Below are 576,716 nucleotides of genomic sequence, written 5' to 3'. Positions count from 1 at the left end.
GCTACTGCAGGGGGAGAAGTCTAGCCATGTGCCCAGCAGTTTTTTCTGCAATAGACAATTCCCAGGGAGGGGCTCAGCTGGGATCTGTCAGCAGCCCACACTTCCAGCAGTGGGGACAGACATATTCTGTGTCTCTCTCCTGAAGTGTGAAGTCCAGACATCATATTCTGGCCTCCACTGTAAAAACATTCAGAGATTTAAACCAAAGTCAACTGCCTTGGATTTTAGAGGCTTCATATTGAAAGAAAAACCTCCAGGAATGTCTTCCTACAAAATACTTTATATTTTAAAAATCAGTAAGATAGGGTACCTGGGTGGCTCAGTGGGTTAAGCCCCTGCCTTCAGCTCAGGTCATGATCTCAAGGTCCTGGGATCAAATCCTATATCAGGCTCTCTGCTCAGCAGGGAACCTGCTTCCTCCTCTCTCTGTCTGCCTGCCTCTCTGCCTATTTGTGATCTCTCTCTGTCAAATAAATAAATAAAAAAAAAAATCAGTAAGATACATGTCATCTTCCAGGGCATTTCTAAGCGTTCTCCAAAAAGTGAATACTATTTTTTGCAATTTATTTCACCTTTATGTATTCTACAACTGTGCTTTGAAGGCCGTCTACTTTCTACCCCACCCAAAAGGTAATTGCTACTTCTGTCAAATTCTAAGCCAACTTCTTATTTGCTGTCTAATTAAAATTAAAATTAAAATGCAAACCCAAATTTGTGCAGTCAATATTCTTCTTGAGGACAAAGTGTGTTTACAGAAGTGCTGTTCCAATATTTAACATTGTCATACTCTCGACCATCTTATGGCAGAATCTCAGAACTAGCATAAGGCTGTTATTTTGCTGATACTCCTTTGACTGCAGACTCCATGGACAATATTTAGTTGGGGTTAAGCTGTGTGAGTTTAATATAAATCCCCAGTTTACTGATGTTTATGTTAATGAAACCTTAATACCACTTTGAGAGCCAAGTCCTGTATAATCAGATTTCAGGTGGCCTACAAAATAATGAGAAAATAGTAAAATAGGAATATGTAATGAGCAGTTTTCTTTTGATAATTTGAATATTAAAGCTTTTCAAGCCTTGTGAAATAGCTTGTATTCACTAATAACATATATTGAGAAACATAGATAAATCAGAGTTATGAAGCTCCATAAATTAACCAAAAAACGAACATATCCATATAATATCATAAAAGTTAATGAACAGAATAGTACTAACACATCTAGATACTCCCTTCTACCTGTTTGAATCATTAACTTCATTCTATTCCTCTTTTCTAGTCCCATAGATTGCTTTTACCCATTTTTGAAAGTTTTATAAATAGGATTATACAGTATGATATCTATTTTTCCTGGCATTTTTGGCTCAAAAGTATGTTTATGATTGATCCATATGGTTGTGTTTATTTGTAATACATTTATTTTCAAGAATGTATATTAACTTATTATATTATATATATTAATTTGCTTATTTGTTCCATTGTTGCAATTTGGGGTTGTTTTCAGAATTTGGTTGCTATAAGTGTTCTATGGACCACGTTGTATTTATTGGCCTATCTGTGTAGATATCCCTGCTGGGTATACACCTCTGAATGTAATCACGCATACAATGGTGTTATTGTATATATTGCATTAGATGCTAGTATGTAGGATTAGCTTCAGTAAACTCTGCAGGACAGTTTGTAAAGGTAGTCATACCAATATCCTCTTACAGTGTATGAAAATTCCACTTAAATCTTATCCTTGTCAATGCTTACCACTCGTAGTCTTTTTTTCTTTAAAGATTTTATTTATTTATTTGATAGACAGAGATCACAAGTAGGCAGAGAGGCATGCAGAGAGAAGAAGGGAAATAGGCTCCCCGCCGAGCAGAGAGCCCCATACAGGGCTTCATTCCAGGACCCTGGGATCATGACCTGAGCTGAAGGCAGAGGCTTTAACCCACTGAGCCACCCAGGCACCCCTATAGTCTTTTTAATTTTGGCAATTCAGGTACTGTGTAGTAATAATGATATTTCATTACAGGTTTATAGTTTTGATTTGCATTTTCCTTATGATTAGTGAGAAGGAACAATTTTCAAATGTTTTATCTGGATATCCTTTGTGAAACACCTGATCAAGTATTTGTCCATTTTTCTATTGTCATTTGCCTTTTACAAGTCATTTGCAGATATATTTATATATTCTCAAAACAATAACAAAGTCTGTTGTGCTGGAAATTCATTTTCCCTTTTGGCGTCTTACTTTTTATTCTCTTTAAGGTGTATTTTGAAAACAAAGTTTCAAGCTAATTTTGAGCTCCTAAGTTCACTCCATCAATTTTTCTTTCTACAATTAAATATTGTTCTTGAATTTGCCAAGTTTTTATTGCTGATCTATAGGAATATAGTTGGGTACTATATTTTGACTTTAATACACTTAGCAAGATTTACTTATTGTTTACAATTATCTCTCTGGTGTCTTGATTTCTATTAGTTCCTTTGCTATATTAATCATTGCTTTAGGAAAAAAAAAAATTCCTGAAAACAGATTCCCTGTTCTCTGTATTACCAATTGTCTCTATCAGTTTTCAGTTACATATTTTCTCTTTGTGTACATGGTTATTTTGATAACTTCTGCATAATGACCTCTCCTTTTAGAAGGATTTTAGCATCTGAAAGTGAAGAAGGTAAAAACATAACTAGCTCTAGGTCACATTGATCATATCAGGAACTGAGACCATTCAAAGCTGGACCTTGATCTCAGTGAAGTCAGAACCAGCCTAATCATAAGCATCAAACTCTGTGTCAGTGGATATATGAGCCTTTACCACAGCTTCGCTCTTTGGTGGGAATGTTTTTGTTTTTGTTTGCGTTTTTTCTTGCAATTTTGTGAGATTCTCAAAAACCCTGTTAAGTCTTCTTTAGGAATCAGGAATAACTCAATTGGAAAAGGAGACCTAATGTTCTTGCCTTTTTCTCAGACTGACCCCACTACCCTTCATTGTGTTGATAGCACCCCAATTCCATCAAATCAACTTTAATACAAATTCTGTGAAACTTTGTCTTTCTTGTCTATCTGTGTGAGAGAGTTGGTGTGAATCACATCATCAGCAATTATTAAAATGTAACTTCTTAAAGTCTTGAAGTCCTTGTTGGAATCTGAAAGAATGTATTGATTAAATACTGTCCTAACTTTGACTCAAAGACTGAAAGTAATTGAGAGACACAAAAGTCAGGAAGATGGAGATAACATATCAACTTTTTTTACTAAATAATAGTTGGTTTGGAGATTTTTGATTTACATGCATGTGTGACAATAGGATACTTCTAGATAACAACCCTAGAATTCTGTGTTTGAAAAAGTAGAGCTAAACTATATGTGTACAATTACTTAGCATATGTATGAAAATCAGATAATGTTTTTCTTTTTAAAAGAATATTAGTAGGACTTAAAATCTTGTCTACTGCTACCAGAACATACATTTTGTATGCCAAAGACATCATTTCATTGTTCTCAATGAGGAATAGATCCAACTTACTTGTTGCTAAAATGAATTCATTATGCATAGCTGATGATCATCCACTCCAATAAAAATCATACTTTGTGGCATATTTTCTTCAACGTGAGCACATGTCAACTCATTGGTTTCCTCCCAGAACACTTTGTAACCAGATTCTTTTTTTGTATGACTAGAATATTCTGTACATTCAGATCCGATATTCAATGCATGCTGTGCAATTTCTTGTTTGTTTATAACTACACGGATGGTCTTTATATATATATATATATATATATATATATATATATATGTTTACAAATTTTCATTCAAATATTTCTGTCCTGGAGTTGACTCAGAACGGGTTTCTGGGTGAAATTCTGGTCCTGCTAACCTCATGCTGACCCTCAGGAAAATCTGTGACAACTATTTTTTGGCATAAAATTTTCGTTCATCAGTTTTTATGAGGATGTTGTTCCTGCCCTTCACCCAGTTGATTGCCAAAGCATATGGTTCTATATTACAACAATAAAATAGAATAATATTCAGACTCCACATTCTTGACAGGCAATATCACCTTGAACTCATTGCTGCCATCACACATCAAAACCTTGGTCATGGGAAATAATCATCATAAAAACAGCAGTGCAAGTCATTTATCTGACTGAAGAGTTGCCTTATTTATTTATTTGTTTATTCATTCATTCATTCATTCATTCATTCATTCATTTATTTTGTAGCACGTAACACCATGAGTGAAAGGAATAAGAATGTGGGCTCTGGAGCTAAGCAACTTGAGCAAAACTGCGGTCAAGCTTGTTACACACTATGCGAAGAAACTACTTAATTTTTCTGTACATGTGTCTTATCTTTTTAAAATCACAACGTTTTAAGGAGTAAATTAATTATTATTTAGACAACGCTTCAAATAATTCCTGGCACATAGGAAGTTCCATTAATTTGATGGCTCTTTGATTTTTACACTTAAATTCTTGGGTAGTTTTAGGACTCTTACATCTATTATAATTGTAATCAGTGCAAACCCCTGTGTTTACTGCTTTATCCCTTAACACCCTTCATATAGTACATGTTCAATAAATATGTGCTAAATAAATGAACTTAATTTTGCAGAGATCCCTGGTTTTGCCTTCTTTAAGTGATATAAGGAAGTTTAGAAAATGTGGTGTTACATTTATGTGGGGCAGTATGTCAAGAGAAATATTTGTAAAATTACACAGTGCCCACTTTAATAGAGGTGATGGGACAAATTCTTAATAAGTCTGAATTATAGGAAGATACTACCTTTCTTCTTGAGGAGAACATGAATTAGCTACTGGAAACACAGAAATGGAGAACCGAACAATACAATTTCTAGCCTTAAGGAGCTCCCAGTACTGTGGTTATTGAGGCAATCTATTCAGAGATGGAAAATATATTCCAAATCTGGATATGGCAAGAAAACTGTAAATTTAAGACACTACTACTGGTTGATAGGAGCCCTAGAAGGAGACAGAAAAGTTAAATTTAACACAAAAATACACATGCACACACATCTTCATGCTTGTGATTCTAATTACATTCTAATTCGTCACTCAGAAAAAATGAGAAGTTTTATAACTGTCTTTTGCAGTACTACTAGATTATACTTGCTATAAAATCTAGCATCTGCCAAATTCAAATCTGTGATTAATGTTAATGCCAATTGCACATTGTCGGCATACAGTGCACCTGCACACACATTTCCAATGACAAGCACCGTATATTACCTTCAAATCAGCAAGGATTGTTTCCAAACTTGGAACTGACTTAACATATATTAACTCCCAGTGTAAGTATGTGCTGCAAGCTAATGCCAAAACATCTTGAAAGGCCACATTATAAAAACAATGCAGGAAACAAATTGAACTTAAAAAAGAACTACACAGTCTGTTGCTTGAAGCCTTAAGTGAGTGGTGTTGGGTTCTACAATCATGAGTACCCTGGATAGATTATATATTGCTTTTTTCCATAACCACTGACTTTCTGATTCTCAGTGCAAAAGAGGGAAGAGAGAAAAAAGACACATTAAGAAAATTATTAAAGCTATTATCTCTGACTTCTTGAAATATTGATATAAAGAGTAAAATATTATATCTTAGTTAATATTAATGCAGTTCCTGCACTTTTCTGAAAATGTGTTTTACAAAGCTTCACTCATTTTATACAACATTAAAGTTTTTCTTATGTTCCCCTTTTTATAGGCAAGTGAACAGAGGGTCTACCTAGCTAACAAATATTAACTGAATGATCCCACTCCTTTGTCCCCATCATGCCCCATATTTCACAGACTGAGCTCCTCAGAATGCCATGGATTATAAATTTTCACTAGAAGATTACAGATTGCTCTTTCTCTAACTATGTGAGTTATCATATGCATGAATCATAGGGAGTACCTCCTGATCATTCCTTTTGAACTATTATTATTATTGGTGGTCGTATGGGTATTATTATAACTGTTCTGAGGCAAGTGGGCATGCTCCAAGGTCAGAAGTCTTTCTGACCCCCAATATCAGTGAAGAAGCCAAATAAAAATAAGTAGATAGGCATTTAAGGAGGAGGACCACCATAGCAGAATCTGAGAACATCTGATCACCTAAGATTAGTATGCATTTTCAGTTAAGAAGTCTGATGTGTAAATACTTGACCAAGCTGTCTATGTGAGAAAACCTGATTATGCAAAGTGAATGTGACACTGAGCTTTCCTTTCAAATGGCAGATCAATAAATTTACAATTGCTCTGACTAATTTTTTAACGCATATATCTATGAATCTCCTTCCTGTTTACAAGGCATAACAACATGCAGGGACTTTCTTGGTCCTAGAAAAAAAACAGAATTTTTTTAGGATCCCATCTTAGTGCAGGGGCCCACATACTATAGCCCATGAGCCAAATTCATCCTGCTGTGGGCCAAATCAGGACACACTCATTTGTCCACATACTGTCTATGGTTTCTTTTGCACTAAAATAGCAGCATTAACATGGCCTGCAAAACAAAAAAAAAAATAGGTACTATTTGATTCTTTGTAGAAAAAGGTTGGCTCTAGAATTAGGTAGACACATATCACAAAACATGCACACACAAACACACACATACAGAAAAAAATATATTTATTTATTATTTATTTTTAAACATAAACACCTCAGTAACCTGGTATCAAACTCTCAGGACCAGTACAGGGGCTCCTTAACTCTAAGCATCTGAATATTCCTTCTAGAATTAACTCTATGCAGGGGAGTACTCTATAAATCTCTAGACTTCTAGGATTTGCACATACTAGCCACATAAAGCAACTAAAAAACATTCTTCAACTCTAAATATTTCGTATTACTCTTACATTTATATATTTGTTGGTTTATAAATAAGATACATGAGGGTAATATTAATATCCTAATTTGGAAACTAGATGCAAACTTAATGCCAGAACTGAAAAGTTCTATTTTTAAAAATTTTCAGTAGAAATCTATTTGAAAACAAAGCAACACTAACTTTATTGGAATGACTTCATATGAAAATAATCTAAATTATCTAAATGTGCACTTCAGCTTTCAGTTCTATTGGTCAGTTTGAATATTTAAAAAGAAAAATATTGTTTAATAATAGGTGTAAAATAATTCTAATGTTTATATTTTATACATGCTAAAATTTACATTTGAGATGAAAATGTGTTAACATTTACCAACCTTTGAATGAATTTACATTTATTTTTAGTCAGCCAGAAAATTTTTTTTTTATTTTTTAATATAATATTTTATTTTTTATAAATATATATTTTTATCCCCAGGGGTACAGGTCTGTGAATCACCAGGTTTACACACTTCACAGCACTCACTAAAGCACATACCCTCCCCAAAGTCCATAATCCCACCCCCTTCTCCCAAACTCCCTCCCCCCAGCAACCCTCAGTTTGTTTTGTGAGATTAAGAGTCACTTATGGTTTGTCTCCCTCCCAATCCCATCTTCTTTCATTTATTCTTCTTGTACCCACTTAAGCCCCCATGTTGCAGCACCACTTCCTCATATCAGGGAGATCATATGAAAGTTGCATTTCTCCGCCTGACTTATTTCACTAAGCATGATACGCTCTAGTTCCATCCATGTTGTCGCAGATGGCAAGATTTCATTTCTTTTGATGGCTGCATAGTATTCCATTGTGTATATATACCACATCTTCTTGATCCATTCATCTGTTGATGGACATCTAGGTTCTTTCCATAGTTTGGCTATTGTGGACATTGCTGCTATAAACATTCGAGTACACGTGCCCCTTTGGATCACTACGTTTGTATCTTTAGGGTAAATGCCCAATAGTGCAATTGCTGGGTCATAGGGCAATTCTATTTTCAACATTTTGAGGAACCTCCATGCTGTTTTCCAGAGAGGTTGCACCAGCTTGCATTCCCACCAACAGTGTAGGAGGGTTCCCCTTTCTCCGCATCCTCGCCAGCATCTGTCATTTCCTGACTTGTGATTTTAGCCATTCTGACTGGTGTGAGGTGATATCGCATTGTGGTTTTGATTTGTATTTCCCTGATGCCGAGTGACATGGAGCACTTTTTCATGTGTCTGTTGGCCATCTGGATGTCTTCTTTGCAGAAATGTCTGTTCATGTCCTCTGCCCATTTCTTGATTGGATTATTTGTTCTTTGGGTGTTGAGTTTGCTAAGTTCTTTATAGATTCTGGACACTAGTCCTTTATCTGATATGTCGTTTGCAAATATCTTCTCCCATTCTGTCAGTTGTCTTTTGATTTTGTTAACTGTTTCCTTTGCTGTGCAAAAGCTTTTGATCTTGATGAAATCCCAATAGTTCATTTTTGCCCTTGCTTCCCTTGCCTTTGGCGTTGTTCCTAGGAAGATGTTGCTGCGGCTGAGGTCGAAGAGGTTGCTGCCTGTGTTCTCCTCAAGGATTTTGATGGATTCCTTTCGCACATTGAGGTCCTTCATCCATTTTGAGTCTATTTTTGTGTGTGGTGTAAGGAAATGGTCCAATTTCATTTTTCTGCATGTGGCTGTCCAATTTTCCCAGCACCATTTATTGAAGAGGCTGTCTTTTTTCCATTGGACATTCTTTCCTGCTTTGTCGAAGATTAGTTGACCATAGAGTTGAGAGTCTATTTCTGGGCTCTCTATTCTGTTGCATTGATCTATGGGTCTGTTTTTGTGCCAGTACCATACTGTCTTGATGATGACAGCTTTGTAATAGAGCTTGAAGTCCGGGATTGTGATACCACCAACGTTGGCTTTCTTTTTCAATATCCCTTTGGCTATTCGAGGTCTTTTCTGATTCCATATAAATTTTAGAATTATTTGTTCCATTTCTTTGAAAAAGATGGATGGTACTTTGATAGGAATTGCATTAAATGTGTAGATTGCTTTAGGTAGCATAGACATTTTCACAATATTTATTCTTCCAATCCAGGAGCATGGAACATTTTTCCATTTCTTTGTGTCTTCCTCAATTTCTTTCATGAGTACTTTATAGTTTTCTGAGTATAGATTCTGTGTCTCTTTGGTTAGGTTTATTCCTAGGTATCTTATGGTTTTGGGTGCAATTGTAAATGGGATTGACTCCTTAATTTCCCTTTCTTCTGTCTTGCTGTTGGTGTAGAGAAATGCAACTGATTTCTGTGCATTGATTTTATATCCTGACACTTTACTGAATTCCTGTATAAGTTCTAGCAGTTTTGGAGTGGAGTCTTTTGGGTTTTCCACATATAGTATCATATCATCTGCGAAGAGTGATAATTTGACTTCTTCTTTGCCGATTTGGATGCCTTTAATTTCCTTTTGTTGTCTGATTGCTGAGGCTAGGACCTCTAGTACTATGTTGAAGAGCAGTGGTGATAATGGACATCCCTGCCGTGTTCCTGACCTTAGCGGAAAAGCTTTCAGTTTTTCTCCATTGAGAATGATATTTGCGGTGGGTTTTTCATAAATGGCTTTGATGATATTGAGGTATGTGCCCTCTATCCCTACACTTTGAAGAGTTTTGATCAGGAAGGGATGCTGTACTTTGTCAAATGCTTTTTCAGCATCTATTGAGAGTATCATATGGTTCTTGTTCTTACTTTTATTGATGTGTTGTATCACATTGACTGATTTGCGGATGTTGAACCAACCTTGCAGCCCTGGAATAAATCCCACTTGGTCATGGTGAATAATCTTTTTAATGTACTGTTGAATCCTATTGGCTAGTATTTTGTTGAGTATTTTTGCATCTGTGTTCATCAGGATATTGGTCTATAGCTCGCTTTTTTGGTGGGATCATTGTCTGGTTTTGGGATCAAGGTGATGCTGGCCTCATAAAATGAGTTTGGAAGTTTTCCTTCCATTTCTATTTTTTGGAACAGTTTCAGGAGAATAGGAATTAGTTCTTCTTTAAATGTTTGGTAGAATTCCCCTGGGAAGCCGTCTGGCCCTGGGATTTTGTTTGTTTGGATATTTTTAATGATTGTTTCAATCTCCTTACTGGTTATGGGTCTGTTCAGGCTTTCTATTTCTTCTTGGTTCAGTTGTGGTAGTTTATATGTTTCTAGGAATGCATCCATTTCTTCCAGATTGTCAAATTTATTGGCGTAGAGTTGCTCATAGTATGTTCTTATAATAGTTTGTATTTCTTTGGTGTTAGTTGTGATCTCTCCTCTTTCATTCATGATTTTATTTATTTGGGTCCTTTCTCTTTTCTTTTTGATAAGTCGGGCCAGGGGTTTATCAATTGTATTAATTCTTTCAAAGAACCAGCTCCTACTTTCGTTGATTTGTTCTATTGTTTTTTGGGTTTTTATTTCATTGATTTCTGCTCTGATCTTTATGATTTCTCTTCTCCTGCTGGGCTTAGGGTTTCTTTCTTGTTCTTTCTCCAGCTCCTTCAGGTGTAGGGTTAGTTTGTGTACCTGAGACCTTTCTTGTTTCCTGAGAAAGGCTTGTACCGCTATATATATTCCTCTCAGGACTGCCTTTGTTGTGTCCCACAGATTTTGAACCATTGTATTTTCATTATCATTTGTTTCCATGATTTTTTTGTTTCAATTCTTCTTTAATTTCCCGGTTGACCCATTCATTCTTTAGAAGGATGCTGTTTAATCTCCATGTATTTGGGTTCTTTTCAAACTTCCTTTTGTGGTTGAGTTCTAGCTTTAGAGCATTGTGGTCTGAAAATATGCAGGGAATGATCCCAATCTTTTGATACCGGTTGAGTCCTGATTTAGGACCGAGGATGTGATCTATTCTGGAGAATGTTCCATGTGCACTAGAGAAGAATGTGTATTCTGTTGCTTTGGGATGAAATGTTCTGAATATATCTGTGATGTCCATCTGGTCCAGTGTGTCGTTTAAGGCCTTTATTTCCTTGCTGATCTTTTGCTTGGATGATTTGTCCATTTCAGTAAGGGGAGTGTTAAAGTCCCCTACTATTATTGTATTATTGTTGATGTGTTTCTTTGATTTTGTTATTAATTGGTTATATAGTTGGCTGTTCCCACGTTGGGGGCATAGATATTTAAAATTGTTAAATCTTCTTGTTGGACAGACCCTTTGAGTATGATATAGTGTCCTTCCTCATCTCTTATTATAGTATTTGGCTTAAAATCTAATTGATCTGATATAAGGATTGCCACTTCTGCTTTCTTCTGATGTCCATTAGCATGGTAAATTCTTTTCCACCCCCTCACTTTCAATCTGGAGGTGTCTTCGGGCTTAAAATGAGTTTCTTGGAGGCAACATATAGATGGATTTTGTTTTTTTATCCATTCTGATAGCCTGTGTCTTTTGACAGGGGCATTTAGCCCATTAACATTCAGGGTAACTATTGAGAGATATGAATTTAGGGCCCTTGTATTGCCTGTAACGTGACTGTTACTGTATATGGTCTCTGTTCCTTTCTGATCTATCACTTGTAGGCTCTCTCTTTGCTTAGAGGACCCCTTTCAAGATTTCCTGTAGAGCTGGTTTGGTGTTTGCAAATTCTTTCAGTTTTTGTTTGTCCTGGAAGCTTTTAATCTCTCCTTCTATTTTCAATGATAGCCTGGCTGGATATAGTATTCTTGGCTGCATGTTTTTCTCATTTAGTGCTCTGAAAATATCATGTCAGATCTTTCTGGCCTGCCAGGTCTCTGTGGATAAGTCAGCTGCCAATCTAATATTTTTACCATTGTATGTTAATCAAATCATCCAAATATTATCTTTACCTCAGTATAGCACCCAGACATACACAATAGTAATTAAATTCTGTCTACTTTTATATTTTTTCACTCATATTGACACCCAGTAATAAAGAAACTGTACATACGGGTGTTTTGAAGTTGTTTTTGTCAATATAAGAGCAGGTAACATAGGTATTTATTCACTTGATTTATGATGTTCAACCCTTTAAAAACATAGTAAGCAGTCAAAGTCCTGTTCACATGCATACAAGGAGACACGTGTCTCCTGGCTGTTTAGGCTCACATGGTTAATCTGATAGTTATTCTGTACCCAATTTCCTTATCTGTACAGTTAAGCATCATCATCCACATCATAAGATCTCTGTGAGTATTTGATGAGTCAATATATGTAAAAGTGTCCAGCATAATATTTGGTTTCTGTTAGTTTCTTCCTCCAAATATATTGTGTCATGTGAAACTCAAAATAATGAGATTTGTTTTATTGAGATCAGTTTTGGTTTTATTGGTTTATTTGGTTTTATTGAGTTTATTGGTTTTATTGAGTTAGACCATATTTCTCTTTAATAGATGATGAATCTGAGCTTCAGAAAAGCTGGTATCTAATGGAGATCACGAAGTTAGTGAATGGTGGATAAGAGGTGATCCTGCATGACATAACAGAATAATGAAATAGAAAAAAAAGGATGGGTGGTCTTTGAAGTCAGAGATCCAGTTTTAAAACCTATTTTGACAAGTTACTGGCAATGTGACCTGGAATAATAGCTGACTGAGGTTGACAGCAGTTATCTTGAAAATTTATGAGGATGAAATAAAGGAACATAGAATATCACATAGATATATGTGATTTATGTTGTTTCTGATCTTATATCTCCGTATTTGTTTTCTTGCATTTAAACATGCATTTAGCAGTGAGAATATTTCTTTCAGATAAAATTTCTTGTGGAACCCCAACATTTTTTAAAACATAGTATGTGAAGCACAGCTTTGGATGACATTTTTCAAAGTGACCCTGTGTTTAGGAATATAACTTCTTCCCCTTATTATTTATGGCCATGGATACTCCTGCAACACTTCCTTTGAACTTCTGGGTCCTCAGAAACAAGGTTTGAAATAAATACCCTGGAACCATTTCCTTCTTGTATCACTGCATCTATCTACATAAGAAATCATCTGCAGTGGTAACTTTTCTCATGAAGCAGTTCTGACAGCCCAAGTGGATAAGAATTTTCCATCTGCCTCTGTTGGCTGATGTTGCCACTTCTGAGCATCATGAAAACTTCTCCTCAAAATGCCACCCACTGGTACTTCTTCTCCCTCATCTTGTTCTAAGGCTGGGCTGACAAAGCATCCGTCATCACCATGACCTTGACTTGCCTTGACTCAATCTCTTTCATGTAAAAGCATTCTGAGGCTCTTCCCCCATCAGAATGAGAGCCAGATGTATCTACCAGTTTAAATGCCAGCTGGAGTTATTTGAGTTTGCTAAAACCAGGGTCACATTTTACACACCTGCAGTTTCCTTTTAGCTTTTCAGATAAGACTAGATTTTGCCAACACTGGCATTTTTCAGTAACAATGTATTTCTCTGACAGTCCCATTGAAAGCAAGTGGAGCTTAGCACCTTTCAATTCGGATATTGCCTTTGGCTCTCACACAGATGTCTGTCATTGTAGCTTCTATTTTGGGGGTTCAGGAATGCACAGGCTTGGAAGACTATGCTATGCCAGTCATCAACATAAATCAGATCATGTCATTCTGCTGCTTACTACTCCCCAGTGGGTTCCCATCAGATTCAAAACTCTTCATCTTGCATTTAAACACCTACATGAACTGATCCCTCCTTCGACCTGCATTATCTAATAACACAGTTCTCCTCTGTCACCCTGCCCCACCCACAATGACCCAGTTTCCATTCTGTTGTCACCCAGAGCTTATTTCTTCAGCAAAGACTTTGGGCTAACCTTCCCTGTCTGGAGTGTTTCTTCTCCTGACTTCATATGGTTGTGTCTTCATGCCATTCAGATTCTGTAAATATCACCTCCTCAGAGAGAACTATGCTGACTTCTTAATCTAAATTTGCTTCTGAGAAACTCTGTCACACAAAGCTTTGATGATTCTCTGCAAGCATCTAACCATACCTCTTCAACTAAATATATAGTATATATATATATATATATATATAACTTTATAGATTTTCCTGTGTGTTTGCCTCTCATTTTGCAATGTAAATTCCATGACTGCAGTAAATCCTTGTACTTTGTTCACTCCTCAATCTTTGGCGTGGAAAGCTAAGCCAGTCACATAGTAGTAGATACTCAATAAAGCTTTATTTAATTATTTATCAATTAACTTCTTAGCCTTCCAAATCTCTAATAACTCTATTCCCATACAGTTTAATATTACTTTGGACAGGGGAGACACAATGCTATGAAGGTTTGCTCAACATCATTTGATTTGATGTTCTTTCCAACTGGGCACACAAATAAATGACTCATCAGCCCTTTATAGTTAGGCAGAGTTCTGTGGTTTGTTCTGGCTAACATGGCATGAATGAAAGTGACCTGTATCAACATGGATTGAAGTTCCTCACCTACCTCCTGTTCCTTTCTTTACTTTGTGCATTGATCAGGGCCTGTGTGCCAAGATGGTAGACATGCAACAAGTAGCTGGTATCTATGAGTCATCACACATCAAAGCACAGCTGCCATGGAGGTTGCTCTATCCACAGTGGAATTTATATGACTGAAAAATAAGCTTTTCTGTATTAGCCTAGTCTAGGCTGTGTAATGAATCAGTGCAGCATGGAAGGAACATAAACTCAAGAGCTACTCAGAATTAAAGCCAGTTTATATCATTTGATCTTTCACTAAAGCTGAGGAAGCTGCCTTGAGATTAGGTGCAGTAGCCCTTCCAATTCTCATTCTTAGAGGCCACAGACTGCAACAAGTCCTTCCCTCTAGATTAAAAACTAAGCTCAAAGCCAATGCCTTTACACTCATGCAATGTCCTGGCCACTCACTTCAGAGACAGTAACCAGCCTGGGGTAAAATCCTGACATCTCCTCCCTCAGTGACACACTCAGAACTTCTCAGCCAGGTTTAAAAGACCTGAAAGAGCTAATTCCTTAATTCCTTCTTACCATCTTTATCCACATTCAGCGACTCCAATCTTTTAACACAGGTTCATTGAGAGAATGTGGGCTTTGAAATGATGTGTAGTTGGGTCTAATGATGTACATTTGGGGATCATCACAACAAAAATATGCAAATCCAAACATTTAGGATAATAAAATTTCCAAAACAAGACCATGGCATGAGAAAAGGCTCTAGCTCTAGTATCAGAATATCTTATCTAATATGGAATAGAGGAGAATGAACTTGAAAGAAGACTAATGAATAATTGGTAAATGCAAGGGAGAAATCATGTGGTTTTAAAACTAGAGAAAGATAGAGTTCACGAAGGACTGTCTGCCACATGCTTTGAATCACTGAGAGCCCAAGTTGAGTGGGAAGCAATGAAGGTCCTTAGATTAGCAGCATATGAATTATTACAGTCCTTGAAATAAGAGTGAAGTAGACAAGATAGAAGCCAAGTTTGATGGGAAGAAGTAAAAAGGAACACCTAGGCACAAAAACTGTAAGGTGTGGTTAACTCTATTAGGTTCAGAGGCAAGGGAAGAGTTGAGAAAAGGGGACCTATGACAGACATGGCCCTAGATAACCATGCCATGACTTGTTTTTTGATTTGTTTGTTTGTTTTTATTTTTGTTTTTGCTTTTGCTTTTGTTTTTTCACTATGGTCCTCGATTTGCACACATTTGACTCTGAAAAGTCATGAGACTTGTCATAATTAGAATTTAACTCTTGTCACTTACCTGACCAGCGTTTTGGAAATGAACATTAAGTGAATCATAGAAGTCAGAATAGCTCATTTTATTTCCTTCACTCCTTCCAACTTAACTCTTCAGGTGTCCATCTCCCCACTAGGACAGAACTATACTACATTCTTGAAAGCTTCATTTTGTTCTTTCTTTCTTTTTTTTTTTTTAATTAACATACAATGTATTATTTGTTTCGGGGATACAAGTCTGTGATTCAGTCTTACATAATTCATAGCATTCACCATAGCACATAAGCTTTCCAATGTCCATCAACCAGCCATTACACCCTTCCCTCCCTTCTCCCCTCCAGCAAACCTCAGTTTGCTTCCTGAGATTAAGAGTCTCTTATGGTTTGTCTCTGTCTCTGGTTTTGTCTTATTTCATTTTTCCCTTCCTTCCCCTATGATCCTGTCTTGTTTCTCAATTCCTCATATCAGTGAGATCATATGATAATTATCTTTCTTTGGTGGAGTGATTTCTCATAGTATAATAGCCTCTAGTTCCATCCACATCATTGTGAATGGCAAGATCTCTTTTTTGATGGTTGCATATACAAATACACATACCACGTCTTCTTTATCCATCTATCTGTTGATGGACATCTAGGCTCTTTCCATACTTTGGCTATTGCGAACATTGCTGCTATAAACATTGGGATGCATGTGCTCTTTCAGATCACTACATTTTTATCTTTAGCGTAAATACCCAGTAGTGTAATTGCTGGGTCGTAGGGTAGCTTTATTTTCAACTTTTTGAGGAACGTCGATGCTGTTTTCCAGAGTGGCTGCACCAGCTTGCATCCCACCAACAGTGTAGGAGGGTTCCCCTTTCGCTACAACCTTGCCAACACCTGTCATTTCCTGACTTGTTAATTTTAGGCACTCTGACTGGTGTGAGGTGGTATCTCACTGTGGTTTTGATTTGTATTTCTCTGATGCTGAGTGATGTGGAGCACTTTTTCATGTGTCTGTTGGTCATTTGGATGTCTTCTTTGCAGAAATGTCTATATATGTCTTCTGTCCATTTCTTGGTTAGATTATTTGTTCTTTGGATGTTGAGTTTGATAAGTTCTTTATTGATTTTTAATACTAGCCCTTTATCTGATATTTCATTTGCAAATATCTTCTCCCATTCTGTTGGTTGTCTTTTGGTTTTGTTGATCGTTTCCTTTGCTGTGCAGAAGTTTTTATCTTAGTGAAGTCCCAATCATTCATTTTTGCTTTTGTTTCACTTACCTTAGGAGACATGTCTAGAAAGAAGTTGCTGTGGCTGAGGTTGAAGAGGTTGCTGTCTATGTTATCCTCAAATATTTCTCCTGTCTCACATTGAGATCTTTCAACCATTTTGAGTTTATTGTTGTGTGTGGTGTAAGGAAATGGTCCATTTTCATTCTTCTGCATGTGACTGTCCAATTTTCCCCAATACCGTTTCTTGAAGAGACTGTCTTCTTTCAATTGGTATTCTTTCCTGCTTTGTTGAAGATTAGTTGATCATAGAGTTGAGAGTCCATTTCTGGGCTCTTTATTCTGTTTCAGTGACCTATGTGTCTGTTTTTGTGCCAATACCACACTGTCTTGATGATTGCAGCCTTGTAATAGAGCTTGAAGTCTGGAATGGTGATGCGGATAGCACTGGTTTTCTTTTTCAACATTCCTCTGGGTATTTGGGGTCTTTTCTTGTTCCATATAAATTTTATGATTATTTGTTCCATTTCCTTGAAAAAATTTGATGATATTTTGATAGGAATTATGTTAAATGTGTAGACTGCTCTAGGTAGAATAGACATTTGAACAATATTTGTTCTTCCTAGTCCAGGAGTATGGAACATTTTTCCATTTGTTTGTGTTTTCCTCCATTTTTTTCATGAATAATCTATAGTTTTCTGAGTGCAAATTCTTTGCAGGTTTCATCTAAAGTCATTTCATTTCAAGTCAGAATTTGTGAACAATAAACACTTCAGAATTCAGTGAATTGATAATAAATAATACTTTCCTGTTTTTTTTTTTTTTGAAAGAAAAAAAAAGAAGTCATGTTTCTATAAGCAGCCATAATCAGATATCAAGGACTCTGACCCCCTAATGCAAGCTTCTGAGTAAAATTTAGTGAATAAAAACTTTCTTCCAAAATACCATTAAGTGTCCATTGGGTAATATTAGATAGAGTCCTAAATTTAATACTCCTTATTTTTAGATCTGATTCTGCCACTTCCTTATGGGGATATTTTTGGACAAATAACTTTGCTCCATGGTCTCATTATTTTCATCTATAAAGAAAGAGAAGTTACCCTAAATTACATTTTCAACTATCACATTTTGCTATTTATTACTATATACCTCACAGTTAGATAAAATAGATTCAAAGGCTTTATTCTATATATTTAATTGGGTTGTTTAGTAAAATAGAGTTGTCAGACTGAAAAAGGGCTACTGGTCTGTGGCAAGTACATTTCCCAAGGAAACTCTGAAAGAGTTAAACAGATAGCTGTTTGAGGCACTAATGAAGTAGCAATGCTGTGCTCTGATTCTGAAATGGAAGGAAGCCATGAGTATCCAAAAAAGAAGAGGAGGGAAAAACCTCCCTCCTGAAGGTAGCTATTCTGGGAACCTAGTGAGCTACACACCAGGCATCTTCCTGACCCGCCAATCATAAGATGATTTCAAAGAAGGTAGGTCAGCTACCACCCACCTGACTGCAGTCTCTCAGGAAGTTAGGAGCTGACTCAAGGAAAATGTACTAATGAATGTAATCTGTCACCACTTTGCAGGAGGTTGAAATGATCACTTCCTGGGAGTTAAGATTACATAATAGTAGAGCTGCATTGACTAGACCAGGAGACAGACAGCTCTTCCAACTTGCCTTGGGAGTTGGGTGATACAGTATGTATTTTTAACATCTTGAGGGGATGATGGTGGAGGGATGGGGTAACCAGGTGATGGGTGTTAAGGAGGGCAGGTGTTTTGATGAGCGCTGGGTGTTATATGCAACTGATGAATTGTTGAATACTACATCAAAAACTAATGATGTACAGTATGTTGGTTAACTGAACATAATTTAAAAATTCAAAAAGAGTACATATTAGTGAAACAAATAATTCTGGTATTAACTCATGGTCTTTAACTTAAGGGGGAAAAGAGCCACTGCTTCACTAATCTTATTTGATCTGTCATAAAAATACAAAGAACACAGCATGACAGAAGCCATAGAGAAAAGAGGATGTGTCTTTTGTGGAGAGTCAGAGCAAGCCAGTTTGGGTTCAAAGACAGACTCTATCTCTAAGGGGAGTGGGAGACCAGGACATTAGCTGACTTTCTTAGCACGTTTCCTCAGATGCAGAAATGACCATGATAGTAACTTATTTACCAGTTATTTAAAGACTTTATAAGGATTGGAAGAGTGAATGTAAAGAAAGTGTGCTGTTCCCAACATATTATATCACCTATTATTACCTCTGCATTTAGAATATCTGCCAAACCCTGCATTGACTTCTAAAATGCACATTTCTAGAACGCTGTATGACTTGTTAATAATGAAGTTGTGTTAACAAACATCAGCCTCCCAGCCTGATAGGTGATGGGACTTTAACAGTAAAAGTACTATTGAAGGAAAATCCACTAATACAAATGTTCTTATTTGCTTTCAACACTGTGTAGAAGAGAGAATAACACATTCCATGAAAATAAATACTACTTTTATGGCAGTCAGTCTTTCCATGTGGTAGAAATGGGCACAGTAATCCACTACATTTTTAAAAAATATTTTATTTATTTATTTGACAGAGAGAGAGAGAGAGAGATCACAAGTAGGTAAATAGGCAGGCAGAGAGAGAGGGGGGAAGCAGGCCCTGCTGAGCAGAGAGCCCCATGCAGGGCTTGATCCCAGGACTCTGAGATCACGACCTGAGCCAAAGACAGAGGCTTAACCCACTGAGCCACCCAGGCACCTCAATCCACTACATCTTAATCACATCCTGTTTTGATACAAATAATTTCTTCTGCTCTGGCTCAATGGTCATTTTATTATTATTATTAATTTTATTAATTAATTTATTATAATTTATTATTTAATAGTAATTATTAATATTTTCATTTTGGCATAGATTGGCCAATGGAAGACAAATGAATTGGCCAGTAAACAGTCAAAATCCTCTTGATAATATTACATTTCTCAATATAAATTGGCATAGTGGTATTCTGGTTTATATACAAGCTTCTTATGTAAGAAGTTAAAATGAGTTATTCCTCTGAAGCCCACTCATTGCCAGCTGTACAGTTGACTTTTTTAGCCTACAAAGTGGACAATTCCTTGGAAATCAATGACATTTCCAAATCACCAACATCAATGACAGATCTTTCTGATAACTAGCCAGAGTTCTCCAGGCAATGTCCTTTTGTAAGAGTCTTCCAAATTGGAAGAAAAGTCTCCAGTCGTAATATGCTATGAATTAAAGCTAATGTAGGCATTTGGAAACCCCAGTAGAGTTCATTTTTGGGGTTGTGAATATGGTCATTCTTGAAACCAAATGTTGTAATTTAACTGAACTCACTCCTTTACATACTTTCTCCTTCTCCTCTCTTCTGAAAGCTTCCCTTCTACACACTGGTCCTATCCTTAAAGCTTGGTTTCCACATGGGGAAATGGAATCACAGAACCAAAGATGGCTTGAACTAGAATGGACCAAAATGATGAGGACAGGTCCCAGCTTTCCTACTAGGATCCTTTCCTTCTTGGACCTGAATGGGCACAATCAAAGTTAGGAAGGACCATGCCTACAGATCTGGCTTCCCTCCATTTTCCTCTCTTTGTTACTTTATTTTATTATTTTTTTGTATTTTTTTAAAATTTAAATTCAATTAATTAATATATAGTGTATTATTAGTTTCAGATATAATTTAGTGATTTATCAGTTGTATATAACACCCAGTGTTCATTACATCATGTGCCCTTTTTAATGCCCATCACCCAGTTACCCCATCCTTCCACTCTTCTCCTCTCCAGCAACCCTCAGTTTGTTTCCTATAGTTAAGAATCTCATGGTTTCTCTCATTCGGCTGTGAATTTCTCAGCTGAAGAACTCAAGACAAAGGGCAACTTCCAAGTGAAATGACAAGACATCAAGTATATTCTAAACTAGTGTTCGGGTTTCTGAGGGAGTATATTCACTTGTTTGTGTTGTGTGTGGGGAGGGGTGAGTGGGTGTGTGTGTGAGAGAGCACTAGTATGGAGGGTGTATGTCTGAGTTTTGGAGGATATGATTAACTATTTCTCTTCAACTAGCATACATACTATTATTATTTTAATCCCATCCTTCTCTATATCTTCATTTTCTCATTTATAACACATTGATTCTAACAGTAATATCTGCTTAGGTTTGTTGGGAAAATTAAATGGTAATACATCTGAAGTGCTTAGTGCAGTGCTGGGAGTGTTTGAGCACAACCTAAATGCCAGTTTATCAGTGTATGTCAGAGCATTTAGGTGCCGTTTGTAATTTTTTTTTTTTTTTTTTGCATTATGCCATTGTGTTTGATGCATATGTTCACTCCTTCTCACTCCCTACTCGCCTTTCTATAATTTGCATTTTTCTTTATAGCACTGATTATCCTTTATGGTGCTTTATAACTCATATTTTAATTTGAGTTATGGGATTATGGGATCCACTAAGGTGGAATGCTTAGTCATCTTCATCAATGCTGTTCTCAATGCCTAAAACAGTGCCTGTCCCATCACATGTGAACACTAAGTATCAGTTGGGTGAATGACAAAAGGATAACTCTGCAAGGCAATGGAGTAGGGTTTACTCTTTCCACTTTGCACCAGAGAAATATGAATCCCTAAGGATTATTATTTTTTTATCACTTGCCCAAAACCACATAGCCACATTCCCAAAGCCACTGCTAGAAACCCGGTGATGTATTAAAGACTCTGAAAGAGGGAAATGTCTTGGGCCACCATTCAAATTCTGTGGTTTGTCAGAATGTAGAGTGAAACTAATAAGGGGAAGAGAAAAGCAATTTAGTGGGAGAAAATCTACTGGAAAGACTGAGTCTAGGACAGGTTGTGGAGAATCTTGAATTTCAGGTTGAAAGGTTTGCCATGTATCAAAGAGGCAAAGGGAACCATTGATTGTTTCAAAAGATGTAAATGTTATCATCAGGTTAGGTTTTATGACTTCTATATTAAAATTATTTTATTTTTCCTCTGCCAGTGTACTTATATCTTAACATGCTTTGGGGGAAGATGTTTTCAGGTTATACAAACACATAATATGTAATGCATAATACATCCCAACTCTGACCCTCCTCTGCCACAGGACACACTAAACAGGATGTGTACCTGATAATGTGACCTTGGCAATGTAAGCAATTCCTAGCCCCTGCTAGTAGCTGACCATGGGACCATGGGGCAGTTGATGTTTCTGACCAGTGTTAGGACTCCTATTTGAAGGCTCTAAACTCCCTCCCAAGGAACGTCATCTACTTCATAATTTTTCTGCTGCCTCCTTCTGCAGACTGCTTTTTTATTACCAGCCCTTCACACACATGAATATGTGACTCCAGGCCTGTCAGGAGTTAATAATAGTTCCTAAGATTCCTGAACTAACACCTCCCTATATTCTCCATTTTCTGTGTTCTGGACGCAAGAACACAAAAACTAGTATAGTGGCTGAATCACTGCCGGTACCAAAAAATTAGATATTATATTTAACATATATTATGTTAAATACAGATTTGGGGATTATATAAATATTTTGTCATTATATAAATATATTCTTCTTATTATTATTATTATAGCCAACAATTCTCCTTGGAAAATATGTTCACATCTTTCAGAAGTCTCATTTTTTGTATTGGCTAATTTCATGCCCTCATCATCTATGGGCCAGACTCCATCTTGCATAGATTTCAATGATATTACCTGGGATATTTTATTATTTATTTTCTATATCTGTCCTTGTGTCCTATAGTGTTTTCTTGCTGAGGACTGAGTCCTATCTTTATCTCTGTATTTCTAGTCTCTACCAGCCCTTGTCACAGGTATAATTACACACATAGGGAAAAATCTATTCCTCACAGTAGGTAAAGGCAAAGCCAAAGTGACCTTCTGTCTTTGGAAATATTCAGAAGTTTTCTCTGTCAGGGTATCCAACCATGGAGTTTTCTTAGTAGTTGCAATGAATTTCATTATAATTCATCCAAGGAGACTATTAAAATCTATCTCTGAAATCCTCTTACTTTTTGAAAAAAGAATCAATCTGACTGGTAAAAATTCTGCCCAGGGATGGCAATCAGAAACCTTCAACCATCTGTCCTTACAGCCAACAGGTAACTTTCTGCTTCTTTCAGAGATAGGCTGGATGCGCTAACTACTTGGAAAAATACATACTCTTCAGAAACATTAAAATGACTCTTTGTTATATTATTTTGTTTAATTCAATTAATTAACATATAGTGTATCATTAGTTTCAGAGGTAAAGTTCAGTTATTCATCAATTATATACAACACCCAGTGCTCATTACATCACATGCTGTACTTAATGTCCACCCCCCAGTTGCCCCATGCCCCCACACACCTCCCCTCCAGCAACCCTCTGTTTACTATAGTTAGGAGTCTCTTATGGTTTGTATCCCTCTCTAATTTATTCTTATTTTGTTTTTCCCTCCCATCCCCTATGATCCTCTGTTTTGTTTCTTAAATTCCACATATGAGTGAAACCATATAATTTTCTTTCTAATTCTCCTTGAGATTTGTATAATTGCCCCTTCTGTGTTGCTCATAAAATCAAGCCTCCTGAAATCACTTCTTCAATGTTCATGAGAAACCAGTGTATTGCTAGTGTCGACTGCATCCCACCTCAGAAGCTGAACCATAGTTTTGAACTGCCTAAGTCTTCTGAGGCACACTTCCACTGCCAGAGTCAGCCCCACTCAGAGCTTCTGGGAAAAACCAGCATTCGCCATCCCCTCTCCAATGAACTCTTAGAGAATATAGTATGTGAGGTGTCATTAAATTGCCTGAAAATACACACATGTACACACACACAAACAAAATTTGCTGTCCTTTATGGGAAACCATGTTGAAATAACATGCTTGCTTCTTGATGTATTGAGTATCAGTTAATTTCCAACCAGTTGGTAGATATGCATAGAAGAATATACAGTATCATTTAAATATAAAGAAACTTTCTGAATTAATATGGTTATCATCTCTGTATTTCATATGGGAAAATAAGACTGGGAAAAAGATTTCCCTGAGCCTAAGGATGATAGTTAGTAACTGGTAGAACTAAAATTACAAGCCCTGAGCTGTATGACTCAGTAGCCTGTACTCTCTCACTGTATAGTTTTCTCCATCCCACCCATGACCCATTTATGTTTATAGCTTTCTCAGTGACCAGCACATGGTGTGCTCTCATCAAATATTCATTTACTGAATTAAACTATACTAAAGATAACTAGAATAAGGGTGAAAAACTAAACACTGTTGCTCCAGTTTGCTGGAGACTGAACATTTTCTGGACTTGGGACTTTCAGTGCTAGAAGTAGGAAAATCCCAGAGATTGGTTGGTTGTGCTAATAGCATCAATCTAAGTAGAATATAATATACACTTAAAACACATTTATAGCCATTAGAGTTTTATCCATATCTTATTTCAAAAATGGGTGTGAGAAAAATAATGAAAGATAATAGGCCAGTGGATGACAGGTGCTTGCTTTAAAAGTAAAAGGTTCTAGTATAGCAATAACAACTTAGAAAATTGTGCCTCTTTGTATAAATTGGGATTTGGTTTAAAAATATAATAAACAAGAGATAGGTGAAATAGGTGACTGGGATTAAGGAGTGGATTTGTTGTGATGAGCACCAGGTGTTGTATGGAAGTGTTGAATCACTAAATTGTACATCTGAAACTAGTATTACATTATATGTTAACTAACTAGAATTTCAATGAATTTTTTTAAGTTGAAAATATGATAAACACATCTATCTACCTAACTAGGCATATCTAAAATACAAATGCATATTTATTTTTAAACTCTGTTCTGATTATCATGATCTATGGTATCATCAGAAATAATCTGTACTTCTAGCTACAACAATAATTATAAGCTCCTCAAAAGTGTTGTACAACTTCAGACAAGAATGAGCTCGGAGCTGGTGACAGCATGCATATGGAGTTTGTTTCATTCTTAAGAGCTCTTTCATATATATTATTGTATTAGTTCCTAAAACCAAGTATATCTTTAAACTGCATCTCATTTAGCTCTTTACTCATACTAGAAATTTTTTACAAAGAACTCTTCAACATCAGAAAAATGAATACCTATCATTTGAACTGACATGGATGGAAGTGGAGGGGATTATGTTAGTGAAATAAGTCTAGCAGAAAAAAGACAATTTATCATATGGTTTCACTCATTTGTGGACATAAGGAATAGCCTGGAGGACAACAGGGAAAGGGAGGGAAAACTGAATGGGAAGAAATCAGAGAGGGAGACAAACCATGAGATACTCTGGACAGGAACCAAATTGAGGGTTATAGAAGGGAGGGGCATGGAAGGATGGGGTAACTGGATGATGGTATTAAGAAGGGCATGTGTGGTGATGAGCACTGGGTGTTATATGCAACTAATGAATCACTGAACACTACATCAAAAACTAGTGATGTACTGTATGTTAGCTAATTGGACATAATAATATATAGAGAGAGAAATGAAAGAAAAGAGAAAGAAAGAAAAAAGGAAAGAGAGAGAGAAAGACAGGAGAAAGAAAGAGAAAGAAAGAAAGAAAGAAAGAAAGGAAGAAAGAAAAAAAGACTTTAATCTGCTGATAAAGAAACTGAAACTATAGAGATTAGTTGATCAACTTCACCAGGATCACTTGTGTTTTAAGTGGCAGGGCCAGGAGGAATAGCAGGTGTTTAGGATTTCCATAGGTCCAAGCTGACTCTAGTTAATGGAAAAGCTAGCATGGAGCTGGTTTTCTGTTCTCTGCCACTTTTCCCTTATCAGTTGACCATTGTCCTCTTACATTTTCAAGCCTTGATTTCTGTGATGATATTCTCCATGTAGGCAGTAACACAAACACTCTTCAACATCAACTGGTCCCAAAACATTGCCCAGAAATTCTTTTGTGTTTCCCTCATTTACTCCATAATATCTCCTCCAACAAATTTCACTTTGCTCAATCTTCTGATCCTAGAAATAATGCTCTCATTTTCAGCGGGTGACCTAACCTCAAATTCCACAAAGGTAGAACAAAGTATTGGATGATAACTCTATTGACCTCTTGCCAAGGACCTGGAAGAATTGCTTCTTTTTTTGAAGTCACCCTTGTAGTTTTCATTTTATGTCTTCCTTTAGGGGAAGCTAATTTGTTACTACTGCTCTCAGCTCTGTACCTTCGCCCTCTAACTTTCTCCTGGTGCCTTTTCTTCTATAATTAACTCATTCAGCTGCTTCCAGTTTTTAGATGGCCAAAAGGAACAAACCAACAAACCACTACCAACATTGCCTATTAACAAGTACAACATTTTTGCTTTAGGAATCCACTTTGGGGATGTATTGCACACTTGTGCAAAAAGTGATGCATGAACAAGATTATCCATTGTAGCCTTGTTGGCAATAGACAAAAAAAGGGAGGGATTTGAGGGGTCCTTCAATAAAGGATTGGTTAAATACTTGATGGTACGATGGAGTAGCATGATGCCATGCAAGAGAGTAAGAGAGCTCTTTATGATCTGACATTGGAAAGAATCCCAAGCTATATTGTGAGGTGAAAAAAGCAAGGGACGCAGTTGTATAAATAATAATATAACTTCTGTTTGTGTAAGGGTAACAAGATGAGAACTTATATTTTGATTTGCTTATATATGTTTAAGGAAATTTGCCAGGATACAAGGAAATAAAACTGTGGACATGAGGTAGGGTTCAGATGGGACCTGGGCAGGGGTAGAAGGGGCTGTGGACAGAGACTTCTCACTATAGAATCTTGTGTACTTTTTGGTTTATGAACCATATGGATGCCTTACATATTTTTAAATTTGATTAAAATACCTTATTTCCACATTTTGCTCCAGTTACCACATTCTCCCTACTTTCTCTTTTACATCCAAACTTCTTGAAAGTCCTCCACATTGTTGCATCCAAACTTTGATGTAGACAGTCCTCTCCTTCTTTTTACTTATTCCTTTATTGCTTTCCAATTTCTGCCTCCATCATGACAATGAAACTGATCTCACAAGTCTTCTACTTAAATTCTACAGCCACCACTCTACTGATCTAAATTAAACTGTGTGTAGTTAGGTTTCAACATCTTTGCCTGTTTAAGATGGTCCCTCTCTTGACTTCATGATCCACTATTTCTTTGGATTCCTCTTTTCCTCTCTAAATTGCTTTCTTGGTCTGTTTAGGAACTTTGAAACAGAATTACCAGAATCTCAAGAGTGGGGAGTATTGGTTACACTTGGATTGGAGTAAGTGCCTAATGCCTGAGAGATCAGATAGAAGATTTTGTCTCTCCTGTGTCAATTCAAACACTTGGTGATTTCCATTCCATGTCATTTAAAGCAAGCTATATGTCAGTTACTCATAAATTAGTATTTCCAGTTCCAGTCCATCTCCTGAGATCTAAATTTTTATATCCAATGGCTTATTTTCCATCTCTATTTGGATGTTACTATGAGCATCTCAGTCTTAACATGTCTCGAAGTGAACACTTGATTCCCCCCCTCCTCATCCACTCTCACTTCATAGTCTCCTTTTCTGGAACATCAGCACTCTCTCCTTTCTTCCAAATGTCCTAGCCACTATCCTTGGGGAGAAATTTAGATCCTCCTCTCTCTCTCTCTCTCTCTCAATGCCCCACATCAATCAATCAAAAACTCCAGTAGTCTTTTATATTCTAAAATAATCCAACTAATTATCACATCTTTCACAATAACACCCTATCAAAGCCTCCATCACCTGTCCCCTGAACTACAGTGATACTCCCTCTATCCCCAGCCAGATTGTCATGTATGTCTACAGTCCATTCCCTTCCAAGTAGCCTGTATTATCTTCTAAAACAATGGTATGGTCTGCCACATTCCTACACAAAACACTTCCCTCCTGTCATTACCTTCTGTATTCATGTCCTTTTGAGCATAAGCAATTAGCACAAATTCATACCTTAAAACAGCATCTACTTATTAACTCAAGTTTTGTAACTTACAAGTCTGGGAAAAACACCCCCCGCATCTCTAGGCTGGAAGGCTCCGGGACCACAATTAAAATCTCAGCCAAAGCTGTGGTTTCATCTGAGACTCAGGGCTTTCTTCCAGATATATTCAAGTTGTTGGTTGAATTCACTTCCTTACATCTGTAGACACCACGGCAACTTCCATCCTCCTCTAGGTAAGCAGAAATATTTTTCTTATTTTGAATCTCAGGTCAGGCCCACAGAGGATAAACTCCCTCTTCAAAACCTTCTGTATCGTATAATGCTATCTATTCATGGTAGTTGCTATCTATCATATCCAGAGCTCAAATTCACACTCAGGAAGGGGTCATAAGGGCATCTAGAGCAGACAGGTATATCTTGTTACTCAGGGGGTCTTCACAAATATCTGCCTACCGTGCCTTCTCACTTAGATTAATGGCCATATATCCTTATGGCCTACCTATCCCTCTGCCTACCTCTCCAGCCCCATCTCCCATCACTCTCCCATTACTCACTAGCTACCCTTGTTTCTTTTCTCTTCCTCAAACATGTCATTCCTCTCCTGTCAAGGGTCTTTGCATTTCCCATTTACTCTACCTGTAGCATTTTGTTACACATCCTCATAGCTAATTCCTTCTCCTCAAATGTTATCTCATCAGAGAGACCACCATATATCAAAGAGCACACAAGCACCAGATTCTCCTTCAAAGCACAAGAGCACCCTCAGTGTCCCACATAAATTTATTTAGCACCTGCATGTCCACTCATGCATACGTGAGTGTGCACGGGCATATGCACGTGTGTGTGTGTGTTCCAATAAGAAATATGAATTCTACAGGAGCAGGACTTTTCTTTGATGTAGACAGGACATCTCAATATTTAGAAGAGTGCCTGGCACATAGCTGGCACCAGTAAATATGAACTAAATTAGTGAATGTATTGACTGAGGAAATCGATTCCTGAGTGAGTGAATCAGGTCATTGAATTCCGTGTTTCGTTCTGAAACTTTTGTCTGCTTAAGAATTCATAAGTGAGATGCTAACACCCCTAGAATCCTACTAGATATCTTGAATCTGCCCATCAAGATGCCAAGTATGCATCTTAAACATTTCTCTTGTTCAGATGCTGAAATTTACAGGCTACACTTACAAATACCCATGGTGTCATTGGATTTTTGATTGGGCTCTTAAAAACTACACTGAGCCACCCACCAAGGCATGTTTAGATCAATGTCTAGAACCAAGATCTGTGGTTTTTCCTCCAGTGGCCTTTATTCATTAATTTTATGACATATAATATATCAGATGGTACTACAGGCACCAGGTGACAGCTGCGAAAAAACGAGAGGAAGCCCTTGTCCTCACAGGGCTTATGTTAGTGTGGGAGAGTCAGACAGTGGACAAGGGATGAATAATCAGCCTATAACTCCCATTTAGGTCATCTTTGGGCAGCTTCCTCAACTTCTATTTTGCGATGACTATAAACTACCTGAAAACTGTGTGGGGGTATTTTATTTTAGATTTCAATTTCGGTTCACTCAGTGATTTTATGTATACTGTTCTCTGAAAAGCCACCTCTCTGGAGAAGGCCTGGATCGCCCATATCTTCCTTCTAGTAAATAATTAAAGGCACTCAGCATAGGATAATTATCAGGCTGCCTTTCCTTGGCCTGGCCTCCTGCCCTCCACAGAACACATGGGCTTCTTTTGACAAATGTCATTGGTCCCCAAAGCATGCTTATTCCTGGTAGCAAGTTTAATGATGTGAGTATTGCAGATCATGTCCTCTTGTAATGTTAAGCATTTATAGAAACTACCTCCCACATCCTGCAATTAAAGCACTGTCTGTAAAATAATTAGTCACTAAGAAAGAATGTCAGGCACTTTTAGGGGTTACCAGGATGACATTAATTTCATCAGTAATTGTTCACGCAGGCCAGGATCTTTTCAAAAAGCTACTCAAAGAAATAATTTCTATTCTACCAAATTTCATATGCACATGTTTCATTGTTTCAAAACAGTCAAAGGTAAATGGGAAGGTGAGTGACATCAAATAGGTATGCGCAGTAAGAGAAATCTGAGAGGCAATGCTGTTTTTAAGAAGTAGTATAGTCGTCAACTATCATATGATCTCCCTGATATGAGGAAGTGGTGATGCAACATGGGGGCTTAAGAGGGTAGGAGAATAATAAATGAAACAAGATGGGATTGGGAGGGAGACAAACCATAAGTGACTCTTAATCTCACAAAACAAACTGAGGGTTGCTGGGGGGAGGGGTTTGGGAGAAGGGGGTGGGATTATGGACATTGGGGAGGGTATGTGCTTTGGTGAGTGCTGTGAAGTGTGTAAACCTGGTGATTCACAGACCTGTACCCCTGGGGATAAAAATATATGTTTATAAAAAATAAAAAAATTTAAAAAAAGAAGTAGTATAGTATAGTGGGAACATTATATGCTGAAGAGTCACTTAGAGTTATTTAAAATTATTTCTTCTGCCACTTACCTAGTGTGACCTTGACCAAGTAATGTAACCACACCTGCTTGTACTCCACATCTGCATTAACGGAGGAAGTAACAACTGTCTCATAGGAATATTGCAAGGGTTCCAGGAGCTAATATGCGGATACACCAGCCACAGGATGAACAAAGATGAATAAAAGAGAAGGATATAAATTCATTGCAACAACAATGAAGATGTTAAAACACAAGTAATTGCAGAATGTGAGACCTGGAACAGATCTTAGATACTCTGTGGAAATCCCTTACTTTAGAGACTAAGATACTGAATATGGTGCTGCCTCAAAGTCTTTGGGCTTCACCCAGCAAATTTTGCTGGAAAAACTGAGAATAATCCATATCTTAGGATACCAAACAGTGTTTATTCACTCCACCTGTCACTTCCCCTTCATTCCTATGTACTTTTAAAACACACTCAAAAAGCTTTGTAATTTATTTCATAGCTGATTTCATTTAGGATGGATGTCTTTAAGAATCAGCAGTGTTTAAAATTGGGCAAGAAATTATTGAACCTCAGTTAATAGAAGATAATAATGTCAATGATAACTTAGTTGCAAACATGCATCTAGACATAAGTAAATGTAACCTGAGACTAAAGTGGTAGAATTCAGAGTCTTCTTAGTTTTCCCAGTATTCTGCATTACTGGAAGCCAGGACCAAGTAATGCAATTCGTTTTTAGTGTGATTATGCTCAGAATTTAAGTGATTTTATTCTTATCTCAGATTTTGTTTCTCATCATGGGAAAAGACTATGTCTTCCTCTGCTTGTTTGTTCATCCAAAGTGAAAGTCTGTTTGGAAATGGTTAATAAATGCAACACAATGCCCCCCTTTCAGAATGAGCCAATTTGGGATAATCAGATTTCCATCATTTAAGGGGCCAATTTTCCATTTCTTCTTCCTCATTTGCTTTCCTGCAGTACACCTGCTGTACAGTAGTCAGCAGAGGGAAGATTTGAATAATAACACTACTTTACATGTAAATGGAGCATTTCATCCAAGTATCTCAAAAATCTATGTAAACATTATCTGGCTGAATACAGATTATGAACACCACTTTGAGGCTAGGAAAATGGGTACCATATGGGTAAGTGACTTGCCTAAGGTCACACACTAAGACTGCGATGTTGCTCAAGAGAGGCTCCTGGTCATTTGAGAATTTAATCACTCCAATTTTCCCACGAAGGGAATCCATCTGCCTTACAACTCAAAGCTCCTGTATATTCCCACTTGAGCATCATTTATTGTATTCACATAACCCACAATTACATCTTCTCTATTCCATCAGACATTTCACCACATAATCCATCTTATAACTTTCTGTCAATATTGGCAATCCATGTAATGCTGCATATCACTATGATTCTTGATTTTAAAGACAGTGTACCTGATTTTCTCTTGTTGAGTTTTAATTTCCACACCTTAAATTCTGGCTCAATGAACATAATACAGTATGTGAAAATCTACAGTTTAGAATGAAGAGAGAACCCACAATTCTTATTTGCAAATCTAATCTGCAGGATAAATGAAAGGCAAAGGTCAATAGTAATGGAGCACTGAGGCTGTCAAGAGGAAGATTTTAAAACCAGGGAATGTATAAGGCATTGCTACTTAGTTATACAAGTGTGGTGCTTATCCTCTCTGACTTAGAGAGGGACAAGGCTAGGCTATCTTTGTTGTAATACATACAATGCTGAATAACATATTTTAGGAGAAAAAAAATCTCAACTTTTCCATTTCTAAGATGACAATTTGTTATTAAAGCATGTACAAAATTATATATATATATATATATATATATATATATATATATGGCATCCAGCACACTGTGGGAACCGCATGGTATTTCCCCTTTCTTTTCTTGCTCATGAGTAGGTAGAATACTTTTACAGGGTCCAAAGTAGAGGGCATCCCAGTGCCATTTCACATGATGTGCCCTCAATGTAAACACAGGAGGGATGTCCTTTTGTTCCAGTACTGTGGTTAATTCCCTGTGTGGTCTTGATAGATCACTCAGCCTCTTTTGAGCACAATTCCTGCAACTAAAACAGAAAGTCTTAAATCAGACAATCTCTCAAATTCCTCCCAGATCTAAAATTTTATGAGTATTTTATGATCTGGGCATATCATGATTGAGTATGGGAGTTTTAAACCATGAGACTAACTCTAGAATATTAACTGTGTTGCTCCAAATGGCCCTAATTTCCCTCGATGTTTGCTTTATTGCTCTTTACTGTGGAGTCCAGTATGGAAGTTGCAAGCCACATGGGGCTAATTAAACAACTCCAGTGTGTCTGGCCTAAATTGAGATGTGATATAGGTATAAAATACACACCATATTTTAAAGATTTTTTTTTTTTTTTTTTTTTTTTTTTTTTTTTTTTTTTTTTTTTTTTTTTTTTTTTTTTTAATTTTTTTATTTTTATAAACATATATTTTTATCCCCAGGGGTACAGGTCTGTGAACTAGAGCGTATCATGCTTAGCGAAATAAGTCAAGTAAAGATTTATTTTTAAAAAGTCATCACAAACGTCATTGTAGTTTTTAATTCATATTGAAATGATATATTTTTATAAAATTGACCATTAAATTAGCTTCTTTTCTGTTTCCTTTCAGTTTTAATATGGCTTCTAGCAAGTTTAAATTAGATATTGTATTTCTATTTCTAATAGTCAATGCTCTCAGATAACATGCAAAATCTATACATGTGCTGATATGTGCACTCATGACCATAATATATATTTAATCAAACTGCCGATTTTCACCTCAAATATTCCTTTAAAATATCATTTGACTCCATTACCTAAACTCAGCTCAGTCACATGTCATTATTCCTATCTTACAGATGAGACTCCAATAGGCCAACTCAATGGTCTCAAGTCAGAGACCTGCAAAAAATAGTGTAGTGCCCACAACTCAGGTCTCCAACGATGTCATTGTACAAACTGACCTTAAAAATACTACTCATAGGGGCATCCGAGTGGCTCAGTGGTTAAGCATCTGTCTTCAGCTCAAGTCATGATGCCAGAGTCCCAAGACTGAGCACTGAAACAGGCTCCTTTCTCAGCAGGGGAGTCTACTTTTTCCTCTGTCTTTCACCCTGCTCTTGTTTTCTCTCTCTCTCTCAGACAAATAAATAATATATTTTTAAAAATGCTATGTAAAATGGAGTCTTTCATTTTTTACTCATTTTAGTAAAGTGTTACCTTATGCTTGTATGGTTGGTTTTTTTTTTGTTGTTGTTGTTTTGTTTTGTTTTTTGGCAATTTTTAAGACCATTCTTTGCCTCTTGCTTTCTTCAATTTGGTTTTGAAAGTTACAAGTACCTGAACAATAATATTGCTCTCTGGCTGCACTGTATATGGCATTACCCCTCCTTCTCCAAATTCTGAGCAATTAAGAAATAAGACAAATGAATGCAAAAAGTGAAAAAGGGTAAAACCTCCTCTTTATCACCAGGAAGGCCTCAGTTGCTGTTCTAATGTACATGGATTTATACCAGGAGTTAATTAAAGAGAAGACTGACAACCACTGTTTCCTGGCACATATCTTTCTGGAACCCTTACTCTGTAGTTTACATTATGCCTCCACCAGGCCTTCAATTATTCCAGGCAGGACATTGAATCCCACTGACACTTTACATTCCTTATTCCTTATTCTTTCTCTACCCTACTATCCACCCCAACTTACATCTAACCACACTGTCTAAAACAGTAAATCAACAGTTTTGTCTGAGATGAAATAAAATCATTAGGATTCTACAATAAAAAAGGCATAGTGATACTTAGATAATAAAATGCCAAAAATGTATATATCTCAAATTTGAATAAAAATTGCCTTTATTGAATGGGAGAAGATATTTGCAATCGACATATCAGATAAAGGACTAGTGTCCAGAATCTATAAAGAACTTAGCAAACTCAACACCCAAAGAACAAATAATCCAATCAAGAAATGGGCAGAGGGGATATGAGGGCGATCTGGCTGCGACATCTGTCACCCCATTGATCGCCAGTGTTGATTCGGCTGATCTGGCTGGCTAGGCGGGTGTCCCCTTCCTCCCTCACTGCTCCATGTGCGTCCCTCCCGAAGCTGCGTGCTCGGTCGAAGAGGACGACCTTCCCTGATAGAAGAGAGGACCGTTCTTCGTTCAAGGGTATATGAGTAGCTGTGCTCCCCTGCTAGAACCTTCAAACAAGCTCTCAAGGTCCATTTGTAGGATAACGTAGGGTAGTCAAGCTTCCAAGACTCCAGACACATCCAAATGAGGCGCTGCACGTGGCAGTCTGCCTTTAAAAAAAAAAAAAAGAAATGGGCAGAGGACATGAACAGACATTTCTGCAAAGAAGACATCCAGATGGCCAACAGACACATGAAAAAGTGCTCCATATCACTCGGCATCAGGGAAATACAAATCAAAACCACAATGCGATATCACCTCACACCAGTAAGAATGGCTAAAATCAACAAGTCAGGAAATGACAGATGCTGGCGAGGATGCGGAGAAAGGGGAACCCTCCTACACTGTTGGTGGGAATGCAAGCTGGTGCAGCCACTCTGGAAAACAGCATGGAGGTTCCTCAAAATGTTGAAAATAGAACTGCCCTGTGACCCAGCAATTGCACTACTGGGTATTTACCCTAAAGATACAAACGTAGTGATCCAAAGGGGCACGTGCACCCGAATGTTTATAGCAGCAATGTCCACAATAGCCAAACTATGGAAAGAACCTAGATGTCCATCAACAGATGAATGGATCAAGAAGATGTGGTATATATACACAATGGAATACTATGCAGCCATCAAAAGAAATGAAATCTTGCCATTTGCGACAACATGGATGGAACTAGAGCTTATCATGCTTAGCGAAATAAGTCAAGCAGAGAAAGACAACTATCATGTGATCTCCCTGATATGAGAAAGTGGTGATGCAACATCGGGGCTTAAGTGGGTAGGAGAAGAATAAATGAAACAAGATGGGATTGGGAGGGAGACAAACCATAAGTGACTCTTAATCCCACAAAAGAAACTGAGGGTTGCTGGGGGGAGGGCGTTTGGGAGAAGGGGGTGGGATTATGGACATTGGGGAGGGTATGTGCTTTGGTGAGTGCTGTGAAGTGTGTAAACCTGGTGATTCACAGACCTGTACCCCTGGGGATAAAAATATATGTTTATAAAAAATAAAAAAAAAATTGCCTTTATTTATGAAATTCCCAAGGAGAAATTAAAGTTCAAGGATTATTTCTATTGCACTTAATGCCCAAAGATGTTAAACTCTGAAGTTATTAAAGTCCAAAATCAAATTGTCTTGCCCTTAGGAGTTAAAATTAAGAGAAGTTAAAGCCAAAAATGAATTATCTTCAACTTTTTATTCTTCTCAATCTCATCTAGAGAAATGGTCAATGCCTGGTATATTAGGGTTCCTTTAACAACTACCACTTAGGCTCTTTCTCTTTGGAATCCTATCATCAGGGATTGTATTAACTTAATCCCAAAATCTCAGAATCCTTAATTTTAACATGCCCTAAGAGTGAAATGTGCACTCATGAGTATCAAAGAACTGGTTCCACATTTACTGAATTTAGAGACCAATACCTAACTCTTAAAACAGCTATCCAAAGAAAATCATGTACCTAGAATATGTATTTGGCATTGGCAAAGACTGAAGATTAAAACAGCAAGACCTGTATTTATAGTGATACACCTATTGTTGAACCACTGTCAATCACAGCAGACACTCAGTGATATCTGTATAAAGGTAGATATATAGGAAAATAAAACAAAAATAATTTTTAAAAATGTCTTCTTTCTTTTATCCTTACTGGGATATTGTCACTATATACATGTTTTCCAAATTCCACAATATTTGAACTTAGCTGAGATAAACTCTCATTCAGTAGTTAGTTTTGATTCCACCCATTAACCATTTTACAGGGTGGAAGATAGTTTGTGGAGAAGTCCACACACATTTTTAATTCCATTTCCTCTTTTGACCTTCATGTTTCTGGCACCTCAGCACTTAAATGAGCACTAGCTTTTTGTAATTATATAATCCACCACTGTAATGAGCCCTGGCATTTTCAGTTTAAATGGAATTGCCATTCACTACCTTCCTAACCTGGGCTGAACACATTAAGATAGCCTTGATTGGCTCACTCTTGTACATTTAAACTGAGCTGCCTTGAAGTTTAAAATAGCAGTGTCTTATCAGATAAAGGACTAGTATCCAAGAAAGAACTTATCAATCTCAACATCCTAAAAATAGTAATAATAATAATCCAGTCAAAAAAATGGGCAAAAGACATGAATTGGCATTTTTTTCCAAAGAAGACATACAAAAGACTCATAGAGACACATGAAAAAATGCTCAACATCACTTGGCATCAGGGAAATATAAATCAAAACCACAAAACCACTTCTCACAAGTCAGAATGGCTAAAATTAACAAGTCAGTGAACAGCAAATGTTGGCAAGGATGCAAAGAAAGGGGAACCCTCTTTCACTGCTTGTGGGAATGCAAGCTGGTGCAGTCACTCTGGAAAATAGTATTGAGAATCCTCAAAAAGGTTAAAAATAGATCTACCCATGAACCAGCAATTGCACTATTAAGTATTTATACAAAGAAACATAGCTATTTGAAGGGGCACCTGCACGCCATGTTTATAGCAATGTCCACAATATCCAAACTATGGAAAAAGCCCAGATGTCCATTGACAGATGAATGGATAAAGAAGATGGGGTATTTATACAATGGAATAGTAGTCAGCCATCAAAAAATGCAATCTTACCATTTACAATGACGTGGATGGAACTAGGGTATTATGCTAAGTGAAATAAGTCAATCATAGAAAGACAACTGTCAATTTTACTCATATATGGAATTTGAGAAACAAAACGTGGAATTACAGGGGAAGGGAGGGAAAATAAATAAGATGAAATCAGAGAAGAAGGCAAACCATAAAAGACTCTTAACTATAGGAAACGAAATGAGGTTGTTGGAGGAAAGAGGGGGTGGGGGGATGGAGTAACTGGGTGATGGGCATTAAGGAGGGCATGTGATATAATGAACACTGGGTATTATATGAAACTGATGAATTACTAACTTTACCTCTGAAACAAAATAATAAACTATATGTTAATTAATTGAGTAAAATGAAATAAAGTGTTAAAAAATTAAATAAAACAACAAGGACTTTATTGAGACAGATTCTTACCTCTATGGTCAAACCATTGCCTCTATTCATATTTCTTAGGAAAAGTATTTCCTCTATGGTAAGCTCTGATTCTATAAGACCTTTCAGGGCCCCTCTCAATTTTGCTGACCTCTTAAGTCTGTTGAAGACCCCATTGCCTGTCCATGGAAGCTAAATGTAGTTCATAGCTGCAGTATAATCAACTCTGCCATAATCCTTCCTGGGTCGTCTATCTTATTATCTATGTTTGCTCTGTCTGCTAGGGCCAATTATGAAGCCCATGGAGTTTTACTGAGATGGGCACATCCCCATATCCAGTCCTGACTCTAAAGAAATAGCCATTTCCTTTGGACAAATTCACCAAAAACTGTAGTCATCCACCAAGTTCAAAATATCCTATGGTCAGCTAAAGCCATTTGATGAAGTTTCAGCAGTTAGGAAATCATCACACTATTATAACAACCTTTCCAGTCCAATGTATGATGTTAAAAACCATGAAGATTAAAACACATAGCCCATCCATCGAAATTCACAATGTGAAGATCCAGTATACCAACAGAGCCAGCCCCTGTTTGGGAGTCTTGCTCCTCCACTGTTTCTCCCTTTCTCATTTAGTGACTTTCCTCATCCACCTAGTGCAGGGATGTTTACATGGTCCAATGAATAACACCTGTTTTCTTCCCAGTTTATGAAAAAAAATTTTTTTTCTAAATATAACAAAGAAATGGATGGTAGAGACAATATCATCTTTACTATAAACAAAAGCTGGATGGAAAACACGGTTTATGGTTATCTAAAAGCAAGTCAATCTACACTCAGTAGACCTTAGAATTAGCTCGACTCATTCTTCTAGTCAAAGGCAACTTTGGATAGGACACACCTCCTCAGGTAGGATGTCAACCCACAGAAGGGTGGAACACGACGTTTTTTTGTTTTTTTTGTTGTTTTTTTCTAGAGCTATTTTATTTCCAAAAATAAGAAAGAAGTTTTAGTAGCACCCCCTTATCAATGGCAAGTAGTTTCCAAGAACCTCAGTGAATGCCTGAGACCATGGATAATACTGAACTGTGTATATTCTTTGATTTTTTTCCTGTATGTATACACTGATGATAAAGTTTAATTTATAAATTAGACACATTAAAAGATTAACAACAATTATTACTAATAAAATAGAACAATTATAACAATATACTGTAATAAAATTCATGTGAATGTGATCTCCCTCTCCTCCCAAAATATCTTCTTGTATTGTGCTCACCCTTCTTCTCATGATGGTGTGAGATAAAATGCCTACATGAGAGATGTAGGTAGGAAAATGATGGAGACTTGTTATGTAATGTGGGGCTATTATTGACCTTCTAACTGTACATCAGAAGGGAGATCATCTTCTTCACCACCACAATTGACTGTAGGTAAATGAAACTGCAGAACATGAAACAACAGATAAGGGAGATGACTGAATTGAGTGAAGTATAGTTAAGTTATTCTCAAACTACCAATCATATGAATCACTCTCTCTCTACTTTGAAGAAGTTTAGGGGAGTTCTATATAATAGGAAGGAAATCTCATGTACAAAAGAAACGTTAACCCAATCATAATTTTTACAAAATTATAATTATATGTTAATCCAAATTTTATCTTTCAGACCCACACTCTTACCTTGTATTAGTTTATCTAAATTAATTCAAATTGTTTGGCTTCATATTCTCAGTTGTTCACAGTATATACTAGAATAGTTTTTCCCAAGATCGTGCAACAATCCACATATTATCCTCAATTTAACTCATATTGATCTATCAAAATTTTCCTTAACATGTTCTGTGTTGTGAAGCCTGCCAACTCATATTTACCTGGCACCATCAGTCAGAAATATCAGTTTTAAATCTCTATTTAAATCATACTTATTCTACAAAGCCCAGCAGAAATCCCAGAATCTCAGTCCTTTTAGAAAACATTTCTTTTCTTCTTTTCTTTCTTTCTTTCTTTCTTTCTTTCTTTCTTTCTTTCTTTCTTTCTTTCTTTCTTTTTTATTTGACAGAGAAAGATTACAAGTAGGCAGAGAAGCAGGCAGAGAGAGAGGGGAAAGCAAGCTCCCTTCTGAGCAGAGAGCTCAATACAGGGCTCGATCCAAGGACCTTGAGATCATGACCTGAGCCAAAAGCAGAGGCTTAACCCACTGAGCCACCAGACATCCCCCAAATATTTCTTTTTATTTTATTTTATTTTATTTTAATATTTTCATCGTTCCAAGATTCACTGTTTATGCACCATACCCAGTGCTCCATGCAACTTCTTAAAATATGGAATATCCAAGTACAATGTCTTTTCCTATCTGGTTCCCATGGCATTTTTTTTAAAGATTTTATTTATTTATTTGACAGAGAGAGATCACAAGTAGACGGAGAGGCAGGCAGAGAGAGAGAGAGAGGAGGAAGCAGGCCCCCTGCTGAGCAGAGAGCCCGATGCAGGACTCGATCCCAGGACCCTGAGATCATGACCTGAGCCGAAGGCAGCGGCTTAATCCACTGAGCCACCCAGGCGCCCTCCCATGGCATTTTTAATTACTAGTACAAAACTTACTGTACTCTGTCTTGTATTATTGATGTTTGCCTCCATATTTGTCTTTCTGGAAATTAGTTTATAGGTTCCTAAAGAGCAGGAGCCATGCTATCCCTCACTTCTGAATGTTCACAGTACCTCTGTGATTCATCATTCTGCACTGCTGGACTCTAATAATGCATTTTGAGATAAATTAATTTAAGTTTGTAGGGGCATTGAAGTTTATAGGAAAAAAAAAAAAAAGATGGCAGTATGCCTTGACCATTGAACTTTATTGAAAACAAGATGGCAATGGGCCCAGAAAATTAGCTTAGTAATCATTACTGGTCAGATACTTCAGTCCCTTCAAAGGAAAGGACTCAGCTCAAATTGGTTTAAGCAAAAGAGGAACGTTGGCTTACAAAAGTGAGAAGATTTGGTTTAAAGCCAGTTTCATGTACAGTTGCATTCATGCTTTCAAACACTTACATGAAGATGTCAACTTTGTCTCCTTTTCTGGACTCCATTTGTTTTTGCCTTATGTTTAGACAGGTTTCTTTTTGTTTTGTTTTGTTTGTTGTTGTTGCTGTTGTATTTGTTTTTGTTTTTACAAATGATGACAAGAAAGCTTTACTCAGCATTAAGCCCAGCTTAAGTTTATAGCTCTTAACTAGAGAAAATGCCAGCATTTTTGCCCTAGTCATCCCGCAGAGGAGTCCGATTCACTGGGTTTGGTTCATGTGCCTCACCTTGAGTCAGACACCAGACACCAGGAGGCTGAAATATTTCCCCAGATAAGAGGAATTAGAATCAGGTCCACCCAAGCTTCTCTGAACCAAAGTTGTTGTTAACAATGGAGGAGAAAATGCTTGCTCCAAGGAGGACATACTTTATACACAAAATAGCATACGTCCATTAAAGAATTAGAACTAAGTTCAATCTTAGTGCTTCCATGTACTAGCTATTTGAACTCACACTAGGTATTAATTTTCTTTTAAGATATTTTCTTGAGGATTAAATGAGACACTAAATAAAGCACCTAAGATACATAGTGGACTCAGTAAGTGTTAATTCCCTTAAGACACTCCCTGTACATATTCCTTAATGTTATACCTATTTAAAATAAAGTGGTATTGGGGCACCTGTGTGGCTCAGTGGGTTAAAGCCTCTGCCTTCTGCTCAGGTCATGATCCCAGGGTCCTGGGATTGAGCCTCACATCAGGCTCTCTGCTCAGCAGGGAGCCTGCTTCCTCCTCTTTCTTTGCCTGCCTGTTTGCCTATTTGTGATCTATGTCTGTCAAATAAAAAAAGAAAAAAAAAACTTTAAAATAATAAGTAAAGTGGTATCTGAAAAAATGTTAATAGAAAATAGAAGAAGAGGAAGGTTTGGATGGATGTAGAAAAGCCTACTGAAATACAGTATGAACCAACAGTGATGTGAATGTCAGAGGTCACAAACATGAAACATTGCATTGAAATCTCTTTTGAGGGAAAATCCATTGTTGTGTGGATGCAGTTGCTAACAGCAAGTGTCAGCACTTCCTTAATTGTGTCCTCTGTTACCATGCAATCCATTGTGACCAAGTACTAGTCCTTTATTTTTCAAAACTCATGTACCTAGGATACTTCAAGAGAAAATATAAACATAAATGGCCTTAAATATACTAGCATTCAAACTGCACACCATCTTTCACCTTTTGCCTTATACTTCTTATATCTATTACGCCACATGTAAATCCTTAAACACAATTAAGTCAGGTCAAGTTTTCCAACAGAAAGCTTACTGTATTCATGTTAGAAAATCAGGCAAAATGGCTGTGTAAAAGGAGTTTATTGTTTCTGAAGGAAGTCCATTAGGGAGCAGGGACAATCACCAAAAATATTTTTAAATATGTGGACTTACCCAGAAACCCACACAATGAGGGCAAAGTAGTCTGAGTTAATTCCAGATCATGAATTACACGGGGCTACATGCTTTTTATCCTTATGCTCTTTATCCTTATCATCCTTGGCTCTTCAAACACCTGCCTCACCCTCCCTCAGTGGCCTCACAATTCCAAATATTCTTATGATAACACTTTCCAGGATAATTTTTCTGATTCCTATCACTAATCGAGCTGATTGTTAAATTTGTGGAAACTTCACAGCCTGTTATTAAACACAGCCTTCATGAAATACTAAATCAAACACACTTACAATTAAATAAATTACATTAAAAACACAATTAGTAAATTTATAAAACTCATAACTTCCCAATTATTTTAATTTGTTGATGGCACTTTACCAAGATCTGGAGATGTAAGAGGAATAATACATAGCATCTGCCCTGAAAAGTCCCACTGCCTAGAGACTAGTCATGTTTATCAAACCATGGTTTGGTGAACCCACTAGAAATGCTACAAATTAATAAATGACAAGGCAAGGATGGATTCTATGGTCAAATAAATTTGGAAAACCCTGAATTATACAAAATAAAATAAAATATGTCACTGTAGGACTTTTCTGGAAATTTATATGCTAATGTGCTTTGAACAGCTCAGAAGGAAATGAAATAATCAGTATTTTCAGACTTACTCAAGAAAGAGGACAATTTTCAGAAGGTTATATTTTCTAAAATTAAGGTTCCATAGGATATGAGTTTGAGAAGTAATGTACTAATATGGGAATATGCATCCTCTTTTTGAGGACCCATCTTTTGTCATTTATTCTCCAATTTCATGCTCTATAACATCTGCTGAGAGACCAGGCCACTCCTGCCCACTCTTCCTACCCTTCCTCTTGGTCAAGTCAGCTTCTTGCTATTAGAATAACACTGAGCAGTTTCTAAAACACTGGCATGCATGAGTCAACCCACCAGCAGAGCAAATGACCTCTAGAAGTAGAGAAATGTTTAAAATATGCTCTTGTAAGTAATATCCAACACTTAATTGTGAAGCAACGATTCATTCTCCCAAGGTATTTCTTGTAGCAATACTTGTTTGCCCAGAATTTAACAGTGTTTAAAAGGACAGGGTGAGTAATGAAAAAGAGCAATTCCATATAAATCAACCCAGGAGCAAATTAGGGTGATGGACTTAGCAGAACGAGAGGCTGGCAAATTGTAAATCCTCTGAGTCGTCTATTGCTCTATGAGCTTTTGTTGAGACGTTCCCTGAAAAACGTAGTGCAGATGATCACTGTTATCTGTGGATGTCTGAAACATATTTTATCACTACAGGAGACATTTTAAAGCTCGGATGGAAATTCAGTGGGCAGCCTTATATTTCAGGCTTTCAGTAAAGTAGTATTTCAGCTTCAGGGGGAAACCAATTCTGATATAATACAAATCACTGATATCATACAATGTCACTTATCACACTAAATGCAAGGTTCTTTCTGATGTCAAGGACACAAATGAACACACCAAGATTGATCTGTCTGGCAAAGCTGAATTTCAATCTTCTACAAGAATAATGTTTTGAGTATAAAAACAGATAACAATAAGAGGTAACAGGTATGAAGTCTAATAAAATTATCAAATTCCCTTCTTCTTCTATACATTCTCCCTTGGAGAGCTCAAATAACTTTTGTGGAATTCCTCATTTTGTTACTGTGATAATAGGAATAAAATATTTATGTAAATAATTTGTTTGTTTTGTGTTTGTTTGTTTGTTTGTTTTTTCTCCAACCCGCGAGCAGTCTAATTTCCTGGACTGCATATCCAACTCCCACTAAGTAATTTGTCAGTAACTCAAACTCAACATGCCTCAAATTAGACTCATAAAGTAATCTATTTTCATGTTTACCATCTACAAAAGAGATATTTTTTTTCACTCTCTTCCCACCCAGCCATTCCAGCATAAAATATTTTTGTCTTTGTTTCTCATGTTTCTTGGACTGTTAGATGCTACCTTCTTGATCCCATTTAAAAAATAAATAAATAAAAAGAAAAAAAAACACTAATGAACAAGCATAAACAAGCTTGATATAAGAAAACAAAGATTTGAAGCTTTATTTATACATAAGCATCTCATATCATGACTATGTTTAGAGTACTGCCATGACCTAGGTAATTGCAAACTAGTTGCATGACCTTGGGAAAGTTCTACAACTTTTCTGTACTTCACTTTCATGAGGGGAAAAAAAAATATATGTATATATATATATATATATATATAAATTATATATATATAAATTATATATATATAAAAATATATATATACATATATATATATATATATATATAAATTAACATAGCCTCAAAAGTTATTAGGAGGATCCCAAGGAAATGATGTAGATAGGCTTGCTTTGCAAATGGTAAAGCAATAAAAAAAAAAAAAAATTCAGCCAGTTTTGCTCCATAGCCTCACTGATACCACTTCAATCCAAATCTTGATGATTCCCTTCCTCCTAAAATTGCATTAAAGATTTAACTAGTTCCCCACTGCCCTCCAAGCTCTGGTGGCTTCTGATCCACCAAAATTAATCATTCACTTACTCACTTGTTTTTTCACTACCTAATATTTAATAAAGACTACAAAGAGCTCAACGTGGCCTTGAAAAGCAGACGTAACCTGAGCCTTATATTCTTTTTTAAGATTTTATTTATTTATTTGAAAGACAGAGATCTCAAGTAGGCAGAAAGGCAGGCAGAGAGAGAGAGAGGAGGAAGCAGGCTCCCTGCTGAGCAGAGAGCCTGATGTGGGGCTCATCCCAGGACCCCGGGACCATAACCTGAGTGAAAGGCAGAGGCTGTAACTGACTGAGCCACCCAGGCGCCCTAACCTGAGCCTATTATCTAAAAAAGTCATGATTGCACTTGCTGTAGAGTTAGCTCATGGTAAAGGGTGAGTCTCCCTGCACATGCCTGACATCATGTAGTGGGTGTTCCCTAACTGTTGGTTACTGTCCTTTTATTAGTGTTAACGGTTGAAGCCCACATTTCCTGGCTCCCTGCCCAGTTTTCTCTAGATATAAAACACTGTCTTCTTTATACAAACATTTTTTTTTTCCTGCCCAAACAGCTAAATCTCTATGATACATGCTCACAGGTAGGAATATATATTGTGTCTCCATGGATTTCAATATTGAATGAATAAACATTTAATGAATAAAACGTCCTCAATATTATATTGATGTGAAAATAAATCGTTTTAAAGCTATTTAAAAGCCCTTAAGGCAGTCGGCTATCAGGATACAAAGAGGCACCTGGCATTCATATCAACACCCATAAAATAGAATAATAGCCCTTCCACCTTTTTTTCTTTCTCAGGCACTTAAATTTTTCCAGCCGCTCATTTGCATTTCCTTTGAATCCTCAAGCGGTTTTCAAAAATAGCTCTTTTATAGAAAGTAAATTAATCAACAGACATGCAGTTTTCACTGGGAGCAACATCACAAGGAACTCCGGCACTCATGAGCTCAGCAATGCAGTAACCTCAGTTTCTCTCTTCCTCCCGTTCTCTCTCCTCTCTCTCCCCTGCCCCCTCTCTTTCTCCCTCTCCCATTTCCCCTACTCCTCCTCCCTCTCTTTCTCCCTACCTCCTCTCTGTTTAACACACACACACACACACACACACACACACACACACACGCGCGCACTTTTTTACGTTCTCCTGTCTATGCAACTACTGAAATTGGCTAAGACTGTAAGTGAATCACTTTGCACCTTCATTACAAAATTAGAATATAGTTCAGTGATTCTTGCCCCCCTCCCATTTTGTATTAAGATTTTATTATTTGTTTATTTGACAGGGATCACACATAGGCAGAGAGGCAGGCAGAGAGAGATAAGAGGAAGCAGGCTTCCTGCTGAGCAGAGAGCCCAATGCAGGGCTCCATCCCAGGACCCTGAGATCATGACATTAGCCGAAGGCAGAGCCTTAACCCACTGAGCCACCCAGGTGCCCCCCTCTCCCATTTTAATAACTCAAACCCACTTCTCTTGTTCCCCATTGTTGTTTCTATAAATATGTCCTAGAATAACTATAATACTTGTCATAATTTGTAATATAATTTGTAATTTGTAAATATGCTCCATAAACCCCAGTACATACCTCATGTATAAGAGCGAAACATATGAAATTGCTGAGAGCATTTTTTTTTAATTAACATATAATGTATTATTTGCCCCAGGGGCACAGGTCTGTGAATCTTCAGGCTTACACACTTCACAGCACTCACCATAGCATATACCCTCCTCAATGTCCATAACCCAACCACCTTCTCCCTACCCACCCCCAGCAACACTCAGTTTGTTTTGGGAGATTAAGAGTCTTATAGCTTGTCTCCCTCCCAATCCTATCTTGTTTCATTTATTCCTTTCCTACCCCCACAACCCCTCCACCCTGTCTCTCAAGTTCCTCATAACAGAGATAATCTGAGAGCCTCTTTCAATGTAGAAAAATAGCAGTTTCTATGACTTTACCTTAAAAAAAAAAAAAATGCCATGACTTTAATTGTTTGTTTCCTATTTTTCCACCATCAGGCTGAGTGCCTTTTTAGAGTAGAGATTTGTCTTTTTTTTTTTTCTTTTTTCCTTATGCAAGGCTACAAGCATTATGCTTGGCACCTAAAAGGTCCTCACAAAGGTCCATATGTAGAAAATAACTCTATTTTAGAGAATATTCTTGTGCAGTAATGCTGGATGATGGACAGAATACTTTTCATGTAGATGAGGCAAGGATTGTCAGAAAAGGTAACTGAATTGTTGATGAGATATATCTTGTGTCAACAGACCAGCTTTAGAATCCAGTCTTTACTCATAGCTGGTTCTAAGGTCTAAGCAGTTTCATCTAATCTCATCATCAAATCACACCAACTTAATGAGTAAGAAATTGTAGTTAATTCTATTTTACAGATGCAAAATGGAGTTCAAATCCATTGAGATAATAAGTAGTGGCACTGAGTTTTGGTAAAGCTTGTCCAGCTTCAAAGTCAGATGTTCTACTACTTCATCTTGCTGTGCTTCCAAGGCCCCCCTGGCAAAATAGAGATGAGAGTCCAGTAAGATAATAAGTGTTCAAATATTAACAACATTTAAAAATTAGCAGTAGTTATCATTGGTTGTATGCCTATGTTCATGTGTTCATGTTCTGAATTAGACTTTTCATATATTTTACTTCATTCATTCTTTATAATAGATTTTGAAATTGATATTATTTTTATCATTTAAAGAATACAGTGATGTTCAGAAAGAAATAAAAAGCTTATGGTCACCAGGTGGGACATACCAGTCTTAAAATCCCAGTTAAATTTTCAATTACTTAAATACAAACATAATAAAGTTAAAAACAATTTTAAAAAGTTGAACTGAAACCTTCATATCATTTTTATCTAAAGTATATGGAATATGGAAGCCCACAGATATGTACTCAAGGCATGAGTTCAATATTCCGAGAGACAACTTTGTTTAGACCTCGAATTTCCTCATCTATAATGTGTAAATGATAATAGCTCTGTAATTTTGAGAATAGGATATTGCCCTTAAAAAGCTTTGTATATCATGTATATGATAATCAGGAGAAGCTGCTTTCTGACCTTTGTTACAATTCTTTTTGTTAGGGCTCCCATCAGCTAAGAGGATATTAACAAAGCTTTCTTAGTTGTAATAATATTTATTTAGATAAATCCTTTGAGGAAACAAACAGCTTTGGATGACACTTGGGGATGAGGGCAAGACAATATGTCCAACAGAGATATCATACCCAATTGTATTTGATTATGGGATGAAACTCTAAGATGAACTTGTTGAGGAATACTTGAACAATATGGAGTTTGAAGATGAGCTCAACTGTCTGCTTGGAAATTTGTGTACTTGCCCTGAATTTCACTGTTAAAGACTTAAGGGGATTGTGGTTAACAATGCATACTATGGGGACACCAATAATGCATATAGGGGGTACAAATGGAAGACACCAAAACATATTTCTCAGTTATTTTCTTGCCATAGATAAGGGAACTTTATTTCTTATTAGATTTCATAACTTAATCTCTATGCTGTCTTGATGAATTATGGGTTCATGCTCTGTCTCAGTGCCCTTCATTCTTGTTTTTCCAAAGGAACTTACTTTAATGTTCTCTCTTGCGTCATGTTTTTTCACATTTATATTTGGAAAGCTTTGTACATCCAAGTGTTTGTAAAAAGCAATTCTCTATAGTTGGACAAGAGTTTATTCTGTAGATCATGCAGAAGAGTTCTCATGGCAGTTCTCTACTACTGCTGACTGCCCCTGCTGTTCTTTGTGACAGGTCTTGGGTCTCCCCTGGCCTTCCTACAAACCCCTAGATACCCCCTCAGCCCTACATGTACTTCTATTGATGCCATACTCCCCCAGCTATGACACTCATCAGGGTCTGTTCCAATAATCAGGATTAGTTCTCTAATTTCCCCATTTACTACATATGCAAAAAGGTCAGCAGCATAACTTGCCTTGTGTACTACTGTGACTACTGTGTATTAGATCCTAGCATTGTACAAGTGACACCAGATTCCAACAGAGAGTCAATTTTGTGAGTAAATTAGTTTATGAATAATATAAGTTGTTCACATATTTATCACCCTCAGAAGAATTTATCCTCCATAAGTAATACTCAGTAAACATGGGTTTAGTAATCCTAACAACTCTACATTTAGAGAAGTTAGACTCATCAAGGTCAAACATTTTCTCAAGGTCATGGTCACACAATTATCAAAAGGAGAAGAGAAACCAAAACCTGAGCCTTCTGATCTGAATCTAGGGCTCTTCCTGCTATCCCAGCCACTGCAGATAGGCATGTTCATTACAACCACCTTTATATTTAGCCTCCTTTCTAATTTAGGCTCATGTTTCAGTATTGTACCTAACAATTTAGGTTGTATTCACTGCTGATATATATTTCTAAATATATGCAGTAAATTTAAATGAATAAGATGCCTTGCTGAGTGGAAAATCTGGATTATTATGTCCTGAAAACAGATCAGCACAACCATTATATGCACATAAAAATAACCTTAGGGTTGTTAATATGAATCATACGTTTTACCGCCATTAAAGCAAGATTTAGACATTTAGCCTTTTCTCCCATAACAGGCTGTTCATTTTAGTACAGGAAGACTCTTAATAAAAAAGATTAATGAGGTAAATAGCTTTCTTTTATATACACATTTTTTTCCTCTTTCTGGAATTAAGTCTTTTCTGGAAACTCAACTGTTCTCTTTGCTATAAATTAAAGGCTACTCTTTGGTCCAAACGAACAGAGAAACCAGGTATGTACAATAAGAGATGATCTCAAGTACTGATACTGTCAAAGACTTTCACTGGAAAATGTTTCCTTAAAATTTAAACCTTCATGAGGTCTTTCTGCCTCTAAACAGTTTTTTCGGTGGCAAACATACCTAAAAGTATACTTGAATTGGGCTCAGCTAAAGAAAAGAAGCAATAAAAATGAAGGAGGTTAAAAAGTCTCCTCCCTCTTTTACCTAAAATTCAAATAGAACATCTTTTACATGAATTGACATTCTCTATGACAATGCAAATTCTGTGTTGAATGTGAGACAGAAATCCTTTTTTTTCTTTTTTAAGATTTTATTTATTTATTTTTTCAGAGACCAGAAGTAGGCAGAGATGCAAGCAGAGAGTGGGGGCCGGAAGCAGGCTCCCCGCTGAGCAGAGAGCCCGATTCAGGGCTTGATCCCAGGACCCTGGGACAATGACCTGAGCTAAAGGCAGAGGCTTAATCCACTGAGCCACCCAGGTGCCCGTGGGACAGAGTTCTTGATTGTTAGTAATTCCCTCCAATCTAGTTTCTCCTTAAGCATTAATGCTTGAGTCCTTTGGTCTAAGACTCCTTGCTTCCTATTAATAGACAGATGATCTTGGGGAAGAGGAAATCAGTCCTAGACAAAATGAGATGTCTCTGTCCTCAGGCCACTCAGGGATACCTGTATTAAGCACTGTTGGTAGCTAGTCTTCAAAGTGGTCCCACATGAATCTTGTCTCCTGGTAATGCCCTCCTTGCTTGCTATTGGATAGGGATGGGTAACCTGAACAACCAGACAGTTATTGTGGAGCATGGAGCATGGCCTCTGAGGCTAGGGCATGAAAAAATGGTGGCTTTTAATCTTTTAATTTAGGATCAATACTCACAAAGGAAAGTTAGTCTCTGTCACAAGGACACTTAAGGACCACCATGGCTCCTGAGGCCTCCTTCCAACAGCCGCATGAGTGGCCCATTTTGAATAAGGATCCTGCAGCCCCAGTCAAGCTTCAGATGACTGGAGACTTGGACAACATCTTGACTGCAACCACATGAAAGATACAGAACCAGAAATACTCAGTAAACCTTCTATTGGATTTCTGCTGCCCAGAAACTATGAAGTAATAATGTTTATAATTGAAGCCACTAAAGTTGGGGTAATTACAGAGCATTAGATAATTGATTGAAGCACTAATATAACCATTTGCATATCACCATTGCACAGTAGATACATGTTAAAGCATCCTCCCTTTTATTTATTTATTTTTTATTGTGTTATGTTAGTCACTGTATAGTACATCATTAGTTTTTGATGTAGTGTTCCATGATTCATTGATTGTGTATAACACCCAGTGCTCCATGTACTTAAAAAGGAAGATAATCATTATTATTACCCATTGTTGGCAAATCAGGAGATAGGCCAGAGAGGAACACTGAGTGAACTGGTGCCACAAGGCATATAAATGGCCGAGTAGAAATTCAAACCCAGGTCTTAAAAAAATATGATTTTTTTCCCCACTTCACTATGTTCAGGGGTTCAGTTTCAAAGTTCAATCCAAATAGCTAATTCATAGAGAAACAAGGCAACCTGCTCAAAGCTCCAGTTCCAATTCCTGTGTTCTTCCAGGTATCCTGCAGGAAAGAGACAATAGAACTCCTGGAACAAGGCACTCATTCTTCCAAGTGCCAGGAGCCCAACCTGGGGACAGACCAAGTCAAATGATTGGTCAGTATGAGGGAAGAGAGGAAGTGTACAAAGGCACAGCTTCTTGTCTCAATTGAAGACTATTCGGGAAGTCCAAACCAGTTCAGAACCTTATCTAAGGTGAGCTAAAGTCTTTGTTGCAATATCATTGCACTTTAACCTCTTGTTCTTCTGATGCTCTTGCTTTCACTTCCTCAATGTTGAGGTTTGTAAGACCACTCTTCAACAAGCTTCTAGCATACAAATTCCTATTTTAGAGTCTATATCCCAGGTAACACTCATAGTTTGTCTTACTTCTCAACTCATTTCCGTATTTTTTTTTTTTGTATTTTTTTTTTAATTTTTAAAGTTTATTTTCAGCGTAACAGTATTCATTGTTTTTATACCACACCCAGTGCTCCATGCAATCTGTGCCCTCTCCAATACTTACGACCTGGTTCCCCCAATCTCCCACCCCCCAACCCTTCAAAACCCTCAGATTGTTTCTCAGAGTCCACCTCAGTCTCTCACCTCCCCTTCCAATTTCCCCCAACTCCCTTCTCCTCTCTAACTCCCCTTGTCCTCCATGCTATTTGTTATGCTCCACAAATAAGTGAGAATCATTATCATAGAAACATCTAGGCCAGCTCAGCCATTTTAAAAATATGGAAATGCTTCACTTATTTGTGGAGCATTTCCATATTTTTTTTAAATGGCTGAGCTGACCTAGATGTTTCTATGATAATGATTCTCACAATGTCATCCCTGAACTGGCAGTACTAGCATCATTTGGAAAATTGAGAGAAATACATATTCTCTGTTTCCACAGCAGTTCTGCTGAACCAGAACCTTGAGAGGTGGAAACCCAGAATGTGTGTCTAACATGCTCTCCAGGGGGGTTCACTGCACCATGAAGTTTGAGAACCATTGGTATAAAATTTATTCCAGCTCCCAAACATCTTGGCTTTGGGTTGCTGTCATATAATACCCTCCAGCTGGTTGGTCCTGAGTCTTCACTGGATTAGGGCACACTTAATTTATGTCCTAAACAATGTAAAATTCTATTACATTCAGTAGTTCTTATATGGAGGCATTGGACACCAAACTAAATGTTCACAACGTTGCAGTGGGAGTTTATTCTAGTCACTCTAGTGTATACAAAGGGGAATAAACTTTGGGGTCAAGATACGCTTCCTGATACTGTCTCTATCATCATCATAATGTATAACATTTCAGAAGTCATGGAGACTCTCTATGTTTGTCTCATCTGTGTAATGGGTTTGTACCTTCATGCACTGTATACTTTATAGAACTGCAGCAAAGATTAAATAATATAATTTGAGGGGGGAAAAAAGCTCACATCCACATGCCTTTCTTATGGAATCTGGAAACGTGCATACTCTATGAGCAATGAAAACACTGCATGCATATATGACTATAAGAACTACTGCTTACATGGGTTGAGTACCTACTATGATTTAAGCACATAATGATAGCATATAACACATGAGTTTCATTTGATTTCTTATAAGGGGTGTAAGTTTCACAGAGAGGGAAAAGAATCACAAAGCTCATCCCTATCAGATCTACTGATTCAACATAACAGTTTTTGTGTTGAATCACTATTCCCTAGTGGCTTTGTTTTTCTTCAAAACTAAAAACTTTTTAAAGAATTTACTAAAAATAATAAATGAGAATAATACTACTTAACATTTTCATAACATTTACAATATATGTGTTATGCTGTTTGAGATATGTGCCTATATGGAAATTATACATAATTATAATAAGTATAATTATACATAATTATAATAAGGTTTTATAATTATATTAATAATTAGATATATATAATATAATATTAAAAATTATATTATTAGGTATAACATTAGTTAGCCTAAATTTATAGATTTAAAAAATAAAACCACTAGAGCACAGAGAGATTAAGTAACTTACCCAAGATTGTGCAGCCATGTAAGACGAGACAATGGGATTCAGAGACTTGTTTTAGAGACTCTTTGAGTATAATCACTGTGAAATACTGCCTCTCAAAATAACACATTGCTGACATTATCTTAAACAAATGAACATATTTTAACACCTTACTTGCTATTACTTTGGTATGGTGATATATAGTACCATGGCTAATGGAATCAACAGATTCAAGAATGGAATCTTCATAAGAAAATACAAAAATAACTACAGAGCACCCAGAATTCTGAAGTCTTTTAACATAGTCCCATTGGACTGAAACCCACATACTAAGTAAGTGTGAAGGTGGATACATAGATATCTTTGATCTTTTATTCTTGACTGACCAAATCTTTTTAAAATCCTCTTCATAGTTTGCTGATTTTTCCCAGTAAGAAGTAGAAAGTACTGTCACCCAAAACAGCCACAATGACAAGAAAAACCATTAAGTTTCTCAGATTTCTTTGCTGTGAGGGCACCAGAATGTGACTTCCATTCAGCCAATCAGGCAATTCATGCAAGAGATGGGTGAGGAAGAGAGTAGCATGAATAAAGTAGCCTGAGAAGATTGTTCTTCTGGCCAAAGTGCCAGAAGGGACAGTTGGGGTTAGAGCTGCCCATACCTTGTGTGGAGTGTGGTCAGTGGCAAAGAACAGATAATGATGGTGGTGTTTGTGCTTCCATCATGGTGGGCTTCACTCCTGGCTGTGTTGTTCCTGGCTTTGTTTTTCCCACTGGATAACACATAGCATTGTTTCTTCGTTCATCCTAAGGGTTCTGTGAACTTCCTACTGCCTTTAATAAATCCTGTTGGCTTAAACTAGCTAGAGTCATGTGTCATTTATCGATTGCTGTGTAATAACTCATCCCCAAATTTAGTGACTTGAAACAATGATCATGTTGATCTTTTTAAAGTTCTGTGGCTCAGTAATTCAGGCTCGGTTCAAATGGGCAGTCCTCCCACTGGACTTTCCTGGGGTTACTCTTGTGACTACTGCCATTCCAGAACTTGACCCTAAGTGGATGATCCAAAACAGCCTTATACATGTCTAGCAGTTAGCTGAAGCTCTTGGCTGAGGTGTCCAGGCCCAATCTCAGAAGTCACATACCACTGTTTTCCCCACTTCTGTTGAAAGTTGTTGAAAGATATGAAGTCAATTCTTGAGTCTCATATAGTCTGACTAGGAAAACATACTTGATAAGAATTATAACACAGTGAGACTGGATATGATTGAATTAAACATTGAGGATGATGAGAGCATAAAAAGTACAGAATAGGATATGACAAAGACAAAAAAAAAATGAATCGTGTGTCTATGTGTGGAGACACTTGGAGGGTGCTAATTACGAACCTGAGCTTTGCTGGAGTAAACTGATGATGTGGGAGGTTACAAGACATAGAGTGAGAAAAAAGCAGAAACAAGCTCAAGAGGGTACTTCTGTGTCAGGCAAAGGAGTTGGACTCTATGTTAGAGGCAGTGACTCTATCTTAGAGGCAGTGGGTGGGCAATGAGAAATTTTAATCAGTGGTGAAAGCTGGTGCCAAATCTGCTATAGGAAGATCACTCTGGAAACCATAAGCAAGGTAGATCTGAAAGCAGCAAGACCTTGCCTACCCTGGGGATAGCCCAAGGGCATCTTGAGGCCTTTAACAATATACGTCTCTGGTTTCCCTTATATCAAATTTTCAAACTGCAACACTGTCCACTAGAATATCATTAAGGTACTCTCATGCAAAGTTTAAGCAACTCACAGTTGGAAATGCCTAGATACTTTAAGAGAGGGTTATTTGATTTATTTTTTTCTAGTCTACAATAAAATTAAAAAATTAAAAAAAAATAAATGGCTCATAACCCATGCCACTAGCACTCCCTCTACATAAACCATTCTCAATTTAGATTATTAGATCAAACTGGCTTCAACTCAAAAGCTACTTTTGGATAGGAAGATGAATATAAAATTCCTGACAATAGAGAGGAAAAATTTTGGGGTAGATCTAGAAACATCTGGGTGGCTCAGTTGATTGAATCTGACACTTGGCTTCAGCTCAGGTTATGATTTCAGGATGATGAGATCAAGCCCTGTGTCAGGCTCTGTGCTCAGCAAGGAGCCTGCTAGATTCTCTTCCTCTCCCTCTGTCCTTCACCACCTCCCTCACTCTCTCTTTTTCTCTCTCAAATAATAAATTTATATATATATATATATATATATTTTTTTTAATTCTGGGTAGGTCTAAATTTGTCACCTATAGTCCTATGTATCCTATCATTCTTACTTCCCTGTTTCTTTACTTTACATTATTTATCATTGTCAGTATTTACAAGTTTATCAGAATATCTCTCTGTGATTTGTTGCCATTACTAGACTGGCAGCCCCATGAGCACCAACCACGTCTCTATTTACTTTGCTCACACTGCTCAGCACAGTATCTGTCACACAAAAGTCAGTGGGTTTGTAAACATGATGAGAAGGAAAAAATGATCTCATTTTGTACAAATTCTGTTTTCCAAAGAAAGCTTCATGACTGCCACTCAAGTCTGTCTTATGAAAGCTAAGTTGATGAGGTACCATATGTGGTGATAAAAGCAGGGCCTTTGGAGTCCAGCAGACTAGGATCAAACCTTGCATTTGCACAAGTGGCTATATAACTTTGGAGAATGTGTATTAGTGTCCCGTGGTGGCCATAACAAATTACCAGAAACTGAGTGACTTAAAACAATACAGAAGTGTTCTTTTTTTTTTTCTTTTTTAAGATTTTATTTATTTGACAGAGAGAGATCACAAGTAGAGAGAGAGAGGAAGGAGCAGGATCCCCACCTAGCAGAGAGCCCGATGCAGGACTCAATCCCAGGACCCTGAGATCATGACCCGACCTGAAGGCAGAGGCTTAACCCACTGAGCTACCCAGGCAGACCCACACAGAAGTGTTCCAGCACACAGTGCTAGAGACCAGAACTCTGCAACCAAGGAATAAGCAGGACCACACTCCTTCCAGAGTTCTAGAAGATAACACTATCTTGACTCTCAAATTTGGGTTACTCCTGCTATTCCTGGGTTTGTAGCAGCATAAGTTCAAACTCTGCCTCTGTCTTCACATGGAAATCATGTCTATGTGTATATTAGTCTATGTTTCCAAAAAACAGAACCAATAGTTTATACATATAAAAATTAGATCATGTGCTTATAGAAGCTAAGAAGTCCCAAGATCCATAGCTGGGAAGTCAGAAACCCAGCAAAGCCCACAGTATTGTTCCAGTCCAAATCAAAGGTATGAGAACCAGGAGAACTGATAGTGTAATTTCCAACCTGAGCCCAAATCCAAAGGCAAAAATGATCAATGTTCCCAGCTTGAAGACAGTCAAACAGAAAGAGAATTGTTTCTTAGCCAGCTTTTTATTCTATTCACAGTGGATTTGATGTGTCCCACCCACACTGGGAAGGGTAATCTGCTTTACTCAGTCTATAGATTCAAATGTTAATCTAATCTAGAAACACCATTATAGTTTGCACGAAATATGCTTAGCCAAATATCTGAGGAATCTTGTGGCCCAGTCAAGTTGACATACAAAATAAATGATTATACTGTGTTCTCTCCCTTTCTGTCTCTTATAAGGATAGTCTCATCTGACTTAGGGCCCACTCAAATTTAGTATGACTACTTTTTATTCCTTACATTAATTGGGTCCGCAAAGACCCTATTTCTATATAAGATCACATTCATATGTACTAGAAGTTAAGACTTGGACACTTCTTTTCTGAGGACACAATTGTATTCATTATTATATTAGTTTACTAGGACTTCCATAACAAAATACCATAGACTGGAAGATTTTAACAACAGAAATTTATTTTCTCATAGTTCTGAAGGCTGGCAGTCATCGAAGGAGTTAGCCTCACTTGCTAGAGCTTTGAAGGAGACAGTCTCACCTTTGGAGTCATTCTTCTATTTTTTTTGAAGAACACTGTATTTTTATAGCTATATCACTCTATTGGTTTATCCCATACAATCATGGAATCCTGACAAACTTCCTACATGTTGCTCCATTTTTGTCCCCAGCATTCCCAGCTGGCTGTGTTTCTGTTTCTATAACTCCATCTCTATTTCTGGCTTCTGCTGAGATGCCTGGTTAGATCCATGAGTCACACCCATAATCTCTTCAGCAAATGATTTTTTTGTTTCCTCCAGCAATTCTCTTGGTGTGCTCTCCCAGAACACATTACCTCATGTTTTTTCTGATATGGATAGACAGAGAAGTTTCCAAATCTTCAAGTTCTGATTCATTTTTGCTTAACACTTCTTTCAATTATCTCTCTTCTCTCATATTTTCCTAAGCATAGTAAGAAGAAACCAGGGTAGGCCTTCAATATTTTTCTTAGAAATAAATTTACAAATAGGTCACTTATAAAATCTCTGCTTTCCTCAAAACATAGAATATGATTTGGCCAAGTTACTTGCCACTTTATAACAGGGATCATTTTCCCTCCAGTTTCCAATAATGTGCTCCCTATTTCTGTCTGAGAATTCACCAGAATCATCTTTAATGTTCATATTCTTAGTACCAATCCCTTCTACACTTTTTCGAACATGCACCTCAAAACATTTCTAGTGTCTACTCATCAGCCAATTCCAAGGTCATTGCCACATTTTTAGTTTTTCTTTTCTTTTTTTTTTTAAGATTTTATTTATTTATTTGACAGAGAGAGGGAGAGAGAGAGAGAGAGAGATCAGACGTAGTCTGAGCAGCAAGCAGAAAGAGAAGGAGAAACAGGCTCCCTGCTAAGCAGAAAGCCCAATGCAGGGCCTGATCCCAGGATCCTGAGATCATGACCTGAGCCCAAGGCAGAGGCTTAACCCACTGAGCCCCCCAGGTATTCCTTTTTTTAATAGTAGCACCTCACTTCTCAGTCCTGAAATCTGTATTAGTTTTCTAGGGCTGTCATAATGAAATAATGCAAACAGCATGGCTTAATAAAGAACTGGTTTTTCACCACTCCAGAGGCGTGAAATCCAATATCACAGTGCAGCAGACTTGGTTTCCTCTGAGGCCTCTCTCCTTGACTTATAGATGACCACCTGTTGCTGCCTCTTCATATGGTTGTCTCTCTGTGCACACACAGCCCTAGTGTGTCTTTATTTGTTTGTCCAAATGTCATCTTCTTATAAGGACACTAGTCAGATTAGATCAATGCTTACTTATGTGATATTGTTTAATCATAATTATCTCTTTAAAGTCTCCATCTCCAAATATATTCTGAGATACTAGATGTTTTATACAAAAAGAATAAGTTCAAAGACTCCAAGATAGGAAAGGAGTGTCATTCTGTACTTAAGGAAAAAAATGAGAGTGATAAAAAAAATGTGAAGTATGATTGCAGTGTGCTGATTGAGGGAAAGAGTTATAGTCTAGAATGTCCTACTTTTAAAACATAATGATATATTACCAATGAAAAGAAATGGTTGAAGAATTTTAAGCCAAGGAATAAAAATCTAAAATACACTTTTCAAAGGATACTGTCAATCATGTGAAAAACTATAAATTCCAGCTCAGGACACAGCAAATCTGTCCTAGGGATTACCCTAAAACTTTATATAAAACAAAAACTTTATATAAAACTAAACAATTTGAAAACTCTGAAAATCAAATAAAATAAACAGAGTGTAGGAAAGACTCAAAACTTAGATAGCAGACATTGTAGAGTTGAATTTACTTATTTTTTTCTTACTCTGTGGCTTAGCTCTGATGGCAGTCCTAAGCCACACTACTGCATGTCTATGGACATGTCACTGAAATCCCAACAGGAGTGAGGAGGGTGCAGAAAAAGTTTTGAGTAAATAATGACCCAAAACTTGCCTTATATCATGAAAGATAGAAATTTGCAATTTCAAGGAACACAGTCAACCCCAAACATAAAAACTAAAGAAAACAATGCCTAAACATTATAATCAAATCAGTATTTTGAAAATAAAAGACAAAAAAATAAATAAATAAAAATAAAAACAGTACTTTGTGGAACTAGAGAAATACAACGCATTACATCATGTAGAGGAACAGTGGTTAAAAAAACGGATTTATCATCAGAAACTTTGGAAGACAAAAGAAAGTGGAACAACACTTTGAAATGCTGAAAGAAAAATAAAATAAATAAAATGTTGAAAGAAGTGGCACCTGGGTAGCCTGATCGGTAAGAGTCTGCCTTCCTCTCAGTTCACAATCCCAGCACCCTGGAATCAAGCCCCACAGCAGGCTTCCCACTGAGCGGGAAGCCTGCTTATCCCTCTCCCACTCCCCCTGCTTGTATTCCCTCTCTCGCTGACTCTGTCAAATAAATAAGTAAAATCTTTTACTTTTTTTTTTTTAAATATGCTGAAAGAAAAATGTTGGAATTCATATCCAGTGGAAATATTTAATAGAAGTGATCCCAAAATAAATTTTAGATGAAGGATAACTCAGAATTTTCAGAAATTCTAATCTAAAAAATATATTAAATATTGTCTTTATATTAAAGGGTAATGATACTATAGGGAAACTTGGGCCTTTCAAAATAAAAGTAAAAATATGCTTAGATGGCTCAGTCAGTTATGCATCTGCCTTCAGCTCAGCTCATGATCCTGGGAGCCTGGGATTGAGCCTAACATGTGGCTCCCTGCTTAGTGAGAAGTCTGCTTCTCCCTCTCTGTTTACTTCCCAGCACTCATGCTTGCTCTCTCTCTCAAATAAATAAATAAAATCTTTCAAAAAAAAAGTAAAAACAACATAAATTGTAAATATATGGGTTAATATAAAAGTCTGTTTTCTCCTCTTAAATCCTTGAAAATATGCATGAGTATTGAAAGTAAAAACAATAATATTGTTTGGCAGGGTATTCATTGTGAAAGTAGCACATGTAACACCATAACATAAATGTCAGAGGGGAATGATAAAGATACTGGTATGGTTGCAAAACTTCTGACTCTTGAACTGCTAAAATAATAACATTATATACACAATAAAAGTATAATCCTTAGAACAAACACAATAAATATATAAAATAAATTCAACAGTATATGAAAAAAATCCAAGGGATAAAAATTCACCTGAATAAAGTGAAAGCAGGAAAGGGAGAACAGAGAAACAAAACTTAACAATGATAAATAGCAAACCTAAATCCAACCATATCAATATCACAATAAATGAAAATGATCTAAAGACAGTTATTGGGAATCTTAAACTGTCAAGTTGGAGAATATTAGAACAACCTAATATATATGGTATTAGGTTGTCTTAATATATATTGTATATATTATTTATATTATATTTATACTGTATGCATATTACATACATATATATTTACATTAAAAAACTCTAACATAAAGATGCAAATAGGTAAAAGTTTTAAAATGAAATAAAGTGTAATATTGCCAAAAAAATCATTAATCAAAAAAAGGTTAGGTGCTAATATTAATATCAAAGAAAGTAGACCTTAGCACAATAAAAATTATCAGGAATAAAGAGAAAAATTATGCAATTATATAACAGCCAATTTACCAAGAAGATTTTAAAGATTTTATCTATTTATTTTGACAGAGAGATCACAAGCAGGCAGAGAGGCAGGCAAAGAGAGAGAGAGAGGAAGCAGACTCCCCACTGAGCAAAGAGCCCGACACAGGGCTTGATCCCAGGATCAAGCCCCATATCAGGCTCCCCGCTCAGTGGGGATCCTGATTCTCCCTCTCCTTCTGCTGCTCCCCCTGCTTGTGCTTTCCCTCTCTCTCTCTCACCCTCTCTGACAAATAAATAAATAAAATCTTGTTAAAAACTAATCAAATATGTGCAATGAAAACCATAATACACTGGTAAAAAGAAGTCAATATGGATTCATTTTTTTAAGATTTTATTCATTTATTTAACACAGAGAGAGATGACAAGTAGACAGAGAGGCAGGCAGAGAGAGAGGGGGGAAGCAGGCCCCCCGCTGAGCAGAGAGCCTGATGCAGGGTTCAATCCCAGGAACTGAGATCATGACCTGAGCCAAAGGCAGAGGCTTAACCCACTGAGCCACCCAGAAATCCATCAATGTGGATTTAAATAGAGGAATATACTGAGTTCACAGATTTGAAGACACAGCTTTAAGATATCAGTTCTCCTCCCAATAGATCCATATATTTAATGAAAGATCAATTAAAATCACATCAGGTAGTTTTTTTTTTTTAAATATTCACAAGTTGATTATAAAGTTCATTTGAAGAGTCAAAGACTGAAATAACCAACATAATTTTGAAAAAGAAGAAAGTTATAAGATACAATCTCCCTGATCTTAAGACATATTGCAATAAATAAATAAATAAATAAATAAAAATCTAGATAGTGTGGCATTAATGACAGGGTAGATATACAGAGCAGTGAAGTAGAACAGAGATGTAGGTATAAACCCCTACATCTGTCAAAAATGAAAAGGGAGTTCAGTGGGGGAATGTAGGCTTTCTAATATGTGGTGCTTAAAGAGCTGAGAAAAAAGATCCCTCCCCGCTTCCGAACAGAAAAATGAAAGAAAGAAAGAAAGAGAAAGACCTTAACACGTATTATATACCTTTTACAAAATAAGTCACTCTAAACTGATAACGGACTTGACTATGAAAACCTAAAACTATAAAAATTTCTGATCTTGGGCTAAGTGAAGATATTTTAACTATGACATGAAAAATCACGATTTAGAAAAAAAAAAAAAGAAGATAAATTAAACTTAATCAAATTTTAAAACTCCTCTCTGTGAAAGACCCTGCTAAGAGAATAAAAGACTAGACATGGTGTGGGATAAAATATTTGCAAAACTCATACTGACAAAGAATATATAACAAATTTTCACCAAAAAAAAAAAAAATACAGATGGCAAATAAGCACATGAAAAGATGTTCAACATTGCATATTATATGTAACATTATAATATATAATACTATATATACAAAAATACTATCTCTATATCTACAGATATAGATACGTGAAACGAAAAGATGTGCAATTATATATAGACTATATATATATATGCTCCAAGTGCTCAAATCCTGGCAGAAATACAGAGCAACTGGAGCTTTCTCCTACATTTCTCATGAGTGTGAAAAATTGTAAAGCAATTTTGGAAGACAGTTTGGCAGTTTCTTATGAAGTCAAATGTGTTCATACCGTATGACTCATAACAAAGGAAATTAATAATGAGAAATACAGTTATGTTTCAAAAAAATCCAATGTAACTTCATTCTCATTCTGAACTGGAAATCACCCAAATAACCTGTAATTCATGAATGGATAAACAAATCGCATCCTATCTCTATAATGAGATGCAACTTAGCAGGAAAAACATAGACACAACAAAATGGGATAGACACAATATGAACAAAATATGTTTTCCTGAGTGACAGAAGCCAGACTTAAAAGGTTATAGGACAGGATACCATTTCTGTGATATCCTAGAAAAGACAAAAGTGCTGAAACAGAAAGTAGATCGGTGGTTTCCAGGAACCATGAGTGAAAGGATGGGTTATGCTGAAAAGGAACAGTGAGAGAGAATCTTGGGGAGTAATGAAACTTGTTTTGTGTGCATTTGTCAAAACTTACAGAACCATGACAGGGTTATTTATTTGAGGAAAATGCATTTGAAGAATGAAAGATTAGATTACAGGGAATGAAAATTAATCATGGTGCTAATTCAAAAGGAATTGTGGGAGTCAAGGCAAGAAATGGGCCATGAACTGGAGTTGTGGAGATGGAGAGCAGTGAGCAGTGTGTGTTTTCAAAGTTTAACTGAAAGGCTTTGTAATGATTCTAAGTGTTGGATTGAGAGAGAACAATCATGTAACAATTAAATCACAGTTTGGGACTGGATCAGCTGATTGAATCTTAGGGAGATTTATTGAGTCTAAAGGAGGAAACGTTTTGAAAAAGAGTTTGATGAAGGATTTTAGGAGTTGTACTTTGGAGGCACTCATTATTAAATATCTGTTGGACAAATATGTGAATTTCACCACCCCAGATAAACCCATTCACAAAGATTTTCCCAGTTTCTTAACAAGCTGCATACATATAAATCTTCAATCAATCCTTTATCCAGGGGGCGCTTGGATGGCTCAGTCATTGGGCATCTGCCCTCAGCTGGGGACATGATCCAGGGTCCTGGGATGGAGCCCCACATTGGACTCCCTGCTCAAGCCACTTCTCCCTCCCTCTCCCACTTCCCCTGGTTGTATTCCCTCTCTTGCTGCCTCTCTCTCTGTCAAATCAATAAAATCTTAAAAAAAAAATCCTTTATCTGAATTTCCTTTTCACTTTCCTCACAAATTATATAGAGTATGTTCTATATATTACATTGTTTACTTTCTGTTCATCCCTGATCCCTTGCTGAAAACCATTCCAAACTCTTAAGTACAATAATGGTTCTCAATACTATAAAAACTTCATTCTTAGACATTCTATATGAACCTTATCCAACCCACGGATTCACAGGTATTTCTGAGAGTCTTCTATTTGCCTAGAACCATGTTCCTCTGTAACTAGTGAGACAGAACATTTGTTCCAAAGGAGCTCCTAGTGGTTGGAAAGATAGCACATATGCACACACACACACACACACACACACACACACACACTACCCCCCCCCACACACACACACTATTAAGGACACTATTAAGGATTAAAGGACAGTCCAGTTATACAGGAGGTTTTGAGATTTAAGATTTAAGGCTGTGAGATTTAAATATTGTTTACTTAACTCATGAGAAGCACAAGCTTCATATGAAAGATATGCCATGACTGGAGCCTGGAAAAATAGGAATGTACTGTCCACACTGAGTCTAGGAGTATGCCAGAATCTTCTTTCCATTGCCAAAATTTGTGTTTATTTATGCTGAAGAGAAAACAATTGAACCAATGTGTGTACAATACTTTGTGAACTGTAATGTGCCATATAATTGTCAGTTCTACCATTATGGTTATTAATGTGTGCATTATTATCCCCTCAATCCATGCACCCTGGCTATTAAACCTGGGTTTTAAAACCAATGTGTGTAACAGAATAGTGTTTGCTGAGACTGAAATAAAAAGCCACAATGATGTAAATCTGACACATTTTTAGTGTTATGCTGTGTCTAATTGTTATAGTCCACATGGTAATTCAGAAGCAGGGCAAGGGAATAGGAAAAAAAAAAAAAAAAAAAAAAACAGACCTGGCCCGGGACTAGGCAGGTTTGTGTTCTGAATTTATCCCTTCCATTAATTACCTCTGTGACAACAGGCAGGGCTCTTTCTCTCTAGGGTCCTCAGATTTGCTACCCATAGAGTGAAGGAACAAGAGAACATGTTCTCCCCAGTTCCTTTTGCATATAACCCTGAATGGATTGTATGAGAGCACTGATGAAAGCATGTCAGTTAGAACTTGCTAAATACATTTTAGGAGGGTATGATTGAGCCAAAGGAGAAAGTCAGCAGGGGCTGTCCTCATGGACTTGAGAGAGACACCCAGCACAGCTGGCCCCAACCATGAAGCTGCCCAGTGCTGAAGGGATGAGAGATGCTGTGTTAACCTCTCATCCCAGGTGATGTTAAATTACTGAGGAAAAAAATGTTACATGGATTGGCTGGACTTAAGCTGTTACATTTGATGATTATGAATCCCAAGACCTCCCACTGAGCAAGAGCATTTCCACAGAGGAATAAATTCTATCAATAATAATAACAACAATAATGAAAATAGCATCACAGTTATTATACTAATAGCTGGGTTTATTGTGTGTTTTTCCTGTTGAGTAATCAGACACAACTACAAGCAGTTTGTGTATAAACTCGTATCATCTTCACAACACTATATAAATAGATATGATAATTATCTGACCTTTACAGGTAAGGAAACTGACCCAGAAAAGTTCAGTTGTATCTTACAGTAATACCTTAGTAGGTGGCAGGGCTATAATTCGAATTCAAATGCCTTTTCATACAGACATGTATTAGTAAACATAGAACATATGCACCAGTAAAATCAAAGGATTGTCTATTCTTTACCCAAATTCAAGCTTTTTTTTTTCTTTTAAAAAGTTTAGATTTTATGTATATAACATTTTGCAGCAAAACATACTCTCTTTCTGGTGCATCACTTGACCAAACTCAACTTTTCCTTTATGATTGTGCAGAGGGTCAGCACCATGTGCAGAGGGACAGCCTCCTTCAGCAGCGTGAGCCATCCTCTCTGCCACTACACAGGTTTGAATTCATTTTTCTGGTCCGCTAATTGCATCGGCTGTTTATGCCTATGGATCTGGCCTATGTCTCAGGCTCGGGGATGGTGTTTTATGTGCTTGTGTAGACCCAGTCTCTTCTGCTATTTCTGGAATCGAGTGTTTGTAAATGTTTGAAGGAATGCATGTGTAAATGAGTGAATGAGTAGAAAAATGCATTGTCCCAAATGATCCTCCTGACAGCCCTGTGAGCTAAGTAGAGCACCATTTCTAGTCTCCACTTCCCAGAAAACAAAATGAGGCTCAAAGGAATGAAATGTATTCTCCAAGATCCCCCTAATAATTTGACTAACCTGAGTTCACTCCTTGGCAAGTTACAGACAGAGACTCTACCAGGTAGAGTTGTTGCACAAAGGAAACTTTATTTACAACAAATAAGGAGATGATGGGTAATAACTTCTAAAGCTGTGACTCTCCAAAAGTGGGCTTCTTTTATTTAGAGTTAGGATGAATATTCAGAAAAGGGAGTTTTTTCATCAAATATGAGGTGGGCATAAGTTTGTGCAGGTGTACTTAGAAAACATGCCCCTACGGGCACACCAAATGGGGAGGCATAGAGAGTGACTGGAATACCAGCTTGGAGTTTATGTTATGTTAGTGAAGCTTGTGCTCCTCCTAAGACAGAGTCTTTACCATTGTCAGAAAGCAGAGGAACTGTCAGATGAGGGGAAGGGATTCTGAGCATGCTCCAAGAACTGGGTATAAACTGGATGGGGACTCAGGCTCCATGTTTAGGGTAAGGAAGGCAGGATCTTGCTTACTTTAAACAGTACTGAGTTTTACCATTGCTAATGCCTCTGATATGATTAGACTAATGTCCTAGTCTGGTAGTGACTATGAGTTTTTACATTCCTTTTTTTCCCTAAAATCTTTTTGCATTTCTTTGTAATTTTGACACTTCATAGGAAGTTCTGCAAAATATGCTAGAGCAAGTGAAACCAGAAAAGCATAGATGATGGAAAATGTGGGGGCGCTCTTCTTTCTTTTCCAGGGGGTCCCTACCTCTTTCTACGTATACCTCCAGTTGTCAGAAACACAAGCCAGGCTAGAAGCCCAAATATCTTAACTCCCGGCCTAATGCTCTGTCCAGCCTGGTGCCCTGTTCAGCCTTGTTCAGCTGACCCTAACTAGGAACTATGTGAAGATATGAGACCTAGGAGTGCCCAAAGAGTGGGAACACTGACCACAAACTCCCACACAGAAGGGCGTTGTTCTTTTGCCTTGCAGTCTTAGCACACCAAACGGGGAGGCATAGAGAGTGACTGGAATACCAGCTTGGAGTTTCTGCCATCCATCCCCTCACTCATTCACTTACTCACACATTCATTCAATAAGAATTTTTTTTTTTTTGAGTGTCAACTGACTAATTTCAGCTACTGTTCTGTATTTAGACTCTATCAGTAGGAAAATAGAGAGCTATTGCTCTCATGTAGCTCATGTTTCTGTAGGGGACAAAAAATAAGTATATATATATGCCAGAAAATTTGTTATTTTCCTATCTTTGCCCTTCTAAGCTTTCTTGGAGAAGAAAGGCCTTGAGTTCTCAAAACTGTACTTCCCAGACTCCTTTGCAGTAGGGCCCATGTAGGACTGATCCATGAGAGGTATTTTCACAGACCTGAATTGGAGGAAAAGGAAAATCCTATAGTCACATAGTCACCTGTGCAGGTTGAAGTAGACAACTGAGCAGAAGCCATGGTGGAGTGAGTAGCAGCCACCAGGCTAATACTTGTGTATCCACATTCTTAAGGTTTTTTAACAGCTGGAGCCTCTTTTCCTTATGTCATTTAAGGCTTTGTCTGGTCTTAGATCTTCTAGATCTTTTAATTATTTTATATACAAATATTTCCTCTATTGAAATTTTCCCACTTAAAATACCTAGAGTGTTCTCTGCTTCCAAATTGAGTTATGATGTCAAGTAGTGATGAATTTGGTGGAACATGCAGCAGAGTAAGTAGGAAGAGAGTGGGTGCTCTTCCCGCCCGATATCAGAGAAGGCTTCTCTGAGAGAACTGAATGAAGAGGCCATGCTGACACCTGAAGGAAGTGATTCCAATCTTAGGGAAAGGCAAGGACAAAGGACAAATGGTCAATACGTAGTTGCTGTCTTCATAGAAAAACCTCAAGGCCAGTATGACTGTAGGATGTGTGAAAAGGAATAATGGTAGGTGAGAAGATCAACAAGGGAGGCAGGGCTCAGTTCAGGGAGAAAGTCGAGGGCCAGAAAAGTCGGATTGTACCATCAAAATATTGAGAAGGAGAGTGATATGATGTAACACAATAGGGTACCCCATCCTGTCATCAGAGCCCATGTTAATTTATCAGCTGGGCTCTCATATTAATAATTTTTATGTGTGTGAAATTATAGAATTTGCAGAGAGATTTCATATTGTTTCCCTATCAGATCATCACATTAACCCTGAGATCTTATTACAGTTTTACCAACTAGGAATCTGAAATGTAGGGAATCTGAATAGGACAGAAGCCTGAAGTAAAGCAGGTAGTAGCCACTGACTGAAGAATGGATAAAGAAGATTCTATGTGTGTGTATACGCATATATACACACACGTATACACACATGTATATACACACCGACACATGTACATATAATGGAATATTACTCAACCATAAAAAAGAATGAATTCTTGCCATTTGCAATGACACGGATGAAGTTAGGAGGTATTACGCTAAGTGAAATCAGTCTGCCAGAAAAAGACAAATGCCATATGATTTCACTGATATGTGAACTTTAAGAAACAAAACAAATGGGCAAAGGAAAATTAAAGAAAAGAGAGAGAGACAAAATAAGAAATAGATTCTTAACTATAGAGAACAATAAAATGGTTACTGAAGGGGAGGTAGGTGGGGGATGGGTGAAATAGGTGGTGAGGATTAAGGAGTTCATTTGCCTTGATGAGAAGCAGATGTTGTGTGGGAGTGTTGAATCACATATTGTATACCTGAAACTAATATGACACCATATATTAACTATCTGGAATTTAAATAAAAACTTGGGGAAAAACAAAAGTAGAAATTGAATATCTATAATAAGAGTATTTTGAGCCTCAAATTGCTTCCTTGACCCAGCTCTGTAGAGAGCTGTCATGTCTATTCTCACCCCAGTGGAAGTTTGGCATTTTTCTTCCCCCTTTGGAGTACTTTCTAAAATACAGGATACCAGGCACACACCCTAACAATAACCCTCATACTAACCCTAAACATAATCTGACTATTAACCCCTATACCTAACCTTCTGGAGAGTTCTCTGAGCTATAGGATATCAGGCACATATCTTCACACTAACTCTTACCCTAACCCTGGCCATAATCCTAACCCTAACCCTAGATCTGAGGAGAAAAAAATGTGGTATATACACTTCCGCACGCGTGCACACACACACACACACACACACAGGAATATTATTCAGCCATAAAAACAATTGAAACTTTATCATTTGCAATGACATGGGTGGAGCGAGAGAGTAAATACTCTGATAAGTGAAATAAATCAGTCTGAGAAAGACAAAGACCATATGACTTCACTCATAGGTAGAATTTAGGAAACAAAACAAGTGGGCAAAGGGAAAAATAAAAGAGATAAAGGCAAACCAAGAAACAGACTCTTAACTATAGAGAAAGAACTGATGGTTATGGTTGGGGGAGGGGGGCTATGGTAGGGAGAATGAGTGAAATAGGTCATGGGGATTAAGGACTGCACTTGCTATGAGGACCACTGGGTATTTTTTGGAAGTTTGGAATGACTATATTATACACCTGAAAATAATATTATACTGTTTGTCAACTAGCTGGAATTTACATAAAAACTAAAACGAAACAAAGCAGGTAGGAAATGACAAACTCAAGAATCAAATCTAGATCTCTCAATTCAAAGTTCAGGGTGCATTTTGCTAAACCAGAGATGGCTTTGTGATTTAAATATTGAACTTGCCTTCAAGTGACCTTTCTTCACAGTGTTTAAGGATAAGAGTTAATATTTACAGACCATTTATACTTTATAAAGTGCTGGGAGGTGTTGGACCCATGATGGAGGTTGGGTGGGATACTTCTAGATTCCCAGGGGTTAAGGTGTTTTTAGGCTTAAGATGCTTGTCAAATGTTGTGCATTCAAAACAATGGGACTTCAGTCAAAGTGCAGAGTTCCATGTCTTAGGCTAGAGTGTCTAAATTCTGCTTTTGTATCTGGTTCTCAGCTGGCAGGTGGGGTCAGGGCTGCTGGCCCAGAGGCCACACTTGAGTAGCCAGATGCTATAGACCAATATTGAGCTAATTTTTCAATCAAAAAATAGTTTTGAGTTTCCATTCCATGCTTGGGTCTGCAAGAACAGGCATATAGCAACTGCTAAGGTCGACAGTATACACTGAAATGTTTCAAAAGCAGACTGATTTCTATCTATTAACATAAACCAGTTATGAATTAATTTCAAAACCTTTTGCTTTTACTGCCAAAATACCTAGTTTTGGACTCACTTAAACATGTTTATGAGGAATGTCTGTGAGTTAAAACCCAATATATTTGCTTGGACATTTTACAATACTGAGGATTGCGAGTTTACTAATTGAGAGTTAGAGAGTTAATTTTTTTAAATTTATTTAATTTTTTGGAATAAGAAATAAATTACTTTTGAAGAATTTTAATACCATATGTATATATACATATATGTGTTTGTGTGGTATGTGTGTGTGTGTGTTGTATGTATATATATATTTTTTTTTCATTATAACTGAAGGATGATCTTAGATTAGGGACTATATAACTTTCTTTTAATAGCTTTCAGATATAAAATATGGCCATTTTACTGAATTATTGAATACACTTAATTGCAGGTTGTATACTGTGAACTATTGATCCAATAATAATTCATGTGGACTATTAAAAATAAATGATTCATTTTTTATTTTACCATTTGAAACAATGTTTATATATCATTTACAATTTGAGAGTTAGGAACAAAAGATTTTTTAATGCAATACAATATTTCTAATGCAGGGCAAGCATTTGTGGGAGTCCAAGGTAATATGATATAATCAAAAATTAAATAACTTTAAATTTCACTAGGGGAAAAAAGATACTCTTTGCCTTCAGTTAAATATTTTAATTGAAGGACTATTTACCAGGAGTTATAAACCTTCCCAATATAACTTAAATATTTAATATGAAATATAATATATTTTAAGAGTTCTGCAGAGTTCTCAAAAATTAATTGAAGGGGTGTTCTTTCTTTTCTCCTGTTATTTTTTTTTTCTTTTTGGGTTCCTAGAAAAGAATTTATTCCTTAGTTCAAGTTTCTTTTATAGTAAGAACAAAGGAATTGGGTCACCCAAGAGTTTCAGTAAAGGGTGTTTAGAGTTCATCCCTTAGCTAGTGGTTAAAAGACAGTTTAATCCAGTATTTTACAGGCATGGTGTCTTACTCTGGTTTTTATGCACCCTCCTTTGGTTGGTAGTTTCTCAAGTACATCTTCATGCTTTAGTGTTGAGCATCTATCTTTTACTCTGGCAGATCACCTGATATATTATCACTAATCAAGTCCATACTACATGCGATTCAGATGCCTGCACAGGTCTTATGTGCATGATATCATTTAAATGCTTCTGTCATTAGCCCCATTGTATAAGTTGGTAAAATGGAAGGCAAAGAAAATCAATTGAACTTCCAAGTATGTGAATTCAGGAAAGGACCAAGCTCAGAGTCACAGAGCAGCCCTGGGTTTTGCTAACTATTATCTTGCTATCCTACCATCATTGTCCTTGAACCCTTGTGCGGCTGCATTTCTCAGCAAGGGCAGGAGACTATTCCCTGAGGAGAGAGCAGCTGATGAAGAGCTTCAAGTGCAGAGGGCTGTGTTCATGGAATGCTAGGATCTGGGGAATGGGGAAGTGGTGGCAGAAGGTGGAAACTGCATAGCAGAGAAAGGAATTTAAATGCAAAGATGGGAAGAATATGAGGTATATCACAAGTTAACCTTTTGATCATAATTATGGCTGCATATGCATGTTGGAAAGTAATGTGAAGGACAGGTGGATAGGAATAAATAGCAAAAACAAACAAACAAACAAACAAACAACTCTAATGAATAGTCCAGATGACAAATGATTATTAGGACATTCATTCAAACTCTCCTCACACTTTCTGTTCATATGAAGTCCCTGGGGATGTTGTTAAAATGTAGAATATGATTCAGTAGTTCTGGGATGAGGACCCAAATTTTGCATTTCTTACAAGCTTCTAGGTGGGACAGGATGCCCCTTCTCCATGGAACAAGTTCAAATAGCATTAAGTAGCAAGAGTGAGAACAGTGGTTCTCAAAGGCTGATTCCTGGAGCAACAGTATCAACACCATCCAAGAATCAGAACCACAGATGCTCTGACCCTCCCCCCTACTAATTACTCAGAATGTCTGGGGGCAGACTCAGGCATCAGTATTAAGTATAAACATCCCAGGTGATTCTAATGTGCATTTTGACAATCAGCCTGTTGACAGAGAGCAGAGGTAGTGGGGCTGGAGGAAACAATGACACTTGGAACATGTATTTAGGAAGTAAAACCAACAGGGGTCAGTGAAAGAGTAGAGCTTTTTTAGATTCTGCTTATGCTAAAAGGGTTCATAGGATGACCTAATTTTATCTTCAAGCCCGTAATTTTTCCCTCAAAAATGAAAGATTTTATAATCTTTCTCCTGAAAGCATAGGTCATGCTTGGAAAAACCTAACATCTTCTGTCAGGCAATTAAGCAATTTGGACACTTGCTTTAATTAAAACTTGTGCCTAAACAAAAACCCATTGCATAAAAGAGCTTTTTAATGGGACGTGAGAATTGCTGGAAAAATGCAGGGTGGTAATATGGATTAAGAATGATGGAGATGATGATTTCCTAAACAAATAAACAAAATTACTTCTAACGTTTATTGTAAACCACCCATGAAATATCTGGCAATCTAAATGGAAAGGGAATGTTCTTGCTGCTTTATATAACACAGTATTTCATGTTAGAGAATGAACTTTAATTAGAACATCACTGGTGTCAAATTAGTAATAAATGTTTAAGACAAACTGAGATAGTGAAACTATAGGAACACTGCCACTAATGTAAAATCTGCTGTAAATTGCAAGGAACTTACATTTTCCATTAGCACACAGTTATGAGCATAAAAATGATAAAAGGTTACATACAATTTAGGATGTTCTTTAACATGGCTAAAATTATTGTGAAGAAATAGTGTCTGTAGCACCTACAGTTTCTGGAGTTTACAAATTCATGGGTTCCAGTTTCTGCTTCTTTCCTTTGGAGTTATGTCATGATGGGAAACCTGGTGACCATAAGCCAATCTTCTTTGTGAAATGAGAATAAGGGTTGCTGTTCTGGCAGCACATGGATCTTGTGTGGCATGGGGGATGGCAATGTGACTTTAGGGAAAAACCATGGACTTTGATATCAAAGAACTTCAGCTCCAGAGTTCCATGTGCCATGCCTCAATCAGAAAAGATGAATACCTAACTTTTGTATCAACATGGACAGGATTAGAAGAGATTATGCTGAATGAAATAAGTCAAGCACAGAGAGTCAATTATCGTATGGTTTCACTTACTTGTGGAAGAGAAAGAATAACAGAGAGGACATTGGGAGATAGAGAGGAGAAATGAGTTGTGGAGGGAAATTGGGGGGGGGGAGCAGCAAACCATGAGAGACTGTGGACTCTGAGAAACAAACAGGGTTTTGGAGAGGAGGGCTGTGGAGAGGAGGGCTGAGCCTGGTGGTGGGTATTAAGGAAGGCATGTATAGCATGGAGCACTGGGTCAGATGTATAAACAATGATTTTGGGACACTGAAAAAAATAAAATTAAATAAAATTTAAAAAAAAGAAATAATGCAAATACAAATTATGGCATGTAGAAGGTATCTAATAATAGCAATCAGCACCATTGCTAATGAACATGAAGATACCTGGTATACTCTGCAGATATCAGGGGAGGGGTCACTTTAATTTGTTATTACTTGTGTCCTACTTGCCTCCTTCAAGCACTTCAATTGACATTATGGACACAGCCATAATTAAAATCCTATTAAAACTAATAATTAACAATTAAAACTATCTTCCTATAATCTGGAAGGCTTCAGAGAGATAGGTAATTTCTATAAAAGTCTGTGTTGGTAAATTAAAGATGGTCACACATTATTTGACATTCTTTTTACCAAAATATGGGCTCTATCCCCCTCTCCTTGAATCTAGGCAGGCCTGTTAATGTTTGATGATTGGAGGCCAGGAAACGTGATGCTTGGCAGGTTCCAGTTTCCACAACTAGGTTTTAAGAAAACTGGAAGCTTCTGTATTGGTTTCTGGGAGCTTTGAATCCCCCCATTACTTTGCAGAAGAGAGCACATGGAAGGATGTTGCATGAAGAGGGAGGTGGGCAAAGAGAAGTCAGACCTACCAACTGCCCTGTCTAAGGCACCAGAGGGGCACCAGAGTGAAGTATGACTTGAAAATCACAGAATGACCCAACTGAGGTCCCGTAGGGCAGAACTGCCCTGACTGAGTTCCTGATCTGCAAAAGCATGCAACCTAAGAAAATGCATATTCTTTTAAGTCAGGAAGCTTTGGGTCATTGTTTGACAGCAATAGGTAACAAAAACACTTGTCTCCTCAAGCCCATGTTTCCTGCAGAAGCTCTTTGCTTCCTGTGTTTGCCAGGATAACCTGTTGATCTCTCTGGCATTAGTATCTTCTAATGTTCTATAGTGGGAATTGCTCATACAGACATATTGGTTGTATGAAGGATATTTGCTTGAAGGAATCAAAATGTTGACAAGTAGATGAATCTTTGATGGCTGAAGATTTAAAATTTTAACCTGTTAAAATGCTCACCATCTTCTTGTCTTTCAACAATTGCTTTATGACAATTCTCCCTTTGCATATGCTATTTTCACTGCCCAAGAAATTATCTTTTCCCCTCTCACACTGCTCTTAAAGAACAAAAATTCAACTGAGTAAATTTGAAGATTATTCAATAATCCTAGAATCAGGCAACACTACTTCTAATAGACAGGTGCTTGAAGGAGTTGTAAGAAATGGAAATCCTCCTTTATCATCTTTAACTAGAGCCTAGCTTTGTTTCTCTTTGACACAAAGCTTAGAACAGTTCAAGGTGAGAGGAAGGGGGAGAGAGGAGGGAGGAAGTAATAGAGATATATTCTATAACTGGAAGAGTTCCTTCATGATAACAAGAGAAGTCCTAGAACTGAGAGAGATAATTTTATCTCTTGTGTGTTGTCATTCCTTCTGGTCTGGTATGTTAATTTATTACTACTTTTCTTCATTATCATTTAGAATTTATATCAGTAAAGTCCCTCACGTATTTTTCAGAATATATTTCCTACTATAAACTTAATATAATATGTTGAAGCCTATACTCATGTCAAAAGTTGTCTGGCTATACATTTGTCTGCAGTCAACAGTCAAATTGACCTGATGCAGGTCAGCTGGAGCAGAACGAACGTCATCCATTCTCAGAGCAGAGAAATCTCTGCTGATGTAATACCAAAGGTAAAACAAACAAGCAAACAAACAAACAAACAAACAAAAACAGACAAACAAAACCAAAAACAAATACGAAGAAAAAAAAATAAAAGAAAACACATAATGTTGGATGGAAATCAGCAGAGGACATCTGGAATTCTAACTTATGGTGATCAGGAGATATTTTTGTAGATAATCTGAGTTCTTAGTATTTCATTCTAAGAGTATTATTTCATTATATCATTCATTCATTCAGCAAATAGTTTCTGAAGTCCTGGGCTTTTCCAGGCAATCAGTCATGAATAGGGTATAGTTTCATCTTTAAAGGACACCATAAGCTAAAGTCAAGCTGACATGCAGATAACTTTAATGAAACTAGCTATTTGCTCCATTTAAGTGGTATTAAAACTTGTCTGATCATAAAATTGATTGTAGAACTTATAAAGATTAAAGTTTATAGGTACCTCTATTGGAGGTTTGATTGACTTGGGTCTCAGTCTAGAAATCTATTTTTCACAAAGTTCCTGAGTTTGTGTATGTGAGTTTGAAGATTGGCAGGTTTTAAAATACTGAGTTGAAATTTAATTCCTGGCATTATGGGAATGATGAGGAGAGATACCCATCACAGCCTGGATAAGGGAAATGGCACAAAGTGAGGAATAATGTGAATGCGAATTCTCAGGGTGTGTAGGAGTTTACCAAGTAGACTAAGTGAGGAAGAATTTATTCCAAGCATAATACAAATTCTGTTCCAAATGACAGAGACATGATCAAGCTAGTCCATTTGGTGAGGTTACTGGGCAATTACAGAATTAATATAAGAATGCAGAATAGTCTAAGACTGAGGCATAAAAACAGAAGAAGACTGTCAACAAAGGGCCTTTTAATATTATATATGGAATTTTGAAACTATCAAATGACTTTAAGCAGACGGTTGATATGGAGCAAAGTGGAATCCAAACTAAAAATTCTGCACACTTAAAAGGCTCTTGAAATTGTCCTGAGAGCTCTGATGAGAGTACATTTTACATGAATTATAGGAAGACTCTGGGGTTTTAAATCAAACAAGGCTGGGCCCTTTTCTGCCCCTAACCCTCAATGTTCATAATTAACCGTGACGACTCTCTTTCTTCATCACCAAAGTAGTGATAATCATAACTTTGAAGCTTCTGTTAGAATGAACCAGTAAAAAGCAGAGACAAGCACACCACGTGGAAATCCAACAGTGACATGCCTCAGGACAAGGAGAAACCGGAGCATTCAGAAGGCCTGGCATATCCGTTACCTGATTTAACTGTCACATGATTCCAAGATGCTGGTTGTTATATTTATTTTAGAAATGAAAAAGCTGCGACTCTGAGAGTTACTCTATTTTGTTTAATAACACAGAATGAAGCTAGATAGCTCACCCAGATGCAAAACCAGGTTTGCACTTCTATCTGCAAATCCTCACTCTGCACGTTAACCCACCTGACTTTGCCCCCAGAATAATGCCTGAAGGGTCTCAACGCACGCTCTTTCTAATCCTAGTCACTGCCTCACATTTTCTGCATTCAGATACTGTCAGACAGTGTCTTCGGTTTTATACTAAATCTCTTAGTAGACTAAGTGAGGAAGAATTTATTCCAAGCATAATACAAATTCTGTTCCAAATGACAGAGACATGATCAAGCTAGTCCATTTGGTGAGGTTACTGGGCAATTACAGAATTAATATAAGAATGCAGAATAGTCTAAGACTGAGGCATTTCTCCAGTTACACTGATTTCTTCACAGTTGATGCAATGCTACTGAAGTATCAAGCTGTGATTCACTTCAACAAGTTTTTTTGAGCACATATGATGTTAAGCACATACAGGGTAGTAGAGAGTTACCAACTGTGGTGCATGATGTTGGAGGAATAAAAACAGATACAGCTGGTTCCTGCTTTCAGTGGAAGGGCACAGTATCCTGAGAGGTTAAAGAACACTGTTTCTGGAGTCAGAATGCAGGGCTTCAAAAAGTCATGTCAACCACTTCCCAGTAATGTGAAAGTTTCTTACTCCCCATGGGTCTCAGTTCCCCAGTCTTTAAAATGGAGATATTAACATTACCTACCTCCTAATTTATTGTGATTAATTTAGATATTACCTGTATACAGTGCCTAGTACATCGTACACAATCAATTTTTGCCATCATCATCATCATGGTCATTTTATTATTGTTAATGTTATTATTGGAGGTATGAGGTGTATATTTATGGTATCAGACTTGGAAATGACTAACCACTACCCAGGAGGAATTCGGTTATACAACAGATACTGTAAGAGTGGTGTCATTTTGACTGAAAGATGAAGAAAGAAGCTTGAGGGAACACTTTCTTCTGGGGTGAAAAGTGTCCTGGGTTAAGAATAAGACAACTAGATCTGAGTCTTGAGTATGCAACCATTTTGCCAGTTGACTTGACTAAATCCTTTCAACTCTCTGATCCCCCTTTTTCCTTAGATTTAAAAAGGAAAAAGAGAGAGATTGAGATCATATCCTTACCATCTCCTGTTCTATTGTTGCTGTGAGACTCTCCTGGGAGCATTTGTGGAATTGCTGAGCTTCCTGTTCACTACCCTGGGTCTTCTGAGGCAGAGTCCCAGAGGCCAGCTCCCACCAACTCTAACCTTCCCATATTTTCTACAGGCATACAGCTCTGTGCCAACTTGTGGTTTGTGGAGATCCAGAATTTCCTCTTGAACACCTCCTATTTCCTCCAAAGAGCTCAGTGAGCCTCTTAAGAACTGTCTTTCACACTAGATTCACCTATTCACATGGCCAAGCGTGCACATTGAGGTTCATCAGGTTTTGATCAAATGATCTTACTGTCAAAGTCCTGACCTCTATGTTCACTGAGATCCTGCTATTACCTGCTTCTCTGTCTTGTGATCTGGCATTCATCATTAAGTGTAAACATGGTCTGTTTTTTTTCCTCTTCTTGTCCCACATTTATGCTCAGCTTTGCATCTTCTCTGGTGTATTCCATTTCTGGATGCTCAACTCAGTTTTCCTGTAGGATCTTACTCAAGTTCCAAGGCTTCTCTGTGGCATTTCCAACGTTCATTCCAATACTTCAGAAGGATGTATCAGGCAATAAGTGGACTCTCTCAGATATCATATAATCCCTATTCTAGCAAATTAATGCTAGCAAAATGCTGTTCTCATAAAAAAATAGGTAATAACAAATATTTTTCACAATTTAAATTTTTGATGAACTGGCTTCAATGCCAGAGTTCATTTACTGATCCTCAGGAACCAGAGGAAAATACGTACACAGCAGTCAGTGGATGGGAAACAATGTAAAAAAACAAAATGCCCAGAACTAAGTGCAGTGGCAAGTCTTATAACATGATGTTTTCTGGTTTCCTTTGATGAATCTAAAATGATCATCATAAATTACTATGCAGATGCACGTACAGTGCCCGAAACATTATGGGTTCTTAGTAAAGACTTTAGGATAATGATGATGATGATGATGATGATGACGATGATGACGATGATGGTCATCATCATCATAGTATAGATATTGGTGTTCTGGCTCCCTAAACAGCCAAATCTGGTTTGGAATGTCTTTACTGAGTCATGTTGCAATATAATCCTTTACTTTTATGGAAATTTCCCACAAGCTACATGATCAGCTAAAAATTAGAAGAGTTATTTGAAGCAGACCAGGTGCAATAATCAAGCACACTTAGGCCAGGAATAAGATTCATTGGTACAGGTTTGTAGTTCCTTAAGTCTGAGTCTGTCACATGTGACTGGCTGCCCAAATGATTATTGATCAGGGCTTATTTTGAAAGGCACATTTTCTCCTTGGCTTGTCAATCTCTTTAAACCTTCCTCCATTCAGGAGTGATAACACTTACTTGTAAATGTCTTTTTACATCTACATCTCTTTCCTTAGACTGTAAGCTCCCCAAGGCCAGGACTCTCACTGTGATTTATTGATCTTTGCATATGTACCATCTAAAGCATATCCAGTGGATACCAGTGAATTCAATAAGACAAGAAAGGAAGGAAAGTCTAACTTCTGCAGGAGATACAAATTTAAGGAAACTACTCAGAAATGAATGATATAGGCAGTGAGACCCTCAGTGAAGTGACTCCTATCTCAATCAGGAATATTCATAAAAATCATATTTTGTACAGAGCCTTAATAGGCCAGGCTTGGCTGGGAACTCTGCCTTGACAGGGAAACCTGGATTATGACTCATTCCATAGCCTTGAGCAAGTCACATCATCTCGTTTAGTTAATATCTGTTGATAAATTAATTTCCTCATTAATGTTTCATTCTACAGAGGGAGTTTGTAGATTAATTAATTAATATACATAAAGTGCTTCGATTAAGGTAATTGCCATTAGCTGCAAATACTCTAAGAAGTCCCTGTTTGGGAATAGTCCAAAATCAGTATTTCTCAAGAGATTTCTGATAATTACCCAATGTTCTCCAGAAAGTCCTATATCATAGTACCCATTTCCAAAGTAATTAATTTTTCCTTTCTAAAAGTTTGACTCTAGCCATTAATATGTCTATAGTTCATCTCAGTCATCCCTGAGATGAACCTACAAAACATTAGTGCTGATGGTGTTTAGAGATAATCTATCTCTTCTCTACCTTTTTTATATAATGAGAACCTGAGGCTTCTGTACAATAAGTAAATGTCCCAAAGGGGGTTGGGGGGAGAAAAGAAAGAAAATTCTTAAGCAGCAGAATCTGGGCTTACCCTAGAATTTTAGGAACAAAAAAAATCTATCCTTTCATTCTATCTTATACTCTACTGTTAAAGGTGAAGAGATAGCCACTACATTTATCATAGTGAACATCTTGTTATATATTTGTCAAATCACTGTGCTATAAAACTAAAACTAATATAATATTGTATGTCAACTATACCTCATTTAAAAATTAAAAAAAAAAAAGAAATAGTTACCTAAACCAGTGTCATTAGAGGTCTTGGCTCTCATTAGTGGCAATATGTTCTGTATAAATTATGACAGAAGATAGGAAGTTTAGCTAAGGAACAAAACTTCAGAACCAATAATATTTATGAGACTGAATGCTACTTACAGAACCAATAATATTTAAAACACACAAAGTGGTTTACAGAATATTTTCACTTACCTTACCATACTAATATCTGTAAATTTCCTGAAAGTTAACAACCATCATTACTACTTCCCAGGAGATTTATACATGATTATAGTAATTAAGTGTGGTTCTATATATCTATATGATGAAATATTATTCAGATATAAAAAAAGAATGGAGTTCTGATACATGATACACTATGGGTGAGGCTTGAAAATATTATGGTAAGTGAAATAAGCCAGACAAATATTGTAAGATTATACTTATAAGAAATGTCTAGAATGGACAAATTCACAGAGATGGAAAATAGATGAAAGGTTATAACATTCTACGGAAAATGGAATGGTGGCATTGCTTAATGGGTACAGATTTTCTTTTTTGGGTGATGAGGACTTTTTGAAAATAGGGGGTGGTGATGGTTGTACAGTATTTTGAATATAGTTACTGCCATCGAACTTTAGAGTCAAAAATGGTCAGAATGGCACATTTTGTGTTCTATAAATTATACCACAATTACAAAAAACAACACTGAAAAAATAAAATAAAATAAAATAAAATAAAATAATAAATACCACAATTACAAAAAACAACACTGAAAAAATAAAATAAAATAATAAAATAAATAGATAGTGTCTCTGAAGTAGGGACATCTGGGTTAGGAATCCAGACACTTCCTATTTGGCACTTGTCAATTCCTTATCTTGACTCTTCATTTATAAGTTGGACTAAAAGTTATAATGGTTTGTAGATATTTTGCCATTAATGAATTGAGGAAGTCTAGTTATAATTTTCCTAAATTTGTATCATAAATTCCCGGGAAAGTCTAAATCCTGTCTAATATCCTTGACCCCTGAAGTCTTTACTGTTCCCTTGTTTTGTCTATATTGTTAGGATTTAAGACAGGAATCTTAATCATAAAACTTATTATGTAAGTTGAGTGATGCTATGTTTCTGTTCTCCAAATATTCATAATTATTTTTCTGTTAAAATAGAAATGAAGCTTAATCTCTCAGAGGTAGATCAATAGAAATAAGATAGGAAATAAGGTCTCATGGAACAGAAATTCAGTAGACTCAATGTCCATTTGTACTTCTGTAAAACCACGAGTGAGACTTTATGTCTTCAATTTCAATATTTCAGTGGTGTAGTATGAGGAGCCTGAGCACATTCCCACCCAGGTTTTCAACTAGATATCATCCATGTCCAAGTCAATAAACTAGAGGGTGATCTGAAGACTGACAGAAAAAACTCCACAACTAGATACAGAAAAGAAGGTACAGCTGAAAAGTTAAGAAATTCAGAAAGATGGGAGGCTGCCTATAGGATGGTGGAAGCGACACTTGCAGAGAGGGAAGAGAAATAGACCTTCACACCAGGGATCTCACATGGGGAAGACTAATCCTCATAATGTTTGGTTTTTTTGTTTTTTGTTTTTTGTTTTTTTTTAATATAATTTTTTATTTTTTATAAACATATATTTTTATCCCCAGGGGTACAGGTCTGTGAATCACCAGGTTTACACACTTCACAGCACTCACCAAAGCACATACCCTCCCCAATGTCCATAATACCACCCCCTTCTCCCAAACCCCCTCCCCCCAGCAACCCTCAGTTTGTTTTGTGAGATTAAGAGTCACTTATGGTTTGTCTCCCTCCCAATCCCATCTTCTTTCATTTATTCTTCTCGCACCCACTTAAGCCCCCATGTTGCAACACCACTTCCTCATATCAGGGAGATCATATAATGTTTGGTTTTAAAAACCATGGGAGTTAAACCCCATGAGTTTATAAAACCAGTACAATTAGGAACCTGCGGCTTGAAAAGTCAGCTGTCCCAGCCCTAGGCAATCCAGGAGGGTGAGTGATAGCTGGGCTTCCACCCTTATATAGACAACAGACTGCCCAGAGAGGCAACATAGAAAATGGCAGTTTAAACAACACTGGGGGTGGGAGGTACTAATGGGAGACAGATCTGCTCATACTGATTTTATAGCATGTTGGGAGTACTTCTCCAAAAATGAAGGAGCTGGCAGGCACCATTTTTATCCCACAACCTCAGAATAGACAGAGACACTTACAGGAGGCAAGACTACACAGATACTTGCTATTCAACCCGCTAGCAGTGCACCAGACCCACAAGTTCTCCTGATGACACACCTACACCAAACCTGCTATCCTTGACACAAGGCAAATTTTGTTAAAGCAGCACATCCCCTCCTCCCACCCAGTTGTTGGTGCATAGCTGCCAACATATGCCATGCACATTCACTGAACTGCACCCAGTCTACACCCCAAGAAACCATTGCATGCTGCCCCCAGCTGCACAAGCCTAGATGCCAGTTGCATAGCTACCACCATATATTGTGTCCAACTGTCACACCATGCCCAGATGCATGCTCCAGGCATCATTAGGCACTGGTCCCAGCTGCCCCCAGCCATTGTCATAACCACCACCAGCTTTGCTCCCCCCAACCACTTTGGCACACAGACTCCAACTGCCACAGTGCTTAAGGAATCCAGCATAGGACTAGTGGCCTAGCTCAAATGTTGTTAATTTTCTGCCCTCCTCCCAAGTTTCCTGGTGAGCAAACCCCTTCAAAGATGGTATGCCTGGGTCGCACTAACACCACAGAGAGCAAGCATAGCCCACAATAGGTAGAGTCACTTCAGACGCCTACACTAAGGGGAAAAGAGACTCAGACTCAACAATAATGTGGAAGGAACACACATAGGATACTCTCCTGACATGTCAGTTTCTGGGGAAGAGGAGACATTGCACTGAAGTGTACAATGTCCCCCCTTCTTTATAAAGCTACTACTTTCAGGAGTAGTAGACACACTGACTTTCTTTTGGAGGCTTAAGTGGGTATGAGAAGAATAAATGACACACTGACTTTCTTAACAGAAACACAGAGAGGCAGCCAATATGAGAAGATAGAGAAATTTTTTTCCCAGATGAAAGAACAGGTCAAGGCCATAGCCAGAGATCTAAGTGAAATCAATATAAATAACATGACTGACAGAACATTTAAAGTAATGATCATAAGGATACTCACTGGACTTGAGAAAAGAGTGGCAGACATGAATGAGACCCTTAACATAGAGATAAGAATAACATAGAAGACATAAAAGTCAAATAAACAAAAGGAGAAACTCACTTGATGGAATGGACAATGGGGTAGAGAGAAAAGGGAAGAGAAAATTTATATGAAGAAATAATAGGTAAAAATTTCCCTAATTTGGGGAAGGAAACAGATACCCAGAACCAAGAGACACAGAGACCCCTCAATAGAATCAGCAAAAGCAAAGTAGCACCAAGACATACTGTAACTAAATGTGCAAAATATAGTAATAAAGAAAACAAAGCTTATAAGGGAAAACCTGTAAGGTAAACAGATTTATCAACAGAAATAATGAATAATGGCATTCATCAAAAATGTCACTAAAGAAAACTAGCAAAACGTGAAAGGAAGATAACAAAGGATCACAGATGATCATCAGAAACAACCGTAAAATAGGTAATGAAATGGCAATAGATATTTATCTATCACTAATTACTTTGGACGTAAATGGACTAAATGTTCCAATCAAAAGACATAGGGTGAGGGTGACATAATAGATTAAAAAAAAAAAAGGGACCCATTTATAGGGTACCTGCAAGAGACTCATTTTAGAACTAAAGACACCTGAAGATTGGAAGTCAAGGATGGAGAAACATATATTATGCAAATGCATGTCAAAAGAAAACCAAAGTGTCAATACTTATGTTGCACAAAATAGACTTTAAAATAAAAACTATAACAAGAGACAAAGAAAGGGACATATAATAACAAAGGGGACAATCCAACAAGACATAACAAATGTAAATATTTATACACCCAATAGAAAAGCAGTCAAATACATAAAACAGCTAATAAGCATAAAGGAACTAACTGATAATAATACAATAATGTCAAGGTAGTTTAACATCCCATTAATATCAATGGGCAGATCATCTAAACAAAACACTAACAAGTGAAAAATGGCTTTGAATGACATATTGGAACAGATGGATTTAAAAGATATATTCAGAACATTCCACCCTAAAACAGCAGAATGCACATTATTTTCAAGTGCTCAAAGAACATTCTTCAGAAAAGATCATATTAGTGCATAAAACAAACCTCAATAAATTCAAGGTCAAAATCATACCATGCATATTTTCTGACCACAATGCTATGAAACTGAAGTCAACCACAGGAAAAAAAATCTGGAAAGACCACAAATACACGGAGGTTAAATAACATGCTACTAAGGACACCAGGGTGGTACAATCAGTTAAGTGCCTGACTCTTGATTTCTGCTCAGGTCATGATCTTGATTTGGTGAGATCAAGCCCTATGTTAGACTCCACACTCAGCATGGAATCTGCTTAAGGTTTTCTCTCCTTTGGCCCCTACCCCCTGACTAAACTAAAAACAAACAAACAAACAAACAAAAAACATGCTACTGAACAATGAATGGCTCCATCAGGAAATAAAAGAAAAAAAAATTTAAAAATACATGGAAAAAATGACAATGACAACACAATAGTCCAAAACCTCTGGAATGCAGCAAAAGTGTTTCTAAGAGGGAGGTTTATAGCAATACAGGCTTACCTCAAGAAGAAAGGAAAATCTCAGGTAAAAAACCTAACCTTGCACTTATAGGAGCTAGAAAAAGAACAACAAATAAAACTTAAGACCAGAAAAAGGAAGGAAATAATAAAGATTAGAGCAGAAATAAATTTTATAGAAACTAGAACAAACAACAAACAAAAATAATAGAACAGATCAACGGAACCAGGAGACTTAAACAAAAAAGTCAATAAAATTATTAAGTTTCTAGCCAGACTTAGCAAGAAAAATAAAGGACTGAGATAAATAAAACTATAAATGAGAAAGGATAACTAACAAATAAACATGATCAGAATTACAAACAATAATAAGAAAATACGATGAAGAACTATATGGAAAAAAATTAGACAACCTAGAAGAAATGGATAATCTCCTAGAAATATATAAAGTAGCAGAAATGAAATAAGAAGAAATAGAACATTTAAACAGACATATAACCAACAGAGAAATTGAATCAGTAATGAAAAAAATCTCCAACAAACAAAAGTCTGGGACCAGATGGCTTCACATGCAAATTCTAAAGAAAAGTTTAAAGAAAAAAAATTAGAGAAAAGTTTAAAGAAAAGTACATACATATTCTTCTCAAACTATTCCAAAACATAGAAAAGGCAGGAAATCTTTCAAATTCATTCTATGAGGCCAGAATTACCCTGATACCAAAATCAAAAAAACACACCACTAAAAAAGAAAAGTACAAGCCAATCTCTCTGATAAACTTATATGCAAACCATAAGTGACTCTTAATCTCACAAAACAAACTGAGGGTTGCTGGGGGGAGGGGGTTTGGGAGAAGGGGGTGGGATTATGGACATTGGGGAAGGTATGTGCTTTGGTGAATGCTGTGAAGTGTGTAAACCTGGTGATTCACAGACCTGTACCCCTGGGGATAAAAATATATGTTTATAAAATAAATAAATAAATAAATAAATAATTCTCAACAAAATTCTGGCAAACCGAATTCAACAATACAGTTAAAAAAAAAACAAAAATCATTTACCATCATCAGCTGGGCTTTATTTCTGGGTTGCAAGTGTTGTTTCAATACTCACAAATCAATATACACAAATCAATCATTGTGTTACATTACATTAATAAGAGCAAAGGTAAGAACTCTATGATCATTTCAATAGGTGCAGAAAAAGTATTTGAGAAAGTATAACATTAGTTCATGATAAAAACCCTCAACGAAGTTTAGATGGAATGTACTTCAGCATAATAAAGGACATCTATGAAAACAAAACAAAACAAAACAAAAAACAAAACACAGCTATTGTCATCCTTAGTGGGGAAAAACAAAAACAAAACCAAAAAAACATAAGAGCTTTTCCCCTAAGGTCAATAACAAGATATGGATGTCATGTCCACTCTCACCACAGGTATTTAGCATAGCACTAGAAGTCCTATCCACAGCGATATGACAACAAAAATAAATAGAAGGCATCCAGATTGGCAAGGAAGAAGTCAAACTTTCACTATTTTCAGATGACATGATACTCTATGTAAAAAACCCAAAAGATTCCACCAAAAAATACTAGAACTAATATATGAATTCAGTAAAGTCACAGGAAACAAAATTGACATACAAAAAAGTCTGTTGTGTTTATACACACCAATAATGAAACAGCAGAACAAGAAATTGAGGGATCAATCCAATTTACAATTTCACCAAAAACAAAAGATCCCTAGGAACAAATCTAGCCAGAGAGGTGAAAGACCTGTACTATGAAAATTATAAAACTCTGATGAAAAAATTGAAGATGACACAAAGAAATGGAAAGATGTTCCATGTTCATGGATTTGAAGAACAGATATTGTTAAAATATCAATGCTACCCAAAGCAATCTACATATTTAATGCAATCTTTATCAAAATACCAACAACAAGTATGTCTGGGTGGCTCAGTCAGTTAAGCATCTGCCTTCAGCTCAGGTAATGATCCCAGGATCCTGGGATAGAGCCCCACTTGGGGCTCCCTGCGGAGTGGGGAGCCTGCTTCTCCCTCTGCCTGCTCTGCCTGCTGCTATCCCCTGCTCATGCTTTCTCTCTGACAAATAAATGAATAAAATCTTTAAAACAAAAACAAAAACAAAAACTAACAGCACTTTTCACAGAACTAGAACAAACAATACTAAAATATACATGGAACTACAAAAGACTTTGAATAGACAAAGCAATCTTGAAAAAGGAAAACCAGAGCTGGAGGCATCACAATTCTGGACTCAAGTTATATTACAAGGCTTTAGTAATCAAAACTATATGGTACTGGCACAAAACTAGACACATAGATCAATAGAACAGAATAAAAAACCCAAAAATGAACCCCCAGCTACATGGTCAATTAATCTTCAGCAAAGGAGGCAAGAATATCAAATGGGAAAAAGACAGTCTCTTCCAAAAATGGTTCTGTGAAAACTGGACAGAAACATGAGGAAGAATGAAAAGGGAACACTTTCTTACACCAGACACAAAAATAAACCCAAAATTGATTTAAGAACAAATTGTGAGAATTGAAACCATAAAAATCCAAGAAGAGAACAAAAGCATTAACTTATTTGACATTGACTACCACAATATCTTTCTAGATATATTTCCTGAGGCAAGAGAAACAAAAGCAAAAATAAACTATTGGGACATCAAAATAAAAATCTTCTTCATAGTGAAGGAAACAACAAAACTGGAAGGCAACCTACAGAATGGAAACAGATATTTACAAATACCAAGTCTGATAAAGAGTTAGTATCCATAATATGTGAAAATCTTATAAAATCCAACACCCCAAAACCAAATAATCTGATTAAAAATGGGCAGAAAACATGAACAGATATTTCTCCAAACAAAACATCCAGATGGACAACAGACACTTGAAAAGATGTTCATCATCACTTACCATCAGAGAAATGCAAATTGAAATTATAATGAGATATCTAGATGCACCAATAAGGAAGCAGCAGAAAGAGAAACTAAGGAATCAATCCCATTTTCAACTACACCAAGAACAATAAGATACCTAGGAATAAGCCTATCAGAATGGCTAAAAATCAATAAAGCAAGAAACAACAGGTGTTGGCAAGGATGTGGAGAAAAAGGAGCACTTGTGCACTGTTGGTTGGAATGCAAACTGGTGTAGCCACTGTGGAAAGCAATATGTGGGTACTGCAAAAAATTAAAAATAGAACTACCCTACATCTAGCCATTGCACTACTGGCTATTTACCCAAAAATACAAGAACACTAATTCAAAGTGATACATACACCCCATGTTTACACCAGCATTATCTACAATGGCTGAACTATTGAATCTGTCCAAATGTCCATCATTTGTTGAATGGATAAAGAAGATATGATACACACACACACATACACACACACAATGGAATATTGTTCACCCACATATTATGAAATTGTGTCATTTGCAACATGAACGGAGCTAAAGAGTATAATGCTTAGCAAAATATGTCAGTCAGAAAAAGACAAATGCCATGATTTCACTCATATGTGGAATTTAAGAAACAAAACAAATGAGAAAAAGGAAAAAGAGAGAGAGAGAGAGATGAGCCAAGAAATAGACTTTTAACTATAGAGAAAGTACTAATGGTTACCAGAGGGGATGGGGTGAAGGAGGGATGGGTTAAATAGGTGATGGGGTAAAGAGTATACTTGTGGATATGAGCACAGGATGTTGTATGGAAGTGTTAAATTACTATATGGTACACCTGAAAGTAATTTAACACTGTATGTTAACTAGCTGGAATTAAAATAAAAACTTACAAAAATAAAAATCAAATATGTGAGTCAGAAGTTCAGATTATCTTAGGGGTGCCCGGGGGGCTCAATCCATTAAGTGGCTCCCTATGGCTCAGGTTGTGATCCTGGGGTCCTGGGATCAAGCCTTAATACCCTCCACTAGGCTCACCCATCCCCCTATCACCCTCCCCTCCAAAACCTTCAGTTAGTTTCTCAGAGTCCACAGTGTCTAATGGTTCATCTCCCCTTCCAATTTATCCCAATTCACTTCCCTTTCCTTCTCCTAATGTCTTCCGTGTTATTCCTTATGCTCCACAAGTAAGTAAAACCATATGATAATTGACTTTCTCTGCTTGACTTATTTCACTCAGCACTATCTCCTCCAGTCCTGTCCATGTTGATACAAAAGTTGGGTATTCATCCTTTCTGATGGCTGAGTAATACTACATTGTATATATGGACCATATCTTCCCTATCCATTCGTCTGTTGAAGGGCATCCTGGCTCTTTCTAAATCTTTTTGTCTAAGACATTGATATGGTCTCTTTATCAGAATATGGTTAAACCTTTGTGATTTTTAAATTACATAATGTTTGTATGTGGGAGTGTAGGTGGAGGATGAGTAATAGAGATAGTAAGAAGTCTGTATTAGATCATGACAGGTATTAAGTGGGAGACTATCTGATCATTCTGAGGTCTGTGTTATAAGCCATGAAACTGTACTGCCTCATTGTAGAAAGTATATGAACATAGATTCGAAAATGGATAGGGATCCAGATGATTTTGACCCATTAATCCTACCACATTGTGAAAAAGGAAGGAGATTTGACATGGGTCAGGTTGAAGTTTAAATCCTGAATTTTTATCTATATGAACTTGGGAAATTCATTCAGAGTCTCTGAGCTTCAACTTCAAAAGCTGCAGTTTGGAAAGAAAACTATCTAATTATCTAATTCATAGTTTTATTGTGAGATTTTTTATCAAAACAGTGTAGGTAGGGTGTCTGTCATTGAGTAGGTACTCGAAAGGTGGTATTTTGTATATTTCTCTAGTCCATCATGACACAGGCCCACTGATTTACTTTGGTTACCAACCTGGTTTTATATTTTATTGTGTTATGCTGTCAAGTAAGATTCTATTTTCACTTTCAATCCTTTGTTTAGGGTTGCATTGATTGCATTTCTTATTTATGAGGCTTAAGCTTAAATGGGGACTAAGAAAACAATTCAATTTACAACAACATAATAAAGACTAAAATACCTAGGAATAAGTTCAACCAAGGAGATGGAAATCTTGTACACTGAAAACTATGAAATATTGACATAAATTAAATGATATACAAATAAATGGAAAGGCATCCTGTGTTCAGGGATTGAAAGTTCAAACAGATCTACAGACTCAATGCTACCTCCATGAAAATATCAATAACATTTTTTGCAGAAAAAAAATTCTAAAATTTTTGAAACTAACTAAAATTTTGTGGAGACACAAACCACTCAGAATAACCAAAGTGATCTTGAGAAAGAAGAACAAATCTAGATGCATCACACTTCTGGTTTCAGAATATATTACAAATCTACAATAATTAAAACAATATGGTACTGGAATAAAGACTGACAGACCCATGGAACAAAATAGTCCAGAATTAAGTCCATTAATTTATAGTCAACTGATCTTTGAGAAGGGTGCTAAGAATGCATAGTAGGGAAAAGATACTGAGTCTGAAAAAGGTTTAGTTCCCCCTGATAAGTTTTAACAGAATTGTCAGGGTGCCTGGGTGGCTCAGTGGGTTAAGCCTCTTTCTTTGGCTCAGATCATGATCTCAGGGTCCTGGGATCAAACTCCACATTGGGCTCCCTGCTCATTAGGGAGCCTGCCTCCCCTTCTTTCTCTGCCTGCCTTTCTGCCTACTTGTGATCTCTCTCTCTGTCAAATAAATAAAATCTTTTTAAAAAATCAGAATTATCAATTCCTTAAATCAGGAGAAAAGAAACCTGGATTTTGATATTGGCAAATTTTAGAGGTACTTTGAGAAACTGAAACTTTCTAGCTAATCTTTATTCATCCTAATTTGTGAACCACCTAGCTTATTTTCATCTGCACATCTATAATTGTCAGGGTTGGGGCACCTGGGTGGCTCAGTGGGTTAAAGCCTCTGCCTTCGGCTCGGGTCGTGATCCCAGGGTCCTGGGATCGAGCCCCGCATCGGGCTCTCTGCTTGGCGGAGAGCTTGCTTCCTCCTCTCTCTCTCTGCCTGCCACTCTGCCTACTTGTGATCTTTGTCTGTCAAATAAATAAAATTTTTATAATTGTCAGTGTTACTAAAACTTATATGCATAAGAAATAAGGATTTCTATGAGAAAAATCACTTTTCTACCTACATGTTGAGTGAGGACATACAGTGACAGGTGTATGATATGCAACCATGCAGAGATCATATACATCCAAAATTTAACCCTGGATTTTATGCTTGGAGCCACCACACTCAACATTAAAACCACGGTGCATCCCTTAGGTGGGTGGAGAAGATCCAACTCTTACCAGTAAAGGCCTCAGCTTTCTTTTATGGAAGCAGATTAGCTTATTTCAGTCCAGAATGATGTTATCTTTCCAAGTAACACATTCCCCAGAAATACCTTAGAAGATCCCAGTGGATTACAATTTGGAAATGGTGTTATATTCAAAAGGGTAGCTTTAGGCCAACTTGCCTGTATTCATCTCAAAGTACATCACATCATTAAATATTTCTCTTAATAGTTTTCATCAGCAAATGCAAAAAGGAATGTGCAGAGCTATGAATCAGCTAAATTCTATCTGCACTTTTGTCCTGGTGTCGATTAAACATTTATCTTTTGTGGAGATATTACTTCAACCACCTAGGGGGGTGCCCATTATATCAAACTATGTTCACTTCAGATAAACATAACTAGAAATAAAGTGCATCCTCTTAATCCAGCTTTTTCTGTTGCTGTGTTTGCCTTCCTTCTCCGATTACTGCAAATTTCCCTATTTTTTCACATTGGTGATAACAATCATACAGTGTTTTTTTCTCATGTCTATATGGTATAGCTGTTTTTCTTCTAGTTCTTCATTATTGTTTTAATTTTTCTCTGTATTTATTTGTTCATTTGCATGAAAAAAAACTAATAATAGAATTCAAATCCAGTTGTTTATGGAAGTGTTAGGGAAATGTAATTTTCTTCCATGGGCCCAAATATTAGTCGTAAGCTTAATGATTGGGAAATTAATGATGGTGATAACATTTAAGCAGTAATATTTATACAGCAATTTACACTTTTGTATATATTACTGCATTTTATTTCTGTTAAAGTAGGAAGAACAGATGGTACTTTATAAGTTAGACGATTTGATGTTTTATAAATGAAGAGTTTAAATTATATGCAAAGAGATGGGACTGAAAACATTATATTCTATGCCCGAGATTACATAGAGCAGACGTTGCCAAGCCAAACTTCCCCTCATGTCTTTGTGATTTTACATTATGCAATCTTTCCACTGCATTTTGTTACTTTACCTTTATATCAAGAGGTTTATTTTTGTATGAAGGGGTGAGTCAGTGCTACCTTCATCCTTTATCACAATTTTTTCCTTAACCCTGGTTCATAGTTGTGTTTCTGCTGTTTCTTTTACGCATACCTCAAACCGAGGTACAAGTGACCTTTGGTATGTTGCCTAAACATATCTATTCATGGTGTTCATGTGTGTAGCATCTCATCTCCAGAACTATATCCCAAAGTCCACCTTGGAGAAAATGAGTTTGCAGATACTAGTGGCACTAACTAGTCCATGCAGCTACCATAAAGGAAAATGAAGAAATGCATAGCCACTGAGACGATTTTTATTCATTCCTAAAGCTTCCATAAACATGATCTACGACTTTACAATGTAAGGCATTCCAAAAACAAATGCTAATTTACATGACTCTTTTATTATTTATTGAATTTTTTTCTTTGACTTTATTTGATCTTTGCACTTTGTTCTGCTCATTATAAGAACTGAAATCCTCTGTATTTTTCCTTCTGAGTAAATATCATAAATAATTCAAAACCTCTCAATGCCAACAAGGTATATTGGGGAAAAATAATGTGGTATCCCTTTCTATTTTGTTTGTTCTTCAGGTCACACATAAGGTGGGTAGTCCAGGAGAGAAGATTTAGGTTTTAAATTACTAAGATTTTATCCGAGTCATTTTATTTGTCAGTACTTTTTTTGATTTATATGATTTATATGATGAATATAAAATCATAAGTACAACAAAAAATAGGTCACACAAAAAAGTTACAGGAAGACATAGTATTGAATTAACTGAATAATACTATATTCAAGGATTAAAAATGATTAGAACTAAACCTATTTATATCAAATCAATACTTTTCAAAGTCATGGGTCAAAAATAGAAGATGTTGTAAATCCAATATTGCATTATTTTATAGATCATTCATTCATTCATTCATTCACACACTTAAATATTTGCAGAATGTGAATTTATGCCAACTAATGTGCTAACATTAGGAATTCAGAATAATAAAACATGACTCCTGCCCTTAAGGATTTTACTGTTAATGATTAGAATAACTTTGTGTGCAAATAACAGAATTGGGTAAGGATTGTAAGGCAGATGTAAATAAATGAAATAAGAAATAAGAGACAGCTCATTAGATTAAAGCCATCTGCAAAGGTTTGCTGGAGAAGAGAACACTGCGGTGCTGTGTAGAAGACAAAGAAATGCAATTGGAATTCAAGGACTTCAGCTCTTGCTCGAGAACATTTCCCTGTCATGATAAAGGCACAAATTTAGTAGAAACAAATATTTACGGAGTCTCTTCTAATATGTGTGTGTGTTTATGAAATGTTCTTTATCCTCTAGAAAGCCATCACAGCTAGAAATCACAGAAAGAGCTAGAAACCCAAGAATATGAAGGGAGGAAAGTAGGAGTGAGGATAGATGAGAAAAGATGCACACAGGTGAGAAAGAATATTAAAGTCACCACAAGTTTCAGAAAGAATAAGTGAGAACCATACTAGCTTCCAAACCTGGAATAGAAATACTGGAACATGAATGCCTAAAATAATATTCTCACAGATACTTTTTGTTTGCTGTACCACTTAAACACTCAAGGATACATCTCTGAATGATGGAAACTTCTGTATATATAAATGGGTCATTCTTGCTTTGTTCATAGAGTTATTTGTCACCTAATATTGAGTCAAATGTCTATTAAACTCCAACCATAAGCCCAATTAGGTTCCACATACATGCAGTATATTGGCAGACTTGGTGGACATAGATTCCACATAGACTTGGTGGAAAAGGGAATGTAAGAGAGACAAGCATTCTGAAAAGGAGGTGCAACATAGTAACAAATAGCATTTTAGATGGACATAATCTAGTTTGACACTGGAAACCTAATGATTTTCCTTAACTCTGCCAAAATAATGACATATACTACAGAGAATCCTCACTTCGAACATCTTGGCTTTGTGGAAAAAGGGCTTCAAACACCTCATTAGTTTAAAACTATCCACATTTTGCTACATTTCCAGTCCCATATTTTGCTTCTTAATTACCACTATTTAAATGGCCTTTCAAGATCATCTGTAAATTAAAATTGATCCACTGTCAGCAGTTTCTGACAATTGGCAGTGAACTATTGATACAGATTAGATTCCAGTTGCATAGTATCTTTCTGAGAAGACAAAAATGTAATGAAATGAGTCGACTCTGCAACTTGGCACAAAAGGCAAAATGTATGTGTGTGTGTGTTTTTTTTTTTTCCCAGCAAGAGAAGTTAAATATAAATAACTAGCCACGTTCAGAAAATGCAAATAAATGTGTATGACTAAAGAACCACAGAGCTTATATCTGTATGCCCTCGTGAATGCCTCTGTAATTTTGTTCGTTTATCTAAAAAACAATCTTCCTTTTGAAATACGCTTAAGGGTGTGTTGACAAGAACATATACTTTAGAGTTTAGATCTGAACTGAACTCTTGCTTTGTCTTTTGCAAGCTGTGTGATTCAGAAAAAAGAAACAAACACTTCACACCTCAGTTTACTCATTTATAAAATCTAAGTTAATATTTGTCCTATAATTATGATAATTAAGTGAGAAAATAGAGGGAATGCCAACAGAGTATCTAATATAGTGCCTGACACTAGACAAAAGAATATCTTGGGAGAGGATGATATTCTTTTTTTTTTTTAATTTAAATTCAATTGGCCAACTTACAGTATACATCATTAGTTTCAGATGTTGTGTTCAATAATTTATCAGTTGCAAATAACACCCAGTGCTCATCATATCACATCCCCTCCTTAATGTCCATCACCCAAATACCCCATCACCCCACCTACCTCCCCTCCAGCAACCCTCTGTTTCCTGTACTTATGAGTCTGTCGTGCTTTTTCTCCCTCTCTGATGACTTCCTTTCTGTTTTCCCTCCCTTCCCCAATGATCCTCTGCCCTGTTTCTTATAGTCTGCATATGAATGAAACTATATAATTGTCTTTCTCTGATTAACTTATTTCATTTAGCATAATACTCTCCAGTTCCAGAGAGGATGACATGCTATATGAAGGGTATGGTCGAAGACCTTATTTACTTCTAGGAAGCAAAATCCATTTATATATTCATTCTGAGGTACTTTCTCTCAGCGTCAGAAAGCTGACAGCAAGAGCTGAACTAGCTACATGTTGCCAGAAAGAACCTCATCACCACACACACACACATAATATTCACACAAACAAAATGTTTAGTATAGCCAAATCTTTGGCTTCTGCTCATGGAGCCAGTTCATACTAGATGGATCCCATAGGTCTTTTCTGGAATTTTCCACAGTAACTAAATCATACCTAAGTTAAGTCCTACGTTAGGAATCAGAATTCTGAAACATAATCGTTAAGTTATTCCCTCCTACCTCTCCTTTTGAAAATATGGTAGATTTTCTGAGTTGGTATTCTGTGAATTATGCCCAGTCATTGAAAAGAGGCATATATCCCTCATACAACTGCCCGGTGACATGGCAGAAGCCTGGATAGGAGAGCCCCATCTAGCCTTCCTGGAGAAGGGCATAGCAAAACTTCTGGGTTTTGTTTGTTTTTTGTTTTTGTTTTTGTTTGTTTTTCTGGTTTTCTTAATTCTTGGCCATAAAATCTCCATTTTGAAAAACAAAAATTGGGCTGTTATTCATTCTATAGTCTCTAGATATACATGGCATGCCCTTCCCCTGTCTGAGGATAGTGAGTTTCTCTTGATCATTCAGATTCCTATTCACATGTCACCTTTCAGAGTGGCCTTCCTTCCACACATTAACTAAAATCATGCTGTCTTGTCTTTTGTTATTTTTAACATGTTTTATGTTCTTATCACTTGCTACTAACTTAAATCATATTATTCATTTATAAGATTATTGATTCTTCCTTCTTTATTAGAGTATATGGTCTATGAATGTGGGACCTGGTCTGCCTTTCTTATGGCTAAATTCCATCACATAGGATAATGTCTGGCACATAATCAGCCCTCAGTAAATGTTGGGTCACCGAATTTGATAATTATGGGAGGATATATCATATCCACCTGGAAACCTCAGGGCCAATGGGTCAATGAGGTCCATGCTCAGTGAGGAACTTCATTCGTAGAACCAACTGACCATTTGTATGAATTTCACTATTGCCATCAGCTTTCAATTTAGTTTATTTGATCTGCCCTAGCCCAAGAATGGGTGAAAAAAAATAGTCTGGTATACTGTCCCCATCTTAAGAATATGCTATTTCTACTGGGCACCTGCTCAAGACTGAAAATCTTATGGATCTGACTTTTTATATCATATTACCAGGGGCACCACAGCTATGGGAAAAGACCCTTTGGTCATCCAGAAAGGCATGCTGTAGAGTAAAGGAAGGATAAGGATAAAGGTCAGAAATTGAGAACTCAGGTACTGCTGGAGTCCTATAAAACATCATAATAAAGGAGAAGCAGATTAATGGCAGGCAGCAGGAATAAGACCATGCACTGATTTAGAATCAGTGCTGTGGTCTTCTTGAATTTAATTATTAAAATTATGTTGGTTTTGTTTTACTCTTTCACTTTTTCTAATAAATATATGATAGAAAGACTGTTAAATTCTAGGCATTAATTAGATAAAGTTTTTAGCAAATTGGAGCACATTCAGATATCTGAAAGGAATGAGGATCAAATAAGTCAGGGATTTGGTTTAAGAAAGAAATTAACTCAAGCTATCTTAAGCAAGTAGAAAAGACTGAAGGCATATGGTGAGCTCACAGAACTGTTGGGACCTGAAGAACAAGACTTGGGTAGTGTGAACAATGATCAAGGGATCTCCATATGGAAGTAGCAGAACCACAACAAAGCCATATCCTGGGCACAGTTGGGGCCATACCAGTGATGCTATAGCACACCAATGACACTCACTTCCTGATAAACGCCCCTGTTCTCTTAATACATTTTTCAAGGTTCACAATTTAAAGAATAAGCTCTGATGATGGTTGGGTAGAGGAAAGACCTAATTCTGTAGCTTCCACAGTGAGGGTCATTAATGGAGGGGTGGTGTCAGTTAATTGTTTTCTACCAACTCTACCCCGATAGAGTTTTCCCAAAGGGCACAGGAACTTAAATGATAAACCAAACAAACAAACAAAAACTTATATATATTGGAAAAATCATGTCACTGTTATAGACTGAATGTCTCTGTCTTCCTAACATCCATATGTTAAAACTTGGTCCCCTAAATTATGGTATTTGAAGATGGACCCTTTGGTAGGTGATTGGGTTTGGATGAGGTCATGAGAGTGGGGCTCCAATGGTGGGATTATTGCCTTTGTAAGAATAAGAGAGAGAGACCACTCTCTGTCTTTCTCCCTCTCTCTTCCTGTGTGCGTGTGTGTGTGTGTGTGTGTCTGTGTGTGTGTTTCTACAACTTGAGGAAACAATGAGAAGGTTGTTGTCACCAAGCTAAGACGATGGCCCTCACCAGCAATGAATCTGCCAGTGCACTAATCTCAGAATTCCCAGCCTCTGGAACTGTGAGAAACAAATGCCTACTGTGCAAGTCCCCCAGTCTATGGTATTTTGTTATAGCACTCTGTACTAAGACAATCATCTAGAAGACCAGTCCCTAGGGAAGATCCATCTTATCTTTACTCAGAGATAATCCTTGCGTAACACTGAACAATTCTCCAGCTCTAATTCCTGTTTCCAACTAGCTACCAAGTTTTATAATCTCTACTTTCTGCTCACTCTTCTCCATCTCCACTGGCATCACCTTGATTAGATTTCTATCTTCTGAAATACCTATCACTACCCTCTTTATATGTGCCATTACCTGTACCATCAACTATCTACAACTTTAATATCAAAATAAATGTATCCTTTTTACACACATTTATACCTACCCTTATAATAAGAAAACACAATTCTCTCCAACTAAAAACATTTCAGAAGCTCTCTATTACTGCCTGGATATCACTCCCCTTACACAACATCCCCTCCTTCCTTACATTTCAATGATCCTGAACTATGCATGGTCCTCATTGATCCTGTGATTTTTCACACTTGTAATTTTTGCAGACGCTGTTCACTCTGGCTGGGATATCTGACCTAATGTGGAAACCTAGTAATTTCATACTCATTCCTCAATCTTAACTTAAGAATCACTTCCTGTATAGAGGTTTTCTTAACGCCTTCAGGCTGACTAACACGTTTTCTTTTTTCCCCATCTCTGCAACATCATTTATCTCATAATATAACTGTTTATGTATACCATTAAATTACTTTATGATAACTCTAAGCTTTTGGAAAATATTATTTCATCTTTATATAGGGTATATAGCCTATGACCTCATGAATAGTATGATCCCCAAATATCTGAGAATATATGAATAAATGAATTAATAACACAATGCACTATGGTGCCTCCTCATTATCTGTCTCATTGCCCTCCAGTTTGTTTTAGACTGACTACATATCTTGAGGGTAAAACTACGTATTGCTTACACTGTGTCATATAAAGACATTATTTATCTGTTTCTCACAAAACCTCTCCCAAATAACAATGAATGGACTTATTACTGACATCACAACTAAGAAAGTGGTGAACAGAAAAGAATCCTGTTAGTCTAGAAGACTCCAAACACATTGAAAATGTTCTAAAATATGATAGTAAAACCACCTTTATTATCATAGGGCTTCATTAAGAAAATATTTTTATAACCACTATCACTTTAATGTTCCCACTACCATTTATTAATTTATCAGTAAATATTTATTAAGTTCTTCCTGTGCAACCAGACATTGTTCTTGGTAATGGAGGGTAAAATAATATGGGGGAACAATATGATTCCTGTCCACATGGAAACTTCTAATCAGTCTGGAAATCAACAATGAGATGATTATGCCAAAAAGAGGGATTTTAAAGAGGGTTCTAGAGAGGACTCTCTGTATAGAGTGGTTTTTGTCTTTATCAAAAATAAAATTAATTTTAAATATAATTATTAATCAAGTTAAGAACTGAAATTTCCTCAGTGCCTATATGCAATAGATAATGTATGTTGTAAAAAATTCCCAATGTGTATGGACTCATTTAATCCTCATAACACTTTCAGGTGCATATGATTAGTGTCCATATTTTACACAAGGCCAAAGCAAAGTCTAAGGAAATAGGTTATATATGGCATCTTATCTTCCAGAGAGTGTCAGAGATAGAACCAGGCACAGAATCAGAGCTGTCTGTTAGCTATAGCTCTTTTCTATGAAGGAGAAAGCAGAGGCTGCAAGAAATTAAATTAACACATAAGTCCATAGCCCATATATACTGAACAATGTATCAGAGAAACTGGGTCATCTCATTTCATCTCCTGTGCTTGCCCTGTCTCTCCATTCCACACTCGGCTCTCATCCGTTCCACAACACTTCCCTGGGTATGTAGTGATATGACTTCTTTATATTCATGAGCCTAATTAATTAATTATTTGATGAATGAATGAATGAAGCAAATAATTATCAGGTAGCCACTATTCCCAGACATTATTCCAATAGTTGGGGATACTTCAGGGAACTAAACTGCCCTCTTGGAGTTCACGACTGATGGGAGTAAGAGAGAGCTATAAACATTAAGAACAGGGGGTGTGCCTGCTCATATCTCCCCATCTGGTTTTCTCCATGCAGTTTAATACATTCATCATGGAATACCCAGCCCCAGCCAGTGGTGCTTAGAATTAATCCTTCAACACCGCTGGTCCTGAAAACCAGACTCCTTTCACACCTCTTCCATTCCCTTCTAGAGTTTGTTCAGCATAACAGCTAGGCTGTGTCCTTGGTTTCCTGCATTGATCTAGTTTCTTTGTTGGCCAGGAACTGGCATGTTTGGTCAGTTCCATAGAACTCAGGTATTTTTCTTATGTAATACCCACCCTAAAGAAGCCCAGCTCCCCACACCGCCTCCGTCAGAGCCATGGACAGGTCCTCAGACTTCAGAATGCCTACTGCCTAATGGCCACACCTGCTGGGTTTGTGGAGCTCACCCTCTGAGATAATAGCTATTTCCTTAGCCTTGGACCCACACTGTGGTATCTTCCAGCACTTTTGGGGACAGTGGTTCCTCAATCCCTGTTACAGTTTTCATGGAGGTCATGATAAATCCAGAAGCATTTCAAAGTTTTAAATATCTTCTTCAAACAAGTTTTCATCCTTGGTTAACACATTGATTTATTGTTTACCTCTTTTTGGTTTCAATTTTTCTGAATTATCAGCAGTAAGTGCATATTTTTATAATAAGAAAAGTTAATCATATTGGTTTATTAAGGTCATGGGATTGTGGGTGATTTATTTTTATTTACCCTTTGTCCTATTTTTAATAAGCAAAAAAAAAACCTAGAAATGAAAACATGAAAAAAGGAAACATAATTATAAAAAGCACACCATCCTTCTCTTGCTTGTTTATGTGTAAATCAGAATTATTTCCATATCTCTTAGCTAATTAAACCTGAGTTTTTGAAAGATAAAAGGAAGATGTATTATTTATGGGGCACTGACCCAATGCCTCCTACTTTAGAGCAGTAACCTAACCCATCACCACTCTACGCTGCTGCAACCCTCCCCCAAAGTTTTGTTCCACTCCTGACATCTAGGCATTCAGGACTAATAGCCGCTCTTAATCCTCTGCAGTTCTTTCCTGTAAGATCTATAAATACAAGCCCAAAGTGCTTTACAGACAGGCAAGGCCCAGCAATCCTAGGACATCCTTCAGCTGGAAGTGGCAATTAGACATTTTTAACAAGTTCTTTTAATACAAAATAGAGTAATTAAAACTTGCACATTGTAGGGGAAAACACTTTTGAGATTATGTTCATTTTATTAAGCTATTTCAGATACTAAAGTTTATTGTAATGCATGTTTTTTTTTCTTTCCTTTAATTGAATTGCTGGCACTAACAACTCAGTGAAATGAACATCTGACCCATTGAGAAAGAGATTAAGTTATGTAGGGTGTTTATTTTTAATTGGCATTGACCACAAACCCATACATTTCCACTAAAAATGGATTGAGTTGGAAGATTCACTCTTTGTTCTAAATATTATGGTTCAGGCACTAAATTATTTTAGCTATGGCTTAATCTATGCCAGCTGTAGTTTTAGGCTAATACCTCATTTTTTGGGGAGGGAGGTCAGCAGTTCCATGCATGGTTTGCTAATTCCATAACCAGGCATTGGTTAATAATACATTTATTCACCATGACTCAATACCATTAACTCCAAACTTTATTGACTACAAACCCAGAACAAGGTGTATTTCATTTGATCCAGTGGGTATCTGTTCATATTAAGTTACTAAAGTAAGACAGGAGAGAATAGTGAGATCAACTGGGTTTTAAGGGGCCAGATACTGTCCTATGTATACTGTTCAGAGTCAGCTCCTCTAAATGTTTTTAATACATGTAACAAGAACAGGTATGCTAATTATCTCTATACCAATAAACTTAATCTTTGGTCTTAGCACAGTGGCTCTGTTTCTATCATTTCCCTAGGTTGAATTCCTTTTGTTGCCTGATCCTCAGTCTTTTATGCTATGTATCTCTTCCCTCTAGATCCTACCACCATCTGGCTTCCCAGTCCACATTCCTGAATGTTCCTTCTCTCTCTGTGTTGATTTCCTTGAAGCTCAACTCAATTTTGAAATCCTACCTCCTGTTACTGAGTTGGCATCAGAGAGAATAATGGGCTATTTTTTAAAAGACTTTATTTATTTATTTGGCAGACAGAGATCACAAGTAGGTAGAGAGGCAGGCAGAGAGAGAGGGGGACCGAGCAGAGAGCCCGATGGTGGGGTTCAATCCCAGAACCCTGAGATCATGACCTGAGCTGAAGGCAGAGGCTTAACCCACTGAGCCACCTAGGGACCCTGAGAATAATGGACTATTTAGCCACTGATCCAATACTTGAATCTACTAGTGAGAGTAAGCTTTATGTCTCCATGGTTCTGAACTTCCATCTCAGCTCCTCCTGACATTGTTTCCAGAACAATTGATTCTAGAGCAAAGAACCACCAGTGAGTCACACAGCCCCTTACCAGCTCCTCATCTTTTAGGCTGTGTCAAGCTGAATTGGAAAAGAATAAAAATACTTCAAATCTTTAAAGCTGATAACAATGTATGATAAAATGAGCAGAACATAAAAGTGATGTGATAATCATGGCACAAGATCACCTGCCAAATAAAAGGTCCCAAAAGTGCAGAAGCAGCAATGGAGTAAAAAGGCTGAATAGGAGATGAATGACAGGACATTGATTCCCTATTGCTGCTGTAGCAAATGAACCCAAACTTGATGGTTTAAATAACACAGATTCATTATCTTCTAATTCCAAGGGTCAGAAAATTAAATCAGTCTCACTGGGCTAGAGTTAAGGTGCGATCTGATTTCTAGAGACTCTTGGGGAGAATTTATTCCCTTGCCTTTCCTAGTATCTAGAGGCTACTTTTATCCCTTGGTTTGCACCCACTTCCTGTGCTATGCTGCTAGCATAGCATCTTCAAATCTCACTCCGATTCATTGACCCATGCTTCCATTTTCTGACCCTTTGTCTCCCTCTTATTAAAAGCCTTTTTGCCTACATTAAATTTATATAGATAATCTCTGCATCTCAAGATCCTCAATTTAATAACACCTACAAAGTTCCTTTTGCTGTGCAATGTAATATATTTACACATTTTAGGGATTATAATATGGATCTCTTTGGGCTTTATGATGCAGCTTACCAAAAATATGAGATTGTGAGCTAAGCTCAAGGAATTAAGATAAGTAATATACAGGTAGCAAAGAGAACTTATGTATATATGTTTGGGCAGATGGTTAATCAAAACTGTGATCATGGAAACCTAGTCAATATACACTTGAGGTTGCATGGGGAGAAAATAGAATAGTTTGATGTGAAGAGAAAATGCAAATTCTCTATAGCAATGTCTGAAACTCCCTGTCAAAGACATCTGTTGGTGGAACATTCTCCATTGCCCATGCATTCTTACCCATGCATTTGGGTAACCTTCTGGCTATAGTCATATTTATTCCACAATTTTTCCATAATTCCCTCTCTGGGCCCATGTCTCCCATGTTCATGAGCTTTAAACTCATAACCAGAGCCTTTGTGTGCCAAGGAATAAAGAGATAATTCTGGTGAAAGATAACAGCTTTCCAAGTTCTTACCAGAACATGTCCTGTATTTTCATTCCAGAGTTCACAGGTGAGAAGGAAGAAATAGTCCACAGAGTCAAATGTCATATTTATAGAGGTTGATACAGTGGCAGGACTCACTATTTTGGTGGAAAGCAGTAAATTGAATTTATCCCTGCAACATATTCTATAGCAGGAGTGCGGTATCAACTAGCAATACATTCCGTGGCCCTAAAAACTGAATAATACAAAATCACTTGAAATCCTCAAGTCTTGGCCCTTGTCTTAAAATTCAGTATTCCAGGGCACCTGTGTGGCTCACTGGGTTAAGCCTCTGCCTTCAGCTCAGGTCATGATCTCAGGATCCTGGGATAGAGCAGGCAGGGAGCCTGCTTTCCTCTCCCTCTCTCTGCCTGCCTCTCTGCCTACTTGTGACCTATGTCTGTCAAATGAATAAATAAAATCTTAATAAGATAAAAAAAAAAGAAAATTCAGTATTCCTTAACTTTCCATTATATTTCTAATAAACTGGAAGACCTTCTAGGCTGTTTAAAGGCCTGATGGACTGGTCTTTGCCCCCACCATTTACTTTATTAAGTCATGCTCACCATATTTGCTGTAATTTGCTGCACCAGCTCTCTGTCTATTCCTCACATATCCAAGCACATACCTTCCTCAGTATCTACATCCTCACTCTTTCCCTCTCCCTACAGACTTTTGCCCCTAAATCTTCTAAGAGTGAATCTTTCTCATCACTGAGCTCTTACCTCAAGCTTCTCCCCCTTAGAGAGTCTTTCTTTGACCATGATTGATAATTTACCACTCTTCACCCCCACAATCCTCATTCCTAATGAGTCTAGAGCTTTATTACCTTGTTTTTTTTCTTTGAGATAACTGAAATCCCATTTCAGTGAGGTCCTAGAAACCTGGCAAAGAAGTGTAAAGTGACCATCCTTTGCCATAAATGGGAGACCTGCCATCTAGAAGCCATTAGCACAAGCAACATCTTAAAAGGGCAGCAGGTCAAAGCAAAGATGTCAGTCTAAAATTTATTTCCACATAAAAATTGGGTTGGAATTCAAAGAAGAAATAATACCTATTCTCCTGAAGCTGTTTCAAAAAATAGAAGCAGAAGGAAAACTTCCACTCCTCTTATGAAGCCAGCATTACCCTGATCTCCAAACCAGGTAAGACCTCACCAAAAAGGAGAATTTCAGAGCAACATCCCTGATGAATATGGATGCTAAGATTCTCAACAAGATCCTAGTTAATAGGATACAACTGTACATTAAAAAGATTATCCACTATGACCAGGTGGGATTTATCCATGGAATGCAAGGGTGGTTCAACATTCGCAAATTAATCAATGTGATGGAACAAATCAATAAAAGAAGAGAGAAAAACCACATGGTCCTCTCAACTGATGCAGAAAAAGCATTTGACAAGATACAGCATCTGTTCCTGAATAAAACTATTCAAAGCATAGGGATAGAGGGAACATTCCTCAACTTCATAAAATCTATCTATGAAAAACCCACAATGAATATTATCCTCAATGGGGAAAAGCTGACAGCCTTCCCTCTGAGATCAGTAACACGACAAGGATGCCCACTCTCACCACTCTTGTTCAACATAGTATTAGAAGTCCTAGCAACAGCAATCAAACAACAAAGAGAAATCAAAGGTATCCAAATTGGCAACAAAGAAGTCAAACTCTCTCTCTTTGCAGATGACATGACACTTTATATGGAAAACCCAAGAGACTCTACCCCCAAACTACTAGAACTCATACAGCATTTCAGTAATGTGTCAGGATACAAAGTGAATGTACAGAAATCAGTGGCTTTCTTATACACTAACAATGAAAATACAGAAAGGGAAATTAGATAATTGATTCCATTTACTATAGCACCAAGAACCATAAGATACCTGGGAACAAACTAACCAAAGAGGTCAAGGAATTACAGAACACTCATGAAAGAAATTGAAGAAGACACAAAAAGATGGAAAAATAAATATTGTTAAAATGTCTATACTGCCCAGAGCAATCTATACTTTCAATATCATTCTGATCAAAATTCCACAAGCATTTTTCAAAGAGCTGGAGCAAACAATCCTAAAATTTGTATGGAATCAGAAGAGACCCCAAATTGCTAAGGGAATGTTGAAAAAGAAAAACAAAACTGGGGATATCACGTTGCCTGATATCAAGCTTTACTACAAAGCTCTGATCACCAAGTCAGCATGGTACTGGCATAAAAACAGACACAAACCAGTGGAACAGAGTAGAGAGTCCAGATATGGACCCTCAACTCTATGGGCAAATAATCTTCAACAAAGCAGGAAAAAATATACAGTGGAAAAAAGACAGTCTCTTCGATAAATGGTGCTGGGAAAACTGGACAGCTATATGTAGAAGAATGAAACTCGACCATTTTCTTACACCATACACAAAGATAAACTCAAAATGGATAAAAGGCCTCAACATGAGACAGGAATCTATCAGAATCCTAGAGGAGAACATAGGCAGTAACCTCTTCGATATCAGCCACAGCAACTTCTTGAAAGATATGTCTCCAAAGGCAAAGAAAACAAAAGTGAAAATGAACTTTTGGGACTTTATCAAGATCAAAAGCTTCTGCACAGCAAAGGAAACAGCCAACAAAACAAAGAGGCAACCCATGGAATGGGAGAAGATATTCACAAATGACACTGCAAAGGGCTGATATCCAAGATCTATACAGAACTCCTCAACCTCAACACACACAAAACAGATAATCGTGTCATAAAAATGGGCAGAAGACATGAACAGACACTTCTCTAAAGAAGACATGGAAATGGCTAACAGGGTGGTCGAGTTATGGACATTGGGGAGGGTATGTGCTACAGTGAGTGCTGTGAAATGTGTAAACCTGGTGATTCACAGACCTGTACCCCTCGGGATAAAAATATATTATATGTTTATAAAAAATGAATAAATTCATTTAAAAAATGGCTAAAAGACACATGAAAAAATGATCATCATTGCAAGCCATCAGGGAGACTCAAATCAAAACCACATTGAGATACCACCTCACACCACTTAGAATGGCCAAAATTAACAAACAGTAAACAACATGTGTTGGAGAGGATGTGGAGAAAGGGGAACCCTCTTACACTGTTACTGGGAATGCAAGTTGGTGCAGCCACTTTGGAAAACAGTGTGGACATTCCTTAAGAAATTTTTAAAAAGCTACCTTATGACCCTGCAATTGCACTACTGGGTATTTACCCCAAAGATACAGATGTAGTGATGAGAAGGGTCATCTGTACCTCAATGTTCATAGCAGCAATAGCCACAGTTGCCAAACTGTGGAAAAGAACCAAGATGCCCTTCAACAGATGAATGGATAAAGAATATATGGTCCATATATACAATGGAGTATATCCTTCATCAGAAAGGATGAAGACCCAACTTTTGTATCAACATGGGCAGGACTGGAAGAGATTATGCTGAGTGAAATAAGTCAAGCAGAGAGTCAAGTATCATATGGTTTCACTTACTTGTGGATCATAAGGAATAACACAGAGGACATCGGAAGATGGAGAGGAGAAGAGAGCTGGGGGAAATTGGAAGGGGATATAAACAACGAGCGACTGTGGACTCTGAGAAACAAACTGAGGGTTTTGGAGGGGAGAGTGGTGGAGGTTGGGTGGCCCAGTGATGAGTATTATGGAGGGCACATATTGCATGGAGCACTGGGTGTGGTGCATAAACAATAAATTCTGGAACACTGAAAAGAAATTTTAAAAAATAAATAAATAAAAATTTTTAAAAGTTTGGATGGACACTGAAAAAGAGTTAACACAAAAGGAAAATGGAGACCAAAAGAAAATCCTAAAAGAGATACCTCAAAATAGGCAGCAGAGAAGAGAGACCATTTCCCAAGAATCTCCCAAGTACTGAAGGTTAAAATGCTTTCCTTCCTATCTTTTTTTTATTAAACACATTTCTCAGTATGATCACTTTGGTTACACTAAGACTATTTTAAAAATATAAAACAGAGTGACTGATGAGCTAAGGATTACCTAAGTCATTTGGGTATATAAATATTTAGGAAACAGTGACCTCCCCTGTCAGAACTTGTTGTCTGTTACTATTCCTGGTTAAACCCAGAAACTCTTTAAAGGAAGTACATCCTTAAGAAGTAATATATCTATACAAGACTGCATTTTTTAAACAGTAATTATTAGTCAAATAAAAATAGGTTTTCAGAATTCTACTAGGTTTAAAATAGTAATTTTAATACTAATAATTTAATGATTATTTATTAAATTATATATAATATAATAAAATAAAATAATAATAATAACTGATGCAGTGATAGTCAATATTTTAGGAAATGATGACCAGGTGGTAGTGTTATTTGTAACCTTAGAATCATCAGTAAATAAAACATTAGACACATTGCCAGAGAGATACTCAGATACTCAAAGCCACCTTCCTCATTTTGCAGATGAGAGAACTAATGGATGGAGTAATTCTCTCAAGGTCCCACAAGTAGTTCATAGCAATTCCAGGATGGAGGCCAATGTCCAGTGCCCTTTTCATGTAACCACATTGCCTAATTTGCTGGAACAATTATTGTTTAAAGATTTACTCTGTCATAATCCAGATGCTTAATGCATAAAAATGTGATTCTGAGACTAATGCTTTTGCGACAACATTCAGTGTGATTATTCTTCCTTAACAAAGCAAATCTGTTAAGGATCAAGCATATGGAATCAGAACAGAACCTTTCCCAAATGCAATTCCTTTTCATTCATGAAGCCAACTTTTAACCTTCTTTTCAAGGTGCCCCTGCTCTATGGGGAATATGTTAACATTAAGGTAAATAAGATTATTGCTACCTAATGAGCTGGGACTAAAATCTACTAGGTCACACTCACATGAAAATATTTTCATTAGTTCTTTAAATAATAGAGTACCTGGCCAGGGAAGGAGGAGTCTATGATGGCCCAACCAATTTTAAGAAAAATGCTTGCCTTCTTTCCCTTTTCAAGATTGATAGCTGAGATGATTTCCATCGTGCCAGAGGCTCTCAGAAAAAAATCCAGTCCTCGATAAATTGTAAATTAAAGATGGAAGAACAAGGAGGTTCATTGTTTTAACCACAGATGAGATTATCTCCTTATCTATAAAGTGAAATAATGATGACTATTTCACAGGGTTGGTGAGAAAATTAAATAAGATAATATACATAAGACTCTTGTGGCATATCAACTTTCCAATAAATGTTAGTACAATGTATCAAGGTAGCAATAGTTTGAAAATCTAATACTTATTTTTTTACTCATCTACACAACAAAGGTTATGGAACTTTTACTATGTTTAGAATGTTCAGTTATGAATAACTTTAAATAACACTCAAAATTAAAACACTGAAGTAGCTCCAATTGCCTTTGGAATTAAGAGAAACTTCTGAGGGATATATATCTATCAAGATTTAGACTTTGCCTCAATCTTTTATATTCTTAAAGCAGTTCACACTACACAAACTCACATGATACCAGTTCGTTCTAATTGTCACACACACCCCTGCCACTGGTAAATTCATCTATTTAAGAAATTGAGCCTATTTCATAGATTAGCTTCACCCTTGGGAGGCTGAAATAAATGATATCCAAAGACCAGTCAGAATTTTTTGGATTGTATTGGAATGAGGAAGAAGAAAATGCCCTTAATTACCAGAAACAGAAATCTGAGAGACTTTTTAAAAAATTTTTATTTATTTATATTTTTTAAATATTTTTATTTATTTATTTGACAGGCAGAGATCACAAGTAAGCAGAGAGGTAGGCAGAGAGAGAGGAGGGAAGCAGGCTCCCCACTGAGCAGGGAGCCCGATGCGGGGCTCGATCCCAGGACCTGGTATCATGACCAAGGCCAAAGGCAGAGGCTTTAACCCACTGAACCGCCCAGGCACCCGGAGACTTTCTTTTTAATAAGATATGAATACTCCATATTGTAGTAGCCAAAAGCATTCTTTCCATATTCACACTTCCTGTATGTAAATATCTACAGCAAGAGTAACCTTAATCAAAGGCATGAATCCTTCCAATCCTCAGTTTCCTTATCTTCTAATTATGGAAAGATTAATACATGCATAAGATGGCTAATAAAATTAATGTCACATATCTAAATAACTTAATAGAATGTCTGATATACCATTAATACTAAATAAATATTAGCTGTAACTTAATTATTATTATATTTTACATAGGGTACAGAGTAATACATTGACGGTATCTCTGATTCAACTCATTTGCTAACTTTGGTCCTGGATAAGGACTGCCGAGAGACAAGGTAGACCAGAATTTGTATAATGTTTTTACTTTTATAATGTTTATATTTGGTCTTTCTTACTGGGGGAGTTCCCCAAATCTGTATGAGAATATGTTCTGGACACCTTGCATATATGATACTATACAATACTGAGGCAGATATCTGGGTCACCTTTGTACAAATGGGAAAATAAAAGTGGCCTGTGTTGAAGCCAAGGCAGGTCTGTGCTACTTTCAACACCACCAACTTCCTCTTCATGCAGGGACAAAGTGTCAAGAGATGCTTAGAAAAGGTGTACAGAAGCCCAATGGAGGAAGCAATTCTTTCTAGATAGAGAGGTTAATGAAAGGTCTTTATAAAAGACCTAGAATTTGACTGAAACCTTAAATTAAAGACAGAATTTGAACAACTGACTATGTTTCTATATCTCTATATGTATATGTCTATATATATAATGAGAAAAGCTCCTGAGGTTCTAAAGTATCAAGTGTGTCCAGTATCATTTCATTGGCATCTGGATTCACAGGTTTTAATAATTGGAAAAGAAGGTTGAAGGCAGATCACAATAGGATGCACATGGAAAAAATAAAGATAATAATAACAATAAACACAATAGCATTTACTGAGTGCATTAACACATTGCCCACTGGGTTGGGAATTTAAGATAACTGAGATAACTGATTCTTTGTGGTCCATTGTATCTTTGTATATTTATAGGAGCAACTCTGTAAAACAGTCATATTGAATAGGTACATTTTGTTGGGGGGTCATCATGGAGGGCCTTGCATATCACTTCAATACATTAATATTTAATGCCTTAATGGGAATGCACTGGAGTGACATAAGAGAGCTATGCTTTAGGATGATATGAAAAAAAATAGGTCTTTAAAAAGGTAAAAATAATGAGGAAAAAAAGTAAGATTGGTAGAGTTTTTATTTCTATTCATATACCTGTTAGTAGAAGTCATTAGGCTTAATATCTGCAAAAAAAAAAATTGTATATGGTGTATATTCAACCATATGAATTCCTTACTTCCTAAGTCTACTGATACACAACATAGCAAATGGTAATCTCTCTACTCCCTACAGCAGAGCAGCTCTGAGGCCAAGGTGCTAACACCTGTAAAAATTCTCTATAAATGGGAAGGTTATATGATGTAAGGCATTATTTTTTTTAAAAAGATTTTATTTATTTGACAGAGAGAAATCACAAGTAGATGGAGAGGCAGGCAGAGAGAGAGGGGGAAGCAGGCTCCCTGCTGAGCAGAGAGCCCGACGCGGGACTCGATCCCAGGACCCTGAGATCATGACCTGAGCCGAAGGCAGCGGCTTAACCCACTGAGCCACCCAGGCGCCCCGATGTAAGGCATTATTAACATTAGTTTAAATATCTCTATCCTTACAGATTCATGCAACCTACATGAAGAGTTAAAACATTTTGCAGATATAATACATATCACAAGATCAATTTTCTATAAATATATTTATTCTGTAAAAATGACAATGCTATTGTGACCATTTAGACAGCAGGGTTAGTTGCTCCCAGAAATGGACATGAAATCAGGAGGAAAAAATGCACTCTAGGATACCAGAATCAACATATGATAAAACAAATAATTACTTTGATAACAAAATGAGTTGACAATTTTAATTTCATTTGGCTATTTTAAAAGTAACTTGCTTCACCTAAATTCACTTTAATTTCAATTTTTGGTACCTCGATAACTCACTGAAATAACTAGGATAGCATCAATTTTACTACAAGCTTGCATACCTCATATGGTATCTGGTACCAAATTATAATCTTACCTGTATGTATCTGTGTGTGTGTGGGTGTGGGTGTGTGTATGTGTGTGTGTTTATAGATGTATATATGGTGCATACATACATTTTAAAGTCAACACATGCATTTGCTGAACTGGTAGAAGTTTATATGTTAGGTCTGAGGAAGAACACAGCATATTATACATTAAAATAGAAGTGGTTGAGAAAGTGAGTAGACATCAACGATCCAGATCTCCCTCAAATAACTCCAAAAAATCCTCAACTATTTTCCAGGGTGAAATTTACCCTGCAAAGCTTATATTTTCTCATTGAGGGAAATATTTGAAGAAAATGATAGGCTCAATTCACTCCTTGACTAGGAAAATGACCCACTGTCCTCAGTAAAATTTTTGTTCAGGGCTTTCTCAAGCTTCATCTGTAATTCAAACATGCTCTCAAATATTTATCCTAGGAAAGACAAATTTTTCCCTTTATGAGAAGGTCAGAGATTGCATGTTTCAAAGAAATATTAATATCTTTAACGAGTATAGAGTACTCTCTTCACAGGGGGTGGCTGTCAAGGAAAGCAAAATGAGCTGCATAATAGAAGGCCACCTGCAAAAAGTCTCACTTCCTAGGTCTTTTCACTGATGCTCATCTTTATTAGAACTCAAATGGCACTGGAAGAAATGACCCGCGGGGTAGATGTTACTTATAAGCTTTTACTCTTTGTTCATTTTTAGCTTTCAAAGTAAATACAGATTTTCTTCATGTGTTGTTTCTTTCTTTCTTTCTTTCTTTCTTTCTTTCTTTCTTTCTTTCTTTTTTTCTTTCATAAACTATGTATCAAAACCCTATTTGGGATAGACATTATGCTAAGCTTAGAAGATGCGTTATGGATATGATGGGGCCAAAGCTTTCAGACGGGACTTCAGTTTTCAGAGTCTGAAAGGATAGGCTAATGTGTAAGCCAAGTAAGTGCATCTTAATTTCTGTTAATTTCAATGTATCTTCGGTTCATTGGGCATTTGGAATGCACCAAGCAACATGCTAGAAGCTGGGAGCACAATAAGGGATTGAGAAGATTTTTCCTGCTCCTTGTGGAACTTAGTCTATTGAGACATAAAGGTAAAACATACTGTTTCAGAATAAAAGTGTTAGAAGAAGGGAAGGAGGTCATTCTGAGCAGAAGGAACAAAATCAACAAAAAAACATGGCATAACAAATTCAATGTTCATGTTGGGTGATAATATTGCTTGGCTCTTTTAGTTGTGGACAGTGTACTCTATCAAGGATGATATTTACTGCATAAAGTATCCTTCAACTGAGAATCATCCCGTTGTTTCAAAATAATCTGTTTTCCATAGCATTCCCAGTAGTAAGTTCCAAAGGCAAACTCTCCCTCTAAAGGAGGCATAGATCTGGATCACAGATAGAGAAAATATAAGATCAGGCTCTTGCTGCTTCTCTGAGTCTGAAACAGAAGTGGACCTGGGGTAGAAAAAGCTCATCTGTTAGACAGCTGGTTGGCTGCAATGCATGAGTATCGGCAGAGGCAGCAAAAGACCATCCTACAGAAACAGACAGATGGGATCCTAATGAACAAGCTGGTCAGCCTCAGGTGGTCTTAAAAGTGCTGTTGCAAGATGGTGTCATGAAATTACCCACATTTTGTTCTCAAAATGAGAACATCCAACTCTTCCCAAACTCTTACTGGGTCATAGATTGCAAATGGTAGAATACTGCTGGATGAACGCTGTTTGGTTTCAAGTGGAAGGGTGGATGATATGGTGCTCAGTGTGGACAGCTGGGATGTAAGCGACCTGCCAAAGAGGCATTATGGCTTATAGGAGACTGGGGCAGTTTTCCCTCTAAAGCGAATCTCATTCACTCTCTGTCCAGTTGTTTGAGTATCTTTAAAGCAGATGTGTAGTGAACCCAAATGGTTTATTTCTTCTTGGTAACTTACTTTTAATCCCAGAACCAATAAATTTACCCTGTCTTATAACACAAATCTGTTTGCTGAAGTGTTTGAGGAAGAAAGAAAGAATGGAGGTGGGGAGGAAGAGGGTAATGCAGCAGAAGTAAGCTTTCATAACAGGTCTTATATTTGCTTTCTTATTCAAGATCTAAATTAATTACATTTTATAATTAATTAGCTAATTGTTGGTAAGATTATATGTAAATTAATAGTATAGAGTTTGTTATAAAAAACATTTCATCTATTAAACTTGTATTTTTTTAAAAAATATCTACTACAAAACACATGCTTACTATAGCCAATTAATCATAGTTGAATGTGGAAAAAGTGGGTGAGAGTGATCTAGTAAGCTTCATTATGAACTGCTAGTGAGCTGGCATGGCAGAGCCCAACAGTTACTTAAGGGAAGAATCAAGGCCAGGTCCAGTTGTTTGTGTTTTTAGTTTTATGTTCCTTACTAGTGAATTAATTTGCACAATGAAAAACTAGTATAAATTTAGATGCAAAATTTAGATGCAAAACATTTTTTTATAAAATTTTTTATTTTTTATAAACATATATTTTTATCCCCAGGGGTACAGGTCTGTGAATCACCAGGCTTACACGCTTCACAGCAATCACCAAAGCACATACCCTCCCCAATGTCCATAATCCGACCCCCTTCTCCCAAACCCCCTCCCCCCAGCAACCCTCAGTTTGTTTTGTGAGATTAGGAGTCACTTATGGTTTGTCTCCCTCCCAATCCCATTTTCTTTCATTTATTCTTCTCCTACCCACTTAAGCCCCCATGTTGCATCACCAGTTCCTCATATCAGGGAGATCATATGATAGTTGTCTTTCTCTGCTTGACTTATTTCGCTAAGAATGATATGCTCTAGTTCCATCCATGTTGTCGCAAATGGCAAGATTTCATTTCTTTTGATGGCTGCATAGTATTCCATTGTGTATATATACCACATATTCTTGATCCATTCATCTGTTGATGGATATCTAGGTTCTTTCCATAGTTTGGCTATTGTGGACATTGCTGCTATAAACATTCGGGTACACATGCCCCTTTGGATCACTACGTTTGTAGCTTTAGGGTAAATACCCAATAGTGCAATTGCTGGGTCATAGGGCAGTTCTATTTTCAACATTTTGAGGAACCTCCATGCTGTTTTCCAGAGAGGTTGCACCAGCTTGCATTCCCACCAACAGTGTAGGAGGGTTCCCCTTTCTCCGCATCCTCGCCAGCATCTGTCATTTCCTGACTTGTTGATTTCAGCCATTCTGACTGGTGTGATAATGATAATGAAAATACAACGGTTCAAAATCTGTGGGACACAACAAAGGCAGTCCTGAGAGGAAAATATATAGCGGTACAAGCCTTTCTCAAGAAACAAGAAAGGTCTCAGGTACACAACCTAACCCTACACCTAAAGGAGCTGGAGAAAGAACAAGAAAGAAACCCTAAGCCCAGCAGGAGAAGAGAAATCATAAAGATCAGAGCAGAAATCAATGAAATAGAAACCAAAAAAACAATAGAACAAATCAACGAAAGTAGGAGCTGGTTCTTTGAAAGAATTAATAAAATTGATAAACCCCTGGCCCGACTTATCAAAAAGAAAAGAGAAAGGACCCAAATAAATAAAATCATGAATGAAAGAGGAGAGATCACAACTAACACCAAAGAAATACAAACTATTATAAGAACATACTATGAGCAACTCTACGCCAATAAATTTTGACAATCTGGAAGAAATGGATGCATTCCTAGAAACATATAAACTACCACAACTGAACCAGGAAGAAATAGAAAGCCTGAACAGACCCATAACCAGTAAGGAGATTGAAACAGTCATTAAAAATCTCCAAACAAACAAAAGCCCAGGGCCAGACGGCTTCCCGGGGGAATTCTACCAAACATTTAAAGAAGAACTAATTCCTATTCTCCTGAAACTGTTCCAAAAAATAGAAATGGAAGGAAAACTTCCAAACTCATTTTATGAGGCCAGCATCACCTTGATCCCAAAACCAGACAAGGATCCCACCAAAAAAAGAGAGCTATAGACCAATATCCTTGATGAACACAGATGCGAAAATACTCAACAAAATACTAGCCAATAGGATTCAACAGTACATTAAAAGGATTATTCACCACGACCAAGTGGGATTTTTCCAGGGCTGCAAGGTTGGTTCAACATCCGCAAATCAGTCAATGTGATACAACTCATCAATAAAAGAAAGAACAAGAACCACATGATACTCTCAATAGATGCTGAAAAAGCATTTGACAAAGTACAGCATCCCTTCCTGATCAAAACTCTTCAAAGTGTAGGGATAGAGGGCACATACCTCAATATCATCAAAGCCATCTATGAAAAACCCACCGCAAATATCATTCTCAATGGAGAAAAACTGAAAACTTTTCCGCTAAGGTCAGGAACACGGCAGGGATGTCCATTATCACCACTGCTATTCAACATCGTACTAGAGGTCCTAGCCTCAGCAATCAGACAACAAAAGGAAATTAAAGGCATCCAAATCGGCAAAGAAGAAGTCAAATGATCACTCTTCGCAGATGATATGATACTATATGTGGAAAACCCAAAAGACTCCACTCCAAAACTGCTAGAACTTATACAGGAATTCAGTAAAGTGTCAGGATATAAAATCAATGCACAGAAATCAGTTGCATTTCTCTACACCAACAGCAAGACAGAAGAAAGGGAAATTAAGGAGTCAATCCCATTTACAATTGCACCCAAAACCATAAGATACCTTAGGAATAAACCTAACCAAAGAGACACAGAATCTATACTCAGAAAACTATAGATGCAAAACATTTATCCCAATATTCTTTCTTCCCAAATTCTTTCCAATTTTGTTACTGAGGAGCCTATGTCAAAGTAGAAAAGAGACAAGATTAAAAATTGGAAAAGGATCATGGACATCATTATATGTAGGGACTCAGGGCAACTCAGGTACAGTGGAGAATAGATATAGGGCAAGGGGTCCTGAGTGAAGCTAGCATAATGCAAGTGCAGGAGAATCTCATTTTTAGTGAGATGTCTACTATGTGATGGCAGAGAGAGTTAAAATTTAGAGGCACCCCCAAAGCTGTCCATGTACTTTCAAGCATATTGTTCTAAGAAGCAGTAAAATCTGAATGTATCAGTGCATGAGTGGGAAAGAAGGTATGAACATTTGTTGCATATATTTGAATCAATACTTGTAAATATATATATATATATATATATATATATATATATATATATATATATATGATTATGTAATCCACATGATAGTTAGAGATGAAGGAGAATAAAATTTCCACCTCTGGTCATTTCTTGGATGTTATCCATCTCCTTATAGGTTGTAAGATTTAAGCCAGACTTCTAGATTCATGGAACATGTATAACGGGGACCATCGATGATTCACATCTTCCCAACATGTCAAGGCTCAGGTGTTTTCATGGAGTGCAGGATGGAATGAGATCTGCAAGTAGTACGCAATCCACTGTCCACAGTAAACACACTAAAATTAAGAGTCTACTCATATTTATGGTCAAACTTATGAATGTCCTTTCATTTAGTTATCCGAACAACCTGTAAGTTAGACATTATTATTCTCATTGTAGCAGATGGGAAAACAGAAGCACAAAAGTTGAGCATTAGAAATTGACCCAAAGGATATATGTAGCAGAGCCAGAAATCATGCCTTGGTGTTTTGACATCAAATCTTACGCTTTTAAAAAAATACTAACAACACCAAATATGCTATAACTGAAAACAATAAAAACAATGATCTTTATATTAGAAGACTAGAATTCTGTATGCACTGAAGGCCAAAACCATTCATTCTACTTAGGACTCCTTCTATGGGCAGAAGAGGAGTGGAGAGAATGTCACTGTTAAGGGAGAGAATGGGGGAAGGGAGAGGAGATTGAAAATCACTGAATGCAAAATAGGCAGGACATCCTACAGAGAACTTTGCATCTTCCAAAAATAGTCCTTAATTTATTAACAGGTGCAAATATTTGTGGCCAAATATTTAATGTTGGCTCTGAATGAAAATACAAAATCAAGCAGAAGCAAGCAACTGGTGATTTCAGGGTGGGGGGGAAGCACACACATAAGATAGACAGAAACCCCAAATTCTCTTTATCACTGCCAAGAAGAAAGTCAGCAAACACATATCTTGATCACCTGCTATTTGTCATGTACTGAGCCAAGGAATTTGCTGTATATTTTCCATTTTTTCTCACACTGATGCTCTGAGGGAGAAATTTTAAGTCCAAGTTTCAGATGAAGAAACCAGGGCTCAAATTAATTTTAAAAATATAGCTCAAAATAATTTTAAAATAGAAGGTCACATAATTAGTGAGTAACAGAGCAAACTCCAGTCACTTTGATCCCCAAATTTAAATTCCTTCCACCCCCATTGAGTTAGTCTATGTCAGACACACTGTGTGTTATCCCAGTTTAAAAATAAATGTAGCCTTGCATTTGTATAACATTACACGATGTTTTAAAACTCTATGTGTCTTCTTGCAACCTTGCCCTTGATTCTGGCTTGATTGAGGCAACTGCAATTTAGGAGGGATATTAAATTTAAAGTTTCAATTACAAGGATTTTAACCATACTTCTGATACTCACTTTTATTCAAAGTTAATTTATTACGCACTTACTATGTCCGAGGCACTCTTGTAGAATAGGAATTATTGCCATCACGGTTCTCCTGTCCCCCATAGAAATTAATTACATATTGGAAAAGAGAAACAAGTAAAATACATATATTGTAATACAGATGATGAATGTTTCTGAAGGGGTGAATCCATGGCGCCCTTGGAGCAGAAAGAGGGGAAGCTGTATACCAAATAGGGGTGGTGAGTCAAAGTTTTCCAAAGATAGATTCAATAAGTCAATCAGAGAAGGACAATTATCATATGATTTCACTCATATGTGAAATTAAAGAAACAAAACAGAGGGTCATAGGAGAAGGGAGGGAAAAATAAAACAAGATAAAATCAGAGAGGGAGATAAACCATATGAGACTCTTAACTATAGGAAAAAATAAATGAGGGTTACTGGAGGAGGTGGGTGGGGGAATGGGTTAAGTGAGTGACAGGCATTAAGGAGGGCACATGAGCACTGGGTGTTATAGGCAACTGATGAATCACTGAACTCTATCCCTGAAACTAATAATACATTATATGTTAATTAATTGAATTTAAATTTAAAAAAAGAATAGATTCAAGCTGAGAGTGAGTTAAGTGATACAGTTCAGTGGGCTAAAATTGGTGTATAGAAAGTAATAGGGGGCGCCTGGGTAGCTCAGTGGGTTAGGCCTCTGCCTTCCGCTCGGGTCATGGTCCCAGGGTCCTGGGATCGAGCCCTGCATCGGGCTCTCTGCTCAGCAGGGAGCCTGCATCCCCCTCTCTCTCTCACTGCCTGACTCTCTGCCTACTTGTGATCCCTGTCAAATTAATAAATAAAAAAATCTTAAAAAAAAAAGAAAGTAATAGGGATTGGGGTCCCTTTTAAGATGAAGGGTTAACTCTGTAACTGCTGAAGGAAATAGAGATAATCAAGAACCTTAAAAAGTTAACATTTTATTATGAGGGTGGTGGGAAGCCCTTTAAGGATATTCAGTAGTAGATTTTTAAGACTACATCTTACTAAAAAATAAAACAAAACAAACCCATATTGTTTCTAGTGTGTGGAAGGGGGGAGGAATAAATAACAATCTAGGTCAAGTGTATCAGTGAGATTTGCTGCATAAAAAATCACCCCAAACTCATTGGCTTAAAATAATACATTCTCTTTAATGTAGGTTGAGATCTATTGGAGGACAGTTGATCCAGGCTGGGCTCAGCAGGAGCTGCCCTGCTCCCTGTGTCTCTCATTCTCTTTAGACCAGCAGGCAAGGTGAGCATGTGCATGTCATTGAGATAGCAGAAATGCTACAGAGCAAGCAGAAATTCATGAGAGATCTCAAGGTTGCACTAATATAGTAGCCACTCACTACTTGTGTAGTTAAATTTGTTTTAATTAATTAGAACGACATAAAATTTTTAAAAAAAGCATTCCTTATCTGTAATGCACACATTTCAAGTGTTCAGTTATCATGTCACGAATAATGTATTTGACATCATAGATAATGATGATTTCCATCATCACAGAAAGTTATATTCCCATCACCACAGAAAGCATAGATAAATGATAATTTTCATCATCACAGAAAGTGGTCTTTTAAGGGTACTTTTTCTTGTATTGCATAAGTGAAAGCAAGTTTCACAGACAAACACAATGCCAAGGGGGAGGAAGAAATAAGTTCAGTTCATCATAAGACCATGACAAAGGTGTGGACAGGAGCAGAGGCAAAGACATGAGACCATGTAACCCAGAAATCAGTGACGATATTATTGTGAGGATTAGTGACAACCATAAGTAAGACAGTGATTATAAAAAAAAAAAAAAAAGGAGAGAATTTTATTAACAACAAAAAAAAAAGATATTTAAGACTTATTTTTAAGGGCGCCTGGGTGGCTCAGTGGGTTAAGCCGCTGCCTTCAGCTCAGGTCATGATCTCAGAGTCCTGGGATCGAGTCCTGCATCGGGCTCTCTGCTCAGCAGGGAGCCTGCTTCCCCCTCTCTCTCTGCCTGTCTCTCCATCTACTTGTGATTTCTCTCTGTCAAATAAATAAATAAAATCTTTAAAAAAAAAAAAGACTTATTTTTAATAAGACTTGATGATGGATGGTTTGGGATCACTGAAAGCTAAGGGGGTGTGTTAAGAATGGTGCCCAGATTTTTTATTTGAATAACTAGGTGGATGGCAGTGTCAAATAATGAGTCAAAAAGATGACAGTGGAAGGCTTAATGAGATCAAAACACCAACTCTTATCATAGTTTTGAGTTCAAGGACTAGTATAGTACCTACTCCAAATCATAGTATTTACTAATGTGGCTTTGTCATTATCATTTCTCATGTATTTATCACTTCCTGTTCCATCCTTCAAGTCTGACTCTCAGAATAATCTATCTTTAATTTTTTTTCTGAAATATATCTGACATAACACTGCATTAATTTAAGAGGTACAACATGTTGATTTGCTACATTTGTATATGGTAATATGATTGTCATTGTAGTGGTAGAACCTTTATCACATCACATAATTATCATGTTATGGAATAATTCTGATCTTGTCTCTCAACAAGTTTGATGACTATAATACAATATAGCTTCTATATTAACTCTCTTGTGCATTAGATCTCTAGGACTTACTACTCATTGCTAGTACAAATACTAGCAAATACCCTTAAACATCTCCTATTCCTTCACACCCCAGCCCCTGATAACCATTTTTCTCTTTGTTTCTATGAGTTTGACTTTTCAAGGTTTCACATATGAATGATATCATATAGCATTTGTTTAATATTGTCACCGCCCACTCAGGCTCTTAAAGACGTAGCAGATTTTCAATAAATGTTAGTTGTTTATTGAAAGTACATGGCAAGTCAATAAATATATGATTTGCTTTTCTAAAAGCACAGCAGAGAGCTCTCAAAAGCATGAGTTTCAATTCCATTTGAATGTTCACTTTGAAATCTTGTGCTATATTCATCAAGAATGCACTCTTTTGATATAGCTTTGGTGTGGTTTCCAAAAAGTCAGCTCATAGAATTCAAGTTCTTTCTCTCTCTTTCTCTCGATTTTTTTTTTCCTTCCCTCAGAGCATGCTTTTTTACTAATCCAAAGCTTACAGTCTACTTTAACAGTCCACACACAATCTTTTTAGCAAAATCCATACCCTTTATGTAGGGTTTGAGAAAAATGAAGCCTTGGATCTCTTAGGCATGGTCCTAACCTCTTGGTTTATGTGTTTATGGATTGTTTTGTTTCAAGGGTAGAGGGTTATAGAGTGGAGGATAACTCAAAGAAGAGTCAGTTGCTCTGGGGGAGGCACCAATGAGCTTTTTATACAGTCCAAGTTGATCCCCATGTCTGCTTTTAGCCTTTACCATGATTTTTCTTTATAATGGAGAACTTCAAACAAGGTGTGACTTTATGTGGGTTTATGAAGATTCACAGTCATGGACAGAGACAAAGTGATGACTTTCTTATCTGGTCACTGTGGAATCAGTAAATCAGTAAATTTTCTAATTAAAAAAATAGATTAAAGGTGACAAATTTGGGGGCGCCTGGGTGGCTCAGTTTGTTAGGCCCCTGCCTTCGGCTCAGGTCATGATCCCAGGGTCCTGGGATTGAGCCCCTCATCGGGCTCTCTGCTCTGCGGGGAGCCTGCTTCCCCCTCTCCCTGCCTGTCTCTCTGTCAACTTGTGGTCTCTCTTTCTGTCAAATTAAAAAAAAAAAATGTGACAAATTTTACTTAAAATGTAATAAAAATAAGCGATACTATTTCTTATAATCCATGTGCTTATAATGTATCAAGCACATTTTACTCTTCTGCAAACTGTGTGATTTAGAAACAACTATTAACTCTTATTTCTACATGGAAGAATGGGGCTAGGATAGGTTCTAGAATGAGCCCAGTATCGTGAAGATATTACATCATGAAACCCAGGTTTGTATTCGATTCTGACTCCCAAGTCCATGTGCTTAATCAACTTGCTAGACTACAGGGCATGGATTATTACCCAGTTTACAGAGACAGTATTCATTGACATAATTGACTTTAATAATTAAAGTAATGGTTTCTTGAATCCCTTCTTGTCTTTATACATATTTCTATCTTACCGTTCACAAGATTCAGGTCAAAGATGCCTATCATCCCGAGATCACAGAATTACGTGGCCGAGGCACTTCTCCAAAATGCAGTTTCCCAAGTTACAGTTCATGCACCTCTCAGCTCTCCTTCTCAGTCACGGTTTCGAATTCAGAGAGGTGGAAGGAAGCATGTCTTTTTTCCACTTCAAAGAGCCAGGGCATTAAAAGGAGTGGGGTCTGTTTCTCACTGTTTTGGAAGCAAAGGCTGGTTCCAATTATGCTTTCAGTGATGGGGGAATTCCTACTGCAGTAACAGCAATGTCTCTGTTCCTGACCCTTACAGACTGGTGCCAAAGCTTGTTTCTGTTGTTTGTTTTTTGCAGGGGAGGCTGTCTTTCATTGTCTCAGTGAGACTGAAGGCTCACAGCATCACAAGGTGGCTCCGTAGCCTTATGACACTGGCAAAAATAAGTAGGCCTTTTAAACATCCATTTCTACATTTTTTCAAATAAAACCTACTTCATAATATTACTCTGAGCAGAAAATGAGGTAAACTCTGTGACTTAATTTCACATTGAGACATGATGACAAATAACAGATTGTTTTCTAAGATTGGAGTTTTATATCAGGAAAGAGATCATTAGGTTATTAAAAATAATAACACAAATTTAAAACTCACATGTATTTCTTCCTTCTTTTTCTCTTCTTTCTTGTCCTGTTCCTTCTCCTTCCTCTTACCTTCCTTATCCCTGTCCTCGGTCATTTCAGTTCAATTAGATATGACTAAGCAAATGGGAATCTGTGTGCGTGGCAGTGGCAGTGGGGGGAGTGAGGTCCAGGGCTACCTGTCAGGGCTTGGACATCCATGGAGTAGTGATGAGGACCCAATGATGAGTGTCAGAGACCAAGTACAATGAATTTGCTGTCTGTGGTTCGTGGGAAGGAGCCAACACGTGGCATTAAGGTTTCAGGTTCAAGAGGAGTAAATAGCATGTCCTTGTGAAGTGAGGGTGCCATCATGATCATGGCATGGCCAGAATTGTGTGTGAAAATTCCAGAAAGGTGAAAGGTATTTCTGTACATTTGGAGGATGGGTGCCTAAGATGTTGGAGTCCCAGATGGGATGATAAGGAAAGCATCGTTTAAGGGACTTCCCTCTGCAAAGTGTTGAAGAATGTTCCTGGACAAAAAGAGTGTTTGCCTGTGAGAGGCTCCTAATCTCAGAAAACAAACTGAGGGCTGCTGGAGGGGAGAGAATGGGAAGGATGGGGTGGCTGAGTGATGGACACTGGGGAGGGTACGTGCTATGGTGAGGACTGTGAATTGTGTAAGACTGATGAATCACAGATCTGTACTCCTGAAACAAATAATACATTATATGTTAATAAAATAAATAAATAAAAGATAATGTAAGGCCAAAAAAAAAAAAAAGAGCGTTTGCAAGGGGTAATTGTAGGTGACAGAAGTTTGAGGAAATTAATTAATTAGGTATAATAAAAAAAAAAGAGAGACTCAGGTTTCTCACCATTGGAGAAAAGTGTCACATACAGAGAAAGTACATGTGTATAAATTCTAAGGTGTTGGAATGGAATTGGTGGTACTGGTGTGACCTTTTAAGATAGATATATAAAAAGATGAATATATAAATACACACACACAAACACACACACACACACACACACATATGTGCATGTATTCCCTAGATCTGTCCACCAAGAGTGCTTGAGAATAGCAACAACCCCACAGCAGTGAGCACATCTTGTGTCCAGAGCTTCATTTCCAGACACAATTCTCTCCTGAAGGAAACCAAGGCTTCTTAGCAAAATGGCCAATTACAGGGCTGAGTCAGAAAAAGCATAATATCTAGTTGTGCCAAAACATAAGAAAAAGCAGAATATTTAGTTGTGCCAAAACATAAGAATTTACTCAACTAAATGATAAGGGTCCCAGTCAAAAGGACACAAAATACAGCTTAAAGAGACTCCCACACACCAAATCTGGGAAACTTTGAACATCATCCATTAGTACAGAGGATAATCAAATAAGTATGACTGATTCATCTTTTCATAATGTAATTAGTAAATGAATGAATTGTGGATGTAATATTTACATTGTCTCTAAGTACTTCCTCACAAAATACTTACCAATTCAAAGGAAATAAAACAGTAACTTTCCAGCAGAGAAGCTGGGTAGAAACCACATTAACCAAATGGTCAAAGTTAACATCACATGGTTCAAATAGAAATTATGCACCACCTAACAGATTGCAATGAGAACATGGCATCCCATGTTTATTCCATTTAATACTCCTATTAAAGATGCAGATAAACCCAAGTAGGGGTTACTCAAATAAATAAATAAATAAATAATTTTAAAAAATAACAAGAAAACCTCACAAAACTGACTTCTAGACTTTGGAAGTGCCAAGGTCAGGAAAGCCAACAAAAGCTGAGTAATTGCTTCATGTTGAAGGAAACTAAAAGAGAACTAACCATCAAATGCAATGAATAATCCTGATCCTCCTCCTATTGCTAGAAAGGGTGGCTTAATTGGCAAATCTTGAATGGGGTTCTAGGATGATTTGGTGGTAATGTGTCAGTGTTAATGTCCTGATTTTCATTATCATGTCAGTTTACCCAGAAATACTCTGTTAGCTTGCAAGAAATACACAACAAAGTGAGGATGATAGGCATACCAGCAGTATGTTTCCAGATAGTTCAGAAAACAAAAGTTCTTACTCTGTTCTTGTAAATTTCATAGACTGGCAAGTTTGTTTCAAAATGAAAAGAAGGAAAAAAAATATGGTGAGAATTTACTGAATGCCTTGCTTCCTTCAAATCACTTTGCATATATTAATTTAATTGGTGAAACATTCCAGGTTGTTACTATTATGATTTCTAGTATACAAAGAAGATAACTGGGGCACAAAAAATTAAATGTTCTGTTCTATGTTTCTAAGAGCAAAGGACTAGAAAAATTGAGACAAAGAGGTCACAGAAAACACCGCTGCTGGAGGCATCATGAAATTCTGTTTGATCCAGAGAAAACTGGACTTCAGTCCCTGCCCAGAAGTCTGCGATTTGGAGCCAATTACTTAAAGATTCACACGCTGTTTCCTCATCTGTGTACTGGGTATAACTTATGGATCTGTGAGAAAAAGATGACCTTAAAAAATATGAAATGATGAGCACGGCACCTGTCACAGTATATGTACCTGCTTTATGTTAGCAGTTATCATGAATTCCCACGCATATCTTCCCCTCACAATAAAGAGTGACTTTAAGAACAACTTGATGTTTTCACAAAGAGAACAATCCTCAAAACTTTCCTCTTATTCAGAAACAGAGTTTCCTAAATAGCCTGCCGGATTTTCTAGGTAGCTTTAACTCTGGAAAAAATGTTAACAATGGAAACATTGTTGGGCCAATTTCACAAAATTGGGATTGATAATTTTAAGCACAGGTGTTTATCTTTACTAAAATAAAATTTAACTTATTTAATGGGGGAGAAAGAAACTGGTAGTACTTGGATTCCAGGCCCTACTTTACTATTTATTAGTACAGAATCAATTTTGCTGAATAAACAAAAGTGTTTGCATCCCAGTAAATTCTAATTCTCAGAGTCTGCAAAGCTCTTTCATAATCCATCATATCATTTGATTTTATGACCTACCTTTTAAGTTGGGCAAAGCAATCATTGCTATTCATAAGAAATTTATGCTTAGAGAATCTAAAGCAAATAATATAGTTAATATTTATTGAATGTTTACTATATCCTAGTCACCATTTAAAGCCTTTAATGGATGAATTTAACTGTCTTACAAGCTAGTGGGGTAGGTACTATTGTTATTCCTGGCTTACATATGAGAATCTGGAAAATATATGAAATCAGGGTTTGAACACAGGTAATCAGGTTTTCTGAGGGCATCCCTTTACCAATATACTAGTAACCTCCATTCCTTTTTGGCAGAAGTTGCCTGATTACCCACGGTTTCCCAGCCTGTGTATGGCAGAGCTGCTTTCTGATTTCCATCTCTTTGTCATTCCATAGTTCTGCAGGTATGTCATGCTTTCTCAGGGACTGAATGGGATTAAGTGCACTTCTGTGTTCCGGTTTCCGTTGGAACACCAAATCTGGTCACATTTTAACCTTGTCTTTACCACTTTATCTCTCCTTCAGTCTCTCTCCAGCCCTCCAACCCTCTCCTTTCCTCTGGACTCACCCCTGCCCCCGCCATTCTAGCCTTGGCTCTCAAAGCTGTCTTTCTTAGGGCTTCCAGCAGGAGGAGCCATCACTCAATTTTGCTAGCCTCACATCTCCATCGCCTGCTTCTTTGGGCTTGTTTTCCCATTCTCCTAAACTTAATAGCTTTTTAATAGTGTCCCAGGGACAACCTAATGGTTTCGGGGTTATGAAGGAAATAAATTTTCAAATAAAATATTTCTTAAAAATATATATAAGAGGAGTTTATAGATCTTATTACTTAGAAAATAAACAACGAACAAACAAATAAAAACCCTGCTCCCTTTACAATTGAATACATTGTCACGGAAGTGAAGTATCTTGACTCAGAACTGAGGGCTCTGACCACTTTAGGTATCCATTTCATCAAGAGACAAGGGATGCTCTTTGGTACTTTCATGCCCAAATCATGTTCTACTGCATCTTCCAAGGAACCTTGCAGTTCCTCATGAGGACAGGACTGTGGGAGCTTCCTTTGATATTTCAGACTTCCCAAGGGAGCATTCACATTAGTCCCTCATCTCTTAGCCCTTCGCTTGTCCCCACCCACCAGATTGTCATTCTATCAGCTTCATTTCTAGCAGAGATAATGTTCTAAAGGTTAGCAAATATCTGCTTTATTATCATAATATTTTAGTCTAAAAGCTTAAAATCAGTCAAAAGAAAATATAGATATATGAGGAAGCAGGAAATTAGATACCAGACTCTTAGACTACACTGTCACATTAAAGAAAATGATTGATTTCAACGCACTTTTCTATTAAATGTGTACAATTACCTTACCTTGACAGGTTCATTTGTTTCCATTCCTGTGTAAAGCAAGAAAGGATCTTACTCAAATACTTCAACAGGCTGTGGTTTGGAACTGCCTACCTTAGGCCATTGCTCCAATCACAGCTACATATAACGTGGTATCAGGACACCATGTGATTTCCCATGAGAAGCTTTCTATTTATTTTGAGCACAAATTCTCAGAGAAATGCATCCATTCTTCTATTAAGTTCATGAGTGCCTAAGATTGGCCTTTTAAGTTAGCAAAGTCTTGCTTCCACCAGTTTATTATTTCTCTAACTACATGCCTGAAAAATGAGAACCCAATTAATAATTTTACATGCATAACAATGCAATTTAGAGCCAGCTCTATCCTCTAACAATTTAGCTCGATATATATTTTATTTACTTACTACTTCATGTGTGATCATTCTCTATTTAAATCTGTCAACTCTAATGGCTAAAGTCCCAAGGAAACTACATCTGTTGCTTATTATTTTACTATCTCTTACTTATGAATTAAAAGCTGATTCCTATTGTGAACTGATGATCTTTCATGGTAAACTCATAGCTACTTGGTTTTAACTCATGGAAATCTGATGTGCTGAAATCTAGAATGCTTTTCTTTAGAGTTTTGGTCTGCTCTGTCAATGTCAAGAGGTTCAACCAATCTGTGACTTTGTGCTGTGCTGTGAAGATCTGATTCTCATCCTTTGCCCATGCCTTGGAGAGTTACACCGCCTTCCCACTTCTGCTCTCCCAGCCTTCAACACAGGGAACAGGCTGGGTGCTGATCTTCACTAGCATAAGAAAAGTGTCCCAGCCTCAGCTCTCCCATCTTGCTGGCTGGCCCAGAATTGAATTCAGCAATGCACTACAGTGCATGTTTGATGCAGATATGATCTGCTTTGTGGTGGGATGATCCATCATGGAATATAATCAGCCCATCATACTATCAATCATGGAGGAAGGTAATGCTTTTTTAAGCAAAATTCATGAAGCACAAGTACTGAAAACTTTTGATGAATTAAACCACATGAAATAAAGAATTGCTGTTTATAGTATCTAGCAATACTGTTAACAAAAGAAAATACAAACTACACTCTCAGAGACAAATTTGTATCACATAAAACTCTCAGTTGAGAACAATTGTCAATTTCTATAAATCCATAATATTAATAGAATTTAAGAAATAAAACAGATGAACATCGGGGAACGGAAAGAAACATAAAATAAGAAAAGAACAGAGAAGGAGGGGTCCCTGGGTGGCTCAGTAGGTTAAAGCTCTGCCTTCTGCTCAGGTCATGATTCCAGGATCCTGGGATCAAGCCCCGCATCAGGCTCTCTGCTCAGAAGGGAGAATGCCTCCTCCTCCCTCTCTGCCTGCCTCTCCACCTACTTGTGATCTCTGCCTGTCAAATAAATAAATAAAATCTTTAAAAAAAAAAAAAAGAATTTTCTTAAAAAAAAAACAAAAAACAAAAAACAGAGAGGGAGGCAAACCAAGAGAGACTGTATAGTTTAGAGAACAAACTGAGGGTTGCTGGAGGGGAGATGGGTAGGGAGATAGGTCAAATGGATGATGGGCATTAAAGGACACTTGTTGAAATGAGCACTGGGTGTTATATGTAAGTGATGAATCACTAAATTCTATTCCCGGAAGCAATAATGCACTATATGTTAACAAACTTGAATTTAAATAAACTGAAAAATAATAGTCATATTAAAACAACAACAGAATCAAAGAGAAAAATGAGCAAAGCAAGATAAAAGAATATCAGGAAAAAGGAAACTAAAAGTGTAATGAACACTTGGAATGTTCTTCCATCTTGTATTAATCAGACAAATGCAAATTAAAATGCCCCCATGAAGGGGGTTAACATTCTGACGTTTTGATGGTTGGCTTCACCAAATGATTAACTTTGGCCAACAGAATATGAGCTGAATGGCCTTGTGTCATTTCCAAATAGAAGCTTTAAATACCAACATGCAGATTTTTTTCCCCCTCTGCTAAGAGACAGGCAATGTTTTTCACCAGGTGCTGTCTAGGTCCTTGAATGAAGGAGATCTGGAACAGTCACAGCCAACTGGGACAGAAATATAGTGCTAGAGCTAAAGGGAATCAAAAGACTCTTTGATATAAGCTATTGAGATTCAGGTGGTATTTATTATTGCAGCATAACCCAGCATTTGCTGACTGGTTTAGTACACTAGATAAACACTTGGATGTCAACATAATAAAATATTTATTAGAACCTTAGTGAAACACTTATGAGATATTTCTAGGAAGACAGTTGACAATGGGTATAAAGTGAATCGATCGATAAAGTGGAAACAACCTAGAGGCCCATCATGGAAAAATACATTGTGCTATATTCATTTAAGGTAATTTTCTGTGAAAATAAAAATAATACATACAATGGCACTGGTAATTCTCAAAAGCACAATGTTCACAATGAAGCTGGATATAATAGAATACTGAATGTATAATTTCATCTCTATAAAGTTCAAAAACATTAAATAATAAATGTGTTGTTTGGGAGTATAAACATATGTGATAAAATTATAAAGAAAAGCAGAGGAGTCAAAGACATTGTAGTAAGGGTCATGACTGTATTGGATGCTGTTTGTGCCCCTAAAATCTTCTTGCTGGCAGTGTTAACTACTGTTATTAAAGAGTCTAACAAACGCTGAGACAGAGAATCAAATGCTTTTAGGTTAGTTGCAAGGTAAAGAAAACCCTGGTAGGAGAGTGGAACAGTGAACCAAAGGAAGAAAAAGAGCCACTAAAATGGGCAGCTGGAGCTTCCCTGACTTCTCCAACTTTGGAAGCCAGTGTAGGGAACACAACAGTGACTGATGGCCGTCTGTGTCCTAGAGGCACAAAGGAACTCAGGTATTCATGCACCAATGACGCTCAGTCACTGGTTTAGAGCCAGTCTCAAAAGATGATCCTTCTTTCACATGTGTGACTGATAAAGCAGATAGAAAGCAGACTAAATAAATAGATAAAAATAAATAGATAAAATCATTAGCTAAAGAAATGAATATCTATCATATGGCAGTCAGGCCAGTAGAGTAGGTAGAGGACTTCCTTGGGGGCACATAGAGTAAGCTAATTAAGAGGATAAGTTCTAGATATGCAATATTAGAAACAAAATTAGGGATATAAACACAGCTATAGAAGAAAGTATGTGACTAGTTTAATCAAATCTATGCAAATTAAGGAAAAACATGAGTAAAGAGATTATTTTTCTAAGATATATAAATTATAAGATTCCTATAAGGAAAAAGAAAATTTAAACAGACCGATTACCATTGAATAAATTGGAATATTCTTCAAAAAACGAGAGTCTAAAAAAAGAACTAAATCCAGGCAGTACAATAAACTAATGTATCAAATTTCTGAAGAAATAGAGCCAAAATAATTGAAAGTGTTATGGAAAAAAAAAAAGTTTAGTCAGAATGTAGCTCTAACACATAGTGAAACATCATATAATAAGTAAAATGGTACTTGAGTGCAAATTGAAAAACGTCATGTAAAAAGAAAAAAGAAGTCCAAATATATTCCGTAAAATATGCATATTTATTATAAGACAAAAGTAGAATTATTACTAAATAGGAAAAAGATGGAGTATTCAATAAATCAGTTGGTTGAGTTCCCATTTAAAATACTAGTAACAGGGGCACCTGGGTGTCTCAGCCATTAAGCGTCTGCCTCCAGCTCAGGTCATGATCCCAGAGTCCTGGGTTTGACCCCTGCATCAGGCTCTCTGCTCAGCAAGAAGCCTGCTTCTCCCTCTCTACTCCCCCTGCTTATGTTCCTTCTCTCGCTGTGTCTCTCTCTGTCAAATAAATAAAATTTTTAAAAAACAAATACTAGTAACAGAGGCATCTGAATGGTCAGTTAGTTAAGTGTCATCATCTCAGGGTCCTAGGATCAAGCCCTATGTTGGGCTCTCTGCTCAGCAGAGTCTGCTTCTCCTTCTCTCTCTGCCCTCCTCCCCACTTGTGCTCTCTCTCTCTCTTTCAGTGTGTCTCAAATAAATAAAATGCTTTAAAAAATAAAATAAAATAATAAGATAAAATAAAATACTAACAACAGAGGCACCTGGGTTGCTCAGTAAGTTAAGTGTCTGCCTTTGGCTCAGGTCCTTATCCCAGTATCCTAGAATCAAGCCCCATGTCAGGCTCCCTTCTCAGTGGGGATTCTGCTTCTCCTTCTTCCTCTGCTTCTCTCCCTGCTTATATGTACTCTCTCTCTCTCTCTTTCTGTCAAATAAATAAATAAAATCTTTACAAAAATAAAGAAGTGAAGTAAAATAAAATGCTAGTAACAGAAGTAAACTTTAAGACTATAGAAAACTTACATGCTAGTCATAAAATCCAGAAATTACAAAGCAGTCATCTTAATATGTTAAAACTGATTAAATAAATTGCTCTATACAAAAAAATGAATTACAAAAATAACGTCAAATTATCAAAAAATAATTGAAAATTTATTTTTGCTGCACCTAGAACTTGCAATGGAATGATTTCCTTACCAAATAAAGAACTTATATGTTGATTATTGAAATAACGATGGAAAGATGTATAAAATAAAGGCCAGGCCATAAGAAAAAAAAAAGAAGTATACATACATAACTTTTTTCTGATCCCTTCCTTAAATAAGCATAAAACAAAAGTAAGGAAAACTAAAATAATAATGATATTCAAAGACTTACAGATTATAGTTTTAATAACACTTATTGCTGCTGATGATGAAAGGCACCAGGAATTTTCGTACACTTTCAGCAGATGTGCCTATTGGGGTCATTCTATATTTTGGTAATATCTATGAAAAGTTCTTAAAACCTTTTTTTAAAAATTTTTATCAAATTTAAACTCCATTTAATTTTTTCCCCAGAAAGTCCAACTTTTAGAATTTTCTTCTAGTTTTATTCTGACATGCCCCACAAAAGATTTAGCATTGTTGCAGTAATAAGTACTAGAAAGATCCTAAATAGTCATTGGTTACGGGCCAATCAAATAACAGAAAGTGCATCCATGTACAGAATATTATTCAGCTGTACAAAAGAGTAAGTGAAGTTGATATGGACTGATAGTCATGTCCAGAATATATTATTATTAGAAAGAAGAAATGAATAGAATAATGGGTAATTTTTTTTTTTAAGTTTGTGAGTGTGCATATAAATATTCATTGGACAGGGCGCCTGGGTGGCTCAGTGGGTTAAGCCGCTGCCTTCGGCTCAGGTCATGATCTCAGGGTCCTGGGATCGAGTCCCACATCGGGCTCTCTGCTCAGCAGGGAGCCTGCTTCCTCCTCTCTTTCTCTCTCTCTGCCTGCCTCTCTGCCTGCTTGTGATCTCTGTCTGTCAAATAAACAAATAAAATCTTAAAAAAAAAAAAAGATGTACTTCTTAAATATTCATTGGACAATCTATGTCAGCTGCTCACTCCTGTGATGTTGTGTCAGGTCAAAAACCATTGACACCTCCATGAAAGCACATGATGGGGAAATTCACAATTGAAAGGGAGTCTGGAAAATCCAAAGCAAAGGTAGCAAATATTCATTGGATATAAATACTAACAATAGTTGTCCCAGGCTTACTGGGAAACTGGGAAGTCAACAAGGGGAGAAAAAGCTACCAAATTGTTCTTGTTTCCCTTTTCATCCAGTATAACTTTGGTGCCACAGATACTTTCTGTATCACTTGTGACTTGAGAATGAAAGTCACAAAAATGAAATGTGACATCCTTATAAATTAGTTAACTCAAAGCTGGAGGGAGAGTCTTGAAGGCTGTGAGGAGTAAACATTAGCTGCAGAAGGACAAGAAATAGGAAACCCAACTAATGGCTAGCCAGAGTTCTAGTCAGAATCACACCTTAGCTGTGCACATTTCTGCAATAAGTAGGCACCAAAACTGGACAAGTTCAGTGAAAAATTCTCTAACAACCCCTCTGAGTCTCTCATCTCTGTACCTCTAGCTACAGAAACAAAATCCAGGTAGGAACGGCAATTGAATAAAGATAGGACACCTGCCCTGCAGGACTGCTAAGGGCTTTCCATAAAAAGGATAATGCCCTTTCTGTTTTCATACCTGAAAGAGCACTGTGTTCCCCTAACATCGTACACAGTTGGGAATCCCACTAAAATAAAGTTGGCATGATATGCTAAGAGAAATAAAATTCAATCACTGCAATTATTTTTCTCAAGTGAAAAATCTCTGTTAAAAAATAGCTTTTGCAATTAATGAAACACCACTCGGTTTTCTGCAAAATGGTCTTGTATGTCAGCTTTGTGGCCATGTGTATTTCTGAGTCATTTCTACATTAAGAATCTATCCTATAGACAACAGGGACCACGTTGATGCAGTCAGAGAATTCATTTTACTCAGTGCTCTTCGCAATGTTAATTTCTCTGTCCCACAGAGATAATGTTTTAGAATAATGTCTGGTGTGATTTTTACTCTTTTTAGTTTCATGCTGTTCTGAATGTTTAAAAAATCTTTTTAAGCAATAGAAGCTGCCATACTCCCTTAATCTTCTTTGGCATCATATACGTTACCTATTTTAGAGAATTATCTTCACTGTCTCAGTGTGTGTTTGTCGAATTTGTATGTGTTACGTTAGTTCAGCAAGCCATTACTTCTCTCCGGATTTCCTGTGGAGTGTGTCTCCTTCAGTGGGGCCTTTCAGTCCCCTGGCTGATCTCCTAGGGCACTTGCATTTCCAAGCACAGAAATGTCCCTTTTGCACATGAAATAGGGTCTACTTTTACTTTGAGCCTGATGTTTTGCTACCCGAAGGCCATATATTGGATTCAAATGTTTCCCATTTCTCTGCCTCAAGGCAGAAGTCTCAAAACTGCATTTTGTCTGTCTCTTTGCTTTATTCTCAAGGCCAGAATGATGTGGAGAGAGTAGAGGATGCCTCATAAGCCAGAGATGCCTTCAAGCTTCAAGCCCCTCCCTCTCAAGCGTCCTAGTATCAGGAACCTGGAAAAGTTGCTCAAACTCCCCAAGCCTCAGGGGACACATCTGTTCATCAGATTGCTGTGAGAAGGAAATGGGTTGCTACATTAAAAAACAAACAAATTTGGCAACATTTGCCTCATGTTCAGTGTCCAGTAAGTACTCAATACAATTGTTAGTGTTTCAAGTATTACTATTAGTGAGAATGTTGGACAAGGTAGCTCTAGGGCATTTGTGCGGTATGGGGAAAAAGTAAAAACAGCATGGGCAGAGTGGTAAGGAATGATGGCACGCGGGCTCTAGCCATCAAGAGGAATGAAGAGTGCACAGGAGCCCATGTTATCATGTACACTCAAATTAAGAGCTGGTCAGAATTTAGGGAAGAAACCTGCGAGTAATATTGGTAAATACGATAAAAAATAAAAATAAAGGGTTGGATTTCAGCAACAAATGCAAAAGTTTAGGAACTGAAGTTGTGTGTGGAAGCAAACTGCCTGACACCCCAAGCTCACCTCTCCCAGCCTTCACTGCCCCAACAGTGGATGGAAAGGACATTTTGGGGGCATGGTTACCTTGGGCAGGTATCCTGTGATTTGAAGGTGAAAGTCAATCTGTTGTCTTTCTGTTCTGTGTCTCCTCCAACCATGTGGTCAGCGGAAACACTATGTGTCAGACAGGCAAAACCTCCAGGTCTTTCTTCTTTTTCTCTCTCCTTTTTATTTTATTTTATTTTGCTTCTCTATTCTTTTTCTTAGAATGTTATAAAAATTTCCATCTTAAAAGCATCTTGAACATATTATTTGCTGTTATTTTAAAGTCTATGTGCAATATCTTCAATGCCTCGATTGATGATGACCTTTTTGTATCGTCTTCTATTTTTTTTTTTTTTTTATTGGATTTGGCTATTTTGTCCTGTCTCTTGTCACACCTGGGAATTTTACTGAGTGTTTCATATTGGAGATGCGGTACTCAGAGACTCAGAATGGTGTCTTAACTCACAGAGGATTCAGTGTTCTCTGATAGAGTGTGAGACTACAGAGCAGATCATCATGACCCAAATGGACACTGAGATGATTTTTGGATGAATTTGTGAAAGCTTGGTCTACTTTGTGTGCCTTAACTGACATTCTGGGGTTTGTAATAGCACCCTCCTCTGCATAGTGAGGCTACAAAGAGTTCTGATGGGTGTGTAGATTGTTAGATTCTCCAATTCCACTTCTTAGCCTTTTATCCAAGGCCATTAAGGGAGTAGCAAAAGTCTTGAGGGTATAAATAATGAAGCATGGGGATTCACCTCTCCACTTTGCTCTGGGATCTTGACTCTTCAAGCCTTTATTCTCTTAGACAATAAGAAGGCTAGATTCTGCCTCTCCAGCCTTGTGGCTGCTAAGCTGACAACTCAGAGCCTCTACTTTTGAAGGAAGATACTGTCCTGTGGCTCAAGGAATAGTAAATACCTCCAGAGGAAAAGATGTGTGGAAAGAAGAGCCCACCTCACTATATTACTTTTCTCTGCAGGATCATGGACGTTTAAGTCCTGTCTGCTTGGCTGCTTTTACTTGTACCACCTTCCCCACCCCACCTTCCTTTAGGTGGATTTATCCAACTTTTAGAGTTATTCTCCTGCTGATATTTGGTGTAATATTATATACTCATTCACTGACAAAAGGGAAGTCTTTTACAACCTTCTCTGTTTCACTAGTTTTTCTTTGGGTTGGAGCACTATGGGGAAGGGGGGAATCAGGTTAGGATTCTTACCTCTCTATATCTCTCCATCAACCTTCCTTTGTCTCTTCTCTTTCTCTTCCCTGTATCAGCATTGGACAGCCTCAAGATTCCTCTGAGGTATTTGCATGAGAATCAATAATACATGGGGAGATAAATAAAATCTCTCAATCTAAGCCATTTGCCCCAAATCAATCTGTTTCCAGAACTCTGCTCTAAAGTATCCAGTAAACACAACGAAAGGAAATATTCATCCTCTGAGCTTAAATCTATAATTGTTTCTTAACATTATATTTATGAGAAAGAAGAAGTTAGGAGTCATTCAATTTGGATACAATCATTACTGAGTTCTTGCTACAACGCTATTTAAAAGTCCCCAAAACTTTAGCAACAAAATTTTTAAAACTATGTCAATGTATGTATATTCCCTGTTTCCTATATACCAAAAATTTTATTTAATATTTTATTTAAATATATACAATATTTATTTTTTTCATGGGAGTCAGGATAATTCTGTGCACTGTGCCCATTTCAGATACAAGGGAAAGAAAGATCAGGAATGTCATCTACCCAAGTCACTCAGCAATATGTGTGCTTTCAATCTACACCTGATTACAATGATTGTGAAATATCGGCCATAACAATATTTTTAAAAACTTACAGGGAACCCAAATACACTGTGAGATGGTAAGAGGTTTTCTGCTGAAAGAAGGTTTCTGTAATCAAATAATTTCACAGTTCTACAACCACATACTTCTCATATTATGCATAAAGCTCAGCAGTACATTCTCAGCTCTGAGAAATCTCCCTTTAATTACCCACCATTTTTCAGACCTACTTGACCACAAAACCCTTTTCTCATAAGATAGGAGACAAAAATGTTTCCTGACCTCACTGTATGTCTTTTAAGAAACAAAATGAGCTCCCGTTGAGAACCACTGGCATAGCTAGCCATATTTCAGGTGGCAGGCATGACTGGAAGGTTTATATGGTTTTCTAAGATGAAACGTATTATTTGCAGGGACAGAATAAAGTGAGTCCCTGTGTCTTTAAAAATGGCATCTCTTCCTCTGTGGGAGACTATCTGCAGTGGAATTAAAATATCTTGAGTGTTTGGTACCTGCCAAGTCCTCTAACAGAGAAACTAGCAAATAGGGGGAAAAAGAGGTTTGTGGCAAATCAGGACATCTTTTCCTGGGGTAATGAACATCAATAGCGGAACTGTAGAGGTAACAAGCTGGGGTAGCAGTGGGGTCAGTGTGAGGACAAGTCAAAGGAAGAACACAAAGAAAGGATCTTAACAGAAAGCAACATAACCAAAAATAGGTCATTGGGGGTGAGTTCACAGAGGGAAGAGGCTGAGTACAAAAGCTGTGTATAGCTATTTGGGCAGGGTCAAGTTCACAGGTACTGGTGATAGTCATTTGTATTTGGAGAACTGTGTATCCATTAAAATTATTGTGTAGGGGAATGCATACAAGTTCAGGAAAATATTATTGACATTGATAAATTTAAAAAGTCACTTATCAAAAAAGATTCCACATGAGATTACATTTTGTAAGAAAAAAAGTGCATATGAAATATTAGCTACATGAAGAGAAATATACAATAATATAAAGAGTGATGATTTCTGAATGTGGGTTCCTATCAAATTTCATTTCTTTGTGTTCTCTGTATTTCCCCAATACTCCTACGTCTCATCATTTTATTTTATTTAAGAATATATTTTAAGAGATACAAAAATATTAGCCAGGATTGAGTTGTAAGCTGAAGCAGTGTTTGAAACAAAGAGATGTCTCAGGAAGACCAAGAAAGATGTATGTTCATGTGACAATCAGGGATTTTTTTAAAAAAAGAAGCATGCACGTCCAAAGGTCCTTGAGTCCTTCTTATCTTCTTTGTCAGAAAGGTTCTCTGCCCTTTGTGTTATGCATAGTTGCTGAATAGGAACTAAATGCAAAGCAATGATCAAATTACTAAAAAATTGACTAAATTTAAAAAGTGGCTAAAATTCTCTTTTTTAATATATGGAATAGAATTTTCTTTCTTTCTTTCTTTCTTTCTTTCTTTCTTTCCTTCCTTCCTTCCTTCCTTCCTTCTTCTTTTTCTTTCTCTAACCATGGTTAAGGAGAAAAAGCAAACATAAGCAAAGGGTGTAGAAATAATAACCTTTGATGTAAGCAGGGACTGAATGACTTCTGGGTGATTGAATAAACTCTACAATGCTAGAGAAATGGGCTTCCTTATTCAATCCTAACATCCTTGGAGTGGGCTCTTGAATCACCTTTTGCAAAGTAGGAAATTGGATGAAACAGTTTAAATAACTTGTTTTAGTTACATTCTTACTAAGTGCCAGAGTCAGGATTTGAACTGAAAATCTTGATCTTTGTCCACTACATCATGCCGCCTAAGTGGAAAGCTGTGTCCCGAATGGGTGTATTCATTTCAACCTCTTCTAGGGAGGAAAAAAAAAAATATATTTATCTTCCATGCTGTCCATAAAGCGCAAAGACATGCCTCATATTTCATTTCTTTTTTTCTAACCCCTTAAAGAGCTAACTGAAGTAAGCCTAAGATCAGTGGGACCTCAGCTTTAATGTTTCAGCACAGCTCACTCATTGGATCTGCAAACCCCACTGCTGAAGAGTGAAAGTCATCGAATTTCATTTCTTGTAACATTAGTTTAGAAACATGTTTTCCCTTCTTACCAGTTAAATTGTCTTTTACTTTGTAAACTGTTTCTATTTTTCAACAATTACATTACAATGTGTTCAATTTTAACCACCCTGCTGCTCAATCCTTTATAAACCCAAATAAAGAAATAGTTATATAACCAAGAAACATCAAAAAGTGAATAAAAAGAAGATATTGCTTCAGATGATTCTCTATTTGCTGAGGACGAAAAAGCAATTTAACATTTTATTTTTTATATGTATTATTGCATTATTCTTTTGTTTACCTTGTCACAAGTGGGAGCCTGATAGCATCTGTCACCCTCCCACAATTTAATTACATACTCCATATCTTTATTCTCACTTGGCAGTGTCTTTGCTTGCCTATATCTACCTTCTCCACCACTTCTGAGTTTCCATTGCATGATTTTTGTAATTAAGTGAGCAGCAAGTTAGCTACCTCCATTCCTAAATTGAACATTTCATCCTTTTAAAGCACTTCTAATAAACTTCCCTGAGTCTGAATCCCCATTACTTCTCCCATCTTACCCTGATGACTCAATTATCTCCTCAGGGGAGAATCTGTTCAATACCAAGAATTACCTTTTCTCCACAGAGGGGGGACTTGAAACAATGACTCTAAAACCCTCTTTCTTTCACTCTATGTCTTCAATGAATAATTTATATTTGTGACAGTCTGTTTTCTGTCTTTCCTGATTCTTAGTTTTGAAAAACACGGAAAGGATACATTCACGCCTTCTCATTACTTTCATAGAGAAAGTTGTCTCTACTCCCATCGGGCCCTTGAATTGACCTTCATTCACAGTCAAAAAGAAGGAACTTGCCTTCTCCCTATTGTTTTAATGTTTTTCTTTGCCTATTCAAATATTTGTTATTCATTAAAATCTACATAAGCTTTCAAAAAAAATCACAACTTTTTTTTTTTGCAGTAGCATTTACTTTTCTTAAGATGAAAGTGTTATAATGACATTTGTATAAAGAAATTAGAAAATGCAGAACAGAACAAATAGAACAAATATGATCTGCCCTTAACTCCATCATTAGTAGATGACTCATGGAATATCCAATCATATAAACAAAGGAAAACTACGGAGGCAGTAAGAAGATCAGTGATTACCAAAGGTTCTGAAGGAAGGATGAGTAAGCAGAACACAGAGGAGCTTCAGAGCTGGGGGAAAATATATGAGGATATACTCATGCATAGAGGGCATTATACAGCAGTCCAAAGTGATGGAAGGAACAACACCAACAGTGAACTCTACTGTAAACAATGGACTTTAGGTTATTATTTTTCAGTGTAAGTTCATTGATGGTAAAAACATACCGCTCGGGTGAAGGTTAGGAATGTGTGGGCAGGGGGTTGTTTGTGGGGATCTCAATCTATCAATAACCGGTGTTGTGATTCGGCTGGACCTTGTGGTACTTACTATGACTGCAAAATGCACTTCAGCAGCAACCATCAGGAAACTTTGAAAACATCAAATTTATTACTAAAAGTGTTGGAAATTACACAGCACACCTGGGACTACAAGGCAAGGTTGAAAGTAGAGAGAGAGAGACTGAAAGCATGTTCTGTTTCTATCTACTGGGTTGAGGGTTGGGGGGCTAGGGTTTCATAGGTTCACTTTTTATGGACTAATTTAAAATAAAAGAGTGGGAATTTGATGCAAGGGAAGACAAAAAACAATGGCCCAAATAGTCAGTAACTGAAATCAATCAAGATCTCTAAAACAAAGAAGCCTCAGCTGGGGAGGCAGCCTGGCTCTTTATCTGGTCCCAGGGCTGGCAATGGGTTTATTGGAGATAAGGGTCTTTGAAGTGGATGTCTAGGCAATCAATGCTTAAGTTAGGTACTTGCATTACCAAAACTAAAACACACACACACACACACACACACACATACACACACACAACTGTCAGGGCTTACACTATAGAGGTATATGAGAAATATCTGTGATTTTCCCTCAATTTTTCTGTGAACCTAAAACTGCCTTAAAAAGAAAAAAAAAAGTCTCTAAAAAAATACATGGTAGAACATATACGCAGTATTGTTCAAAACTCCAAAGTGATAAAAAAGTAAAATAAAATGGTATTGAAAAGAAATATAGAAAAAAAATCATTTAAATACCAGACAAATTTGATGTCATCTCTATAGTATGTGCAAATGGTATACTGTCTTTTTTACCCATTTTGTTATATACTTTTAAAATCTGATAGATGATATACATTATCGAGGCTCTTAATTTACTTTAAGCACACATGGTTGCTCAGAAATCACTCTGATTCGGGGGCGTCAAGTAGCTTTAAAAGAGCAGAAGTGTAGTGACAGGTGTTCAGTATTTAATGAACACATACCAGATGTCGACACCAGGTTAGTGCAGGGGCTACAAAGACTCATATGATGCGCTTCCTCCTCTAACTGAGGCAAGGCAGGAAGCTAATACATATGGCACACAGAAATAGGTCTTATAATAGCACTCATACAAAATATGTTTTAAATATAAAAAGAGCTTTTGTTGAAACATCTTTTTCTCAAGCAAGTATTGTTGGCTTGGTCTATGTGGATATCGAGAATTGAAAATTAACACATATTCTTATTATATCATTTAAAGGAAATTATTTATTAGAATATGCCTATTGTCTCTCTAAAACAAATCCTGGATTTGGAGTCTCATGCATGCACTCCAAACCTTCTTTGATGATAAACAATTATGTAAAGTTGGGTGTTTATTCTTGAGATCCTTGATGATGAGTCCATCCTTCTCAAAGAAATCCTCTGGTTTCCTACTGCTGACAAAACACACAGGCCTTAGGAAGGCATTCAATTCCTCTAAAATTCAGGCCCATTCTTACTTTCAAACACGTTCTACTCCTGCCTCCCAAGCCCTGTGAGTCCCATTAAAGAGTTTTTGTTGCATCCTGTTCATGTTCATTTCTCTCCTTGTCTTTTCCATTCTGTCCCCTCTGTGTAGAATCGATCTGCTATGTCCACAGATGCATATGGCTCCCACCTATAGCTTGACCAACCAGGGCACCCAGTCCTCTCAGCTGAGAGTAATTACTCCTGCTGAACTCTCATGGCACTTGAATGGTGTCCCTGTCCCTGGAACTTGTATCTCACATCCCAGGATAGACAACGGAGAGATTCTTGAGAGGAGACACTGAGAGCAAGCTACCTCTTCCTCACTGCTGCACATAAAATCTGGACATAGTTGTCGAATGAGTGAATGAATTAACTTCATTTCCCTTTGAAAACATTGTACTACTATATTGATTTTATTGGGCTTTTGAGATAGAAATTCGTATGGGCTATGAAGCAGACTGAAACATGAATTAAAATTCAGAATATAAAGAATAAAATGTGTGACATAACGTAGGCGAATAACAAAACAGGCCACAAAATAATCTTTTCAGTGTTTTGTTGTGTTTTGTTTTGTTTTTTAATAGGAAGCAAAGAAATGAGTGGGACAAAGATTCAATACTAGAACATTTCAGAGAGAAAAAGAGCTACTCGTTCATCTCTGTCCCGATGAATTATCTTTAACTGGCAAAGCAGAAACACTATCACTCAAGTGCTTTTAGAGCTTAGGTTTTAAGGCTGTCTAACACAGTGAAGACAGCGCTAGAGTTAACAAAGACTCACGTTCCCATCTAGCTCTGGTATATACGATCTGGAGACTGTGTGCAATTCACCTGACCTGTGCATGTCAATTTCCTCACAGATAATACAGCAATGGCTTAAGCATTCATGGAGGGGATCAATAAAGAGAATACTGGTAAATGTCCCTAGTAAGTTGCGAAACCCCTATTGCCAGACATATTTTTACTGAAGCATGAGTTGCATTAAAATGATTTATGGGTTGGAAATAAGTTTTTAACAGAAATGACAATATATCTGGATAAACATACCTAGAGATCTAATAATGTACAGCATGATGGCTATAGTTAATAATATGATATCATAAACTAGAAAATTTGCTGAGGGTAGATTTCTAGTGCCCTCACCATGTGTGCACACATACATATGCACACACACACACAAAGATGGTAACTATGTGAGCAGATGGATCTGATAATGAGGTTGACTGTAGTAATCACTTGAGATATATATATATACATATACATATACATATATACGTGTATATATATCTATAGTAGTGACTGTAGTGACTGTAGTAATCACTTGATATATATATATATACATATACATATATATGTATACACACACACACACACACACACATACATGCATATCAAAACATCGCGTTGGGTACATACCTAGGGGTTCAATTGCTGGACCCTAGGGTATTGCTATTTTTAACTTTTGGGGGGACAACACACTGAGGGACTACTGGAGGGGAGGTGGGTGGAGGATGGTATGGATGGGTGATGAGCATTAAGGAGGGCACTTGCTATGATGAGCACTGGGTGTTGTACATAAGTGGTGAATCCCTAGATTCTACGTCTGAAAGTAATACTAAACTGGATGTTAACTAACTAGAATTTAAATAAAAACTTGAAAAAAAATCATGTTGTACACCTAAATGTATGCAATTAAAAAAAACTGAAAAAAAGAACATGTGGCCTATAGTAGCAACAACTTGGGGTAGAGGGGCTTAAAAAAATAAGCATGATAGATTATAGTCATCATAATCATAACAACACAAATGATGACTGCAAATATAGGCACGTAATATATATTTTAAGAGCTTTATGTACATTAACATATTTATTTATTTATTTATTTATTTATTTATTTTTGTATGAGTGTCTTTATCTGTATTTCAAAATCTTTGAACAGGATTTTGTTCTTTTATTTCTAATCCAATATAATTCCTGATTTGCAGAGTTCTAGAAATTTGAAAAACATAATACTAAGAGAAATCACAAACATGGAAACTTAGTATCGCACAGACTTTAAAATACTAACTTTATGTTCCATGTATACAGTTTAGTGGGAAAGTAAATGACGACCAGACTTGTTTGCAATAGAGATCTTGTCTCCCAGATTGAAAATTGTTCAGCTGTAATTTTGGGATTATCTTTTCTTGTATTAATTTAAAATAAGAACACAGTTGATACTGAAACAAAAAAATATAAACAAACAAATCTGGGAACTGAAATTATCCATTCCTTTAAAACATGAAAGGGAATATCAAAAAAGTCTGAGACTCATCCTTGCATCAGAAGCCTTCATTCAGCTGCAGCCCTGATTGGCAGGGAGGCACACCGTCCTCCTATTTGAAACCAAGCATCAGTTTGTGTTTGTCCATGATTGTGTGTGTTGGTTTTGATTACTGTTATTTCTCCAGAACAATTCTGACTTCACAATGATGGTCCTGCCTCAGCTGAAGGCTGCAGCTGTCTGAGAGAGGACTGTCTACACTGCCCTTTGCTTTCGACCCCTTGCAATAACCCTCTTTATGCCACCTTTCTCTCATGCAGACCTTCATACAAATACCAGAGCCTTTCACCTTTTAAAAAAGATAATAATAGTCTTTCCATCATTGAACAACTGGCTTGTAAGTTGTAGCACTCTGTGCATAGCAGAAGTGGCAGAGAATGGAGGGGAATTACACAGCGGAAAGATTTGAAAATAGGGAGGCACAATCTCTGATCTAAGTGTCCCTGCAGTGACCTTGAAAGAGTCACCCCTACAGTGTTCGATTTCACTTCCTTTATCTGTGATAGGGAAATAGATAGGAGTTCTAAGGACTACAACAGGTTGTTGCCAATATCTTGAAGTCTGTGAGATACTAAGTGCCATGCTTTTGATTTCTCTGTTTCTTAAAGGTCTATATGATCTCTGCCAATCAGGAATTCTGTTGGACTAAAAAAGGAATATAACCCTGTTTAGAATAAGTAAATATTATATATTTATGTGTAACTGTAAAATTACACACAATTATAATTCATTACATTACCAAAATGCTTTTTTTAAAAATTCATAAGTCTCGGGGCACCTGGGTGGCTCAGTGGGTTAAGCCGCTGCCTTTGGCTCAGGTCATGATCTCAGGGTCCTGGGGTCGAGTCCCGCATCGGGCTCTCTGCTCAGCAGGGAGCCTGCTTCCCCTCTCTCTCTCTGTCTGCCTCTCCGTCTGCTTGTGATTTCTCTCTATCAAATAAATAAAATCTTTAAAAAAAAAAATTCATAAGTCTAAGTTTGGGGGTGAAATTTTTTAAGTCATCATATGACAAATACTTTGGAATTTCTGTGCCTAGTGACAATGAACAAGGTTGAAGTACCTTAGTATCACCAATTGAGAAGAGCAAAGAAGTGTCACTGGGGTCATAAGGAAACATAAGGGATATGCAAGATGCCTGAGTCCACCTGGATCCAGAGCAAAACAGTTCCTTTTAGTCCTAAGTGCTTACAGAAGTATCTATGTAATCATTGACTTCTGCATGACTTCCTAACACCTGACTCACAGCAGATATTCCCACATCTGGGAAATGACCCACAGGTCACATCCCATTAGCTGCATTTTAAAGAGAGTGTTAGGGAAGAAAAATTTTTTATCTACCTATCAAAGTTATTTTGGAATGGTCATGAGAATTAAATTGACATGAGACAGGTTAAAGGAGAAAATCAAATTTATCTACCTACCTACTGAGCATCCCCATAAACGCATAAACATGGGAGATTCCCAAGACAAGCATTATGAATCATATAGGTCATCCTGAACTAAAGAGAAGGGGGTCAAGGTCTGGGACACCAAAGGGAAAGAAAGTGATTCACAGAAGGATGGAAAAGAGTAAATGTTTGGTAAACTAGCATTTGTTGGACCATCCAGAAACATGGGTCACAGAGAGGAATTTAAAGAGCAGACTTTGTGAAATTCCTCTCCGTCTACCATTCTCAGTTGACATTATAGTGTAGAGTGTAGTTATCTGTGATGACAGCATCCTTCCTGGAGCAGATCCTCTACCTAAATTCTCTTCGGCAGTTCCTGGGGGAGGCAAACACCACCAACAGCAACTTCTTGATTCTTCAGGTTCCCAAAAATAATCAGCCTAAAATACTCCTTATGCAAAAAAGACACATTTTGGAGTGGCCAGTTTTGCTTCTCTACAAGCACATGTCTTGGATTTGGGTCTAAAAAGTCTCAAGTTGAGCTCTGCCCTGACACAAGCTAGTTTGTGAATTTGCCAGAGTGACTTCTTTGCAAAGCTCACCTTTCTCATTTGCAAAAATAAAAATAAAACACCCCCCAAGGGATTCAAATAATGATCAAGTTTGACAGCACAAGTAAAGATGCAAAATTATTGTCTGATAACACACATTGAAACATGTTAGTCCCTTCAAAAGATGTTGCCACTTCCAAAACTCTGTGGGACTTCTTATCTGGTATTGCCTTCAGAGGACTGGAAAAACAAATACACAGCAACAACAACAACAACACAAATTTCATAGTGCTGAGTGGAGTTTTCAGTAGTGGCTTTGGAAATATTTCTGATAATTTCTATCACTGGCTTGTTGGTGAATGCTATCTCCACTCTGACTACTGGGATTAAAACCAAATATCAGCATGCAAATAGGTGACAAGCCCCAAGGCACATTACTTAAGGTTGAGGCAGGTTGATTGTTAGACTTTTGGAAATAGAATCAAAGCAAAAACTACATCTTTCTCACTAAACTCAGAGTGAGTTTTAGAGAACACTAGCATTTGAATTCATATAGGGCTTGTTTCCAAATTGCAAAGATTCCGTTTCAGTAATTCTGTGTTCAGCTCATGAATCTGTATGTTCAGCAAGCTTCCTGAATGAGGTTGATGCTGGTTGTCCAAGATCCATGGGCTACATTTAAAGAACAGATGCTTTATGGCATTTGTTCATGGGAACGATGGCTGTACCCTCATGACATCAAAATGGTGAATTAAGTCTGCCCAAGTAGGAATCATGTTATCTATACAGGGTAGTAGAACCAAAAATATACGAAAATGGTACAATCTGCTGAGGCATCTGGGATTGCTCATTTCATCATCTTGTGCTTTTTTCAGGTCCTGAAAGAATAGAAACAAAGTTTGATGATGAAACAGCTTTTAAAGCACAACCAAACCCTGGCATTTTATCCCAGCTGGTGAAATGAGACCTTCAGTGCATTTTAAAATTCTGATGTATTATCGTCATGCCCCCCAAATTGTACAACAAAATGAATTTAAAATGGAGTAAAGAACCAATGCAAAAAGGAAAACAAAAGAATTTCAAAACTTAATATATATATATACTATATATACATACATACACACACACGAGAGAAAACAACCATAGATTCTACCCTATTAAATTTTTCCATACAATAAAATTTTCATAAATATGTTAAATAAGAAATCACAAGCTTGGAAAAGATGCATTATGTATGGAAGATTACCTAAGATATGATTTCATAAAAATTAGTGCATAAGACAAAAGCAAAAAAAAAATGGGCAAAATAAAAGGACAAAAGTAGTAAAATGTTACTAAGCATTAGGAAACTGTTCGATCTCTTTATTAGTAACAACTAATCTTCTGAGAGATGCTACGAGAACATAATAAAATCAATACTGGTGTCTCATTTTCCTCTTCTCTGCTACACTTAGCACAATTTGGAAGCTGAGAAGCAAGCAAGCTTTCAGGAGGTGATAGCACCTGAGTTGAGTTCTGGGGGTCGATAGAAGTCTGTAAGATGACATACTTTGCAGGCAAAAGCAAATGCCCTATAGAATGAGAGTCTGTGAAAGGAATGTATAAAATCATGCCGTTTCAGGCTGCTGGAGTTTGAAGTGCAAAATAGAAGTGCCTGGAGATGAAGCTGAGAGGTTAGGCAGGTTATTAGAGTCCTGAATGGCATATAAGGGTTTGGACTTACAGTATAGGTGGGAAGACATTAAAACAAAAAGACAAAGGAAAACAAAACAAAACAAAATAAAAAGCACACACAGACACACAGAGAGAAGAAAATGAAAGCAAAGGACTGGAAAGATCAGGCCATCTATGAGCATTTCTTTACTTCTTTATGCCTGTGTTTGTTCATGTAATACAAGTTCTTCGAGCATTGACAATGCAGCCCATGATTTTCATTGTCTCTTGGTCAAATGATGTCATTCCTCTGTTCAATATCCTTCCCTGTTTGTTTCCTTATTTGCCTATTTTCCTACCTCCCTCAAATAAAAGTAATCATTGTGGAATAGCCCCCACAAGACTACTCACACTTATAGAAAGGGAATCAGATGAAATTGAATTTGGGATAAATGGAAGATGAAAGGTTATTGATATAACTTTTGTTTTGTTTTAGTCTCAGAATGTGGATCACCAGGATGAGATTAAAGGTACCCCCCCACACAAAGCCCCCATTGGATCAGGCATCTCTTCCTTCTCCTCCTTCAGATTTGTCTTATGAATTTTTATCATCTAGAAAGGATATAGCTATGAACTTACTGCTTTTAAGGACAAAGGGAAAACTTGCTTAAGAAGGTGGCAGCTGGGGCACCTGGGTGGCTCAGTGGGTTAAAGCCTCTGCCTTCAGCTCAGGTCATGATCCCAGAGTTTTGGGATTTAGCCCTACATTGGGTCTCTGCTCTGCAGGGAGCCTCCTTCCTCCTCTCTTTCTCTCTCTGCCTGCCTCTCTGCCTACTTGTATCTCTGTCTGTCAAATAACTAAAATCTTAAGAAAAAAAAAGAAGAAGAAGAAAGAAAAGAAGATGGAGAAGGAGAAGGAGGAGGAGGAGGAGAAGAAGGCAGCCTCCTAACAATGCCCTGGCATTTTGTAGTGGAGAATTGTATTTCAAGTGAAGAGTGGTATGATCACCTCTTGCCTTACCCACATCTTAAAGGAAAATGTTTGCATTTGAACCTGAAATTGTTGAAGAATGCAATTGTCATCCCTATGAAGGGGCACTGTGTGCCAAGCTAAGCATGGAGAGTGTGTAGTCAGTTCCCCATGGAATATGGCACTGAGTAAAGACCTGAGTCCTTAAGAGAAATGAACTTGTGAATATTTAAGAGTGACATTCTGCTACAGCCAGAAGCAACCCAATCACAAAGCAGGAGGTGTGGATGATTCAACACCAGTGTGTTAATTTCCTAGGACTGCCGTAACAAATTTGCACAAACAGGAATTGATTCTCTCATATTTCTTGAGGTTAGAAATCCAACACCTAGATGTTGGCAGGTCCACGTTCTTCCTCAAGGCTGCAAAAAAGAATCTGTCCAATCCTTTCATTTACCTTCAGGGGTTCCTGGCAATCCTTGACGTTCCTCTCCAATCTTCACCTTCATCATCACATCACATGGCTTCTCCCTGTATCCCTCCATCCCTGTGTCTCTGGATTGGATTAAAAGCTCACCTTCACCAGTATGACCTCATCTTAACCTCATTGCATCTGTAGACACACTTTCTTCTGAATAAGATTATATTCACAGATACCAGGGGTTAGGATTTCTACATATTTGGGGGGCATACAATTCATCCCACAACACCAGAAATGTCTCAATTTCTAGATGAAAATCAATGTGCTCTTATTTTGACCTGTACATACTTCATGGGTTCACTGGTAATCCCTAGTAAGGGGAGGTTTCTGAGGGAGGGAGACTTGGACACACAGTCAATAAGGCAGGTAAGGGTCTAGGCCAGATCTAATGCCACTGGAGAAAGAAAAGAGACTATACTTTCACTGTATGTTAGGAAGGAGTCCTGGTGATTGCAAGGAAAGACAAAGTGAAGGGGCTACTCTCCTCCACTATAGTTGATAAACTCTGTCATGTTGATGTGTAGTTTTGACTCTCTGACTCCTGGAAAGGAATGTAATGGTGTGGCCATCAATGGATGCCCTGTCTAAAGTTTTCTCAGATCTGGACAAGGGCTCAAAAGAGCTGGATTCCAGTTCCTGTCCTGCCATCTACTAGATGTCTACCTCAGAGTAGTCCCTTACATTCTCCTTGTCCTGATCTCCTCAGCTAAACTGTGGGTCTAAAAATGCCTAATCCATGTCCCCGTTGAATTGCCATAAGCTCAGAAGAAAGAATCCATGCTAACTTCAGTATGAGGCTTAAAACCACTATCAGACAGCTAAGAAATTATCCACACAGTATTTTCTCCCCATGTCTTGCCTTGTTCCAAAAATAATGAGACCACTCTAAATATCTTTTCTCACTTAGCGATGTGACTTATTTTGAAACATTATTGCCATTCCAGCTAAATTATCATTAAGTCATTAAGCCTAAATGCTGTCCCTTAGCTCTTGACCCAAAAAAATGGTCAGGAAACCTGTGGCTTAATAATAACAATTTTAAAAATATAATTAAAAACATTAGCGATAATAATGATAATAATATAACCATGTGAGACTCAACTCTATGTCCCTGAGTTCATCAATATACTTCAACAATATACTATAAAGACCTTTTGACAAGGAAAATGTAAATACCTAGTTTATTTAAACATAGACACCATTAACAAATCTCACCCAGTGCCAGGAAGGAGCTAAGGGCTGCCTTTGGTCTCTGAGAGGGTTAGGAAGAGTCCAAAGACATAAAGATGGCTATGCCAGAGCCAGCTTTTGTACCATATGTCTGTGATTTCCAATCCCATGCATAAATTCAAGCTTTAAAATTCTGAAGTCCTAGATTTTTTTTTTTTCTTCTAACTCCACCGCACTAGAGCTCTTGCTCTCACGCCATTGTTTAACATCCACCTTTTTAAATTTTGTATTATGATGGATCATGATTAATGGATCATGGGCTGGATGTGCCATATTACAAAATACCATTTCAGAATCTTTCTAAATAATTATTTGCCTTCTTGTTTTCTTATTTGACCAAGTGAAATAATATCCTAAAGTAGTGAATCCCAAATGTTAAGCGTCTCTTTGTTCCTGCAATATCCTACTGAGCTGGGGCATGGAGCTTTATTTTGAAAACTTACTACCCATGGCGCCCTGTTCATTTTTATTTTAAGCTTACCCATTTAAAGTCGTAAGTAGGAATAGAGCAAAGTATTCTCTTCTTATGCCATCTTTGTAAGTTCAGCTACAAGACTGAGCTAGTCTCAAATATGTGTTTGCTAGCTTTCCCCCATCCCATTTGTTTGTATGATTGGCAACAATTTGTGTAGCATGTAAATAATTTGTGACTTAAATGTTTGAAAGCACTTGACTGTGAATCACAGCCTAAAGCAGACATATTTCGAGGTAGTTTTTGACAGTCTTAAATTGTCTCCTCTTCATTGATCTATTCAATTTTTCTACGTTCTTGAGTCAATTTACATAATTAATATCTTGTTGAAAATTATTCATTTTCTTGAGATTTTCAAATATATTAGCATAGATTTGAATCTGCTTATACTTTAAACACCTTCTGTGTCTATGGTTGTATTCATTTTCCCTCTTCTAATGTTTGAGTACTCTTTCATTGTTCTTGATTAAATTCTCTGTAAACCATATCCTGGATCAAATTCATGTTTTAATCTTTTATTTTATTTTATTTTATTTTTAATTTCATTTATTTATTTGAAATAAAGAGAGCACATGACTGGGGGTAAGGCAGGGGAAGAAGCAGACTCCTTACTGAGTGGGGAGTCCAGTGCAGGACTCGATCCCAGGACCCTGAGAGCATGACCTGAGCCAAAGGCAGATGCTTAATCAAATGAACCACCAAAGCATCCTGTTTTTTATTATCTTTTCTTAATTTTTATTTTTCCATTCTTTTCCTAGAATTCTGAGAAAATTTTCTCATTTTTCCCCTTTTACTCCTTCACTATTCTTAACTGTTCAATCTGTTCCACTATGGCAATTACCATCTTTTGTGAGTTTAAAATCACTTTGACAAAAATGGTTTCCTTTCTATGTAACATTTCCTAATTTCACACTATGCCTTCTCTATAACTACTTCTTTTAGTTTCACAGATGAGTTAAAAAAAAAAAACACAAATAGGTTTCCTCATGTTATAACACAGATGAGTATAGGAAATATAGTTTCTTCATAGTCTTCAAAGCATATCTGAATGTTTTCATAAGCCTTCAGCTTGTAACAAAGGAAATAAGATTACTGAACTTAGTCTAATCCAAAAGAATATAGTATGATTTATATTAATTATTGGGCGCTTAGGTAAAAGGACTAGTCTTTTGGTTGCTAACCATTTTTTCTTCTCCAAGATGGGATATGAATTATGAGTTTACGTGTTTAGAATAGTGATCATGCTATCCACACAGTACCTCCAGTTTCCCCTAATCTCTGCGAGGAAGATCTGTTTCTTGTTCAGGTGACCTCTGAGGTACAACACGCCTACCACTGCCTGCAGTTGTGCTCCAGAAGATGGTGTCTGGTTTAGCTTAACTTAGGGTCCTACTCTCTGTATAGTAGTGGTAGCTTACACCAAGATAATTTATATGGAAGGTTACTTCCAAAAATAGTAGGCATTTACATCTTGCTGTAAATGATATAAATCATTTAGTACTTTTTTCTTGTTATTTTTTCAGAATATCTCTTTTGCAGGAATATCACTGTTGTTTCTTAAAAAAATTGTATATATATATATCTATCTATAGATAGATAGATAGATAGATATCTCAATGGTTTTTCTCTCTTATCTTTGTATAGTTTCATTTATGTCTTTTTCAAAAAAATGGTTGGGTTATGCCAACAATGATAACCTGTTAATGATGGAAGTATTTATTTCGTCCACCCTCACTCTATCTTCTTACATCTAATACTACAACTTCTTTCTGGAGGAGATCTCATACTGTGTTGTGAGGGAAGCATACAGTCAACACTATTCCCTTGCCTACCATGAGCATGAGGAGTTGACCACAACTGACTAATAATAAGTATGCCTCATCCTCTTACCCAGAGTAATTTGTACAGGCATGGATCTGTAACCCATTGTAGGCAGATGCTAAGAAACATAATGTCTAAGAAAGACGTAAACTGGAGGTTTCTTGAAGTCATTTTCTCAGTCAAATGGAGAAATCTATGTGCAGAAGATAAAAAGCAACCCAAAAAGAAAACAAAGTTGCACAGAGATGAAAGACAAGTGAGGGGACTTGGTGTCGTTATTTGAGCTTCCATCCCCACATCACACCCTAGGTTTGGTGCCAAAACCAGATTTGTCCATGTTCTGTTCAAGTGTATACCAGAACACCATTTCTTATTTGCAGTAAGGTAGTTTTTTAACTGACTTTTCAACCCTATTAACCAAAAGGGTTCTCACAAATAAAATTCTTTTATCTAAGTCTTATAGAATAATGCGGGAAGAAAAGTTAGGATCAAATTTAATGTTCTTTGCAAATATTTCACTCAACTGGTTGTAAAATCTGGAAATAAAGTTAAATTGAGGAGGCAGAGCAAGTTGGAACACAAAACTTCAGATCTTTGTTTACATATTTTCTTTGTCCCTGCTTGGTGGAGCAGCCAAGAACTGGTATGTCTCTACCATTTGCCTGTTATGACTGGCCTCATTAAGCAGCCAGCAAATAAGATGTCTTTGCTGAAGGCCACCTAAGAAAGGGTGCCCACATCAGTTAGAACTGGTAAGAAGGTCCCAGTGCAAACTCATTATCGATGTGGTTTCAGTACTACAATGACTTCTCAGTATTGTTAATGACATCAACATATGCACTCCAGTGTTTGCTATGTCCCTGGCCACCTTCTCAAATATTTTTACAGCTGGATATTGTCTGGAAGGTGCTTTATTCATTCGTGTTTCTTTTATGCTATACTTTAAAGAATTTTGAGCTTTAAGAATATGGAGGGGCACCTGGGTGGCTTAGTGGGCTGAGCCTCTGCCTTTGGCTTGGGTCATGATCTCAGGGTCCTGAGATCCAGCCCCACATCCAACTTTCTGCTTGGCGGGGAACCTGCTTCTCCCTGCCCCCACCCGCGCCGCTCTGCCTGTCTCTCTGCCTACTTGTGATCTCTCTGTTAGAAAGAAAGAAAGAAAAGAAAGAAAGAAAGGAAGAGAAGAAAGAGAGAAAGAAAGAAAGAAAGAAAGAAAGAAAGAAAGAAAGAAAGAAAGAAAGAAAGGAAGGAAGGAAGGAAGAAAATATGGAGAGACTTCTTTACAAGTTTCCTGTACTGATACAGATTTCTAACTAATTTTATATTCCATAATTAATTTCCATGAGCAATTGGGAGAAAATGATGAAGACCAAATCAATTGTATCTACTTCTTTGCTTTGTTTGGGATTTCCCTAGAGCATTTTTCAGCATAAAAACTTGGAAAACTTTTGCAACTTCTTTCATAATTATTTGTCTATTTGGTTTTTCTATTATTGTGACAATTTGAGTAGTTTATATCTTCTGGAAAAGAAAGAAGCTTTTTTATTAGGATTTTCAAATGTAACAGTGCAGGGTTATACATTTTATTTGCCAATATTTTTCAAATTTCTACACTCTATGCTGTTACAGATAGATACGTAAATAGGTAGGTAGGTACGTAGGTAGATAGATGGTAGTTGATAGATTATCTGCCTTGATCAATAAAGTGAGCTATCTTATTTCTCATTTTCTGAAAATCTCTTGTTTCTCTTTTATGGACCCAAGTAGTCAACATGGCTTCTAATTCATGAAGTTCTTCTAAAACCCTGATTGTGAGGGCATCTGGTGGCTCAGTTTGTTAAATACCCACCTTCATCTCAGCTCATGATCCCTGGGTCCTGAAATCAAGTCCGATATCAGACTCCTTGCTCAGAGGGGAACCTGTTTCTCCCTCTCTTTTTGCCCCTCCCTTTGCTTGTACTGTCTCTCTGTCTCTCAAATAAATAAATAAAAATCTTTAAAACCCTGATCTTGAATTTATTTTTGATTTACATAAGTTTGCAAATTACATTTTTATTTCATTTGATTAAATTACTTTGTTTATTTTTAAATTTCTAAGTCTAAAATTAAGTTCCAAACTCCTCCATTTTTATTCACTGTATAATTACATCTTTTAGAGTCAGCTTTTTTTGGCTAGCAACAGCATGAATCCAATTTATTCAACAGATCAGCAAATACTTGATCACCTACGTCATCCTAACCACTCTGCTAGATGTTGAAATTAAAATGATAATAGAGTGAAATATAGTAAATGAAATAAAGTAAAATAATAAAATGACCTCTTTTTAACATGATGTTTCAATTTATAAAAGATACAAATAAAATGATCAAGGACTAGTTACATGTTGTTAGACATGTGAAGGGAATAAAGAGCACTATGGTGGGAATAGAGGACTGGTTCCTAATTTAAATAGGATAATCTTCACATTATGGCAGGCAGAGGAGAAGTGCTGGCCTAAGGCTTGACATAGATGGGACTTCCACAAGAGAAAACTTAAGATTGGCATAGCAGGAGATGATGGACTAGGGTGGCTTTGCATGAGGTTAGATTGGTAACATCAGCCAATCCACTGGAACCCTAGTTCCTCCATGAAAACCCCAACCTTCCTTTTCTTCATCTTTGATTTTCAACTCCAACATAGTGTCTTTCAACATTGCCAAAAGAGGACCATCACCTCTTATATTCTCAGAAACAGAGATACCAGACAGTACGTCTGCAAATTCCAATGAGCACACCTGCAAAATAAATACCTTGATCTCACTCTCTTTTGCAAAAAAGTAAATAACATCTTGTGTGCACTGCTCATTCCACACTCATGCACTCACCTTCCTAGGAGGTCATTTCATCATTTTAGATCCATTTTCTCTTACTTTCAATAGCTCCTCTCTACTTGCTCTTTTCCTTCCTAGTTAAGTATACTAAAGTCTCATATAAATAAAATGTTTCAGGTTCTCTTTTCTCTCCAACTATTGCCCTGCCCTTTCTCCTTCAGAGCTAAGCTTTGTTTAAATATATATTTTGAGTACTTTATTAAGACTCTCTTTTACATATTTCCCATATCCCCCTTGTTACTAAACCATTGGAAAATCTTCATACCTTAACAATTACTTGATATATCCACATCATTTTGCCAATAAATGTCTTCAGACACACTTAGTTCAGCATCTAGAATGTTGAGGTTGTTCTACCGACTATCTGATTTCTCTTAATTTGTCTTCATCGTGATTTCTTACTTGCTCACTTTGCCCCTTAGATGTTTGTTGTTACTCATGGTTCTATCCTAGAGTTGGTTCTCTTCATTCTTTCAACTATTCTTTCCTGTTCACCCTTCCATCTAAAGGATGATCTTTTTTCTCCACTGGCTCAATTTCCATTCTTCTGTGAGCACAACCTGCCATCTACTCCTGGACCACTCTTTCCATAACTCTCTCCTGGCATTAAGTTTCACATAAAAACATACTTGTATACATTTGAACTAGGTGCCTCCTGGCTATATCTTTCTGAGTGTTTCTAATTTTGCTGGAATCACCATCTTTCCAATGTTATCTGCTTGTGCCAAGGCATCCTCTCAAGAGCAACTGCCTTCTAAGCTGTTCATTGAACAAGAACCCTGAATTTTTTTTAAAGATTTTATTTCTTTATTTTATTTCTTTAGAGAGAGATCACAAGTAGGCAGAGAGGCAGTCAGAGAGAGAGGGGGAAGCAGGCTCCCTGCTGAGCAGAGAGCCCGATGTGGGGCTCGATCCCAGGACCCTAGGATCATGACCTGAGCCGAAAGCAGAGGCTTTAACCCACTGAGCCACCCAGGCGCCCCAAGAACTCTGGATGTTAACTATATGTTCTCTTGCTTCCTTAGCTCACATAGGACACTATAAAAACCACTGATTCTGTTCTCCAATTCCACGCCACATTACTTTGCTTCAACCCTTTGTCATACCGTTCTCCAAGTCCTTCCCCACCTTTTCAATCCCCACCAAAATATTTGTTGAGAGACAGTTATGTTCTAAACATTATTCAAGTTGCTAGGGATATCTGAGTAAACAAAACATAGGATCTCTCTTCCCTTGTGGATTCACACTCTAGAGGGGAGAAGGGACAGTAAGCAGCAGGTAATACATTACTGAGTGGTACCATAGCACTTGTTAAGTGTTATAGAAAATGAAAAACAGGGTTGTCAGAGTAGGCCTTGATGAGTAGAGGACATTTGAACAAAAACTTGAAGAGGACAGTAGAGTTTTACTAGAGAACTAGTATAGTGGATGAAGAAGAGCCCTTTAAAGTTCCTGAGGCAGAGTGTGCCTATTCCACCAAGCCCTATGGAGATGTGCTGGGAGCAGATAGGGAATTGGGAAGAGTAGAAGGAGATGCAGTTGAGAAGTCACAACTGTGGGAATAATGGTAGCTTTTAGGCATCATGAGAATGTTGACTTTTACCTTGTGAATGATGGGATCATTTCAGGGTTTGAGCAGTGGAATGACAATTGTATTTATGTTTTAAAATAATCATGGTTGTTGCCATGCTGCATCTGTCGATGCAGGGTGGGCACGGATGGAGTCAAGGAAGCCAGTTGGGAAGCTCCTGCCACAATCCATACACGGAAAGATGGGCAGCAGCATGGAGGTGGTGAGAAGACATCAAATCTGAATGTATTTTTGAAGGTAAATAATATGGATTTTCTGATATGCTAGATGTGCCATCTGAGTGAGAGAAGAGCCAGGAAAGCCTCCAGGTTTTATCTACAGAAAAAAAAAAGTTTGCATTTTCCATGATTCAGATTGAAAAAATTACTAGGTGGGACAGTTTCAAAGGAAGCTTGAATTGCTTGTTGTAAGTTTCTTAGGTTTAAGGTGCCCTTGAGATATCCCAATGGACAGGCCAAAAGTGACTGATACATGAGTTTGGATTGGTGAAGGAAGGCAGAACTGGAAAAATACATTGGGCACCTTTGTCATACCCAAGTATCTATCTTCCCTGCCTAAATCTTCGGTGCTTTCCTCTGGTTCTTGGAACCAACACTAAGCTTTCTTAGGGTGTTGGTCACAGAGGTGTTACCTATATTCTCTACAGCTTCCTTTATCACTGCTTCCATTCTGAAACCTCAACTTCAGACATTCCAAGTCATTTTGGCTCTCAGACTCCTTGTTCTTTCTCACCTCTAGTTTTTTCATTATTTTTCTCTTCTGCCTAGAAGGTCCTTTTCCTAAAGCAAAGTCCTGTCTTCCACCTACATGCAAACTCCCACATTTTCTCCGTTCTCGGCTCCCAGCTCTCCCTACCTGGACACTTGATGGATGGCCTTCTCTGTGCTCTCCCACCTGTATGCTCCTGCTCAGTTCTTGTCACATATATTGATGAGTTGAATTTACAAGCAAGGACAATTGCAACAAGAGAGTGCAGAGGCTGTTTGTAAGAGCAAGATGGTTTTAATGACAGAGTAACGAATCTTTCAGAAAATGGGAAAAATATTTCTTAGCTGAATTTTTAAGTTGAAACTAAACCCTTAAGATCTCACCAGCAAATCCCCTTAGAGAATCATTTTTAGAAATTAAGTATATCTTAATGCAAATGATATTTAAAGCACATATAAGTTCTTATAGCATTTTGTCTTAAAAATGGCAGAAGCAATAGCTTTAAAATGACGAAAATGGAAGGTAATGAAATGCCGTTTTGTTAAGGAATTCTGAAGGAATGTGTTGAGCATTAAGGATATAGAAAATGACAAAAATTAGGTGTTTATATCACAGACAATGCTACCAACACTTAAATGGTGTGTCCTTTCAGAAGCATAAGACTTTGTTGGTGCACACATGCAGGCACACACACACACACACTCACCCCTCTATAAAATCCCCTTATCTCTGTTCAGGCTGAAACCTAGACTGATGGAATTAGAATCCCTGGGAGAGTAACTCAAGCATTAGTTTTTTGGGTTTGTTTTTTGTTTTTGTTTTTAGTTTTTTAGCTCCCCAGTGATTCTGATGTTAAGGCTGAGAGCTACTGTATAAGAGTTCTCAACCTGAGTTTCAAAGACTCCCCAAATATTTGTAAATTTGAATGGAAAAAAATAGAATTTGGAAATGGAAATGTAGCTTGCCCTTCTATTATGAACTTAGACAGCTAACCACAGTAGTATACATAATGCTTTGCTACCAACAGAATTTAAAGACAGATTCTGTTTACATTATACAAATTTTGCAGGTTTCTCAATATTTTTATATTCATTACTACCCTGATATTCTTTTATTTATGATGCCTGCCACTATATATCATTAATTAATACTTTATTAAAGAACTTCACATTTTAATATCTATATGGAGAATTGGTTTTATGTTAATATTTTGATAGTTCTGTTTAGACATATCTTTAATCACCTTGCTACCTAAAGTATTTATGCAGTTTTAACATTATTTTGAGACGAGAAGGGGTCCATAACCTCCACCAGACAATCTAGTCTCTCGTCAAAGAGAGAATACGTTAAAAAAACCACTAACCTGTAATCTTTTATTTCTAGGTGGTCCTTATTTACAGATGGACTTGACATGGCCACACCATCTCCGTCAGCAAAATCATCTCCAGTTACATGGTAGTTCGTATTCTTGTGGACCCAGGGATCTCTATCTTGGGTTTGCTGAAAGTGCTCATCTCAAATTTGCTTCTAGATCTTTTTGTTAAGACTTATGGTCTTAAATCTTCAGTCATTTTTCTGTCCCTCTTTTACTGGAAGACAATACATATATTTTAGAATTCAAACCATCAATTTTAGTGGCTTGCATTGGTTTGATTTTCATCCTTGTTTAGAAGTTCTAAGCAAATGTATTTTCAGGAATGCTTACTTGGTATTGCATTAGCAAGATTATATTCCACAGGGCCTCACTATTCCAAAGATGTAAATGGAAAAACCAATAAAATTTGAAACCCACTTTGAACTAAAAGGCAGTGTACTTTCACAGACTGGTAGTAATACTGTTTTAACAATGTTTTTCTACATGTTTGGTAGAAACAGACAAAGTGTATTTTTGCAATTTTAATTCTGTAAGGAAAGTCTTACCTTTAATCGCAATGCAGAATATGTCAGTGTGAAATTTTTCAGAAGCTAAATTAGGCAGGGGTTCCTCACTCTCATTTCTTTGGGCCTTCTACAAACTGCCAATATACTTGGACTTGATTTAATCTTCAAGGTTCCCATAAATGCACACTCGCTTTCTCTGCCACACTCACATGTGAAGTGTCTTCTCTTGGTTCAGAAATTTATAGCAGCCTCTCCCCAACTTCTGTTTCAAAAAAAAAAAAAAAAGCACTGAATTTAAACATTCTAATGACTTATTAGTACCATAGTGAACAACAGTCAATATATATTAATTAGGACAGAAAATATCTAAACCAGTTTCCTAAGATGATCCCTATAGCTGACCATGAAAAAATACTGAAAGAAATTATTGATTCACTAGGTTCTCTTTTTACCTTTTTCCTTTAATTATTCTCCAGTATTTTAGATTCTCGAAAAAATAAGAATTTTTAAAAATTAATTAATTAGAAAAACATTTTTCCCTAAAGTACATAATTCTTATCAGATTCTGGAGAGATGGAAAAGAAGGACAAAATGACCTAAGTAAAACATCCTAAATTTATCTTTAATGTTTTACTTGGTGTGATGTTTAATTATATGTCCTAACTTAGATTGTAGTTCAAATATTTGCTCAAACTTCATTCTCAATGTTTCAGAGGAAGAATTTTTTGTTAAATGAACTTTAACATTTAAACCAGTAGACTTTGAATAAAAATATCTACTTTCCATAATGTCAGTGGTCCTCATCTAATCTGTTGAGGGCAGAATGGAAAAAGATTGATATCCTAGAAGAAAAGGAGATTCTGAGTGTAGACTGCTTTCAGATTCAAAGTGCCACATCAATTCTTACCTGGGTTTCCAGCCTGCTGAATCTGGACTTGCCAGTCTTCCCAATTGCATGAGTCAATTCCTTAAAATCTCTCCCTGTCTCTCTCTCTACACACACACACACACACACACACACACACACACATGCACACATATAGTAACTACCTGAGGTTATGAATACAAATTAGGTTGATGGTGGTAATCATTACACGTTATACTCATATCAAAAATGATACCCTGTACACCTGAAATATATATATCTTTTATTTGTCAATCATACATCAATAAAGCTAGAAACATAAAAACAAAAAGTAGAACAGAAATCAAAATCCTGTCTGGTTTGGTAATTACAAAAGTGGGCTCTGTGGCATATGTTCTTTTCTCCTGTTAACCCTGGCACTGAATGGTCCCCATTTTTAGATATCCTTATTTCACTGGCCTGTTAATATTAGCCAACTGTTCAATTATTCATTATATGACCTTTTATCAATCAGCTCTTACTCTCATGTGCAGACTCTAGTCTTGGGCATAGTAACATGAAATGAGTTCAGTCATATCCCTGTGGAACTTATATTCTACTTACAAAGACAGACATTACCAAAAAAACAAGTAAGTAAGAAAATTAATTAGAAATGATGACAAGTATTTAAAAATAAATAGGCAAACTCCTGGGAGACAGAATAACCTGAAAATTTTATTTATTTATTTATTTATTTTTAAGAGAGGGGTGAGAGACATAAGGAGAAGGAAGAGAGAGAGAGAGAGAGAGAGAGAACTCTTAAGCAGTTTTCACCCAGTGTGGAACCTACCCAGGGCTCAGTCTCACAACTGTGAGCCAAAATCAAGAGCAGACACTTAACAAAATGAGCCACCCATGTGCCCCAAAAACACTTTAGACAAGTTGTTCATGGAAGTCTTCTTTAATGAGAGATAAAAGTTAACTACAGAGGACACAAAAATCCAGCCATGAGCAGAACCAAAGGAAAAAACATTCCAGGCAAGTGCAATGACCCAGGGTGAGGCAGAGCTTGACATACCTAAAGCTGTAGACAAAAGTCCATCAGTGAAGCAGGGAGGCAGTGGCACAAGATGCAGGGCATTGTGAGGGATGTCCTGTGAAGCAATTGATAGCTATAAAGCATAAAAGAGACATGGATCTAATGTCATTGTAAATTTACTCTGACTGCTATATGGACAACACATGGGAAAAGGTAAAAATGGAGGCTGGTTAGCTGACTACTGCAGTCGTCCAAGCAAGAAATGATGGTGAGCTGAGGTTTGGTAATTAGCAGTGGATTCTTACAGCATTTTTACTCTACAAAGTACAAAACTGAGAGTGTCCCAGAAATGCCCCTGCAGTAATGTCACATCCACAGAATGTAGTCTAGTAATCATGGGAAATACAAGAAGAGTAGACTAGGAAGCGTAGACTAGACTGCCTTAAGGCTTTCCTTGATCCAGTTAAATTTAAGAATTTGAGGTACTGAATTAACTGAATTGTGCTATAAATTTGTAATCTGATTATAATATTTGAATGACAGGATTAGTTTTTCTGTATCAGTTAAGAATATTTCAGCTAAAATGTGTGCCAGAAAATGGTTATAGTGACTTAGACAAATAGATAATGATTTTCTCACGTAAAATAAAATTCAAAGGTCAGTGACCATTGACTTGATCAGTAATTCAACAATTTTAGAGCCAATGTACTCTTTCGCTTCCACTCATGGTTGATGTGGTCGCTGTAGCTCCAGCCATCATATCTACATAAGTCTGTATTCAAATCATGAAGAGGGGGGAGGTGAAGAGGTAGATAGTTGCTGATCTCATTGACAAAACTGGTGCCAAGTTATCAATGCCTCAGTGTAAAGAAGCTTGGAGCATCACTTTACTTTGGTGTTTATAAATTTTAACAGAGAACTTTCAAAAAGAAAAAGAGATTTTAAAACAACAAATCTCTAGTTGTCATACTTGATTTGAAGTTTTATTTCAAGTTAATAGTCCATTATCACTGCACTGGGTTTTTAATATAGGCCACTGTACAAATCAGGAAAAAAACAGTTTTAATAAAGATGGGTCTAATTTCAAATGATGATTCAGATTATACAGACACTTCAGTGTTTTCAGAAAATATTCCCTCTAGACTGTAGTGTTTTACTTTACCCAATTTTGTTATGAGGGATAAAGTGTGACTTTTATAAGAGGCATTGGAACCTATTACTCAATAAATGATAGATATATTTTTCCTTTTCATGTATCTATATGCATTCTCAGTAACCTGTTTCTATTTTATAAAGCCATGTAAAGTATAAATGTAATAAAAGGAATAAAATGCAGTAAAAGGCTCAAACTTAAACACGGATAAAATCAACTTTTTCTGTACATGTTTCCCAGTCTTTAAAATGATTAGCCTAGGCTAGGCTGTTCCTTCAATTACTGGAAATGATTAGATGTATCTATTTCTAGAAGATTATTTCAAAACAAGACAAAAGAACACATTTAGGAAGTCATGGGACAGTTTTATCTGAGTAGCTGGGTAGAATAGATACTATTTGTTTGGTGAATTTAATCCTGAATTTCTTGGAATATTAAGCAGAAAGAATAATACATTGAATTTGTAAAAAATACAAAGAAGTTTCCTTTGTCTTTGGATGCAATTATTATTATTATTAACTTATTTATGTATTTATGTATTTATTTTTTACTGGAACTGAATCCAAGTTGTAAGAGATTCTGTGAGTCCTTGAAAAAAGGGTACTGAGAAACAGAGTGGACAATATGTTGACTGTATTTTTACAAAACATCAGAATGCAGTGTTAAGTGACTGGATCTTAGAGAAAGTATTTCTAGAGACAGAAAGAATTACCAAGAAAGTGTAATCGAGTAAAAGCAGTTGTGTTTGGTCACCCAGACACTTTTCTATTTTTCTCCAATAATGAGACCCTGATACTTCTTTAAAGATCTAGTCAATACTCTGAAAGCTTAGCTTAATACAGAGGTAAAAATAGATGCAGCTTCTTATCAAAAGAAAGAAAGAAAGAACGAAAGAAAAAAAAGTTTTTGCCCCAAGCTATCCACCAAGACTGAGAGATATTAGATAATTAAAGCAGCCTTTCTATAAATTTCTTCCTTAATTCAAGGATATAGTATGAGTTAATTGAGATCCGTTTTGAGTCGACCAAGCATATCTAAGATTCATTCATTTTATAAGAGAATGCTATTAACAATACACACCTACAAAATAGATAACCCAGATATAATAGAGAACTTTCTAAAAACAAAACAAAACAAAAAAACAAAGTTACCAAAATTGACTCAAGAAGAAATAGAAAATCTATAAGACTTTTTACAACTAAAGTGACGGATTTGTAGTGGATTTTACCAAACATTTGAAAAAGTATTAATAGTAATGATTCTCAAACTCTTTCACAGAATAAAAAGGAGGTAATACTTCTAACTCATTCTATAAAATAAAAATTACCCTAACAATACCTGACAAAGATAATATAGGAAAACCACAGACAAATATTGCATATGAATATAGATGAAAAAATCCTTAGCAACATATTAGCAAACCAAGTCTAACAGTGTGTTAAAAGGATCATAGACCATGATCACATGGAATTTATCCCAGGATGTAAGGGTGGTTTCGCATAAGAAAACAAATCAATGTAATACAGCACATAAATAGAATATAGGGGGGAAACACATGATAATTTCAAAAGACATAGAAAGACACACAAAACCCAAAACCCTTCCTAGATAAATATATACAGAAAGCTAAGAATAGAAAGGAACTTCCTTAAAATAACAAGGACACATCTAGTGCTAACATTATTCTTATTGGTGAAATATTAGAAGCTTTTCTTCCAAAGATGGAAATAATACAGAGGATGCTTCAGGGACTGTTATTTAATACTGTACCAGAAATCCTAGTCTAGACAGAACAATTTATGGAAGGAAAGAAGGAAGGAAGAAGGGAAGGAAGGAAGCAGAGAAAGAAAAAGAAGGAAATAAGGAAGGAAAGAAGAAGGAAAAGGGGGGAGGAAAGGCATCCAAATTGGAAAGGAGGAAGTAAAAATTCTCTATTCACATATGAAAGATCATATATATGGAAAGTTGTAAATAATCAACAGAAAATCTACTTGAATTATTAAGCAAATTTAGTACAGTTTCAGGTACAAACCCAACATATAAAAATCAATTTTGTTTCTGTGCACCAGCGACAAACAATCCAAAGAGGTATTTTTTTTTAAATATCCATTTTATTTGCAATAACATCCCAAAGAATTAAATATCTATGGATGAATTTACCAAGGAGATGAGCAATATATATTCTGAAAATGATTAAACATTACTGAAATAAATTAATTGAAATAAATAAATTGGAACACTTTGAAGCTTTTGGAACTGGATAGAAGTGACAATCATATAACCTTGTGAATAATGTATTAAATGCCACTGAATTGTTCACCCTAAAATGGCTAATGTTGTGTCACGGGAATTTTACCTCCAGAGGGTTTTGGGTTTTGTTGTTGTTGTTGTTGTTGTTGTTTTAAGATTTTATTTATTTATTTGACGGAGAGAGAGAGAGATCACAAGTAGGCAGAGAGGCAGGCAGAGAGAGAGAGAAGGAGAAGCAGGCTCCCTGCTGAGCAGAGACCCCCGATGTGGTCAGGTCACCATCCCAGGCTGGGATCAAGTGACATCATGCTCCTTGCTCAGCAGGGAGCCTGCTTCTCCTTCTCCCTCTGCCTGCCCTTCTTTCTGCTTTGTTCTCTTTCTGTGTGTGTGTGTCAAATAACAAATAAAATCTTTTAAAAATAAATAAATTTATAAAAATAAAATAAGAATTCACAAACGACTTGAACCCTGGTGAGATTCTCATACACCCCAAGTAAGGTGGCAAAGTTTGACTCCAATATCTTTTTTATTTTGACTTTGATGAATAGAAGAACTCAATAGTTATGTCCATATACACAGCATTAAGTTGTATGGTAATTTACCTAAGAACCATAGAATGATAAAAACAGCAATCGGAGATATGGGGAGAAACACTTTGCTCCTTTCCAATGGTCTACATGGTTCCTTATCAACCTATCCTCCTTCCCTTCTCCTGCTACCCATCTGTTGGTTGGGGCTGTGGGTTCCTGACTACCATAACTTATTCCCAGGCTCTGGGTCCTTTTCATTTCTACTCAGGCACCTCGACAGATAACAGTACTCAGCAGTGAATCTTAGATTAAACACACACACACACACACACACACACACACATAGTAGGAAAGTCAACAACTATGCTGAAATACCAGCTCAGCCCCCTAGGAGATGGGGGAGCTCAGTGGAAGCATTTAGACTTGTCTGACACTCAGTGAAAACACCCGCCTCACAGACCTGTGATGAAACCTAATTGTTACAGGATTTTGTGTCCCCTTAGTGCCAGCAGTTCTTGGTCACACCGCTTTGAAGAATGAAGAGGGTAGCAAAGCAAAGTTTATTGAGTAAGAGTATAAGTATAAAGCTTCTGGAGATGGAAGAGGACCCAAGTGGGTTGCCCCATGAGTTTCTCTAAGTGTAGGGGTTTTCACGAGCTCTTTTGTGGAACTTTCTTAAGCAATCAGGGTGTGCTAGGTTGTACCAGTCATGGCTTTGGTCACATATCTATCTACATATTAGGTTAATGTCCACATGGTGATGGTCTTTTTTTTTTTTTTTCCCTTTTTTCTTTTTTCTGATATCTGAGGGCTTGGGTCTTAACTGCCCCTTGCCTATAATACTGACAAATGCTTTTGTGGTAAATTGTCTTTCTTTAGGATATTTTGCAGAAGTCATTTTTGCAAAGGCTGCAAAGCAGAATGTCAGCTTGGTCCTGTCTAACTGCAAAACAGGATGCCAGTGCTGTTTGATCTTAGCTGTCCTGACTCCCTACCTTCTTGTTGGGGACCCTGTCCCTGACTACCTGACTGTCCCACTAATTCCTAACAAAAAGAAATGTGTGTTTGGTTGCTCTCAGAATATCTGTCACACAGATAAATATTTCCCATGCCCTAGATTTACCTAACTGAGTTCTGTGCAACACACCCCAATCTATGACGTGGCCAACTCATGGAGTCTGCTTATTTCCTAATGTTGGTACAGAAAACCATACCAGACCTTAAGATTATAAGGAAACCAAAGACTGCTCCCACCCTCCACCCTGCCCGGGCTGTACCAGGACTACGGCCAAATAAAGCTTCCTCATTCATCCTGAGGGCACCTCAGGACAACACAACGGAAACAAGCCAATGGAAAGAGAGACTGCTGGGTCCCCAGCCAATTGTGCAGGAACAGTTAATTACCAGAGCTGCAGGGACTGATGAGAGGACGATGTCAATTTAGCCTTGGGATGCTGCCAGAGTGAAGGTAGAGAAAGGAAAGTGAGCTGATGCTTTAATCTGACGAAAGATTTCCATCAGATTAAGTTTCCATCTTCCAAATTTAGGACAAAAAACAGCATGCCATTTCTCTGAGTGGGCCTTAAAACAGTATGAGTAAAATAAAATTTGCTTCACATCCCTGCCAGCCTTCTAGTAGGTGTGAAATAGTATCCCATTTTGGTTTTAATTTGCATTTTCCTGTGGGCTAATTATGTTGAGCACTTTTTTATGTGCTTATTGGGCATCCCTATATCCTTTTTGGTGAAGCACATTTTGAAGATGTCTGACAATTTTTATTGTATTTTCTTTTTCTCTTTCTGTATATTATCCATTTTTTGTGTAATTCAAAGGAAGTCAGTAGAAGTCCTTTGAAATAAACACTTTAAGATCTCAGTCTACTGTGCCATTTTCATTTTTTCTGCTTTATTTTCTAACTATGGTAAAATATGTGTAACATAAAATTAACCGTCTTTACCATTTCGAAGTGTGCAACTTAATATTAAATATATTTACATTGTTGTGGAATCAATTTCTAGACCTTTTTCATCTTACAAATCTGAAAGTCTATGCCCATTAAACTTCCTATTGCCCACTCCTCCAGTCCCTGGCACCCACTATTCTACTTTTTGTCTCTATCAATTTGACTCCTTTCGGAAACCTTATAAAAGTGGAATCGTGCAGTATTTGTTTTCTTGTGACTGGCTTGTTTCATTTCACGTAATGAAGGTTCATCTGTGTTGTAGCAGTTGTCATGATTTTCTTTTCTTTTCTTTTTAAGGCTGATCAATATTGTATTTTATGTATATAGTTGGTTTATCTATTGATTTATCTATTCAGTCATCAATGGAGATTTTGATTTTTTTGACCTCTTGGCTATCATGAATAATGCTACTCATAATTAGGAATGTACATATCTGTTTGAATCTTGCTTTCAATTCTTTTGGATATATACTCAGATGTAGCCTTTCTTGGATTGCACAGTAATTCTATTTTGAAATTTTTGAGGAATTACCATACTGTTTTCAAGAGCGACACACCATTTTATTTCCACCAACAGTGACCAAGATGTCAATTTTTCCCCATTCTTATTTACATGTATTACTTTCTGTTGTTTGGGGTGTTGTGTTTATTTGTTTGTTTGTTTGTTTTTTTAAGTAAGAGCTATCCTGATGCTGGGAGGTAACATTATAGTTTGGGATTGTATTTCTCTAATGACTAGCAATGTTGAACATCTTTCTATATACCTCTTAGCCATTTGTATACCTTCTTTGGAGAAATGTCCATTCAGGTCTTTGGCCCATTTATAATTTATAATTTATAATTGGGTTGTTTTCTTGTTGCATTGTGAATATTGTTTATAAGTTTTGGCTATCAATCTCTTATCATTGCATCGTTCGATACACTGTTTGCAATTTTTTTTTCCCATTCCGTGAGTGTGCTTTTCATTCCATTGATTATGTCCTTTAATGCAGAAGAGCTTTTAGTTTTAATGTAGTCAAGTTTATCTGTTTTTACTTCAGTTGCCTGTGTTTCCAGTGTCATATTCAGGAAATCATTGCCAAATCCAATGTCATGAATTTTCCTTTTTTTTTTCTTCTAAGAGTTTTATGGCTTTAGCTCTTATGTTTAGGTCTGTAATCCATTGACAGTTTTTGTATATGGCATAAAAGAAGAGTCCAATTTCATTCTTTTGAATATGGATATCTAGTGTTTTAAAACCCGTTTGTTAAAAATATTCTTTCCCCCACTGAATGTTCTTAGGATTCCTGTTAAAATCATTTGACCATAGATGTGAGAGTTTATTTCTGTCCTTTCTTTTCCATTCCACTGATGTATATGTCTGCCTTCATGCTAGTACCACCCTGTTTTGATTACAGTAGCTTTATAATTTTTGAAATCAGGGAATAGAAGACCTCCAATTTTGTTCTTCTTTTCCAAGATTGTTGTGACTATTTGTGGTCCTTTGAAATTCTATATGAATTTTAGGATAAAATTTTCTATTCCTGCAAAATTGACTTTGGGATTATTATAGGGATTGCATTAATTTCTATCTCTTTGGGTAATACTGACATCTAAATAGTATCAAGTCTTTCATTTCAAAACATTGGATGACTTTCCATTTATTTGTGTCTTTAATTTCTTCCATCAATATTTTCTAGTTTACAGTGTATATGTCTTTCACTTCTTTAGTTAAGTTTATTCCAAATCTTTTGTTCTTTTTGATGTTATTATAAATGGAATTATTTCTCAATTTCCTTTCCAAGTTGTTCATTGTTATTGTGTAGAAACACAAATGATTTTTATATGTTGGTTTTGTACCCTGAAACTTAGCTAAATTTATTTAGTAGTTCTAACAGTTTTTCTCTCTCTCTCTCTTTCTTTCTTTCTTCCTGTGTGTGGAATCCTTAGCGGTTTTTACATGTATGATCATATCACCTGCAAATCTGCAATCAGGAATAAATGTATGTGTCCTTTCTAAGTTAGGTGACTTTTATTTATTTATTTATTTTTTTTTTTTTCCTAATTACTCTGGCCAGGACTTCTGATACCATTTTGAAAAGAAGTGGTAAAAGTGAGTATCTTTGTCTTATTCTTGACCTTAAATAAAAAGTTTTTGCTCTTTCACCATTGAGTATAATGTTAACTGAGAATTTTTCAGGTCACAGCAATATAAGGCAGAAAGTACAGAGGTTTCCCATGTATCTCCTGCCCCCATACATACATAACCTCTCCCATTATCAGCACACTCCACTAGAGTGGTATAGTTGTTAAAATTGATGAACCTATATTGATTCAACATTATTATCCAAAGTCCATAGTTTCCAGTAGGATTCACTCATTCTTGGTGTTTTACATTCTGTGGATTTAGATAAACATATAATTACATGTATTGATCATTATAGTATCATATAGAATAGTTTGTGCAAAAAAAATCCCCAAACACACACAAAAAGCAACAAATGAACAACAAACAAAAACTGTGCTTCATCTATTCTTCTCTCCCTCTTTACCATCTCTACAGTTCTGCCTCTTTAGAATGTCATATAGTTGGAATCATTCAATATATAGTCTTTTCAGATTGGCTTTTTTCACTTAGCAATATGCATTTAAGCTTCCTCCATGTTTTTTCATGGCTTAAGTTCTTTTTAACTTTGAATAATATTCCATTACCTTAATGTATCAGATATTGACATCTTTTTCACTTTTAAACATTTTTTATTTCAGTGGAATTGTAAATTTTTGATGAATTCTAACTTATCCATATTAGATTAATTGATATATATGTGTGTGTATATACATATGTATATTGATCATACATATTCATATGTATATACATGATAGATAGACAGATAGATAGACAGACAGATAGGTTTTTATGTCCTATCTAACAAATCTTTACTTATTCCAAAGGTTTTCACTCTTATCTTATGGTTTCTTCTAGAAATTTTATGGCTTGAGGTTTTATTTAGGGCTTTGATCCATTGTAAATAAAATATGGAGTAAACTCTATTTTCTTCTCTAACGATGTCTATTTTTTTTCCAGCTGAATTTGTTTTAAAAAAAAAAGAAAAGAAAAGAAAGGAAAAGCTCTCCTTTCCCCCATTAAGTTGACTTGGAGTCTCAGCTAAAAATCAATAGACCATATATAGGTGGGTCTATTTCTTTATTCTTTCTGTCTCACTGATCTATAGGTCCATCATTCTGTCAATAATAGACTATTTCTATAGACTTTCACTTCAGCATATTATCTAATATATTTAGCTTTGCTGTAATTATGGCAGTATATTATATTTCCAATGTTTCTATTTTCTTAAAATTATTTTGACATTCTAGTTTCTTTTCTATTCCATATCAGTTTAAATAATAATTTTAATGCCATTTTCTTCAAAAGAGCCTCCTTTTAGTTGGAATCAATCTGATGGTAATGAATGTTTTAACAATATTGTTGTTTAATTTTTGAACATGGCATATCTCTCCTTATATTTAGGAATTTATTGGTAGTTCTCAGTGTACTGGTCTTACAGAGCTTTGGTTGATTTCTTTCTCTGTATTTGAGGTTACTGTAAATGGGAATGCATTTATTAATTTCACTTTTCAAGTGGTTACTGCTAATATGTCAAAATCATTTGGTACTTCTTGTATTGATTCTGTATCTTGTAAAACTTACTTGTTCTTTTAGATTTTTTTTAACATAAACTTTTCATTTTAAGACAACTTTTGATTCACACACTGTTATATGAAAAACAGAGCTCTCATTTACTCTTTACTCAGCTTCCCTGATATCTTTTAAAACTATAAAATGTTATCCTAAACCAGGATATAAACCTAGGTACAATCCACTAATCTCATCCATCTTTTTCTGTCTTAGTAGACTATTTGGATGTATGTGTGTGTGTGTGTGTGTGTGTGTGTGTGTAGGTATTTGTGTGTGTTAGTACATTTGATTCTATACAATTTTATCATATATGGGGTTCATGTATCCAATCCCACAGTCAGGATGCAGAACTGCCCCACCAGCAACAGAATCCCTTGTGTTGCTTGTTTATGATCACACTCACCCGCTCTTAGGCAACCCAATCCCAGCCCTAAACCTTGGCAACAACAAACCCTTCTCATTTCTTAGATACATCAAAGGTATTGTGTATATCAACAGTCCATTACCTTTTCTTGACAATGTGTCACATTTTTCTCCTTTCTCATATATCTGCTACTTTTTATTGAGCACTGGGCATTGTGGGGATACACTTTATACTCTTAATTATGTTATATTTCTCTGGAGTGTTAATATGCGTTATAGAAAGCAGTAAAATTATAATCTGATCACCTTGAACCTATGGAAGTTTGAATTTATGTTTTGTTAGGGGAAGTTGGAGGAAAGTCCAAGGTGCTTTCCATGCCCCTCTGACTGGAAGAGATGTAAATTTCAAACTGTCATCACTTTAGTGGGCAGTAATTGAACCTCGCTTCAGGTTTCTCTGCCTTTGAGCTGTTTTATTCTACTATGCTCCTTATTGCACTGAAACTATCCCATGTTTGTATAACTCAGTGCTCGACCAAGGACTTGGGAGATTTTTCTTTACACATTTTTGGACTACCTTTCTGTGGCTCCTCTTTTTCTGGTACTTGCCCCCATCCCAATTTTCATTCTGTCATCTCTTATCTCCATCTTGATAACTCAATACAATAGCACCATGTGCATGTCTTTGGTTTTTATCACTCTTCACTAAGAGAACTTGGAAGTATCCCTGGTGCAATGTCAATGAGCAGGCTTCCCTTCTTTCAAGAAAGAAAGGGCAGTTTCTGTCTACCTTTGTGCATTCTCTATGGATTTAAAATAGTTTTTAAAATATTAGTCTAGAATGTATAGTTGCTGTGTGGGTGATTTATTTTGATAAAAGCTACCCTGCTATTATCAGAATTGGAACACTAACAACAACAAAAAAGAGTATACTTTAAATTTTGCAAACAATTCATTATTGTCATTAAAAGTTTAAGAACTGTTTAAAATAAGAAAAAAATTACTCAAATTCTCCTTCCTGAAGATATTAAATGCATTATATACCAATTATATAAAGTAATTATGTAATATTATATATTTACATATATATCAAAACAATTTTAGAACTGAACAGACTTCAGAGATTTTCTAATTTAAATCTCTAATTCTGTGGAAGACTGAATGGAGAATGAAGTCCTGGAAATATGGGCATAATTGTCAAAGGTCAGGCAGTAGGTGGAAGAAGACCAACTAAACTACCAATTTTTAAACGATCAATTTAGTGTTCACTGTTCTCTTCTGGAATTTATTAGTGATCTAATGTCTTCTATGCAAAGGAGTCAACATACCCCATCTCATGGAATCCTGTGCATTGACTCTCTTCAGTCTCCCAACATGTGCAGTATGGTTAGGAATTCTGGACATTCTAAAGTCATTTTAAATAATTTTCCGTGACTGTCCCCAGAAAAGGGTGGTAATAGTTACTACTGATTGATGCTTATCAGATGAGTGTGGGAATGAGCAGATGGTCTAAGAGAAGAGAAAACAAGGGAGGCCACAAACAGTGATTCTCTCTTTTCTCCTCATCCTTGGCCACAGAAGCACTTTCTTATCCAAGTGTAAGTCCAGTGTCAGTGGTGTTTCCGGGCTGTCATACAGAGTTATAGAGATTAGCCTAGAAAAGCAGATTATTTGATGAGTATGTAAAAAAGAAGTTCATTACAACTAAACGAAAATGAAAAAGATGTTAAAGGAGGAGAAAGGCTAATATAATTATGACAGCTCTGATAGAAGTTAGCACAAGGGAATAGAGTTGTAATATCTTTGGTCTTTTTTTTTTTTCTTCAATGAGTATTTGAGATCTTTAAAAACTTCATTTCTTTCCATAATTCAAGATAGAGAGTGCTTTTTTGGAAAAATTTAAATGAAAGTTAGTTAACATATAGTATATTATTAGGTTTAGGGTAGTGTCCACTGATTCATCAGCTGCATATAACCCCCTAGTGCTCTTTACATCAAGTGCCCTCCTTAATTCCCAGCACCAATTACCCCATCCGTCCATCCAGCCATAGAGTGCTTTTGAATGTTATAATCAAAGAATACTTCTCTTTTTTGTGTTGTTTTGGTTTTTTAGCTTACTTGGTTGCCTGGCTGCCTGCTTTGGATATATTTTTATTTTATCTGTGTTCCCATCTTCACAGAATCAGTGGAAGTAGCACTTCCATCAAATTTGGGGATAGCTAATTTTCATTAATTAAAGAATTACCAAAATAAGAATAAAAATTATAATAGTAGTAACTAGTGTATATAGATCTATGCAATGGGCCTTCTGTAAATATTATTTTAGTAAGTAATTTCTAGAATCTTATATGGTAGGCAATATTTATATTCTCATTTTTAAAATGGGGGAATAAAAGCACAGTGAAGTCTGGATCTTGCCTAAACTGCTAATTAGTGAAAAACTTGGGACACAAATCCAGGTCATTCTGACTCCAAGTCATTGAACTGAACATACACTGGTATATGTTATATACACCTTTGAAACAAAACTTCCACAAATTTTGAGTATGCCAATGTCTTTTCCTGGCAGATATACACCTTTCTTTGGTGATGACTGAGAATTTCTAAACTCTTGGATGATGTCAGTTGATGTCTCTGGATGGTCTTCAGCAAAGAGCTGGAGGTAATCTAACATTAGTGCCTCCTGACAGACACCTTGATCAATATCCTCTGCAGAGAGCTTTCCTGAGATAATCGGTCATGCTGGATTGATGCTTTTTCAGAAGCATTTGTCGAGTGATTTGACAAGGTCATTAGTGTTATTTCTTGTAACCTTGAGGTTCTGTGATATTTTTTAATTGCAATGCATTGAGTGCAGGAACAATCAGCTCCCCTAATTTAATATGTCCAAACCAATTGATGCAGACACTTTAGCTCCAACTGGACTCATACATGGATGGTAGAAGGGTCAAGGCCATGTGAAGGATTTATTTATATATCACGCATACCATCTACAAAAGAGGAATGCATATAGGTAGATTTGATGGTACCACCATGTGCCAGTCACCTGCTCACTCTCAGATTTGTTTCTAAATCTGCTCTGCTCTTTATGACCAAACGAACCTCAATAGTGGCTTTTCACGGGCTCCCTTGGAAACTGGAATCCTTCTGGAACACCCAGGGGATCTGGAGAACTGAGCAAGAATGACTTGGCTTTTTCCAGGCAGACTTGTGTTACACATACTTTCCTGAAGATATCATTAAGTAATTGTTTTACTTCTGTAGGTGTCCAAGTCTGGACAACACATCATATGGACACTGCACTGACACTCAGTGAAGTCCAGAGTGACCATTCGGAGATGAGAATACAGTCATGGTGGTGGTGGCAATGCCTGCTTGGGGGTGGTCGGTGCCCTGTGGCAAAGGATGACAAGGGAAGGGGTGGGAATAGTGGGCTCAATAACGATGCCAAAGAAAGAATTCAGAGAGGAGTGACTGGTTCTGTGACCCAAACTTAGCCTCACTCGAAGGCTGAGATGCTGAAAGAGAGATAACAAATGATCACAACATTGTTCACACTCAGAGCAGAAAAAGATTAACTGGAAACACTATAGGACCCTCTAAGGAGGAAAGACCTGATGCCAATACTTTGAGTAGTCCAGACTTATCACTGCTCAAAAAGCTTCTGTGGATGGCTCGTTGTGGAAGGGCTGCTGAAATTAAAGGTAAGGTGGGTATTCAAACAGAAGACAGGTTGCATTTTTAAGGTTAGGTCCATCCTCCTGGGCTTTTTTTTGAAGCCTTTACCCTGAATAATAATAGCTTTTCCATTTCAGCTGCCAATCAGTTGAATATTTATCTTCCCACCAAATATTATTTTTTAAAGCACTGAAGTATGGCAGGAGAGGAGAGCTTTTAAAATAGATGATTAAGTCCTAGAATTTTAGGAAGGTTGGGAAGTCATTTAAAACTTTCTCCAGAATTATTTATCTATCCCTTTAAAATATTGATCACTCTAGAGTTTCCTTTACCAACTGTAGTTCTGTTTCAACAGAGGCACGATTTTATGTGCAGTGCATTAATAATCCACAAATTCCCTCTTCCGGTCTGCACAATCCACATTCTTCCTTCACTCCCTCTCTCCTTCTCTTCCTTTCTACTTCCTTTTCCTCCAACAATTCAGTACCTACAATATATTTCACCTATAAGGTGACAATTATGATGAGAATAAATTACATGATGATCTATTATCTCATAATTTCCACAACTGCAGGGCATGTAAAAAAACAAACAAATAAACAAACAAACAAACTTGTGTGAAATAATTACGGCATTGAAAAAAGCAGTGAAGTAGACACATGGAAAAATGCTATAAATTTACAAGAAAAACAGAAGGGGAGCTAGAAACTCACATCTTTATCGACTCTAGGTCTGTGCAAAGGCAATTTTTTTTGTTATTTTGAACATCGTCTTTTTACCTTCATAGTCTTAAAAGAAATGTACTTTTTTTTTAAACTCCTTTGTACATAGAAAACCAAAGATCAAGGAGGTTAATTTTTTTAATGACTGAATGAAAATAAATGGTAAAATCAGAGCATGATTCTAGGCTATCTTTTCCACAGGTATCTGTGCAGGCAACAAAAATGGTTTCAGAGGAGAGGCAAGGTGCTAGCCAGGTATTGATAATATCAAGTGGCCAGAAAGGATAAGCATTCTAGGCAGAAGGAACAGTATCAGCAAAGTTATGGTTTAAAATAGAAGAATGCGTTCAGGTTAAAAGAATAGGAAAAAATCATGCAGCTAACAAAGCAAACATTAATTCTTACTACTTCGTAATATGGTATGGAGTGGAGTGAGTTGTGCTTTATCGAGGTGATGATTTAATACGTAATATGATACCAGAGAAAACTATTGCCTTAAAGAGACAAATAACTTTTGCATTTTTATAGTTCCCAGCCACTGTCTTGTCAACAGATCACTCCAGTAAACACAGGGAGTCTTTCACTTTCTTGGAGCATTTCATAAACTCTCCTCTAAACGCATCTTGTCTACTAGGGCCCAGAGCAAAATTGAAAGAAAGTAATTTATTTGCTGAAGCTCGATTGCTATTTAGAGGGAGCTTAATGCAAAACATCAGAATGAATCTCATTGTGCTTGTCTATTGCTCCAAAGTTAAAAGTTCCATTCAGAATTACAGCATGCAGTCACAATCACCATAGGGAAGTCCTGTGAGCATCTTTGCCATAAAGTGATTGTATAATCTTTGGTGCCCAACTGCAGCGATGATAGCTTAAATTGAGTACCACTTTAAGATTAAAGCCTAGTGAAATAAAGATGTAATGACATTTAAAAACAATCATGCTCATGAATGGAACGACAAGAATGAGTTATGGTGTTGGGGAAAAAAGAAAAAAAAAAGGCTGGGAAAGGATTTTAATGATGAAACTGGATCACACAAGAATGGAAATTGGGCGTGGAACGATTAAATTCAGACAGAGTGCCACCCCCTGGTCCTCCTGGATCTGCAAGCTTTCTCTGTTAGGGGCCAGATGGTAAATACCTTGGGCTTTCTGGGCCAGATGGTCCTGTTAGAATTGTTCAGCTCTGCTGTTCTAGCACAAAAGCCTCCACAGACAATACTTTAAATAAATGGGTGTGGCTATGTTTCAACATTTCAATACAGCTTTATTTATAAAAAGAGGCCATAGATTGCTGACCCTTAACTTAAGCTACTTATTTCATTTTTAAAAAATGCATTAAACTCAATTCACTAACATATCGTGTATCATTAGTTTCAGATGTAGAGTTTAGTGATTCATCAGTTGCATACAATACCCAGTGCTCATTCCCTCAAGTACCCTCCTTAATGCCTGACACCTGGTTACCCCATCCCCCCAGCCCCCTCTTCTCCAGCAACCTTCAGTTTGTTTTCTATAGTTAGGATGAATGGATAAACAAGATGTGAGAATATATATACATATACATATATCTATATATACCTATATATATATATATATATATATATATATGGAATATTACTCAACCATCAAAGAAATGAAATCTTACCATTTGCAACAATAGGTATGGAATTAGAGGGTATTATGCTAAGTAAAACAAGTCCTTCAGAGAAAGACAATTATCATATTGTTTCATTCATATATAGAAGTTAAGAAACATCTCTAAAAATTAAACACCAGTTGGTAATAAAAATGAATAATGAAAGACAAGTTTGCCCATAGCGATGCTATTATAGAGTCTCTCAGTAATAGGGTTATCCCCCAGGCAAGAGGCCATTGAGATAATCTCCTACCTAGGGAAGCGAACCTCTAAGAAGTGACACTTTTTAGGGACATTTTCTTTGGCTACCAGACTGTTCCCTGTGGTAGTTGATGTGTGTAGGCCTTACCTATAATAATAAAGTTTGAATTAAGATACAAATGTATTATACAAGAAATAAGTGTATGATTTTCTTACAAAAAAAAAAAAACAATACAAAGGATCATAGGGGAAGGGAGGGATAATAAAATAAGACAAAATTAAGGAAGGAGACAAACCATAACAGGCTACTTATTTCAAAGTTCATCTGACACATGCATTCTATTTATGGTAGTATGGTGGGTTGTTACATTCATGGCTTCTAAGGATGCATACCTTGCCCATTCAGTCTTTTATATACTCCTGTCCAATATTTGATTCTAGGTTTGACGATCTCACATAATGAGAATTCAGCAAATATGTCATTAACAGAGACTTAATAACTAACTGTGCATTGAGACTTTTCTTTCTGGAACCTGTCAAATATTAAGAATAATATCAGTAATATGAAGTTAAGCTACTCAATAATGAGAGATGACTTGGATAGAGATGCCCACCTAAAGGCAACATTAAGATCATACAAAAGATGGACCATCTTAGTCCCTGTGGCCTCAGGTGAACCTCCACATGATGAAAGCTGAAAGAGTGAACCCAGAAAAGGCCAGCCTGCTCTTCTGAGATCAGCCAACCCACAGAACTGTGAAAATTAACCTCTCAGTTTTGGCCTTGCTGGTTATGTAGTAATAGACAGCTGATAACTAACCAGTTATCATCATTCTATTTCATGATAATCTTGAGATCAGGTACGACCCATGAAAATTGAAATCAATAGATATGGGTTTGAATATGACAACTGAACATCACTGATGGTTTGGCCTAGAGTAAGGCTGCTACCCCTCTGCCTCTCAGAATTAGCCCTTAGAAATGAGAGTTGATTTATAGGATGGTTTTGAACAGTTGAAATTATTAGTTCTTGATATATAGATATAACTATTACTATAGATACAGATATAGTGGATACGTTCTATCTATCTATCTATCTATCTATCCTTTTCAAATACTGCCATATGATCTTCCGAAGTTATGGTAGCAATTTTTATTATAGCCAACAATGTAAGGTGCTCCAAACACTCCCCTTTCTTCTATACCATAAACTGTTTAGAAATGTATCATACTGTTAAATAAAACGTGGCACATTGAAGTGTTAAATTGCATTTCTTTACATGGATTAACATCCTTTAACATATTCATATGACATTTTCATTTATTTTTCACTGAATTCACTTTTGAGATCCTCAACACAATTTTCTCTAGGAGTGCCAAAATTTTTAAATTTATTTCAAAGAAAATTAACCTTGCTATAGACCGCATTGTGTCCCTTCATAATTCATATGTTGAAGTCCTAAAGCCCAACATGATAGTGTTTGGAGACCTGCCCGGAATGACCAGTGGTGAGCCCTTGAACTCTGGAATGACATGGCCAGCACTCACAATCCTGTCTTTACAAGGAGAGTTTCTTAAGCACTCTATGGTTTTGTTTTTCATCTATAAAAAAGATGGTTACAATAGTAATTGCCTCACAGGATTGCTGGACTATTAAATGAGTTAATGCTGGAAAAATGTTTAAAGCAATGCCTTATTTTTTTTAGACCAATGTTTTACATATAATAAAGACTCAGTAGTTGTTCTCTCTTTGTTGCCTCACACACTAAATCTATAAATCACACAGCAATAGCCATACATGCTCTGGCTTCCCTAGAAGGCCAATTTAAAGGTTATGTGATGTGATGTCAATGCAAGTGCCTTGCAACTAACTTTACACTATTATTAGAACACAAAGGAATTGTAAACAGTCAGGTCACAAATACATCCATTCATTCAATTAGCATTTACTGTGTAGAGGTAGAAGTAGAGAAGGTCTGGCATCGGTTTCAAATTTTATCTTTTTTTTTAACTTTTAAAGATTTTTATTTATTTCTTTGACAGAGAGAGATACAGTGAGAGAGGGAACACAAGCAGGGGGAGTGGGAAAGGGAGAATCAGGCTTCCTGCCCAGCAGGGAGCCCGATCAGGGGCTTGATCCCAGAATGCTGGGATCATGACCTGAGCTGAAGGCAGATTCTTAATGACTGAGCCACCCAGGGGCCCCAACAGATTTTATGTCATTTGTTAAGAAAGAGTTTTTCCTTGTTATGAAAGTTTGTTAGAGTTAAGCCCAGATGAGAGATTCAGATTGCTGATTGGGAATTCCTTTTCTATATAGTGCCAGAGAAACATATTGATGACCATTCTTTCCATGACTACACCAATTGGCTCCTTAATGCAGTCTGGTTGAATACACAGAGCTGGAAAGAAATGTGTTAATATTAGCTAAAAGGGACTGGATACACATCACAAGTGAGATACTCTGCTAACGGTTTTATATTCACTAAATTTATATTCACTAAAAGTTTCCATGAAACTTGGTAAGTAGGCAAAAATATCATCTTTACCGTATTAGGTAAAGATAAAAACCTTATCAGGGGTTAAAGTGAGTTATCCTCCCCAGCCTTATATGACTAGAGGGCAAGGGCCAGGACACAACGCTCTGAACCCTGAGTTTGTGCTCTTAAACAATTCTCTAGACTACTGCAGACTGTATGTGGCTTTTCTACCTTCATTTGCCCAGCTGTTCATGTACTTCCCTTCAAGAACTTTGGACCAGTGCTATCTATTCTGAATATAAGTATTTGGTTTTCAGGAATAATCTAGCATCAGTGATTTATACCTGAATATCAACTGAAAGATGGCAGCTTTTTCCAGGATGAAAGGGAAAGGCAAAAGGAGCCGACAACTAATGACATGGGGAATATTGTGCCATTTAATTAATATGAAATGCTGATAGTTGTGCTTCACATAAAGCATTCATCTTACTCCCTCTTAGAAATACGATGAGACTCACAGCCAATGCCACTTAAGCTCCATGATGTTGACTTAGATTTGAGTCACTATGAAATATTCAAAGTGATATTCCTGTTGGACATTCCAGACATCAGTCTATGAGGGCCATGGGAGACAATGTAGATGGTTAGAATTTCTCCTTTCCCCCTGACAGCACCACAGAGTAAAGCCAGTTTGAGTTAAGTGGTCACTTCTACTTGGTTCCTAGACAGTCATCAGCTGCACTCTGCATGTTTCAAAATCCTGCTCTTTGTAACTAGGCAGCCAAGAACCATGTGCCCCATTGACCTTATATTTGAGATGGGAAAAGTATGGTCTGTGAGTTGGGGAAAATGCATTCAAGACAAAATCTATCCCAGCTGCCCTGCAATCTTGAGAAGGCACACCACATTAAAGAAAACTTGTGAGTGGTAAAGACTATGAGGAAGGAAGGAAAGAAAGAAAGAAAGAAAGAAAGAAAGAAAGAAAGAAAGAAAGAAGGAAAGAAAGAGGAAGGGAAGAAGGAAGAAAAGAGAAGGAAGGGGAAGGAAGGAAGGAAGGGAGGGAGGAAGGAAGGAAATAAAAAAGAAAACCGGAAACTGAGTACATCAAAGTTGCAATTAGTGGTGGAATCTGTCTATTTGGATTATCTAAATAAAAGTGTATCATACTCGGGCGTCTGGGTGGCTCAGTCCTTAAGCGTCTGCCTTTGGATCGGGTCAGGATCCTGGGATCTAGGCCCACATCAGACTCCTTGCTCAGCGGAAAGCCTGATTCTCCCTCTCCCCCTCCTCCTGCTTGTGTTCCTTCCCAATCTGTGTCTCTTTCTGTCAAATAAATAAAATCTTAAAGAAAAAAAAGTGTATCATCATCATAAATAAGGTGTTCTCCAGTAGTAACCATGATAATATTTACAGGGGTCTTACTTTATGTGAAGCACGACTATCAGCATTTCATATTAATTAAATGGCACAATATTCCCCATGTCTATGAAGTAAACACTATTATGACACTTCCTCAGTTACAGTTAAAGAATCTGAAACCCAGAGAGGTTAAGTAACTGGTCCAAGACCACACAGTCAGCAAGCTAGGCTTTGTACTCCGTCTGGTTTCAGAGCAAATCGCTGTGCCATAAGCTTTCTCTCTCTCTCTCTTTTTTCCTCATGTTTTATAATTTTTTTTTTTAATTTTAACATCTTAACATTTTACTTTTTTTCGGTGTTCCAAGATTCATTGTTTATGTACCACGCTCAGTGCTCCATGTAACACATACCCTTCTTAATACCCACCACCAAGCTCACCCATCCGCCCACCTTTCTCCTTTCCAAAACCCTCAGTTTACTTCTCGGAGTCCATAGTTTCTCATGCTTCATCTCCTCCTCCAATTTCCCCCAAATCACTTTTCCTTTCCATCTCTCAATGTCCTGTATGTTACTCCTTATGCTCCACAAGTAAGTGAAACCATATACTTGATTTTCTCTCCTTGACTTATTTCACTCAGCATAATCTCCTCCAGTCCTGCCCATGTTGATGCAAAAGTTGGGTATTCATCCTTTCTGATGGAGGCATAATATTCCATTGTATAGATGGAATCTTCTTTATCCATTTGTCTGTTGGAGAGAATCTCAGCTCTTTCCACAGTTTGGCGATTGTGGCCATTGCCGCTATGAACACTGGGGTACAGATTGCCCTTCTCAACAAGGATGCCCACTCTTGCTATTGTTCCACATAGTACTAGAAGTCCTAGCAACAGCAATCAGACAACAAAAAGAAATAAAAGGTATTCAAATTGGCAAAGAAGTCAAACTCTCTTTCTTCACAGATGACATGATACTTTATATAGAAAACCCAAAAGACTCCACCTCCAAACTACTAGAACTCATACATCAATTACTAAGGTGGCAGGCTTTTTCCTTTAAAGTGGCTCTATCTATTGTCTTGTTATGTTAATGGTAGTGATAAGGGTGCTTTCACTATTTGTAAACTTTCCAGGGGTCCTTGAAAGAAAAAAAATTTAGCTCAATTTAGCTTAATTAATAATTTAGCTCAATTAAATTTAATATTTAGAAGATATAATTGAGGTCTTCTCAGTTTGGTGCATTGTTCTGTCATTGAGTAGGATAAAATAAATTCTACTAGTATTGCTTTAATTTTATAAATATTTTCTTGTATGTCCTTTAGTTTTCTGCAATATGTATTGTAATGAATGAGGGTAATTGTGCTTAAATGTTTGTTAAATTCACCATTTGGTGTTATTTTCATATTTTATATTTTCATATTTTATATTGTCATATTTTATAGTGTCATCAGCTCTTTTTGAACTGAATTTATCATAGTTAATATCTAATCGTCCTTGTATTCTTAGTGTACAATTCAATTATCTTATTGCAACTTCTTCCTAACCAGATGTGCGTAAATATATATTTTAAAATTTTATTTGTTCATTTGACAGACATCACAAGTAGGCAGAGAGAGAGAGGGAAGCACGCTCCCTGCTGAGCAGAGAGCCCGACACAGGGCTCGATTCCAGGACTCTGAGATCATGACCTGAGCCAAAGGCGAGGTCTAACCCACTGAGCCACCCTGGCGCCCCAGATGTATAATTCTTATATGGATTATACTTATACTTTTTACTTTTGAGGCAAGAGTGATGACTTTTTTCTCTTTTTTTAAATTGAGGAGTAACTTAAACACCGTATAACATACTGCTGTTAAGTAAACACATTGATGGGGGCACCTGGGTGGCTCAGTGGGTTAAAGCCTCTGCCTTTGGCTCAGGTCATGATCTCAGGGTCCTGGGATCAAGCCCCTCATCAAGCACCGCATCAAGCCCCGCATCAAGCCCCTCATCAGGCTCTCTGCTCAGAGGGGAGACTGCTTCCTCCTCTCTGCCTGCCTCTCTGCCTACTTGTAATCTCTCTCTGTCAAATAAATAAATTAAAAAAAAAAGTAAACACTTTGATGGGTCAAGTGTACACCCTTGTGCAACCAAAATCCACATCTCTATCAGCCTAAGAAGTACCTTTATGCCCCTTTCTGATTGATTAGACTTCCTCAAGCCATTTTGCTTTCTATCCCTACACATTCGTTTTGCATATTCTTGTGCTACTTATTAAATAGCATCATGCTTGCATACACTTTTGTATCTGGTATCTTTTTGCTCATCAGATTGCTTCTTAAGTTCATCTATATAGCTGCACACATTGATAGTTGGTAATTTTGTTTTTAAATGTTTTTTTTTTCTTTTTCTGAATGAAGTTTTGTTTTGTGACCATCATATTTAAAGTCGTGCATTTGTTGATAGACACCTGTGTTCTCTTCCATTTTGTGATTATTTTGATTATTATTGCTATTCTTATACAACTATTTTTGTGACTACATGCTTTTCTTTTTATTGAGAAATTACCTAAGAATGGAACTCTTTGGACATAGGTAAGTGTATATTTAACATTATAAGGAATTGCCAAGCAAACTTTAAATGAGATTGCATTTTTTACCTCCTTTTATCAATGTGTGCAGGTCAAGTTGTTTCATTCCTTCTTAACATTTGGTGCTATCTGACTTTTGTTGTAGTTGTAACTTTTTGCCATTCAGTGAATATGAGATATTTTCTTTTTTTTTAATTACATTTATTTATTTTCAGCATAACAGTATTCATTATTTTTTCACCACACCCAGTGAGTGCTCCATGCAATCTGTACCCTCTATAATACCCACCAACTGGTACCCCAACCTCCCACCCCCCCCGGCCACTTCAAACCCCTCAGATTGTTTTTCAGAGTCCATAGTCTCTCATGATTCACCTCCCCTTCCAATTTCCCCCAACTCCCTTCTCCTCTCTAACTCCCCATGTCCTCCATGCTATTTGTTATGCTCCACAAATAAGTGAAACCATATGATAATTGACTCTCTCTGCTTGACTTATTTCACTTAGCATAATCTCTTCCAGTCCAGTCCATGTTGTTACAAAAGTTGGGTATTCATCCTTTCTCATATAGGCATAATACTCCATAGTGTATATGGACCACATTTTCCTTATGCATTCATCCGTTGAAGGGCATATTGGTTCTTTCCATAGTTTGGCGACCGTGGCCATTGCTGCTATAAACATTGGGGTACAGATGGTCCTTCTTTTCACTACATCTATATCTTTGTGGTAAATACCCAGGAGTGCAATTGCAGGGTCATTGGGAAGTTCTATTTTTAATTTCTTGAGGAATCTCCACACTGTTCTCCAAAGAGGCTGCACCAACTTGCATTCCCACCAACAATGTAAGAGGGTTCCCCTTTCTCCACATCCCCTCCAACACATGTTGTTTCCTGTTTTGTTAATTTTGGCCATTCTAACTGGTGTAAGGTGATATCTCAATGTGGTTTTAATTTGAATCTCCCTGAGAACTAGTGATGATGAACATTTTTTCATGTGTCTGATAGCCATTTGTATGTCTTGATTGGAGAAGTGTCTGTTCATATCTTCTGCCCATTTTTTTATATGATTGCCTGTTTTGTGTGTGTTGAGTTTGAGGAGTTCATTATAGATCCTGGATATCAACCTTTTGTCTGTACTGTCATTTGCAAATATCTTCTCCCATTCCATGGGTTGGCTCTTTGTTTTTTTGACTGTTTCCTTTGCTGTGCAGAAAGCTTTTGATTTTGATGAAGTCCCAAAAGTTTATTTTAGCTTTTGTTTCCTTTGCCTTTGGAGACATATCTTGAAAGAAGTTGCTATTTTCTTGTGATGTTTTTAATTTGCATTTTTCCGATGACTAAGCAGGTTCCATTTCTATAGACTTATTGGACCGTATTTTATCTTCTCATTGACAGTCTATTCAAGACTTGGCCTCCCCCCGCCACCCCCAATCTAGGTTGTGTGTTGTGGCAGACCTGAAAGAGATGCCATTTTATCCTTCTTTAGGTCAAGGCATCAGCCAGATCAATGTTTACTTCATTCAGCTGCAGAGAGCCACTTGGCACAGGCTCGCTACCTTCCCACAGGCAGACTACCTCCAGTGACTGATAGAGTTTAAAGACCTTACCATTTGCCCTGAATGCAGCCAACTCTGATGCATCATATATGTTTCAGACTTCCCCATAGGACTGGCTGAGAGTTTTTAGGTCTGCATCATAGTTCGGCTACTTACCTCTGTCTAGTCCTTGCTTTTTCTTCCTTCCTTCCACAGCTTTTGATTAGTAACATATAATTGTATGATAAAATCTGTCTCTGCATCTGTAATCAGTAAAAAGGCTTCTGTGATCACTGGTACCAGGAAATGTTTCAGAAATCAAGGGTGAAGTTTGAAGAATTATCTGTCATGTAACTGTCATAGAGACCCGCCATTGGTAGGTAGTGCGGTACAAACAAGTGCTGGCATTAAGTAGTGTTGAATTGGCATCAGGTCCCCAGGATTTAATATTCAGAGTAACTGATTCATGGAGAAAGTTAAACATGGAAACAATGTAAGCCTGGTGTAAGACTCTGATTGGGGAATAATGGCATTCTGTCACTAGGTTGGGGACAACAGGTGGATGTCCTCTTATGCCTTGGAAAAGTCCAACTCCAGGGGACCTGGGTGGCTCAGTGAGTTAAAGCCTCTGTCTCTGTGATGGCTCAAGTCATGAGCCCAGGGTCCTGGGATCAAGCCCCGCATTGGGCTTTCTGCTCGGCAGGGAGCCTGTGTCCCAGCTCTCTCTGTCTCTGCCTGCCTCTCTGCCTACTTGTGATCTCTGTCTGTCTGTCAAATAAATAAAATCTTAAAAAAAATAAAAAAAGGAAAGAAAAGTCAAACTCTTCTGGATCTGCCAAAGTGGCCCATATATCCCTATTAAGATTTAACACATATAAATAAATAAGCAAATAACATATATTTGTCTTTACATGACTGACTTATTTTGCTCTTATTTAATTGGAGTTTAAACACAAACAAACAATAAAACAAACAAACAAAAAAGTTCTAACATACCCTTGGTGCCTGAAGACAATGAAGAAGCTTCTCCCTCTAACACAATCTGTACAACCTCCATAGGATCTACCTTCACACCCTTCCTGGCCACTGGGTAAGCCACCACTGACAGTAGGATGGGCCATGGTAAACTAGGCTCACTGAGAGCAATGGGGTCATTAAGATCACAAACAATAGAGGTCATATGGTGGCACTTAACTTTCAGAATCCAGGTAGATAAGATTATCATGAATGGCAGGGTCGGAATGGCATCCAAGTGGTCGGACATACACAGACTTATGGGAGTGTTTAACAAAATACATCTTTAGTGGCAACAGTGGAGCAGCCACAAGGATAATACTTGACTTTTATCATTAGAAAAAATTAAAAAGTCATGTCCAACAGGGTGAGAACAGTTGTCCAATAAAAACAAAGTCATGATTCATTGCCACTTTTTTTCTATACATGCACCGGTTTTAAAATCTGAAACATAATGCCTAAAGGGGAGTCTGGCCCCCTGGAGGAAGGATTTTGCCACACCATGGCAAAGACATGTGATGATTCTCCCATTCTCTCCCCAAAGAGACCTGCAATCATTTATTCAGGAAGCTGCCTTCTGGGGGAAAGGGGACTGGGAAAACATTTCAGAGGTCTGAGCTGATATTGGTAACTGGAAATCTGAAGCATTATCTGTTATATGGCTCTGTTAGAAGGGTACATGTGGGGACCAGGTAATAAGCAGAGTCCTGGTCAAAGTCCACGTTACTGGGTCTGTGATCCCATTCAGTGATCACTTCCCCAGTCCCTAAGTAAATAATTGAAATTAGCATACCTGATGGTTGGTGTGAGCTCCACATGAGTCCCTTGGCTGATAGGTAAGAGCCATTATGGAAGACCAAGTAAATTCCTCTGAAGCTCTACCTTTCTCCTCCCAGCCAAGGAAGTAAATTATTTAAAAAAAAAAAATTCATATCCCAACTAAGACCACTAAACCTAGAGCCACCCTTAAGGACCTAAAGGGTGCATCAGTGGTGAACTCTGCCATATATACATGCACTTTTTTTATATATACACTTTGTAAATTCGGCCCTTACATAAAGCAGATGAACCCTGCAGGATGAATAAACCTTGTATGGCAAATGAGACTTTGAGAACTTGATTAGGTGAATGATCTTGACATAGGCGATTATTCTGGGGGGTAACTGGTCAGCTCAAATGTGATCACAGCGATCCTCTTGAGAGGAAAACAGGAGACGTTAGAGAGGGAAGGAGATGCAGTGACAGGTAAATTGTGGTGATCATTTTGAACATGAAACAAAGGGCTACACACCATGGAGCACAGGGAGTCATAAAATGCTGAAAAGGACAAGGAAGTGAACTTTCTTCTCAGAGTCTCAGGAAGTGAACTTTCTTCTCAGAGTCTCTGGAAGGAACCAGCTCTGCTGACATTTTGACTTTAGTCCAGATAAGCTGAGTTCAGATTTTAGGTCTCTGGAAGTGTAAAATAATACATTTGTGCTGTTTTTAAGCCATTAATTTGGGAAAACCTGTTATAGTAGCCGCAGGAAACTAACACAGCAGGATTTTGTTTATTTTACAATTTTAAGTATTCTATTCCATTGTTTTCTAGACTCCATTTGATGAAAAGTCAGCCATTATTCATTTTCTTACTCACTGTATGAAACACACACCTGTGTGTGATAAAATCACACAGGTGTGTGTATATATATATATATATATATATATATATATTAGCTACATTTAAGATGTTCTCTTTATTTTGGTTTTTGGCTGTTAGACTATGAAATGTTCTGGCGTATATTCCCTCTGTATCTATCCCACTTGGCATTTGCTCACTAGAGGTTAGTGGTTTTAATGAAACTGGAAATATTTCATCTAAGATTTTTAAAAATAGATTATCTTGCCCATTCTGTCTCTTGTCTTCTGGTGAACTCCAACTCCATATGTGTGACACTGTTAGCTAAGACCCTGTAACTTGTCAAAGTTTTGCTCATTTTTCCAATCATTTCCCTTCACTTTGAACTATTTTGATTATGCTGACTTCATAGCTATAATTATTTTCTTACACACTGTCCAGTTTTGTTGGTGCCATCCTCTTTTTTACTTCAGTTACTGCACATCTTAGCTCTATGAATTTTTTTTTTTAATTTGACAGACAGAGAGCCCTAGTAGGCAGAGAGGCAGACAGAGAGAGAGAGGGGAAGCAGGCTCCCCGCTGAAGCAGAGAGCCTGATGCCGGACTCAATCCCAGGAACCCGGGATCATGACCTGAGCCGAAGGCAGCGGCTTAACCCACTGAGCGAGCCACCCAGGTGCCCGTTTTTATTTGGTTATTGTTAAGCATGTCTACACCACTCTGAATTCTTCCATCTTTTCCTGAAAACTCTTGACCATCTTTTCTTGCAAATACTTTAAAATATATATCATAGTTATTGTAAAGTCCTTGTCTTTTAATTTTAACATCTGGGATACGTTTAGGTCTGTTTTTATTTACTAATTTTCTCCTGGCTATGCATCGCATTTTGTCTGCTTTTTTACATGCCAGGTAGAGTTTTCTCCTGTACTGGTATTGTGAGGTATACATTCAGAGATTTGGAGTTGTTTTACCTGCACCTGCAGAGAGGTTGATTTGAGTCTAGCAGGCAGTTAAATTATTGATGGGTCATCTCTGGTCCTGTGCAACTTATATTTAGGCTTTTTGAAATCAGTTTAAATTTCCCCTTATTCCTAAGGTTTAAAGCTTATCTCTGTGATGCCCTTACTCTTGAATCATGGTCCATATGGGTTTCTGATAGGAAGTTTGAGGGTTTTATCAAGATGCCTCCAAAGCACAGGATAACAGGTGCTAAATCTGCTCAATTCTTCAGTCTCCTTGTTATGCCTTTTAACTAGATCCCTGGCATTCATTAACTGCACACATGGATTTCTGGAGTGTGATAAATGTTGATATGAATTCCCATGCAAACTTTGGGGGGCCCCTTTTGAAACACCTTCCTTTCTGGTATGCCTTCCCTGAATTTCCAACAGCAATCATAGTTTCAAAATTTAACCTCTTATTCCTCATCCCAATGGGACTACTATTTTCTGCTTGAGATCTATTTTCCTTGAACTCTCTACTGAGGCATACCTCCAAGGAAAAGCAAACTTAAGATAAAACAAACAAATGAATAAAAACCTTTATTAACTCTATTCAACCCAGTTAAGAACAATGTCCCAATCCTCACTAATACATAATTAACAGTCTCGGGTTTATACATGATAGTGTCATCGCAGACATCGTTAGCAAAGCCCATCAATTTCTCTCTCATTACTCAGTGTCATCGTCCCTTTAGCACATCACAAGGGAAGCTGTAAATAATCTTCAATTTCTTTCACTATCCCCCAAAATAAGCAGTACAGAACTCCACGTCCCCCTGCATCGTACATAATCCTTATGTACCACACCATGATAAGAACCATGTCATATTTATGAATATGTCAAAAAGATATGGCTCAAAATTAAACCATTTTTTTCCTTCATAGAAAAAAGTTATGCTTTCATAAAACTAGAGTTTTACATGGAAAATCAGGTTTGTGTAAGGAATAATGCACATGTTTAGAAACTGATACTTAATTTCATTTTTGTTTTTTGTTTCTGTCAGAGTTCAGCAATTGGTTAGTGGAGATAATCTGTTCTTTAAGAGGCATAACAAGTCATAATAGTGATAAGTAATTTATACAAATAAAAGTAGTGATACAAGTTTCAGAGTTAGCCTCTTAAATGTAATATTAACAATAATAGTAACAAAGGGGAGAGCTAATGTGTTCTGGATGCCTAGTGTTTAGAACACTTTATGGAGCTTAATCCTCTTATTAAACTTATGAGGTAGTGGGATTTATAAAAACATCAAAGCATTATTCATTGCATTTCTTAAAATATAAAGCAACAGAATGAAATATTACTAGTTCGCAGACACCTTGTGGTCTATTCATCTAATACCCATTTGTTGAATGCACTGATCTCTGTGTACACAGGGAATCATAAAACATTCTTGATGGCCTCTGCAATGAGAGATTGTTATATAAACAAATGCATTATTAGGACAGACTACAACATGTGCAAGTGTAGGCACATGGAAAAATCTTACAGATGAAACAAGAAAAAAAATGGCACACAAAGATTTTGACTTTACAGAGTGAAAAAATTAGAACAGTCAATGCATCCTTCCTGAAGTAGCTAAGTTTCATAGGTCAGATGATTCTTCACAATACATTTACTTTCTCTCCTACTTCTGATCTCCATGTCGGATAGAGTATACTTCCTGGCCTCATGATTTTGGGTCTGGCTAACTGGATTTGCTTTGGTTAATGCTTATTAGCAGAGATGATCTAAAGCGTAAATGGGCCTGTTTCTTTGAGCTCCTGACTTTCATCCTTGAGAAGACCATGTCTTACCTAAACCCTGATCTGAGGAGGATGACATACATATGGCAAAGAACCAAGCCCAACCTGCATCATGGAGGCAAGCAAACTAGTTGAGCTGAATCAACCAAATCCATGTGGACTGGCAAACTTGCAAGACACTATGAATACAATGGTATATGCCTGATAAGGACAGGATATTTGTGTACCCCCAGCCAAATTCATATTTCAAAACCCTACTCTCTAATGTGATGATGTGGGACTTTGCGAGGCGAGGGCTTTGGGAAGTGACTAAGGTTAGCAGATACATGAGGATAAGGACTTCATCAAGATATTAGCACCCTTATAAAAAGAGATAGAGACACAAGATCTCTTTCAATATATATGTACTGGGGCGCCTGGGTGGCTCAGTGGGTTAAAGCCTCTGCCTTCGGCTCAGGTCATGATTCCACAGTCCTGGGATCAAGCCCCACATCAGGCTCTTTGCTCCGCAGGGAGCCTGCTTCCCCCTCTCTCTCTCTGCCTGTCTCTCTGCCTACTTGTGATCTCTGTCTGTCAAATAAATAAATAAAATCTTAAAAAAAAAAAAATATATATATATATATATATAAAGATCAGGTGAAGATATAAGAAGATAGCCTTTTGCAAACAAGTAAACAGGCTCTCACCAGACACCGGATCTGCTGGTGCTTTTATTTTGGAACTCTCATCCAGAATTGTGAGAAATTAATGTTTATTGTTTAAGCCATCCAGTCCATGGTATTTTGTGGTAGCCACTGACATTTTGTGGTTGTCTGTTTCATAGCAAATCCTGACTGACTGGGATAACCAGTAGATTAATGTTCTTCATCAAGGTACATGTTTAATTCAGTATGTCGGTCACTGTGCAAAGGTATCAGTTGCACCCTTATAATGCTTTTAATTCCACTCCCATTATTGCTTGCAGACTTAGATCACCCTCCTACTATTTAAATGACTTACTTCTGAATATATAATAATTCTTTTTTTCTTAGGGTGAAGAGAGATACCAAAAAAAGTTTTTGCCCAGATGTAGGGTTGCATATGTTTCCATCTATAATGAGCAGGGTTAAGAAAAATATAAGGGAAATATGTAAGGATACATAATCAAAACATCTTCTTTTGAGTCAAATTTAGCTTCTATAGAAAAGCTTGGCAATTGACTCTTATAATATCTGATCACTCTGCATACTTTCAAGCCATCACCTCTGCCGAGTACAGAAAATACTTGAAAGGGGGGAAAAAAGCAACATTTTGCTAATGCAACTTATGTTTTTAGTGTGAACACATGTTATTTTAAAATTCTTCATTTCAACAGATTTTTATTTTTCAAAAGGCAACGAAAAGTGCCAAGGGAGCTAATAAATGAATTTCCCTCTCCAACTCTCTTTTCCTGACCTTTATCAAAGTCCACTTTATTCTCCTTTGGGGAAGAAAAGTGATTCGTGTCATCTCCCTCACCAAGAAAAATCTGAGGAAAGAACAAATAAAAGAACTTTTCATCCGGTCATAAAACAATAATTAATTGCACCATTAAGTAACCTATACAAACCAGTGGGGGAAATGGAGAAAAAGAGAAATCTCCCTGAGAAATTCCCAGAGGACTGATGTTAATCAAAGCCTATGTGATTCAGAGAAAGAAGAAAGGAAACCATAGCAAAACGAGACCCATAAGGATGCCTTGAGTGCAGTACCCCAAGGAGGGTGTGTGAGGGAAAACATTTTTCAAGGATAGATTCTTTTGTATGGTGTGCCTGGTTGATCAGGTCACGTGGATGCTTTGTGAATTAACATCAAAGTAAAGTTAGCTTACAGGCACGATTTATTTATTTATTTTTGCTTTCAGGAGAGATTTGCTTCAGGGTGGATAAACAGAAGTTCTGAAGGGAATGTGTGATTCAGTAGCTTGTGAGACCAAGACCACTTTCCTTCATGATGTGTATTTTTAGGTGAGATGTTCTGATTTCTAACCCAAGATTCGAGAGTTTGACCAGATGAGGACCTCTTGGTTTGGTTTGCTTGTCAGATGTAGCACAAGCATTTGAATAGGGGCTGGCACTTACGTGATGTTTAGCAGGTACAGGTCAGAGAAGGGGTTGTATTGTTACTATTCAAGTTGATGACCTGATCCATTCCTCTCAATGATTCTCTTAGAAATAGACTAAGTAGAGATTAAGGAAGCAGTGAGACAAGTTAGAGGGAAACTCTGGAAATAGAACCCAAATCACCCAAGATACTCCTGCAGGACTGACCAAGGCACAAGCAGTCGAGATGAAAAGAAACCAAGAGTAGGACCTTACAGAAACAGCCCTGTCACCTGTCTTGGAGTATTTTTTCCTGACATATACCCAGTTTCCCTTCTTCCCCTAATAAAGTGGAAGGAATGTTTACTTGTTCATTGGGTTGTTTGTTCAACCAAAATTTATTGTTTTAGTCTATGTCCCCCTCAAATGGCACCCTGAGAAAAATATTGTTATTTAGTGGGTGAAAAACACTCCAGTAAAGAATTGAAGAAGGAAGGCAGAGGAGGAAGGCAGTCACTGTGCATCGTTCAACTGCAACCATGGTGGGGGAGTGGAGCTAACACCCACAGGGGAATCAAATCATTATTAAGACTATTTGCTACCCAAAGGTGAACATTTTATGGCTATCCTGCTACCCATTCCAAAATGTGTCCAATATCAGTTTTTAGAAATTCTTTGATTAAATCAGATCAAATTACATTATATCTCAATGATGCTGACACAGATGTGTTCCAAATTTTAGTATGCTTCTTATAAATGCTCCATGAACCGCATTAAAATCTAAACCATATTAAATCCTCTTATAAATTTTGTAAAGATTTATTTCAAAATAATAATAAAAAAATAAAGCTACAAATTAAATGTCACCCTTTTTAGCTAAAGCTACCAAGCAATCAAAGTCTCCTTCAGCTTCTTGCTTTGATTAAATTCAGCCAGAGGGTGGAACTCATGATGGTTGGGCTGACTCCTCTGGAAGGCTACAGTGCTTCACAGCAGCAGAACTTGTTTGCCTTCAATCCCAAATCTTAACTTTTGAAGTCAAATGAGGCTTTACCAAATACAAAATTATTATGGTACTGAAGCCCTGATAACAAAATTTAAAGATAAAGTGATCTGTAGACCCTAGAGCTAAATTATATTTGCAGAACCCAGTATTTGGTATTGCTAAGTACCTTCTCAAAGATTGAGATGTTTGTTTGTTTTATTTCACCTTTAGGATGTTAGCCAGCCTATACCAAGTTTCCAAAATTGATAAACTATGCCCTTTAATTCAGTCTCAGAACTATCCCAATAAGAGGTTGATTTGGACAGAATGCATTTATCATATCTAAGAGTAGGAAGCAACCAATAATTACTGCTTCTCTTGGACTAAGTGTTGAGAAACTATGGCCCTGCAAGACAAGCATGGTTTTTGTAAACAAAGTTTTATTAGGACACGGTCACTTCCATTTATTTACATATTGTAGATGGACTGTTTTCTGAGCCAAAATAATGAAGTTCAAATCTGTATGGAGAGATCCAATATTGTGGTAAGCCTAAAATGTTTATCATCTGGCCCTTCAAAGCAAAGGGTGTTCTGTCTTAATAGAACTAAAAAGCTTTTTGCCAAGTTTAGAAAATTGCAAAGTTGGGAGCCCAGTTCCCCGGATCAGAGCCCAAATAAGATGCTTTTATCTTACATTAACATTATTCAAAACTTACTAGTTTACATTTCCTTTCATGTGGTGTGTTTCTAAAGTCTCATTTCTTCATCGTGCATTAACTCGGGCTGTTGGCTGAGTTAATCATCTCTGCGGTGCATGATGAGCAAGCTTAGGCCATTGGGGCAGCAGTTAGTAACTCTGAGTGTAGAATAGCACAGTCCCATAAAGCTGCCTCATCACACATGGACTACAGCCAGAGAATCCTGTTCCATAGATTCCTGTAGTTATGCTCCTGAAACAGGAGCCTTGAGGAGAGTAGCAACAATAGTTATTCCAAATGCTCTTTAAGACACTATCTGCCCTGTGTTTTTGGTAGTCCCAGCGCAGCCCTCAAGGAGTACTTCTTGCTGCATCTTTGTTTTTCCCTTCATCAGTGATTATACCTCTCTGGTTGTGTCCCCCCTGTTGTTCTACTTCTTGACTATGGGCATATATTTTGGTGCTTTCTTTAATACAGGTAGGTCTAGTACTGTTTGTCATATCAGACTCTTTTCTCCTTTATATTTCCCCTTTGCCTACTACGCAGGGCATTTTTGTTTTTACCATTTTCTTCAGTTAATGAATTCTGAGTTTTGAAAATGCATCTACTGTTCAGATAGATATGGTCTACCAAGCTGGGTTAGATAATCCCACTAGGAGACTTCTCTCCCATTAGATAAACAGCTAACTCAGGTCAGGACAATTTATTATCACCCAGCACAGCTTCCCATTAATAACCTTCATCTTTTCTTCTAGTTCTCATGTCATAAATCTCCTAGGCCTAAGAATATATGTCTCATCAGAATGCACACCTATAATACCAGAGCATCACCTTGAAGTCACCCCATAATTCTTTGAGGATTTCTGATCCTAATCCAAAATTATTTCTTACACATCCCCACCTGATCCTAAATGAGGAAAGGAAACATGGACAGCCAACCCACTACTGCTTACTAAAGCCTGGTGTTAATAATTTAAAATGAGAGAGACCTTCATGACTATTCTTGGGCAGAGACAGGACTCAGGCTCCTATATCTTCTAAGACTGCAAAGCAACCTTTTGTATTAAGGCAGGTTCTTGCAAAGTTCAAGGTCGTTCTGTGGCATCCACTCTTAAGACCTTACAATATGGCAAGAATAAGATGAATGCTAAAATGCCCTTATAGCAAAATTGACTACTTACTTTATTAAACTGGGATATTTTTTCAAGAGGAAGGTAACTACTGTTACTTATCCAGAAGCATTAGGTATAAACCGGACTGAGCTGGAAAATAGGATGACTGGTTGCTCCACTTGTAGTGGATCTTTATAGGTAGAGGCATTTGCTGGGTCCTAAGCCTTTGCTTTGGACCAATATACCTTATATATACCTTATATACCTTATTGCCTTTGCCAATATACCTTATATTGGTATAATATAAACTCCCATGATGTAGCCTTGCAGAAGTAGCCTGATCCTGGTATAAGAAATAGCCTTAGCATTACCACCAAGACAAACACATGAGAAAAGGGGTGAGGGGTGGGCCTCAGCATAGCTGAGGGCTTTCCCCTAGTTATGCTTTATCTTTGATGCATGGCCAAGAGCTACATAGGTTATTGGGAGTGGTACCTTTGAAATCATGCACTCATGCATTCATTTCTTCAAGATAAAACCAGTGAGAAAGAGATTGAGGTGAAGTGTAGGAGATGACCATCAGCCATGTCAGTCCTGCCTCTTAACACTGTGGGGGGCAAGGGCAACCACGGAACCATTTCTCAGCATATGGGTGATAAAGACCTGATCCTATACAACCTCATTGGCTTTCATGTGGAAAATATAATGTGCGTTGAAAGTGGATGCAGCAAAGGTAATTGGAAAGCTTTCATAGCTAGAAGGTTACTGCAGATGAACGGTCAAGGATAATGCGAGCTTGAACTAATGCCACTGCAGGGGACAGAAAACAGGGCACACTCATATACCAGAGATTAGGGGTAGGATTACAAAGAAAGGAAATGGAATTTTGTTAGATTTCTGGCTTAGTATCACCTACTGAGAGAAAATACAGGGCAAAAATTGGGTTTTAGCAAAGGCTGTGGGCAGGGAAATGGAGAATAATTATAGAAAAAGGAAAAGAGCAGTGTACAGAAGAAATGCCTTTTAAGTTTCATGATTTTGCTAAGTTCTGCCCAACTTAACCCTGAGTCTGTAAATGTATTAAGTTTTACTAAGTGATTCCATCACCGGTAGTAAAACAAGGTAATTTCTTTTTCTGAGTATTCCTTCTCTAAACTGATTCACAGAGATGAGTCAACATCCATTTTTGTGAACTGTTTTAAGATAAAGAAAAATAAATGGTTTTGACCCTTGCTTGACTTTGGACTATTACTCTACCTGCCTAGTTTTGAGTTACTTTATTTGAAAAATGGGATGATAATACCTCTGTCAATGACATCATCAAAAGATAGAAGTAAATATGTTACGCAGATATTCCATATTATGCTTGGAGAATTTCCAACAGGTGATTGTTGTTAGAGACTGATCACTTATTTCCTGAAATACAAAACCAGAAGAATGGACATCAGGAAGAAAGAATATTCTTTGAGCATTTATTTATTCAATTAGTGTTATGCCTGAGTTTTCGCGTCTGAGAGACTACCAAGGAGCCAAGCATCGAATGCAATCACACGAGGGTTTATTTGACAAGCTTAAGCTTGGGCCCAAGTATACCTGACACAGCGGGGTAGGGACTTGGAACCCGAGCCAGATTACAGTCAGAGTTTTTAAAGGCAGAGTAGGGATGGACTCGGCGGTGGGGGAGGACAAAGGGGGTTATGGATGATGTAAGTCTCTAATGAATTTTGGAAGTGAGGTCTCCAGGACCTTGAGGGGCTAGCTGTTGTCTGAGGAAAAGGTTATTCATTACCTATAATAAAAATCTTCTAGTGAGACCCTTTAGATGTATATCAGTGGGTCATATACTTGGGAATAATTCTTGACACTATCTTGGAGGTTAAGAGATAAAGTTTCCTAAAGGAATTGTTAAAGTAGACTTACAGGATTCTGGTCAGACCTGTCGGGGTAGGGGGTCGGTCAGGCTAGGATTGTCCTTAGAAAAATCTCAAGGTGAGGGCAGTTAAGTCCCCAGGGGAGAGCCACTCTGTCTGTTTCAAGGGATTGTCAATAGGTGAGGAATTTTAATGATTTTCTTCTCCCTCTATTTCCCACATCAGCTAAACTTGAGGTGGGATGGCCTTAATTTTCTCGGCCTCCACATTAGAACATTAAAAAATATAAACTAACTTAAGGGACATATACTTCTGGCTGTGTTGGAGTAACTGGTATCAGAATTACCTCTTCCTATAAGTAGCCAGAACACTGGAAAAGATAAATGAAACCATTGTTTTTAGACAATAGAAAACAGGTACTGCTGGACTGTTAATCTTGAGAAAAGAAAACAAAGTGAATCACCCTGGATTTCTGCCTGGACATCCCTTCTGGAATGTGATACAGGGAAGGGAGGTCCAAGTTAGTTACAAGGTAACACATGGAAGTTCTAACAGGCTGAATCAGTTAGAATCTATAGAGGAGGGTGTAAAAGAGAGCTGTGAGCGTGCTCACACACACAGAACCTTTAAAAATCTGCATAGGTATTCTGCATCATCTTGTGGGACAAAAAAGTTTACTTGCATAGAATGCAATTTGAAAAGACCAGGGAAAGAACTATCAGAGGACTATCAGGTGAAGAATTACCAGAGGTTACAAAGGAATGGAAAATATCAGTGCTTCTAGGAGTCTGACTGGAGACATCTCACTGAATACTGGAGGCGTTCACTAGAACTTTGAGAAGGGTAACACTTCAGTAGAAAGGCTAAACAGCTTAGAGGAAAAGCTGCTTAGAGTTGTCATAACAGAGCTTGAAATCAAGGCTCCAGTGATTAAGCTGTTCAGTTCAATCTAAGTGCCTACCAAAACAAAGATTAGTGTTCTGGTCAGCTCAGGTCAGCTCCTGATATCATTTACAAGTGCTTCTCATCCAATCAGAAATTATTTCATGCAAATAGGCATAAAACTAGCACCTATATCCAGTCAATAAAAACAAATTCACAAATGACAGAGCTGATGATAGAAATAGTGTGCAAGGACTTCAAAGCAGGCCTTATAAATACTATGGTGGATATAAATTAAAATATATGCATATTGGAGAAGGAAATGGAAGATATAAAAATAAGCCAAATGGAAATTACAGAAATTGATGCCTACAGACATTGAGAGTATGAAGCCTACAGACACTGAGAGTATTATAAGAGAATACTATGACAAGAATTTGAGCAAAGAAGATGTTTAAGGTTCTTGAAGACACTAATTAACAAAATTGACAATAGAAGATATTTTTAAATTCATAATAGCCCCGTATCGATGAAAAAATAAATAAATAAAAAGGTTGAATTCAGAATTAAAAAAAATTTCACAATGAAAATCCAAGACCTAGGGGCGCCTGGGTGGCTCAGTGGGTTAAGCCGCTGCCTTCGGCTCAGGTAATGATTTCAGGGTCCTGGGATCGAGTCCCGCATCGGGCTCTCTGCTCAGCAGGGAGCCTGCTTCCTTCTCTCTCTCTCTCTCTGCCTGACTCTCAGTGTACTTGTAATTTCTCTCTGTCAAATAAATAAATAAAATCTTTAAAAAAAAAAATCCAAGACCTAAATAGCTTTATTGGTGGATTATATAAGTTTAACTTAAGAATATATATAAGTTTAACTTAAGAATAATACACAGTTGAAAAAAATAGAGGAGTGGGAAGAACTTCCCAAACCATTTAATGAAGCCTGTGTTATTCTCGCATTAAAACTGGTAAAAATATGATAAGACAATTTTGTGTCCCACTATTCTTAATAAACATATGTGCAAACATCTTCACCAAAATGCTAACAAAATGCTTACTTAGTGATATACAAACAGATAATACACTCTGCCTAAAAATGGTTGTGCCAAGAATTTAGGTTATATGCTTATAACATTCCAAAATGAGTCAATGTAATGTAACAATTTAATAGAATTGAGGTGAAAATTACATGATAATTTCAATAGATATATGATATATGATTTCCTATAATAAGTTCACTATCTATTCACAAATGAACTATCCAGCAATCTAGCAATAGAAGGAAACTTAAAATTGATCAAGAGAGTCTTTGAAAAATGTACAACTAACATGATACATAAGGGTGAAAGACAGAATGTTTTCCCTTAAAGATTATGAACAAGATAAAAAGGGTCCATCCTCATCTCTTTAATTCCACCTTTCACTGGAACTGTTAGTTTAATAAGTTAAACAATAAAGACAACAACAATAATAATATAGAACTTCAGATCTGAAAGAAACAAGTAAAATTATCTTCTTGGGTTTTTTATTTGTTTCACAGATGTCATGATCCTATATGAAGGAAATCCTATGAAATTTACTTTAAAAAGGAACTAAAGTTTTAGATAAATTAGCAGGATTGTAGGCTACAAGATCAACATACATATCAATTCTATTTCTGTACACAAGTAAAAATCAACCAGAAATTGAAATAAAATAAACAATACCATTTGTCATAGCATCAAAAACATGAATTATTTATGGGTACATCTGACAACCTATAGACTGAAACATTGATGGGAGAAATTTAAAAGACTGAAACGAATCGAAAGATTTAATCAATATTTTAAAATATCAATTCTCCATAAATTATTCTATAGTTTCAATATACTCTTCATCAAAATTCCATAAGGGCTCTTTGCATAAATTAAGAAGCTGATTCCAAAATTCATATGAAATTTCCAGAAACCTAGAATACCTAAAACACAGTTTTGAAATGAAAAAGACAAATTTTGAGGACTTATACTACTTGGTTTCAAGACTTACAAAACTCTAATAATCAAGACAGTGTGCTCTGGGTAAAATACAAATGAGTCAATGCAACAGGATAGAAAAGCAGAAATGGACCCATAAATAGATAATTGACTTTTGACAAAGTTGTAAAGTCCACTCAATGGAGAACATATCTTTTGAATGGTTGAAAATGGAAAATTTGAATATTCCTATGGAAAAAACAATAAGTTTGGATCTTTACTTTTTGTCACAGATTAAAATTAACATAATTGGATTATAGACCTAAATGTGAAATCTAAAGCCATGAAAACTTCTGAGGAAAAAACCTAGCAGTGATATATATGACATTGGGTTAGGCAGGGGTTTTTAGACAGAACATCAAAAACATGTTTCATGCAAGAAAAAAATAAATAAATAAAAAGATAAATTGAACTTTATCAAAATTAAAAATTCTACTCTTTGAGGGGCTCCTGGGTGATTAAATAAGTTAAGCATCTGCCTTCAGCTCAGATCATGATCCCAGGATCCTCAGCACGGAGTCTGATTCTCCCTCTCCCACTTTCCCTCACCACTCCCTCTTACTCTCTCTTCTGTCGCTCAAATAAATAAAAAAAAAAAAAAACTTTTTAAAAATCTACTCTTCAAAGATACTGTTAACATGAAAAGACAAGCTATGTACCAATAGAAATAATTAGAAAAAGCACACGTTTGGGAAAAGACTTGAATTCAAATATATATAAAGAAACCTCAACAATCAGTAGTAAGCAAATAACAGAAAGAATGAATGGGCAAATGGTTTGAAAAAAAACAGTTCACCAAAGACTATATACAGAAGTGTAGAAAGCAAAATGGAGTGTGTCATCCGGAGCCTGCACCAAGCAATGACACAAGCCGTTAAGGTACTACAGCTAGGGGATATCGTGGGGACCACTCTCAGGTGACACCCCAGATCTGATAATGAGCAGAGCCAGAGAAGGTCTGTGATGAGGGAGCAGAAGGCAAGCTGAAGACAAAGCAGAAGCTGACACCCCACACCCCACCACTCCGATGGGATATATGTGATGTTCTTCAAGGACTTCTCAGTGCCCTTTAGGCAGAACAAATAGTTTAATTTATAGAGATCACAGTCCTGTAAGACACAAACCTCCTTCAGTTTATAAATGTCAAAATCTACAAGAGCAAAGCATTTCTACCAACAAGCTAGATTCCAGAAGAAACTGTAGATGCAATTAAATGTCCTTAAAACCTGCACCCCAGTGACAGATACCCGAAGTGGGCAGAGTGGAATGTTCCTCCAGGATGTGCTCCCAACTATCTTAGTCTTACTGCCTTGCCAGAAGGAAAAACAACCTTAATTAACAATGGCAAGGCCTCTGGTATTCTAGGAGTCTTCTTTAACTTTAACATATGAAAGTTCTTTTGAATAACTCCCTTTTCCTTACCTCCTCCAGCCCCATAGTATATAATCACCCACCCCCTCAAAACCCCCATACAGCAGCCCTTTCCGTCCATGGGTCCTGTCCCTGTGCTTCTGCACCAAAGACGTCCCAAGACTTCTTTGTAGGGCATTGGCTCCAAACGTCACCCACCAATCCTTACCTATATTCTAAAACCTTATCAGTCTGCAGAGACCCAAAATTAATTAAATATTTTTAAAAAGGGAAGGATTTTGGAAGCAAACTGTCAGACTCTTCAGACACTGTCTATGTTTTTTTTTTATTAATATAATTTTTTATTTTTTATAAACATATATTTTTATCCCTAGGGGTACAGGTCTGTGAATCACCAGGTTTACACACTTCACAGCACTCACCAAAACACATACCCTCCCCAATGTCCATAATCCCACCCCCTTCTCCCAAACACCCTCCCCCCAGCAACCCTCAGTTTGTTTTGTGAGATTAAGAGTCACTTATGGTTTGTCTCCCTCCCAATCTCATCTTCTTTCATTTATTCTTCTCGTACCCACTTAAGCCCCCATGTTGCATCACCACTTCCTCATATCAGGGAGATCATATGATAGTTGTCTTTCTCTGCTTGACTTATTTCGCTAAGCATGATACGCTCTAGTTCCATCCATGTTGTCGCAAATGGCAAGATTTCATTTCTTTTGATGGCTGCATAGTATTCCATTGTGTATATATACCACATCTTCTTGATCCATTCATCTGTTGATGGACATCTAGGTTCTTTCCATAGTTTGGCTATTGTGGACATTGCTGCTATAAACATTCGAGTACACGTGCCCCTTTGGATCACTACGTTTGTATCTTTAGGGTAAATACCCAATAGTGCAATTGCTGGGTCATGGGGCAGTTCTATTTTCAACATTTTGAGGAACCTCCATGCTGTTTTCCAGAGAGGTTGCACCAGCTTGCATTCCCACCAACAGTGTAGGAGGGGTCCCCTTTCTCCGCATCCTCGCCAGCATCTGTCATTTCCTGACTTGTTGATTTTAGCCATTCTGATTGGTGTGAGGTGATATCGCATTGTGGTTTTGATTTGTATTTCCCTGATGCCGAGTGATATGGAGCACTTTTTCATGTGTCTGTTGGCCATCTGGATGTCTTCTTTGCAGAAATGTCTGTTCATGTCCTCTGCCCATTTCTTGATTGGATTATTTGTTCTTTGGGTGTTGAGTTTGCTAAGTTCTTTATAGATTCTGGACACTAGTCCTTTATCTGATATGCCGTTTGCAAATATCTTCTCCCATTCTGTCAGTTGTCTTTTGATTTTGTTAACTGTTTCCTTTGCTGTGCAAAAGCTTTTGATCTTGATGAAATCCCAATAGTTCATTTTTTCCCTTGCTTCCCTTGCCTTTTGCATTGTTCCTAGGAAGATGTTGCTGCGGCTGAGGTCGAAGAGGTTGCTGCCTGTGTTCTCCTCAAGGATTTTGATGGATTCCTTTCGCACATTGAGGTCCTTCATCCATTTTGAGTCTATTTTTGTGTGTGGTGTAAGGAAATGGTCCAATTTCAAGAAGAACTAATTCCTATTCTCCTGAAACTGTTCCAAAAAATAGAAATGGAAGGAAAACTTCCAGTCATTTTATGAGGCCAGCATCACCTTGATCCCAAAACCAGACAAGGATCCCATCAAAAAAGAGAGCTATAGACCAATATCCTTGATGAACACAGATGTGAAAATACTCAACAAAATACTAGCCAATAGGATTCAACAGTACATTAAAAGGATTATTCATCACGACCAAGTGGGATTTATTCCAGGGCTTCAAGGTTGGTTCAACATCCGCAAATCAGTCAATGTGATACAACACATCAATAAAAGAAAGAACAAGAACCATATGATACTCTCAATAGATGCTGAAAAAGCATTTGACAAAGTACAGCATCCCTTCCTGATCAAAACTCTTCAAAGTGTAGGGATAGAGGGCACATACCTCAATATCATCAAAGCCATCTATGAAAAACCCACCGCAAATATCATTCTCAATGGAGAAAAACTGAAAGCTTTTCTGCTAAGGTCAGGAACACGACAGGGATGTCCATTATCACCACTGCTATTCAACATAGTACTAGAGGTCCTAGCCTCAGCAATCAGACAACAAAAGGAAATTAAAGGCATCCAAATTGGCAAAGAAGAAGTCAAATTATCACTCTTCGCAGATGATATGATACTATATGTGGAAAACCCAAAGGACTCCACTCCAAAACTGCTATAACTTATACAGGAATTCAGTAAAGTGTCAGGATATAAAATCAATGCACAGAAATCAGTTGCATTTCTCTACACCAACAGCAAGACAGAAGAAAGGGAAATTAAGGAGTCAATCCCATTTACAATTGCACCCAAAACCATAAGATACCTAGGAATAAACCTAACCAAAGAGACACAGAATCTATACTCAGAAAACTATAAAGTACTCATGAAAGAAATTGAGGAAGACACAAAGAAATGGAAAAAAGTTCCATGCTCCTGGATTGGAAGAATAAATATTGTGAAAATGTCTATGCTACCTAAAGCAATATACACATTTAATGCAATTCCTATCAAAGTACCATCCATCTTTTTCAAAGAAATGGAACAAATAATTCTAAAATTTATATGGAACCAGAAAAGACCTCGAATAGCTAAAGGGATATTGAAAAAGAAAGCCAACGTTGGTGGCCTCACAATCCCGGACTTCAAGCTCTATTACAAAGCTGTCATCATCAAGACAGCATGGTACTGGCACAAAAACAGACCCATAGATCAATGGAACAGAATAGAGAGCCCAGAAATAGACTCTCAACTCTATGGTCAACTAATCTTCGACAAAGCAGGAAAGAATGTCCAATGGAAAAAAGACAGCCTCTTCAATAAATGGTGCTGGGAAAATTGGACAGCCACATGCAGAAAAATGAAATTAGACACTGTCTATGTTTGACCACTGAAAAAAGGCTACTGATGCTGAAGGCTCTGCCGATGGATCTCCAAACAGAACTGAGATCCTTCCTGCTTGAACATCAGAAACAGTAAGTGCTAAGAGCTGGACCAGATGGAGGCCTTATCTCAGCTGTGCACCCACAGACTGACTTCCTGTTTGGTTCTTTCACTTCCTGCACCCCTTTGTTATCTTGTTTGTTGTGTGGCTTGTCTTCTGTCCTGCTCTGTGTGTCAGGTAAGAAGCCAAGTTTAATCACATAGTGAATTGTCAATGAGTTTGGAATCCTGAACCTGATGAATTCCCAGAACCTAAGTCAGGTTCGGTGGGGTGAGGAGGTTCGGAGCCGACGACTAAAGAAAGAATTCTTAAGACGTAGTTGGTGCAAAAGGTGATTTATTAGAGCATGGGGACAGGGCCTGTGGGCAGGCAGAGATGAGGCTGCCCCAGGTTGTGAGGGATGGCAGGTTATGTACCCTGCTGTTGGGGGAAGGTGAGGGGAAGGGAGGTTTCAGTGGAGTTTTCATATGCTAAAGAGGGCCTACAAGGTGCCAGGATGTTCCAGGCCTGTGGAGGCCTTGCCCTTGCTGCTGGATCAATGTTGTCTTTAGACCAGCCATTAACATTAAGATCTTTGGGAGACTTTTTGGTGGGGTCTCACAATCCTGCTATCAATCGTCTTTGTTAGTGAGATTTAGAACATTTGTAAGCCAAGGGAGACTCCTGTCTAGCAGGATTGTGAGCTCTGCAAGTTAACTATTTGCTTATTGTTCATGGCAGTCAGGGCTGCCTGAGGGATGCTACACTTATGGAGGGGAAAGGGTGAAGAGGGGGTGCAAGGCGCCAGCTTTTGCTTTGTCCTCAGCCAGCCTCCTGCTCCCTCATCAAACCTGCTTTATAATTGTGATTTAAATTTGCTTTATGATTGAATAAAGGTGACATTGTGGGAAGACACAACCTGTGTATGCTCCTTCATGGCATGCTCAGGACAAGAATCCAATAGGTACATGAACAAATCCTCAACATCATGGGTGACGAAGAAAACAGATTAAAATCGTACTGAGATAATATAAACCTATCAACACAGTTAACATGGAAAAGTCTGGGGGTGCCTGAGTGGCTCAGCCAGTTAAGTGTCTGACTCTTGATTTCAGCTCAGGTTTTGATCTAGGCAGGGATCTTTTGTTCAAGCCCCATGTTGGGTGCCATGCTGGGCTTGGAACCTACTTAAAAAAAAAAAAAAATTCTGATTGCACCAAATGTTGGTGATAGGAAACAGATGGACCTCTCATGATTTGCTAGTAGGAATATACAATGACACACTTGATGTGGGTTTTGAGTGTTGGAGTTCAGAGCTGATGGTCAAAAAGAAATTTTTGAAATGTCTTTCATGCAAAAGAGTGGCTTTATTAAAGCAGGAGAAAGGACCCCTGGGCAGAAGGAGCTGCCCTGGAGTTTTGAGGAATGACTGATTATATACTTTGGAGTTGTGGGACATATGACAAAGGGAAGTTTCCAAAGGGACCTTCTTATGCTAAAGAAGAGTCACAGGATCCTGGAGACCTAACTATTGTCAAGCTAAGTTTGTTTTTCCCTCTAGGAAAGCATTAACATTGAGATAGTTGGGAGTACCTGGAGGAATGTTATTCTTTCCTTAACTCAAGTAGTTGTCAATGGGCTGCAGGTTATAAGGAAATTTCATCTGTTCTATATTTCCTCTGCCTTTTTCCCAAATACCAGTCACCTGTGCAAACAGTGGCAGCTCCACTAAAAGCTAAATATATACTTACCTTATGAACCAGATATTCCAATTTATGGGATAATTATCCAGCCACAGGTTTGTTCTCTCCAGAACACCCTTGCTCATTATTTGCAATATGGATAGGTTGAGATTTTTCCAAGTCTTCAGGTCATGGTTCTCTTATCCAACATTACCTTTTCTGTGTTTCTTACTCTTCTTAAGTGTTTTACTTTATTTTTTTAACTATTTTATTTATTTACTCGACAGAGAGAGAGAGTGAGGCAGTGGAGAGAGGGGGGTGGCAGAGGGAGAAGAACTGAGCAGGGAGCCCTATGCAGGGCTTGATCCCAAGACGTTGAGATCATGAAATAAGCTGATGTCAGAGCCACCCAGGCATCCCCTCACCCTTCTTGAATTTTACTATAGGAGTGTTAGGGTCCGTGATCAAAGGAGCAAAACTGATACAAAGTGAAGGTCAAGCAAAGCTTTATTTCCATCCAAGCACTGAGAATCAAACCGACCAGTCGGGGCGGCCTCTTACAGAGAGAGCACGAACCCTCCCAGCCTCATGGACTAACTTTTATAGAACAAAGGCCATGTGGTTGAGCCTGGCCACACACAGGTGGCCAATGAGATTGCAACACACAGAGAAAGTTGCACAGTCATGCTAGGTCACACACAGGTGGCCAACTGAATTATAATTTACCCTCTAGTAGCTATTTGAACTAGCCTATCACCTTGGTCAGAATTGGCGCCCAAAGGTACCCAAAAGGTGGGGCTCACATTCTTTAGGAAGATAGTTATTGGATGTCTCCACCTGGCCTGACCATCCTTGCATTCTGGCTCTGTTATCTCCACCTGACCTGACCAGCCCTTGTATTTGGGCTCTGTTATCAGGACCTGGTCAACCATATTTTACTGCATAAACAACAAAATGGCTGTTTAACCCGAGGTGGAATCCCTCTGGCTAAGTAGGCCCTTACAGGAGCAAGGAAAAGCTTTGTTTAGAAATCTCCTCAGCTAAGTATCCAAGTTCATCACTTACAATTTCTACTTCCACAAAACAGCAGAACACAATTTGGCAAGTTTTTTGCCACCTTATATCAAGGATCATCGTTCCTCCAGTTTCCAGGAATATGCTTCTCATTATCACCTGATAACACATAAGAATCCCCCTTGAGTGTCCACATTCTTGTCAACAATCTCTTCAAGGCAATTTAGGCTTTTTCTAATGTGAATCTTGAAATCCTTCCTGCCTCTACCCATTACCCTGTTCCAAAGTTACTTCCATATTTTTAGGGGTTTGTTACAGTAGCACTACACTTTGCTGTGCCCAAATCTTTATTTACCAGGATTCTCCAGAAACCAATGGGATGTGTATGTGTCTGTGCACACACACACACGTACACACACACACATAAAATTATATACTTAGAGAGAGAGACAGATGGACAAAGGCACAGACACAGAGAGACACAGAGAGATTTTAAGGAATTGGCTCCACATGATCATGAACCCTTGTTGAGTACAGAATCTGATGCTCTGGCTATTGTATTATATGCAAATTCACCTTAGTTAAGTTGATTTGACAATAACAATAATATCACCTACTGGGCAGAATTATTTAAGTAATAAATAACTGATGATGTCAGCTCAGTTTCTGACACACAAGAATTGTTCATTTGATGATTTTTTTTTTTTTCTCAGTAAACCTGACTCCTTCAACTGGCTATCTTTTTCACTTATATTTTCTCCTTAGGCCTTTATATTCCTAAAAGAATCTCAGTCTGTTTTCTCAGAGCTCATGAGATTAATAAACTCAAATTATGGGTGGGAAAATCTCATGGAGTTTCAGCATACTTGCATGGCAGATGAAAATTTTGTATTCTTGAATGCATTAAATCAAGCCGAGAGTCTGATATTATAAAACATTTGGGATTTCTTCTCTCAGATGGAATTTAAAAAAAAAAAAAAAAAAGATTGGTACAATCTTTTAATGTATAAAACCAGATGTCCTTAGGAAAGAGCTCACCACCTATGTGTAGTTGGAAAAGGCGCAGTTCCCCACCAAACTAAAGAACTAGAAATTATAAATGTCAAATGAACATTTGTTTAATATGACTTTTTTTAAGAGCCAGTCATTGCTTTATTTTGATTGAGCGACACAGCACAGTCTTTCCTACATTTTTATAGTTTAATTTTACCTGATTCAGTTGGAACATGATTCCGTAACAGGAATAGTTCTCCTTGCAAAAAGTTTATAGACTCAGTGGGACAAAGACAAAGCATGCTCATTTTCAGAATAGAGAGAAGCTATAGAAAGCTATAGCTTTCTATAGAATAGAGGGAAGCTATAGAAAGTTTTATGTTATCAAGTAACAAAATAAGTACTAGGGAAAACAATCTGAAGATGTTCAGGAACAAAGGTCTCATAGTGGGCTGTGGAATGTTTTTATAGTGAAGGGGACACAAATGTCACAAAATTCTTGTCAAACAATCAACTCAAGTATCTTAAAAGAGAGATGTCCTGCATACAATAAATATTTTAAGTACAATAGAAGTCATTTGCCTAGTTGTACTTTCAGGAAACCCATAATTCATTTTCTAATATCAGGTACATTTGGGAAATTATGGTCTTTGTGATTGCAAGATGTTTTAGCATAGTTAGATATTGTTCTGGTGGCTTATTACAACTTAAGTTTATTTTCACTCTATTACATGTCCATTGCTTGCCAATACTGATGGGGAAGGGAGAGGGATCTGCTCCATTCACTCAGTGACCAGCTGATAGATGCTTTCTATGTGATGCATTCTCTGTGTGTCAACTGAAATTCAAGAATATCTGGGTCTCCATGACAGAGGAAGAGACAGCTGTATGATTGTGCATTAGGCTCTTACACACTTTGGGCAAAAAGTGATTTTCTCATTTTTGCCCACTGCCCATTGATAAGATGCAGTCACAGTCCTGTCAAAGTGGAAAGAAGTTGGAAAATGTGGGTGATCAGAGAGAATGTGTGTTTAGGATTATAGCTGTGGCATGGTCTATTTATTCCTTTCTCCCCTTCTTCTCATATGGAACATAATCATCCCTTTCCCAAGGAAGGCAACTGAAGCTCCAAGTTGGAACCAAGAAGTTCATCATGGCCAAAGTCTGGAATCCCTAAATATTGCAAAAGTGTGGTTGCATTAAGTCCAGTTATTCTTTTCTTGGCCTAAAGAACTATGGACGAAGAGCCTATTTGTCACCTACCAGGCACCTAACAGATCAGAAAAAGAATAACCATAGCAGATATTCCCATCAGGAAAGGTGATGATCCTGAAAAATTCTTTTAATTCCATTAGTTACACACAGTGAGTTCCCTTACCCTGGGTGTAGACTTAGTCCTTGATAAGCTTATGATCCTGACCTTCAGAAAGGTCTTCTTTACCTATGCTTCTCCACGGCTCTTACCTCTGCCTTCTTGTGCTTTTGTTTTCCATTATCCTCCTTGACTACATTTAAACAGAGTATTAAGGAATATACTCTCCCTGATCTGCACTGTTTTTCTCTGTACCCTTCTTGCTCAGAGAATTCTTGAGATTTAAGAATCATTTTTATAAGAATTTTTAGTCCAAGTTTGTTAAGTCTTGCCAATACAAATGTCTTTAAATAAAATAGTAGACTTGTTATGTATTTGAGTCTAGTCAAGTCTATGTTCCAGTAACCATTACCAGATTGTCCTTTTGAAGGAAAAGTTCCAGGATCTTCTGTATTTTACTGATTTCCCACCAACTCTCACTTCCTATTTCTTGCTTCTCTCTCCTCTCTCTCTCTCTCCCTCTTCTTCACTTTCTCCCTCCCTCCCTCCCTCTGTTGGCACTATAGGGTTTGAAAAATCACTATTTTTCACCTGACCTTAATCTGATTATTTCCCTAAGTAATTTTTTTTTATCTAATGGAAAAATATAGTGGGTTGGAATATTTTCAATCTAATTTTTGTGATCATACACTTAGCCATTTGAGTGATGCGGGTGTTATTCTAACAAAGTTAACAAACTTTGTTTCAGACTTGACTTTATTAATTTTTATTTTACGTCACTTAAAAAAAATCTTTTCCATAATTACATGCAAGGAAATTTAGAGAGTATAATTAGTTTACAGTTCTCTGAGTTTTGACAAGCATAAATGGGCATGTAACCCCCATGACAATCAAGATATAGCATAATTCCCTCACATATGTTCTCTCTCTCTCTCTCTCACATGCACACACACACACACACACACACACTCATTCCTTTTTTTCCGTCAAATTCTTCCCAATGCCCAGCTCCTAGAAATGACTGACTTAGTCTCTGAATCAGTTGTGTTATTTCACAATGTCATATAAAAGAAAGTATACAGCATACAGCCTTTTGAGACTGGCTCCTTTCATCCAGCATAGTGCATTTGAGGTTTACCTGCTTTCTTGCGCGTGTTAGTATTTTTTTTTTCCTATTGCATGGTATGCCACAGGTTTTTTGCTTATTTATTATTATTCTTTTCAATCCATTCACCATGCCAGCTGAGTGACATTTGGTTTGTTTCCAGTTTGGGATGATTATTGAAACATCTTTTATATATATTTGTTTGCACATCTATACAAACATAAGGTTTTTTTTTTTTTTTCATTTAGATTTTACCTAAGAGTGGAATTACTAACTTGCATAACACGTATATGCTTAACCTGAGGGGAAAAAAAAAACACCTTATTGGCTCCCAAAGTAGCTGACCCACTTTGGACCCGTATAAGCAATGTGTGAGAATTCTATTTGATCCACAGCCTGGCCACTATTTGGAATTACCAAGCTTTTATTTCTGTTTGTTCTGTTTTGCCATTTTAATAGGTTTTAGTAGTATCTTATTGTGGTTTTAATTTGCATTTTCCTAGTAAGTAATTATGTCAAACATATTTCCATGCACTTACTTGCCTCCCGTATGCTTTCTTTGGTGAAGTATCTGTTCAAATCATTTACCCACTTCTTATGGGGTTGTTTGTTTCCTTATTATTGATTTTGGCATACTGAGTTAGTTAATATTCCCTCTCTGTTTGTTTCAAGATAGAACAATAGAGTAAAATTTGTTTTAATCTGCTATCTTTTAACTGGAAATTTTTCTATTGTATGTTGGGAATGGGGCCAAAACTGCAAGCTTTGTACAATCCCTATTGCTCCCTTCTGCTTTAGAGATAGAACACACACTTTTGGAGGGATACATGAGAATACACACAAGTATATCAGATTTTTCATCTTTCCTTCAACTAAATATGGCTCTGAGAATGTTCTGACCAACAGAATGTATGTGGATGTGGTTAGGACACCTTGTGGAATGTTGTTAAAACCTTAAACAATATGGGAGTTAAGGGTGTCAGTCCTGCAGAGTTAAAAAAAATCCTTGTATTAACTTTTGACTCCCCGCAGACTGAATTACTGTTTAGCTTACTGCTGACTGGAAGCCTTACTGACAACATAAACAGTTAATTAACTCATATTTTGCATGCAGTCTGTGTTCTTAATAATAATAAAGTAAGGTAGAGAAAAGAAAATGTTAAAAAAAAAATCATAAGGAAGAGAAAATACATTTACAGTCCTGAACTAGGTTTATTAAAAAATCAATGTGTAAGTGGACCCGTGAAGTTCAAAGATCTGCTATTTAAGGGTCAACTGTATATCCTTAAAGAGAAAGTCTGTCCTCTGTTCTTTTCACCTTCACATTGGCTAAAATGTAGTCATTTAATAGACGGGAAGTGTTCACATTAATGCTGGATCCTGGAGCTGCCTTAAAAATGAGAGCATCTGATGGTAGAACCACAGGATAAAAGGAGGGGAATCACCATCCTAGTTTTGAATATTTACTTTCAAACTTTAATTAGAGATACGTATTAGCTTGTTTGAATTAGTTGTTTGCTTTTTGTTTGTTTGTTTTGGTTTTTCTATCCCTCATCCAAACCTGCAAGAGACCTCAAGACATCTAGATCTTACATTTCAAGGAAGTCTAGAATCTCCTCAAAGATAAATAAAACATTATAGATGGGAAAGATAGAGAAGTGGCAGAACCATTTTAAAGAAAAGTCATTAATCAAATACTGAGATTTTTGAGGTTATCTATCTTTAAGGAGATAATGTCAGAGGCTTTCTCTGAACACAAAGAATGAAAAATTAGTAGGGATAGTATGTACAGAAGTAAAGATAAAGGACAAAACAGTTTTGTTGTTGTTGTTGTTTCCCTTGGCTGCATGATTTAGTTTAGTTATGCTTAACACTTGGCCTACGGAGATAATAATAGGTTTCTGAAATCTTAATACTTATTAACATGACCAAGTGAACGGGAAGAGAGGGAGTATTTTCTAGCTCAAGGAGGGGTTGCATAGTGCACTGCTTTGGACGAAAATGTGGAATAGCCATCAGGCCACAAATTCAGGCTTCCATAATGTTTATAATGTGCACTCCTGCACTTCTTCTCACCTCTATCAGAGCTCCCATGGAAACTTCTTTGCTGACTCTCTTTTAATCTTGTTTTCAGGGCACCTGGGTGGCTCAGTGAGTTAAAGCCTCTGCCTTCGGCTTGGGTCATGATCCCAGGGTTCTGGGATCAAGGCCTGAATTGGGCTCTCTGCTCAGCAGGGAGCCTGTTTCCTTCTCTTTCTCTGCCTGACTCTCTGCCTACTTGTGATCTCTGCCTGTCAAATAAATAAATAATATATATATATATTTTTAAGATTTTATTTATTTATTTATTTGACAGAGAGAGATCACAAGTAGGCAGAGAGGCAGGCAGAGAGAGAGAGAGGAGAGGAAGCAGACTCCCCGCTGAGCAGAGACTCGATCCCAGGACCTGAGCCGAAGGCAGCAGCTTAACCCACTGAGCCACCCAGGCACCCAAATAAAATATTTTTTAAAAAAATCTTGTTTTCATTATTTTTATATTCTGAATTCCCATTCCTTGTTGATATCAGGTCTTTGTTCAATGAATGGAAATACATGTGACTGCCATCTGGGCTGCCAGACCTGGCCCTGGCCTTGGAGTCCATCAAGTATCCGTTTAATACGTGTTCATCTTTTTCATGCATCCCAACCTCAGATGAGGTGGAGCTCACCCCCATGTCTGGGCCAAGCACCCACAACAGAGTTTGTCCGACCTGCTCTGTAATTTTACCCTGGCAGAGATCAAGAGAGCAAAGGAGATTCCAGCAAAAGCGTGTCCAAGTACCAGGCCAGAGTACTTGGATCACTTTGGCCACTAAAGACTTAAGTTGCTATCCTGAGAGACAAAGACAGAAACATATCCTCAAATTAAACCTCTGGGACAATGAGAAGAATCAGCAGAATATACTTCGGTCATGGAGAAAAAAAAATAATAATAATTTAGACAGTGAATGAGATCAGGAAAAATGAAAGTAACAAGTTTACTCTTGGGTAGACCATTCCAAGGCAGATACTGGGGCAATATATATCCCAGGAAAATGGACTAGATTGACCAGAGAGGAATAAAGGGCAGGAAACTGTCCTACCTACATTTTTTTTTTTTAATTTTGCTATGTCAGCCATGTTTGTTCAAAGGGTACACACCTATTCGAAAGATGTAGATGCCTGTACATAAGAACCCTAGATGCTCCTTTCTGGTTACCAGTCCTATCTTTCTCTTTCTCTGTCTTGACTCTGAGTTCTTAGGTATAAGCCTACTGCTAGCACTAAAAAAAAAAAAAAAAAGAAAGAAAGAAAAAAAAATAGAAAGAAAGATTTTATTTATTTCTTTATTTGAGAGAGAGCAAGAACAAGTAGTGGTGGCTACAGAGGGTGATGGAGAAGCAGGCTCCCTGCTGAGGATCCTAGGATCATGACCTGAGCCAAAGGCAGATGCTTAACTAACAGAGCCACTCAGGTTCCCCATATGCTAGAACTTTGAATGTATTTTCCCAACACCTGATTTTTCTTCATTATAAAAAGATTTTGGAGTGAACTCACTCTATGCTGTACTTTTTGTTTTTGTTTTGGTGATCTGCTTATATTATAGTCCTTGCCATTTCAGCAAACACACCTTGTGTTCTCGCCTAGTTTCCAGAGTCTACCAGTAGCATTAAACTCTAGTTAGTTGAACTAGTGAAGCTGGCTTGATAGAGTACCCTGAAAGCCTGCCTTCTCTTCCATTTTCCACATCCTTATCTGCCAGGGCTTTCTTTCTTCAATTCCTAAATCAACAAATTACACTTGGAACTTTGCCTTAGACTCTGCTTACAGGGGAACTCAAAATAAGCTACTCATGTTAAACCTTTATTATTTTCCAAAAAAATTAAAGATTAACTCAATCTGCTACTCATATCTGGCCAGACCAGGTATTTGGCCTATATTACATATATAGATATAGATATAGATGATATAGATATAGATATAGATATAGACATAGACATAGATATAGATAGATAGATAAATCATATAGAAAATATAAATGTATTAAAACATATGCATATATATATTTATATTACATATGTAAATCTGGGTTCAGCTCATTCATGAAGTTGTAAGTAGTTCAAAGTAGAAACCTATTATTGCTTCTAAGCATCTATCCTTTTGATCTTGTGCAAATTAAGAGAACTTACTTTTTCACTCACCCGTGTCTCCAAATCAATTGAACAAAAGTATAATCACATCAGCATGCAATCCTAAAAGGATCAGATCTAGGTACACACATGAAATTAGAATTCTCACCATGTTGGAAGAAGTAACTTTTGCAGTTCCCCACTCTATTCTCCCTGGAAGTTTCCCTAAGAGCATTTGTTTCTGTGCTGCTAAGTCTGCTCAAAAAAGAATGCTGAATTCCTGGGCAGAGTCTGATGGCAGAGCAGGACTTGGCATTTATACTGCTGGGCTCCCCGTATAGCACTAAGAGACACCACAGATTCTGTCAGTAATTTTGAGGAATCAGGGGTCACAGGAGAGGTTTCACAGTAGAAAGATTTCAATAGGAAAATGCAAATATTATTATAATAAAATGATGCATTACCCCAGGTACATAGAATTCTAAGATGTCCCCCAAGATTCTCAGGCTCTAGTGTATATACATCCTCTGCCAGTAATTCAACCAAACACTACTCTAGGTGTTGCTCTGAAGAGGTATTGCAGGTGTAGTTAAGTTCCTGAACCAGGTTGCTTTAAGATAAGATTATACTCTGAGAAACAAAACAGAGGATCACAGGGGAAGGGAAGGAAAAATGAAACAGGATGAAACCAGAGAAGGAGAGTAACCAAAAGAGACTCTTAATCTCAGGAAACAAATTGAGGGTTGTTGGAGTGGAGGGGGGGTGGGAGGGACGGGCCTTTAGGCCTCCCAGGTGATGGACACTGGGAGGTTATGTGTCATGGTGAGTGCTGTGACTGTGTTAAGACTGATGAATCATAGACCTGTACCCCTGAAACAAATAATACATTCACTAGATGTTAATATAAAAAATAAATCTTACAAAAAAAAAAAAATTCCAATTGGTGGGCCCAACCTAATAAGGTGAGTTCTTCAAGGGGACTGGAATCCTTCAGAGAAAAGATACTTGAAAGGGAAGAAAAGACTGACAAGAGGAGGAGTCTCCAACGCTGGCTTTGAAGTTGGAGGATATCACATGGTAAGGAATGGTGAGTGGCCCCTAAGAGCTGACAGTGACCCCATCCAAGAGCTAGCAAAAAGACTTGGATCCAGTTTTATACTTAAGAAAATGGATTCAGCCAACAGTCCAACAGTCTTTGAGTTTGGAAGTAGATTCTTCCCCAAAGTCTTCAGATAAGAATGCAAACTGGCCAATACCTTGAGTATGAGACCCTGACCAGAGAATTTACTTAAGACTTGTCTCAAATTCTGACCCTACAGAACTCTAAGGTAGTAACTGGTGTTGTTTAAGTTGCTACATTTGTGATAAGTTGTTACAAAGCAATAGAAAATGAATATATTCCCATGCCCCTAGCCAGACTCACTTCTCTCAGACCAACAAATTTTGTGTTACTTAGCTCCACTGAGGTGGTTTGCCTGGATGCATGTTATCCTCAAGAAAGCTTGAGGGATCCAGCTCATATGAAATGTGTAATCCCGAAACTACAAAGAGCCAGCTTCTAGCACCAGATGGTTTGAGTTTGAATCCTGTCTCTGCCACCCTCTGTCTGTGGAAACTTGGATACATTGCTGGAACCCTCTGCCCCACAGCTGGCTTAGCTTTAACAGGGGTAAAATAGTAGTGCTCATAACCAAAACAGTTTCTTATGCACAATCAATGTTATGCTTGCATGCTTGCACATGTTAGGTAACCATCTGAGGCCTGATAGAAATATAAATTATAAAAATAAATTGATGCACAACTTGATAGAGTCCAAATTTCAAATCAGTGAACATTTCAAAAACCCTTTCTGCCAGGCTGTTGGAATAAACATAAGACTGGAAAATGTCACAACCTTTACTTCCAAAGCTTCTCCAAATAAGTGAGAAAAACTGACACAGAAGCAAAGATATCACTGATACCTTTTAGCATAGCCAGTGAAAAAGAGACTGCAAGACAGAGGTAGTGCTAGGGAAGGAATTACTAGCTCTCAGCTGGGATGGAAGGCAGGAAGGGAAGGGAAGGCTTTCTCAGGCATGTGACAGTCGATATGGGTTTTGAAGGATGAATAGAAGTTGATCAAATAGTCAAAGACTAGACATGCATCCCAAGCAGAGCAAATAGATTGTAAATGTCTCTGAGATACTAAATATTACCAAGTGTATTGGGTCTCATAGAGGTTCTAATGGCAGAAAGGAAGCTTAGCCAGATTAAGCTCACAAGGTATTATGTTGACTCACATTCAGAACATCTGAGGGAGAATCTTCCTTTAGGCCTGATGAAATGCAGAGGCTCATACAGTGTTGTCAGGGATTATATCTATCTATTTACCTACAACTGGCCTTTTATCTATCATATATCTATCATTATCTATCTCATTATCTCTCTCTCTCTCTCTCTCTGTATCTATCATCTATCAGTATCTTCCGATTCTATTCTATCTTTCTATCATCTATCTTCCCCCCATGCCCCGTTGGCTCTTTTTTCCCTATTTTGGCTTTATCTGCAAATAAATAAAATCACTTCATATGATAAAAATATGGTTTGTATTTGAAAGCCTTAATTCTAACGGTTGCCAAGCCAGAAACAGAAAGATTCTGCTTCACAAAAACTGTGTACCAGTTTTCCGTGATGACTTAGGCCCGTATGCATTCGCCTTGAACGGAATCCCATGGCCTGCTTAGACCATAATGCTTCTTTTGGCAAGACGTTGAGATGGACAATCCCCAAGAAACCACATTAAATGTGTGCTTCCATTTCCCCAAGGAGTGTAGGTGATTTTGCCAGAAGAAACCAGAAGGACTGCTGGCTCTATTAAAACAAATAGAAAATATAAAAAGCTTGGTATCATTGGGTCGTAAGAAGGACTGGGTAAAATCCTGATGCATCTTTTCCATGCACTAAGGAATTTCAACCTTAGCCTGCAAGTGATGAGGAATTTGTGAAGGACTTCAGTCTGTGGAGAGGGTTGCTTGAATTTCATGCTTTCATGCTCTCCTACTGATGTTACGGTGGTGGATGTGCAGTCATGAAGGCCACGGCTTATCATTCAGGACACTCAGCCATGGAAATCCAGAGACAAGCCCAGTAGGAACTGCTCTGCCTCTCTGGCCTTTCCACTTAGCATTCATGATCTTCAGATGCACGACAGCCAGCAGCCACGTCTTCTCACGCAAAGGTCAACATGAAAGAGCATCTTAAGTAGCACATCAAAATGACATTCTGCGATTTGGCATAATTGCTTGCTTAAGTGCTTGTATATTACATTATCTTGCTTTCATAAGCCAGATGTTGCTGCCAATTCTCCTATTCTTCTGTTCTTTTTCTAAAAATTTGCTACTTTCTAATAGCTGAGGGTTTCTTATATGTGAAGCAATGTCCACACTCATTATTTTGTGTTTTGATTTCAGTGTCTGTGCATCATTTTATACCTCAAAAAACATCATTCAGGGTAAAAAAAAAAAAAAAATTCCTTATGAGTTAGCATCCTATATTCATTTGTCTGTTATTTTGTTAGTTCAGTCAGAAACCAATCTGTTCAGTGTGTACCCCCGTGTACAAAACATTGAGAAAAGCACTGTGTTGGCCTTTAGAAAAGTGCATGTCAGGGGTACCTGGGGGGGCTCAGTCAGTTAAGCGTTTGCCTTCGACTAAGGTCATGATCCCAGAGTCCTGGGATCCAGCTCCATGTCAGGCTCCCTCTTCAGCAGGGAGTCGGCTTCTCCCTCTCCCTTGGCTGCTCCCACTGCTTGTACTCTCTCTCTCTGTCAGGTAAATAAATAACATTTTAAAATAAACAAATTAATTAATTAAATAAAAAAAGAGCTTTTCAGACCCCTGCTGGCCAGCAGACCTGGTTCAAGGCATTTGTTGCAATTGGATATTATATTGGACACATCAGTTTGGATGTCAAATGATCCATGGAGATAGCCGCTGCCCTCCATGGGGCAGACCATCTTGGCTAGACCTTCCATAGTCCCCTTGTAGCAAGGATCCTGGGGAACAAGATCAGCAAGCCTCATAACGTCCCATGCAAAGTGACTGTGCAGTTCTGTGCTGGTGTGCCTCATCCCTACTCCCAGAGACACTGACATTGTCTCAGCTCCTGTGTCCAGGAAGCTACTGATGATGGCCAGTATTGATAACGGTGACACCTCAGCCAGGGACTACACTGCCATATGGGCAATTTTAACAATACCCCTTCTGATGCCATTTCCAAGGCCTAAGGCTCTCTTATCCTCGACCTCTGGAAAAAGACTGTGTTCACCCAAGTTTCCCTGCCAGGAATTTACTGACCATTTTTTAAAGACCCCACCAGACTCTCCATGCAGAGGACCCAGGCTCCAGGTGTGGCCACCACACAGTTTTATATATTAAAAAAAAAAAAAAAAAAAAAAAAAAAAAAAAAAAAGCTGTGCCTCAAACTTGTTGCTTGAGGCACTGTGTAGATGCTCAGTCTTTCACGCAAATTGGTTCATTGGGTTTTTCGACAACCCGTTGCAAGTGGGGCTCTCCAGGAAGCTGGCTCTGAGATGGAGAGTTGAATTGAGGGCAGTGACCAGGGGTATCCTTGGAATCAACACCTGTGGAGGGTGGAGGATGGAAGAAGAATTGAGGAGGGAGAGGGTAGGCTGGGCTGCCCTCTCAGGGGAGGACTTAACTTGCCAGGAGTTCTGCAGGTAGGAAAAACAAGGAAAAGCTATTCTTTAGCATTTCTATGCTGGGTGGGAGGGTCAGATCTTCATGCACATATTTCCATCAGTCACTAAGTGTTGGCCATGCCAGAGAGGGTGCAGTGCTGTACAAGCAGCACTCTGGAGATGAGACAGTCCCCAGGGAGAACTGACAGCTGAGAGCTGTCTGCTGTAAGCAACCCTCCTCCCCCCCATGCCCAGCAGCTCGGTGTGAAGCTTTATTTTTGAATGAGGGTCTGTACGTTCTGTTACAGAGTCCCCTATATCACTGCTGTCTGTAGGACTCCGTACAATGGAAATATTACCTCTTACAGAGACTGGGATCAATTTTCCTTGAGCCTTTATTTGGGCTAGACTCTAGGTTGGATGCACAGAGTTTGAAAGATATCCTTGACCAGAAACATGTATGCTGTTATATGAGCAGGATTTAATCTTTCATTATGCTTAGCTACTAAAATTAGGATTTCGTATGGACAGCCAGTTTATTCTGATACATGCTTCAATTCTTCCTATATATTAACTGTAATTTAATTCAAAATCTAGTTTTTGACCCTCAAGCCAAAATGATACTGCTAGTAGTATATAACTACTACTACCATATTACTACTAAATATATTCATTAAGCATTTTCTTTGTGTCATGAACTAATCTGAGCAATCTGCATGTAATAACACATTTCAACCTTACAGCAAACCTATACACTTCATAAAGTCATCAATTCCATTTTATCAATGAGTAACCCAAGGCACAGAAAGGGTAAGCAACTCACCTAAGTTACACAGATTTTATGTTGAGGAACTGGAATTTGTACCCAGGTGTTTGGTCTCCACAGTCTCTGCTTAAGTACACTCTTTGCCCTGAAAGTTTCATCATAATGGAGTCTTGCAGCTGACTGATTGCATTAATTATTCACTTTTATCTGCATTCGTGCCCTTTGAAATATGATCCTGGGGAGCCCTTCCAATTCTCAGGGGGTGTGGCCTGCTCTGTCCTTAACTCTATATTAAGCCTAGTCACTAGCATTGCCTAAAGTGTCTTTGAAAATGTGGTGCAAGTGGGATGCCTGCGTGGCACAGTTGGTTAAGTGTCTGACTCTTGGTTTCAACTCAGGTTGTGATCTCAGGGTCCTGAGATGGAGCCCTGATTAGGCTCCATGCTCAGCAGGGACTTTGCTTAATAATCTCTTTCCTGCTCCTTCTGCTCCTCCCTGTTGCTGTCTCTCTTTCTTTCTTCTTCTTCTTCTTCTTTTTTTTTTAATATTTTATTTATTTATTTGACAGAGAGATCACAAGTAGGCAGAGAGGCAGGCAGAGAGAGGAGGAAGCAGGCTCCCCGCTGTGCAGAGAGCCCAATGTGGGGTTCGATCCCAGGACTCTGATATCATGACCTAGCCAAAGGCAAAGGCTTTAACCCACTGAGCCACCCAGGCGCCCCACATGACTTTTTTCTTACCTTTAAACAAATCTTTAATATTTCCCTGGGGAAAACGTCCCAAGTCTTCCCTGATAGTTGGGGAGTTTCCCAGAAGACTGAATTTCTCACCAGCTGTCCAAGAGGCAGGCTTTGGATATGAAAGCAATCACATGTTATCATGAAGATGTCTATGTAGTCTTTCCTTATTGTTATTAAATGAATTCTTTGTAGTGGCTGGTCCTTTATCTTATTTTATGAGTACTAGGCATGAGCCCTACTAAATTCTCTCGTGCCATCAATCAAGAAAGGCTTACATCTTAATAATCCCTGAATAAATACAGATTAATTGATTTATGATGGCTACTCTTGCAGTGCGGGTTCATTCGGTGAGCAAACATGCCGTGCAATGTGGGCTCTGTGCTAAACTCTGGGGATGCAGATAGGAAAATGATACCATACAGTCTCTGCCCGCAGGAAGCTCATGGTCTATTCTAGGACAGAGCTGAGTAAGAGGAAATTAAAATAAAATGACAAATACTGGTGGTATTTGAACAGCACTTTGAGAGGGAGGAAGAAGAGAAGGTGAAACAATTAATTCTGGTAGAGACCAGTAAAATAGTTATAAAAGAGTTTCAGTTCATCATGGAACATTCCTAAGCTCTCTGTATTTACCCCTCATCTACATCAAGGCTCAACAAATTTTTCTGTGAAGGGTCAGATAGTAAATATTTTAGCTTTTGTGGGCTGTAAGGTCTCTGTTACAACTACTTAATTCTTTCCTTGTGGGACAAAAGCAATAGACAATATACAAAAATGTGAGCATTATCGTGGATCAAGACACTTTTATTTACAAAACTGCACAGCAGTCTGGATTGATCCTAAGGGTTATAATGTGCCTACATTTGTTCTGCATGAGTTTTAAATTTTGCTGCTTCTCCCTAGTACTTGGTAGGGAAGAAAAGCAACACATTTATTTATTTATTTTTTAATAGGCTCCACTCCCAACATGGGGCTAGAACTCATAACCCTTTGATCAAGTCTTGCATGCTTTACCAACTGAGCCTGCCAGATGCCCCAACACATTTAAAATTCATGGAGAAGAGAGTATAATGCTGTGTGAAGTAAGTCGGTCAGAGAAAGACAAATAACATATGATTTCATTCCTATATGGAATTTAAGAAACAAAACACAGAAAAAAAAAAAAAAGAAAAGAAAAAAAAAGAAACAAACAAACAAAAGAAAAACAAGCTTAAATACAAAGAACAGACTGGTGATTATGAGAGGGGAGGGCCAGAATATGGCTGAAATTGATGAAGGGGATGAAAAGGACACTTATCATGAAGAACACTCAGTCATGGACAGAAGTATTAAATCATTATGTTGCACACCTGAAACTAATACAACACTGTATGTTAATTATGCTTCAAAAGATAATAAATGGATAAATACATAAATAAATAAATCTCTCAATCTTGAGGTTCTCTTCTCATTCTGTATTCTTTTCGTAGGTGTTACTGTTCATTCCCATGATATCAACTGCTTTCTGTTTGCCACATGCATGTCCCCAGACCTGACTGCTCTCCTAAAGTTCAGACCCACTTACCAGGTGCCTGTCAAACATTTTTGCCTGGCCTATTTTTCTGCTCTGTCAAAACTAACAGAGTTCATCTCGGGATCTCCCCTAAACTTCTGGGCTGGTCTGGTTGTGAGTAGCATTCTGTCTCTCCACAAACAGTAATTCCATCCACCTGTTTGTTCAAGGTGAAAACTGGAGGTCAAAAGCAGCACCCATTTAGCCCACCATGCCCTTCCTGCATTCCCTAAGTTCTGTTCACAGCAGTCCAGAAAGAGCTCTCACAGTGTCACCAAGACCACACCTCGCTCTTGTCACCATCACTGCTGCGTGGAAGCCAGCACCTTTGTAACAAGCCTCCTGGTGTTCCCCCTTGTGGTCTTCTTGTCCATTTTCCATCCACCAGCCAGCCAGAGGGGTCCCCCTATCTTTTGTACCCAAAGATTTTATTTATTTATTTGATGGACAGAGATCACAAGTAGGCAGAGAGGCAGGCAGAGAGAGGGGGACGCAGGGTCCCACTGAGCAGAGAGCCCGACACCCTGAGATCATGACCCGAAAGGAAGGCAGAGGCTTAACCCTCTGAGCCACCCAGGTGCCCCAGAGGGGCCTGTTTAAAAAGATTTCCTATCATGTCATCCCTTCTTGCAACCTTGAGAACGATCCTCAAGCTCCACAGATAGATACAATATCGTTGCTTTTTCTTTCCTGAGGCCTCTTACTTTCACACTATCGACTCAGCTCCTACCCATGCATGTGAAGATTCTTGTTTCTGCTGTAAGAAATTAGCACAAGCTTAAGAGACTCAAAACAACACAAGTGCATTACCTTACCATTCTGGAAGTCTGAACTTCAAAATGGGTCTCAGGAAGCTAAAATCAAGGTATTGGCAGGGCTGTGTATTTTTGGAGTCTCTGGGGAAGAATTTATTTCCATGTTTTTTTCCAGGCTCAAAAAGCTACCCACATTCTTGGTTGGTGGCTCTCAGCCAGAAATCACATCATTCTGATCCCCATTCCCCATCTTATCTCCTTCTCTGACTGCTTTTTCTATCTCCCTCTTAGAATGGCCCTATAATTCTCGCTGGGCTCACCTGGATCATCTGGGGAAATCCTCAGTCCTAAGGTCCTTAACTTAAGCATATCTACAAAGTTCTCTTTGCCATGAAGGCAACTTATTCCCATTGCTGGGGATGAGAACATGGGCATCTTGGGGCAGGAGGACATTATTCTGGAGACCATGTCACACCTCCTTAACTTATCATGCTCCTGACACATTGGCCTTTGCCCTCTCATCCTCCAAAGCAGCTACCTCTTCCTCCTTCAAATTCCCTATACACAATATCTCCTTTTTCTAGAATTATTTTTCTTTAACTCTGTCTTGGGCTATATCCTGATCTCTCTTAATGTCGGAGCATAAATATTCTTCCTCAGAGAAGCTTTATTTGACCCTTCTTTTCAATATGTTTCAAATTAACACTGATTTTTTTCTCTTATTCCCTATCTGTTTTCTGTTTTAACACTTTTCACTGTTGAACTGAAATAAATCATGACCAAATTATTTCTTTGAATACTGGATGCTCCACCAGACTGTGAGCTTGCTGAGGGCACCAACAGTACTTGTACTGTTCAAGATATATTTTTTGTATCTAATGAAGTCATGAAACCATTGCACATATTCACTAAATGTGTATCAAATGAATTAATGGGTTAATGAATAAATAAATGCATTAATAAGAAATGACTCTTTGATCATAATTTTAAAGAATACATGACAGATGATCAGAGATCAAAGTATATGTTAGGGGAGTAAGATATATGTTATCTTTTTATAAAAATCCAGTTGAGTGAACATAGCATGTTTGGGAATTACAGATAATTTGAAAGGACTAGAAGATACACTCCCATCGTTGGCAATGGTCAAAGTGGGACTAGGAGATTAATAGGGATGAGATCATAAACTGCTTCATCACTTGAGAAGCCCTGAGTGGCTAGTCCTAGACAGCCACCCTAATGGGGTCTTGAGTAATGCAGACTTCTAATTGGTGACTGCAAGTAAGAATTTCCAGATCCAACTCAGTAGTCCAAAGACATTAGGGCACTGGGTTCACATGTGTGCCATTTCCTTGGCTTTTCCCTCATTCTTGCAACGTGGCTGCCAAAGCAACAAACATATCAGAGCGCCCAGAAGAGCATCCCATCCTTGGAAAGCAACAGTGGGAGAAGACGACCCTCTGTTTAAGTTCTCCCTTTTGTAAGGAGATAAAACACTGTAAACTCCCAGTATATTGCTCTATTTGTTTACACTTGACAAATTTAGAATTAAAAAATACAAGATGCCCAGTTAAATATGAATTTCCAATAAATGATGAGTAATGTTAAGTACAATATTCAGGACATACTCATACTAAGTACAGTAGTTTGTTATTCATCTTGAATTAGGATTTAATTGGGTACTGTATATTTTGCCAGGCAATGCTGCCTGTGTTTCATTAGTGAGGGCAAGGTTACAAGCTCACCCCTAGACTAGTCACAGATAACTAACTACAGATGCAATGAGCATGACTATCACCCACTGACTGAGCTCATTTCCCTGGGCCTGGGCACATGGCCAAAATGAGGGTGCTGTTAGCAAAAATGGGAGGATGGGTTTCCTAGGAAGAACCAGCTGTGTCAGCCACAAGGCCAGAGCAAATTGTTAAAACACTTTTATTTTATTCTGCAAATAATGTGGAAGTATCAGAGGATTTGAGGAAAGGAATGATGTAATTAACTTGGAAATTTTTACAAAGATCTCTGCTCTGATTTTGGGTGAGATGCCTGATTAGAGGAAGGGATCTCAGATACGAAGCTATCACATTAAGTATGCCACAGAATGATGAAGCCATGTGAACCTAACAATCATCAGAGGTGTTTAGGAACACGTAAGAGAATTAAATATGTCTATTCGCTTATCATAGCTGTCAAGACTTCAGACAATGGAGTACAAATGTTTGGTGTTATATCCTGACTTTGTTATAAAATATCTTTGTCACCTTGAGTACATTACTGTATCTTTCAAGCCTAGTTTCCTTTATCTGTAAACATGTAGCTAATAAAAACCATGTGATTTACTATCAGCACTGAAGGAGGTCATTCAAGACAAGTGCTCAGCAAAGAAGAAACAGTATGCATTGAGTGAATGTTAGATACTTGTATCAGTTTGGCTGTGACTGTGGGTTTTCTTGTTATTATGTATATGGCTGATTGGATGTGGTATGGAAGGAATAGGAGTCCCAGGAATCTGTTCCACCCATCACCACATCCTCTCAGATGAGGACAATCCCTCTCCTCCAGCCCCTGGACCAAACTCTTAGTGTCAATACTGACTCCCATCCAGGATCCAGCTCTCCAGGATCTCCTGGTGGCACCACACTAAGTACTGCTAGGCCCAGACCCTACCACTGTTCCCTCCTGCTCAGCTGAGCCTGGTCTGAGTTGCCCTTGTCCTCCTCTCCTGACTCCTGCAGACACTGTCCTGTTCCCTCCTCCTTCCCCCTAGCCCAGCAGTGTGTTCTCATATAGCCACCAGAGGCATTAAACACTACATCATTTGGGGCCATCTCTTTGCTCAAAACTTGCAATGGCTTCTCATTCAACTAAAGATGATAGCCCAAGTGCTTTAATTCAATGAGGACCTTTACCCTCCCTTGTGGGGCCAGAGGCTACTCCACTTGGCTCACTCCACTCCAGACACCTGGGCTCTCTCTTTCTCCCAACCCCTGCTGAGAACCTTGGTTCTAGTCGATCCCCCTTGCTTAGGGCACTCTTTCTACAGGTATCCAAATGCCTAACTCTTTCAATTCTGTCAAGACTCTGCTCAAATCATACCCACTCTCTGGGGTTGACCTCAACTACTCTATGCATAGTTTCATACATTTCATGTATAGTTGTGGAGTGTAGAAGTCTAGGATCAGGGTGCCAGTACGGTCAAGTGAGTCTCTTTTCCATGTCACAGATTGTTTGTATCATCACACGATGAAAGGGGCAGGGTTAGCTCTGTAGCATATGTTTATAAGGCCACTAATTCCATTCATGAGGGTGCCCCCTTATATGAAACCATCTCTCAAAGGTCCCATCTCCTAAGGCCATCATAAATGGCATTAGAGGGGTGCCTGGATGATGGTTTAGTTGGTTAAACATTACAACCTGGCATTCAAGATTGGTCTTACTGATTTTTGTTTGTTTATTCTATAGACCTTTCTACATTCTAACATACAATACAATTGGCTTATTTGTTATAATTATTGTTCACTCTTTCCCTTGAATATTAGTCATGCCAGGGGAGGCATCTCTCTGTGTTTTGTTCACTGACATATAATAGCTCCTAAAACAATGCTTCACATACATTCAGTGCTCAATAAACATTTTTAAACTATATATATTGTATATCATGTATACATATGTGTGTGTGTGTGTGTGTATGTTTGTGTGTGTGTGTTATTTGCCTGGCTACAAACATGTCACTTATTCTTGTCCTATACATATCAAAAAACAAATAAAATGTCAACTGTGGTAGATTAGGGTTATTCAGGGTGTATTCTGCACCAGGCACAATTCTGGTTTCTGTACATGTCTCATCTCAATGGATCCTTGCAAGAACTTTGGGGTCTGTATCCTTCTGTAGCAGCACATCATAGCAGCCAAAGGTGGTGTGTTAGCCAACAGAGAAAATCTTCAGATCTCAAACCATAAATCAGGGCTTTGAATCTCAACTCTGCCACTTACTAGGTGTGATACCTTGGACAAGGGACAAACCCCCACTTTGACTTAGTACACAGGTTTTCTTATTTTTGATATGGGGCATAATTATAATTATTACATAGTACTAACTCATAGGATTGTTGTAATTATCAAGGCGTTAGCACATGTAAAGTATTAGGATGACATCTGAAACATAGTGTACACTAAACAAATCCCAGCTATTATCATTACAATAAATATTTTATCAGTGTTATACACTGTAAACCTGAGGCTGAGAGAAGCCAATTAACTTGGCCAAGGTCAAATGGATAAAAAGAGGCATTCAGGCCTCTGCTTCCCAAACTGTGTTTTTAACCACTATGCAACAAGAAATACAAAAGGAGGAGCCCTTTGGGGGAAAATATAATGAGTCGAATTGTGGATTTCTATATCTTCACCCCAGGATATTTTCCACCTAAATTTAGACTTCCTAGAGAATACTGAATCTCTGGCTATATATTTAATTTTCTCTCCAAGCTGGCATGAAGCAGACTTGATCTTTGGAAGACAGCAGGGTTCATGTGATTATTTTCCTGGCCTTTGCCAAAAGTCAGTCATTTAAAAGTCTTTGTGGCACAGGACCAACTGCTTTACACATCAGCTGCTCTGTGAAAAAGTTGAAAATGTGATAGATTTGCTGACAAGCGTATTTTATGTTTGATGTGCATAAATTTCTTGAAATGATAAAAATAGAAGCGGTTAAGAGTTACTGAGTGGCTTGTTTTTCTTCTGTCTCTTGAATATTTTGATCTTGAAATAGAGCAGGTGTCTTGCTTGTTTTCACCTGTATTTTCCAGTTTTAACTTTCTCAGTATGCATTACTTCGTTTATAAGAAAGTATTCACACCTACTATGTGCAAATTTGAGTGCTGGGTGTCTTGGCAACAGATAGAGTAACAAATATTGCATTGCAATCTGGCAGAAGAAACTAAAAACCATGTATTTCTCAAATCTAATATTAAAACCCTAGGACAAGTCATAGTCATCCCTCATCTGAAGCATTGCGACAGCTTGGGCATGCTCTCTCAGATGATCTAAGCCATTCTGCTCCCAGAAGCCAGAATGAATTTATCACACTATAAATCTGAGAATCTTTCTCTCTCACAGAAACTGCTGTAATGGTCTCCTATTGGAGTAAAGCCCAAAGTCACTGCCATGACCAGGAATGCCATTTATGACCCCACCCCATTCTGTCTCTCAGCTGACCCTTCACTGATCTCCAACTCCCCCTGGCATTCTACCACAGTAGATTCTCTTATCCATCTCTCGAACATTCCAAGCTACTTCTTGAGTTAGAAGTACTGTACTTGCTGTCTCTCTACGTTCATCATATGTTGTCACAGATTTCCATGCAGCTAAATTCTCCTCTTTGTTTATGTTAGCTACATTTTCTTCTTTTTGAGGCCTTCCCATAGTACACATTTTTAAATTCTAGGCAGGGATTTTGTCCCCCTTATTCTCTGCTGAATCCTCCTTGTCCAAACTATCAACCACATAGTACATGCTCCGTAAATGACTATCGCTGACTGATTGACTGAATAATTTACTAACTATGAATATATCTGCAACACTAGTGAGGAATTCTCAGTGCCAGAAAAGAATCATAAGGAAATTTCTATAGGTTGCTATAGGAGGGAGCAATCATACTTAAATGGTTATTGCATACTGGTTCATTGAGAAAGAGTTGGTTCTTGGATAAGAATTATTTATCAATGCTATTGTTATAGGTAATTCTACAGTGTTTACTACATGTGAAACAATATCCTAAGTCTGTTCTATAGGTAATCTTATTTAATAGTCATAAAAATCCAGTGAGTAGATAATCATTTTACAAGTGAGTGGACATGCCTTAGTCTCTTTGGGCTGCTGTAACAAAATACCAAAGACTGGGTAGCCTATAAATAGCAAACACTTATTTCTAACAGTTCTGGAGTGTAGAAGTCTAGGTGCCAGTATGGTAAAGTGAGTCTCTTTTCCATGTCACAGATTACTTGTATCCTCATATGATGAAAAGGGCAGGGTTAGCTCTGTAGCATATGTTTATAAGACCATTAATTCCATTCATGAGGGTGCCCCCTGATATGAAACCATCTCTCAAAGGTCCCATCTCCTAACGCCATCATAAATGGCATTATAGGGGTGTCTGGGTGATGGCTCAGTTGGTTAAGCATCTGACTTGGTTTCTTCTTAGGTTATGATCAGGGTTGTGAGATCAAGCCCCGGATTGGCGTGTCTGCACTCAGCAGGGAGTCTGCTCGAGATTCTCTCCCCTCCTTCTGCCCACACCCTAATAAAAATAAATAAATAAATAAGAAAATAAATCAATCTTTAAAAATAAATAAATGGCATTAGAATTGCCACATACAAGTTTTGGAGGGACACAAACAAACAGAAGGACTGAAGGTCAGAGACACTGGTAATATATTCAAGATCACACAGCTAGAGCAGCAGAGCAGGACTTTGAACCTACATAGACTCCAGAATCCACACATTCAATGGCAACACTACATTCAGCTTGGACAAGAAAGGAGATAAGAGAAAGTCAATCTCATTGGAGGAAAAAAAATGTGATCAAAGGCAAAGAAGAGGAAATCTGCAAGTAGTATATTGGGAATCATGTTAGGTTAGAATCCAGTGGATGAACAAAAGGAATAAACATGAAGTTGAAAAACACGTTGAAATCAAATCATGAATGACAGGTGGGGGATGTTGCAGTTATTTTATAAAAAAAAATGGGAGTTGGCATGGTTGATCTGAACTTCACTAAGATGATGGGGAAAACAATTAGGAATTGAGTTAAGTTCAAACAAGAAATAATTGATGTTTATTATACTATTAATATTTCCCCAAAGAATTTTGACCCCAAACCACCTCATTTGATTATCAACAACCCCTGTGTTGCCACAGGTCAGTATTATGAGGTCAATTTTACAGATAAGAGTAATTAAAATAAACTTAAAATCATGCTGCTCAGAAGGGGCAAGGGATTTAAAACATCCAAGATCGGGGTGCCTAGGTGGCTTAGTTGTTTAAGCGTCTGCCTTCAGCTCAGGTTGCGATCCTGAGATTCTGGGATTGAGGTCCTGGGATTGAGCCCTGAGCTCAGTGGGGAGTTTGCTTCTCCCTCTCCCTTTCCTCCTCCCCCCTCATTCATTCTCTCTCTTGCTCATTCTCTCACTCTCAAAAGAATAAATAGAATCTTTAAAATAAAATAGAATAAAATGTCCAAGATCAAATGGCAAAGATAGACCAAAACCAGAGATTTTCAAAAAAGTGTTTTGGCAAAATCTAGGTTGTTCACCCCTGGAGAGAAGCATGACTGTCACAACGGTTACCTCTCATGACTCCTGCGTGAGGACCCTTTACCTGTGCTGTCTCTATTTACAAGGAGGAAGCACTGTTAAGAAGTAAAAAGCAAGAACATCAGAGCCGGACTCCTGGTTTTGAACATCAGTTGGTCTTGCTAGCTATTTGTCTCTAAAGAATTTATTTAATCTTCCTTTGCCTCAGTTGCAGAGGGTTGTTCTTTTTTTGTTTGTTTGTTTTTTTAAGATTTTATTTATTTATTTGACAGAGAGAGATCACAAGCAGACAGAGAGGCAGGCAGAGAGAGAGGGAAGCAGGCTCCCCGCTGAGCCAAGAGCCCGATGCGGGACTCGATCCCAGGACCCTGAGATCATGACCTGAGCCGAAGGCAGTGGCTTAACCCACTGAGCCACCCAGGCACCCCTGTAGAGGGTTGTTCTAATGTGCTTAGACTAATGCCTGGTGTTAGCAAACTCTCTTAAAAATTTGTCATATGTGATCCTTAGAATAACTGCATAAGTGCCTCCATTTCCTTTTAATATGTGAAGGGATGGAAGCCGGCACAAAGGACGCCATACCCCAGGAGTGTGAACGCCAAGGAATAGGAAAGCCCTTTTAGAGAAAAAGGAAAACAAATACAGGATCACTCTTTCATTTGATTTGTGCATTTTCACAGATACAAAAAATTGACAGTGGTTAAGTCCTCATGCATAAAAACATGGGAAAGCCACCTTTCCCTTTCACCGAGAAGGTAGGTGATGGATGGTGATGACAGATGAGGGATGCCAATATCCTTGCAACAGTGACTTTACTGAGTATTCAGTGGCGGAGCCCCAATTAAATCCTGCTCATTGAAGAAAATTCCCCATTGCCCAATCTCACTAAACACCTCATCCCATCCGATCTCCTGCTCTTTTCACTGTCCCTTTGATCTGCTTTGAGCAGGGGTCAAAAGCACCTCCAGACACCAGATCAAAATTCCAGCTCTTTGCAAGCTGTGTGAGCCTGGGAAAGCTAGTCTTCTTTCCATCAGCATTTCCTCTCATATAATAGGAGCATAATGATTCTTAACTTTGAAGAATCAGCAAATTAACAAGTTAGCATATAAATGCATGGTGTGCGGTCAATATTTAATAACAATTACAGGATTGCTAGCAGATACTATTTGTTGGTACATAAGGGCACTCCACATGTTTTTGTCGAAAAGAGGTATCATTAATTTTGGGTGAATGAATGGATTATTTTGAAACATTGTTAATACAGTTATGCTGTTTTTTTTCTCCCTTCACACTGTTCATTGATTTTCTATGATTTTATAAAATTCTGTCTTTAGTATCTCCCCTAGTTGCTTTATACCTTGTCCAAAATGATGTCATCAAATTTCAGTAACATCGAGCAAGAGTGTCGAGCACTGTATATAGCACAAAGAGGTCATTCACCGGCAGTTCTGACTTCTGCCATACAAGGTACATACACTTGCTGAACCTCAATATTCTAGTCTGGAAGCTGAGGATAGTTTATTGGTTATAGTGATGTAGTGAAGTTTGAAAATCAGCGGATGGTAAACTGCCTGGCACGTACCAGGAACTGTTAGTTTCCCTCCCTTCTCCTGTTCTTCTGGCTCTGGATTATTGGGGGGATTCTATTTCTCTTTAGCTGTCTCAGCAGAGGTTTTCAACTGTTTTGGGAACTCAATTCATAAGCTGGGGAGGCATCAGCAAATCCATAGGTTAATAGATGTGGTGAGTCGGGCTGGGTTGAGCTTTTCTACAACCCTCAGGAGTCCTTTTGGGATGGAAACCACCTTGCACTTACTCACTCATGGGGATGATTCATAAATTCAGCACCTTCTATCCTCATTCAAAGTAAAAGTGGTTCCAAGACCCTAAGCAATCTGCAATCACCCTGTTCCCCAAAACCACCTCCTAAACTCATCTCCTCTTACCCCCATTTGCTCCGCGGGCCAATCACTCTGCCTCCCTGCTTTCCAGGCATTTTTCTGCCATGTCTGCCTGGAGCTCACCATCTCAGGGATTCCCACACCATGTCTTCACCCAGAATGTCCTCTGCCCTTTTTCATTCTCTTCATGCTGCTTTTTATCATCTGACTTGCTACTTATTTTACATAATTGTTTGTCTGTTCTCTCTCCTCATCAGCTAGCCTCAGTCAGCTGGGTTTACTGTGTCCGCTACGTAGTAGTTACTCCTTATGCAGGATTGACATCGTAGCTAGTGAATTAGTGCACAGATACGCTTGAAACTGTCCATGGACAATGGCGTCATGCAGGTGGCAACACTGTGCTGAGCGCACAGAGGCATAGCCCGTGGCAGGCTCCATGAAGTTGGACAGTGACATTAAACAAAACATAAAAATAAGAATTATATCCACCTTTGCTTATCCTGGATCTTTGCTCCCTCTTGGTAGGCTGTCTGTTGGAGGACGCTGCGGGGTCCTGCAGATTTTAGGGCTGAGCTCAGCTGATCTGAGGCAGTGGCAGGGGTTCAGGGGGAGTGGGGAATGGACTATCAAGGAGTTAAGTTCCTTCTTTCTTTTGGTGGTCGCTGCATCTCCTCCTGGAAGTGAAATTGCCTGTTTTCCTTGTTCCTTCAATCCATGGTGGTTCCTAGCTGGTCCTTACTGGTGGTGATGTGTACATAGCCTACTTCCCTCTGATTCCATTCTCGGTTCTTTCAGCATCAATGTGTCTGATTATCTCTAATGTATTTTCTCCTTTGAAATCTGAAGGATTTCTGGCTCTTTGGGTTTTTCCTTTTTGTTTAGGTTCTGGTTGGTGCCTCATCATCCTGAACTCTCCTTTGAGAGTTCACACAGAACCTGACACAACACAGGACCTGGTGTCCCTGGTCCCCAGGTAAATGTCAGGGAGAGGCTTTCCTGAAGCAGCGACCTGGGGCACCTTGAGGAGGGATCATGGAAAGGAGTCAACAGGGAAAGCAAAGGTGATGTGCTTTTCCAGCACGTAGGAAGGTCCTGTGGCAGGAGGAAGTTGGGACTTTCAATAACAGAATGGATGGCACCAATCTGAAGCATAAAGGACCTGATAGGAAGCATTGGTCAGCCATTCTGGGTCTTCTTGGCCACAGGTAGGTGTTCATCCTTCAGTGTGTGAGTGTGAAACAGGGAAGGTCAAAGTAGTGGCTTCATTTGATCTGTGTGGTCTACAGGTGACTCGCTTACAATGGGAGTAGCAAACCAGATGGCTAGGACACCAGGACGGAGGCCACTGCAGAGCGGCATGAGGTCATGGTGGTTTGGACCAAGGTGGTGACTGAGGTGTAGACAGGAAGTGAAGATCCAGGGAGCAGCCAGGTCCTGGCCCCTCTTTTCATACTCCCTTTCCCTCTGCAGACTGCTGACAAGCTCTGGTTGTCCCTGTGGTCTGGGCTCCCGCCAGCTCCATCGGCTTTATTTTTATGTTGGTGCCTGAAAGACTCACCTCAGACAGAGGAGTCTCTGAAGACAATGAGAAAGGCAGCCAGGTGCGCAAATTCTTGTCTTCACTGTCTTCCCCAAAAACAGACTAACTGGAGCAGAGTTTCCAAATAACACGAAGCTGTTGGGAAAAATTTGCCACACCACTCCCCTTTCTCATGTGGTAGCAAACTACTTCAGAACAGGGCAGCCTTGATTGTTCTAATTCTGAGCCTGCTGCGACTTCTCCATGTACAGACTTGGCTCTTCAGCTTTGCTTCTGTCTGTGTCTCAGGGCATTCCCAAGGCCTCCCTGACTGCCCCAGGGCCTTTGCCAAGAACTTTGGGAATGACTTCCATTGTTTCTTGCAACTGCTCCTTGTGGTGCGAGAGCAATTCTGTGCCAGAGCAGAGAAGTAGGACCAAAGGACACCAAATAACAAATAAGGCAATTTCATGGTTAGTGAAAATGCCGAGAGCTGGAAGCCAGACGTCTCCTTATTGAGGGCATGTCCTTGCTCTGTGACTCTTGAAAGTTCATGGAGAGGTAGAGAAGACTGGCTTGTGGTATAATAGTTACTCACATGTATCAAACATTAAAAATGGCACAGGCCCCAGGCTAAGAGCTTTGCATACATTGTCTCACTTAATCCTCTCAAAGGACTCTTATGAAGAGGTTTCTCTCTCTCTCTCTCTCTCTTTTTTTTTCCTCCCTCCACTTTTAGACGTTAAGTAAATCAACTCAGAGAGATTAGGACATGATGTGAAATCACACAGCTGACAAACCATAGGGAAGGATTTGAACATAGATATCCTTTCTCTCTTTGCTCTGACTTTCACCCCCACACCCTGAGCTAGTATTACCAGGAACAGGAGTTTCAGGGACCCTGCTGGGATCTCCATCTGATATCTATTCCTCTGCTTTGCCAGCTGCGTGATGTTGAGCAAACAGCTTGACCTCTCTGGGCTTCAATCATCCTTCTATGGGCAATACTACTACTACTACTAAACTCTGGCTTGCAATGTGGGATTCTCCCAGATGCAGGATCCTGGGGAGGCTGTTATGAGCCTCTGGATAGAACCAGTACAGTGTTGTCCTCTACTCAGTACTTGCTACCTCCCACCTCTGTTGACTCCTGAGATGACTCTTAAAGAGCTGTGTTACCCTATTTGAGTCATTTGAAAGCTCTGAGTCTTACATGCACAAAGTCACACTAAACCTGACTTGCCTAGAAGTGTTGTAAGGAGAACTGGAGAGCAAAAATGTTACACAGAGCAACCCACACACCATAGTTGTTTATTTTCCTCTCTGTAGGTAGACTTCATGTTGTTTCTTATTAAAATATTTAAGTAGTAACTGCTCTGTCTACTTCACTGTATCAAATGAGATTATTCCTTTGATATAATTAATATACTAGGAAAAAAACCCACATAGTATGTGGTGCTAAGAATTACTATCATTACTAAATTATTTTAATTCTTTGGATAATCGTAAAGAATGAGCAATTAATGCCACGTACTAAATTACCTAGTGCTTTTCAACTTTACTTATTCATGTATTCAGGGCCCTTAATTTTATGCTCTGTTAATTGTTTTTATATATAAGACAACAGGGGACTGCTTGTCTAATCTGTTTTTAAGAATTGTTGATCCTAGCAGAGTGAAGACTTTAAAAAAAAATGATCTGTAACTAGGGGATGTGAACACGGATTCAAAACCTCTAATATTCGTGCAGCCACTTTTCTTCATCACATCACAATTATTATTCCACATGCTGATGATGAAGCCCCCTATTTCCAGGTGATTGCCCTATTAATGGCATAGAGATGAGAACGGGATTAAATATTTGCACTAGGGGCTATGCTTAATTGAGTTCCTACTCTGCTTATTGCAAGCTTTGGGTTTTGAAATTAAAGCCAACGAAAATGATGCCATTTAGAAATATAGCTAAAATTAGAAGTCTTTTAAATATGATAACAAGTCTATAGAGACTTGGACTTTACATTTCATGTTCAGACATGCAATATAATTTTAGAAACAAAGTGCATTCCATTTCTAATATTTAAAAGAAAATGTATTCAGATTATATTTAGCAGTCACGTTATCCAGAAACTATGTAAAACACTGAGAAAGGAAAAGACAATATAAACCCTAAAATAGTTTAATATGCAACATTATCTCACTCAACATACACATTTTAAGGAAGGCACTACCATCATCCCTAGTGGTAGGGACAAAACTGAAATTTACACATGCACTGAAGTCAAGCACTTATTTGGGATATGTTGGGATATTAGATATTGGGATCTACTGTTTGGCAGGCACTGTTCTTGGCTCTTGGGATGTGTCTGTGTACAGAACATGCACGGCCTCTCTTTCCATCTCCTATTATTCTAGTGGTACAAACAGATCATAAAACATTAAATACATTAGGAGGCAGACACTGAATTTGTGTTAAGCACTGAAGGCTGAACACAAGCCAGCAACGGAAAGACTCTTCAGAAGAGCTCTCCAGAGGGAGAAACAGGAGCGGAGAAACCCAAGGAACAGGAGAAGAGAAACAAAACTGCAAAACTGGCTGAAGCCAGTGAAGAAGGGGAGCAGAGTAGGGAGTTAGACAGGTGGAGGATAGGGGCCAGTTCCTGAAAAACTTTGTAGGTGACAGCCAAAAACTTTTATTGCATTCCAAGCATGCAGGGAGGCATCCAAAGTCTTGAAGCAGAGGGGGTACATTTAATTCCTTTTAAAATTTACTTTGGCTATTATTCTCTGGAAAATGGATGACAGAGGGCAAGAGGAGTTAGGTCTCTTAAGGTGGCCCAGGAGAGAGGTGATGTCAGCTTGTGCTAGAACACTGGGTACAGAGGTGGCTCTGAGGCATAGTAGCTTCCAGAGACAGGATTGGCGTTTGATTGGATTTGGGAGGATGAGGAAAAGGGATACATTGTGCATTTTCCGCTTAAAAAATTGGATTTGTGAGAACTCCATTAACTGATAAGAAAAACTGTGGACATAAAATTTTTGTTTGTTTGTTTTTAAAAATATGGCACAGGAGATTTGAATTGTTCCATCTGAGCATATTATTTTGAAATATAAAACGAAAGATGTTCAATAGACAGCTGGGTATATATGTTTGAAACTCATGTTTTGTTTTTGTTTTAAGATTTTATTTATTTGAGAGAGAGTCTGAGCAAGAGAGAACACACCCTAGGGGAGGGGTAGAGGAAGAGGGAGGTGCAGGCTTCCTGCTTGGCAGGGACTTGATCCTGGCCCTGGGATCATGGCCTGAGCTGAAGGCAGGAACTTAACCAACCACACCACCCAGGTGCGTGGGTTTTCAGTGTATTGACACTATCTAAGAGCATGGGCAGGGTGGGGTCACCTAAGAAAGAGTTTATCCAGTGAGAAGGGGGAACGTTAAGACATGAACTGTGGGTTGAGAGGCTTAGAGAGGATACCAATTTGCTCAACATTTTATGGCCAGTAAATGGCAAATTTAAACCGTGACTCCAAAGTCCATGATTTCATTTTTACTACATTTGAGATGGTATTTAAATGAGATTCATTTAAAAAATACACTTTTAAATGAATAGAATTTTGTTCAAAAATATTGAGAAGAGTAATACAGGCTAAGGACAATGTGGTATTTATGGCAGGGAAGTTGAAGAAGACAGAGATTGCACAGAAAATGGCAATTATGTTTTTCAGTATGGTTTCAGTCTAAGGCCTGGAGAGAGATGTATTAAGGAATGAGTCCATGCAGTATATAGGGAAAATGAAAAAAGTTATAATTATTGGTCTTCTTCACTGACTAGGAATTCATTAATGTAATGACATTTTAACGTAGCCAGTTCTGGACTGTGGACGGTCATGCATTTGAATGTCTTGCTGTCATTGTGTATGAATGACTGTGTGACAAAGAGTTAGCAATTGTTCTCTGTGGCTCCCAAAGATAGAATTAAGAAGAGACGCTTCTCTGAGAGTCAGGTTTATACTTAATTAGTTAAAGAGTTCCAGCAATGTGTGACCTGTCTAAAGGGAATTGTCTCCCCATCATCACAAGTATTCAAATGTACTCTAGATTAATGCTTCAGAAAGAATGTTTCTTTTTTGTTACACATATATATATATTTTTTCTTTTCTCCTTTCATCTATCAAAGAGATGATCAGTTCCTTAGTCTACTTTGGCTGCTCTAACAAGAATACCATAGATTGGGTAGATGACGCAACTTTTATTTCTCACAGTTCTAGAGGGTAGGAAGTCCTGCATCAAGGCACGGGTAGATTTGAGTCTGTTGAGGCAACCTTCTGGTTCACAGCGGGTGATTTTCTGGCTGCGTCCTCACTGGCAAAGAGGTGAGAGAGATCTCTGGGATTTCTCTCTCTCTTTCCTTTATCCCTGTTTTTGTTTTGTTTTGTTTGTTTTTTGTTTAGAAATAATTGACATCCATCTCTGTATAAGTGTAAGGCATATAGCGTGATGGTTTGATTTACATATATTGTGAAATAATGACCCTAACATATTTAGCTAACATCCACCTTCCCCTGTAGGTGCAATAAAAGGAAGAGAGTGAAGAAAGGAATAAAGGAAAAAATGTTTCTCCTTTTGGTGAGAACATTTAAGATTAACTCTTAACAACTTTCCTATAAATCATACATCAGCGTTATTTATAATCACCATGCCATACATGAAATCCCCTAGTACTTCTTTATCTTTTAACTGGGGGACTATAACTTTGGACAACCCTCCTCCAGTTCCCTTCTTTCCACCCATCTCTACCCACCCCCAACCACAAAGTTGATCTCTTCTTCTATGGGTTTATGTTATTTATTACCATTATTTTTAGATTCTACATGTAAGTGAAACCATACAGTGTTTGTCTTCGTGTTAGACTTATTTCATATAGCATAATACCTTCAAGGTCTATCCACATTGTTGTAAATGGTAGGATTTCCTTTTTTTATTTTATGGCTGAATAATAATAATGTTTATATTTATTTATATTTATATATCTCACAACTTTTTCATGCATTGATGGACACTCAGGTTGTTTTGTCTTGGCTCTTATAAAAAATGATGACTATATATATATGACTATGAATGTGCAGGTGTTTTTTTGAGTTAGTGTTTTCCTTACCCTTGGATGAATTTTTAGAAATGGAATTGCTGGATCACAGGTAATTCTATTTTCTTTTTAAGATTTTATTTATTTATTTGATAGACAGAGATCACAAATAGGCAGAGAGGCAGGCAGAGAGAGAGGAGGAAGCAGGCTCCCTGCCAGGCAGAGAGCCTGATGTGGGGCTCGATCCCAGGGTCCTGGGATCATGACCTGAGCCGAAGGCAGAGGCTTTAACCCACTGAGCCACCCAGGTGCCCCAGTAATTCTATTTTTAATTTTTTGAGGTGCCTTCATACTGTTTCCCATAGTGGCTGCACCAACTTACACTTTCACCAACAGTGCACAAGTGTTTGCTTCTCTCACTTCTATGCCAACATTTGTTATCTCCTGTCTTTTTGATGATGGCCAGTCTAACAGGTGTGAGGTGATATCTCATCATGGCATTGATTGGCATTTCCTTGATGTTAGTGATGTTGAGTATCTTTCATGTAACTGTTGGCCTTTCATATAACTTCTTTAGAAAAAAGGTCTACTCAGGTCCTTGGCCCATGTTTTAATTGGGGTATTTTTATATTTAAATTACACACACACACACATATGTTTGCTATTGAGTTGTAGGAGTTCTATGTTTTCAGTATTAACCTTTCATCAGATAGGTGTTTGCAAATAATTTTTCCCATTCTGTAAGTTGCCTTTTCACTTTGTTGATGGTTTCCTTTGCTGTGAAAACCTTTTTTAGTTTGATTTAATACGAGTTATTTATTTATTTATTTATTTTTATTTTGTTTCTTGTGCTTTAGGTGATATACCCAAATCATCATTATCAAGACCCTTGTCAGGGGGCTTTGTTCCAGTGTTTTCTCAGAGTGATCTCATGTTTTCAGGACTTACATTTAAGTTTTTCATTCACTTACAGTTGATTTCTATGAATGGCATTAAAATATGGGTCCAGTTCCATTCTTTTGCATATAAATATCCAATTATCCCAGCATCATTTATTGAAGAGACTATCTTTTTTCCATTAAGAATTCTTGTCAAATATTGGTTAACCATATATGCTTGAGTTTATTTCTGGACTCTTACTTCTGTTCCATTGGCCTACTTGTCTGTTATTAGGCCAGTACCATATTATTTTGATGACTGAAGCTTTATAGTATAGCTTAAAATCAGGAATTGTGATGCCTCCTGTTTTGTTCTTTCTCAGAACTTCTTTGGCTATTCCAGGGTTGGGATCTCTTTTTAAGGGGATTAATCCCATTCAAGAGGGCTCCATTCTCATGACCTGATCACCCCTCAAGGCCTCACTTCCCAGTACCATCACCTTTTTATTAAGGGCTAAAGCTTCAACATACAGATTTGGGTGGAAGGACACACATTCAGCCTGTAACAACCAACTTTAATCTAAAATGTCCACCTTGTTTCTTCTTGCACAAGGTCTTTTTGGAAGTATTTGTTTTCCCTCATTCCTTACCAAGTTCTACATCTGGATCAATTTCTGACATACACGAACAAAATAAAATTAAGTATGCTTTTATCTTTACCTAAGTCTTACGTGTTCATGACTTTGTACATAAATATTGCTGAGGGAGAAGTCATAATACAGTGCATAACTTTATAACAGTCAGGAAAGAAAATGGACCGAAGGGGAGAAAAGACTGTAGAAACAAGAAAAAGAAGAATGGAGATTTGAGTTTCCTTCAATTATTATAAACTAGATATGCAATCAGTATATTATTGTGATCTATTCTTAATGATGGGTCACGGATGTGGTAGTTGTAGATGCAATATTAATTAATGTCATTTCTATGAATTGTTTTACTCTTATACCTACACTGGTGTGCAGCAAAATAAAAACAGTTTCATTTCTAAACTTGACTGACTTGATTGTAAACTTTACTTGACCACATGTCACTTTGTTAAAAGCTTCTTAAATGTGACATATTAATATCAGGGAAAGAATATGAATTTTGAAGTTAAAAAAAATTTTGTTGGGGCGCCTGGGTGGCTCAGTGGGTTAAAGCCTCTGCCTTCAGCTCAGGTCATGATCCCAGGGTTCTGGGATTGAGCACCGAGTCGGGCTCTCTGCTCAGTGGGGAGCCTGCTTCCTCCTGTCTCTCTCTGCCTGCCTCTCTTGCCTACTTGTGATCTGTCTGTCAAATAAATAAATAAAAATCTTTAAAAAAAAGTTGTTAAGTGACTATGTCCATAAATTCCTAGTTATATAATCCTTTATAGGTAGAGCAACATTTTGATTCTCAGTTTCTGATCTGTAAACTCGGGATGATAATGCTGACTTCTATGATCATTTAAGGATCAAGCAAGATATTAAAGTGACATCTATGGCACCTAGTAATCACCTTGATAAAAATAATCCCCCTTTTTTTTAAGAGGAGATGAGATGAGAAAGGGTATCTTCCATGAGTTGTCAGATATACTGGGGATAAATAGGCTTAGAAAACTCTTAAGTTCTGAGAGTGCCTGAGTGGCTCAGTTAGTGGAGCAACTGACTTTTGATTTTGGCTAAAGTCATGATCTCAGAGTCCTGAGATTGAGCCCCACATCAAACTCCATGCTCAGTGGGGAGACGGCTTGTCCCTCTCCCTCTGCTCCTCTCCCAGTGCGCGCTCTCTCTCTCTCAAATAAATAAATAAATAAATAAATAAATAAATAAATCTTAAAATAGGAAAACAAAACAAAACTCTAAGTTCTGGAGTGAGTTTTGGCACATGAATTTGTGTCTTGGAATTGAAGTTAGGTTAACAATGAACAAAGTGATCAAAATCAACCTTTATTTTTATTAGGAAAGCAGTAAAAAAAAAAAAAAAGAAGAAGAAGAAACACCACAAAATACAACAACAAAAAAAGGAAAATAGTAAACTTTCACCTTCTGAGATACATAGAGCATTTAACCTAGAAGGCAGCACAAAGGACTGGGAAGACAGGATAAAACTGGTGGTGAGTTTATTTGAGTGTGTGTGTTTGAGTGTATAGGTAGGAATGAGGTTGTGTGTGTGTGTGTGTGTGTGTGTGTTTGTGTGAGTGTGTGAGTCAATTATGTGAGTGTTTATATGTATGTTTAGAAACAGGGAGAGACATAATAGACTCTGAGAGCAGAAACAATGTAATGATAAGCATATACAAGTGAATGGTAGTTACATGGCATAGCAAGCACCATAGGAGGAGAGCAGCAAACACATGGTTCTGGTATGATGGGATCATACCAGAACCACGGATTCTCATCCCCTTCCATATGCACAGGCCAGGTATGATGGGATGGAATGAGTTTTCACCTCCTTCCATTTTCACAGGCCAAGGTATGATGGGATGGCCTCCATTCTCACCCCCTTCCATAAACACAGGCCAAGGTATAATGGGATGGCACGGATCCCCATCCCCTTCCATATGCACAGACCAGGTATGAGGGGATGGCATGGGTTCTCACCCTTTTACAGATTCTTGGACAAATTCAGACAAAGCTGGAATAAATCGACCTATATACGGTACTGCTGCATGAATTTGCCACACATTTGCCAACAGTGTGGGCACCTAGGAAAGGATGCATGGCAGATAAAATTCAACTTACAGTCTACCTGCCAAACCACTGGTCCACCAGGGAGCTGCCTTCTCTGGAGGAGGAAGTGTTTTGCTTTGTTTCTTGTCTTTGCATAAGGATACTCTATGGGCACTGCCTATCTCAGGAACTACAGACTCCAGCATGGAAATGAGCAATAAGAATGTGTTGTCGGGATAGACAGCATTGCACCTCTTCTTGTCCACATTATGAAGCAAGAGTATTGGCCCACAAGACAAAAAAAAAAAAAAATAATAATAATAATAATAGACTGAGAGGGAACAGTGTTCTGACTCAGGATGAGTCAGCCTTATTTTCCTTCTCAAAATATGTGTCTTTGTTAGCTCGAATTAGGTTGGCAGCTTCATTAGCTGAATGCCTTAAACAACAAACATTTTACAGTTGACTCTTGAATTATGCAGGGTTTAAGAGTACCAGAACCCTCCATAGTCAAAAATCCATAAGTAACTTTTGAGTCCTCCAAAACTTAAATACTAATAACTAATTATTGACCACTTTACTGATAACACAATTAACACATATTTTGTACATGTAGTATATACTGAATTCTTAAGAGAAATAAACTAGAGAAAAGAAAGTGTTAAGAAAGTCATAAGGGGTTTCCTGGGTGGCTCAGTTGGTTAAGTGTCTGCCTTCGGCTCAGGTCATGATCCTGGGGTCCTGGGATCAAGCCCCACATTGGGCTCCCTGCTCAGCTAAAAGGCTGCATCTCCCTCTCCCACTCCCCCTACTTGTATTCCCTCTCTCCCTGTGTCTCTCTCTGTCAAGTAAATAAATAAAATCTAAAAAAAAAAGAAAAAAGAAAAAGAAAAAAAAAAAAGAAAGAAAACCATAAGAAAGAGAATATACACTTACAAGACTATACTATAAAAAATCCACTTATCAATGGACCCGTGTATAAATAGACCCATGTGTAATTGGACCCATGCAGTTCAAACCTGTGTTGTTCAAGGGTCAGTAGTATTTCTCACCGTTCTGGGAGCAGGAAGTCTGAGATCAGGATATTAGAAAGGTATAGGTGCGACCCCTCTCCCTGACATGGCCATTCCTTGGTGCACATGCATAGAGAGAAATACTCCTCCTTCCCTTCATGTCCTTGTAAGAGCATTAATCTCATTATAAGGGTCCTACCTTCATGATCTAGTCTAACTCTCCCAAAGGCCTCACCTCCCAGCACCATTGCATCATGGGTTGGGACTTCAGTATATGAACTTAGAAGGACATGAATACTCATAATACCTGAAGTGACTTAGATGGTCACTGTACACTCTACGGAGCATGGGGCCAAGATTACAGAGCCAAACCTCTGGATAATCCTAAGGGAACATAAAGATACAACTGGCACTAAAATTCTATGACCCTGATGCCTGGCTTTGAGAAACAGGAAGGGTCTTTGCCAACTTGCATTGCTACTCTGGTCTGCATTTTTTTTTTTTTCTTTCATATGTTGCACAATCTATCCTTACAGAGATATATGTAAGTGTAAAGTATGTGGCAAACTTCAGCATGTAAGTCAGCATGTAAATGTATGAATAAAATGGTATTTTGTATTCAAATAATTGACTTTTGAGCTCAAAAGAACTTACACAGGTTATAATTAAGCAATCTTATTTTATAGATTAAAAAATGGAACTTAAAGGATTTTTGCTTTTCTGAATCCCTAAAGTGTGCTTCTTGGGACATTGACATTAAACCAGATGCTTTTGCCTAGATCATAGTCATTCATTCATTCATTCATTCAATAATTACATGTATAGAGAATCCACCATATGCAAAATATGTGCTCTATTGTAGAAGACCAACTGTCACAAGAAAATATAGCAGGCAACAGATATTCCAGGATCAAGACTGGAAAAGACTGGTGGTAACCAGATAGTGATAGAAGGAAAATGGAAAGTTGAGCCTGAGGGAACTTCCTGGTGTCTCATGACTTGAAAGTTCCCATGTGCCCCTGAAAGGATGAAACTAGCAAAGACTTCAGGTCAGGATTAAAAAAAAAAAAAAAAAGACTAGACATTAACACTTTATGATTGAGGAGGACTAGAAAGTTCTGGATGCACATCAGTGATATGAGTAGTATGCAGTGTTGACTCTAGGAGGAAGGAGTTTAGGCTAAACAGTTAATATGGTTGAAAGCAATGTTCTAGAGGCATTAGAATGCTGGGTTACAAATTTTGGGTTTTGGGTTTGTTTTTCAAAAAAAAAAATGTAAATAGAAATATATCATCCATTAATGCTTAACAGTTTCTGAGCTGTCTCACAGAGAACAGGACCCATTGTCCTGCTTCTCCACAGATCTGACCCTATCATTTCAGCTTTGTTTCAGTCTCTGAAACCTAAGAGATGGGTCAGGAGGTATTCAAAGAGCAGTTTCGTCACGAAGGAGATTTGGTGCTTCTTCTGGTCTCTGGCACAAGCTCTAGCGATTTAACTTACTCATTCTTATGACCAAATATCATTTTCATATAGCTAGTCCAGTAGCTGAGTGTTTATCTGGTTTGTACCACTATATTGTACCCACTATATTATCAAAAATTGTAAAGGGAAATGTAGGGGGAGGGAAGTTCAGACACCCATGACAGCAGAGATTATGTCTGGATTCTTTAGTGTATAGCAAATAGCAACTAACATGTTCAGTGTTGACCAAATGCTAGATTATGCTTTAAATTGGGGAAAGCTACTACTTTCAGGCTAAATCCAGCCCACTCCCTATCTAATTAAATAAAGTTTTATTGAAACACAACACTGCACATTTATATACATACTTACTATGGCTGCTTTTGCTATGTAACAGCAGGGCTGTGTAGTTGTGACAAAGACCACATTGCCCATGAAGCCCACAGTATTACTTTCTGACCCTATACAGACAATGCCTGCCGGCCCTTGTTCTAAATGCCTTTACCACAAATCACTACCTCCAACAAAGTCTTCATTATCCCCAAATAAGCCTCAAACTCATTAGCAGGATCTATATCTTTTCCACTTTCTCCCCAATACATGGTATCATCTCTCTTTCACTCTTTCTTTTTCTTTCTTCTTCTTCTTTTTTTTTTTTTTTTTAAGTAGGCTCCTTGCCCTGTGAAGCTCAACATGGGACTTGAACTCACAACCCCAAGATCAAGACCTGAGCTGAGATCAAGTCAGATACTTAACAGATTAAATAACCCAGGTGCCCCTCCTTATTTCTTTAAATCATTGCCATCCTAGTGGGATGTACAATGGTATCATTTGATTTTTTTGTTTGTTTTCCCTAATATAGTTGCTGATTTTGAGCATCTTTTCATGTGCTTATTGGACATCTGTACATCCTCATTGAGTAAATGTTTATTCAGATTTTGTTTCTTCTTCTTCATTTTTTTTTTAAATTTAGTATCAACTTCTTTGAATTCTTTATATATGCTGGATAGGAGGGTTTTTGTTATTTTTTTTTCTTTTTGTTTTCTATCAGATACAGGATTTTCAAATGTGTCCCCCCATTCTATGGTGATCTATTTTCTTTCTTGGATGCCAATGTCAATGGCATTATTTTTAACTTCAAATTCCACTTACTTATTTTAGTAGAGGAAAGCAATTGACTTTCGTGTATTAACTTTATTTCTGTGGTCTTATTATAATCACTGACTAGTTTCAGGAATTTTTTTTGCTAATTCTTTAGATTTCCTGCATAGATGATCGTGTCATCTGCAAATAAAAAACAGTTTTATTTCTCCCTTTTATTTATTTTTCTTGCCTTATGAGAGTAGCAAGGACTTCCAGTATGACACTGAAAAGAAGAGTAATAGGGGACATAGTTACCTTGCATATTATCTAAGTGAAATCTTCAAGTTTCTCATTATTAAGTAGGCCAGCTGTAGGATTTTGTGGATAGTTTACTCAGTTGAGAAAATTCTCCTCATTTCCCAGTTTACTGAGATTTTTTATAAATAGGTGTTAGATTTTGACCTATACTTTTTCTGCATGTATTGATATGATCATGTGATTTTTCTATTTTAGTCAATTGATGTGATGGATTACATTAATTGATTTCCAAATGCTGAACCAGCCTTATAATCCAGAGATGAATTCTACTTGGTTGTGGTATATAACTCTTATTTTGCTTTTTAGAGATTTGATATGCTAATATTTTGTTGAGAAGTTTTATATCTACTTTCATGAGAGATATTGGCCTATAGTGTTCATTTCTTGTAATGCCTATGTGTGGTTTTGATATTATGCTAATACTAGCCTATAGAATGTGTAAGAAGTATTTTGTTTGAGTCTCTCCTTTGAGAAAGTTTGTAGATAATTAGTATACGTTCTTTAAACGTTTGGTAGAGTTCATAAGCGAACTGATCTGGGCCTGGTGCTTTCTTTTCCGGAAAGTTATTATTGATTCAATTTCTTTAATAGATGTTGTCCTATTGAGATTATTTCTTCTTGTGTAAATTTTGTCACATAGTGCTTTTCAAAGAATTGGCCCCATTTCATTAAGATTACCAGATTTGTGGGCAAATAGTTATTCATATTATTTCTTTATCATCTCTTTTTAATTTCCACGGGATCTGTAATAATGTCCCCTCTTTCTTTTCTGATATGAGAAATTCATGCCCTCACTCCTACTTTACTTTTTTTTTTTTTTTTTAAGTTAGCCTGGCTAGAGGCTTATTGATTTTATTGATCTTTTAGAAGAACCAGCTTTTGGTTTCATTGATTTTCTGCTTCCAATTTCATTGATTTCTGCTCTGATTGTTATTATTTATTTTCTTCCACTTACATGGGATTGAATCTGATACACTTTTTCTACTTTCCTCTTTTGGAGGCATAGATAATTGACTTTAGGTCCCTCTTTTTCTAATACATGCATTCAATGCTATAAATTTCCCTCTAAGTGCTGCTTCTGCTTGTAGTGCAAGTGCTGGATATTAAGCTTTTCGATTATAATGTAAGTGCCTGACATTAAGCTCTTGATTGCTGAGGCATTCATTTCAAAGGCATTTATCCTGAATAAATATATTTCCAGCTGTATGACACAGCCACTAGCAAAACAATCAGATAAGAAACTAGGCAGCCCCCACCCATAATGTTTGCTGGGTGACGTAGGTAACTGACCTCTTGAATGACCCTGTTTCTCCTACCCACCCCCCAATTCCTGTTCTTATGCTTTAAGTTTGCCAATAAGGAGCGAACTCACAAAACAGTTCATGCCCCAATTTTAGACACTAATAAAGGCAAGACCTCGGGTCTGTGCTTCCTCTGTCTCTACCCACATCCTAGCTGTGTGGCCTTCATGACTTGTGAGTAATAAATCTTGTTCTTTAAAGTTCCTGTTGATTTCTTACTGAAATGTGTTATCCTGCAATCATAATAAGAACCACAAGGGCTGGTCCAGCCACGACATTGGCTTCAGTCTAGAAAATTTCTGTGGGACCTTACCACAAATAATACGGACCCAAGCTAAGTGCCTCAGGCATTCCTAGCCAATGGGATCACTAATAACAGACTGAAACTGACACAACATGGCTGCATCTTACAATTTTTCATGTCACTTTTCATTTTCATTTAGTTTAAGATAGTGTCACATATGAATTGTTTCAATTATGGTCACTCAATTTTGATACTTTTAATTTTTAATTTTAATTTTCTTTTGTGCCATTGTCCTGCCTATAATCTCAAGTATGATGTCACTAAACAGTGAGAAGAGATATTCTCTCTCTTTTTTTGCACATTTTAATTTATTTATTCTTTTTTTTTAATAAACATATAATGTATTTTTATCCCCAGGGGTACAGGTCTATGAATCGCCAGGTTTACACAAGAGAAGAGATATTCTTAATGGCCCCTAATCTCAAGATGAAAGCATTCAGTCTTTTGTCTGTTAGTATGAAATTATCTTTAGGGTTTTGTAAATTTTCTTTCTCAAACTGAGGAAGTTCTGCCTATTTCTAGTTTCTTGAGTGTTTTTTATTAAAGAAAGCATGGCTGGGGTGCCTGGGTGGCTCAGTGGGATAAAGCCTCTGCCTTTGGCTCAAGTCACAGTCGTGGGGTCCTGGGATGGAGCCCCGCATAGGGCTCTCTGCTCAGTGGGGAGCCTGCTTCCTCCTCTCTCTCTACCTGCCTCTCTGCCTACTTGATATCTCTGTCTGTCAAATAAATAAATAAAATCTTTTAAAGAAAGCATGGCTTTCTTTATTATTATTTATATATAATTATTATTATTATTTAAGAAAGTTGGATTTTATAAAAAGTTTTTATTTATCAATGGATATGATCATGTGGTTTTTGTTTGATATTCTATTGATATGCTATATTATATGAATTGATTTTCAGATCTTAAAGCAACTTTGGATTCCTGGAATAAATCCCACTTGGTCATGGTGAATTATGTTTTTAATATGCTATTAGAATAGGCTTGCTTGTATTTCATTAAAGATTTTTATATCTATATGCATAAGATGCATTGTTCTGGAATTTCCTTTTTGTGATTCTTTATCTCTTGCTCTTCTCATCAAATTTTAGTAGATTTTCTTGGATTTTTTTAACTTTCCCATATAATCATATAATAATTTTCAGATACTATAAATAGTTGTGTTTTTTCCCTATAATTTTCACCAGTTGTGTTTATTTCATTGGTGTCAGCACTCCACAGGAATAAGGTCCTAGAACCTATGCTCTTAAACCAACATGTGATATAGCCCAGTTTTCTCTGGATGCATGATTATTGACTTGAGATATAAATGAATAAATGCTGTTAGGAGTGCCTGATCTATGATGCACATTGAAAGAATTTTCAGCCATGATGACAAGGAGGACTTGAAACACCTTTTAATATAGTGCTTACTGACCTCGACTGTTTTCAAGGTACTATGTGGCTCAGGTGACAACCAGAGCTCAATCTCTGTTCCAAATTTAGACGCATCTAAGAATGTCTAAAGTGGAACCATTATACATGAATGGACAAAGAGATTTAGGTGAGCAAATTGTTACTAAAGTAAAAGAGGGTCATTCAGGAGTTATTACTGGGATCGTTTACAAGGGCCATGACTCCATGATCTATTGCACTGAGCAGGACAATTTTAAGAACGAAAAAGAGTGCTAATTATGAAAGAGCATTAATTAGGCCATATAATATGCACAAACCATGACTGTTATAGGCAAACCGGGATATGTCTTTATCCTGCTTATACAGCAGGTCTCACACTAAGCATTGCATAGAATAGCAACTTGCCATCAGGCCAAGTTCACATAGATCTTACAGCAGAGTGAAGGAGAATATGTTAAGGAAGCACTTATATGGAAATATAATTACAAACTTTGATGAGGGCTATGAAGGAAATGGACTGGGAGCCGTGGGAATGTTTTCCAGGGAAATTACATGTAGGCTGGGGATTCAGGGAAGTTTTCCTTAGGAGGTTTGAACTAATAGCAAAAATATGAATAGGCATTAATTAAATGAACGGGAAGGATGAGAAGAGCTCTAGGCAACAAAAGCAGCAGTTGCAAAGCCCCCAAGCAGAAAGGAATTTGACAGATGCAAGAAGAGGTAAAATGGTTTCAGATGAGGACAAAGAAATAAGCAAATATCAGATTGCAAAATTTCTTCTATGCCACGTTAGAGCTTTGGCAAACCACTAAGGTGTTTTATTTATAACTGTGTGTGCGTGCATGTGTGTGTGTGCGTGTGTGTGTGTGTGTACTACAATGAAGATCTTGAAACAGAGCTCTGAACTTGTAGCAGGATAAAATGATGTGTTTAAAATGTAATTCACCATCACCTGTTTTATAGACAATTGTATACAGCATAAAGCATTGCTGCAATGAACTCAAAATATCTTCCCGAGTTCTAATAACAGGGTCGCCATGTTTTGTGACGCCTCCATGTGCCTGGAGGGAGCAGAGGCTGAAGAACGACATAACCCCCTTTTACTTTTCAACCTGATCATTGTCCCTGAGCAACACGTGAGCTTGTGCACGACACTGGCATTAATGTAAGTTGTTTCCTAGAGGCTAGTTTGTCTTGGTGCCTCACCATGCAGGGTCCCAGATGTGTGAATCGGCAAATAATTAATTGCAGAGTTATTCCTAAAGAGCTGTCATTTGTATTACTGAGTTTTACATAATTACACCTGGTTTCACCACAAAATACCCTGGTCATTTTGAATTGGAGAAGAAATGAAGGAACAAGAAGAAATGAAGGGACAAGAAGTGAAGGAAGAAGTACAGATGTCTCTTCACTTTCCTCTTAGAAAAGACTTAGTCAGCCGTTGTCACAATAATACTGCCTAACAGACCATCCAAGTTCAGCAGCTTTCAATAACACGCTGTTCTCAGCTGATCTAGGCTAAGTGCTTCCTCTTTAGACTGTGGACTTGATTCCTGTCCCCGGGTTGTGTTTAGCTCCATCCCACATGACTCCTTATTTTCTTTGGATCAGCTGGAAAAACAAGGGATCGATTCTCTATCTATCTATCATCTATCCATCATCTGTCTATATTTTTAAAGATATGACTTATTTATTGGACAGAGAGAGATACAGTGAGAAGGGGAAGGAACTCAAGTAGAGGGAGTCAGAGAGGGAGAGCAGGCTTCTTGCTGAGCAAGAGGCCAGACAGAGGACACAGGGCTGGATCACAGGACCCTGGGATCATGACCTGAGCCCAAGGCAAACCCTTAAAGACTGAGCCACCCAGGTGCTACAAAACAAGGAATATTAATCTCTTGGACAATTACCTGAGCCCAAGATTCCTATATCAACAAGTAGAAAAGATTGCTCTTTCCACAGTGGGAGAGGAATAGAAATGAATACTTGCTGAACAAAAACCTGAATTCTCATCCAGACTAAATCAGGTAATTCCCTACAAGGCCCTTTCAACTGCAAGGCAAACACAGATGCCAATCACATCATGATCATTTCCTCTCACAGGTAAGGTCCCCTAGTCCTTGTGCTAACCTGAACCTAAATTCCCTAAATTTGAATTTGAAAGGAAGTTTTCAAAACTCATCTTTGGAAATTCAAAATGCAAGACCAGAAAGGACTGGCTCTGCATTTAAGATCTGTTAAACTCATCCTTCACTTCTTTACATTCTAAATTTTTTTGAAGTACTCAAAACTGCCAAGTTGTTTTACAATCCTTGGCTTGCTTATAATGTGCCTTTTGCCTGGAACACAGTTGCTGCCCACACCTTTGTCATTCTGACAAATCCATTCTCATCTTTCAAGACCCAGATCAAGGGCTCTTTCCTTGGCATGTTTTCAGTGTTTGGACGTTAGGAAGTGGTTAATAGTTTTGCTGCTGTTGTTGTTGAATAAATAATCATCTTTCTACATTTAATTAAACTGAGTCCCAGAAAGTATAACTGACTTATTCCAAATCACACAGCATGTAGTCTGCTAAAAAAAAAAAAAATCATCCAGAAGCAGTGACAGCTGTAAACTGCAGTCCTTAACAATATGAATTTGTTTGTGTCCTTTTAGAGACCAGCTCTTAGAAAATTGGTTGGTTCTTAGAAAATCAATTGACTTGAGAGGTCTTGATTTTAATATCATGTCTTTAATAATTTAGGACCATCATACTTTTAAAGTCCCTACCTTCCTTTTTAACCAGTAACTTAAAGTAGATTTTCCTCTTCTTGGTTTTTTATTCTATCAAAAGGCATTCTGAAGAAGCATGCATCTCAAATAAGCTCAGGAGAAGAGGCAGGGCGAAGCCTGCTGTCAGATAAGGTTTATGGCATGGTACAGGGTATTTGGGCATTTGAATGGAAGTGACCAAGAGCAGGACAAAGCAAAGTTAACCTTAGAGATATCTGTTGTTTTTGCCTCCCTGGGACATAGTCATCCTTACTTTGCCTTCATCACTCTGTAACTCCTCACGTATACTTCTCTACCTCTCGAGACCAAGGAGTTCAAACAGAATTACTCCCCACATAACTAAGTTCCAGGAGAGGCATGGTACTCTGATCTGGGAAATAAGTATATCTATCCTCCGTGGCCAAGAAAGAAAGAACTCTTGACAGAAACCAATCCAAGAAGATTCAATTCCACAACTTTTCCTAGAACTCCATAGTTCTAGGAAATGATAGAGAATCATCATTTCTGTTGATCTTGAACATGATACACTTTTAACAGTGCAAGCAGCTTCTCTTCTGTGACATTAGATCACCACGACTGACAGTTGGAGAAGAAATAAATCTTTAAAAGACATTGGAAGTGGTAATGAAGCCAGACCACTGGTAGGGGTTCTCATGTATGTGAGCTAAAATTTCCCATTTTTTCTTACATAGTTTGAATTGGCTTTCTGAAACATTCAAGTATGAGTGAGGTCTTTTCCTGAATGGGAACTCTGCAAGGCTAGTCTCAGGAGCCTATGAGAGGAGAGTTAGTTCAGGCATGTGGGTTATGGGCCATCCCTGGTAGCAGGCATGTGGTAGAGATCCACAGGGTCTGATGGATAAGGGAGAGTTTCAACAAAAGATTCAGCAGGGAAATATCATTTTAATTGCTAAACCCCCAATCTTTTGCATAGTACCTTAGTGTTTATGGTACACTCTACCTACACTGCATGTGTAGGTACACATGCAGTTAACATCCTACAAAGGATGTGCTGTGTTCTTGAGGAAAATCACAGACATTAGCGTTAATTATGTTTGTTTGTTTGTTTTCTTATCCCTTCCCAAATTTTATTCAGTTATTCAAATGAAATGTGAATAATGTCAACACCTTAGCTCAAAACTCATTTTTTAAAGGATTTTATTTATTTATTTGACAGATAGACATCACAAGTAGGCAGAGAGGCAGGCAGAGAGAGAGGAGCAGGGGAACTGAAGATAAGATAAGAAATATCTACCAGAAAAGTCAGTACCAATAGCCAGTTTCCACAGTCAATACTCAGAGAGACCATGATTTTACTTTATTTGTATGACCAGGAAATCATAAATCTAGAAGTCTAGCCCACACCTTTTGGCTACTAATTGATGTCATGTTCCTTATAATATGACACATGGGAGATGAAATGAAGCAGAGAGCAGATAGTGACAGATAGTGACACTTAACCCTAAACAGAAAGAAAACGTGAGTGGCTCGGTGGTAGACTTCTACTGGGGGACTAAGACAGAAGCCTAGTAATTGAAACTGAGAAGTTGAGAATTGGGCACAGAAATATGACATGAAATTACATTTTCAAAAAATTTTTGGATTACTAGAGAGTCTCAGCCAATTTTAATTTAAATATTTTATTTATTTATTTGACAGAGAGAAAGATCACATGTAGGCAGAGAGGCAGGCAGAAAGAGAATGGGAAGACTCCCTGCTGAGCAGAGAGCCCAATGTGGGGCTCGATCCCAGGATCCTGAGATCATGACCTGAGCCAAAGGCAGAGGCTTAACCAACTGAGCCACCCAGGCGCCCCCCAATTTAATTTTTTAGAACTAAAATGTTGAAGGTAAGGTAAAGTACCTGTACAGAACGGACATTTAGTACGTGCTTATTATTTTTCCTGTAGAGAGAATTAAGATCTAAAGGATTACTACATGTAAAGCTTCAGAAGTAGAAGGTAATAGGACATGTTTGGGGAATGACAAGTAGTTTGGGTGCAATTAAGGTAAAGTAAATAGAAATGTGAAAAACGAAGAAGATATGTTAGTTGAGGCCAGTGTGCAAGGGTACATGAGATACAAAGGATGTGCTGTGTTCTTGAGGAAAATCACAGACATTAGCGTTAATTATGTTTGTTTGTTTGTTTTCTTATCCCTTCCCAAATTTTATTCAGTTATTCAAATGAAATGTGAATAATGTCAACACCTTAGCTCAAAACTCATTTTTTAAAGGATTTTATTTATTTATTTGACAGATAGACATCACAAGTAGGCAGAGAGGCAGGCAGAGAGAGAGGAGCAGGGGAACTGAGCAGAGAGCCTGATGCAGGACTTGATCCCAGGACCTTAGGGATCATGACCTGAGCTGAAGGCAGAGACTTTTTAACCCACTGAACCAACCAGGCATCCCTCAAAACTCATTTTTTATCTGGTAAGAAAGAGAGAGTTGGGTCATTAAAGCGCTTATGCAGCTTTTCTTTTAATCACCTGCTTAATATATTTTAGTCATTCATCAAAGGGAATCACAGAAACAATTTTCTAACTGGTGTCTACTTGAGGCCTGCTAGGGAAAAATCTAACAGTTGATCTTCCCAGGAGAATTTTGAAGCTGGATTTCCAACAGAGCATAGTTCAGATCTGCCATAGAGAGCCTGTGTGATCTTGGGAAAATCATTTTCTCTTTCTCAACTTGAGTCTCTTTACTCTGAAAATAAAGGACTTGAATTTAAAGTCAACTGCAATAAATGGTCCACTCGGTATCCAATTCTCAGAGCACCATTGTCATTAGGAGTAAATAGAGCTTTTGTTCTCAAGACTCAAGGATTTTGGGGCACCTGGGAGGCTCAGTTGGTTAAGCAACTGCCTTCAGCTCAGGTCATGATCCTTGAGTCCCAGGATCCGGTCCTGCATCAGGCTCCATGCTCACTGGGGAGTCTGCTTCTCCCTCTGAACCCCTCCCCCATTCTCTTTCTCTCATTCTCTTTCTCAAATAAATAAAATATTAAAAAAAAAAGATTCAAGGATTTTGGCAGGGTCATAGAAACATCCCCCAAGTGCCCTGGGTTTATAAGATAAAGCCAAATAGACTCCTGTCTGGGAAGCAGGTGACACCAGGATTATGTGCATTAAAATTGCCTCATGATGACCCTGGGCCATTGACTTCACTCAAAGTTGATTCTTAGTGAAGAGGCCACTTTAATTTTTGCTTGGTTGATCTTATTATTTTTTTTTCCTAATTAACTGGCTATACTTTTCATGTGATTGGACACAGATTCATTAGAATCAGGTCACCTGACAGGTTTCATTCTCCTTTGATTCACCAGTGCAAACTTCTGTATTTGAAGGTGAAAATACTACAACTGAAGCAATAAATACAGTGATTTGTTTACAAATAAATTGGCTTATGAATAGAATGCATATTTAGGGAGGTCTTCAAGCCCAGGGTTAAGGGCTAATCATCACTGCTTATTTACACTTTCTGTAGAGGGAAGCCCCCCCGGCCCCCCTCGAATCATTTGCTTTGGCGCAAAACCAGGATATGTGAGTCGCTCCACTGCAAAGACATTTGTAACACCTGAGGCATGAAACAAGATTAGGCCAATCTAGCCTCTGCATCTGACCTGAAACTTTCTTTCACTTATATTTATTCTTGCCATTTAGGATGTATGGTTGATTTTGAACATTTCTTTCAGAATTTTTTACAAGCTGGTACAGCTTTAGACATAGGACACATAGGTAAAAGTATTTGTAACATATGTTTTACTGTTTACCTAAAGACAGTGTAGGATATTTACAGATAGACTTAGGGATTTTCCATTTACAGCTTGTGTCAATAGCCTGCTCTCAACTTTTTCTCTGCTGTTACGGGCTGAATAATGTTCCCTTAAAATCCTAACCCCCAGGACCTCGGAAGGTGACTGAGTTTAGTTACAGGAACCTTGAAGAGATAAGTAGGGTAAAATGAGGTCATATGGACAGGTCCTGATCCAACATGAGTGGTGTCCTTATAAGAAGAGGAGATTATGACACAGGCATGTGCAGAGGGACGGCCATGTGAAGACACAAGAAGGCCGCCATCTGTAAGGTAAGGGGAGAGTCCTCAGAAGAAATCCAACCTGCTGACATCTTGATCTTGGACTTCCAGCCTACAGAACAGTCAGTTTTCTCTAGAGGCTAAGAGAGTGGCATGTAACTGATTCTCCCTTAGAATGAAGCAACCTCCTCTACATGTTAATCTTGGATTTGTAGCCTCCAGATGACAAAAATTATTTTTCTGTTTTAAATCATCTGATTTGTGGGAGCTTCTTGCAGCAGCCCCTGGGAAATGGATACACAGCTAACCAAGAAAGTATAGTCTAGTGCACCCTGAGAGCTTCTGATCTCTTGTGATTAACTGTATTTTGCATAAATGGTAGTGTTATGGATCAAATGTGGGTGTCTACTCAAAATTCACAATTCATAAATGAAATTGTAACTCCCAAGGTAACAGGGTTAGGAGGTGAAGCCCTTGGGAGGTGATTAAGTATAAAAGAGGCTGGAAAAGGATTTCTTGTCTCTTCAGCCATGTGAGGACATGGGGAAAAAAGATAGTCACTTATCCAAAAAGTTCTCACCAGACATAGGCTCTGCCAGAGCCCTGATCTTGGACTTCTGGCCTCCAGAGCTACGAGAAAAGCAAAACAAAACAAAAACTTCTGTTACTTGTAAGCTACCTAATTTATAGTATTTTATTATTGTGCTGTTATGTAGCTGTCTGAACAGACTAAGACAGGTAGCTACTAAATAATTTATTTTCTCTTAACTCTTTGCTCAAAGACTGCCTGTGTTCTTTGCACTCCACATCTTGCCTTGACTTTTGTTTGTTGGTTTGTTTCCATTGAGTTCTGTGTCTTTTCATGTAAAAAATCTGTATAAAATATTTTACAAGATTCCATCTTTTGTCCAGATTCTGGGTAGCGATTAGCCACGTTGCCATGATGAACAATTTGCATACTTCCTTCTGTGCATGTACAGACCTCTATCTGGTTGGATGGAATTGCTAGATTTAAGGCATGTAAATGCTTTATGTGAAAAGAAAATGCACACTCTTCCAAAATAGATTAGGGGTCTACATTCCCATCAGCAATGAGGAGTGAGTTTGAATAATGTTGCAAATTTTACGTGACATTTACATTTCTTCTCTATGAATTATCTGTGCATGACCCTTGTTCCCTTTTCTATTAGTTCTTAGGATTTTTCTTGTCATTTAGATTACACACACACACACATACATACATATGTGTGTATACATATATATATATATATATATGTATATAAATATATATATATGGAATATTATCCCTTTATGGAGTCTGTTGCCTTCAAGGTATGTTTTTGCCTTTCTAAATCACCCTTCATTGTGATTTAGAGGTTTTTCTTTTCATTTTAAGTGGTGTGGCATGCTGATATTTTCTATTGTGATTAATTCACTTGATGATCACTCAGAAAACTTGTCTCCATTCACAAATTGTATCATTAGTTGCTTATATTTTTCCTAATTTTCAGAAGTTATTATTTTTTTTTCCATTTTTTGCCATCTGGGATGTAGTTTAATGTGTGGCATGGGAGAAAGACCTAACTTTAATATTTTCCTCAAATAGCTACATAATCATCCAATTTTATTTTGGAATAGATGTCTCTTTCTTCATGGTTTTAAATTTTCTTTTCTATATTGCTCTTTTATTTTGTTTCTTTTGCTAGGTTTATTATTAACCTATTTGCTATATCCACCTGCATATCTATTCCTCTTCTATAATCAAACATCTAAATAATCATTGCTTTATAATAAGTTTTAAAAGCTAGCACTGGTATCACTCTCTTATTGGCCCATTTTCCCTACTTCCATGTGCCTCAGTGGATTGACTTCAAGATCATTATGTTAAGATTTAAAATAGATTGTGGGAATGTGTGGGTGACTCAGTTAAGTGGTTAAGCCTCTGACTCTTGGTTTCAGCTCAGGTCATGATCTCCTGGTGCTGTAGCAGAGTCGCGCAGCGGAAGTTTGCTGGGCCCATGATCTCCTGGTGCTGAGATTGAGCTAGCTTGGGCCTCTGTGCTCAAGGGTGGGTGTCTGCTTGGGATTTTCTCTCTCTGCACCCCACCCCCACAATGTGCATGCACTTTCTCTCTTTCTCAAATAAATAAATATTTTTAAAAAATTAAAAAAAATAAAGTAGATTGTATAGGATAGTATTTATAAGTAAATCTATAATGTAAAGTAGACATGTTAAGCTGCCAGGAATGAGCCCTAGAATATGGTGTGCTGTGTGTGTAGCCACATTTTATTTTCTGTTCTGGAAAATGAAACATCATCTCTTATAGGATGGATTATTGCTTCTGTTGCCACTTTATCACCTCTACTTTTGTGATGTCTATTCTGGGTAATTTGGACTTCTGTTCTCTGTTCCATGAATGTGTGAATTTCCTCAGTACCATCCTTACCTAGCTTTCTGAATATCAGGGGGCATATCCCCATTTTCATTAGTGTCCCTAAGTATGTGTTATTTAGTATTGGTTTGGGTTCAATAACCATTTTATATGTTTTGTAGCTACAGCATGTTGATGTCATTGCATTTTTAACTTTATTTATGACTATAAAACTTTTATTTATGACTATATAATTTTTCTTTCTAACCTTTATCTCAGTTGATGTTATTCTACCATAACACCTGCTTATCATCTGATTCACCAATTTTTTCCCCCATGAGGATAAATATGGAGGTTTGTTTGTTTTTTTAAAAGGCAACCCACCTTGATGCATTTTATTAATGATCATGAGTGACTTTTTTTTTAAACTTGTATCGGTTTCCTGTAATAAATCTTTTTCTATTTACCTGATATCCCACTAAATCTTCTTTTGATTTATTTGTTTCTGTTTCACAGTGCCCATTCCATTTTTTTGTTTTGTTTGATTTTCACATACTCTTCTATGTATCCTGGATCCATGTTTGCAAACATGTCAGGACCCAGAGTTTGATTGCTTGCACCCGCGGTGACTGCAAATCCTGTTTGCCTACTCAGACTGATTTATTACTGTTTCATAACGTCCTGTCCAGTGGAGAATTTGTCTGAGATTTTTTTAAATTTTAAATTAAGTATTAGTATTAATATTTGCATGACATAAACCAGAACTGGTTTCATGAATAACTCCTTCATATTTTTAGCTTCTGTCCTGATCTCCTGTAGGGGTGTGTGTGTGTATGTGTGTGTGTTGTGTGTAGGTGTGTGTGTGTGACACATGTAGAATGAGGACACTTTTCACTCAGTTAAACTGATAAGGCTTTCCCTTTCTTCAGTCTTTCCAGGTCAAGCAAAGGACCATCTGTGTCTCAAGGTCAGTTTGCAGGGCACTTGGAGACATGGCTAAGGAAAATTCTCACTCCTTCCTTAAGGTGGGAGAAGAAATGTTCAAAGTAGGTGCTTCTGCAAACTCTTGATGCAGCAGGAAATACTGATTGTTTTACCTTCCCTGTGTGGGTGAGAATTATTGCGTTGTCAGGCTGCAATCCCATAGATAGCAAATGGGTAAAGCTATAGGATTCTTATTTGTGAAATATGCACAGAAAATAAAGGTTGAAGATTCCTCAGTATAAAAGTATATAAAGCACGTTCTAAATGTTCTTGCTGCACTAGTTTTATTCTTTTATTATAGGATAAGATAAAAATAGCAACCAATTAATGATGTAATTGGTAGTACTTATATATTTCAATAAGCTGCTCTGATAGCACTGAGTGGAAAAATTAAAATTAAAACATCCATTTTTAATAAAAAAATAATTTCTTAATTTCCATGTATCAAAATTTTGCCAATGAAACAATAATTTGCACAAAATGCTCATCAAGTATGACCACCTGCAGCCATGGTGCACCTCTGCTCATATGAAAGGTGGAAGACGTGTCAACATCTACTTCAAAGAATGGCTTTTCTTTTACAAAAACTGCACACAAGGACTTCAAATAGAAACTCAGTTAGTTCCACTTCAGTGGGTTTTATCTGTATCACAGAATCAAGAAAAGCTTTTGAAATATTTTTTTTTAGGAACAAGCATTTGACAATTTTGTGAATGCCGCTGTAAATTCAGTTAAAATGCGGTGATAAAAATGGCATTATGTTTGCATAGTGCTAATGGTAATATAAATTTTACTAGGACACCACTTCACAGTAGAACAAAGTTGTTACCTAATTGGGACACCTACAAAGCAGAAATGTAGCTGGAATTGCTTGTGGTACATCTATGAATTATAGTTTAGTCCAAACAGCAACATTTTACCGATTGAAATAAAGGCTATACTTACTTGCCAAAAGTACAAATACATTTATATAAAAAACATTTAGAGTAATTGTACTACAAAATATTGTTATGAGACTGGTGTGGAATAAAACAAATATACGCTTAATATATGTTGTTTCTTTGCTGCTCATTTTCAATATGACTTTAAAAATACTACAAGTCACTTTATAACTTATTTTAAGCATCCTAAGGTAAAAATGAAGATTTTAAAATAAATTTTTTTAAGGTTTTTTTCTTTTTTTTTTAAATGGAGAGAGAGAGGGGGAACATAAGGCGGGGGGGGGGGTGCGAGAGGGAGAAGCAGGCTTCCCGCAGAGCAGGGAGCCGGAAAGAGCTCGCCTGGAATCATGATCTGAACTGAAGGCAGATGCTTAACCACTGAGCAACCAGGCATCCCTAAAAGAAATTCTTTAAATTTTCTTTACTTTTTTTTTTCCAAAGCAATTAGTAATTTTTATTGCAGTGTTTACTAGTTGGAACTTAAAAACTTCAGAGTTTGAGGCTTTTAGCCAACTGCTATCTTGCAAACAAAAAACCTTGAATTTATTTTTACAACAGTGAGGGAAAGAATCAACAAAATAAGTAATGAGTTTGATATTTAATTTTGATATTATATAATTACACTTTGTGTATTTTAACTTTGGGGAAGCATGTTTAGAAGGAGCCCCTATATTTTATTGGATAATTGATATTCTCCATTAAATGGAATGAATTTCAGAAGAGTTATGATTTTGCTACAGCTTAATTTGATGAAACAAATAACCTCTGGACAAAGTAGTTGACTGGTTTCTTATAAAAATATTTGTCAAGTAAATGAATTTTTACTGAGGAGAAAAAAGGCAGTACCTTTGAACAAGAACATATTTAGGCTAAGTATTTAAATATAAGAAGTTAGAAATGAGGATATATTGAATTTAACAAAGTTATTCTCAGTTTGCCATCTTAGTAGTTTATTTAATTAAAAATAATCTGTCCTACAGAGAAGGAGTAATTGAAAGTGTCAACAATTTCAAATTTATTAACCATAAAATACAACTCTGATCATAACTGCATGTGATTTTATGAAAGATGTTAATGTGAGATTATATTGAAAAAAAAAAAAACTAGTGCTTTTAAGGAAAGAAAAAAAAAACTGGTAGCATGGTGTTAGAGATAGCTATGGCCACGAAACTGATTCAGGCAGTAGATGTGTACTAAGAATGCTCTGTTTATGTTCTTTTTAACTGATAGTAAATGTAAAAATAATTTTTACTGTGAGGTAGTGTACACTGATATTGTAAATAGATGTTATTTTATTTTCAGAAAGGATTTAACATTTAAAAGCAATTTTTGAGGGCATCTGGGTGACTCAGGCAGTTAAGTGTCTGCCTTCTGCTCTGCTCATGGTCCCCGGATCCTGAGATGGAGTCCCGCATCGGGGCTCCTGCTCCTCGGGGAGTCTGCTTCTCCCTCTCCTTCTGCCCCACCCACTGCTTGTGCTTGCTGTCTCTGTCTCAATGAATAAATAAAAACTTTAAAAAATTTAAAAATTAAAATTTTTGAAAATAACGCTCTTTTATAAGTCCACCAATATAATGAAACCTGCTAATCAATCAAAAAACATGTGAAAAATACATTTTTCATTCACTACCTCAAAGGGACTTGTTTGAACATAAAACATGCAGTTAGTTAGTCACCACACTTAATTCTTTCATTGTCCACTTGGGGATGGGCAAATGGTCTTCGACTGATGAAATGCTTGCATGCTGTTCCTCTCTATATTGGCATAAGACTTATCTTTTGCTAAATCACTGTTTCTTAAGGCATCACTCAAGTAAACTTCTGTCCAACATCTGAATTATGTGCAAAACATTAGGAGTCCAGATGTGGAAGAACTGTTCCAGACACATAGAACCAGAATCAGGGTGGGGAGTAGTGAATTAGCATTTTAACAGTCTTGGATGCCCCAGTCCAGAGAAGCCATGCTGTTTGGGGTCAGAAAATAAGACAAACAGGATAATTAAAAAGTAGGAACGTCGGAAAGACAGGAAAAGGCACCGACATTATGGCTGGTGGAGAGCAAAACCTCAAGTGACCAAGATGTGATGCTTTTAAGGAGAGAGGGAACTGGTAAAATGCCATGCTATGTAGTTGTTTAGGAACTATCAGTGAGTCTTTTTTTAACCTATGTTTTATTAAATTCTCAAGAAAGTATCCAGATTGCAAGGGATTAAAGAGCTTCTGCCATTCCCCATGATACAAATTCCCAAGCTCCTTGTAGTTTTCCCATGAGAATCCTGGGGATGCTTTTCTTTTCTTAGAACTGACCACTCAGCTAACAGGGACCGTCCAGGAGCACCCATCACGAACGGGGCCAAATGGTCCTCTGTTCCTTCTTCTCCGGCAGAACTGAGAGTACACCTATGATGTAGAAAGTCTAGAACTTCAAACTGCAGAGTGCTTTGAGGAGGGCAGGAAAATGCCTTTTATTTTATTATTTATTTATTTAGTATATATTTTTATATATTATTTTTAATAAATTTATTATTTGTTATTTATTATTTATTTATTAAAGATTTTAACTTTTTTATTTGATAGATATCACAAGTAGGCAGGGAGAGAGGTGGGGGGCGGGGAGAAGCAGGCTCCCTGCTGGGCAGAGAGCCCAATGTGGGGCTTGATTCCAGGACCCTGAGATCATGACCTGAGCGGAAGGCAAAGGCTTATCCTACTGAGCCACCCAGGCGTCCCTTTTTATTTTATTTTTTAAGGATGTCTCCACATCCCTGCATAAGGAGAGGAAAAAAAAAAAATAGATTCTCTGCTGTAAGTGTTTCACTGCGCAGTTTTTCAAATTAATGCAGTTTAACTATTACATTAACTTAATGGCTATTTTCCCCTACTTTAACCATGTTAAATGTGCCGGCAATAATGAGCTTCATGCCGTCTCTTTCAAGTCTCAGAGGCATCTTTAGAGCTGCTGCTTATCTCCTGGATCATAAAGCTGCATAATTTAGTATTCAAACAATTCATTTAAAACTGAAGCCCTCAGAATTACCGTAAAATTAATCAGAACAAAGTCATCTTAACCCATCAGTTTGGTTTATCTCTTGTTAGCAAAATTTTAAGAGAAACTGAGATAAATAAAAACGTTGACCGAGCTCCAGTTTTCTTTTGGGTAGAATCCTCTATTCCCAGAGATACCAATATAGGTCTTGATGAAGGCTGTGGGTCACCGTTGTAATGATCCCTTTATAATTGTGATAAATCAGGACTTTAATCTTGTTCCATGTCATTAACTCCAGAGCTACTTCTTAGCTATACATTGTTTTATTCTCATTCCTATTTTCATAATATCAAACATTTATTGAGGGTTCATATTATGACAACCCCTGAGCTCAAGTTTTTCTATGCATTAATTCATTTAATCCTCAAACGAACCCTGTGGGTTAGTGACTAATGTAAAGCCCCGCTTTGGAAATAAAGAGACTGAAGCACAGAGTCACTGGCAGGCTTCCCGAGGCCACATCACAGACAAATCATAGAGCCAGCATCCAGAATCGGGTGGTTTGTCTTCCTCAAAGCCAGTTCTCCCAACCACCCACTACACTTCCACTTCGGAGGAAAATTTAGCATCTTCCTTCGGATAATACTTTTAGAGCATTGGCTAAAACGTTTTGGCTTCTAAATGATACCATTTTGTTACTCAGAGGCAGTGTTGTGGAATGTAAAAGACCCAAGCTTTGAGGTCAGATAAATCCTAGATTCACTCTGACTCCGCCCTCCTCACTGCCTAAGTGACCTCCCATCTCGTAGCATTTCCAAGCTCTGGCATCTGCAACCAAAAACAAAACAAAACAAAACAAAACCCCTCAGAGATAACGATTACTACCTCACACTTCTATTTCTAGAATAAAAGATGAATCGCAAAACCACAGTGTTAGGTAAGAAGTGGTCTCACGGGTCTACTTTCCTCTCCACCTTGCTCCTTGCTATTATTCGAGGGGTCTCAAATGGACCCAGGCAACCTGAGAACTGTCATTTAGGGATGGCACTTGAGAAAAAAAGTGGGCAATCTGCGTCTAACCCATCTTCCCCTCTCGTTTGCACAACATTCTTCTTTCTCCCCCAGCAGGATGGTGTTCTCATTTTTTTTGCCAGCAAATAGGAAGTAATATTTCCTTGCAGGCCATTAGTATTGGACTTAGAGATCCCTTTTGTAATGCCATCATATTTTAGCCTTCCAGAAATTCTGTGAAGGAAAACATTGCCACCCCATATGTAAATAAGAAATCGGACCCCGCTGCTTGAGTTGCTTTCAAAACCAACCCCTAAGGAGAGTTAATCCAGAGTTTTAATCAGCTCATCCAATTTTGCATAGCTTCCTCCATACCAAACTGGCTCCAGGATTGTCTCTGCCTTCTTAATTCTAGGGACTGTGGTGGGTGTTATGGTGGACACAAAGCTAGGCAGGTGGTCTTCCTTTATAAAGTTTAAGAAACTTCTCTCCCATTAATATGAGATTCCCCATTCCTCCTTACCAGTGTTCCTCAGGCAGCCTTTGATCTCTGAGTTCTGTTTTAATCTGCATAGAACAGAGAGAAAAATAAAGTTGCAAGCTTTCACCTACATTTAAGTAGAAAAAGAAAGACAATGCATATACAAACACAAAATAGTGACCAAAAACAAACAGACAACTTCTCTTTTTTGTGACCTTTTTCAAAAGCGCATCTGCATTTGTTAATTTCTTGGACCTTAAATGACAATCTGGCAGAATGAAAAAGTTGGCCTTTTCCTATTCTCAGGGAGAAAAACAGGGACTGTGTCTTTGCCCAAGGCCTCATACATTCTAGATTGCCAAAAGGAAACCTTTCTATCTTTGGTCACATTGGAAAGGCTGGGAAGCCGTGACCTCTATCTGCACAGCCTTCCTTGCAGAGAGGGCTCCTGGATGACTCCGGAATACCAGGGAGGCAGGACGGGGTCCATCACCCTGTGGCCCAGGACAGTGGACACATGAGGTCTTCTCACAGCAGCTTTTCAGAATTACTTCTTCTGCTTGATTAGCGTTGAGAAGCTGACGCCCTAGGGTTTTCCTCGTTTGACTTCCTGATCCCAAGACTCAGTTCCAAGGACTATTTACTGCTGTGAACTCCTTTTGGAATAGCCCCCCTGGCGCTCCTGGTGGCAATAGATCCTCTAGGGGATGTTTGGTATCCCTCCAAACTTGCTTCTTCAGGTTTTCCAGTTTTGTAAGCACCTAATTCCCTATGTTGAATCCCTTCCTGCTAAAGACTTCAGAGGTCTCTCTTTCCTGCACTGAAATCATATACAAATTTAGGTAAGAGATCTACATTGCTCCTAGGACCTCTGGAGGCAATGCTTTAATGCATTTCAGACAAAAGGAAAGCTAATACCTAAATCTATGGAGAAGCAACAATGTACTTTGCATTAAAAACAAAACAGAACAATTCTTTTCCTATTTAACTTGCCTGGAGAACTTCAGGTCTTCTTAGAAATATTAAAAACAAACAAATCCCAAAACCAATGGTTATAAAATAAAGAAAAACATGCAGGATATCCTTCTTTGCCCTTGGGCAAAGTATACTCGTAATGACCCTTTGGATTTATATATCATATTACGTTTTATGAACCCTTTATAATACCTCATTCAGTTCATGCGACAGGCCTCTGGAGGTAAGCATGGGAACATGGCGGCAATTACAACACATTCTTCCTATTAAGAAACAGGACCTTCAGGTGGGGTCATGTTGTTATGCTCCCTCCTTGCAGCCATAGATTTAACACCTGGTGATGTCTAGCACAGAAGCACATAGTGAAAGCTTAATGAATTTATGAATCTATGAATTAAATTCTGGGAGGCTAGGTATCTTACCATGGTCAGAGTGCGTAAATGGTAGAACCAAGATTTCAGAATCCAGACCCTATGCTCATGCAATTATAGCAGAGAAAAGTCATTAATTACATTCACATGATTCCTTGAAAGCCTACATAATGCCTTTTAGATGGAAGAAAACTGCTGTAGGGCCAGTTTCTATGATCCCATAAAAGTTCTAAAGTTAGACTTAACTCCTGGGTCTGCTACTTATTATTAGCTCATGACAATTTCCCTGAGCCTCAGTTTCAATAGGTATAAAATGAGAGTAGTAATCGCCTCTTTATACTCAGTAACTAAGAGACCTCTCATGGGTGTGTCCATTGTTAGCTGGGCACAAATCTCATAATCCTTATTGTTTACATTAAAACAAAAACAAAACAAAACAAGAAAAACAACAGAGGTAAAGAGCGTGGAATCAAATGGGCAGAGTGCTGATTGGGATGCATTGGCATTCTTCCAAAGTCTTCATTTACTGTTTATAATTTATATAGAGCACATAACACCCACAGCATTTTAAAGCTTATGCAAATGTAGTTTAAATGTATCTAGTATATGGAGGAGGTTGCTATCTCCCACATGTCTGTCTTACTGTAGCAGGGAAAAAAAAAAAAATCACTCTTCCCTGCCAAGATCCTGAGTTAGAGCCTTCTCAGGATGCTTATCCACCTTGTAGGGTAAAATGAGCCACAGATCAAATGCTGGGGGCATTTGAGTCCGACCCTCAGACAGGTCTGCTCGGTATTCTCCAGCAATTCAAACACTTGGTTGGATTGAGATTTCATTCTTTATAAAATGAAAAAGTTGGATTTCATTTCTAAGTTCATGTAGTGCTATGACATTCTTCAACTTCAGATTGTATGTGAGTGTGTGTGTGTGTGTGCGTGCACATACTGTATCTTTGTGTTTTTTATTTATTTATTTATTTTAGGTATACTTTCTAGAGGTTCATACAAAATTCATTTATTTTGCAATCTCAGCTATCATCTGATTCTTATAGCAAAGTGGAAATCCTTACTGAAAGAGGAACTGGAAACTGTCTGAAAATTACTAAAATAAATGGGTAGTCCCTTTATAAAGGTGCACACAAGTGAAAGGCCTTGCCTTGGTTCTCTGAAATTTCCAGCCCTTAAGTTATTATCTGAAAACATCCCTGGCAGATGTAGCTTGCATAAGAGCATACAATTAGAGACAGAGCTGGTCTTCCAGACTGTTACCAGCAATAATCACCAAATCCCAAATAAATGAAGAGGTAATATTGTCTAAGATTATCAAACTCTGTGGTGTCAGATCATAACTTCATTATTTTAGATTTCAGTTTGTCCTTTTTTCTCAGGTTAGAGACTTATCTCAAGAAAAACTCAATCCTGCATATTCTTCCTTCCCTGTTGTAGGCATGATCGAGTCTAAATTCCCAAGTAGATGAGAGGGAGGACTTAATTTAGTGCTTAATCTAAATCTCCAAGTGGTATCATGGCCTGGAGGAAGAGAGTGCCCCTGATGGGCAGCTGCCATGTTGCCTCATGGCAACCGGGCACCTGCTGACGTAAGCAGGGCTCTCTCTTTTACAGCTCTTCATGTAGGGGACGCCTGAGACTACTGAGTCCCCATCCGTTTTCCTATGTCAAGATGCATGTTGACATCCTCATGGGGATCACCTTGCCTAATCACAAAGCCCCTGACAGGCCACAAATTACCTCTCTCAGCTAAGTTTTGTACTTCTCCAACTCTGGGTTTGAAGTCTCTGGAAAGGCAGGCTACTGAGTACAGCTGTGTCCTTGCATCCTGTGCTCCTAGGCTGAGGACCTCTGCAAGAGCTTCAAGTGACAAGATGGCACTTGTGATTTCTACTTGCAGATTCCCACCTCATTGGGAGATCCCATTGCTCTTTCCCACCCTTGGAGCTGTGCTCTGGGGATAGGAATCTGATAAGGAGTAGTAGCAGGAGTCCCATCTGCTGACATGATTCTTTATATGGAAAACACAAAAGACTCCACCCCCAAACTACTAGAACTCATACAGCAATTCAGCAATGTGGCAGGATACAAAGTCAATGTACAGAAATCAGTGGCTTTCTTATACACTAACAATGAAAATACAGAAAGGGAAATTAGAGAATCGATTCCATTTACTATAGCACCAAGAACCATAAGATACCTGGGAATAAACCTAACCAAAGAGGTAAAGGATCTGTACTCGAGGAACTACAGAACACTCATGAAAGAAATTGAAGAAGACACAAAAAGATGGAAGACCATTCTATGCTCTTGGATCAGAAGAATAAACCTTGTTAAAACGTCTATACTGCCTAGAGCAATCTATACTTTTAATGCCATTCCAATCAAAATTCCACTGGTATTTTTCAAAGAGCTGGAGCAAATAATTCAAAAATTTGTATGGAACCAGAAGAGACCCCGAATCGCTAAGGAAATGTTGAAAAACAAAAATAAAACTGGAGGCATCACACTACCTGATTTCAAGCTTTCCTACAACTGATTTCAAGCTTTCCTACAAAGCTGTGATCACCAAGACAGCATGGTACTGGCATAAAAACAGACACATAGACCAGTGGAACAGAGTAGAGAGCCCAGATGTGGACCCTCAACTCTATGGTCAAATAATCTTCGACAAAACAGGAAAAAAATATACAGTGGAAAAAAGACAGTTTCTTCAATAAATGGTGCTGGGAAAACTGGACAGCTCTATGTAGAAGAATGAAACTCGACCATTCTCTTACACCGTACACAAAGATAAACTCAAAATGGATAAAAGACCTCAACATGAGACAGGAATCCATCAGAATCCTAGAGGAGAACATATGCAGTAATCTCTTCGATATCAGCCACAGCAACTTCTTTCAAGATATGTCTCCAAAGGCAAAGGAAACAAAAGCAAAAATAAACTTTTGGGACTTCATCAAAATCAAAAGCTTCTGCACAGCAAAGGAATCAGTCAAAAAAACAAAGTGGCAACCCATGGAATGGGAGAAGATATTTGCAAATGACAGTAGAGACAAAAGGTTGATATCCAGGATCTACAATGAACTCCTCAAACTCAGCACACACAAAACAGACAAGCATATCAAAAAATGGGCAGAAGATATGAACAGACTTCTCTAATGAAGACATACAAATGGCTATCAGACACATGAAAAAATGTTCATCATCACTAGCCATCAGGGAGATTCAAATTAAAACCACATTGAGATATCACCTTACACCAGTTAGAATGGCCAAAATTAACCAGACAGGAAACAACATGTGTTGGAGGGGATGTGGAGAAAGGGGAACCCTCTTACACTGTTGGTGGGAATGCAAGTTAGTGCAGCCTCTTTGGAGAATAGTGTGGAGATTCCTCAAGAAATTAAAAATAGAACTTTTCTATGACCCTGCAATTTCACTCCTGGGTATTTACCCCAAAGATATAGATGTAGTGAAAAGAAGGGCCATCTGTACCCCAATGTTTATAGCAGCAATGGCCACTGTTGCCAAACTGTGGAAAGAACCAAGATGCCCTTCAATGGACGAATGGATAAGGAAGATGTGGTCCATATACACTATGGAGTATTATGCCTCCATCAGAAAGGATGAATACCCAACTTTTGTAGCAACATGGACGGGACTGGAAGAGATTATGCTGAGTGAAATAAGTCAAGCAGAGAGAGTCAATTATCATATGGTTTCACTTATTTGTGGAGCATAACAAATATCATGGAGGACATGGGGAGTTAGAGAGGAGAAGGGAGTTGGGGGAAATTGGAAGGGGAGATGAACCATGAGAGACTATGGTCTCTAAAAAACCATCTGAGGGGTTTGAATTGGCAGGGTGGTGGGAGGTTGGGGGACCAGGTGGTGGGTATTATGGAGGGCACAGATTGCATGGAGCACTGGGTGTGGTGAAAAAATAATGAATACTGTTATGCCGAAAATAAATAAAAAAAAAAAAAAAAAAAGGAATCCCATCTGCAAATTGCTCAGGAAAATCTGACCTGATATCTCCCCAATCTGACTATATCCATGATCCTTTTTCTGGAAAGGCCTATTTATTTCTTCTTGGACAAGAGAGGAAAATGTGGGTCAGGAAATATCCCAATTCTATGGCATGAGCCAGAATGCCCGCTTTAGAAATGCAAAAGCAGTAATTGAACTATTTTGTTCTATGGAGAACAAATTCCCCTGAGACAATGGGTACAGTAAAAGGAAGTAAATGATAGGGAACAAAATAAGGGTTACTACTTCTCAGTGGTATCCTACTACACAGGTGACTGGATAATATTTCTTCCAATGCTTGGGCAAAATGCACTTATATTAATTGGAGTGAAAAGCACAGTCATATAATTTCCTTTGTCTCCCTAAAATACTGGGGAAATCCTATAAAAGAGGGGGGAAAAACACATTGAATAGTACACTTGAAGTGGGTGAATTCTAAACTGTCAGAGAGATTGAGAAAGAGAGAGAGAAAGGTATTTTCTCACTTAATGTGAAAGGGGCAATAGTGTTATGGGAATCTGCAAATCTGAAAGTCCAAGATTCTAGAGACATGATGGGTGGGTAAGTGAAATACATTAAGTCATATTCCTGAGAAGGTAATATGTATTGTATATTATTTATAAACATAAATATTGAAATAAAGACAAGAAACTTAACATTTAATCATTTATTTAATCAATATTGAGTGTGAATGCAATTAAACAATAATGATGCATCTAATATAATTTATCATTTATATTAAATAGTATACAAATAATTATTTAGTAAAGTGATGAATAATAGAAATTAAATCTTCATTATTTGTCAAACTTAACAAGTATATGCATCATGTCTCTTCATTCTCATAATGACTCTTTGAAAAAACAACTACTTTGGCCACTTTATTTTATTTTTTAAAAGATTTTATTTATTTACTTGATGGAGATCACAAGTAGGCAGAGAGGCAGGCAGAGAGAGAGAGAGGAGGAAGCGGGCTCCCTGCTGAGCTGAGACACCCCCTACCCCCCCCACCCCCCAACACAGGGCTCAATCCCAGGACCCTGGGATCATGACTGGAGCTGAAGGCAGAGGCTTTAACCCACTGAGCCACCCAGGTGCCCCTATTTTTGCAATTTTAAATTACAAACAATAAACTCAGATGAAAAACACAAGTTCAGAAAGTTTAAATGGCTTAGTGCCAAACACAAGTAGTAAGAAATTGATGAACTGGGCTTTGCAGTTAAATCTGTGTGACCCCAAAGCCAGTGATCTTCTTGTCCCCTAAAACCGAAGTTCTGTGTCCACTGGGGCACTTGAAGAACAGTTTGGTCTATGGTAGGGAGGGGGTTCCTTAGCATATCCTGGCCTTGAAAATTATTCCAGTTTTTGTTTTTCGTTTTGTTTTCTTTTGTTCCAGTGAAGTTGAGCTCAGTTGCTACTTTGTCGGACCTTCTCCCTCCTTGCAGTAGTTATTGTGAGTAAAAACTATCCTTATCGCGTCCAGTGTTGTTTGTCTTTTACACTGAACAAGAAGAAGGTGGAGATAATGTTGTTTCAAATCTCTTAGATAAGACAATTTTCTCAACCATGCACTATTGTGTAGGTATTATGGTCCATAGTTTACATAAGAGGAAGCAGGCACAGAAAAGACAAGAAATCTGCCAAAGATTATATACTGATCATTAACAGTTGCGGTTTGACCCTACACAGTTGAATTCATAGTCTACATATTTTCCTCCACTCTGCCCTAGTGCCTTAACCCAAATGCTGCTTGAGAGCCACACATTCATGTGAGGACTTTGGATGTGGTGTTCAATTCTCCACCTTGAGGAGCACTGGCTCACATGGAGAGCAGTCTCTGTATAAGAACATGAGCAGAAACTGTGCTTCAAAAGGTTTAATTATTGGGAAAGAATGAAACTCATAGCTGCTCAGGGTATGCAGCATGCCAGACCAAAGGGAGACTATTTTATTTACATTTAAGAAGGGATAGATCTATTTTAAGTTAAAGACCATTAAATCCAAATGTACATGTGACAGAATTGAAGAGTGTAGTTGGGATAGCAGGTGTAGAATGAGTGGCTGAGAAGGATTATGTATACAGCGAATGATGTTGCATTTTGATTTATAGGGATTTGGGAAACAAGTGTTGAGAAGAAAACTGTTTTTTAAAGATTTTACTTATTTATTTGACCGAGAGACACACAGCAAGAGAGGGAACACAAGCAGGGGAAGTGGGAGAAGGAGAACCTCCAGTGAGCAGGGAGCCCGGTGAGGTGCTGGATCCCATGACCTTGGGATCACGACCTGAGTGGAAGGCAGATGCTTAATGACTGAGCCACCCAGGCACCCCTGGATATATTTTTTTATACCCTTAAAAAGTCTTCTGGCTGCTGTAAAAATAAAATTGATACAAGTCAGATTAACAGGAGAAAATAAAATTTAATTACATATATACAGGGGCTCCATAAGAATATGGAGTCACCAGGCAGTCAGGCAGTTGTGGTTTATATGCCACTCCCAGCTAAGAAAGAAGTGAGTGGTAGGGCCTGGGACTTTAAAAGGAAAGAAGACAACTCATAGGAAGATGAAAAGCTTTGTAAACAAATGTTTGCTGGGACACCCAGAGATAGGGATCAAGAGAGGAATATAACAAGCAGACTTTGCTAAGTTCCTCCCTATCTGCCCCTAGTTCACATTATAATGTAGTTTTCTGTGGTGGTATCACCCTTCCTGAAGCAAGTCCTCTAAATTCTTTTAGGAAGTTAGTGGAAAGGCAATGTTTGGAGTTTTCTGTTTCTTAAAAGTAATCAGCTTGAGGGGCACCTGGCTGGCTCAGTCCTAAAGCATGTACATTCAGCTCAGGTCAAGATCCCAGAGTTCTGGGATCCAGCCCAGCAGGAAGCCTGTTTCTCTCTCTCCCACTCCCCCAGCTTGTGCTCCCTCTCTCGCTTTCTCTGTCCAAAAAAAAAAAAAAAAATATATATATATATATTTATATATCTATCTAATATATATTTTATATATATCTTATATATAAGATATATAAATATATATTTCATATATCTATCTAATATATATTTATATTATGTATAATAGATTATATATAATCTATATATATATTATATCTATTATATATCTATCTAATGTATATATATATTTTATATATATCTTTTATATATAAAAGATAATCGGTTTGAAATAATGCTCATGCAAAGAGATACATTTTGGGGTGACAAATTTTGCTCCCCACAGAGGGAGAGTCAGTAAATTAATATGGACTCAAGTTAGTAAGGAAATTAAGGTAAAATTAAATCACTAAAGAAAGGAATTGAAGTTAAGATTTGAGAGCTTCAGACATCTTTCACCTAATGTTACAAGACTCCCAGATTCATTTTAATTTGAATTCTATTACACATTCGTCTTTTTTTATTTTCTTCTTCCTCTTTTCTTCCTTCCTTCCTTCCTTTCTTCCTTTTTGTATGCATTTTATTGGCTGTTTTGTTTTTTTTTGTTTTTTGCAGGTCATCTGGTCATGTATCAGCAATATTTTGTGTTATTAGAAATTTTATTTTATAAAAAATAACCCTAGTATTTACCTTTCAATAAATTCTTTATCACAAATGCATTATGTAAATTTGGTAAAAAGGAAGATGGGTGACAGTGAAATCTGGGAATGAAAGCCATTCATGTCTGTCATACTTCTAAGTTGTGGTGGAGCAACTTTTGATGGATCTAATCTGGAAGACTATTGCAATGGGGATTGGGAGTAAGGAGTCTAGAAATGAGGAATCCTGGATCCTAGACCTCTGTGTTCTGCTCACTGACTGAGTCATATGGAACAATTCCTTATTCCAAGACTCTGTTTATTGTGTATAAAATGTAAAGCATTGATCAGTTGACTTGTAGGGTAATTTTCAGCTTCAGAATGTTGTGATCTTTAGAGCAAGCCCCAGGATTGGAGGAATATAGTGTTCTGTACATGAATATACCTTATTTTTATATGGATTACTTTTGGATATTTCTTCTTATTCTGATTTGAAGGATAGCAAATTGGCAAGAACATCAAATTTCTACAGAGACTAATTTCAAGCCCAGGTATGTGAACTTGGATCCATTTGAGCCTAGAGACTGTCCTGGCATTAGTAATTGTTTCTATTCTCTGAAGTTGGGAGAAAGGCTAACAGAAGGCATAGTTATACATTTCATCCAGCTCTATGATTTCACCAAAATATAATCCTTTTCTTCCTTTATCCAAAACCCCTGTACTTCCAAGTGGAGTTATTATAGCATTCACTTGTTCTTTAATTCTTACAAACAAAATTCTTATGATTCATGTATTTTTTGAAACTTTTGTGAAAATCCTTAACATCAATTATTAAAATGTCTTTCTGTAAAGTAAAAGTAAGAACCCTCTCTGCTGTAACTTTTCACACTGAATTTGGCAAGTAAAAGCGTGTTTTAAGGAGGAAAAACTTTTTGTTACTGATTTCAAATTCAATATAGACCAGGTTAAAACTATTTTTTTTTCTCTCCTAACCAGATCTGGGATGTGGAGAGAACATTTTAATGAATAATATGAATCTGAGATCCATTTTCAACCCTGGGCTAGTAAACACTCATTTGTACAAATGCATATTTTTCCATACAGAGAATGCATATTACAAGAGCTGTTCTGCTCTATCGGTTATAGCAAATGCATGTTCTGGAAAATCCCCTAAATACCTAATTTCCCGGCAACAGGGACTATCTTATTAAAAAGTCATTTTAGTTTACTGTGTATTACTAGAAAAAAATAACACGTACTAAATAAGCAGCTTACTACTTAGTAGAGACTCCCTTTCAAAAGAATAATTAATAGAGCAGGAGAACTGGGAAGTGCCTGGGGATCCCACAGTCTCAGGGGTGCTCACTGTGATCCTTGGAACCCTAGCATCATAAAAAGCACAGCTTTAGATTCAGTAAATCAAATACAGCTTGGTTGGATCTTAACAGGTAACATCAGAAAATTCAGGCCTTTTTCCATGTGTGGGTTTTCTCATGTTCTTTGAAGGATACTGTTATTATTATAATTGGAGTCTTTATATTACTTAATTTTATTTTCTAGGTAATATGTTTATGTTTCAAAAAGGCAAAATAATAAATAAATAAATGAATGCATAAATAACATAAAAACATTATATGTATATAAAATAATCTATCTATATATATCTCCTCACTATAGAAATTTCCCTGCCCCGTTCAGTTCCCTCACCTGAATTGGTGATCTTTCCATTGAGTACGTAACAGCTTTTTTTTCACTATATTGTATGGATACACCAGGATTTATTAAATCAAACTCTACATACAGATCTTTAGGTGGTTTCCTGTCCTTTTTTTTTTTTTTAATAATGCTGCAAAGAATAACCTTGCACGTACAACAGCTGTTTGCTTACAAATACTGCAATATAGCTGCAGAATTAATTTTTTTTAATTTAATTTTTTATTTTTTATAAACATATATTTTTATCTCCAGGGGTACAGGTCTGTGAATCACTAGGTTTACACACTTCACAGCACTCACCAAAGCACATACCCTCCCCAATGTCCATAATCCCACCCCCTTCTCCCAAACCCCGTCCCCCCAGCAGAATTAATTTTTTAGAAATAAAATTACTAGGTTAAAATGCTTGTTTACTTGTCACTTTGATATAATTTTCAATATGCTTTTCATATTGCTAATACCAATTTCCATCATCACCAGCACTGAGAAAGAATATTTCCTCCAATCTTTTTTATCTTTGTCAATCTATAGATGAAAAGCTAGTATGTCAATGTAGTCTGAATTTGTATTTCTTTTAGTTTTGACTGAAACTGAGAATTTTGTTAGCATGGTTTTTAATTCATGAACAGTGTAGGCAAATTCTTTGCACATTTTTGCAAGTGGTTGTTACTCTTATCAGTATGTTGGATCTTTTGTATATTGAGGAAATTAGCCTTTTGTCTGTGATATGAATTATACATGTGATATGCCAAAACTCCCACAATATATTTTTTAGGGATATTATTTATTTATTTATCAGAGAGAGGGAGATGCAGGCAGAGCAGGCGGAGGGAGCATGGTCTCTGCTGAACACTGAGTTCTACAGGACTCTGATCCCACATGACCTGAGTCAAAGGCAAACAAATCAACTGAGACACCCAGACATCCCCACAATATATATATATTTTTTAACTTGGTGTGGTTTTAGAAGTTAAATTCTTTATGGAACTTTATTTATACAGTAAGAAAGTCCCTCCCATTTCAGAAGCAATACAGTGATTATATTGCTCCTTCTATTATTATTTAAACAAATTTTGTACATTTAATTTTTGTTTTCTATTTGGAATTGTTTTTGGTTAATGTATAAAGTACAGACACATTCATTTTGTACTTATTTTCACATGTCTACACAGTCAGGCCAAGATTGTTTTTTTTTTTTGAAAAGTCAACATTTTTTCCAATTATTTTAGAATTTACCCTACTTCTAACTACATTTCTGTATGGACATGGATCTATTTGTAGGTTTTAATTCTAATTATTTAATGTCTTAAATGTATGTAGCACATCAACAGTGTTTTAATGATAGTGCCTTTGTATTAGTTTTAATATCTTGTGGGTTAGTCTCTATTCATTACTATTTTTTATCTATATTTTCCATAGTATTCTTGATTAATTTCTTTTACACTAAATTTTATTTTATTTTTTTAGAATCATCTTACCTAACTGAAATAAAAAGGCAGAAATATATTGGTATTTTTTAAAGAATATTATTAAATTTTTAAATATATAGTTTAACTTGTAAAGATCTGATTTATTCACAATGTTCGGTGTTCCCATCCAAAATTACAATGTGCCTTCCAATTATTCCAGTTTTCTTTTAAGATACTTTAAAGATACTAAAAGTTTTAAAATTTGTTTCTAGGCATTTTATCTCTGCTGTCTCAGATCTTAGAAGAATTTCCTTAGTCCCATCCAATTTCTAACTGCCCATTATTTTCACTCACTTTTGTGTATCTACTTTGCATCCCACTACTTCACTGGGTTCTTTCATTTTTTGCAATGGTTTTTCAGTTGATTATTTTTCACTTTCCAGATAAACAATCACTATACTTGCCAATTGTGATAGTTTTAATTTTTACTTTACTATTTTTAAACTAAAATGTATTTCCAGTATATATTTATGTTTTGCTCTACTACAGGAATATGACAATAAACAACCAGAATTCTTGTTCTAGACTTTAGTAAGAGCACCCTCTTATTTTCTTTTTGTGCCTGTTGCCTTTGAGGCTGAAGTGACTATATATATATATATATATAATATATATATTATATATATATATATTTAAAATTTGTTACAAATTCTTATGCTCTTATTTCCTTGTTTTTTTCTAAATCAATGATACATTTAATTTTTTCAAAGTTTACTTTAATGTCTATAGATATAATTTTTTCAAAGATATAACATGATTGATTATATTAAATATATCTTAATTTTGAATAATTCTTATTTTCCTTAATATTATGTAATGATGATTCATTACTTTTTTAATATGCTGCCAAAAACTGCTTGCTGAAACCAAATTTAGGATTTTTGCATCTAATCATTTATTTCATTAGTTTTTTGTTATTTATTCTCCTTCCCCCAATACAATAAAAGGACAGATTTTATGTCTTGTTTTCTGCCAGAAGCCTAACACCTAAAACTATACCTGGCACGTAGTAATTTATCAAAAATAAGTTAATATTTATTCACTTACTAAATTGAGATTTGTCTGTTTTACCTCTCTTGTTCAATTTCAGTGTCACCTTATATGCACTTCATAAAAAGCTTGGAAACAATTTAAATAGCATTGGAATTATCTCTGCTTTAAAGTTATAATTAGTTTAAATCTGTTGGAAGGCTTACCTTGGAATTCTAAATGTGGTTATGCACACAGCACTTAGAAATCTTTGCATGGCTAGGTTAAGAAACATTTAGTCGCTTTTAACACTAAAAACGTTTCTTCCTAAACACAGGTTATTTGCTATTTTTAGATTTAGTTTTTTTTTTTTTTTACCACTATGTAATAAGGAACCCTATCTATCTATGTATTCATCTATTATCTATCTATCTATCTATCATCTATCTATCTTTCTATCTATCAACATCTATGTAAACCTTCTGGAAAAAAATCCATACCTAATTTAAGAACAACAGTAAAAGTCACACATCTCACTGAACAATATAGCATTTTGTTTTTCTTGTTTTTATAATCTGTAGAAATGGAATGCTATTTGTGATAATCTATGATATTTTTGTTCGATAATATTTTTCTAAATTCACAGTTGTTGTGGACTGTTGCAATTCATTCATTTTCTCTGTAGTATGTTAGTCCACACATTGGCTTGTTAGCAGTTTCTTGCTGGTATGAGCTGCACTAGTGTAAATATGTTTGCCTCCGTCTACTGGTTCTCAAGGGTTTATAAGTTATTTTCATAAATGGGACTGCTGGTGTGTCTTATGCATCCATTCAGATCTGTAACTCCCAATTGATTGTCAAAATGTTTGCATTAATTTATAATCCCATCAGAAGTGTGCCAAGATTCAATTTAATGAATATTCACAGCTAATATTTGATATTATCAAACATTAATTTTTTGCCAATCTCATGGTATAAAATGATTCTAATTGTGGTCTTAATTTAGATTTCCCTGCTTACTAATGAATTGGAACATATTTCTTATGCTTTTCATGACTACTTATGTTTATAGGATATTTGTCTTTCCTTTTCCATGCAATTTTAGTTAACTACTAACTTGACTTCTGTAATGGTTACTTCTTTAAAGTCTCAAGATTTCTATTTTTTCCTAGTGTCAGTTTTAGTAATTTATAATTTCTAGAATTTCCTCTGAGTTTTAAACATATTGGCATATGATAATTCATACATTATTTTATCTTTTTTCTTGTTTTAATTTCCTGGTTCTCTACTTATGGTTATTTTATTAATATTTTTAAAAATTTTACCCTTAGAGATTTTCTTTAATTTCTAATAAGACAAGGAGTACCCTAGAAATCACAAATTTGCCATTTTTGCATACTGGGTATATTTTAGTAAGAAAGTTCTTCTGAGGATCCAACCTAATACATATTCTTAGAAATCAAAGTATCGATGCATTTATATTCAAACATCTATAAGTATTTAATTTATGTGTATCTGTTTTAATCATAAAGTTGGGTTTTGCTTCTTTTATTTTTTTCTTAAAATTCATTTTATTTCATATATATTTATGAACATACATAAACACTAAAGCTTAGTTTTGCTAGTTTATCATATATTCTGTTTGTATGCTCTTTAAAATTATGTCATTATAAAGTGTTTCTTCTTTTTTTGTTTGTTTGTTTGTTTTGTTTGTTTGGTTGGTTTCCTGGTATTTGGAAGCTCTGTATGTTACTTTAAAAATCACAATTTTTGTATGCTATCCTTAAACTTCTATTTACTTTTTACCTTAAAATTCTTATTTATTGAGACATTTATATTTTTGTACTGATTACCTTCAATAAACTATGACCTCACAATTAAAAATTGCTAAATACATAAAGGAATTGGTTATAATGAGTGATAATGAGCAAAAAAAAAAAAAAATAGATCATATTTAATCATCCCTGAGAAATTCAGATATTGCGTTTATCAAATACAAAATATGGAATAACTATCATGTTAAAAGTTGAATAAATAAGCTGGGAGCAAAAACTGGATGAGGGAATTTAAAAAACATAAAAAATGCATGGGAAATATGAAAAAGATCCAAATGGAATATCTGAATATTAAAAACAGTAAAATGAAATTGTTGAAATGACAAATTCAATGTATTTGCAGCAGCAGGTAAGACATAGCTAAATAAAAAAGATTGTGTTACTTATTTGCTTATATTTTTAATTCAGAGTACAGCACTGAGAAGCTAGTATGTAGGTAATATGAAATAAAATAAAGAGAGAGGATAGAGTAAGGAGGTGTGGCATGCCTTTAAAGTTTCAGAAGGAGGAAATTGAGACAAAATACTTATGGAGATAAAGACTAAGAATTGTACCATGTGATTATGCATTCAAACAATGACAAATACAAAAAGAGTCTATATTGTGGTGGCCCAAAATAAAACCCAAGAATACTAAAGACCATGAAAATGTGTTAAAAGCATCTATGAAGGGTGCCTGGGTGGCTTAGTGGGTTAAACCTCTGCCTTCAGCTCAGGTCAGGATCTCAGGGTCCTGGGATCAAGCCCCGCTCAGGCTCTCTGCTCAGCAGGGAGCCTGTTTCCCCCTCTCTCTTTGCCTGCCTCTCTGCCTACTTGTGATCTCTATCTGTCAAATAAATAAATAAAATCTTAAAAAAGCATCTATGAAGGTAAACATTTTTGACACACATAAGAATGACAATTAAGCTGGACAACAGGCTTACAGCAAGTGGCAGCAACAGGAACCAGGGGGGTACTCTAATATTGTCAGAGCTTTGAGAGAAAACAATGTTCACTGGGATCCCCAATAAATTAAGATGGATTCTTGGAATTATGAAGTCATTGTTAACATACTCAAGTCTTAGCGGAATCATTTTTTTAAATTATTTTTTTATTAATTTGACAGACAGAAATCACAAATAGGCAGAGAGGCAGGTAGAGAGAGAGAAGAGGAAGCAGGCTCCCTGCAGAGTCTGATGCAGGGCTAGATCCCAAGACCCTGGGATCATGACCTGAATTGAAGTCAGAGGCTTAACCAACTGAGCCACTCAGGAGCCCCTTAGTGGAATCATTTTTAAATGTAGGTCTTGTTTATTTAGATACATTATTGTATTGTACTACAAAGCAATATACATAACACAAATATAACACAAATGTAAGATAGAAAGCAGATGAAATAGGACAATGATCTTTTTTTGTGATAGCTACGCTCTGATACGGCTCCCGATGATCTCTGATTCCTAATAGTTAAACATTGCGTTGTCCCTTCCCATCTTATATCAGGCTGATGAGCCATGGTATAGCAGAAGTGATGGAATTATTGGTTTTGTTTCTCTCTTTTGGATCACTGAGTTGGGGGGAAGCAAGCTGTCCTGTGTGAAGAGAGGCTTATTTGGTGAGTAACCAAGGCCCTCAGCCAACAGTCAGCAGAGAATGGAGGGTTCTGGCAAACAGACCCACAAGTGACATTAGAAATTGATCTGTCCATCTCAGTCAAGGTTTGACATGGCTGTTGGTCAGATCAGTTGACGTCTAAATGTCAACCCGAGACAGTAAACTGCTTCTGAATGCCTGAACCAAAAAACAAACAACAACAGCAAACTATGAGACGAAGGGGTTTTGCTTAAGCCATGGAGTTTAGAGTTATTTTTTGCATGGCAATAAACAACTGATGCATTACTTAATGTGTGTCTGAGTCAGCTTGGGCTGACATACAAAATACCATAGACTGGGTGGCTTAAGCAAAAATAATTTATTTCTCACAGTTCTAAAGGATGACAAGTCCAAAATCAAGGGGTCAGGCTATTGGTGCCCAGTGAGGAGGTCTCTGTTCTTGGCTTGCAGATGGTCACTTTCTCTTCATGACTCTGTATGCTAGACAGAGAAAGGAGGCAAGCATGTCTCCTTCATCATGGGGGCACCATCCTCATGACCTCATTTAAACATAATTGCCTCCCATGGGCTCCATCTCCCCATGCTGTCACACGGGGGGCTGGGCATCAACATGTAGATTTGGATGGGAAAGAGCACATTTCAGTCCATAGCGATGTAAGAAAAACATTACTATGCTGGTGACTACATAAGCAGTAACATTAATTATGGAAACTCTTCCAAAGCCACAAAATCATAGATGACATATTTTAAGATACCTGGGACAGCAAACACAAGTGTGTTCCAGAATTTGCTTGATTTTTCTTTCTGGAACAGGCTCTTGTTCATACTTCCTTTTATCCCCCTCTTACATGTGCAGTTAATTTTATATAAAGAAGATTATCCCGTTGCTTTTTCACTCAAAAATGTGTTATGGGATTCTTTCCACCTCAGTATAAAAAAAATATATATATGCATCAAATTTTGTACAGGCTGCAGAGTATCCCATTACTTGAATAACCATCATTTATATAACCTATCCAATATTGATGTGCATTTAGCTTGTTGCCATTGCCTTGATTAACAAAACTGAGATGAATGTCCTTGTACATTCATCTTTGTAGTACTGCTAAATTACAGCCTTAGGAAATATTTCTAAAAGTGGAGTAACTCTGAAGAAGCAATGGGCACCACATTTCATGTGATTTATTTTTTTTCTGTTTGAAATTGTACACTCATCTTTCTCTGAAGTGATATGATTGTCTCCTGCCCAAAAATGGGAACCAACTTAAATTCCTTTCTATTTCACCCCAAATGTATCATTCTATCACTTTCTAATTTCCTATCATTGTGTATTTAGACAAATGAAGAGTCATATTTCAATTTCTTTTCATGCCACACTTTTTAAAATTAGTATTAATTTAACATAATATTAAACTGTTATTTTAACACTATCATGCTTTGCTCAGCTTTATTAATTTACTTTGAGTTGCAAAAGTAATGCATCTTTGTTATAATAACTTTAACTATCAAAGTACAAATTAACTCAAATTTGGCTATGGGTACCTAAAAACAAAGCTGCCGTAAACTAGCCAGTGGGCATGTCTGTTCTCTACTGATGGCCTGGACTCTCCAGCAAAGAAGGAAACCCTTCTCTAGTTCTGCTTACCTCCACCCCTCATTTTTCTTATTTCCCTTGTTTCAGAAACACATTGTGCATATTGGACGGGTAACAGAGCTTTTGATAACATTAGACTGTGTTGTCTCAGAAAAGGAAAGATGCATGCAGTCTAAAAAATTAAACTGACACAAATATAAGAACACCCGGGAAATTTCTGAGGAATGACAATAAACTAACTGCAATCAAATAACCTCGATCCACATTGAACTGACAAGAGCACATGGATGATTCTGAACCCTTGACCCTAGCACTGAAGCCATGAAAACCCAAGTGGAAGTCCCTACAGCCAAGCTAAGGAAAAAGGATTTGGAAATATCCAGCCCTAAGCCCTAAGGAATATATTATCATAGTACCAACAATTGTCTTCCTCATTTGTCTGGACAACAGAAGTCTAGGGATGGGAGGAGACCCTTAAAATATCCTTGGGTACTGAAGACACCAGAAAAATTGAATTTTATTATATTTTAATTTTTGAAAATGTGGAATTTATTGCACCATAGCTGTCATGGAATAACCAATGACAGCAAAAGTCGGATTGTTTCATTCATTCATAAATTCATTCATTCATTCCTCCAGTGATTTATTGTTAACTTGTGGAAGTATAATAATGGATAGACATGAGTCACTGTTTTCACAAAGCTTCAGTTGAATATGATAGATTTAAAAATACCACAGAAACACTTATACTATTATAAATTATTATATTCTTCAAATTAAGAGAATGACCTGATCCATCAAACTCATTACCAACTTTAACCAGGGTCCCTGCTCAGAATACCAGCTGTAAACCAGTTCTTAAAGAAGTAAAAAGAAACAGCATATGGAGTGGTGGGGGAGCAGGAAAGAACTTCACCAATTCCCATGTGACACAGTGCTATGTTAGTCACCTCTTGCCTTTGTTTTTTGTTTTTTGTTTTTTTTTCTTCCACCTGTCAGTATTCATGTACCTGATTTAAATGCATTCATCCCTTTGTGTATTGTCTTCATTCATAATGAAGATGTCAAATTCTTGAAGACAGACACTTTGCTTTATTCACTGAATTTGTATTTGTAATGGTTAGAAAAGTTCCAAAGGCATAGTATATATGTATATGTTTGACAAATTTTGTTAAGTAAGTAAATAAATCTGAGTAAGGGCTCCTTAGGATGTCAATATCCAAGCTCATATTAAACAGTGTGAAAATCTTGAACAACTATAGCATTTATTTCTACAAAGGCCAGACATCATGAACTGTGTGATAAATAACACATACAACATTTGACTTCTCAGTTCCTTCTGTTCAAATCCAGAAACACTGACTTTCCTTCCCTTCAGCCAGTCAGAATGACCTGAGGCAAAGATTCTCTGGAAGATGTCAGATTTGAAGCTCTGTGTGCCAGCCTTCGTCCTCACTCTTCTCTGAACCCAACGTATTTATTCATCCCTTCTCTCCTTTTAGATATAAAAAAAACTGCAAATCCTATGTCTTAGAAGTGAGGTGAAGCATTGCTATACTATACAGCATTCCCATTAAGGCACAGAGGAAACATCCCAGTTCACATAGTGAAGATGCCTCTGCCCTTACTCATTAAGAAACCATTTCCTCCTCTTTCCAAGTTTTGTGCTTAGAAGGAAAGTTGCCATTAATTGTGTTCCCACAGCTTTGCTTATTTGCTTTCTCATACATTATCTAATGATTTGCTGAAATGCAGGGATTTCTGCAAGTTTTGCTCTCATCCCCCAAAAAACTCGCTCAATACAGTTGTTGGCTACCCAAGTTTTTTTGTTTTTGTTTTTGCTTTTTTTTTCTTACTAAGCTACTATAAATGATAATTTCTCCTTTTCATGGTGGATGCCACCTGAATGGCATTCTCCCACTACTTATACCCGAATTATAATTATTTGTGTTACAACCCTCTGTCGCTCACTGATACTTCAGCAGCAGGAATTAAAGCTGTCTGATTCTCTCTTTCTGAGATCTTGTTGTTTAACTCTTTATTCCCTTTAGACAGGTATGGTTGTTGTACACCATCATACATATAACAGACATAATTTATATTTGCCAGGTGGAGGTCAAATGGGAGCACTCAGCTTTGATTCTGAATCATTCTAATGCTGCCCTTTTCTTTTTTAATCATCTCTCCTTACATTTTCCAGGAGATGTAGCCATCTTCATGTATCCCACCTCAGCAAATATGGATTGGACATGGGTGTCAGTTGTACACTCTGATGGATCTGGATAGAACAATGCATACTCTATGTCCCTTTTTGATTTAATTAATATGGAAAATTAAAATAAGACAAAAATAGGGAGACAAACCATAAGAGACTCTTAATCTAGGGAACAAACAGAGGTTTACAGGAGGAGAAGTAGTAGGGGGATTCAGTAACTGGGTGATGGGAATTAAGGAGGGCACGTGATGTAATGAGCAGTGGGTGTTATATGCAACTGATGAGTCACTAAATTCTATCCCTGAAAACTAATAATACACTATATGTTAACTAAATAGAATTAAAAAAAAAAATGTGTCTCCTCAATCCAAACTAGGATGTTAGTCACAAGTTTAAAAAAAAAAATGGATACAGAGCAGCGGTGTATTGATGGTGAATCATATTTCAACAGATATTTACAACATGGAGTTATAAATGATAGAGCATTTGCAGGAAAAATACAGAAGGGCTACCTATACTGGTCTTCAGGAATCTGCTATTATCTTCATCTCTGAGTTCTTTCAGACTCTTTAAGTGGCACATTTCTTTACAGAAACAAGGAGACTCTGTGAATTCTAACTGTTTCTGGTTGCAGAATTGCTACTTGTGCCATGCAGTACAGAGGACTTGTATTTCAGCCATACTGAAGGCTGAGCGAGGTATGGAAATCCACAGTTGGCTACTATGCCTCTCAACTCTGTACGAATTATGTCCCCTAATATCTGAGAACTCCATACTGTCAGCTGATCTCCAGAGGATTGCACCAGAGATACTAAAATAAAACCATTCAAAGGAAGGGTTATTATAAATAACTCCTTTTCCTTTCCCTTGACTTTACACATAGTCACTCTACATTATTCAGGCATCGACTAACCATGCTGTGAATAATTCAGGCTTCCACAGCCTCTTTTCCCTCTTGATGTCTGACTTTTGCCCTCTTTGAAGTTATTAGAAATTTCACTGACGTGGACAAAGAAAAAGAATCAACATTAAAAAGATGGGTAATCCATGTCCCTTAATAACAGGTCCGTTAAAAAGTGCCATTATTTCAGATAGCAACAGCACAATTTTTAAATACATGTATTGGGTAAAACAGTATGGTGAAACTAATAAAGTGAATAATAACACTGCTTAAGTTTTTCATTCAACGAGGATTCATTATGCATTATGTGTTATGCATAACGTATGCATAGTGTTATGACCACTAAAAGACACGCTCTTAATGCAATGTTGAATACAAATAACAACAATAACCACAACAACAGCAGTAATAATAATAAATAGTTACCCACCCTTCAGAATCTGCATTCTAGCTGGGGAAAATAAATATGAAAAGAGTAGATCATTATAAATGCTCAGAACAGTGGGCTAAAGAGAAAGATGATGAGGGAATTTTTTTAATACTGGGATTAATGTCATGTTCTACACTGTGGTGCAAGAACTCAGTGGGATAGTTAAAGAACAAGTGTGACCCAACTCAACAGCAGGCCGTATTAAAAAAAAAATTAAGCATAGGGGTGCCTGGGTGGCTCAGTGGGTTAAAGCCTCTGCCTTCGGCTCAGGTCATGATCGCAGGGTCCTGGAATCGAACCCCACATCAGGCTCTCTGCTCAGCGGGGAGCCTGCTTCCCCCTCTCTCTCTGCTTGCCTCTCTGCCTTCTTGTGATCTCTTTCTCTGTCAAATAAATAAATAAAATCTTTAAAAAAAAATTTAAGCATAGACTCATCAAAAGCCTAGCAATTCCAATCCTGGATACACACTCAAAATGATTGAAGACATTTGTTCATTCAAAAAAGTGCACACAATTATTCCTAACACCGACATTCATAGCCAATGAGTGGAAATAATTCAAATTTTCATCGACCGACAGATCAATGAGAACTATGATATGATATATCCATACAAAGGAACATGTAGATATACTAAAACCTACTGGATTGTACACTTTGAAAGAGTAAATTTTATGATACATGAATTATACCTCAATAAAAGAGAACTTGATAACTCCCGTATCTACTTGCTAAAAATACTCCTTTCAGTACCAAACTCATTATGTTACTCATCAGTTTAAAATAACAGATCTTCTGGACCTATGGGAAAAAGTCAAACACATGGAATCAACCCACATGTTCTTTATTATCTGGTCTCTGCCTAAGTCTCCAGACTCTTCTGCAGTCATTCCTCTCCACCACTTTCCTGAGTCATAAAAAAACACTCCCCTTTGCTTTTCCATGCTATGAACTCTCTTGGATATTCTACTTGCTCAAGTCCCCTTTCTTGGGATAGTTTGCCCACCTCCTTGAACTAGTTAGTTGCAGGTGTCCTCCAAAACTGAATACAAAAAAATTACCATATTCATAGTGACCTCCTCTCAGAGCCCTCAGCCCAGTATTTACAAACACTTGGTCCAGTGGAATCCTCTGCATATCCTAGGCCATTTTCAAATTGTATTATGAGTTTCTGTTCATCCATTCATCTCCCCCTTTACATGGTATGCTTTGTGAAACCAAGGATCACTCATGTTTCCTTCTACGTGTCTTCAACACTTGTCAGAACAAGTGTTCAGTAAAATTGTTGTGACTTGAATACAAATAGCGTGTTAGTTTCAGGCTGAAGAAGTGAAGTCATAAATGAAGAAGATATAAAAATAAGTAGAATGTGTTGTGAACCTTGGTAAAAGCCTACATTTATAGGAAAGAGGGGAAAGTATAGGACACCAGAGTAAGGAAATAAAGTTTGTCAGAAAGACAAAGAGTTCCCTAACTTATTACATATGAATACATATTTTGAAGGATGTGCATGAACTATATTATATATACCTAACCGTTAATGAAAGTAAAGTAGGGTTCTGTTTGTTGTACTTATTCTGGGTCAACAGGTGTAAACCAACATGTGTAAACCAACATCTTCTTGGTTTTCTAGAACACCAAGATGGTGTCACCATATCAAGGATCATTTGGCCATTCTATGGTTGTTGGGTATTGGAGTAGTTTATACATTTTGATATTATAAATGTTCTTCCCCACAGATACCTTATGATTCCCTTCCTCATTCCATTCAATCTCTACTCAAGTGTCATCTCTTTGTAAAAGGCTCTCCTTATATCTAAAACAACGAATTTTATGCCATCATATGTTAGTGCTCATCACTGTCAGACTCCCAGACTATAATACAATATCTGCAGAAGAATGGATTTTTGTTGCCAAATCCTAGAATGGTGTCCAGCTCATAATGTGTGCTCAACAAATATTTACTGAATTAATTAAAAAGTAATGCTGTATGCCTAAATATTGTCTCTCTCTCTTTTTAAGGGTTAATTAATAGAAAACAAATTTTAAAAATTAGTATGTTTTAAGTTTTCAAGAACCATTTCACATTGCCAAAATTGGTGTCACAAGCTACACTAATTTTACAGTTATACAAGTTTTCCTGGAATAAATTTTAATTTTCATCTCACCAACATACTAACCAGCATTTAGTATATTAAATGTAATGAGATATTTTTACATAGTGGTCATTTTATATGTAAATAACAATAAAGCAATAAAAATGTCATTTTTAATACACTGAGGTCACACTCTGTTAATCAGAAATATAAAATTTTAACACTTCTCAGTTTGTGACTAATGTCATATATACATTAACCTTTGAAATCCATACATGCATATAAAGTAACCACTTCAAGCATTTACATAATTTTGGAGATAAATGCAAATGACTCTCCATGACAGTTGAGAAGCCAAGGAAAGGTTAAAACAAAAATTTATCAAGTAAAAATAAAAACATTAAGTTGGTTTATTTAGAAGAATTGTATTGATTTTCCAGAACATGGGGATTGAGAGAAGATAGAGTTTATAATCAGTATGAGGGAGATAAAACAAAAATATAATAGAATCAGCAGAGTTAAGTGACTTTACCAAAACCATGCATGCCAGTTTCCCTAGTGGTAGGAGCTGCATTTGTCTGTACTTACATTATTTTTTTAACTATGTGAAAATGGAGTAAATAGTAAATAAATGATGGGCCATTGTGGAAAAGTGGGGGAAAGGGTTGTGGTCGATGAGAAACAACGTAAAATTTCATGAGGGAGAAGAACTTAAGTTGTGTATAAACAAAAGTTATCTTAGGCTTGTACATACAGAAGACTTGTGTCAAAGTAGGTCTTAACTCTTCAATTGGATGATAAGAACTCGCAGCATATGTATTACCCCCGTACTCCTTTGTTACCCCAAGTTCTCCCCTCAACTCCAGCATAGTGTTACCAGATAGAACACAGATGTTTCTCATGGGCTTGCTTGGCCCATTCAGTTCCTGAAGCCACCACGATCATACCTTGCAAGATTTGAGGAGCTCCATTATTATTAATGAGTAGTGTGAGAAGACTGTGGAGCTGTTCATGCCCATGTCCTTGAAAACAGATGCGGAATATTTTAGGCATCAAGTGTCCACTGAGAAGCCACCTTTCTGTGTTAACCTAGGCCCCCAGGTCAGTCACCATGGTCTACCCCTTGTCTGGCCCTGTTCTTTACTTCATTGTGGCTTCCTACTAGTACTGGAGTTGAGAAGCCTCAATTTGGAAATATGTAGTTAGGGCAGCTCAGGTTGTCTCAGTAAATACACCCATCCATGATAATAATAAATATCAGCACACTGAATTAATGTGACACACTTAGCTAATTTGCTTATGTGTCTGTCTGTGATGTGGTGTGTGTGAACATGCTTGTGTGCACACACTTTTCTGCAGTCAATTTTAGAACAAAGTTTTCTCTGTCAAACTGAAGTCATTTCCCTCATTAAGTTAGTAAACAAATGCAAAGAGTAAAACCTCTTACACTCAGTTCTTCCTTTGCTCTAGAATAAAACTGGAGCTTCGTAGCCCAGCTTGAATTATCCTGCAGATAATATCTAGCACCCCTCTACCCATCCAGGCTTACCTAACACTATCACCGTTTTCCTTTCCTCATGTTTGGCCAGATATTCCAACAGCCTTCTTGCTCCAGGTACCTTAAATGCAATAAGCAGAATGTAATGATCAGAATGTTTCCACCATCCTGCCTTCACTCCTATTGTTCTGTCAACCTTTCCACTCTGCAAGATCAGCCCAAACCATAGCTCTCCATGGCCCATTTCCAATTTTCTGATTCACATAAATCACACATACCCAGGCTTTTAATGTTGTCCTGCCAAATTGCTCCTCAGAACTCATTTCACTTAATCTTCAAGCATGTTTGCATATGTGCCTCCCCCAAAGACTGAAAGTTCTGTAAACTTAGAGACCATACCCCATCCACCCGAAGTGTTATCCACTTGGAAAGCTCTCAAAAACCATGGCTGCTCTTGGAGTTAAGCAAATAGAATATGAAGTTCATTTTTAAATAAAAACAAAACTAATGTTTACCAAGAAAATATATGTATCAGGCATTGTAAAATATATTATTTATCTCCCTGCAGGAGTTTCTACTCCATATATATTTGGGAAAGATAAGTGATTCTTTTGGCTCTTAAGTTGACTAGGGTTAATAGTTAATCCTTTTTCTTCTTCTTCTTCTTCTTTTTTTTTTTTTTTTTCACCATTAGTATTGTCCTGACTAGGTTCTGGTTGAGAGAGTCTATCCTGACTAGGCTCTCACACCATTGTTAGAAAGCCCTTATGTGTGGGCTTTCCATGACTTCCAGCAGAAAGCATGTCTTTATGAGGTGTCCATTATTTGCTACCAGCGACTCATCTGTCACACATCGTTTTACCTCCAGCAAGAGAGGGAAGGGTACACTCATTAGAATGTGACAGTTTTAGGTGCCGGCTCAAGTCTATTGTGATCATCTAAGGAGAATTTGAAGCAAGAGGTAGATTTTACCCAAGGCAGGGGATTGACAGAAACAACCACACTTTCTCTCTTTAACAGTAGAATCTGCCTTTGTGGGGGAAAGACAGATGCATCCACGATCCTCCTGGACAGTCTGCATATACCCCAGAAAACAAAACTACAGGAAGTCTGCCTTTTCCTGGCACAGAAATAACTTGGAATTACATGGAGTCTTCCTGTGATCCAGCCTTCTTTCAACAAAAATATCGGCTAGGGTTTCATTTTTCTTTTTTTTTTTTTTTAAGATTTTATTTATTTATTTGAGAGCAAGAAACAGCGAGCATGAGCAGGGGTAAGGGCAGAGGGAGAAGCATACTCCCTGCTGGGCAGGATTCCAGGACCCCAAGATCAAGACCTGAGGCAAAAGCAGACCCTTAACTGACTGAGCCATGCAGGCATCCCTTTGGCAGGTTTTCAAATCAGGTATGTTTTTTGTCATACTGGAACACATTTACCTAAAATAATCATTGATCAAGTATATGCTGATGTTTTCTACAGAAGGAGGATAGAGCAAATAGACACACAGCTCCATGAAGACATAGGAGATTTTGTATCCCTTTATATGATGTGGAGTGCTAGCTGTAGGTTAATGGATGATTCCGGGGGAGGCGGGGGACAGGAAAATGGAAAGTCAACTGTTTCCCTGCCTGATGGTGCAAAATCATAACACATTTTCTGTTCTTATCATGGAGGGGTCGTGTGGCATTTATACTCAGTGTCCCTGCCAAAAGCATCAATCCAGATGGGAACGTTAATTTTTTGACCAGATGTGTGACAATGTCACTCTGAAAGGTGGTTCCAGTATGCTGAACCGGCATACATCATCACAGAAATTGCACTGCTAATAGAATATATCGAATTAGTGGCTCTCTAGTGAGACTTCAATCATTTCGAATCATAAAGAATGTACGATTTTTAGAGTTAAAAAGGCTTTCCATCCCAGGTAATCTCGGAGTCTCATTTGATTCCATAGGAAGCAAAGGCAGAGAGGTAAAGTATGTTGCATGAATTTGTTAATGCCTGTGTGTGGCCAACATTGATAATTGATTCTAGACCCCACGACTATGTAACCAGACCTAACCAGGTCATGCTCTAAGACCTTAATCACATTTTCATATTTTTTCCCATTTTTTTTTTTCATTTTTTGCTCAACAGTGAAGCACTGAGTACTCACTGTATGACATCTTAGGCATTGGGCAAACTGGTGGAAAGACAAGCAAGATCCCTGCTCTTGAAGGAGCTACCTTGGAGTGGCCAGCATCAGACATAAATGAAATGCATGTGACCAAGACAAGTGCAAAGAACAAAATGCAGTGGGATAATAGAGTAGAGGTAGGGTACAAAAGGGGTGTCTATCCTGTTCATGTTCATAGCTAACAAAAGGAATCAATGGAGTGATTAAGGATGTTTTTAAAATGTAGAGGAGGCAAGTATGGGTTTACATGAGCTAGGATAGGAGGAAGAAGGCAGGCTGATGTGCCTGCAGCACACCAAACAGTGCAGAAGGTGGCTAGCTCATGCAAGGCCCACCGAGTTCGATTTTATTCTAAGTCGATGGGAAACCATTGGAGGCATTTACACAAAGGAGCAATAGACTCTGATTGTTAAGCACCTAATTGCACACAGTCTATCCCAGGACATGTGATTCTTTAGGCTACAGAGCTCTCTAGTAGCAGACACTATAGAGGGCAACTCCTACCCAATCTTTTATTCAATTACAGTATTATTCAGGCACCTATTTGAATTAATGGTAAGGTTGAGAAACCTTAGAACAAATTTCAGTTAAACAATCGACTATTGTTTTGGGCAGTTTTAGGTTTGTAGAATTGAGCAAATAGTGCAAAGAGTCCTCACATACTCCCACTTCCCCTCAAATTTCCCCTGTTATTAAGATCTTGCATCAAAATAATATGTTTGTAGGAACCAATGGACCAATATTGACAGATAATTATTAACTAAAATCCAGAGTTTACATTAATGTTCCTATGTTGTTCTGTTCTATGTGTTTTAACAAATGAACTGCCAGTTATCCACCAATACGTTATCAGACAGAATAGTTCACCACCCAACAACCCCTGTGTTCCACATCTTCTCCCTTACCCCCAAATCCCTGGCAACTGCTAATCTTGCTAACTGTCACTTTTGTTTTCTCATCTAATTGGAATTATATGTAGTATGTAGATTTTTCAGGCTGGCTTCTCTAAGCAATGTGCATTAAATGTCCTTTTAAGTCTTTTCATGGTTTGATTACATTCTTTTTTCTCACTTAGAAAGTATTCCAGTGCATGGATGTACCACAATGTGTTTATCCATTCATCTTTTCTTTTTTTTATATGCATACATATATATATACATATATATGTGTGTGTGTATGTGTGTGTGTAAGTATATAAACTCAAATAGTATTACACGATTCATATTTTTAACAGTGAAATATTATCTTTAATGTGTTGAAATTAATAAATCTTTCCCCAGAATACTATACTCTAAATACTTTTCTTTCTTTCTTTCCTTTTTATTTTTTTAAATTAACATATAATGTATTATTTGCTTCAGGGGTACAGGTCTGTGAATCATCAGTCTTAAACAATTCACAGCACTCACCATAGCTCATGGTCCATAACCAGGCACTCTATCCTTCCCTCTCTACCCCTCAGCAACCCTCAGTTTATTTCCTGATATTAAGAGTCTCTTATGGTTTCTCTCCCTCCCTGGTCCCATTCTTACTTCCTTTTTTTTCACTTTTTACCCCCCATGGCCCCACACCCTGCCTCTCAAATTACTCATATCAGTAAGATCATATGATAATTCTTTCTCTAATTGACTTATTATTTGCTTAGCATAATACCCTCTAGTTCCATCCACATCATTTCAAATGGCAAGATTTTGTGTTTTTTAATGGCTGTATAGTATTCGTGTGTGTGTGTGTGTGTGTGTGTAAACATCTTCTTTATCCATTGATCTGTTGATGGATGTCTAGGCTCTTTCCATAGTTTGGCTATTGTGGACATTCACAGTTCTAAATATTTGGGTGCATGTGTCCCTTCAGATCTTAAGTGATCTTTTTAGAGCTGAGGTCCACGTCATAGGTTCCTGTTCTGTTGGTGTTAATAAAAAAAAAAAATCACCATTCATCTTTTGAAGTGCATCTCAGTTGTTTAGAGTTTTTGGGGGATTATGAATAAAGGTGCTATAAATATTTGTGTGCAGTGTTTAAGTGGACACAAATTTCCAACACACTTGGATAAATGCCAAGGGGCATGATTCCCATGTTGTGTGTGTGCTAAGCTTTATAAGGAACTGCCAAAGTGCCTTACACAGGGACTGTATTGTGTTGTATGACTACTAGTAATGAATGAGAGTTCATATTTCTCAACATTCTCAACAGCATTTGTTTTTTCAGGGATTTTGGATTTTAACCATTTCAGTAGACTAGTAGTGGTATCTAATTGTTTTAATTTGCAACTCCTTAATGACATACAATGCTGAGTATTACTTGATTCATTTGTTCCTAAAAAGTAATATATAAATTACTTATTCCTATGATAATATCATAAGTATACATATTTGTGCATATATAAATATATATGTATAGTGTGTTTGTGTGTGTATACAAAAGTGTATAGATATGTATACATATACATATATGTATTTATACATATAAATAATAGAGCATCAGCATATATATTTGTGTGTGTGTGTGTGTGTGTGTGTGTAGAAAACTACGATGATGCTCTACTCTTTTAGTTCACTCAGCATATATTTAATACCTATTATGCTCTAGTGTCTAGACCAGGCACTAAAGAAACAGGTGATTCTGACAGCACTTCTCCTTCCATGACATCGTGGTCTAATCCAGAGGGCATGTAAGCTGAGCTGTGATAAAGGGAAATAGGGGGGCCATGAGAGCCCTGAGGAGTAATACTCCTCCTTAGTGGAATCAGAGAACTTTCTGAAGTAAGGAATCCTAGAACTGCATTAAAATGAGGCAGAACATTTGACCAGCTGGTGACAATAGAGTGGAATCCTGGGTCATCTAGTCCGGGGTCTCAGGGAGAGAAGTAAAGCTCAGAAGTATTGCCATGACAAACACTCAGGAGAGATAATGATAGAAGGACCAACACAGGACAGTAGTAAGGAGATTTGAGCAATATAAAGAACACTGATGGTTATTTGACTCTGAAGACAATATGCATACCTAAGTAAGTTTCCCAGTAATGTAAGCTCATTTACTTATTAAGCTTGGTCATTGTAACAGCTCTTAATATTCATAAAATACAAAGAGTTTTGATGGCAATGTCATGAAGTTTTAGTAATATAATACCATCATATTAAATACAACTTGACTTTTATAAAGTTAAAAAAATTTCTGCTATGTGATGGAGGCATAACAAAATGTACATATATTTTAAAAATTAGATAACAATCTCTTTCATAAATTATGGTAATTAATATTCTGGTTTATATTTCATGTTTTCATTATGGATATATAGACATTTGTATTAAAAACATTGATCACTAAATGCTCTTTCACTTCATTAAATGGAGGTTTGCAACATTGTTTTTAATGACTTCAAAATAATCAATCTGTGAAATGAACAAAGCATGATTTATTTATCTATTCTCCTCTGAAGGTTAGTTCAGGCACCTCCACTCTTCCATCTTATAAATAGATCTGAGATGAAATTATGGTATTAAATCTTTGGGAAATACAATTATTTCACTAGGATACTTCTTTATGAGGTTAAGTTTCTGGGTCAAAGTGTATGTACCTATTTAGTAAGGCTTTAATAAATACTGCTAAATAATTAAATAAGTCTAGAATATGACAATAACACATGTATATTTACATATACACATACATACCTGTATACATAAGTAGTTGCATATTTGAACATTCATTTTCACGCTCCTTGTATTATTTATTTTAATGTTTATCCATATCAAAGACAGAACATACATCAGGGTTGTTTTATTTTGTCATGATCATTTTTTGTCTGGTCCAAAATTCTATCTTTTACTTCTGTCTCACTCCAGTTCTGATCACTGCAATACCTTCTCTACGGAGCAGCCATGGGATCTCTTCACAAAGTGAACCCATCCTATCACCTTCCTCACTCAAAATCCTTCAGGAAGGTCTTGTTAGTTCTCATGTCTCCTGGAATGGGGGAGACAGGTTTGGACAGCCCTCCCTGCTGGTTGTTAACCACCGAAAAGATCTGGTTTTGTTTTACAATGAAGCTGGGTTAGGAGGTTAAATTTTTCCCTCCATTCACCTGTGTTTTCTTCTTTCTTCCCACAGGACCCTCACCTTTGAATAAATTCCAATTAGAATAAAACCTAACTGGTCTTATTAGATAGAGTCCTTCCCTTCCTGCCTGATGTAATTTCATACTCTGTCTATTAACTCCCTCTCATAACTCCCCCCACCCATTGCTCTGTGCCCCTGCCCCACTCCCACACTGTTAAGCTTTATTGACATTGCTCTTCTGTTCCTTAAGTTATGGCCCTGCTCCTCCCCTCCCTGGAACGTTTTCCGAAATAGCTGTAGACTAGTGCCTTCTGATTCAGGACTCAGATCACATATTACCACCCAGGAGAGTTTGTCTCCTAGGACCATAACCAAGGGAGCCACTGCTCCAATTCCAGTGACCCTGTAAGATTACCCTGTTCTGTTTCATTAACAGCATCTACTGTTAACTGAAAGTATTTTTTTATTTTAATTTGATTCTCTTTTGTAAACAGATACCTGGGACCTTGTCTGTGTTCTCCATTCTGTGCTAACCCTAACACCTTGATATTTCCTGCCATATCTTAGAAAATTAATAAGTACATTTTGAACGATTGAATGGGTTGAATGTCTTTTTGTTCCTTCTATAAAAAAGTGTCTATTCATAACTGTAGCCCATTTTCTCATTGGATGTTCATCTTTCACCCCCTTATAAGAATTCTCTGTCATGTGGGCAATGTTAATTCATCTCCTGACGTTTCTTTTAAATATGCCCTAAGCAATCATTTACTTTATAACTCTTTAATGATTTCTATGGTGCAGTATTTCTTTATTTTATCTTATCTTATTTTATTTTATTTTATTTATTTTCAGTGTCCCAGTATCCATTGTTTATGCACCACACCCAGTGCTCCATGCAATATGTGCCCTCGATAATACCCAGCACCAGGCTCACCAGAACCACCAGCCCCCCCCTCCAAAACCTTTGGTGTGTTTCTCAGAATCCACAGTCTCTCATGGTTTGTCTCCCCTTCCAATTTCCCCCAACTCACTTCTCCTCTCCATCTCCCAATATTCTCCACGTTATTCCTTATGCTCCACAAGTAAGTGAAACCATATGAGAATTGACTCTTTCTGCTTGACTTATTTCACTCAGCATAATCTCTTCCAGTCCCATCCATGTTGATAAAAAAGTTAGGTATTCATACTTTCTGATGGAGGCATAATACTCCATTGTATATATGGACCACATCTTCTTTATCCATTTGTTTGTTGAAGCGCATCTTGGATCTTTCCACAGTTTGGTGATTGTGGCCACTGATGTTATGAACATTGGGGTACAGATGGCCCTTCTTTTCACTACATCTATATCTTTTTTTAAATATAATTTTTTATTTTTTATAAACATATATTTTTATCCCCAGGGGTACAGGTCTGTGAATCACCAGGTTTACACACTTCACAGCACTCACCAAAACACATACCCTCCCCAATGTCCATAATCCCACCCCCTTCTCCCAAGCCCCCTCCACCCAGCAACCCTCAGTTTGTTTTGTGAGATTAAGAGTCACTTATGGTTTGTCTCCCTCCCAATCCCATCTTCTTTCATTTATTCTTCTAGTACCCACTTAAGCCCCCATGTTGCATCACCACTTCCTCATATCAGGGAGATCATATGATAGTTGTCTTTCTCCGCTTGACTTATTTCACTAAGCATGATACGCTCTAGTTCCATCCATGTTGTCGCAAATGGCAAGATTTCATTTCTTTTGATGGCTGCATAGTATTCCATCGGGTATATATACCACATCTTCTTGATCCATTCATCTGTTGATGGACATCTAGGTTCTTTCCATAGTTTGGCTATTGTGGACATTGCTGCTATAAACATTCGAGTACACGTGCCCCTTTGGATCACTACGTTTGTATCTTTAGGGTAAATACCCAATAGTGCAATTGCTGGGTCATAGGGCAGTTCTATTTTCAACATTTTGAGGAACCTCCATGCTGTTTTCCAGAGAGGTTGCACCAGCTTGCATTCCCACCAACAGTGTAGGAGGGTTCCCCTTTCTCCGCATCCTCGCCAGCATCTGTCATTTCCTGACTTGTTGATTTTAGCCATTCTGATTGGTGTGAGGTGATATCGCATTGTGGTTTTGATTTGTATTTCCCTGATGCCGAGTGATATGGAGCACTTTTTCATGTGTCTGTTGGCCATCTGGATGTCTTCTTTGCAGAAATGTCTGTTCATGTCCTCTGCCCATTTCTTGATTCGATTATTTGTTCTTTGGGTGTTGAGTTTGCTAAGTTCTTTATAGATTCTGAACACTAGTCCTTTATCTGATATGTCGTTTGCAAATATCTTCTCCCATTCTGTCAGTTGTCTTTTGATTTTGTTAACTGTTTCCTTTGCTGTGCAAAAGCTTTTGATCTTGATGAAATCCCAATAGTTCATTTTTGCCCTTGCTTCCCTTGCCTTTTGCGTTGTTCCTAGGAAGATGTTGCTGCGGCTGAGGTCGAAGAGGTTGCTGCCTGTGTTCTCCTCAAGGATTTTGATGGATTCCTTTCACACATTGAGGTCCTTCATCCATTTTGAGTCTATTTTCGTGTGTGGTGTAAGGAAATGGTCCAATTTCATTTTTCTGCATATGGCTGTCCAATTTTCCCAGCACCATTTATTGAAGAGGCTGTCTTTTTTCCATTGGACATTCTTTCCTGCTTTGTCGAAGATTAGTTGACCATAGAGTTGAGAGTCTATTTCTGGGCTCTCTATTCTGTTCCATTGATCTATGGGTCTGTTTTTGTGCCAGTACCATGCTGTCTTGATGATGACAGCTTTGTAATAGAGCTTGAAGTCCGGGATTGTGATGCCACCATCATAGGCTTTCTTTTTCAATATCCCTTTAGCTATTCGAGGTCTTTTCTGGTTCCATATAAATTTTAGAATTATTTGTTCCATTTCTTTGAAAAAGATGGATGGTACTTTGATAGGAATTGCATTAAATGTGTATATTGCTTTAGGTAGCATAGACATTTTCACAATATTTATTCTTCCAATCCAGGAGCATGGAACTTTTTTCCATTTCTTAGTGTCTTCCTCAATTTCTTTCATGAGTACTTTATAGTTTTCTGAGTATAGATTCTGTGTCTCTTTGGTTAGGTTTATTCCTAGGTAGCTTATGGTTTTGGGTGCAATTGTAAATGGGATTGACTCCTTAATTTCCCTTTCTTCTGTCTTGCTGTTGGTGTAAAGAAATGCAACTGATTTCTGTGCATTGATTTTATATCCTGACACCTTACTGAATTCCTGTATAAGTTCTAGCAGTTTTGGAGTGGAGTCTTTTGGGTTTTCCATATATAGTACCATATCATCTGCGAAGAGTGATAATTTGACTTCTTCTTTGCCAATTTGGATGCCTTTAATTTCCTTTTGTTGTCTGATTGCTGAGGCTAGGACCTCTAGTACTATGTTGAATAGCAGTGGTGATAATGGACATCCCTGCTGTGTTCCTGACCTTAGCGGAAAAGCTTTCAGTTTTTTCCATTGAGAATGATATTTGCGGTGGGTTTTTCATAGATGGCTTTGATGATATTGAGGTATGTGCCCTCTATCCCTACACTTTGAAGAGTTTTGATCAGGAAGGGATGCTGTACTTTGTCAAATGCTTTTTCAGCATCTATTGAGAGTATCATATGGTTCTTGTTCTTACTTTTATTGACGTGTTGTATCACATTGACTGATTTGCGGATGTTGAACCAACCTTGCAGCCCTGGAATAAATCCCACTTGGTCGTGGTGAATAATCTTTTTAATGTACTGTTGAATCCTATTGGCTAGTATTTTGTTGAGTATTTTCGCATCTGTGTTCATCAAGGATATTGGTCTATAGCTCTCTTCTTTTGGTGGGATCCTTGTCTGGTTTGGGGATCAAGGTGATGCTGGCCTCATAAAATGAGTTTGGAAGTTTTCCTTCCATTTCTATTTTTTGGAACAGTTTTAGGAGAATAGGAATTAGTTCTTCTTTAAATGTTTAGTAGAATTCCCCCGGGAAGCCGTCTGGCCCTGGGCTTTTGTTTGTTTGGAGATTTTTAATGACTGTTTCAATCTCCTTACTGGTTATGGGTCTGTTCAGGCTTTCTATTTCTTCCTGGTTCAGTTGTGGTAGTTTATATGTTTCTAGTAGTAAATCACTACATCTATATCTTTGGGGTAAAAACCCAGTAGTGCAATTGCCAGGTCATAGGGAAGCTCTATTTTTAATTTCTTAAGGAATCACCACACTGTTTTCCAAAGTGGCTGCACCAACTTGCATTCCCACCAACAGAGTAAGAGGATTCCCTTTTCTCCACATCCTCCCCAACACACATTGTTTCCTGCCTTGTTAATTTTTGCCATCCTAACTGGTGTAAGGTGGTATCTCAATGTGGTTTTGATTTGAATCTTCCTGACGGCTAATGATGATGAACATTTTTTCATGTGTCTGTTAGCCATTTGTATGTCTTGACTGGAGAAGTGTCTGTTCATGTCTTCTGCCCATTTTTTGATGTGATTATCTGTCTTTTGTGCGTTGTATTTGAGTTCTTTACAGATCTTGGATATTAACCCTTTGTCTGTAGGGTCATTTGTGAATATCTTCTCCCATTATGTGGGTTGCCTCCTTGTTTTGTTGACTGTTTCCTTTGCTGTGTAGAAGCCTTTGAACTTGATGAAGTGCCAAAAGTTCACTTTTTCTTTTGTTTCCTTTGCCTTTGGAGACATGACTTGAAATAAGTTGCTGTGGCTGATGTCAAAGAGGTTACTGTCTATGTTGTCCTCTAGGATTTTAATAGATTCCTGCCTCATGTTGAGGTCTTTTATCCATTTAGAGTTCATCTTTCTGTATAGTATTAGTGAATGGTAGATTTTCATTCTTCTACACATAGTTGTCCAATTTTCCCAGCACCACTTATTGAAGAGACTGTCTTTTTTCCACTGCATATTTTTTCCTGTGTTGTGGAAGATTATTTGACCATAGAGTTGAGAGTCCATATCCGGGCTCTCTACTCCGTTTCACTGGTCTATGTGTCTGTTTTTGTGCCAGTATCATGCTGTTTTTGTGATCACAGCTTTGTAGTAAAAATTGAAATAAGGCAACGTGATGCTACCAGTTTTATTTTTCTTTTTCAACATTTCCTTAGAAATTCAGGGTCTCCTCTGGTTCCATACAAATTTTAGGATTGTATTTTCCAGCTCTTTGAAAATGATCCCTTACATACAGAGGAATGTATATCAGAATAATGTCAGACGTGTCCAGAGAAACCTGGCAATCCAGAAAAGGCTGGCAGGACATATTCAGGGAACTAAATGAGAAGAACATGCAGCCAAGAATACTTTATCCAGCAAGGCTGACATTCAAGTTGGTTGGAGAGATAAGGAGCTTCTAAGACCAGTGAGGTTTAAAAGGGTATGTGACCACCAAGCTGGCACTACAAATAATATCAAGGGAGGTTCTATAAAAGAAGAAAGAACCCAAGAGTGTTATAGAACAGAAATTTATAGAAACAATCTATAGAAACAAGGACTTCACAGGCAACATGGTGTCAATAAAAATGTATCTTTCAATAATTATTCTCAACATGAATGGCTTAAACCCTCCCATTAAATGGCACAGGGTTGCAGGTTGGATAAAATGACAGGGCCCATCCATATGTTGTCTACAAGAGACATATTTTGAAACTAAGGAGACATCAAGACTGAAAGTGAAGGGATGGAGAAGCATCTTACATGCCAATGGGCCTCAAAAGAAAGTTGGATTCTCATATCAGATAAAATCGATTTTAAACTAAAGTCTGTAGTCAGAAATAAAGAAGGACACTACATTATTCTTAAATGGTCTATCCACCAAGAACATCTATCAATTGTAAATATTTATGCCCCCATTATGGGAGCAGCCAACTATATAAGACAAGTGTTAATCAAGATAAAGAGTCATATTGATATGAATACATTAATAGTAGGGTATCTTAACACACCATTCTCAGTAATAGACAGATCATCCAAGCAGAAAATCAATAAAGAAACAAGAGCATTGAATGACACATTGTACCAGATGGCCCTCATAAATATATGCAGAACATTCCACCCTAAAACAATAGAATACTCATTTTTCTCTAGTGCACATGGAACTTTCTCCAGAGTGGACCACATACTGGGTCACAAATCAGAGCTCAACTGATACCAAACGATTGAGATTATTTCCTGCATATTCTCAAACCACAAGGTTTTGAAACTGGAACTCAACCACAAGAAAAAGTTTGGAAGGAATTCAAACACTTGGAAGCTAAAGACCACCTTGCTTAAGAACGTTTGGATCAACCAAGAAATCAAAGAAAACTTAAACAACTCATGGAAACCAATGAAAATGAAGACACTTCAGTTCAGCTATGGGATACAGCAAAGGTGGTCCTAAGGGAGAAATGCATAGCCATCCAAACCTCTCTCAAAAAATTTGAAAAGTCCAGAATACACCAGCTCTCTTTACACCTTAAAGAACTGGAGAATCAACAAAAAATTAAGCCAACCCCACACACAACAAGGGAAATAATCAAGATTAAAGCAGTGACCGATTAGATAGAAACTAGAGATAGAGTAGAACACATCAACAAAACTAGAAGCTGGTTTTTTGAAAGAATCAATAAGATCAATAAACCATTGGCCAAGCTAATACAAAAGAAAAGAGAAAGGACCCAAATTAATAGACTTATGCATGAAAAGGGAGAGATCACGACTAACACCAAGGAAATAGAAACGATCATCAGAAATTATTAACAACAGCTATATGCCAATAAGTTAAGCAACCTAGATGAAATGGGTACATTCCTGGAAACCTATAAACTTCCAAAACTGAATCAGGAAGAAATTGGCAACCTGAATAGACCAATATCTAGTAACAAGATTGAAGCAGTGATCAAAAACCTCCCAAAAAACAAGAGCCCAGGACCTGAGGGATTTCCTGAGGAATTCTACCAAATATTTAAAAAAAAAATACCTATTCTCCTGAAGCTGTTTCAAAAAAAAAAAAAATAGAAACAGAAGGAAAACTTCCAGGATATTTTGGTGAAGCCAGAATTAATTACTCTGATTCCCAAATGAGGCAAAGATCCCACCATAAAGGAGCATTTCAGACCAATATCCCTGATGAATATGGATGCCATGATTCTCAACAAGATCCTGGCTAATAGGATCCAACAGTACATTAAAAAGATTATCCACCATGACCTGGTGGAATTTATCTATGGGATGCAAGGGTGGTTCAACATTTGCAAATCAATCAATGTGATAAAACAAATCAATAAGAGAAGAGAGAACCACACCATCCTTTCAATGATGCAGGAAAAGCATTTGACAAGATATAGCATTCATTCCATTAAAACAATTCAAAGTATAAGGATAGAAGGAACATTCCTCAACTTCCGAAAATTTCTCTGTGAAAAACCCACAGTGAATATCATCCTCAATGGGGAAAAGCTGATAGCTTTCCCTTTGAGATCAGGAACACAAGGATCCCCACGTTCACCACTCTTGATCAACATAGTACTAGAAGTTCTAGCAACAGCAATCAGACAACAAGAAGAAATAAAAGATATTCAAATTGGCAACGAAGAAGTCAAACTCTCTCTTCACAGATGACATGACACTTTATATGAAAAAATCAAAAGACTCCACCCCAAACTACTAGAACTCATACAGCAATTCAGTAATGTGGCAGGATACAAAATCAATGTACGGAAATCAGTTACTTTCTTATACACTAACAGCGAAAATACAGAAAGGGAAATTAGGGAATCGATTCCATTTACTACAGCACCAAGAACCATAAGATACCTGGGAGTAAACCTAACCAAAGAGGTAAAGGATCTGTACTCAAGTAGCTACAGAACACTCATGAGAGAAATTGAAGGGGACACAAAAAGATGGAAGAACATTCTATGCTCATGGATCAGAAGAATAAACATTGTTAAAATGTCTATGATGCAATATTTCTTACATTTTTACTTCTCAAATGCATTAGCATTTTTATTATTATTTTTTATCCCTTTCTGACTTTGGAGCCCACTTGTGAAGTTCTTCCCTATAAATTAGTATGTATACATGTCTGTATTTTCTTCTAGAATTGTTATATACATTTTTCATTAGTGTTATTAGTGCTTGAATAAGTTATTTTGGTACAGATAGTGAGATACTGATCAAATACTATTTTTTTCAGAGGAAACTTATTGTCCTACTGTGTATTTTAATTTATTAATTATTAAAAATTTATTAATTATTTTATACACATATAATGTACTATTTGCTCCTGGGGTACAGGTCTGTGAATCCTCAGGCTTACACACTTGACAGCACTCACCATTGCACATATCCTTCATTATATATTTTTAAAAATTTGTTCTTGGGGCACCTGGGTGGCTCAGTTGGTTGGGCAACTGCCTTCCGTTCAGGTCACCATCCTGGAGTCCTCGGATGGAGTCCCGCATCCTGCTCCCTGCTCGGCGGGGAGTCTGCTTCTCTCACTGACCTTTCTCCACTCATTCTCATTCTCTCTCTCGTTCTCTCTCTCTCTCTCAAATAAATAAATAAATAAATACAAATCTTTAATAAATACATAAATAAATAAAAAAAATCCGCTCTTCCCCAATTATTCAAATAGTTACCTTCATCACATTCTAAATTGCCATTCAATATCTGTATTGCTATCACAACAATTTAATTATCTAAATTTTATAAGCTGTAATAATAGTAAGACAAGACATCTTATAAAATTTCTTTGCATTTCTGCTATGTTTGTTCTCATGGACAATAAGATGTTTTTGTCAAATATGTCCCAGATCCCCATTGATATTTAAGTTAATATTTTGTTTTTCAAGAATGTATTATTGATTTAGGTAGATTTAAAAACTTTCATTTAATTCTTCTCACATAAATCATTAGCCTAAATTGTATCTATATTTCCTAGTGTACCTTGAATATCCCTAATTTAATGCCTCTTTATATTATAAAAAGTATGCTTATGTACTCCCTGAAAATTTCTTAATCAGTTTAATCTTAGTTATTTACAGTTTTGTTTCCACCATGTCTAGGGTCTTTTATTTTGGAGTGGTTATAATGTAGTAAAGGAAACATTTTGTTGCCTTGAAAAATTAACCATTTCACTATTATTATTTGTTAGCTCAAATGCTTTTTAAGTTAAATCTATTGAATTTGTCTAGTAAACATTCAGTTATTTCCAAACGGCAAAGATGACTTTTTTTTTTTTTTTAATCTTCAATAATTATTCTGTATTGGGCATCTGGGTGACTCAGTATTTAAGCAGCTGTCTTTGCCTCAGTTCATGATCCCAGTGTCCTGGAATCCAGCCCCACAGTGGGCTTCATGTTTAACAGGGAGGCCTGTTTCTCTCTCTCTCACTACCCCTGCTTTTATTCCCTCTCTCACTGTCTCTCTCTGTCAAATAAATAAAGATCTTTAAAAAAAAAAAATTCATCTTACCTTTTTCTGCCTACTTTGCTGAAAATTTCTAGGAAAAATGTATAGAATAACAGGTGATTGGTGACCTTCTTTCTATTGTTATTTCATTCTTACTCGGTCTCATTTTTTTTTTAATTGTATCTAATTAGAATTATGCAGAAACACTTTCTTACTTATTCAAGTTTCTGGTTATAAACACAATTTGTTAAAATCTGCAGACTTTTTTGACTACTATTGAGCTCTTTTCTCTCACTAAATGTCACCAAGTTTGTAAGTTGGTGGGTTTTATTGCCCCCTCTCTTCTTTTAGAGCATGTTATGTTTTCATCCATCTACTATTGTCTGTTATAAGTAGATTCGGGTTGAAAACATGGCTTTAAAGGCAGATCTAGGTGCACCTGGGTAACTCAGTTGGTTAAGTGTCTGACTCTTGATTTCAACTTAGGTCATGATCTCAGGGTTGTGAGATTAAGCGGGGTGTTGGGTTTCATCCTCAGCAGGGAGTCTGCTTGGGATTCTCTCTCTCTCTCTCTCTCTCTCCTTTAGACTCTCCCATCACTCCACACACTGTAAATAAATAAGTAAATAAATAAATACATAAAATCTTAAAGGCAGGTCTAGTGTCTAAATTCATCTTATACTATAAGAACCTGGTCCTGCATCTGCTCTGCCAGAAGAAATAATGGTGTTTTTTTGTTTTTTTGTTTTCCTGTCCATTTTGTTTTCTGTTATATATTTAATAGTTTACCAAAAAAATGAACTTTTATTGGTGGTTTAGCAATCATAGTATATGGGGAAAAAGAAGCTTGTAAGAGTGAACAAATCAATGAAGGAATGGATGAGCCAATGAATAAATGAAGAAAGAAAGAAGAGGGGAGAAAAATAGAAAGGAAATAAAGAAGGAATAAAATAGAAAGAAAAAAAATCATATTTTTATTTGATGCAGAAATTAAGAAGGGCACTGACTCTACTGAATCACCCTGACAAAATTATCCTAAATAATTTTGAATTCATAAAAAATTAAATCAAGGAAACCATACAAGGTGTTATATATTTCTGCAAACACACATACACACATACACATGAGAACAGACACTGGAATTTAAAGCTGTGTTCTTATAGAGGGAGCTCTCTGGGTCCACTGCCAAAGAAGGCCCATATGTACCCCAATGTTTATAGCAGCAATGGCCACGGTCACCAAACTATGGAAAGAACTAAGATGCCCTTCAACGGACGAATGGATAAGGAAGATGTGGTCCATATACACTATGGAGTATTATGCCTCCATCAGAAAGGATGAATACCCAACTTTTGTAGCAACATGGACGGGACTGGAAGAGATTATGCTGAGTGAAATAAGTCAAGCAGAGAGAGTCAATTATCATATGGTTTCACTTATTTGTGGAGCATAACAAATATCATGGAGGACATGGGGAGTTAGAGAGGAGAAGGGAGTTGGGGGAAATTGGAAGGGGAGGTGAATCATGAGAGACTATGGACTCTGAAAAACAATCTGAGGGGTTTGAAGTGGCGGGGGGGTTGGAGGTCGGGGTACCAGGTGGTGGGTATTATAGAGGGCACGGATTGCATGGAGCACTGGGTGTGGTGAAAAAATAATGAATACTGTTATGCTGAAAATAAATAAATTTAATTAAAAAAAAAAAGAACAAGCCTTAAAAAAAAAATTAAAAATCTTCCTATCAGCATCTCTGTTAACCTTCTCTCAGTGGAAGCATTTTTTTTAGCTTACAAAAGATATCAATGCTAAATATGACGACTATTGCAACTTTGTTCTTCTCTTTGAGATCTAACAAAATAGGTCTCTAAACAATGAATGTACAGTAGAAACAATGCCAACAGATTTAAGCAGCCATCTGGAGTAATTATTCATGCTCCCCAAAATAGGCTCTTTGAGAACGTGCAAAGTTCTTTCCCAATATAATTTCATGGTCTCTCCAACAACACATGAGCTGGCTGGCAACGTGAGAGTGAAGATGCTTCAGGGGTCAAATCTAGCTGTTCAATTGTCCTCTAAGGAGGTACCCAAAACTTAGATCGCAAAGTCATGGGGTGCCTTCTTAACTACCATGACCAGGTCTCCATCCTGGGGCTCCCATTTCCCTTGCTGTCACTTCTGTTTATGTGGATGCCTATTTCCTCCAAATTACAAGAGCAGACCTATCTTTGACTAGCTTCTGACTTCATCACCTATGCCTTTAAACCTCTGTGCCAGGAACTTACACTTATCCTGTATTCCAGATACCTTTATTTTTTCAATAGCAATATCCCTTCTTTTACCACTGAGATGATTTAAGCATTACACCATGAGTTGGCCCCAGTTTCTTAGTTCAACACTGGTAGTGCTCCAAAAAGAGTGAAGTTCCCCTGGCAGTTGTTTGTTTGTTTCTGAAGTTGCTCCTTCAATTATTTCCACCTTCAGCTCTGTAGCTGACAGCATCAAAATCACACTCCTTAAACCAGAGAGGCAGGGTCCTCTGTGAACTGGTTTCAGTTTGACTTTCTAATGTCCTATTAATCTGCTCTTATTCATGTACCTTTGCCATTTACTCTTTCCTATTTTAATTAGTTTAATTGAAGAGACTGAACTGTGTAATAGAACTATAGCCTTATTTTCTCAGTGGAGGCTAACAATGCTAAGCTCTCTTCTTTCCAGCACAGGCTTCACTTGAATTTCCTGTAGCCTGGAATATAGACTAAGGCATGATCCACTCTTTTACTATCACCACCCCTTTCTCCATGCTTGCTCCAGTTTTGAAAGGGAGAAAGAAGTCAATGACATGGTGATGCTTAAGCTCAATCCCATGGTGGGTGTGATGAGGTGTCTGCCTCCTTTACCATGACCTCTATCATCCATTTCCAGCTTAGTGCCTATTGATTCACTGTAGATGAGTGGGAGTCCTGTTGGTGAGAGATTAAAGATTTACCTTTCTTTAGGTATTGATGGTACTAAAGAGAACCCTATTTGAAAGGGAAGGCAGATTTTATTCAAGAGAGGTCATCACAATAGTGGGAGGGACCCCTCAATGGGCTTTTGAAGTGAGGAAAACAGATTGGATTCAACTCCAACACCATAAGGAAGAGTGAGTATAAATGTTTATAACTAAGGAGCAGGGGAGGTGGGAGTGGGTAGATGGAAAATCTCTAAGAGGTGGTCCCCTAGGTGGCTCAGGCAGTTAAGCATCTGGTTTTTTAAATTTCGGATCAGAACTTGATCTCAGTGTTGTGAGTTTGGCTGGTGTTGGGCTGCACAGGGGCATGGAGCCTAGCTAAGAAAAACAACAACAACAACAACAACAACAAGCAAACAAACAAACAAAACTTAGAGGAAACATTGGAGGTTAGAAGGAATTCTAATTAAAATGATTTAACAGGATTCTTCTTGAAGGCAGATCAGGGTGATCAGGCAGAACTTGGACGCAGATGATTGAGGGTGAGAAATTCAATTTCATATCAAGAGAGTATTCTGATATAGAGGATGGGGAAATCTGACTCAACTGACTTACTAGGGTTCTTGCTAATATTGGAAGATACAGAGATAAACACAGAAATCCAAAAGTTAGGCCTACTTGAACAAGCTTAGAAGAGCCTAAGAAAGGGTTCCTGGGTGGGTTAAGCTTTCAACTCTTGGTTTCAGTTCAGGTCCTGATCTCAGGATCCTGAGATTGAGCCCCACATTGGAGCATGGAGTCAGCTTGGGTTTCTCTCTCCCTCCCTTTCTGCCCTTCCACCCCTCACTCTCTTTTGTTCAAATAAATAAAATAAATCTCAACAACAACAACAACAACAACAAGATCCCAAGATGAGTTTGGTCAATGGGAATATTTTTGCCAGTGGTGCATTGTGAGACTAGACTGCTTGTTTTTCCCTTGCTTGCAGTGGTCACCAGCAAATCTTTAGCCCCAGGTTTAATCTGTTCCCCTGACCAAATACCTCTTCAGTGCCCGGGAACTAGCAAAGCACACTTTCCCTTCATCTCAAAAATCACAGAGGGTCAGGTCATCATACTATTTCTGCTTTCTCATTTTCTCTAGCTCTTGTAATTACAGAGCAGGTAAGCAAATGCTGTGGCTCTCTAGCAATGCAATATCAACTTAGTATTTTGTTTTGTTTTCTTTTTTTTTTCTCCTTTTGACTTATATGCTACCCCTAAAAATTCCAGAAAGAACCATGGCTCTGCTAACAACTTGATTTTAGCCAGGTGAGACTTCTGACTGGCCAGATTATGTGATAATAAATCTGGGTTGGCCTGAGCTGTTAAATTTGTTGTAATTTGTTATAGCAGCAATAGAACACTAATGCATTATTTTCGTGTGACCCCTTCCATAGACAAGGATATTGTAGTCCATTGATTCCACTAAAATAGCAGTTATTGAGTAGTTGTACGTGATTTGGATTCCCAGTAGGCACTTCACTGAACTTACAACATGAAGTTCTTGGTGCCTTTGTTCTGAAAGGTGATTTCTTTCAAGTTTCAAATTCAGGAAGGTTCTATTGTTTTTGTAAAAAGCATCCTCAATATTATATTCTTATGCCAGTATCTTATCAACTTATGATGGTTAATTGTACTTGACAGCTGACTGAGTCATACAATGCCCAGATAACTGGTTAAACATTATTTCTGAATATGTCTGTGGGGGTATTTCTCAAAGAGATTTGCATTTTAATCCATAGACTGAGTAAAGCAGATGGTTTTCTCCAGTGTGAGTGTGCCTCATCCAATCCTTTCAGGACCTAGGTAGAATGAAAAGGAAAGGCATAAGAAGGTTGAACTAACTATGTCCAATGGTTGAGCTTGGTCCTTGACCTTCTGCCCTTAACACTCCTGGTTCTCAGGTCTTCAGACCTGGATTGGAATCTGTACCACTGGTTTTCCTGGCTTTCTAGTTTGCAGACAGTAGACTGTGAGACTCCTCAGCCTCTTTATCATGTGAGCCTGTCCCTTACAATAAATCTAGTGGTTCCATTTTCTGTTCTCTGGGAAACTCCAACTACAGTAGTATTCCCGATCAACAGAGCATTCTTAAAGCATATGTTACCTGTTTCACACAGATCATATTATCTAGATATATGTGTCTAATTAAGAAAAAGTTTCAAGTCTAAAGCACCTCAAAATGCCCCAATTGTTAAAAAGACTTCCATGTAGTTCATTGCATGTGTTTCTTGCCCTAAAGAAAAAGAAGATAGATATCCTTAATTGCTCTGGTAACAAACAAACAAACAAAATGAACATTTTGCTGGTGGTTTGCTGGTAAATCAGGGAAAACAAAACAAAATGAAACAAAACCTTCTGACTTACAGTTTTCTCTGACTTCTCTGGCTTCCTCCTTGGCTACTTTCAAGCTACTAATATTTGATATCTTACTCCCCAAAATTCTGAATGGTTAACAGTGAACTCTCGTGACCTACAACAAGCAGGCTGCGGTAGACCACTGGAACTTTCGAGAGATATTTTATACACAGTACATATGCATATGTAATACACATAATACATATTTAGTACATATATTAAATATTAAATACATATGTTTTACATAATTTATGTAATTATATTTATTAAATAAAATACCTCAGCCAATAGAAATACTTCTTGAGGGCAGAAATTGCAATTCCTTATACAAAAAGGGGTGGTGAGAATTTTTTCCAAGCTATAAGTTAAAACTGGTTTTATTTATTTGGTGTTAGACAGAAGAACAATTGTAAACATATAAGCTGCCCAGAATCAATAATTTGGTACTTTAAGTTAAACACAAAATTGGATTATGAAAGCTAAATGGGAACTGAGAAATCAAATCAATTCTTTTATTTTAGAGAAAGGCATATTGTGTAGCAGTTAGATGACCACTTTTGCCTATAATTAAATGGCAAATTTACACCATAGTAAACACTATAATTTCTAGATATCTGGGTGGTTCTTTGTTTACTGTACCAGTAGCTCAACTGAATAAAATTAGCCAAGTAATGTCAGAAAAATAACACTTAGCTTAATACTGTTGAATGTTTTTGTTCTTTGAATAAGTTCCCATGATCTATCTTCAAACCATATGCATTCATCACTGTCGGTACATCTATTCAATACATATGTTATGTACCTGCTGTGTGCCAGACTATACTTCAGGGCATAGAGCATATCCTGAAAAACAAAAGGCAAGTCATTGTCATCAATACATCACATCTTAGTTTAAAAACAAACAAACAAACAAACAAAAACCCAGCAAACTAGAAAACAAATTGTTATGTTATAAATCTTCAGGAGCAGAAGCATGGAAGTGGAAAGATCAGTACGAACATTGTAATAGCTCAGGGATAAAATAATGCAACCCTGGGAATGGTAGAAAATGGCCAAATGCAATCTACATGAGGAGGTGTAGCACATGGGACGTGGTAAGATATTGCATAAAGATTTGAAGCAAAGAAGGAATTTGGAGGTGACCATAGATCTTTGACTCAGGCAGCTGATGGGATGGTGATGCCATTTACTGCACTAGGAAAGATGCTGTGTGAAGGGTTCTAACCAACAGTTCTCCTTTGGACATATGAATTGTGAGGAATTTCCTGCACATGCCAGTGATCCATTGAGTGTGGAGCTCAGGTAAAAGACAATGGACTGAAATTTAATTTGTGAATGTTAAGGGCACAGTTTTTTAGAAAGCTGTGAAACTCAGTGAGATCATCTAGGCAGTGAGGCAAGAAAGGAAATTGTTTCAAAACATGAGCTTTAAACAACTGCAAAAGTGCTCAGTGGAGTGCCTTGAAATAAACTGAATCACACTAAAAGACAAAGAAAACAAAAGAAATCCAACACACATGCACAGGGATGGGGTGGAGAGAGAGAACTGACTGTGTCGTTATTAGGTAGCTTAGAGGCATCATTTAATTTTTTATAAGAGCAAATTTTCTATAAAAGGGAAACCCAACAAAGATGACTGAGGAAGCTCAGCTGGTAAAATACGAGGAAATTCAGGGAGGAATTATACAAACAAAATGGAAGGGTTGTGTTCTCCCAACACCACAAACAGTCCAGCTACATGAGAACTTGAATGGACCATGGGGTTAGCCATGTTGAAGTCATCAGTAATCTTGGCCAAGGCAGTCCCAGTGGTAATGTGGAAGGAAAGAGCAGTTGGGAGTAAGTTCAGTAAAGAAGGGTCAGTGTGGATGGGGAAACAGTGAGTAGGGCCAGGTCTTCCTAGCATTTGCTCAAAGCGAGCTAGAGAAGGAGGAGGCAGGTAGCTACAGTGCCAGGATGGGAGGAGTTATTACAGAATGTTCTGTACCATATAACAGGGTGGTATAGAGGCAACTGAGCAAAGAAATCTTGACACTGCAAGAGGAAAAGGATATCACAGAGGTAAAATACCTGAGTAAGTAATTTCTTATAGGATTTGCTGCATAAATCCAGGATTTACCTTCACAGGAGGGAGGACGTTAATCTATTGCAGTAGGGAAAGCGGTTGGAATAGGTAGGAAAGGGGATATACAGGTGCAGTTATAAACAGATGGATGAATTCAGGGGCAAGAAGAATTACAAGGCTCTCTTCTGGTTTGTTAGTGAGAGGCAATGCTTTCTGAGGTTGCCTTGGAAGAGTATATGAGACTGTAAAGGATTTGGGAATAGCCAAATCTAATCTGAGGAGGACACTTCAAAGTAGCCTTAGATGCAAGAGTGTGTGACAAGAGATTAGGAGGCCAGGAGGCAAACAAAGATACAGACTTGATGGGGCTCGTCCAAAAGGCAGATCATCAGTTCTAATTATAGCTTCATTGGGGATAACGTGACAGCTGAGGCCTCTGGTGTTGTGAGAGATAGGAATGGGGCACCCTCTTAATAAGAGTCAGAGGGGGTTTCTGTATCCACCACCCAATCTGCTGGAGGAGCAGAAAGAGCTCTCCTTTAAATCCACCTCTCATGGGCACCTGGGTGGCTCAGTGGGTTAAAGCCTCTGCCTTCAGCTCAGGTCATGATCCCAGGGTCCAGGGATCGAGGCCCGCATCGGGCTCTCTGCTCAGCTGGGAGCCTGCTTCCTCCTCTCTCTCTGCCTGCTTCTCTGCCTACTTGTGATCTCTGTCTGTTAAATAAATAAATGAAAATCTTTAAAAATAAATAAATAAATAAATAAATTAATTAATTAATCCACCTCTGAGCAGTAATAAAGCTAACTGGAAAAGATGGTCTAACCCGAAGACACTGGAGCTCAAAATTATACTTCTGAAATTCAAACTACATGAGTCTTCTAATCTATGGAAAAAACTCACTGATATTTTGAAAAGGGATGTCTATTCCAAGTATTCTATTCTGCCACAGGCATGGTCAGCCCTGCTCTTCAGTCACAACTTTCTCCTAAGTCATCATAGATCTTCTGAATCCTAAACCTCCAGCACTCTGATTGGCCCCTACCTACCTCAGAGTCTACACAAGAGAAGGAAACTCCCCTCAGTGCTCGGCCTTCAGAAGACCTCTACTTTAATATATCCTAGACATGTCCAGCTCAATAGCCCTCCAAATGAGCTCCTGATCCCCCTTTAATGCCAGCATTCAACTTACTTCCAAAGTCCTTCTACTCTCCAACTTCAGCAAGGGTCCCCTAGCTTTTCTTCATACATTCAATCTAATAGATCAACCTATCCTGCTGCCTCTAAATTTAAAATAGGCCCATCATCTCCCTCTACCCCCTTTTACTGTCTGTCGCACAATGCCTGGGTCTGGGTCTTCAGGTCTGAATCTGATTCAGATTGCTGTAACCAGTCTCCCCACTTCTGGTCTGAAGCCCCCAATGGTCTTCTCAGCATGGCTGTCTGAATGATCCTTTAAAGCAAGTTCACACTGCCTCACGTCACTCCTCTGCTCATATGACTGTGGATCACATCTCACCACTTCCATACAATCCTGCAAGACCTGTGGCTGTACCCCTTCTGACCTCAACTGAGCTTCCCTCCTTTGACCTTACCTGTTCTTCCCTCCACCAGGAAAGCGTCCCCCATTTTCCCACCCCCTTAGAGCTCAAGACTTACCCCCCCACCCCCACCCCAGGGCTGCGTTGTCACCTTCTCAGACAGAGCTTCTATCAGATTCTCCCTCCTCCTTCCATCAGATTCTCCCTACTTACCCCTCACACTTGCTAACCCTTTTAACCCCAGATTTTTTCACCACTGGTAATGCCTTATATTTAGCATATTCTCCTTTTTTTTTCTGTCCCCTGACCCCCAAAGTATATAAATTCCATTCTGAGAAAGCAGGGATTTTGATCCGTATTCAGTTGTAACCCCATCTAAGGAGTCCTGGACACATAGAAGTTTCTCAAAAATAAATGAAGGATTCCTGAGTTTGCAAACCCTGATCTAAGCAACATCCTTACCTGGGCCAACTACTTTTGAAAATGTGGTTGGCTTGTGGAGTTCCGTTTGATGCAGTTTGCAATCATCTGAGGGAAAGAGTTTCCTTTTGGAAGCAATTGTATAAGCCATCAGCTCCCTTGAGGGTGCTTTTATCAGCTGAAAGCCAGTTTTGCCATTCATCAGCGGTTAGCAGGGGGGCTGAGCCCACCTCTCCGTGCTCAGTGTTGGAACCCCTCCCCGTCTCCTCCTGAGAGATAGCCCTTTCCAGTAGACTCTCTGGCCTGCTGCAGAGTGCACTGCTGCTAGTGGGCTGTGCCTCTGCAGCAGGAAAGGTGACATTCAGTCACTTGCCATTCCAATACGCATCCACCGCCTAGGTTTCTCTCCCTGGCTTTTTTCTTGCCTTGACCTGAATTAATTCTCTCATTATCTGCCTCCCACTTGGATCAAATCTCCCCTCCGACTTTTGTCCTCATCTTGGCCCTGCATTTGCCAATCTCCCCAGGGATTTTGCAAAAGCCAGTGTTGAAAGACCACTCTTTCAGACCCAGGCCCAACTGGCAGCCAAAGAACAAAGAAGAGTGAGGTCTGTTTCAAGGAAACAGCATCCCTGTATGTTCCCCTTCTGAAGAATGCCACCTCCTGTCTGCAGACATCTAAGCCTAAGGAATAATTAAGGGAAGGAGGCAGGCAAGAGCTAGTGTTTGTGGAAAATGGCTATGTGCCAGGAGTGGGGAGGGGCCCATGTTCCATAGTTTATCTCAAATAATGGTTGCATGCAGCCTAAAAATTAAGTAACGATTATCTCCTGTGTAGAATGTCACAGGAATCATGCCCAGATTCTGTTCAAAACCATTAGGTGACTTTTCATCATCTGCGGACTAAAACCCCATGTCCCAGCTGTGGACACTGGGGCCTGCACACCTGCCTCACCTTATGCCCCGTCCCTCCCACCATCCCAACACACTTTTTGGTTATGGGACCTCATGCGTTTTTGCATAAACTACAGCATCTAACATTTACTTTTTTTTTTTTCTCCCCTCTCCCTACATATAATCATGTGGTTCAAAGTCTCTGTTCATTCAAAGCTCTCCAAACTGTTATCTTCCTGAAAAGATGTTAGCTGACCACTCTACAGGGTGACCTCCAACTCTGGAAACAGAAGGAAATGCATATTCTGTGCCTTATTGACATTTCATTTCAGCATGAGGTAAAATAATAGTATTTGGATTATTAATGTTTATGGCCCCCTTGTTTTTAAGTTACATTCCTTTACTTAGTCCCTGGCTCTCTTTATTTTTACATATTCTTTACATTTTCAATGTATATTTTATTATTTATGTGTCCCATGAGCCTATCTGCTCCCTGAGGTTAAGACCTAGTTTTGTTTACCACTCACTCTCTAGGGGTCTGCAAAGATGCTAGAACAGAACTGGCACCAGGTCAATATGTTTGAAGGAATGAAGGGAGCCAGTGGACACAGAAAATGTGAATAACGTGTTCAAGCTTGCAAAACTACTGAACAAGTTCAGACAAAATTTGAACTGAATTTTGATTTCAAAGCCTATACTTTTACCGCTTCAAATTAAACTCTCATTTTGGTTGTTTGGTCATTTAAATTGCAAAGGCACGAGGTGTTGGAAAGGGGTTGTCAGCACTGAACCCAAGATGAGATCATTGGCAAGGTAAAGAAGGCATTCCTGACAGAAGATTCGGCCTCATTCTGTAGGTTAGAGGCTCGTTCTCGGGAGTCCCAGGGAACCATGTCCATTGCTTCCTCTTCCACATCCTGGCTCTTTTGAACCTGGACAATTGTGTTGAGCTTCAGTCTGCTCGCCCGCAAAATGAAATTAAGAGTGATCTGTAAAGTGATCATAATAAACTCTGAGATGCAGACAGCCTGGCGCTGAATACTTTTATCCTGATACCAGCTCCGACCTTGGCCAAATTATTTAAATTTGTCAACGTGGTATTTCTTTGCTAAACCCCAATGTAAATTGGAGAGAAAAATAGTATCTTCACTGTAAGAGAACTGTGAGCTTACCCATGTAAGTTCCTTAAAGCAGTACTCAATAAACACAAGGGATTGCTTGCTACTACTAGTTTTGTTGTCATCTTCCTCCTCCTCATCCTCTTCTTCTTTCCCTTCCCCTTCCTCTTCCTCTTCCTTTCCTTCTTCTTCTGCTCCTCCTTCTACTGCTCCTCCTTCTCCTCCTTCCCCCTCCCTCTCCCTTACTTTCCCCTCCTTCTCCCCATTGCCATCCCATTCACCTTCCCTGTCCCCTTCCTCTTCCTTCTTCTTCTTCTTCTTTATCCTTTTATTCTTATTCTTATTCTTATTCTTATTCTTATCCTATCCTTATCCTTATTCTTATTCCTCTTATTATCAATAGTAATAGAAGTTGTGTTTGAAGTAGAGGTAAAATCATGGCCCTTTCTGACCATAATGTCAATATTTCTCAAAGACAGAGATGACATTATATAGATACCTTGTGTCTAATGTCCTACTAGGAGAATTTATGGTTATAAATATATAATATACTTACAAATATTTGTGGGTTGATTAATGGGAAACAATTAGTAAAATCAATGTAACTGTTAACTATGACTTAATACTAGTTAATGTCTGTGAATAGACTGGGGAATTTTAGCCAAGAAGCTTTGGTCATTTTCAATGTTAAAAAACAAGAAATGGCATTGACTTTTAAGTTTAAAAATCACCTCTTTCCTCATTCTTTTATTGAGATTCACAAAATTCTGCATGGCAAACATATGGGTAGCTATTATTTTCTGTTTGGCCCCCATGGAAGTCTTTCTGTGCCTTGTTTATGACTTTTATCATGGTCTTCCTTATTTCATAAAGTGCTGTATACTTCTTGTATACATCTGCTATGTTTTATAGTCAATACATATTTACACTCAAGAAAACATTTGCTGAGAATTTTTTAAATGCTCAGCATGAGGAAGGTAGAGATGAATTAGCACAGAGTCTGAAGCAGGAGAACTTGAATAAACGGTGAGACAGGCACACAAACAGCATAACTCAAGATTACCTAGGTTGTGCCTGCCCGTGGGTACAACTGGATCAGTGTAACAGTGAGAACAGAAATCTCTCCCCAATTCAAGTCCCATCTGCAGTTTCTCTGGAAATGTAACCACAGAGATTCTTCATCCAGCCAAGTTAAGATTATAGGTGTTGTATTCCTGGATAGAATGCTTTTGCAAAAGACTGAGCAAAAGACTGAGCAAAGAATGTCACCGCATGACAATCCTTGATGTTCATGAAAAAGAAGTTTCATTCATAGGTGGAAGAGCTCAGTAAAGAGTCAGGTTGCTCTTTAGAAATCGGTTCATCAAATTAAATGGAGGTAAGAATATAGGAATGACGAGGGATTAAAAGCCCAACCTGTCAGTGATAGAGTTAGAGGCAGAGATATTTCAGAGATATTGCTAAATCCACTTCATTGCTATATAAAAACATTGCTATGTTTTCTAACACATTTATACACTCCCCCAACATGTCTTCACCTAGAGGAACACATGTTTTTGTAGACTTAGAGCTTGTAAACATTCCCTTAACAGAAATAATTAGATTGCCAGGTCTCCTGGGACAGTGGTACAAGCTCTGAGCTCTGAGCTTTAAAGGGTAGTAAAAATTCAGTTTTTTTTTTTCAATTTTTAAGAATGATTCTTACACAGAGAATCCAGTAGCAACACACTTGCTTTGAAACTTATGTGTATGTGTGAATGTGTGGTATGTCTTCCCAGCATTCAGTGACGGCTCTGAAATGCCTTAGCAGCGAAATAAGATGGGGATTGAGGGTAGCCATTGAGACAGGATCAAGCAAAAAGATGAAAAATGACCTCTTAAGGCTTATATAATTCAGCATCCAGTCTCAGATGATCAGGGCAGCTTTGTGTCCTCCTTCTCCTGAGAATGCTGTGTGTAACAGCATTCTCAGACGTCAATAAGCAGATGTCTCTCTTCTGTTTGGTGATGATTGCTCATGACAGCCCTATACCATCACTTTATGGCATCTGCTGTGATGATCATCATTTGGTTTTTCTAGCAACCTTGTGAGATGCATATGATCATACTAAATTGTAAGAGAAGCAAACAGAAGTTCTAAGAATTTTAAAAAATTACCCAAGTTTTCAGAAGATAACTAGTGACTGGTTCTGGATTCAAACAAAATCTAGGCTCTTTTCACAGTGAGTTGTTAGAATCAATAGCGTATATTTTCTATTTGTGGGAGGCAGCCTTCAAGTGAGTCTCAACAATACTTGCCTCCTTATATTGACACCCTGTGTAATTATCTCCACTTGAATGTTGGCTGGATTTAGTGACTCACTTCTCATGAAAAGAATGTGGCACAAATGTTGGATTCCCACCTCAAAGATTAGATTATAAATGACGGTGGCTTTCATATTGGGCACTCTTTCTTGCTTCCTCTTAGATCACTTGGTCTGGAGGATGTCCTGCCATGAAGGAGGTCTGTAGAGAAGCCCACATGAGTGAACCATGAAGATCTTCTGAGACTTCCTACCACTTGTGTGGACTGGAAGGATCTTCTAAGGTCTGCCAACATCCAGAGAAACAGAATATTCCAGTCAAGGCTTCAGATGACCACCCATAGTGGATATCTTGTTTGCAGGCTTGTTAGACATCCTGAGCCAGAGTCATCGAGTTAAGCTACTCTCAAATTCACAATCCATAGAGACCTTGAAATAATAAATATTTATCATTCTCAGTGGCTGAGTTTGGGGGTGGTTTAGAACAACCATAGATAAGTAATAAAACTTTAAAAATCACTCAAGAAACCAACCTAGTTTTTTTGGTAGCATTGCAGAGGAATTAATAATATGTGTCATTTTCAGACACATGAGAAAAACCTCAAGATCATTTGGCATCAGGGAAATATAAATAAAAACTGCAATGAGATACCACCTCATACCAGTCAGAATGGCTAAAATTAACAAGTCATCAAAATGACAATTGTTGGTGAGTTGTGGAGAAAGAGGAAATCTCTTATACTCTTGGTGTGAATAAATGCTGGTACAGCGTCTCTGGGAAACAGTATGGAGGTTTCTCAAGAAGTTAAAAATAGAGCTACCCTACAACCCATCAATTGCACTACTAGGTATTTACCCTGATGATAAAAATGCCGTGATCAGAAGGGATACCTGTACCCCAGTGTTCATAGTGGCAGTGTCCACAATAGCCAAACTGTGGAAAGAGCCAAAATGAATGGATAAAGAATATGTGATATATAATATACACACACACACAATGGAATATTACTTAACCATTAGCGAGGCTGAATACTTACCATTTACACCAGTGGATTGGAAGGTATTACACTGAGTGAAATAAGTCAATCAGAGAAAGAAAATTGCCATATGGTTTTACTCATATGTGGAATATGAGAAACAGGGCAGAGGATCATAGGTGAAGGGAAGGAAAACTGAATAGGATGTCATTAGACAGGAAGACAAACCATGAGAGACTCTGAACTCTAAGAAACAAACTGAGGGTGGCTGGAGGTGAGATGGGTGGGGGGATGGGGTAAATGGGGGATGGGCATTAAGGAGGGCACATGATGTGATGAGCCCTGGGTGTTATGTGCAACTGATGAATAACTGAACTCTACGTCTGAAAATAATAATGTACTGTATGTTGGCTAATTGAATTAAAAAACAGTATGTGTCATTTTCAAAGAATTTCATCATTATAATATACATAAATTCTTATGAAGGAAGCACTTACCCCCAGCTATCAGACAAAATAAATTAACATTTATAAAATATATCAATAGATAGTATGATTTATATAAATCATGACATGTTTTAGCACTGACTTTTTAATTTCCATCACCTATGGTGATGGCTAATTCTATGTCTCACCTTGACTGGGCTAAGGATTCCCAGATAGCTGGTAAGCATCATTTCTGAGTATTTCTGGGAGTATACTTCAAGAAGACATTAGTATTTGAATTGGTAGGCTGAGTACAGATTGATGTGTTCACCAATGTGGACATCATAACTCAATGTCCACTGTGAGCCTAAATAGAACAAAAAAGTGGAGAAAAGGCCAATTCACTCTTTCTATATGAACTGGGATACCCTGTTCCTGCTGCCTTCATACACTAGCTCTCCGGTTTTCCAGTCTTCAGACTCAGGCTGAAATACAGCACAAGCTTTCCTGGTTCTCCAGCTTGCAGATGACAGATTGACAGATTGCAGGACTTCTCAGGCCCTATCATCATATGAACCAATTCCTATAATGCATATGTATGAAATCTCTTATTGATTCCATTTCTCTGAAGAATCATGAATAATACACCTACCATGATAACAATGGAAGTAAGAAAAAAATGGATGATAGATTCATTTAGGAAAACTTTAGAATCGCTGATTTTAGATTTTAGATTTTAGAATCTGATTTTAGAATCATTGATTTGCTGGGGAGGAGGAAGAGGGTATTCAGGAAAAAGAGAAGCCTGAAGAGAATGTTTACATTTTGATCATATATGCCTGGAAAATGGATTTCAAATACAATTTCCTAGCTAATTATGGCAAAACTAACAAAAATCAAACATAGAGATCAATAGGGTGGGGCCTATTTCTCTTTCATTTCCCAAATTGTATCTCACTTCCACAGTTTCTCCCCTCTCTTGTTATCTCTTCAAAAACCTAGATTTAAGTATCATTTTATGGACTTAATAAAGTATGTCATTTCCAAGAACTAGTCACTTTTAATATGCTTCTAATCCCTGTGAGGAAGGTGACTATCTGCACTTTACAGATAATAAGAGTCTACACAGTGGGAAGAAATAATAATTGATGATATGATTTATATGGCTAAAGACAAGTTCAGCAGTGACTTTTTAATTTCCAATTAAAGATTGTTTATCTCTTATGCATATTTATTTAGCATGTAGAATGAATAGCTTATTAATTTACTTCAAACTAGGAATTTGAAGGCCTCCCAAATTATGTTATAGCTTATTTCTTTCTTGGAAATCACTGCTCCTTTTCCAAGCTCTAAGTCAAGCTTTGAAGTCTTCAAGGAAATTAGAATTGAATTGCTGTCTTCTGGCTTCTGTGCAACATTCTTCTCACCTTGCAAATTTAGTGAACAAAGGACCATGTCCAAACCCTTAAAACAACTTGCATGGTAATGATTTTAAAGAGACCCCCACTTGGGACAATGTCTAGACATGGTTACCAACTGGACTTGGCTATTTCAATGATTTCTGCCATCTTGACAGTTTCCCCAATCAAATCAACTGTGTGAAGATCTACTTTAGTTGGCAAAGCCATTTATATTCTCAGCACATCCAGACGCTAGGATAATGTCATTATTGTTTATAGAAGTTTTTATTGATGTAAAATTGATATAACAACACACCATTTTAAAGTGTACAACTTAGCAGCATTTAGTATATTCACAACATTATTGAATTGTAGAACATTCTCTTCACTAGAAAAAAACAAAAACCAAAAACTACGTAGTCACTAGGCAGTCACTCTCTTTTCCTCTCATTTCCACCTCCCGCCCCTGGCAGCCACTTTCTGTCTCTGGGAATTTACATATTCTGGATGCTTCATATAAATGAATCCATATGTATGTGGTTTTTTGGTGCATGGTTTCTTTCACTTATAATGTTGTAAAACTTCACCCACGCTTTGTAGCATGTGTCAGTATTTCATTCCTTATTAGAGATGAACAGCATTCATTGCCTAGATATACATTATATTTCTCTATTTGTCAATGGACATCCATGTTGCTCTACCCTTTGAATATTTTGAATAGAGCTACATTTGTGAACATTTGTGTGCAAGTACTTGTGTGAGTATCTGTTTTTAATTCAGTGAAATGTTCCACAGGATTAAAAAAAGATGGTGAGGAATTGAGCAAGGAGTTACTAGAAGATTTGGGTTGAATGTACTTTCATATGCTCCTTATTTTACTTGTGTTTTTATTTAACTTTTCAACATTGCATTCTCAGAATCTAGAGAGACCCCTGGCATAGAGCACGTGTTCTGCAAATATTTTTGGAATAAATGTTACATGTTTCATTTTGGTGCCTAATGTTGTTAATATAACAGTCAATAAATATTTCCCACATAATTCTTATTTAGTTGGAATTAGTTGAAAAGAAATTTAAGTTGAAAAGAAAATTTAGTTGAAAAGAAAAGGACATGAGTATATCTAGGACACGAATATTTCTAGGATTTACTTAAAATATATTTTTCTCTCTCTTTTATGAGCCTGCACACTTCACTAGCTCACCCACCACCTACTACTTGATGATTTGAAGCTTGTTTTCTTCAAAAGTCTTTGGCGTTAGCTCTAAGGGAGGCTCTTAATCCTAAATCAAGAAGTGCCTTGACAGGCTTGAGAGAGAGTTCCATATTTCCTGTTATTGTTAGTGATTCCCCCTGTTATGAGCCTGTTTTATATCTCTCTGTCAATTATGTGTCATGTGTTCTGAATTATACAAGCAGGATTTCACAGCGGCACATATAACAATAGGAGAGTTACAACATGCTGCTCTTATTCTGCCACTGATTTGTTATTTAAACTGAGCCCAGTGGAAAAAAAAATCATTTGTGTTTTTCCTGTTAGTTTTATATTTTCCTTGTATTCTTACAGCACCAAAACATTTCTCTGGAATGCAAGGTTATTACTAAAGAAGAAAAATAGCCATAATATTTAAGTTCTTACAAAAAAGCTTCATTTCACAGTTGTCTTGCAATAAATTACATTTTTCATAATGGTTTAAAACTGTGTTTGGTAATTCACTTGAGACATACAAAAGTAATTAATAATCTTTCTGTACCTTGGGTCTAAGGGTCTATTTGTCAATTTTTCTCTTTTGGTTTGAATGAGAAGCTTAAACTTCAGAAGAGAATGGGACTGAATATTGTGATTTACTGATTCAGGACTCAGGGAACAGGTGTTCATCAAGCTGAAATTTTAAGAAAAAAAAAAAATTGAAAAGGTAAAATAAAGCTTCCCTTAGCACCTGTAGAAAAGCCAGAACTCACATTTCAGCATCTGACAAGAACAATGGATTATGTCTCAAAATACTTGACTCATTTGTTGCAGGGTAAAAATAGAGAAAAGGATGGCAGAATGTTTTAGATCTCTTTTTCAGGGTCCCACTGTGGCAGCTGGGTTGGGGTAAACATTTTAACTATGGATGAATAATGATTTGCATACTTGAATGGCCTTGCCAAGTAGACTCTCCATAGACTTTGGTGATGAGTATTTAATTAGCAGAATGAATATGCTCCGATGGTAACTCTTCTGGCCCAAGACCATTCCTGTTTTCTCTGCTTTCCATGGCAAGTTCAATAAAGGTTTTATGAAGAAACAATTTGTCTCAAAACCACTAAGGACACAAAGCTAATCTTCCATCTGTCAGCTTCTCCCTTCCATAGTGAGATGTGTCTGTGGCTGTGGAGGACCTTCACCTACAGGTCCATCCAAGGGATACCCTTGGAGTACTCACCCTTGAAGAGTATCCAACTTTTGGCTTCTTGACATTCCTTACACCCTCCTCCCTCCTGTTTTAGAGATGCATGCTAGTTTGATTTTAGACCCCTCTGAAAGGTGGCAGGGACAGACTGCCAAACTTTCCAGAGCTGATAGGCCAATTATTTCAGTTTTAAATAGGTGGCATTTTCAACACATCACCTGAAAATTTTCTTATCATTTGTCAGAAGGTTCAGTTCATGCTAATCCTCTGGTGGCTCTGTGTAGGTTTATAGGGTTATGCTACCCTCCTCTGGAGGCTCCATCTGTTGTCCTTCCCTAATCAACTTAACCACTACTCTGTCCATTTCCAGTTCATTAATTTCTTTGTATTCTTTCTTGTCAGTGTCCCCGTTGTTTCTCAATTAGTATCAGTAAATTTAAGGCAGCCTGTCCCAGTTTCTGGGATAAGTGCCCCCCTCAAGACTGTGCAGGACAGCTCAGGGTTGTCACAGGTCCTGGTACATGATATGTTCAGAATATTCAGTCTTCTCTGGCTTTTCTAGCATCCAACTTGGATTTATGTGTGGCTTTTTCTATGACAGTTTTCCTTGTGTGGTTATTTTGATGGTCAACCCTGCTTTTTTGATTTGTTTCCCAATTGTTCCCTCTTACATTTGTCCCTCCACTCCAACTTCCCGTCTAGAAAGTGTTTCCCAGATGTCAGCCAAGTGAGAGGATCCAAGCAGTCCTCTTCACTTGATTATTGGTGCTGCAGAGTCACGTTTCACAAGATGGGTCATTTCCATTGCAATTTCGTTTCCGGGCTTTCAATTTTCTCTTCTTTCCTTCCTTACCTGCTTTTATCTCCAAGTAAATGACTGCTGCATGCCAAGTACCCTAAAGGGCATTGGATAAATACAAGCAAACAAAGAAATAAATGAAAGCATGATTCCTACCATTGTGATCATCATGGGGAACCAGAAGTCTAGTAGCAAGAATTGCAGAACTCAATAAGCACTTAGGCCACGAATTCAACACCAGTATCTAGAAAGCATGTTTGCTGCTAGACATTATTGTGAGAAAAGAAGGTTGAGGAGACTGTAGAATAGTAACTATGGTAACCCACCTTTATATACAGTATATTTATATTTTAAAAGTATGTATATATTTATATATATGTGTATGTATATAATATTTATATATTTATATATATATATATATATTCAGTATATTTCTGAATCGCCCCCTAGTGGGGAAAATAGAGACAATATATGTCAGCTTTACAGCAAGAGTTTATAATAAGATCTTAATATACTGGGATAGGTGAGAAATATTTCCTGAACAAGCTAATATTTAAGCTTAACATGGAAAATAAATTGAATATCATTCACTGGAGAAATAGGAGAATATTCCAGGTTTATGATCTTATATAGTAGGCAATTGGTTTTAAGATCAACTTATTTTTAAGGTGTTTTAAATTTAATAATTTATTTTTTTAAAAGAAGGAGATTGTTCAACTGAATTAAATAGAGACATAATGAAAAAAAAAAAACTTTGTGGGTCAAAACAACTATTTGTTTTCTAACTCTGGTCACACACAAAACCCAACCAACTGGAGGACAGCTAGGATACCCTAAAGAAAAGAGCATTATTTCTCAGAGATAAGGGAATTGAGTTGATATAGTTATCACAGGAAGAGTGGGGGCATATTTTACTGTCTAGAAAAGATACACAGTTGCTACTTAAACACTAAGTGATCGGCTCTTTGACGGCAAACCTAAGGAGAAAATATTCCCATGTCCAGTTTACAGATGAGAAAGAAAAGCAAAAGAAGGTAATTGATTTGCTGAAGGTCAAACTATTCTTGGAATAGAAACTAAATTAGAACAAGCTCATTCGCATAGCAGTTCAATTATTTTTAAACATAACGAATAACTTGGAACTTTTCTTAGGTTATCTTTTTTTAGACCAGGGTGCCTCTCTATTTAACTCATTCTCATTGTCCCGTGCTACTGGTATACCCTTCTGTGCTAATTCTTCTCAACAGCTTTGTATTCTGTTGTATCTCTCTGTCTCCACATGACCACATCTGACTTTTCCTGTTTACTATGTAAATTAATCCTCACAATAGTCCTGTGAAGTGGGAAAATATAGTAGTTATTATTCCAGAGGTAAGGAAAGTGATGCTTGAAAATATTAAGTAACTTTTCCAAGGTCATCAGGCTTTAAGGAACAGAAAAGGAAAAAAAAAGAAGCCAAACACTTTTATTGCAAAATGCAAGATTCTTTTTTGAGCTTCATTTGTAGCATTAAGCCATGACTATGTCTTGGAACCATCAGATAAGTTTTACTTTATATTTAAACCAGCTTTATATTTCCAGAAAAATTGGGAAGATAATACAAAATGTTCCTATGTATATCCAACATAGTTTTCCCTATTATTAACTTCTTACATTAGGTTGGAAATTTGTTACAACTAATGGACCAGTGTTAATATGTTATGATTAACTGAAGTGCATACTTTATTCAGATTTCCTTATTATTTTTATTATTATTTTAGATTTTATTTATTTGAGAGAAAGAGCAAGAGAGAGCACAAGCAGGGAGGAGGGCAGAGGGAGAGGGAGAAGCAGACTCTCTGCTGAGCAGTGAGCCTGACTCAGGTTCCATGATCCTGGGATCATGACCTAAGCTGAAGGCAGATGCTTAACTGCCTGAGCCACCCAGACACCACTTCTTACTTCTTACTTAATGTGATTTTTCTGTTCTAGGATGCCATATTATATTTAGACTTTTAAGGCACATCTTGGTTATGATACTTTCTTAGGCTTCAACAAGATTTATCACTGCTGATGTTGACCTTCATCATCTGCCCGAGGTAGAATTTTCAGATTTCTCTATTATAGAGTTATTTCTACTTTCTTTCTACACTGTACTCTTTCGAAGGAAGAGAGCAGCCCACACTTGACTTGGGAGTTACGCTGTACCTCAAAAGCATGGACATTCTGCATAGGTTACTTGAAATTCTGCTTGGGAATTTTTTCTCTCCTCCCCTGTACATTTACTCAGTAATTTATTTATATCAGTGTCGACTCACAGATGTTTATTTTATACTTTGGACAATAATTCAGTATTATTTTGTTTTGTTGCTCAAATTGTTCCAGTTTGGGGCAATGGTGTTAGTTTCTTTTGAAGTCAAGTTCAAATTTAATTTAATTTCAAAAATCATTCTTTCCTAGTGCATAAGCAATTGACAGAATTGTTTATATTAACTTTGTATCTTACAAACTTACTACATTCACCTAGTACTTCCAAAAGCATTTTTCTCCATTTTTAAAATTTCTTACGTAGGCAGGCATGTATGTGAATAAATATTTTGTTTCTGCCCTTGAAATCAGTATATTTTATCTTATTTTCTAATAACATTGTACTATGTAGGACTTCCAGCAAAATGTTGAATAGAAATGATGAAAGAAGGTGTCCATGCCTTGTTTCTGATCTTGGAAAGCTTGTAATTTCTTGTCCTTAAATAAGATATTATCTGTAGACTTTTTGTAGGTGTTCTTTGTCAAGTTGAAGACGTTCACCTCTATTAGTTTTCTGACAGTTTTTCTTCCGTTTTTTAAAAAATCATGAATGAGTATTTCATCGTGATGAATGCTTTTAATGTATCAATTGATATAATCATCTTTTTTTTTCTTCTTTAGACTATTGATGTGATTAATTACATTAACTAATTTCCAAATGTTGAAACAACCTCACATTTTTGGAATAAAAGCTCACTTAATCATATCCTGTAATTATTGTTATATATTCTTAGATTCTAGTTGCTAATATTTGAGGGGGTGGGTTTTTATATCTATGTTCATGAGAGATACTGGTGTATAGTTTTCCTTATAATGTCTTTATGTGGTTTTAATATTAATGTAGTATCAGCCTCAGAGAAAGATTTAGGAAATACAAATTTCTGGCTTTAGTGATCTCTCTTTTTTTAAAGTAATTAATTATTGATTTAACTCCATTAAGGTATTTAGTCCCATACCGATGATCTGTTTCTCCTTGTGTGAGTTTTGGTAGTTTGTGTACTCCAAGGAACCCATACATTTCACGTTATCACATTGTGCGGATGTAGAGTTGTTCACAGCATTCTGTTTCTTTTTTTTTTTTTTATGTTGATGAGCTCAATAGCAATGATCTTCTCTTTCACTTCTGATATTGACAATTAGTACGTTCTCTTGTTCTCTCTTCTCCCTCCTGCTCCTTGGTTAGCCTTTCTAGAAGCTTATAAATTTTATCAATATTTTGAAAGGAACAGCTTTTGATTATGTTGATTTTTCTCTATTATTTTCTTGGTCTCAATTTCATTGATTTTTGGTCTTCTTCTTCTTCTTCCTCTTTTTCTTCTTTTTTTTTACAGTGTTTTTGGGCTTAAATTGATCTTTGTATTTTTTTTCTGTTAATTTCAATGCCACAAAAATCACACACAGCACCCCCGACTCCATTAGATTGGAAGTCGATGCTCAATATTCAACTACATTATCTTGTCCTTTAATCAATGAAGATCACAACTCCAGTAACCAAGCTTTTTCTAAATTTCCAGAGATTGTGTTATTTGTTCTTTCTTGGACATGGATCACATGTCACATCTGATTATAGTTTTCTATAATTGAGCACTGTCGGTTCTATGAGATAGACGATTTCTTGACTATAAGAAGTATTGTACTGAAGTTTGCTGTTTTAACCACACCCAATGTTGTGTTTGGAACATAAAAGATATTCAGTAAATATTTATTCAATGATTCTGAATTTTATACTGTGGTGACCTCAGAATATAATAATTCAAACAGTGCTTTCCCCAACTAGAAGTAATGTATCTGGTCAGTTTTTTCTAGAGGGAGCGGGAAAAAACAAAACAAAATAGGGAAAGGTTAATGTAGACAGTAAATTTAGTAGAGAAGCCTTCTTCCTCTAGTCATAGGAAACATGTAATAGGATGATAAAGACACCACACCTTTACCCCAGTCAGATAGTAATAAATATTTTTAAATAATCAGGAGTTTGTTATGTTTCTTCCACCAGGGTAAGTAAGGCCCACCCTTGGTTATCTGGGTGAATGTGGATCCAAAGTCCACATCTGTTTCCTTTGAGAACGAAAGAGAAAACTCTGAAAGGAGGAAAATAAGGCCATGAACAAAATCAGAGGCATTGTTGGGCAGCTTAACCTGATTTTCTATTTTAAATTAGCACTGTCCTGAACAGAAAAGCAACACTTTGTACTAATCTGTATAATAGCACACACCCGATTACACAAGAACTCCAGTAACAGACAAGTTCTTCATGGTAGAGATTCTTACTGAGTCATATTTATAATTTTAGTATTCCATAACATTACTGAAATTTATTTTTTTGTCTTATCTCTTCATGCAAGTAATACTTACCAAATATGCCAGAGCAGACACTCAATCTATCTGATATTCCTAGAATGTATCAACAAAGCTCAAGGTCCTAGGAGTCATCTTTTTAAATGTAATCATCTCAAAAGTAGTGCCCCTGTTTCCAGGTCTCTGTGGGAGGGTAGGAGTTTAACTTCATAAGCACCAGTTAGCAAACACAGGTGGTCTAATCACATTGATCAACCTATTCCCCCAGCGGCCCTCAGTACTTTTCCATTAGTACACACCAGCATATAAAAGGCCTCCTGATTTTGTTTCATCAGTTGAGTCAGTTTATGCTGAAGTGGTCTCTGACTTACGCAGTAGTCTGAATAAAATCTGTCTTGCAATTTTTAACATGTCACCTGTGCACAATTTTTCTTTCACACTAGCCATCTATCTAGTACTTCTCCCCCTCTTATTTAAATAACATGAGCATAAACGGGGGGATCCACAAATAATTGTGCAATTTTATAAATCAATTTTTATGTTATTACTTAACACTGCTTCTAATGAAGTAGAAGCAAAATTGGAAAATTTGCATTTCTTCCAACTTGGGTTTCTCTTGATAATTAAAATTTGGTTTTGAATATCATTATCCTGCCTCTAGTTTCTTTCACTTCGTAGCAGCTATAAACATGAGCAGCTCTTACCTTGCAAAGAGGTCCTGCCTCCTGCAGAGGGGGTTTCCCACACTTTAGAAGATCAAACAAAATGATTTCCACATGGGTCATTGCAATCATGCTCATTTGAATCTTGATTTTTCTTGATGTTAGAAATCCCATTAATAGGACACAAGATGCATATTAAAATGGGGAACTGAGTTGAGATCAAAGGGTTACCTTTAGTTAAACAGTGATTGTTTTGTTGTTTGGTTTCATGTTAGACTTTTCTCCCGAAACCACTGGATATCTAGGCACGGAGACTGGGTGGTTTAGTCTTGGTACACACACGCATTATAGACTAGGGAGTAGGCAAACACTTCAGAGCAGTCTTGACTTGTCATGCATTCCCTGAGTCATCTAGTAATGTTGCATGACACGCACTCAAATGGACATTAGGATTATAGATGAAAGACACAGCTCCTGTCCTCAAGGAAATTGTGAGTTCATGAGAATCAAGGTACTTTAGAGAATGATAACGGTTATGAAAGAAGTAGAAGCACAGAAGACGAACAATCATGTGTCTGGGAGCCTCTGACCTCCTTAACAATTACTGGATAATGTCAAATTAACAAGAATCTCCACCTAGAGATTCCTTCCGGTAAAAAGGCAATTATTTCCAACCATCAACTCAGAAAGGAAAAACAGAATTTTACTTTCTGTTAAAGGGAAGGTAGAACAAGCCGTGTGTGTGTACACACACACACACACACACATCTATGCATAAGTGCTTATTTGTTCATTCTGACTTCAGTGTCATATAAAAGAAGGTCAAGGCACTCTTCCTATTTGCCCTCTGTTAAAAGCTTTCAGAAGTGACCTGCTGAAATGTGGGGTTGCAGAGTGTAAAGGGTCAGTTCTTTAGAATTTATAAATCCCCTGAAATGCAAGCTTTTGTTTTAGCCAACTATAGGTATTGAAACCTAGACTTATAAATAATAGAAATGCGGTGCTCAGAGGGTCCTCTGAAATTATCCAAGGCAATTAAAAAAAAATATTAAAGTAGTGGAAACTACTCTTCTAGAAGCACTGTTGCTGGGCCCCCAATCTATGAGACACAAAACTGGCCAAGACTCAGTCTTGGGTGCCCCAGCAGGGTAGGAGTCTTGCCCACCTGTGACATTTTCTTGCAAGTGGAAGGGCTCCATTAGCATAAACCTCTGTGCCTTCTTTGATTCCCTCACCTTCCATCCTTGGGAGATGGGTTGCACATCTGATTGCTGCATGTAAAAGCAAGAACAGAGCATAGATAGCCAAGACACTCCTTTTCTTCCTTGGAGAAGGGTAAGCTTTTTAAAGTGGGAGTTTCAACAGCAATTGGATGTACAGTGAGCTCATTAGAAGGCCCAGTCACCATGGGGATGGACTGTCTTCCAGCGCTCTTAGTTAACAATGGGAAGTCTACATGAAAAGTCAAGCATTAGGAAGTCCATTTCACCAATACTGTCTGCATTTGGTAATAACAGCAACACTATGATTTCTCTACAGACACCACACAGTTAACAGTGCTGGTAAATGTTCACAAACTAACCCTCCAAGGAAAACAAACAAACAAACAAACAGATCTGAAGCTTCTGCAGAGTCCCGTGGCATAAATAACCCCACCGTGATTTATTTCAAGCTACCACCGCAGATGCCACTGAGGATTTGGGAATATATATATATATATATATATATATATATATATATATATGACCCTCATTAACTGACATAGGGTGGATGCAGCTTGGCACTATCCCTTTTTCTCTTATTTTTACCTCATTTCTCAATGGCTGCAGAACCTGGTCATACAGGAAGGCTCCAATTACAAGCCTCTCTGAAACACTGATATTCAGGTTTCCTGAGTTCCAGATGAATGTGCTTCACAAGACATTACACTGTCACCTGGAAACTAGGATTTTACTACATATTATATAACTGAATACAAAATGATTATATACATATATATATATATACACACACACACACACACACATACCATTAGTATATAAATAATATGTGTGTAATTTATGTGTAAATAATGACATATACAAATGTCTACTTGTATGTGTATAATTTCTGTATTTAAATATATGTAGTGTGTGTGTTACAGTTGTGATCACGTAGGTATAGACATCTGTTGAACCTAATGGAATACTTAAAATGAGTGAATTTGATTTTATGTAGACTTTTCTCAATAAAATTAATTTTTAAAAAGTTGGTTTATTTAGTTGGAATATGAATATAACCTAAATGCTAGTTCAAACTAGGCACAAAGAATGCATGAGATGATAGTGGTTAAATTGTTCAGCTACCTCCAGATCTTCACCCTTGTTAATTCTGTGTTTTTGCCCCGTATTGTCCCTTTAGTGATATTGAGTTCCTATCCGCAGTAATTTGGAATAAAGAAATGAAAGAACGACCAGAGTATACGACCAGTAAAATTGCTATTCAGAAACATAGATCAAATACCCTAATATTTTCTTGTCCAGAGACAGTTGTCTTCTTTAAGCTATATTACACTCTTCGGATTCTTGAACTGGTATGGCTTGACAGGACACAATTACACACTGCTTGTCCTTGGCAGCAAATATCAACCAGGTGAAAGTTGCATTAGGTTTATAATTAAAATACTCCTTTAACATTGAAAGCTCTTCATAGACTGGATCTCAGCTAACTTCTTGAACTTCTGGCACCTTAACTGATCATCTCACTTTTCTCTTTTAAACAAAAGTTTTTAAATATTTGTTTCTTTTTTATTTCCTCAGAGACTTCTATTTATTTCTTTCCCTTGGGCTATGGTACAAATTAATAAATACAAGATAAAATTGATCTCCATCATTGAAATTATATGAATTATAGCCATGTGGCTTCTAGATGCACACACACACACACACACACACACACCCTCAGGTTTTCATCCCAACACATAGCAAACCATAAGATACTTTTATATGATCTGAAACTCCTTATTTGTCTATCACTGAATATTATCACCTGGCATTTAAATTATATTTTAACGGCATAAAGGTAAATTCCAGAAATAAAATTATATAGGCATCCTTATTCATACATAAGCAGGTATGATATAAGAAAGCAATTTATATGCTATTTTTAGCATTATGAGAACTAGCGCAATCCTTTTATAACTGTCCCTATAGGTGGCTGTGAATTCCTATGAATGGGAGTGTCATTGCTAAAAAATTTTCTGAAACCATTCTTTTTGAGAGCCACCTCTGGAGCTAACTCTTCCCTATACTAACCAGTGACAACTCTTGGCAAAATCTTTGTCCTTTGAGAGTTGACTGAACATCTCAAAACTGCCAAAAGCATTTGGAACCAAGACTAATAAAGATGGCTTGCAGAGAAGCTGGGGACACTGCTTGGAATCAATGACTCAGTGTGACTGTAACATAATGAGGCTTTATTGTTCTCTGTGGCTTCTAACCTGTGTCTGAAGTCAGGGCCAAATGCAGAGTTCACTATGGAACAAATGCACATAAAATCTCTTCTTAATTTCCTAATTTGGACATACAAAATAATATGTAAATATGGACGGCACATTCACTCTTCTTTCTTATTTTTATTTCTCACTTGGAGGGTCCTTATTCAACGCCATCGGAACACAGTAATTCCTCACTTTGGCAAAATGTACTTTAAATTCCCTATACCATTTCCATGGAATTGCAGGTTTAAGACTTTATTTACCTTATCTGTAAAGTGGGCACATAAACCCTATGTTATGATTTTTGTGAAGATTAAATGATATAGCTTGTAAAATGTTTTTTACAGTATCTGGGCAAAATACATGTATATAACACATGTTAATTATCTTTTCCCTGCCCTTCTGCCCTCTTCTTAACTAATAAGTGTTCAGAATGTTCTAATTTATAAAATGATTTGTTATTTCAACAAATGGTAAATGCTCTAAAATCACAAAACAAACAAACAAAAATATTGCAGCCAATTTTCACCCATCTTAAAGCATGAATGCCAAGTGTTTTAGGGATATTCACATTCCACACATGTCATCCTTTTGTTCTGACACAGGAGACTCTTTAGCCTTGTCAGATAAATTCCAAGAAAACATTATTTGAAGTAAAACATTTTTGGAACATTTTTATCATTTTACATATTTGTAGGTGATGATAAAATACCAAAGAGGCTAGGAGCATTTTAGGCATGTGTAAATTTATACAGACATGTTTTCTTATCTTTTTTTTTAAGGTTTTTATTTATTTATTTGACAGAGAGAGACACAGTGAGAGAGGGAGTATAAGCAAGGGGAGTGGGAGAGGGAGAAGCAGGCTTCCTGCTGAGCAGGCAACCCGATGTGGGGGGCTCGATCCCAGGACCCTGGGATCATGACCTGAGCCAAAGGCTGAAGTTTAAGGGCTGAGCCACCGAGGCACCCCACAGACATGTTTTCGATTAGTTTGTTGAAAGATCTTATTTGTTTCCTCCTTCTCCTTCTTCTCCTTGTCCTTCTCCTTTCCCCTCTTCTTCCTCTCCTTCTCCTCCTCTTCCTCCTCCTCCTCCTCCTCCTTCCTCCTTTTAATTTTAGGAGACACAAAGAAGACTGGTAATGAAAATGTATACAAGGCTTTTCAAACAATATTTAATTTGGGGTCCCAGCAAGCCCAGCTGCAAAAAGAAGGTGCTGAAATGCTAATGATGCCAAGTTTGAACTGTGCATGTGCCTGAGCAGAAGTTACAGCCCCAAGGAGCCCCTTGCTCCCACAGTCCTCCATTTGGAGGCAATGCAGACTCACTCCACTTTGTGAAGTGGCTGCACACTGTGAACACAAAAGCAGAATGATGGCATTTGGATGAACCTGCCAGTCTAATTTTCATTTTCTCCCACAGGGTCCATAATAGCCACAGAACAATTCTTCCACCAGACTATTCTACAGATAATGGATAACACCTCTCCTCTGGAGATGCAACTCCCGAGAATGAATCATTCAATTATACAGTATATTTGTTTTCAAGGGGCAGGTGTGGTTTTGAGATGTGTTTTAGAGAAAGTAGACCAGAACCTGTCGTTACATAGAAAACATTCAGAGAATTCCTTAGCAAATGCAATGATTTTACATTGCAATTTGTATGTATGGGAAGAACTTAGAATGACTTTACCAGGCTTCTCCAGAGAAGACTTCCACCATGGATTTTTCATTCTGTATTTCCAGTTTTAGGTGTAAGCAGAGTGCCTGATGTGTCCAGCTGCTACATTTGTTCTCCATCTTTTAGGGAGAAGTCTATCCCTTTATTTTAGTTGATATTGTGCATTACATTTCCTGGAGTTATCCCAAAGACAGTTGAGAAGATTGCTTGGGATGAAATTTTGGGAGAAGGGTTTTTTTTTTAAAAAGATTTTATTTATTTATCTGAGAGAGAGAGAGAGAGCAAGCAAGCATGAGAAGGGGGAGTGCCAGAGGGTGAAGCAGACTCTCTGCTGAGCAGGGAGCCTGATACGGGACTTGGTCCCAGGACTCCAGGACCATGACCTGAGCCAAATGCAGTTGCTTAACCAACTGAGCCACCCAGGCACCCTGAAAGAGATGGTTTTTAAGAGGCAACTGCACAACGCTTCAGGGAGAATACAGCTGTGGTGAGCAGACCTCATTCATGAACATTTAGTGTTGAAAGAGTCCTCAGGCTAAGATCCAGATGGCCTGGGCTTAAGATAAGAATAACTTGATTGCTTTGCTTGAAAACATAGATTTTCTATAAGTGGTCCATTAAGAAAGAGATAAGGATTCTCAGAAATAAATAGATGAAAGAGTCTGTGATAAAGATAAATAGCCAAGTGCTAGCTAGGAGTCAGGGATGTTTTAAGATAAGACATTGGTGAGGTAGGTGTTTGGACTGAATTCTTTGAACCTACCTAGTACTTTAATTATTATAAGTTATTTGTTGATTGACTCTTTGCTATTACCTAGTTGGCATTAATCCCCAAATTCAGTTAAATTCTACTTGGAAACCTGACCCTGTCAAAGCCGTGCCTAGAGGAAATTAAGGCCAAAATCTTGGGGATTTTTGTTTGTTTTATGTTTTTGTTTTGTTTTGTTTTGTTTTTATTGTTGTTGTTGTTTTAAGACACATTTATTCAGCATCATGATTAGACTATTACATTTAGCAATCAACAGCATGGGTGCAAAAAAAAAAAAATCTACATTAAAACCCTTTGTTGGAATGCTTTACACTTTCCACAGAACAGAAACTAAAATAGCCTGCTATACTATACAATTAGTCACAAATACAGTCCTCGAGTTTTTTGCCCATACACATGAGTATTGTCTCAAACATGTCTTCTTTGTAGCAGCTAGGCCCTGCCACCACTGTGCTTGGCTGAGTTCACAAATCTGTTGTAACCTGTAGCTTCCCTGTCACTTCCCTGGCTCTCCTCTCCTGCTAAGCTTTGTTTCCTGGCTGTAATTAAAACCTTCTGCAACTGTGGTAGGTACTGCTGCTGCTGGAACCACCATAGCCACCTTGATTTCATGGTTTGGCGACATATTGGCCTCCACCACCATAAGGGCCAGAGCTTCTGCCTCCAAAATTGCCTCCTTTCATGGGTCCAAAATTTGAGGATTGATTGTTGTAATTGCCAAAATCATTATAGCTTCCGCCACCTCCAAAGTTGCTTCCACTACCACCACCATAGCCACCTCCTCCTCCTCTGTTGTTATAGCTGTCATAGCTGCCACTCCTGTCACAGCCACTGCCCTGGTTTCCATAACCCTGTCCACCACTTCCATAGCCTCTGCTTCCTCCAGAGTAACCAGAGCCGCCTCCTCCGTAACTACCATCATTACCAAATCCATTATAGCCATCCCCACTGCCACCATATCCACCACCACCTCGACTGCCACCAAAGCCACCTCAACCACTGAAGTTTCCTCCATGACCAAAGTTGTCATTCCCACCAAAACCACCTCCACGACCACCACCAAAGTTTCCAGAACCACTTCGACCTCTTTGGCTGGATGAAGCACTAGCCATTTCTTGCTTATAGAGCACTTTCCATACTTCACAGTTGTGGCCATTCACAGTGTGGTATTTTTGAATGACAATCTTGTCTACAGAATCATGGTCATCAAATGTTATAAAAGCAAAACCCCTCTTTTTGCCACTGCCTCAGTCAGTCATGATCTCAATCACTTTGATGTTCCCACACTGTTCGAAATCCTCTCTTAGAGGATGTTCTTCAGGGTCTTCTTTAATATCACCGACAAAAATATTTTTCACAGTTAAGTGGGCACCGAGTCTTTGAGAATCTTCTCCTGAGATAGCACTCTTTGCTTCCACAACTCTCCCATCCACCTTGTGTGGCCTTGTGTTCATGGTTGTATCCACCTCCTCCACAGTGGCATATTTGACAAACCCGAAGCCTCTGGAGTGCTTGGTGTTTGGATCTCTCATTACCACACAGTCCATTAAGTGTTCCCCATTGCTCAAAATGGCTCCTCAGACTCTCATCGGTTGTTTCAAAGCTAGACCTCCGATGAAGAGCTTCCACAGCTATTCAGGCTCTTTGGGAGACTCTGACTTAGACATGATGGCAGTGGAAGGAGAGACTTTAATGATGCTTACACGATGGCATCCATGGGCAGAAAGCTATTTGTTTTATGTTTTGATTAATATTTGATACTGAGAGGGGAATAGGCCCCAGGAAAAATGATAGGAGAAATGGTCAGAATTAAGTAGAAACAACATATTAGATTAAGAAGGAATTGAGAAATGCAAGCTCTTGTCAGGAGATCCCAAAATATTGGGAAGTGTGTCAATAATGTAGGTTGCCCACAATTTGTATTTGTATATGCAGGTTTCATTTTTATTTACTTTTTTTTTTTTTCTTTTTGAGAAAGCAAGCACCTGTGAACCAGGGCAGGGACATGTGGGAAGGGACAAAGGGAGAAGGAGAGAGAGAATATGACCCTGAGATCATGACCTGAGACAAAATCAAGAGTTGAACACTTAATCAACAGGGCCACCCAAGGACCTCTTGATTCATTTTTATTTAAATGTCATTGTTCAGTATAAACCCAAAGTCTTGAAGTCATGGGATATCCAGGGTGCTGGCACAAGATAGCAATCTCAATATCTCCATTCTGGATTTATTAAAATATTTTATTCACTTTGCTATACTTCTTTGAGTGTGGGCATGGATTTCCATAGGCTGCAATTCAATTGCAAATTTCTAAGCATGATATTTGAGATCTGTGTGTCCACCTACTTCTTACCCACACTTCATGTTTACACTGTGAGAATTTTCAGTAGACCTATCTGCAAAATAAGTAATGAGTAAATAAAATTAAGAATTGTCCCAACTTGATCAGGAATGGAAACAACTTACAGAAATTTGTCATAACACCATTTCCCTAGAAGAGAAAGAGCGCCATCCTTGGTGATGAAAAACAGCCTTTGTGAATGGTGTAATTCACAGAATCTTCTGTCTGGGGAGAAATTAGTATTCCTGACAAATGCTAAGTGATTTTTCTGTTGAACTTTAACAGGATTAAGTCTTATTCTGGGAACTTTACCCATCCAGTTGACTGTCAGCTAATTCTCAGTCAAGAATTCAATGACCTTTAAGGAAATTTTCTTTTCTTTCTGTATCTAATACGATTATCTGTATCTAATAGATAATCCTACAAGTTTACCTAGTTTTTCTCTTGTGCTATAAGATACCTACTAAGAATAAATCTATTAATTGGCCCATTAGGGCTTTAAATATATACACATATACATATGCACATATACATATGTATGTGTGTGTGTATATATATATCTATATATATCTATATATATATATAGATATATATAGATATATATATATATCATGCAAAAATTATAATGAGACTTTGACCTATGCTTATAACCATACTATCTGGAAAGTTCTCTTTAATACAAACAGTAGAATATTTTGGTTTCCTCAAAGCAACCAAATACAATTCTGGAGCTCAGATAGTACCAGGCAACCAGAATTACATGAAATGGAAACAAACCCATAAAACAAAATAAAATAAAGGAAGATAATACTTGTGGTTTGGATAAAAAGTACTAGAATTTCCTGTTGGCAGTATTTAATAGATTTGTACTGTCTGAACAGGTAGGTACTGGATGCAGTTACTGAACATTTGAAATGTTACTTGTCCAAGTTGAGATGTGCTATAAGTATAAAATACAAATTGATTTTGAAGACTTTATTAAAAGATAGAAAGCAGATTATCTTATAATGTTTATAATGATTGTATGTTGAAATAACATTTTTAATATATCAGATTAAGTTAAATGTATTAATAAAATTGAAGTTATTTGCTTCTCTTAATTTTTTTAATATAATGTCCAGAAAGATTAACATTCCATATGTAGCTTGTATTTGTGGTACCCATTATATTTCTATTGGAGAGTGCTATCAGAGACAACGGGAGATTTTTTTTAAATTAGGGGTTTTATTTTGTGTATTTTGTTCACTGGTTTTTATCTTATCATCTCTAAGTGAGCTCGCCATAAAAATTATGGAAAGTGTTTTTAACTCAACATTGTGTGGGGTAGTAGTAAATGAAGACTTCCATCTGATGGATGACTAATAAAATAAATAGTTCCTGGATTAAAGCATAGCAATAATTTTGTGGTTCCATTGGCTTAACACATATTTACTAAATGTGATTAGTATTAACTAAACTTCTAACACATACTGAGCATAGTACTGGGGATTCAGTGATGAATGATGCAGGTGTTTTTCTCCCCTGTGTGGAAAGTAAGTAGGTAGCAGGTATCACAATTATAACTATAAGCATGGGGGGGGGTAGCACATGGGATTTTAAGCTTTACGTGGTGATAATGGTAAATAAACAATAACCACTGATAAATAACCAGAGGGTATAACCTAGTTTGGAGAGTTTTGAAATGGCTTTCTGATTTAGTGGTTTTTAAACTGATACCTGAAAGATCAGTTTATATTAGCTAAGTGAGAAGGATACTAGAATAGGATCCTCTTCAGTTCAAAGCCATTCCCAGAGAGAGATTCTTCTGAGAGCCATCAGGTTCTGAGTGTCTTGGTCCTGAAGGACACATCTGGGCAGTGCAACACAACATCCACTACAGAAATTGTTAAGCTTGGAGGTGCTCTCAGATACCCAATCGTGGCTGCTTATTGGGTCCAGAGGTAGATTAATTGTTGAACTAAGGAATCTCAAGCTTCAGGACCTTTCCCTGGCATGGCTCTTAGAAGGATACTAGTAATGAGTTCATAGGGTCTTATATTTTTGTAAATTTGCAAAAGTGAGATATAAACTACTATTTCTTGTCCTATAACTGTCCTTGTGTTGGATTGTACCTGTGTAGTTACAGGCATTTTGGAATGGAACAATGGGGAAGATAAAGTAAGAATTCATTCTATTTGATCTTAGGAGATTGTATCTATTAAATTCAGAGTCATTTACTAGGTTGGTTATTGTTAGTTACCCGATATAGGAAGGTCTTTCAGGAATAAGTCTGGTGGGCATTATGACTCACAAGGAAAGCACCAGGGGTCTCACAGTGACATAAACATGCACCAGATGCATGTGGATAGTGGGAGATAAATAAAGTCTAAAATGTAGAAACCAGAATCTAATCTATAGAAAATTATTTGAATCATTGGATGTGCTACTTGTAAACAGAGCAATCAGTTATCACCAGCACCTACTCAAAACAGAAGGTCTGCACTATCACGGACGTGCTTGAGTTAGAAATGATCTCAAAGAGAGGATTGTTCTCAGGAACATCATTGGTATTTTCTATGTCCATTAATGATTTCAAACAAGGAAATTGATAGTTACGATGAAAACTCCCAGAGAGTTTGACACAGGTTTTCTGGAGTTAGCTGAACATTGGTTTCCCTCTGGTTCAGGCTAAGAAAAGTCTAAATGCGAGAGGAAGCTTAGGAGCTGTCCCTTTCTGCCATCAGAGTAAAAAAGAAAACTGCAATCAAGATATGCTTCCTTCATGTGCTGTTGGAATAAAGAGCTCATTAGAAAAGAAGTATTGCCAAGATCTAGGAAACAGCACTTGAGGTCCCAGGCAGAGGTTCTCTGAGAGCCCACAGAAGTACTCAATAAGCAAAGGAGCCATCAAAAGAACATTTGACGCCTTAAGGGCAGTGATGCTAGCGGACACCCCTGCCAGCCATTTATTGCAAATTACCTCTCCCTCTGAAATGATCAGGAACAGCAGCTGAATGGGATGAGGTGAGAGAGAAAGAGAGGAGAAGCCAATTTTGACCCACTGCAGGCTAAAACATCCAAGGCTGAATCGGATCCAATATTTTCAACTGGCTAAGGTTTCTGAATATTTATCATTACATTAGCTTAAACCAGAGTTATTTGATTATTAAACCAGAGTGGATTTTGAATGCCAAAAATGGCGGAAAGATAGGATATCATCTAAGAGCATTTAGCAAAGCTGTGGCATCTTCCTAAACTTTTGAACAGAAATCGAGAAAGCGTTGTCCCAGAGAGGGGGTGAAGGAATTGTGGAAGAAAGAATAAAGCTAGTTTTTTGTGTGCCTTTGCAAGCCCAGCTTAGACAATAAACCAGTTTCACATGTTTGATCAAACATATGTTTCTCATGTATGGACTCATTCAGATCTTAATTTTTCATCTTTGTGTACTGAAAAAAAAATAGGACACAACCTAGTCACACAATATATTTATAATAGATGAGTAAATGCTGTGTGTGTGTGTGTGTGTGTGTGTGTGTGTCTGTATGTCTGTCTGTGTCTAATGTAGTGTTTGGGAGAGGGAGTTGGCCTCTTTGGGTCTGGAATAGGTTAAATACATGAACACACCAGTGGGGAAGCTGGAAAGGCAATCCCTCCTAGTTTCTCAGGGCCGATGACACGCAAACTCCATGCAGAGGGCAAAGGTCCAAGAGGGTGAAGTTTCCTACACTTTGTCAACACTCGTAAGTGGATATTTAACAACCAAGCTAATCACAAAGGGTTTACATCATCAGAACTAATGAGGAATTAACACACTTGAGTGAATCAAGGGGAATTTTTCAAAGTTGTCTGTCATAGGCTATTGATCGCTCCGCAGCTCATTAAACACCTGTGCGTCGGGGCGGCAGCGGAGGCGCTGGAGATTTACAGCTGGAGAGACGACCTCATTCATCACGCATCCGCCAGTTTCTCCTTGCCCACCCCCACTCTCACCCCAGACCTCCCATCCCACTCTTCCAGTGTTTGTTTCTCAGTTCTTTCTAACTTTTCAGAAGGTCCCCAGTGATTAATGAAATCGGTTGAATAGATCGTTCAATACAGAGGCTTAGAAATCCTGTAACTTGATGGCCCCTTTTCCTAAAGCTGTATTGGATCAGTGACCAAACCGTGATTTCCATAAACTAGATATGGATTCCTTTTCTAGTTTGCCTACCTGCAGCCCCACTCCCCCATCTTTGAAATTTCAGAGTAAATCATGGCTCACATGGAAAATCATTCACAGTCACCCTGCTCAGAGCCTTATAACCGCTGTTGCTAATCGCACAATACAGGAGCTTCTTTGAAATATCCAGAACTATAAAAGAAAGGGCAAAGTGGTACTTAAGGAAGAATACAAGCTGAGTGTCATCTTGAAAGTTGGTGGGAAAAAAAAAAAAATGATTTTCCAGGTTTAGAACAGCAGATAGACATCAGATATCCTAATTAAATAATGGTGGTTAAGTAGTACATGGAAGATAGATAATATTTTTATATTTAAATTAACTTATTTCCCCCGAAATAGATTTATTTCCCACCTACACTGTCAGGAAGCCTGTTTCATAATTAAAGAGAAAAGACAGGAGGAGCCAGGCCAGGATTTGAGAGATCACTGTCTTTAGATGACAAGTGAACATAGAATCATATCACGGATGAGTGGAGCTCTGCCGCAGACACGTATTGCTTGCCAGGAATCATAGCAGAACGGACCTTACCGGGATTGGGAAGTGTTATGGGCTGAACTGTTCCCCCTCCAAGTCCAGTTGTTGAAATCCTCACGCCCTGCCTGTACTTCAGAATGTGACTCTATTTGAGGCTGGGCTGTTTAAAGAGGAAATACAAGTTAAAATGAGGTAATTAGGGTGGAGCCCTCATCCAATGTGAGGGGTGTCCCTATAGAAGAGGGTGTTTAAACACAGACACACACAAAGAAAAGACGGTGTGAAGACAGAGAATAGGCCATCTGCAAGCCAAGGAGAGAGTCTTCAGATGAGGCCAGCTCAGCTAGCCCCTTGGTTTTGGGCTTCAAGCCTCCAGGATGATGAGACAATAAATTCTATTATTTGAGCTGCTCAGTCCATGGTACTTTGTTAGAGCAGTCCTGGCAAACCAACACAGAGAGAAAGTGTCTGTGAAGTGTTCCCTAACAATATGAGATTATCGAGGCAGGCACATTAACAGGGTAAAGTGTTCTTAGTAAAGAGAATGATACACGTAAAATTTGGCATAAGAGATAGGGCATGGGACATTCAAAAATCTCTCTGTGTCTGACTGGGGGATAGAATGGGAGCAGGAGCGTTGGGTGAATCTGGACCTCTAAGCAAGAGTCAGGTATGAAAGGGTAACAAGGGACTGGTTAAGAGGAACCGCTGACTTTCTAGCAAGAGAAGAAAGTGCCCTACACTGTTGAAAGTGACACACTAGCAAAGCTGAATTTCATCATTCTCTGCTTTGTGACTCATTACTATCCTCATCTGTAAGGAGGGAAGTCACATGGCAGAACCCAGGAATAAAGCCACCTTTACAAAAGGACATTAATTTATTGGCAGAGCTTCTGGGGGTGCTAGAATGGATCACAGCAGATGGAGACAAGTAGCTTCAGGAAGTGAACAGCTGCATTGGCCTGTGTTTCTTTCCCATGATTTCAAATTTGTAACAAAGTTAATATAACTTATCACCAACAATAGATGGCATTTCAAAAGCAATCTTCAACCAGGTGGGTGAAACATTTTACTATATAAACTGTATATACATGGTAGCTATCTATCTATCATCTATCTTTATATATATATATATATATATATATACACTATTTATATATACATGTACTATCTAGATAGATAGGCAGATAAAATCTATAGTAAATATATAATAATATAATATAGGGACACCTGGATGGCTCAGAAGGTTAAAGCCTCTGCCTTTGGCTCAGGTCATAATCTCAGGGTTCTGGGATCGAGCCCTGCACCGGGCTTTCTGCTCAGCAGGGAGGCTGCTTCCCTTCCTCTCTCTCTGCCTGCCACTCTGCCTACTTGTGATCTCTGTCTGTCAAATAAATAAATAAAAGCTTTAAAAATACATAATATAATATAATTAATATAATATGGTATAATATAATTGATATACAAACTATACTATATATTGCATATATTCTATATATATTTATATAGACATATACAATATATAGAAACACAGTCATTAGTTAAAACAAGAAATATTTTCAAAACTATGGCATGGATGACTGGATAAAAATAGAACTCAGCCATTGACTAATATTATTTGATAGTACAACTGAGGCTGTCATATTTTGTAAAGCAAGATTTTATCATATCAAGAAAGAAGATAAGTCATATCACATTGAAAAAAGAAGCACTAACTAGTGATTAAGTGCATGGGTTACAAAGTCATAATTCCTTGGTTCAAATCCTCCTCCACTATTGATTAGCTGTTTAATCTTGAAAAAGTCACACAAGCACTCTGTGCCTCAGTTTTCTTATGTTAATACCATTCTGAGAGTAATGATAGCCAGCATTAGAGGATGTTCCAATGACTACAATAAGTGCCTTATGTATATTAACTTATGAAATCCTCAGAACAATTATGTAAGTCCCCTCATTAACCCCATTTTACAGATCAAGAATCTGAAAAAGTGGAAGGTAACCAGCATAAGATTACAGTGCTAGCTTAAATTCCCATGCTAGCCACACACTGTCTACTCCCCTGACCTATCTGACACCCAGGTCTTTTTTTGCACATGTTTGATCTCACCCTCTCCTGAGCCTGGAGCAGGCTACCTCTTGCACTAGACCTTTGATCTTAACTTACTATCCAGCATCTTTTTCTGTTGGTGTCTCAGGTCCCCCACCCCGCCCCCGAATTGGATTCTCACTTGCACCTGGAATTTGGTGCCTGATCAGTGTTTCTTCTGTTCGATACTTTGGTCCTGCTTCAGGGACATCTGTGACCTAGACCACATCCTTCCTTTAAAGACCTTTCACATGGGACACAGCCCACTCTCAAGTCTGCACCTGCTTCTTGCCTAGCTGACCCCTCCAATTACAATGTCTTTCTTCTCCTCCCCCCTTGGTATAAAACTTCTTGCTTTCAGACATGGTAAGGGAAACTAGAATTTACAAATGAAGGTGAAGTGCAGTGGTAGAGTCCTGGGTTTTGGAGAGGGAGGCCTGCAGTTTGAAGCTTAACCCTACCACTTATTAACTATGCAGGCTCAGAGGAGGTCCTCAACTTCTCTGGGATATAGGTAACTCCTCCTGTTATGTGGATGACACTAGGCTCTCCCTTGTAGCCTTGCTTTAGCAAGTAAGAGAGAGTGCATGGAAAGTCCAGGGCACAGGTCACAGTACTTAGTAAAATATTATTTATCTTTATTTTAATTTTAAGTTTGCTTAAGGTATTAAAATTTGTATTGTCAGAAAACAACAAATGGGGAAGTGTGTACTATCAAGAATTTTTCCTGCTTACAACCTACAAGAGTTCTAATTACCTCTTCAATGTGTGTGATAAGTTGATATCTCCTCACCTCTATACTTCATAACCATCCACTTCCCCCCTCATGCTTTATTCTCCAACAAAAAAGGATCAGTTCTTCCTCAAAGACACCATGTGTTTTGCCTTTATATAGTGTGTTTCTTAATCCTAGAATCTCTAGTTCATTTCATTCTCTCACCTGGAAAGGACCTAAATCTTGTAAACCCAATTGAGATGAAGATTTCCCTTCTAGGCTTCCTTTCCGCATAATCTCTAATCAAACAGAATGAATGTTTTCCTGTGTGTAACCAATATGTCTTGGAAGTGTATCTATTGGTTTACCTGTCCTGGTAAATTCATAAATGTAATGTATTTTCATGGTGCTAAGGCTAAACTGATTCTGAGCCCTTTAGCCCATTCACTGGTGGATCTAGTATAGACTGCCGATACTTAATCAGGAGATCAAGGTTGTGATATATAAATGGACACATGAAAACTTAAATATATATATATATATATATATATATATATATATATATATATAATTGCCCAGTTTTGAGATGTAATTTACATAGAGCAATTATGAGATTTATATATAAATCTAAGGTATACTTCATAATGATTTGGCTTACATATATTGTGAAATGGTTATCACAGTAATTTTAGTGACAACTTTGATGAATAATGCTAAATAAGAACTTTGCTTAAGGCATTGTCTGCTAAGATCTGGTAGTTGCAACGAGGGATCACAGATGGGGGTCTGGCTTTCTATATTTCCATGTATTCAGTATAAAGTTGCTGTGTTATATAGTTTGTAAGTTGAATGTTACATGTTAAACACATGTGTGATCCTCATATAAGTGGCTTCAAGTTCCCTTCTATAAAACAACAACTGGTGGACTAGTACCCTGTAAATCCTCTCCTAACATTCTATAGACATGTGAAGGCAGCACTGTCGGTGGAAGGAAAATGTGCTGCAGCTCTGCAGGCCTACCAGCTGGATGAACTCAAGTGCCTTATTTTCTCTGAGGCAGTTTTTCTTTTTTTTAAAAGAGGGTTAATAATCACAACTTGCAAAACTTTGTTTAAAATTATAATATTATACATTAATATGCAGGATAAAATTAGAATTAAATAAATAGAAAATGTTACTCCCATTAAGGCACTTACTGATGAATATATATATATATATATATATATATATATATAATGCCTATAGTTGTCACCAAGACAAAGATTAATGGGGTACCTAGGGGGGGTCAGTTGTTAGGCGTCTACCTTTGGCTCAGGTCATGATCCCAGGGTCCTGGGATTGAGCCCCACATTGGGCTCCTTGCTCAGCGGGAGGCCTGCTTCTCCCTCTCCTGCTTCCCCTGCTTGTGTTTCCTCTCTTGTTGTCTCTCTGTCAGAAAAAAAAGAAAAAAAAGACTGGGGACAATTTATTACTGGAGAATAAAAATGTGTCAATATTTGTTAGATAAGGTCACAAATTTAGGAGAAACATAGGTCAATGGACATGCGTAAGAAGCAGAAAATAATACGAAACAATGGTTCTATATTGGTGAATCTCATTCATGACAACAGTAAGGTGCAAATAGCATTGTTGAAGTGCAATTAAATAGCCCAATTGAGTTGTTTTGGCTAAAGGTCATTGTCCACATGATAATAAGAATGTTAAAAAAAAAAAGAGTCACAAGTAAATTAGGAAGTCAACTAAGTAAAAGTGAATCATGTACAGTCTATTCCAATCTTGAACAGAAATCTGGGAACGAGCAAATAAAGGATTTATGCCATAAATCAGGAGTGAGAGTTTTGTAATCAGGAATTATTTAGGTACTTCTTGTTGGCAAGAAACATTTCTTCCCTACTCCTGATGTTTCCTTACTTTTCAAGGTAGCTCAAATAATGTAATGCCCTGGCCTCTTTCTACCTCCTTACCAGTGCACTGAATACAGTTGTCCACTTTGTGCACTGCATAAATCTAAGGACACAAGTCACAATCTATTTGATTTAAATATACCCACTGGAATAATTTAGTACACAACTTGTGCAGATGTGCTCAGATGCCTGCCTTCAACTCCCTTTATACTTGAGCTGGGAAATAATCTTTTCTCACTAAAAATTTAGTTAGGAATTTACTTGGAAGGTTTGGTTTAGTTCCCCTTTTTATGGTATTTCTTCTTCTTCTTCTTCTTCTTTTTTTAAGCTTTCATTTATTTATCTGATATATATATATATATATAGAGAGAGAGAAAGAGATAACAAGAGAGAGCACAAGCAGGGGTTTGAAGGAGAAGAAGACTCCCTGCTGAGCAGCAAGCCCAATGTAGGGCTCAATCCCAGGACCCCGGGATCATGACCCAATCCCGGAAGCCAGGGAACATGACCTAAACCAAAGGCAGATGCTTAACTGACTGAGCTACCCAGGTACTGTCCCGTGCCCCCTTCTCATAGTCTTGAGAAGGAGCTATCTCAAACATTCCTCTTTCTTCCTCCATGCTGTAACAGTTACAGGGTCTGCTTCCATGTAGAGTGATCTGTGGTTGAGTCAGTAAATGTAACTACTTCAGAGTCTAGCCTTAATAAATCCAGTTGTCCACAGTTGCAAACCTTGTCCCCCAACCTATTTTTTATTATTAAAAAAGAGAATATGTTGGTTCTTATTTGTTTTCATTTCTCAGTTAGTCCATGACCCAGGTCATAGCAAAGAGGAATCTTGTTTATTTATCTCTTTTCAAGTTAAGTCTGATATGTGAGCTATGGACCTTAAGAAATGTGCAAATTGTAAAAGTTTTTAGAACAAATTATGTGTGGAATGATTTGGGCTCTTGACATGACTTGAACTGATGGCTATAGGTGTGAATTCCTAAGAATAGACCCTACTGACTTTCTTCTTCTTCTTCTTCTCCTCCTCCTCCTCCTTCTTCTTCTTCATTTTTTTTTTAATCTTAGTGATTTGTAACCTGCCTTGCACAACACATGACTTTTCAGTTATAGAGCTGGTTTTGTGAATGTGTCTCTTGGACCAGGGACTTTGAGCCTTTGAACATTTGCAGTATTTTGGCCTTAGTAGGTTACTACAGCCTATGGCGGCAGTGATTAGAGTTCTGTGACAGTTTTTCCAAAAGGATGACCCAAAAAAATGTTCAGGTGGTGTCAAAACCCCCCACAAATTTGCATATTGTCTCAGGATACAAGTTCCAGCACTTCATCTTCCCTGCATTTAGTTTTGTGTGAAGAGTGGGATCCATGGCGAACAGGGGCTTCCCTCAGAAGATATGGTTAAAAAAAAAAAAAAAAAAAAGGAGAGCTGAGCCAAGAACTTGGTTGGAGACAACAGTTTGTCACTACAGAACTTTTAGGCATCAGTGGCTGAAGGTTGTATGTTGGGATTGATCTGAAGGGGAGTGAATTTTGAATACATTAGAGAGCACAAGCGAAGTTCTTACTTTTAATTATTAGCACCAGCCCTAGGTAGGAAGCTAGATTGGTTGCCCCCAACTTCAATGAGAATTCACCACCAAGGAGAGGTATGATAGGGCTAGAGCCAGCACTGGCTTATCCATGATGTCAAGCATGAAGACACTTCTCTAGTTATTAACACTATCTGGTGTCAAGCTGGTTCTGTACTGCTTAATTACCTAAAAGAGGGGAGAACTCTGAAAAAAGTAAAATTCTCTAGATCTTAACAATTCCAGAGATAAATGAAGGAGAAAGACCCTTAGTATTGCAGCGCTAAAAACACTTCCAGGGAGGGTGTGGTGGATTCCACATTACTTTGCAGAACCCATATTCAATTAAGCACTCTTGCCTGAATCATGAGGCTCAAGGCAAACATAAGAAAGCAAGGGGAATACCATTCTGAATTTCCAGGTAGTATCCACAAGTAGATTTTATTGATACAGTAAATAGCACCAAAATTAACCTCTTGCTGAGTGCTTCCCAGCTAATCTTAAATTCCAAGGCTTAGCTGTCAGAAGAACTGGAATAAACTGCCTGGTCTCCCAGCAAGGCACCCACCAAAATAGCCATTTTCCTGCATTGTAGTAATAAGTCTCTGCCATGGTGTTTGGCAACACAAAGGACTACCTTGGAAATAATTTTGTCTGGGATAAGTCTTTCAGGAGCAGGAATTGCTTTGTTTTTTCAGTTCTGGGGATATGATGCCAGCGCTGTGATAAAACTCATTTTTCATAATAACTCTTGGAAATCTTTAAAATAGTGAGAAACATCAGAGACTCAGTGTTGAATAAATACAATTCCGAGGTCACAGAGGAGGAAATACATACCTTCCAATGAGAAAAGACTCAACCTCCAAATGCTGAAAGAGCACTGTCTCTACCAACATGTTAAGAATCCTGCCCATTGAGATAGAATGGATAAAAAACAAAATTGAGGAGTACTTTTTAAGCTTTGTAAGTTTTGTAACTCACAAGCATAAGGAAAGTTGATTTGGGACCTTAATTCTGTGGAAATTTGATATATTTTGACTTTAACGTGTAAAAGAATTTAACCTCCCTATTTTAATATTTCCTCAGTAATGTTATAGTAGCAGTGTGTTTATATTCAAATTTGGGCCATCTCTTTATTGACATTTTATTATTGGATTATAATTATGTTTCAATCAAACTCAAAGCACATCACATAACAGGCTCTGTTGGGCAATGTTGTTGGGAAAAAATATGGAATGGGCAATCAACCAAGGATTGTATTTTTAGCCTTGGAGCTGATTTAACCAATGTGATCTTCTGACCCATGTTAGGTTCTTTGAGGGTTGGGATGATGGGTAAATCAGTGATGTTCACAGATACTCCTGATGGGTACTTCAATAGGCCTTCTCAGTATGAAGGAGGGGAGAACTGGTTGGTTAAAGTTATGCTCCCCTCCCCACAGGGCAGGACAAATACAAAGCTAAGAGGAAAAAGGATGGAGGAAGGTGGGAAAGAAATACTTCCCTGTTCTCATGAGTCCTTCCTTGTGGAATGAGATCCATTAGTGAAATGCTCCTAGCTTCTCTCTGTTCCATTACCCACTACATCATGGAGAGGTTTGTGATTAATCTTAGAGTAATTCGGGACATAATGAACTCTACATACTTGGTATGACTCCCGTCCCTCCCGCTTTTGGAAGAGTCCAAATTCTTTTCTGTTCCTTTGTGTCATGCCTTGTAAAGTTCTCTTTCCCAGGAGCAGGGTATATAAGGGTCTAGTGATACCAGTAGACAGAAATAAGATAGAAAAAGGAGCCAATGCCAGGCAGTTTACCTGCCCAGACACAGGAACTATAGTTTCCAAACTATGATTTGTCAGTAGTAAAGGTGGTATTTTGTTCCCATCTAAATATTAACTAATTTATTTTTGAGCATTATTTCTTCTGCACCAGAGGGTTTGGGGAATTTAAGGATCTGGAAGGGAAGGAAAAGGGCCTAAAATGAGTGGAGTCTGGTTATCTGGAATGGGCATACCCTTCTGAATGGACAGTAGGGAAAGAGACTAGGATGGCATAAGGCTAGAACTGTGTGGCATGTGATAATGCAGAAAGCTCTTTCCATCTGGAAAAAGCTCTGAGTCAGCATCAGTTGTTTCTCTGTGTCAGGCTCAATTAAAACAATTCTGGGAATGGGACTGAATTGATCTAATTTCTATGTGTGACATCACCTCAAGCTGCCTTTTAGTGAGAAACAAATCCTGAGTCCTTGTCATTGTCATTCTCTATCCCTGCGTACATTTTACCGTAGATCAAGTTCTGGAGGAGGTAAAACCAGCTCCAGTGAGACAGTTCATGGAAAGACATCTTCATGTCTGATCAATCTCATACACCATGCTTAGTAAAAGACCACGGGAATACCGGAGCCATCCTCATCAATCAATGCCTTTCTGCCCAAGTTCGAACTCACGTGGAGAAACGGAGCAAATTATTTCTACTTTTGAAAACATTAACTGCAGCCCCTGCCTGGTGTATTTTGAAAGCAAGCCAAACAAAATAGACAGAGTCTGCTGGTCTGACTAATACAAGAAAATTAGAGTTGTCTTCTCTTGCAGTGTAAACATATTTCCTTTAATTCAGCCAAGTAGATACTCCAAGCCCTTTTGTGCATCCCAAAACTGATGCAACCTTTATGTGTAGCAGAAGGAGCATTGAATCAGCCATCTTCTGGACTATGATGTAGACTTTGATACACGTTATTTTCACTGAGTCTCCTAATGTTTTTAAGCCATTTTTTTTCATATATATGAAGAATCATTTTATCGTCATATTTATAATTGCAAAAAGTGAGACTATAGATTTTAAAGCCAGGCCATCTGGGCTCAAATCTTGGCTCTGACCTTGACTCTGATTCCTTAGACAATTTAAGAAATTACTCTGTGCCTCAGTTTCCTCATCAGTAAAATGGATATAATAAATGTATCCTTACATAATAAATGTAAAGTTCTTAAAATAGTGCTTAGCTTGTGATTATTATAAAACAAGTTATTACCAGTGGGGGTGCCTGGGTGGCTCAGTCGTTAAGCATCTACCTTCAGCTCAGGTCATGATTCCAGGATCCTGGGACTGAGCCCCACGTTGGAAGGAAGCCTCCTTCTCCTTCTCTGACTCCCCTTGCTTGTGTTCCCTCTCTTGCTGTGTGTCTCTCTATCACATAAATAATAAAATCTTTAAAAAATATATTATTATCAGTAATGGCAAGATCAAGCCCAAATTCCTTTGTCATTGAAGACTCTTCACAATAATTAATGTCTCCCTCTCAATGTCTATGACATATGTACCCCAAGGGACACTATCTTCTCTGAACATTATGAGAGCAGAACCATGTATAATCCTTTTCCAATATCTAATCATGGAATCTATATGAATATATATACATATACACAGAATTAGCAAATTAGCATACCACACCCCAATCCACCTTGTTCACAATCCTTGTCAGAGACATCAGGATTCTATGTATTACACTCATCAATAACACTCTCTGTTTGGTCGTCTCCATTCTTTTCCAACATGAAATTGACATGTGCTTCAAGGTCTAGTTTAAAGGTCATCTGTTTAATGAAACTGATAAGGTAACAAGATGCTTTAGTTGGAAAAGGCATCATTGTTCTGGAATGAGAAAGAAATAAGGATCAGAAATGTAGCACCTCTTTCCAGAAGTTTTGTTGGAATGAATCCCAGAAATTGGAACAGTAACTATAGGGGTATACAGGGTTCATCATGGTCCTAAGTAAGGTTTAGGAGCTTTAACTGTGGCCCTCAAATCTCCGTTAGCCCATCCAGAAAATTCCCTTAGTGTATTTATGTGTTGATGGGAGGAAAAAAAATGTATTAATTATGAGCAGAGCTCACAAAGAAATGATTAAAATACTTTGCTATTTGTTTTATGTGTAAGTCACGCTCTAAGTTATAACAATGTGCTTGATACGTAAATAGAGCTTCAAGACAAGTCCCCTAAATCTTGATCCAACCATATTCCTCATCTCTGCTCCTCCTATAAAGAAATTTTGAAACCACTATTGCTTGAGCATGAAAAACAAACAAATGAGGTGCCTGGTACTGTGTTTATATACATATTAAAACAGAAGAAAATATATGTTGTTATTACATTATTCATTATTCCTTTGACTTACATTGGGAAAATATTAAACCCTTATTTGTATGAGTGAGAAAGGGAGGCATAGGGGCTTTACAAAAGGAAAAATAAAATATAACAAGTTGTATGCAGGGCAAAATTTGGGACTTTTTCTCATTATTATAAACTTGGTCTTTTATTCATGGTATCTTAATGTTAATGGAAAGTAATTGGTATATTTTAATTTTATGGCCAAAGTAATTTAGATGAACATGTTGCAAGTGCTTATTATTAATAACCCACTATGAATAGAATGAAAATGATCAGTTTTTTGGCCTGTAGTTATAGCTATGTTTCTATATCCAAGTTGACCTTTAATTTCTTAAACCTTTTTATTTATTTATTTTTTGGGGGGGCTGTGAAGAAAAAAATCAGAAAAAAATATCAGAAAAAAATACTGCTTAGGAAAAATGTTTAATAATTAAGCTCTTTACACATAAGAAAGCTTTGTGTGATTAATCTGAAATTGTGCCTTTTGCCCACATATCCACAATAAAAACACTTTTATATACAGATGAAAAGTACAAGGAGCTGATGTCTGGAAAAGTCAGTTGTTCCTAAGGATTCTCCAGAGGAGAGAGGAGCCACTCCCACAGCTGAGAACTGTTAGATGAGTCTGAAATGGGAAGCTTTTCTCACTATTAAAGCTCTAAATAATAAGTTATCAATGTGATAACTTCCCTTCAATATAAATTTTTTAAAAAGATTTATTTACTTATTTCAGAGAGAGAGAGCATGAGCAAGCTAGGGGAGGGACAGACAGAAAGAGAGGGAGAGAGATGCTTTTCAGCAGACTCCATGCTGTGCATGAAACCCAACATGGGGCTTGATCCCACAACAGTGAGATCATGACCTGAGCCAAAACCATGGTTGGACATTCAACTGACTAAGCGACCCTGGTATCCCAATATGTCCCTTTAGAATTCGTTTATAAGCTGAATATTATTTGGCAGCTACTTTTTTAAATACATTGTATAAATCCAACAACCATCTTTTCTATATATTCCAGGCCCCCCTGGCCATACTTGTTGGCACAGGAGTGGATTTTTGATCATCTGACCCAATCTCTAAGGAATTTTGAAAGTGGAACCAAGGACAGAGAGACAAGCCCCTTTCAGTAACAATAGCTCCAACATATATTTTGGGCGTTAAGAACCGTCATACATTTTAACATGTCTGGAAGAGGTGAGCATGAAGCAGACTGGAAAAGTTACCAAGGACAAGAGATACATAGATCTTTGAAGTTATGGGATTCCTTGGATCTTTTGAATATGATTTCCTGTTTTTATTTTTATTTTTTTTTTAAGATTATTTATTTTGAAAGTGAGAGAGTACAAGAGTGTGCATGAGCAGGGAGAGGAGCAGAAGGAGGAGAGACAGAATCTCGAGCAGGCTTCCCAGATGTGGGGTTTGATCTCATAACCCTGAGATCATGATCTGAACAGAAACCAAGAGTTGGATGTTCAACTGACTGAGCCACCCAGACACCCTGATTTCCTTTTTTATTAAAATACTTCAAGTTTGATTTCTGCATTTTCAATAAAAATGTCATTTATGCAAAAATATAGTAGGGTCAGGGAAGAAAATGTACAATATGGTGGTAAGTGCAATATAGAGAGAATCCTGGAGTGTTGTGGGAGATTTAGAGAATCTCCTTTTCCAGAACTGAGGGAAACAAACAGAGAATTCCCTATTTCTTTATTTGGGGAAACAATGTAACCACAGAAATGTGATAATTATTATATTTTGCTTCCTTTAGTTTTTATTTGTTTTAACATATTTTGTGGTGGGAGTTTGGAAATGTGAGTGAAGAAGGTTGCTGGATAGATATACTAGAGTTTTAGGAAGAAGAGGAAGTTAAAGACAAGCAAAGATGAAAAAGTATGACCCACAAGGAAGTTGGAAATAATTTGAAAAGTTTAAAGCAGAGATTCATGTGAATGAATGGGAGAAGATGTCTTTAAGACACTGTATTGGATTTCTTTTTTTTTTTTTTTAAAGTGAAGTTGACTTTTTATTTTATTTTATTTTATTTTTATTAAATTTATTTATTTATTTTCAGCATAACAGTATTCATTATTTTTTCACCACACCAAGTGCTCCATGCAATCCGTGCCCTCTATAATACCCACGACCTGGTACCCCAACCTCCCAACCCCTTGCCACTTCAAACCCCTCAGATTGTTTTTCAGAGTCCATAGTCTCTCATGATTCACCTCCCCTTCCAATTTACCCCAACTCCCTTCTCCTCTCTAACACCCCTTGTCCTCCATGCTATTTGTTATGCTCCACAAATAAGTGAAACCATATGATAATTGACTCTCTCTGCTTGACTTATTTCACTCAGCATAATCTCTTCCAGTCTCGTCCATGTTGCTACAAAAGTTGGGTATTCATCCTTTCTGATGGAGGCATAATACTCCATAGTGTATATGGACCACATCTTCCTTATCCATTCGTCTGTTGAAGGGCATCTTGGTTCTTTCCATAGTTTGGCGACCGTGGCCATTGCTGCTATAAACATTAGGGTACAGATGGCCCTTCTTTTCACCACGTCTGTATCCTTGGGGTAAATACCCAGGAGTGCAATTGCAGGGTCATAGGGAAGTTCTATTTTTAATTTCTTGAGGAATCTCCACACTGTTCTCCAAAGAGGCTGCACCAACTTGGATTCCCACCAACAGTGGAAGAGGGTTCCCCTTTCTCCACATCCCCTCCAACACATGTTGTTTCTTGTTTTGTTAATTTTGGCCATTCTAACTGGTGTAAGGTGATATCTCAATGTGGTTTTAATTTGAATCTCCCTGAGGGCTAGTGATGATGAACATTTTTTCATGTGTCTGATAGCCATTTGCATATCTTGATTGGAGAAGTGTCTGTTCATATCTTCTGCCCATTTTTTGATATGTTTGCCTGTTTCGTGTGTGTTGAGTTTGAGGAGTTCATTACAGATCCTGGATATCAACCTTTGGACCCTCAACTCTATGGTCAATTAATCTTCGACAAAACAGGAAAAAATATACAGTGGAAAAAAGTCTCTTCAATAAATGGTGCTGGGAAAACTGGACCACTATATGTAGAAGAATGAAACTTGACCATTCTCTTACACCGTACACAAAGATAAACTCAAAATGGATAAAGGACCTCAATGTGAGACATGAATCCATCAGACTTCTAGAGGAGAACATAGGCAGTAATCTCTTTGATATCAGCCACAGCAACTTCTTTCAAGATATGTCTCCAAAGGCAAAGGAAACAAAAGCGAAAATAAACTTTTTTGGGACTTCATCAAAATCAAAAGCTTCTGCACAGCAAAGGAAACAGTCAAAAAAAGAAAGAGGCAACCCATGGAATGGGAGAAGATATTTTCAAATGACTGTATTGGATTTCTTATCTGTAAGCAATGTAAATTGACTTATATTGGACTAAGCAAAATGGCTGACTTACTTGAAGTATCTGGGAATAAATCTATGCTAAACTGTGTTAATGATTGCTTTTTCTGGCTTCATACTAGTTTCCTACCTAACCCCTACCCAACCCTGCACAGGTGGACACTGATAGTTTCAGAGTGGATGGATTCTGGTCTAGACTATCATAAAACATTGTCCACACTGCCCAAGAAATTGTTTGATGGGCTATCACATGTCCCAATTCAGGTCAATGCAAGTCTTCCCTGGGACAGTTTTAACAGTTCCAAAAACTTCTAATGTTGGAGATCAGGAAGGTGTGAAGCTGGGCAGAATTCTTCCTCCTTATCATGTGGAGATTATTAATCTGCAACAGGTGAGCAAGAGCCCAGCATGGATAAAAGGGTAGAACTATGAGGAAACAGAACCAGAACACTACAGTCTTTAGAATCTATGCACCCTCTTATGCCTGAGGTGAGATCTTACACATCCTCCCCAGTGATGCAAGCTAATAAAACTCCATTCTTGTATTAATCCAGTTGAATTGAATTTTTGTCACTGTCTACTGAATGGATATCAATTGCACACTGGTTACTGAAGAGCGCATTTATATGCCTTCACTTTGCAAATCGTATTATAAAAACCATTTAAAAACTTGGTGACAAACTAGATATCATGTGGGCCAGCTGACATTGTTTTACAGGTAAGAAAATTGAGGAGTAAACAGGCATATTGTTTGCCCCAAATCAAAAGTTGAGTTGCTGGAAGAACAATCACTTGATTAACAATTGAGAGGCTATTCTATTTCACAAGTTTATTCTTATTGTCATTAAGCGTGATAATGAAATACACACACATCAAATTAAATATAATTATATATTTATTATTATTTTATAACATAAAATAATATGTAATTATAATATTATTGATGACAGTTCCACTTCACTTTGGAATGGTTGCACTGTATAGTGAGAACAGCATATATGAGGACTTTGGCCTGACTTCAGACAAGGGGCAGAGAGGGCCTTAGTTTAGGAATGGAACACTCAAAAAAGATACCTCTTCTAGTTTTATCTACTGCTTTTTTAAAAAATATTTAAGGTTTCTTATTTTTTTCTATTTGTTTTTTTCTTTAAGATAGTTCATCAGGGGTGCCTGGGTGGCTCAGGGGGTTAAAGCCTCTGCCTTCTGCTCAGGTCATGGTCTCAGGGTCCCGGGATTGAGCCCCATGTTGGGCTTTCCACTCAGCGGGGAGCCTGCTACCCTTCCTCTCTCTCTGCCTGCTTCTCTGCCTACTTGTGATCTCTGTCAAATAAATAAAAATCTTTAAAAAAAAAGATAGCTCATCAAAGTCCCAGTGATTGTTTACACTTGTTATCTAGGACATCACATCACTGCTGGGCAGACTATTTCTTGGAGAAGTGTCATTACCATGTTCTCTTTTAAATAGCACAATTGGTTCAGATTTGGGAACACTGGGGTTTCCATCCCCCCTCATTTAAGCTGCTTATGATTAGGCAAGCTGACAAGAATTTAACATTAATAAGCCTCTGGCAGTAAGGACAGAACTTCCTAATGCTCAGCAGTTAATACCAAAAACATCAGAATTTAACAATGGGATCAAACTTTTCTTTGACACTAGGAGGTTATGATGACAACCTAATTGTTCTTTCTCCTCTGAAGATTTAAGGGGCTACTGTTCTGGCCCAGCTGCATGAAGAGGACACAAAGAACTTCAAAATCTTATTATGTTCCATGCTTTTATTAAGAAATTTTTTAAAAAGAAGATCAAATATATATATTTTTTTTAATTTCAAAATCAAATTTAAAGACCTTAGAAAAGTTGAATTTTCTAAATGTAATAGGGATTTTGCCACAGTGGAAAGAACAGTAATTTTAATAGGAAATAGTCCTAGAGCTACACTAAACTAAACTATACTAAAATCTCAGCTTTACTACATTTTTTCCCCTAATTCCTGAACTGTGCATTGTTCTCATTTATCTTTGATTGGAATACTCTGAAATCAAAATTTGAGGCAAAATCTTATACTAGTTAGTTCACTGAGGCATGCAGTATCAGGGACATACATGTGAAGTAAAGAAAGAGTGAACTAGGAAAGCTGGTCACTACTCAGTATCAGGCTCAACTGACTGCTTATAAATGGGGCCATCCTCCCACAAAGCCATTGAACTGTGACTCCTTAGAAAATAACTCTGAAGAGAGCTAGAAGACATTACCCATAGAAGCAGAGATTATCCAACACCCCAGTTCCCTACTGGTCAAGGTAACTATACAGGATGTTAACTCATTGAACTTCCAAGTTGCCCATGTGTGGATACAAATAGGGGTCTGTTACATGCTGGTGACAACATGGACGAGATAGAACCAATGATGGGTGAGGCCAGTTGGGTTAGGTCCATGGAAAGTGCTCAAAGAATTTGATTCCTAAATAGTGAATGTAATGGAACAAGTAATCAAATGGCCAATGTATGCAGTGGTGCAAAAGAGACATCTATCTGGTCTTAAAGAGTTTTTCTGAGAATCAAGTAGAATAACTCATAAGAAGGATTCAATATATAGTAGGTATTTTATTCATGTCATATAACCAGAATGTCCTGCTTCATTGAATCAAGATGAATTTGCATGTGTCCTTCTCTATAGGAAATGTTCCTCTCATACTCCAACTCAAATAATTTCTGGACATTTGAGGAGAAGGAAGTCTTCTTACCTACTCCTATGTTTCCTTCCATGTGCCACCAGGCATAGAGAAAAAGGTTGATGGTTGATGCTACCTAGAGGTTGAGCTTAAAGAATGCAAAGCAACCCAGGGGCAGCACCAAATATCTACTTGAAACAATACTGAGGTAAAGGGAGGAGGTGCATTTTGGAAAATTTCTGAATGTTGTTTGATGTCATAAAGCAGTAGGGAATTGGGGGCTAAATGAGAATCTAAGATGAATTGGGAAATGCATATCCCCATATGTTCAGAATTTAAATGAAGCCAGAGAATAACCTGCAAGTTATAAGAATCCCTGGAATGATTAATTTTATCAGCTTGAAGAAATGAAGATCTACACTCTTTCACATGATTTAAGCCCTGTATCTAAAAAAGCTCTCCTGGAATATTTCCTATGAGATGAGAAAGCTTCCCTGTTCCTTCTTGTCAATCTTCACTCAAATAAGCAGTCCAGAAAGAACAAAACAAATTCCAAGAAAATATAATAAAATGTGAACAAGCATAGTACATGTTCAAAACTATTAAGAAGGAAAAAGACACGAAAAATTAGATACAAAAGAAACTTTCATTCACATGTGTAAGGCAGACTAGATATCTGAATAGACATCCAATGCACAAAACTAAACATCAAAATAATGTAAAAATATCCTATCACCGAAGGAGATGGATATAATGCATCTCAATATGTAAAAGAAGAAGAGAGAGGGAGAGAAGGAGGAGAGGAAGAGGATTCTAAAATAGGTAGAGAAAAAAGAGTGATCATCTCCAAAATAAAAACAGATAGACAGATGATGATGATAGATAGATAGATAGATAGATGATAGATAGACAGATGGATGAGAAGGTGGGGAAGCAAATAGACAGATGAAAGAAACCCTAGATGGTGGATAATAATTGTTAATTGGAAGACAAAGTAACCTTCACATTAAAATTCCAAAATAATGAAACTAACTTTCTAGAAGAGACCACTGGAAAAAAATCTAACAATTGGAAAAGATGCCTGCCATACTAATCAATGGGATGATGAAATACGTATATTAATAAGTTAAAATATTTAGAACAACAAATATTACCAAATACATTAAAATTTTTGATATAATTAATAATATAGATAAAAATAATAAAAATTATTTTTCTACAAAAAGGAATAGATAACTACACTATAATAGTGGGAAATGTTAATACAATTTTCAGTAATTGAAAGATCAAACAATAAAAAAATCAACAAACTTACCTTAACTGAGATATTAAAATCAGGACTGATAAGAATGGAGCCAGCTAACATAATATGCCTCCTGATATGATTTAATAAAAAATACAAAATGTCACCTATGAAATATTACCCTAAAATATTTAACTTGAATATAACCAAAAGGAAACAATCACAGAGACTCAGAATGTGGGATAATTTATAAGGCAATTGGCCTCAAGTCTTCAAAAAAGTCATGATAAAACAAAAAGAAAGCAATACAAAAAGTCTACATTAAATCCTAGTATTAATTTATACATTAGAAGAACATCAGGGGTGCCAGGGAGTCTCAACTGATTAAGCATCTGACTCTTGATTTCAGCTCAGGTCATGATTTCAGGGTTGTGAGATTGAGCCCCCCATTGGGCTCTATGCTGAGCATGGAGCCTGTTTAAGATTCTCTCTCTCACTCTCCCTCTGTTTCCCCCACCAAAAAAAAAAAAAAAAAAAGAACATCAAAGACATAACCATCAGATGATGCTATATGCGGAACATTGGTTGGATCTAGAAATGAGAATGGTAAAGGCATCTGTAAGAGATACTGTAAACTGTGGCAACAAGAATATGGAGGATTATTAGGGATACAAGGAATATTAGGGTTCTTTGATTTAGCAAAGTAAATTATAGGACATCTAGTTAAACCTGAATTTCATAAAATAATGCATAGTGTTTTTTTAAATTTTTATTTATTTTTTCAATTTCTTTTGTGTTCCAGAATTCATTGTTTATGCACCACACCCAGTGCTCCATGCAATAGGTGCCCTCCACAACACCCACCACCAGGCTCACCCAACCTCCCACTACCCTCCCCTCTAAAACTCTCAGTTTGTTTTCAGAGTTCACAGTCTCTCACAGTTCATCTCCCCCTCCAATTTCCCCCAACTCCCTTCTCCTCTTCATCTCCCCATGTCCTCTGTGTTATTCCTTATAACCCACAAATAAGTGAAACCATATGATAATTTACTCTGCTTGACTTATTTCACTCAGCATAATCTCTTACAGTAAGATTACCTGATAAAATACATAGTAACAAGCTAAATTTGAATTTCAGATAAATAATAAATATATATTTTTTTTAATTTAGCAATGTCCCAAATATTGAATGGTATATAGTTATGCTAAAATACCTATGCATTGTTTTGCATTGTTTTACATAGGTATTTTAGCATAACTATATACCATTTAATATTTGGGACATTGTTATATAAAAAAATTATTTGTTGTTTATCTGAAATTCAAATTTAGCTTGGTACTATGTATTTTATTAGATAATCCTACTGTATATTCAGTGAAATCACACAATTGTTATTTTCTCAGCTTAGTTAATGAAATTCAGGGGTGAAATACCATGGTGTCTGCAATTTTGAAATTATTCTAAAAAATTATTTTAATATTTAGACATTATCAATCAAGGTGAAGGATATACTAGTGTTAAATTTATTATTTTGTGATGTCTTCTGAAAATTTGTCTTTTAAAAATTTAAAATTGATGAAAAGTTCAACTCATGACTTTGTTATGAGCCATTTCTCTTAAAATTAACATGTAATATTGAGTTTATTTCAGTGGTTCTTTCAGCCATGTGGAGAATTAAACTGTTTTAGACCATTTTGAAAGGCAGGGATCATTTTAGGAGAAATTTATTTCTTTGGGGAAAATTAAAAAAAAATAAAAAGAAGAAACAAAATATTTATTTTTTAAAAGATATTATTTATTTGAGAGTGAGAGAGAGAGATGGCATGCACAGGCCATGGGGAGGGGCAGACAGAGAGGGAGAACCAGACTCCCTGTTGAGGGTGGAGCCAGAATTCAGGTTTGATGCCAGGACCCTAAGTAGGACTTAACCTACTGAGTCACCCAGGTGCCCTAACAAAATATTTAATATATTTGATATAATTGTCAAATATAGAACTTTGTGTATGAGAATTGGTACAGCTGAAGAATGGTATATACCTGATGAATGTACATTATTTTCAATCACATGAAACACTAGCAAAATGTGATTTATCTTTGTCATAAAGCAACCATCAACAAATATCCAAATCTATCTTATAGATTATGATCTCTGATAACCAATAATAACAATGCCATATTTTTAAAATAGCTAATGTGCCATTAAAAAGGATACTTAGAGAATATTTATAATGGAATAACAAAGAAAATACTTTAGAATAAAATTTATGAAACACAGCCAAAGAAGTACTCTGAGGGTAACTTATAGCCATAATTTTGTACATTAAAAGAGAAGATAAGTTCAAAACTAGTGAATTAAATATCAGACTGTGTTCTTCTTAGCCTCAACACAACCTCCTTGAGAACAAAGATGTTCCCTTTGTTATACTGTATTCTTCAGAGTGGTATCCATACAGTAAAACATTAAGCTAATCCAATAGATAGACTCATGTTCCCCCAATTATAATTGTTGAAGTTCTAATCTCCAGTTCTTGTTGTTGAAGTTGTAATCTCTAGTTCTTCAGCATGTGCCTTTATTTGAAGTTGTAGTTAGTTAAGATAAAGATCTAGTCCAGTACGGGCAATGGATGGTCTCTTAACCCAGTGTGACTGGTGAAAGGAGAAGGGGGAGTTTGGATGCAGAGACACACACAATAGGGAGAACATCATATGAAGATAAAGGCAGAGGTCAGAGTGATACGTCTATACACCAAGGAATACCAAAGATTGCCAACAAAGCAACAGAAGCTACAAGAGAGACACGCAGATTCTTCCTCACATATTTCACAAGAACGCAACCTTGCCAAAATCTTAATCTGGGACTTCCAGCCTCCTGAACTGTGAGACAGTGCATTCCTGTTGTTAAAGTCACTCAGTGTGTAGTACTTTGTTACAGCAGTTCTAGCCAACTAAGGCAGTCACCTTTCTGACTATATGTACCATTCATTGGAAAGCCCTTCATTTCTCTAGTCAATAATTTATTCACTATCATATGTTGAAGTTTCTATTTTCATCATCCTTTTGTAGCCCTTCCAATGAATCAAATCCCTAACAAGCAATTCCAGAATCCATTTCTTGGAAACCTACATCCTATGTTTATCAATTTCCCCAAATATAGGGTAAGTAAAGAAATCTTATAGGTAAATTATTTATCTGTCTGGCCTAAGCAAAACAATGAATGCTGGATAAATTGTCTCTATGGACCAGTGTATTAAGATACCAAAACATGTTGATTTTATTTGCATAGATATTTCAGACATGGGTGGCTTTTTGAGTGCGATTATCAAACTGAATGCAGACCATATGTCATAAAAAAACATAAATCATAAAAAGAAAGTTTTATTTGAATGACAAGGGGATTTTTGGGTAAAAAATACATGTAAGTTAAGAAAAAAATCCCCATTTTATAACATATACATGTTGAAAGGTGACAATTATATGTTATGATTTTTTAAAAATTGTACAGTACTTTGAGTTGCATTTATAATTTTAAATGAACAATTGGGAAGGGTAATTAATCTCATTATGTCAACTGGGCTACTCTAATGAGTTCTGTTACTGGATAGTAGTGAAAGTAAAATGGGTCCCAAACATGACTTAGGCAGCAAAATGGCGTGTTCACTTTCTGGTTTTGAGCTTTTTCTATAGCAAAGCAGGTTTGACAGTGATCTATTTTAATTTGGGAGATACTTCATATAAAAAACCCAAAAAGGACAATTTATTTTGAAGCCAGTTTTAGAAAATTATTATCAGGAAGAATGAGACATTTTAAGTTAAAACAAATTAAAAGGCAGCAAATACAGATAAGGAAAAATAGCAAGGGTATATCTATTGGAGTATTTTGGTGGGCAGATAATGGGTACAAAACCACAAGGTAATTAAATGACTCTGATAACAATGCACTTAACTTTTTTGGCTCAAGTTTTCTCATCTCTAGATGTGAATAGTACATTTTTACTCTCAAATTTGTTTTGATGGTTGGACTTTATAGTTGAAATACTGTTGACTGTAGGTTAACAATTGGTCGCTGTTGGCCTCTTCCTTTCTGTCAATTTTGAAAAGGAAAGATGGTTCTGACCTTTTTGTGTGACTCTTGGTGACATAAAAATAATTCACATTTCACTTTTTTTTGGTGAATTATCTAAATTTGATAAAATAAGTTCAGACCATTTGGGGGAATATGCTTCCAGTTGTAGCTCAGTTATAATATGGGCAACAGGAGTATCTCCAGGGAAGTGTTCTTCTAAACATTTGTCCTCACTGGGGAAGCCTTTAGGAGGCTCTCTTCTGGGTCCTCTTCTGCTTTTCTTTGACAACATTTTGCAAATACTTAAAAAAAAAAGAGAAACCCTTTATTTTTCAGGGCAGTCATTCTTTCATAAAGTCATTTCTTTAAATTCTACTGGCTTTCCACGGACAATGTCTTGTCAGTCCATCAGTTTGGAGGTAGGGGGGTCAAAATACAGACTGGTAACCCACAAACTTGGTTTTGTTTCTGATTCAAAAGGTAATCTTGGGCAAAATTCAACTCTTTCATATTTTATTCCTCTAATTGAAATATGAAAGGTCAAAACAACTGCTATCAAGCAATCTTGCTAGGGAAATATCAATTGTTAATCGAATTTGATGGCACTTGATTGTAGAGAGAAAACAAGAAGTCCCTTCTGTAACATTCACCTAGTTCTCTCAGGTGTGTGGTTTCAATAAGGAGAAGGAATGTTTAATATGTTAAATAGTCTAATTCAGAAATTCCAATTTGAAGGCAAGACTCACTGTTTATATAGTATTATGTTTGATGTTTTATAGAAAGAAAAGTAGAGGAATGAGGATCAGATTTTCCCATGGGGAGTTGATGGTAAAAATTTTCAGTTACCCCACTTCTGGTGATTAATCTTGAAAAACTTAAAGAAATGTGTATAATGACAGTTCCAAAAGTAAAAAGATAGAAAAAGATGACGGTGGTGAAGTATTCTATCTACATCCTTTGAGGTAGATTTTGGCATTTAGAGTATATAAGGAGATATTTCTAAGTTTAGAAAACAATACTAGAATGTCCATTTATGTATTTGTTTTCTCATTCCTATTTTTCCTATTTCACTTGACTTCTATTTTATGCCATACCCACTAAATTGGTATAATAATACATGTATATAACTTCTAAACAAGGAAATACATAATGCAAATATTTTGGATAAGCAGTCTAAGTTTGATAATTAGGTATGATCAATGAAAGTTTGGAGACCACTGGGTTAAATTAAAAACTGACATTGGGAGAAGGAGAGAAGTGAGTTGGGGAAAATCAGAAGGGGAGATGAGCCATGAGAGACTGTGGACTCTGAGAAACAAACTGAGGGTTTTGGAAGGGAGGAGATGGGGGGTTGGGTGAGCCTGATTGTGGGTATTAAAGAAGGGACGTATTGCATAGAGCACTGGGTGTGGTATAAACAATGAATCTTGAAACACTGAAAAAATAAAATAAAAAATGCTGTAGAAAAACAGATATTAACATTTATTGATTTTTGCAGCAAGAGAGATGGTTGCCAAGATCCTACTTCAAGGCTTCCATACTCTCTCTTCCAACTCTCTGAAATGTTCTTTCTCCCCAGATCTGTCTTGGTCCTTCCCAAGGTCTTCCAGGTCTCTTAAAATACTGCTTTTCTCCTAAGTCCTCTTTATACTCCCTAACTAAAATTTAAAACCCATGTCCCGATGTTTCATATAGCTTTCTATTCTATTTTTCTTTTGAATATTATCACTCCTTAATCATCTATTACTTGTTTTACTAATTTTCTACACTAAACTTTATATTGTGTACTCTCTGCCTTCCCATAAGTAAGCTGATGAGAGCAGACAATTTGTATATTTTGTCCACTGTTCCATCCCTAGTTTCTAGACTAACACCTGGTATATAATAGGTGCTAATTTTTTTAAATTTTTTTTTAATTAGTGATGATATTTTTTAAGGATTTTATGATTTCATTTATTCCTCACAACCAAGAAAATGAGATATGATGACCTACACTTTTAGCTGAATACATGGCATATATGAAAATAGTAAATGACTTACTTCAAAACTCAGAGCAAGTTAGAGGCTTCCTCTTAGGGATAAGAACATGAGGAAGGCAGTGGGCCAGATGGATGATAAGCGGTAATGATTGGCATATAAAAAGAGTTCAGACATGTTATATGGGTACCCAAGGAGTCAGGGTGAAACCAGTGGATAAAACTCTGGGAGAGAAATTTCAAATCTTAGCAAAGATGAATAGAATTAAAAATGCAGCATCTATGGAAAGATAAAATGGAGATGTCCTAGAAAAAAATGTGTATGATCAGGCTCCTAGGCTATGTCAATGATGATTAAAGTTCTAGAAGGAACATGGAATTAGATGTTTTTCAAGGATCTTGCATAATTTTCAAATACAAATTTTTAATAAAGCATGACTGACAATGATACCAGTTAATAAGCTTCTATGGAAAAAAAGCTGGGATTTCAAATAAAAGTAATGAAAAATATTTTTTTTTTCTATTTTGAATAGATAAATCAGCTCCAAGAAAGCAAGCTTGGGGTCAAGAAGAGGGACAGATAAACCTTACAGAATATCTATTGTACCAAAAAAATGCGTGAAGCACTCTACTTACCTTTTTTGCTTTTTTCTGTACAGCATATTTGCAAACGAGGACAAGAAAATTCAGGGAATTCGGATGACTCACTCAGGGTGAACACCAAGTAGAAGTTGCAGATTTAGGACATGAAGTTGGGATTTATACTCTCTCCTAGTCCTGTAATTTGTCAACTATATTATAATCTATTTTTTTAAGGTTTTATTTATTTATTTATTTATTTATCAGAGAGAGTGGGCAGGAGCAAGAGAGAGCAAGCAGCAGACAGAGGGAGAAGCAGGCTCCCTGTCAAGCAAGGAGCCCAATGCGGGACCCAATCCCAGGACCTGGGATCATGACCTGAGCCAAAGGCAGACCCTTAACCAACTGAGCTACCTGGGTGTCGTAGCACCTGGGTAGTTGTTTTTTTAAAAGATATGAAATAAATTGGTGAAAAATGCACAGAAGTTAATAAAAGCCTAAAAATATTTTTATGGCTCAAATAAAGACATTTGAAACCCTTCCATTTAGCTTTGTGTATCCTAGAAGAACAATTTAAAGATACTGAAAGCCACTGTAAGTATGAGTTCTGAAATTCAGGTAAACATAACTGAAACAAACCAGACCAAGTGAAGCTGGATTGGTCATTTTGTTCCCACCTCAGAAAGTCTAAATAATCATGTCTGTATGTTTAAGAATAGAATATTTCAGTGCACTCATAACTTACTATATACATGGATTCACTCATTCATCCATTCATTAATTCCTCATACTTGAGTTTAATTACATCAGCATGGATTATGCAGTTGTCTTTTTATCTTTGGAATTATTCTCTGATTATTAAAGAAAAAAAAATACCCTTTTATGAACTTTGGAAAATAGAGAAATTTTCCTTAAATTAATGTAGTTAAAAGTATTTCTTTCCAGTCAGGAAATATGTAATATCAGGCAGGTTGGCATGATTTTATTGTTCAGCTAATGTAACATAAAGAGTTAGAGTACTTATTCCATAGCTATGCTTTATCTATAGGACTTCTTTAATTTGTGCCACAATTATAATATGTCACTGCATCTTCATTTGATAAGAATGGAAACTGAGAGTATTAAGTAACTTGACAAGGTTTATACAAGTAGCGTCTATAGTTAACGCTTGACTAAGAATTTTTGGAAATTAAAAATTATATACCAGATGCATCATCTCTCATTCTTAAAAAAATTGCAACTCTAGAATATCAGATTATTAGATGAATTAATAAGTGAATGATTCAATCAACCAATTGAGTCATTCATAGAAGAGCTGAAGAACAATCCATACTATAGGACCAAATGGTATCTTTGTGGTTACTGAATTGAGGTGCTTTGAGATCTGCAAAGGAAAAAAAAAAATAGGTAGTACAATTGGTATGAGGGAAGTGAGGTAATCCCAACTGTAGGAAAGAGAAAGCAATTTAATTAACTCAACACATATAATAGTCACATAATGCTTGAAAGCCATTGGACTAGATCTTAAGCATATGGAAACAATTGTGATATTTGCTGTCCTAAACATCTTTCTAGTGGGAGAGAAAGATTGATAAACAAATAACTGGAAAAAGATTTAGTTCAAGCAATAATAGAATACAAATAAGATGGAGAAGTATTATAGAAGTGAAAAAGACAAGGCTGAGTGCTTTTCTAAATGTTTACAGAAAAATCATATAGATATCATTTGTAATTAAATTCAAATTTCCATTCAGATCAAAGAGCCCTTGTGACAGTGTCCTTGTGCTTTACATTTATTTGAGTTATTTTTTTTAAACTTCAGTGAACATTGCAACTGAATTCTGAATTCTGTATATTACATCCCATAAATAGGAAATGGACCTTAGCTCAGTTTTTCTTTCTTTTTTTATTTATGTGAAGCTAAATGATGCCTGTATCATTAGAGTAAATTAGTGTTCTAGGATTATTTCTTTAACTAGAAAAATATGCAGATGCCAAATTTTCACAGGGACATTATCAACAAAAACTGCTGACCGTTTCTGACAATAGGTATTCATTTTAGAGAATTTTACATCGACTAGAGAAACAGGGCCTCTTCTCTAAACCAGACTTTTTTGTAACCATCCACATTTCCCTTTGCAGATCTGCTCATATATATTTGAGTATTTTTCATCCTTTAAGAGGATGGGAGATTATTTGAAATTTAACATATTAAGTTGAGATGTGCCTAAGGGACCCAGAACAAATATTAAGTGTAACATAAGTCTAACAGGACAATTACTTGCTTAATGACTCAAAATTTGTGTCCAGCAATGCATGCTGTGATGGATGGATGTGTTAAACACTTACAATGTAGTTTTCAGATGATACCATTACAACAGAAAGTATTTAGACAGGTCCAGAAATCAAAGGATTTTTGCAAGTCATCAGAAATTGAAATGAATATTGTTGAAGTGAGGATCCAAAGGGTCCAGAATTAAAATTAAGAACTCTAAATGTTCTCAGACAACCCAACTGTCAGGGACAGTCCCAGAGTGCTATAGAAGAGAATTATCCTGACAACGGATCCCATCAAGTGCTAGGCTAGGATTACTTTTTTGTTATTAAACCAATTTGGCCTTCCTCTGAATCCATGATGCTTATCTGGAAATCAATTATGCGGTGTTTAGGGGAAGGAGAACACCACTTTTGAACTCCTGCTAAAGATCAGACTCTTGACAATGCAGTAAGATGAGAAAACAGCATTCAAGAGCAAGAACAAATTTGAAGACACTGCTGTTTTATACACATAGAGTCACCATGTGCAATATGACCTATACCTCAAATACGTTTGTATAGATGTTAACTTAGCAGAGATAAGTGAAGCTGGACAAAACGGGATTACGTTTTTATTGCTACACACATTCATTAAACAGACCTTGTTCCCAGACACAGTTTCTTCTTGCATGTGAACAGCCTGTAAGTCAGTCAGATGCCAGAATGGTTAACTGAGAGTCTCCTTGTCAAGCCAGCAGAAGCAAGTAGGAATTTTATTTCATGATAAAGGGATAAGCCATGTCTAGAATGTGTGTACTCTTCGAATGTTTACTTGAGTTTTCTTTCCTCTGGGTGGCATCTGCAATTAGGACATCACCACTTCTCCCCATTTTGGGTGGGTCTCCTTCACCGTACTGTAGCTTACGCCCTTCGTCCGTTTACTAGCTGCGGTGCTTTCACAAGTGTACTTCTTTGGATAAGGGTTCAGAACACCTGTCTATCAGGGTGATTCCTAATTCGCTAGTTGGCAGAGTCCATGATCAGCAGTTGCTCCTGTGTTTCTGCTTAATCTAATTCCAAAGCTCTTACAATCCACCAACTAGAATAGAGAAGTTCCCAGGGTACAAGCGAGAGGTAGCCCAAGAACCCTGAAGCACTTATGGGGAGATGAAAGCATATAAACGTATGGATTCCCACCAGCGCTTAGCTTACGGATGTGTGCTCCTCTTCTGAATGTGCTCTAGTTTATTTATGGCTGAACTAAGATCCTGGCAAAACAGTTGGTCCTCAAACCAGCAACCACCCAAATTGAGTTATTTTTCTCCATGGGCTTTCCGTGTGTGTGTGTGTGTGTGTGTGTGTTTAATTTTTTATCCTCTAGTTTTTCAAGGGTCCATTTTGTCTTTATAAGCACCTTTATGTACTTACATCTCAAAGGGATTTAAAAAGAGGAGGCTGGGCAAAACAATATCCCTCCTCCAGTTCCTCAAAGCTTAAAATGCACTAAATTAAACTTTAGGAAATACAGCTGGAGTCATGCATTGATCAAAACCTTTCTTTTGTCATGCTTCTTCAAATATTCAGACCTTTGTCCTGAGAGTGAGGAGGCAGTCTGTTTAGGGAATAAGAGGATCATTACAAGATGACTTTTATAATGTGCCTTCACTGTACAGGAGAAGAAGGACCAGGCAAAGCAAAACAATGTGTTCTCAAACTCTGCATTTTTAAAAAGTCTAACAGTAATTCAAAGGGCAAAGTTTCCTCATTTCCTGGAGTGCTTTTCCCTGCAACTCAGTACCCTTTCCCCTTTTTACAACAGTGGTGTGTACAACTCATTAAGCAATTGAGGAGTCAGAAAGGCACATTGCTAATAAGGACATCCTAAAAGCTTATGTATATTCATTTAACTTCATGTCAATTTCAGTTTTCTTCTATGTTTTAATTCAACTCCTAAATCCTTTATAAGTATCACCACAAAGAGTCAAGTGAAAACTACAGAAAAATAGCCACATTCTTTAAAGAAAATGAAAAACAAACACTTTGCTGGATTATCTGGGTAAATAGTATACTTGCTCATGGATATTTTTAAGTGATGCATTATCAAAGTAGTGTATAGATGCGTATTTTCACTTAAATATGCTTTTCAAGAAAAGCATTAATGTATGCTAAAATTCCAGAAGGTCATATTTAAACATTAACCTGGTAAAAGCCACATGCTTTTGAGAAAGTTAATTCCTCTGTCCATTACATTCTATAACCTCACTCCCATCTAGTCCTGCTTTCCTGGAACTATCAAGAGTACGTCCTGAGTTAGAGACAATTTACCCTTTGGAATATCAGGAAACTCCCTCCACTACCCTCACCAAACATAAAATGGGGTCCTCATGCCTTGCATCCTTTCCTGTTTTCCTGTGTCTTTGAAAGGACTGTTCCTCCATACCTAGGAGGAGCTCAGGACCCCCGCTGTATTTCTTCTCCACCCCCCTCTCCGTCTCTTACTCCTCCTTCCTTTTCCCCTCTCCTAGTTCTATTTTCTCCTCCTCCCCACCCCAGGCCTCACTCCTCTTCTCCTCCTCCCCGTCCTCCCCAATCCCCCGTTCCTCCCCTTCTTCCTCTTCCACCCTCTCTTCCCTCTCCCCTTTCTCTCCTTCTTCTCCCCCCTCGTCCTTTGTTTTTTCTCCTCCTCCTCCTCATTAATGTTGTTGTTGTTGTCCTTCTTCTTCAGTTTAGTATATTTAAGGACCCATAAATTGTTTTTGATTCCTTTTGAACTGCATACTGCAGATTTGATATGCTGTCTTCCTTGTGATTCTGACCAATATAGTTATAATTTCCTCTGTCATGTTGTCTTTATCTCATTAGATTTTTAAATAATATATTTTAGGTTTTTTTTTAATTCCTAACTCAATATTCATTGCACTTATTAGACATGATCTGTGGGATTTTTATATTTGGAAAATAAGAGGTTTACTTTATAGTTTAGTCTGTGATTAAAATTTATGAATATCCCTAAAGAACAAATATTCTTCATTCTTTGTGGGAAAAGTTTTCTTTCTTTCTCTTCTGTCCCTCTCTATTAATATTAGGTTTAATCCTTGGATTTATTTTTCCATATTCTTACTTACCCCTCCCGTTTGATCTAACTATCTCTAATAAAGTTGTACTTAGAAATTGTGGTCTGGATCATGTCTTGGTGATCTTTGAAAATATCTACTTGTAAATTATCTATATATGTGCTTACTTAATTTTTTTCAGAATAAAATATGACAAAACAAGGAAAAAATGCCCTTTGGGGCATCATTTTTAAACTTGAGAATTTGTGAGACAAACACAGAATGCTTGGTCTTCTCTGGTTTGATAAAGAAGATGTAAACTTTTGTGTTCTCCTCAAGTCCCACTGTGGTTCAGAGAAGAACTGCCAGTTCTTTTCAATCCCAACTCATTCACTTATTGTGAGACTTGGGCAGGTTACCTCACCACCAGGCTTCTTAATTTTTTTTTTCACCTGTAATATGCAAAAGATAATTACCTCACACATTTGTTGTGAAGATTAATGATTAATAACCTAATTAATGAACAATACTTTATATACTTTCTAGTTCCCAGTAAGTGCTACTTAAGTTACTACTATTAAGTTACTAGCTATTATTGTGATGTGATTAATGGTTATAATTGAGAACAAATTTACCAACAATTTCATGGAATCTTATTTCCATAGCTAGTGTGCCTTTATTCACACAGGAAATCCAGAGAAGTAGGAAGAATAACAGTCCCTATCTTGATTCACAAATGAAAAGCCTGAGACTCATCCTATGGAAGGCATCTGTTCAATGTCACTTAAATAATCAGAGATAAAGTCAAACGTATAACTGGGGACATTCGACTGCAAACTTGGTGTGTTTTTGTTCCAATTTAATGTATTTTAGTGCATTCAAGTCATTTGTCTTTTGCATTAATAACCTAAAGTTACGTGAGAAAAAAAAATGCAGACGTAAATAAGATGTGTAAGAGTATTTAAAAAGTAATTGAAAAACTGAGGTCAAGAGGATGATCTCTAAAGAACAATACAGCCATTCAGAGAAATGAAGGGGCAGGTCTAGTGCCTGTTTTGGAGGCTGGCAAGGAAGGACACAGAATGCAAGCACAAGAGGTCAAGCTTGAAATAATAGATGCCTGCAAAGCTCAGTCTTCATTATTATTGTTATTCAAATAAAGATCCACAGCTGTTACCTGGACCTTTGGCCCAAACCACAGGCTTCTTTATATGTCTGTTTTGAATTTCACTGAAAGGACTGTTTTAAGTAACATTTATTAAAGGAATAAGTGTGGAGGAAAATGAGACTGAATATGGTTCAAATTTGTCCATAAATTTCTTAGATTTATTACTCAATATTTTCAGTTCCCTTTTTCTAGCAAATAATTAACATTAAACCAAAAAAAAAAAAAAGAAAAGAAAAGAGTTGCTACAGATAAGAAATATCAGCCAATAGTAAGCCCTCCCTTTCCCTACTGTGCTCAAGCAAAGAAGAAAGAAAATTTTAACATTAGACTCTCAATCAAGCATTCACATATTTTAGTCAATGCAATTCTTTGAACAACCTGGTGAAGCAGATTATATTTTCCCTTGAAAATGGTTGAGAAACAGTGGTCTACAGATGAAATCCTGCCTGCCACCTGTTTTCATAAAGTTTTATTAGGACACCGCCACCCTCAATCACTTAAATCTGGCCTATAGTTGCTTTTCAGGTACACTGGCCTAGTTGAGTACTTACAAAAGAGAAGATATGGACAGCAAAACACAGTAAGTTTGCGAACGCCTGGCAATCCAGGCAAAAAGGAAACTGAGACTCAGTGAGAACAAATGTTACGTTCAAGGTCAAATAACTTTTGGCCTTGTGAAGGTAGAGAATGATCTAGGATTTCCCCAGTTCAACATGAAATGAGACCCAGAGACTTCTCTGGGGCAAACAAAATGGACTGCTCTTTAAAAGGTACCAGGTAAGAACAAAATTTCATCTCAGGGAACATGAGTATTCGCATGGAGAAAGTCTGCAGTTCAGAATCTGAAGAACTGATGAGAAGACCAAGTTCCCTCATAGTTGTTAGTGACCCTGTCATACGGTGTAAAAATTAAATGAGGGAATGATAGAGATTATGTATCTCTATCATATGTAGTATCGTTATGATATGTAGTATCCTATCAACGATATGTAGTATCGTTCAGTGCCAAGTCAAAGTTTTGTTTCTTTGATAGACAATGTGTTCCCTGTCATAGGATTTCCTTTTAACTATGACACCTCTTTGAATTTTTTAAGAAAAATTTCCTATTGACCTCTCCAGGCAGAACGGGTGAAGGAAGTTTGCTGACTTCAGCCTCTAGGCTGATAAAGAGGAAGAGGGCTGGGTGAACAAGAGGAAACATCTGGGCATAGATCTGTGATATCGTGAGTCAAGAGCAGGTCCCTTAAAATGTTCCTGTTAGTATTTGCCTTGCATTTCCAGGTAATATCCTTTTGGTTTCGGGTGTTTGAGATTTTTATCCCATCCCTCATAAAGTCAAAAAATCCTGAGATTATCAAGTTAAGAAAACAACATGATATACCTGGAAAAATTCACACATGTACACTCAGAAACATAAACTCAAGCTCTGCTTCCACACCAAAGTTCCAAAGTGATGGTCAGCTACTGAAACCCCAAATAAAACCCCACCTTTAATTTAAAAGTGGGAATTCTGCCCTCACCTCTCCATAAAGTTGTTGTAAAGATCAAAGTAGATGGTGCATGTGAACATGGCCTTAAACTATAGAGGCCATGCAAGGTAAAAATTACCAGGATCACTAAAACCATAACAGCAAAGATGACCAACTTGGGACATTTTGAAAGAGAACGAAGGCATTCTTAATAATTGCCCTGGGCAACCCTTTAAACCAGGATGTACCCCCACAGACTGGAGATACAGCCATGCCCATTCTTCCTAAGCATTTCAATTCACGGCGTGTTTAATTCTCAACCATTCTACCTCAGTCTGGGGTGGGTGAGTGAGAATTTCTCTCCTTTGCCAGGGAAGTGACTGCTACAAGAAAATCCTGACTTGGAAAGAGAGTGAAAGGGGTACAGGAGAGGGAAGGTTACTGACACCTCCCCCCAGTGCCCTCCTGTGGACAGTCACTTCTGCCCACCTTACTCTGCTTCAAACCTCCTGCAGGTGTCTCCTATCAAGGGTCCCAAATCTGGCTTCCTTTTCCCACAACCTCCTCTTTAAAATACCTCTTTCTTACTTACAAAGTTATACAGAAATACTTGTTTCCATTAACTGCCCCATATTTTATCTGGCAGAAAATACATTACTTTAACATTTAAAACTCATTCAAATGTGCTCCTATGTTATCAAACCTACTTCCACTGATTCTGTGCAGACACTTACCATATCTTGCCTTCACTGTTGCAGTAGGCTTGATCTGGCTTCCTCTGGTTCCCACCCTTTCACCTACCTGACCTCTCTGTCTTCTCCACCTCCCTTAGAGCTTTGAGTGTATGACTCCCCACCGTGTTCTCTGTGGTACTTGCACAGGATAGGGTAACAGGTGCATCATAACAGAATGTGTCCTGCGCAAGCAAGCACCACCCAGGACACAGAAGCTTTTTGGAAGTCATGCTGTGAATTGCACATTGTGTGGCACAGAACACAGATGCAGTAACTCCCTCCTGAACAGCAGGTTGAGTGTTATTGCATTTTCATAAGCATTTTCCATATGCCCAGAAACATGTAGATGCTTAGGAGTTCTGCTGCTTTAAAAAAAAAAAAAAAAAAAAAAAAACGTGCCTTAGGAGTCAGTTCGTTGCCTTTCAGGGGTTGTCATGCTGAAATCTTCTGGGTGTCTTTGTTCTTCAACACTCTCAATTTATGCACCTGGGGATTATCATATCTGACTGATTTGCTAGGACAGCCCTGATTTCAGAAAGCATACTGCATACTATCAACTACAGCTGCTGTGGGAAATCTTTCATCTCTGCCTGCCTCAATGCATCACAAACTCATTTATGAGATAACACTTTTGGAATCAAGGTTTCTTTATAGAACTCTGTGATGTAATGATTTTATGATACATCTAAATGTATCATATGAAATAAGAAAGTGTTTATTATCAGATATTATGATTATGATGCATGAATGTAATATGAAAGTCATACTATTATGATGGGATCTAGGGACAAGTTAGTTGAGGGGCAGATTTTACGATACTATTTTTGGCTTCTGCTTACTCTACATGCATTCAGTTTGCCTTTGTTATCAGCACCACGCTCTAACCAACTGAGCTAACCGGCCACTTCAGTTTGCCTTTGTTGATACTTAACAGGAGCTAACTTATTAGAAAGAACTTACAAAAGAGTCTCTAATTGAGAACATTCTTAAAATTGACTTGCTCTTTCTTTACATTTTGAAAATATTTATATGGCCAAATTCCTTTTTTCCTATATTCCCCAGGAATAATATATATGGTTTGTTTGGACCAAAACTTTTGTTTTAATTTCTTTTTTTAACAGATTTTATTCATCAATTTGACACAGAGAGAGAGACAGCAAGACAGGGAACACAAGCAGGGGGAGTGGGAGAGGGAGAAGCAGACTTCCTGCTGAGAAGGGAGCCCCATGCGGGGCTTGATATCAGGACCCTGGGATTATGACCTTAGCTGAAGGCAGACACGTTTAACTGACTGAGCCACCCAGGTCCTCCCATAACCTGTATTTTAAAAGATGGAGACATTTTTAAAGTAAGATTTATTTCTTGATTGCCATACATTAAAGCAATAAAAATTGAATCTTTGTTTTTGTTTTCTCCAAACTTTAAGAGACTAGAGATGACAGAGACTTTCTGAAAATAAACAGCAATATCACTGAGCCACAAAGATGGACAAAGCCAACCAGCCACATAGACCAGTGCTAGAAATAGAACGAGTTAAGTTCTTGGCACAGGACAGTGAGACCAAGGTTGTGGGAGAGTATGGCAGGGAAGGGCTCTGCATTTCTGGAAGTAGTATATTTAGTGCAAAAAAAGAAAACTGACAAAAATGAAATGTTGATGTGTTAGTATGCTGAATATAGGCAGCACTGATAATTCTGTGAAACTCAGATGTGGAATCAGAGAAGTAGGGTCGAATCCCAGCTCCGCTCCTCAAAAGCAGAGTTATGTTAGGCAGACAATTAACTGTCACCGGGCTCAGGGTTCTACATGCATAAGTGAGAATAATAATAATAATAATAAATGCGCACACACACTTTTACAAGGAACTGAAGAACTAATTATATAACTGCTATGTGTACACACACACGCACACACACACACACACATATATATATATATATATGTAATTTTATGCCTATAATGTTATATATATAAAACTGCCTCGGGGCGCCTGGGTGGCTCAGTTGGTTAAGCAGCTGCCTTCGGCTCGGGTCATGATTCCAGAGTCCTGGGATCGAGCCCTGCATCAGGCTCCCTACTCAGCAGAGAGCCTGCTTCTCTCTCTCCCCCTCTCCCTGCCGCTCTACTTACTTGTGCTCTCTCTCTAGCTCTCTGTCAAATAAACAAATAAAATATTAAAAAAAAAAAACTGCCTCAGTGACTTTTTAGGATCAAATACAAAAAGTTGCTTGGTATCTAAGAAGTGTTAACACCCAACAAGCATAGGAATTTAAGTGATGACTTATATTATACGGCTGATCTTGTTTTGTTTTCTTTTGTTTTTACACTAATGTTTTGCACAGAAATTCAGTAGAGAAGGCCAGCTCTGTCAACCACTGGTGATGCAAACTAGACCAGAACTAAGCATTAAGAGATTCCAGATATACCTCTTAGATAAGGATAAGTCACAACTCATGTGTCATCTTTGTCAGAACAATCTTTAACTTTATGCCCATTATATCTGCAGCCTTTCCTTTAAGGAGTTTGCAAATCCCTTTATTTGGAAGTTAGGTCAACATAGCTATTGTGTTTTCTTCCAGTACCCGCCTCTTATGTGCTGTTCAAACCTCTGGCAGCTCAGAAAATTATCAAACATTGGAGAATGCTTGCTGCAAACACTAATGTGTCCGCTGTTGCACTTTGACGGTTTTGTATGTTTTCAAGCTGTTTCAAGTTCAATGTTCTCATTTCACATTAGATGCCTGTGTTACAAATAACTGTGTAAACAGGGAAGAGAGAAATAACAATATTTCTAATCTAACTCATGGTGCTTTTATTGTGTTTTCTCTTCCAGTTTAAAGATATTCAATGAATAGAGAACCTGAAGGTTCTTTTCCCCTGAAAAGGAAGGAGATCTTGGATTTTCTGCATATGAGGGAGATGCTGGGCTTTCAAAACAACATTCACTAAAAGAAGTTGGCACACAGGGACAAGCACAGGTTTGGAAGATGTTAAGACCTGACCTCACATCTTGGCTCTGACCTATGTAAGCCGCATTGCTCTCTGCTCCAATGATGTGAACTGTATGAACTGTGGTGACACTATTAGCAATGCCTATTTCATCGGTGTGTAAGATTCGACAATGTTCCATAAACCACCAAGCACAATGCAAAACATCAGTTATTATTGTTATGACTTTTTTATTACTTCTATAGGGAAAAGCATGCTGGAAGTTATAACTAAGAATTCTAGTTACTTTACAATCCCATAAACAATATCAGGGAAATCCTTAAATGTTAAGAATAAAAACAGTGCATATTCAGGAGAGTTTATATTTATGTTTATACCCACACATACTTGTGAAATCATATATATATATAGATAAATCTATCTATATTTATATCTATTTATAGATAGATATAGCAGATAGATATCTTTTTCACTGTTGCAGTAGGCTTTAGCTGGCTTCTCTGCTTCTTGTTCCCAACCTTTCAACTATCCTGACTTCTCAACTATATATATATATATACTACTATATATACTATATATATATTTCTATCTATTCAGAGCCAATAATATGGTCCAGCAGTTGTAAACACACCGTTATTAGTGTTATACAGCACACATCAACCCAACATGTAAAGGAGCTGTATGGAGTAAAGTCTTCCCAGCTCAATAGTATCTGAAAGGTATTGTGTAAACACACACACAGGAAATGGCATTAAAAAGAAAAGAAAATGCAGTTGCTAATGAGTTCAGCTAAGGGTAAGATTTCCCTCCAGCACAGGGGTTTGGTTAAACATTAGGGAGCTCAGGGCCTTCTTAGGTCTATATCCCTGGGAACTAGTTTACCCTCTAAGGGTCCGCTCAATTCAGGAGAGGTTTAACAGCAATAAACCAGACTCTAGGTCCACATTTGAGTATTTTTGGATCCATCTCTTCTCTCTTCATCTTGTGTACCACTGGCACCACCAACAGCCTGGTTATCTGTCTCTGGGCCCCCTTGTTGAATGTGGCACTGGCTGCAGTGACAGTTGTTCCTTCGTGGATGGTGAGGCCCAATAATTCCTCAAGGCAGGATGGGCAAATGAAGTGGACAATTCTTTGCCACATGGAATGTTCTGTTCACTGTGGGTCCTTTGACTTCACTTTCTCCCACTCTCCAATTCTAGTAAGGTCTCATGATAAATTGAAAAAGTTTTCACGTGTTTCCAAATGCTTCCTACAGAGGAATTACCACCATCTTAAAAACCTCTGGGCTTTGAGTTTATTGTTGCTGAGGATGGATTCCTTTTTTTTTTTTTTTTTTAATTTAATTTAATTTTTTTTCAGTGTTCCAAGATTCGTCGTTTATACCACACCCAGTGCTCCATGCAATACATGCCCTACTTATTACCCACCACCAGGCTCACCCAACCCTTCAACCTCCTCCCCTCCAAAACCTCCAGTTTGTTTCTCAGAGTCCAGGTCTCTCATGGTTTGTCTCCCCCTCTGATTTCCCCCAACTCACTTCTCTCCATCTCCCAGTGTCCTTCATGTTATTCCTTATGCTCCACAAGTAAGTGAAACCATATGATAATTGAGTCTCTCTGCTTGACTTACTGCACTCCGCATAATCTCCTCTAAGAAGTGGAGATCCTCTTTTTCTTCTCTGAACCAACTATACCTTTAGATGTAGAAGTAAAATAAGGTCTCAGTGGTTAAAGATGAAGGGCTATACAGTGGGCATCTGGCATTTTATTAGTTGCCCAGAATCTAAATACTTTACTAAGGTTTGCATGATCCCTGCCTGTCAGTACAGGTTAATAAGGGTCTAGATCTAACTTTCCAAGCTCCCAGGAAAATGAGGGTAGAGGTCTGCAAATTCCCTCCACAGCCCAGAAATGTGTAACTAGGGTTTGTGATTAGAGTGAAAAATTTTATTTCCTGATGGGCAGCAAGCTGAGTAAGAACATCATATTGCCAGGAGTAGTCCACAACTCAGTGGGGATCCTACATGCAAAGCTGGTAGCAGGTGCTACTGCCCTCAAGTTCTCCTTAGACTGGTTCTCTGGTTCTCTTTGCGCTGTGGCTCTGGCTAATGTTTGCCTTCCTTCCCACCATTTTTGGAGTCTGGTTCTCTAGTCTTCCTGGAAATCTATGACTCATTCTCATTTCCTACTTAAAGTAGTTCTAGTGGACTTGTGGACTGCAAGTTTGGATTTCCCCAAAATTCATATGTTGAAACCCTAACCCCTAAAGGGATGGTATTAGGAGGTGGCACTTTTGAGAAGCAATTAGGTCATGATGGCTGGGTCCTCATCATGGGGTTTATGTCCCAAAAGAAGACACCAGAGTGATTGCTTTTTGCCTCTTTGCTCTGAGTCATGTGAAGTTGTACTACCATAGTAGTTGTACTATAGTTGTATTATAGTTGTAAGACCACCAGCTATAAGAAGAAAAGAACCCTCACTGGTTCACTGGGGAGTGGATCTGCATACTTTCAGTCTGGACTTTCCAGCCTCCAGAACTGTGAGGAAAAAGTATTTGTTATTTAAGTCCTCCAGTGTATGGTATTCCATTACAGCTGCTTGGATTGACTAAAATAGTTTGTATTGTTTCAACTTAAAGCCTGCAGTGATGTGGATGGCTGGGGATGAGTAAACCCCTGAAGGGATTCAGCCTAGGGCCTCACACCTTCTAGCCATTCCATAAACATCGGCCTGTGCACCAGTATGTGCCAGGTACTGTGCTGGGTTCTGTGGGTGCAAAAATGACCCAGACCCTGTTCACGACTTGCTGCTCCCATCTCCGGGAGGTCAGGGGTACAGATAAGCAAATATTTATATTCAGGTGCTAGTGCTGAGCCAGAGGTAAGGGCCAGAATTGTTAGAAGTTGTGAACCCTAATCCTTTGTTGGTTATATGTATTATAAATCCAATTGGTGACCCATTCTTTTCACTTTCTTATGATGTATTTGTTATAGAGTTCATTATATTATAATTTGTGCTTCTGTATTATGTGTAAAATATCCCCTTCCTGAAATTTAGGATTATTAAAATCTTACCTATAAATTTTTTTTCCACCACTTCACATTTTCTTTCTCTCTTTTTTTTTAAGGATTTTATTTATTTACTTGACAGAGAGAGATCACAAGTAGGCAGAGAGGCAGGCAGAGAGAGAGAGAGAGAAGGAAGCAGGCTCCCTGCTGAGCAGAGAGCCCGATGCTGGACTCAATCCCAGGACCCTGAGATCATGACCTGAGCCGAGGCAGTGGCTTAACCCACTGAGCCACCCAGGCACCCCATTTCACATTTTCTATTAGTTTTTTAAATTAATTATTTTAGTAAATGTTTTCCTGAGTCTGTTGAAATTATTTTATTATGCATCTCCTTTAGTGAATTAATGAAATGAATCACTTTAAAATATTTGCTAATTTGGGGTGGCTCAGTTGGTTAAGGAACTGTCTTCGACTCAGGTCATGATCCCAGAGTCCCAGAAACAAGCCCCAAAGGGGGCTCCTAGCTCCATGGGGAGTCTGCTTCTCTCTCTGACCTTCTCCTCTCTCATGCTTTCTCTCACTCTCTCTCTCAAATAAGTAAATAAAATCTTTTAAAAAAATATGTATCTGATAATAATAAGCCACACCAGCATTCCTAGAATCCACTCAAATCAGTCTTGATTTTATTCATAAATTGTTGGATTAAATTTATTAATATTTTGTTTAAAATTTTTACATCTACATTCATAAGTGAAATTGCCACGTAATTTTTATGTATCATTTGTCCATGCCTGATTAATACCAAAATTATCTCAGCCTCATAAAATAAATTAGGGGGATTACCTGTGTGCCAGTTCTCTGGAACAGTTTGTGTAAGCTTGGAATCAACTCAATTTTTTCTGAAAGTTGCCTGTGAAATCTGAGCAACAGAATTGTGTGTGTGTGTGGCACTAAATGTTGTCATTTCTGTCCTGAAAACCATTATATCCTTTGTGTAAAAGTTATGTACTATAAAATTTAAAAATACCTTAATTAGACCATTCTTTATTCTACCCCCAACACACTCTCTCTATTCATTTGACTTATTCTCTTGATGTTCCTTCCTCTTTGTGTCCCTTTCCGATGTTATCTATTTTATATTACTATCTGATCTGATGCTGTCCTGGTTTGCTTTCCTAAAAAAAATTTCTGGGACCCTAGAGAACGGAGCAGATCAGAGTTCAGAAAATTATCCCTCACAGAGTGCCCAAGTCTTCTGTCTTATTAAAACCTCTGCTTTCTAGCTCTTGAGTCCCTTGGGGGAGATGCATGGTCCCACCTAGAAAATCATTTGTAAGCATTTAAAGAACACTCACTCAGTACCAGGCTGAGAACCAGGAGTCAGGGTGAATAAAACAAGGTCCACACCCTTAGCCTTTCCCAATGAGGTTTCACAGTCTTCTAAGAAATGGACAAGCAGTTTTTAAAGCAAACAATTAGAGCAATGGAATGGATGCAGAAGTAAGAACCCAAGAAACCCAGAGGAGGCGATGTTTAAATCCCAGGGATGAGAGGTTGTCATTGTAGAGTCAGTTTACTCCTTTAAACAACTCTTTGCCCAGAAGCATCCCATTTTTAGCACTAAAAGTCTTAAAACCAGGAAAATTCTTCAGTCCCTGGCAGACTGGGTTAACTGGTCACTCCATCTAGACCCTCAAGAGCTAGCACTATACCTGGACAGCAAGAATCCAAAAGGGCATATTTGATTAGTTAACATAAGATCTGAATAACCACACAGAGTAGATAGTCAACAGGCATAAGGCACAGAGATGGCAGGGCAGTCAAGAGGAATATTGGATGCAGAGGCAGGAGAGAAGAGGGTGGTAGTTTGGAATTAGAAGTCATCCCATGTGACAGACGTTCCAGTGCACACAGTGAAAGGATGGGAAATGAGATTGCTGGAATAGGCAAAAGGCCCAAGAGCAAGTCTTGTTAAGAAAAGTCTGTTTGATTTTACTATTGGTCACTTTGAGATGACGGGATTAAGAGAGCTGATTCTGAACTAACTTGAACATGATAGTGTAGAATCCAAACTACTTCAGACCTTTGTAAATACAGGTTTTTTTTTTTTTTTTTTTAACTATTGTTTGGAAGAATTATTCACATCTTTATGATCAGGACCTGGTGCCGTGCAGTGCAGAAAAGAAAGCCTCAGACTCTTGCATTCTCACCAGAGTGGGTTCCACACTCAATGTGCGACCTCAGGCAAATATCTAAAATTCTCCCAGCCTTGGTATCTTCCTCCCTAAAACGGAAACAGTGACACTAATTCTATTACTTTTGTGGGGAACCAAGGGAAAAATGTCTGTGGGCAGGCTCTAGAAAATGTAAAGCAACTAGCAGATCTAGCTTTGGAATTTGTGGTTGGAATAATTGGCTAGCTAATAGTGTAAGAGAAAACTGACTGAAAAGGAAAGATGCAACTGAACTCATTAGCTATTGAAGTTAGACCTAAATTGTCTGTGCAACTTCAGCAAGGCTATATAATAGGCCTTGAACTTGAGATAACTCGGCAATAGCATAGCTCAGCACAGTGAAAGTCAACTGTATTTAATTTGCATGTGAAACAGATCAGTCTGTGATCTCAGTGCAAAGGAGGGTTATTTTTAACCAAACAGAAGTGAAGCTAACTTATAAAAGAGTTAACAACCATGAGGCTGATCTAGCATTTTTAACTAAATGGCACCTATCAATGTCTCTCTGTGCATTTCCCTCTGTGGGCTTTTATCTCTCTGGCCTGCAGCACAGTGAACAATCCATTGTTTCTGTTTGCTTTGAGAGAGGAGGGTATTGGGCCACTGGGGTTTCAGGTGCCATTCTCACCTGCCTACCTCCAAATTTTTCTGTCACCTACATTGCCCATTTCCAAGCTGTCTGCTCCCAGCCCCAAAAGTGGGACTGTGATCGTGGCTTATTTGTAGAAGAACTCTGCGTCACCTTGGTTTATCTAACTTACCATTTTATTAGGGTGAAGTTAGAAATGACACCACGTCTATAGAGAGATCTCACTGAGAATAGCATGAACTCATGTCCCATAGATGGCGGGTCTTGTTAGGAATTTTGTGTCCTGGTTTCTAGTATCAGGTCTGTTGCTAACTCTTGGTATGACCCTGGGTGAATCTCTTGAAGGCTCTGAGCCTGCGTCTCAGTTTTCCATCTGGAAAGTGGAGGAGGGTAATATTCCTTGTTTGACCCAGCTGTTGAATTGCAAATAAAGAACGATAAATGAACTTTTGTAAACTACAATTGCTACCAGCATCATCAGCCTTAAAAAGAATGATAAAAGGGCCAGATTTTGACTCGGAAGTGAAAATTCTGTTTTCCACTTACAGCTTGGATGATAATGGATGAGATTGCATCGGTATCTTGGAGGAGCTAAGGGTTTGGCTCTGGAGCCAAAGTGCCTAGGTTCAATTCTAAGACCATGAATTGCCAGTTGTGTCTGACCCTAGGCAGGTCACTCACATAACTTATGGTTCAATTTCCTCCCCTCTTTAATGCTGGTGATAATAATTGATTATAATATTGACAAAGTGATATTCATAGGTATTAATAGAGTCTATGCTAAGTAGTTGATATAAGGAATAACCAAGTTAAAAATCTATAAAGCACTTTGATCAGAGGCTGACACACTGAAATTCTTCAATCCATTAGTCGTATTAATTTCAGTTGCATCTTCTGAAAATGAGTAAGATGTGGCAGCCTAAAATGATAAATTTTAAAATACTTTCTCAACTTCAAAAGGCAGTTCAGATATCACCAGTGTGTGTGAATAGCTAATGGTGAAATGCACTTTTGCTCTGCTAGCTAGAATTCCTGGGTCTGGGGTCTCTCTCCTTTGTACACACAGACACACCCATAAACACTATACTCAGACACAGACACACACAGCAACACACATACACATTCACACATGTGTCCAAATACCCTAGAAAAGTTCTGATTCTTCTCAGTGAAGAAAGTGCTCTCTTCTGTCAATATTGAACCTAAAAGAATAAAATCCAGGGTCTTCCAGATATTCAACAACTTATTTTGTTTCCAGGAATCCCTATCCCCCATCCCCAAGATCGTTGTTTTTCCAGTCATAGGTTATTAATTTTGAACAAGACCAGACTTTCCTCCTTTTGGACACTTGATTACCTCAAACCTAAGAGATGCTGGCATCACAGTCCATGAGTCATTACATGAATATTTGTTGACTGACCAAATGAATAATCCTAAAGTAAAAGAAACCATCACTCCCACGAAGTGTTTGCTATGGAAAAAAAAAAATGCTTTGGAATGCACATTTTTTTTTTAGAAAAAATTATGTTACATAAATATTTACATTCTCTAGGCCAGCCCAGTCCCTATTTAATTTCTCTTGTAGATCACTGAGTTATTTACAAAAGTCAGTATTCAGAATTGAATGTATGTTAAAAAAAAACAAAAAACTGGAAAGTTTGTCCATGAGAATTCAAGTCCTGTCTCCTGGTACCCCCTGTCTCTCATTCATACATTGTTTTGTTCATCTCCCACTCATCCATCCATCCATTCGTTAACAACCTTTCACTGAGTGCTTCCCATGAAACAAACATTATGCTGGTGGAAAATGATAGAAAAATGAAAGTGATGCATTTCTGACTTTAAGGAGAACACACTCAGATGGGAGAGGAGGGAGATACAAAGAAGTGTGGCAAAGACTTTCTGGAGGAGGTGATGTTTGAGCTGCCATGAAGAAGAAGCAGGAGCACATCCGGCTTTCTGGGTCTGCTGCCAACTTGCCAGTTGACTGCAGGTTGGCATCAGCTCTGCTCAGCTCTTCTCCATGCATCTACTCCTTCTGGCACTCAGACCGCAGGAGCATTCCCTCCCTGGACTTCAGGGAGAGAGGTAAGGGGGCCTAAGCCGGTAAATGAATGATGGTACCTATAGTCCTTACTCTGACCTGGAAAACATAAAGTCCATTCACATCCCATTGACCAAAGCATGCCACATGGACAAGTCAGAAAGACATAGAAGTATGCTGCTGCCATATGGCAAATCATGTGACAGTCAATGGGACCTGCAATCCTATTGCAGAAAGATAGTGAAGAGTTGAGAATAAAAATCTAACCTGCCATAATCATTTTATTAAAACATAGACAATTTACTAGGGCCAGGCACTCTGAATTAAAGGGGATGAGAATGAAGCCCAGCCAGTGGCAATCATCCTGGTAAATCCAGTCGGTGTAGCTGTAAATCTTGAAGTTCTTTAACTCCTTATTTTCTTTCTTCCCCAAAGAAAATCATTTACTAAATCATATTAATTACATCTACAATGCTAATAATATAGTACTTAGCAAAGTACCTACTTCATAGTATTCATTATATACTTGATGAGTGAATGAACATATGATTGAATAAATGAAGGACTGGAATGCCAGCCCTCCCTGGCAAAGTCCATTTTTAGGTTGGCCCATGTAAGAACACCTGTGTACCCAGGCTTATCAGTTACTGTTAGATCTGCTAATAACTGTTGACTCGTCCTCCTCACACTACACTGTATTCACTGTGAGGTCAGGATGTGTCCCCTGTGGGCTTGGCACAGTATTTGGTATCTAATAGGAGCTCAGTTATATGTTCTGATTCCTCGTTGTCATTATCAGCATGATGCCATGACCACTTTGCATATAAGAAAGACTTTGATTATGATATAAACACTTTGCATATGCTATTCTTCTAAGAGATGCTGGTTAACCACAGGCTAGCTGTGTTATATGTTGAGTAAGTGCCAAATATTAGAATTTACCATATCAGTCTGTCCCAAAATTCATACCCATTATACCATGCTGACTCCTTAACATCAGCTACAAGCTGAGAGAAGATATGTTTAGTAAAAGCAACAAAAATATATAAAAGGAACTTTTACAAGTTAATAAGAAAAGCACAATAGCCCCACAGAAATATGGATAAACAATTTAAAGAGGTTTTTCATAAAATAGAAAATTCATATGATGTGTAGAATCCAAGGAAATATTCAATCCCATTAGTTTAAGAGCAAAATGTGCTACTATTTTATGCTCATTTGATTGGCAACAATTAAAAGTGTGGCAATATCAAGTGTCAGAAAGTAAAAACAATCACAGGATTTCTAATATATTGCTGATGGATGTATAAATTGGTTCAATTACTGAAAATAGTTGGAAATTATAATAAAGTTGTACATTTAAATACCATGCAAAATAACTATTTTATTTCTACATGCAGAACCAAGGGAAACTTTTAAACATATTCACAAGACATAAGTCCAATATTATTCACAGAAGCATCTTTGAAATTAGTAAAAACATGAAAACTATCTGGTGCTCATAGACAGGACCATGGAAAAATAAAACTGTTGTATATTTAGTTAATTATACCATATCCCTAGAAATAAATGAGGTACAGCAACAAGTAGCAATATAAATGAACCATAGCAATATGTCTAAATGAAAAACTAAGTTGCAAAATATTATGTACAACATAAACAAATTCATTTTTTAGGAAGTTGAACACAATTCATTTAAAAATAAGTAATTTCTTGAACATATAAAAAACAAAATGGGAAAGAAAAAGAATGATACCCAAAGACTTTGGGATGGTGTTTACTCTGCATGGGGTAAAGTAAGAAAAAGAGGCAAGAAGATTCCTTACAGTTATTGTGAAGGTCTTGCCTTGACTTGTGGACTCACAGATGTTTATAAACTTATTTCAAGGTAATTAGTTATTTTAAAAAATTTTAGGAGAGGGTAACCCACAGACCAATGATAAAGTCCATGGCCAAAGATTATAAACAAAACACTTGCACTTGAAGCCCATTTAAAAAAAAAAAAAAAAAAGGAAACAAAAGGTCTAAGTGGAATCCAAGGACTTAAGCTCAGAGTTAAATGGAATATTAATTTTGAGAAGAAATCCTCCAATCTGCCCTAGTCCTCTTCAATTAGTTCAAGCATAGCTGTAACAGGAAGATCCTCAAAAGGGACAGAAAAGGGCCCCCAGAACTCAGGGCACACACACTGTGGGTCAGAGGCTGTTGAGACAACCAGGCATCAGGATGCCACAGGTGGCACTGAGAGAGCCAGGCAGCCATTTAACAACCTGGAGGCTGGATGTCCCCAGCACACTCATGGGAAAGGAGAGGTCAGTTGGGTCTCATGTTGGGCAAAGGATCAGGATTTGAATATTCACAGGAAATAAAGATGCTGAAGCACAGTTAATACGAGAAGCTGTGCAGTGAACTGGAATAAAGACTAACCTCGACAAGACTGTCTTTAGCTCTGTTCCTGGCTACTATTATCCTTCCATTTTCTCTGCCTGCATTTTCTCTGCCTATATTCCGGCTCCTTTTTAGGATGTCTCCCTCTTTTACAGAGGCTTTTGTGAAGCTTGTATGAGCAAACATACAAGGATGTGCTAGTTAGAAATTACAAAATGCTTTGGAAAGGTAAGGAGTTATTATTTTTGATTATTTTGCTCATTAAAGATACTGAAGATTGAATAACCATGAAAAATGCCAGAGGGTCCCTGACGTTTTTAAGTGCCCATCATCTGTCTGCTTCCTCTAATGGATTAGAAATTCTTAAGGACAGAGATATTAACACATTCTCTGATAGATCTTTTGCGCCTAACTCATTAGATGGTCCCTGTATTCTGTGAAGTATTGAATCAATTAATGGAATGATTGTAAACAACTCAAGTTCTGGCCTTTTTACAACCCAACTGTACAATGACAATGATGTCATAGTGAGAACTTTGGCAACCTACCCTCCACATACGTGACACTCCAGTCTTTCTGAGAAAAACCTCATTACACGACTGTGCTTAAAATTCCCTTGAGCTCCCTGAAGTCTACAAAACAAAACAAAAACCTCAAATTCCTTAGTGTGGTATGATACTCAACACTGATAACCTAGTCTGTCTTCTCCCTACCTTTCCTTTCCTTGTCTTCTCATCTGCCACAGAGGCTTACTGATTCATCATGTTCTAGAACCTCTAACTCGAGCTTTCCAAGCCTTGCAGTACTTCATACCTGGAATTTCCTTATCATTCTTCAGTCTGTCCTTACCAAGCTAAGTACAGTTTATGCTAACAATGGGAGTTCACACATCTGTTCTCTTTGTTGGTCCCAGGCAGAGTCCCAACATACCTCATGGCATGATCTGTTTATGTCTCAGTATTGTCAGGGCAGAGAACATACTCATCTCTTACCTCCAGCACCCACCATCTTAGAAACAGATGTGTACTCAGTGCAGGCTTAGTGCAAGGACAGAAGAAAGGATCTTGCTTCTTCAGTCAAACACAGAAGATACACGTGGTTGGAAGCCTTGGAAAGTATTTCCCATGGACCTCTACACAATGATCCCTGGGGATAGGGAGACAGGAAACAAAGTAGTAATATTTTGAACTTCAATATTTGCCCAGCATACAAGAGCTTATTTCCTGACTCTATAGAATTGAGTTTGATTTTATCAAATAGTAATTTTTCACATGTGTAATGCGTGGAGGTGGGTGATTGATGTAGAATCTTGGAAAATCACTCCCAACATGTCAGAAGGAAAAATGGATTAGTGGGAATTATTATTTATAGTGGTAAATGTGGCTTTGTATTAACCCAGCCAAATCAAAGCCTTATGTAAAGGGAAGTTACCTCATACTTGACTCGTTCCCTAACTAAATATTATTGCCAGTAGGGCCAATGATGTCAAATGGCTCAATCGTGTTGAGTTTTAGGCATTACATCTGCTTCCTTTGATTAATACTTCAGAACATTTTTTAACTACGCTCGTTTATAAAGATGTGACCCTGAATATTATAAAGTCTTTATATACCTAGAAATAAAAATCCCTAAATAATATAAACACATCTTTTCCCAATCTTTTTTTTTTCATTTTTTAAAGACTAAGTTATTGTTGTGAACTGAATCGTGACAACTATCCCAAATATATACATTAAAGCCCTTTCCTCTAATATGACTACATTAGGAGATAAGCCCTATGAGGAAGTCATTAAGTTGAAATGAGGTCATAAGAGTGGGGTCCTAATCTAATAGGACTGTTGTCCCTATAGGAAGAGAAGTAGATGCCAGAGGCTCCCACTCTCCACGCTCACAGAGTAAAGACCATGCAAGGACATACAGAGAAGGCAGCTATCTACAAAGAGGAGGAGAGATTTCATCAGAAATGAACTCTGAAGGCACCTTGATCTTGGACTTCTAGCCTCCAGAAATGTAAGAAAAAACATTTCTGTTGTTTAAGCCACACGGTCTATGGTATACTGTTAGAGCAGCCTGAGCTGATTTATGCAATGACATATACAGGCTTAAAGGGACACTGCAAGATTTCTTCACATATGGGTATTCTTATGTAACCCCTCCCTAATCAGGACAGAGCACATTTGCAACAACCCAGAAAATTCTTAGCTACCACTTCCTAAGAAAATCTGACTTGTGTCTCTACCCAGGGGCAACCAGTAGTCTGATTTCCATCACAATAGATTAAGATGTTCCTATAATAGAATGAGATCTTACAATATGTACTCTTTTTGGTCTGGATTCATCAGCTCAACATAATGTTGTTAAGATTCATCCATGTTATTTCATGTATCAGTAGTTTGTAGTATATATCTATATATATAGATATATACGATATATATGTTTATATAGTGAAATGCCACTCAGAAATAACTATGTATATACAAATATGTAATACCTGAGTGTATTTCTCTTTATAAATATATCATAATTTATTTATCCATTATTCTTTGAATGGAATATTCTGTTTGCTGAGAGTTTGTATCAAATTATTTTTTGCATTTATTAAAATGATTATGTAGCCTTTTTTTTCCTTTGTCAATAATGGTAAAGTATATTGATTTATTTTCTAATGTTAAACCAATCTTCCATGCTTATCATTTTTATATATTGTCAGAAATTATTTGTTAGTGATGATTTTGTTAAAGGCTTTTGTGTCCATACATGAGAGGTATCAGTTTTGAGATTTTGTTCATTGTAATGTGTGTCCAGTTGTGATCCCCTAGTTAATGATGCCTCGTAACTGGATTGGGGAGTGCTTCTTTCCTATTTTCTGAAATAATTTATAGAGTACTTTAAAGATTTGCTAATGTTCACCAGTGAAGTCATTTATGCCTGGAGTTTCCTTTGTACTTAAATACAAATTAACTTTCTCTAATAGAAAGAGGACTATTCAGATCTTCTATTTCTTCTTGAGGTGGTTTTGGCAAGATGGACCTTCAATGAATTATTCTGTCTTATTTAAATGGGGATGTTTATTGGCATAAAGGGTTTCACAGTCATCTTTTAGGTCTCTTTTATTATTGGTTGGATTTTTAGTTATGTCCTCTCTTTCATTGTTGAACCTGGTGATTTGTATTTCATCTCTTTTCTTTCTTGATCAGTCTAGCTAGTAGCTATCGATCTTACTGCTCCTTTTTCAAATAATCAGTTTTGACTTTGTTCATTTTTAAAATTTATTCTTGTTTTTTATGTATTTCTGTTCTTATCTGTATTATTTCCTTCTTTCAACTTAACTTGCATTTGATTTACTCTTTCTTCTCTAGTTTCTTAGTTAAGCTTAGATCATTAATTTTAGACCATTTTTCTTTTATAATAGAATTATCTGAAGCTTTAGATTTTCCTTTAACTGATGCTTAGCTGCATCCCACACATTGTGTCTTAATATTATAAATATTCCTCATATAATATAAATTATTATGTGTATATTATTTTAAAATTATATTTAACATGTATTATTCTGGTTTTAATATTACTTAATACTAAATAGTACTAAACATTAAAATGGGTTTCTTTGATCCATGGGCTATCTTATTTATTTAATTGGAAAATAAATATTTTATTTATTTATTTATTTGAGAAAAAGAGACAGAAAGAGTGACAGAGATAGTAAGAGAGAACACCATCAAGGAGAAGGAGAAGCAGATGCCCTGCTGAGCAGGGAGCAGATGCGGGGCTCAATCCCTTGGCCCTGGGATCATGTTCTGAACTGAAGGCAATCACTTTACAAACTGGGCCACCTAGGCACCCTGACTCATGGGTTATTTTAAACACTTTTCATCTAATTACCAAGTATTTGACTATTTTTCAGATATTTTAAATAGTTTTTTTTTATATATTTCTATTATGAACAGACTTTGTACAATGTAATTTTTTAAAAATGTGCTGAGTTTTTATGGCCGTTAAATGAACTACCTAGGTGAAGTTTTCTAACAGTTGAAAACACTGTGCATTATATGATTTCAGTTTTCTATAAATATCAATTAGATCAAGTTAGTTAATAATATTTTTTAGTTCTTCTATATCTTCAGTAGTATTTTATCTACTGTATCAATTTCTGAGAGAGAGATGTTAAAAATCTCAAATTGAAATTGTTAATTTTGTAAAAAATTTCTGACTTTACTTCTATCAGTTTTTAATTAAGAATTTTAAAGCTCTAGTGGTAGATGCATTTTAGACTTCCTATATTTGCCTGAAAAAACTGACACTTTATCATCATAAAATCCTCCCCTTTATCTCTGGCAACACTCATTGTTTTAAAGTCTACATTGTCTGATAATTGCGATAGTCACTCAGTTTTCTTATGATTAATTTTTACAATGTATATCTTTTCCCATTACTTTACGTTTCACCTATTTGTGTCTTTCTATTTAAAGTATGATTGGCTTCACAGAACAGTATTGGGTCTTTATTTATCTAGTCTGCAAATTTCTGCCTTTTACTGGAATGTTTAACTATTTACATAAAATGTAAATATTAACAGGATTGGCGCTAAGTCTTTCATGTTGCTATTTGCTTATTATTTGTCTCATCTGTTTTTGTTTCTTTGTTGTATTTTGCTTTAATTTTAAACCACAGCCTGTGATCTCTGTTGCCAAGGCCTAAAAACATTTTCATATATTTCATCCAGTTTTTGTCATTGTTGTTGCTTTTACAGACAAAAGAATAACTCCAATATCCATTACCCATCATAACCAAAATGGAAGTGCTTTCCTGTTTGTTTTGAAATTTAATAGTAAATTATCAACATTTCCAATGACAAAGTACCCCATCATCTTTGGGCTCTTATCCCAGGAAGAGATGTGCTTTACATTCTGAGTTATCAGCTGTAGGAGTACATGTGCAAAAGAACACGTGGATTATGGACTGGCTCTGGAGGAAGGGGCCCTGAGGGAAACTGGGTCAGAGGTCAGAACAAGCCATGCATCTGGAATCCCAATTGCAGGCAAGTTTTCAACCTAAAATCAACTGTCACATGTTTTTGAGCTCTCTGACTTAGATAACCAGTGCCGGGAAGAAGACATTTAATTGATATTGACAAAACAGGTAACAGCCAATTCAAGGAATCTTTTATCAGTAGAGGAGGGAGCAAGCCTGGCATGGAAGCCAACGCTGGCTAAGATTAGGTTCCTGAATTACCTACTTCTAAGGGAGAAATCTTGTCAAGTGTATTTGGAGTTATATTTGTTATCCCCTACTTTTAAACAAATTATATGTATGAAAAAGGAAAAGCACCAGCTTATAACAACAAATGTTTATTATCTCACTTTGATTCTGTGGGTCAGGAATCTAGGAGTGGTTCAGCTGGGTGGTTCTGGCTGAGGCTCTCTCATGAGATTGTATCAGGCTTTTGGAGAGGGTTGCAGTATTCGAGTTTTTGGCACACCTCAAGTCCTCTTTGGCTGCTGGCCGGAGATTTCAGTTCCTTACCCCGTTGACCTCTCCCAAGTCTACTAGGCATTTTCACGGCTTGGCAGCATGCTTCCCACAAAGTGAGTCACACACACACACGCAGAAAGCAATGCCATACTGCTTTCTATGACCTCATCTCTGCATCTCATCTTTGCATCATGCAAATCACCTTGGCCTTATCCTTTTCATTAGAAGTAAATCGCCAAGTCCAGTCCAGACTCAGTGGGACAGGTTTACACAAGGGGACCCTAGCAAGAGTCCCGGGGCCTTGAGGATGATCCTCGTGGCTGGTATTTACAGGAGCTGTGGTGTTAGTATTTAGGATGTCCTGCTTCTTGGTTGAAGGGAGGGGTGGCTATAAGAGCTGGAACTACAGAGGCACCTGGGTGGCTCAGTGGGTTAAGCCTCTGCCTTTCGCTCAGGTCATGTTCTCAGGATCTTGGGATTGAGCTCCTCATCGGGTTCTCTCTCAGCAAGGAGCCTGCTTCGCCCCACCCTTCTCTGCTTGCCTATCTGTCTATCTGTGATCTCTGTCTAATAGATAAGTAAATAAAACCTTAAAAAAAAAAGAAAGAAAGAAAAGAACTGGAACTGCAGGAAGTCTTAGTGTTTATGGAGGAGAAAGCTGTAGTTGTGTGTAAGTTTAACTATATTAGCTACTTTAGGTCAAGACTTATTTGCATCATCTGCATACAGGTCCTTCCAATTTCTGAGGTTATAATCAAAGAGACAGTCGTTTCATAATTTTGTGTAAACCATATATTTTGTTCTTATTAAGAGGGAACATACTTACTGCTTAAAAAAATGGAAAAGAAGTAAAAGCTCTCTTAAGTCACCCCACCCTGAGATAACCACTATTAATGTTTTGATGAGCATTTCAGACATTTTTATATCCACAGAAACACCTAAACTATATATTATATAATTTTAAAATATATCACACCTGCTTCTTAGCAACTGTAGTTTTCACTTGATAATATGCTATGAGCAATTTTCCATGTCAATAAATATAGCTCCATACCATCGTTTTGAGTGACTGCAGTGTGTCCCATTATACGGATGCTCTATAATTTACTCTACTAGTTACTTATTATTAGAATATTAAGGTTGTTTCATATTTCTGTTTTTAGAGGAACTGAATGTGCAGCTGTGGGGATACCCAGCTTAGCACAAACCTAAAACACAGGGCATTCATTATCCTGGTTTTATTTCTTTTTCCATGCCTTTTCAGATTTTAGAGGAAATGTCCATGTTTCACAATTATTTGTGAAAGCTGCAAAAATGTTTAAAAGAGTTCAAGAAGCCATAGTTTACAAAAAAATGTGTGACTCAAGAGGGCTTACCTATTTCCTAGGTAAAGCTAACTTTATTAATTTTACAAGAAGACCCAAAGCCCACTCTTCCTCCATTCATTCCTGGCATGACACAGTAAAGATAGAAAGAAACATTAATCATAATCATGGTCATTGGTGAGATTAGCCCCCAGGGACGGTTTTAGTGTAAAAACACAGCAAGCAGGAACCAAACACCTAAGTCTTGACCACACACTTCCATTCCCCGATGCTCATTGAATCCTTCCCATGAAGGTAGAAGAATATTAACTTTAGACTGTGCAGTACAGGCGACTGTGTAGTGTATGACCCAAATGGGGCACTTTAGGAAGTGAAATAAGATGCTATTAACAATTATCCAGGACAACTAACATAAATCAAAACAGTTCCAGGTCAGCTGGAACATAAGGTCAACGCCAACACATCAGTTAAGGAAACTAAGGTACAGATTATTGAAATGACTTGTCAGCACTGAGGACTAATAAGTTACCTGTGAATCAAGTCAGACTTCTGTGCCAGATCCCCCTTTACTTTTGGATAAATTTCTAAGTCCCATAGTATCTATGAAAGTTTGTTTTTTGGTTGGTGTTACTTCTCTTTAGGTGAAATCTCACTGATAATTTTTTTTTTTATTCGTTGCAATGACTTGGAGGATATACTTCTATAATGATAATATATTTATTCTTGCGCAGATTCAACAAATAATTAACTACTTTACATGTCCTGGGTATCTTCATGTGCATCATCTTACTCATGTTCTCTTTTCTTTTTTAATTAAATTAAATTAAATTAATTATTTTTTTTTCAATGTTCCAAAATTCATTGTCTTACTCATGTTCTTAGAATTTAGGTTGTGACAGAGGGGTAGTTCTTAGGTCCACCACTAGAGAGAGTGCTGGCCAAGATTTTGGGTACATAGCCTGCAAGTTTAAGTGCTTTGTGCAGAAGGAAGAAGAGGGGAATCTGTTTTCTTCTGTCTCTAAGAGACTGAGATGCCTTTTTATACAACCATAAAACCCTAACCTCCACTTCGACCTTTAATTTTTGCTAATTGTTTTTTTTGTTGTTGTTGTTTTGTTAGTTTTTGTATTTAATTTTCACATCCACCAGAAACCTTTGCTCCTCTGTCTGTGGCTCTTCCCCTAGTATCTCCTACTCTCTGTTCCTTGTTTCTTGTAATTTCCATGTTTACCTCTCTCCTTTAATGCATCATATGATGTTAGAATTACTTATTAATGTCTCTGAGTGCTCATCCTTATCAGCTATGATCTCCTGAAGGACAAGAACTATCTTATTAATTTTACTTTTTCCAGCACAAATTTGGCCCTTGGTTAATGTTAGATGAATTAGTGAAAGGATGAATGCATAAATTAACAGAATGAAAGTATATGATATGATCCAATAGGAAATCTAAATTTTAGGATGGAAGACTTTGATACAAGATGTCTCTGATGGGGATATTAAATTTGGATATCAAAATTTCAAAGAAGGAAAATGAAGCCAGAGAAAATAATAGCAAATAGCTGGCTTCTTAAGCTTATCTCCATCATTCAATCAAATGAAAGAGAAGGAGACTATCCCATGTTCCTTAAAAAGAAAAAAAAAAATTATCGATGTAAGTCAAATAATCACAAGACATTTTCAGGATCTTAGAGAACCTTGATTCTATCACTCAGGGGAGTTAACACTTGGGTGCTATCTACAATTTTCCATGTATCTGTAATCAGATAGGTGTTAAATTAAAATGTTGACTATACAGGTTTAAAAACAAGATCCTCAGAGATATTAGTAGGCATCTCTGTCAAGTTTGATACTGATTTATAATTCTTTCTTTCTGCTTTAGAAATCATCTATGAATTAAATTATTATAGTGTCATATAAACCACATTTCTGTATGCTGGAGATGATGGCACCATAAGATTTTTGCTGAATCCAGGTAAAAAAGCTGTATCTATTTTTGAGTCTAGCAACTATGTCACAAATGTTTAGTTTGCATGGACTCATTTTCCATGAACCAATACTGGTTTTGTTTTGTTTTGTTTTGTTTTGCTTTTAACGGACTCTTGCCTTTTACCTAGCAAACAATTCATTTGATTACTCAATGAACTCTTTTTTTTCTGATGAATTCTCTGTGGAAAATATTATGCTAAATACTGTGCCAAGTCACTAACTTTTAATATTTTGTGTCTACCCTTGGTCTTTTTTACAAATTAAACAATATTCACCTGACTTCAGCTTCAAGAATCTATTTGTTCCCCCAGAATTCCAATCTAATCACTGATAGTGTTTCTGTGGTATAAATTCAATACTTTTTTTTTTCTCATCAGTATCAGATATGTAATATTTCTGACACAGTCTAGACAACTGAACTCAAGATCATTTAAAGCAGGTCTCTGTTTTAATTCCTTCCTGATGAGTTTTTCCTACTTGAGACGTTGACTTTCCTATGGAGGATCATCTATTGGTTTTTTTGAGCCCTTCCATGACCTATCCAGATTCATTCTATCATATGTCCTCAATTTTATGTTTGAAGTTGTTTCTTTTACTCTATAGCCCATGCTCAACATTTGGTATTCTTGGAAATGATAAAAAGGAAGAATGATAAAAAATCCCTTTTGGTATTGTCATATTACTATCTTCCTCACTGTCGTACTCCTCTGTAGGACTTTCTATGGAAAAAGTCACCTTTATTTTTTATGTCATGTGGACACAGTATTCTTTTTTTTTTTTAATTTTTAAAAGATTTTATTTCTTTATTTGAGAGACAGCACAAGATGGAAGGAGGAGCAAAGGGAGAGGGAGAAGCAGACTCAACATTGAGCAGGGAGCCCCACATGGGGCTCAAACCCAGGACCCGTGGATCATGACCCAAGCCAAAGGCAGACACTTAACACACTGAGCCACCCTGTGTCTGGACACAAGCCATAGTTGTTGTTTCTGTATCTCAATCTTCAGGTCTTAATCCCAGTTATAATTTTTTAAGCTACCTGTGACAACTTATTATTTCAGACCTATTGTGGCTTACACTGTTGACCCTGTTGGGGTAGATTATAATATCACAAAAATGTTTAGGGATGAGATTACCTGTATGAATCCTCAAAATTATTAGATCATTCAATCTTGTATAAGTCCAAATAATGACCAGAAATCATATGCATTCCTATAATGCCAAACCCCATGATTTGAAGTTCTTTCTATATGCTTTTTGCCAATATTCCTTAGTAAAATTATCTGTTTTGCTCCCAAATCCTGCCTTTGGTTACATGACAATGGCTTATTTTAAAAAATTGCAAAATTACTATGCAAAAATGCTTGAAGCCAAGTGCTCCGCCATGAATATTGATTGAAAGGCTGCATTGTAAAACATTGCCTTTTCCCAGAAAAACTTACTATGAAAAAAATAGAAATAAAAACAACAACAATTAAGATATAAAACAGAGCCAGGAATGAGGGCATAGCTCAAAGCCCTAAGGTTATTTTGTTTTATGTTATTTTCTCCTTTCCTTTAATTTTTCTTTCATATTCACTCCTAGGAACTTTGTCTCCCCAGGAGAGAAAGTCCTCATTGTTGCAAGTTCACTGAAAGATTTACAGAAGAAATAGGCTCTTTTGTTTCTGCCCTTCATTCATCTTCTTTCCCTTTGCACAAACAAACACATTTGCATTCTGAAATCAACAGCATCAGTCAATTGTGCTTGCCATAGACAAGCCCTTTAAAACCTGTTTTTGAACCCCTTGCAGACTTTGATGCTGTAACTGAAAAATCCAAGTGATGTTCCTTCATCCCACTTGGAATTGCTGGAGAAATTATGTTGCTGGAGTTAACACAAGCCAGTCATTTAGTCTCTTCTGGGTTATTGGCTTTGTGTCAATTTCATCAGTGGCTGAATTGGTCAAACTGTGCCCATCCTACATGGCTTTCAGATAAAAACCTACTCTTAACTTTCTTCATGCTTATTTGGAGCTTCCACTTGAAACACTGCTTTTTCAGCCTCACAGTGCCCCTGTGATATAATCAGGGAAGGTATCTGCGTTTTTCCAATACTGAAACTGATATTTAATTGGGAGAAGCGATTTACTCAGATTACAAGGCACCTGGCAACGTCAGAAATTGAACCCAGGTCTCAAGATTATATATTCAGTGAACTTCCCAGTTTATTTCTTTCGCATCCAATTCAGTGTTGAATTAAGGGATGTTGTAAATGGTAATCTCTTATCCTAAAATGTCCCTCCTGACTCTGCTTTCCCCTCAATCCATTACCTCATTTCCATCCTTCTGTTTGTGATGATATTTTCAAAAGTGTGTATTGGGGGACAGTACTGGGGAAAATGGTGTGGTGGGAAAAAATGGAGTTTTTTTTGTATTCTTTTTTTTTTAATTAATTTTTTATTTTTTATAAACATATATTTTTATCCCCAAGGATACAGGTCTGTGAATCACCAGGTTTACACACTTCACAGCACTCACCAAAGCACATACCCTCCCCAATGTCCATAATCCCACCCCCTTCTCCCAAGCCCCCTCCCCCCAGCAACCCTCCGTTTGTTTTGTGAGATTAAGAGTCACTTATGGTTTGTCTCCCTCCCAATCCCATCTTGTTTCATTTATTCTTCTCCTACCCACTTAAGCCCCCATGTTGCATCACCACTTCCTCATATCAGAGGAGAACACAGGCAGCAACCTCTTCGACCTCTGCCGCAGCAACATCTTCCTAGGAACAACGCAAAAGGCAAGGGAAGCAAGGGAAAAAATGAACTATTGGGATTTCATCAAGATCAAAAAATGGAGTTTTTGAGTCTCTGAGAGCTCAGCTCTAACAATTCCCTGATAAAACAAAATGTTGAAAACAATGAAAACAAATGGACAATTTCTATAATAGAACCAAGTGATTAGTATATCCACAAACCTCAAAAATATAAGCAGGTAATGACAAACTGCCAACAGCTGTGAAACTCCTGTGACACCAGAACTTGTGAGGTGGAAAGCGGAAGGACGAAATATGGCGTATCTGGAAGCCCCAAGAGCAGAAAAACTACAAAATCACCATAATATTACAGTTTATTCTCATCCAGAACCAGACAGGGAAGGGAACTGTTTGCATAATAGACATTTATTAGGGGGTGCTCTTAGGGTCAAAACGTGGAGAAGAGAGACCCCAGAAGCAGTACTAGGCGGAAGGGATGTCCGGCTGTGATATAGCTCTAAAGACAGCTTCTTGGGAAGCCCTGGTGCTAGAATGGACCTTCAGCTGTGTCCCTACATTGGATGGTCTGGACATTATTATACTTTCCTGTTGATCAATCAAGGACTATGTGAATCCTACAAGGCAGTATGATCTTTGGTGAAACAGATTTTTCCTGGATGTGGCAATCCTCACAGAGGGCTGACAGTTAAGAGTCATCTCTGACACTACTCCTAGCAGATGGGAGAATCAGCCTTCTGTTCCTGAAAGGGAAATGCCAGCAGTACCTCATGGAGTCCACCAAAGGTACTTACTGCAAAGTGTGAGAGTAGCAACCTAAACTGGGAGTGGTTCTCTACACTCCAGCTTACATGTGGAAGTAAGGGAGGGGCAGTGAGGTGCAGGAGCCCTCTGAGCCCTGCCAACTCCCTCAGTAAACAAACCAGACCTCTGCTGCAGGATGAAGCCACACATGGAGGACTGTTGAAAGGAACTATGAATTGAATAAAACAGATACAATAGAAACAACCAGAAGAGAATATCTAAAAAAATTATTTTGAGTGTATCTATCAGAAAGTTTGAAGCCATATGCACAGGAAAACTCATATCATGTAAAAATAAGGAACAGAAGAGAATTATGTATGATGTTATTATGAGAAAAAATGGTATAAGGAACAGAATAAAGTTGGCACAGATGATAAAATCCTGCCAGAAATAATGTCTGTGAAGCATGTAAAAGATCTGTAAACTAATATTTCTAAAAACCTTAAAGATATTGAGAAAATGATAAAAATTATTAAAGAAACCATAAATCAAAAGTAGATAAATTTTATCAATTATGTGAATTGAGGAAAGGAATATTTGGAAAAAGAGGTGATAACTCACAAAATAAACTTGAAAATCATTTCATGAATGAAAACTTACCTAGAAGAAACACAAAACTAAATTAAATACAGATAATAACTTTAAAAAATAGAAGATGAAAATGACAAAAAACTTAAAGCCCCCTCCCAAAAAGTTAGAGATAACTAAGACTCAAGGTGATGATGACAACTATCAAAAATAAAGAAAATCCAGTAAACATTTAATAGAGGTTTGGCTGGAAGAAAAAAAAAAAAACATAATAAATTCTGAGACTATAATTTAAGAAAGTTTACTGAAATAAAATAAAAATCAACTTAACTACATAAATACACATGCCACACAGTGAGTCTAATCCTGTCTAGTCTTAATGTAAAATGCATGCAAAAACTGTATAAAAGAAAGGAAAACCCTTTGGCATCTAAAAAAAAGAACTAGTCACTTAAGCAGGAAAGAATATTAGGAATCTGAAATTTTTGACACTAACACTTTATGCCAGATCACAGAGGAGTAAGATACTTACCATCTTTTATTATTTCTCTATCTTCTTTCCAGACCTCCCTTTTATGTGACAAATTTTATGTGAGGAACATAATATGTATCTGAAATTCAACATGTCTAAAGTTAACTGCAATATTTTTACCCTTAATCTTGCCGTCCCTTTGTAAGTCATTACACTAAATATCATGAGGTACAATGATCATAAAATTAAGTTCTTTTTTTTTAAGATTTTATTTATTTATCTGACAGAGAGAGAGATCACAAGTAGGCAGCAAGGCAGAGAGAGAGAGGAGGAAGCATTCGGCTCCCTGCTGAGCAGAGAGCCTGATACGGGACCTGATCCAGAACCCTGAGATCATGACCTGAGCTGAAGGCAGCGGCTTAAGGCACCCTAAAATTAAGTTCTTAATGTTATTTTTTCTAACTCATTTTATGCTGCAAAATAGGCAACTGAATTGCATACAAGAGTTGAGATTTGCCCAAAGTTTTCCAGCAAGTTAGTGGTGAGGTTCAAAAAACCAATTTATCTAATCACTAATCCAACATTTTCTTTCCTAAGCATCCTTTTGGTAAATAAGTTAGCTTTGTTGATATACTGTTTGAAACGTACTCCAAATTCAGAAAGATTATGAAAAAATATTTTAAATATCTCATGGAATTATATAAACTGAAATTCTTTGTCATAGAATTTCTGTAAAAATGTTTCTATGTGTGGATATTGGAAAGAAAGAAACATTTACAATCAAGATAAAGGTATCTGACTCCATGGATTATAATGATACATATCTGCTACAAAGAATAATATAGCCTACAAAGAATATGGTTTCATATTAAAAGAAATTTCAAAGTTTACTACATTCCCATAGAATTTCTCCCCAAATTTAATTACCAGGAGTAACAAGAAACACACAAAAACCTCAGTTTATTTTGAGAATGGAAAAGAATTAAAAAATCACGCAGTAAAGGAGAATTGCCAATATGTGTGAATTTAAAAATATGCCATATGATTTCACTCTTATGTGGAACCCAGAAAACGAAACAAATGAACAAACAAGCAAACGAAAAAGCAGAATCAGACCTATAAATACAGAGAATAAAATGATGGTTTTCGTGGGGGTGTGGTTTCAAAATAGGTGAAGGGGAGTGGCCAGGCTTCCAGTTCTGGAATGAGTAAGTCACAAGAGTAAAAGGCACATCATAGGGAATATAGTCAAAGATGTTGTAATCATGTTATATGGTGACAGATGGCAGCTACATTTGTGATTAACGCAGCTTCACGTATAGACTTGTTGAGCTACTATGTTGTACATGGGAAATGGCACAACACGTGTGTCAACTCTACTCAGATTTTTAAAAAGTCTGCTGAAACTTAAAAATAAAGATAAAATTAAATGTAAAATTACATTAACTAAAACAAAATAATAATAAAGGCATACTTCATATTTTAAAATGCCTTAGATATTATTGCAGAGGAAAGAATTGGGTCAGAAGCTTCAGGGCAAGTATGCCTGGGTGGCTCAGTCCCTTAAGTGTCTGACTCTTGGTTTTGGCTCAGGGTCACGAGATTAAGCCCCATGTCAGACTCTGCTGAAAGCTCAGAGTCTTCTTGTCCTTCTCCCTCTTCTCCTCTACCCACTTGTGCTCTCTCTCTTTTTTAAGGATTTTGTTTATTTATTTGCAAGAGAGGGAAAGCAAGAGCCGGAGAGGGGAGGGGCAGAGAAAGAAACCTCTCCAATTTAGTGTCAACATACATTTTTTTTTCCCTTCCAATACATTGATTCTTATATAAAGCTTCCAGCCTCAGCCAAATTGGTTTATCACCTCCAAATATATGTTCATCTATTCACTTGGTTATTCTTTATGTTGTTAATACTTATTTTAGTATCTATAAGTTATCAGGCAATATGCTAAGTATAAGCAATTTGGGTCAACTTTTTATTCAATGCATGTTAAATACCCTTTTCTCTTCCCTTGTTTGCCCCTGCTTCCAGAGTCTGCATTTGTTTCCAGACCCAGATTAAATCTCATTTCCAGCATTCTTCCCTGTCCATTTTGCTCTAAAATGGCCTTGTCTCTGAATATCCAAAAATGTTCTTGTCCAGACAATTCCTTTCCTGAGTAATTTTACATTGACTTCGGATATCTTTGAATCACAGAATCATGGAAATGATGGTTGATGATGGAATCTCGTTACAATGAAAATATGCTTTCCCCTGATTTAATCTACTATACCTCAAAGACAATCATCAGTATTTTATATCAATACCATTAGGGATGAGGAGCTCACCATTTTTTAAACAACCATCTATGCTATCCTTGGAGAATTCTGATTGCAATGAAGTTCTTCCTCTACTTGGAATAGCCTCCATGTGTCCTTTAGACTTCCCCACACTGGCCCCTAATTCTGCACAGTTGGCAGCAAAAAAGACTGGTAATTTACAGAAACTTATTTTTATGCCATTCAGCATCCATTCACCCTTCCTCTGGGAACTATGCCCTATTTTCCACCAAAGGAAATTTCTTTTCCCAGTCTTAGTCTTTTAAATGAGATTGGCTCAGTTACAGAGAGGATGTGTTGCCCATGCTCCAGCCAATCAGTGTATTGACATGCACATGGCAGTGATTTCTGAATTGGGAAAAAGTCTAGGTCAAGCCAATCATGGTGAAAATTTTCAATTCTGAATTTAATTCTATTTGAGCTCTATGACAAGTAGACTTAATCCTACTTAATTTTTATTCCTCCCCATTTCCATTTTCCAGGTGACCTCACTGGAAAATCTACCAAATATTTAAAGAAACTAATATTACAAATATCAATATTAATATAATAATATACAAATTCATCTAGAAAGTAAAAGAGTAAACAGTTCCCAACTTGATCAAGGAGGCCAGAATTACCCTATAAACAAAACCAGACAAATTTTTTTTTCAAGAAATTGCAGAGCATTAAAAATAAAATCATAGAAAATAAACATTACAGACCATTAACCTCATACATAGTTGGAAAAATTCTCAATGAAATGCTATAAAAAAAATCCAACAATATATAAAATGAATAACGTATGATGATCTACTTGATTTTACCACAGAAACCTAAGTTTGGTTCAATACTTGGTAATCAATTAATGCAATTAATCTTATTAAAGACCAAATATATATGTATATAGATATATAGATATATTTAGATATATATCATTATCTCAAAAGATGTAGACAAATCATCCTATAAATTTCAACACTTTTTATGTTAAAAAGTTTAAACAAACTTGAAGTTAAAGAAAAACTATCAATCTGATAAAGGCCACCTACAAAAACCTACAGCTAACATCATTTTTAATGTGAAAGATGAATGATTTCCTCTTAAAATTGAAACAAGGTAAGGATGCCTGCTCTCTCAATTCCTATTCAACATCTTACTGGTATTCCTACCAAATGCAATAAAAATTAAATTACATTAAATTAAATAAAATAATAAAACAAAATCAAAGTAATGCTAAGTGGGAAAGAATAAATAAGCCTATAGTCTTTTCAAGCAACATGATCATCTATATTGAACACACCAAAACCTACAAAAAAGGTATTTGAACTAATAAATAATTTTAACAAGGTTATAAGACACTGGATAAATATAGAAAAAATAATTTTATTTCTCTATACTAGGAATGAACAGATGGATTTGAAATTCACCAACCAGTACCACTTAAATAGCATCAAAACTTAAATTGTTATGTAAAAATTTATAAAGTATGTCCAAGAGTTATATGGTGAAAACTACAAATACTGATCAGAGTAACCAAAGTAGATCTAGGAAAGCAGAGAAATATACAATGATCATGTGTCGGATGACCAATATTGTTAAACTGTCAATTCTAACCAAATTAATCTACAGATTCAACATAAATCAAATTACAAGCAGACATTTAAAGCAATCAGCAAACCAATTCTAAAATTTATGTGGAAAAGAAAAATAACTAGAATAGTCAATACAATTTTGGGAAAAAGAAAAAAAAAAGAAGAAGAAGAAGAAGAAAGTTGGAGAACTCATACTACCTGATTTTAAGATTTGCTGTGAGCCTGCAGAAAAATGAAATTGGACCATTTCCTTACACCTCAAACAAAAATAGACTCAAAATGGATAAAGGACCTCAATGTGAAAAAGGAATCCATCAAAACCCTTGAGGAGAACACAGGCCGCAATCTCTTCTACCTCAGCCACAGCAACATCTTCCTAGGAACCATCGCCAAAGGCAAAGGAAGCGAGGACAAAAATGAACTATTGGGATTTCATCAAGATCAAACACTTTTGCACAGCAAAAGAAACAGTTAACAAAACCAAAAGACAACTGACAGAATGGGAGAAGATATTTGCAAACGACATATCAGATAAAGGGCTAGTGTCCAAAATCTATAAAGAACTTAGGAAACCCAACACCCAAAGAACAAATAATCCAATCAGGAAATGGGCAGAAGACATGAACAGACATTTCTGCAAAGAAGACATCCAGATGGCCAACAGACACATGAAAAAGTGCTCCACATCACTCGGCATCAGGGAAATACAAATCAAAACCACAATGAGATATCACCTCACACCAATCAGAATGGCTAAAATCAACAAGTCAGGAAATGACAGATGCTGGCGAGGGTGTGGAGAAAGGGGAACCCTCATACACTGTTGGTGGGAATGCAAGCTGTTACAACCACTCCGGAAAACAGCATGGAGGTTCCTCAAAATGTTGAAAATAGAACTACTTTACGACCCAGTAATTGCACTACTGGGTATTTACCCTAAAGATACAAACATAGTGATCCGAAGGGGCACATGCACCTGAATGTTTATAGCAGCAATGTCTACAATAGCCAAACTATGGAAAGAACCTAGATGTCCATCAACAGATGAGTGGATAAAGAAGATGTGGTATATATACACAATGGAATACTATGCAGCCATCAAAAGAAATGAAATCTTGCCATTTGCAATGATGTGGATGGAACTAGAGGGTATCAAGCTTAGCGAAATAAGTCAATCGGAGAAAGACAACTATCATATGATCTCCCTGATATGAGGAAGTGGAGATGCAACATGGGGGGCTCAGGGGAGAAGAATGAATGAAACAAGATGGGATCAGGAGGGAGACAAACCATAAGTGACTCTTAATCTCACAAAACAAACTGATGGTTGCTAGGGGGAGGAGGGCCAAGAGAGGGAGGTGGGGTTATGGACATTGGGGAGGGTATGTGCTATGGTGAGTGCTGTGAAGTGTGTAAACCTGGCGATTCAGAGACCTATACCCTGGGGATAAAAATACATTATATGTTTATAAAAAACTAAAAAAAATTTAAAAACAAAAAAGATTTGCTGTGAGGCTAACAGTAATCAAGAGAATGTTATATTGGGGTATGTGGATGGCTCAGTGGGTTAAGCCTCTGCCTTCAGCTCAGGTCATGATCTCAGGGATTGAGATCATGAGATCATTGAAATCATAATCTCATGATCCCTGGGATTGAGCCCCGCATTGGGCTTTCTGCTCAGCGGGGAGCCTGCTTCCCTCTCTCTCTTTGCCTGCCTCTCTGCCTGCTTGTGATTTCTCTATCTTTCTGTCAAATAAATAAATAAAACCTTTAAAAAAAAGTAAGGTTTAAAAAAAAAAAGAGAGAGAATATTGTATCAGTTAAAACAACATTTGACAAAGTGTCTCTTTAAAGAGCTAGAGACCAAGTATTTTAGGCTGGTGGTTGTTAGGTTCTCTGATGCCACTACTCAACTCTGCCATTATAGTATGAAAGTGGCTACAAATAATACATAAACGATTGAACATGACTACATTCCTTATAAGGGAACAGAAACTAAAATTTGAATTTCACATAATTTTTAGGTGCCATGAAATATTCTTCTTGTATTTTTTTTTTTACCATTTAAGAATGAAAAACAAAAACAAAAACAAACAAAAAAACAAACAAACAAAAACCTTATTCTTCATTTAAGGTTTCCAAAAAAAGAGACAATGGGCCAGAGTTTGCTGAGGCCTGGTTAATGAATACACATATGATCAATAAAATTGAGATAGATCCACTTTTTAGGGTCAATTTATTTTCAATAAATATAAGGTGACTCAGTTGGGGAACTGTTAGTCTCTTCAATAAATGTTGATGGAACAACTATAGATATACATTTTGAAACGGGAAGCAGCCAGAAATCCCATGGATCCAAGATTGTGTCTGGTTGATTTAATTAGTTACTGCATCCTTGCGTGCTGATGTGGATGACCTAATGAGAGAAAAAACAGTGATGAAGCAGGAATGGGAAACATCTTGGAAGTCATGGGATTGAATAAGTAAGAGGAGAAAGGGTCCAGGGCAGAGTTAGGGGTTCCCATCAGGGAATGGGCCTGAAGAGTCTGGCAACCAAGATAAGGCTCTTTCCTGCTCAAAGTGATGAGCCTAATTTGGATGATGGTTCCTTATCTGAGAAGATGCTACAAAAAGGGGCACAGAACCCCAGAGAAGGGGGTTGCTGAGTCATAGATGGGAGATCTGAGTCACAGCCAAGTGTTTATTCAAACAAAACTTGGAAGGTAAATCAGAACTATCATGAACTACTAAGAATGCAAGTGCCATACAATCCAGCAAGTCCACTTCTGGATATTTACCTAAAGGAAACAAAATCACCATCTTAAAGATATATCTTTACCCTGCATTCATTGCAGCATTATTTATAGTGGCCAAGACCTGGAAACAATCTATGTGTCCATCAGTGGATGAATGGGTAAAGCAGATGGGGCATACATACACAATGGGATATTACTCATCTGTAACAAAAACTAAAAACCAAAAAACAAAAAACAAAAAAAAGAGGGAAATACCACCACCATTTTCAACAATATCGATTGAACTCAATGGAACTTTTCTAAGTGAAATAAATCAAAGAGAGAAAGACAAATGTAATATGATCTCACTTTTATGTGGAATTTTAAAAGAAACAAACCCATATAGAAATAGAGAACAGATTGGTAGTTGCCAGAGTTGGAGGGTGGGTGTTGGGAAAATGGATAAAGGTAGTCAAAAAATTCAAACTTTCAATTATAAGTTCTGGGGATGTAGTGTTCAGCATGGTGACCGAAGTTAAAAATACCATATTGTATATTTGAAAGTTCCTAAGAGGGTAGATCTTAGATCTTCTCATCACAAGAAAAATATTTGTAATTATGTAAGGTGATGGATAACAACTACACTCATTATAGGAATCACTTCATAATATATACATATATCAAATCATTATGTTAGAAACCTTAAACTAATATAATGTTATATGTGAATTATATGTGCTGCTGAAGGGAGCACACTTATGTGAATTACATTGAAATAAACTGAAGGGGAAAAAAAAAAGCAAGGTCAATTAAGAAACTTAAAGAACAGGGAAAGTTCATCTGGAGGGGGTTGGGAAGGTGGGCTCAGAGAGCTAGGATGGATCCCTTTGGACCTCTGGAACCATAATCATGGCAATTAACACCACATCTCTGGATCAAGGATGGATAATTCCAAATCTCACCTGGTCAAGTCTCCTACTACAACTCCAGGCTTTGCCAAGATGGACTCAGAAATCAGGAGACCCTGGGTCTGATGTTTGAAGGCTAAGTGTGGTCAGCAGCAGCTTTAAGAAAAAAAATACTCATTGACTTGGTTCTATTTGTTTTGATGGATATGCAAAATATGTGTAAAGTGCAAGTGGATTGATTTTAAATGTGATAAATTCTTTGCTAAAGTAGTAGGGGAGAATAGCAAACATATAAACTATGGACCATAACATATAAATCCTTTTTGAACCCAGAATCAAGCCATTCTTAAATATTATTTGTATTCCCTATTTAAGCTAAGATTTTGTTTTTCTCTTCTGGAACACTTTCTTGAAATGGCAGAACTTATGGGGGGAGGGGGGTGGGGGAAATGTGATCCAATAAGCAAAAGTTGGCTCTAAGTCTGATTTTGCAGGAATACTAATAACTATCATTTGTACTTTATTACAGGTTGTAAAATGCTTTCAGAAATTGGATCTCATGTATCCTTACAACTAAATGACTTTTGTCCTCCTTCTACAAATGCAAACACAAGACACAGAAAGATTAACGGTTTTCTTAAAAATACGCAGGGAAGGGGTGCCTGGGTGGCTCAGTGGGTTAAGCCTCTGCCTTTGGCTCAGGTCATGATCTCAGGGTCCTGGGATCCAGCCCTGCACTGGGCTCTCTGCTCAGCAGGGAGCCTGCTTCCCCTTCTGTCTCTCTGCTTGCCTCTCTGCCTACTTGTGATCTCTGTCAAATAAATAAATAAAATCTTTTAAAAATTTTATATATATATATATATACACACACACACACACATGCAGGAGGGCACCTGGGTGGCTCAGTGGGTTGAAGCCTCTGCCTTTGGCTCAGGTCATGGTCTCAGGGTCCTGGGATTGAGCCCCACATAGGGCTCTCTGCTCAGCAGGAAGCCTGCTTCCCCCTCTCTCTCTGCCTGCCTCTCTGCCTACTTGTCCTCTCTCTCTCTCTCTTTCTCTGTCAAATAAATAAATCAATAAATCTTTAAAAAAAAATACGCAGGGAATGGCAGAATCCAAACAAAATCCAGGGTTTCTGACCTCCAGTCTATTGACTGGATCAGTATACTACATTAGTATATCACAGGGCTACCAATTATCACAGTCCTGTGGGGTGTGAACAGAAAATGCCCATTCCCAGGCTTCTCCCCAATAAATTCTGATTTGTTCAGGTGAGGCTGAGGAGTCTTTCAGCTGCCCTGGAGATGCCACTCATCAAAGGATTTACTCCACTATGCACCTTGGGACACCAGGGTCACTTGCCAGCCCCAATCAGGCAGCGCCTTAATACAGACCATATATAACTGAGCAACGCCCAAGGAAACTGCCAAACATAGAACAGAGAAACATGAATCCTGATGTCTGCTCTGCCACTCTCCTGCTATGTGGACTTAAGTAAAATAAGTCACTACAATGAAACTTCAGTTTTCTAATTTCTCCCAAATCGAGCTAACCTGCAGAATTGCTACAAAAATTAGAACAGAGAACGTTCAATCAACACCATCTTTTATAACTGCAAATAAAGTGTGAGAGATCAAAATTTGGTGAAACAGAAATATATAGGGTCAAAAATAATCATCGGAAAGTCGTCAACAGAAGGAAGGAATGGGGTGAAAAGCAAATGAAATCAGCCATTCATCTGTAAGTTCCCTTGGTTGAAAGTTCCATTTTAATTGTGGCATGAAATTAGCAACCTATTGAAAATAGTCTGAAATAACTCACATTCAGAGTTATTAAAGGAGCTTGATGAAATTTACACACACACACACAAACACACACACGCGCGCGCGTGCGCACACACACACACACCCCTGCAGGTTGTGCTTTTTAACAGACCTAAATGTAAACTTCTGGAGCCCAAAATAAACTCCCAAGTTGGTGACATATAAAATTAGCTCCAATGTGTAAGCATCTGCGAAAGAGAACGGAGAAAGTCTGTTACAAAGATAATGATCATGATTGAAGCCCGCCGTGGAACAGAGGCCTTCTGTGGAGACAGAAGCTGGAGGGTAATATGGGTTGCTGTCCTGACAGCAGAGAGCGGAAGCTCATTAATCCCCTTTGCCTCAAAGCCTGTGCTTGGGGGTGTCTCCCTCATGGGCAGCTTTGCTGGAGTTCTTCGTGTTACTTCTCCATGGTGCGTTCTTCCCTGCTCAAGACGCTTGTGTTTTACAAGTCGAGAGGAGGACACCTGCTAATGAATGATTCAAGACACACAGGTGGCCCAGGGCTGGGCCTGGCAGGCGGATTCCTGGAACGGCACCTCCATGAGGATCCTATATGCAGATTGAGAGCCTGCCAGCAGCCAGATTCTTGCTTAGTCAATTATGCATAATGGCTGTCAGTCAAGTGCTCCTGCTTGTGTCCTCCTGGAAGCCAAGGAGGGAGAATAAAGAAGGCTGTTTGTAGCTTCAGGGCAGCATGCTTACTCTGGTGGAAGCAGCAGCAACAGTGCAGGGCTGGTTGTCTGTTCCTTGTCTGCAAAGTACAAGGTCCGTAGTGAGGCTACAATACACTGCATGATTCACCCTTGTCTGTCTCTCTAAACACATTTCCTACAACTCACCCGCATCCATTGCATGCCTCAACAATACAGAATGACTGCTATAGGTTCAGTTGTGTCCCCAGAAATCCATATATTGAAGTCCTAATCCTTCAGTACCTCAGAATGTGGCTATGTTTGGAATTACAGGCATTACAAGTGTAATCTGGACCAAGTTATACTGGATGGAGATGAGCTCCTAATCCAAAAGGACTAGTATCCTAAAAACAAAAAAATAATGAAAGGAAATTTGGACAAAGACACACACACACAGACACACACAGACACATACACACACTGGGAGAAGTCCATGTGAAGACAAAGGCCAAAATCAGAATGATGCATTTACAAGCTACCGAATGCCAAAGATTGCCAGCAAATCCCCAGAAGCTGGGAAGTGGCATGCCCCCCTTCTTCTTCAGAGCTTTCCAAAGGAACCAACCTTGCTGACACCTTCATCTCAGACTTCCAGTCTCCAGAACTGTAAGACAATATAGTTCCGTTGTTGAAGCCACTAGTCTGTGGTACTTTTTATGACACCCCTAGCAGAAGAATGGAATAGTCTCCAAAAAGATTTTTATTAAAACGTGGCATTTGCCTATATATTTCCAGAACAGCAGAGGTATTAAGGGTGCAAGGTTTGGAACCAGACAGAACTTGGTGTGATTTCCAAATTAACCACTTTCTAACTGTGTGATTCTAAACAAGACACTATTGGAGGCTCCACGTGGAGCTTTGAAATGTCATTAATAACATAAGCACTTGGACTTCAGAGAGACTTGGGTACAAATCCTGGTCATTTACTAGCTGAGGGAGCCTAAATACACCTCTGTTCTGTGTCCTATAAGCAATGGGTGTAATCCTTTTTCTTCTGGAGCCTGTGAGAATTCAACGTCCCAGTGTACAGAAAACTCCTACCTGCTGCTGAGCCATGCAGCTAAGGAAGCAGAAGGGATTTGCTCCCTTGGAAGTAATTTCCCTTGGGCTATCTGGATGATTCTATTTTTCTTGCAGATTCCACAGAAGGGCGGCCTTCTCAGAAAGTCTTGCCAGTCTGGTTAGTTATGTCCTACAATCTCATCAAAGCTTGTTCTCAAGAAGCACATGTGCGCATGTTCACGCCCATACACAACTGAATTGTTCTGAAGTAGCTTACGTGCAGATTCTCTATACTAGACTAGATTGTCTGAGGGATAAAACTTGTTTTTCAATTCCGTATCTCCAGTTCTTCACAGAAGAGGTTTTCATTAGATATATGATGAATGGATAGATGGATGGATGGATATCAGGCAAAGTGCTAAGTCAGGTTAAGAAAATTCCAGAAGAGTGTTCGGTTCTTCCTCCTTGATGGCAGTGGGGGTATACTTGTGTCTTCTTCCTGGTGTGGGGACATGGATCTCTAAGAAAGGGAAGTGGAGAAAGAGCCCTCCTTCATGGTGGGAAAGACTCTGGCCAGATGAAAACAGAAACCCTGTGTGGCTTGTCCCTAGTTTCTGTCAATACCTTTCCCTTTAGGGCACTTCCCACTACCCCACAGGCTAGTGCACGCTTTCTCAGCTGGATATCACAGAAATTTGTGAGCCAGGCCAGGGAGACTCTGTTCCCTTATGTATCAAGAAGGATACTGAGACAGATAAGTTTCCCAGAATTACATAAGTTAATCAGAGACAGACCTGGGACTAGACCACAGTTAGATCGTGGGGCATCTGGCTCTTCTTTACTAAATCTTGCCAGCCTGACGTCATGGAATTGGTTTCTGAAATAAAGCTTTACTTTTCTTCCCAAGAACTAGTCAATAGACATTTTGTGAAGAGTCAGCAAGCGTGAACAGACAACTCCTCAAAAAAAAAAAAAAAAAGAGTCAGCAAGCATGGGCTTTATGGACTGGTTTTTCTGGGGACAGCATGCTCCTGGAAAATAGGAACCTGAGCATAACCCATACAAGTTTAGGAGGAAATCTCCAGGATGAAGAAGGAAAATGCTAGAACAGAACATCACACAGGAGGTGAAAAATGTCTCCATGAAATTTTAGTCTCCATGAAAATTGTCTCTATGGGCCTGGTTACTAATTGGCTGGTAATTCCCTGAGTCTCATTATTCTCACATGCAAAAATGAAGTTAATATAATCTGCTCTATTATTGAACTCATGACAATCCTTTGTAATACAGACATGAAGGCCGCCCCAAGTTTGCAGCAGACATACAGAAGGCAATTCATCTGTCCTTAATCACAGTTGGTTCCAAAGTCTACGCTCAATATTAAAATTAAGTCCAAATCATCCACTAAAATCCTTCAGGAAAGTCTTAAGTTGAAGACTCAGAATTTCTCATTCATCTAACACATCCTGCTTTTCCCTCCAGTGTACAGACAGATTGCTTCTTCCTTCCTTAAGCACAGAAGACATTGCTGACTTGCTTCTATGGAACATGTGGTAAGAAAAATATGAATATTTAATATAAGACTCAGACTCCAACAGCACACTTCTGTCTCCAATGTCACATGCAATCATGGAAATATTCAGAGGGATAGATAAATGGGGGTAGAATCACCTGCTTGCTGTTCATTGTGATTCCATCTCCCTCTTACTTTTTTTTTGTTTTCCATTTCCGTCCTACTTTCTCTACCATTATTACCAACATCACCGTTATTATAGGACCATTCTTTGCCAGTGTGCACAGTTGAAACGGGTAAATCAAATATGTGAATTATGCAAGACCGTGGTGTGTAGAAGTCAGAGATTTGAAAGCCCTTCCTTGCAACTGAATTCGCCCACTATGGGCTGAACCCTATAGTCATTATTCAGGACCCTGTGTGACTCAGTACTTGCCACTTCAGATTACACAGCCCACCCCTATCTTTGCTATCCTTTTTTCAGCTTCCCTGAGAAACTTGACTCAGTTCCTGCCTTGCCCTTGCCCAATTCTGTTACAGATTCCCAATGACCACTAGGGAAAAGGAGATGCAGGATCCCAGAGGGAGCGGAGTTGAATCTAGGAATTGGCAGAAGTAGCCTGGGCTGACCTTGGCTCCAAATGTCTCATGGCCAGATTCCATAATTAACTTAAAGTGCCCGAGGACTTGACGGTTGACATGATGTATGTGTGTGTGTGCTTCCCTTACATACTGTATTTCACTAGTGATCTGAAGTTAAAGAATCAGCAAACATCTGAACCCTGTTCTTCTGGCCATGGAGAGACTCAAGGTGATTTTCCTCCTCATTGTATCTGAGTTAGGTCTGATAAAGTTGACTCTTTCTATGCCCCTCCCCACTTCTTCGGGGTGTTAGAACTTGCATAGGTTGAGGTGAGAGCAGGGAATATACTAATCAGAGGCCAGATCTAGAGAGGCTCCTAGCCCTGTTCAAAAGCCACCACTAAGGGGAGGTTTCCACAGAACCTGATCTCTCTCCCTACACTTTCCCAGGATTCCTATCCCCTATTTCACTTATGCTGGTTCTTGGAGACAGTGGAAGCAGGCTCTGGAATGTTCTGCTTACTTAGAGTCTCAGAATACTCCAATTCTTCCCCAAGACTGCAGCCAGAGGTAGCTTTTAAATTGTAAATTTGACAAAGTAATTTACTGCCTAAACCTGTCAGCATCTACCATTTACCCTTCAAGGCAGCATTCACAGTCCTTAAGAAGGCTTTCAAATCACTTGGCAAGCCAGCCCAAACAAACTCTCACACTTTATCTCTTACCACACCTTCACAGAGTGCTGCTGGATTAAATGAGGGATGGAGGGGAGGGAAAAATGGCACACAGAGAATATACAAAGCAATGTTCTTTAAATTCTCAGGCTCTGTGGATCTCATGTATAATCTGTTTAACTCATTGCCTCTCCAGCCTAGTCCTATTAAATAAGAAGACCAGAAATGTTTAACTTTGCAACGGATCGTCTACGTGATGGGAAAGACGTTGAGCGGATTTTCTCCACATTTTGTGAGGCTCAGCCTCTACTCAACCTTTAGGAATCCAACTTTATAATACAACTTGTTTAAAAATGGGCCTGATGCTTCCCCTTGTCACTGTCCTTCGGTATTCCTCAGAAAAAGGTGTCAGGTTCAGTGAGCACATAATGAATGTTGGGGATTCTGTGCCACCGTTTTAGCCACGCTGAAATGGATTCTGAGTAAAATCCTGATCTGCTTTAGCAAGAATGAATGTTTGAGAGCATTCACAGAGCCATGGTATCATGTTTCTCCACAAAAGGCAGAGAAAAAATGTGCTTGCACCTTAAACTCAATATGGCAAGTGCATGACCAATTAAAAAGAGTGGCCCTTGAACCTCACTCCCATTCCCAAAGAGAATCAAAGCACAGGAAGCAAGAAAGGCTCAGAGAGGATCGACAACTACAATGTAGTGAGCAGTTGGCAAAGAGCGGTTGGTGGGCTAACTGTGCAGATATGCAGCTGACAAAGCATGCTTTTGCCAAGTGAACTACAACAGCTAAATAAGCAGAATGGGACGTTTTCCATAAACAGTATAATCAAGGGCTCTGTAATAAGCCATTGCCCATCTCAAGTATATAGAAGTATGCTTGAAAAGTATACAGAAGCTCAGGGCACATGGAAAGGAATAAACATACCTGGAAGAAAAAAAGGAGAAATGCTTCCTCAAGGCAGAGTGAATGCAATTCCCAAAGCCATGGTGAGTTGAGGAACAATATACAAGTGACTATTGGAATTCTAGAAGATATTATGTCAAGTGGGTTGTGTAGGACTACATTTGAGTTAAATGCAATGTGTATAGTTCTCACACAATAGTCCAGGCCATCTCAATCTCTTTTAATACCTTCATAAAATCTTACATATTTTAATTCATATCTACACTTTGCAGAATGATATAAAAATAAAATTTCTGGTCCAGATTCTGAACACTGTAGCTGTCAAACCATGCAGATAGCAGCAGTTTTACCTTTGCACATAGGGTGAGACGATATTGTGCATTTCATTCATTCAGTGAATTCAACACATATGTATTGGACAAGCACATTCCTAGACACTGAGGAGATACTGCTAAACAAATAAAAAAATAAACAAATTGATACCATAAAGGACTGAAAGATCATTAAGAGGCAGTGTTATAAGGAAACATGATATTTTCAGATTGTGATAAGTACTAAAATGAAAATGTAATGGTGTATATTGAAGAGGCAGTGACAGCTCATTTAGATAGTAGAACAGGGAAGGAAAGACATAGATGAAGCAACTGAGTGAAGAGGACTGTGTGGACAGCAAGGCCAGGAGGGCCTGAGGCAACCCCAATCAACTCCTTTCCAGTCCCAAGTGAAGGGGGAAAAAAAAAAAAAAACACAAAAACCTGGCATTTCCCAGAAAGATGCAAAAGATAGGTAAGAGTTGGAGCTGGGCATCTTGGAAAAAATAGTCACAATAACTGAACATCTCTATAGCACATGAGAGATGTCAAAGGAAGTCTATAGGAATTTCCTGTAGTTTCTCTTCCTATCAGTAATGTTAAAGAGACTGCTACTATTACCCTCACTTTACAGATTAGGAAGACAAAGCTCAGAGATGCCACCTGATTTAACCACCATGACTAACCAATGCAAAGTCTAGAACAGGAGTCAGCAATTGACAGCCTGTGGGTTGATGCCAGCTGGACACCTGCTTTTGATAATAACATGTTAACACAGCCTCCTCGTTCATTCACATATCATTGATGGCTACTTTCACACTACAATGGCGAAACTGACTACTTGCAATAGAGATTGTATGACCTGCAAAGCCTAAATTGTTTCCTGTCTGGCTTACTCCAGGGGAAAAAAATGCCAACAGGTGATCTAAACAGATTTCCTGAGTCCAATTCACATTCCTGTAAATGACGCTGTATGAACCTCGTTCATGTTTGTTAATCTTGGTCCTTAGTTGGAAGACTGAGTCCTTGAGGGGACACCATATTTTAAGTACTGCATCCTGGGACTTTCAGTAAATAGACATTCAATGTCTTGTCTTGATTTCAACTAAAACAAAAAACAAAACAAAACAAAAACATATGGGACTAATAAAATAAATCATTTATGTATGTATTAACCTAATATTCATTTCATTAATGAAATATTTCATTAAATACAGCTATTCCTTGTATCATTTCCTACTACATCCAAATTATGTTATCAAGACTGAAAAGGGAGGGTCAATCTATACTGCTACAGTAATAATGACAGATAAAAATCTTAATTAGTGTTTCATTTCATCATAACTACTGCTTCTTAGTGAAACAGGAGGAAGAAAACTGAAATGGGAAATTAAGGAAGGTAACTTACCTCCGTGTACTAGAAAAAACACTTACCTGAACTCCTGAGCACCCAATTTTTTTCCCTAGGAAATTACTTCAAACACCTAAATATTCCACAAAATACGGTTAATAATGAGAATCTTCAAGAGCTCAGCATTAATTATCACATTCATTCATCCATCCTTATTAGTTGCTCTGCCACCATCTCCTTTTATACAATAAATCTCTCCAAAACGTAAGGCTTAAGACAACCATCACCATGTTCTATTGCCTCTCAGAATTCTAGGGGTATGAGTAGGCCCAGCTTGGAGGTTCTTGCTTCTCATGTATTTGCTACCAGGCAGTGGATAGAACAGTAGTTATGCCAAAGGTTCCCTCACTCACATGCCTGCTGGTTGGTGCTGGCCATTTACTGGGATTCCAGTTGTGGATATCTGCTAGAACACCAGCCATGGCCTTTTTATGTAGCCTGGGCTTCCTCACAGCATGGATGCCTGCATTCCAAGAGCTATTCCCAAAGCAAGAAGTGGAAGTGGCCAATTTCTTACAGTCTGGACCTGAAAACTGGCAAAGTGTCCCTTTTCCTGGAACATATCAGAAGGGTAGTCACAGAGCCCAGCACAGGGAGAAGAGTCAATAGAGAAAGCACCAAAGAATGTCAGGGTCTTGTTAAAAAACAAAACCAACCAACTAACCAAACAAACTGAAAAATTCTGCAGTATTGTATCCAACTTCAATTGTAGACATCACTCCCAAATTTAAAATACATTCACTTACTCCCAAGATCCCACTCACTTCCACGATACCAGAAGATTATCATACAGATTACTGGGCTCAACCTCAAGGGCTAAATCTTTTCATTTAAGCCGGCTCCTCAAAAGTGGTGCCCTCAGTACAGAGCTTTGGTTTCTGGAGTCTTTCAATCTGAAGATTTAGAAACTAAATAGACAACTTATCTGACCCCATATCCACTCAATTCACAATGGTAAAGCTGTTACAAAATAACATCCACTTATCCTCCTTTAGAACAAGAAGGAAGACGAAATGCATAAGGACCTCATTTTTCCACAGCAACTCTGAAATCCCAAAAGGGACATTCTCCTAGATATAGTTCTTAGATCTTATGTGTGTTCCCTCCATTGGTTTCTCCAAGTGAGTGTCTGCAGACTTCTGATGAGGGACATCGGCTTCAGGACATTGATGTCCTGTATTATTGAGGTGAAAAGCGATGCCAGATGAGGGTTCCAGGTTGTTTTAAGAGTCCTCAATTTTACTGCCAGCTTTTTTCCTGACTGCTGTTCTTGTTAACCTTCAGTGAGAGACTCTTGATCTACTGCCAGATGCTGAGGTAACAGTCTTCCTTAGTCCCTCTCACCATATCACTCAGTTACCTATATCTTATCCTTATAAGAAATTCTTTTATTTTTTCTTCATATTCCTCATAGAGGACCTGTTTTCTTGATAGAAGCCAAATGGATAACCTAATTATCATCCTGACAATACATAATAATATGCATTTCATGTAAAGATTTGTAAAAGAGTAACTAGGGGACATGTACTTGAGATAAGTGACATTTTTTCTGGGTCCTTTAATTAATAGAGATTCTATCACAACACAGGAGAGATGGTAGTGACACTCAGTATAGAACAAACAGTATTGATTCTACTGATTTGAAAATGAATGGTTTTGAAAAAAAAAAAATCACTCCTATTAATAGTAGCTGGTAACTTTTTAATCACAGAACTTGGTTACCAATAGGCTTCCTCTATTTCCCCTGTTCATGAACTTCCCTTTTAGTCAGGAAAGCTTTGGAATTCATGACACCTCACAGCCCCTCCTTCTGATTCCCCCTCACCCCCTGCAGCGGTCTCTAAGGAAAGCTGCTATTTATTCCCAGCCATGGCAAGCTCAGGATGGAGAATCTTAATAACTTCCGTGTTACCCCTGAGTTGGCTCTTTGTGGCCCCACTTGATTACTCTATTTGTAGTACATTCCCAGAACTTCAGGCACGCCCATGAACAAATGCGTGTATCTTTAAAAAGCATTTTCTCAAAGGAAACATCAATCATTTCTCAAGCCAATTATAGTCTTGCTGTTATGGGAAGAGTTATATCTGAAATTGCAATCCCTGAGTTTTAGATTCCATTATGTCACAGCTAAACTGTTGGACTCTGAGCCATCTCATATAATTTCCATGAACCTCAATTTCTACAACTGTAAAATCACACTTATGACTGTCCTCCTTTATCTATGGTGGATATATTCCAAGACCCCCAGTGGATACCTGAAACCACAGGTAATATCAAACAAGTTTATATATATATATATATACATATACATATAACTTATACATATATAGGGTTTTTCCCCTATATATGAATACCTATGATAAAGTTTAATTTACTAGTTAGACACAGTAAGAGATTAACAACAATAATGAATAATAAAATAGATCAAGTACAATAAAATATTGTAATAAAACTTAAATAAATTCACTCTTTCTCTTTCTCAAAATACCTTATTGTACTATACTCACTCTTCTTATAATTATTATGTGTGATGATAAGATGCCCACATGTGAGGTGAAGGGAGGTGAATGTTGTAGGCATTGTGCCATAGAATTAGGCTACTATGGACCTTCTGATGGTATTTCAGAAACAGGATCATCTACTTCCAAACTGCAGTTGACCACAGGTAAGTGAAATCATGACAATCAAAATTGTAAATTAAGGGGGGCTATTGTAATGCCATTTTCAGATGTGTTATTAGGATTCTCAATGGTATTGGTTCAATGATAAATACAATTTATCATTTTGTTTCAAGACAGCCTTTGTTTCCATCCATTAATAATACAAAAATAGGAAGATTTAATAGTCTAGATATCTAGAATTTCATTCTTTAATCCCAGATTTTTTTTTTTTTTGCCATGTTGTTGAAAATTAGATAGAATGTATATAACACAGCTCAAATAGTGTGTGGTACATGGTGGGTGCTTCGCATTGAAGATCCAATAAAGCAATGTGAGGTAGGAGATGCCATTATGATGGTAGAGGTATTTCATCCAGGGGATCCAGGAATACTAATATCCTGCTTTAATCAGCTACTTCTGTTCTCTGCAGGCCACTGGGGAGAATAAGAAGCAAATAAAAGGCAGGCTAACACTTTACTAAGAGCTAGGTCTTTGTCTCAAGAAACACGTAGATTCACATGGACTCAGATTCCGGGAGACTTGGTCTTGTTTAGTTTAAGACTAGAGTAGCTTTCTCCCCCCATAAGCCCAAACTTATATCTTTGAGCCCACCATTCACACTGAGGGAAAAAAATTCACTGACAAGAGGTGTAGAAAAATAAATACAGAGAGGGAGACAACATGACAGAGTGTATTTGTGGCAGTGTATAGATCCAGACTGGTCTATACCTCCTTGAAATGAAAGAAGAAGCCCGAGTCCAGCATTTACTCAGAACAGAGAATGTCTATATGGAAATTAATATCCAACATGGCTGGAACCCTTTTATCCCTACTTCTCTGTCCACGTGGGAAAAAAGTTTCCAAAGGAGCTCCATATGTACATGTATTTCAACTCATACCTATTTAAAGCTATATGCTTAGGAAAATGCTAATTCAGAGGTTTTAATTTTAGAAACTCTCCCCTCACTGGGACCAAAAATTTGTGTATTTACCCATGACTTGTCATTGATATCTCATGAGTACCTATACTTGGGGCAAATATTTATTTATTTGTTTATTCATTCATTCATGTATTTTTGCACTGTGGTTGATCTCAGTTCTGACATTGGGTAGCCATATGACCTTGAACATTGCTTCCCTCTAGTACTCAATTTCCACATCCTTAAACAGAGGAGGAGGGTCAGATAAGTTCTTATGTCCTTCAGATCTCTAACATTCTAGTAGATAACCTAGTTACCTAGGATTTTTTTTTTTTTATCTACGTAAGGAAAAATTAAAAATGCAAGACTTTTATTCTTTGGGAAATGATTTTGCATCTCACTGTGGAGTTAAAAAATCTCTGCCGCATGAATTTATTTTAACAAACACAAAATCTTCGTGATTTAGCTAAAGCTAAAAATAGAGTCTCTTTGCGAAAAAAGAGTCACGTTGTTTATAAATAGCAAGACTTCAATTCTGGGGCTTGTTTGGTCAGAAAGAGCAGCTTAGACTAAAAATGCAGAGTCAAAATAAACCTCTTTAACTGTTTTGGCAAGAGTCCAGCTGCACAATTTAGCTCTTGAGTCAGCTAAGAGAATGGTAGGAAGACAAAGAGTTGAGATATCACCTGATATGCTGTGAACAGGATGATATGTCTGCTTTACTAACTTTACTAACTACCCATTTTACAGAAGAGGAGTTGGAGGCTGCTAGGAGTCCGCTGTTCTGCCCATAGTCAAAGAGAGAGGCCAGTGGCTGGGATTTAAATCGACTTAAATCCTTCTTTCTGCTTCATTGTCTCCACCTGCTGTCATACTGGGACAGTCATGAAACTTTCTGCTTCTCTAACCACTTCCATTTTACTCAGTTGATCCTAGGCCCACAAGTGGGACTATGAGGAGGGGGACAACTGAACACAGAAGCTTGCCCCACTGATTAATGAATCAATTAGCCAAAATAACAGGTCTGGCAGGGACTACACACAGGGTACTATGAAATGAACGTCAGGAAAAGGACACCCTTGGTTTCAGGACACCCATGTCCCAATAAGACATGATCACATACAGTTAAATGTCACAGATGCATAATGGCCCAAGAAATATGCAATACTCATTTTTTAATATGCACCAAACTAAATAGTACTTATGTCTGGGTAGTGGTATTTTATAACAATTTTAATTCCTTTTTTGCCCTTCTAAACACGTAAGACTTTCACAAATGATGCAAAATATACAATGTCAATTTTCTAAGGACCAATTTATTCAAGCTTCAGACCATAAAGTCATGCCTGATTTGTTTGTTTAATATACTTATTTTGGTGAATTATTTGATAGTTTCTTTTAATAGAATTTATTTTATTTGGGCAGATTTACATTTATAGAACAAATGAACAGAAAATACAGGGAGTTCTTATATATCCCTCACCATTGCTACACCCAGGTTTTCCTATCATTAACATTTTGCAATAGTGTGGTACATTTGATACAATTGATGAGACAATATGGAAATACTACTATCAATTAAAGTCCATAAATTACATTAAAGTTCACTCATTGTGATGCACATTCTATAGGTTTTGATAAATACATAGTAACAGATATCTATGGTTTCAGTGTCCTATGGAATAGTTTCACTACCCTAAAAATCCCCTGCATCACACCTATTTATCCTTCCCACCCTCCTCTCAATCCCTGGCAAACACTAAGTTTTTTAATCATTACAGTTTTTGCTTTTTTCAGAATGTTATATAATGCGAATCATGGTATGGAGCCTATTGTAGATTGGCTTCTTTGATTAGCAATAAGCAAGTAAGGTTCCATCATGTCTTTTTGTGGCTCTATAGGTCATTTCTTTTTATCTTGAATAATAATCCATTGTCTGGATGTACAACACTTTGTACATTCACCTATTGGAAGGCATCTTGGTTGCTTCCAACGTTTGACAATTATACCTTAGGCTGCTATAAATGTTTGTGTGCAGGTTTTGGTGCACACATAAGTTTTCAGTTAATTTCAGTAAGTACCACACAGCACAAGTACTGAATTGTATAGTAAAAGTATGTTTATTGTATGATAAGTTTTGTAAAAAACTGCCAAACTATCTTCCACAATGGCTGTGCTATTTTGTATTCCTATCACCAGTGAATGAGAGTTCTTTTTGTACCATATCTTTGCCAATGTTTTGGATTTTAATAGGTGTGTAGTGGTATGCCATTGTTATTTTAATTAGAACCCCCCTAAGGACATATAACATTGAAAATATTTTCATATGCTTATTTGTCATCTATATGTCTTCTTCAGTGACATGTCCTGATCTTTAGCCTATTGGGGGGGGTTGTCTGTTTTTTAATTTACTGTTAAGTTTTGGGAGTTTTCTGTATGAATATGATTCTTTGTTTAAATAGCACTTTTTTATGAAATATGTATTTCAAAAGTGTGTTCCCAATTCCTAGCTTGTCTTTTCATTCTCTTAACAGTGTCTTTGGCAGAATAGAATTTTTTTTTAAGATTTTATTTATTTATTTGACAGAGAGAGAGAGATCACAAGTAGCCAGAGAGTTAGGCAGAGAGAGAGAGGGAAGCAGGCTCCCTGATAAGCAGGGAGTCTGATACAGGGCTCAACCCCAGGACCCTGAGATCATGATCTGAACCAAAGGCAGAAGCTTAACTCACTGAGACACCAAGGCACCCCTAGAATTTTTTATTTTAATGAAGTCCAACTTTTCTTTCATAAATCATGCTTTTGGTGTCGTATCTAAAATAACATCTCCAAACTTAAGGTCATCTATGTTTTTTCCTATCTCATCATCTGGGAATTTTATGGTTTCACCAGCTACATTCAGTTATATGACACATTTTTTGTGAAGAATGTAAAGTCTGTATCTAGATCTTTTTCCTTTCTCCGCCTCCCCCCTTCCTTACTCTCCCCCCTTCCTCCTTCTCCTCCTTCTTCATAGATGTCTAGTTGTCCTAGCACCATTTTTTCCAAAAGACTATTGCTTCTCTATGGAATTTTCTTCTCTCCTTTGTCAGTGGTCCATTGACTATATTTGTCTGCATGTATTTTAGGCTCTCTAACCTGTTCCACTGGTCTGTCCATTTTTTGTCAGTATCACACTGTTTAGATTACTGTTGTTTTATAGAAGTCTTGAAACTGGGTAGTGTGTCTTCTGATTTTGTTTTTCTCCTTCAAAATTGTGTTGGGTATTCTGCGTCTTTTGTCTCTCCATATAAACTAGAATCAGCTAATCAGTTTGTTGTTATCCACAAAATAAGTTACTGGTCTTTTTGTTGGGAATGTGTTGAATCTACAGATCAAGTAGGGAAAACCAGACATCTTGATAATACTGAGTGTTCCTATCCACATATACAGAACATATAAACCATTTATTTAGATCTTCCTTGATATGATTCATTATCAGACCTGAAGATTAATGTTGCTTCTATAGATTGCATTTTATATTTGCAGTAAGTGTACATGTATACATGGTTCTTGTTGTAATAGTAAAAAGCAAAAGTAAAGACTCAGCAAGGTAATACATGCTACTAACAGAGAGGAACATAAAAAGCCACAGGGGTGCAATGTCAGACAAGATTAATTCTGTGAAGAGTTGATGGCAGGAACAATAGCTTCACCAAGATGATGACAGATGAGAAGCTCATCAACTAAAGAAATAATGGAGGACCTTTCTAGACCAGGTGTGTGTGTGTGTGTGTGTGTGTGTGCGTGCGTGTTCAGGATACTGAAAAATAAATAAATTCAATACATTTGTACAATTCAAAGGCATTCTGGAGACATGAAAAATACTTGGGGGCAGGAGTTACTGGACAAAGATAACACATTCATTGAAAGGATTTGGATAATCTAAAGAGAGGAAAGTTTCCAGCCATGGGAACACAGGTACATGGGCAGAGTTAATGAAGTGTCAGATTTGTTTAAGGACTGATAAGAAGATCAATTTACTATTGTCTAGGAGAACAATGGTGGGTAAGGTAAAGAAGTCTGAGAGAACACCTGCTGCTTTTGCAAGTAGTGGCTCCATTCCTGGCACATTTTTGCATTGTTGTTTTTCCAAAAATATCTCAAGAAAGCAAACCGTCAGTTTTGAAGGGGCAGGCGGTGGGAGGTTAGGGGAACCAGGTAATAAAACCAGGTGGTGAGTATTGGAGAGGGCACAGATTACATGGAGCACTGGGTGTGGTGCAAAAACAATGAATACTGTTACACTGAAAATAAATAAAAAAAAAAAAAGAAAGAAAAGAAAGCAAACCCTCAGAGAATTCAAAGATTTATTTATTCATCCAAATAACTATGTGAACTACATAAGACTCTAGGTACTATTTTAGATGCTGGGACATATAGGTATGGACCATACGGAAGTAGGCCCTCCCCCAAGGCACATTGTTTGCTTCCCTTGACAGCCATCTGCCTCCAACCACCAGACTGCATACTGTAAATGTTTGTGTCCTGGTCTCAGTGAGAAGTTCAGATTTCCTTCTCTAGTTTACTAATGTAAACATTTCTTTTGACCATCCTTCATCCCTATCTACTCCTTTGCTACTCAGCTTTTAATTCAATATTCTCATTCAAGAACTTCTGAAACATTGTTTTCCATCAGCGTCATGGGATGCCAAACATTGAGGTTCCTCCCCTCCCACCCGAGTAGGGAATTTGAGTCAGGTTGTGACATCTGTGTCATACAAATGCCACTGATCACCTTTGGTTTTTCTGCTGGTATTGAAGGTTAAAAATAGTTCCTTTGAAGGAGAGGGTGGGTTACATTGTCAAAAGAGGAGTGGGGCATTCTGTAATTTATCACCTGGGGGAAAGGGGTGTTTTTCCAATTAGAAATAGGAACTGCTGAATGAGTTGAGGCAGTGTCTGGAGCAGATGTTCGATCACCCTCACCATCGCACAGAAAAAAAAAAAATCATATAAAGATATAACTACTGTTAGACCTTGCCGTGTCTCAAGAACATGAAGTAATTGCCCCAGGGTTATAGAGTTCTTTATTTGGCAGCTCTGGGTCTCTAACTTAGTTCTATCCTCTATGTTGTCAAACTTTTTGTCTATTTATCTTACCAACCTGCCTCCCCAAAGTGGTAAGACATCCAGAAGAGAAATTTTAGCTGAGTTTGTAACACAACAATTATAACAGATTTTATTGCTAACCTGCCCACCTCCTGATGGCTTTCATCTTTGTAGTACCTGCTAATAGTCTTCTGCAGATATCTAGAACTTTCTACCTGTAGCTTTTTACGGACCTCTACTGAAGGCTAGCAGTACTGAGAGGTATGTTCCTGGCAGTGTCTCTCCACCATTGATGAATGACAACTGTAGCATGAGAAGTCCAATCTCCTCTACCCTGGGCAGGATGACTCAATGGCATGTTCTACACTATGCTCTAAGTCCTCTGGCAAGGCTGAACTCAGCTTGTCCACAGGATAGTCTACCAGAGAACATACCTTTTATTTACTTCTGCCCCTGCTCTTCCCCATTCCCCTACTAGTAGTTCCTGGGATCATGTCACAGTTCCCCAAATAAAACCATTCACTCAAAGTTTAGTCTCTGGAACCACTTCTGGGTGAACCCAATTTAAACCATGAAAGACTCTTAACTATAGGAAACAAACTGAGGGTTGCTGGAGGGGAGGTTTGTGGGGAATGGGATATTTGGGTGATGGGCATTAAGAAGGACATGTGACATGATGAGCACTGGCTGTTATACACAAATGTTAAATTACTGAACACTACATCTGAAACTAATGACATACTATATATTGGCTAATTTAATTTAAATTAAAAAAACACATTTTTCTTTAAAAATAACAAATACAGAAGAGGTGGGGTGAAAGATACTTGAAATTGCAGGGATATCTGTATTTTTAGGTGTACTTTTTATATTATATTGTGCTTTTGTTATTCATTACCTTTCCTTAGGATAAGTGTACTTCTCACAACATTGAGACTTGTATCATATGAAAATAAAAAATTTTAAAAAATGTTTGAGGCAGTGTTAAGATCAGGAATTAGAACTAAAAGCTAAAGGTGCTTCCAGTCCATGGCCCTGTGTTACACTGGATTAATAGAACAGTTTCACCAAGGAAAAACCCACATGGCAGAGACCACAGGGATGCTGGACTCCTCACTTGTTCCTACCATGCTTTTGTTCAAAGTGGGGTTCATCTGGCAGAGATGCAGTGATGTATTTCTCAATATATCTTTACAGATGATGTTGTCAAGAGAAACTCACATCCCCTAGAATTTGGCCTGTAGATTATATTATCCTTAGTTACACATTTTAACTAGTTTTTCTATTTGTGTTTCTTTGAGGGAAATATTTATCGGAAGGTGAGAGGAGACCAATCAATCACTCATGGCAATTCAGCTACCATCTTAACCTAGATAATTAGTGATACATAGAAATTCATGATGACAGTGGGTCTGAAAAATCTGTCTATAAATAACAAGGCCCTTGTGTCCAGGTTGAGGTTAAAGATGGAGACTTAACTTTCAAGGACAGAAAATTTTTTAAAAAGCTTTTATTTATTCATTTGAGAGAGAGACAGAGAGAGTACAAGCAGGGGGAGAGGCAAAGGGAGAGCGAGAAGCAGATTCCCTGCCGAGCTGGGAGCCAGACCTTGGGCTTGATCCCAGGACCTGGAGATCATGACCTGAGCCAAAGGCAGACATTTAACCATCTGAGCCACCCAAGCCCCTATCAAGGACAGGGACTTGAAAAGAAGTCCCTGAACTTAGTCAGCCTAATGGAGGAAAGTGGTGATAATATTAAGACTTGCTCCCATGAGAGAGTGAGAGAAATAGCATAAGTCCTTCTCATCTCAGAATCAATTCAGTACTTGTGGGATAAGGGGGCCAGGACAGGGAGAGAATCTATGGGATGATCAATAAGCAACAGTGGCGTGAGGTGACATGAGTTGGGCAATACAGAGGCATTGGTGTCAATTGTCTCTGATAATTCTCAGCATCTACTCTAGAAGGTAATCTGATTAAAGCCACAGAATATGAGTGTTAAACCTTCTCAGAAAGGAATCTGAATTCTGACTTTGAGCCACCAGAAGATATTTCTTAATATCTCTACACCTGAATTTCTTAGGCTATAAAATGGGGCTTTTAGTAGGTGACACATCTGTTAGAGGAATTAAAATAAGATATCAGACAACCTGATTAAACTTCACGAAAGGGAAGAAAAAAAGTGCGTCAGTGCTTGTAAACATAACACACACACACACATATAACTATATAACTTATATGTAAATGTATATGTAAATGCATATGTAACATATATGACATATATAACTATATATAACATACTATATATATACTATATATATATCATATAATCATATAAAAAGATCTCCCCCATTCTCTATCATCAGAGAAATACAAATTAAAACAACAGCGATGTACCACTATACATCCATTAGAATGGCTCAAATCCAGAGCCTGACAACGCCAAATGCTGATGAGGATCTGAAGCAACAAGAACTCTCAAACACTGTTGGTGAGAATACAAAAGGATATAGCCATTTTTAAAGATATTTTGGCCGTTTCCTAAAAAACTAGACAGTATCTTAGTTTTATAGGAAGCTGATAAACCATCGCTCTCCTTGGTATATACTCAAAGGAGTTGTAAACTTATGTCACACAAAAACCTGCACACAGATGTTTATAGAACTTTATTCATCATCACCAAAACTTGGAAGCAACCAAGATGGCCTTCATTCAGTAGGTGAGTGGATAAGCTGTGCCACATCCAGAGAGTGGAATGTTATTCAGAAATAAAAAGAAATGAGCTTTCAAGTCATGAAAAGACATGGAGGAAACTTAAGCGCATATTACCAAGCAAAAGAAGCCAATCTGAGAACTCTGCATACTGTATGATTCCAATTTTATGACAGTTTGGAACAGGCAAAACTATGGAGACAGAAAAAGATCACTAGTTGCCAGCAGTGAGAGTGGAGAGACGAATAGGCAGAGCACAGAGGATTTGTAAGGCAGTGAAAATATTCTACATGATGTTATAATGATGGGTACATGTCATTAGGCTTTTGTAAAAAAAAAACCCTAGAACATGCTCCACAAAGAGTGGACCCTGACTGACACTAGGGATGCTAAGTGATTATGATGTGTCAGTGTCCGTTCATCCTTGGCGATGACTGTACCACACTGGCGAGAGTTGTGGAGAAAGGAGCAGACTCTACACATGCAGAGACAGAAGTATATGGGAAATCTCTACATCTCAATTCTAAAAACAATGAAGTAAAAAAAAAATTAAAAATGAGATGTATATCAAATTCATGGAACATTGTAGACAATAAATAACATTTCCCTCTTTATCATACACAATAACCATTCTAGTAGAAGAAAATAAAATATTTTTAATAAGTTGATTAAAAGACTCAATCTTCTGGCTTCACATAGAATATTCTAAGTCAATAATTTCAAAAAGCCTGGAGTGGGAAGGCAGTCATTGTTTCACTCAGAATTTATTAATGCGTACAGTTAGCTACGTTAGACAAAACATTCTGCTCCCATAGTGCTCGTCATTGTAGATAGGGTTTATTCTGGCATAAAGGCAGAAGGCTTTGTTCAGGGAAATATGTCTCATTCAAAAAAAAATAGAATAATTAATAAAGGACATTTTGGCAACAGGGATTAAATTTGCTTTTAGTGCCACAGATTTATAAGAGGGAAGTTTCAAGAGGAAGAAACCTGCAGTTTGCCGATGAAGGTGGTGGAGATGCTTGAAGAAGGGCTTGTTTTCCTGCTGGAACACCTCCCTGCTCAGAGAGTGGATCATCTCATTCCCTCTGCAGACTTGGCTAGGTACTTCCTGAGCATTTCCCAGATGAAGGCATCAGTGACATTCTTTTTCCCTAGCCACTTCTTTTGAGTCTTGTGTCAACATCAGGTAGCTGGTAAAATTCCTCATTATGTTCCCTAATTTCAATAAGAATGAATCCAGTCCAATTCCTTAGAGCATCTGAAATCATTGCATTCTGGGAGAAATTAGAAGTCAATCTTTCTATAGTTATTGCTCTGAAAATGAAGCATGCAGCTAGAAGCACTTTTTTTTTTTCTTGGTAGAAAATAATTTTATGAATACAACTCACAGCCTAAATTACTGAAAGAATGAGGATCTATAATGAGTTTTCCAATGCAATTGTTGTTACTGAGAATATAGGTTCCCCCCTCAAAAAAAAAGTAATTACAAAAATAATTATATTGAGAAATGAAGATGCCTGTTGCAGGTAAGGTGGTTCCTCTTTTACTGAATCCCAATCACTTGATTTGCTCTTCTGCTGGAAAGAGTCGGAAAAAAAAAAAAAAGGGTAAAAGAAAAGCTGTTCTATAGTACTGTGCACATTCCCTATAGGAAAAGGCCTTCAGGAAGGCTCTCAATTGAAGTTCATTGAAAGTTTAATTGAAGTTATTACATGACTGCTTTTGGCAAAAGGAAGACTTAGTAGTAGTGAGTATAGGATTTTTTTTTTTCTCTGACTGTTCCTGGTTTTACCATGTTTGCTCCCAGACTCTTCATAAAAGAGTATAGAGATGCTATGTTGATAATAAGGGGTATATTTTTGTTTGATGCTTGCTTTAATGAAAGATAAACAGAGAATGTTAGCTAGCCAAAGTTATTGAACTTTATAAAAGTATGTGTGTGTGTATGTACTGTGTGTATGTGTGTGTCAGCTATTATGCAAAATAGCACATTTTATATTTTTCAAACTGAGGCAAAGATATTATCTTCACACTGACATTGAGAGAAGAAAGCTAAGTTTTCTTCTTCCACAAATCATTCTTTTGACTGGGAAATATATTTTAACTTTGATTCTTAAACTGCCAGAGCATATTCCACTATCGTAGCATGCTAAACATTTACAGTTACAGAGTTCCTGAACATCTATTTGTGGATGAATAATGCAAGGTGCCTTTGCAGAAATGCTCATGAATGGTTAATGAACAAGAAAACATCAGCATTAGGTAAATCTGAAAGATGGGAAGGGGGCTCATCTGTGCACTCACAGGCTGATACCCAGTGGTAAATCAGACATCCATGTAACAAAAAGGGTCTGGACCAACTGTGAGGCTATCCTCTCTGCTCACACTTCTGAGCCTGGGTCTGCATGGTAAGTCAGAAGGCACAGGACTAAAAATGAATGCTTATATATTTTCTTTAAAGCAGTATTAGGAATTTATTATAGAGATAATTTGAAAGAAAGTATTTTAGTCCAAGGACTGAAAACCAGGTGCTTAATTTCTTTGAAAAAGTCACTTAAAGAAAAAAAAAATCCCATTAATCTTAAATTCATCTTCTGCCTGGGAGACTGTATGTACCCAAAAGTTGAATTTAGAATTAAAAATTAGGGACACATGCCTTTTTACATTATTTTCCCTGTCCTCTTCCACTACAGTTAGAAAGTGGCTAAGCTGATTATAAACCCAGGTGTCTATAGTTTTCCACTGAGCCACATTGACTCTTGAGATTATAAATGTTCTTCTCCCGACTTTACAAAGCTTTCCCATATCCATTATCTAATTTTATATTTACAGTAACATTTTGAAGTGCATATCAACAGCACTATTTCATAGACTAAATATGTGAAGCTCAGATAGGCTTGCTTAACCTATAATTGGTAAAGCTGAATTTGAAACCAGTATCTCCAGTTTTAATTATATAACTTCTCAGTTGTGTTTTTCTTGTGAGTATTTGGCATAACAAGGATGAAATATATTATGTATAAATTTCCCAATATTTAGAAGATACAGAATAGATGTTTTCTTTATTTTCTGGGTTGTTTTTATTTTTGTTTTCTTGTCACAACGCAGTATGAAGTTTTGGTTCATAAAAAGTTACACATGCATCCCAGAATAATCTAGAAAATATCCTAATTAATAACATAAACCCTGTTAAGTAGGTGATGGGGATGAAGTAGTACACTTGTCATGATAAGTACTGGGTGATGTACGGAGTGTTGAATTACTATATTGTACACCTGCAACTAACATAACACTATCTGTTATCCAACTGGAATTAAAATAAAAACATAAAAGGAAAAAAAAAGAAAATGCAATGAAAAAAATCTATAAACCCTCTTTATTTTTTTTTCATTGTATGTTGCTTTTATTTTTTTTTTAATTTTTTTAAATTTTTATTTTTTATAAACATATATTTTTATCCCCGGGGTACAGGTCTGTGAATCACCAGGTTTACACACTTCACAGCACTCACCAAAGCACATACCCTCCCCAATGTCCATAATCCCACCCCCTTCTCCCTAACCCCCTCCCCCCAGCAACCCTCAGTTTGTTTTGTGAGATTGAGTCACTTATGGTTTGTCTCCCTCCCAATCCCATCTTCTTTCATTTATTCTTCTCCTACCCACTTAAGCCCCCATGTTGCATCACCACTTCCTCATATCAGGGAGATCATATGATAGTTGTCTTTCTCTGCTTGACTTATTTTGCTAAGCATGATACGCTCTAGTTCCATCCATGTTGTCGCAAATGGCAAGATTTCATTTCTTTTGATGGCTGCATAGTATTCCATTGTGTATATATACCACATCTTCTTGATCCATTCATCTGTTGATGGACATCTAGGTTCTTTCCATAATTTGGCTATTGTAGACATTGCTGCTATAAACATTCGGGTGCATGTGCCCCTTTGGATCACTACATTTGTATCTTTAGGGTAAATACCCAATAGTGCAATGGCTGGGTCATAGGGCAGTTCCATTTTCAACATTTTGAGGAACCTCCATGCTGTTTTCCAGAGTGGTTGCACCAGCTTGCATTCCCACCAACCCTCTTTAAGGGCTGCTATTTTAATTGCTTTGTCAAAGAACTGGAGAATGTATTAATTCCAACTCTAAGACAGTGCCCACCTAACTTGAGTAAAAGTCAGTAAAACCACAGAATCAAGTGAGACAGCCAGAAAATTGACCATGATCTCAGCTTTGGTATGCAGCAGGGGATGGGATCAAGAGATGCGGACATTTGAGGTGATACAGAAACAAATGGTTTATGGGTAATGAGGGAGAGTATGCATCAGCACTAAGCCCTAGGAGTACCCGTTTTGTAACTGAAACCACAGGGCTTATTCTTCTGTAACACCCCCACAGAAGACATTTTGAAGAAAGCAATCTCCAAATTTTTGTAGAAAGCATGTTCACATGGAACGATTGCCACAGCTTTATTATTTCCAGAATGTGTGAAATAGTGAATAAAACAAAAATAGCAAATCATAATTGTGATAGATTGCAAAACTGGCCACAAAATCTCCCTGTGCCTGAATGTTCTTTGCTTTTCTTTGTGACCATCTCTTGAACTTGAGTTGGCCATGTGACTTGCTTTGGTCAACGGGGCATAAGCAAAATGTCTCAGGAAGAAGCTTAAAAGCACTAGTGCTTTGGGGCTTGCCCACTTGCTGTTCTTGGAATCCTGAAATTGCCATAGGAAAGAGCCCAAACTACCCTTCTGGAGCAGGAGGAACCATATGGAGGAGAACCAAGACATCGCTGCTTCCAGCCAACCAGCTGCCAGAAATACCAGTTAGACCATCTTAGCTGCAGACAGCAGCTTGTCTCACAGTTAACCACCAATCCATTAGACGGTCCAACAGAAATCAGACCAGAAGAAATGTTTCTTCAGCCCACAGTATTGTAAGATCAATAAAATGTGGTTCTACACCTCTAGTTTTGGGGTGGTTGATATGCATTGTTGGCTGACACACACTGAAAGTACAATCCACAAAGACTGAGCCAACAAAGCAAATTTCCTCATTCTTTTAAAAAAGAGAAATTTCAGACAAAATGAGAAAATATCATGTCTGAATCGAATACTGAGTAGCAACTGGGTCCTGTAGATCTACTCCTATGGGGGGGCAATGCTGTGTGAAATGTCAGGAAGCACTGAACACAAACCCACTCTTGTAGTGTGGATGGACCCTCTGACTTTGCTGAGTTTCACTTATCAATAACATGGAATTAAAAACCTTCTTTTCTTATGATATCAATTACTCTGTATATCATCTGCCATGTTGAAAGTGTCCAATAAAATGATAGCTCTCTTAGTTTTGGTGATCATAATAATACAAGAAGGAATGCTGCACCCCCATCCAGAGCATCCTCCCATGAGGTGTTTGGTTTGAAGGTCACCTTAGGACACATGCTGAATATTTGATTATCTGCTCAGAGAGAGTTTGATGAAGACCAGACTGGAATAGCACAGGGTCATGGAGCAGGAAATTGGGAATCATGAAAAAATAAATCAAGGAAACAAGACTGATGATTTAATGAAAGTGAGAGGCTTGTGATTAACATCATCAATGTAGTAAAACATGTTTTGTTTTGTTTTGTTTTGTTTTGAATATGGAATGTTTACTCTATGTAAGTTTATAGACCAATCTAGGAACAGAGACACTAAAATCTGTTTATTCTATTATGTTTGTTCACATATCTTCAGAGGAATCTTGTTTTCCATTAAAATTTTCCACTAAGATTTCACACGTTTGAGGATTATTTAATATACTGAATATTCATCCACTAAAAAAGGAACCACAGCCATGAATGGATAGATCCTTAAAATGTATTTTTAATGAAAAAGCATTATTTAAAAGTTTTATAAGCAAGGAGGTGCCTAAGTGTCTCAATTGTTTGAGATTTTGACTCTTGATTTCAGCTCAGGTCCGGATTTTAGGGTCCTGAGATCAAGCCCCATGCCCTCAGCATGTAATCTGCTTGAGATTTTTTCCCTCTCCTGCCCCTCCCACTGCAGGTGTGCTCTCTCTCTCTCTCTTTCTCTCAAATAAATAAGTTAAAAAAAATGTAGCGTAAGAAAGTAAATAAGCCAACCATGTATTTTCTATCACGCAGGTTAAAATAGTCATGGGACATTTGTTTCTAACAAAATGATGACCTAGAAATCTTTTAAAAGAAACAAGTTACAATTTCTTGCTAAAAAACACAATTTACAGGACGAGAATTTTTAAAATATATTTAAATGAATAATCACGATAGCCAGAAAATACTGGAAATCCTCCTATAACTGAACCAGCATGAGTTCTTTCCTTGAGGAGTCAAAGATACACCAGGTAGTGTTTTCATACAAAGGAAACTTTATTTGCAGCAAATAAAGAGATCAACGTGAATGACTTGCAAAGTGATTCTCTGAACAAGAGTCCCTGGGTTCCTTTTATTTAGAGTGAATATTTCGATACGGAAGCTATATGATTGTATGTAGAGATGGACATATTGCCGAGCATGCACCTTAAGGAAATGTGCCAATGAACACATTAAATATTACATGGATGAGGCTTGTGCCTCTCCTTGGGTAGAGCTTTTAGTATTATAATAAAGCAAAGGGAGTTGTTGATCATTCCAGAAGTCACTCCATTGGCTATGTGCTCAGGCACAAGGCGGGGGTTTAGCTGAAACTGGTCTCTGCAGTCTAGACCACCAGAGCTTTTCCTCTGAGAGGTTGTTACAGCTGAAGGGGTGGTTTCAGTTTCCATAATGGGATGTTAAGCCCATAAGTTCCTTTGCTGGAGTAAAGAGATAAAATGGAAAATAGAGCTTAATGAAAATCTGGGACAAAGCTCAGTGGGTACAAGCAAGTGAGCAATAAAGGTCAGGTCCTGATGTCTAGCTGGTGACACTCTGGGTTCAAAATAGAGTAGAATCTCAAACCCTGAGTGAAGAATTGTCAGGAAAACTGGTAGCACTCCCAAGGTTGTCCAATTTCTGCTAATTGTGGGCCTCTTATTGAATATGATGCCCAATGGTGACAGAGGGAAGACTTTTTACTTGCCATAAGTGAGCAGCTGAAACAGAATGTGGGCAGAAGCCCAGGGCAATAGGGGGCCATATCCTCACTGAACATACAGAAAAGAAAAAAAAAAGAGTAAATAAATCCAACCTCGATGTCAATATGGCTTGCTCTCGCAGCTGAGCAAAAGGAAAAGGAAAATGATTCTTTCTAGCCCTCATGAAGGAAAACTTTTTTTAACTTTTGGAAGAAAATATCATTATTATTGTGCCAGTAAGATGTCATAAGTGTGGACTGTATTTAATGTTTCTGAACATGAAGCAGTAAGAAAAAGACTAATAAAGTGCATAAAATACAAAAACCTAACTTTATTAAAAAATTAACAAAAATAATGGGTAGGGGGAAAAAAAGAAACTTGGAACAATTATTTACCAGACATATGAACTTTATAAAGAATTCCTGGAATCAGTGAGAAAAACAAAATAAGTTACCTAATAGAAAAAAGGCCCAAATCATGAAAATCCATTTTGCTAAAAAATGAACACGTCAGCCAAAAAAATAGAGCAAAGATGATCAACCTCATTAGTAATGTGAGAAAAAAACTAGCTAAAAATTAAAACAAGATACAATTTTATACCTCCTAAATTGGCAAACTATTTAAAAGCCCGAAAATTGGAAGGTTTGGTAGAGATAGGAAGTTATGCAACCTCCCAGAAACAAATGGTACAAGCATAAATTGTTATGTTTGCGTTGGACAGTGATTTAGCATTACACAATAAAACTATAAGATGGAAACATAAAATGAACCAGCCATTTTGTTCTGAAATAAACTATGCTAGGTGTGTCAGGAGAGATATGCACAAGAGTGTTCACATCTATATTGCATATAATAAACTTAAAAATCTATTAATTTTAAAATGGAGCAAAAGTGGTGGGAGAGAAAATGGAATACTATATAGTAAGAAAAAAGATTCATTGAATCTCTGTACCTCAATGTAGATAGACATGAGGAGTGAAAAAGTCAAGCTATAGAGTATAATTCAGGATGGCATTTAATTAATATTCAAAACAATGTAACAATGTAAAACTCGACATCATGCACAATATATTGTGCCAACATGGTAGAGAATGACACTCACATTGAGCCTAGGGGTTTTGCCTTCCTGAGAAGGAAATTTTTATTTCCCAATCTATATAACTTTGATGTACTATGATATTCTCCTTCATAAAGATTCCATATTTATAAAATATTGGAACACCAGCTTTTTTTAACATGAACTTGAAAGGTATGTACCCATTGTATCAGATTCATTCTAGTCATTACTCCGGGGTGGGGGAAAGAGATTCTGTTTGCAAGGAACAGGGAAAGCATTCTTCAGTGTTGTATAAATGTAAAGCCCTGGTGTTCAGCCCTGCCTCTTCTCATCCATACACCTTCTCTAGGTGGTTTTGTCCTTAAATACCATCTCTATAATGGTGGATTCCAAGCTATATCCTCCACCTAGTGCATCCCTGGATTTCCAGTCTTTGTATTGGACTGCTTATCTATTCAGGTCTCCTTGGGTAGATAGATTGGTATCCTCTTTCTTTCTTTCTTATTTTATTTTTAAGTAATCTTTACACCCAATGTGAGGCTTGAACTTACAACCCCAAGATCAGATCAAGAGTCTCAGGCTCCCCAGACTAAGCCAGCCAGGCACCCCTTCCCTTGGATTTCTAATGGTCAGAGAAATTTTAACATACCCAGAGGGGAACACGTGACTGTTTCCCCACAAAGGGCTCAATAACCAGTCTTCCCATTTTGTGGCAGGAACTTCGTTCTGGTCAGTTGCCATTTGTATATCCAGGAGTTATATATATTTTATAGTTTGTTCCCCTCTCTGCTCTTACCTGGCACATTCCATCATCAGTCCTGCTAATGTTAATCCCAGAGCATACCCCAAATACATCCATTTCTCAGTCTCCAATCTTGCCACTGTCAATAAACCAAGTTACTACCATCTCTCACCTAGACCAGTGCAGTAGCCCCCTGTTCACTCTCCCTGCCTCCAGTATTGCCAATCTGCAGGCCATTCTTCTGAAGGAAACTTAAATGAATATTTATTCATTTATTTATTTATTTTTCTTATTAACATATAATACATTATTTGTTTCAGGGGCACAGGTCTGTGATTCATCAGTCTTACACAATTCACAGTGCTCACTACAGCACATACGCTTCCCAAAGTCCATCACCCAGCCACCACATTCATCTCAGTCCTCTCAGTTTATTTCCTGAGGTTAAGATTCTCTTAAGATTTGTCTCATTCTCTGGTTTCCTCCCATTTAATTTTTTCGCCTATTCCCCCATGATCCTTGTTACTTTCAGATCGTATAATAATTGTCATTCTCCAATTGACTTATTTTGCTTACATAATACACTCTAGTTCTATCCACACCATTGCAAGTGACAAGATTTCATTATTTTTGATGGCTGCATATTATTCCATTATATATATAATTATATATATAATGGATATATATAATGGAATATATAATGGAATAATATGCAGCCATCAATAGATATATAATGGAATAATATGCAGCCATCAAAAATAATATAATAATATATTATAATAATATAATATAATAACATAATAAAATACATATATATCACTTCCTCTTTATCCATTTTTGTGCCAATGGACATCTAGGCTCTTTCTATAGTTTGGCTATTGTGGACATTGCTGCTATAAACATTGGGATGCATGTGTCCCTTCAGATCACTACATTTGTATCTTTGTGACAAATACCAAGTAGTGTAATTCCTGGGTCATAGGGTAGCTCTATTTTCAATGTTTTGAGGAACCTCTATACTGTTTTCCAGAGTGGCTGCACCATCTTGCTTTCCTACCAACAGTGTAAACCATATGAGTCACTTCATGATGAAAAGCCTTCAATGACATTTAATGTGGTAGAACATGTCACCCCCAAATATGGAGATACTTGGACATCAGGTTCATTTTGAGCTAAGGCACTTGAATAACAACAGGTACTATAAGGGTGTTCTGACATTGCCTGTCTTCCTCCTAAAAGCAGGAAGTAAACACCCATATGAAAGAGGTCTTCCTAATACTAAGGGTAAGTAACATTTTTATCACTGAGAGTCAGTAGCTGAGAGAAGTCTGAAAAAACTAGCATTCCTAGCCACTTCTCCACCTACTAGCTACCCTTGCCTAAGTGACTTTGCCTTGTCCCATTTTCTCAGTTTATTACCCTTTGTCCAGTTTGGTGTATAAATGTTCAACTCAAAGTGCTTCTTTGAGCTTTTATGTCCTTAAAAGGGCTTCCATGCCATTCAAAACTCACATTAATAAATTTCCATGTTTTTCTCTTTTTAATCTGTTTTATGTCAGTGTAATTTTCAAGCCCAACCAAAAGCCCTAAGAGTATAAGTCAAATTTAGCCTCCCCTACCAGATCATATTGGGTGATAACTAGGCAAAGGAATAAGAGCCATTTTGAGTTTATCTTTGTGTACAGTGTAAGAGAATGGTTGAGTTTCATTCTTCTACTTATAGCTGTCCAGTTTTCCCAGCACCATTTATTGAAGAGACTGTCTTTTTTTCCACTGTATATTTTTTCCTGTTTTGTCGAAGATTAATTGACCATAGAGTTGAGGGTCCATATCTGGGATCTCTACTCTGTTCCACTGGTCTATGTGTCTGTTTTTATGCCAGTACCATGCTGTCTTGGTGATCACAGCTTTGTAATAAAGCTTGAAATCAGGTAACGTGATGACCCAGCTTTATTTTTGTTTTTCAACATTTCCTTAGTGATTCAGGGTCTCTTCTGATTCCATACAAATTTTTAGATTATTTGCTCCAGCTCTTTGAAGAATACAGGTGGAATTTTGATCGGAATGGCATTAAAAGTATATATTGCTTTAGGCAGTATAGACATTTTAACAATGTTTATTCTCCTGATCCAAGAGCATGGAATGATCTTCCATCTTTTTTTGTCTTCTTCAATTTCTTTCATGAGTGTTCTGTAGTTCCTCAAGTACAGATCCTTTACCTCTTTGGTTAGGTTTATTCCCAGGTATCTTATGGTTCTTGGTGCTATAGTAAATGGAATGGATTCTCTAATTTCCCTTTCTGTGTTTTCATTGTTAGTGTATGAAAAAGCCACTGATTTCTGCACATTGGCTTTGTATCCTGCCATGTTGCTTAATTGCTGTATGAGTTCTAGTAGTTTGGGGGTGGAGTCTTTTGGGTTTTCCATATAAATAATCATGTCATCTGCGAATAGAAAGAGTTTTTCTTCATTGCTAATTTGGATACCTTTTATTTCTCTTTGTTGTCTGATTGTTGTTGCTAGGACTTCTAATACTATGTTGAACAAGAGTGGTGAAAGTGGGCATCCTTGTCTTGTTCCTGATCTCAACAGGAAGGATGCAAGCTTTTTCCCATTGAGGATGATATTTGCTGTGGGTCTTTCATAGATATACTTGATGAGGTTCAGGAATGTTCCCTCTATCCCTATACTTTTAAGTGTTTTAATCAGGAATGGATGCTGGATTTTGTCAAATGCTTTTTCTGCATCAATTGAGAGTACCATGTGGTTCTAAACTCAAAATGGATAGAAGACCTCAACGTGAGACAGGAATCCATCAGAATCCTAGAGGAGAACATAGGCAGTAATCTCTTTCATATCAGCCACAGCAACTTCTTTCAAGATATGTCTCTAAAGGCAAAGGAAACAAAAGTGAAAATAAACTTTTGGGACTTCATCAAAATCAAAAGCTTCTGCACAGCAAAGGAAACAGTCAAAAAAACAAAGAGCCAACCCACAGAATGGGAGAAGATATTTGCAAATGACAGTACAAACAAAAGGTTGATATCCAGGATCTATAATGAACTCCTCAAACTCAACACACATGAAACAGGAAAACATATAAAAAAATGGGCAGAAGATATGAACAGACACTCCTCCAATGAAGACATACAAATGGCTATCAGACACATGAAAAAATGTTCATCATCACTAGCCATCAGGGAGATTCAAATTAAAACCACATTGAGATATCACCTTACACCAGTTAGAATGGCCAAAATTAACAAAACAGGAAACAACATGTGTTGGAGAGGATGTGGAGAAAGGGGAACCCTCTTACACTGTTGGTAGGAATGCAAGTTGGTGCAGCCTCTTTGGAGAACAGTGTGGAGATTCCTCAAGAAATTAAAAATAGAGCTTCCCTATGACCCTGCAATTGCACTCCTGGGTATTTACCCCAAGGATACAGATGTCGTGAAAGGAAGGGCCATCTGCACCCCAAAGTTTATAGCAGCAATGGCCATGGTCGCCAAACTATGGAAAGAACCAAGATGCCCTTCAATGGACGAATGGATAAGGAAGATGTGGTCCATATACACTATGGAGTATTATGCCTCCATCAGAACGATGAATACCCAACTTTTGTAGCAACATGGACAGGGCTGTAAGAGATTATGTTGAGTGAAATAAGTCAAGCAGAGAGAGTCAACTATCATATGGTTTCACTTATTTGTGGAGCATAACAAATATCATGGAGGACAAGGGGTGTCAGAGAGGAGAAGGGAGTTGGGGTAAATTGGAAGGGGAGGTGAATCATGAGAGACTATGGACTCTGAAAAACAATTTGAGGGGTCTGAAATTCCGGGGGGTGTGGGAGGTTGGGGGAATCAGGTGGTGGGTATTATAGAGGTCATGGATTGCATGGAGCACTGGGTGTGGTGAAAAAATAATGAATACTGTTTTTCTGAAAATAAATAAATTAATTTAATTTAAAAAATAAGGAATAAGAGCCAGCTGAAAATAAGTAATTTCTTAAAACTTTGCACTGCTGAAACTTCAACCCCCAAAAGGGAGCTTGTGCTCCAAAGCAGTAGGGAGAGAAAGATTCCTGGTCTGCCATGTTACCACTTTGATAACACCATCTCCAGGATTAGGGGTTGGTCTCAACCAGTAAAGGGTCAGACAGAAATAGATTCCACTGTAGTCCCAGGAGCACTCTGTTATCCAAGATATGTATATATGTATTTGATGTTTTCATATTCTTGTGATTATAAACCAGGGACATTTTTATTGTTTATTCTGGATAAAGTCCATCAAGAATTTAGTGAGACTTACCTCTTCCAAAAACTGAGATCTTAATTTCTATGCTGTTCTAAAGTGTGAATTTTATTTTAATTTTCCAAAACAATTTGTACATTTTCTTACATCAGTTAACATTATTTTACTATTAAACATCATTCATTGGAGGAATGTACCATAGTTGGGAGGATCATTCTTTTTAATCAATTTGAAATATTCAATTACTTATTGCAAAAAGTAAAATATATCCTTAGTAATACATTTTTGCATATACAGCTTACAGTTTTCTTAGAATGAAGCCCTATATATATATATGTGATAGGTCAAAAGTTGTGTTCATTTGTCCTACCTTGGGTATGTCTTGCAAAATGCATTGCTGAAAGGTTAAATCAACATAAACTCCTCCCAGATGTTTGCAGTTGTGTCCATTTTCTCTCAATTTGGTTCAACTGGAGAATTATAATTTAAAAATTGCTAATTTAAAAAGTGACCCTTACTTTAATTTGCATTTAAAAAAATTAATAGTATAGTTAAGCCTCTCTTATTAACATTAGCAAGACATTCTTGTCTTCTAAGTAATGTTTTCAGGAATCCAGACTATATTTCCTGCTGTCTCTAGGGCTTTCCACCATGTTATACCATAAGTCAGTCAAGCTCCTTGTCCCCAGAAGCAATCTTTAATCTCCTTTTTTCCAACCCTGTTCTTTTTCTTCCTCTGATTCCCTTCCTTGGTTCATGACGTACAAACATTAGCCTAGTCAACCAAACTCTATTGTGTGTTTATTTTATGCCAAGCAGGCAACAAATCGTGATCATCTCACCCTGAAACATCTCTCACACCAACCTCTCCTGGATCCATCCTCACTAATGCCAGTTTAGAGGAGTCACTACTGATGTATACTCAGAGACATTTTCAATAGCATCTTAAGAGGAATCACAGGCTCAGGTTCACTCTGGCAAACTTTTTTTCTTATGCTTCTGCAAGAAGGATTGTTTCAAAGTGCAAATGCACTCACGATGGTTCCCTGTTCCCCTTTCCTTTGTGCTCCAGTGGAACCTTATCTGTGCATTTGTGATACTGACTTTTCAATGGGTTTAAGATGTCTACCACTAGTTTAGGTGACAGTGTTTTAGCTAACACATGGATGAATACTATTTCACTACTTATGTATATTTATTTTAATACAATAGAAATAACATAATTTGTCCAATTAATTTGAACACTAGTGTTCACAGATGTCTTATGATCAACTTGATGTAAACATTTTACAAGCAAATAATAATAAGAATGATGAACATGTACAAAAATATCTCCAGACTGGATGTTGGTGACTTTGGTTTGGCACAGTCTCATATTAGGGCCATGCTCAGAGCTGCATCCTTTGCTAGGCAATGATCCCCAAGGCATAGTAACTCCCTTGTTGCTCTCTATCTTGGGCATACTCATAGTGATTTCTCTATTGCACAAAGCTCAACTCTGGAGGGGAAAAATACTCAACTACTGACCAGGTTCCCATCCCTAGTATTTCTGTGAGTCAAGATTCCTTTGGTTGCAAGTGGCAGGATGGAAACACAATTCAAACTCCTTTAAATGCAAAGGAAATTTTTGCTGCATGTAATTGAAAAACCTGGTGGTACGCATGGCTTGGTGGTGGCTGAATCCAAATGCTTAAATAATCCCAATGGGAGCAGTCACTTTTCCCTTTATTTGGACTTCGGCTTTTAAGAAACTTTTTTGTTTGCTTTGGTTTTGTTCTCATGCAGGTTCTGATAGCATTATGTATATGATAATTGTGCAGCTCCAGGCTTATGTTATTGTTACAACAAACAATCAGGAAAGAAAACACTTGTTTTAGTAGCTGTCAGCACAGAGGTAGGATGGCCCATTTGAAATTGGATCCAGACATCTCCAAGTTGACCATTTATTGAATACTTATTCTGTTGTTTCTTCACTCAACACATACTTACTGAGTTCCTACTATGCATCAGTCACTCCGTCACAAAAACTCAAATATATCTTGGGATACAGAGAATAATATAAGAGCATTACATTATAGAGTTGGAAATAACACATAGGGAGGAGCCCAAGCCATGTCACAGATGCATGAATGAGGGAATTTTCTCAATCTCAGGAGGCAGGCAGAGCAGAAGGGCATGTCTGATGGAGTTCCCTAATGGAGGAACTTTAGAATTTGGCCAGTCTTTGTCATCTGGTGGGGGTGGTCTTTGCACTCACTGCTGCTACTACTGGCTTTATTACACTCGGAGGTGGTCTCAACAGACAATATCTCTTTGGAAAAGGCATGTGTCTGCCTAGAAGGTCTGCTGGTCATTTCACTCATGTAAACTAGTATTTGGAACTTTAAAAATTTTTTTTTTTCCAAATGTTTCTCTAATGTATGTGAATTTGTTTTACACTATATTCATTATTTATTTTCTATTAATGAATCGTTTGATTATTTCCCTTTGGTGAGCAGAATTTTTCAGCAGTTGAAGATCTGAATAATGCAGAGATAACTAATTATGTGTGTTTTTTTTTTTCAGCATGCACATTTCTGATGAAGAAAGATTCTTACCGAGGGAACATAAAAACCAAACATTTTAAATTGCCATTGTCTAGAAAATGTGATGGGAAAATGCTCTCGATTAGTTTGAAAATTAATGACTAGGCTAAAGGGGGGAGGAAAAAAGACATTATCTCTCTGTTAAACTAGCAGAAAATTGTGACAAGTCAGCAGATCAGGCCTCTGGGATTTGTTACCCCACCATTTAGTGGATTAACTGGGAATCTGAGCCTTTCCTTTCTCTGACCCATCTTTTCATTTTTTTAAAATAAGGCCCTTTCAGTGCTGGTAATCAAGAAATCTATGAATCCATGAAATTTCAAAATAAAAAGATAAATTTATTCTCATTAGAATAAATAATTTATGTACTTTTTGATCTCTAATCCCGAGGCACATGAACAAATCAACCAAGGAACGCCCTCCAACCCCAAAACCTATGCATAAAATTCTTTTATGTAATATTATAACAGAGAATAAAAATGAGGATTAAAAGAAAGGAAACCTAATGATATCAACTCTTGGAATACTACATGAATTTTCTTTTATACTTAGTAAATAAATGGTTCTACATTTTATTATTTCCTATTTGGACAAGGCATTAATATCTAGGACTAATGTCCAATGGCCATGATGGCTGGTGACATCAGCATCTGTTCTGCTGAGCCCCAATTTGTACCATTCTAATGGTGACATATTTTTACCCTTGCTTATATTCACTGGGAAATCTACATGGCCTCCTTGCTAACCTCAGTAATTAAGGGTAGACAGATATTTTGAGATTTATCTGTCAGTTATTATAAAAATGGTCCAGCTTTCAGATTGGACAGGCTAGACACTACCTGGAATGATTCCTACTTTCTTTGTAGTATCCAATATTTGTTGGCCCCCCTTGACATAGATTATGGTAGTTATGTTTAAATGAACAAAATATAAGTATAGATAGTCTACTTCTTAACAAAATTTCTTCCAGAAAAATAGAATTTCCTTCTCAGACAGGCTGTAGACAGACTAGGAAGGGGGCCCACCAAGGTAGAGGAAAACCACAGGTTCTGTGGTTAGATCAAGCTAGGAATAGGAAGAGCCAATGACTGACTTAATGCACAGGTGTTATTGGTAAATTTCTATAGAAATCAGAGGTAAAAAAAAAAAAAAGACCTTTTCTTAAGCCCAAAGACCTAACAAGAGCAAAACAGTAATGATCCTAACGAGATGAACTTAAGAGAAAGGTCTTAGTAGAAAGGTATAAAAAAGAACAACACCAGGGGGAAAAAAGGGTCGGGGGAGCACCCAGGTGGGTGAAATGTCTGACCTTTGATTTTGGCTCAGGTCATAATCTCAGAATCTTGAAACTGAGCGCCACTATGGGCTCAGTGCTGAGTGTGGAGCCTGCTTGGGATTCTCTCTCTCCTTCCCCATGTACTCCTCCCTCCCTTCTCTAAAGAAGGAAAAGAAAGAACAACCCTGGGATAATCACTCTCAAATCAGGTTGTGGTCAGAATTTCCAGGAAGTCTTGATAAACATAGGTTTTCTAGTCATATCCCAGTATACAGAATCAGAACCTCTGGGGATAGGGACTCCATCTCTGTATTCTATAATGCATGCAGCTCATTCAGTCACCCATCAATTGTGTCTGATAGTGGTTAGGGTATACTGTACAGAACAATATCTATGCATATTATTCTGTATGGACTTCCAGCTGCATGATAATATATATATGACTATATATATATTTATAATATATATATATTATATATATATATATTATATATATATATTTTTAAATACAGGAAACAATAATTTTCATTTATTTATTTATTTTCAGTGTAACAGAATTCATTGTTTTTGCACCACACCCAGTGCTCCATGCAATACATGCCCTCCTTAATATTCACCACCTGGCTCCCCCATCCCCCCACCCCAACCACTTCAAAACCCTCAGCATGAGCATTGGAGGTGAGTCTCTAGGGGCAGATGGAGAAGGAGAGAGAATCTTAAGCAGATGCCCAACTGAACATGGAGTCAGTCTCATGACCCTGAGATCATGACCTGAGCTGAAATCAAGAGTCAGCTGCTTAACCAACTGAGCCACCAAGATGCCCCTAAATTTGATTGAATGGAAGGATATAATGGATGGGATTTAAGAACTTGTGTATAGTACCTTTTTTCATACTTCTGGTAAAAGTACACACTTGGAGACACTTAGGTTTGAATCTCTAACTTCAGGAGCTGTATGAACATGGAAAATCACAAAAACTCTCTAGAATATACTCTTCTTTGTTAGATCAAAAGTAGCATTGCGTAGCTCTTAGTTATTATGAGGATTAAATACAAACAATGTGGACACATTTCTAGGTAGAATTCCTCACCGATACGTTGAGGGGGGGGTGGGCAGAAGAGATAGTAATTACAACCACAATTCTCACAAATTATATGATTTTTTAAAAAGATTTTTATTTATTTATTTGACAGAGAGAGAGATCACTCTTATTGTATCTGTTAATCCATCATACATTCAAGTATAAAGCCTGCAGAAAAAACCACCATAAAATAATTATGCAATTTGATCAGTAGTTATAAAGTGAGCTCCCATGTAACCAAGCTCCCGTTACCCAGTAGACACTGGTCAGCCTCCCAAAGCCCTCAATTCCCTTCTTCAACATCATCTTTCTGTCCTCAGAGTATACATCATTCTAATGTCCATGATAATCACTTTCTGCTTATCTTTATAGTTTTACTACCTTTATGCATCCCTAAAAATAGTTTTATTTTTTTAACAAGCCTGTTTTCTAACTTTATGTAAGTGAAATAACACCCTATATATTTCTTTTTTCTCTATCTTCTTGTTAGAAAAGTTTATTTATTTGAGACAGAGAGTATGGGTGTGGAGAGAGGAGCAGAGGGAGAGGGAGAGGGAATCTCTTTACAGACTCCCCACTGAGTGTGGAGCTCCAAGCCAGGCCTGGAACTCATGACTCTGACATCATGACCTGAGACAAAATCAAGAATTGGACACTTTATTGACTGAGCCACCCCAGCTCCCATTTTTCTCTATTTTACCTTTATTTTTCAAAATTATGTTTGTGAGATTCATGTTATTTGGACATTCCTTTTTTTCTTTTAAGATTTTATTTATTTGACAGAGAGAGATCAAAAGTCGGCAGAGAAGCAAGCAGAGAGAAAGGAGGAAGCAGGCTCCCTGCGGAGCAGAGAGCCCATGGTGGGACTTGATTCCAGGACCCTGAGATCATGACCCAAGCTGAAGGCAGAGGTTTAACCCACTGTCCGGGTGCCCTGGACATTCCTTTTTGTTTGTTATATAGCATTCTATTGAATAAATGAGCTCCAGGTCATATATACATTCCATTGCAGACATTCATTTTGTTTCCAGCTTCAATCAGTTATAAACCATGTTGATGTAGACATTCTTATATAGATTTGCTGGTGCTCAGGTGTCTTTGGGTCCCCACTAAAGTAGATACTGAGATAAGGATGTGGCATGGAAACTTTATTGGGGAAGTCTACTTTCTCTGGGAAGTGGAAGTGAGGGAGGAGATAGAGCAGGTGAGGGAAGGAGGACTCTGCGCACTGCACCAGCCATGGGTGAGGGAGGACTCCGCGCACTGCACCAGCCATGGGTGAGGGAGGACTCCGCGCACTGCACCAGCCATGGGTGAGGGAGGACTCCGCGCACTGCACCAGCCATGGGTGAGGGAGGACTCCGCGCACTGCACCAGCCATGGGTGAGGGAGGACTCCGCGCACTGCACCAGCCATGGGTGAGGGAGGACTCCGCGCACTGCACCAGCCATGGGGGAGGACGTTCTCACGGCTCAGGGACTGCAAAAATGTCAGAGCAGAGTGTTTCAGAGCTCTTGTAGTCCACCAAGTTCCCATTTTTCTTTGAGTGGGTCCTGGTAAGTCATTGATTTCTTATCAAAATTTCATTGGCTTTAAGAAGTTTATGAAATATTTATTCAGCCTTATTAGTTGTGTTTGCGGTAGGTCATGTAAGGAACAAGAAATCCCTCTTTTGTATTTCAACTTGCTTCCTAACAGTATTTCCCCCACCCCTATTGTGCTTTTATTCAGAGGTAGGTGGAGGTGCATATATGCGTGCGTGCACACACACACACACACACAATGAAAGCATTATCATAGTGTTCGGTTTTTTCTTTTCATCCTTAAAGTAGAATCATCTGTGGATGTGTTAGTTAGTTGTATTGAACATAAAAAGTCTTGTGGGTTACCTTGTTATCCCGGATAAGTTCAGTATGACTACTCGTTTCTGTGTGAGCATCCTTCACTGAACATACAGGGCTTAAAAATGTATATTTTATCATATATTTCTGATTTATTTTCTACCTCAGTGTAGCCATGGTGAATAAAAACAATATTTTTCAAAGGAAAATCTTCAATAAAATTATGACATAAATGGTAAGATGTTGCTTTTGCAAAAAAATAATAAATAAAATAAAATAAAATGTTACATTTTCAGGATGTTAGTAGGTACACCAAAAGAACACACTAGTCTAGTTAGAAGATTGGGCCTTCTCAAGTTTTAGCAAACCTCACTTTAGCCATTCAAAGTATTAATAATTGCACAAAGATCATTATTAGTCTCAGGAGCCAGTGACTTGGACAATGCTTCCTCAGGCAATAGCACTGCTATGACCACTTCCTAATCCAAGTGTTTCATGTTCCAGGACATCTGAATGCAAAAATGGTACACTCTAGAATAAGTCAGTTGAAGATAAGATCTTGCCAAAATACAGCTTTCTTGTATTTTGCATTATTATTTGTAGAGAAACTGATAACCAGAACTTTGGAATGCAACCATTCTTTTAAATTCCAAACTGACTACCAGTATTCCCTAATGATCTTCTCTCTTCCTTAGTTGCAAAAATGTATGTTATGCCGTGTCTACAAGGAGAGATATGGCATATGTGTTCCATATATCACATGTGAATTCACTTGCTCTGGTCACAAGCCCTTAGAGCTATGCACTTGTGGCCTTTGGAGGGATCACTGAGTGGAATTAAAGTTTAGGGTTTTTTATAGAACTAGCTTACCAACCAGAGTTTGAAAGCTTGATTTAGCCTCCCAGAGAGCAGCCTGGGATGTGTCATACTACAATAGGGACACCATGAGGTCATGGAAAAAGCACTGTTTGTCTTTCAGAATGGGTTCAAATTTGAACTGGCTATATCCCAGATTATTGACCTTGACAACATGTACCTAGGTTCCCAGCATTCCAGTGTATCTGTCGGAGATGTGGTATCAACTGTTCAGTTGACAGGGTCTATCTACTGGAGTGACATCTTTGCAAACTGTCAACACATGGAAATAAATCCAAATACTAGGGATTTGTTTCTTGCCTCTTTTTAGGGATGAGCTTATTCTCATCTCATTCTTACCCTTCATGCGGCCTGGAGGGAGACAGTGGTGTCACCTCACAACCATTTTTCACCTTTCACAGAGCAGCCCAGGAAAGTAACACTGTCTAAGCTGTCATCACCTCTCACCTGGACCACAGCAAAGCATTCTACCTGGGTTTCCCTGGCCCACAATTGTTCCCAACAGTGCATTCTCCAGGGAGCCATCGCAGAGATTTTCTGAAATGTTTTAAAATGAAGTCATGTTATTCCTCTGCTTAAAACACCCCAAGTCTGGCCAGCACACAACCACTGGAAACCTGAAGCCCTGCTTTGTTCACAAGTCTCTGCAAACCCTCAACCACCACCTGCTTTTCTAACCTCACCTCCTGCCACTCCCTCCACCTCCAAGTTCCAGGCTTGCTCGCCTTCTTTCCATTTCTCACTTAAAGCAGTTTATTTTCTAACTTACCTCATGACCTTTGCACATTCCATTCCCCCTTCTAGGCATGCACTTCCCTGGGTTCTTCACAAGGAATGCTCCTCTTCACCCTCCCAGTTTCATGTCCCGTCTCCAGAAAAACCATCCTCACTTGCCCTATGTACTCTTTCCCCAGCATCTCTCACTTTGTTGACATTGCCCTAGTTACTTCCCTGGCAAACCAATCGCAGTCTCCAAGTATCTCTAAAGCTCAGGCTTACCGTTTTGTTTTCTGTTTCCTCCCAACCCAATGGAAGTTCCAATGGAAAGCTCATTTGCCACAGTCAGTGCTGGGTCATGGATTTCTTGAAGGGTGCCTGGCACAATATAGGTTCTCGATAAACATTTGGGAATGCAAGGGCCTTTGGAATCCAATTCAGACTACCTCTTCTTTATCACAAACCACCTCCTGCTTTACATTCCAACACCACCAACAGAGTCTATCACTTTGCCTTTCAACATCTGTTTTTTCCTCAAGAAAAGAATGCTTCCCTGTTGCCTAATCTTGCATACTCTTCTTTAGAGATGAGCTCCATCAGCACCTTCTCCAGGAAACCTCTGTGAATCTCCTTAAATTTTGTTTGTTTGACCTCCTTAAAAGCTCCTTCTGTGGCTGAGTGACCTATAGCATAACTTTACTATTTGCTTACCAAGTGCTTCCAGATTATTTGTGTTATGTTTGGTCTTGATTCCATCCTTCCATTCTCTGACAAAGGCCAGGGGTTTTGCTGTTGTTGTTATTGTTGTTTTTAATTTTTTTTTTTTTTGAGAGTGGGACATGCATGCATATGTATGGAATGGAAAAGGCCAGAGGGAGACAAAAAGTATTTTAAGCAGACTCCTATCTGAGTGTGGAGGTTGACATAGGACTTAAACTCATGACCCTGAGATTATGACCTGTACAGAAATCAAGAGTTGGATGTTTAACCTGAGCCACCCAGATGCCCCTCCAGAGATCAACATTGTCTCTACATAGTCACAATATCTAGTACCATGCTAAATACATAGTAGGCGCCAAAAGAAATGTGTACTGAATGAAGAGCTGAATGAAAGGATGGCCAGTTAGCATATAAATCAGCCTGAAATAAATCAAATAATTAAACATATGAAGGAACAGAAGAAAAGACATTTAACACATCTCTTCAGGCATTTCTCTGAGCATCCACCCTCCTGAGTTGTATTATTTGAGGGTTTGTGCTTATTCTAGGGACAAGTAATGATGAAGAATATAGTGTTTACAATGTTCTATGAGTGCTACATCCTTTCCTTCATCTCTCTCCTTAGGAGAGCCCAAAGAGTTAGAGCTATAGATAAGTTATAAATGAGTTTAGATTACATAAACAAGCCAGAGTCGATTGTCCAAGATCAAACAACCATGGAAATGACAAAAGTAGAATTATACCCAAGATTTTAGGTATATCCCATATATGGGCATGGCTATTGGGTCCACTTCCCCAGACTGGAAAGGGACACATGGTGTCTTTAATACACATACTCTGAGTTGAGACTTAAATTTTTAACCTGCTGGATTGGTGGCCAAAGCTACATTTATTTATATGAATTAAGAAAATAACTCCAAAGAATCTAATATTAGTACGAGTATCTCTGCCAAAGTTATAGAAGATGTAACACAATTTTCAAATAATAAAAATAGGAATGCCTGATGAAAACCAGAAGAGTTTATTTAAGGCTAAACTAAAATTATTCAAATCATAGCTGATGCTTGAGAGGACTTCATAGAATAGACCTCAGTGACCTCTCTCTCTCTCTCTTTTTTTTTTCTCCCCTTAATTTGTTCAGGTACCAGAACATCTGGGATTTAAGATATTTTCTTCAGAACACTATCAAACATAAAACATAAAATAACTATTTGTCAGTCACATGTAGACAAGTAATAGCATATTCCAATTACTTAAGAAGTCATTAATGTGTGTGTATGCATGCATGTGTCTCTTGCTAAAAAAAAAAAAAAAAAAAAAGTAAATCCTTTATTTTGCCCATAAATTGATTTTTCAATTTATAATAGAGCCCTCTTTCTTAAAGATTTTTATTTATTTATTTCACAGAGAGAAAGAGACATAGCGAGAGAGGGAACACAAGCAGGGGGAATGGGAGAGGGAGAAGCAGGCTTCCCACTGAGCAGGGAGCCTGATGCGGGGCTTGATCCCAGGACTCTGGGATCATGACCTGAGAAAAAGGCAGGTGCTTAACGACTGAGCCCCCCCAGGCACCCCTAGAGCCCTCTTTCTAATATCAGCTAGCCTAGGTAGGGGGGTGCTTTCTAAATCAAGGATAATCTAACAATCTTTCACTGAAGCAGTGATATAAATGCTTCTGTAGGTAATGCTCAGTCTTGCATTCCCTATCTCCCACTTCACACCACGCCTCTCCTTTCCAAGATGCCCTGTGGGTGTAGGAAGGAGCTCACAGCATCTTCTCAGAAACTGTGTGTTGAAATAAGTTCTCAGATCCACACAGCACATTCTCTGGATGCTTGGAGATCCATGCTGGCAATGGCTGCATCAGTGTCTCCTGTGGATTAGTGTCCCCTGTGCTGCCTTGTCCCTGACCACCTTTAGGGTGTCCTCACAAGTTCATGATCCTAAAGACCCCTTTCTTAGGGTCCCATTAGTCTAATTCCCTGCTCTTAGAAACATCAGGTCTAAGGTCTCCTGAAGAACATGGGGAAACAAGGATGCTGCTACCCACTCACTGCCCAACTACCTCACACTGATGTTGCCACCATAGACATGTACCATCACACTGCATCAGCCAGCAGGTCTGGAAGCAGGTCTTCCAGGAGCTTATAGCCCATCTGTCCATTTGTTGGCATTTGGAAGTCTTTGATTACTACCTAGGTACCTTATCAATGGTGGAGAGGAGGAAAACAGACTCTAGAACCAGGTTCACTTCTTTTCCCAACTTTTTTCCTTTTTCCTCTTTATAGGAGAAGAAAAAGAAACTCAATTTTTAAAATTATGTGCATTAGCATTTTTTTCTATGGTTGAGAAAGTCTATGACTATTCTATTTTTTCAGTGACAAACTTTATTTTATCTAATTAAATTGCAAATTTTTACTGTATTACAATTTGAAGAACATTGATCTACTCCAACAACATCATTTAAAGATGAGATCAAAAGAGACTATATGACTTTCCTAAAATCTCAATTCTGCTTCTGACCAAACTGTTATTCTTAACAATTCTAAAAGGAGGTACTAAATTTTCATCCCCTAAATTCAGAGTACATGGTCATATATATAAATAGTGAGAAATAAGTGATTAAGTAAATAATAGATGTAATTTCTAAGACTGGATTAGGTCTCTGAGAGTCTCTACTTTATGACTTTGGGTAACTGAGTTATACAGAACTTGAGACATCAAGCCCACGAGCAAAAGTGCATCCTATTATTTACTCAGTAGCCCACCCATTTAGGCATTTACCCATTCATTCATTCATTCATTCATCAAAATGTGTTGACAACCTACCTATTGTATTTTACTGATAAATGTTCTGATAAAGTATAATTTTGTACAACAAGCTTTCTTAAAGCAAAGGGAACTAGGAGACAAGCAATGTATGTTTGCAAGTGTCATCATGGATATTTAGAGGCTTCTGTGAGATCATGGAGACATTAGCTGCCACTGGAAAGGGGGTCCTATAGAAGGTGGCATTTGAAATTAATCTGAAAATAAAGTTTTACTAAACACTGGAAGCCATACTGGCAATAGTACAAGTTTAGGCATGGACACATAGAAAGATTTGTCACTTTGTACTGAAAAGTTCCTTATTCCTTAGTTGGAGTTTCAGTAATAGCTAATATCAGTGGGTTGCTTTATGTAGCAACTTAATATTTAAAACAAATAAATGGCATATAGTACTAATGGAAAGAAGTGGGAACAAAAAGTGGATTATGTGATAGAAGTCATTAGTTCAAGTATTTGTTATATAATTAACTAGTTATAATACTGTGTCAATTAGCCTCCTTTCCATATTTCCCCCCAGATAAACAGATTTATTTATTTTAGAGCTAGTGAGTGCACACAAATGTAAGGGAGAGGTTGGGGGAGAGGAAAGGAGAGGATCTCCCGCAGGCTCTCATCTGAGCTCAGAGCCTTACTTGGAACTTGATCTAATGACCCTGAGATCACAACTAGAGCCAAACCCACCAAGCTACCTGGGTGCTCCAGTAAACAAGTTTTAAATCATAAGCAATTATAACAATAACAAGAATTACTAAAGCATGTCACTGGCATGTATTTTTAAACTAATTAATCCTTATAACAACACTATCACACAGGGACACCTGGGTGGCTCAGTTGGTTAAGCATCTATCTTCAGCTCAGGTCATGATCCCATGGTCCTGGGATTGAGTCTTGCATTGAGCTCTTTGCTCAGTGGGGAGTCGGCTTCTCCTGCCTACCACTCCCTCTGCTTGTGCACTTACTCTCTCTTTCCATGACAAATAAATGAATAAAATCTTAAACAAACAAACAAACAAACAAAAACAATGACACTATCATGTAGATACTCTTATTTTTTCCCGTTTTAGGGATAATCAAAGTCTCATTTTTAAAATCTATGAAATATAGAGGTGTGGGGGCTTCTAGTAAGGAATGCTGTTTCATGGACTGCCCACACTTCTAAGAAATCTGCTTCACTAACTGTGGAAATCTACCTTGCCCATTCAATAGAATCACCTAGAAAGCTTTTCTAATTACTAAAGCATGACCACTACCCAGATAAATTCAATGAGGATATACAGTTGGGTTGTCCCAGTTTACAGGTATCCTCAGAGTAGTCTAGTGTGCAGCCTAATGAGTGCAGCCCTGATGTCAATCTGTTCATCCACCTCCCCAGACAGTTCTGAGTCATGTTGAAAATTTTTCTCGTAACCCAAAGGTTAGAAACGAATAAGAAGGATGCATGGTAGAAGCAGAGGTGATGATGGCTGAGGAGACTAGGAGAAAACACTGTGCAGAGACCACAGCCAGGCTTCAGGTTTAGCAGTGAAAGCAATTTGACTTGTTCTTCATAATTTAAATAAGCAATGTGAGCCAGCATTGCAAGTTCAGGAGAGATTTCTTTTCCTATTTACCACAAGTGAAATTTAAGACATTGGAACCAAGGCTTCACTAAGAGTAGTTAAATGAGAGGGGCACCAGGTTGGCTCAGTTGGTTAAGCATTCGACTCTTGGTCAGACCATGGCCAGACCATGACCATGGGAGGTCATGATCTTGGGGCTACAAGATCAAAGCCCTAGTGGGCTCCTCAGTATCTGTTTGAGGTTCTTTCCCTCTCCCTCCTCCCCTGCTCCTTATGCTTGCTCTCTCTCTTTAAAATAAATAAACAAACAAAATCTTATTAAAAAATTAAGTTGAACTCATGAAAGCAATTGAAGAAGACACAAAAAGATGGAAGACCATTCCATGCTCTTGGATCAGAAGAATAAACATTGTTAAAATGCCTATACTGCCTAGAGCAATCTATACTTTTAATGCCATTTCGATCAGAATTCCACCGGTATTTTTCAAAGAGCTGGAGCAAGTAATCCTAAAATTTGTATGGAATCAGAAGAGACCCCGGGTCACTAAGAAAATGTTGAAAAACAAAAATAAAACTGGGGCATCATGTTCCCTGATTTCAAACATTACTACAAAGCTGTGATCACCAAGACAGCATGGTACTGGCATAAAAACAGACACATAGACCAGTGGAACACAGTAGAGAACCCAGATATGGACCCTTAACTCTATGGTCAAATAATCTTTGACAAAACAGGAAAAAATATACAGTGGAAAAAAGACAATCTCTTCAATAAATAGTGCTGGGAAAACTGGACAACTATATGTAGAATAATGAAACCCGACCATTCTCTTACACCATACATGAAGATAAACTCAAAATGGATAAAAGACCTCAACATGAGACAGGAATCCATCAGAATCCTAGAGGAGAACATAGGCAGTAACCTCTTCAATATCAGCCACAGCAACTTCTTTCAAGATATGTCTCTAAAGGCAAAGGAAACAAAAGCGAAAATAAACTTTTGGGACTTCATCAAGATTAAAAGCTTCTGCAAAGCAAAGGAAACAGTCAACAAAACAAAGAGGCAACTGACAGAATGGGAGAAGATATTTGCAAATGACAGTCCAGACAAAAGGTTGATATCCAGGATCTATAAAGAAGTCCTCAAACTCAACACACACAAAACAGACAATCATAAAAAAAAAAAATGGGCAGAAGATATGAGCAGACACTCCTCCAATGAAGACATACAAATGACTATCAGATACATAGATACATGTAAAAATGTTCATCATCACTAGCCATCAGGGAGATTCAAATTAAAACCACATTGAGATACCACTTTATACCAGTTAGAATGGCCAAAATTATCAAGATAGGAAACAACATGTGTTGGAGGGGATGTGGAGAAAGGGGAACCCTTTTACACTGTTGGTGGGAATGCAAGTTGGTGCAGCCACTTTGGAGAACAGTGTGGAGATTCCTTAAAAAATTAAAAAATAGAGCTTCCTATGACCCTGCAATTGCACTACTGGGTATTTACCCAAAGATACAGATGTCGTGAAAAGAAGGGCCATCTGTACCCCAATGTTTATAGCAGCAATGGCCACGGTCGCCAAACTGTGGAAAGAAGCAAGATGCCCTTCAACGGACGGATGGATAAGGAAGATGTGGTCCATATACACTATGGAGTATTATGCCTCCATCAGAAAGGATGAATACCCAACTTTTGTAGCAACATGGATAGGACTGGAAGAGATTATGCTGAGTGAAATAAGTCAAGCAGAGAGAGTCAATTATCATAAGGTTTCACTTATTTGTGGAGCATAACAAATAGCATGGAGGACAAGGGGAGATGGAGAGAAGGGAGTTGAGGAAAATTGGAAGGGGAGGTGAACCATGAGAGACTATGGACTCTGAAAAACAATCTGAGGGTTTTGAAGGGGCAGGGGATGGGAGGTTGGGGGAATCAGGTGGTGGGTATTAGAGAGGGCACAGATTGCATGGAGCACTGGGTGTGGTGCAAAAACAATGAATTCTGTTCTGCTGAAAAGAAATAAAAAATTTAAAAAAATTAAATTGAACAAGACCCCTGAACACAACAGGAAGCTCCACCACATTTAGCTATAGGCTTGGTGCTTGGAAGGGTTGAAGGGTGGGGAAGTAACAGAGTTCTACATAATAAAGCAACATGAGGTAAGCTCTGTGTGGGAACTTCATTCACATTACTTTATTAAAATCATGGAGAAGAGATTAAACAGCAATGAAAATAGAGGGAAAGAATCTCGCTGTTGGAAGTTAGTTTTAAAGTTGCTAAACACACAGATTAGGAGAGTAGAAATAATGAAAATGTGGCCAAAAAAAAAGGTTAAGATGTAAAATATGTCATGATTAGTCATTCCATCTAACAGGAAACATCAAAGGGATCTTATATCTAAGAAATGAATGGCCTTACGAATGGGGAAAAGTTGGTATCTGCATTGGAAACACAAAATCCAAGAAGATTAGTATCTTAGTTTGCTTCTCCATAGTTACCTCTATTTTGTCTCCCCTTGCTTTGGGCTATTTTGACTGAGAATGGAAAGATCAGACGCACAATGGGGTTTTAATGGAACATGCAGTGTACCTGTTTACATAGATCCTCTTGTTTATCGTTCGTAGTAACGTTGTGAGATAAGCATTATTGGACCCTTCGACAGGTGAGAAACATGTCCAAGGCACTGAAGATGGCAATTCTCAAGATCACACAGAGGGTGGAGAGTTGAGATTTGGGCATAAACAGGATTCAAAGCCTGAACGGATTCCATTCCAGCAATCCAGCTGCTTTGGAACTCCTCTGGAAGAGGAGTTAGAATTTCAGCCCTTGTACCTTACCGCTACGTCCTAGTGCATTTGCCACACCTATTATCACACATACCACTTCTGTGAGCCTGGATTTCCTCAGGAAGGAAGTTAGGAAAACAATAAGTAGCTCCCAAGGTTGCAGAGGTAATTCCATGGGGTCAAATCTGTGAAGTCACTGTTTTCCATCATTTTGTTATGAGATCGTCAAACATACGGCAAAGCTGAAAGAACTTTACAGTAAATACCCACACAGCTTTGGAGTGAAAGTCTATGTTTAGCGCGTTGCTACAGTTGCTGTGCTGCATATCTGTCCCTCTATTCATCACTCTATTCACAAGTCCACCTTATTTTTGGATGCATTTACAAATAATTTGCAGACATCAGTAAACTTCTTTATGTATCTGATATTGGTTTTCAGTTGTCAAAATCTTTATAAGAGCATGGGTCATCATTATTAAAATTATGCTTCTTATTGTAATAGTTTCCTCCCATTACTTCTATCATCTGCCCATTTCCAATTTTGATAGTATTTGTCAATTATGCTTTGTTATTAGACAGCACTTCCTAACAGTTTAAAAAAAAAAAAAAAAAAAAGCTTCTGCTTCCTCCTGGCCAGCTCAGGGACCGTCTCTCTCTCTCTCTCAAGGACATACCTGTTTTTTGTTCTTAGCTCTCCCAATCCAGTCTGCCTCCTTCACGCCAGTTACTTTTTCAATATCTGACCATTTCTTCAAACATATTGAGAATAGTATGTGCCCCACATAAGAGTTTATTAAAATATTCCTATAAAGCATGGGGTAGAAACTGAAGAGAAGCAAGCATTTACCATGCACTGTGTCAGTTTTATTTTTATATTTTATTCTATAATATATAAGAACAAAATACATATATCTTATGTATGATATATAATGTAATATTCATAATCATTTATTATTCATTTACATTTTACAGAATATATAATTATATCCACTTATATATTCTATCCATACTGTAAAATATGATTATTATTCGTGATAGTTGTACATTATAGAATACATCTAATATAATATGTGGATAATAAATACAAATTATCTCTTTACCATTAATTTATATGTAAATAAATATATTTATGTGAATGGCCCATAAAACCGGACCATACTTCTATTTCAGTAAAATGCTGAAAAATTAGAAAAAATTAAAAGCGAAAGAAGGAGCTAAGAGAATTGCTATATCTTGAACAGAGCAGGACAGAACAGACTAATGCTCTGGATTCATTGAAAAAAGGTAAAATATTTAAGTCAGGAAGACTGCAGAAGCTATTGGACTTTAAGGGTGTAATTGGCATGATGTGAGAGTTTCACTGCAGTTACAAGAGAAAGTAATGCCATCATCATCCACATGCTACATGATATTATCATCTCACCGAGGATTAGAAAGCAGACGTCATTCTCTCTGAACACAGATATTTTAGTTTCTATGAAGTTGCTAAAGAATAAAGTGAACAGTCACGAATTCTAGAGAAGTGCTCTGATTCACACATTGACATCTGGCCCTGTTCCATGCAGTTTTCACAAAATGTACAGCAAACTCCCCAAAGCTTTCTTAGTGTTGGCAGTGGCACCAGGAGCCAAGCACGAAGCAAAATATTAACAATTCAAACAAAGAACGGGTCACACCATGTGAGTTTCAGAACAAAGTGCCTCTATTTCCCCAGAGTTTATGCCAATGACAGAGCCTCTTGCACATCTCATTAACAATGTTCTGATGGCTTCTCCCAGAAGGATGTATTGACTTTTGTTGGCATTGAAAAGATGCTCAAAGATCAAAATAATAAAATCAAGTGACAACAATCTCTGTAGGAATGGGATGCTTCTGCTCAATACCTTCTGAACTGGTTGCATCGAGAAGAGGTATTTCCTTTGGAGAACCCTATGTGAGGGTTGCCTTTTGCTGGGGGTGTCACGGCATCTGAGACAGAGGAGGTGTTGGTACAACATATGCCATATCTCAAGGATGGCTACATCTCTCCAAATGAAGGCTGGCAGTGCAGGAAAACTCAGAGACACCCTCTGGAGGATACCTGCTCCAACATTGTGAACATCAAATCCACCTAGCTCTTCAGGTCAAAAAGTACCTCTTCTCAGCAGAGAGGACAAATAAGAGCCCCTAACAGCCTTTGAGATCCCTGACGCTGTAGGAAAAACTGGTTTCTTTCTCTAAAGCGATTAATTAGAAATGAAGTGCCAGAATGGGCACTTGCTATCAATTCAGAATCCTAGGCTTATTTTGAGTACTTGATGTATGTCTATCAATTTATGTACATAATCTATTCTTCTAGTATCATGCACATTAAATATTATTGCACCTCTTTACAGACTATGAGGCTGAGGTGTCACAGGTAAATAATCTTTTTTTAAAAAATTTTATTTATTTATTTGTCAGAGAGAGAGAGAGAGAGAGAGAGAGAGAGAATAGGCAGACAAAGTGACAGAGGGAGAAGCAGGCTCCCTGCGGAGCAAGGAACCTGATGTGGACTCGATCCCAGGACGCTGGGATCATGACCTGAGCCAAAGGCAGATGCTTAACCAGCTGAGCCACCCAGGTGTCCCCACAAGGTAAATAATCTTGTTCGAGTTCCCATGACAGTACAATGACCTCATGGCACTACTGAATAGTGTCTGTGGATGGAAACTCAGATACGTCAAACTCTAAAGTTTATGCTTCTACCAATATTCCATACCATTGGTTTCATAGAATGTTTATTAATTACTGGATACTTTTTTATGTCCTAGCAATGTAGGTTACACAGGAGATGTATTTTAGAACAGTTCTCAAAAGTTCTCAAAGTTTAACATGCATACAGACCAGCTGAGGATCTTATTAAATGCAAACTTTGATTCAGCTAGACTACAGTGGAGACTGGCAAGTGCCCTAAGTGGGTCCTGCTGATCATAGGAGCACACTTGAAGTATCAGAGTTTAGAGCATAGAATCTTTAAAAAAAAAAAAAAGTTTTGTTTTTTTTTTTTTTTTTTTTTAGAGAGAAAGGGAGAACATGAGAGCAAGTGAAGAGGGGATGTGGGCAGAGGGAAGGAGAAAGAGAATCTTCAGTGGTCCTATGCTCAGCACTGGGCTCCATCTCATGACCCTGAGATAATGACCTAAGCCAAAATCAAGAGTCATAAGTTTAAGGGATTGAGCCACCCAGGCACCCCAAGAGGATGCAATCTAAGGAACTAAGACCTTAAGCCGTTTCAACATAACACTTATGAGTATTTGTTTAAGGTAGCACTTAGTAGATGGGGGTTCTTCTCAGGATCAGTGTTTCTTGGGTCATGATCAATGGTAGTTTCTACATGGGTTATCTTCACATTGGGAAACTTTAATTTTCTTTTATTCAACTCATCAACGGAGACTCATTGGCTGTGTACAAAAATATTCAGAGCCAACACTTGTTGGTTGCTTTATAATTTAAAAAATGTCTTTGTATGTGTGATCTTATTCAATTCTCAGGAAAAGTAAACAAAGTAGGCATTGTTACAGACAAAATGTTAAGTTGATAATATTAAGATTCATAGAGATGAGGTGACATGCTGACTTGTGTCACAGATTTTATTAGCATATTCTGTTTTTCTGAACCCTGGTATCATACTGAGACATAATTTGCAAGACCTTGATGGCAGGTGTATTAGTTTGCTTAGAGCTTCACCCAAACCTGGGGTGGCTTAAATGATAGAAATTTCTTCTATTTACATCTCTGAGTTCTGGAGGTTAGAAATCTGAGACCAAGGTGTTGGTAGGATTGATTCTTTCTGAGGGTTTTGAAGGAAAAATTGAGCTATTCCTCTCTTCTAGCTTCTAGCTTCTGGTTTGCTAACAATCTTTAGTGTTTCTTGGCTTATGGAGTCATCACCTTGATCTCTGCCTTCATTTGCAAAAGATATTCTTCTTATGTAGGTGTCTATATCCACATTTCCCCTTTTTATAAAGACACGAATCATTTGAGACTGGGGGCTCACCCTACTCCGAGATGACCTCTCTTAATTTAGCTAAATACATCTTGAATAACCCCACTTCTGAATAAGGGCACATTCTGAGGAACTGGAGGTTAGAACTTCAAAGTAAGAATGTGGGAGTAGTTGGTCACAATTCAATCCATAATCATTGATATCACCTGGTTCTTATTTGGGGATTGCTTATGATCTACTTGAGCAGACAACTATACACATATCCAAATCAATATACATAAAGACAGGAAATGACAATTTTCCAGTGAGTCTTAAAAACTCATTAGGTAAAGAAGATAATCTTCTCATGGGTCGACCAAGATAGCTTTTGTAAATTGGTCACCAAGTTTATCCTTGGAGTAAAAGACAAAGACAAGATATGTAAGATGGAGAAATGAAAACATTCCACGTGTCAAGAACAGTGCTTGCCTACTTATGTGTGGAGCTGGTTTGATTTGTTGTTGATTCTCCAGTTCTTTTTTTTTTTTTTTAAGATTTTATTTATTTGACAGAGATCACAAGTAGGCAGAGAGGCAAGCAGAGAGAGGAGGAAGCAGGCTCCCTGCTGAGCAGGGAGCCCAATGCGGGACTCAATCTCAGGACTCTGAGATCATGACCTGAGCCGAAGGCAGCGGCTTAACCCACTGAGCCACCCAGGCGCGCAATTCTCCAGTTCTTTAAGGTGTAGAGATAGCTGGTGTGTTCTGGATTTTTTAACTTTTTGAGGGAGGCTTGGATGGCTATGTATTTCCCCCTTAGGACAGCCTTTGCTGTATCCCATAGGTTTTGGACAGAAGTGTCTTCATTCTCATTGGTTTCCATGAATTATTTCAGTTCTTCCTTGATCTCCTGGTTAATCCAAGCATTCTTAAGCAATGTGGTCTTTAGCTTCCAGGTGTTTGAGCTCCTTCCCAACTTTTCCCTGTAATTGAGCTCCAGTTTCAAAGCATTGTGATCTGAGAATATGCATTTCAACGGACGAATGGATATGGAAGATGTGGCCCATATACACTATGGAGTATTATGCCTCCATCAGAAAGGATGAATACCCAACTTTTGTAGCAACATGGACAGGACTGGAAGAGATTATGCTGAGTGAAATAAGTCAAGCAGAGAGAGTCAATTATCATATGGTTTCACTTATTTGTGGAGCATAACAAATAGCATGGAGGACAAGGGGAGATGGAGAGGAGAAGGGAGTTGAGGAAAATTGGAAGGGGAGGTGAACCATGAGAGACTATGGACTCTGAAAAATAATCCGAGGGTTTTGAAGGGGCGGGGGGTGGGAGGTTGAGGGAATCAGGTGGCAGGTATTAGAGAGGGCACAGATGGCATGGAGCACTGGGTGTGGTTCAAAAACAATGAATACTGTTACAATGAATAAATTTAAAAGAATTTAAAAAAATAATAAAATAAAAGAATATTGCATTAAAAAAGCATAAACAAAAACAAACAAACAAACCAAAAAAAAAAAAAACAAAAAAACAAAAAAAACAGTGCTTGTCTAAGAGAGAGGGAAAGTCAATCCCTGAAAGATGTTCTGCAAATAGAAAGTAGAGGGTTTTCTTCTAAGCTATAAATGGGCAGAATAAGATTAGAATTAAGTAGCATTGATTTTATATTTGTTTCTGGAGATTAAAATGAAACAATTCAAGGTCTGGTTTTAGTCTGTAAAATGGGGATGCTAACTCCTATATCTCTGGAGTCGTTTTTTGTTGTTGTTGTTGTTGTTTCATTTTTTGTTTTTTAAACTTTAGAGCAGTGTTTGCTGAAGCATCTGTGTTAATATCTTGACCGATGCCTGTGGTATGGGGATAAAAATTAAAAAGAAGCCACTGTCTGAAGCAGAAGAGAACAGTTGTCAATATTGCATGCTAGAATCAAGGTGATTTTCCACTGAGAAATATAACTAATCTTCTGTTGAATTACAACAAACCCAGTTCCTGTTTATAGGCTTGAGGATTTAAGAGAGCAGGTTGCCACTTTTTAATTGACAGACAATTCTGAGACTCTGTCAAGAGGATTTATTTAAACTTTTCGGGACAGTCTCAGAACTCACAATCCTGTGTGTGAAAACAATTCATTCTCGGTTTAGAGAATGGCATCTTTGGGGAGTTGTCTTTGAAAGGATGTAGTCACCAACATCCACAAAGAAAGAAATGTTCACACCCTGAACAGAGATTATCTCACAAGATAAATCGCCATGCCCAGATTCGGACAGAAATGCATTTTGACAAGGTCAGAGACAGTCTTCTGATTCCTCAGACCTCAGATCCCTGAGACACACAAAGTTTCTTGTCTGAGCCGAAGAGCTGAGGGACTGGTGGAGAGAGAACTCATTAATTTTGTCAATACCCATCCCTCCAGTCTCAGCTTTTATAGACTGTCTTAAGTAAAAGACAAGCTTCTCTTCAGCTCCATATTCCATTCACACAGTGATTTAAGAATGGACCTTTTTATTTTCAGCTAATACCATCTTCTTTATCTAAGATTTGCAGGTCCCATAAATATGCTCATTCTTTACTCCTCCCATGTATAATCAATTATTCCCAAGCCCGAACTATTCTGTAATCAAATTGGTTTGTAGATCGATCAACACTTTGGATGCATTATGCTTGCCTACATTTTCACAATTGGGTTTAAGTTCCCCTCAATTGAAAGTTTTCTGTGACTTCTCTCCCTTCTTGCCATTATACCTAACTCACCCTAATTTAGAATGGCCAAAGTTTTACACGTTCCACCTCTGCTTGTGCCAGACCAGTGGCAAATGTCACCGAAAAATCAAAGCATTCTTTCCTACTAAGCTTGGATAGGTTGCCACAGGATTTCACTTTTCATTAACATAATTCTCCAGCTTTGTCCCACCCATCCATCTCCCCCGAAAAAAGCAGAAAGATTTCAAGGTGACAGAAATATACAAGTAAAGGGATGGTGAGGTTGAAAGTCAAGGTAGGGCGTTCAGTGTGGATGCAGCTTTGCAGAACATGAGGGAAATATCCCAGCAGAGTGAGCAGATAAGTCAGATTCATGAGAAACATATAAAGGTTAAATTGAGTGACAGGAATTAGACACTGAGATCCAGAAGTCATATTCACTAATAATTTTTTTAAAGATTTTATTTATTTATTTATTTGACAGACAGAGATCACAAGTAGGCAGAGAGGCAGGCAGAGAGAGAGGAAGAAGCAGGCTCCCTCCTGAGCAGAAAGCCCGATGCAGGGCTCGATCCCAGGACCCTGGGATCATGACCTGAGCCAAAGGCAGAGGCTTCAACCCACTGAGCCACCCAGGCGCCCCTTCACTAATAATTTTAACTACTCATTACTGACCAGATGGTATACCAGGAATTTCATATATATATATATATATATTTTACTTATCCTACCCAGCAGCTTGATAGGCAGCTATTACCCCTCCCCCACTTTTGCAGATGAGAAGCCTGTTTACCACTTAATTTAATGACCTTGCCCAATCATTAAGAAGTGAATAAAATTCTGTGTTCTTACCACTCTGCCTTGAGGGAAGGTGGAGACTCTCAAGAGTCCACCTAGCTTCTGGTAACCACTTGCTAACCCTCTTGCTAACATTTTGGGAATTTTATTTTGCTTATGTTCTACTGAATTGTTTAAAGAAATCTTTAGCCAAACTGAATAAAATAAAGTCCTTGAATGAAGGAAGGCAAGGAGAGTGATATTCTGTAATAGACTTCTATTTATGCAAACTGGAAATTTTCTAAACTATACAAGTTATTTTATTGCTGGTCAAATCTCAGGGTTAAAAGACAACATTTTTACAGAATAGAATTTCCCATTCATTTATAGGCACGTCTACACAAGCCCTGTCTGATCAATCATCTACAATTTAATTGAAATTCTTTCCTATAGGTTTTCAAGAATTGTAGGATTCATTATTCTACCCAGTATAGAAGAGAGGTTTGCCGTAAAATTTGTCCTTTACTCATCTTCTTGAACATCAGTTTCCAAGAGAAGACTCCAACTTCAAAAAAGAAACAGAAGCCACCATTTAGCTCAGTGAGAAGGAGGTGCAGCTGAACTCTAGTTACATCATTCAATCACTGAACAAAGATTTATTGTCTGCCCAATGTGTGTTAGTCATTATTCTATGTTCTAGGAGTACAACAGTGAGCATTGCCTTCATGAGATTATATTCCAGCAGTGTGGTACAAAGAAAAAAACGTTGACATAATAAATGCATATTATATCATCTATTACAAGGCAATGAATACTATGAGAGAATATAAATGTAGAGCAGGATAAGGGTGATCAGTGGTGCTGTGGTGGGGAGATCTTTGAAATATTAAATAGGGTAGTTTGGGTAGGCCCACTGAGAAGATGCTATTGAGTGATGTCGTAATGCTCATTTGAGTGACCCATGCTTGGAGGAACCATTGCTTGTTTCTCTCACAGGCTAGGATGTACTGGGTTGAATCTATCAGGGAGACATCTGGGTTTGGGAATAGATGTTGGTAGAAATTCAGCTACATTTGCCCAAACTGGACAGAGTGAGCTAGTAAACTACAGCAATTTATAAAAGTATAAAGAAACATAATCAATTGGTGAAAAATAAGTTATGGTCAAGAAAAGAGGCATGGGTCAAAGCTGGAAAAGCAGTGCCAAATATCAGACTTGACGTGCCAACTGAGTTTAAACAGTAACAAATGACTTGAGATTAGAAGCCAAAAGAATCAGGGGAATATCATGAATTAAAATTCATGAAGAGTCAAAGTTCAAGGAGTCTGATTATGTCAGAAATTGTTGGGCTGGCAAAGGTGAACTGATGAGGTTAATTGGTGGCAAAAGTAACCAATGATGCCTTAGCTATCTGGATGCTTTTCATTTGTCTACCATAATAGTATGGGAGGGACAAATCAATGGATAAAAGTTGGCATCTCCAAAAGGTCCATAGTAAAAAATGAGTAATGTGCTGGGCAAATGGTGCAGCATTAGGTATAAGGCAGAAACTATGATTTGGTTTCTCTGGGGAGTTTTATGATCATTCAGTCACCCTGTTTAAAGTATCTGAAGCTACTAAATGGAGATCGATACCAAAGAAAAAGAGAGAGAGAGAGAGACTTCAGGAGGGAGGACGAGATCACGCAAAGGCCAGGAGTTGCACTAGGCACAAGGTTGAGGTTAAGCAGGGTTAGAAGGATGGCTAAGAGACAGAAGCATACAGACAAACAGTGCAGGATCCTCAAGGAGCTCCACAATATGAGAAGAGTTGGGAGGTGAAACGACTGTCACAGAATACCTGAGAAGATCGTTTCTCCATTTTCACGCTGGGTCCTGATCATGTAAATCCCACCACTTTCCTAGGGTACATTTTTATTTAGAATCTTGCATTTCCTCATCTCCCTTAGGAGAGAGTCAGTACCATTTTAGAGTCAGTAGCTGGAGCAGCAACTTCTTGATTCAACAGCTTCTTGATTAGGAAGTGCAACCCTTTCATTGCTGGGCCAGTTTTGCAGAGTTGCTATGGGAAGCCTTCTTGGAAGTCCTCTTCAAAATTCATTTAGCTACCCATATCCCTTTATGGACAGATTTTCTGTTTAAACAAACTGGAGTGAGTTCTTGTTTCTGCAACTGAGAACTCTGACGAATATAGTATGGTCTTAAGACCTCCAGAAAGAAACGACTGGGCAAGGAAAACCAATGCAATTTTCCTTCATCTGTGCTTGCCTCGGTGCAGCAGCCCTTGTTTGGTAGTGAAGTCATTTGATTTATGACCAAGTCAGGACAGCAGTCTCTCCGGGGGGGGGGGGGGAATGCTTGTGTGGGTGACTTAATATTATAAAAGTGGTCATCAAAGTGATATGTAGTATCCAGAAAGAAAAGTCTATAGAAAGAAATGTGTGGGTATTGAAAAGTTACTTCCTTGTCATGTAATTCCGAATCATAAATATTCTTAAACATACTGCAGAATTCTGGATCATTGTTGTGATACCCAAATTAGATCACTCACTGTCTGACTCAGCTGTTAAAATACTACAATAAGGATAGAAACATAAAGAAGGGGGGACCACTGAATGACTCATTCAGTTAAGTGTCTGGCTCTTGATTTTTGGCTCAGGTCATGATCTCAGAGTCATAAAATAGAGCCCCTTGTGCGGATCCTTGATCAGCAGAGAGTCTGCTTGGGATTCTCCCCCTCTACACCTCCCCCAACTTGGATGCATGTCAGTGCATGTGTTGTCTCTCTCTCAAATAAATAAATCTTAAAAAAAAAAAAAAGGAAAATGAGACAGATAAAGTGAAAGGAGAAGAGAAAGAGTAGGAGGTTGAGAAATAACATCAGGCATTTAATGAACTTTAGGAAAAGTAAGATGGACCAGACTTCTGATTACACTGCAGTTTTCATTTGGACATACAAGGCAACCAGGGCCCATAGTACTTGGGAAACCAAGGCCCATCGATCGTGTCTTTTTGTAGGGGAGAAAAAAATTCTGTTTTGTTTTATTTTTTTCCCTTTCTCTAGCTTTATTAATGATGGCGTTCCATTTCACACTTAAAGAGTTTTTATTTGGAGGATAATGTGTCACCTCTGATCAGAGATGTTCCACAATGAAGGAAGAATCACAAACATTTTGCTAGTTTATAGGACAGTGGAAGAAGTGACCATGGTCTTTGTATCTACCACTGCCATACTAGCTTCTTGAATCAGAGGAGAAAATAAGGTGTTTGATATCCTCTAGGTTTCACTAAATAAGTGGGCAGGGTTACCACACTGTCTGGAATGTCCATGAGCATGGTTTTTCCTGTGTCTGAAAGTAGACTAGAAAGGCTCTGCCTTCTCAAGGCCAGCACAGCAGCCTCTTGACTTCTTCACTCTGTACCAGTTCTCCCATTCAGTAAATACACCTGGAGAGGGTCCAATGTGCCTTTCAGACAAAGGGCTGACCCTTATGCCAATTTCTTAGTTCCAGGTTTTGTCTGAGATCCAGAGATGCTCCATGACATCAGTATAGGGATTTATTCCACAGACCTAGGCAACTCTTTCTCTCTTTTCAAGTCACTTGAGTATACAGGTCCAAAGGTGTGTATTTGGGCTAGGACTAAGGGCAACATTTTTGCCTCAGTCATGAACCACGTTTTCCATTTTAGTTTTTAAGAAAACTTGCCCAAAGTGGTGCAGATTTCTAGTTCCTGTACTTAAAGTTGATTCTTTGTTCCTATTGACTGACATTAAAATAAGTAAACATGAATATTTTGTTAAGTCAATTTTACTAGCAAAATACTAGTTCTCATCATTTTATTAATTGGGGTTCTCATTAATTAATTAATTAATTAATTCTCATAAAAAAAGAAAGGGTTTCTTTCCCTATGTGCTGAACATCACTATTACAACCTCCTAACTTTACTATTAAAATGTGTAAAACCCCAAGAGTTGAAGAGACTTTTACAGTGTCACACAAGATGTATTTTAGGTTGGTTCCCAGAGGAAGTTGTTTTTGTTTTCTTCCCTTTTTCCTCCTTTCTTAGAAAAAAAAAAAATCATTGCTTAGTTATACTTCATGGGAAAAGCATCATTAGCATTTTGTATTTTTTGGTAGGCTTTTCTTGTTCCCTGGGGATTATTCTACATCTGAAAAGGCATTATTCATTAATGAATAATGAGAAAGGTTTCAAGAAAGCTTTTCTCTTCAGCCCTGCTCCCAACCCACCCTCTTCCCCCAAATTGCATATGCATAGAATGGGTGATGGAGGCGAAGGAGTTACCACAGTCTTTTTGGGCATGGGCTTCCAGGTCCAAAGTCACATGCACCCCAGCAAGGACAGCCATCCCTAGCTACCATGGCTGCAAAAGATGGTTGTTGTCAGTGACTCCAAAAACAAACATGGCAAACTTTATTAAGGAGCACTCTTCAAACAGACATAATTGAACACGTAAATTGGATTTACACACTCAGATTTGGGGAACAGAGACTATAAACACAGAGTAAGATTTGCATTCACAAAATTATTCTGGACTGTACATACAAATCAGTTTGCATTCAATCTTTGAAAATGAGATCACATTTCTTCCGGATTTACCACACACTCCATGCTGGATAACTAGAGCAAATTGTTGTCACCAAGCTCAGCTGAGAAAATATGAAATGCCCATGATGGTTATTTCTTCTCCCTCCTCAGGAGGGGCTTTGCAGGTAATGTATTTACAGAGCATTTAAAATGTGATACAAACCAAGTCCCTAAATTTTCCTTCCATTGGTGGTGTAGTCTGGATAAATCACACCCTTTGGCATTTGCATTGATGCAACAAGAACATACCATGCAGCACAAATAACCTCATTTCCATAAAACGGCCTTTTAAAATTAGAAAATGTATAATTCATTTGGGGTAGTTATTACGGCTTTTGGATGGGAGGGATTTAGACTTGTATTTAAATGCAAATAACTGTATTTTTTCCCAGTTACACATAGGAAGCCACAAAACTTAGCGACTCTGAGATATGCCCTTATCCTTAGCTATAAATTCAGGATTACGATATTGATAACAGAAAATGTTTGTGTAACCCGTTACAGTTTACAGCAAGCATGCACACCTCAGATGTGGCCCCCGCCCTCTGTGGGAGGGACTTCTCACTTTATACATGAGGAAACCAAGGCCTGGGGGAGTTAAGTGACTTCTCAGGATCACACACTCAAAATATGGCAGATCCAGGGTTTAACCCCTAATAAGAAGACAGATGGACAAGCATGGACACCCAGAGAGACACAAGAGTGGAAACCAGGTAGTCAGAAGAAGGTGGAAATGAGAGAAAGCAGAGGGAGAGGAACATTTTTTAAAGGCAGAAAACTCGTAGATAAGAATGGAGACAGGCAAAGTGTGGGAAAAGAATGCACCACTTCAGCTTCCTCCTCCTCTGACCCTCTCTGTGTTACGCTCCAGCTCTCAGGTATTTAAAGAACCAAGGGAAACAAAACTCTCTGGTGATTCACAACCAGAGTATCTGATCCTAGAGCCCTGACTCCTTCTATTCAAACATGATGCTCCTGTCTTTTTGATGTATTCGGCAGTCCACAAACTAGTAAAGTACTGTGTCTAACACACAGTAAGGCATCAATACATGACAGCTGGCATAATTACTATTGCTGATACTAAGTAATGATTATATGTTTGCATAACAGGGACCCTGACCTCAACTTCATCCCTTTGACCTTTGTGTATGAGTTTGGTATCAACAGGTTCCCCACCCCAGCCACATCACTAATGACATCACTATGACCAGCCCTGTCTTCTATCACAGAATCCTATGGCCACCTGGGACCTTTTATTTCTCCAGCCTCAATGTCAATCCCAGCATTAACACTTTATAACGCTTTACCAGAGTGGGTGTCAGAAATTGGGCTTGATCAAAGGAATTAATGATTCAAAGTACTTACTAGTACTTGAGGTAGTAGTGAAATTGAAAAGCTTCCTAGTCCAAGAATGAAGATTAAGAGGAAATACCGGTTTGAACTTCAGCAAGATGCTGTCTTTTTCTGAATCATTGTTCCTTGTTTGAAAAATAAAAAATAAAAGTGTCGGATACTTATGTGGGTGTGTTATTGAACTGCAAGGGGCATGGAGAAAGTGTGGAGGCTTTTTTTTTTTTTTTTTTTTTTTTTGTATTGTCACAGGGACACTAGATGTGTGAGGTTAGGGACATTATACACTTTACAATGTAAGGAACACTCTCGGAGAATGAAGATCATCTCTCCCAAATTGTAAAGATTGTCCCAACTGAGGCTACCTTAACAACGTTCTGATGATCTCCACAGGATACTCCAGTCTTAACATTTTGTGAGAGGCTAACTGAAATAATAGGTGTTCAATGAATAGAGAGTTTTGTTTGTTTTGCAGTGACTTGGTCTTCACAATATAACATATAATTATAATTAACCTTGGATTCCTTTTTTGACTTGTATCAAACGTCAGCTTTCTCTTCTTTCAGCACATGGTCTCCAGAAAACACACACTCTCATTTCCTCCACTCTTTCCATCACCTACATCAGAGCCTCAGCACATTTCTGAACTCCCACTAGTAGAAATAGGAGAGGTGAAGCAGCATCTATCCAGAGTTTTCATTCTACCATTAGACTGTTTCTAGCTTCAGTTCCAGGAAGAAGAATTGAAAATAGATCCATTCCACCTCTGAAATTGCTGATTTTCATATTTATACAATTGTTTTTAAAATATATATAGATTGCATTTCCTGAGTGCCTGCCTGCTCTGTGTCAAACAGTGTGTTGATAGTTTTGCAGACATTATTGTTAATATAATAACACCTCAGTTATAAGTTATTTCTCCATTTGGGGGATAAGAAAATAAGTTTTAATGAGGTTTGTAAATGTTCCCAACTAGACACAGATGTTAGTGGTAGATGTAAGTTTGAACACATCTGTCCAACTTGCAATCCTTAAGTTTCAACTATATGGCATTCTTCTCTGTAATTGGGACAGATGCTCTCTGCTAGAAGGGTCATAGTGTCCACCTGACATTTACCATATGCAATATCCAGGTCCAAGTGAGAGCTGAGCTGACCGAAGCAGAGAGGGGCTGGTTAGTGTGTATACCATGTGTACACTAAACTCCTTGTTTATATAACCATCCATTTTGTCCCGTAAGGAAATTTCTACTCCTACTTTAAGAATAAGGTCTCTTCTTCTGAAAAAGCATCTCTTGTCTGGAAAGAGGAAACAAAAGAAAAACAACTCTCTAGCAGTGAGGGAAGTTCAGCTTTCAGATAAATACAAGAAACAACTTTCTGACAGTCAGAGTTGATGTTGTAGAGTTAAAAAGCTTGATTAATGGAAATCCATGGATTGTTATTTTCTTGGGTACAAGGGTAAATACCAGGTCTACTGTTTCCTAACTTTATGACCCCAGGAAAATCCCACAAGATTTCTGAGCTGTTTTTCTCATCTGTAAATTGATGCTTATTTCAAAACATTGTGTAACTAAGTAAGGTATGGAAAAGGGCATTGAATGCCTTGGTCACCATCTATGGGAGGCTTCCACTCTCCCCTCTCTTGAAGGGTTGATAGTTCCCAGAATCCTGCCCCTTTCCTTTGTTTTCTTTTCACATACTCCCACTGAACAATTCATTTATTTCTAATATTCCTTATCTCCAGCCTTGGGGTTTGAGAATTGTGTATCAGTTGCCAATGAGACATTCCCATTTAGTTACCATGAAGGACCTCAAGCATGAAATGTCATTATGTGAACAGACCATCTTCACTCTTTCTTTGTCTACCCCATACCTCAGTCTCATGCATGGTGAAACCATCAGCCCAATCCCAGTTGCAGAATTAGAGGGTCATTTCCTATTCCCAATTTTTATTCTTTATGGACATTGAGTCTTACAACAAGATATCTATCCTAGGTAAGCCTGATTTCCTCCAAAAACAGAAAACACAGATAATAAAGTGCAAGTGAGAGCAATGCAAGCATGTGTAAAATAGTGCATGGAGTTCTGTAAAATACTAGTTGTTCAATGGGCTACACTGGACTGACCTCCATAAATAATAATCCTCTAACTCTCTTCAAAAATAGTGTTTTCATAACACTGGAGGTAATCAACTTTAGGTTGGACAGTCATGATTATCTTCTATAGAATAATAAATTCTTATAATGAACATACTTGAATTTTAATTCAATGATAAAAATTTTAAGAAGTATATAAATTATAATTTTTTGTCACAGAAGAATCTTAAATGGTAAAGAGGATTCCTAAACTTAGCCAAAGTTATAAATCCATATCCTTAGGATTTGACACACAGTGAACATTCAATAATATTTTTGTTGAATTAATCAATTGATTAATGGTGTGATTTTAAGAAGAGGTAGTGATAATCCAACTTCAGGACCAAACTCTCCATTCTATAACATTTTCACCAATATCAATTCCTAATCTGTGCTCTCCTTTTCACATATATGAACCTGTTTCTTTTCTTCTTCCCTTGAGGAGCACATATATCCTTAAGGTCTCTTTTTAATCAACTCAACAGTGGTAAGAACAGAACTCCCCATGATCTTTCACAACCTTCAACAGGACTTGAGGATTTGGAGAGGAGTTGCATTCCACAGTCAGACATCCATCTACCAATGTGACATTTCTTCTTAATATCTTCTAAGCATTTCTCTCTATTATCCTTCAAACAGATCTTTAGACTTCTCCCTCTAAAACCTGATCACCTCTCCCCATAAACCCGGGCTCAGTTAATGGCAACACCATTTTTAACAAATGCATTTAAGCTAAACTTTGGAGTCATCTTTGACACATGCCTTTCTCAGACCATATCCATTAGCAAACATGCCTTTCTCAGACCATATCCATTAGCAAAGATTATCCATTCTTTACACAAAACAGACCCTTAATTTGCCCATTGATGGCCATCTCCAATCTAAATGACAAACACTTATCTCCCCCATGGACTTCAGCATTCATTTTCTGATTAAATTGTCTCCTACATGACTAAGTTCTTTGGCCAATACAACAAGAGTCATGCCCCCCTCAACACAGACTCGGGTCGAGGAGCACTGTCTTCATCAGCTTGGGTAGCTATAACAAAAAATCATTGACTACAGAGATTAAACAACAAATGTTTATTTTCTTTCAGTTCTGGAGGCTGGAAAGTTCAAGATCAGGGCACCATTGTGGTTGGGCTTTGGTGAGGATGCTTACCCTGGCTTGCAAACAGATAACTTCCAGTGTCCTGACATGATATCCTCATATTGTGAAGAAAGAGCACTGGTCCCCTTTCGTATTCTTCTAAGGACTCTAATGCCATCATGAACTCCTACTCCCTCATGACCTCATCTATACCTAATTACCTCCCAAAGGCCGGACCTCCCAATGCTATCACACTGGGAGTTTAAGTCTCCAGTATTTGAATTTGGTGGGCAGTGGGGCAAGAGCAAGTGACAAAGTAGTTTCTTGAAGTGAGAACAAAGGTCCAAGACTGTATGATTATCATTGAAACCACTGATCTCGAAATGCTTACAGACTGTTGGAATCCAGTGAAGAGATCAAAGTCAGGAAAGGTCAGAGAAAGAGATGCCAGTAGGGCCTGAAGGAATTTTGGAAAGAGAACATGGTGCTTGTTACAAAGCTCAGAAAAATCCCTGTGGAATATGGAGTGGATAAGATGAGGGCTCCTGGGATCTATCTACCATCTAAGTGTAGTGCTGATACATGTTTAACAGTAACAGGAGAGCCAGGGAGACAGTGTAAGCCCTGATTTACAGCATTTGTTAATTTCCTGCTATAAAGCTTTCCACCCCTGCCATGTGTCTCCACCCATTTGTCTTTGTCCCCCACTGCTAAAGATATCAGTTTCCTAAGAAAACCTTACTGCAGAGTATGAACCACAATGGTAAAATATAGGTTCAGTATAATGGGGATAAAAGCAAACACATTCTTACTCTGCAAAATAATAATTGTATTAGTTGTAACAATAATAATAATAAACTATTATTAAAAATCATAATCATAATTTTCACTTATGAAGCATTTAGAACATATCCTGCACTCGGAAAAACACTTTCTACACATTATATGATTTAACCTTCACAGCAATTCTGTTTGGAAGGTATCATCAAGAGCTAATTTTACAGAATGGAGGAAAAGCCTTAAAAAGGTTAAAGAAAGACATTGCTTTTCAGTTGGTGGCAGAATCAGGGTCAGAACTCCTTTTCCTTTGGGTCTAGAGCCCCACTCTCCCCATCCCAGCCCCATACTCAGTACCACCCAACCCCTGAGGCCAGATTGGAACACATCCCTTGACTTGGCTGCCTGCTTACCAGTCCACTTCTTTGTAGGAATGCTGTCCCTGTTTCTTGCATTTCCTTCCCACAGCTCCCTCAGGCAGTGAGCTCCCCAGGCATGTCTAGTCTCAGGCAAAGCCACCCCCATCTTCAAGGTCTGTGAAGTGTGGAGAATGCTGAGTTTCTGTTGCTGGCTTCTTTTTATTGTTGTCCTAGCAAGACATTTCAGCTATGCTTGTTTTCACAACCCTGCATGACATGAACTGAACTGCCCCTCCCCCATTCATATCTCTGTCTAAGCAGCTGTACCTCAGAATGTGACTGTATTTGGAGATGAGGTCATTGTTCATTGATTAACTGAGCAATTGACTAATTAATGAATGGATCAAGTAATAATGTTAAAATTAACATTATATCAGTGGGATCATAAAATTATATCAGTGGGATCATATTCAATCAGACTGGGATCCTTATAAGAAGAAGGAATCTAGGGCACCCGGGTGGCTTGGTTGGTTGAGTGACTACCTTCGGCTCAGGTCATGATCCCAGAGTCCCCAGATTGAGTCCTGCTTCGGGCTCCCAGCTCCACGGGGAGTCTGCTTCTCCTTTCTCCCTCTGACCTTCTCATCTTTCATGCTCTCTCTCACTGTCTCTCTGCGGGGTGGGGGGGGGTGGAAAGAAGAGGGAATCAAGACACAGACACACACACAGAGGAGACCAGGTGAAGACATGGGGAGAAGGCAGCCTTGGACTAGGAGAGTCCTCCGAAGAAACCAGTATGCCCACCATGCTTTCATCTTGAACTTCTAGTCTCCAGAACTGTGAGAATAAACTTCTGTTATGTGATCCACCCAATCTGTGGGTAGTTTTTTGCAGCAGTCTAAGCAAACTAATGAAACCTGGATTATCCGTAATTGCATCAAATTCCTTCTAAAAACAGATGCAGTCTGTTCCCGATGTGAAACTTTTGGTGACATGTTGTACTCACTTTAACCCTCCCAGACTGAGACAGAGTCAAGGGGACACATAAAATGTACTGAAGTGCCTGACCTGGGGTTGGATGGAAGGGCATAAGGCAGATGGGATTAGGATGAATGTAAAAGGACTCACATTTTGTACAAGTCACATCTGCTCTATTTGTGTCAAGTGTTATCCTAAGCCCTCAACACTCATTATCTCATCTAGCTCTTACTTTGAAGGAAAGGAAGGAGGCACACCAAGGGCAAATGACATATGTCCTTAGTGTAGGAAGTGATGTATGCTTGGTAACATCCCAGGTCCATCCAGAAATGCAGTTTTGGCTATGAGTCCAGGCTTCCCCAAACCTCACAGTGGAGGCAGAGTTTTGCTTGAAGACTACAGCACAGTAGAAGGGGAAGTTCAATGTGTCTTCAGGATACATGGGACTCAGGCTAGTTCTGCCTATGGTATCTGAGGACTCAGGATGAATGTGATGTGGGTGCTGGACCTTATAGTGAAAGTCATTTTGACTGGTATGCAAATGGAAAGGATGTTGCTGTGAGCTAAATCAGAGATAGCCCTGCACAGGGGCCTTCCAGGGAAAGTTCAGCATCCAGTAGTGCTGGCTTGGACTATAGGGTGGGAAAGCATCAAAGGATTGAAATAGCTAAAAATGTGAAGATTCTTTTCCCTCAACTTCTCTGCTTGAACACTTACATTTACCACCTGTCTCATAATCAAGCTGAGCAGAATATAACCCAGGAATACCTTTCATTGCCAAGTGAATTTGTATTTCTGGTCTTCAGCTGGGGACCTGTGTCCTGTGACTTGCTTTTGGGCTTCCCTAGTAAGTGCCTTAATTCATGTCTGGATCTTCACCCACTCCAAATGCTCCAACCTACAGGTCTGTATTGAGGTGTACCCCCTTTCAGAGCAGGATGTCATCCTACAATCATTTTGACAAGACTGATACCAGGGATGATTTGGTATGATCCATATATTATCACCCTAGTGAGGCTCACATATGGGATTAAGGATGGAAGGAACTGAGGAGAGCCACCAGAGTTGGGTCAGGAGTCAAAGATGATCTGGAGATGGAGTGGCCACCAGGATGTCTATTGGGTATACCAGTCTTATCTTTGAAATTCTCAATGTTTAGTGGTTTGCATTCCATTTTGGTGGCATTATTAAAACCTGTGCACTTTCCTTACCTCTGTTTGGGAATCCTGTGACCTTTAGTTTTTCACATATACTCTATTACAATACGATCAAGTTTACCTACCCATTTAGGAAACTCCATCCTGAAAATGCCACTTTGAAGTCTGACTTTCACCAGATAATCTGATCTGAAAACTCTTCTCATGAATAGTGAATTACAGCTCTTGAGTTCCTTTCTCACACACACCCTTGAGCAGGAAGGTGGCTCATCAGTACCAGGGTGTTGTCTTTGAGTTGAAGGAGGAGGGCAATGACTAACTAACCAGACATTTCCCTATAATGAGGCCACTTCCTGGTTCATTCCAGCTCTTCTACCCTTACGGAAAATGCTGTATCCACCATTAAGTAGTGGTGAGTCCCTCGCCTTGAAGATTTCTGGAATAAACATAATCCTATTAAACAAAATTAGCTTTGTCTCATGTGTCCTATAACCACAATTTGTATTCCTTCTGCCTCACCCACATTTGTGTTGCAGTAATTCAGTTTGGGAGCAGCCCAGAACAATGCCAGAAGCTAGGTTTTGAGATAGACCTGGGATGTTATCAGATTGAGACTGATTTTTAGTTGCATGATTTGGGCCCTGTAGTTTAGGATTGCTGAGTCTTAGTTTCCTCTTCTGTAAAATGACATACATTCTCCACAGGGTGTATAGGAGGGTTAGATGAGATTTCATGGGCCAAGACTTTGGGTAATGTTTTCTAAACATAAGGCAATGGCTCTGAGATCAAGCTAATACCTTTTAGCTTCAAATGGCTACCATAGGAACAAATGTGATATCAGGCCACATTAATGCAAATGAGGTGACAAGGGAAAATTCAATGAGTTATGCTTAATGCAAGCTGATCAGATCAAATTGGGATCCCAGTGTCACCTCCAAGAATCACACATCAAAAATGATGTTAGCAGGCAGACACATGGTTGGAGAACAATAGCCAAAAATATGGAGGGTCTTGCAATGAAAATACATAAAGGATATTTGAAAAGACTCAGATAGTTAACCTGAAGCATACAAGACTTGGGAGCACCTGAAAGGTGTCAACAATCATAGGAAGTACCACCAGGAGGACTCCAAAGAAAAAACTGTGTGTAATGGGTAACAAGTATGGAAAAACTGACTACAACTCAAAATGTAAAAGGAATTTCCAATTTGATAAACCTTGTCAAACCAGAACCAAGACTCCTGGACCAAGAGTTTCTCTCATACTACTGAGTCATGCATCTGCATACTTGCATACTCTCAGGTAAATGAAGGAAGACATCCCTTTATTCAGCAAAAATATTCCTGAATAGCTGCATGTACATCACAAGTGGATTATGAATCATTTTTTTATCAATGACCTCCATTAATCTGCTGAGAAGCCTCTAAATAATTTAACTCTGCTTTTCCTGGGACCAGGTTCAATAAGCCAGGTGCTTCACTGTCCAATGTTAAGATCTCCTCATTTTGTCTTCCCAGAATGTAAGCAGCAATTGCTCTCTTTTATGCATCATCAATTTCCCCTTTATTCTAGATCATTATGATTAAAATTATATATGAAATATTTTTTTCTATTAACCCTCACCTTAAGTTTCCATCTTCACCTCTCCTTATTCCCCCATTTCTTTCTCCCATGACAGTCACTCTCTCCAAATCCTTTCCTTTAGTTCCTTCTTGAACTCAAACCATCATTTTGGTCTCTCCAATGCTCCCAGATACTCCTCCCATTTAATCTTGCAAGGCCCTCCACAATGCTAACTTAATGCTCAATTTAATCCATATACCTGGACCTAATAGTACTTAATGAATGCTCTCCTTCTGCCTGGTCATACTTTTTTCATTTGTCTTCCAAGATACCCTCCTCTCTTGGTTTTCTTCTGAAAAACATCTTCAAAGTTGACTTGGCTTGTTCCTCTTCATTCTCAACACATCTAAACAGGCTTCAGAAATCACACTTTCTTTATCTGGGCTCACTTCCTAAGGATAGCATCCAGATACATGGTTTTATAGGCCATCCCTGCCCCGGAAAACATCAAATGTGCATCTCTAGCCAGGACCTCACCTTTGATCCCTGACTTATAGTCCAACTGCCTACTTGACACATCTACTTGCAGGCTAAAGAGACATTTCTAATCTGACATATCTAAAATATATTTCCTGCTATTACCCATTTGTCACTCCATTTGTGCCTACTAAACCTCCTCATTTAAATTACCAGTGAATTCAATTTTCTAGTTGTCTTGGTCAAAAACTTCTGAGCCATTTTTAATTATTTTCTCTCAACCTTCAAATATTTTTTTTCCTGACTGTTTTTTAACTGGGGCATCAGTCTTCTCCTACATTTAGACTGGAACTTACATCACCTGCTCTTCTGGTTCTCCAACATTTGGAGTAGAGCTTTCACCATTAGTTCTGTTGATTTTCAGGCCTCCAAACTCGGATTGGAACTGTATCACTGGCTTTCCCGGGCTTCCTTCTTACAGAAGGCAGATCATGGGGCTTCCCAAGGTTCATAATCATGTCAATCAATTCCTCATAATAAATCTCTAGAGATATGTCGGAACAGACAGACAGCTCCTATTGGTCTGTTTCTCTGGATAATCTTGACTAATATAGAAAATCTTGTTAATTCCTCATTCCTTCAAGATCAAGATTTTGACCATTTATTTTTCCATCTCCACTCTTTGTCCCAAGTTATTGTTGTTTCTCTCTGGATTATGGCAATAACTCCTAACTGTTCTCTCTCTCTCTCTCTCTCTCTCTCCCTTTTTATCACAAGAACCAAGAATGTTCTGTAGATTAAAACAAAGTAACTAGGGGCGCCTGGGTGGCTCAGTAGTTTAAAGCCTCTGCCTTTGGCTCAGGTCATGATGTCAGGGTCGTGGGATCGAGCCCCACATCGGGCTCTCTGCTTGGCAGGGAGCCTGCTTCCTCCTCTCTCCGCCTGCCTCCCTGCCTACTTGTGATCTGTCTCTGCCAAAGAAATAAATAAAATCTTTTAAAAAAATAAAAAATAAAACAAAGTAACTAATTAGAAAGCAAGTCAGCTCATATGATTTCCTAGAACAAATCCTCCAAGAAGTTCTCATGATTCAAAATAAAATCTGCCTTATAGACACACAAAGAATGCTTTTGTTTGGATTTTTATTTATACTCTTCCTTCTACCATGACTATTGTTCTCTCTGTATTTTCATAGATGGTTCTTCATCTCCTTCAAGTTTTTATTCAAATGTCATTCGTGCCCTCCTTGAACACCTTTTGAAATGGATACACCCTTCCCAGACCCAGTGCTTATTAGCTTACTTACCTTCTCCTTTCATTCACAGCACTGGTCACCATCCACCATATATATTTTTTTCTTTGTTTGCATTCTATCTTTTTCCTATTATATTATAAAGCTAGCGGAAGGATACCCCCCTCTTTTTTTTTTTTTTCTACAGTCTACCTCTTTCACTGAGAATAGATTAGATTAGAATAGATTAGAATAGGTACTTCAGACCACACCTATAAGAAAGAAAAGAGAGCAGTTATGGGTACCCAATGATGTTATGAGAGAGTTTCCCACAGGAGCTTCTGTGTTCCAAAGAGGAACATGGTCCTTGTAAGGTGAAGCTAGGCAGAGAGACAACCACAGGAATAAATATCCCACATCTCTCTCTCCTTTTACATCAGTTATCTTGCTGGTGCATCCCATTGACCAAATGCAATGAGAAACCAGAGGATAAGAATCCACAATCTAAACAAGTTAGATTCCCAGGGCACCTACCAGGAAAGACAAGGGTGGAGAGTGAATCCAGGGTAGCAAATGGAATGTACCAAACAGACCATAGGAAGTGAAACAGAAAGAGAAGCAATACTTTGATTTTCATTAGAAAACTCATTACTCATTAGGTTTTCTTTACCTGAATGAATTCCAGGTGCTTCTTTGATGAAGAAGAGAACTTGGCAGAAACATTGATCCAAGGTGTTTGTTTTCCTGCTTTCGTTTTCTTTTCATTCATGTCTTTCCAACAAGAATGACATTGGAGAACATTATTTGACTTGGAACACCTGTTCCAATGGTTTTTGTTTTTGTTTTTGTTTTTGTTTTTATTTTTTGGATGGTTCAGCTAAATGCACACAGTACAGTAAGCAGAACATAACAGGGGCATTAGAGATATATGTTGCACTTACATGGAGAAATGTGAGGATAGGGATGTTCTCTACCAAACTTCTGGGCATTTATGAAGAATGAAGATTGGATTAATATCAGATTTTGGCTCTCCTATCTATATAAACAGCATCAAACTCCCTGAACAACACCTAAATATTTTTACTGATCTTATAATCACCTGGGACCTCACAGCCCACACTCTGACCCCTAACTATCTGAGCCTATGGTTTGGGGTCATAGATGAACCTTCTGGGGCCCTGCTTTATTTGTAGCTCAGAGTTAATCAGCCCTATGTGATGATAGTCTGATAGCCTGAACCAAATCCTAAACTTAAGTTAAATGTTTAAACTAAATTAAGACCAAATATTTCTTGTTTTACATTACCCTTATTAGTTTTTAAGAAATGCTGTTGCTAATAGTCATTTACACAAGTTCATCTTTTTCAAAGTAAATATTGTAGGAATTTCAAAATATTATTCTAAGTTGAGTATTCATTGAGTCCTGTTTCGTTTGCCACCAGATGTGTGGAACATGAAAGGTAACTCAAAAGAGAGAAGAATGTCTGAAACGTTCTGGGGCCAAGGCCTGCCACTTTCTTATTGGTAAAGCAATATAAGTTATAAACTTGTCTGGACCTCATTTCTCATCTGTAAAATGCAAATGATAATACTAACACTTAGTTTATTATTCTGTTACATGAGGACTAAATGAGTTCACATCTTCGAAATAGCTTAGCAGCATCCGGCACAGAATAAGAATGATGCAAGTGCTTGTTGACTAGAATAAATAGCCATCTTTTCAACTTTCACTTTATACCTTTTCCCCCTTATTCTGCTATAAAAAGAAAGAACGAAGATGCCCTTCAATGGATGAATGGATAAAGAAGCTATGGTCCGTTTATACAATGGAGTATTATGCCTCCATCAGAAAGGATGAATACCCAACTTTCGTATCAATATGGACATGACTAGAAGAGATTATTCTAAGTGAAATAAGTCAAGAGGAGAGAGTCAATTATCACATGGTTTCACTTACTTGTGGAGGATAAGAAATAACATGGAGGACAATGGGAGATGGAGAGGAAAAGTGAGTTGGGGGAAATTGGAGGGGGAGACAAACCATGAGAGATTGTGGTCTCTGAGAAACAAACTAAGGGTTTTTTGGGGGTGGGGTGGGGGGGTGGGTCAGACTGGTGGTGGGTATTAGGGAGGACACGTATTGCATGGAGCACTGGGTGTGGTGCATAAGCAATGAATTCTAGAACACTAAAAATAAATAAAATAAATTAAAAAAAATAACCTCAGCTTTAGGAATAATATAGTATGCTCTACAAGAATATATCATATAAGATAGTATTGTTATCAGAGAAGCATTTTTTTTACCTAATTCATAAAATAAACTAGGAGTATTAGAATGATGTCCCTCTGTCCCCCAAAGATATTCACATCCTAATGCCTAAGATCTGTGAATATCCTTCATTACATGGCAGAAGGGCTCAGGAAATGTGAATAAATTAAGATCTTGAGATAGTAAGAGTATCCTGGATTACCTAGGTAAAACAAATCCAATCCTTAAGAAAAGAACCTTTCCCAGCTATTGTCAGAGGGAGACATGACTATAGAAGAATGGTCAGAAAGGGGTACAACATTGCTGTCTTGGGAGATGGAAAAGATGCCATGAGCTTAGAAGTGTGGATGGCCTCTTGGAGTGAGATAGGGCAAGGAAATAGATTCTCCCCTAGAATCTCTAGACATCATGATTTTAGCTCAGTAAGATGTGTGTTGAACTCTTGACCCATAACTGCAAGATAATAAATTTGTGTTGTTTGAAGCCACTAACTTTGTGATCATTTGTTACAGCAGCAAATAGAAAAGTAAGACAGGTAGTGGGTCTTAACTTATGAAGGGATTCTCATGTCATATGTTTCTAGCAGTATTTGTGTATCTATACTTTTTTTTTTTAAATATTTCATTTATTTAATTGACAGAGAGATAGAGAGCACAAGTAAGCAGAGTGGCAGGCAGAGGGAGAGAGAGAAGCAGGCTCTCTGCTGAGCAGGGAACCCAACTTGGGGCTCAATCCCAGGACCCTGGAATCATGACCCAAGCTGAAAGCAGCCACTTAACCAACTGAACCACCCAGGAGACCCCTGATTTTCTTTTTTGAGAAGTGTTTACAAATGATGTTTATAGTGATGTTTGCCCTGTTTTAATTTCACTGATCCTTTAAAACTGAGAAAGAGAAACACCATAATGTAGTTAAAAGCTAATGGGCTTTAGTATTAGAGACGTCAACTCTGGTCTTAGAGTTTCCAGACCTACAAAATAATTTTTCAGTATGGGTATGTTTGATGCAAAAATTAACAACAAATAGTCTTTTTTTTTTTTCTTAAGTATCCATTTTTTTATCTGAAATTCAAATTTAGCTGAATGTTTTATGTCTTGTATTTTGTCTGGCAAACTTATCCATGCTGGAAAAATAATTAGCACACATATAAGTGGACCCTAGTTGTGGGGTTTCAAATATGGCAGAATACTGGAATGTCCTGGAGAGCCTAAACAAATCCCAATCCCCAGGCCCAGGGATCTAATGATAATTTAATCATTATCCTGGGGTTAGGCCACAGGCATGAGAGTGTTTCTAAGTCTTCAGATGATTCCCAACACTGATGCAACAACTTAGGCATTAGTTCTCTAACTATAGCATATATGAGAGTCACCAGAGAACTTACAAAGATGCAAATTGCTAGTTTCATCCCAAGAGATTCTGAGTCAGTGGAACTGGAGGGGGATTCAAGATCTATTAACAAGCAACTGGGAGACTGTGATGAAAAATCTATGACTCATACTGTAAAAAACCTTGACTTTATCTCTCTGAAACTGTAGCAACAACATTAAGCATAGCGAAACTCACTACACAAGTTTTATGAGGATTATATGACTTATGTGTACATGCTGAAGAAATTAACATAAATTGCTGAAATAGTCATCTCAACCATTCTTGTCTCCCTAAGTACCACTGTTGCCCTGAAGTTTTTCTTGATTTCTTTAACTGTTTTGAGCCCCCCCCCTTTCACCTCTACCATCCTTTAGGAACAGGGGTTTATGTTCACATAGCTTAGTCCAAATTAAACAACATCTTAAGTTGTTCTCTCTGATTTCAGGGTTGCTGATCTTGTTCCCAATGGATTCTGAGTTTTCTAGTCATGAGTAGAGGTATGAAGGATTAATCATCTAATGAGCCTGAAAGCTGGTATTTTTTTTTAAAGATTTTATTTATTTATTTGACAGAGAGAGATCACAGTAGACAGAGAGGCAGGCAGAGAGAGAGAGAGGGAAGCAGGCTCCCTGCTGAGCAGAGAGCCCGATGAGGGACTCGATCCCAGGACCCTGAGATCATGACCTGAGCCGAAGGCAGCGGCTTAACCCACTGAGCCACCTAGGCGCCCCAAAGCTGGTATTTTTATCTCTGTTTTCCAAGACAATGCCATGCCTCCATGCCATTCCCATCAGGACTTAATATCTCAGAGAATATTTTCATAGTGAGGCAAACATATGAAACTCTCCTTTTCAACTCCAGGTTAGAAATGCTTTCATAGCCTATCCCGCCTCTCCTGGAAACAGATCTAGTTTCTCTAAGCCTTGGGTGCACTTCCTCCACCCAGACTCACTATCAGGACATAAGCCTGGCCAGCAGCACGTTCCCACCAACTGAATGACCCACACATTATGGAAAACACACTGCGCAGGGAAGGAGAACTTTTCCTCCTCTTCCTTGATTCTTGGCGCCTGCACTTTCACAATGCCTGTTTGGAAGGACATGAATCCAAGCAGTCAGGCATCCGTCTTCTATCCCAGGGCCACCTGGGGCTTGCCTGAATGGACCCAGCCCACTGGGTTTGAGAGTCAGGAAATTACTGGCTGCAGGGTCAACCAGGTCCTTCTTAGAAAAATAGCTCACATTGTTCTGATCGCAGGGAATAATATCTACACATATTCGAAGGCAGCTCTGAGGAACAATGGCAGCTCTTACCAGCCCAACCCCCACTCTACCAAACAGATATGCCTTCCCACGGTAAAGGCAACTAACAAAAGTTTTTCAGTTGATGTGGATGAATATGTAGTAAGTGAAACAGACTGGATTCTATGTGTGGTTTTCATTTCTACAAAGCTCTCAAGCTAGTGTGCCTTATGTATGGGCAAAAGAAGAAATTTTGGAGCTGTTAGAAGAACCGGGTTCCAACCCCACCTTTGTCACTTAATAGACTTTTAAGACTATGGATCAGTGATTTAAACCTTTGAAGTTTCTATAATCAGGGTGCACTCTAGAGAACACAGTCCCTAGTTGCCATTAGTTATTACCCATACACTGTCTGTCTCACTGTCCTGAGAAATATATTTCTGTTGCTCACCATGAAGAAGCTCCAGTGGTCTCCCCAAGACTCTGATAGACAGAAGCCAACACTTGACCGAAGGTCACAGGCCTAAGATACTCAAGGCCACCTGTGGTGCCACCCTTGGTAAGCTGAGGCATGCTGGCACAGGCAGGAGCCCTCCTGACACACCTAACCAACATGCTTTATTTTCAATGACCCACCAGCTGAGTCATCTCAAGACCTGGAGAATGCAGCAGTCATGTTTCCTCTACATCTGAGGTCACCTCCATGTCACCAGGATGCAGCCTCTAAAGGAGAAGGGTATGAAATATTCTGAATGTAGTAACCAACACTTAGGTGGCTGTCCAATGAAGGGTGATGTCTCTGAAACTAGAGACAGACCTAGGGCCATAGAAAGTCAAGGATGTTAGCAAATCATAATCCAAAGCAAAGGCCGAGGTTTGGTGAATCCTTAGGGCAACTCCTTATCTTCTCTATAACTCTCCATCTTATTATCTTAAATAAAGAATGAATATTAGCCTCACCAGCTGATTATCATAAAAGAGGGTAGGGCATTCTCCTGTAGTCATTAAATTCTATCAAGCTTTTCTGCTCTAGAAATATCATGGGCTAATTATGAATAGAAGCAGAATTACCTGCCAAGACGTGGATTGTGTTGGTAAGATTAGCTTAGTCTCACTTTATTTATTTCTAAAGTGGTAATAAAAATTACAATATTCACAATAAATATTAAATGAGATTGGTTATAGAAACTGCTCTGTAAGCATTAGGGACATAAGAATGTTCATTTTTATTTGTTTTGTTTTGTTTCATTATTATTTTTTTTCCTGTCTTCTGTCCTAATACCCAGGCATTAGGATAGGCATGTTGGCTCAAAGATGATGATGGCTATGGCTTTCAGAAATGGGCTGAGGAAAGCCAGCTGGCCAAGAAGTTGGAGCACATTAGAATCAGCATTAGGTAATGCAAGCAATTCACAACAGCTATGTCTAATATTAGGCATCAGCTAGTTCCCAAGGAAGCAGGAGATTTAGGGCCGGTTTAGCAGTAGAATTGTGAGAGCCAGGGACCCAGCTTCTGTTATGACAGCACAAAGAGGAGTCTTATAACTAAGAAAAATCAATTTGGTATATTGTCATGGTTTAATTTATTCATTTTGAAATATTTATTGTTTACAATATGTCTCAGGCAGTGTGCTAGGCATTTGTAATACAGAGATGAGCAAGAACAACAGACCATCCTTTCCTTCATAGAACTACCATAGAAAATGGTAGACAGACACAAAAATAAAATAACAAAACGTGCCATTAATGTGTACCGTGAACATATATAACTGCTCAGAATTTTTCCCTGTAACTTTGACCATTCTGTGAAGTTTGTATGGGTCTGATCCAATCCCTATCCCCCAAAGGTCATACATAAACAGAAAGAACCAGAATATGTTTAGTTTATGAATGTATATATTGCTTTTCTCCTGAATCTATTGCGATTTCTCTAAGATTATAAATTGTGAAGGCAAGAAAAAACTAGCACTGCCAGTTGCCATCTTTCCTTCCACACAAAGGCTCCATGTGATAATAGAGACAACACATAGAGGGAAGCAGGGAGAGAACAAGAAAGCTTACACTACCATTTGAGCCCCTGGATCCAGCAATGCCTGAAGCCATGAGAACCTCCAGACCTTTGTCCTTATACCAGTTGGAATTGTGCTTCTGTTTTTTGTTTTGTTTTTGTTTTTGTTTTTACAACAAAGAGGTCATACTTATAGAACTACTATAATGGAAATACAAGGCTTTGTGGGAACATAGCATTTCTGGAGGGTCAGAGAAGATACCAGAGAAAGTAAGTTGTAAGAGGAGGGGTAGTTTCCCAAGAGAAGAAGTGAGGAAACAGTGAAGATTTAGATCCCAGACAGGGCATGGGGAGTTTAAGGACCCTAAAAGTCATCATTATTGCTAGAACAAAGTTTATTAGTAGTGTGTGCATGTTCATGCATGCTGGGGGAGGGAGGATTGAGGCCAGGGAGACACTGAGGTTAGACTTCCACCACTGTCACTCAATGCCTTTGACTATGCCACAGTATCTTTCATATGTGAATTAGAAATCCTCACACTTAATTCATCGGGATGATGTGAGGTTTAAATAAGATAAATTTGGTCATAGCTGTAAAGGTACCTGTCTACTTAGGTTCCTATAAGGGGAAGAGCCTAAAGTTTCTCCTACAGTGCCACTTGCACTAGCTGCCAATTCTCTGTACATGAGGCACATATATCCCTCAGTCTGGGCCCCCAGTTCTCTGAGCTGTCTCTGCTCACTGGGAGATACCCTGGGATTTCCAGGGATCCCAGGGTCACCAGGGTCCAAGCAGGTTAGCAAGAGATCATATGAGCTGACCACCTGGCTCAGGTCAGGCAACAGGGAATCCAGCAACAGATCAATAGGCCAACATCCACAGAGCAGGTGCATCAGTCACTCAGCTCCTCTATGTACCCAGACAGAAGCCCATAATGCAAGTTTTACCAGGGGTGGCCCCCAAAGTCTTTCTTGTGTTAACACCACTACATGGAAGTAGTAACACATCATACTACCCGCTTTCTTCTAGGGTCATTTCTTTCTGGAGTAAAACAGCCTCCCCCACATATCAGCAAATCCTGATTAAAGTCCTTAGTACTATGCCTGACGTGTTGTGAGTAATAGAATAATAATGATTACTATTACTATTATATGACAATTATATGAAAGAACACCCTAGAAAGTTCAAAAGTAATATCCTTAAAAAAAGGGCTAAGTGCAAATAAATTCATTAGCTGAACTAATATTTACTGAGTGATTAATGAATTCCAGGTACTAGCAAAAGAGCTGTGCACACAGTTATGTAAGGCTTGTAAAGGGGCATCTGGATTGCTTAGTCAGTTAAGTGTCAGACTCGGTTTCAGTTCAGGTCGTGAACTCATGGTTGTGACACTGAGTCCCACATTGCGTGGGGCTGCACGCTCAGCATGGAGTCTGCTTGAGATTCTCTCTCCCCCTCCCTCTGCCCTTCCCCCAAGTTCATGTGCTAAATAAATAAATAAGTGAATTCCTTTAAAAGAGGGTCATGAAAGTGGGAAAGAAAAATAACTCTTCTCTTATAGATCTTAACTCCTACTGGGAGAGGTAGACAACAGAAAGCAAATAAATTAATAAATACACCACTTAATTTTAGATGGTGGTAAATACCATTAAAAAAATAAACCAGAGCACAATAACTGTGAATGACAGGGAGAGGAATTTGTTTCAGAATGGCTGTCAAAGAAGAGCTCTGAGGATGTGGAACCTCTGAACAAGGCAAGCATGTGAGAGCTACAGAGGTCAACATCATGAGAATTCATAGAACCAAAAGAAAGTGCAAAGACCCTATGATTGGAATAATCTTAGTACATGGGGGCATCAGAATATTAGCAAAAAAGGAGGTGGAAGATGGTCAGATTTATTCTATATTTTGAAGTTTGAACCATAAAACTTGGAAATATACCAATAACATCACGTGAGCAAAAGAGAAGAGAAACTGAGTGAACAGTGGTGGCATTTACCAAGATGAGGGGTGAATCAGAGGAGGAGAAATGTTGAAACAGAAGAGTCAAGAGCATTTTTTTGTATATGGTAAGTTTGACAAGTCTATTGGAGATCAAGAGGAGGTATGGAACCTGAAGCCCAAGGAAAAGGTCAGAGTTCAAGTCACTGACATGTAGTAGATCTGTAAAGCTATGTGCTCAGATAAGATCTCTAGGGAGAAGTTCCAGGTAGAAGAACAGTCTGGCCACAGAGCCTTGAAGACTAGGGTCCGTAGAGGGGAAGGATGAAGGAAACAAAGAAAAGTCCACTAAAGAAGGAGAAGCAAGAGAGTACAGGATCCTGAAGGCAAGTGAAGAATATTTTAAGCAAAGACAAGTTAACTGTGTCCCATCCTGCTGAGAAGCTAACTGCATGGAGAGCTGGAGAACTGACCTTTGGATTTGGCAAGATGGGGATTGTTAATGACCTTTATGAGAGCGGCTTCAGACAACAGTGGTGGCAAGATAAGGAGAGAACAGGAAGTGAGAAAATTAATTCAGCAAATAAATTTCTTGAAGACCTTTACTATAAGACAAAGCAGAAAAATGTCGCAGTCTCTGGAGGGAGTTGTGAGACGCAAAGATTGTTCAGGGAGCATCTTCCATTTTGAGATGGGAGATAGAGGATTTATTAATAATTCAACGAACAAGGATAAACCATGTTGAAAGAAGACAGGAGACAATTTCAGTGTGAAAAAATGTGCCTGAATAGCAGGAGCAAATGGAGCCCAGCATACAAGTCATAGGTGTGGCCTTGGATAAGATCAGGGACAGCCTGTGTCTTGATGAAGGCACAGGGTGTGAAAATGGGGCTGGCTTCATGTGAGCTGAATCTTACTCTAGTGTCTAGTTCTATGTGGACACCTCTGTATGTCAATGTTTTCTCACTGTCTGCATGTAAAATTCCATCCTCAGAATTCCTTATGATATTAACAAGGACTCTAACAAGATTAGAAACCTGTTCTCTAACCCAAAAAGAAGTGTTTCAAAAGTTCTTGACCTTGCTTTGCTCTACAAGATAGTTTTCCATGAGTTATTTTTCTTTGCCAACCACACTCCATTTTAGTAAGTTTCCTGGCAGGCTTGCGTACTCATTGAAAAACATTACAGACTTTTATCAGTCCTTCCTCTCCTTTGGGGTCTATCAAAGAAGCAAAATGAAATGGCTGTCTGGGAATAAGTGAGAAGTTCTAAAAATCCCCTGAATGAAGAGGGGAGCAAGGAGAGAAACATAAGAAACCCATTTCATATGCATACCCTTCCTTGAAATCCAGGTTTTGGGAAGTTAGTTTGGTAATTATTCAGGTTTTCTGCAAAGCGCTCACACCTTAAAGAGAAAGGCCAGTGCCTGTGTACCCACTCCTCCGGTGACGTGAATGTCATTAATATAACCTCTCTATGATTCCATCCCTTTGTGGGTAAGATGCTACTGACAAGCATTCTTCAGGAGGAGGCAACAGTCCATAATTAGGGATGCCTGGGAGGCTCAGTCAGTTAAGCATCTGCTTCCGGATCAGGTCATGATCTGGGGTCCTAGGATAGAGTTCTGCATCAGGCTCCCTGCTCATTGGGGAGCGCGCTTCTTGCTTTCCCTCTGCCTCTTCCTTCTGCTCATACTTTCTTTCCCTCTTTCTCAAATGAATTAATAAATCTTAAAAAAAAAATCCATACGTAGAAGTCTTGACCTACTTGACCTACTGAGCCCCTAATGAGCAGGGGCTCATTTAGGTTTAGTTTCCTTGAATTCATCTTTTGAATTTTAAATTAATTAAATGTATTGATAAAACTGATGATTTATCGATAAACTAAGGTATATCAATAAAGTGTAACTTTCGCAGGCATTTTTTGAATTTCAGATAGTTTTCAAGGTACTATGTATAATACAGAAATCACAGGATTGTATCTGCCCTTCAAGTTATATATGTATACATGCATTATATTTCATACAGACATGTCATATATCACATATATACATACACATATGATATATATACATGTATGCACACATATATCAAATATATACATCTATATACGCACAAACATATATATAATGTACTAGTACAGTTAATGCCATAATCACCACTAGCACTTACCTGCATTGTAAGTGCTAGATGGTTGAGATTTTGGTATTTGTGGAAATAAGCTAAAGAACATAGTATTAATTTTATAGTCAGCTAATTCACATGAAGAAGTTTTGTGTGAATGGTCCCATAAGGTGCTATGGTCACATGTATTAAGTACAGGGTCTCTCCCCTTGCAGGAACAGTAACATAATTAATATCTCAATCATGCCTAATTCATTACATCATTCCACATTCTTCAAAGCACCAGTATATGGCAGTATATAAGGAATGCAAGCCCTTCCCTTTGGATATTATATTCTAAAGGAAAGATGAATAATATAAACAACTAAATATATCCAATTAATATGCTTAAATATATACCATAAAACATAACAAGAAAAAAAGAAATGGGTTTCAGGCAAATTGCATGTAACTCCCAAAGCCCAGGTGTTTTCTATTCCCCCAGTGGTTGGGAAACTGCTGTCTGCAGGCCATATTCCAGACCAGGACTCAGATTTGTAAATGAAGGTTATTGGAACACAGTCCTGCCGCTGTGTTTGCATGTTGTCTATGGTTGTTTTCCAACTATAAGAGCAGAGCCAAGTAGTTGCAAGAGAGACCATGGGATCCACAGAGCCAAAAGTATTTACTATGAGGCCCTTTACAGAAAAAAGCTTCCTGATGCATGTGTTATACTACACTGGGCACAACACAAACAGATTTATAGCTAATTACATCAATGAGGCCAGTTTTGGCTGTAAACAACAGGGAAATTATATACTCCCATGTAACAAGAAGTAGGCAGCATGGAAGCCCCAGCTTGAGCAAAGTTAGCTGTCAAACATCTTTACCAAGAGCATGGGTTCTTTCTTTCTTTCTGTTCTGATATGTTCAGTGAGGCTTTTCTCATCATCCTAGCATGGCTGTTCCAGTTCCAGATGTCACACGGAATGACAATGTCTAGGTGCAGACAAACAAGCACCCATGTCTTGTGCTCCATCTTAATAATCAAACAAAACCCCTTAGATCCTCCCAGTAGACCTCTCCTTATTGTGCCATTGGCAGAGTTGTGTAGCCTGCCCTTTCCCAAACTGGCCACTTACCAGAGAGTCAAAAGCAGCAAGACCAGGCTGAATTTGATCTTGATTCACTCCATGGGCCTGAGGAGGGACACACTTTCTCCTGAAATAGAAAACTACCCCATACCCAATGGAAATTGGGAAGTTTTTCTATTAAAATGAAAACTGGGGCATTAAAAGGCACCAATGATACCCGTTGCATCAGCTGAAATAACAAATGATAGACATTTTTACAAAAGATTACAGGTTAAACCAGGTACTAACATGTGAGCTCCACCAAGAGAAGCATTCTGGTTTGTGTTATTCACTGCCTCAGTGTTGAAATAGTGCTTAGCATATAGTAGGTACTCAAGAAATACTGTTGGATTAATTATTGGTTAAACACATCAGTGTGTTTTGCAGAGTTGGGTAAGGAACCAAATATCTGAATGAAAAGCCATTAAACCATGACAAACAGACATAACAATGTGGCATTGCCATACACTTGGTCTGAGTGATCTTGGCTCTCTACACAAAAGCTAATGAGAAAAGCCAGCATCAGGCAAAGACAAATTCTAGGAGATGAGAATGATAATCTAGATTCTCAGTTTATACACTAGCCAGAGCCTTGGAGAAGCACAAGAGACCCCCAGGCGGAGAAATATTTGCAAAGTAGACCATTTTCAACAAGTCTTTCTCATGACCAGATCTATGCCTGCTTATGTAGGTCATACAGAATTAAATAATTCAGCAACTTGAGAACTATTACTGCACCGTCTCACTGTGTTGGACTTTGAGGATAAAGGAACAAACAGAGATGAGGTCCCTGCCCTCAGGAAGTGTATAAACCAGAACGAAGGAAAGATGCAACAAGGTGGGATTTCTGGAGAAGATTGCATCCCTGCTGAAACCTGCAGCATGGTCGGGAAGCTTTCCAAGTTACAAAGGACAGAGGAGTGAGCCATGAAGAAGAAGCCACCTATTCAGGTTCAGAAAGGAGAATGCCGTTATTTCAGCTGATGCAATGGGTATCATTGGTGCCTTTTAATGCCCCAGTTTTCATTTTAATAGAAAAACTTCCCAATTTCCACCAAGCAATCTGAGTCTTCACACATGTCCTTGAAACATTCAGAATTTGGGCTAGGATTCAGGAGACCTGAGTATGAAGTCCAGCTCCTGACTAAAACCAAGTCACTTCATTCATTTACAGTCTCTCCAAGTTTGAGAGATGTTCAGGGACTTTAATTTTCTGATGACCCTGATATATTAAAAATTAATCAAAGAAAACTTCAAAAACACTTCCATGTAATACTGAGTCATTTTATAGAAGAAAATAACACCACAACCGTTATCTTATGAAAGATCAGGTTTTATGAAAATATTTCATTAGGTCACTATATCAGTAGTGTCCAGAAAATGGGATAACCTTAAATTTCTATGAAGAACTTTTCCCCCCACCAAATTCTGCAAGTTTGTACATTACTGCATATTCATGTTCTGGCGGAGGCAGTAACAAAGTCTAAATTTGAGGGCATTGTTTATCGTAACCTCAGGTCCACATCACAGTACTTGATCCAATTTAATGATTATTTACTATTAATACATTTTAGGAATATTCTAGGGCTAGGCCTGGAGACATGTCACAAAAAAAGTATGACATGGCCTTCATGGTTCTTACAGCCCCCTGGGGAAGACGGATATTAAAGAAACATCAATAATTCTGTAATTCCACATCATACTAAGTGCTTTGAGGAAAAAATAGTCTCTCTCTAGGTCTTATTTTCTACATCTACAAAAAGAAAGGTGAGAAAATTGCATCTCTTAGTTGATTCTGGTATTAGAACTTCAATCAGCTGATCAGTCCATGGAGACCAACTTGCTCAGAACAAGACAAGTTAAAAAAAAAAAAAAGGCATAAATGGATGATAATCAAAAGGACAGATGGATTGGTTAGGAAACACAGTAAGGTGGGGCTAGAAGCTTCTATTCAAGTCCTAAGACGAGATGAAAGAAGAGCTAGAAAAGAAGAAAGAAATGAAAGAGAAATGGTAGAAACATCCATGGGTATCAGGATCACGGAGTTTTTAAAGCCAAAGGGCTATTGGGGAGCACCTCTTGTCATGCCATAACTTCACAGATGAGAAAATACAGTTTAGGAGAGGCTAACAGATCCAGCCAGAGCAAACAGTGAGCCAGTAGTGCTGAAATTTTAAGAATAGTATTTTATGGAGTCTGATAGACTTGTTGATTTTCTGGAAATACGGGTTAGCTGAGTCAGAAAGGTCATTTCTCCAGGCCAAACAATGCCCTGGTGTATGTAAATGTTTTTCATCCAAGAAGAACAGAAACAAGAGCAGACTCAGCCTCGATCTTTAGAGGTCAGAAATCTAAACCCTAGAGAGATTGGTATATTTGGCCAATGAATAATGTTAGCAATAAACAAAAGCTGGGAAGTTGGGGAAGTGGAAAAGGAATGAGGAGGAAAGCACTTAAAATTCAAGCACCACCATCCTTAGGATGGATATAGAATTTCTGATCTTGAGAAGGCCAGCTCTCCTCTACTGAGTAGAGAGGCTGTTTTCTTGACTTGTCTACTGCCTGCAGAGGCTGGGGCATCCCACGTTTTTGTTTTTTGTTTTTGTTTTTGTTTTTGTTTTCCTTTTTGTGGCCTCTGAAGAAGATTTCAGGTCTCAGCTTCTGAGAGTAGGATCCTGAAAGAAGACAAGAGAGCCAAGCGGAACTTGAGGCTGCCCTCCCAGCAGGTTTTCCGGAGGCTGAAACTCAAGGACACTCATTTGTACTTTCAGGAAAATGCAGAAAACCTGACTCCTTTTTTAATCCCTTCACCAATTCAAAAACAAGGTGTGTCATTTCCCTTTGGTCCTGCAGCATAAACTTCGGTAAGAAAGATCCCGTGTGGCTTGGTAAAGAAATGAATCTCAGAAAGTAGATTTGTTCTTCAGGTCACTAATAGTATATTAACTTCTGCCATCAATATTCACCTTCCTCTTCACTCTTGTCAAATATTTCTAGTTAGATACCCATCTATACTGTCTATTTCTTCTGTCTTAACAGTTCCACCATCCCAATTTATGACAACAAAATCTAGATAAATTCTGTACTCGCTAACAATTTCCACATTCCTTTTTTTTTGAGAAAAGGCATAAGCCTGTCATTACAATTTTCTACAAGTCATGGGGTGTGATCAGGACTTTGCCCTGGGATATATCTATGCTCTTTTGAAATAAAGTGTGACGCAGTTATTAAAATGTGAAGCTTTTCTTATCACTTTGAGTTGGCAAATTACATTTAGATCCATTATTTCACATCATGCACTCAACAGCGTTAAACTCCAGCAAGTGACTCACAATTTACTTAGGAGAAAATTGACGGCCAGAATTTCTAGCTGACCTCAGACACTGAGGCCTAAAGTACTTCGACTATTTGCTCAAGGCCATGCATCTCCTAAGTGTGAAGACAGCCATGCTGTGATTCAGGATTTAAGATAGTGGATACCATGCTGCCTATGACACTGCAGCTTATTAGGGAAAAAATAAGCAAATCAGTAAATAAACACACAGGTAAATAAGAATAAATTTAATTACTACCCCTTGAATACTCTCCCTGATTACAAAGAATAATCACACATCTCATTTCAACCTGAGGAAATTCCAGTGAACTTACAGAAAGAGGAAGACACGCCCTTAATTTCAAAAGGACAGAATTCAGAATCTGGAGTTAGTGTTAAGTAGAGCTGAACATTTAATAATGTAAGCAGTCATATTTGTATTTCTTCTCATTTAGCCCATGCATATCGTGATGTGAAAGAGTATTCTATTGAGGCATGTGGGTGGCTCAGTCAGCTAAGTGCTAGACTCTTGGTTTTGGCTCAGGTCATGACCTCAGGTTCCTGGGGCCAGACTGCACATCAGGCTCCTCTCTCTTCCTCTCCCTCTGCCCCTCCCCCCATTCCTGCATGTTCTCTCTCATTCTTTGTCTCAAATACATACATAATTTTTTAATAGGAGCATTTTATTAACTTCCTTGCCCCAGGATCAGTAAGTTGAATAAATCAGAGGATTAATTTAGAATAAGGAAAAAGTTCAGTATTTTGTGGCTATTATAAAGACTGGCTGAGACCGCATTCTTTCCTGACACCTAGGACATGAGTCTTTGTAGAACTGATTCTGACATCATGTCAGAGGGAAAGCAGAACTTTGGAGTCCAGAAAGACCTGGATTGAATCCCAGCTAAGCCATTTGTTAAATGTTTATACAAGTTTCTTAACATATAGAAGAAAACTTCAGTTTCTTCAGTTTGTTAAAAAAAGGTAATAATTCCTCTCTAGTGGAAATGTTATAAGAATTAGAGATAGTATAGTCAATGTATCTACCTGACAGGTATGTATACCCCGGTCCCTGGTATGAAACTGCATGTTTAATCACATTGCCAGAGTCTTTTCCAGAATGGAAATACACTGGATCTGATTCATTCTATAATAGGCACCAATCTGATTTCCTCCTCAACCACTATTGTGAGATCTTAGATAAGTCATCAAGGCCTTCTAGACCTCAGGTTTCCCGGGTAAGTAAGAAGAAAAAAGTGGAAAGAAGGAATTTTATGACCTCAACTACTTTTTTGGGCTCCCAACACTCAATTTTACATAGTTCTGGTGCAGATCTATTTTCATATGTGAAATGTATTAGGAGAAGACAGTTCTCCTAGTTATTTATATTATATTTTGTGAAAGTCTAGACTACATTTCACATCATCACATATGATTCTTGTTTAGCTGATCTCTAGGGGTTGCGAGAGATGGTGTTGATAGACTGCACAGATAAGACATCACGGCATTAAGGTATAAAATAGGTGAGGGGAGAACCAGAAGCAGACTTGATTGAAATTGTACACTTTAGCTAAGAGAGTAAATATGAGAAATCTGAGTAACTAGGCTGATGGGCATTAAAAAAGAGAACAAGTAAATAAAAGTTAACATTAAAAATGATCAGGAAGTTGAAAAATTATACAACTTGTCCTACCAGGAAGTGAATTTTTTTTTTCAGATTATCTTCCACACTGGCATTTAATTATCTCAATCTTTTGTACACTTCTCAGCAGAAAAACATTTGGTGCAAGGGCAATGAGGATCAGGGAGCTGGAAAATATATATAGAATTCTAATTCTAAATCTAATTTTCCATGTGCTAGTCCCAATTTTGAACCATCAAATGAAATTGTCCTTGTGTGTCCACTTCTATGGGATATAATATTTGATAGCCATTGCAGGGTGATCTTAATTAAGGTAGCCAACTAAACTTTGTACCATGTACAAAATGCAATGCATCAACAGAATAACATTAGTCAAAGGTAATTCTAGATCACAGATGGGTTTGGGAGTGGAGGAGTTTAGATACAAATTTGCTTTATACAGTGATTCAGGAACCCAAGATGATGGCAGTTCTGCAACCTCCAACAGGAAGTGTTCCCTATGTTGTCCAAGAACATTAAGGGGCATCCACAGAAGGTTGTCATGGATTCAGCCTGGATGCAGCCCATGATGTTTCTTCCACCATATTCCATTAGAGTGAAGAACTTTTTATGGCCACACCTCAATGCAAGGAAGGTGGAGAGATTTGGCTGGCTCTGCAAACAGGAAGAAGAAGATAATGAGAATAGGCAGCTAACAGACTGCCATGGACAGAAGGAGACCTAAAGGAAGTTTAGCACCATTGTAGACAGGGACATGTCAAATTTTCTTAATAGATGGCCTATTACTTCCATCCAACCAGAGAGACTTATTAGTAGAGAATACTGAGGGCATGAAGTGAGAGATAATTGATTTGCAACTAAGCATAACCAAGGAAATGTTTTATAGAGTAGGTAAGAATGAGATGGAACTAATAGATGTGGTGGATACAGGAAGTGTTACTGGACAGTCCACAGTCCAGTGTGCTGTCCATTTTTCTAGTCCATTCTAGCAAAACACATCTAAAATGAATATAAAAATCTCTCCTACTTCATTGCAAGCCGTGTCCACTATTAAGGTTTTCAAGACAGCCAGAAGTGACATGTAAGTGATCCACTCATCAGAGACTGTCATTGTCTACTTATTCCTAGTAGCATCCCTGTCCCTCCAGTTCCTAGCCTGCTCTTGTTACAAAGTCAGAGATTGTTTCTTTGTTGTTGTTTTTTTTTCCTTGCGTAAGCACCATGGGACAGGATATTTTTCTGACCTATTTACTACTCTAGCTCCAACACATAGAAGAGTGCACAGCACAGCATTCAATGAATATTTGTGGAATGCATTTTACAGACTGAATATCTGACTGACCAAGGGAAATCATTCTACATGCAGCTGAGTCATAAAGATGAATAAAATGTCAAAGCTGTGAGGGACATTAAGAATGGCTCAGTCCTGGAGATCCTGAGTGGCTCAGCCAGTTGGATATCCCACTGTTCATTTTAGCTTAGATCATGATCTTAGGGTTCTGGGATTGAGCCAAGCTCAGGCTCTGTGCTTGGCAGGGAGTCTGCTTCTCCCTCTCTTTACCCCTCCCCATGCTTGCTCTCTCTCTCTCTTTCTCTTCCTTTCAAAAACAAATAATTAAGTCTTAAAAAAATAAAATAAAATAAAATAAAATAAAATAAAAAAGGAAAGAATAGCTCAGTCCAAACCTTGTATACAGTATTGAAGAAAGAGAGACTCAGGACAGGGAGCTGATTTTCTCAAAATGACATAACAAATGTCAAAACGTGTTTTCAGATGCAACATAGTGACTTTCTAACATGCTAGTGCCAAACCAGGACATTATTTAACTGTAAACAGATTTTTTGAATTTGTTTCTATTGTCGTTGTTTTCATTTACTGTGATTTAATTTTTTGTTTAATATTGTTATTTCCTCTTACTGGCAAAAATCCATGTGTTGCCAATTATCATGCAACGTTCAATGGTCATATTTCCTTTAACAATGCAGCATGTCCAACAGGGAAGACAAACTTGAAATCTCTATGACCTAAAAATATTATGGTCCTTAAAATTTAAAGATAAAATATAAAGAATTATGAAAATTCTCTAAAATATATAAACATTTCCAAAGCTCCTCCCAGGTAAACAAATGGGAAAAGAATATTGAGCTCAAGGAAAGAAAATGGACCCAGAGGGAGTGAAATTTCCTTGTGAATCAAAAGAATACAAAAGTGTTTTTTTTTTCCTAGAAAACTATATTGTTTAAAAAAAAAGAATGATAGATCCAATATTCATAAAGATTCAGAGAAATAGGTGTTCTTATAACTGTAGAGATATGCATCAAAGACTCATTTTTAATTTTTTTTTTTAAATTTTTCTCTTTGGACTTAACATTTCCTTTTCTAGAAATTTATCTTAACAAAATAGTCCTGGCTGAATACCATGTAACCTCAAATCTATTGATTGCATATGCGTGTGTGCATGTTTTATATATATTAAATGATATAGATACACATATAGATATGTAGATATAGATATAAAACTATATAATATATATGTAATTATATATTATATAAACATATTACATGTAACACAGGCAATGAAATGACTAAAACTATACCAAATTTAAACAAAGGCAAGGATATCCATGCTATATAATGACTGGTGAGAAAAATATTAAAAACAATCTTCAAAAAAACTAAAGCTCAAATGATAAAAATGGGGAGATAGAAGTCTATGTGCTTTTGGGGCACCTGGGTGGCTCAGTGGGTTAAGCCTCTGCCTTCAGCTCAGGTCATGATCCCAGGGTCCTGGGATCGAGCCCCACATTGGGCTCTCTGCTCAGCAGGGAGCCTGCTTCCTCCTGCCTCTCTGTCTGCCTCTCTGCCTACTTGTAATCTCTGTCTGTCAAATAAATAAAATCTTAAAAAAAAAAAAAAAGAAGTCTATGTGCTTTAGTAGAAACAGTGCCTTTAGTTTTAGTTCTGTTTTAGACATATCTACATGGCAAAGTTCTTAAGGACTCACACAGTTCTAGGCTCTATGAGACAAAGACTCCTTTGCCCACACACTGCCATGCTGAGATGAACAGGAGAGAGACACAGCTTTTATTTATTTATTTTTTTAAGGATCTATTTATTTATTTTAGAGAGTGCACATGAGAGTGTGAGTAGGGGGAGGGGCAGAGGGAGAGAATCTCAAACAGACTCTCATTTGAGATGAGCTCCAGAGGCTGGAGCCCTATAGTGGGCTTCATCCCACTACCCGGAGAACAGGACATGAGCTGAAACCAAGAGTTGGGCACCTAAGGACTGAGCCACCTAGGCACCCAGAACAGAGTTATTTTTGTTGTTGTTGTTTTGTTTTGTTTGTTTGTTTGTTTTCCAATTTAAATTTTATTTTATTTTTTCAGTGTTCCAAGATTCATTGTTTATGCACCACACCCAGTGCTCCATGCAATACATGCCCTCCTTAATACCCACCACCAGGCTCACCCATTCCCTCACCTTCTCCCCTCCAAAAATCTCAACCTGTTTCTCAGAGTCCACAGTTTTTCATGTTTCATCTCCCCCTCTGATTTCCCCCAGTTCACTTTTCTTTTCCTTCTCCTAATGTCCTCCACGTTATTCCTTATGCTCCACAAATAAGGGAAATCATATGATAATTGACTATTACACCTCCATCAGAAAGGATGAACACCCAACTTTTGTATCAACATGGATAGGACTGGAGAGGATTATGCTGAGTGAAATAAGTCAAGCAGAACAGAGCTTTTAAACAAGCATTTGCCATACAAATGCTCAGAAGACTATGTGTGAAATTACAGAAATTACAAAAAAAGAGAGTTATAGGAGATGAAAGAATGAGCCAACTTCTCTGGCCCTCAGTTTCTTCATCTGAAACATAGACATAGCTGGCATTTTCCAAAGACATTTGATCTCAGGAAACTTAAAATGACACTTCGTTCATAGAACACAAAAAGCATTTTGTGCAGAGCCATTTATGCTTTTGACTGAAATTGTCTTTTAGGACAAATACGAAGGGACACAAGTTACATCTGCAGACACCCTAAATGTAGAATGAAAACATGTAAGATAAGATGCATGACTTAGAACAGAGACCTTGCCTAGAAGGAACATGCCAAGGTCAGTGACAGATAAAATGCTGACATTTTGTTCTCATGCATGAGGAGACCCCACGTGACCTTTTAGGTGTCTTAGGTCTGGCCCAACTTTTGTTCAGGACAGATTGTTACATACAGTAAGAATTACTTTCTTAATGCATTTAATTAATTACCTTACATTGATTTTGAAAGATATATTTTAAAAGGAAAAAAAATACTATCACTGATTTGTTTCCCCCTAAGATCTATTCACGCCTCTTGAAATTCAGGTAATCCATTCAGGTTGTATTGATGGTCATCAGAATCTCTCATTTCTTTTTTATTCCAATATATATGGTATAAGGGTCCAGAAACTATTTTGTAGATACAGAGGTCATAAATGTAAAACTCCATTCATTGGTAGGAGGGATTCTTTTATTGAAACATGTACTTGTCAACACCTCTAACCATTCATCCATGATATCAGTCAGAAAACAAATATTTATTGAGTCTGTACAAAGTCCAAACCCTACTTTATATTCAGGAATATGCAGTATAACAACAGAATCTTTGTTCTTATGGTGTTCTTATGTTCTAGTGAGTATAAAGAATTTAACCAAATAATGACACAAATATATAGTTACACAGGGAAAATCAGAGAGAATAAAAGAATCTACAGTAATGTATAACCAAGAAATTTGATCTCAACCAGAGAATTCAGGGAAATGAAGTTTGTTTAAGCTGAGCTAAGACTGGAGAAATGGTTAGGAGGTAATCTGAGGCCTTACTGGCCTCCTTCCTTTTCTTATCAGACTGAAGGAACACTCTTGCCTTAGGGAATTTGGGCTGCTATCCTCCCCCCCCCCCCCCCCCCCCCCCCCGCTTGGGAATCTCTTCCCAGACATCTGCAAGGCTGACTCCCTCATCTCTGGCAAGTTTTGCTTAATATTACCTTCCCAATTAAATCTGCCTTGATGTCTGTTATAATAGGACAATCAGTAGTGGTGCCTGGGTGATCAGTCAGTTAACCAGTTCTGACTTTTGATTTCAGCGTAGATCATGATCTCAAGGTCTGAGATTCAGCTGAGCTATGGGCTCTGCGCTGAGCTTGGAGCCTGCTTAGGATTCTCTTTCTCCCTCTCCCTCTGCCATCCCCAGTTCTCTCTCTCTCTAAAAAAAAAAAAAAAAAAAAAGGACAATTTGTAGCCCCACTCCAGTTTAGCCCTTGAAGCTCTTAAGTTCCCCTTACAACCCTCTATTATTTCTCACAGTATCTTCAGACTTACCATGCTTTGTTTTGTTTTTGGATATTTGTTTCTTGTCCATTCTCTGAATTAACTTACTAGATAAAATTACCATTAGGGAAAATGTTCTCTCTGCTTTGCTCATTGATGTATTCCAAGGGTTTAGAATAGTGTTTGGATATGGTTAGATATCTTAAAAAGGTAATTAATTAATCATGATATTACTTAATTAATTGTACTGAATCATGGTAAATACACAACATAAAATGTTTGAGAGACAGCTGAAACAGTACCCAGAGGAAAGGTTAAGCTTGAAAAGAATGTATGGGGTGGAAAAAAGAATTACACTCCATCATCTTGCTTTCCATATGCCAAAGTTGAAAAAGAAGAGTAAAGTAAAACTAAAGTATGTAGAGCAAAGTAAATGACTCAGATATGAGACAAAACAAATTGAGAAGATCAGCAAAAGTAAAACCTGGTTGTTTGAAAAGTTCAATAAAATTGATAAACTCGGGGAGCCTGGGTGGCTCAGTGGGTTAAAGCCTCTGCTTTCGGCTCAGGTCATGATCCCAGGGTCCTGGGATCGAGCCCCGCATCGGGCTGTCTGCTCTGTGGAGAGCCTGCTTCCTCCTCTCTCTCTCTCTCTGCCTGCCTCTCTGCCTACTTGTGATCTCTGTCTGTCAAATAAATAAATAAAATCTTAAAAAAAAATTGATAAACTCATAGGTAAGCTGCTCAGGGAGAAAAAGAGAGGAATGAAACCCACAAATACCAATAACAAGAATTAAAAGTATAGATATCATGGGGAGATTTTAACATACCAACATATAGTAAAAGAATACCATGACCAATTTCAAATCTATACATTTAACAACTTAGGTGAAATAGACCAATTTGTTCAAGGACTCAAATACCTAATGTGACTATAAGAAGAAATAAAAAAAAAAATCTGAATACTTGTATATATGTTAACAAAATTGAAATGCAAAACCCATGCCCAGAGGTCTTCAGTGGAGAATTCCATTAAGCATTCATGAACAAAAAAAAAAAAAAAACAATGTTTGGAAGGAACACTTCCCAATTCATTTTAAGAAGACAATCTAACTTGATGAGTGAGTCATTGTAGCAAGAACAATGCCCCCATTCTAAGAAGTCCACAGTTAAAGCCCGGGACTTATGAATATGTTACTTTATGTAGCAAAGGATTCTGCAGATATGATAAAGTGAAGGATTCTGACATGAGGAGATATTCTGGATAACCTGGATGGAGCCAATGTAAATACTGGAGAGCAGGCATAGGGACAGACAGGGTCAGAGAGGGAGACGTGACAGTGGAAATGGAACTAGAGGTCAGAATCATTTGCAGCTGTGAGGCAAAGAAGGTGAGTTGCTTCTAAAAGCTTGTAAAAGCAAGCAAGCAGATCCCCCCTCTAAACTCCGGGAAGACTGCTGCCCTGACCACACTTTGATTTTAGCCCAGTGAGACCCCTGTTGAGCCTCTGGCATCAAGAACTTTAAGGTAGGAAGTTCATGGTTTTTGAGGACACTGAATTTTGGTGCTTTGGGATACCAACAATGAGAGACATCTATAGCCACATCTGCAGTGGGAAACCAGGAATTCCTATAGACTTAGTCTACAACCCAGCAAGTCAGGGACCACCTATTTCTGGGTATGAAATCCCTTTTTGCTTGGGGTATTTTCTATTTCTTGCCCTTGAGCCTTATTGATTCAGAGGTACAATGATCAGTCAAGAAAGCTGGCTTTTAGGTCCAAATCTATTGCTCCTCTGCTCTGAGCCGTGGAGTGAGCCATGTAATTCCTTTGGTTCAACATTTTTAATCTATACAACTAGATTATGGTATTAGATCGATATTTTTTTTAAAGATTTTATTTATTTGACAGAGATCACAAGTAGATAGAGAAGCAGGCAGAGAGAGAGGAGGAAACAGGCTCCCTGCTGAACAGAGAGCCCTATGTGGGGCTTGATCCCAGGACTCTGGGATCATGACCTGAGCAGAAGGCAGAAGCTTTAACCCACTGAGCCACCCAGGCGCCCCTAGATCGATATTTTTGAAATGACAATACAGAAGATTAATTTAGGTGGATGCAAGTCGCTTTTATATCTATGCATACATATTTTATTTTGCAAGTACAGTAAGTGAGGCTGGTTTCCTAGGTATTGTAGTATCTTAAAATTTCCTTTAAATAAACAGTCAAGAATTCTTTAAAAGAGAATAATTTAAATAAAAGTATTATGTAAAGACAGGAGTACTTCTAAATGACTAACATGATAAGGGTGGTATGCAAAAACTGAAGGATAGAGAACAGCAGGCTAGAAAATATTTTTTGCTTCTTTACTCCTCTTATCCAATCAGTAATGAATGTATTCACTTATTTATTCATTAAATATATACATATTCATGAGCGTCTTTTAAGAACTGTGTTCCAAGTAAGAGCACACGAGGTTAGCAATAATGAATGTGAAACAGTCTCTGACCTGGAAGTCTTCAGAGTCTGTGAGAGCAGACGATACATGTTTAAAATGGTAATGCACCAGGCTTAGACCTCGGAGAGCGATGAGTACAAAGTCCTGCCAGTTTCTTCCTTTGGAGCCTCCAGTTTCTCCTCAAATTCTTCCTCTTCACAAGTTTCCTAAACCATCAACTTAAAATGCAGCTCTAACCAGGGCACTCCTCTTTCAACCGGCACTCGACAAACGAGGGTCACAAGAAAAGAGAATCCACCCTAGCTTTTTGTAAATAAAGTTTTGTTGATAGTTTTACTGAAATATGGCCACTCCCCATTATTGAAGCAAGTTCTATGGCAGCTTTCATACTTTCTTCAGCAGTTAGGATAGAGACCACAGGAAAACCAAAAATAGTTACTATTTAGTCCTTCAGTAACACTAAAATTGTCATCTTAAAAACCTTCTTTAGGATCCTCATTTTGATCAGCTGAAACCCAAACTTCATGATAGAGCACATGCAAACTTTCCAACACCATCCCCTAACATCTTCCTGACCTAACAGGTCATCCATATTCTTTTTTTTAATTTTTTATAAACATATAATATATTTTTATCCCCAGGGGTACAGGTCTGTGAATCACCAGGTTTACACACTTCACAGCACTCACCATAGCACATATGGACTCCCCAATGTCCATAACCCCACCCCCCTTCACGCAACTCCCCTCCCCCCAGGAACCCTCTGTTTTGTGAGATTAAGAGTCACTTATGGTTTGTCTCCCTCCCAATCCCGTCTTGTTTCATTTATTCTTCTCCTACCCCCTTAACCCCCCATGGTGCATCTCCACTTCCTCATATCAGGGAGCATATTCTTAAAAGGATGACTTTTCAGGGCCCCTGGATGGCTCAGTGGGTTAAAGCCTCTGCCTTCCACTCAGGTCTTGATCTCAGGGTCTTGGGATCAAGCCCTGCATTGGGCTTTCTGCTCAGCGGGGACCCTGCTTCCAATCTCTCTCTATCTGCCTCTCTGCCTACTTGTGATCTCTGTCTGTCAAATAAATAAATAAAATCTTAAAAAATATATATGACTTTTCAAGATTTTTGCCCTAGGAAGTGACATTCTTTAGCTAAAGACTCTCTCCTTCCTTCTCTATGTGGACAATTCCTTCCCAGCCCTTAAAATCTAAATTTCCTCAGAAGCCCTCCCTAACTTTCCAAGGAAAATTGTGATTTCTCTATTTTTGCTCTCTCAACACATTCAATGACCCCAACAAGACCTTGTGGGATATTCTGATTATTCCTAAATAACTTCATTGCTTTTGTTAAAATGTTTTATGCCTTAGAATTAAAAAAAAATGCAAGCAAATATAGAATAAATAAAACCCTGTTATCTCAAATAACACAATATAGTACTCTCAAAAATAATCACTGTCAATAGCTAGTTAATATCATTTCAGCCATCTCTCCATGCATATTTATAGAAACAAGGTTTAAATAGGAAGATTTTACCAAAACTGCACATTTATGAGGCACCTGGGTGGCTCAGTCAGTGAAGCCTCAAACTCTTGATTTCAGTTCAGGTCATGATCTCAGGGTCACGAGACTGATCCCTGAGTCAGCCCTGCCCTACTCTCTCTCTCAGTCTCTGGAAAGAAAAAAAAAAAAAAAAAAAAAGCACATTTATGACCTAATCATATTCTAATGAAAAGTTTACTTTAACCTTGCCTATATTTAGTAGAATATAAAGAAATTCATGAAACTGAAAGGTTAAATTTCATAAAGGTTTTGTGTGTTTGTGTGATAAGCATTTACAGTTCTTAAAATATCACACTTCTGTTTTACCTTATATATATAATTATAAGGTAAATATATATATTATATATAATATTTTTAGATTTTTTAAACATTTAATTTATATTTTAAAAGTTAATGTGCATAAAATGAAACTGAAAAACACAAGAAGCAAAGAACAAAGTTATTCATAAACATTAGCAGTTTATATTTAACTTCTTTTAAAAGATTTTATTTATTCCAGGGGCACCTGAGTGGCTCAGTGGGTTAAGCCTCTGCCTTCGGCTCAGGTCATGATCTCAGGGTCCCGGGATCAAGCTCCACACCAGGCTCTCTGCTCAGCAGGGAGCCTGCTTCCCCCTCTCTCTCTGCCTGCCTCTCTGACTACTTGTGATCTCTCTCTCTCTCTGTCAAATAAATAAAATCTTTAAAATAAATATTTTATTTATTCCTTTATTTGACAGAGAGAGAGAGCATGAGAGGGAAGAGGGTCAGAAGGAGAGAGAGAATCTCCAGCAGACCGCGACTGAGCATGGAGTCCAATGTGGGGTTTGATCTCATGACCATGAGATCCTGACCCAAGCTGAGAGATGCCCAACCCACCGGGCCACCCAGCACTCCTGTTTAACATTTACACTTATGTTTAACATCTATATATAGAGAGAGATGTTTTATATATATATATAATTTAATATCAATCTATATAAAAATATATATATTAAAAATACTATAAAATATATATCTCTTAAACTAGTATGCATATGGTTATATATATATATAGTTATATAGTTATACATATTCAAATACATATACTTATATTGTTATGAGCTGAATTGTGTCACTTCAAAATTCATACATTGAAACCCTAACCCACAGCATGCGACTGTATTTGGAAAGAGGCCTTTAAAGAGGTGATTAGGTTAAAATGAGACCTTTAAGGAAAACCCTAATCCAAGCTGACTGGTATCCTGGAGATCAATAAATAAATAAACCCAAATATCTGGAAGCAGATATTTGAACCCACAAAGAAATGCCAGGAGTATGAGGGCACAGAGGAAATGCAATGTGAAGACACAGCCAGGAGATGGCCATCTGCAGGCCAAAAAGAGAGGCCTCAGAAGTAATCAAACCTGCTAACACTTCGATCTTGAATTTCCAGCCTCCAGAATGATGGGAAAATATATTTCTCTTGTTTTAGCCAGCCAGGTTGTGATGTTTTGTTATGGAAACCCTAGCCAAGTAATATGGTATTTTACTGCATTTACTGCAAATTTCTCCTGCCTCTTAGAACAAGAAAATCTCCTGGATTCTATCACTTATGTTATTTTTACACTGTTAAGGTCTAAACGATTTACATGCCTATGTATTTACATAAACTATTTACATGCAGATCCAAAATTCTCACTTTGTTTATATAGGGTTTTAGGTTCAGATTAATTTGATCTTGCCATCAGTCAGTTTGACCACATGGTGTTCTTTTGAGAGTTCTACATGGTGATATGTCTCCGGTTTGACCAGATTTGTCATCAAGTATTTTTCAAAGAGGGGTAACAAGTGCTATATTCCCTGATTTTTTTTTAATAATTAAAAAAAAAATCTTATTTATTTATTTATTTGAAAAAGGTCGGGAGGGTATGGAGAGGAGTGAAGAGAGAGAGACAAGTGGAGTGCACTAAGCGCAGAGCCTGACGGGGGGCTCCATCCCATGGTCCTGCGATCACCACCTGAGCAGAAGAAATCAAGAGTCAGACACTGAACCATATGAGCCACCCAGGTGCCCCCAAACCCTGCCAAATTTGTTCTGAATGAGGTTGTCTGTTTCTTTTGTACTTAAAAAAAAATTACAGAGTTGCAAAAATATTACAGAGCTGTAATTTCTTTCCTTTATTTTCTGTACTTGGTCTACTAGCTTTTAGCATTAAATCGTTGAGGAGTTAAAGGTCAGTGGGCTGATGTGACCATGTAGGTTATTTGATCATTTTGTATGTTGCTCTGTCCTCTGGGACACACAGATGCCTTGCAATCTGTAGATTAACATCTTTCTTTCTTTATTTATTTAATTCTACAGGTGGATACTTTTTGTTGTTCTAGGCATAGTTTACTCATGTCATGAGTCAGAGAATAGGCTCTAAAACCAGGATACTTACTCAACATGAGACCTAAGAAAACCACTTAATCCTCTTAGACCTCAGTTTCCCATATCTGTCAAACAAGGATTGTATTAGTATCTACTTCATAGGGTTGTTGTGAAAATTATATGAATCAGTAAATGTAAAATAATGCTAAATAATATTATTATAAGCATTTATGAGTTAATCTTTGCTTAACTTCTCTGTGAAGTTTTCACTAATATTTAACATCATTATTTTTCTACTTCATTTTGCATCATTTCCATAAACCCACTCAATGTTTCTAGTTGTGTTCATTCTTCTAATAAATATCCCCTAATTAGAAGTTTTGTGTTGGGATCTAGTATTATTTCTTCTTTTCCTCCCATTCAGCTCAGATTTACTTCTGTCACTGCGTCCTGGCTAATAGTTTAGGAGTTAGAAACTTATTCTGCCAAGGTAGAGATAGCAAATAATTTACACTTTTGGGGATACCTATAGTCTCTATTTCATTTTTGTCTTAGTCTGTCCAGGGTGCTATAACAAAATGCCATAGACAGAGTAACTTATAAACAACAGATATTTATTTCTTTCAGTTCTAGAGGCTGGAAGTCTGAAGTCAGTACCAATGTGGGAGTACCAGTGTGGTCAGGTGAGGGCCGACTTCCAGGTCCCAGATTTCTTGTGTCCTCATCTGACAGAAGTAACCTGGGAGCTCTGTGGGGTCTCCTTCTTAAGGACATTAATTCCATTCCTGAGGACTCCATCCTCATGATCTAAGTGCCTTCCAAAAGTCCCCACTTCCTAACACCATCATATTGGGGGATTAGAGTTTCCATATATGAATGGGGGGGGGAATCACAAATATTTAGACTATGGAAATATTTTTTTTAATTACTTAAACATATAAAAACCATTGTTAGCTTAAGAGTTCTGTGTAAACATGTGGGTAGACCAGATAGGCCATAGTTTACCCACCCTTGGGGGTATTAAACAATAAGGAAGTAGGGTATCTGTGTGTGTATGTGTGTGCCTCCCTCTTCAAAGCACCCCTCCTCACAGATCTCTGCAATAAGATTGGGTTTCATTTACAATATTCTCCATTTCTTGCTTGTTCTTGTAATATTCCTGTATCTCATTAATCTAATCCAAGGGAGCACTGGATGGGCCTCTAAGGACTGTGAGACTTCTTTGGAAAGAAAGCAGTATCCTGCCCAAAGCCTGAGGAGGTTATATCAGTTAGCAATAGATTTCCATATTGTTTCCACAGGTTTCCATATTGGGCACATATTCTTCATAAGTTTTAGTTTGGGGTATTCATTTCCTTTTCTTGAGGTCAGAGTTTTCAATTTTTGTCTTGTTGGTAGTCAATTCTGAAAGACATGAAAAAAGTAAATATTTTTTCAGTCTGCCACCTTAAATCCAAAGAAGTATGGCTACATCCTTTTAAGTCTACTTCTAATGTAAGGTCACATGGTTCTTGAGTCTAGAAAACAGGAGCTCTGGCCTCTGAATGCTCAATAAACTTTTGTTGAATGAAATAATGCACAAATCCTCATCACTTCAGAAATGCAGAAGCTGAGTTAAATATGTGTATGTGGAGTCTGTTCCAGAACATACCAGTTGCTCATTTGACCTTTTACATCTCAGGAAGCTATTGAATGAAACTGGTTCTTGCATCTTCTCATGCCATTCCCCCCAAAAAAGTTTGCTTCCCTCCTATGTTGCTAGGATTTGGATATCTAGCAGCATGACAAATGAAAGAGAAGAAATTAGGTCTCCAAAAAGTACATGAAGGCTTTAGAGAGATCAAAGAAGGGTTGTAGTTTTCGAAGTAGGTCATGGCACTTCAGGAACATGTAGGTGCTGTGGCTTGACTGACAAATGTCCCTGTCCTGTGGGGATGTGGGCAGACTGGTTTCTGACTCAGCTTTGAAATTTGTTATGTTCTAAATGCTTCTCAAAAGTAATAGTCCACTGAAATTAAGGTAGTACACTAGAAAAGTATTAGGACCCTGTGAAATAAACAAGAATTTAGAATTACAGGCTAGTAGGTGAGGCTTAATGAGACATTTTTAGTATGTTACACAAATTTCAGGACACCACCAGAATGGGGGTGGGGGAGAAAAAGACCACTCTCTCAAGAGGGAAAATTACTCTTTTTTGACTGAAAAAAAAATTGCAGAAACTCTTACAGGTAGATAGATATATCTACCTCTCTTTTTCTTTCTGTGTGTGTGCCTGAGTGCCTCAAATATATCTTATTTATCATTGTGAACTCAACACTTAGCCCATTACCTGACAAGTGTTTTTATTTTGTTTAGGGCATTCAAAATATTTGGAGAAGTCATAAATTAGTGAACACATAACTGTCAGAGAGAGAAAAATGTCAATAGCCCAGAGGGAGGAACTTGGAGGGACAAATAGAGAGCTTCACTAAGTTGCTTGGTAGTAGACAGAATACTCATGTGAGAATATTACAGAAATACATCTGTGAGGACTGTTACAACCCAGTATTCCTTGAGCCTGTGACTCTGAAGCAGTGCCATGAGAAAGACTGTCTAGTGTCAGGTTCATGGCTGAAAGAGACGTCTAATAGATGTGTTGCTGCAAACTGTCCATTTAGTGATTGTTTGGGATCTTATTTGTTTGTTTTATAATTAGAGCGTATCATGTTTTATAATTATAGCTAAATTTTTAAATCTGCTAAATTCTGGCAGTTAGAAAGAGACAGGAGATACACACCCCCTTCCTAACAACCTGACAACAGTGCAATGTGTTGCACTGAAACCAACTTCAGGGGTGTCTGGGTGGCTCAGTTGGTTAAGCATCTGTCTTCGTCTCAGATCATGATCTCGAAGTCCTGGGATGGAGGCCCCCATCAGTCTGCTGGAGTCTGCTTCTCCTGTTCCTTCTGCTTCTCTCCCCTGTTTGTGCTCATTCTTTCCCTCTCTCTCAAAATAAGTAAATAAAAAAATCTTCAAAAAAAAAAAAAAAAAGAACCAACTTCAGGCCAACTGACAGTCACTTTGTGAAAAATAAAAATAAATCAAAACAAAACAACTCATAATACCCTGAACAACAAAAACAAAAACCCAAACAAACAAAAAGTGCTCCAAGATTAATGCACCAGTGATTTGAAAGAGGATTAAACAGTCTCACCCTCTCTCTGGTCAGATCAAGCAATAGAGGCCTTCAATATGCAGAATGGTCGAGGTAGCTCTCTGTCTAGAAGTTCTGAAGATGACTGCTCATGAAGGGGCTGGTTGGCCTGATTTTTATCCCCTACATTTGCAGGATGTTCTAGTTCTGAAGCTTGTCTAGTCAGCTTTATGTGTTGAACACTACTCACTTCACCAATGAAAAATGATTTCTAACATGACTTATGCTAATTAATGGATCCTCATATAAATTTTGATAATGATATCTGAAGCACTTGTGAATTGCTACTTTGGGCTGTTGGTTCCTGATCCAGTGCTTTTAAAGCAATTTAACTGCTGCTAAATATAGATTAAAGGCAATTTGTATATAGGTATGTACACTACCTTGTTTATACTCAGGTGTTATTAAGCAGATCCTGGCACAAGTGATGTACATAAAATTTCCAGGTGGCTGAAAACAGCTCAAACTGAAACAAAACCCTGAATTAGATTCAATGTGATCTAGTCATCATTAATTCCATTCATTCATTCATTCATCTAATAGAAATCAATTATGTGCCAAAGCAAAAACCAATACATCCATTGTAGTGACTCTTTAGCTCTCTGAATACAAAGTGTTGACAGCACCATCCTTTAAATTTATGCTTCAGGGTTTTGATAAACACATTTTCATAGAAAAAAAAGAGGAATTGATTTTTAATTAGAGTATGTCCCTAGGACCCTAAGAAAATTCTTTTGGTCGCTAAACACAATTTAGTCATCACTACTTATTGGCTGCAGGATACAGATCTAGAGGACATAAATGTGCATTGGATTACTAGCCTTTTAAAATAGACTTATTGTATTATAGAGACATTAGGGTAAAGAAAGACCTATCCTGTTGTTGGGTGATGGTTGTCTCTGGGTGTCTCCCATTTCTGAATACCTTCTGAGTAAAGGGAAAAACAGCATTTTTTGTTCCAGACTATCCTTTCAAGGGTATTTGTATAAAAAATACTTGGAAGAGAGATGGTGTCTCTATCTAGAGCACATTTGTGTACTGGCCAGGATAATAAAGACAGTGTCTTTTCTATGGCAAGCATTATTTTCTACCAGCTCCTGGTTCCAGAGTTTTCTTTCTGAACACACCCTACTGCATAACCAGGCAGTGTGCTCCTTTCATTGTATCACTGCTTGGGGACAGTGGCCAGGGAAGCTGGGGTACAAATATTACTCTAACTACTGATATTGTTTTCAGCGATGCACCATCTTTTGTCTTTGGCCCATGAGTTGGGTGTCTTCCATATGTTTCCACGAAATGGTGGCAGGCCAACATGTTAGTGTGCAAGATTTTTAAAACCTCAGATCTTTTAGAATTCTTAGCATAATCTTTATCCCCAACTACATCAAATAAAGGAAAGAGTAGAGAGCATCCACACTTCTACTTTCTAGTTACCAAAGATGATTGATGTGAAACTGGCACAAAATAAAATGTATAAAATGACTTCCAAGTTCACTGAAAGCTCAACATCCCTTTTATTGCCTCCTTATTTACCATGGAACAGTGTAAAGACCATAACAGGACTGAGAGTTCTATAGCTATGACTTCTAATATGGATTCTGACACTCTCTGGCCAGTTGGCCTTGGTTACAAAATTAGCTTCTTGAGGGCCTAATTTTTTCTTCCCTAAAATGGATAAAAATTGCAACTACTTCATAGGACTTCTGTTAAATTAAATCATATCATGTGTGTAAATGCATAGCATAAAGCCTAGCACATACATGGTAATTGTTAATATCCTTTAATATTAATGACTTTCCAAATTTTTGGCAACTCACTTTTAAAATCTTCTTATTATGAGAAGACATATTATACTTTCATACATATATAAAATACAGTTCAACGATATAGTAAACTCTGATGATCTGTTCAGCATCCACACCCCTGTTCTTCTCCTTTCAACATACCCCTGTTTTGTTCAAAGATTCAAACACTTGTAGTTCCAGAGGTGGGTCCCAGTTAGTCTAAACCAAGATGTGCACCATATTCCTCAGTGAACATTTACTGACCTAAGAATGGACATATAACCTAAGTAATGCCATCAAACTGAGGAGAAGAATTTCTATGGTTGAAGAAAATGTTATGGGTTCAATTTTTTCCCCTTCCACCCACCATGATGATATGTTGAAGTCGTAAGTCCAGCACTTTAGAACATGACTTTATTTGGAAATCTGGTTCCTACAGATGGAATAGTTAAGATGTCATCTTATTGGAACACATTGGTTCCTAATCCAACATGACTGATGTCTTTGTAAGAAGATGTCCAGGTGAAGATAGAGAGATACACAGGGGAGCACCATGTGACCCTGAAGGTAGAGACTGGTGTTACATGGCTGCAAGTCAGCTAACACCGAAGATTTCTGTCAACTTCTAGAAGAAATATACAAGGAAAGATTTCCCTATAGAGCTCGAAGGGAGTATGACCCTGCTGATGTCTTTGACACTTCTAACTTCCAGAATTCTGAGACAATAATGTCTATTTTTTTTTAAAGCCACCTAGTTTGCAGTACTTTGTTATGGCAAGTTTAAGACACATATAGAAAGCTTTTCTCTTTTTCTTGGAGAACATAAATGACAGCTATCTTATATCCATGAAGACAGCAAACCTGAGGACCAAGCTGACATAAGAGGAAGAAGAAAACCCCCAAAATTATGATAGATTCCTGGCTTTTCAAACCTGGTATCTCCCCCAAAATCTAGGTTTTGTCTCTGAAATGATACACTTCCTCAATGGACAAGCCTGTTTGAGTGATATTTTTCTGATTGTTTCAACAGAAAACACATTTACCCACATACATAGTCACACACACAGACACACATATTCCACCATACATACTCCACAAGTCCTAGATCTTGATTTATTAATCATTTATGATTGCATGAATACTATTCATGTTGTTCTCTGTTTTATATAAGAAAATAGAGAAGCGTTAGTTGTTTTCCAGCTAAACTTGAATTCCTTGAGGATCAGCGTTAAGTTTTATTATATATTTTATTATATATTTATTATATTATGTAATATGCACCTACCACTCCACTTTTTAATTATTCAATAAGTTATGGTATCCCCCTCTTCTGCTCTTGAAGCCAGGAATATGTCTTGCTCCCGTGCTAGTAACACTAAGCTCATAGTATTTAAGAAAATACTTAAGAAGTATTTAAGCGCAGATGAAATGAAGGAAGAAGTGTTGCCTTTCCTTTAGGACACCTATTATTATAGGACACCTGATCTCTTCTCATTTTCTTCTGTCTAGCCTTCCTCCTTCAGTCTATCACTCATAAGGACATAGAAACAGCAATGCCATGTTCCATTTATCCCTGTAGTTTCATGCCTCAAAGCTGCCAGGTAGAATCAGGATTGGTATAAGGATCAGAACTTCATCCTCTGTTATTATTAATAGCATTTATGGCAAAAAAATAGAATTTTCCCATGGAGGAAGAAACAACCTCCACCTTCCTGATTTTGGCAAATGCTCAGTTATGGATATACTAGTGATAAAGCTGCAAATCCTTCTTGTGCCTTTCAGGGTCAAATGTAGTTTATGGTGCATTGCCCTAAAGCACACCAAACCTTTGTGATCTGAACCATCTAGATATTCCCACTTTCCTTGTTTCTTCTGGTTCTGTTGTCCTAGTTTACCTGGCACTTTCCTGGTTTCAGGAAACTGAAAACCACATGCTCCAGGCAAATTGGGACTGCTTCTCTGTTATTCTACTTTCCTCTACTTCACCATGGGCTGTAGGATAGAACAGAGGTAACATTCATTTCATGATAGGTGTAGTTTTAGTAAATGGATACATTAATGACTGAATAAGGCAGCATGGCATAGAAGAATTTTGGAGTCAGGAAGGTGTGGACAGAAATCCCAGATCAGCCATGTGTTATTCTGTGGAACCTGGTTCTAATGTTTTACCTCTCTGAGCTTTAGTCCCATCATGAGCAAGAGGTTGGAAAGAAAGTGGTGATGAGTAATATCACTGATTTGCAGTGGGAATAAGACCAGATGATCAGCCCCTCAGTAGGTTTTAAATCCTTGCATGAGGGGCTGAGCTGTGTTAATTATGCCAAACTCAGGCTGCTATAACAAGCATATCATAGGTTGGATGACTTATACAACAAAGCATTTATTTGTCACAGTTCTGGAGACTAAGAAATCCAAACTCAAGGTGCCAGCTAATTTGACTCCTCATGAGGACCCTTATTCTGGTTTGCAGAAGCTCATATTCTTGCCATATACTCACATGGTGGAGAGACTAATCATCTATCTATTATGTCTTTTTATAGGGACACTAATTCTTTTTAGGGGGACTCCACCCTCATGACCTAATCACTTCCCAAAGGCCCCACTCCCAGATGTCATCATATTGAGAAATAGGACTTCAACGTATGAGTTTTGGTGGGGGGACACAACTTTCAGCATCCAATAAATGTTTGGATAATGAACATAATACATGTAAAATGCCTAAAGCATAAATGTTTTCTAAATGACTGTTATTGTTAATGTTGTTATTATTGTCATTAAAGTGAATGAAAAGTATGTATCATGAGCTTCCCTAGTGTACAAGTTGCTGTGATCAGGCTTGGGAGGGATGAGCCTGGGGAAAATCAGTTATATTCTGATTAAAGGGTGGAAGTGCTGCACTCCTAAGGATAGGGCAGAGCACAATATGTTAACTCCCACCTAAAGCACAGAATTCCATGAGTGGAGTACATTTTCAAAGAGAAAAGGATGAATTAATTGAAGAAATACCCAAGAACAATATGAAGTCTTGACTGGTACAATGAGATGGCTGCCCTGAAAAGCTAGAAGGGTCATAGGTCATGAGTGTGCAGTCTGCTTCTCTTTCTCCCTGGATACTAGATAACACTCCAGAGTTCTCCAAGGAGCCATGGTTCCTTCTCCTTCTCCTCACCCTCCTCTTGTATCCTGGCCACTCATTCCACATAAATTTATTAAGCATCATCCATACCCAGGGCTGAGTGCTGAGATCAGTGGAAAGCAGCACTGGGTGTGAGTTTTGTCTCCACAGAACTTAAGTTGTGAAGTGGATCCTTATCAGATAATCATCCAGACAAGTGTGACAGAACAAATGCTACTAGAAAAGTGCACTGTTTCTGAAGACCTGTTTCCAGTAGGTTCTGACTTAGCCCAAGAGTTCAAATAAGATTTCCAAGCAAACAGTGCTTGGGCTGAGCCCCTGGACATGAACAAGAATGAGGTCAATGCAAATGGGACAGAGGAGGTTTCTGGTCCAAAGGAGAGCCCTTGGGAAGGACTCAAGAGAGGCAGAATGGAGAGCACAGGAACCTCAAAGGATTCCACACAGCTGTAACTAGAGAAGGTATGAAAAAGGCTAACACGGTGGACATACATCAGCATGAGAATGAGAAACTTGAGGATTACCTCAAGGACTTTAGTACTTACCCTACAATGCTGGTTAGACAACAAAGGGTTTTGAGCAGAGGGGGCTATGCAATTAGTTTTACAGATTAGAAGTTGACTCAGGCATTGAATTGATCCAATCCTTAAATATTGAATTGATTAGCAAAGCTAATCAAAGCAAGGGACCCAGGTAGATAGTAGTCAACCAGTTAAGGGATTATTGTCAGAGTTGGTTGGACTAAAAAAGGGATGATAAAATGGAGAAGAATGGATGGAATGGAGAGAAATTTGAGAAATCTTATCACAGTGAATTTAGACAGACACGTGCCTCACAAGACTACGTGGGGCTTGAAGGCTGCACAGGGTCCCCACTACATATAGGAAAGGATCAGTCGGTCTCACTGGTCGGATCACATCGCATCACCATATTTGTAGGACAAGGAAATGGTTGAACATTCACCATTTCATGGGGTTCCCTTTATCATGGCAGGCCTCCTTTGTTCAACACCCATGGTGATTTAATCCAAGTGGAACAAAATGTGGATATAAGTGGGACATGCCCTCTTTCTCTTTTAATATAAACAGAGGGATATCTCTTGCCATAGAATTGCAGGCCTCTAGAGACACAAGGGGCCATCAGAGAACCTGGTTCAACACCTCTCTTTAACAGATCATCAAGTTTCAGAAAGGTTAAGAGACCCAAAAGCTAAAAAAAATAAAATAATATGCTATGACATAAACTATGAAATAAAACAAAGCAGACATCCATCAGCAGGAGCTAATGCTCAACCCAGCAATACTGGAGAAAGTCTCGGTTAAAAGACAACCAAAAAGTACACTCTGGTGCCTCGGAAGAGTGCTTGGCAGAACTTAGAATGGTTAGGACAAAGTTACATGTCTTCCCTAGTCACCAGAAGCAGAGCACTTAGGAGCGTCAGAGGGATTCCAGGCCCACGGTGGATATGACAGTTCCTAGCAGGAGTTTTCAGCTTTTGTTAGTTCGTTCTTAGTTTTGTGACAGAGCATGTGGCAATAGCACTTTCATTTCAGAGCACCGTGGCCACCCATCCATTCAAATAAATTAACATGCCATCTCTACTGACCCATTTGTCAGAAATGCCTATGACCTTTCTACTGAAAAGTGCATATCAAGAGTGTCATTCAGCCTCACACTGACAAGCCCAGAGTGGTGGTTATCTTTTCTTTTCCTTCTTGCTATTTGTTATAATAATACCAATTGAGCTATACCTGCCATTCTGAAACACAGACTTCTTTCTGAGAAGAGGAAGGATATTCAGAGTGGGTATTTCCAACCCTTCAAGCAATTGTTCTTAAGGCAAGACCCTGGGGAGAGAGGAGAAATGAAATTTATTGAGCACTTATTTTGCACTCAATTTGGAACATAGGTAATTTCATGCAACACCTGCAACCTCCTTTAAGTGACTGAACCTCCAAGCAATTAACATGCCCAGTCTCACAGGACTGAAATATTAGCCAAGACACCAACACAGCTCCATCAAGCTCAGGGAATAGTCCCTTTTACTTCTACTTTGTTGCCAGAAAGAATCTAGCTAACATCCTTCCCTGGAGATCAGTTACTTCACTCTGAGAATTTACTCTTTTTATAATCCTTGAGACTTAGCCACAATACATGTACATTTGTGGAGACTCTAGTTAGTTTTCCTGGAGGACACTAAACCAAAAAGAGAGAGAGAGAAGGCATCATTCATTTAAATAATTTACCAGAAGCTAAAATTTCTGTCCTAACAAAGCATGCCATTTTGGTATCAGGCCAATGCTATTCCGAGTGGGCTGGTTGCAATGAACTTGTAAACACAACAAAGAAAGAATCAACACAAGTTCTCTGCTAAATTATCCCGTATTGACACTGGAACATCCAGGCTATGAAATATGCAGGAGATGCAAGGTGGAATCAAAGTGCACTCCTTAATTTGCACCACACCAACTGAACAGTAAAATGTGATTTAATTTACTATATAATTTGCTTGTTCAACAAAGCTGAAAGATAACTCACTTAGTGCCACTTTGCTTATAAGTAAGCCGGTAACTGGCGGTGTTCTTTCAGCGAGTGGCTTTGTCGTGCATGCCAGAGAAAGCCGTTTGAGTGGAAAATACACAAAATTAAGGGTCTGCTGCTATAGTATTTGCAATGCACTCCTTTTGTCCTCATCAAGTTTATTTCTGCACAGAGGCAATAATGGCTCTTTGTTTTTCGAACTCGATGAAGTCACTATGTCTTGCTCTGTGGCACACAGATAGGGAAAACTGCATTCAGCCAAATTTAGAAACATTTGGAACTCACGACTTGTGAATTTTGAACCAAACTTGAATCTTTTAAAAGCTCATCTGTTCCACAGAGCGTGCCAGCTCGGCTAACAGCCTTTGCAGCAGGGACTATCCTCTGAGGGCTGAGCTGGGGGGTCCTCCGATTCCTCCCTTCTCCCAATGTTAGATTGGGGGGTTCCATGACACAGGAGATTGGATGGGATGAGGTAGGTATGTAACAAAGTCCTGAAGCCAACACCACAGGAGGAGAAATTTCCCAAAGGTGAAATAAGGGGACTCCTTTGTGTTTGACCAACTTTCATAACGTTGCATTCATGTTGCTTGAATCTATTAGTCCTTTGATCCTCTAAGGCCACACCAGGGTCTACTGTATTAACCCATATCCACCACAGCCATGAAACTGGCCTCACCCCACTGGCCTCTCCGCCCTGCAGCCCATGCTGCCCACCCCAGTGCTCAAATCAGATTCCTTTCATGGAATCTCTGTGTGCACTGCCCACACCTTGCTCAATGCCCTCTCATGTATCCCGTCAACCTCTTGCATCAGGCACAGGAGCTGCTCTCTGCAGTGCACGGCCCCAGGTCAACAGAAGAATGAGGACAAGCTTTGGCTTCAAGCAGGCAAAGTGTGAATTTGAAAGCTCAAGAGTTACCCCAGCGTGCCATGTGCTCTGGGAAGGGAGCTGTATGGCAGTGTTAGAGGTACAGGGAGGTGATGAAGGATACTCAGGGTATGAATCCAAGAACAAGGTTGTTCTCAGGAAGATACTGGAGTGCAAGGTAAGCAGAGGCAGGATGGAAGTGCTGTTCCAGAAGAAGGAACAGCATGGAAAACAAGTAGAAGGAGAATATGCAAGCAGGTCTAGGACCTATGATTGAGTCACAAACATGTCATGGGCTGGGTGGCTATGCACCAGCAGGCAGGAACGCAGTGTTGAAGATCACAGGTTACAAGTACAGAGGAAGAAAATGAAGCCTGGTGGAAAGCAGACGCCAGTTCGTGAAGGATTCAGGGCAACCTGTTAATGAGTCTGACAGTATCCTGAAGACAAGTAGCCCCTTGAGCTGATGACTTCCCATTTTCCATAAAAGGCAGTCCAAAACCATTTGCCCAGCATTCAATGTTCTCTATACTTTGTTTCCAGTTCCCTAGAAAATCTAATCTCCCACTGTTCCCCCCAAGTAAACTTCTTCCCTTGTTTAACAAACATACATAGAACATGTCACAGCCGCACCTTCTGGAGTCTGCATATTTGATTATCCCCACCGCCCTCCACCTGGAACCATTATAACAGGTGCATGGCTTCCCTATGTTTCCAGTATTAGTCATTAAATAAATATTGTGCACTTATCCGGGCATAGGGCTGGGGGTTATTCATTTAGTAAATATTTACCAAGCTTTTACAGGATAGAAACTGTCCTACTTACTGAGGTAATATTGATGAATACGATGGACAGGGTCATTGTCCTCATTATTCAAGTATGATCTATCTGGGAGACCAGCAAATATGTAAGCCATTCAGACTGAGCCCAACAGATAGTTCTACAATGGGAGAGGTACAAGTTGCTGTGGTAATGTCTGGGAGAGAGAAACCTAATTTGTACCTAAACAGTCAAGGAAGGCTTCCTGGAGGAAATATTTGTTTAAAAAAAAAAATTACAGAGTTAACAGAAAAAAAAAAAGGGGTGGGGGAGGAAAGAGACTCCTAAGCTGAGGGAAAGCTACATGCAAGAATCAGGGGCTGGAAGATGATGGCACACTTAATTAATAGAGCTGTTTCAGTATGGCTAACGTATGAGGTGCGGTGAGCACAGAGAGGTTCAGGATGGCTGCAGGAAATCAGTTCTCTGAGAATAATGCATACAGAGAGTGCTAGGCACTAAACACACAATGACAGTTTTCTGAGTGTCCATATGTGTTTGGGTTGATGAAGTGTGATTGGAGAAGCTATGAAAGGAGAAGGAAGAACAGAGTGGCTGGAGATGATGCTGGCCAGGAGCGATGCAGCTCAAATCAGCCTACATGCAAAGTCTGAAAACGTCCTTGCCTCACTATGTGTTCACCAAAGAAGCCTCCTATGCAAAAACTAAGTTGGAAGGATGGCAGTCCAGCACAAAGAAAGACCTTTGTCCATGTTTTCTCTTGTATGTTATTAGCGAAAGCTCACTAGAGACTTTAAGGAAAACCTTGTAGTGTACTGTTTCCATGGGGAAACAAACACTGTGTTTAGCCTACCCCACATCCCTTAGTCCACCTAAGCTCATCTGCAGTTGCATGGCAACTTTTTTTCTTTATGGGGACAGCTTCCCACCCCAAGGACCTGAATCTCAAAGGTTCTTAGCCTGGTTCTATTTTTTTTTTTTTTTTAACAAAGTTACATGTCAAATTTATTCAGTTAAAAAATTATAAAAATCCATCTATACTTAGGTTGTCTAAATTTGTTTTTTATTTTTAATTCAAATTCAATTAATTAGCATATAGTATACGTTTCAGAGTTTCAGAGGTAGAGTGATTCATCAGTTGCATACAACACCCAGTGATCATTATATCACGTGCCCTCCTTAATGCCCATCACCCAGTTACCCCATCCTTCATCCGCCCCAACCCTCCAGCAGCCCTCAGTTTGCTTCTTATGATTAAGTGGCTCTTATGTTTTATCTCCCTCTATGATTTCATCTTGTTTTATTTTTCCCTCCCTTCCCCTATGTTCATCTGTTTTTTTTTTTTTTCTTAAATTTTACATATGGGTGAAGTCATTTAATAATTGTCTTTCTCGGATCTACTTATTTCATTTAGCATGATACCCTCGAGTTCCATCCACGTAGTTACAAATTTAACCTGTGGCTTTTAGCCTGAGAGCTTTTTCTGCAACCAAGGTGACTTTCTTTAAAGCACATGGAGGCAACTGAGAGGTAGAGGAAGGGGAAGATGATCACATACCCACGGGAAGTTCTTGACCCATGTAAGGTGAATTTCAGTGGATGGGCATCCCAGTGCCATGAAACTTCAAGTTCCCAGGGTTCCAGGCTCTGAGTGCTGCAGCAAAATGGAGCCCATTTGCTTATAACAGCTGTCTGCTTATTAACCCCCGCCTCCAAGAGGCTTCTTCCCTTCCCTCTCTGACTTCCCAATTCCTTCACTTTTGATGCCAGGGAGTACTTCCAAAATAAATCACTGGCATCTGAATTCTTGTCCTGGGGTCTGATTTTGTGGAAACCCAAACCAAGATACACGGTCTTGGATCCTGTCACAGCCCCTACCATGGACATCTCTGTGGCATTAAGTTCCTCCTGCTCTTATCAACTTCTAAGAAAACCTTCATAGCTATGAGTATCATGTTGTGAAAATTTTCTATGTGTGTATGTGTGTGTGTGTGTGTGTGTGTGTGTGTGAGCATGTGTGCATGTGTGTATGGGGGGATGTAGAGCTGTGATGTAAAGGGCATTTTTTAACTGCAGGTCATGGTCAATAGAGTTTATTATAAAACCACTGCAGAGGATGACTGCAGCATGGGGACCAACTGGAGGCAGTGACGATTGTCCCAGGGAGACATCTGAGGCCAAACAATGGCAGTGACAGAGAGGCAACAACAGATTAGAGAAATATTTGGGATGACTTGTTTACTCCTTATCATGATGGCTTCAAGCCCCATATCCCCTACAGAAGAATATGATTGGCATGATGGGAATAATAATAATGTAGTCAGAGTCATGCCAATGGCCTAATGAACCTGTTCATGATGTGCCCAGGAAATAAATTTCCTTGGAATAACCCATGCAAAGGAAAATATACAAAGAGTGCTAGGCACTAAACATGCAATTATAGCTTTCTGAGTTTAAAATTGTGTTTGGGTATGTGGTGCACAATCTCTAAAATATAATTACTGAGGAACATAGTTTAATTTGTATCAGTCACAATTTATGGCTTGTCTATGTTTATAGAAATGATTATGGTTTGAAGCTTCTTGTGCCTTCCTTGATGCATAAAAAATGATTATCAAGTCTTCAGAGGCAGCCGCCTTCCCTGAGAATTGGCAGCAACAGGCCCTTTAATCAGGAACAAGATCCTACAGAGCCAATGCATGCAAATATGCAATCTCAGAACAACAGTTAACTTTTTCTAATGAGCACACTGGAAGGAATGGTAGTGAGCCACAGCAGAAAGTGCCCACCTAACAGAATCACAGTGATGAATGGTTACTGAGCATGGGATGCTGGGTTCACTCTTGCATCGGACTGCTGCATCAGAACACAAGCCAGTTTCTGCCGCCAACAGATCATTTTAACGCTGTCAGTGATTCAAACAGGCTATCATTGGATCTGCTGCCAGCCTTTTTTAAAACACCCTAGTAAGACAAAAACTTAAAAGGCTTTCATGTTGAAGAGACAGTGGTGATTACCCATCAACACTGCCATTAACTCATTGTAGGACCTTAGGCAAATCATTTAACTGCTCTAGGCTTCAGGTTTTCTCATTTCTGTAATAAGAGGATTGAACAAAATGTCTTCAAAACACCCCACCAGCTCCCAAAGATGATGACTCTATATGAAGAGGAGCATGATAGGTCTTTGAAAAGTTATTCAGCTTAGGTATGTGCACACATGCTCACATGCATACACCCCCCCCAACACATCCCATTTTAGTTTCAAATCACATGTGATTTTCATTATGCATAAGAAAGAAAAAGAACTGTAGATAATAAGTCTGCTTGACCTTACATTTAGAAACAGTCAGGTTGTGGAAAATTGTCAAAAACTTTACCAGGATGAATCCCGATATAAAAGAATGGGTATCTTGGATGTCTGCATATCATGGAGGGGGCGGCCTAAAAGCAATCTGTCTGGTCAACCAATAGACTGCGCCCTGTTCTTTGGTGGGTAGTTAATGTTTTATTTTTCATAAGAGTAAAGCAATTGTGGAGAGACAAAGAGGAGAATAGTTGCTTTTAAAAGGATGCCCAGCTCTGAACATCATTATTAGGAGACATTTAGATAGTACTTCACAGGTACAAAGTGCTCCCCAATCATCTCATTACTTTCATATGAGCTAAAAGCTATTGTATTTGTCATCCTATACCCCAATGCGGGTTTGAAGGCAGCAAACACTTTCTTGCAGAATCATTGTATAAAGAGCCACTTCTCTGTGAGCCCATGAATAGGACTTATGATTCAACCCACCACAGGAGTCTTAACCGCCCAAGGGTAGTTTGGAGAGATAGGATAGGGAATGCACTTGGAAACAGGTGGATTATGAGGCTCACTAGAAGGTGACATTTGAGCCGAGACTCAGGGGGAGAGGATGGAGCCATGAGGATCACTGGGGCTGATGAAGTCCAAGTCGTGTCATGGTCCAAAGCAAATCCCCAAGATGGAAAAATGCCTGGTTAGTTTGAGGAATAGGGCAATGAAGGAGGAGCAGAGTAAGAGAAAAGAGCAGGAAGATAATAGGAAAGCCAGGGAACAGAGTCTTGGACATTGTTAAGGCATCAACTTTTATTGTGGAAGATGGGGAACCACTGAAGGGTTTTAAACAGTGAGTGATGTGATCATCAAAAAACATCACTCTGGGGGCGCCTGGGTGGCTCAGGTGGTTAAAGCTTCTGCCTTCAGCTCAGGTCATGATCCCAGGGTCCTGAGATCGAGCCCCGAATCAGGGTCCCTGCTCAGCGGGGAGCCTGCTTCCTCCCCTCTCTCTGCCTGCTGCTCTGCCTACTTGTGATCTCTCTTTCTAATAAAAGCATAGGTATCTCTTAGGGAAAAGTGGTCAGATAAATTTTTTTTTTTAAGAGAAAATACAGAAATTCAAGGTCAATAAACTCTTCTAGATCCATGAATCCTGGTTACCTTTCCTCTTGTTTGTATTTTCTATAATGGATATTGGGGACATTATGCTAAGGGAGATAAGTCACACAAAGAAAGACAGTGACTGCTATCACTTACACATGGAATCCAAGAAAGCCAACCTCACAGAAACGGAAGAGTAGAATGGTGGCTACCAGGGGGGGGAGTGGGGGAACTGAGAAATACTGGTTAAGGATACAAATTCACTACTGGAAGATGAATAAGTTCTGGAGATCTAACGCACAGCATAGTGATTGTAGACAACATTACTATATTATAAATTTCAAAGTTGTTTGGAGATTAGATCTTAATTGTTCTAACCACAAAAAATAAATGATAATTATGTGACATGATAGAAGTGTCACCTAAGGCCATGAGAGTAATTACATCACAATATATAAATGCATGAAATCAGTGTTGTACACTTTAAGCTTATAGGCTTTTACATGTCAATCATATCATAAGAGAAAAAGAAATAAATAGATATACAAATAAACCCTAGAATAGTGCAGCAAGGAGATTTATTTTTAAAAAAGCAATTTTAACTTCAGAAATTCAACAAACTAAAAGTTGATTATGAATTGCACTTTAGAGAGTCACCATATATATTTAGTGCCCAGAATCTCGGGACATTTTCATTGTCCCCTGCCCTCTCCAGCCACATTGTCCATTCCCAAAGTAGCAGCCTAAAGACAGAACAGGAAAAGCCACATTTTTGTAGCTAGTGGAAGATGTAGTCAGCAATGCAAAAGCCGAATTTTGTCAGGGGGAACAAACTGCAAGAGATAACAGAGGAACTAGAGCTCCTGCAAAACAGAAGTGCAGAGGTGGAGAGCTTGGGAGCCATTGACATCAGCAGCAGGTGAGGAAGGTCAGGAAACTTCTGACCTTTCCAGCCCCTTATTGGAATCCTCCAATGACAATCTGCAAATCTCGGAGAATATTCTACCACCCCTCACCCCATGTACAGGATTTATCACAGGTTCACTTCTTAGGCTCCTCCCACATTATTTTTGAGTCCTCCATTCACTTTGCAGGGTGCCTTTTCTCACCGTAAGCACCAAACCCACATTTTTCTCTTTTCTCTAGCCTACTTTAGCTTTTCTTTCTCTAACTCAACTTTTCTCTAGCTTACTTACTAGTTTCAGAGTAGAGTGTATAATGCATATAGCATACAAAGCATGTGTTAATCAAAACATGTGTCTACGTTATCAATAAGGCTTCCAGTCATTAATAAGCTATTAGTGGTTGAATTTGGGGGGAGTCAAAAGTTATAAGTGGATTTTCAACTGCACAGGGGTTGTTGTACCTAAACCCTCCATGGTCCAAAGGTCAAATGAACTTTGGAATATTCTAACTTTGCAGTATCCGTATGAAGCAAGTACCATCATTATCCACTTTTTACACGATGAAAATGGAACCTGGGTTTGTTAAATAAATTGCCCGAGGTCATAACTAGGAAGAGTTGAGACTGGATTTTAATTCAGGTAATATCTCAGCTTCTAGGTCCTCATTCTAAATTATCATGCTACAAGGTATAAGGGAATGCTCTGGGAACATAGATAAAACACGACCCACTCTATTAGGCGATCACAGACTTCACAGACGAGCCACCATTTGAGCCGTGGATGTGGAGAATTACAACCTTACAGTCAAAAATTTTTGCACATAGTCAGCATCTGACACTAACCAAAAATTCTCAGTGCTGCTCCTTTGCCAAAGCCATCGCACATCGACTCTCAGCCTGTGGACACCTTGCTCACTTATCTTTCTTTGCACGCACTGTTTAAGTTCTACTTTATCTGCAAATACGTTCCCAAGACTCCCTAATATGAAACTCATAACACACCCTGCCTGAATGATTCAGCCTTCCGGCATCTCCTCTTTGCTGTGCTATCTCTTTTATAATTTGGTTTGTCATCTCTTACCGAATCCCTTTGGTTCAGGCACTGCTTGCGACTGGATGGAAAGAACCTTTGCTATGAAGATGGATGTCCTGGGTTTGAATCTTAGCTCAGCCATCTGTCAGCTGCTTGATTCCCAGTGTCTTCACCTGTGTAGTGGGAATGACAATATTCTACTTATTCAATAAGAAAATATGTATGGTGTGTTATGAAGTATAGGACATGCCCTGAGTCTTCAAAAATCTAATTTCTTTTCTCTTCAACATTTGCCTTCCCGGAGTATGCAAAGGACTCGGAAAGGTGGATAAAAGATTTCTCAGACATTATCGCAATGATGCAGATGAGCTCAGTGTTACAAGAAAATAATGACAAAATAAACTTCCAGAAAAGGGAAAAGATAGGGAGACTGTAGTATGTGCAATACTTTTTTCAATCCTCATTGTGCAGCATCACTAGACCCCCATGATTGCAACTGAAGGCTTGTTCCAGCTCTGCTGACATGTTGGGGGTTCACCCTCAGGTGTTCATCAATGGGGAATGAGAGAAACTGAAGGCTCACAAAGTATAAGACTGAGTTAATTTGAAGAGGATATAGGTATCGCCAACACTCCTAAAAATCAGTGTGAGCCACCAGGAGGAGTGATAAAGGCCAATCTAACTGTTGGCATAAACATTACTCTTGGCACTGATTTTAGTAGCAGTAATAGTTGTTGTATATTGCAAACATTTAAGAGAGTTTTTAAGACAGGTTTTGTGTCTTACTAGCTATTTGACCTTGGGCAAATTAATTCATTGCCCAGCCTCAGTTTCCTTGTCAGTAAAAAAAGGAAAATGCAGCAGATGCCATTAATGCCTCCCCCTCCACTCCTGCCACTTCGGCTCAGATTTTGCTTTTCACAAAGACCTACAGAGGCCACCACCACAAGTCCTGTCTGGGTCTTTTTCCTGGGGAAGGGAGTCCCTGGGCACAAGGCAGAGAAAACCCTGAGTACAGGAGAGCAACTGTCCCCGGCAGCCTCCTAGCCCGCAATGGCTGGAGAAGATCAGATAAGTCCATTCATGATCCTGCCTTGGTTGAGATAACTCTGAAGCAATTTATACTCTATCCCAGAATTCTCCAACTGCATTCTCTAGTTCCCCACAGGGTTAACTTGCTTGATCACATACCATTTATTACTGCTTTCCTCTCCTTGCCTCAATTCCCCTCTCCCTTACTGGTACTTCCTGGGATTAACTTTTGAGCAGACTTAGGGTTTGTTTCTGGGTAAATGGGGACTGAAAACTTTTGTTAAAGACAAAACAAAACAAACAAAAAATCACACCCCATGATAAGTACTCAAAATGGCAGACTAGTAGTCTTTAATTCATATCTAACGTGACAGATAACACCAAGTCATTGTATATCATTTGTAAAAGAAAAATGGTATTAAAAAATACTTGTTCATAAGTCCTCCATGAAAAGATCGCCCATGGACATGCTTTTTACACATACAAATAATGTATCTTTTTTTACCATCAAATTACATGCATCCTTCCCTTGACAGTCTGTCCTGAGTGATTTCTTAATATTGTGTAATATTTTAAGACAGCATTTTAATTGCTGTGAAGCATTTTGTCATCTACAGGTATCATATTTTATTAATAGCATGCTGTTTTTTTGGATGTGTGGATTCTTCCCGCTTCTTAATTCTTTCATGCAACTCCTTTTATAAAAGTCCTGCCTGCATATTATTATTTTAAGATAAGTTCCTAACTACTTAATAAGAATCTCTCAGTTTCTTGCAATGGGTTCTTCCAAGGAAATAAGACTTGACACCTTAAGGCATCCATCATATGAGGTGAATTAACCTCTCTCCCACACACATAGATGGGTGTTAACTGTGGAGAAGCTTTGGAAGAAAGCGAGGAAGAGGATTCCCAGTGGAGAAAAGCTTGTTAGAAGAATTTCAGATTTAAACTAATTATTTTAAAAGTCTTTTATGCTGGAATTCCTAGATGGAGCCATTTCCAGATTTTTGTTAACAGAACTTTTGGAAGTAATTTTTGTCATTTTTTAAATCTAAAAAATAAGAGAAGAGGATGGGTCAGTAGTTGCTGGGCTTTAGAGATGGGGCACAGTGTAGAGACATGAGGGATCACAAAAGGGAGTTTTCTGGGTGATAGAACTCTTCTGAATTCTGACTTCGGTGTTGGTTAAACAAATCTGTAAATGTGCTACAATCCATCGACCATACATCAAACTAAGGCAACTTTGCTGTATGAAATTTTTTAAAAGAGGGAAAATAGGATATGTGGAATGATAAATGAAAAGAAGAAGAAATCCTGGAAGGGGTTTGTGCAGAAAGATAAAGGCACATGTTTTGCTGAAAGTTTAAGGCTATAATTTAAGCCATGATACATTTCAGATCTCCCACCTGACTCCTCAGATTTAAAGCCAGTGCTGGTTTGTATCATCATTTACAACCAAATAGAAATTACAATCACTTTTATAGATTTCTCTAACAAACAAACAAACTGTCCCAGTAAAAAGATCAATCTTTTCTGCCTTGATTATTTTCAACTGAGGATTTATTTACATTTTCCATATTCATTTGCTAAACTTTTTCATATTTATACTTAGATTAAAATTTTAGCTAAATATTAAATCATACAGATACAGTCATCAAGAATTGCATAAAGAATTTCAGCATTATGTTAAAAATATGAAAACATCAGTAGAAATTTTAATGTTACCATAATGCAACACATGATCTTGCATTTTATTTCATTTCATAAGTATATTTAGCAGAGAAGGAAAATCAAAGGGGCCTTGGTTTGGTCCCAGAAGATTTACCCCTTCACTGGCCTCCGCCACACTCTTGGGGAGAGCCTTGGCAAGGCTGCTACGAAACCAGTGAGTCAATGTCGATGATCTTGAATTATCTACTGAAAGCTCACATACTATAATGTGATCCCTCACTTGTTATCAGATTGCAGCTGCTAAGCCAATGCTTTTCTCTCCCTGTTTACTGTATGTTTATCTCTCCATCATAGACTAAAAAGTCTTTGAAACTATTTCTAGTATCTGAGGATTTTGGAATCTAAAAAACAATGAAGTTAATGCTTATGGCGTTTAAGATTTACAATAAGTAGAGAGCAGGTTCCCCTTGAAGTTACTTCATTCTTAGGTGCATTTCTTTGTCTCTGCTCCCCTTCTCCACCTGGTGCTTGCTTCAGAAGATTTCACTTCAAACCTTTGGGCACACTGTCTATTCAGATTTGTTTTAGTGGGATAAGAAAGATGAACACAAGAGCAGGATTGCCAGCTGACATTAAGGTAATCCTTTAAATGGTAGAAAGACCCTCACATCACTTATCACTGTCTCTGCCAGGGTCCTAGTCCTGCCATTTTACATTTGGCCTAATAGGTCTCTCCAAAGCCTTCCTGCCACATGAATATGACTTCTTCAGGAGGGATATTCACCGCTTGTGCGACTTATGTGGGTAAAGGAAAGCTCATGACAGAAAACCGGCTCTGGGAGGACAGTTTCTAGAGGGTCTGACTTAGAAGTGGGGACTCCATGCAGCGTTAAGTATGTTCCAGCTGGTGGAATTAAGGACATCCTTGGCACAAAAGAGGCCAACAAAAGAGTAACAATAAGACCCCAAGCAGAAGCAAAGTTGGTGTTTTTATAAACCCACTTTTCTGACACGATGAGACTATTTACTCCTCTTTGATGTTCCTTGATGCTATAATCAAGGTCCAGTGGAGAGTTGGGAGCCCAACAATAACAGGATAAGAAAGGCACAAGAACCAGTCAGATTAAGATACAAATAATCAATTCTATTGCTTATTAAACCAGGTTTGGAGAACATGAAATTAGATCTAACACCCCCTGAATTACACACTCATGTACACAGATGGGCCTCCAGGCTTTGACTGAGAGAATGACTAGGATGAGAGCACATGTGTCCAAAATGCAGAGGAGATGGGCACCAGTCTGGCTCAGTTGGTAGAGTATGTGACTCCTGATCTTGGGGTTGTAAGTTTGAGCTCCATGTTGCATGTAGAGACTGCTTAAATATAAAATCTAAACAAACAAACAAACAAACAAAATGCAGGGAGCTTGCCAATGGCGCTTAACATTTTCTACTAAACTCACTAAGCAGAGAGGCAGGCTCTCCTCCCAGGGGGAAGAATGAGTGAGGAAGGGAAAGAAGCCAGAAGTCCTGCTTGAGCTGACATTCCCACTGTGGCTCCCACAATGTGGAGGACATTAACCTGTATCCTCCTCTTGCTTAACCAATCTGCTGAGTCAAGGTCTTTTCAGGCAAAAATACCATATAAGATGACACTTGGGCCAAAGGAGAATATAGCCTCCTAGGACCTCCTGGAGTACTGAGGGTGATGGTAAAGCCCTTGAGGAGAATATAGGAATATTGAGCATTTACTTGGAGATCAAATCTTGGAGATTCAGGGTTTTACTGTGACACTGTGGCAATAATGTAAGTGTCTTAAAAGCAGAAAGATAGGAATCAACTCTCTATCCTACCATATCCCCAAGAAGAAGGGTTTTGGTTGCTGCTGATTTGATAAGCTCTGGTAGTGTGGGGTAGCCCCACGACCCTCATGAGGTGTCAGGCAACAGTGGGTTCTCCCGTTCAGCAGTTCTGGGTAAACTTTTCTATCGAAGCAAAGATGGGAACCAGCTGGTGGCGGATGAGGAAAGGTGTCAGAGCCTGAGAACTTAGCCCCGAAAAGTCTGCAGCAAGGATGGCAATCTTTTGAAGTCCTGTATTTGTTGTGTCTTAAAATTCCATGAGATTTTAACAGTCTCTCCCACCACACTTTCGATTTTACTTTGATGTAAAAATGGGTTTAAATTACCTACCATGATGTAAAACGTAATTTTCTGGGAAGATGTGGTATTTTTTGCCCTTGTTCCTGCACATCCCAGGCAGGTTGCAGAGTAAGCCCCACACTTTATCCCACTGTACACACTCAAAAGTTTGAGAAGTGCTATTTACATGTATATGAATTCATCCATTCATCAAAAAAAAATTACTAAACACCTTAATTATGTGCAAGATCTTCTGTGTCATAAGCCATAGTCCAAATCTTAAAGAATCATGACTTCTAATAGAAGAGTGTATACTTTTCATTTGTAATAAAAGCTTGTTCTAATAACTGGTATTTAGTAAGCGTTTTTTTTTTTTAAAGATTTTATTTATTTATTTGAGAGACAGTGAGAGAGAGCATGAGCGAGGAGAAGGTCAGAGAGAAGCAGACTCCCCATGGAGCTGGGAGCCCGATGTGGGACGCGATCCCGGGACTCCAGGATCATGACCTGAGCCTAAGGCAGTCGTCCAACCAACTGAGCCACCCAGGCGTCCCTAGTAAGCGTTTTTTTACAGAATACTTTATACCCAATGGAGTCCAGTGGAATTACTGAATCATGTGACAATTCTATTTTTAATTTTTTGAGGAACCATCTTGACATGTGCAACAACATGGATGGATCTAGAGGGTCTAATGCTAAATAAAATTAATCAGTAAGAGAAAGTCAAATACCATATGATTTTGCTCATATGTGCAATTTAAGAAACACAATTAACAAAGAAAAAAAGATCAACAAACAAACAAACAAACTCTTAAATACAGAGAACAAACCGGTGAGCGCAGAAGGACGGTGTGGGTGAAGGGGAGTAAGAGCGCACTCACTGTGATGAGCACCGAGTCGTGGGCAGATCTGCTGAATCACTATATTGTAAACCTGAAACTGCTATAACACTGTATGTTGACTATATTGGATTAAAAAAAATAGTTTATATCATTACAATTGTATTTATTATTTTCTTAAGAGTATATTGGAAAGAAAGGCAAATAGTAATGGCTTTCTGCTAGAAAGGAAAGGAGATCTTGGAAACTTTAGTCAACAGATAAAACAAAAAAAATATTTCTTAGTGTTCTGTTATCCTCACCGTCATGAGCTGAAGATGTCCTTTCATTAAAAATAAAACAAATCAGAGGGCGCCTGGGTGGCTCAGTGGGTTAAAGCCTCTGCCTTCGGCTCAGGTCATGATCCTGGGGTCCTGGGATAGAGCCCCACATCAGGCTCTCTGCTCAGCGGGGAGCCTGCTTCCCTTCCTCTCTCTCTGCCTGCCTCTCTGCCTACCTGTGATCTCTGTCTGTCAAATAAATAAATAAAATCTTTAAAAAAATAAATAAAATAAAACAAATCGGGATGCCTGGGTGGCTCAGTCAGTTAACTGACTGCCTTCAGCTCAGGTCTTGATCCCAGTGTCCTGGGATCGAGTCCCATATCAGGCTCCTTGCTCGGCAGAGAGCCTGCTTCTCCCTCTGCCTCTGCTGCCACTCTGCCTGCCTGTGCTCACTCACTCTCTCTCTCACAAATAAATAAGTAAAATCTTAAAAAAAAATAAAAATAAAACAAAGCAAGACAAACAACAACAACAAAAACATTGCATAACCTCAAATAAAAGCACCTGTGGTTTGGTGTGCAGCAGTGCACAGCCATACTTACTAACTTTATGATATGTTGAATATCTTTACCCCAGTAAAACTGTAAGCTCCTTAAAGCAGCTGTGGATCCAGACAAGCATCATCCAACAGAAATATAATGCAATCTGCACACAGCATAGTCTTAATTTTCTAGTAACCACATTAAAAAAATATATAAAAAGAAACAGGTGGATTTTAAAAATCTAATACACTCAAAATACTGTCATTTATTTATTTTTTATTTTTTGGTAATTTTATTTTATTTTATTTTTTTCAGTGTTCCAAGATTCATTGTTTACGCACCACACCCAGTTCTCCATGCAATGCAATACGTGCCCTCCACAATACCCACCAACAGGCTCACCCAACCCCCCACCCACGCCCCACCCCTCTAAAACCCTCAGTTTGTTTGTCAGAGTCCATAGTCTGTCATGGTTTGTCTCTTAAACATGTAAGCCATATAAAAATTATAAGTAAAATATTTTACATTCTTTGTACTAACTTTTCAAAAACCAGTATATGTTTATACTAGAGCACATCTCGGCCTGAACCAGTGACACGTCAAGTATTCATCAGCTGCATGCACTTAGTGGCTGCAATATTGGACAAAGCAAGTATAGACTCAAGAACTCCAGCTAAAAATTCAAGAATTTCTCCTTCGGGGAGCTCATCAGTACAGGTGTGTGAGTGAGTGTGTGTGTGTGTATGTGTGTGTATTTTCATCATGGACATTGATGATAACAAACATGCTCAGTGGAATTCTTTCTAAATTTATTGACTATACTTTTTAAACAGCATAAATTAAACATAATGTAAATTTTAGAGGAAGGCAGTGTTATGAATAAGAAGGGTAGATCTGAAGTAGATCATTTGTCCTTGTCCTGAATGGTTCTGCCTTGCTAGGATTTGGTGTTCTTATCTCTGTTGCTTAGAGTTTGTATCTCTGATCTTCTCCACCCACATCAGACCCTTGTGTATCCTCAACTTACTGTCATAAGGCCACAGCCTTTACCCTCAGACAGGACCATCTCCCCAACCCAGAAACTTACACCCCTGTAGCAAATGTTACTCTGTTGTTAAAAGTGTATGGTAAAAGTGCTGTGTTCTTGAAGTGAGGGACTGAAATATGAACAAAAATGCTTTTATTAGCTTCCTGTCCACTCTGGTAACCTTAAGATAGTGTAAGGTTCTTTCAAGTGAAGACTACTGTATTAATATAGTCTATGGTTTGCTTATTTCAGTGCTTCATATTTAAAAGCACTAAGACTGTGTTCTGACAAGCCAGGCAAAATATCAATGCCGTAAGAAGAAAGGCATTTGACTAACAGAGATTTAATTATGAAGTATTAGTTATTTTTGGATACAGAAAAGACCTGAGGATATTTTGAAAGCTTGTTTTTGGAAATAAAATGCCCAAGGAGGTATTTAGTGCCCCTCTGAGAGTTTTAACTTATCATTGGTGCAGTCACATTACTAATGCTGTCTCTGCAAAGACAATTCCAAAGTGTACAGTAGTCTTGCATTGTGCACCACTCAGAATGCAAGTTAAACAAAGCCACACACCTCAAGGGACTGGGAACACACACCTCAGGGAGAAATAAAATTATGAAAATGTAACTTTACTTGTTCCTGATTTTTCTAATAACATATTAATCATGCAGCATATTGGACGTGCAGTGCTAAATATATTATGTTCATGTTATCACCAGATAGGGACACCCCCTTCCCAGCAGCACACAGGTATTGCACAGACAAGGACACTGAGGCCCAGAGATATGCTCCTGCAAGTCATGCAGTGACACGCTTTCTCGGACTCCAGAGCCAAGCAGTTAGCAATGGTGACACGCTACTGTGTGTTGTCAAGTCTCATTTTCTAGAGAAGCAAAATGAGGATGGAGAAAGAAAGATACTGGTAAGGGTCATAAAGCTAATTAGTGTCATAGTCAGACCCAGAACTGTCTTCTCACTCCTGCTGTGATTATTCCAGAAGGATAGCCTGAACTTCCCTTCCTGATCAAAGAAACGTTTTTATAAATGCCAGTTGTGTTTTGCAGCAATAAAGAAGCTATTCTTGGGATCATCATCCACACAAAACCCCAATCTTTCAGTTACCTGGCAGAGTCTATGGTCTCTAAGAAACGGGCCCCAGCAGAATGTTCTGAAGCCTTCATCCTGGCGGTTTTCCCACCCTCACGCTTGTGGACCATCTGCTTCACTTCACAGGCTGTTTTTCATCCATCCCCTGGCCTTCTCTCTGGTCATCTTATCCCTCACACAATGAATGCAGTAACCCCCAGCATGTCTTCAGTGGACCTGGAGTCAGAGGTGCTGAGCTTTATTCCATTTCCACCACCTATTTGTGCACACTTGGGTCTTCCAGCAGCTTCCAAGGACGTCCATTTCTTCAACTGTACGTGGAGATCAGAGAGCTCTTCCCCCGCCCTCCCCGGGCTAATCATGGTGTTATGGTGAGGGTACTCGACACAGATTTATTACACTAATTAATACATGAAAGTATGAATATTCACCAACCTGTGAACTATGACCCTCTTCCTGTTAGCCATCAGTGCATGTCTCTCCATTTATTCCATGTCCTGCCTTAACCCGAGTAATATCTTTCATCTTCATTCACCAATCAAAATTTTATCTACCCCCTAGGACTTTATGGTCTGAATGTTATTTATTCGCCCGCAAAATTAATGTGTTGAAATACTAGCTGCTGAAAGTGACTATATTAGTATGTAGGGATTTGAGATGTGATTGGATTATGGGAATGGGACCTTCAGGAAGGGGATTAGTGTCCTTATAAAAGGGACTCCACAGAGAGCCATAGCCCCTTCCCCCATATGCAGTACAGTGAAGTCTAGGACCTGGCAATGGACCCTCACCAGACTGCCAGCCACATAGGCACCTTGATCCCCCACTTCCAACCTCCAGAACTTGAGAAATAAATTTCTGCTATTTATAAGGCACCAAGTCTATAGGATTTTTGTGACAGGAGCCCAAAAGGGACTATGACTACTATTAGATAACTTTGTCACTTTCCCAGCCTTCTTCATACTCCTTAAATACTCCTTAAATAGCTTTCTTCTTACTCCTGTTGTGTATTCTGAAGTGGTCACTTGGATATGTATCTGATGAACATGAGCCTAGTACATTAGTCTGTGATCCAGTTTATATACTCAGTCTGACCTGATGATTCCAGCCTCATGAAGGCTGGTCTCCAGTTGACAGATTACTAACCAGGTGTGCAACCTTGAGCAGGTTCCTTAACCTCTGAGGCCCAGATACCCAACCATCAACAGAGGTCATTCCTAGGTAGCAAGAGTTCCAATCCAGCTGTAGAAAGGCAGTTGGCAAATGGTGAGCTCCCTGAAACTTTCTCATTCATTCCCCTACTGCACAGCCTATGAATGCCCTATAACCTCCTCGAGGGCATAGATCATGGCTTACAACTCATCTCGCTATGTGCAATAAATGCAGATTAGCAGTTATTTGTGGGGTTGGATAAATTTGACAGGAGAAGCACCTCTGGAAGAAGCATGTGGTTCTAACATGAAGGTGTACCTTCTGTCACCCATTGATAGTCATTTATTTTACACCTATTATGCCCAGATATGTTGTCTTGCAAACATGAAAACACAGAGCCATCAATCTCAGGGCACCCAATGAGTAATGAAGAGCGGGCTATACATATCATTTTGCTCACAAAGTGTTTAGCATCTTTGTGAGTATGGACATCACTGTGTGAATGTAAATGAGTCCTTCCCTCTCTGAACATTGGCCCTCCTATCTGTAAAATGGAGCAATAGTGCCTTCTTTACATGTGGTTGAGAAGCTTAGGTGAACAAATAGCAGATGTAGGTTATAAATTGCAAACATTGTATCACATGTCAGCACACAACATCTCACAGGACAAATCTGACTGGCCACCTGTTTTCATAAAGGGAATTTACTGGAACACAGCCATGCCCATCATTTACATTTTACCCACGGCTGCTTTAGGACCACCAGGCAGGATCTGAGTGGATGACAGAGATTCTGGCTAACAAAGCCTAAAGTACTTGCCATCTGGCCCTTTGTAGAAAAGGATTGCTGATCCCTGCTTTATCAACAGGTATTACTATAAATACTAAAATTGTTCTTGTGACCACTTATAGAGGGCAACATGATATAGTGGCAAAAACACAGGCTCTGTAACCAACAGTCTTAGGTTACAAAGCCCTCTCTACCACATTGGGAGATACGTGATTTCAGCTATGCCCACTGACCTCTCTGTGAGCCTGTCCCTACAGGAACGTAAGAACACTCGCCATCTGATTTGATGAGAGGATGAACTGAGGCCATATTTGTGAGGTATCTGTTATCTAGTAGTAACTTCTAACCACTTGTGCAGCTTTCCCCTCTTAACACTCAAAGGGTGCCTGTAGCATTTCTTTCTTTCTCATTTGTCTCACCCCTACAAGTGCTGTACACCTTTGCAATATAGATCTTTAGTTCATTTCCGTTGACTCAGCAGAAGTCTCCAAACACATATGTTTGGAGAACACTGGTTTCCATGCAGCTGAACTTAGTGAAGTCTTTAGTGTCCAAGTGCACATTGTCAATATCTAAATATGGGGCAGATTGTATTCTATCTCTAAACCATTTGACCTTGGGATAGTTTTCAATGAAGACCCACAAAACAGGTGCACTACAGGGTAACCTAGTGTAAAGGCTTTCATTTAATGAATTATTGAGAGGGCAAGTGTCATCCTCATATTGCCCTCAAGCTCACTAGTAAAGGCCAAAGACTAGAATTCCAGAACTCTGTGTTCCTTGTTTTGTTTTATAAGTCCTCTAATGGCAGTAATGGTTAAAAAACAGTGTCTCAAGTTGGAATTACTGAGTTCAAAGCCCAGGTCCTCAATTTACTACTTGCATTACTTTGGGAAAGACAAGTGATATCACTGTGTCTGTTTCCTCCCCTGTGACACCAAAATTTTAGCAGCACCTACCATAGATCCATAGATTTGGCAGCAGAAATAAATGTGTCAGTATATGCATAATACCCAGGGCCCAGCATATTGTATGAGCTTGATTAATTTTAGCTGGATTTATTCACTTATTGACTCATTTATTTAAAAACATTTCTTATCCAGTATGTATTAGTATGAGTAATAGAAATACTTAATTTTGTAGCTCCAAAGATCTTTAAAGTGTGTTCATAGGCGTCTTGTCTACCTGAAAATCCTCATCTCTGTTCTATTCCTCATTTGTTTTTTGTCTTTATTATCTAAACAGATTTTATTATCTACACCACAGATGGTCTGGAACACTGCTGTTTCTCAGACCTGAGTTTATTAATATGTTTTTCTTTGCATGAAGTGTCCTTCCTTTGGTATCAGCTTAACAAGCATCTATTCATGCTTTGCTGCTCACTTCAAGTATCACCTCCCCTATGAAGCATTCCTCAGCTAATCCTGATTCCTGGGTTCTGATATCCATTATCCTGAGCTTCTCTTGAATGTCTTTCTCTTCTCCCACAGCTCATGTACTACTGTAGGGCAGATACATAGGGTGGATATGCTCTTTTCTTCTTGTTGCTTCCTCAAGACACCATTCCTCCTGTCCGTCAAAATATCCATCAGTGCTCCCTTAAAATACATGTCCTTGGACGATATGATATCACTCCTACCTCTTTCTGTGGCAGTCATCAATCACAGTCCAATCACTTCACTCATGAAAGGAATTGACACTGGTCACCATCTTTCCCTCCATCATCTCTCCTGATCACCATTTTTGTTGATTTTGATATAACCGATGGTAGATCCAATGACCTGAGTCATGAGATTGGTTGCCTATCACTTTCACCCTTCCTCACCTTCTATTTTGTTTTGAACTCATTTCAGTGAACATGTTGTTCCCACCAGTACAATGAAACTATAGTTGTCAGAGTGACTGGCAAACCCCCAGGCTAGCAGAGACAACTATTCCAACTCAATCCTCATCGTAGACTCTCAGGACAAAGTGACATGATTGATCACTCTATCCTCCTTGAAACATCTTCTTACTTGGTGCTTGGGAAATCACTACCTCTTGGCTTGCTCCCATCTCCTGAGAAAGCAGTTTGTTCTCGTCACACTCCCTTGCTGCCTACTCCTCCTCCACCACCCGTAAATATTGGTGTATTCTGGGCTCAGCTCCTTCATTCTTCTGCTTGCTGACCACATGTTCTTCCTCAGCAAGTGGCCCTACGATTTTAAATGTGTCCATAACTCTCATATTTATATCTTTAGCCATGACTGCTCCCAAATTCCAGACTCATGCATCCAAATGTCTACCTAACAACTAGTTGGTCAGGCCAAAAACCTTGGTTGCTTTTTCTTGTCCTCCATACCTAATCCATAGCAAATCTCTCCAGTTACTTCCAACATATCTTGTGAGTTTGACCACTTTTCCACCACTTCACTCCTATATATCAGTTCTAGCCACCATCATCTCTTACTGGGTACTTCAATAGCCTCCACTTTGTCCCCCAGCCTGCTTATTTTCATTTTAACATATACTCCCCCACTCAAAATTCTAATAAAACACTCAATCACACTGTAAACAAAATTTAGGCTCTGTTAATATGGACAAATCCTACATGGCTGGGACCCTACTGGTACCTCCAACTTTATTTCACACCACATGGTCCACTCAGCAATTCTGATTATTGGAGTTATTACAGTTCTTGTAACTCAGAAACACATTTCTGCCTCAGGACCTTTTCTCTTGCTGGTCCCTCTGCTTCCCCAGTTATTATTTAGAAATCTCTGATCCTTAGTTTCATTAGACATTCTCAAAGATTTCCTCCTCAGAGGGGCCTTCTTTTCCTAAAGCCAACAAACTGGCCCTCCCTCCCTCCGCGTTAGTCCCTATCACTTTACCCCACTTTATTTTTCTTCAAAGCATTTCTTCCCAAGTACGATTACATTATTTATTCACTTGATTATTTGTTGTCTTTTCATTGTACTTAAATAAGTTCTATGGAAAAGAGAGACTGTTTCATTTGAACTATGCTAACATCAACAACTAAATTAGCTCATAGTGGGTGCTCAATAAATATTTGCTCAATACAAAATAATAATAACCAGCTGTGTGCCAAAGATATTTACAATGCAGATTGATGGCACTGAGAGCGTTTTATTGCACATGGACATTTTCCTGTCTGTTCTTCATTTCAGTGTGGGGGTGGGAGCTATGACTTATCCATCCTCAGTGCCTTTGGAAATTCATGGCAGGAGTTAGATAATCAGTAAATATTTGAGGGATGAAATTACATTTACTCATTATTATGTTTTATATCATCTGAGTCTCGTCAATCCAATGGGAGATGCAGGGAAGTTATTATTATTTGCACTTTGCAAGAGAAGAAAAATCCTGAGAAAAGAGAAATGTTCAACTCAGGGCTGTATAAAAGAGAGGGACTGGGACAGCATGGGATATGACAGATGAAGCTGCAGAGAGAGGTTGCCGCCAGATGGGGAAGCACTTTGAATACCACGCTTGGAAATTTGGGCTTTATGGTGTAATACATGGCAAAATAGTTGCACAAATTACCAGCATAATAATCGCACACAGTTTCTTACACTATGTAACTGTTCTCAGTCTAAACTCTCCATTTATGGCATCTAAACAATCCACTCAACTGAACGACTGGTTCTTCTCTCATCTATTCTGTACCGTGTGACTAGCCAAGTACTTCCCTCATTTAATTCACGTGAAACTCTCAGGGGTTTCTATCTGTGCAAGGTCTGAAAAATTAAATCAGTCCAGAATACCCTCTTTCATAAACATCTACTGAACATTTACTTATTAACCCACCCATCCATCCGTACCTCCACTCATCTGCTTATTCATTTTTAGTGAGCAGCTATCACATGCCAGGAACTGTGCTGGATGACACTTTTAAGATGGCTTTACACATAATCTATATGAAGAAATAGTTGACTATTTCAAAAAGATAAAAGCCTTTGGTAATCAGAGCCACCCCTTATGTGACATTTTATAATTTGTAAACATTTTTAATGTAATTGACTCATTCACTATAAACAATGTATGCAGTGCTCGCTATGAGCTAAGCACCAGGTAGACAAAGAGGAGTCAAAACACCGACTTCTGGAGCAGGCTTGCGTGGTGTGGGTGAGGGTGTAGGATGAGAGCACATCTAACAATACAGCATTCACAACTGACACTTACAGAAGAGGAAGCTGAGGATCCTTCACAAGAAGCCAAAGATGACACTGTTTGTAAATGGCAACATCAGAATAGGAATAGGACAATCAGTTGATAAACAGAATACAAATATGACTATCAGTTGATAATCAAATCCTATTCTTACTCCTCTTCTTCTTCCCTTCCCTTCTTGAGCCATTTAATCGTTAAGTCATGAGGTGGGGAAGACCAGCACTGGCATTCTCCACTGGGCTGGGGAGAGCCATGATGACCCCAGACAGAGTTTTAAAGAAATGACTTATCTCCATGATGTCTGAGGCCTCAGGAGAAGACATGAAGGTTGGAAGTAATTCTGTCATTGAAGGCTGGAACCACCTGAAGACTTGCTCACCTCCAGAAGAGATGGGGCCTTGGAAGTTAATGCTCACTGTTAGCTGAGCTCTCAGCTATGGCTCTTAGACAGCATATCTACATAGGGTTACTTCGTACAGTCTCTCTGTTTTCCTGGGATATGGTGACCAGGTTTTGAGTGAGCATCCCAAACCCACCAGGCAGAAACTCTATTGTTTCTTATGACCTGACTTTGGAAGATATTTAGTATCTGTTCTTCCATAGTTTTAGACCCACCAATATCCAGAAGAGAGAATCTAGATCCCACCTCTCAATAGGAGGAGAGTCAACAACACAGTGTGGGTGGAAGGTCTTTAGGATGCCACCCTAGAAAATGCAAGCTGTCACAGGTACAATAGAAGAACACATCAATTTTCAGATATGTCTGTTAAAAGTGTATAATGTGAAACTAAACATGAGGCCATTTTAGACAGATTAAAATTGAGGCACTTTGTAAAAATAACTGGACTGCAGTACTCCTACATGTCAAGAGCAGGAACCTGAGGAACAAATGACAAATTGTTTCAGCATGAAATCTGTTAAAGAGATAGTGACTGAAAGCAATGTATGATTCTGAATTACACCTTTTCACTATAAAGGATATTATTGGGACATTTGGAAACCTGCAATGGAATTTGAAGATTAGATGGTAATAATGTATCAATTACTTTCCTCTTTCTGAGAGATTATTATGGTTATGTGGAAGAATAAGGAAATTCTTGTTTAGAGGAAATAAATACTAGCGTATTCAGGGAAAATAGGGCAATCGGCTGAAAAACTAGGCTTTTTTTTTTTTTTTCAAGTTCAAGATTACTGAATAAAAAAAATCTGTTCTCTTATTTTTTTTTTTGATTAACCAAATCAACAGCTAGATGCCCAAGGCCATTTCCCCCCAAAAGTACCAAGGTAATTAAGTCTATCTTCCCTCAAACCAACTGGAAATGTGTACAAAATCTCCACTTCCCTTTGGATATGCAAAGATCAAGAAGAAGGAGAAAATTAAATCAAATCTTAATGCATATGTTTTCTATCAGATTCTTTTGTTTTGTTTTGTTTTTTACTTGAAAGAGAACTAGTGGCTGCCTTGTGTTCCTATAAAAAAGAACAAAGCCTGTCTCCTAAATAATTCACAGTTTGTATTGACTAAGATCACAGCAGGTAGTTTAGAATAATCAATCCATAATATGTCATAATAAGGATTTTCTGAAGGATACACACAGAGTCAGAAATTTTCAGCAATCTATTTATGTGATATTCTATTTAGAACTTCTGCTATTCAAGTCAAGGTTCTGTTTAGACTTTTCAACTCCTGAAAATCACCTTGTTACTACGGATAAATCTGGTTCTTAATTGTTCATTAAATTTTTTGTTCCTACAAAGCCACAAAATCTACTAAAATCTTTAAAAGAAAATATTATCAAGAATTAAGACGATTTGACAGAGAAAGACAAATATCAGATGATTTCAATTATATGTGAAATTAAGAAACAAAACAGAGAAGCATAGGGGGAGGGGTGGAAAGCAAAGTAAGATGAAATCAGAGAGGGAGACAAACCAGAAGAGACTCTTAACTCTAGGAGGCAAACAGTGTTGCTGGAAAGACGGTGGGTGCGAAGATGGGGTAACTGGGGGATAGACATTAAGGCAGTCACGTGATGTAAAGAGCACTGGGTGTTATATGCAAGTGATGAATCACTTAGTTCTAACTCTGAAACTAATAATAGCACTCTATGTTAATTAAATTGAATTTGAATAAAAAATTAAAAAAAAGAATTAAAGTGTTTGAAAAGAAAACAGTGATTTTTAAAGCCTCCAATCAACAAAAAATAGATAGATAGATGGATAGATAGATAGATAGATAGATAGATTTTGGAAGGCATGAATTGCATGGAGCACTGGGTATGGTGCATAAATAATGAATTCTGGACACTGAAAAGAAATTAAAAAAATAAAAATAAAAAAAATATTGGCGAGCTATTAAAAAAAAAAAGATGGATAGATTCAGTTCTTGTCTGCATTAGACATCTCTTGGAAGTTCTCCAGTATCCATATCATTCATTTTTATTGTTTTTACTTACTGTTGTATCCATATTGTATAGAGTTGTCATAACTGCCATTTTTAGTGCCTACTGACTCATCTCCCCACTGCAGAATGCTTTGTTCAGACCTCTCCCAACACAAACCCTACCCCTGCTTCAAATATGGCCTTCCAAAATTACCCCCATTTTCCTAGAAGGGTCTCTCCTTCCTCTCAATATCTGCCATGCTTACTGTGTTCTCCCTGTTACGCTTGTCAGCGATTACCAGCTTTGGGAGATCTTTTCTCTCTGTCTAGAGCTCTGTTGCCACTCTGGTAGCCCCAAACACACAGGGCTATATACATCAAAATTAAACCAATTAAATTTAAAAACCTGCCCCTCAGTTACAACTACCACATTTCCCCTGATCCATAGCATGCACGAGTGCATAGTGCCTCTGGTCTCAGTCAGTGCACACTGAGAACAGTACTGTCCTCACAGACATTTCTCATGGACAGTGCTGTTCCAGGTTGTAAGCACCACAAAGGCCTATCTGTTAAGATGTCAGTCCAGCAATTTTAGCCACAGCATTGGTTATTGGTAAAGAAGTAAAGAAAGACCATTCTCATGCAGAGAACGAATTGGTACAAACACTTTTGAGAATAATCTGGTAATATTCAGTACATTTGAGAATATATAATCTTTACCAATTTTTCTATTTCCATGTATATATACTCAAAAGAAATTCATTTTATATGCATAAAATGACATGCACCAAAAGTTCACAGCAACATTGCTTATAAAAGCAGTAAATTAGGGAAAAAATCTAAATGTCTATCAATGAGAGTGTGAACAAATAAAGTGAGGGATAATTATGGCAGAATCTAATATAACACTAAGAATAAATAAAATGATTTCTATTTGTATTAGCCTAGAAGATAAAAAATATATATAACAATTAGTAAAAAACAAAATGTTATTGTAGTGTAAACATTGAGAGTGTTTTTGTTTGTTTTTTGTTTTGTTTTCCTTTTTTGCAATGCATGTACCTGTCTTAAGCTTTGATTGTCTAGACATCCACTTTGAAGACCCCCATCTTCCATAAATCCACCGTCACCCTCAGGACCAGAATAAGAGCCAGACCACCTCCCCTCACAGAGGCTCCTTTGTTTTAGAGATTTTGGTTGACTTAGAAAACTGACCATTTGGGTCAAACATTTTTCTCTTCTCTTGTTTTAAATTCCTGCTCTAATTGGTCAAATTAACCAATAAAGAATGATCCTAAGAAGCCATAGGCCCCAACTTCAACCCCAATAGTAGCAGAACCCCAGGCCCACTTTCCCTCTACCCACAACCTTGCTGAGTGTCCCTAAGTGTTCTGTGTAATTCCCGAGTCTAGCAAGTAATAAACTATTTTTTTCAATGTTTCCTGATGGTTATTGTTGAAGAGAGTCTTGTAATCATTGTAAGAAGCACAAAGGCCTATCTAGCCACAGCATTGTTTATTAGTAGGCTAAGACCTGCACAAAACAGTAGCATACAATGTGATGCCATATTATAAACACTAAAACACAAGGAAACAATGTTATGTGTATATATATGTTTATATATATATATGTATCTATATAGTGTATACGTATACCTATCTATATGTATGTATATATATACATGTATATGTACACACACACACACACACACATAGTAATGATATGAAAACATGGACAGGGAGAGCATGCAGCAAATTCATGATCCTGTTGCCCCTCTGATCAAGGTGATGTGGTGAACCATGATAGTGGGAATGATAATTAAAGAATGTGAATAATATTAAAAAAATAATCATCAGTATTCTTTGTATGAAAAGAACTTAAACATGGAGTGACTATGACAAAGGGTTATTATTGTTAATTGTGGGTGGTGGACAATTAGATATTCTTTAGGTAATCATTCTCTGAATTGTTTGTCTCTGTCAGATTTTCTACTTCTAGACAGCCTTCAACTTTCTCACATTTGAGAGTGGTAGAATGTTCTTCCAAGAGGTCAACATCCCTTCTTTTTCTGTAAGCCAAGAATTTTTACTTTTATTGGAAGGAAACAGGCTTTCTAAGGTGGTGGAATATGGGAAGTGAGGGACAGTGAAGGTCCAGGTCAGTGGTTCTCAAAGTGTGGTCTCTGGACCTGCAGCCCAAGCATCACCTGGACATTTATTAAAAATACAAATACCCAACCCCCAACTGTTACCCACTGAATCAGAAATTCTGAGAGTGTAAGTTAGCATGCCACATTGAAGTCTTCAGGTAATTTTGATTAGTGTTGCAGTTGGAGAACCAAGTTTTGGAAGGATAGGCAAACTTGGACAAGAAAGTTAAGATAGTAAATATATTAGGTTTTATGAACCAAGAGTCAAAAGGACCAGAACCTACTACTTGAAAAGAGAGAGCAAACATCACAGAGTCATATGTAAGCACATGGTTGGTTGGTTTGTTTGTGAGCACATGACTTGTAATGTAAAGCCACCCTGCCCCTTGGTAACTCATATCTGGAAACAAAATTGACAGCAAGTCTTCTTTCTTTGGGGTAAATGGGTCTAAAAGCATGGGTTGGGAGCTCTGCTTTCTCTCACACAACTCTTTCTTCACTGTGCAATATATAAACAATATAGCAGAGACTCGTGAGAGACAGAGATGATGTCACTGCACATCTTAACTGGTCTACAGTGACAATGTTGGATTTTAGTGAGCCCAAAGATCCTGGAAGACAAATAAGTTTAAGATATTGCCCTATAGGACTATCTACAAATTCACACTCTATCCCTTCTGCAGATCTTCATTAAGACAGAATGTTAGAGGTCCTAAAGGATTCTTAATCTAATGTTCCTAAAATCTGAGAAAACTAAAGAATTATTCTGAGTTATTTTTAAAATTTATTATCTTTGTGATCATTACTTTCTCTGGGAAAAGATACAGAACTTGCATCAAATTTCCAGAAATGTTTTTTTGTAGAAGTCGGGGGGAAATTCCAGGATAATAAATTAAGGAGCTTCCCACTATCCTTGCCCCCAGCAAAATAACTATTTAGCTAGTGAAATTTATTTAAAAAATAATTTAAAAGAGAAAACAGGGGAGAAGGAAAAGTAGGAAGCACCAGGAATCTCTTTTCCCACCTTGGCAACAATCATATCAGACACTATTTTGGAGCAGTAAGTCTAGTGAAGGCTTGCATCTTCCAGGGGAAGTCTTGGATGGTAAATTTCAGTTAATTTTGGTCAAGTTCAGCACCCCAGGAGTCACCCATATCCAACCCCTCCCCATGGCAGACTATCAGGAATGTATTGCAGGAACAGCTTGCACACAACTTGTGGGAGCCAGAGTGGACGCAAAGGACCTGTCCTCCAAATATGAGGGTTCAGATTACTCATTGCAAATACAGGTATGCAGTGCAGAAGAAGAGGTCATGTCTGGGGTTATGGTATCTCCCCCCATTGTTGCAATCCCCTCCCTTTCCCCTAAAGTGACTTCAAAGGGACTTGGAAGACTGCTGCTCTTTTTATATTCTGCCTTCATTTTTCCATTTTTCAAATTTTTTGGAACCAGACATTAAGGACTAGGACATTCAAAAATATCTGCATATATGGAGAAATTGAGAAAGTCATGGGGCATGCCTAGGGAAAATCTCAGTCTCAGAGAAGACTTGGGAAGACCTTAAATTTATGATCCCAGTTGACCCCTAGCACAAAGTCAACATGCAACAATTAAAAATTAATTAACTGATTAATTTATGCCAAAACAAAACAAACAAAACCTCCAGTAAACCCTAGGGAAGGGGAAAATTTTTACTTCCAGATTTACATTATTTATTCAAATATCCAGTTTTCAACAACAACAAAAATCGGAAGATATACAGAAAAATAGGAAAGTTTGTTCCATTCAAGGAAAACATAAATCAATAGAAACTATTCCTTAAAAAGACCTAATGGTGGATTTATTAGACAAAGACTTTGCAACATCTTAATTAAAGATATGCAAAGCACTAAAAGAAGATATAGAGAAAAATGTGTAGAGGCAAAAGAGTCAGCAAATGTGAAGATAGGACAATGGAGATTATTTCATCTAAGGAACAGAAAGAATAAAAACTAAAGTGAACAGCACAGAGGACCTGTGTGACGCCTTCAAGTGCAACAACATATGCATCATAGGATTCCCAGGAGAAGAGAAAGAAAGGGAAAGGAGAATATTTGAAGAAATAATAGCTGAGACTTTCCCAAATTTGATGAAAGGTATGAATATAAATATCCAAGAAGATCAACTAACTCCAAGTGAGATAGAGACCCACCTTGAAACACATAATCAAACTTTTGAAAGCCAGGACAAAAAGATAATCTTGAAAGAGCAAGAGATAATATTCTTCACATCACTCAACACTAGGGAAATGCAAGTCCAAACCACAATTAGATAACACCTTGTATGTGTTAGGATGGATGCTCTCAAAAAGTAAATAAATAAATGAATAAATATCAAAACACACAAAAAATCCCAGAACAAAAAAATTACAAGTGTTGGCAAGTATGTGTAGAAATTGGAATCCATGTGAACCATTGGTAGGAATGTAGAATGATATAGCATCTGTGGAAAAGAGTATAGCAATTCCTCAAAAACTTAAAAATAGAATTACCATTTTATCCAACAATTCCATTCCTAGATATGTATTAAAAAGAACTGAAATCAAGGTCTTGAAGAGGTATTTTTACACCCACATTCATAGTGGCAATATTCATAATAGCTAAAATGGGGAAACAACCCATATGTCCATCAACAGATGAATGAATAGGAAAAGTGTGGTGTATACATACAATGGAATATTTTTCAAAAACATTTTATTTATTTATTTATTTGTTTGAGAGAGAGACAGTAAGAGAAAGCATGAATGAGGAGAAGGTCAGAGGAAGAAGCAGATTCCCTATGGAGCTGAGAGTCCAATGTGGGACTTGATCCTAGGACTCCAGGATCACGACCTGAGCTGAAGGCAGTCCCTCAACCAACTGAGTCACCCAGGTGCCCTGCAATATTTTTCAGCTTTAAAAAGGAAGAAGGTTCTGACATATGCCAAAACAGGGTGAACGTTGAGGACATTATTGTAAAGGGCATTATAATGATGGCTTCAATACAAATACAATCACAAAATACTGTATGATTTCACTTATATGAGGTACTGAGAATAGTCAAAATCATAGAGATAGAAAGTAGAACGTTTGTTGCCAGGACTTGGAGATTGGGATGGGTAGAGAGTTTTAGTTTTACCAGATAAGAAGAGTTCTGCATACAGATAATAGTGATGATAACACAAGTTTATGAATGTATATAGAGCTACCAAAGTATACACTTAAAGATGATTAAGATGGTAAAATTTTGTTAATGTATATTACCATAAAAAAAAACAAGAAAAAAATCACTTAAATTCTCTGGAACGTGTCCTAAGGGCATTCAACAAACAGGGAAAATATTCAGCCAAGAAAATATGATAAATCTTGATAAGAAAGGCAAGAATCTCTGGTATTAGACAAATAAATAAAACCTGGAATAAAAGTAGGATATTACTAGTGATCTTAAACAAATAAATAAAATAGATTTTAGGGTACTATAAAACAGAGCCTATCAACAAAGTAGGTAACTTAGATGAAATGGAAAATTTCCAGAAATATGCAAATTACTGAAACTTAGGAAGAAATAGAAAATCTGAATGAACTATAAAAATAAAGAGATTGGATTAGTAATTTTATAAACTTTCCATTAACAGAAAGCCCAGGCTTAGATGGGAGTTATTTCATTTCACTTGTACAAAACATTTAAATAAGACATAAAACTGTTTCCTCACAAACTCTTCCATAAAATAAAAGAGGACACTTACCAAATCATTTTATGAGGGCTATATTATCCTGATACCAAAACAAACAAACAAACAAACAAACAAGATAACAAAGGAAAAACTGCAGACTAAATTTCTTATCAATATAGGCACAAAAATTCTTAAAATACTTGTGACCAAATTCAATGTCATATGTGTATATGAATATAATTATGCCATAACTAAGTTGGCTTTTACCCAGGAATGAAACTTTGGTTTAACATCTGCAAATGAAGTAATGTAATGCAGCAAATTAATAGAATTGACAAAATATGCAACCACTTGAATAGGTTCAGAAATGACATTTGAGAAAAATCTAATATCTTTTCATGATATAATACTCAACAAACTAGAAATAGAAGGTACTTCTTTAATCTGCTAAGTGGTGAATAAGAAAAAAACAAAAACAAAAGACAGCTAACATCATTTATAAAGGTGAAAGATTGAATGTTTTCCCCTTAAGACCAGGAACGAGACAAAAACAAATGTCAGCTTTCATCACTTCTATTCAACTTTGTACCGGAGGTTATAGCCAGAGTAATTAGTGAAGAAAAATGAAATGTAAGGCATCCAAATTGGAAAGGAAATAGTAAAACTATCTGTATTTGCAGAAGACATAAGCTTGTATAAGGAAATTCCTATGAAATCTACTAAAAACACAATTAGAACTAGCAATTGAATTCAGCAAAGCTGCAGGATACAAGATACAAGTGTAATAGTATATTTAAGCACATTAACAACAACAATTCCAAAAATAAAATGAAGAAAATGACTCAATTCACAGTAACATCAATAAGAATAAAATTCTTTGGTACAAATTTAACATTAGATCTAAGACTTATGCATTAAAAACTACAAAACCTCATTGAAAAAAAATGTAAAAAGCCTGAAATCAAGGAAAGACATCCCATTATCATGGAATGGAAAACTTAATATGGTTAAAATGGTAACACTGTTAAATTGGTCTAAACAGTCAATGAAATTCCAATCAAAATCTCAGCTGCCTTTTTTTTCTTCTTTCAGAAATTGAGATATCTATCCCAAAATTCATATGACATTGGAAGATACTTAAAATAGTCAAAACAAACTTAAAGTGCAGAGTTGGAGCATTAACACTTTCTCATTTAAAACCTTAATACAAATATGATGTACTTCAGATAGTGTAGTGCTGGTCTAGGATAGACATAGAGGTCAGAGGAAGGGAATCAAGAGTCCAGAAATAAATCTTTACATTTTTATTCAGTTGATTTTCAACAAGATGTACAGAGAAAATTCAATGGAGAAAGAATAGTGATTCAATAGTTGTGCAAGGGCATATGCAAAAGCATTGTAATTTAGAACTCCTATCTCCCAACGTACACAAAAATTAGCTCAAAATTTGTTATAGACCTAATGGGAAGAGCAGCAACCATAAAATTATTAAAATAAAACATAAGTGAAAATCTTCATGACCTTAATTTTTCAGGTCCAACACCAAAAGCAAGAGCAGAGAATGAAGGAATAGATAAATTGTTTCTCATCAAAACTGAAAACTTTCATGAGCAAAGAACATCATGAAGAAGTGAAAAGGCAACCCTCAGAGTGGGAGAAAATATTTACAAACCATGTGTCTGATATGGGATTTTTAAGCAGAAAACATGAAGAACTCCTACAACTCAACAATCAAAAGTCAGGTTAAAAAAATAATAATAAATGGCAATGAATTTGAATAGTTATTTCTCCAAAGAATAGATATACATATACAATAACTACATGAAAATATTTTATATGATATATCATTAAAGATGCAAATCAAAACAATAATGAGATATAAGTTCATGCTGCCCAGATAACTGTGGTCACAAAGCCACATGATAAAAAGAATTGGTGAGGACGTAGAGGAACTGGAACCCTCATACATGGACACTGGGAATATAAAATGGTGCAGCCAGTTTGAAAACAGTTTAGCAGTTCCTCTGTGTGTTAAACATGGTTACTAGATTACCCAGCCATTCCCTTCTAGGTATAGCCCCAGAGAAAGAAAACAAACTGGTGCATCACTGTTCATAGCAGCATTATTCATAATAGTCAAAAAGTAGGACAAAAACAAATGTCCATCAATGGATGAATGGATAAAGTAAAGATGGTCTATTCTTTCAGTGGCATATTATTTGAAAATAACAAGGAATAATGCACTAATGCATGCTGCAACATGGATGAACCTTGAAAAAATTACTCTAAGTGAAAGCATTCACAAAAGACCACATAATGTCTGATTCCATTGCTTTGAAATTTGTCCAAATCAATAAAGACATAAAGTAGATGAGTGGTTGCCTGGGTTTGGGGAAGAGCAAAGGGGAAATGACCACTAATGGATATGGGATTTGTTTTAGGTGGGACAAAAATTTCCTAAAATTAGATTGTGGTAATGTTTGCACAACACTGTGAATATGCTATAACACCTTAAATGGCATACTTTGGGTGAACTGTGTACTATATAGATTATATTTCAATAAAACTGTTTTTATTTTATTTTTAGTTTTTTCAATAAAACTTTTAACTTTATTTTTAATCTTTTCTTTTTTTTTAAATAAAACTCTTTTTAAAAAGTTGTAGTGGAGGTGCCTGGGTGGCACAGTTGATTAAGCTTCCAACTCTTGATTTTGGCTCAGGTTGTGATCTCAAGGTTGTGAGATCCAGTCCCTCCTGTTGGACTCCCTGCTGAGCCTGGAGCCTGCTTGGGATTCTCTCACTCCCTCTCTCTCTCTTAAAAAAAAAAAAAAAAATGTAGTGAATGGCAAAGATCATTTATCTTTTTGTTTGTTTCAAGTTTTTATTTAAATTCTAGTTAATAAATAATGGAAATATCACAGATCATAATGATAAACAACAGAGAAGTAGTTCACCCTCATTAAAAACAGATTTGTACAGTTTCATCATTAAGATTAAATTAACCAGGAGTGCCTGGGTGGCTCAGTGAGTTGAGCCTCTGCCTTCAGCTCAAGTCATGATCCCAGGGTCCTGGGATTGAGTCCCACATCAGGCTCTCTGCTCAACGGTGAGCCTGCTTCCCCTCTCTGCTTACTTGTGATCTCTGTCTCTCTCTGTGTGTCAAATAAATAAATAAATAATCTTAAAAAAAATTAAATTAACCAGATGCAAAAGTTTGGAAATTTCTAACACCTTGAATCTCCTTCATCCCTCAAGCATGGTTTAACTCACACACCACTTCTTCCATGAAATTCTTAGTGGCTTTGTCCTTGCAGACATATACCTTTTTCTTTCTACATTGCTTCAGGCCCATCTTTTATGGACTCAAAGCGTGGCACCACACATTGATCCGTCCGCATCCCCAACTAAGTAGACTCTATCAGGCCATACATAGTTCTGTTTCACTAGTATTCACAAAGAACATAGTATCTCAGTAAATTTCTGGGCAAAAACAGACAACCCATGATTGAAAGAATGTGTCCAGCTACAACTAGACAGAAGACATGCTTTGCTTCATGTATGCAAATGCTTAGTAAATTAAAGTACATGCCAATACTGAAATATTGGGTACTCCCACATGAAATTCAGATTTTTAGACTATTTTTTAAAAAATATTTTATTTATTTATTTGACAGAGACATATCACAAGGGCAGAGAGGCAGGCAGAGAGAAAGAGAGAGGGAAGCAGGCTCCCCACTGAGCAGGGAGCCTGATTCGGGACTTGATCCCAGGACCCTGAGATCATGACCTGAGCCAAAGGCAGCGGCTTAACCCACTGAGCCACTCAGGTGCCCCAGATTTCTAGACTCTTGAAAATCCGTAGAAAATTGAACCTCTACTCCTGCCTGATAACTCTCAAATGAATTGTCACTGTTACCTCTAGCTGTCAAGACTACCACTCCTGTCTACACACCCAGCTATTCAAATTTATTTACATTTTCTGCCTGATCTATACATGCATTTGATTATGTGACTTCTATGTTCACCTGTCAAGTATTATTCAGCTTTCAATGGAGAAGAAATGCTGTTTTATCTGATTAAATTGTCTCAGAACAAAGACTGATGGCCCTTCCCAGAAGGCCTATGATTGGGATAAGTGGGTGAGTCATCAAAACATTCATATCTACTATTATGCCAATATCAAGGCTATAAGGTATCCCTTCCACCAAATAATTTAGTAAATAATTCATCCTGTTTTTTTCACCTTAGTAAAATTCCCCTGACGTGTTTCTTTTTTCATTTTAATGCTTTCTGGATTCTGCTGGGAAGTCCAGAAAATTACCCCAAGGGGTGGGCTGCCTCTGAAGCTATTCTCCATAATAAACCCCTGTCCTTGAAGCTGACTCATTCCCTGTCTGCCAGGGCACCTGTTACCCCATTCCCCTCCATGAAGACAGGTAGAAAAAGTGACTCCATTCAGTCATGGTTTCAAGTGCTATCTAATAACTTTCGTCACTGATGACTTTCTAAAGTGCATCTGCTGCTGGACCTCTGCCCCAAATTTTGCATCCACTGGACATCCATTGGACATCTCACATTTGAGCTCTTGATACACTCTCTGCAAACCCCTCTCTTAAGTTTCTCCCATCAAAGCAATGGCAACTCCATTACTGTAGCTACTCAGGCAAGACCTTCAGAGTCACCTTAACTAATCCCTTGCTCTTCCTCCACACATTCTGTTCATGGGCAAATCCATTGGCTTTACCTTCAAAATATATCCCAATTTAACTTATCTCCCACCTCCACTCCATCTCCTGGTCCAAGCCAGCCTTCTCTGTTCGTGGAAACATGGGGGAAAGACTCTGCAGTGGCCTTCCTGCTTCTGCCCCTGCCCCTGCCTCCCATGTTCCCTTCAGTTCTTTCCCCAAACAGCAACGTTTTGAAATACATCACATCTCACTCTTCAGGTGCTGGCTTCTCCTCTCCCTCCAACCATATTCCGACAATCTTAAAGTGTTTCAGGTCCCATATGATGCCAACTTTGTCCCCTCTCATCACTCCCAATGATATTCCACCCTCCACTCTATAGAAAACTCGCACTCCATAGAAATCATAGAATGTTCTACAGGGCTAGGATCCTGTTCCATGAAAAGGAGGTATATGCAACAACTTCCAAAGGCCAAAGGATCCATGAGACCAAAAGCAAAGGCCAATAAGCCCAGCTTGATAAGAAATCATTTATTAAGGGGACTTCCAGACAGAAACATGTCTTGGATGCCACAAAACAAGGAGATCCCCATAACCCCACCTCCCATCAGACCTGCTTTTAGCCAGAGGGGTTAGGAGTACAGGCTGGAGTCCACCCAGTAGGAGAATGTTTGAGAATAAGTGTGCCTCACCCCCTTATCTCCAGAGCAAATCAAGCACACTGTGCCCAGGGGTACTTAAGGATGTGGTTAAGCAAAAGGCAAGGATGGGGGTGGGGAGCCTCTGCTCCAGCTGGCTTCAGGTCATGGAGAGGACAGAGGATTTGTCCAAGATGGGTGTCAGTCTGGTTCACACAGATTCCCTTCTTCCTTCCTTTCTTGACTCAAAGTTCACTTTCCTGATAAGGCCTCCATGGATGCCCTCTTTCAAACTGTTCCCCCAGAACTTCTGATCCTCCTTACTCAATTTTTGGGTTTAACAGTTACTGCTATGTTTATATTTTGTAACACACACACGTAATATACATATACATACCAAGTTTACTTATATTTAGGAAATTATATATAAATATTTGTATTTTCCTTATAGATAATGTATTCTGTCAGGTATATCTGAATGTATTTTACATATTTTACTTATTCATGTATTTTAGTACATAGTTTATTTCTTCATCAGTCTGTAGTCTGCCCCACCCTCCCAGAATATACAAGTGCTGTGGAGGCAGAAACATGTTGGTTGTATTTCCTGCTGAATCTCCAAGGCTAAGAAGAGGAGCCAGTACCTAAGGATGTACTCAGGAAACTGAATGAGTCCTTTCTGTCCATGCTCCACTGAGCAGAACCCAGTATGGTCCCCATCTTAATGGCAGGGGACTCTGGGAAATACAGAGGCCAGGGAGAAAGGTACCACACTCAGGCGTCCCTGCCATGGCAGGACTTAAGTAGAAGCAGCTGACCCACCAGCCCATGCTGCACGTTACAGTACAAGGCCACACTGTGATGTCCTATTTTGTGTTCTAGTCCATTCCTTCCAGAGGCACCCACTTTTCTCCCTTCTGTGTTCGGTTATTATTTTGGAGGTTCACTGAGGCTAGGCCTGCATTTGTCACTTTTGATCTTCACCCTAGCTACCTTCCAGTCAGAGAGGCAGTGCTGATAACCGAGGCCAGAGGAGACAGCCTTTCCTTACTCTTCTGTGAGGGAAGAAAGTACATTTCCTTCTTTAAATAAAGGCACATTCATTTCTTATTAGACACCCGGCAACTCCCCAAATGCTCCCACATGAGAACCTGCTTTGCCTTGTTCCCTGTCCTCCTCCCACCTCAGGGCCTCTGTCAACTTCGTGGCTTTCAAATAACCAACTTGCCTAAAGCACACTGAACTTGAAATTCACCTGCGGGGTGGAGTTCAGATGCTAAGAGGCCCAAGCCTTGGAAAAGTATAAAGCATTCCCAAATAACATGATGAAAGAAGAAGAGAACATTTGCATATTCTCTGGACACGTTTGTTCCATTGCAGTAATTTTACAGATGAAAAGACTGAGACCCTAGGAAGCAACTTGCCAGGGATTGCACGTCTGGCTGATGGGGAAGGAGGAGGAGGGCCTGGGCTCCTGCGACTGGAGAGCCTGTGCCTTTCCTCTTACACCTGTCAACATGCTTAACTTTCTTACAAAAGAGAAAATGGCTTCAGTTGACTAGGTATTCACTGTTTGTAGAACTAAGCTCTTGACCTGGAGAACTACACCACATCCCCACAAGCACTCCGAGGTGGTTGCTATTATCTCACAAAGGGTGCCGTTAAGGACCACCTTACTGAAGGAACTAAACAAACATGCGGCTTGAAAGGTGCAGAGCAGGAATTCAATACAGGCAGGCTGATTCCAGCTCCCAACCACCCTCCCTGCAGAATTCTTTGTATGCAGTGGAACTAACACAGGTTCCTATTGAACAAACAGACTAGCTCATCGTCAAAGGCATCATCTTAGACATCAAAGGAGCCATTTTTGTTTTGTTTTGTTTTGTTTTGTTTTCTGGAGAAAAAATAAGCAACCACAATTATATCCCAAAATATGTATGTGTGTCCATATCTGGTTTTGCAGTTAAGACAGCTGAATGAAATACAACTCCAAAGAAATGCTGTGTGAAAACAAGAGTCTCTTTGGGGAAAATAATAAAAAGTCAGAATCGCTGTGCATTGAGAAAGATTTTGTCACTGAGCCTGTCTTTGCCTCAGTCAGTATGTTCTGTCCATATGAATTTGTAGTTTTAGCAATTCAGGAGATATTCTGGAATATCCTTTGCCATCCGGACAACCTATAGACTGTATGCTCTGCTATCTACCCAGCTCTGAATAACAGCCATATTATTTTTTATTAATATATAATGTATTATTTGTTCAAGGGATACAGGTCTGTGAATCATCAGTCTTACACAATTCACAGCACTCACCATAACATAGACCCTTCCCAATGACCATTGGCCAGCCATCCTACCCCTCCCCTCCTCCGCCTCCCCTCCAGCAACCTCAGCTTATTTCCTGAGATTAAGAGTCTCTTATGGTTCCTCTCCCTCCTCAGTTCCATTTTGCTTCATTTTTTCCTTCCCTACCCCTCAAACCCCCCATGTTGCATCTCCAATTCTTCATATCAGGGAGATCATATGATCGTTGTCTTTCTCTGATTAACTTATTTCGCTTAGCATAATACCCTCTAATTCCAACCACATCATTGCAAATGGCAAGATTTTGGTTCTTTTGATGGCTGCATAGTAGTCCATTGTATATACATACCACATCTTCTTTATCCATTCATCTGTTGATGGACATCTATGTTCTTTCTATAGTTTGGCTATTGTGGACATTACTGCTATAAACGGCCGGGTGCACGTGATCCTTCTGATCACTACATTTGTATCTTTAGGGTAAATACTCATTGGTGCAATTTAACAGCTATATTCTTAAATTCTTGATATTTAATTGAATGATGGAGGTTCTACTTTTAACCTAATGACAATTCCCTTTTGTGGTCATTGAGAAGAAATTATCTGGGACCATTCTAGGGACTATGCAGGGACAGGTGTCTCCAAGAACAGTATCCTACAAGGCCTCAGCACTGGGCTTACAAAAGGGAGGGAATGTTACCAGATGTGTTCAAGTAAATTTTGTCTAGAAGATCCAAACCAAAATCAGGATAAAAACAGACAAGAGCAAACATAATGAGACAAATAGTAACAAAAGAATGACAATTTTTTAAAATAAAATTTTTAAAATTCTAAATTTAAAACAAATTAGTTCTAATTTTTAAAAAGTTCAAACATTTTAATATGAACAAAATTGAAGACTAAACATTATGAGGCCAGGGGGAAGTGGGTGAAAAGGACCAAAGAGATAATCAGAGCAACAGTAACAGGACAGGGAGAAGCTGGATGGTTCCAAACAGAGACAGTTCATTCCTGAGGCTCTTGAGAAACTGCAGCCAGGGGAAGCATTCAGAATGGGAAACCTATGTGTTGAAAGGCATAGAGGGGATGTGAGAGGCTTACACAGTTTTTTTTTTTTTTTTTGAGTGAGGGATTGTCTGCCCCCAGGGAAGACTCAGTGGGTTCCATGTGGAGCAGAAGCCATCTTAACAATTTCTCTCCAGAGTGACAGAGCTCAGCACCATCCTGAAGGATAGAGATGGGAAAACCAAAGAGGGAAACACCCAGCAGGGAGAAGTGGGCAGGCAAGAGGGAGGAGCATTTGACCTGACCCTGTTCTCCAGCTGTCTAAAATCCTGGCTGCTGACCTCTGGAAAGTGCAAACCCCAGCAGCCTCAGCTGTGCTCCCAGAGGAGAAAATCCTTTTCCCTGCCCCTGAGACCTGAGATCCTGCTCCATGTGCAGCCAAGCATTCTCCTTTTCCTGGTCCTACAAAGGAGAGGGCTTTGTCCTCTTGCACAAGGAGGACTCATAATCCTTGTAGATAAGGGCTGGTAACTTTTTTATTCTTATTACTAATCATATCTCTAGCCTAAACAAGCCTCTTTTCAATGTACAACTTCTCAGTTAATAGTTACCGAAAAATGTAATGACTTATCCAACGTTATGAATAGCTCCTGACTCTGTTGATAAGAAACACTATAGGTTTAAAAAATTTAAAAATACCACTTACCTTACTGACTTAAGAGTGCTCAGTGGTTATAAACACTGCTGCTGCAAGAAAATGACTAGACTATAAGTTCCCATTCAGTCACACACATGCTGGGTGATCCTTGAAAAGCAGCTAGTTGTCTTTATGAGCCCTAGTTCTCTGTATAGCCAGGAAATAATATTTATACCACAGACCTGTGCCGAAGAGTAAAATATTCAGTAAGATATATAGGCAAAGTGCTTAACGTGGTGTTGGCCATATTAAGCTTTGAGTAAATGATAAGATGTCTTCCTATAGTAAGACGAGCTTAGAAAATATCATTAAAGGCACTTTGTTGTCACTATTGTTGTTAACGATGATATTTGGTTTATTTGTTTTCTTTATTCCATCACTAGAATAAAATCATATCTCAGGGCAGGAAAAAATGGTGACAGGATCATACACAAAAAGATCTTACTGAATCAGAGAGGGTGTTTTGGGTGATGACATAGCCCAAAGACCCCAAGCCACAAAAACCAACCAAATAAACAAACCATCAGCATCTTTCTCAAAAGTTGGAAGTCATTGGGGCACCTGGGTGGCTTAGTGGGTTAAGCCTCTGCCTTTGGCTCAGGTCATGATCTCAAGGTCCTGGGATTGAGCTCCACATCAGGATCTCTGCTCAGCGGGAAGCCTGCTTCCCCCTCCCTCTCTGCCTGCCTTTCTGTGTACTTGTGATCTCTCTCTCCCTCTGTCAAATAAATAGATAAGACCTTTAAAAAAAAAAAAGTTGGAAGTCATTTAAATAAGACCATTCCTGAAGATGAGTGATGTCTCTTGAAGCTATAGAAGACTCCTTTACATATAATTCTATATAAAGCATGATGTTTCAAAAAAGGAATAGAGTGTTAACTGCTTTTGTTGTCACCTTTCATTTTTAACAGTGTCCAATTTACACAACAATTATATGGTCACACATTATGGCCTCTTTTTACTAATGAGGTGAGTCAGTTTGGAATAATGTCTTGAAAGCTAAATGAAGCCCAAGTTAACCTGCAGCATCGAGGGCAACCCTTAAATTTTGGCACAGTGATCTGGGAGCAAATTTGGTTCTGAGCTTCCTGTTCGCTGGAATAAAAACATTACATGATTAGTTCTGTGATTCTTATTTCTAGAAAGGAAAGAGATAGTGGAGAGTGAGTCCTTTATGAAAGCAATTTTGTACAGGGGAGTTCCCATCGGGGACAGGGAATAATTAAATGGATTGTGAAGAAGGTAGCTCTTCAGAAACATTATTAGTGAATTTGGGTATTCTGCTCCCCTCTGATGTTCACTTTTGGGATGTATGAGAAAGTTTGGTAAATAGAAGGGAGAGATCATGGAAATCTCCTTTGGATTCAGATGTACATGGAAATATGAAGAGAGTCATTCCTTGGCCTTATAAAAGTCATTATACAACACTACGCATAAAATGGGAAAAAATGTATGTGGGATGGTAAATTTGACTTCACTCAAAAAGGGGAAAGAAAAGCCCACAAAACCAAACAACAAAACCCGGGCTTCAACCTGAGAGAACTATCAGTGTATCATTCCCCCCACACTGGGTATCTATCATTTAGTCTGAATCTATGCAGGTCTCTGTCCAGTACATGATACCTGGATTCTTGGAAAACAGATATTGTTAGAGGTAAATCTAGCACAACTTTCACACCCATCAGTGGGGTACAATGCAGCAATTAAATCAAATGAACTAGATTTATATACACCAAAGCAGACATTCAAATAACATCATGTTGAAAAAAAAAAATCTAAGTTAATTACAGAAAAGTAAACATTGTATGATACTATTTGTAAAAATTTCTAAAACTTCAGTGTGCGATTTATGAATGCAAGGTATAAATATTTGACTGGTAAATTATGTTACAAATTAATCCTATTAGTTGTCTCTTGGGAAGGAGGGGCTGATATGGAATGGGAATAAGCAGTTAACTTAAACTTCATAGTAATATTATTTTATTAACAACAATGTGTGAAGCCAATATTATCAAATGTTAATACCTGTTAATTACAGATGGCAGGTGCACAGATGGTTGTTAAATTATTCTCTTTTTGCTTTCGTATCTTTCTTTTTTTCTTTTTTTCTTTTTTTTAAAGATTTTTATTTATTTATTTGACAGAGAGAGAGATCACAAGTAGGCAGAGAGGCAGGCAGAGAGAGAGAGAGAGAGAGAGAGAGAGAGAAGCAGGCTCCCCGCTGAGCAAAGAGCCGGACGCGGGGCTCGATCCCAGGACACTGAGATCATGACCCGAGCCGAAGGCAGCGGCTTAATCCACTGAGCCACCCAGGCTCCCCTGCTTTCGTATCTTTCAATTTTTTGCTTTTCAAAGTATGGAAGCATTACTACTTGATAAATTCATATGGAGAACCAAGCACAACTGTTCTGAGACACTTGTTACCCCACATACTGTAGCGAGGCATTGCTCCTCCTGCCACAGAATACACACCTCTGACCACCCTCAGGTTTGGAGCAGTCCCAGAGGGAGAGCATCCCTGACAAAAAAATCTCATGACAAAAAGACAATCCCTTCTTAGGTTGATCTCTGGTCTAGAACAGACCTGACACCAACAGAAGCTAACATATTTTTTTTAATGTCTCAATAAGTACCATGCACTAGATGAAGCACTTGCCACGCATTACCTGACATATACCTCACAACAACACAAAGAAGAAAAGACCCATAATTATCTTTATGGGACTATGAGAAAACTGAGATTCTCAGAGTTTGGCAATTTGCTTAAGGTCACAGGGTAAATAGATGTAGGTGTTAGATTTTCATCTGAGGTCCTAAGGGCTCCAAAGCTAAATTTGTAGGCCCTGGTGTGAAAAAGATTAGTCTTGACGTGAAATTCTTCTCTTACCCGTGTAGACTTTGCCAACCTGGAGAAACCAGAGCCATTATATTGGGATCAGACGCTGATTGGGTACCTTCAGTAAAACCATGTCTAAAGAAGCCACAGAAAATCAGGACAGAGTGGTAAATATGAAAAAGCAAACCCAGTTCAGTGCTAGAGAGATGAGAATTGAGAATGTGCAGGGACAGGAAACAAGCTGGCAACAGGAAAAAGAGCCATGGGTTCCTCCAGCTGAGGATCCTGCGCCATTTTGGCTGAGGTCTCTGACTGAACTGGTCTTCATGAGGAACTGCCTCTCACTTTGTCTGAGATTTCTGCTTCTCTTACTATCTGCATACATGCACCATTCCAAACAAACAAACAAACAAACACACCTTCAAATTGAACCAAAAGAGCATAGACAAAGCTCATGCATCATTGCATCTAATGCTTTCATGCCCACATGGAGTCCTCACTGTCTCCCTTTTAAAATCAAGGAAACCGAGGCTCAGAAAGACCAAATCCCTTGCCCAAAGTCATAATTCAAATCTAATCACACTGCTTTGTAACCTGTTTTTGCAGCTCTTAAAATGCTTTTTAAAGATTATGTAGAGTTGGATGTTGGGGCATCCATGGCTAAGAAATATTGTGAGATGGGGATATCAGAACAGTTCTGCCCCTTACTTGTAAAGCAGACTGGAAACCAAACTGGGAGAGACCTGGGGTCACTACGGTCGATGGGTATCAGGTCTTTCTAGAGGGAGCCGAGCATGTATATGTAGGAGTGTAGCCACTGAAGTGTGTGTGTCTCTGTGGAAATGTGAATGTGTGGATGGGCCTGGGTGTTTCTGTGGTGGGATGCATGTATGATATAGCATGCATGGATGTGAGGAGTGTGAGGTTTTTTAATCTATAAAAGGAACTTTGTGATTCATGACAAGAAAATCTATTGGGGAAAAAAAAAATCAGAATTCCCTGTCAGTTAGAGATCTAGGCTAAACTCATCTCCCTAAGGTTTTGTTTCTATGGAATACATCAACTCTGCATTTGCCAAGATTTCAGCCTAGATTAGATGCAAAAATCACTTATTTCACTGACCTTGAGTTCTCTAGGACTTTTAATCTTCTTGCTGAGATGTTCAATTGTAAAGAACTAGAAAAATTTCCAGGGACCCTCTACAAACGTCTCACAAAATGAAATACAGCAGCGTCACCATCACACATTCTGGCTTCGTGACTCCCAGAGTCCTTTCCTTTGTGTTATCTCACTGGGCCCACAATAATGAATCTGTGAAGGAAGCAATTCAACTTAAGAAACTGAGGCTTAGGGACAGGCATTATGCAATATGGCCAATGGGACATACTGAAAGATATGAAACAGAAACAGAATTTTCATTCAGGCTTGCTTTCTCTCAGTCCTATGATCTTGAAAACAGATCCCCAATTGTTCTCTGATTTTGCTGTTTCCCTCTCCAGTAAACCACCCTCTCCTCATTATTTTTCACTGGTTTCTGCCTAAGATTTTTGTGTCTTTTGGTACCCTGTAGCTTTCTGTCCTTCATGGCGAGAAAGTCTCTCTTGTCTCTGTGTAGGCATTGTGGCCTAAAATGTGCCTTTCAGCCTGCATTTCAGCTCCTTCTGGAAGTTCCTCAAGAGCTTTGCCTGGTTTCTATAAGCTAGGGCAGTGTTGCTCAAACTTCAGTAATGTGCAGACTCCATCTGCAAGAAAACCATTCTTATGGACCCCCTAGTGCTGTCTGGATAATTTTAGTTTAATGTAACTTAAATATGCATACATATAAACTCATTATAACCACCTTATGCTTACAGCTGTTTATTGGTATGAACCCTAAAAATAAAAACGTGCATGTTCTGTCTTTACCACTTTGGTGTGACTTAATCAATTCTTGTGACAATTCTTGTGACTTATTGCTATAAGTTTTGATGCCATTTGGTGTTTATTTGAAATAAATGCATCACTTCCCTAAAAAATTCTACTTGGGTTCTTTTTCCCACAATTTAGGTAATACTAACTGATGATAGCATGATAAAAACTACACAGACATAAGGAAGGAAATTGCTTGGAGTGTGTAGTTTTGAGATAATCTTATGAGCTATCTTGAGTACATGGAAATTAGTTTTGAAAATTATCTTCAAACTTACCACAAAAATATCTTTCCCGGTCCCAAAGCACAGTGAAGGGTGAAGAAGACTGTGAGAGGTCAGGTCCAGCTGTGTATGTGGAGTGGGGAATAGGTAAAGAAGGGTTTCTTGGGAACTCTTAGACCTCAAGTAAGGCCAGAGACCAGAACTCTGTAAAGGTTTTTTTCAAAAAGAGCTAATTCACTAGCCCTCCCATGGTTCCATGATCCTCAAAAGGCCAGTGAGACCCAGGCCTGGCAGGGAAGGGGCTTCACGATGTACATCTAAGCCATCGGTAACCTAGTATCAGGGGAAGGAAACAACATTAAACCAGGAAGATCTAGGGGCGTCTAGGTATCTCTGTGAGTTAAGCTTCTGCCTTCTGCTCAGGTCATGATCTCCGGGTCCTGGGATCCAGCCCTGCATCAGGCTTTCTGCTCAACAGGGAGCCTGCTTTCCCCTCTCTCTCTGCCTGCTGCTTTACCTACTTGTGATCAATCTCTCTCTCTCAAATAAATAAAATCTTAAAACAAACAAACAGGAAGATCAGAGGAATAAATATGATGTGGGTGGGACTTTTGGACAGAGGGGCTGGGCCATGGGCTACTCAGATCTATGCTGAGGAAAATAAAAGCTTGAAGGAGTATGACTTGAGTCCCATCCTTGATGGGCCCAGCTCTCCAGAAGAGAAAACGAGAAAGACAAGGGCCCCCAGTTCCAGAAAGATAGGGGTGCAGCTTCTGAAAATCCACTCTTCTAAAAAGCAGTGAGAAGACTGGCAAAAACTCCTATAAAGCTACATTTTCAAGGAGCTTTTTAACAATCAAAGGAGTATTTTTTCAGGAAAAATGGCTGAACCTAATAAGCATGGGGAGACCGGGACAGGTTAAATTGTCCTCATACCATCACTCTCTCCCCAGCTCTTGAAAGTCAGCAGCCTTGCAATGGCAGGAGCTGTGAAAACTGGCCCCCTCCATGCCACTGGAGGGGAGAAGAGCAGGTTTGGACCTCCCCAAAAGCTCTTCTCCGGAGAATATCACTATTTGGTGTGTCTGAAAGCTCACTGGAAAGCCTCATTCTCAGAGCTCATCTATTAGACCTGACTCAATGCTTGCTTGGTTCTAGTAGCTCCACTCACAGGGAATCTGGCAAAAACAATAAGCCACAATCACCTGACATCACAGCTGCCCTGGTGGCATTACCAGAGGGTGCTAAGAAGAGGCTGGTCAAAATACTTAAAATCTAGGGTCTGAAACCAACACATGGTTATTATCTTGCTGTTCGGGAGGTTAAAAGTCTGACCCCAGGTTAAAAGTCTCCTGGGCTAAAATCAAGGTAGAGGCAGGACTACATTCCTTCTTCAGGCTTTAAAAGAGCCTCTTTTCCCTACCTTGCCCTGTTTCTCCAGGCTGACTGTACTGGTTGGCTTGTGGTCCTTCCTTCCCTCTTCACATGCAGCATCCCTGCATCTCGTTGACTATTCTCCCATAGTCACATCTCCCTCAGATACTCTGTCTGCTTCTCCCAGGTATGTTGGTCCTTCCTCAATAGTTCAGAATAATCTTCTTTTTTTTTTTTGAAGGAAACTTGAATTTTATTTTGTAAGTGTTCCAAAATTCATCATTTGTGCACCACACCCAGTACTCCATGCAATATGTTCCCTCCAGAAACTCAGATAATTAGCAAACGTAATTCCATCTGCAAACTTAATTTCCCTTTACCATGAGCACAATTTATTCATGGGGGTCTAAGAATTAGGGTGTGGATATCTTTGGGGAGCATTATTTTTACTATCATGCCATATGATGCAACAATTCTACTCCTAATTCTATCCAAAGTCATACAAAATATATGTCTATTAAAAGTGTGTGTATGGGAATGTGCACAGCAGTCTCATTCATAGCCAAACGATATAAATCATTCAAATGTCTACCAACTGATGAATGCATAAACTAAAGCATTATATCAATTCCATAGAATATTATTGAGCCAAAAAAAGGAATAGTTTTTTTTTTTTTAATGACGTGTGAATAACCTACAGTGTTATATTTGTTACATTATGTGTGTAATGTAATGGTTCAAAAATTCTATACTTATTCAGGGCTCACCACCCTAGGTGTGGACACGAAACAACATTGTTACAGAATTATTGACTATATTCTCTATGCTGTATTTTCCTTCCTATGACTTCTTTATTTTACAATTGGAATATTTTACCTCTTAATCCTCTTCACATTTTCACCCATCCCTCACCAACTTCCCCTATGGAAACTTCCAGTTTGTTCTCTGTATTTAAGAGTTTGTCCTTCTGTTTATTTGTTCATTTGTTTTGTTGTTTAGATTCCACATGAAGAGGGGCACCTGGGTGGCTCAGCGGGTTAAAGCCTCTGCCTCTGGCTCAGGTCATGGTCTCAGGGTCCTGGAATCGAGCCCTGCGTTGGGCTCTCTGCTTGGCTGGGAGCCTGCTTCCTCCCTATCTCTCTCTAAGCAGAGATCTCTGCCTACTTGTGATCTCTGTCTGTCAAATAAATAAATAAAATTTTAAAAAAATGAAGGAAAAAGAAAAGGAATGATGTTTTAATACATGGATTAAACTGGATGAATCTTGAACACATTATGCTAACAAAAGAAGTCATTCAGGTCATCTGGGTGACTCAATTCGTTGAATATCCAACTCTTCGTTTTGGCTCAGATCATGATCTCAGGGTCCTGGGATGGTGCCTTGCATTAGGCTCTGTGCTCAGTAGAGAGTCTGCTTAAGGATTTTCTCTCTCTCTCTCCCTCAGGCACCCCTTCCCCAAATCCCCTCTCAATTAAAGAGATAAGTCTCTAAAAAAGTAACAAGCAAACAAAAAAGGAGACATACACAAAAGGCACTTACATGAAGTATCAGAATAGGCAAATCCATACAAACACAAGGTAGATTAGTGGTTGCCAAGGAATGAGGGAAGGGAGGAAATAGGGAGTGACTGCTCCATATATGGGTTTCTTTTAAAGAATGAGAAAACTGCTCTGGATTGGTAGTGATCAATGCACAACTTTAAGAATGTATCACAAATCATTTAATCATACACTCTAAAAAATGCAAATTTCATGGTGATTTATATCTCAACAAAGTTGTAAAAAATAAGATTTAAAAATCCAGATATATATTTGGAGCCAAAGTTAAAGTGGTAGTGACTTTCTGAGTGGGTCTGAGAATTAGGTTTTTCAAAGCATTTCTCCCCAGTGAGCCTCTTACAGAAACTCAGTATGGGAAAGTTAGTGCTATGGACTCTCCCTCCTGGTCATCATCTCATCTGTCCACCAAACCTAGCATCGTTCCCCTAACTTGCAGGAAGAATGGCCAGGCCATTTCCCCATGGTCACACAGCTAACCAGCAGTGTCTGGGATCTGAGTCCAAACTTTGACTCCAAAGCCTGAGGAGGTAGCTTCTGAGCATGTGTGAGCATCATCTCTTACCAGGAACTAACACCAAAACAACAACGAAAACAGATAGTTTTGCCGCTAAAAGACCACCTCTCTCAGCCACATGTCACTGCTGATATCACCATAATACACATTAATGAAAATGAAAATTAATCACCAGCCACTCCACTCTGAGTTCAGCTTAAAGTCTCATATTTGGTTCATGCTTTCATAATTATTATTCTAACTGAAGAGGGGTTCTGAGGGCTCTTAGAGGCCATGTCATCACTATACAATGTTCTCAATAACTTTTTCAACATTTCCCTTTATTATCAATTAATATTTATGAGTGTCTAGAAGTTCACATCCCAGTATTGGAGAAATGCTTTATGAAATGGCTTGTGTAGAAAGCACTGAATGTGTATGCATGCATACAACTCTTACATCTGAGGTTAATTTCTGAATTTATTTGATTCATATTTCGTTAACCCATTGGCAGAATGTTATATAGGTGTATGACCTGGGTCCTCAAACCCAAGTGTGGAGATATTTAATATTCATCTGTTATGTGGGTAGGTCACCTAGGTGAAATGATTCTTTATCATTAGGCTCCATGAATGACAGGCAATAAATGAATAAAACAGTCTTTTAAGAAAATCCAAAACGGCTGAAGTCTTTCCCACCAACAATAAAAGTGACTCGCCCATCTGAAGCAAACATATGTTATCAACGCTTTTGGCATTCCACTAAAGCTTTTGGGACATAAACATTCAATAATGATTCTACTTCGAAAGTTGACTCCCACAGTATGATAAATCATTAACAGTGCCCTGAACTGTGTGCTCACCATTCGCAGCAACATGGGTAATATGAAATAGTCACTTTAATCCTATAGCAGAGTCTAGGCCTCAAATGGACTTTTGAGATGATTTGTTCACAAGCATAACTATCAAGCAAAATCCAACATCCTAATTAAATAGCTGAGGTCCGGAAAGTTTACCTATTTGTCTGGTTAAATATACAGCCAGGTTAGACTCTGTCTCTAAATGTGTTTCCCAAGTATCGCTGAGCATCCCCTGTGTACTACAAGATGGGATGTGGACTGGCTTCCAGGACCCCTGCAGTAAACGGGGGTAGCAGCAGTTGAATCAATATCCACGGTGCAACACTACGAAAGCTCTGTATCAGAGTGCTTGGGTTCAAATCTCACCACGTCCAGTTATTAGATGGTATCTGTGTTCCATGATTCAAAAAATGGAATAGACATTGCATGTACATCTTAAAATTGGCACATTAACTGACATGACATCTGTGAAATTCTTAGAGTAGTTCCCAGTATACTGTAAACAATTGATATATCTCAGCTATCATTAATAACAATAGCGTCATCATGTACCATGATAAAGTTAAGATTAAGGTTCCAAATCAATATTCAGATAAGAGGTTCATAATGCAGCCTGGGAAGCAGAGATAGAGTTATCTTCAGAACAAGGAAGATACGGCAGGTCAAATAATATCCACCCCCCCCAATATATCAGGTTCCCATTCCTGCAACATGTAGATATTTCTTTAAGTGGAAAATGAGGCTTTGTAGATACTATTAAGTTAGGAACCTTAGATGGAGAAACTATTATATATTATCTATGTATGCCCTAAATATAAACAACAAGCATTCTTACAAGAAAAAGGTGCAGGGAGATTTGACATGGAGACACTGAATAGAAGGCAATGTGTGTGGGGGGAAAGAGATATTTGAAGATGCTGGCCTTCAAGACTAGGGTGATGAGATCCAATACCAAGGAATGACAGCAGTTACCGAAACTAGAGAAAACAAGGAACGGATTCTGCTCTAAAGCCTCAAGAAGAGCTCTGGCCCTGCTCAGTGACATTGACTTTAGACTTCTGGACTCCAAAACTGTAAGAGAATAAAAGGTGTTCCTTCAAGCCATCAAATGTGTGGTATTGGTTTTAGCAGTCCCAGGAAAGTAACACAGAAGACTTCCTGGAAGAAGGGAATTTTTTGAGATGCCTACCACATCAGGAGTCAAAATTAACTGGGCAGATGGGAGAAGAGAGGTTTGGTACATAAAGGAAAATCTCTGAGGAGGCTCTGAGCTCATCATTTCTCAAACTGGAGTGAAGATTATCTCTAATAGAGTGGCAGAAGTTGAGTCAAGACAGGAAGGAGAAAGATTATCAAAACCCTAGAAAACATACCAGGAATTTGAAGTTTATTCTAAAGATACAGTGTTTAAACTTAAATGGGCCCTTTCTGATATTGATTTATTGACTTATTGATTTTTAATTTTAATTTGATTAAAAAGAATGAGACTTAGAGCATTAGGAAAGGAACATGGCGCCGGGGGGCGGGGGATGCCTAGGTGGCTCAGTGAGTTAAAGCCTCTGACTTCAGCTCAGGTCATGATCCCAGGGTCCTGGGATGGAGCTCCACATTGGGCTCTCTGCTCAGTGGGGAGCCTGCTTCTCTGCCTGCCTCTCTGCCTACTTGTGATCTCTGTCTGTCAAATAAATAAATAAAATCTTTAAAAATATATTTTAAAGAAAAGACACGGGATATTGTTGATGCTGTCTATAATTGTGCTACGTAGCAATATTAAAAACCTCCATGTGTGTGTATGTGTGCATGTGCATGCACATGTGCTTAAATCCTTTCCAAAATCAGCATCAAATGTCCAGAGGTTGTAATTCCATTTAATTTGGTAGGAACTAAGTTTGTTCCCCAAATGAGCTTTACTGGACTTGAGGGTGTGTGGTCAAAAGCAGGGATAGATACTTCCATTCCTGCTAAAAATCATGCGATTAGAAAACAACAGGCAGCCACTTGCCCTGTGGTTGGTTGCTTTTGTCAATGTCTAGTGTGACTCAGAAGAATCTCAGTCTTGGTTCTGACTCTGCTGGAGGTGAAATGAGGAGAGACCATGTGACCTATGCCAGCCCCAGCAGGAGTGTTTCATGCACATTACCTTTGGTTCTTTCCCAACCCCATACTGTACTCATTTTTATTGTTTCATATTGTAGGGATCGTAAGCTTAAGGAAACTAGCCAGTGTCCACAGAGATGTTCATAATCCAAGTTCAGGTATTGTCTTTTTAGTTTCCTACTGGTTGAAAGGGAGCAATAGTCCTATGTTGTTTTGGTTTAGGATCTAATGAAAAGGATGTAGAGATCCAAAGAAGTGTCAGGATAAAGTCCCTTCTAAGAGGGACTTTCCTGAGTTCATGGCGAAAGTTTCACTGTCCTTTAGAACAGAAGAGCAACACCAGAGATTTAATGTTATCTATTATTTTCATATTTATTAGGAAATAGTTAAGTGCATATAAAAGTGGAGTAAATTGTCTGACAAATCTACATATCTACTAGCCATATTCAACAATTTACAATTATCTTCTATAATTGATTACTCAGTACTTTTTAAAAATGTATTAGTGACTAAAGCAAATCCCAAACTCCATTTCATTCCTATATTCTTTAGCATGTATCTCCAATGAACAGGGATATAATCCACAAACTAGAATACTACTATGACACCTAAAATAATCATCATTAATTCATTGGTATTATCATATATGTAGGGCATAAGTGGATTCCTTGCTTCTTTTGATACAGTCTTTTTTTATATACATTTTTGCTGTTTTTGTAAAATACACACACAGAATACATCTATAAAACAAGAAATCAAGATTTATTCATCACATTTATCTGTTAAGCCCCTGTGTTGTTTTTTTTTCTTTTTTTTCCCCCTTATGCTATTTGTTTGTGAAAGATAGGTCAGTTGTCCTTTAGAATATTTTTATTCTAAATAATAAAGCTTCTCAGTTTATATGTGACTGTTTTGGTTTCTGTCCATCCTCCCTCCTAGACAATACTTAGTAGCATCTTTTTTGACTCTCAAGAAAATCTTTGTTTGGGCAATTTAATCATCAGATATTCTTTATTCATCTCTTTGCTTATTGTGGTGATATTTAACTGGCTACTTTATCTTCTTACTTTCTTATAAATATAAGTAAGTTCGGGAACTGTGATTATATTAGAATTCAAGACCTCCTCCCACCTTGACAAGAGTACCCCATAGATGGGGCCGTTCCCTTGGTATTGTTCAGAATATTGAATTTAAGTTCAATATTGCTAAACTTAACCAGTGGGTTCAGGTGGTAATCACCAATGCCTTCATTTTAATGGTCCCCACCAGCCTATATTGGTTTGTATTTAAGTATAACTAAATAGCCATATATGGTAAATAATAATTCCTCAGAGAAGAATTCAAGATAAAATGTGGATAAAATTAGAAAATTAGAAAATTAAGTGTCTTCAAATTATAACAAAGTTATTGATTCAGAATGAAACAATTGGATCAAAGTTTGATGGGGAACTTTATGAGGGAATCAGTGTTACCACTTGAACCCACTGGTCAAGAGTAGCAACACTAAACTCGGCTTACCTCATTATTGTGCTCAATAGAATGGGTAGAGAACCACCTGTGAGTTATTCTTGCCAGGGGAAGCTGAGTTCTGATCTAGCTTTTGAGAAGTTGTCCCACAAAAGGGAAGAGAGGGCTGTAATAACTGGGGAAAGAAGTGGAGTCAGGAGCAAACTTTTGTTGTTGTTGTTGTTTTAAGATGGCAGAAACAATAATGTTTTTATGTTGATAATGTTCCAGAATAAAAGGGGAAGTGTTGTGGAAGAAGGGAAAAGTCATCAAGGAGTGACGTTTTTGAACAGTCACAAAAGGATGGGATCTAGTACCCAAAGGACTTAGCCATCAACAGGAACTCGGACAATGTATCTCTAGAAATTAGTAGGAGTGAAAATAGAGTTTATGCGTATTCATGCATGGTAGCTGGATATAAAAGTTGAGACAGCTTGTTCAAGAGTTTGTTCAAATGCTCTGAGAGCTTCTGTTTTCTTAGTAAAATTAGAAACGATATCATCAGCTGAATGTAAGGAAAAGGATGGAAGCACTGGAGGAATGAGGAGAGAGGAATTGGTATGAAGGAGTGTCCGTTGTATTC

General features: G+C 37.8%; 1 pseudogene; it reads right to left on the bottom strand.

The window, feature by feature from the left end:
* Positions 1-337,005: 337,005 nt before the first annotated feature.
* On the bottom strand, positions 337,006-338,260 carry LOC101672868 (annotated as a pseudogene).
* Positions 338,261-576,716: the final 238,456 nt, after the last annotated feature.

The sequence above is a fragment of the Mustela putorius genome, unplaced genomic scaffold (genome assembly GCF_011764305.1).
Source record: "Mustela putorius furo isolate JIRA1106 unplaced genomic scaffold, ASM1176430v1.1 tig00000083_pilon_pilon_pilon, whole genome shotgun sequence".
Taxonomy (NCBI): domain Eukaryota; kingdom Metazoa; phylum Chordata; class Mammalia; order Carnivora; family Mustelidae; genus Mustela; species Mustela putorius.
Note: the sequence above shows the minus strand (reverse complement) of the source record. Positions and strands in the feature narration are given on the sequence as shown.